The sequence below is a fragment of the Cydia strobilella genome, chromosome 17, assembly GCF_947568885.1.
Source record: "Cydia strobilella chromosome 17, ilCydStro3.1, whole genome shotgun sequence".
Classification (NCBI taxonomy): Eukaryota; Metazoa; Arthropoda; class Insecta; order Lepidoptera; family Tortricidae; genus Cydia; species Cydia strobilella.
Genome location: NC_086057.1, coordinates 8,305,008 through 8,775,883, shown reverse-complemented (window position 1 = coordinate 8,775,883; position 470,876 = coordinate 8,305,008). Strand labels below are relative to the sequence as shown.

Sequence of the window (470,876 nt, the reverse complement as noted above, 5' to 3'; positions counted from 1 at the left end):
TTCTCTTATGTACAATGCCATTTGCCTTAATAAAAGTTATCATTTTTTTGACATAAATAAAATCAAGGAAGAGTTCAATGTTTCTGACGAGTTTTACGTGACAAGACAAAGCAAAATACTATTGACTGAGCTACTCGCTTACAATTTAGAGCCAAATAAAAAAATTGTGTTTCAGAATACTATTAGCACTACGAGTACCTCACAAACCCACCCAAATAAATCAAATTTAAACTAAAACGTACGACAACGGAAAAACCCACGAATATTAATCTCGTGCACCAAAATATTCGAGGGTTTTCCAGCAAAGAAGTAGAAATAGGATTATTTTTAGATAGCCATGACATACATGTAATGTGCATTACGGAACATTGGCTGAAAGATACGCAGTTGACTTTTAATTTTATTAATTCTGACTTAATTAGTTATTTTACAAGGAAAAACGCCATTCATGGAGGATCTCTGATTATTGTGAAATCTGACATTAAATCTAAAGAACGTAGGGACATAACCAAATTCTCTGTTGAGCAAGTAGTTGAAATATCTTGTGTTGAATTAGTGCAGTATGTAATTATTTGTGTTTATAGACCACCATCGGGAAATTACAATATATTTGAATCGGCAATGGAGGACGCGTTAAATATAGCTTCTAAATGTAGAAAACACATTATAGTATGTGGGGACTTCAACGTAGACTTGTTGGATACGACAGGATTAAGCGTTAGGTTAGTTAGTTTATTTCACTCATTTGATCTAAGTAATGTGTTCCTTGAGCCAACGCGAGTCTCAACAACTAGTGCAACATGTCTAGACAATATATTTTGCAACTGTAACTATCTCAACAAAAAACTGCTTAATTGTTTTAATTCAGACCACTGCGGGCAAATGATTGCGATCCAAAATACACTTGAAAGTACAAGACAGTCAATAACATATAGACCCATAACAGATAGTAAACTAGATAAATTTAAAAATACTATTCAATGTATTTTACCATCAGTATCCTTTTCCCAGAATGACTATAACGGAGCATACCGACTTCTCTTAGATGTAATAATTGAAAATTTTAATGGAATATTTAAGCTAAAAACAACTTCGGGACGCAAAACTAAGAAATTTAGTGATTGGGCTACTGCGGGTATATGCAAGAGTAGAGATAGGCTTTATGAGCTATATGGCATGAGAGAATATAATAAAAACGGGAATTTTATTGAGTATGTTAAATCGTATTCACGTATCTTTAAAAAAGTTTGTACTGCCGCAAAATCAAATTATATTAAATCTCAGCTGGTAAAATCGGATAATAAAATCAAGATGACTTGGAAAATCATTAATAACGAAAGTGGTAAATGTAAGGGGAAAAAATGTGAGTTTAACCTACTTAGCAACAATAAAGTCATAAATTCAGATTTTGCAGTGGCAACGACATTTGAAGAGTTCTTCTCAAATATAGCAAGTAACACAACTAAGGCTCTTAAGTCATCACCTGCGCAGGCTGAAGCTCTGATGTGCTCAAGTGTTAAGGAATGTAATAATATCTTCGATTTTAATATGGTTGATCCCATTACATTAATCAAACATTTTAAAACAATTAAGAAAAAAAGTACCGAAGACTTGTGGGGAGCATCTGTGAAAATTCTTGATAATATAATAGATTTAATTTCTCCTTATTTAACATATATTTTTAATGGTTGTGTAAAACAGGGAGTGTTTCCAGACTTAATGAAACTAAGCAAAGTTGTACCTTTATACAAATCAGGCGAAAGAAACAACGTAACAAACTTTCGCCCTATATCAATTCTGCCTGCCTTGAGTAAAGTCTTTGAAAAAATTATGCTGGAACAGTTACAGAATTATTTTAAAGCCAATAATCTATTTCACTGCCAACAGTTTGGATTCAGGAAGGGATATTCTACAACTGATGCTGCTTCAGAACTCATTAAATATATTTACAGCATATGGGAGGATTCTTGCGACGCAATAGGCATATTTTGCGACCTTTCAAAGGCGTTTGACTGCGTTGAACATTGTACTCTTCTATTAAAACTGAAACACTACGGGTTGTCTGCAAATGCTTTAAAACTAATTTCATCATATCTTAGTTATAGGTCTCAAACAGTAGTCATAAATAGAACACAATCTAGCGGAGCGCCTGTCAAATTAGGAGTGCCTCAAGGCTCTATTTTAGGGCCTTTTCTTTTTTTAGATTATATTAATGATCTGCCCTCCTTTGTCGAAAATAGCTGCAAAATTGTTCTATTTGCAGACGATACATCTTTAATTTTTAAAGTAAATAGAAATACAGTTGATTACGACAACATCAATGATATTCTTGCGAAAGCTTTAAACTGGTTTACAAAGAACAACCTGCTACTTAATCCCCAAAAAACCAAGTGCATGCGATTCACATTGCCTAATGTTAAGTTTGACAATAACGTAAATATTCATTTGAATGGAGAGCGTCTGGAGTTAGTTGATAAAACCATCTTTTTGGGTTTAACTTTGGACACAAATTTGCAATGGAGTCCACATATATCGTCATTGGCCAGCAAATTAAGTTCAGCAGCTTTCGCAGTTAGAAAAATAAGGCAGTTGACTGACGTAGAGACGGCACGTTTAGTATATTTCAGCCAATTTCATAGTGTAATGGCATATGGAATTTTACTGTGGGGTAAGGCAGCGGATATACAAACAATATTTGTTCTACAAAAGAGAGCCATCCGGTCTATTTACAAGATGGGGTCTCGAGAATCATTAAGAGATCGATTTAAAGAAATAAACATCTTAACAGCAGCATCTCAATATATTTACGAGTGTATTGTCTATGCTCTTAAGCACATAGATTCCTTTAAGAAAATGAATAGTACTAGACACAATCATAAAATTGCAATGCACAAGTTTCGTGTGCGTAAAATTTATAAATCTTTTCCGGGACAATGTATATTATTCTATAACAAATTGCCCAAAGAGGTGTTTAATTTGTCAATGAAAGCTTTAAAACAATATTTAAAAACCTCCTTAATGAAAAAAGGATACTACAGAGTCGAAGACTATCTTAACGATAAAACTGCTTGGCCTAAATTGAATCAAAACAAGAACGACTGCATGAAGCTTAATAATTAATTATTTTTATATAAATTAGACCTTTAAATAACTGTTTAATGTAACTACCTAAAACTTCTTTTTTTGTCTGTTTTGGAAATTATTGTAAATTTATTATATACCTATTATTGTTAGAATTTGATTATTGTGCTTATAATTTTGTTTTTGACGATGCAAAATGCTGATTCAGCCAACAAGTAGGTATGTATAATTTTTATGTAACTACCATTAGGTAATCGCACTTTATGCGTATGCATGCTTTATTTCTAGTTTAGTATTAATTTCGTGTAAGATAATATGTAGATTTTTGACGATGCAAAAGTGATCCAACAGATCCTACTTGAATAAATTGATTTTTATCTTTTATCTTTATCTTTATCTTTATCTTCAGGTCTTCGATTATTGCCTCGGGTCTTCCGCCGATGACTCCGTCGTCAAGGTACCATACATTGAGCGGAGAATTTAATGTAATGATGGACTTATGTATGGCCAAGCAAAAGAGCAGAGGCCCTAAAGGATCGCCCTGTTGGGCTCCGATTTGGGACAACACTGTATTATCTTTAAAGTAAAGATTAGTGGCATCAGAATAGCACTGATATAAAAAAGGGTAGAGACGTGGTGCCAGGTCGAGGACCTCCTTTAATATGCTGTCTCTTTCGACACAGTTGAATGCGTTTTTAAGGTCAATTTTGATGAGTGCGTTGTCTGTGTTTTCATTTTTTAAAACAAAAGACCGAGTGGCATGAATTGCTGCCTCACAACCTCTAGCTGTCCCAAATCCAATCTGCTTTGGCTGCAGGTATTTTGATATATCATCCCTGACAGCGTAACAGCACAATTTGGCAGTGAGACGTCGGATAACAGTACCCACCGCTATGGGCCTTATGCCACCATCCTTCTTTAATAACGCACATAAATTTGCGCCATATAGGTAGGGCCTTACTTGGAGGTTAAGCATACCCTTTAATAAGAAATTGCACATGTCGGTTAAGGACTCTAATAATCTAATTCCATTATTACCCGCAGATTGTGAAGTGAGTTCTTTGAGATGTTGTGGGCGCAAACCGTCTAATCCAGCTGCGGAGCCATTATAGAAAGAGTTCAGCGCTTTGGATACGTCAGCTACGGTCACCGATAGAAAGGCGCTATTACGGTTTGGTTCAGGAGGTAAATGAAGTTGTCTTGAGGGTGAGGGATGCTTTTCATGTAGTGTGGTAAGTGTGGCCTCATTTGAAGGGGCTAGTGCAGAGTCGGACAGAAGTATACGGACTGCGCCCCTGAAATCACCGTCATGGACTTTAGTTTCAATAGTTCTATATTTCGGGCGTAATTTATGGTTTATGCATTCAGGGAAATATATGATTGAATTGATTGAACTGTTGATACTGTTGATAGTGACGATATTTTCCTTTACTTTGGTTGTCAAAGATTTGCTTCCCTCGCTCTCAGGTACTCTTAGGGCTGAGAATGAAAATGAGAGAAAGGAAAACCAATCTTCAACACAGTTTGTACGTAAACAGTTGCCTATTATATCGCAAAGCTTACCAGCGGCAAGGTTCCTGGCTCCCTTGGGTATATGTTTCAGTACACGCACATTAGCTTTTAGGGCAGGTAAATCTTCTAATTTTGAAGTTGGATCAGGGGTAGTTGCCGAGATCGTTGCTCCTACGGGGTTTACTATCAAGTTGGGATTGGGACATACAGACGGCCTGTTCTCGATGGCCAAGTCAGCGTGGACACGGCTGATGTGGATGTTCAGACCTTTTTGTCCCTTAAATTGGCGGCTTTGGGGGCAGTAAGGGCAATCGGTCGGGATTGGTGCAGGCGTCGGGTTAGGGGCGGCATTTAAAAGGTTTTGTACAGGTGGCATATAAAAGTTATTGTAAATATAGTAGATACCTAAAATTATAATTATTATTAACGATAATAAAAACACACGGCAGTCACTGTACACAATAAGCGTCATTCATGTATGATGAAGCGCGGCTGGGAAACAGTCTGGTTAGTCAACTTACGCGGTTGCATGCAAAAAGCAAGGTAGTATGTTAATGCGGTGTATTACCACTAGAGGGGAAACACCATAATTGTAGATCACAGTATCTTCGCAAATGCTATGATATCATTATCTTATTTGCATTAAAATCTGTCGTCCATGCTTTGTTTTTCTTTTTGTACTTCTGATGGAATAACATTGCACCAGGTGGAAGCTATCTTCCTCGGAACTGTCACCATATCAACTAGACCATACTGCACTCCGTAATTACGAACCATAATTGTAGATGAAACCACAGTATCTTCGCAAATGCTATGATATCATTATCGTATTTGCATTGAAATCTGTCGTCCATGCTTTGTTTTTCTTTTTGTACTTCTGATGGAACAACATTGTACCTGGTGGAAGCTATCTTCCTCGGAGCTATCACCATATCAATACTAGACCATACTGCACTCCGTAATTACGAACCACAAATCACTCAATAGTGATTGATGATGATGACACCATTCATCGCCACCATATAACCACTAATAGCTGTAGTACTTTAAAGAATCACTGAAGATCGAAACGTTGCTATCCATGACGTTCTTTTATGAAAATATGCACACAATAAACTGTTAAAATCTCATTTGAATTCAATAAATAAATATTTACGGAAAATTATCTGACTGCAGTTTTTGACATTGTAAAATGGTGTAAGCCGCACATTTGTTGCTTACATTTATATCATTTTTAATTCCTGAAATTATTCAAATGTATGCGATAAATTAAATTAACTAAATGAACTATTTTATGTTATGTAAATGTATCTACGTATTTTATTACCAGTAGTGACTTTATATTTATTTTATGTAGTCTGTCATTTAGGTGGTCAAGGTTTTCCCATTATTACGTTAATGTAAATTGCGGTAATGTCATCATCTTAGTTGCATAAATGATTTGGATAGATTGTATAAGACATATTATTATTATTTCAACTTTAATGCACATAAAAAGTGTACAACAGGCGGACTTAATGCCATTATAGGCATTCTCTACCATATATTCTCATTATAGGACATATGAATTTTCTCTAAATTTTAAAGTGTAACTTCTTAAAAGTTTGTACATATGGAAAATGTATTCTTTCCGTTAAACTACTTGAAATTACCTGTTACATGACAAAGCTCGATCGATTTACGGAAACTTTATTAAATTCTGGAAAACAGCTGTAAAGGCCAGTAGTCTGGCAGTGCCAATTAAACTGGTTTCCCACACATTAACGCGGTTAAGTACGCAAACGCCTGTGCGCAGCCTATTGAAAAGCATAGAAGAGCCTAATATTAACTTTGGGTTGGTTTTCAGTTGTTTCCTTAATATATAGGTAATAAGAATTTGAACCTAAGAGGATATAATATTACAGAGCGGTACTGTCATAGTAAATTTTGTAACCACAGTAAATTCACTGCCATCTATCGACACACTTTAAAACTAAAAATGAAGATTTTTGTATTTAAATATGGATAAATGATTTTTTTATTTGCATTAATTATTTTTATTATTTTGACCCATGTTCTTTCACTGATATGAAAATGAAAGAATGATATGCGTTATAGTACATTATGATACAAGTGTGCTAAGTTGGTCAATAAACACGAGGTGATATTGTGCGCGCGAGCTGTAAGCGAGCGCGCAATAAGAAAGCCCATGTGTGTAATGACCAATGCACACGCGTTTCATACGACGTTTTTCAACACACTTGTGAGAAAAAAAGGATACTCATATTAATCAAATTTTAATAGTTAAAACAGTATTGTGTGTTGCATCTGTCATACTGCCGGCCGCCCCTCGCCCCGGCCGCGGGCAGCGAGCCGAGTGGGCCGGCCGGGCCGCGCACCGCGCAGGCGGTCGGGCGCGCCGGTGCCCGCCAGTCCGACCAATTAAAGAATGCTCCATGCATATTATTAGCAATCAGTTACCTTCTTAACTCAGTCGGATAATATAATGAAAAAGTGGAATAATACACTGAAAGAGCACGCGTGTTTAATATCTAGGATTATGAGCCAAAAATCGGTGGAATAAAAACGTCGTTTTGAGCAAGTGTGTTGAAAAAATTGTTAAATAACAAATTAAACCGTCAACGCCCTCTATATGAGAGTAGCCCAAAGGTAGTAGCGACATCTGATGGAGAATCAAATTTTCGTGATTTTCGAGGCACGTTTTTTCCTTAGACTGTATCCATCTATTACGGAGTTATATCTATCTTTGATCAGAACTAAGCACAGAAAATAATGGCAAGCATAGCACCATAGATTAGTATATGTTATTATAGTACAGCGGCCAGATGCCCTAAAACACCATTCGATGTGACTGTACAGTATACTACCTACAAGTGGTATCGTTGTGTTCGGTGGACTCTACTGAGTACGAAATAACAACTTGTCACTTTCTAAGAGTGTGGGGGGAGATAACTGTGACGTCACAAAATCGGCAGTACAAAGTTTTTAACTTTTTTCTTTTAAACATACCATGTGGGGTACCAAATGAAAGGGCATTTTGTGATTAGATTACAAATATAGTCTAACATTTTCACTACTTGGTCTAACAAATTATTAGAAAACGCTCAAAACTTTCACAATCCTGAGTTGATTTTGAACTGCTCTAAATTGAAAATGCCTGAATGGATTAGTCCAAAATTTATATACAATGACTGTGAATATCCTCTATATTATATCTAAAAATAATAAAACAAATATATCCAAAAATAAGAAAAGTACATGAAGTTGAATATCAGTATAATTTTGTGGTCTAATGTATGTATTTATTTTGGTATAGTATAACAGAAAATTATAGTGTTATTAAACTTGATGTACTTGTCCTACTTTAGGATATATCTGGTTAATTATTTTTAGACATGATATAAAGGATATTCACAGTCATATTGTATATATTTGGACTAATTTATTCAGCCATATTCAATTTAGAGCAGTTAAAAATCAACTCTGAATTGTGAAATTTTTGATCATTTTCTAATAATTTGTTAGACCAACTAGTGAAAATGTTAGACTATGTTATATATTTTTAATTTACTCACAATGCTCTTTCATTTGGCCACATGGTATCTTTAAAAGAAAAAAGTTAAAAACTTTGTACTGCCGATTTTGCAACGACACAGTTATCGTTCCACACTCTTAGAAAGTGACAAGTTGTTATTTCGTACTCAGTAGAGTCTACCGAACACAACGATACCACTTGTCGGTAGTATACTGTACTAGTCACATCGAATGGTGTTTTAGGCCATCTGGCCGCTCTACTAACATAGCACGGCCGAAGCCCTCGCATTCTAAATTCTAATTCATCATTTACTTAGCACATACCTAGCGTATAATAAATATGTATCTATTTAATGTTGTAAAATTTATTTGTATGTGCCAAACTTTTCATCGGCTACATCGCTTTCAGCCGATTTTTTGTATTACTTGCCTAAATAATATGTAAGTTTAATGGCAATACAAGATTAGTACACATATCTACAAAAATCCTAACTCTATTGATTTTCAGGTTTAAAATCGTCGCGATGAGTAAACTTACTTAGTACACAGCCGAAAGTAAAATACGTAAGTACTTGTAGTTTCAAACTGAACATTTTTGACAGATAGGTTCCTACCGATTTTGATAAGTTTTCATGAAACGCGATTTACCTACTGTAGTTGCTCCCCAAACACGCATTGTGTGTTTTACTCGGCTATTTAAAATAAATAATAAATATTATTTATAGGCAATTCTATTGGATTTTAAACAACGTATTCAACCCGTTACTCCAAGTCTTCATATATACGGAACTCTAAAACGTGTCTAGTAAGCAGAGGAAAGGTGTAAATCATTCCCGTAGTTAAACTTTTAAGTATCCAAGTCATAAAAGCAAAACAATTTGTACCGGACAACTGTTTTAACTGAACTTAAACGCTTTCAAAATTGCCACCGGCTTGGGACTTCCGCTTGTTGATTTAGTAAACTTTTAATGGGTTTTTTGTGGACTTTTTTAAGAGGCAATAAATTATATGTATCTCCCATGATTTAGTTCGTCTTGAGATATTAGCTGATTAATGTTAACAAACAGCAAGACTAAATTAGCAAATTGAACATAACGGTGATGAGCTACATGATGAAGTCATATTTAATTATGGATTTTGCTAGTTAATCTGCATGATATAGGCCAAACTATATTATCTAGCTCATGCCAGTAGATCGTTGTCTGAGAGTGCTCCACTGTACCTATGTTTGCCGATCTGTGATCTTAACTTAAAAACATAACTATGCAAATCCGACGACCAGGGGAAACGTTCCAGTGCTTAGACTTGCTTCTTTTTTGATATCCTGCTGTTCTATTGCTTAGAATGTAGTTATGTATTATGACAGAGAGGAGCACACGGCCGTCTACCTTAGGTATACCCTACCTTGTTAGAAAAGGTTTAAGCTTCATAAAAAGTCCCAAGACAGCCAAGCATTCTTTACCATCAAATAGCATTATCAATAATTGAATTCAACCATTCGGTGATTTCACGGCACATCTTAATACCCTCAGGCTTAAGAACATTTCGCAGTCACATTAAGTGATTCATTGCCATAGCGGCTCTTTTATTAACACTTCCTACTTAGTGTACTTGTGCTTCAGAAATTTAAACTTTCTAAACCCTGCAAGCTCTTCTAGTGGGTTAGTACCTAACGATAACTTTATCAGGCTTTTGACAATCCAGTGTTTTAGTTCGCGAATTTGTTTATTGGCTGATTTTAGCTTCAAATAAGTATCTGGAATTAGTTAAAAGGATGTATCTTTCAATTTTATTCGATGCTTAGCTTTTATTATATATCTTCAATCAGACTTGGAGAAGTCGTGTTGATTTATTTAGGTAGGTACCTATCTATGGTGTCAATCGTATGACTAGTTTACAAATGTTATAACGGATATTGTATTTATTAGCATATAAACAAATGTATTAACGAGTTTACAACATAAGTGCTTTCTATGGTAGATGGAAGTTGATTGACCTAATCCACATGAGGTCTTATCTACTAGGAGCAATCTTTATAAAGATCTCTACCGATGTAGTAAACAATTTTATCCTTTATGTTTATAACTTCATAGCGTCTGCCAATCGTAAAATGTATACAAAATTGTACTTCAAGAATAATAATATATATATATATATAGAACTCATAATGAAACAATAAAATCAACATTTTAGTATTTCAATCGTTCTGTTTACAGCGCACCTCATTTAAAAGCCGTAAAATCCTTTTTATTTGGTTTTTCGTTATCTCTGAACGTAGAAAGTGTATATGAGATTCGTTGACTGCGTTTATTTCGGCATCGTGTGCATGGGTTTATCACGGGTTATCACTGCGTTTTATGTGCGCGCGTGGTTTATGACGCTTGAGCCATGGCTTATATATATATAACCCGACAAACTTTAACCATATTACATATGTACATATAAATAAATATAATATCAAAACTTACACAAATAGAATTAATTAGTTCCGCAGTAAGCTGAAATAAGGCGTGTGTTGTTGTTACTAGACGACGATTTATATAAATAGCTATATACATAGAAAACATACTTCAGCCCTGCTAACTTCAGGAATAAATATCCCATCAAAAACATTACATGTAAAAAGATGCAAATCTCGCAACGCAGTTCTTCCACTACAAAAAAGTTTTGGCTGTAATTGCGAAACCAAGTCGGTTATTTTAGTCAGTGCCAGGGGGTGTTAAAATCGTAACAATATTAGATAACTTTATTTTTTTAATACATACTTCTAATGAATTGGCAATCGCACGGCTACATAGTCCATGACATAAAGCTAATTCGTCAATTACATATTTAAAACAATCCTAATTGAACATAGCGCTAGCCCTAATGACATGCAGTTTGAGCAATACACATACGAGTACAAGTAAAGCATTGTGTGCGAATGCCAAATCATTATATGTATGTATTAAAAAATTAAAGTGATCTACTTAATATTGTTACGGTTTTAACACCCCCTGGCACTGACTAAAATAACCGACTTGGTTTCACAAGTACACCTCAAAACTTTTTTGTAGTGGAAGAACTGCGTTGCGAGACTTGCATCTTTTTACATGTAATGTTTTTGATGGGATCTCATCTCTTTTTGTAGGCAGTCCTTCTTTTCGTGTACTCATACCCATACCATACTCATACTATGTATACACATATCATAATTATACACATCTTCATTCATACTCACATCGTACAACGTAGTGTACCTATACTATATAACTGCAAACGTAACTTTGTTATCGCATATATTCATATAGGATTACAAACTTACTTGTGCATTTATTAAATCTTTAAAATGTGACTGATATTGCAGTATTTTTAAGTTTTTATTGGCTTAATACGCTCAAAACTAAATACGTTTAAAATTTGGAGCTTGTGGGTCTACTAGAAGTACCTTAGAATTATGATGATCGTGAGTGAGTGTGTCAGTGACAAAACTAAGGAACTTTGACATGCAATAATTCTTAAACTACATATTCAAATTACATGTTATTGAGAATATATCTAAATCATGTTATGCTCTATACGTCACTGAAGATTCAGAGTTCTAGCTTTAGCTATCACAAAATTACAGGACGTTGAAAATGGCCTGAGTGGCTTCGAGAAAAGGATGGTACGGCCGTGCCTCTTTGTTTTGCTCGACTTGGCGGGGGCACTGCCGTGCCCCCAGATTTGTGATAACCGCACCAAAAATTCCCTTATAGCCTTGCGCCTTAATTTCACAAATGATTTTTACGCCTGACACCCTAATCTGTTAAACAAAATCCTTTGTTTCTTTTGTTCAGCGGTTACCAATGCTACCGCTACTGACTGAACGGGAACAAACTCGTTTAAAAATAAATTTTACCGTCCTATTTATATGGTTCAAATTTATGTAGCAGCTCTGTATTCTAAGGCCACACACAGGCAACCGTTCGTCCTTTATTACCCAAACTCGTTATCTCAGAATGAGCTGTTACATTTTGAACCTTAATACTATCACGATAGTTGCTTTTTAACGACATGATTGCTTTGGCACGCGCTCGGCAGGCGACTAAGGAGCCTCTCCATAAAAGAAACAAAGGCTTTTGTTTAACGGATTATGGTTTGAGGCCTAAAAATCATTTGAGAAAGTTCATACTATACCAGGATTAGAACACAGAACTTCTACTTCGTAGGCAGGGTTACTACCAACTACCTCTAATGAGTGTGGTAGGAGGCGAAAACCGCCTAATTTAAGTCCTATTTATTTTTTAAAACAAACAAGTCGTCATACCTCTATATACACTAATCTTTATCAATTGAATATCATACACTACACGTTGGCAGATGTATATTTTTGATACCCTTATAGCGCCAGTAAGACAATGTTTACAAAAGAGTAAGGTATATTTTAACGAAACAAACATAAAAAAAACACAACCGAATGAAAATGTATTAATTTATTTTGCAGCAATTGCAGCACAAAAAGGAAAGATAATTAGTAAAGTTAATTTAAGCCAAATATGTAATACCGCCAAAAATGGTTGTTTGTTGGTTTATTTACATTGATGGTGCAATTGAATCGATCATTTTGTTATCAGATGAAACCATGCGCTTTATTTATTTAATACCGAGTCAGTCGATTCAGTGCAACTTTGTAACACAAACTGCTATCTGTCGCTAACGAAGAAACACTTAAGAAACATTACTTTGATTTGTTGGTTATCGAACTTAGAGATTACTTCACCATAACATAAATCAGGACTTTGGGTTTAAAAAAGGGAAGGTAATAAGTATCTATGTTTTTAGTACCACGAGCAATAGAAATGAATAGTGACCCAAAATGATAAAGCCTTGTTTTTAGAATTCCATAGCCAAAATGGCAAAAACGTAACCCTTATAGGTTCATCATGTCCGTTTGTACGTATGTCACAGCCATTTTCTCAAAAATATAAGGTATATTTTAACGAAATTTAGAAAGGTGTATTTTGTAAGACGCTAATAATTTATAATGGGTAGTTAAAAAGAAAAAAAATATATATTATTAACTTCATATAAACATGTAACTAAAAGTGAGTTTTTTAAGTAAAAATCAACGTAAGATACATCGTTTGATAGGTCTTAAAAAGAAAGGTTAAGGTTATTAAAAAAGTTTTTTGATAAACTATTCATATTCATATTTATTTATTGCATCCATGGTACACAGGTGTTACATATATAATAGTTTCACATGGGCCCTGGTAGGGCAAGGCAATTATCTTAAACTAAATAAGTACTTTTTAAAATAATCGCTTCAAAAGTCGGAAAAATGTGTCTCTTCCTCCCTCTAACCTTTGAACCATGCGCATAAAAAATATGAAAAAATCAAGAAAAAAAGCCTAAATAATTTCCACAAATATTATTTTGAACATGATCGGTTGACCCATTAATGAGTTTTATTTTAAAAGGACGTAAGTGCCGGAAAGATACCCCTTTTGCTGATATGGTTTTTTATATTGTATGAAGGTAATTAACCCTCCATTGTGCGTCACCCGACACGCACTTGGCCGGGTTTTAAATCTAATGAGTATGACATGACCTTATTTTTTATTTGCACAGATTCCTCATCTTGCTCGTCCTGTTGTCAGCAATGCCTTGCTTCTATTGCGTCACTTCTAACCAACTACGGCACTTGTGTCTGACTAATCCTTATTTATACAAATTGAATTGCACGAAACATCATCAAAACAAGCTATAAAGATAAGCAAAACTAGAGCACTTAATACGATAGAACCTTCAATAATATGCAAAGTCATTCTTTATTTGCATACGTAAGTATTGCAAAGAGGAACATACGGAGATCGTTCTGACAATACAATGACACGATCATCGACCTTATCTATTTCACAACAGGGGGCCTAGCCAAGGTGACAACCGTTGTATAACCAACACAAATGAAGGGTACACGGAAAGATGTCTAGTCATTTTTTTCGAAAAATGAGATATTCATCTCAAAATGTAGAGCTCTTAATGAACTATTAGTGATATTTTTTGCTACCACTGTGTATAATATATGTAACACAACTTTTTTTTTGTTAAAAAAGACCTGGTCACGGAATTACCATACATTTTGACATGGTTCCAAATTTTAAAACCGCGATTACTCAAAATGTTACTTAGGTGACTAGACATGTTCTTTCCGTGTACCCTTCAAATAATGTATGGAGATAGTCACGTGACTTTTCGTAGCATCTGTCATACCGCTACAGTTTTTATATTCGTTTGGTGTTTATCAATGTACGATTGTCATATTGGCTAGGTGCCCAGTTATATTAATCGTTCAATGCCATTTAGGGACTTCACCGCTTCAGGATAGAGTGGATGAAAGAAAATCCAGATTAATCAGTGTGATGCATGCACTAATCGAGTGAAGGTTCTCAGCCGGGTCACCCCAATCTTTCATGCGATTTGCCCAGTAGCTTGAATATTTGAATAGAGAGGCTAGAGAATGACGGGATTTAAAGGCCGAAACCAATTGTATACGACTAAGGAGATATAATATTATAGTTAATACGAAAACGTTGCATGGAGCAATAATTTTTCAGTATTGTAATAACTTGTTTTAAAAATCTATTATCAAGTTTTACGTTGACACAACTTGTTCTTGTGGTTCATGACGTATCTTTGATTATTTATTTATTATTATAATATATTTTACACAGCATTATAGTTTGCACCAAAGCGCTGGCAAATTTATACATGCAAATAGCAAAAACAGTACATAATTATTGAAATACAATTTAGTCATGCAAATAATATTAATTAAAAATACCTATGTCAAATGATTTTGCAACTACATATACAATTTCATGTCACACAATAAACAATAGAAAACAAGGTAAATTAGAAAACTATCATTCATTCATCATCTCACAATATTTCAAACATTCACGACACACATTTAGCCATCTGCTAGCAAACACATCACAGTCAGGAGCTGATGTCAAGAACGCGTTAATCGTCCTGAGTGCTCGGAGAACAGGCCGCGGTCGCTAACGCTCCGTAGCGATCGAAACGCAACTGTCACTGTCGCACTAATATGGAAGAGTGATAGAGAGACACAAAGCGTTTCGTTGTCGAAGCGATAGCGATTGTCACCTTGGCTAGGCCGGCTGGAGAGTTTCTACAGGAAACTGTACGCGCAAGAGGAACATTATGTTTTGTATCGCGAGAAATTTAATGACATACCTACGTAAAGACATTAAAAAAATTACTATCTCGTTTCTTTTTACAGTATTTTTATGCTCCGTAAACGCCTCGTAAAAAAACAAATTTGAACACATTTTTCTTGTTCTGTTTTTTTAATCGAGTGATAAGTAAGTACCTACTGTTAATAGGTATAACGATTTGAATGTTAAATTTCCTTGGGGAAATTACGTAACTACAACAGATTTTCTGTTCAGTAAATTAACCAAATAAATTATTTTTAAACAAGCAGAAATGTCTGCAAACGATGCTATTAAGCTTAGAATAAATTAAAAAGTGAAAAAATTACTGCCTTGCTGAGTTCAAGTCTTACCGAAGGTGGTGGAATATTTGGTTATTACCAAATAAATATTAAAGACATATATAAGTAGGTATGTTTAGGTACAACACTCTTTTTAAACAAAAAATTAATTATAGGTATTGTTAGTTTAAAAGTATTATAAACACTATAAATACAGAAGACAAATAAGTCCTTACACCTATATAAAAATGAACACATTATGTCATTTTTATCTTACGAAACAGTTCTCGAAATCCATCGAGATATTTTCCGAAATTCCGTAGAAGTATAACTCCAAACAATCCCACGATACGAATGCATCTTGAACGACACGAGATTTAAGTAACTGTTTTACAGTAACTGTTTTAAAGTAAAAGAAACTGATAGAAATGATAGATGGAACTTAAACAATAGAGTGTGCTAACAATTGATACAAATCCTGTCACCATGTCTTGTAAACGATTAAGTTTTCTCTCCATCAAATAAACGGTTTAGTTAGTTCCCGCCTTTTGTTGTACTCGATTAAATTTAGCACCAATTAAAGTCCCATTTTATCCAATGACGACGCCACTTGGATAGCTGGAGCAAGATAAGCAGACAGACATACGAGTGCGAATAATATAGATGCTAAATGGTCTGTCAGATTTATGATCTGCCGAGAAATAGTTACTCAGACTAGCCATAAAATAACGATAAAGAAAAAGCTTTGTTTTTTTTATGAGCAAACTCTAAAAGTTGTGAGAAGTCTAGTTGCCTTATTTTTAAATGTTTGTATAATCTAACAAACTGTTGATAATCGTTTGTCGCTATCCGCCATTTTGACATTTCTGCGTGTTAGAAAAAGACAAATTTTGACAGAGTTTTGTTAGTCTCAGTACTTGTTTATTGCAATCAATGCTTAGAGGTAGGTATCAGTTTTATGTCCTTGCTCAGACTATCAGCTTAAACCGTATCAATTAGTGATAAAATTGTAACTATTTCTTGCTTTCGATAACAACAGATCAATAGATCAAGCAACGAGTAAGTTTATCACTTATTGAAATAATTATAAACGTTCTTTTAAACAGCTGTGATAAGTATCTACAAAACGTAAATTTAATTCAAATTTTAATAATCAACGAGATTGTCTCATGAAATCAAAACCACTGATCATCTTATCGCGTAATTAATTTAACGAGTTAATTCGACAATTATCAAAGTTGTAGACCACACGCAGATTATAGCGGGCTGTCCTCCCGCGCAAATGATCTATGGCCCAATGTTGGGATAAGTAAATCAGTCGTATGAAGCGTGTGGGCGAGAGTACCGCCTTGCGGGACGCCTGCGGTAGCCTCTCTGAGTCACCCTAATGAGAAATACGGAAGAAAGTATACCAAACGCATAATTCCAGATAAAGTAACGGTCGAAACAGAAGTGTCGTTCATTAACATAACTATATTCAATACCGTCAATTATAATTAAAAATTTAGATAATTTATGGACGATCTTATCAACTATCGTAAGTCCAATTGAATACTTGGAGAGATCGTAAAATTTGGCCATTTAATTATGGCGTTTTATACAGCTGATTATTATAGTAATTTATTGGTCATTGACATATCATAAAGGTCTAAAATATCTATAATGTCCTGATTATTACACTAATACTTCCTATAAATATTTTATTATTTTGCATCACATGGCCACTGAAGTGTCATATCAATTATTCTGCATCGTTGTGGCTTTTCGTATCTTGTGGGAGCCAGGAATCTAATTAGCTAGGTATCGAATGCTACCAAGATTTTGTTCTATGGAAATGCTGTCGAGGCTGAAAACGAGGTCTTGTTATGAGAAGGTATATAGATATGTAGACCATGTTGGACTCATTAAGAAGCAAATTTAATCTGCTTAAAACTCTCCTTAGTGTCTTTTGACAAGTCATTATCAGGTAGAACATATTTATAAAATCAAACAAAGTTCCGAAAATTTCATGGTTTTACGAGTATTTGACCATAACCTGGTGGGCTATCAAAGTCGGCACCTTGAATTTAACAAGAGAATTTTGCCTTTAAACATAATTATAAAAAAAAAACAAGCCGAACCCTTGTTTAATGCAAGGCCGAATGTAGCAATTATATGGTCTAAAAACCTATTTTCCTAGGATCAAGACTTCATTAAAATCTGCGGAAACATGTAACAAGATTAACAAAGTTCATGTATCAAAGTTCAGCCGGCGTGGATCTAAGCGTAGCCATTAGGTACTTTATGGTCTCGACAAGCATTTGCGTTTAGACGACAAGCAGGCGTGGGCGCGTGCAACAGTTTATTATTTTATCGCGATTGTGCTCTTGGTGTTTGCTGTCGGGTTAAGTGCTGTAGGTTTATATAATGCTTGTTTGGCGCCAAAGTGTTGATTATGCCGGAGTTATGTTAATATGAGGACGATGTTAATGGTGATCTGGATGACAGTAGATCTATGAGGACGATCTGCGAAGTTTGAAGTTAGGCTGCTGGTTTTGGCTTGCGTAGTTCACTAAATATTTGCGTTGTCTGTCTTAAATTAAACACAACAAAAGTAAAACATAAAATCAAATAAATTAATGATTAACTTTTCTTTTAAGATCTTAGCTTAGATTATCTTGAATTTTATTTATAAAGGCATGCGCAAACCGGCGGAGCGCAGCGCAGATCACCGAGTAGGATTTACTCCGCGCAGCGCAAACCGACGACGTAAAGACTGTAAAAACTCCCCCGCGATACCGCGAGCGGCCGCCAACGCGGCGCCGGCGGCCGGCGCAACAGGGAGCACTTCGGCGCATGCCGGGGGATGCCGCGGCATGCCGCCGCCTACCGCTGCGTGTACTTTATCAAAAGGGATAAGTAACTAGAGTGCACGAGTTCTCCTCCGTCGTCTCAGCGCTAACCCGGCGCACTTCGGAGGCCTCGGCGCATACCGGGGGATGCCGCGGTATGCCGTCGCCTACCGCCGCGTGTACTCTATCAATGGGATTAGTGACTAGTGTGCACGAGTTCTCCCCTGTCGTCCCGGCGCTACCCCGGCGCACTCGGGAGGCTTTGGCGCATACCGGGAGATGCCGTGGCAATCGCGACATGCCGGCGCCTACCGCCGCGGTATCCTCAGAGCATTTAAATTTATACCTGAATGTACTTAATTGAAATAGGAGAGAATATACATTGATAAATTTAAAGTGATCTGGCCATCAGCCTTACATTTCATCAGCATTACAATTTGTGTATTTAAAAGGGCTTCGAATCGTTTTGTATCGATATGCCCTCATCCATTTCCATTACACTTACCTACACTTAGGCAAAGACTAGACGTTCATCAGTCAGTAGATATTCTGTTACACAATATCTACCCTTAGTCCAATCTAGAAGAATTCGGAAATGTACATAATATTCTGCGATTGGATACTAATATCTGTCAAAAGGTAAATTACTTTACACAAGCCTTTGCTAAACGCTTTAATTTGTAGAAAATTTATGTAAAACGAAACCACTGATTTGACTAAAACTAGCGCTTGGCCGTAAAATTATGCAGTAACTGCCGTTTACTTGATTACATACTATTAAAGTATAATTTCTGCTAAAATCCTATTGGTTAAGTATACTACGAGACGAGTATGAGGAGAATTTTATATTACAGATATATCTAATGACATTCGAATGTCTGTTGTTTTCCCTTTTCATTAGGATATTATGTAGGTATATGTATATCCATATCCATACTATAATATTATAAATGCGAAAGTCTGTCTGTCTGTCTGTCTGTGTATTCCCTCTTCACGCTTAAACCGCTGAATCGATTTAGATGAAATTTGGCATAGAGATAGGTTGAGTCCCTAAGAAGGACATAGGATAGTTTTTATCCCGAAAATTATCCCTTAAGAAAGTAAAAAGCGGGGTGGAATTGAGATAATTAATGAAGTGCCTGCTAATTTGTGTGCATAATATGCTCAAATTCAATTTGCTATGAGAATTTTTCCAGGCGCTATGCTTACTTTAGCTGCTGTTACTAAGTCCACGCAGACGAAGTCGCGGGCAAAAGCTAGTATAACGTAAAATAAAAATTGTTAATGTTTGACTACTTGAGACAAGTTAACAAGGTAGAATTTAAAAACCGGCCAAGTGCGAGTCGGACTCGCGCACCGAGGATTCCGTACTTTTTAGTATTTGTTGTTATAGCGGCAACAGAAATACATCATCTGTTAAAATTTCAACTGTCTAGCTATCACGGTTCATGAGATACAGCCTGGTGACAGACGGACAGACGGATAGCGGAGTCTTAGTAATAGGGTCCCGTTTTTACCCTTTGGGTTCGGAACCCTAAAAATGGACTAGCTACTTAGAGAATGTCTTTAAATGGAAATTAATTTAAGCTCTAGGCCCGTTAGTGAAAAAAAAAAGATTTTATCTCTTCGACGCCCGAGTCGTTATTTCATATTTCAGTTTTCATTGTTCCTTTGTGTATTTACACTACACATGGTTTCATAATAACATGGAGTCCGATTCAGATTGAACAACTTGTTGCGGTTTGGAACTGGTTTTGATACGACCGTGACGATCGTGTTGGTGATAGGCGTGCATCTCACGCACGACTTTTAGTTGGCATGCCCCAATCAGCTGCGTGAGCTATCATTCAATATACCAACATAAGATTAAAAATGTAAAGGTTGTTAAATCTGAACACTTCTTTTAGTTTGTAGTTTTGATTTCCGCAATATAACAACTTCCGAGTGTATTAAACAGATTTCACAAGGCCATTTCCCTTGTCGGCTGATTATTTAAAATCCTTGGATACAATTGTCTTATCCCTAATATCGGTCTTGTGGTTCCCAAGGTCAAAGAAAGCTTGTTGTCATCTCTTATTGTTTCTGATTTTCCCTCATTAGTCCATTTGGATGAAGTATCCTGTATATCTGCAGACTTGGGAGAAATGGAAAGTTCACGGACCCCCACGCAACCGATCTGCATTTTGATGAGGATCATTAGTCAGTTTGTCTTATTGATGGTAATGCGCAGTTAGGGCTGCCACGTGGTGAATACAATGAAAATGATTCATGGTATCGAGGAGCTGACAACCTTTTGCTTAACCTAATGGTACTAGGTATTTTCGATATATCCAGGACATCTATAAATGAGTGCGAAGCGCCTCCTTTTCAATTTGGGTAAGAATCTAAGATGCTTTTGTGTGTCCTGTCCTGTCCGGCTGTTCTCCTTTACAGGTCGCATTTTTCAACTGATTCTTGTGAAATAATGTGCAAGTTTCAAGGTTAATATTATTACAGATTTTATTTGACGATTTCAGTTTTGCAAAATTTTCAATATTTATAAGTTAAGGTACAATCTGAAATTTAAACATAGACACAGCTCACATATACCTACTGCTAGAGGCCAGGGAGCCTTGCCAACATGACTGCATCGAGAAACGCCAAACGAAAACAAAAAATGTCTCGGGATGACAGACGCTACGAAAAACCAAAGGAACTATTCCTATACATTATTTAAGTTTCAACTGGCGTTTTCTATCAACGATAAGCGTCTTACTAACTAATGTGGCTAAAGTATCGTTATCACATATTATTCATACTCATATTTATTGCATCCATGGTGGGTATACACGTGTTACATAATAGTTGGTCTCAAAAGGGAGGGCCTACCAGGGGGTAGGGCACGGCGTATTCTTAAATCTAAAGATTGTTCTGTATGTACAATGATTATCAATATCTTAATTAATTCAATATTCATGCTTGAAAAATTATTACAGTTTATGTCAAAAATAATTAAATATCATTTAATTTAAAAGTTTTTTAAATATTTATCGTCCTCAATAGGTACACAGCTTTCTACTTAATACATGAAATTAGTAGTTACTGTGACTTTTATTAAGCAAACATATCATTTAAATACAAACTGCAGTATGTTATTGAGTCCAAAATTTAACATTAGTGCTAACGCTCGGTCGGATTATGGTCTATAAAACTGTCTCGAATAATCGTCAACGATTTGTTTATTGAAGTCTAATCTCACCGAAATGACGTGTTTAGGTAATAAAGTAACATAAATAATTACACCATGGAAAGGCAATGGCGTTATAACTAAGCTATGAGTATAAAATTCAAATTTAGCGAAAGATACGAGCTAGTTTGGGAAGGTTAAGCTTTAAATTTACAAGCAACATAAATAGATTGGAAAAGGCATATTTCAAGTCTAGTGGAGTAAAAGGGTCTAATTATGATCCATGTATGTACCTATGTATATGTCATACATGAAATGGTTATCAAATCTCACAACCCAAAAAGCTACAGAACCTAATTTTCCAAAAAACGTACATAGTATTTTAGTGTAAATAAAAATAAGTACTTTAGGGTTTATCCCACTAAGAAAATATTATGTATTTCACAGTACGTTTCTATTACATACTATAATAACTTCTCGGCCGACATCGGCCACGGCGACTGATGTCAACTCCGTTGCTGTCGCTGATATGCTCGCAAGTGGCTGATATAGGTAGACGAACTTGTTGATTAAAGTTTGCGAACATTGCGTGCATGACAATGTGTGCACACCAATAACATAGTTAATCAGGCCGGTGGTCTGGATTTTATTCTATCACGTTTGGCATCAAGCTCTAAGCGCCACCGAGATCTAAAATCGGTTATCTTGGCATTTATTGTAGCCCACCATTCCGTACGCACGGCTGCCTGCTGCTTCCATCGCGAAGGCTCTACACCACACTTTTTCATGTGACGCATAAGCACATTATTTCCTGTTTCCGCTTGCCCTCCTCAAGCTCAGAATAAAATATGTGCTTAGCCACACGCTGGTCGTTCATCCGCGAAACGTGACCGTACCACCGAGGCTGACGTCTCATGAGGTATACCTCGATACCACCCACATTTGCTCTACGCAGCACTTCGGTGTTCCGAACACAATCAGACTATCGATCGGATCTTCAGTATCTTACGTAGGCATCTGACATACAGAATATCTCTGATGATGTGGCTTTTACTTCAAGAACCTTTCAACTAACACACGGTGGTCCTATTAACACAACATATGTTAATAGGTATGCTTAAATACTAATACATAAGGATTATTTAACCTCACTATTAGAAAAGGATGGGATATTTTAGAAACAAACAATATAGGTATACGTAAATGAGACCGATATATCGTGGATATTTTAAGTTTCGTTATGGATATAAAGATGCCACTCGGCGCACTATGGCACCAGCTAGTGGTTATGCAGATAGTACAAGCGTCAAGCAACAAGCTTGGTAAATTAAAATAAACAATTTACCTTACCTGACCTTAAATAGCTCAACAATCACGGAGCGTGACCGTATCATGAATCTTACGTAGGTACCTATGAGAGCAATAAATGACTGATTACTGACTATTGAATCGTATTATCTGGCTGCAGTCCACAAAAGTCTAAACAGAAATAAATCGTGAACTACTACAGCAATATAGCTTGTTATTCGCAACCAATTTAAGAAGCAATGTAGCTTAAAATAAAGTTAAAAAAACATCATACGAACTTGCAATATCGCGAAAGGTATGCATTTACAACAAAAGCAAAAGGAAATTTAATTGCACATTCATAATTATCTATTTGCATACAAAAAAGAAATCTACACAACTTAAACGAATATAAAATAAAATAAAGTAAACAAGTCACGTTTTGAGTCAAGTCGAATTGCCACAAATATCGCTGAATTTCATTGCTTTTCTTCATCTAACTAATGCTTGCGCTTCTACCTTGCACCATCACTACCCCGTTCACATCCAATTCAAGGTTCCGATTATTCTTATTGTTGCATCATTCCCAAAAGCTGAAACAGACGTTTAGTAGTAATTAATTAACTTAATTGCATCGTTTTCCGCCTCATTAATACAGTGTTCGGTATCTTTTATTGCATTCGAACATCTTTGTGCCGACTCCCACGTCCCACGTATTTAATGATCGAGAAGTGTATAAAGGATCGCCTGATTGATTGGCTGTGGTTTTTGTGATTAAGGATTTAATTCACAGGTGACAATCAACACTCACTAATTACTACCACAAGTTTATAGCCATAAGTAGCCGCGCGGTAATAAAACAATGTAGTTTTTTTTTGCAATTAGTCAGTTTTGGTTGTCACCTGACGAAATAGCGATTAGTTTGAGGTAGCTACTTTTGCCAGCCTCTTGTACCTACTCAGATAACACATTAATTATGTTAGTAGGTATATACCTATTATTTAGTATGGATGCAAGGATAAAAAGTGAGATATTAAACTACAATATAGTGGCTGTGTAAACTTCGCGAACCTGTCCGTGCCTTGTTGGGTCTGTTTCCTTTTACTTAGCTAACCTATTAAACTCTTCTCGTACAAATATTGAGCTATTGTGATTATGTGAGTGCATATGTACTAAATCAACCTCTTGCTCGTACTAGCTATCTCTAGTGATGTGTAGTGCACCATTATTTTTAACTTTCAGGCCAATTTGAGTTAGTTTTATTAGATCTGTTTCCAATAATGATACTGATCTGTGTGTCAAGTGACGTTTTTGGTTAAAGAAATGTCATTTTTGACATTGACAGATCAGTATCATATTGGAAACAGATCTAATACTTACACTCGAATTGGCCTGTTTTTTATTATGGCCAGATTTGCTTGCTGATTTTGCCTTCTGACTTCGGACGCCGCAGTAGTCGGACACGTTGTCTCTGCGGCTTGTCATCGTATTGTGTCGAGTTTATTTCTGGATGCACGAGTCGCTTGTCCACGCCCGATCTAAACAATTTGTTAAACATAATACATTTATACGGTATGATTAGGCGCTATGTGCTTGGTCGAATCAACGAAATTGAATGTAAAACCGACCATAATCGCCTTATGCCCTCGTCACGGTCAGGGGAAACATACGCCAAGAATCCTACTTTTCCCTGATATTGAACACAAACAATATCAACATACATTTGTGTGTACATATTTAAAAAAAAATATTTTCTAATACCTACGTGGTTGCAATGCAATTCTAAAACTGAATAAGTAGGTAGTTACGGTTTTCAGGTCAATTCGAACGTACACTCACATCAGAATGACATCTAAATAATGTCATTCAGTTATAGTGCATCTCGCTCGTACTTGTCCGTGCTCCGTACCTTATACATGATTGGCGAATAAAAAGTTGTTTCCTCATGTAGCCTCTGAAGCAAAGTTTATTTTAACCCCTCTCGTATCTTAGAACCCTTGCAACGCTCAAAATTCCACTCTTCAATTATGGAATCTTTCGCTTACGCGGGTATCAATATTCGTACTAGGGGTTAAACAACTTTTGCCCCATTGCCCCATTGTATGTAATACAAATAACTTGTCCAATGGCCGCTTGTATATATAGACATTTACTAACAGAGCGATAATATAAGGAGCAAGTCAAATTCAATTTTTTTGCCTACTTAAAGAGTTTCCTTAAATCGTAATTCGTATATTGCAATAGGAAACTAAACAAAGAAGGTACTTTATTTATAGCACAACGGCCAAATCGAAAGAAACACTACTGTTAGATATTAAATTAATCGACTGTATTTATCTCGATTACCTTACTTAGAACTGACTGCAAATCATTGGTCAATATTATACTGTCAAGTTTTGTTATTTCAAGTGGCCTAGGCGAACCTGCAGTTTCAATACGGCTTAAATCTTTATGTACGTAGAAGATTCTTAAGCTGTTTTGATTTTAACATTAGAATAGGTTTTAGTGCGAATCGCTTAATGCCCTTGGCTTTGTGATGGCTAAATCTAGACTCTTGAGTTGATAAATAAACAGAGTTGTTTAGGAACTGGATAAATATTGCCTTACTAGATACTAATTCAGTTATGATTCTTAGTATTCTATGAGACCATTTAGAACACAGAGAGCGAGGTGTCCACACACGGTGCACCAATATTATAGACCTAAATACATATATGTTATTTACACGCGTACAACAAGTTCCACAATTTCAAGCAGTGTATTTAGTAATACAGTTTTGACCGCCACATATTGAAAATTATTCTCAAATTTTATTGCACTTATGTTGCTACTGACTGCTGACTATGACTACGGTCGACGAAATTATGTTGTAACTATAATTTTGCCCTAATCAATTTCGTTATGCATTGACACACGTAATAATAGGTAGTCTACACACGCTAGTCTACACGTAATAGATAGGAGCGCAATCCGTATGTTTTCAGAATTGCTTTACAATTTTGGTAAATACTTATGGTGTTGTTCATAATCGTGTGTCAAATCTAACAAACAGTTGATAATCGCTTGTCCCTATCCGTCATTTTGTCAATTATGTTTGTAAGAAAGAGACAAAAATTGACAGAGGTTTGTAACAGGTTGTAAGCTAATCAGTGTAACAATAAGGAAATCAGTGGAAATTATTATGCCAGGCATTTAACAAGGTTATGGCGTAATTAAATTACATTTTAATTCAGTAATTGCGTGAAAGTTGTAAATACCTAATAAAAGGTTTCCGGCATTCGCTACTGCTAATAGTGCTGATTGGCAGATAAATATTATTTATTTTATTATATATAATCGCAGCTTAACATTAGTGGCTCGTGCCCTGCTGGGTCGGAAAAGCTACTTTCCAGGAAACGATTTGGCGTTGTGAAATTTTAAAAAAAATCACACATTAAGTTTTATCTTTTCTTTCAACGAATAGAGTCAGGTCACATTTTTAACCCATCCTTTACACTTTACACTGGGATGTCAAATAGTAGTCACCCCGAGATTCATTTATTTATTTTGAACACTTAAAATTTTATTATTTATATTTCACCGTGTAAGTAAGCAGCGTTCGATTTACTTATAAAGTTTATCCATAATCGTGCAAAATATTTCTTCCACGCCGTCGATTGAGCCACTCTAAGTAATCCACCATTGCCCTATTTCACACCGGAGGAAACTACGGTTAATCTAACCTATTACACTTCCCTGTTGCAAAAGGGTACTTCTACAAATAAACCTACTGTAGATAAGCCTTTTACGAAAGAAAGGCGTCTAGTAAATCGAGGCGACAATATTTTACTAGGTCTTAAATTGCAGTAACCGCTAAACCTCTTACTAACAGCAATCTTCGCTGACCATTTTTGGACTTTATATCTTTGGAATAAGGGTTATGAACTGTCAGCAGTTTAGACGATGGTGCCAGTGGCTCCAATGTGACCCTAGATTTAGTGTAATTTGAGAGCTTTGGCATTAGTTGCTGGCTTCTAATATGTGAGTAATACCCTGGTATACAGAGTGAATTATAGTTATTTATGATACAAGTGCGAAAAATAGGAAATTCGCAATGAGTGGCGAATTTTAATACATGACCGAAGTGAGTGTTTTAAATCGACACGAGTTGCGAATTACCTATTCGCACGTGTATCGTACAAGTTTTTACAGTACATATGGCCCTTTAAATTTGCGACGTAATTACGTAATGTGCTTATTATAGCACAGGGTGTAGTAATGGAGCAGCAGTGTACAAATAAATGAATGTGTCAATTGAGGACAGCCGTAAATTAAAACAAATAGTAAATTAATTAGGAATAATGCGACCCAAAAAAAATATACATTCATATATTATCAGACGAAGCCACTTTTGAAAGAAAAATTCGAGTGCCGTTCATCGCATATATTTAGCAACTAAAGTGACAAATGCACCATACCGCACACATTTACATAATACAATATTTTTTTTGGGTTTAGTCTAAGTATCTCCGTTTCATACATTTCTTACCGGGTTCAATTTCTGATTCGTTGTTAATTGGTTGCCTTTTATACTTATAATTAAGAGGGTCCACAGACCCATTTAAATCGTTCACCTGTATATCGGAGTGCCGGCAATCTTCCGCTCAAGCCCAGTAGTTTATTACATGTCGAAGTAGTTAGGTTAATACTTTAATTAGTTACGCAGTCTAATAATGTTATAAGATTATTAACAGTAAATTGGTACCTTCTTGTGTTTCCTCTATCATATCTTTTTTTTTTTAACTACATATCATTACGCACAAACAAATATGGATACAATTTCGCATACAGATGGCGTACCTAAATACCATTACGTACATATAAGTAGGTGTCTATTTATTCGGACAATCATCCAAGGGTCAAATGGAAAAAGGAATGGAGAGCGGACTAGGTCTAGTTCTAATTACACCAACAATAGCCGCCAAAGCAAACTTAATCAATGTAATTAACATACTAGTCGTAATTGTAATCGGTTAATCGTTTCGATTGTACGGAATCGGTTATTCCTCGGTCGTAACAAGGCTATTTACTTACAGGCCAGTGCTGTTGGACAATCGATAGCATCGATAAGAGCTCGACATCGATGATCGACTGATCGTGTTTCATCGATACTTTGGGAAGTAATGGCAGTTCTCGGTTCCTTATTTGAGATTGTTGGCTGTTTGTTATTGTGTTGTCGAAGAGTACCCGACGAAAGCCTTATTGAGCTTACTGTTACGAGTAGATAAGGTAAATTTGAGTAACATTGTCTGATTATATGTATTTTTAAGGCCTCGTATTCTTCTTGATTTTTAATGTTAATTCCTTGTCTGTCTGCGTTTCTATAATTTTGTGCGAGCTTTGTACATGATCCTCTTTCGGTTAGTTTAACTAAAGAAATCCTGTTTAAATTAGATAGGTAAGCTCAAGAAATTATATTTTCACATCACCTATTCGAAAAGGGAACTTTTCTTCCCTGCTAGGAGGGATCAAAGTGGCACTTTTCTGTTCAAGGACATTTTGTTGCCAGTATGAAATATTGACACAAAGACATATGAAATTAGTATGCATATAATCGATTACAATTTATTTATAATCGATCACGTGCATACAATTTTTCTAACTTAAATAATATTTTGTTGTAATTGTAAACAATAAATGTAATTAGCGTATTTTAAATTAGTTAATAGCATATTGAAATTAAGTAAATTAATTAATTAGCGTAATATTTACAAAGAAACGTAAAAAAAGTTGTTTAATAATTTAATTTTTATTTTGACATTTTAGGTCTCCTTAAACGCAGCCATACTTGTCTATGCAATTTAAAAAGTTTATATTTAAAAAGTTTTGTACAAATATTTCACAAAGCATAATTATGCGGTTCTGTATTGTGTATAAATTTATAAATACTTAGTTTAAATCAATAACTTTATAATAACAAATAAGTGATATCAGTCTTCATAGTGTTCTTCCGAAGATTTGGTTCAAAGGGGTAACCGCTAATTTGTTACCAGAAAAATCTACAAAAATAATGTACTTGATTTTCATTGTATCATTTTAGGTGTTTGCTGCTGTCTTTGAAAATATATTAGGTATATAATTATGAGCTGTAGGTATTTTAATTTGTCAGTACAGTCACGTCTGAAAATATCGATACGGACAAAGTGCCAGAAGTATGTACCTATACTAAGGTCGTGTATACATATTTTGGCACTTTGTCCGTATCGATCTTTGCTTAAAATAATAATGTTTTGAAACCTAATGTATGTATGTAATTTCCTCATAGGTGACGTGAAAAGCAGTATGTGTCACATGGTAGCAAAATTATTTTCACCTTGGGCGTTAACACTTGAATCCCTCACTACGCTCAGGATTCTATGTTAGAATCCTTCGCTTCGTTTAGGATTTAATTGTACGCCCTCGCCGTAAATATGTCATTTTGCTCCCTTGTGACACAATCTACTATTCTATACTACTTCGTAGGTACCTTATCACATGGACAATAGTTAGAAGTTCCCTAGTGGTTTTCATATTGATTATCACGAATTCACGACTGGACAGCAGTATCCACTAATTATTTTCGGTATTGTATTTTGACACAATCCGCTTTATTTAATTTAAAATTTAAATGGCATCGCACTATTGTCTTGTCACTATAACCCAGTTAGTATGGCCACTACTACTAATCCACAATATCTAAAATACTGGCCAAGGACGTTTCACATGTTAGTTTGTTTATAATCAGACCTGCTTTGTATTTATAGTCTTGTCCAATACATAACTATTGGACAAGAGTTTAAACCTATACCTAGACACAAGACTATGAATAAGCACTGTAAGAGCGTTTTCACATTGTCCGACCCGATTGGATATCGGGTACGACTACAAAGAAGCAAAAAGTGCCTTTTATTGAGACTTATATTGAAAACTCTAAGTGCCTTTTATATTATTTTATACATTTAATTATTGTTTGTTGTTCAAAAGAAAGCATTAATGCAAAAATTAAAGGACTTTATGCCATGGGGCATTTTGGCAGCTGTTTTTCTCTAAAAGTCATCTGACGTCCGATGTCGGACAATGTGAAAACGCTCCGCTCTAACGAAGGACAAAAATTATATCCCAAAACAACCAGTGTGCACGATATTTAAAACACCAAAGTGAACCGTTTTAGTGAGTTGTATGTTATGTAACCAAACAAATGTTCATTTAATACTAGGCCTCTATTTTACGTTGTGATTGATCGTTAAAATACATTTGGCGTTATCTCTTGGCGCCAATTTATTGAGCAGGTTTGGTGTGTTACTTTTACTTGTATTAACCCTTTTGTACTAAGCCTCGCTTGCGCTTGAGCAAAAAAATGCACTACTAAAAAAAATTACAAAAAAAGGGTGTAAAATTATTTATCTCGCCATTGCAAAAAAAGGGTAAAATTTAAATATAAAATACTCTTTCATATTTCGATCATTATTCTTAATATAAGAAATATGCGATAAAAGGTTAGTACTATCTCTACCCAGTAATAGGATATATCGTGAAGATCGTGAATGATCTTCAAATATTTTGCAGTGATAGAGAAGCACAAGCGTTCATTGAGTTTATTTACTTCAAACATTTAGCATAGCAAAATGCTCGACGAATGAAATATTTATCTTTAAACATAACTCAAATAATTGAGTTCGAATTCACCATTAAATATTTATATCTAAGCTTACACCAAATACAACACGAAATTATAGAGCGTAAAATAACAATTTTCTGGAATAAGTTCAACAAGTCTTAACAGACTAATCAATCATGAGTAATTTTGACAGAATCGATTTGTACAAGTGGTAGAAATAAAATTCTCGTACTAAATTTGACAGTAAGCTCTGGGATGACTATAAAATTATGAATTACTCGGCTATAAACTCGTCTGGGTGATGTTTATGCAGCCGCGAATAGGGAAATAAACTAGATCTTGGTTTTCATTGCCAGAGTTAACTCGGGACGTTTGGTATGAACTAGTTTTAGACTAATAATACATATAATTGCAGGTTATTGACCATCCATTGATGCCTATACATTAGGCGCCGACTTTTTCCTGGCAACACAGATTACTTACGAGACAACAGGCGGTTATCATACATTCAGCGCTTACGTTCTAAATTAGTATGACAGAGATTATCTATTATCCCAAATATGTAGGTCCACGTGTACTCACGCATAAATACCTTTTTGAAAAAAAATTGTAAGTAGTTAGTGTAACATTAGTAATTAAGGTCAATATGGGTAAGCTAAAGTCAAGTAGCGTAGCAAATGTATGAACTGGCAATAAACACTAATCAATGTGTACTGTAATAGTTACCAATGTCAAGGCCAGCTACACATAATATCCTGGAGACACACTTAACCGTATTGATCTTATAGCATGCATATAAAAGTATAGCATGCCACAAAGTATTGCTGCTTATGGCGAATCATTTTATAAAAACAAAAAAAAATACTTCTTTTTCTATCCATACGATGTCGAGTCAGATTGTATAATATGGAACATATATAAAATAAAGTTGAAAAACCTAATCAAAATCACGTTGCAAACATTGACTGTCGAATAAACTACATTATTATCTCCTTGTTGTGTATATGTATTGAAGTGCTTATTTGTATAGGCGTTTATTAGACACTGATTACGTGCTCAGCCAGAATCAATTTATATTTCGCGGTAAGATTGTTATTTTAACACGAATAAATCGATAGTAATCCGATTTGTTTAGCAGATTAAGGGTCGGTTGCACCAAACCGTCTGTCATCGTAAAAGCGCGCAAAATTTTACTGTATGGGATGTTTCATAGAACTCTACTGCGTGACGTTGATCAGCCTGTTATTATTGTGGTTGGTGCAACTGGCCCTAACTCTGTACTGGTCCGCGTCAATTTTGGCCCTTGGGTTATTTAAAGTAACTTATTATGTGATGCGTACAAAATAGAGGCGGTATCGGCAGTGAGTTGGTTAATACCTATATCTTCTGAAATGACTTTTTCGTCTAAGATGGTAATCTGCTTAACAAAAGCCATTGTCTCTTTTGTGGGAGCTGTCGGCCTTTGTGTGCTATTGTGTTGGCGCGTGCCACGGCGAGTGCGGCGCTCACACAGATTACCGTCTTAGACGAAAAAGTCATTTGAGAAGATGAAGACACATACAGCATACGTTGTCAAAGATTTTTACTGCGGCTTATTGTTGTTGTTGATCATTTTAACAAACGTTTGCGATTGTGTATCATATGAAGCTAAAGAAGAATATTTTGAAGATAATACGTTTTGTTTTAGTTAATTATTTTAGTTTCAATTTCTAATGACTTTTTGTAAAAGCCGTGTAACTAGCCGCTTTTTTTAACGTACTTTTGGGCCAGCTGTAGGTGTATTAATTGTATTATAGGTATTGACTTAGTTTTAACTGAATTTATAACCGATGATAATTGCGTAGACATTATTTAGACAAGTACCTTCACATATAAAATACATACAAAGACCACGATTTAATAGCGTCAAAGTCACTTGAAACCGTGATACTTCAGCAATGACTAATTTTCCAGATCACCTACATAAATAATACCAAATAAATGGCTATATACATCCATCTTTAAAGTATAGTACATATAGGTAATGCTTGTAATTAGTGTGATGATGAACAACGACCCTAACTCAACTGATTAAGGACTATATTTCTGTATCTGGAAAAAATGTGCCGGAGCCCTGCGCGTGCGATTTGACGCTGAAGATCTTGTTGATTTATGGACTGGCGCTTAAAGTGATATATTTGCTTTGACTCGTGCCAAAATTTACTAATGTATTATTTTACATTTAACGTTTTCTTGTAACCTTGAGAACACTTAGTAATTTAATTATGATTAATTTTAATGAATTTTCTCATTCATTCTACTTAACCAAAAATGTTTAAAGTTTTTGTAAATAAATGGAATCACAGTGATTTACTCATCCGTTCAGCCACCAAGGTATTGTTATATGTATATAAGTAGTTGCTTAACAATATTACTCACATTATTATAATATATACCTACTCATATTTATCGGAACCGTCCGTTGAAATATTTAGTACCAAAACGTTTTTAAATAATGTATCAATCGTTTAGCTGGTCATTCAACTTGTAGCCTGGTTTAAGTCAGCTCTAGACGTGCGGTAAAAAACGCCATGTTAAGCCGTAACGTATTTCACATTAATATTGTATGATGTGATAGATAAAGCATCGTAAAGCAATTTTTTGTCGTCCCAAATTTAAATACTTAAACTATACTTAAACTTTTACTATACTTGAACTATTACTTTTCCTAAAAGCCTAATGTACCTATAAAGTGCATTACACATTTTGTCTCTCAGCGTGTCTGTCTCTTTGTTACCTATTTACGATTGCCTGAATGAATAGCCTCGTAACAGATACGTCTGTGGCAGTCATATTGTTTTCAAAGCTAGCGAAAATCGCAGTGTGGGTGGGTCTCAAGGCGAAGGTCTCGTCAAGTCTGGAAGGCAGCAAGGTTAGTTAAGTGCTGTGTCGATCATTAAACGCGTACTGGGGGACAATAATGGAAAGTATAATTTCATACCTACTGTACTTTGTCCATTCATAGTATGCCTACCTTGTGACGTAATCTGGCTTAAATGTTTCTTTTAAGTTTTGAAACTTAATTAGAAATGCATGTCTAATAGAAAAATTATCAAGTCGCCTGTGATATAGCTACTTCTATGAAAATGTGGTTACGTCATTCTGCTTTCGGTAATGCATGCGAGGGACTTACCATCGGCCAAAACTTTTGTGTTGTTTTTCTGCCGCATATGCCTCCAGCTTTACATTGTACCTATACGCACAGACGGATCGCGTGAGAACTAATTTGACATAATTTGCCACAAATGGACCAAATTGCCTGCAGCTTTCACTTTTTTGAATGTCAAGCCTTTGCCAATGATTTAGAACGAGGTTTGTGGGTACAGTCTGCCGCAAAAGTTTTTACATTTCTCATCTTAGCCTTTCTCAGGTTGCAACAGCGCGGGTCCCGTCCGGCTTTTTAATTTCATGATTTGACATTACATAAATACCTACGTATTTAAGAGGAAAGTGTCGTCGTTAGACTTTTTTTAGAATTTATAATTGTTAGAAAAAATTACTCTCGAATGTTTGGATCTGATAAAATGAAACGAAGGAGCATAACTGTGGCTATACCCATCAAATTGTGAAAATATATTTTACTATGTTAATATACGGTAAGGAATAAAGGCGAACTACGTTTGTATGGAGAAGCAGGCGTCCACTTTCCTCTAAGTCTCGCAATTTAAAAAGAGAAATGTAACAAACAGCCAATCGCGAAGTTTTGGCGAGGAAAATTAATTAAGTATCTAAACATTTCTAAGTGGAAATTAATGCTTCGTTTTGAAGGATTATTTTGTAGATAACTACCTACCTACTTAAAGTGTTTTTGTAGATAGATAACTAACTACCTACCTACTCAAAGTGTTTTTGTCAAGACATTAATCTTTTTGTTATTGATGTAAAAGTCAAAAGCTAAGCCGTTTTCTAGATAATTTTGTAACAGGACTTAAGTTTTATTCGGTTTTAATGCTAATATGCGGATTGGATTAAAAGATAATAGACGATTTGATTTACGGATGGAGAATGGAGTTTCAATTAAACTATGGATTTATCGAATTAAGGCGAATTACCGAAGTGTGCAGAAATCGTCAACCTTTGTATAAATAGTAAATAATTAGGTAAGTAGGTATTATTATAGTTACGGCTACGACCAGTGAACCCTGTGTCGAAACGTCGGTAAATAAAGGTAGGTAATAAAATAAATTTACCATAGACCCGGTCGTAAATGTGATTTAATATGATTATAGTTTTATAAAAAAAGACATAAATTCACTAAACGCGCAAACATACGTACACATTTTTTTAAATCACTTTGCTGTCAGTTGGAAAAAAAGAGCTTGAACACCAGAGAAATCAAAACAGACAAATAATATGGATTGTTCGATACATTCCTGGAATTCTTGACTCATTGTTTGAATGTTACGTCTAATGTTACTTTTTTACCTTTTAAGAATACGATAACGGCGCCTTTTCGTCCTAATACTTATTTATTGTAAGTCGTTTCAATCATTCCTGTACCAAAGACAAGTACATAATAAAGATTGTCAATATTTTATAAAAAAAACCTTCGACCTGAAGATCACATTTTTCATCTCTATTATTATCTAGGCGAGGGCTCAATGGCCTGTCTACATTTTTAGTTTTATTTTTGCTTATATTAAAACGCCATTTAGTGGTATAAATGAACGAGTCTTTGTATGGACATTTTTAGACTTTTATTCTCCAGAAAATTAAGGATATTAGTGAACAAATGACTACAATTTAATGATAGGTCAGAACTATACCGTAAGCGGTCTTGGCTGTTATAAATATAAATCATAAACAGAAATTAGGTTAGTGAGTCTTAACTTAACGGAATCGTCAAAGAGATTTTAATGATGTAAGTATGTTTAAAACCCCTATACTTGTACCGTTTTTATTATTTATTGGTCGTCGTGTACAACTAACATGGGGTATAAATAAAAGCTGCCGCTTACTGGCACTAAATGTCGGATCACGCGGTAGTCACGTATTAGATGCCTTGTTTAGACTTATTATTAGCCGAAGCAACTGTACAAGCGAGTACTAAGCTTTTATGCTTTTCAATATTTACCAACCTGAAAACACTAACAAAACGAGGTCTGAGAAACGGCTTTAAAAATGAAAAATAGGACGAACATTTGGAAATATTTTCAGTGAAACAATTAACATTACTCAAAATGTCTACTATGCAAATGAATTCCTTGCTGTCAACACAATGCACTTACCAACGCACTAAGGAGCAATGGAGAATAAAAATTTGATGGCTTATTTGTATTGTTTGAGCGATAAACATATCTGCATCTTTATTGCTCGGAAAACGCAAACGAACAGAGATGATACAATTTTATAATAACGGTGCTAGCGGTAGACCCTCCTAGCCCGGATTCATTACCAGTGCATTAATATAACAAGTTACACGTTATTAATTAAACAATAAGCCACTGGTAATGAAACACTTGTAATAATAAGAGAACTTTCTTTCTACACCTTTTATCAGAAAAATAAGTTCTTTATATTGCACGTTACAAATTATAAACTGAAATAGATATCATATAGGGAACAAATAATTTTTTTTAAATAAAATATTTTTTATTTGTGTTTTTAAAGCAGTCACACTACAAGTCTACAAGTAAGTTATAAACTGAAATACTTAGATGTCATATACTAATGAAACAGCGGAGGGTTTGGTGACATTTTCTTTAGTATGACATCTATTGCAGTTTATAATTCATAATAGTAATGTGAACACTTAAAAAATTAAAATAAAAAGAAATTGTCATCCCTAGTTCTAGGTTACAAATTGTTATGCAATAGGCCTCAGGACAGTACTTGCCCAAGTATTGTCCTAAATGTGAATAAGCACTAATCCATGCTGCTGCCGCGCCGAAACCTCCCTGTCTTTGATCTCCGCCGGTGGCGCTCGTTAATCCCGCTCAGCGACAAATCACTGAATACCGAGCTTTTTTGTTCTAAATTAATATCTAGTAGCCGCCAATAAATATCTTTTGTCGTATATTAGAACGCCATCGTAGTAGATAAAGACAAGTAAAATCATGTAGAGGTACATTAATTTTAAATCTCTTTCGAATTTGACAGTTCGCTAATGACATTGACATTTCACGAAAGTGCTCTGAGATCGAGTCACCGTGTCATGTCAGTTGATTAATTAAAATAACCTGAATAGGGTATTTGACATTTTTTTATTAATGGTATCAGTCGATCAGGTTTGTTTTGAGGATAGTTCAAAAAACATGTGTGTAATTAATTAGTCAATTACTGTTATAAAACTTCTTCTATTCTATTCTATTCTTCTTCTATTCTGGTTTTACTTCCGAACCTAGAAATGTTTTAGAGTTTAAAGATAACTATTATAAAGTTGGTGATACCTATATTATATCTTGATTGAATACTTGTAGGTTCTTGTTTGTAGTACCTGTTTCATAATTGATAAGATGCCAATGCTATTGCCTCTCCGTACAGCATCATATTTATTCTTACAGCCTTAAAGCCACCCCACACTAGCGTCTCCCGAGCGTTTGCGTCTAGTCAACTCTATGGCTGCTGATCGACGCAACGTTGGCGCAACTGCGCAGTGACGCCATTTTCCATAGCGCTGACTAGACGCCGATGCTTGAAAGACGCTAGTGTGTGGTGGCCCTTACTAGTTTGTAATTAGTAGAATTTTAACTTCTCCCCTAGCCAGGACAGGAACCAAATAGACATTAAAATATTTTTTATGTAATTTTTATTATTGAATTAACAACAAGTAAATGTGTATGTAACTTTACATGAAAACAACTGAATTCTGAACAAAATTAGCTTGCTTTCATGTTTTGACTTGAAATATGTTTTAATGTTTTCTGTAAAATAAATGAAACAGTTAAAATTGTTTTCATAACATACTGAAACCTTAAGGTCAGTGACTCTTAAGCCCAGTGGTAGTAATAAAATAATTCTCGTTCAGAGATTGGCAACAGTTTCGCAACGATTATAATAATTTAGTTTCGAGCAACTATATTAAATATCAATGCTAAATATAATCTGCAAATTCTTCAGCAGCAGCAAAATACTTATAATGGAAAATAAAATAACTTGGTATAGTTTTAGAAAAGTTAGTCTTTAGTAGTAGTTAGATAACAACATGTACCTATATTACAACATATTTCTGTTGAAGGTTGTCTGGAAGAGATCGCTGTTTAACGATAAGTCCGCCTGTTGTTACCTACACCGTTAAATTCCAATGTATTCTCTGTAACTTTTATTTTGTAGCGTGCAATAATAGTACATTATGATACAAGTGTGCTAAGTTGGTCATTACACACGAGGCGATATTGTGCGCGCGAGCTGCAAGCGAGCGCGCAATAAGAAAGTCGATGTGTGTAATGACCAATGCACACGCGTTTCATACGACGTTTTTCAACACACTTGCGAGAAAAAAAAGAAACTTTCAAATTAATCAAATTTTAATAGTTGAAACAGTTAGTATTGTGTGTTTCATCTGTCATACTCGTACTGCCGGCCGGCCCTCGCTCGCAGGCGGTCGGGCGCGCCCGTGCCCGCCAGTCCGACCAATTAAAGAAGGCTCCCTTTCCATGCATATTATTAGCAATCAGTTAGCTTCTTAACTCAGTCGGATAATATAATGAAAAGCACGAGTGGAATAATACACTGAAAGAGCACGCGTGTTTAATATCTAGGATTATGAGCCAAAAATCGGTGGAATAAAAACGTCGTTTTGAGCAAGTGTGTTGAAAAGTATTTATTATTATTTCATTATCTTGCTCATCTCTGAAAATGTGAATGTGAAAGTGACTTACATACTCTTACATTGTACCGTGGACTCGTAAGTCGTAACTACCCTTTATTGGAAGTTAGTCTTATAACGGTAACTTGTAGCAAAATGGTCATTTAACTACGCGAATAATGTTACAGTACTGTTTGAACTGACTTGCTGTCGTGATCCCTCTCTGAAAAAGCTGGAGTTGAATGATTTAAAAAGCTTACTGTTTGTAATACACCGCCCGCCGTTTTGTTTGCTGACTTTTGGGTTAGCATTATGCTGAGGCGGGACCATTTCGTGGTAAACTATTTATATTTCTTTGTTGTTTTTATACTTTTGTATGTTATAGTTTATCACGAATAAATACGATGATTTCTGATTAATATCGCGGGACATCAGTGACATATCCATGCCACTTGTGGCTTATGGCTTATGGTTATTACGTTTATACAACTTATTGTATAACACTGTGTATATGTTCATAGTGTTCCTTTGTTTTCTTTAAACTGTGTCCGCAACTACAATAACTTTTAAATACAATAGTTTACTGCCCTTCAATTAGCATTTCTAAAAGCTTTGAAACCTGAACAGCAACAGTCTACAGTAATTGCGTAATCTGAATAAGGAAGCTAAAGTCGTGGAATAACATTTTAAACATTGATTGTTCTATTGAATTTTATTGAAACTGTTATTTGCATCACTACACAAGCTATAATTCTTCTTCTTGTAAACTTCATGTGAAAACACAAAGGTTAGTAGATTTAGTTGATGTTCCTTTTCGTAAATGTAAGTAAATAATAAATTACCTAGTATTTAATAACACTCATGCTATAAGGAAAACTTAAATGCTGTTGGATATTTTTTAAGACTTGAATGTAAAATAAAGTACCTGACTAGGTACAGTCGAAGGCAAAAATATCGATCCAGACAAATGGCTCAAAAATATGTGAGCACAACTTTATTGTGTAAGGTGTAAGAGCGTACACATATTTTTGAGACTTTGGGAATGTACATATATTCATGCCCTTGACTGTACTAGGTACAAGTTTCACAAGCTAAACTAGCAGACGCTGCTCCTCAGTATCGAACGAAACATGTCGAGCTTTTTTTTGACTTAAATAACGTGACTCACCCGATTAAATACATTTAATAAATTAAAACCGAACTTAATTTAATAAACGTTTACCAATTGTTCGCCACCGCTGGCGCATTTGGCGCCAAGTTATTGTAGATTTGCAAATGGCTTTAGAAGTAAATACCAATGGTTGTTTTTGCTTGTGATCCGCAGTTTGAGTTAAACCGTGCTTATTACTTCCTGGACGCAGTAACTATTGGTTTTTAGACTTTTGAGTAATCCTTACGCATATTCAACAACTTATAACTAATAATAATATTTTAATTTAAGAAATGTAGCTTTTGTGGATGTCAAAAAGCTGTTGGCGTGTGTACCTACCAGATTTTTGTATTGAACCATGGAATCCAAATAATTTACTTACGGAGACTTGCGGTTATGCGGTAATCTCTCTTAAAAGCGTTACTTTTCTTAAATCGTAACTTGCACTGCAGAGTAAGTACTAAAATAGCTAAATTATCCCTGTAACAAAATTATTGTTTGTTTAAAATTTTCACTCAAACAAGTTATAAATTTGGAGGCAGAGTTCTGGCGCTCTCAACATTGTCTGTAATACGATCGGTTTTATTATTACTTAGCAGGCAATCCCTGCTTTCCCGGTCTAGTAATGCACTATGTATTTTTATTGTTTTGGACTTTTACCCTCTATTCTTAATTTAATTATAGAATCCGTGTTAATAGTATCAATCACAGTTTAGAGAATGGACTCCAGTCATAACAGCGACCTTCCTACACATAATAAACATGTCATCAACTGATTTGGAGTGTTTAATGTATATTGCTCTTGTGTTTATCTGGACAACAATTACACTGAGGGGTTTATGGTATTATTAGTAGAAGGAAAACTATAGTGGCGAGTTCCTGCGTTTTACGCTGTTTAGAATCCAAATATTTGTGGTATTTTATTCAATACATTGTTTTGGATCAATAGGCGCCAGTATGTTTATCGTTACCCCGCATACCATTGCAGTATAATTTAAGTATAAAGTAGCTAGTGATAGAAGTAATATAGCCGAGAAATCAGACAAGTAAAATTTTAAAAAGAAGTATATTTTCTGAGTAATTAGGATAAAACCTAAAATCAAACCCGCGCGATGGCCAAGTCCTCTGTCGCAAGTTTCGCGCGACGCGCCTTACATCTAATTCTAATTTCCTGGTTTTTGGCCCCTCGTAAGGTCACAGTTACTATATGTGACGTGTTACTTATATGTGACGTTTTCAACCAAAAGGTACCACATTGTCGGTTGCTAACAGTACAGAATAAATATTATGGCAGAGGCGCAGGCGACACAGTTCTTGTTTGCACCTTAGTATTAAAAATGTATATTTATTAGGGTTCCGTACCCAAAGGGTAAAAACGGGACCCTATTACTAAGACTCCGCTGTCCGTCTGTCACCAGGCTGTATCTCATGAACTGTGATGGCTAGACAGTTGAAATATTCACAGATGATGTATTTCTGTTGCCGCTATAACAACAAATACTAAAAGCAGAATAATATAAATATTTAAATGGGGCTCCCATACAACAAACGTGATTTTTTTGCTGTTTTTTTCCGTAATGGTACGGAACCCTTCGTGCTAGAGTCCGACTCGCACTTGGCCGGTTTTTTATTATTTTTAACCAAAATTTCCCAATTTCTGTCTCACCCTCGGTGCACTTGTGGTCTAAAGATTCGTGCTCCCCTCAAGGTGCAGTGCCGTCAACCAGCAGTTTTTGAAAAATAGTAGCGGTTCATTATTTATTTATTTATTTATAATTATTATCATAATTATTATGGTTGCCAAAACATAATTATGAATAGCAATCTCGAGGCCTTCCTCTAGTAACTTAATCGACTCGAAATCTGAGTAAACAGCTTTCGCTCGATAGAAAAAATTACGAAGACCTATGCTAAAACGCACCATAAAAAATTCGTTACTATTTTTGTACTAATGTTTAAATTAAATAAGTATGCTTAATTAATTACGGATAGGTACCTTCTATGCGTAATTTTATTTTTAATCGAACTCATCGATTACTTTTATTATCATTGTTATTGAATTCGATAACTTACTGCACCTTAATGACATTGACGACCCTCTGAAAACTCCGTATTCAACCCATTAAAATATTCATCTAATATATGTAGAACTGGTTGGTATCCACCTACCACCTACGAATGTGAATCTGTTCCCTCAGAAGTTAAGACCTTAACCCTGCATACATGGGATGAAGTTTCGTTCTACCCCCTCCTTCTTACAGTAAAAGATATTTTATGTGTAATGTCAGTAACCTAAATGCATTTAGGACTTAAGGTACCATCTCATTTCCATAGCTGTTATAAATATGGCAATCCAATTGTCCATTTTTGTCATAAAACAATATACGAGATAAGTATTGTGCGTTACTAAAAGTTTAATGACTATTGCGAATAACACCATTATTGACATTATTGTTACCGGTTTTGTAATATAAATCTATCAGAACACAATACAATAAATTAATCAACACTATTATATTACCGTCGGAATGCAATCTAAGTCGTCAATACTATCTCAGATAAAGGAGCTGTTTCATAGCTACTGTTAATAACGAGCCAATACCTCATACCCTATCAGAGACCAGTAAATAATATAGATTTACATAGTACAAAGCTTTGTTTAACATTGTTGTTCTAGATGTTGGTGCGGTCTTATAATTTGTCAGTTCAATCGTAGCGTTATGTATGTACATTACTATTACTCTGTCACATAACTTTAACATAATGTTCAGGGGCATAGCCAAGATGACAATCGTACATCGACAAATGTAACGGGATGACAGATGCTACGAAAAGTCTTGTGAATATCTCCATACATTATTTAAGTTTCGATTGTGGATTTCTATCAAATATTGTCATCTCAGGGCTACTTTCGACTGGGCGTTCATTTTAAAACCCTGAAAGATGAGATAGTTGCGCACAGTGCGGTATTAGACAGTTTCCCTGCGCTAACGTTTTTCTGGGTACATACAACAGGTACAAACGTAGCCTACCAACTGATCAGGCGTATCGTGCGTTGTTCGCCACCAACGTGGTATAGAAATGGCTTACCAAAGGCCATACCTGATAATAAGAATAATAACGGGTAATGGTGCTTTACAAGTGTGCACAATATTGAGGTGGGAGACCATGCTAAGTAGCGCATTTAGAATCAGGACGTATGATGCGAGGTGATCGACAGTCTTCATTATTTACGTGTCTCTTACCTATGCATATTTCATATGAACTTGTAATTCTTATTGCCATGCATCTCAGACAGTCATTTCCTTTAAAAACAATCATATTCAATTCTAATAGAGTTCAAATTTTAGTGTGAACCTTAATTGTGATACGATACTGTTAAAATTGCTGTTTAAACATAGCGTGTCCGTTATCGCGCAGATAGTGTCAAATTCATCGAATAGCAGTCAAAACAGTAATGACTTTATAATACAACTGTTAAATTAATTGGTAGGTAGACATTTTTGGGTTTCATTCGACCTCAAGGAGTTTGATTCGATTTCAATTCTAATATCTATCATCACTTCATGGTATAAAACAAAGTCGCTTTCCGCTGTCTGTCCGTCCGTCTGTCCCTATGTATGCTTAGATCTTTAAAACTACGCAACGGATTTAGATTCGGTATTTTCGGTATTTTTTCGGTATTCAAGAGGAAGGTTTATATGTATCATTTGTAAAGGTTTTGTGTAAATTAGTTGAACGTGTAAAGAAGTTAAATTAGATAAATTAGCCGGGGTGGGTCGCTAATGAAATAACATAATATTTTAATGCCTTTCGTAGCAGTCACATAAACTATTATTATTTAGGTAGGTACAGAAACATACAGCAGACTCAAATACCTCACGCAACTACTCGTACACCTGTTAATATTAGATCTGTCCTCCCATAAATTTGAATTAATCAATACTAAATTATAATCGAGATAAGTAATTAAACGGATAAATAAATGCCTTAATATGGATTAATGGTTGCCGATGCTAATCTTTCTAAGAACTCATTAATAATATAATAATATAGCGATCAGCCACCCACTAATAAACCTACATGATTTTCACTATTAGTTTATTTATTTATTTATTTATTTATTTTAAACTTTATTGCACAATATAACAAATAAAGTACAAATGGCGGACTTAATGCCTAAAGGCATTCTCTACCAGTCAACCACCAGGCTAAACAGAAACAGTGATAGGTGCAGGCATTGAACAAAAAAAAAGCAGAATAGGTAACTTAAAACAAAAAAATATAGCGATAAATAATACACACTACCGAAAATAAACTTACATATACCTATACATACTATACATACTATAATTAAATAAACTTACATATATATTACTTCATTTTGTGTACCCAGTGCAAATAATACTATGCCTACGATGGACAACTAACCAGTGAGCTTGTCGAAAAAATGCTTGCGTAACATGCGCTTAAACGAGAGCTTGGTTGGAGCCTGTCTGATGTTGAGTGGGAGATCATTCCAAAGCCGGATCGCGTGAAGGGTGAAGGAGTTAGAGACAAAACCGGTGCGATGAGAAGGAACAGTAAGCTTGAGACTACGGGACTCACGGAGGGTGCAACCTGATCGGGCGGTTATAAAATTAAATTTCGAACTAAGATAGCCGGGCGCTTTCCGATCAAATAAAATAGAATATAGTGTGCACAGAATACGCAAGGACCTCCGTTCTCGAATAGGGAGCCAGTTAAGTCGGCGGCGATATGCAGATATGTGGTCATATTTACGGAGTCCGAAAATAAATCTGATGCTGTTATTAAGAAGCCGATCTAGTTTGCTCAGAGAGACTTCTGTGATATTCGTGTAACACACATCAGCATAGTCTACAATAGGTAATACAAGAGCTTGAACAAGGAGAACTTTAGTGCCAGTCGGAAGGAAATGTTTAAGCCGGTATAGGGCTCTTAGTGTGTTAGTGACCCGGCGACATACGTCAGATACCTGCGGTTCCCAAGTCAGGCCATTGTCAAGAATCAACCCCAGGTTTCTCACTTGCGATGCCAGCGGCACAGGTATATCTTCGTACACGATAGGAGACAAGTGAGTAAGGTCAGCTACGGAGAGTAAACGGGGGCTTCCCAGTACAATAGCCTGGCATTTGGACGGATTAACAGAAATGCCGAAGCAACGCGACCAAACAGAGTTTACAATGAATTAGAAGTTTTTAAATGAAAAAATCATGTTTGGGCAAACATTAGACATATAAGGTGCTTTACAACGAAAAAGCACACAGACATGTATAATTCTTATGTTAATTTAGTGCCGGTTTAGAAATTCGGCTTTCGGCGCCTTAATGATCAAAAATATATAACATGAAAGTCTTAATTCAGTTAACCGTTAGGAATTGAGACACACGGAAGTGTGTCCGGCCAAGTTCGAAGAAAAAGCCGTGCAACACTGCAGTGTGTATGTTTAGGTACACGAACCACTTCGAGCCACTTTTTCGATACCGACATCTTCCAGTACAGCCAAGGGTCTGCTCTTTTGACAGTCACTATTTATTACACATATTTCATAACACTACTAAAATTAATGAGAAACTTCTTTTTACTTTGAGTTGTAGTTCTGTGACTTTCAGACCTATGTAAATTAAAGAAGCTGATTCTGAAATACATAATTAATATTTAAAAACCGGCCAAGTGCGAGTCGGACTCGCGCTCGAAGGGTTCCGTACCATTACGGAAAAAAACAGCAAATAAATCACGTTTGTTGTATGGGAGCCCAATTTAAATATTTATATTATTCTGTTTTTAGTATTTGTTGTTATAGCGGCAACAGAAATACATCATCTGTGAAAATTTCTACTGTCTAGCTATCACGGTTTATGAGATACAGCCTGGTGACAGACAGACAGACGGACAGACGGACGGACAGACGGACAGCGGAGTCTTAGTAATAGGGTCCCGTTTTTAGCCTTTGGGTACGCAACCCTAAAAAGCCACAACGGCCAACACCAACACCAAGCCAACCAAGTCAACACTTCTACGATTTTTTATCATCAGCACAAACTTTGATACTTTAGATAGGTACCTACGTAAAATGGGATGGCTTTATGTCAAAACTAGGTTTATGAGTCATAACTGTTATAAGTTTCGTATTATAAGTGCTAGGGAACATTCGGATCTCACTGTAATCTTGCTGTTTCTTTGATGCGACTGTGAAAATGTTGTTTCCAAGTGACATAGTGTGCCCGAGTATAAGAGCGCGAGCGTTTTTAAATTGTCCAATCCGATATCGGATGTCAGATACGACTACAAATAAGTAAAAAGTGCTGTTTTATATTTTTTATACATTTAATTATTGTCTGTTTAAGAGAAAATTAATTTAAAAATAAAGTTGATGCAAAAATAAAGGCTTCATAAACGTCAAATTATTAGAAAAATACGTTTAGAGTGGCACCGCCTCACTTTGTCTCTGCAAAGTCGGTACCTACAGAGTTAACTACGACGGACTTTATTCGGACAGTTGCACTATATTTAGGCAGTAAGTTAAATATAGCACTATTTACCCACAGACAATGTTACACAACTGTAACTCGACCCGTTTCCTAATGTTCCGATTGCATTTATTTGACTTGTCTGACGAATTAGTATGAATTAGGATTATTTTTATTTATTTAGTTTACTAGAGAACGTTTTTGCCGTACAGGGGTAGGTATACGGTTTTAAACCAATGAATAAAGGTCTACTATGTACAAGCAACTAAGCTATAATAATATTAATATCTTAAACATACATAATTACATATATCTGTATAGGTTAAAACATAGCTAAAGATAGAGGACTTTATATAATTTTTTAGGTTTTTACCAATTTGTAGCTGATATCAAACATCCTTGCACCGAAAACCCCGGAGTATGAGTTTATACCTAAGCCTGAACTTTACAGCGAGCTGCAAAACTGCATGGGCACATCATGAATGAAATCATACAATAAGTGCACATACAATTTTGTGGCTGGGTGTACTATAGTACCTAGGAAAGTCTTTATCACAGACTTAAACCCTTTATTTATACCCGCGATAATCCTTGCCACGTGTTACTAATAACTTAGTTTTTTCAGGTTTCTTTAGTATTATTACCCCAAAACTTATTATTACTTAAAACTGGTAAGTGAATGAAATTCGTTCACTTTTATACCTGACAAAACGTTTTTGGGTTCTCTCAGTAGGTACAATGATGATTTGATGCTTTCCGTTATCCAAAGAAGAGTTCGCTTTTTAGCGATAGAGCTATTTCATTGTTTCCTCTAATTTCACGATTTGTAACTTGTATATTATTTCTTTTAGGTGTGTAATAATTAATATAATGTTATGTTATGTATGTTATATTAACCCTGTCACTTCCATTAAGCGAGTCTAAGCTTAGTTAAAGAAGACACTTATTTTTAGGAACTTTATCTCTATTTAGTGTAGCAAGATTTCAAAGCTTGTTTATTGTAAATGTAGTTATGGAACCCTTAACAAACTCATCCCAGTTGTAGTGTAAGGTTTAAGACAACAATAAGCGCAATTACACCGCATGCGCAGGTAGGAATGAAACAATACTCACATAACTACCACGATAACTTAGAACACTATTCAGTCCAAAAAAGCGTTTATTACTACTACATTAAGGTACTTATGATCGATTTTGCAGCCTTTGTGAAATATAGTGATGCTCATTTTGTTTTGAGGTTAGTTTTGAGGAAGTTATTATGTGCACGTTGTGGTTTTAAGGAGGGTTAAACTTAGCGGTACAGTGTGAAGATAATTAATTTTATCTCTAGTCTTGACTTGGAAGCTCTTGTTATTTCTGTATGTCTACGAGTATGTCTTTCAATTATCTGTGTAATAAAATGAAGGTTCTACTCGTAATACTAGTCATAATAAGAGTATAAACTTTACTCGGGCGCTAGCCGTAAAATGTCGGTTTTAATAATGCTAGGTACCACTTTCTTGGTTAAGTTCTTTCTCCAGTACAAATCCCTGTTCGTTATAAAATAGTTACTATTTCATAAAATATCGAACTAACTACTTACTCGTATCTATATACATAGATTCTACTTACGATATCTATTATTAGATCTGACGTTTGTAAGAAAATACTTTTTGGGTCAATAAAGTTAAGGCTTATTTTTCTAAAGATTAATTGGGCAGGTACCTCAAAGCGTTAACTGATTTTTCAGCTGACCCATCAATCAGCAATCAGGTTTGCCTCATTTGTCGTAAAATTGTCCCCAACGAAAAACCCTTGTAAAATTCGGCGCATCCCTAAACTCTTATCTCTAAGTTCATGCAAAGCTCAGCATTGCCAAGTTCAATAGGCACTGCGCGGGCGCCGCAGTGCAGACCATACTCGCCCCCCGTCAACACGCATCGGCGATCGATGCCGTCGATTCCTTTTCACTATCGATTTCCAGAACAGTGATGTGCTTTTAATTTCCGGATTTGTCAATATCGGTTATTTAGAAGTGATGTGGTTAAACGATTAACTGTGTGGTGTTCTTGATGGTGATTGTGTGTGTATGTGATGATTGTTTGTTTTTGTGAGTTGCTGGCAGGTAAGGAGTGTTTTTAAATGCAATTTTTTTTTATCTTTGTGAAGTAATTGGTCTGGTCACTTGTATGTAGTGCAACTCAAGATTTTTATTTTAGTAGGTAGTAATATCAGGGGTAGGTAGTAGTAGTATCATTAATAGCAGGGGTGCGACTGCAATTTCCTGTTATTTATGCAATCGATTTATTATTAAGGCATTTGTAGTTGGGAAAAAAATAAGGATTGTACATCTTTTTGAAACAACAAATTGTTTTGTTGACAATAGGAAGAAGTCACTTCAAACATTCAAGTTAGGTATTGCTAAGTATGTATATGATATACATGAATATTTTTATAGAAATATATGTTAGGAATTATAACATGACTAATTACTTACCTAATGTGTATTTTAACTTATTTTACATGTATACCAACGGTAGAAAATTTTATTTACCTTATTAAACCGAAGCTAAATTCTGTGTGGTCTGCAAGAGTTTGCAATAAATTCGAATTTAACGGACAACTATCTATGAACAAGCTTACAGCGTCACTTACGTAAGTAAGTACACATTTATTACCGAGAAGGTTGTGTGATAGATAAAAATTTAGATGCCAATACGTCTAAGAATAAAAAGAAACGCTTATTTAGAGTTAAATAAAAACTTAAATTTATAAATTACATCTAAGTTTATTCTTAACTCCAGTTCGTAAATTAGTGCACCAAATGTTATGAATACCCGAAGTATTGCAAGTGCAATATCAGCTTTGCGACTAAAAATCACGGAAGTTTATGTTTATTAGGACGGTTTGTATTCATGTAATAATAAATAAATACAATTCTTCAAATCATGGGATTAAATATACCAAGAAATAAATTATCTTAGCGTGTTTTTTTTTGTAAAAAAGGACAATACTATTGCACTAACATTTTATTGCAGTGGCAACCTTGTGGTAGATTTTTGGGTCTTGAATCCCAGTTTCGGGTATAGTACTTGCAGATGTGTTGGAACTATTACAAATTAAATTTACTTTGACACGCCATTAAAAAGAGAAAACCATCCGATTCCCTAGGTTAGATTTGAACCAGTCTTAAAATGGTGTTTTTACAAAATAAAAATTTCAAATAGGTCATAAAAACAAAATACGTATTAAAATAATGCTTATTATTAGACATGTTATAACAGATATTGCGCAAAACTGTTGATTGACCTATTAATAAATCAATAAGCACTTAATATCAATCTAATCATAAATCTACGTATTGGCACAACGTTAATATAATTTTAATTTTTAATAGCCCTACATTATTAAACAAATTTATCACACGGCAAGGCAAGTAATACGTATGTACCTAAATGAATTAAGTAATTGTAATTTTGGTTCAGATATTAAACAGGTAATAATAATGCTACGATTATTTTGGTGTTATTTTTAGTAAAACTGTCACTGCGAAATAATCTTTGAATTGTATTTCCAAAATTTTCACTTTTTGCTTTATTTTAACGACTATTTCTTGTCCGTAAATTATAAGCAGAGTTTATTCATGTGTGTACACAGACAGACACAAATACAAATGGTCGGACCCGGGAGCGGAGGATTTCAAGAGCAGCGCGTGGATAAATCAAGGAGCGCGGGCGCAGCCGCCCCGCGCTGAAATGTTGATTACCGCGCCGGGGTTCGCAAGCGATGCGCTTTTGACGCTTTCCGAGCGGTCGCTTTCTGGGGAATCATATTTACATAATTAAAATAATGTTAGAATGTTCGAGTCCCACGGAATATTTACTAGCAAATACTTTTATAGACTATTTTTAGAGGGTATGATTTAAATTTATTCGATCACCAAACAAATGTACTTTCTATGACCTTATTTAATGATTGATCACTAGAATCGTAAAATAATTTCAATATGCTGATTTAAAAAAGCAGCTTACTTGGCAAATAATATATCATTCATCAAATAATTGAATTACTTAAATCCATTCATAAACAGGGTAAGCACTTTTGCAGCGCGCATTTTTTGAAGAACGGAGATATTATTGAGGGAGTAGAAAATAGTGATTACAATATTATTTAGGATACACATTTGCGTTAATTTGGTCATTCGCGCTTTGAGAAAAACGGAGGATTTTCAAACTTGTATGAAAGCGTCCTTATGTTAAAAGATTTCCACGTACAGTCAGGTTAGTTTGTCTGTTCCCTGAAAACAATAGGCAATGCGTTTTGATTTACTCACTTTTTCACGCTCCAGCTTTCAACTTACACCAACTTTCTCTCGTAAAATCCCGTGGACGCACCGACAAAATTATGCGCTCTTTGACAAATTGTAAGGACAAGCGTAGAAAAAGGCCATAAGTATGTTTGTAACGCGAACACACCTAATCTCTTTTACTAAGATTTTGGTGTTTCATTGGGCGTTACGGGGTATTAATAGTTTTATTATCGTTTATTTTCGTACGTACCCCTTTCGTTAACGCTTATGTTATGGAGTGCCAACTATAGTGTTGGAGGTTTTAGTGTACTTTAATTTGCGGTCGTAGACTTAGCGTCGGTTGTTTAGTAACCCTTATCGTAACTAAAATTGTGATTATGAAAGCTGAAAATTATATTGTATAGGTACCTACTTATATATCGCATTTTGCTAAGGAACTTGAGATACTGGAACTAATACTTAATGGGCAAAAAATACAATTTAAAGTACCTAAGTTATCTCTGAACATCAAATGAGATAATTCGATGATGAATGAAATCATCGGGAACTTCGTCGATTACCATATTTGACGATAATTTAAGTAACTGAAAATAACTTGATTTATTTTCTGGTCAAATATGTTTGCTAGAAACTGTAATTATCAAATTTATATAACATCTAATAGGTATTGTACAATATATAAAAGTATATGTTGTAGCGTGTGAATTTTTGGGACATTTGTATTTCATTTAAGTAGTCAATAATTAGTCAACCGGTCTCCGTATTTTAAGTTATAGAGGGCTTTGACACAAACATAATGATCCTAAGTATGTAAGCGATCATTATGAGTGTTTTCTTCAGAGCAAACTGTATTCATAATATTCATATATTGATGATAATTATAATCTTATTATTGTATTTAGTCTTTGCATGTAAAATAGCATGTATTTCCCACGCTTACAGGAAATACTAGTTCGTAGTAACCATTAGTTCCAGAAGTTATTGATATCTAGTTCAGACCCCATTCTAGTAGTGAAAGTGTTAAATTTATGCCTCTATCGGAATCCTTATCTTACTTGTTCAGGTTTTCACGAACATATAATCTATACTAAGTATTATTTTATATTATTATCTTCTGCCTGCGACTTCGACTGCGTGAAACGATGATAGTAGGAATTATATTTTATTATAGTAGGAATTAATTATATTATATTATATAGTAGTTTACAAAACCAGGCAAATTGACATCATAAGGGAAACCATTAAACATATTAAAATATTTCCCGATTACACGTATTTGTGACGGATCTCGGTTATTCTCAAATTCTGTTTCTGCAATCAGCCTCAACTCCAAAAAGCTTTTCATAGATTTAATCTGATTTGACGGAGTTCAAGTTCAGACCGACTATCGTGACGTGACACTGGTTCGTCAGAGTCCGCCTAAACTTTATGTACGACGTCTGCTCAAGTAGACCGCAGCCTAAGCACGGTCTGGTTCACACTCGGACACTTATGTCCGATTTATGCTGCGCATATCAACACCCACAACTCTATGACGCTCATAAAATAAATACTTAAAATCCTTTATTCTACTCGTATCGTATCTCTTAAAGGCATAAAATTTTCTTATAAGCCCTTTTGAAAACGTAGCACAGTAGTTAGAGCCTTTTTTAGAAAAGGTCGTAAGCGACTAACTATTTGTACTTGACTCTGCCGTTTCAAACATACGTGTAATAAGTCAAAATAAACACTTATCCCTTAAAATAATTTAAAGCACGCTTGAAAGAGTAATGGGGATGTGAACTTGACCTATCCCAGCATGTGTAGTGTTGATGATTGTGCCATACGGTAGCATTTTACGAGTGATTTATTAGGTAATTTATTGGGGCAATAATTTTATGCTATATGTTTGTCGGGTATTGTCGTGATGCTATTTAATGAGAGAAAAGGGATGAATAAAAATCAGCTTATGCTTAAGGTAAGTAGGTACCGTTACATTAGGACTTAAAATAATAAATAACTGGTGGCTCCGTGAGCTGTACACTTCGCGAACCCCCATAGCTCCGCCATTTTGGAAAAATTCTAAAAACTGAAACTGAATAATTTTTGAACCCGCTCACCAATTTTCACGAGAATCGGTTGAAAATGCAACCTGTACCTAGAGGAGAACATCCGGAATTCCGGACATACGAAATAATTTTTGCCTAAGCCGAAATGGATACCTTTCGCTAACGCTCGAATTAATAGAATCGTGCGTTACTTTGCGGAAATCCATATTAATTAAAGCAAAAATATTATTACTTTGCTAATTCGCGAAATAATAACCTTGTACGTGTAATAGTAACCTTGTAACTACTACTTGTAAACCCGAAAATAAACCCCTTTCTTAATGAAAACAAAGAAATTTTCTAATATTCCAGAAATACATTTTTTTATGGATTGCATACCAAACATCGCACCTCTTTCTTGGGTCGATTAAACTTTCCGTTTCAATGAACTATTTCGGTTTCCTTACGAGTAAATTCCATTTAATAAGAAAAAGATGAAAGGAAAAAATCTAAAAAAAAAGAACACTTTATTAATCACAAACTTGTTACAAACTCGTAAAAAAAGATTGGAATGGAACTTGCCACACCCGATAGACATGTCAGCTTACTTGCAAATGATTGACCTTATATTTTTAATAGTTTTCTTTTCCGTTATAAGAAAAATTATCATATCAAGAAGCGCGTGAAACCTCGTCACATCTGCTTGGCCACATGCGGAGATTTTGATACGATTAACGCATATTAAGGCTGTGGATATAGAGAGACGAAACCTAGAACTAGCGGTTAGTATAAGTTTTCTTACATTAAGCGGGTGTCCCGTAAAAAAACATAACTTCGACAAATAAGGACCACCCTAGTACATATGGTGCTACTTTACCGCACTAGTGCGATAATTAGCACATTACGTAACTATGTCGAAAATTTAAAGGGCCATATATACAGTAAAACGTTGTACGATACATGTGCGAATAGGTAATTCTGAACTCGTGTCGATTAAAAACACTCCCTTCGGTCCTTTTTTCCTCCTATTTTTCGGTCAATAAGGCTTGTGTTGTGGGTATATTAGACAATGATTTAGAAATTATAAATACTAGTAAAATTTATTTTCTATTATTTTAGATTTTCTATTAACACAAAACTAAAATGTAAATCCACCTAATCATAGCGCAATCCATTACAGTCACAATACACGCAGCATAAAGGATTGACCACATCGCTGCTTGAAAACGGTGACGGTACGGCATCGGCACGCAATAAAACCGGTATAGGTACGCTTACGGCATATCACTGCCATTCCGTACCGTCACCATTTTTTGAGCAGCGGTGTGGCCGAACCTTTATATGGAAAATTAACACTTGATTATTCTTCTGTCTGCTAATGCTTATAAATCTAATAATGCAAATAGTACATATGTGTCGCTTAACTTCAAACTCGGATAAACCCATTCGACCCTCTTAGGAAATATCTACCGTATTACCTTTTCTTAATACCAAAATCGCAAAATCTGACAGTTGGAATTATGAGTTTGAAGTTAAGTAACTCATATACCTAGGCACAGTATAGTGACAACCTAATTTGATACCTAATTAAAGTTAGGTAAAATAACCGCCACCAGTCGTAGCTGGTTCAAACGTACTTAATACCTATGCCACTCGCAGCGTCAACGTTACCATCAGATATATAACGGAGCGGGCAAAGTGGTCACAAATATATGAACAAAGCCTGTATTATCATAATGTTAGAGTTCATGTTCACATATTTATGAGCACCTTGGCCGCTTTTAATATTTGATGGCTACTGTACGATCCAGACTGAGGACCGAATCCTCTGTTCCTCAGCTGCCGACCCAATATATAGTGTAACTATACTTATAGCTATAGTGAAATAGATATTGTATTATTGGATATGATAGCGAATCGCTTACCGCTACATTGTTAATCGTAGGCTTACCTAAGTACACAAAGATTTATCGACTGGTTCTGCTCGCGGGTGGCTGGGCAACGTTGACAAAGGAAGTCGGATCGGAAACTGACTGATCCGGTGGATTCACTTAATTAAAATGTATTTATAAATTCAGTTTGCTTATATGCGATGCGTAAGTAACTGATCGGTCGTAGATGTCCACTAAATAACTATATTATAAATATATGTTTGTGTAAACAAAATATATTGTAATTCATGATGGTTGCAAACTAGTGGAACATCCATCGGTTGGTAAACATTTGCTGAGACTTATCAAGAGTTACAAATGTCAATTCATTTTCTTCCTCGCGTTGTCCCGGCATTTTGCCACGGCTGATGGGAGCCTGGGGTCCGCTTGGAAACTAATCCCAGGGAATGGCGTCAGCACTAGTTTTTACGAAAGCGACTGCCTTCTGACCCAGAGGGTAAACTAGGCCTTATTGGGATTAGTCCGGTTTCCTCACGATGTTTTCCTTCACTGAAAAGCGACTGGTAAATATCAAATGATATTTCGTACATAAGTTTCGAAAAACTCATTGGTATACGAGCCGGGGTTTGTACCCGCGACCTCCGGATTGCAAGTCGTACGTTCTCAGTTCTCACCGCTAGGCCACCAGCGCTAGTTACAAATGTCAATTGTTTTTAATAAATTATCATGTTAGTAGGTATCATTCCCGTCTTTCCTATTCACTTGACGGTACCCCTTTACATTAGTCACAGTGGTACGTTGCTCTTCCTAATAAATGAAAGCCAAACTCAATACATACTATTACGCCCTTTCTCATATCTCTTATCTTCGTCCGGCAACGTTGAATGCGACCAATCAATTACACAAAACCAACTGCGATCGCATCCTAAAGTGACAAACGTAAGTTAGCTTACTGTTACCGCAACGTTCATCCAATTTCGATTTTATCTTCCCTATTTAAATAAGTAGATATAATTTATCAGTCAATCAACACTTGGTGTGTCGACGACCTGGTATCAGTTCATCTGATTTCTATCAACACGAGCGTTTAATGACTAAGAATGAATGAGCGATGAATGTCATGGGTCTCTTTTTTTGTCGTAAAATCGTTTAGTAGGGTGAAATACCCTTAATCAGCCTAGTGTTTTTTTAATGTTTTATTATCTATTCGTTGGTTTCCCTGCAAACAAATCAGAATTTCAAGGCGCGTCACTTCCACCTTTCGTGTAGAATAGTGCAACTAGACAAATCATTTCCCGAACTATCAGTCGTGACCCATTGGTAGGTCGCGAGCGAATATTAAGTGGGCCCTGAAACTACTGGGACCTCTGAGCATTACCAATAATATTTTATGCCCCCATTTAAGTCGACCAAGAGTTGGGCCCCAAAAACGGTAGTTTTTGTTTGATTCCCAGTCAACTTTGGGAACCACAGATCTAGTGTTTTAAATCCTCTGTTGTAGAACGAAAGGTAGGACACACTCGAAGTTACGATAGAAAATATAAATCTTGCCCAAGAACTAGTTATGCTGATAGTCTATTTTATTTATTTACATACCTCTCATAATTATAATAATATATACGGCCTACGATGCAAATCTCGAAAAGTCAGGTCAGATTGATTTAAATTTTATTAAAGGAACAATTTTCGTGTAAGAAATTAAAATGAACATAATGCTACAAGGCAACGTACGGTTTAGTTAAGGTGTATCATATCTAAAAAGTCGTGACAAAAGTAATTAAGATGCATTCGAGAACTTCCAACCAACTCATAATTCTAAGTAGTTGTGAGAGTTCGATCATCGACGGCCAGTGACCGGCCGTTTTACCCTACACATCATGTTCCTCGGTCTATTGCCCGATTTACGGTAATGGGTCTGGTTCTGGTCCACGTGCGGAAACAATTGCTCATTAGTGTTTGACCGGCAGCCATTTGTAAGTACTTTGTATAGGACAGTCGGACTTTGAGGAAAAGTAAATGACTTAGTTAAGTGGGAAAATTATTACATAGCCTTGCAGTGCGATATGACTAACATGTAATAAGTATGTATTTTTTGAGGTATGTGCAGTAAACAATAACCTTTTATTAATAATAGACGCGTGACGTTCATACTTCAACGAATTTGATACCCATCTGAAACAATATTTATATTAATAGGTTAATAATGTCATAAGAACAACTAAAGAATTGGTTTCTCAGGCGATTTATTTTTGTTAAAATAACAACAAATAATGACGCCAGATACACATGAGTCTATATGTATTGGTTTGCCTTTATGAAATTCGAAAGAAGTCTTTTGAATTCGAAGATTTGTCAGATTTATACAAAGCAAAATCACGAGATGGGTATTAGGCTACCATTTTTTTTACTTCGAAACCGAGCTCCTTACAGAATCATAAGCATCAAGACTAATGATGACAATGTTTTATCTCAATGAGTTTGGAGCTTGGACCTGCACTTGACCGCCCTTAATACGTTACAAACTTACACGTGTTATCTGGGTATTACCTTCATCACACAGCATTTAGCTCGAATGACCCAGCATAAATGAGAACTCTAAATTTGTAACAACTGTACGTACTCGGAGGTTATATACTACTACTACTACGTTACACTTAGTTATAGGCGAACGCTTTCCTCGGCGATTTTTTTAACATAGTATTTTTAACAATATAGAGCAAGTCAAATTATTTGAACATAATTTTTTACTTAGGTATGTTATTTTGTAAAGTAATAACACAATGATTATGTAAATCTAATATTGTAACTTGAATTAAGTAGTTGTCATATAGGTATTCAAGGTATTCATTTAAAAATCAATATTATGCAGATGTTATAATATTCTTATTATGATGTTAAATAATGATATACGTAACAATATTGGTATTGAGCGGTGTTCTAAGAACCGTCATGTTTTGCGTCGGGCTTTTGTTTTCTTAGAAAAGGGTCATCGGCTGCGGTTGGAAATACCCTTTTAGGGTTCGCAGATAGACGATCATTTAAAAAAAAGTTAATTTTAAGTCAAAGTGGCGGCCATTTTGCAACAACACAAACGGTCAAACTACCGAAAATCCACCCAACTATAGACCAGTACTTGATACAATTATGTCCAAAAGTTCAATACGTAATTAATATCAATGTTCTGTTTGATTTTATCTGTCTTTTCTTCCATTTATGGAAATATTTTGCCTCAGAACTCCGTCATTCAAATAATAATCACACTTAAACGAAGATAATATACCTATTAGTTAATTTTGGACCATAGTTTTTAGGGTACAGGAGCCTTCAAACTACGCCCGCGGGCCAAAGTTTCTATCCAATTCGATCCCCAAATGGAAGCGGAAGAATCGAAGAGTTTGCTGTGCTCCTCGGTTTTTTAAAGTTTGGAGACCCTTGTCTATTATACCATATAATAGGATATTAGATAAACACTGTACACGTTTCGAACTCCGACCGGTAGCCGACAAACGTCTGATCTTGATTTATGGCTACACAATCCTCGCATTCGACACACACTAACTTGTTCACAAGAAGCGTCATGTTTCATTGTATCCACAAGACTTACGACATTTCGAGCGAATCAGCCGATTTGTGTCCATTTGTAAATCTACGCCTTCACATGTGTTTCGGGAAGACGTATTTTGGGCGGTCGAAGTTGATTGAAAGATCGGTTAAATAAATCTTTACCTCGTTTAGTTCATGCGGTAAATAAATCAGTGTACTGCGTAAAGCTTGCCAGCTAACTAAAATACTTAAACTTCACCCGGTTTTAAACTTTTAATTGACTTGTAATTTTACCACTGCTACTGTAATTCTGCTACCATAAAAGTTCTGTGTTGAATCTTTTACAATTGTTAACATCTCGGCCAGGTAAAATTGCTATTAAAGACGATACACTCAAACATTAACCTAAATTAAATATTTAAAAAACCGGTTAGTGTTCCTAAATATATAAAGTTGCTATGCAAAATAATGTGTAAACTTGCATTTGGGCCGATTTTTATTTTGTTGAAGGTTTTTGTTTCGTCAGGTTTTGATAAAATTTGGTAAGATTGAAGAGCTCATTTTCGGCGAAATAAACACAAAATCCCAATTTTGGACAAAGAAAAATTGTAAGTCGAAAACATTTTAAGACATAGGAACGGCGAAATTGTGCTTATATTGTATAGAACTGGGAACTGTCTATCCACCATATTTGACCGAAATCTGACAAAATAATAACAAACTTTTGTCAATCTTATCCTGCCACAGGACAGGGAAACCCCGAGCTCAAAAGTATCAATTCCGATGGCGCCGTCGTCGTGAAATCGGATACTCTCCGATGATCCACTTGTCCTATCTGTTAACACAGGCGCAGGCGCAGTCAAGAGCACTCGTAAACTATTGTTTGAATAAAGCTGCAACTTAGTTACAGTTTTTATAATGTTTTTGCCTTTTGTCCTATAGAATAATGAAAGAAATAAGAAACATATAAGTTCTTTTTCAATACATACTCAGATATTTATCATGGATGTAGTCATTGTTGCGGCCAATTTTGTTACTATACCTACTATATGAAGTCTATAAACAAAAATAAAAAGGCTAAAATGTAGATCTAGCTCGAATAGTATTTATAGCATTAGATGTACTTATATCAAATTTGACGTTGAGGAAATATTTATTTTTGTGGCAATAATTTATTTATTTTGTTATCCAATTTATTAATTTAAATCACGTATAGATAAAACCGTGAACAAGAAAATGTTGATACTTCTAATTTTATTAGGTACCATCCTGAAGGTTTTTATGGAACTAAAAATAGCTAGGTATTAAAATATTTGTCATCTAAAATCTTTCCCCTGTTCCTTAAAATTAACATAACCAAATTAATTATTATTCAGGCTATGGCAATATTTTCACATAAATCAGTGTAATACCTAAATCTTGAACACAATAATATGAAAGCTGCAATAATAAACATAAGTGTCATTGCAATTTTGTTTCCACTTGAGATAAAATAAAAGCAAGCCCAGTAGAAACAAACATTAACACCGCAGGAATGCTTCATTCATTATTATCAGTCCATCTTCATAGCACTTGAAGAATTATTTAAACATTCGCTTCTTTGTCGTCACACGTTACTGTAGTACGTTTATCTGTGATGATATTTAAAGTGTTTTTCTCGTTTCTACTTGCAGTATGACGTCGAACTAAGTGCATGTAACAACTTGTAAACCCATTAAAATATTAACATTGACTGATTACTTTTAAAGACTAAAATTAATTGTATCGGTCGGTGAATTTGTAATTTTTTTACAACTGGGCGATGCCTCCACTTGAAGTTCCACTTAGGTTATTGGAGCCCTCAATATGTCAATTTCTTATTTCATATTGGCGCTTATGTTAGGGTCCAATGTGAACTACAGTTTGCTGTAAAAGGAACATAAATAAAAGTCAAATTAAATGGTATGGTATCAGTAGTGACATCGATTGAGTGATCACTTTGGAGTAACAGGAATGACACTTGAAAGTGATTGATGAATCAGAAAGTATTTCAGGGCATGAATTAAGTGGATGCGTTTAAGTAATTATTCTATGTCAAAGTTCATATTGCGTTATCTTCTGAAGTGAGTTTGTCACTTGACCAGGCTTCTTCATTTAAGCAAAGAGGATATAATAAGATAGAGCGGTACTGTCATAGTAAATTTTGTAACCACTGTAAATTCACTGCCATCTATCGACATACTTTAAAACTAAAAATGAAGATTTATAAAAATACGTTAAAATGTATTTAAATATGGATAAATGATTTTTTTATTTGCATTAATTATTTTTAAATGATTTTGACCCACGTTCTGTCACTGATATGCGTTAAAATTATAAATAACAAACGAAACCGTCAACGCCCTCTATACGAGAGTAGGCCAAACCTAGTGGCGCCATCTAATCGAGAATCAAATTTTCGTGATTTTTCGAGGCACGTTTTTTCCTTAGACTGTATCCATCTATTACGGAGTTATATCTATCTTTGATTTAAGTCAATAATGTTGTGAAAATATTCTCAGGATCTTTTAAAGAGTCAATAGTGTTAAGTACAATAGGGTACTCAACACCTTTTTATTTGCCAAGTTTGCAGCACCGAGCGGTTGCAAATAATTCCGAATATTTTAGTGTTGACAATACGCTAATGGGCTTAACTTTAAAATATGTGTTTTAAATTTAATTTACAGTGAGGGAATATATTATAATCAAAAGTAGTATCAACTTGAAGCCACACAAACTTTATAAAATTGGTGTTTTTGAATTTTATTACATATTTTTTTACACATTACTGTTTTAACACATACATAAAATTTTAGACAGACTATCTCCATTCATTATTTTAGTTTCAATTGGTATTTTGCATCAACCTACTATCGCCGGCAGGGTCTGCCGTTTTCGGCAAAGAGGGTGAAACGCCGGAGTGGGTTTAGTGGGTAGGGCCAAATTCTCCCCCTTAAAAAAACCAGGTCTGCCGTTTCGCGTCCAGTTTCGTACCATATTTTAATACAACAAACAAAGTTTTACAATGACAAAAACCTAATATCATTGTAGTATTTTTTTTTTTTTTTTTTTTTTTTTTTTTAAATAGTTGTACAGCATAACAGTATGAAATATACAAAGTCACTGCAAAACTACAAACAAATTAAAAACAAAAACAGGTAAACTAATAATATTATTATACAATAAGCACATTCAAACTGTTGAAGGACGCTCATCCATCTTCTCACAGAACCTCAACAATTCCTCTCGCACTTCGCTCCACCTGCCAGCAAATAAATCACACTCGGGCGCTGATGCTAAGAGCGCATTCAGGAGGGGTAAAGGGCGAACAAGTGGGGATTTTCTGCGAGACACGGTTCGCGATATCGGGCCTACAAGTAGTATGTATTCGTTTAAAGTTGTAGAAATTCCCAAGGCTTTTCGTGGCGCCTTTAAGGGTCCTTAGACACTCTTAAAGACACTCAGCCCGCAAAGGAGCACTTCTCTTCATGACGGGTAGTGAAACTGATAGGTGTAACAGAAGATTTGGAAAAAACTGTGACAGATGGAAAGACAAATACCAAAGGGAAAGGTAATCCCATAAGTGTTTATTTTTTTCCAATTTGAAGATGGCATTTGTGTATGTCCTGAGAACGCGATTTAGGTGTTAAATGTTATATACTTTTTTGCACTCTAATTAGGTACATCTTCTTTATATCTGTTAGTTCTATTAGTACTCTAAGCGCTATATTCTCAAAAGCGAAACATTTAAGTATTATGCAATCCTATCAATGAAGAAACTTAATGTCACCAATATGTGAATTGTATCGTCTTCTTGAGAGGTTATCGATATCTAGTTAATCAAGACCTCTCCATTTTCACGCTTCCATACTATCACGGTCCTTGAGAAAAGTTCAGACAGGTCAACACTCATTGGTGTTAGATGAGGAATTTGCGTGGGTGTCATATTTGTTTTCTTTGACTTTTCGCCTCATTAAGTGTTTGTATACACGCATTGGGCAGGGACCTTATTCTGTATAAGGCATTTGTCGTATTAAATTATACCGAAAACTTATTGGACGTGTAGTCTCGCTCTTTTAGCCCATGTTTGCAAGCGAGCATTCATGTTTTATTGAATTTGAATTGTTTGGGTTACATTTTCGTTTCTAAATACGTCTCCGGGTATCTTGTGTGATCTTTAGAAATTAAACCGAATGTTGTACAGCTTAAGGCAGAGTTTAAAGAAATTTCTCCGAGTAAGATAAGAGATTATAAAAGTAGTAAAGAAGAAGAAATACTTGCCCACTATAAAGCTTAACATGTGTTATGGGAAAATTGTGTTATTATTGACATGCAGTCATCACTAGTGTTTTGTTTGTGAAGAGCAAAACCATCGTATGTTTTGCGTTAAGTATTTTGATGTATAGTGTGCTTAAGTGTACCACGTGTACACATTCCAACACAACCTCGTATTGTCATAAAATGTAATATATGTATGTAATGTATGTAAACACTTTATTGCACATAAGACAGGTTAAGATATACAATTAAACAGAAAGTATACAATGTACAAAGATGAACTTATCCCTGTAAGGTCCCAGTCAACATTTGAGCAAAATGCCTTGTAAAAGGAACAAATTAACTATTTGATTAAGATATATTTGATCTACAGCTTTAATAAGGTAATTACTAAGTAAATGTGTAATTTAAGTGTAAAAGATTATTCATAGAACAGGTATATTTATTTTTTCGATAGGTATCTAATCGACAAGATATTCGCTGTTTTGTCCGTTTTGAAATCGCAGCATGGTGTATATCGTCTATACCTGGTTACTTTCTGTTGTGGTTCGCTTATTCGATCAGTTTGTCAAGTTTGGTGAATCAACGCTAAAATCCATCCACGTTTAACCCTTAATTTGGATAAAAAACCGGCCAAGTGCGAGTTGAACTCGCGCACGAAGGGTTCCGTACCATTACGGAAAAAATCAGCAAAAAAAATCACGTTTGTTGTATGGGAACCCCATGTAAATATTTATATTATTCTGTTTTTAATATTTGTTGTTATAGCGGCAACAGAAATACATCATCTGTGAAAATTTCAACTGTCTAGCTATCACGGTTCATGAGATACAGCCTGGTGACAGACGGACAGACGGACAGCGGAGTCATAGTAATAGGGTCCCGTTTTTACCCTTTGGGTACGGAACCCTAAAAAGCGGGAAGGGCGTGAGTTCAAGCCTTCTCGAAGCTCAATAGTGCTATAAATTCTGGTTCAGAAAAAAGTAACAAGACTGTCAAATGTAATAGGTAATATTAGGTCCTGTGTCCTTAATAAATTTCAATACAATTGGCAGTGTTATGAGCTTGTGACATTTTCGCAACCCAAATATAATATCGATATTTACGATATTCCGGTATCGATATTTCGTTACAAAACTAGTAACATGATCGGAGTCGTTAGATCGATAGATAAGCCCTAATATAGAACTGCCGACGTAGTGTCATGTTATGCTGTTTATTATTTATTACAGCTATAATGCACATTGCAAAAATCCATCCATCGTCATCGACAATACACAAAATAAAACATAATATTTGTCATGACATGAAAATAGGTACCTACACGTTGTTACAAGCCCACAAAATAAAATAAAATATTTAGCTTATTTTCAGTATGCTAATACTCGTTCATTACGTACTACTTTTTAAGTAAACATAAAATTCTTTACTACCGACTATTTCACTTATTTAATTACATTTTTCACGGTAATAAATAACGGCGACAACAGAAAATATACACTATACAAAGCATCCAGTAAACACGGAAGTCGCCGCCGATATTGTTATATGTTGTAGTCAGATCCTAAAACTAGGCAATCCGGGGTATGCCTGGTTAAGTTCAGTTAAATTTTAGTCAATCCTCTCTCTCTCTTCTTCGTTGTTTTCTTATACCTTACATAGTTCATATATTTTAAATTTTTAGGGTTCCTTACCCAAAGGGTAAAAACGGGATCCTTTTACTAAGACTCCGCTGTCCGTCTGTCCGTCCGTCTGTCTGTCTGTCACCAGGCTGTATCTCATGAACCGTGATAGCTAGACAGTTGGAATTTTTACAGGTGATGTATTTCTGTTGCCGCTATAACAACAAATACTAAAAACAGAATAATATAAATATTTGAATGGGGCTCCCATACAACAGACGTGATTTTTGTGCTGTTTTTTTTCCGTAATGATACGGAACCCTTCGTGCGCGAGTCCGACTCGCACTTGGCCGGTTTTTATTCTATGTGATGTTCTTATAGTTTTATGATGACATTAATACTATTAATAGCCAAGTCTGCTGCACGCAACGCACCAAAATCAGCTAGGAATTGATCATCATGCCTGAGTTGCTTGACAAATTTGAACAATCATGATTGCAGAATATGTCGCGAAAGTGCCAGGTGGGCTATATCGTCTCCATAAAGCCCCAAGTTTTCTTGATGTATCACGCCCACTTGATCGATATTTTTCCTCTGATGCAAACTGCAATGCCATAGAGTTCACCTAATATTATGCTTCCCCATTTTGCTAATTAATCCTGACCTGAGGGTAGGACAAAACGGTCTAATCGCGGTATGCCTTAATGAAGCCAAAGGCAACAGGCCTTTGGCTTCTAAGCATAGGTACCGGTGGTGTAGATTTGTTGGTGTATCCCGATTTGTTTCTGCCCCACTTGACCACCGCCATACATGAGGCGAAGAAAGACGGGAATGATTCATATGAATGCAATGCTACATCCATCTGTGCCCGATCCAATCTTTAGCTGAAAAATAATCAATATTCTATGTGGCTTCGTAGGCTTTTAAATCAACTAAGCGGTTAAAAACCCAATTTTATTGACTAAGTTAATTTCTTGCAGGATTAGCCGATATATATGTTACTAATTTTGGGATTTTTTTTACTAAGACCACTGGTCAACTTAAGGTGTAGGCTAGGCAAACTAAGCAGTGCCAAAGCTTCGGGGTTTGACTACAACATATATGCTTAAGTGTTCCAGATCCTTTATCGCGACTGATTATGTTTATGCCCTATGCAGACTTAAGGTTTCTTCTAGCACACCTGCGATATCGCTACGAATTATGGAAACTTGGCCAAATTTCGCCATCATCATTGTTATAATGTCAACCAACTAGACTAGCCTAAGGCTTCGGTCTGCTTGACCAGACGCCGTCCGCGCTTACGCTTTTCCCACGCCTTGTTTAATTGTGTGATGAAATGACGTATGACAACCAGTTACAACCCTAGTACTTCAATGAATTTCGCTCGCAGTTTACGATGCCTGGTGATGAGCACAGATATTTATTCCTGAGTCACGGTGTTTTCTATACTTATATTTAACTATTTGTATATTATATATCGTTCTTTGAGTACCCACAACGCAAGACTTCTTGAGCTTCCCATTGCGCTTTGTCAATTTGTTGTAATGTCCTAATATTTTTAATTTTTTTATAACTTTAATTAATGCCATCCAGAATACAGATTTTTACAAGTCAAAATAAAATTCAAATTTTACAAGCAAAAAATTATAGTTCAATAAAACCAAACAATAATAATTTTCGTTTCACACAACAGTGTTGAGTCAATGATCTTTGGTTAAGGTTATAGGTACACATAAATTCATCATAGCATGCGTGTTGTATAAGCAATAATTATTATTATTTTAAATGGAGTCACTTTTAGAGTCTTTTAATGTAGATGGGAGTAAATTGTACAGTTTAGGTCTAATTAAGTACCTACACTAAGCGACCGTCGTGACTTAGCGAGTCGGCAACTCGGAGCAGTGGAGCAACCAGTATCGGAGTCCCGCGAGGCGGCCGGTAACAGGTAAGTACGTATAGATCCATCCATTAATTGTTAGCAAAATAAACACTTAGAAGTCCATGAAACTACCTGGCCCAGTCACAATTTTGAATCGCCGTGTACTATACGGTCTACGTATTAAACACAAAGTGGTTGGGCCGTTAAACACAACAATGAACCATTATGCCGGCCACGATGCCCACCACCTTTCAATGTTCGCCCAATTGGCATTACATTAAATGATTGTTGTTTTGACTACAGTTTTTTTTAGAACGTGTACAATATATTGTAATGTTAAAAACAAATCATTGAACTCTCAGCTACTGTTGTACCGTAAATAAATATAACTTTTTACTACAGCTTAAGTAAGGAGAATAAAAACTTAAATATACCTGAAATATCCGGTAAATCGATTTGTAGGCTTGATATTGCGAGCCGTGGAGAAATGACGTTCGAGTATAGATTACCACGGTTGACACACCTCATGCACACACCTACCACAGTTGACGGACTGATCAAGCACTAAGCAGTGAACTATGAAAATTAATTAATCCTGATAATTTAAATAGGTAACAAATTCCTAGAATGTTTATTCAAAAATTTAGCCAAACAAACAATTAGAGAGACCATTAAATTTAAACTTAAAATATTGCCTACAAATTCCTTAAAAAAGATCGTGCTGGAGAAAATAAAAACAATATTTTTAGTAACTCAATGTCAGCTCACCTTTTTTGGCTAGACGTGGTGTGACCCAAAGATGGTCATGTATAGGGAATGCAAACCGGTTGTTAATTGTATGAAAAACCGGTTAATAACCGGTTATTAACAGAAATTTCATACAAATAAAAACCGGTTTGCATTCCCTAGTCATGTAACGTAAACAAATGAATTTTAAACATGGGGACCACTTTTGAAGGTAAATAAGAAAACTAAAAAAATAGTGTTTTTCAAACTATATCGTGTCAAATGAAAGAGCTCATCGTGAGAATCTTAAATATTTTTTTATGATACCTAACATTTTCACAAATTAAGCATTTCATATCCAAATGCCAAGATATAAAAATCGAAGCATTCCTAAGTAAAGAAACGTAACAAAAAATATTTCTCGGAATCCTGCGCGCCTGTTCGCATGCCACCCTGTTAGCATGCTCTTCATAATTCCTCCTTGTTCTAAGTATAAAATCCCAATGTGTGTCTACTTCTTAAGGCATTCTTGAAAAATATTTAAAAAAAGAGGTCTGGTGTAAAAAGAAAGAAGTGATGTCCATATTCTTGATTGCATAGTGGTATTAATATTAATCAATGCCACACAAATAACATATTATAAATATGTTATATTTAATTTTTCATGTATAAAAAAAAGTCATTGTTTAATAGTACGTATGAATATTATGATAGTTACAATTTTGTTTTCCTTGATAATATGGAGTACTAACGCAGGTAAGAAGGAGGGAGAAAAATTGTACAGTCACGTCTAAAAATATCGATACGGACAAATTGCCAACAGTATGTATACACGGCCTTATTGCCCATAAATCAACGTCTTCATAAGGTCGTGTATATTTTTGGTCCTTTGTCCGTGTCGATATTATAATACCTTGACTGTACGAGTACGATATTCATGCCAACAAGGTCGCGGGAATTATTTAGATCAGTGATTGATCCCGAGATTAAATATTGATTAGGTAACTAGCATCACTTCTCAGCATATTATTCTTTGACCTACATCTTACCTACATCACACTTGACCTCACAGGGTCAAAACTTGTTCCCACGTCATTAACATGCGAGATAACAGATTGGTTAAATTTACACTCGTCCGCAAACAGGTGGAGTCACGTCTCGTTGACAGTTGTCAGGCTGTTTGTCACGCCAACAGTGGCAAAGGGCGACGTAGCTGTTCTAGACACAGATTGTGCACTCAAGCGTACATTTAATAAAAAGGTAACTAGATGTATTATTTCTTGTAACAATACTTGCTGAGAGGCTTATTACGACATTGCAAAACGTTCAATGTTAACCCAAGCTGTCTCTTATTCTCTCTTTTATAGTGTTACGATCAACTAATTGATATCGTATTTAAAATGATCTCGGGCGCCTTCTTTTGTAACATATGCAACAAGATAACTGCGTTATACTGATATGTCTAACTTTGACTTGCTTGCACCCTTGAACTCATACTCTCACAGTGTAGAGTTAGTTGCAGCGTTTTCTAGTGGAGCACAAACATAAACTTAGAAGTGACTTTTCTTTCAACAACGTTATCTGTGGCAGTATTAGTTTAAGAGTGACAGTGACGAATGCAGTTCTATTCCTCACAAGTGTTAGCACTTCAAAATGGTGTAACTCCATAACTTCTTAGTTCCAACATAAGCCTTTTTAAGATTTTGGCCATTATTTATCATGTTGCATTTAGGTCTAGTATACTAATGCAACTGATAATTTCACGAATAATGCGTAAACTGTCCTTTTCTGAAGTGATCCATTCACTTAGGGTTTAGCATTATGTTTATACTTCATGTCAACACTTGATCTTCGTTGACACTTTAACTGCTAGGGTACTGAAATCCATTTTAATAAAATTTAAAGGTAAACTTCACAATTTCTTTTTATTAGCCTACTTTGGTGTCCCACTGCTGGGCAACGGCCTCCTCTCGTTTTTTCCACTCGACTCTGTCATCGGCATTTTCCCACCATTTGGGGTAGAATGCGTCCAAGTCGTCCCGCCATATCCTTTTCGGTCTGCCTGAACCCCGGCCTGCACCGTGCACCGTCTAAATAAAATAAAATTAAGATTATCATATCAGCCAAGAAGTAAAACGTTTGATCAACTGTAACAGACTGAGCAACTGTGTGTGTTTTTTCGGTAAAGTTTGCAAGTCGAACGGTTAAACATGTACCTATAGCTTATGACACTCAAACCATCACTCAAATAAATCAGTAGTTTCGCCGCTGTGGTGGAAGATACGATACAAACATATATTTATTTATTTATGTTAAGGATAACCAACAGCTATAAACTTAAAATAAACAACAAGATTAAAACAGGAAGCCAATTACAGGAACTCACAGGTAAATATCAATATATTTACATATATCCAAAGTATATAGTCTGCCAAAAACATAACCCGGCCTTTTGGCTTTATCTTCTGAAAAAGGAACGCACAAGTATTTACCGTAGGTACTTACACCATAGGACGATTATCCTGGTTTACTTAAATACATTCAGAATAATGTTTTACTTCGGCTATGTTTCAATAGTAGAAATAGTTTATACAAACACGTCAAGCTAAACAAACTGTAATATAGTCGTCATTTAATTTAAACACCTTGTTATATCCAGACATATTTCACGCCAACTGTACCCTTTTCATTGTCGAGAAATTGCAACTTCCCGACGGGTTATGTAATGTTAATATTACCGTCTGTCAGTTGTCTGGTTTTGCATTTAAATTGCCGTCGTGTGTGGGTGGTTTGTTTGAGGAGCTCTTGTTTGGATGTTTAAGCGATGTTACTATGAAGGGACAAGTAGAAACGTGAGGCAATTATAATCTTGTCAAAATACTTAAAAAAACAATTAAGTTGCAGGCTCAGACCCCTACCGCGAACATGTAAACTGGAAGTTTCGTTATCTGTCTCTCTATCTATCAAAATTGCAAGAACGATAGAGGGATAGATCTGTGACTCAGAATGTGCTAATGGCAAGTATACACAATCCATGTTTTGATTTAATATTGATACATTATTACCTACCTTAATAGCGACTAGGAATGTAATATTTTGAACTACGTTGCACTGTGTTAATGGGACAAATTCGATTTGTTTCGATAGATGTGAATCAAACATTTTTTTTAAAAGGTCACCACTGTGGACAATACCTACAACGAAAGTTAACGACCAATCACTTGACAAGGTGCAAGTAGAGGTTTTTCTTATTTGAGTCTCAAGCACGACCGTGTATAACCCATGTGGCAAGGCTTGTAGTATAATCAAATTATGCCCACATATTTAATCGTTTTTGAAAGCCGATAACGCCGACCAGTATAATATAATTCAAACTATAACTACGCGATTAAGTCCCGTCGCCGTGAATAATAATAATAATAATAATAATAAGTCGGTCAGGGTCTCCGTCTCCGGCGTGTCTTCGTCGGTCGGAGTGGACCCCAAGGGGACCCGCAGGACTCTCAGCTCTGGCTTGCCTTCATTGGCTGTCCAGAGAGGAGTCGCTAGAGCTATATGCTCCAGGGGTGGAAGTGAAAGATGCATAAGACGCGAGTTGGCACAGTGGCTGCTAACAGCCACTGGGTAGAAAGCGGCGCACACCTCTCGACACCCCTGAGCCGCTCACACCGGTGTTGCTCCTGGTCGTCTTCACGACGGCAGTTTCAGGGGCCCATCTAGTCAGCGGCGAGTCACCGCCTGCCTCGATAACGTGTACAACATTGTTATGGCAGGTGTCCGGACCTCTCAGCAATAGCCCAATCTTTTGACCAGCCAAACTTCAACACCATAACCGGCACTCTTTTCCACTGTGTTTATAATAGCCCTTACGCCTGTTGGAACCGATTTACGGGTATCTATTTGTACCCGTGAATGGGTTCTAGCAGGTGTAGTACATAACAGCAAACTTCTCCAAAGGGCCTCTACGTGTTGGATCTATATCCCCACGCACGCCTATCAAATGACCGGGATGTATATACCCGTGAGTTTATATGAGATACAAATAATAATAATAATAATAATTCGAACTATGTTATGAAACCTAAATGGACATTGTGGAAACCAAAACTCACTAATTACTACCACAAGTTCAAAACCTCTACTGTAAGTTTTTTAGATAGCGTGACGAGCGTTCGCGTTTGCGTTATGTCTATTATTGTATGGGATTTTGAACAGCTCGCCGCTCGCGGAACGTTTCGGAAACTCAAAATTCCATACAAAATGACACTTAACGCAAACGCGTACGTCACGTCACGCTATCGAATGAAAACACTAGGGGTACAGAGCCATCGTGAACCGTAGGTACAGTCGCCATCAGATATATCGGAGCGGCCGAGGCGTTCACAAATATCTAAACCCGCCTCTATTGTTAGGGCGTTAGAGTGCGTGTTCAGATATTGTGAACACCTTGGCCGCTCCGATATATCTGATGGCGACTGTACCTACCTACTAGTATTGAAACAAAGTTGATTTTTATTTTTTTTATTTAAATATATTTTTTGCATGGTGAGTTTTGATTGTCACTTGATGTACGAAATCGCGAGCTTTCAAAAATATGATACTTATTAAATATGTAAACTCCTGTTATGCAACTACGATGCACTTCATTACATTGTAGATTGCATTGTGCACGTGTAAGGATTGTCTCACCTCACTCACCTGACGCAAGGTGGCTCGCATCTGGTTGCAACTGGACCAGGGCGTTGACCCTCACCTTGGGATGACGGATGGAACAGTCGGACAACATTTTTCGCACGCGTAGGATTTTCAACTGCAGATCTATAACGCCGGAAGCTTTCTGGGTTTTGTCTTAAGACTACAGACTTTGTCTCTCTTAGGTTACAAATTTCAAAGGGAAAAAATATTATTTTATTACTACCTACTTACTAAGTTACTACTTATCGTTTTTTTAAATAATAGTTATTTACTTACGCGAGTGACTAAAAATACGTGAGTGAAACGAAAAAAGTTAGTTAAGTTAATAATATGTCTCACGATAGTTTATATAAATTCGTTAATAGTTATGAAATAAAACCCCGTGACCCGTTGACCACGAACGCTGTAAAGAGTTCGAAACGTCGGGATGTATTATAAATTCAATATACGCGATATAATCCGTTTTCATAGTTTTATTTCATGAGTAACTATCGCGGTAACCGAAGACAATATTCGTTAATAGTTATTTGTTTTACAAGGGGGCAAAGTTGTTGTTTACCCTCTCGTGTTGATACGCGAGCTAGCGAAAGATTCCAAAAGTGGGTCGAAAAGTGAAATCTTGAGCGTTGCGAGGGTTTCAAGGAACGAGGGTTAATACATTTTGCCACCGAGTGAAACACAAAATGTTTCACCACACCAACGCAAGGAAAATGCTAAGTGTAAAATAAAATGCAACTTTCTCATCTGGCCCCGTAGACAACATGCCAATCGCTAACGCTACGTAGCGAACGAAACGCAACTGTCACTGTCACACTAATTTGGAAGAGTTATAGAGAGACACAGCGATTCGATAGCGAAGCGCTTGCGATCATCACTTTGGTTAGGCCGCCAGTTTTTGAACAATCAAGAGAGCCTTTACCAGCTGATGATATTGATAGACGTTTATTGAACAACCCCGAGCTTTAATTTTGTTAGACTGAGAAGTTTACCTCTTCTTAAATTTTATTGAATTTTAAAGAGCTTGGGAACCACTGGGCTAAATAATAAATTGATAATATTGTCAGCACATTTAATATTTAGTATTTATTACACTTAGTTTATTTACGAAACAACTTGCAATATCGATGTTTATGATGTTGGTTAATGCGAACAATATTAGCCGTAGCCGTAGCGTCGTTTAGATGGTATCTGCCTTAATTTGCGACCGCAGTGTTAAGGAGGCAAATTCAGAAAGTAAGATATAATATCAATAACGTTTTAATATCGGTATCTACCGCCCGCTCACAAACTAGAGCCAGCGAGATGCACTGATATTTACGTTATTCCAGTATTCAGTTTTACGTTTCGGAATTATATTCAAGGTAAACTAGACATTAAATCCCATATCTGTGAATATTTCTATCATTTTGACGTTAAATACTGAATTTGTTGTTAGCATGTCATAAAATCTGTTCCTATGTTAATTCCCAGGTTAGTGGCAAAATATTCATAGAACTCCATTCCCACAGGCTTACCTATTTTAAGACAAGTCAAGATACCTCTGTGGATGTAGCCGTTTATAATAACTTAATATGTGTATTAATATGTATTTATTTTCGAAATAAAATAATTATACAGAAAATGACGGGGTGGACAAAAGTTGTCAATTTCTTAATGTTTTCTAAAGATATGGAGCAAACGTTGTGACTACATTTTTTGTATATAAACGAATAGGTATCTACCGGAGATTCCTAAATTCTAGTTTCGTAAGGTCCCTAAACTTCCCTGCCCAGAATTTATCCAAAGCCAACGCAAATCCCGTTCTCGTATAAACCTTACCATAATATGTAATATAGGTAGTAGTTGAGCTTTTATAAGTAATATAAATATAACAAATTGTATACTATTAAATTATACGTAATTAGTTACTGTGGTTATCTTAAAGTGTGATATCCGCTTGTCGGGGACAGTTTTATGGATGTCTGCCCTTTTGCAGGAAATCCGTTCTGCTTACGTGGTTTATTACTTTGACTGATTAAAGCACAGATCTACAATGACTCTTGCGCTTATAGATAATTGAAGTGTGCAAAAAAGAAACTATCACGTAAATGAACTTTTCATAAGTGTGAAAGAGGCAGACTACAAATGAAAAAACGTAACCCCTTTTGAGCAGACTTTGAAAATACAAATAGCTGGATTCAGGAGATGCGTGATTGTATCTTGGAATATACTATTACAAAAGGAAAAATTTTAGGTAATCACATATAGCTATACATAAATATCCGATTTTGGTCGCACTTTTGATATTTGACAGGCAATCTTGTATATTGCTGATTTGTGGATATAACGGCTTTGAGCTGTAGACTAGTGTGAACTTGAGGTTTTACCATAACACATTAATATTTCAGTTATACCGGGTTATGCGGGCCCTTAAACTGGAGTAAAAATTTAAGCCGAGTCCAAATAACCTATCTGAATCTCCAGTTAGGTAGTATTTAATGGTTCGAATATTTAAAAATCTTGCTTAAAATTCCGATTGCTAAAATTTGAAATACCTATAGATAGCATGGAAATATTACTTTATTTACACATACATATGCAAATAACCCCATGAGAGGGAAGATAATAATGGCCTAATCCCACGATAGTTGTACGGCTATATCTACAGCTAGTATAAAATAATAAAATATATTTAGGGGCAATCTTACACAGATCGACCTAGCTTCAAACGAATCGAAGCTTGTACTACTACTAGGCGACGACATAGTTAGATACATAGAATAAGTACATAACTAACTCAAAAAATATTTTTTGTGGTAAACACACAAATAGGTAACTATCACCAGCTTTATAGGTAGACCAAGTCACTATTGACTGGACCAGGAGGCCGGTTCTGACAGTCTAGCCCCAAAAGTTTGGATTGAGGGGGAGAAATTATAGGAGTAGTGTCAAGCACTTGGAGATTTGAGAGCATGATAAGAAAAATCTTTATCTTGTTCTTGTTACCTATCTATATTTCCGCAAATTAGGAAAGCTCGAAAAGATTAAAAAAACATTGTAAATTCTATTATGCATTCATGATGTCAGTATTCTCTAATAGCTCAACAAAAAAGGACGTTTTTATTTATAGAATAATTGGACAGTAGCAAATATTTTATACTGTGGAGATCCATCTCTATTCGGAAAAGATGGTGGCAGATACTTTTAGTGCGTTGTTTCATTCGCTCTTATTGATGCTGACTGTATATCCTCCTTATTTAATAGAAAACATTCAAAGGTCTAAGATACAATCCACGTGCATTTGCTAGCGGAATCGCGTTGAGTCCAGTACAATGCAGACCAGATGACTTTTACAATTCCAATCGATTACTGTGTCTCAGCAAAACCAGTATAATAATGGTCATGATATATCCAGAGGCAGTTACACTGGTTTTCTGTAGAACAGAACTCGTAGCGCTTGTGTAACCAATTGGAGGATACAACAGTCGTTTACACGCGTGCCACTTACGCCAGAAGATGAGTCAACGGTCTCTCCTCTGTAGATTCAGGCCTATTATCCTTATCTCTTAGGCCTCCCCGGTTGACGCCGTAGGTATGCTGTTGCGATGTGTGACAGTTTAACCATCACTCTGTGCTGAATGTCCCAATGAGTTCCTTCTAACCTATGCACGAAGACCAATCATTCGGTATTTACAAGTTACTTTCCGGTGAAAGAAAATATTATGAGAAACCTTTCAGAAAATGCACAGTGCTAGAAATAATCACAAAATAACTAACTAATAATAACTAGATCTCGTGTGAAGAGAGTGAAGAAATCTTTTCTAGGACAGTGTATACAGTTCTACAATAAGTTACCAAGGGAGGCACTGGATTTACCATTTCCTGTAGGCCGAGCACATGATTGGCGCGACAGTATCTCGCCGCGAGATAGACTACCCGTCTTTTACTAACTGTATGAATTAAAGAGGGACGGGTAGTCTATGTCGCGGCGAGATACTCTCGCGCCAATCATGTGCTAGCCCGGCTGGACTTAAAAAATATGTTAAATCTGGTCTACTGCATAAGGCATATTACACAGTCGAAGAGTATATTAATGATAAAGATGCATGGCCTTCTATAAGTAAATGAATAAATTATGAAATGTATTTGTATTGTATTTGAAATTTTAATTGTTGAATTTTGTATTTTGTAAGCTGTTTTTTATTTTTTTATTTAGTTGTAATGTACTTTTGACGATTCAAAAGAGATTGTAAAATCCTACTTGATTAAATGAAATTCTATTCTATTTTAAACCCAAACACACCTCACACTTCACACCTGTACCTACATCTGCAAAGAAATTCAAAGGTTGGATTAGTGTGACGACTACATTAAAAAACACCGTCGTGAGAGCTTGTGTCCATCAGTGGGACATACAAGTATTTACATAGCCTGGTAATGAAGTTTATTTTTTAGGGTTTCGTAGCTAAAATGGCAAAAATCTATCCGTCCGTCTCTCTGTCCGTATGTCACAGCCATTTTACTCGGAAACTATTTTTTTTAAGGTAACAATCTTAAATCATTATAATTAGTAGTGTTAAAACAAATTAGACTTGTGTCACTCCGAGTAAGTTTAATGTCGACTTAAAGTGGGTCACAATCACAACATCGCTTTATCGGTTTCGATTAGTACTATGCTGTCCTTTAGCAAGCAATGCTCATTACCTACTTACGTCTTTATACCGGGTGTGTTTTAGCCGCATACCGTAAAGTCAAGTTACTTTTTGCCAGGGTCTAATGCTGCTGCATCAACAATGTGCCCTGGTGATGAATGTGCCATGATTTAAACTGAAACGCGACATTTAGTTTAACGTTTCGAACGTGACATTACGTTCGTGGTCACAGGCAAACTGGCAAGGAATTGTATCAATACTAGAGAACACAAATTAAATTATTTTCAATTACAATATTTAAACTTGTGTTATTTTAAGTAGAAACACATAATATATGAAAGAAAAAGTGACCAAGGCCTCCAATGCCCAAGATTGGAATCAAACCAGCGTTCTCTGCAATCGCGGCAGATTCCTAAACCTTCTCGGCCACCTGGGTCCGCTGTGACCGCATGGGTCGATTTTTTCCCTCATTGCCCCAGCCCTGCATTAGCCCCTAGGTCAATGCCACCCTGTAGAACGGACGTAACAAGTCCCCGGTTGACAGTACCTTGTCGATTAGAACTCATTGTAAAACTTCAAACCAGACTACATTTAAACGGCAATTTATGGTATATTAAATAGTCGAAGAAATTAACTCTTATCTCGATTGCTCAATATCACAAAGTTAAATAACTAGTTTTTATTTAAATAAACGCTAGTTTTTACGATCAAACTCACTGTTATCTAAATTCCAGTCCCACCTTTTATCATTTGTTAATTAATGAGTTGATAGTGCCAAGTTTTGTCACCATAATATGTATCATATACAAACACATAATGTTATGGATTATATCGCGTATATTGAATTTATAATACATCCCGACGTTTCGAACTCTTTACAGCGTTCGTGGTCAACGGGTGGGTGTCGAAACGTCGGGATGTATTATAAATTCAATATACGCGATATAATCCGTTTTCATAGTTTTATTTCATGAGTAACTATCGCGGTAACCGAAGACAATATTACATAATGTTATGGTTTTACTGACGTATTTTTTGTCACCTCCGAGATAAATATTTTGAAGGACCTAGGTCTCAATTTTCAAGCACTGACTGTTGTGGAATGCCCCTTTAGTTCTAACCATACTGTATAATGAGAGAAGACATTTGGCTACACGCACGTACACACTACACATAGCACGCGCACGCAGTACATAGGCTGATGAATGAAAAAAACGTAGAAACACCACGAGGCCTGCTAGGTATTCCGATTAAAAAATATATCAATCACCCTACATGATGATATGCATGTTGGTAATTTATTTTTAGCTAAATTAGGTTGTTTTCCTTCCTCTACCACGAGTTCATATTAAAATCAAATTTAAATGCAGTAAATGAACCGTTAGGTTAACCACCTGGGTAAAATAAAACCTCTTCCCGATTTTACAGCCGCCATTAAAAGGCTATAATGTTCAGTCATAAATAAACAAATATCGGGACCATAATTAAAACGTGATTGCGGGCTAATTTTATGTCCTGCTTATTATAGCGGGATAATTTGTGTATGGATTAAAATGTAATAAAGGTGTTTAACATAACTGTGCGTGCCTAATCCATTATCCAAACTTTAGCAACTAAGTATGTAAAACACGACCGTGATCCATACATGTATTTAATTGATTGCAAGTATAGGCAATTGAAGGCAGTAAATGTGCTCGTATACACCTATAACCCTGTGCCAAGTTGTCCGATTTAACTATGTCTGTCATTAGGTCTCAAGCTCTTTAAATGCTACATTTCTTAGCTTAACCGTAAATAGACAACAAACAAGAGTTAGATTTGCATTTATAATATTCGTATGGAATACACCTATCTACTTAGAACATTAACTTAGGTTTGTAGAAACATAGGGTTGTTAGGTTTGACATTGAAAATTACGAATTATGTTTACTCTCAAAAGAGTTTCCCTAATCTGCCGCTTCCACACAAGTGTCCGGCGGTAAGCTCCTATAAAACAGAACATTATACGATCACAAATCACCCAAAAGGAGCAAGACATTAACAAACGTGTGAGCAATTAGAAGTTTATGAGCGAGTTTATGGAGGCGGCGCCTCTGGCGACGGAGGGGCAGTAAACTGAACGATCATTAACGCTGAGCGATATAGGTCAGTATGGAAAACGAAGGCCACGGAAAAAACGCACAGTGTCATCAAAATTACTGAAGTATACGACATTACCGCTTAATCAAACATCGGGAGGCGATTCATAATTTATGCTTAAATCAATTAGCGCTATAGATATACAGGTCATAAAAACACTTCATAGAAATATGGAGCGAAGCTAGTAAAAAGCGTGCAATAATAAAAGAGGTAAGGTGCATTTAGGTAACTTCGATAGCGCGATTATTTCGGAAATCGTAAATATCTACTAAGCTAGAAGCACTTTCTACGGTAGCAACAGGCTAGGCGTAAGCGTTGCAGTAGATAGGTGTGCTGCTAGTCTAAAGTGCTTCTGGTTTTAAATAATACTTGCCATTTTCAAATTTAGCTCGCTTTCGTAGCTATCCCAATGCACTTTATAGCGCTCGGCGCTGTCAGCGTGGAGCAAATTCGCTCGGAGCGTTTCTGCAGGACCTTCCAGTAAGAGGAAAGATACGCGAGTTCAACGCGCACTTTTTTGGTATGTCTTCACAAACGGGTAAATTTTTGAAGAGGGAGTTTTTTCGACATTTGTATGGCAATTTTTTATTTTTGGAAAATCAAATTTATAATCATCATTTTAGGTTTTTAACAACTTAAGGAACATAACTATATTTTTTTATTAGTTTAGAACATATATAATGAAAATATACCCATAATGATACTGTTCGTTCAATGGATTTGGAATTATAGCCTCGGGACAAAAAATGCAAACAATGCTAATTTGAAAATTGACCCAAATATGTAAATGCAATAGTTTAACTGTTCTAACTATACCTACATAGGGACATATTATTTCTGTTTGTTAAGTTATCAGAGAACGGTACTATTTTGACGGATATTCTGATATTAGGCTACTTTTGTTGCTGGCTGTACTTTATTATAACCTAGATGACTGTGTCAGATGGTAAGAAGATAAAACTATAACGAACTGGACGTGAACTATTGTAGCAATTTTCACCCCTTTAGACGTAGTCCCATATCCAAAGCGGGAATACCGTGATATTTCTATGAGAACCTTGGTAATTATCTCGCGCTGGAGCAGTGTGAAACATGATAATTAGGCGAGAAGCCTTTTATTGGGTATCCACACATTATACGGGTATTTGATTACCGCGTCGACAGTCCACAAATCCTTGTGAAGATGCCGTTTAAATACAACAATAGCGAAGGTATTATGGTGATCTTAACAAAAAGAACTTGTAGTTAGTAGACAGAATTTCGGCTCTAATCTCGACGATCGAAAATTGATATTTATCTAGGTATTCAGCCAGTCAGCGTAAATACATATGATTTCAATGAAATATTAATTCAATCAATACCTTTTGTAGGTGGGTACCGAACTCACCCGCTACCGCTAACACGACACAAAAAAAAATCTAGCAAGATAATATTATTGAAAAAATTTGAATTCAAAACAAAGCATTTTTGACAATTAATCACGATAATCAACGATTTCCTAAAACAAAAAAAAAACTTGGTAATAAAAAAATTGTAACAGGTTCTTCATTTTTATGACATTAGTATTTCTAAGAATTCAGTTTTTGATTTAAATACGCATAATCTTTCTAAATATTTATTAATACAAATAAAAAAACGAAATTACAATGGTACGAACATAAAAAAATTAAATCTCACAACTAATAATAATAATATAAATAAAAAGCATTACCTAAATTGACCATCTGTAGGGTTAACAACAAGATACCGGTACATACACATTAATACTGACCTTACCCAGGTTAAGGAAGTGTTTCACCGTCGATGATTACTAGATTGAAGGACAAGTACACATTTCTACTCCTCGCTAGTATTTTCCTAAGTCGGGCGGACCGGACCTAATGTGAACACCTCAGCGAATGAATCTTCATGGAGGCATATTACGAATTAAAATATGTGATACCGATAGGATATCAAACTCGGTGTGTCTCGCTCGCACAAATATTACAAAAAATAATGGTGTAGAAGGGCGCCTTAAGATTATTATCATATTACTGTCACATTTCTAAAATTTGAATGTTATACCTGCTGAGAAACTGTTCCGGGTTAAATCACTGTTGTTACACTTAAATCTGATCAGTTCCAGTATGATTCTCAATAATGCTAAGTTCACACGAGCAGAGTATTTCTCTTAATTTATTATGCTTAGATAGTTAACGGTATAGTTACAAGTTTGAATAGTTGTTTAAACACTTCGTGAGTATATGTCGCGACGGGTGTGTCTTTATCCATCAATTTTATGATGATTTCAGCAGCATTCGCAAAAGTGCGACACTTACAAAGGTGACTCGCAATCTCGATACGTAAGCGACAGCCACGACCGCATATATGTCAGTCAAATGTCGTGCCGCGGGTAACTGGGGTGGTAAAGCACCACGTTGGTACCTTTATGTTCCCGTTTTGTTGTCAAAAGACCAAACCATGCCCTATCATGTGCAACCAGTCACGGTCTTCAGACTCAATTTTATTTTTGAGGAAACTTTTCGACTACTTTTTTGTTACACCTACAACAAATGAAAATTCAAAAACATGATATCCGTGGTCCCGAGCACGCACATCCATCTCACTCACGCTGACGCTCAGTGAGAGTGAGAGAAGAACACAAACCTACGGAGCCTTAAAACGAAGCATTGATTGGCCAACCGGCCGTTTGACGTGAGCTATTTCGCACAGGGCACCATCCTTTGCACGAGACCTAATCTGCTGCTGTAACATCACATATGACGATTTTTCGACGATGAGAGATAATTATGAGGCACCGCAACGGTAAGAAATCGTTAGATGTTAGATCTATGTCCTGTAGAAGACGAAATAGTCCGTTAAATTAGACAAATAAGTAATTGTTGTATACTTTGACGTAACTGTTCACACCAATCGACAAGCGATTAGTAGGTATTTGCTTATATATATATATTGTCCGGCTTGTCTATGATAATACAGTTTTTTTACACATAATATGATTATATTAATATGGATTAATCTTATGTAGCACCTGCTTAAGAATTTTGCATTCACCTTTCAACGACGAATCAATTTCCACGAGTCCTGAAGAAATTATTTCTGCTGTCAAGCCGGATCGGTTAACCCAAGGTTAACCCAAGTTCAATATGCAATAATAAAATAATACTGTTATAAAATCTGGTACATTCTAGTATTCGGCGAAGGTGATTGAGCAGTCCACCCCAGCGTCAAATCAATCTTCATAAATACAATAAAAATAGACGAAAAATGCGTGTGGTGACAGCTGTGGACAATTTAATTTAACAGGTGGTACGAGTTTTGAAGATACTTACACATTACACAGTGTATATTTTTGATATACATTGTGAAAAAACTAATGGGCCTTGGAGGAAAAGTGCCTTAAACCTTAAGTTAGCTCATTTTACTTAAAGGAAACTTTCATTTATTTTTAAAAAGAAACAAAACTGCATTCAAAGATTTTTTTAATTCGCTTGTCTCGCCCGGGAATCGTACCGACAAAAAATAAACACTCGCTATTTTATTCTACTAGTCGATACTGTTAATGTTATTGATAACATTTCTCCAAGAAACATTAGGTCTTACACTCATCTGTCGTACAAAATAACCACAAATTCAAATATTTAGTACTCAAGAATATTTTTAGACAAGCGAAATTAAAGAAAAAAGAAAAAAAAATTAAGAGTGAGAGAGAGAAAAACACGAACTTCGGGGAATTAAATTTTGATGAAATTTAGTATGGAGAAAGGTAGTTTGTGAACCGGGAAAGCCATAGGATGGGATAGTTTTAATCAATTATCATCATCATCCTTCCATGCAGACGAAGTTGCAGACATGCTAGTATAAATAAATAAGACTATTTTGCTTTTACAAAAGCCGCTCACGATAACATCAAACAGTAGAAGCAATTAGAAATCACTGCCTTTTGACAGATAAATTGAATCGTGCCTGCCATCCGACCCTTTACTTTAGGCCTTCAAGACTAGCATCCAGATTACTTATATTAGTCATACCGTAATTAATTTATGGCTAGCACTTCTTAGTTACATTTACATTGATCTAAAGTTACAATAAATATACGTTCCAGCTAAACTTGCTATAGTAAAATGGCGAACAGACATATAAGTAGGTTTTAATTCTCAACAAGGTGCAAATTTAGTAGGTATTTTATTATATAATAGGTATACAGAAAATATTAAGATGGATTAATACCACGCGGGGTGTTATGTATTGAAAATTGTCATGTACAATCAAAAGTGCATCGTGCTACATGATATTGCAAGTAATGCGCAGATGCTACCAAGTCTGTACCTATTTCAACTACTTAATATATTTTTTCACCAGACTTGCAAATAGTAACCTACTTTTCATATTTTGGCCTTTAATTTAGAAATTATACATTATTATTATTATTTTTAGTTGTTTGAACCAAAACCATTATGAAATCGATGAAAATGAAAGTTTTGTTTCAAAGTGTACCTAATTAGGTACGTGAATTCGAAACTTAATAGAAATTATATCTGTTCAGGTACTGTAAGCTTGCACTCGTACTTTCCAAGTATATTCCAGAATTATTTGCACTTGCAGTGCTTTACATTACTGATACTTGATGATTGATACATTTATCGTTTATCGTAAAACTAAATTCATCAAGCACGATGCAATGAGTAATAGATAAAGCACATATTTATATGCACGCATATCGTGAGAAATAAAACGCATAACACATAAGTTCCATTACTGCAGGAAAACAACGTTATTACATTGAAGCAAGCGTAGACTGCCACCCATGACGAATTCCGAACTCCCAGTCATAAAAATGACCCACAACAATGCATTATTTACCATTATATATCGGCAACGCGACAGAACAACTAATTACAAACACAAACATCTGAGAACGTAGGTGTAAAAGGTACGGTCGGGCTGCAGAGTTGTTTGACGGTATCTCCGAAAAACTACCTCCGAGTGTAACAATCAAATTGTGTGAACCAATATTGACCCTTGCGTAAGCTCCGCTTTCCCACGGTATCCTGACGAATCTTCTCAGAGAAATAAAACTACGCTTGTCGAATATAACACTACAGGGCGCCTGCCTTACGCAAACAAATTGAAGCACAAATATTGATACTGATTATTCAGTTACTCGACGTAACCCTTGGACTACAATGGCGGCTTTTAGGCCACAAAAGATGTGGTAATTGGATTGGATTTTTGTGTAATCGCTGTTCACTTTTGATCCTTCTCTAACGACTTAACAAACTAAGCCTTACCTACGGCAGTCAAACCGTAGTTGTTCTGACAGTGGATAACTTGCTATTCAGTTGGAGTGGCTCCTACGTCTTTATAATCGTGTCAACATAAGGATGCTCGTATGATATTTGTAGTACTCGTACTGGCACTGTTGGGAGTCTAAATCTACCGCAGCACAGATATTCTATCCTTAGATTTATGAATGCATTACACTCGACGTTAGTATTAAGAGTAATTAAGACAAATCATAATGGTTGGTTTGTATTTACGGCCGCGTTTACTCAGTCATGGAGTGATATTTCGTGAATGAAGACGCTCGAGTATTTGCAAACTAATTTCAATTCATTGCGTTTGATAACAACATCGGAAATTCTGCCAGAATTTTCTGCTTTATCCAGCACGTGTTGGAGCTGTTTATTGGATTATGCATTTAATTTTAATGGACATAAAGTTAGAATTATAAATTCATTAGTGCTTTGGATTACGGGTGAAGTTATGGGCGCTCCTGCTGCGTTGTTTGTTAGGGTTGTCAGCGAAATAATTTGAATTGATCAGAATATGTTAAGAAGCAGGCGTTTCTGTGAATGTTCACGGTGCTCATTGAAACATCGGCCTGCTTGTTTAGACAAAGACCTTATTAACATTGTGTAACGTTCCGTACTGAGAGCGTTGGTTTAACTCGGAATGTGAATTTCAAATTGAACAGCTGATTGTAGATATCCGTCAACATTCACAAATGTTTGTTTGATAAGGTCCTTATAGACCGCGAGCCACGAACAGTTTCCGTGACCAATCGCCTTCCTCGCGAAAACTCGTATAGTGGTTAACGGCTATTTAAGATGCACCCTAGTGGAAGTCAGCTGCCGCTCCGTTGGTGGGTTGAGGAATGGCAGCCACCGAAACACGTAAAAAAAAAAATGTTTTTAGTCATCGCCTTCCGGTTGATACTTTGTCAGATGGTAGTTTAGGTGCTATTGTTAGTAAAAACAATCGTCAGCCGGTTGTATCGCGGTGGAAACACCGTCAGCTGGTCACCTAAACTTGTAAAAAAAATAATGTTTTCAGTCATCGCCTTCCGGTTGATACTTTGTCAGATGGTAGTTTAGGTGCTATTGATAGTAAAACCAATCGTCAGCCGGTTGTATCGCGGTGGAAACACCGTCAGCTGGTCACATGAACTTGTAAAAAAAAAATGTTTTCAGTCATCGCCTTCCTCTTGATACTTTGTCAGATGGTAGTTTTGGTGCTATTGTTAGTAAAAACAATCGTCAGCCGGTTGTATCGCGGTGGAAACATCGTCAGCTGGTCACATGAACTTGTAAAAAAAAAAACAGTTTTCAGTCATCGCCTTCCGGTTGATACTTTGTCAGATGGTAGTTTAGGTGCTATTGTTAGTAAAAACAATCGTCAGCCGGTTGTATCGCGGTGGAAACATCGTCAGCTGGTCACATGAACTTGTAAAAAAAAATTGTTTTCAGTCATCGCCTTCCGGTTGATACTTTGTCAGATGGTAGTTTGCATCGTATCATGCTCGACACGAGTTTAGGCCTTCAATTGATGAACCTATTGGTCTCTACGATTCTTCACCTGGTCCTTCATACAATTTGACAATAAGCTGTAAAATGAGAGACTATAATGCACTTAATACACTTAATATCATTTTAGTTAAGGTGATTCTACCAAAAAATCTTCCTGGAGCCAATTTCAACTTGCATGTTAATATCAAAATGATGTCATTTTGTTATCAATCATAGTACGTGCATATCCTTCGTATTTGTACGTTCCGTCAACTGGGGTGAATAGGGACGGCGGGGGTGAATCGGGACAAAACTTGAAATGACATTTACCTGAAAATTGTTAAAAACTACCCTCCCAAATTGTATCATATAAAATCTTCTATTATTTTCAATCGCATGACACAATTTGTGTAGGTAGTTTTAAAGAAATTATGAGATAATTTTTTTTACGTTTTGTCCCTATTCACCCCGGTTGACGGTACCTACATTATTAGTGAGCGAGACGCACGGGCCCACGAATTGACATCAAAATGTAGGTAGGTTGGATTTGCCCTCTGTCTTTAAAATAAATAAGTACTTGAGTAAGATTAGATGTCTGATGACAATCAGACAGTCATGTACAATACACAATAGTTTTCGTGCAATCAGTGGCTTGTAAAGTCAACAATATTTTGTACGTCTACACTTTTTCATTTTCTTCTTCCTATATAACGAGATGGATATTGTTGACGACAACGTAACCGATATATACTTTTTTTTTAAATCATTGTTTTATTTTATTTCAGATACGTCTCACACCCTTGACCGCTTAAGGAGTTCAAAATTGTCAAGGTATGTTAAATAAATAACATAAGTACGTAAACGTAGATAAAGTGAGAAAATTTAATAATGCTAAATGTTTGTCATAAAGGGAGAAGTGATTGAGAGACTTTAGAGTTAGACCAAGAAATGTCTGCAGCGATTTTATGTGCGAGTGTTATTTTAAACGTCAAACTTCTATGAAATTATGACTTATAAATAACACTTGCACTGCGTGTGCTATAAAAATCGCTGCAGCTTTTCTTGGTCTAACTAGCAAATCTTTCAGCGTCTTAATTGGGTCTTAACTGGGTTGCTATCCCAGAAGGCCGCGGGTTTTAGATCACTTTAAAGCGCTGATAGCCTTGCCTTCTTCCTATACATACATATTATATCTATGCGTACCTACGGGTATTAGTAGGTATTATAATCGTCGAGAAGTAAAATAACTTTCAACAATTGGCCCGTTACTGATATCGCCGTTCGCTTGACGTTTAGAACTGATAATAATGACATTTTGATTAACATACATCTCTTGATGGTCAATAAAACTGATTTAAAAGCCATAAAATCTGTTTATATATTGCATTTCTTATTTGAAACCGTTAATATTTGCAATTGGTTGATGTTCATTGACATGTCTCGCCATTCTAAATCACACTTCCCTTGCATGTCTGTTTTCGAGATTTATTTGAAGATTGTCAAATTTAAAGCATTATTGCTCAAAACAAGTTTTGGCAAGCCTTACTCCGTGCCTTAACAAAGTATCATGTTAGTATGCTACGGTATTCATACATTCCGCACCTCCTATTAGGAAACCGACTGAGTTAAGCTCTAGGCTAGTAGTAGTGTACAGGTAAAGTTTATACGAGGATCATCCGAAAGACGATTCATAATTAAATATGTATGTGTGTGTGTTTAATTTAAACCATTACCTAGAAGATACATAGGTACCTACCTAGGTAAGTAGGTATCACAAAATACAGAACACAGTTAAATATCGCACCAGTTTCTTTGTCACTTCCTAATTGTTTCATGCCTGCTTTACAAGATTTATAATCAAAAGTGACATCTTTCAAGTCTTGGACGCCTCAATTATCCTCATACTGAGCGTGACCACTCAGACAAATGACACTTATAAACTAGGTATTAAAATGCAACCGTAACAACATACACATAAAGCTGAAATTAAAAAAGCCTGATATATTCACGTAGGCTCTTTTTCTTTGAACAAGTGAAATGACAACTCACACGCGTCCGCGTTAATTCATCATTCTTTTGTTTTCGCCGGATCCATTAATAAATAATGAAAACTGACAAACACCTTAATGCTTTCACTTTAAGGTTTATTTTTGCACGTATTCTCTTCTCGTTAATTCGGTTTCAGATGGGCTTTCGTTACATTTCAATTTAGATATAAAGACGGTTTCAACGTCACTCACTGTGTTGTGACGATTATGTCAATCAACATTTAAGATGGTTGAACTGCTCATTCATAAAAAGTGGTGTTGAACATGACGGGAACTTTTGTTGGGCGTCGTTTGATGTTCCGAAAGAACTGATTAATTTAGGATGTCATTCGGCATAGTCTCGTAAATGCTTTAAAGAACCTATGTTAAGTTTGATGTTTGATAACGTTCAACTCAAATCAAAGAGTATATGTAGATAGTATAGAGATAGAGGGTTATTGTCATAGTTAATTTTGTAGTCACAGTAAATTTACTGCCTGTAAAACTAAAAATGAAAATGTATTAAAATATCAAAAAAAATTACTTATGACTTTGTTTGAACCATGTTCTTTCACTGATATGTGTTAAAATTGTTAAATATCAAACGGTGTCTCCAACGCCATCTACCCGAGTATAGGCCAAAGGTATCGCACCATCTATTCAAGGAAGGGAGGAGAAGGAAAGAGTGCTAACTCCATACACCAGTTTTCTTACCAAAACGCGAGTTATTTTCGTAGTCGACATCTACCGTCAAGTAGTGGATTTATCAGTACTTATTTGTTGTTATAGCGGCAACAGAAATACATCATCTTTGAAATTTCAACTCTCTAGCTATTACGGTTCATTAGATACAGCCTGGTGACAGACAGACGGACAGACAGACAGACAGACGGAAAGAGAACTCTTAGTAATAGGTTCCCGTTTTTACCCTTTGGGTACGGAACCCTAAAAAACGAAGTAAGTATAGTTGTCATTGCCCAGCGCTATATACTCTCATAATGAAAACACTGCCAAGATACCAGTACCAGTCTACTGCTAAAATATTATCTTAGCCAACCCTTAAAAGGCGCCGTCTGCAGCTAATTGAAGACAGCGACCTAATCATTATGTCAAAAGCTGGTACCATTGTAATGTAAACACATAAACGATACATTTTAATCTAAATTATATTAAACTTATGACATTTCGGAAGCGAATGATGTGTTAAATAATATACGTGATTAACTAGATAAGATTTATAGTAACTTTGATACGATCTTTAGCTATGATGGAAATGATTTATCAGTGATATTAAAAGCAGTAATACATATTTATTTATAGCATATTTAGTCGACAAGAGGTAAACTATTAAATCAAAATTATTTTTAACTTTTGATATAAGAGTACATCAAGTGTAGATATCAAGATATCAATCTTCATTGCTTTGATTTTGGGATTATGTGATCATAAAAGGAATGTTTTATATTGGCCAGTTTATACGCCCACTGTAGCACTGGACCGAAAGACCTGATACAAAATATGGTTACACTAATTTCCGCATCGAATGTGATAAGACTGCAAAAATAGGTACATAAAACCTTGCCCTTTTTCTCCGAATCATTTTCTTAAAGAAATTACAGTTGCACAAAACAAATCAGCAATATCATATCGTATCTGCTCCAGCCGTTTAGAAAACATTATCAATAATTTCAAATGTCCGTTCATTAAAAGACAAGTGCGCGAATTCTTGACGTCAACATTTCTTTCAGTTTAACGCTCCTATTGAAGTGAATTGGTCATAATGTTTCCACTGCTCTCACTTAATTCAACATAGTTATCTTTGCAGTTGAAAATCTGCTCTCCATTTAATTTTGAACCTTAAAGCTGTTTGACATGAGTTTGCTAATGGCTTTGTGATGGTTGTTAATTTTGTACGTACTTTCATTACCTAGTTCACTGTCACTGACGTTTGTGACAATGTCCGTCATCAATTGCCAATGTCACTGCGTTGACTAGGTGCGTTATTAGAAGTTGTTTATGAGTTATGAAATGTAGACTCTCTAGACATATTAAGGCGTAGCTGACTTACTTAATTATTATTATCTTGGAACAACAGAAATGCACAACACCTTTGTAGTGGACTCGATAATTAAGAATCATGAGACTAATAAGTACGATAAGTACATTATCTTTCTCCTCTACGATTGTTAAGTTTAACACCTACTTAATCTAATATTGTCTTTGGTTACCGCGATAGTTACTCATAAAGTAAAACTATGAAAACGGATTAAATTATATCGCGTATATTGAATTTATACTACATCCCGACGTTTCGAACCCCTTACAGCGTTCGTGGTCAACGGGTGACTGAGGTTGAGGAAAAGCTACAATGTATTATAAATTCAATAAACGCGATATAATCCGTTTTCATAGTTTTATTCATGAGCTACTTAATCTACTATATAATAACTTTCTATGTAATATTCAACTTCCCGACTTTGTGTAATCCTATATTATGATATGCTATTTACCTAATACAAAACAGCAGACGTTTATACGTGGCGCCTTCTTATGAATACTTAAAAGGCAATAGACATAGTTTACTTAGTCTCCACACTGCTATTTTAACTATAAAATGCCCTAAGAACCTGCTAAACTTATTTATAGTTACCCCTATTTCCATGGAATAGGAGCATGCTATTAACGTGATTTCAAACGGATAACTAAAGTTTGCGGAATTATGCGTTAAAGTCCAAAAAGGCATAAGATTGTTAGGAGCATGTACTGAGAATACTCCTTTTATATGTTAAACAGTTAAGATTACAGCGTAATTGCTCTAGTAAACTAAGCCCAGAATTGTTACGTGTCGACAATTTAAATGTTAAACGCTGATTTTTATCAGCTTGAAAGGTATTCAGCCGGTAAACGGGTGGTTTTTCGTGTGATTTTAATAATTAAGACCTTTACAGATTAACTTGTATGAGTATAGTTTAGTGCCTTAGCTATTGGATGTGCGGTTCAAGCATATTCAAGTTTTTAAATGGCGCTGCCTTTGTAAGTAGTTTTTTGCAGTCATCCACCCGTCGCATAAAAGTAGCCTGCCTCCTCTGAAATGGTTAAAATCATGGTTAACCACCGCCGCCACTTTGGAAAAATCGTAATGGCGATAACGTATGTAGTAGTTTTGTGAAGTGAAAATAACTGTATAAACATGAGAAGGATCGTTGAATTGTAAAGTTTATATTCGGTTGACGACTGCAGCAGTCACTCTCAAATTATTTGTTAAAATGCGTTGCTGTAGTTGCCGCATTTCTGCGCCGATTATAACGTTTAATCCGTAATCTTATCTACATCTACCAGGGTGTACAACTTTACAGCAAACTTCCTGGTGAGTGAAAGACATTACAAGCCAGTAGCCAGAATATTTTAATAAACGGATTTTATTAAATATTTTACCGACAATAAAATAGGCAACGTTAAATTAATTCAATAAATTTTAATGAATATTTTGTAATAAATTTTGTGATATTTTGTAATGAATTTTGTAATATTTTGTTGACATTTTGTAATTTCTCTTTTTACCGCAGTAAAATTGACGCGTGTTAGATTAAGTATTAGATATAGTCAATATTCAGACACAATTGTAAAAGTGTTAATGAATAAATAAATTATTGTTTCTTAACACGTTCCGTAGAATATTTAAAGCACTTATTACAGGACTTGGTGATTGATTTTCACGTAAAAACTGATTAACCTATAGCACTTTAATCATTATTTTCCGCGTGTGGCCTGTTTACGTGCTATGATTAATGATCAATATTACTTGGGCGCAATCTTAATCACGCTTGCTAATTTAAGCATTTAATGAAACCGCGAGTGGCTAGATTAGGCGATCGCTTAGATAACTTGTTATATTGATTATTAATTGATTTGTACTAGTTATTTTTATCCGTAGAAGAACAATTTTTCTTATATTGATTGAAAATTGAAACTTTGATTTTCGTACATTACTATGGTAATGTACGAAAATATATATATATATATTATGATATATCGTGAATTTTGTCTACCGTCTGAGTGATTATTTACTTAAATAACGTAAAAGTATATTAACAAGTACTGGTAGTTAATACCTAATTCTTACTATTAGAGTCAGGTGGGGTAAATATAACACGGGTAAAAATAAGGCTAAGTTTTTAACACTCAAAAACTTATTCTATTTTATTCCTATTCCATTTAAAAAGAAGTCTACATACAAAGGGTTCTTTTTAAATGGAATAGGAATTAAATAGAATAAGTTTTTGAGTGTTAAAAACTTAATCTTTTTTTTAACTCGTGTTTTATATTTACTCCACCTGGCCCTATACATATGTTGGCAAAAGAAGCCGCGGGCAGAAGCTAGTATGTATTAAATAAATACACTAAAATAGGGTAGGTACCGTTGGTGTGTACTGTCATTGTCTGTACGTGTCTATACATGTTTGTCAATGAATACCAAACATATTTCATTAAGTATTTAATTTTATGAGCTCATAATTATATAGACAGCTTATCGCATAGATAGATATCCATGTGTAACGTTCAAACTCATCTTATGAATGTAGAAAATCATTCACCGTACTCGTAATATTTTAAGCTCTTTAGCCCCAATCAAAGCAAATTATTCATTAACTAATAAACAAGAAGTCATTAGTAGAAAACTAATTTAGAAATGCTAATTTTATTGTTTACCTGACGTGTTTATGGCGTAGGTAATACTGGGTACATTAAGGTATCTAAAAGGGCATGTGCCTACTGCCAATCCTCACTCGTAATTTGCGTTATTGCTCTGAAGTTACGCATTACGGTCTGACGACACCAGCAGCAGCCAACTGAAGGTTCGCAACCCGAGGGCAAGTATTTGTGTAATATGGTAATGATTATCGAAGTGACCCTTCTCTATTTTTTGAGTTACATGAACGCGCCGCCAAAAAGGCCGCTCCCATACAATCGAAGTTACGCTCTCATTTTAAAAAGACATTAATTACATGATACTTGGCACTTGGCATGAACATCTACGTAAGATATATCTATGTTTGGTACTAGTTTTTGTTGCTAAAAATGGTTGTAGGTACAAAGAAAATTTTGTATGAAAAAATTCTACTCGCTTTAAATTCTTTGTATTGTTATTTCTAGCAACGAAAACTAGTACCAGACATAGACATATGTTACTTAAATTTTCATGTAAATGTTCATGTTATTTAAGAATGTCGTTTCTAAATGAGAGCGCAACTTTGATCATATGTAATAAATATAAATTAAATTATTGGTCGATGTGTACACTCGGCAGTAGCAGTCGGCAGTAATCGGATCGGGTATCCATAACGATCTGCACTCGCTCTTTCTCAAAACATCAATTTAAGTTGTTTTTAGATGTTTTTAAAAAAACTCGCTAGGCTGCTTCTGCTGCTAACTGTACCTATATGTAGAGAATACGTGTGTTTTATACTTATCCATACCGCATGATGCGCTCAACCACATATTCAATTTCGCTTCTTATTTTTATGTCGGCTCCCGATAAAAACAAATCGGTTTATTACGGTCTGGGGGCGACGACATAATTTATCGGCCGACCACCGGCGGCGCTAAATATTATATCGGTTATTTTAGTGCGGACAATATCGTGTTATATTTAAGCCACCGTGGCTTTGAGATTACGTAGGGGTTGCAAGCGAATGGCATAATCCGTGAGATACCTGGGTTAAAAATAAAAATGTATCAGAAGCAAAAATAAAAATAACTTTTACAGACAAACCCAATCAGACACCAAATAACCTATAACTAAGTAAGACTCGTAAAAGTTTAGGATTGAACCACTAATTACTTAACAGTTATTACCTACCCATTCCTCAATATCGTCTTTTATGTACACATAATATTAAGTTTACACCATTAGCACCTTGGACCCTAGATCGAAGCAGGGTTGTGCCCCAACGGTGGCATGTGTATTAGCTGGTGACAACGACGATGATTGAAAGTTGTGCGATCCGCAAACCAGACTAACCACCGGGGCTATATTACTGTATCGTTCGTTCTTGCTACGACCATGTAAGTGTGAATGAAATATTTTACGACCCTAGTGTACCAAAAAACACGCACGCACGCTTACTGTGCGGTGGTTTCAGATCATAGGGTTTTTTTCGCAACAGCAAATGGGTCAAATAATATTTCCCAAATTATACCAACCTTTCAAGAAAAGTGGATAGCGGTCGTAAACTACAAATTTTCACAAGTCAGCGAGCTGACAATATTACATCAAAAAATATAGTCATCCAATCACACATCTAATCTTAAAACATACAGCTTCCTTATCATGGGCCGAAAGTGATTCGCGTCATCGGGCCAGTAAAGTTTCGCAAAGTGTTATATGCTTCCAAATTTAAACTTCAATTTCATGGTGCAAGGTGTATTTTTAAATGCAAGTGTGTTTGAAGAATTTATGGATGATGGCAGCACAGATCACTTTTTGTTACTAGATGAAGCAGAGATAACCACTTATATGATTTTATGTGTGACGCATAAATGTGGTGCTAAGCGACGTAAGCGCCAACCGTCAGACGGTACCGGTACTCGTAGAACGTCACATATATCCTCACTAACCACGACTCTAATGATCTTCGTTATCTTAATGAATATGAATATGAAAATATACGAACATTGCCGTACGGATCGGAGACCGTCCGTTCAATTAAATCTCGCATTTAATAAAAATATAATGGCCTATATTTATCTCTAGAACTCAATTTCCTTTGAATCGTATATTTGTGGGTAAATGTCATCACAATTAGAATGTTCGGTACATTATTTAGCATATACTTTTCACTGTCACTTAAAACTTGTTGTCTTGACATGACAGAAGAACTCTTGGACAAGTTAGAGCGCTTACAGAATGTCTGTATAAGATTCATTTTCGGCCTACGGAAGTACGATCATGTATCTTACTACCGTCATAAACTCAATTGGCTTCCAATCCGCCGCCGCAGAGATCTTCACACTCTTTCTCTTCTTTTCAATGTTCTTTTTAAACCTTCTTCTCCTGTATACCTCTCTCAAAAATTTCAATTTCTGGCTGAAGGCAGTGGCCACCGTCTCCGTTCTAGCGCGAATTTATCACTTGCCATCCCCTCTCACAAATCTCGTGGATACAACAAGTCCTTCGCAGTGCGTTCAGTGAAGCTGTGGAATGAGCTGCCAGTTTCGCTCAGACAGGCGCAATCGCTTGCGTCGTTCAAGGAGAGGTTAAAGAAGCTATGGTTATCTGATTGATTAATGTGCCTATATTTGTATTGTATGTTGCTTTATATTTTTCTACTTCTATCCAATTTTTAGTGTATTTTCCCCATTCCTTTTTGTGTAATATATTATATGTTTATCCTATTAATTTTGTATGTATTTATATCCTTTATCTTTCTGGTACCTTGTTGTACATTTTGCTACATTTGTCATCCTCTTTTCACTTTCTCCTCTCATCTACTCAAAGGTTAACTGGAAGAGATCCCTCAAAGGGATATGTTCGCCTTTGTACATCTTATTATTTGTACCATGTAATTTTTAATGTGTATATTTGTACAATAAAGAGTTTACTACTACTACTACTTGTCAAAACTGACATATACGCTATCGTCTACGTAATTTACTTTCTATACATCTCGCTCGCACTAATATGCGAGTACGAGCGAGATGCATAGAAAGTAAGTTACGATCTCGATAGCGTTTATGTCAGTGCCAAACTGGTGGTAGCCACACTGTTACCCGTATTCTTATTTAGGATTCTGATTTAAAGAATAATTAAAACTTATTTATATTGAAATTGATCAGATGGATTATTGGATTGGGCGTTATAATACACGATCAAAAGTTGTAAGCGCTAGTATCCTTCGTAATTCGAGATTTAGTATGCGGAAATCTGGGGTAGTTTATTGTACGAATTATTATAGTTTTAACTATAAAACTCCCGTGAGACTCAAACATATTAGATTATTTTAAAACGGCTTAATAATACGTGAGTGACCCGTTTTAAAATAATCTAATATGAATTATTATAGTACTAGAACACACTTCGATCGTGGTTTATGGCAATGGCCTCTACACTAAAATGTAGGGTGCATTCAAATGCAAACCAATCAACTCCAGACGCAATGCCATTGCCAAGTTTAAGCTTTTACGTACCGCTTTCTCGGCGTCAGCGTGTCTCCTTGTAACCTCCGCAGTGCAAGATCTAGTCGAATGTAATCTATGTTCGGTACTGTATTGTATGAGTTGTAGTATTAGAACACCAGCGCATGGAAATCGGTCGTGGTTTGTGGGTGGTACAGCAATGGCCTGTTTATTACAATGTAGGGTGCGTGCGAACCAATCGAACCCAGATGCAATGCCATTGTCAAGTGCGAGCTTAATCTAGCTATATATAGCGTTGACTGGGAGCGGCATGCGAAATTTAAAGATGTAGGCTGCCGTTCCACTGAAACAGAGATGAGTGTAGATGAGAAGACGGACGGGAATCAAAATCAACCAACAGGATTGTTTTTTTTTTCTGTGCTCCAATGGATTACAATCAATGCTATTGTTTGATTCGCGCAAGACCCCTTGCATCTCCGCCTCGGTGGAAAGGCAGCCTAATACTTGATATTGATTCGATGTTGCTCGCAATATACCTTTGGGAATAAAAAAAATCCAAATAAAAATCTTGATTTTTACAACCAATATAACTTCCACAAAAGATTTTTGAGGAACCTCAGTAAAAACTGCGCAGCAAAAAACAAAAACACGTTCTATTTAAAACGCTGTTAACCCAGTGAAATATGAAGTATTTATAAGTTGTAGTGTGCTTGTACAGTTCAGTACATGTACAGTCAGGCTCGTATTTCACTGCACTTGCAGACACTCGTAATCTTTGCGATATGCATCAGGGAGTGGCGCGGTCGATGTATGAGGCGATTGTGTACAGTCACGTGCAAAAACGTTAGTTAAAATTTACATTTCAATAAGCTTGCAGCACTGCACTAGGTATACGTACACGTGATAGTAGTAAAATTTCAAAGTAAAACAAACCTACAAACCTTTTTCGTATACGCCTACTATGTAAATTGCTCGCATGCGAATAGCTATCCAAACCAGTATAAGACCGCGTTAAACTTTATTATCGCACAATAAAAATAGAAATTGTATTCCAGACAAATCATTTTACCATTTTTTTAATGTTTTATTTTTAATTCAAACATTAAACAGAAATCAGATCCGGCGTTAAGTACTAGTGGTAAATGGTTTCATCATTATCATCATCACTTAAGAGCTTTGCTCTTGTCGGTGGAGTAATTGCCAGTCCTTTCTTTCCTGAGCCAGTCTTTTGATTTGCTCGTACGATGCATTCTCTTTTACTTGGCTCAGGTATGTGATTCTAGGCTTTCCACTGCCTCTCGTCTTTTCAATTTTTCCTTCCAGGATGTTAAGGAAAAAGTTGTCGTTTCGTATTAGGTGTCCTAACATCTTGCCTCTCCTATTCCTTATGGTATTTAATAAGCTTCGCCTTTCTCCTACCATATTCAAAACCTCTTCATTCGTCTTTCTTTCAGTCCAGCTAATCCTTTCCATCCTCCGCCAACACCACATTTCGAAAGCTTCCAACCTTTTTCTGTCTTTTTGTCTCAGTGTCCACGTCTCACTCGCATACAACGCAATGCTCCAGATAAACACTTTTATCAATCGTTTCTTGGCTTTTTTGGAAATGCGTGCCTTAAGTAGGTATTTTTTGTTATTGAAGGCTCCTTTAGCCATAGCGATTCTCTGCTTAATGCTCTGGTAAATGGTTTACTGAAACCGAATTGATACATATGTAGTTTTCGTAATTTCGTCGTCGTCGTTCAGTTTGCATTAAGCCTAGTAAGAATTGAGAACCAACCTCAAGATTAATGACGTAATTAATTTTGTATCAAGCAGAAACGTCGGCGATCAATGCTATTAAGCTAAGAAATAAATTAAAAGTGGACAAATACACTGTCCAAGGTGGGACTTGAACCCACGGCCACAAGACAGACAGTGAATTTTTCCACTTTTAATTTATTTCTAAGCTTAATGGCGTAATGATCTATTAATCGTTTGTCATTTTGACTTATGCATTTGTAAAATAAAGGAATAAATCATAAATTAACTAATTGATGCTTTTAAAGTTTTATGAATAAGGGTATTAGTTAGCAAATGTCCACACGACGGTACAGTCGGTTAAGCCAAGATTTGATCTTGGCTCATTGGTCCCGATGTCTCAATTAAGGCGGCACGGCCAATTTGTAAGGGTTAAATAAAACGAATGCGATCACACTGTTAAGGCTTAATTAACGAGTTAGTCTTTAAATTAAGTGCTTTACTTAACATTCGCAATAATTAAACGAAAGGGGTTATTTGTTTTGTTTTTACTTGGAAAAAATATAGATAAATATATGTCTATTTACTTAAATTACATTTTTGACTCGACTAAGATAGGATGGATTAAAAATGTTGGGACAATTCTTTTCTACAATTAGGATCGAAAGAGCTTAGGATTCTGAGTAGAAATAACATAAAATAAGTGTAGTGCACAACTTTAAATAAAACGGCATAGATAGGTACTAACTAATGACGACGCGAGCAAGTGTTCTCAAATCCTATACGCCTTGAATTGGATTTATATACGGTGAAATTACAATACGAGAAGGAACCTACTATCTATCACTACAACCGTCAGGTTTGTTTATTTATTATTTTCGCTTACACAAATCAGTTACTTGTATAGAAATATTTAAACGATCCGTAGTCAGCCTTAAGGGGCCCACTGACTATTAGTTGACAGTTCCGAACAACTGACAGGCCGATATCGTCCGGCGGACTGATAGTCAGTGGGCCTCTTTAACCACAACTATTTATTCCGAACCATCTTAATTAAGCGCTTGGTAGTAAAATCGCCACAATATGAATGAATAAACCACCACCGATAACAGCAAAACCTTACATACTACATACTAAGTAATAGTTGGATTTCCATTAGATTCCTTTTGTTTTGTTGTTCTCTGGTTACTTTAATGGTGTGTGTTTATATTTATTGTTCCATAAAACGGCTTTCTTCCTGAATGGACTTACACTTCAGTACAAATAAAGAAATATGTACATGTATTTTACCACTTCGTATCTACTGTATTACCGTTTTAGGCATAAATATTATGGATAATTTGACCTCACTCGTTTCTAACGTTACGTTTGTGTCTCACTTTATATATTCTTCTAATTTTCAGAGGTAATTTTTGCCAAGTATTCTTATTAACTGGGACGGGACTTGGGACTTAATCATGTAAAGAAAACTTAAAAATTCCCCTCGACGTTTCAAGCGCGAATTACACTCTCAATGCACGAGTAATATAAACTAAATATTGCTAAGTAAATAATTAAGCCTTTTCTTTGTTTCGCCACTCAGCTGTCCTAATTTTAATTTGTCATCCCGATGCATTTTTACATTTTTTACTTTTCCTTTGGGGTTTCAATGTACGATTGTCATTTTGGTTAGACCCCCTGATCTGTTTTACCACCTCGCTTTAACGTGCCTCTAAGTGTAGAGGTATGTATAATATGCATATGAACTTTTCCGCGCGGCTTGACCAGAAGACCGAGCTCTCGCTACCTATAAAGTTGTAAGGCGTGGAAATTGCTTGTGTTACAACATTTTTATTAGTTACGCTTTATTAGCGTATTACGTTTGTACCACAGACCTGTGAGTATACATATACTTATAACTTATAGTAGTAGTAGTAGTAGTAAACTCGTTATTGTACAAATATACACATTAAAAATTACATGGTACAAATAATAAGATGTACAAAGGCGAACTTATCCCTTTGAGGGATCTCTTCCAGTTAACCTTTGAGTAGATGAGAGGAGAAAGTGAAAAGAGGGTGACAAATGTAGCAAAATGTACAACAAGGTACCAGAAAGATAAAGGATATAAATACATACAAAATTAATAGGATAAACATATAATATATTAAACAAAAAGGAATGGGGAAAATACACTAAAAATTGGAAAGAAGTAGAAAAATATAAAGCGACATACAATACAAATATAGGCACATTAGTCAATCAGATAACCACAGCTTCTTTAACCTCTCCTTGAACGACGCAAGCGATTGCGCCTGTCTGAGCGAAACTGGCAGCTCATTCCACAGCTTCACTGAACGCACTGCGAAGGACTTGTTGTATCCACGAGATTTGTGAGAGGGGATGGCAAGTGATAAATTCGCGCTAGAACGGAGACGGTGGCCACTGCCTTCAGCCAGAAATAGAAATTTTTGAGAGAGGTATACAGGAGAAGAAGGTTATAATGCTTTATTACCGTAGAAAATGCCACAAAAATGCAATTGTTTCAAGTACATAAGTATGATTGAAACTGATGTAGAAAAATTGGAATTAATTGTGATTGTTTGAAATTTTTATTGGCATTATTTTTTTCTAAGATCTCCTGAATAACGCTTTTTGTGTTTTCAGCTTAAATATCAATTATTGGGTACAATTAAAAAATAAATACTATCCTTAAAAGATACCTAAGAACTAAAAATAATCTATCAAAAAACTTAACTATATAAATAAAACTTAAGTAACCTATAAAACTACTCGAATAACCCACCCCGCAACTTTCCCAACGCAAAGGTGCCCATCACGCTCGCTGTGTTTCCGCGTTGAATCGCAATGGACAACCTCTCCACCAGCGGGTGACCCCTCTCCTGCAGGCGACGCCCCATTTCCCCGAGAAAAGATTTTGCCTCCGCGCACCTGTTTATTTAAATTATTTTGTCTCTACTCGCTTTAGGTTTCTTTCAGCATTCGCAAGATCACATCAACAGCAACAAAGTTGTTATATAAGTATGACTGCATTTTATTGTCATGATATTTGCTATCGATTTAAAATCTGTTGCTTCTTCTAATCATACCTCGTGGTTGATCCAGAAACCTAGTGTTACCTAAATATAAGGGCCGGTACAGACGGAGTGCAATCCGACTGCAACTTGTATGAAACTGCACTCTGCTCGGGTTAAGGGGCCCACTGACTATCAGTCCGCCGGACGATATCGGCCTGTCAGTTAGAACAAAAATTTGACAGCTCCGAACAACTGACAGGCCGATATCGTCCGGCGGACTGATAGTCTGTGGGCCCCTTTACAGTCCCGTCTGTATCGGCCCTTAAGCTTAATAAATTACATTGCCTAATAAAATCATACAAATTACCGTTCTCTTTTCAAAATGCCATGTCACCTTTCCATCCCGTCGTAACCAGCGTATCTAATGGCATCCGCATAGGATCCTGCCAGTTACATGACAGCAGGATATGTATAACCTTTGTGAGCGAGCGTGCGAGTTATAGGTTGAACCAACCTTACGTGACCTCGAGGTCCGTAACAAAAATGTATAAACAGAGCGCACTTATAATGGAACGCTTCAACATTTAACTCGGACGAAGGTACTTTGTGAGCTACCAGAATGACGCCTTAGGTTTTACTAGATGATCACACGTAACAAGTGCTATGATGAGGACCACCTCGTGTGGCCTAGGCTTTACTATTTACAGGCCAGTAATCGTGGACTTTATGGTTAGGGTAGGTCCACTACATAACCGTAAATTCAAGATTAAAATATTGTAAGTAGAGTCAAACCAAGACAAGTCTGCAACGATTTTGACAGCACACGCAGTGCAAGTGTTATTTTAAACGTCAAACTTCTATGAAATTATGACGTATTAATAACTGCGTGTGCTATCAAAATCGTCGTAACTTATCTTGGTCTAACTCTAATAAGATTTATAATATTTCAGCTGATATAACTTGAGATGAAACCGATTATGCCTTAATAATATTGTGGAAAACATTTACAAATGTACAGACGCAATGATATCCTGTGGCTCCCACTGCACTCCCACTTAATAATTTTTATAAACGTTTGTCCAGGGTTATTATAGATATAGGTACCAATCCAAAAAAGTGTAGACAGGTAACAGTTGCTGATTTTTCAATTAAAAAATTATAACATAACATAATATTTTCCAGCAATGTGTGTGTCCATTTCTGTGAAAACAACAAATTTATTAAGTTTTAATCAAAGTCGGAGAACAAATTGCTGCCAACCAACATGGGTCGACTACTTATAATTATTTTAGGTACAGAGAGAATAGCCCACTTATTCAATCGTCGAAACGATCGAGGTAGAGCCGGGTGCGATGACTGTAAAATTTACGACGTTTACCTACAAGCCAATTCAGACGTACACTGGCATCAGAATGATATCTGAATGATGTCAGTTAGCTTTCGCGCATCTCGCTCGTGCCAATAGAAATATAGTCTAGTTTCCGTGTCATTTTTTCATGGCATTTGCCCTTGATTTAAATGAGTAAAAATTCAATATAAAAACTACAATTATGCGTTAGCCCCTCTTAATATTGCTGTTATAGCGAAAACTTGAAGGACAAAAAAACAACAAAAGAAAAGATGGACTCACGTCGCTTTTTTCCTGTTCTTCTCTACACATGTAAAGATACAAATATCGTGTGAAAAGGCTCTAACCCCGCGGCTACTGTATCGCTATATATTGTTAGAAGCGTTTTTCAAATACCGAATGGTCTGCCCTTTCTACCTTCCTCCTATAATTGGCACAAATAGTACGCTGTTAGCTAAGATGCTGCTAAATACCTATAATTAGGGTTTTTTTCCCGCCGCGAAGCATCGCGTGTTGTTTGTTAAGTTATTAGTTTCTTATTACCAATGCTGTTCAAATCCAAAAGGCGACAAGTACATACTACATAGGAGAGTAGTATGGCGTTGTAATGTTTTTCCTTCCTAAGTATGTGTTGGCGCTTTGAGCGGCACCGGACACTGGTCTAGTTTACAAGCTTTTATGTAATCTCGCCGTGTATAATATAGCAAGTTTACAATCCTTACAACATAATGTATTGTACTACTACAGTTAAAGCTTTGTTCGCCGTATCAACGCTGAACGTAGTAAGGTTAAGTTAGGCTGTATTTTACAACTTTATAACTATAAAGTCTATAAACCTCTCTTTAGTAGGTGAACAAAACTCTCTTTTTCTTGCTTTAGTATATGACATCTATTTCAGTTTATAATTTATATTATGCTAGTGTGACTACTTAAAAAAAATACAAATAAGAATAATTGCATTTGTTACCGATTTAAAAAAAACTCCCATTGTAAAAAATAATCAGAATTGAATAAAATATAATAAACTGTTTAATGGTTATGCGGGTTCTTAAGGCGACTGAGAGCTCGGCGACATGCACATGTATTTATTAATACGTCGTCCCTCGTGAAAGTTTTTAGCGTACAGATTCAAGTTAAATCGACTAGGTAGATACCAATACTAGGACTAAAGGATGACTCACGCTAGACCGGGCCGGGGCCGGGCCGGAGCTTCCAACGCTTCGTTTTCTATGGAAAGTACCACGTGATCACCGATCAGCCGTCATAGAAAACATGTCGGACGCCTCGGCCCGGGCACGGCCCGGTCTAGGGTGAGTCATCCTTTAAAGAACAATATCGATTTAGGTGCCTATATAGGACCTAGGTATATTATAGGTCATCCCAAAACCGCTGGCACTGACAGGCAAAACAAGACAAAGATAGCCAATAGTACCTACGAACATTTACAATACATATTTTACAAACGACGGGAATGAAACTCTACCCTACCCAAGCTCGTTCGTCCATAAACTTTCAAGTATTTCTATTCACACACGTCTCATTTCAAGCTCGACAGTACTAATCAAAACATATGAGAAATAGTCTAAAACAAAACGCTTCCACAACACGACATCCCACGTCCCGCCATAAAACCTGGCCGTTAAGCAAAAATATTAATATTCCGACCCAATAATAAAACGCAAACTGCCCTGGTGGCGGCAATTACATTTTACCGCCCTTTCTTTCAAACGTAATAAAGGTAAGTTTACTAATATTACCTTCGTTACTAGGGTTTGTCCTCTAAAACCTTTACACTATAAAAGGGCAAAAGCGACGCGGTTTTCTAAGATTTTTGCGTTTTGTGCAATACATAAAACAACGCAATTCCAGTAATCTGGAACTGGTCACCTAGTCACTTATTTAGGTTCCCTTCTTATTATTTTTCCTTTTAACGTACGACCTCCGTAAAGTATGAAATAACTAGACACTAGGACCTGTGATGAGGGTAGCAATAAATTTAATGTGCACTAAAAATATCCCTGAAGTGGCTCGTAATTGATACCCTGTTTACTTATATGGATCTTTAAACTCCAAGATTTGCCTGGACCAAAAAAAAATTAAAACTTCTTAGCGTTACTTGCACCATCCCACTAAACCTGGGTTAACCCGTTAAACCGTTAACACAGTGTCAAATTGTGCTGGTAATCATGGTAACTCCAGGTTTAACCGGTTAACCCCGGGTTAGTGGGATTGTCCAAGTGGCGATTAGTATGTAAATCAATATCCATACAAATACTCGTTTTTTCTTGTTTCTTTCATCTTCTGACCAATAAGCATAATTTTTCTGTGATTAGATTATTCAAAATGTCCAAATATTACTCAAGAGATATTTCTGCCATTTGGACATTTTAATAAATACTAACCATTCCTTGATTTTCTTCGTTTTATTTAGAAAAGTAAAGTTATTATTTTTTAATCCCAATGTAGGTCTCATTTTATATGTACGTTGAATGATTAGTGTTTTAGAATAGTGTATATTATTTCTTTGAGTGGTATACATACCTATCTATGTACTTTCTTTGTAAGGGTTTATCATTTTGTGAGTTAGATAATCATAATTATCAACGATTCGATCGGATGGAAATGAATTAATACTACATAGTTGCGTCATACGACGTTTCGGTTTGAAGAAACGTCACTTTTGACACTGACATATCTAATCCATATCGTTTCTCGACCTTGATTTGACGTATCTTAAAATTCGAATCGGGCCGTAAGTCATAGAAAATTTTAAGTCAAATATTTATTTAATTCCAAGGTATAAAGTTAACAAAATTCAAATGATTGAATAACTAGTTTAATATTTTTCGCACAATTTTAAATCTAGGCTGTATAGGTATGGAATAGGTTTCTGCCTTTCATGTCTATGTGTCAAAGAATAAACAAAATGGCGAAAAATATCAATAATAACCTTTTTTAGCAAGTGTGATAGAAACATTGTAGAGTTATTCAAATTGTTAACTTGAGTCATATAAACCCTCTGAGCGCTACGGATCGGGTTTCAATACTTTCAATTGACTCGCTCTCGTAAAATCGACTGTCTCGCATCCGTGTCATAAAAATTGTTGTAGACGATGACATTAATTACGATTGCTGACGGTAAATGTAACCCGCCGGTTCTAGCATTTAAAATCGTACGATCTCAGTACGGCTGATATTTGGTTAAGTAGCGTCCGGCACCCGCCAGCTATGGACGCCGCGATATGATAAACGCAAGCAATCAGTAAACTGGTCACCGCACGTGATACATCAAGGCACAGCAGATCTTCCTTTTAGACATTTTTTTTAAACATAATAGGTGGTTATTACGCATTCAATCAATTCTTGAGGCATACATTTAATTCATATTTAATAAATATTTTAATTTTTCAACTCCGACCAGGTTAATATTGTATGTATTTAATTGTGAATGGGTAATAAAACATCAATTCGTGAATATGCGAGCAAGTGAAGTATAACTGTCAATACAAGCTTATATTACAGGCTTATTGAGCTCGACGGCGGCGTTACATTCAATGAAAAATATAGGTATTACACAAAATATCGGCTGCATAACACTTTACTTCAGAGTCGACAATATCGTTTACGTTGCACAAACTACTTATAATATTGAGTGCCTGCTGAATATTGGTGGGGTAATATATCTTGAAATGTTTTTTGAAAAAGTTGAGACGGTTCTCATATGTAGACTTTATCTTGTTCAAGTATCCGATACGTGCGTTAATACACTCCATAACACATTCGATAAGACTCCATTCCATGTGGTTAATCACCAAGGGGTGTGAGTTTGTCATAGATTCATCATCGTCACCGTCACATGTGAGTAAAAGCAACGGTACTGGAGAGATACACATCCGAAGACGATCGCACTGAAGCAGCTCTGGTGAAACACTCATTGGGTTATGAAAGTAGTTTCCAATTACATCAACTTTTTCCGCAAACATTGCATTCCATTCTTCACAGGTGAGTTCATATTGTCCATTAAAACTGACACAGGTATCTAATCTGATTTTAGCTTTAATAAACTGCAACAAGTATACATGGATATTTTTAATCAGAGCAGACCGCAGACCAGAGAGCAGATCGGCTATGTAATACATAGCCGGCTGCTCTGCTCCGACTTCAAGTATCATCATCGTTACAACCCTACTGAGTTTGTTTCCACTGTGGCCATATCGCCCTAAAGCTGTTCGCACCATACAAATAAAGCTTATAAACAGTTTGCTTACCAGTTTTATAAAAATTGCACGCGTATCAATTACTTGCTGCCATTATCGAGGTATTTCAATATGCAAATATCAACGTCAACAGGAGCATAGACAGGTGTGCACGCAAGTGTTTACGAAAATCGACAATGGAATTTAAAACAAATATATATGTACTTAAATAAATAAATAGCGGTGGTGGCGGAGATGATAATTATGACGTCCGACTTTCAATTCGAAGGTCGCGTGTTCAAATCCTGGCTCGTATCAATGAGTTTTTCGGAACTTAGAAACATCTTTTGATAGGCTTGCGTGGGGATATAGATCCAACACGTAGAGTCCCTTTGGAGAGATTTAATGTCCTGCCTCGTGAAGACGACAAGGAGCAACACCGGTGTGAGCGGCTCAGGTGTCGAGAGGTGTGCGCCGCTTCAACAGTTAACAGCCACTGTGCCAACTCGCGTCTTATGCATCTTTCACTTCACCCCTAGAGCATACGTATAGCTCTAACGACTCCTTTTTGGACGGCCAATGAAGGCAAGCCAGAGCCGAAAGTCCTGCGGGTCCTGTGGGAGCACTCGGTTCCGTGGGGTCGTTACTCCCTAACAGCTCGCTACAAGCTGTCCAGCGGCTTTTTATTATTATTATACTTAAATAAATGAAAAAGGTTCATAGCCTATGTTATTTTCGTACTTCATTCCCTTTTTTGTCTATAAGGCCAAATGATGAAAAAACATTTTTATTTTTCAGCAATTGTTTGACTTCATTCCGATCTTCAGTAGGTAGGTACCTACCTACATTACTGTGCTCATATTTTAATGCACTTGGGAAGATAAATTGTAGAAATCAATTATTGAAGCATAAATTTAATTCACTGACGCTACTGACAGCATTAATAAAAAAATTCTTTTTTTATCTCTGACCTCTAGGTTAATATTGTATTTCATTGTGACTGGTCAGTACAATACAATATCAAGTCTTGAATATGCAGGCATGTGAAGTTTAACTGGCAGTATTGAAACTTGCTAACTGAACTGTAAATAGTGTTTTAATGACATTGACATTATTTGTTAGCCCGACCCAAATACGAGTAGTTTCTGTGGTTCCCCAAAGTATATAAAGTTTTTTTTACATTTTATATACAATGTGACATCTTATTGGAAGCAATTCTTCTAGTAATTAATTAATTGGCAACAAGTAAGCTAGTACAAATAAATTATTCCAATGAAAATACTCGAATCTGCTTTCGGAACCATTATTGTTTGCTTTTAAAGTAAATATATGATAGAGTTCGGTATCAAATACTGAAATTACCATTACTAAAAAATCACCATATGTATTCTTTGAAGCTCGAACCAATAACCATAACAATAATTAAACAAACAAAACATTGCCATCCATGTATATAAAATCATGCAGTAATAAATAATCAATTAACCACGCGATGATACGCCTCGCCATGCGCAGCGCAGGGGCACGATTCAACACGCTTTCGCACACCAAAGTTGTGACAGGCCTGCCATGGATCGCAATTAATTTTTATGCCAACCGTATATCTTTTGGACACGTATTTAATCGAACTTTTGCGAAATTATTCAATTTTTTCATCACTTTCGTTTCAAAGATATTCATCATTGATTATCATTATTCATATACGACTTTGATTCGCCTTTTAGAATTATTATGAGAATATATTGTAATTAAAAAAAATATTTAATTAATTGACGGGCATGACGAAAATTCACGGGTTCCGCTAGTCTTATGTGCTGAACATACTTGTACTTAGTATTACTAGATTTTGAGATACTATTGGATGTTTTGCATCTTTAAATAAGTTTGCATATTATTCTATTAAAATTATAGCAGATAATGTTTAAACAAACGGTCTCACTTACACGATATTAACTTCGTAGTTGCTACAAATTGTATGTCATTATGCAAAAGTAATTATGTTCTAATATCTTAAAAGGTAAACATAGTTTGTATTACAATATAACGTGGGTTTTCTAATCTTGTCCGATAGCTAATATGTACCTGTCTCATATAATTAAGCGAGGCATCGACAGGTTGACAAAGTGGATGCAGGGCTAAGGATTAAAGGGGCTTTTATACAAAATAACTTAACATATCTATTAAATAGCCTTTACAGTACATCTGGTGCTGCATTACGACACCCTGAGCTACAATAAGCACGTTACGTAACTACGTCGTAAATTGAAAGGGCCATATGTATTGTAAAACGTTGTACGATACACGTGCGAATAGGTAATTCGCAACTCATGTCGATTTGAAACACTACCTTCGGTCGTGTTTTAAAATTCGCTACTCGTTGCGAATTTCGCACTTGCATCGTAAAAAAATATTAGTTACAGAGGCTGTAATTGAGATTTGAAAAGATTTGTAGAGAAAGTCAATTCAGACGTAAGTACTCGTAGTCTTCGATATTCTTCGGTTTTCTTTTATTAAACAAAATACCAACTAACCAAAAGTGCCTACCCTATTTTATGATTTTACGTTATTTAAAAAATTTGTTTATTTCATAATAGATTTTATGATTTTTGAAACGAATAATTCTTAATAAAATGTAAATATAACCCGACTTAAATAAATTTCAGGAGTTGCAACTATCCAGTCTTTAAGTAAGCTAGTGTAAATGGTACATAACCATGACCACGAAGAATATCTTAATATTAAATGAATATTTGCACTTAATCGCCATAACAGTTTGCATTAAAGACCAAGACTGCATAATTTAATTTATATGCAGAATATTAGCAAGGACTATGGCGCCTAGTAATACGTACCTACATAATAGAAACATTTCATAAAATTTAAAAAAAAAAAAATTTAGAAAACTTTACATAAAGCCTTATAAACACACGCCATAGAGAGAGATAGAATCATTTTGTTGGCTAATTGCAATAATATAAATAATGATGTGTAAAGGATATTATTTTTTAACAATAAACGCTATATTTATCAAAAGAAAACAATAGTTATATCAGAGCATAAGGGCATATGCCCTTAGACCTGATCCGATGTAACCGTTACTTGCTGAAATGCCTGTATGCCAAAGTTAACACCAACCGCTCTATAATAAAGGTAATAAGTGTACCTATACCTGACACTTCAGGTCAATCAGGTGACACCTGAAGCAACATATTGTTAGCACAGAGCGCTCTACATCTCTGGCCCATTAGAGATAGCTAAAGCAACAATGTTGCCACGTGTGATATAAAATTGAGGCATCTAAACTATCTAATGCCTTCTACAGTAGGTTAGTAATAGTAACTCCAGTGACCTGTGAGTGGTGACCATGACTCTAGTATCAGGTAACCGCCGCTTCATCTGACCCAGTACATACAGACGGCTGTAAACTAGCCGCTTCCGCGTACATGACACCTTGTTTAAGATTTAGAATGTGCAGAAGTGGCACGATTTGTTGCTAAGCGGTCGTTCCTTTTAGTTAGAGTAGAAATGCATTTTTGCAATGACATTGAATTATGTTGAATAGACATGTGGCTCTTTGATATTTGCAAGGGGTAGAGTTGGGGGCCTATTTTGGTCCTAAAAAAGGTCATTAACTATTACCCAAATGTTTATGTCTGACAAATTTACACTAATTGAATTTGGACATTTGGTAGCTACGGCACGGCAATTCAGTTAAGCTAAATACTGCGATTTTATCAATGTATGTAATATAATAAACTACATCTGAGTTCGTTCTTATTTGTAAATTATTGCACCAAATGTTATGAATACCCGAAGTGTTACAAGTACAAGTTTTTATTAGGGCGTCTTGTATTTATGTAAAAATAAGTAAATACAATTACGTCTTTAAATCATAGAATTAAAATTACTAATAAATAAATTATCTTAGCGTATTTTTCTGTAAAAGAGGAATATATATACTATTGTACAATTTTTTTTATTGCAGTGGCAATATTGTCGTAGTTTTTCTGGTCTTGAATTTCAGTTTCGAGTATAAGCTACTCTGTTGCCTTTTTCGTATCTCATAGATTCCCAAGTCTACGACGGCCATCACCTTAACACCGCATAGGGTTGATAGTTAGGACCGGACCGCGCCAGATTTGGCGGGTTCAGACCAACACGGGTCGACCTCTACAAATTCACGCCACGAGGCCCTGTTCATGAGGCCAATTCAAACTTTGTGACATCAAAATAATGATATCTAAATGATGTCAGTCGCCCGTGTGACTTGCTCGCGCATATACATGTACGAACAAGTACAAGCGAATTGCACGCGAGACTGAAATCATTAGATACCATTTTGATGTCAAAATTTATGTAAATTTGAATTGGCCTCCTTGCTAGGATACAATCAGAGTGACCTTGTCTTTTTATCGTTCGATACAGGATCGCTTACGATAAAAGATGAAAACAAAAGTCTTTTCTGTGAAGAGATTTGTCGACGAAAAAGTTTTCAAAATTGCCATAAACAATTTGGACAATTTTGGAAACTTCTAACATTTTTTATACCTATGGGCCGTTTCCAAAATTGAAAATTGATTAATTTCTTGATTAATGAGGTAATTTTTTATAACAATTTTGAAATGTATGGCACGCCGTAATACACGTACTTATATCATATCTTTGACACGCCCGAGTTATATAGGTACATAATATATTATGTCCAAAAGTATTTTAACTTAATCTTATTTAATATACTTATGGACGAAATCAATAAGGTACAGATAGGTGTCTCGGGCGACCACAGAGCAGACCCTTTCTTTGCCCAGCGTTTAAATCTGGCGGTGCAAAGATTGCCCCTTTGCCGCCAGCATCCTTGGCAGTTGGCACCATTCCAGAGGCAGGAGACTTTGGTAAGGTTTTTTATATTTAATTCCTAGTTTAGTTTAGAATAATTTACTTGTGTCTGTGAAAAAAACGTGTATGTAATAAGGTATTCGAAATTAACATATCAAGCGACAAATTGGGATTTAGCTTCAGGTTCGATAATGCAAACAAATTCGCACTTACAAACATAATCCATTGAATTTATCGCATAATTTCATTCGTCAGTAGATAAATAAGGTTTAAACATAAAAGGTTGTGCGGCGACCCAAATGCTTACAAAACCGAATGCCTTGTAGGGTCTACTGTAACAATATAATTATCAAATTCAGTATTTTGACATCATCTGTCTTCAGTGATCAATGATCATTTTACAACAGTCAATGAACTTTTACAAATTTTAATTCCAGTGAAATAAAGTAAGAAACGGCATCCAGTGAAAAACTCTAGATACGAATATGTACCTCATAAATTCATATTTGCCCAGCGTTTAAGTCTGGCGGTGCAAAGATTGCCCCTTTGCCGCCAGCATCCTTGGCAGTTGGCACCATTCCAGAGGCAGGAGACTTTGGTGAGGTTTTTTATATTTAATTCCTAGTTTAGTTTAGAATAATTTAATAGTGTCTTCGGTTACCGCGATAGTTACTCATGAAATAAAACTATGAAAACGGATTATATCGCGTATATTGAATTTATAATACATGATAGAATAATTTACTTGTGTCTGTAAAAAAAACGTGTATGTAATAAGGTATTCGAAATTAACATATCAAGCGACATATTGGGATTTAGCTTCAGGTTCGATAACAAATTTTAATTCCAGTGAAATAAAGTAAGAAACAGCATCCAGTGAAAAACTAGATACGAATATGTACCTCATAAATTCATATTTGACTAACAACCAGCATGCCGCCAAAATTATGATGCATAAAAAAGAGAACAGTTGACTGGCCCGATTTACACTGTGAACTAACTCATGGGGACTACTACTACTGTCCTGTCACCGACCGGTGTTCGCGATATGTATTACACGATCTTTCACAATACAACTCCTTTTTCGGCGCCGTGAATGGAAAGTGTTGGATCAGAATTGTTTACACGTTGAGTTGAGTTACCTACCATTTAGTATTACTGAAGTTGGTCCTTGGTTTATTACATCGGCGAACAACAATATAGATAGGTACATTTTTAGATTTTTTCTTATCTGACTAAATAACGAACATTATTAAATAGAAATTGTACGATCCTTTACACATCGGAATACTGTTTTTAAAATTATGAAATTACATATTAAATAAACTCTCTTATTATGATATAGTACCTACAACATTAAAGTTTACATATTTATATCGTTATATGACAACACCACTTAATTTGTAGAATTGTATTTACAACCCGTACCTTTGCATAATAGCATAATAATAAATAATCAGGAAACTCTTTAAAAGTAGCTTAGAAAAGACTGCGACTTTTGAGTTATATGATTTAAAAAATAAAAAACAGCCAAGTGCGAGTCGGACTCGCGTTCCAAGGGTTCCGTACATTACACAATTTTTAACAATGTATTTTTTATTTGACACGAGTGAAATGTCTTTAAAAAAATCCGTAGGGGTCGGATCAAAAACTAAGTAATTAAGTCCGACTCGCGCTTGACTGCACATTTGTAATAGGTTTTTAAGAACTATTTTGTGTATTTTTTTAATTTTAGGCCCAGTAGTTTCGGAGATAAAGAGGGGGAATGGTAATTTATTGGCTATTTTCTTAAATAACTTCTAAACGATTTACTTTAAAATTACAGATTCTCACAATGAGCTCTTTCATTGCATATGTAATTTTATATGTAGTAGTTTAAAAAACTTTATTTTTTTATGTCCGTCTGTGTACCAAATTTCAACTTAATTGGTCCAGTAGTTTCGGAGAAAATAGGCTGTGACAGACGGACAGACAAACAGACAGACGCACGAGTGATCCTATAAGGGTTCCGTTTTTTCCTTTTGAAGTACGGAACCCTAAAAATAGCTAAATGCAATCCTTCAAATGTCTACTCTAACTGTCAGTTAATTCTTTCTCAATAACTCTTTACCACTTCGCTTAGTTGTTGTCAAGTTAGAAACAAATCGGCTTCGATAATCTGAAGCCATTACTCTATCTACAGCTGACACGTTGGCCAATTCAGACCGTGGTTTGCCTTTAAGGTCGTTTAGTTATCGCGGATCTCGCTAAACCCAGTTGTCGCCTGTACAACTATACAACTGTACAACTATATGACTTAAAGTTACTAGATGCTGGTATTCGTATATTACCCACTGTCCTTGTCGTAAAGGAATTTTCACGGTACGCTTTTTGTCAGTCCTGTCTTCATGAACTGCATAGATTAATAAAGGTTCCTGAATTGGGTGACGAACTGATTAAATTTCCTTTCTTCAGACAGGAAGCGATTTTAGAATAGTATAATATAAACTGACAAACAAGTTTTGTTAGTAACATTAAAACATATGAACTACATTCATTCCTCTTTTTGGGGTAACAATACTAGCATCAGACAAAAAGCTTTCTGTCTATGCTCCACTGACAGAAATAAAGGCACATGGCCCGAGGATTGCGTAGTGTAATGCCCACTTAACAAAGCGACAACCGCGCAAACAGACACTAATATGTAGCTACAGCGACAATAACCATGACAGGTGTCACTTAGTCTAATTTGTAGCGAAAATATTCTGTTTACAAATACGGGGATAAACTGTAAACTTTAAACGCTTCTGTGATCATTACTGAAATGAATTACTGCAATTATTAGGAGTTCAGCGGGGAAACGCAGCGGAATAATGGGGACCGTTGAGCCAGGTACGATTCAGGGTGGTTTATTTTAGATATATTTTTATAATCTTATTATAATTATTATTATTTTGACTAATTAATGTATTGTACTTGACTTGTTTTTATTTTTATTATCTATTATATTATATATTAAAACGTTATCGTGTCACGTCACATACCTAATGTGTGCATCGTTTTCGTCGCTCAGTGCGACTAGTTAGCTACGTTTACTTTGCAGACTTATCGTGTATATCTAATAACCTCTGACTTCTCTGTCACATTCAAAAACACCTCATTTATTCCCATGTACTTACCCGTGAAGTAGCCATTAGGTAAATTGCTGCCGTTATTCACGACGCTCGAAGGCGTTAATCAGTGTGGCGAACCTGTGCAATTTAACCGATAGTAGTTATGAGGTTCTAATCACTGTCTTATCATATCTTAATAGGGCAACCGTTTTGATATTGACAGACCATTAAGAACCTGGGTACCTGAGTACACTGAAATCTTAAAACGATGAGTTTTTTGATTTCAGAAAAGATTTTTTCATGATTTCACTTCATGAGCCTACAGTCCCCATATACTTATGTGCAGTTTAGTTGAAAAACACATTTACATTAAACATATAGGCCATTTAAATTAGATCCAAAAATAGCGTTTTGAGGAATTAATTCCCAGCAAGCTGGAAATCGTTTTAATACTTTAATTTGGTCCTAAATGCGTGTAATCCGAGTTTGCTCCATACCAAGAGGTGTGCATACATTTTGAGAGCCTTATACCTATGGCTGGCAGATAATGCATAAAGAACGATCGGATTGTTTTGTATTAGATGAAAGTAAATTGTTTAGTAGTAACAAACCTTTTCATTGCATCTATTATCCCGATACAATTTTACTTTTCCTTCTGATTTTCATGATGTTGACTACGGCCACAAGAATATTGTTGAGATTATTGTTGATTTGAAGACATTTCAATTATTTTTTTGTCTTCTCGTCTATAATAATATGTGAAACATAGATGTGACATAGATGACTGTAAATACGAAGGCCTGAGTAACTTGCAGTCGCGAGTCTACAAAGTAAGGGCGGGCGCCTGTAGCATTACCATGAGTTTACAGTGACGGTACTCGCTAGCGACTGCGTAAATGATTTGTATGGAGAATAGTACAGCGCTGTCGGCGGTCACTCATAGAACTAAAGATCGGCAGCATGAGTTCAACGCTAGCGATTACTTTTCGATAGGTATTTTACCTAGCTCGCTAGCGAATAACGTTTGTAGCTGTTGCCTATAGAAATCGGTACCATGAGTCACATTTTTGACATACGCTATCGAGCAATACGTTATCGACTGTAGTAATCTATTTCACTGGCATATTGGAGCGTGAAAACTTATTAGAATTCGTGTTATAGTATTAATTTCTTATCAAGATTTATGTAAATAATGTCAGCAAGGCATTATTTGGTATGGGATATGGTAGCGAAGGCTGCATATGAAGACGAACGACGTGAACAAGGAAAATATCAAGCCGATATGAGAAAAATATTAAGAAATCCACTTCAACACATAAGTGAGAATAATTTTATTAAAGAATATAGGCTTAGCAAGGAAGCATTTGAGGATTTGTGCGATTTGTTAATAAATCATGGGGATTTGAAATCCACTCAAAGAGTGTCAGTGGAATCAAAGTTAAGTATACATAAATTCCATAAAAGTGTCAAGTACTTATACATTTTAGTTGACATCTATGAGTGTTATTTTGTAATTAACCAACAAACTAACTCTTGCAGGTTTTATGTGCATTACTATTTTATGCACAAGGTAGTTACCAACGTATTACTGGCAAGGCACACCATTTTTCCCAGGAAGCAGTGAGTGTTTATATTGAAGAAGTAACAACTGCTTTGAACCACCCCAATATTGGAAAAAGGTTTATCAATTTTCCAACCACACGCCTAGAAAGAGATGCCATTAAACAAAGGTACTAATAAATGAATCACAACTTAAACTAGGTACTTACCTATATTATTTCCTCTTATGACCACAATACAATACAAACCAATCTTCACATTGTAGTTTTTTCAATAAATATGGAATCCCAGGGGTGATAGGAAGCATTGACTGCAGCCACTTCAAGATATTTACACCCAAAAAGGAAGAAGAACACTTATATTTCTGTAGAAAGCATTATCACTCAATGAATGTACAAATGGTAGGTCTGTTTTTATCTGTAGGTATACCTTAGGTACCTAACTCCTTAATAAATTTAGATTGACATGTTTCTCTAAAAGCGCCTTACTAATTTATATACAATATACTTTTTTCAGATATGTGACCACAATTGTAAAATTTTATCCATTAATGCTAAGTTTGGAGGTGCAGCCCATGATTCTTTCATATGGGAAAATAGTAATGTTAACAATTATATACAGTCTTTACACAGGCGTAATGAAATTGTCTGGCTTTTAGGTAAGACAATATATTTTGACTAAGTATAATTTAAATTATGTTTCATAATCATTTAAAAAAGCATTTATTTTTGTCTTAAATAAAAAATATTCCTATTTAACAGGTGATTCTGGTTACCCTCAACGACCATGGCTGATGACACCATATTTAAACCCAACTCCCAACTCTATTGAAGAAACTTTCAATGCAGCCCACACTTCTGCAAGAGTTGTTATTGAAAACACTTTTGGGCGATTGAAGAACCGTTGGCGCTGTGTACACCGAGATAGGACTTTACATTATAGGCCAGAAAAGTGCTCACAAATTATTATAGCATGTTCTGTGCTACACAACATTGCCTTAAAGTACAATGTTCCGGATCCCGAAGAGATATGTGAACAAGATCAAGGTATTTATAAGAAAACTTGCTATAATTTTTATAATATTAGTATATCACTACATAGTATAAAACAAAGTCGCTTTCCGCTGTCTGTCCCTATGTATGCTTAGATCTTTAAAACTACGCAACGGATTTTGATGCGGTTTTTTTTAATAGATAGAGTGATTTAAGAGGAAGGTTTATATGTATAATTTGTAAAGGTTTTGTGTAAATTAATTGAACTACACGTGCGAAGCCGGGGCGGGTCGCTAGTAAAATAATAAATACCTTTAGAAGAGCTCACTCTTTTCAGAATTTCATCGAGAGGAAGTGGTGTTGGAAGATGGAGGTGCTAGCGATTTATTAATGGGAAGAGCACTACGGGATCAGTTAGCTAGAAGACTTGCATCAAGACGGTCATAGTATAATTATAAATAATTGTTTTAAAAATGTAATGTTTGCAAATACCAAGTATCATTTGTTAAATAGGTAAAACAAAAAATATACATACACATTTATAACATTTTTATTTTTTTTCCCAATTATCTACAATTCTATTTCCTAATACTAAAAATTGACTAAATAAATCTAACCACCTTTCTTGCATCCTTATCTCTAATTCTCTTAACCTATTCCTCTCCCGCTCTGCCTCCATTTGGAAATTACGCCATTCACAGTCAGACCTGAGAAAGGCTTGCCTTGCTAAATCGGACTGTGTATGGGTACGAGTCCTTCTGTAGGTAGGAGAGGAGAGTGTTGGCATCGGACGTGTTCGCCGCCGCCGCGGTGTAAGTGGTAAGGGCGTAGGACTCTGCGGCGCGTGCTGCCTGCCTCCAGCAGCTGTCCGGGCGGCCTGAGTCGCAGGCTCCTCCGCCTGCGTCATGCCGGCCTCACTCCTGTCTAGAGGATACAAAATAAAGATAAATCAGTATTTATTGCACATTCATTCCTATTATACAACTGTATTACCCAAAGGGGTCCATAGAGGACATAAATGATCTGTTTCAGTGCCACTTTTAGCAATTGCAGGTTAAAATAACACCACTGCAAGATTAAGTGTGTCGTGGGCGATGGGCTATAAATAATGAGCAGTACACCTATTAAATGTGTCAATAAATGCAAAATTCATTATCTGCTTCTAAATGAGATTTAGTAAATAAAACTGTACCTGGGCTGTTAACTATTGCTGGCGCCTCTCTGCCCGCCAAGTCTTGGTTATTCCTGTCTGCAGGTAAGGGTGGAAAAACTGTGGGTTGAGCCGATGTCCCTGGCCGATTCCAATCTTCAACATCTGCAATAAAGAATAAAAACAATAAAATAAATATTAGGTAACAAAGTTACAGCCAAAGAAAGATTGGTCTGTACATTGATATTGGGCAATAATATTCATACAAAAATATGAATCTAATAATTGTTACACTATAAATCATTGTCATCCATCCATAAATGAAGAAATTTTATTTGTGCCGCTACGCTTCCCAGGATACTAAGCCGGGACAACCAGCTTTCTAGGCAGAATCCATACCAGCTAGGCTATGGTGACTGTTAACTATGTATGTTGTTAGAATTTTTCCCAGGGCATACATTAAATTAATTCCATTGATCTTATTTTCATAGTAACAATGATATGGAAACTCACTAGAACAAGTTTGTTGACCAAATTGTTCATGGATTAGAAAAATAGATGGGCTGTCATCGGTTGGTTGGTCAAGAGTCGGTAGTACCGTCAGTTCAGTTACTTCTTCCTGTAAAATATTTTAATTTATGTATGACCATAGAGTAAGATTAAATAAAGAATAACAAACTCCCATAGGACAGCATTCTCTGTGTAGGGGATTTAGTATGGGAGTTCTTACTCTTTATTTATACTTAATCTAAGGAATCAGATATTAAATGAATGATTAAATGAGTGATGAGTTATGTGTATTGCCAGCGCTAGGTAATGACAGGTAAAATAACCTCTATGGAATGAAATTGTTATTAAGCATGAAGTACCCATTACCCTACCTCTAGGCCAACCTCCGGAATTTCTATAATGCCTGTAGCTGCCCGTGTCCCTATAATAGCCAGCACCCTCTGCTCTACGTCACTTAATTTTAAGGTACAAGCAGGACCACCACCAGTTCCTTTTCCAGATTTGTATATCCGTGCAGACTTTTTCTTGGTGTTGTTTTTCAAGTCACTCCATACCTTCACACCCAACACACACACACACAAAACCAGTGAAGAAGAGCGAACCAAATGTACATGCAAAGAAAAAAATTATATGAACGAATAGGTAAGTGAAAAATTAAAATGAAAACATTATAAATAAAAGGCTAATCACATAGGTTATATACATACCTTTCTCCACTTCTCTATACTTTTAGTGTCGCCTGTAGCATCAGCATTTAAAAGTTTTGTGAGTTCGGCCCACTGGCGTAAATTAGTCGCTTTGCCATGTGGCCCATCATTCGGCTTGCTAAGGTCACCATGCCTGTTAACACAAAGAGAGGGCACTTAAAATACTTTGCTAACCACTTGAAACTAAAATATTTCACCATAAAAACTAGGGAGACTGTATAACTCAAATTAAAGTAAATAATTAAAATGTATATTTAAAGTAGATACTTACTTTTGCATGTAGTCGACTAGTAGTTGAAACTGTGAAGTACTGGTACGCATTTTTATTCAGGAGCAGGAACACAAAAACAACAACAAACAGGCAACGGACGGATTGGATTTGGATAATACACTCAAAATAAACTTAAGTAGAGAACTGTCACTTTGACAAAGTAGGTAACCAACACAAATACAAGACCCCACTAACACTTTACATAATAATACTGTTCCATGGCGCTTTAAATTAGCAGGGTTATGTTTATATTTTTAAAACGAAAGCTTGAATACTTAGCTTTTTGCCCAATATCGTCCTATTCTGTCGTTTCAGTATGGTCAAAAAGAGATAGCTTTCTTTGCTGTGAAGTTAGGCGCGTCACTCCAAGGTCATTCCCTATCGTAACGTTAACTACACGATGAATCGAGCTTACGTTAGCGAGTATAGTAAACGAGTAACTGACTCATGGTACCAGTTGTTTCGAAATCTACACAAACCGCGTTTAGGCGCTAGCGAGTGTAGTAACGTAATGTAAGTTTTCGATAGCAACTCATGGTAACGGTACTGTCGGCGCGTGACGGACGGCGCCTGCGCGATCGCGTTGCGCCGGCGCGGCGCTTACATTTATGAATTTATTTACACTGTTATTTTAAGTACTTTCCATAACGCCACACAAACAGAGTGATAGCGCAAGTGTTGTCATTTAAAGCTGAGACCAATTTGTCAACAATGTCAACATATATTTATATGTGGGCTGTCAACTTTAGAAACTTCCTCGCAACGCAGGCAAGAGTGATGGCAGGATAATCTACTATGTAATATTTCCTTACGTAAGTGCGGATTGGTGCATGTCTTTCTCGCTTATACTAACTAGACTGGGATACTGTCCTTTAAAATTTTATTTGCAACCAATAATATAGATGACACCTTGCTCCGTGTCTCTAAGTTACGCAGCCCTACCCCATTCTATATTACCAAACAAGTGGAATTCTAAACGTAATCAGCTGTGAGATCTCGATTGAGATCGATCGGATATCGGTGGCGAGATCATTAATGGTGTTAATACCTTAGACCTACTTACCTTGATTAAGCCAGACCAATATGAACCCTTATATAATTGTCTTTAGAGCTAATCAAAGCTATTATTTTGACGCGTGGCTTGAGCTATAAAATTTAATTGATTTAAGCAATTACGAGGTATTATAAACTAAAGCGATAGTTCAACGCGCTGAGATGTTTGTTTAAACAGTTCTTCTAGAAATCCGCGCAAGATAAAACTTTTCTTTTGTTGTGTCTTAAAACTTTGTTAATTTATGTACAGACAGCAGTGGAAGTTGCTTAGCGGGCGAGGCGAGGTGTTCAAAATGATCTTGACAAGACTTTATTGTTAAGAGAATAAGAGCGTATCAAGGTAATTTTAAACACCTCGTCCGCTTAGCACAACTTCTGCTGCTGACTGTTACCTAAATAAAAAGTTTTATTTAGTTAAGTTATTTTATGCGAACTGAGCATTATGAAATAACAGAACTGGAGGCCTAGCTGAGATGAAAATCGCCATTCGAAACTTAAATTAATGCCTGCAAATTAACTCGACTGCGACTGCCACGATAGTCGTGACTTTTTCGTAGCATCTATTATTATCCGGATATGCAAACATTTTTCTTTTCTTTTGGCTCCATAGAATCGCGTTTCGAGCGGGAAAAACCACATTGCGTATGCAACCTGCAATAGCTACACTACTACTACACTTGATATAATTATAATCACGTAATTCAAGCGTTAAATCCACGATCAATTACGATTATGATATCAAGATACGTAAGGGCTTGTTGCATCGATAATGAGTGCTTTAAATAGGCTTCGAGGCGCCACACGAGTAGGTAACTCTCTATACAACTTTTTTTTTATTGAATAAGGAAACAAATTACAGTTTGTTAAACTAGTACAAGACCCATCGTAGGCAAAACCTTATGGAGGTTTGTGTGCCAATATGGGGAGTTCGAGAATAATATAAAGAAAAACAATATTATATCCTATATCTTATCATAAAGTATGATTCTTAATATACATAGCTTGTGTCGTTAGTTTTTTGTGCAAAGCCATATAAATATAACAGTATAGGTAGGTATCTAATTGAACTAACAGAAGTGTTACTCACCTATCATACTGACAACTTTATTCGCGAACACAACTAACAGATGAACAATATTTAAGATTAAACCTAGAAATAAAATGTATGCAAACTAATAATAAGTATAAAAATCATAAAACTATACTCATACTCATTTATTAATAATATTGTTACATATTACAATGTGACTTTGCTTGCGTATTCATAATTTTCACACCCATTAATTACAGTGGTTATCATAGCATATTATGTTAAACATACGCACAAGTTTTACAGTATGATGGCGCCGCGCTCGCTAGCTGATTGCGTTTTGACTTGACTAATCTACTCATTAACGGTCGGGTGAGGGTCCTGGCATTCGTTAAAGTTGTAAAAGCTAACTACACATGATTTAATCGTGGATATCATTGAGGTATTAAAGCAGCTATCCACTTTATTCCAACATCGAATACCTATGTAAAAAATTAAATGCAATACTCTTTATTGCACACTTCACACAGTAAAATACATCCTTCTGAACAGCTGCCATGTAAAATGTTAATTTCTGGTCTTATTCATTAAGTTTTTATTTACGGGACACACTGTTTTTGCTTTGAGATACGTCCAAAAAAGCTGTCTTTTCTTTCTCGATACAGGACTTGTCACTTGACACCGGACGTTTTGTAATTTAATTTACAGTACATATGGTACTACTTTCTCGCACTAGTGCGTAAAAGAGTACTTTTCGTGCATACGTCGAAAGTTTAAAGGGCCATAAGTACTGTACGTTGTACGGTACGATACACGTGCGAATAGGTAATTTGCAACTCGTGTCGATTTAAAACACTCCCTGCGTTCGTGTTTTAATTTATCGTCACTCGTTTCGAATTTCCTCTTTTCCGCACTTGTATCGTAAATAACTATTATTGTATGCCCAACCCCTAAGACTGGTTTGGGTCCAGAATATTTTTCACAATTAGAAATTATTTCGGCTCCAATATTTTAACTTTCAATAACAAAAACTTTTCTAAGTAGGTGTGCGTGCATAATATACAGTAAAGTAAAAGTTGTACCTATTATAAATTAACATTTTTGTTGTAAACAGATAAATCATAATGGCACCCCATTTAATTATTGCATTGGCACAACAAGGCCATTTTGCGGTTTTTTCTCTCGCGGTAGTCTCGGTAAAACTGTTGACACCTGCATTGCCTGCAATTTACTTCTTATGATTAATAGCTCAATGTTTAGTCAGAAGCAAATATGATGTATTTTATTGACAACTAGTGACATGACTACTTTTTTCCGAAAATGGCTACATAGCCAGGTAAATGTCAAGTTCTGAATGCGATTCTGATACATCAAAGAGAAATAAAGAATAGGATCCTAAATTATTTTGTACAATTTATTTAAAACCTCGTAATACAAGTCGATAATTTGATACCGATTTTATACTGATGGATATGTTTAAATAGGTTTTTTATCATATTGCAAGACATGTTTTGTAACTTAGAGAATAAATTAACCTCCTCTTTTTTTGAAGTTGTTTGAAGTTGGTTAAAAAATACAGTTGAATCTTAAATACGAAGTTCATTCCATGTTATTTCAGAATGTTGATTTAAAATGAGAGCGTAACTTCGATTGTATGGTTCTTGTGAATCTTAAATCTTAATAAAAAAATATCTGATCGAATCTCAGAACATACAAGCCTGGAGATCTATTAGATAGTGATTTATTGAATAATTTTTGGTTGAAAAAATTACACTTTTAACAGCTGATAAGAACATAAGAAATTGCTATATGAATACACCTCCTGTTATTATTTCAGTATTATATTCTGTATACTGTGAACGAACGTTTTAAGCAATCTTGTTTGACATACACACTGATTGTAAATATTAATTTAGTGCATGGTGCATGCTAATTGCTATTAGCTAACAAACAGAATTTCGTATGCCCTTGGGTACGACATAGTGGAACAATTTTTCTTTTTTACCATCATATGCAATATCATGTTGTGTACACCTATGATCGACGAATAAATAATTTGTTTGTTTGTTTGTTAAAATCTTTCGCGACCCGCGTTACATAGCCCCAATGCGTATGATTAGTCTAGACGCACGCTCCATATTAGGCCAAGACAGACTTAACAAACGAGTGCACTAACAAACCACCTCGTTAACTGCTACTGTGCATTATAATACCCACGCATGCGAAAGTGCATAAATTTCGTGATGTGACCGCACGCTTAAAATCACAGTGCGTAGATTAACACTTATTCTGGTATCTAGAAATATTCTGGAAATGGAAATTGAATTTATAATATTACTTTTAACTGTTGCAAGACATACGAGTATTTAGACACGATGTAAATGCAGCGCGTGTACGTTATTTACGTATTTTGCTATTTAAAATGTTATGTTTCTAACCAACACCGTTATAGGACTTAAATATAAAAAAAATATTAAATGGTTAATATTGCTGCAGTAATGTTGCTAACTGCATTAATTTATTGCAGGAAGGATCAAATTAAATACAAATGTCGCAATAAAATGACGTATTTTGACGTTTCCTGAAGTAATGCAGTCGGCAGCATTATTGCAGCAGTATTGTAGTGTGAATTCGAATGGGACCTTTACCCACAATATCACCTAATTTTAAATAATAGAGTGAAACCAACACCTCGTCTCTATCCTAGACACTGATTTGCGTATTATCTTAACATTTGTAAACGCTCTACGTTGTGCCAGTAATTGATAGAGCTTGGTTACTAAATCAACTCTAACTAATTCTAAATTGGCCTAATTGGTTTCGATGGCGACGAATTCAATTTAATTTTCTCATTAATCCGGATTTCCAATTTAACTTCTCGACGTTTAATTGAATTGGTTTCATTTTGTAGATACTTTATTTAATAAATATAAATCTTGTATTAAGTAATATACTTAAGTAGATATCACATTCTTGGGCCGAATTTAATTCTGTAAAAGTTTAAGAATTTGAAAAAAATTGCTGGTTGTATAGAGTTCGCTGTGCTGTAGGTACTCAGTTTTTCCTCTGAGTTACGAAAACGTGTGGTAATTTCGTAGCTAGCTCGACGGAAATTTGCATACAACGAAATAACAATCGGTCCTTATTATAAAGTGTAGTTTCCTTAAGGTGCAGTAGGTTCAGAAAACGCATTTAAAAAAGTCGTAGCGCTTTTTTGGATCACAATACGGCTGCCATAAAAATTAGCAATCTTGAGGCCTTTCTCTAGGTACATACTTCAGCGATTCGAATTCTGAGTTTTTGACTTTCACTCAATAGAAAAAAATCACGATCATAGGTCTAAAATGCACTTTAAAAATTATAATAAATTTTGCACAAAAGCTAAACATTTGAACATTATTTCTAAAAATTAGCAATTTTTTAATTTTTGAAACAACAAAATACAAATAAAAATCATGATACCCGCGCTCCCGGGCACGCGCTTCCGTCTCGTTCACGCCTACGCTCAGTAAGAGTGAGAGAAGAACACGAACTTACTTACCTTAAATATTATGTGCCAGTTTCTATGCATTTCTATTTACGTGTGAGGACGTAGGAAAAGCATCAGTTCCAGTAATATAGACGAATATTGTATTTAAATTAACATAATTATCACATTTACCTCTTAATAACTTTACTTTCTAACTACTAGGCTTTTTCCTGTAACATAAAATGTGTAATTCTATATTATTTACTTGCTTGCATTGCTATCCAGAGGGGCAATGCGGTCAGCCTCCTGGGCACCCTACGAACGAAGCAATCATGACTGTGTTTTATTATGTTTTTACCCACTTCTATTTATTTTCGTTTACTTACTTCATTCGTTTTTATTGTAGGTTCAATCAATCACTTAGAACAAATAAAATAAATCAATAAAAAACTAGAAAGAGATAAACCAATTACAGATAGATTGGGACCTGAAGCAAGGAAACTAATAAAACACAGAGCGCTCTTATTTGAAAACCGGAATGTAATAAAATAAATATAACTAAAATAAGCAAAGAAATAAATATAGAAATAAGAAAAGATCAGCATAAAATAAGAACCAAATCAATACAATTCCAAAAAATAAAATCAAGCGAAATAAAGAGGGCGTGGAAAGAACTTCAAGGAAATACAGGTTGGATTATTAACATAGCACATCATAAAACGAAAAAACATATATCTAAAAGAAACGAAATACTAACCACGGCGTTTCTATTGTGATCTTTATAATGACGACCGAATCGCACCAACTACAAGTAACAAGACAATTATAATTACCGAAGAAGAGCCAGTCGAATATACCAAAGATAGATATAACTCCGTAATAGATGGATACAGTCTAAGGAAAAAACGTGCCTCGAAAATCACGAAAATTTGATTCTCGATCAGAGGGCGCCACTAGTTTTGGCCTACTCTCGTATAGAGGGCGTTGACGGTTTCGTTTATTATTTATAATTTTAACGCATATCAGTGAAAAAACTGGGTCAGAATCATATAAAAATAATTAATGCAAATAAAAAAAATCATTTATCCATATTTAAATACATTTTATGGTATTTTTATAAATCTTCATTTTTAGTTTTAAAGTGTGTCGATAGATGGCAGTGAATTTACTGGGGTTACAAAATTTACTATGACAGTACCGCTCTAGTATAAGTTACTCTATGAATATACTAAGAGACGAAGTTGTCAAAGCCATAAAATCACAAAAGAGAGGGAAAACACCAGGTTAGGATAACATTTCTAATGAACTTTTAATTTGAGTGCTGAAACTATTTTAAACATAACAACGGACCTCTTCAATGAAATTTTGACAACTGAATATATCGGTTGGACAAGGTTAGCAATGGAGCGATCGTTGTGGAGAAGAGGCCTAAGGGGAGGCCTATGCCGGACAGCAAGACAACCAAAAAACCGGTGTCTAATATAAACATTATTATTTACACTTACTTTCATAAACCAAAATTTCTTTATAGTTATTTAAGTAGTATTAAGATAAAATGTAATTTATAAGGTTGTTATTAAAATGCTATTTTCAATTCAATTCAATCAATCCCTTACTATTTATTGCTTGATAAAATCACGGCATTACCTAGTGATTTTGCAGACTTAATCATTATTCTGACGCCAATACAATGTCAGTCATACTAAACAACTAACAGATGTAACATTTTGATTTATATCGTCTTCATGATGAATATAAAGTCCATAATATTATTTTATCCACAACAAAGTTCTTAAACACATTTAATTAAGAGCTACATTTGAATAACACGTATAAATAACGATTATTTACATTAACACTGCAAGGAACCGACCAATCATAAATCAGCTTGTCAGACAGGATACACGTCAACTGTGAAACGGCCCAATCAGGATGCAGTATTCAGTATCAATTCCATAATTTAATTAATTCAAATTATGTGAATCCCAGTAAAGTCGTATCTCATTTACACAGTGCTTTTGCAATTAGATAGGTACTTTACTAACGCCAATGTAATTAAGGTTCAAATTATTAATTGAATGTATGGTTGTTGTCAATATCGTAGACTCATTATTTAACGTGTAAGGACAGTAGTTAGGCGTTATTTATTGTTAATTGGTTTTAAGACCGTTGTCGGTTGGGGATTATTAGGATCTTCATGTGCATGGGCAAAGGATATATTTAATGTAAGTAATAATTGTAAGTGTGCATTACTGTTTAGGGATGACTCACTTAACGCCCCACTATCCCTGTTAGTGATATGGGTGTACCCATATCACTAACCTAGTACCTCTACTTGGACTTAATTTTTCATGTCACACGTTTTTTCATACATGTCCTAGCCACATCGGATACCAATACACGAATATCCGTCAAAACTCGTCGAAATATTTATCTGATAACTAATAACTAAATTCAATTCAATTTGTGCGTATAAAGGCTACATTCGGATTATGACTGCAGCAGCGATCCTTGCAGCAACGGGTAACCCCGACAATGTCACTGTCTCCTTGACAAAATGAGCTGAACGATTCAATGGCGACGCAATTTAATTTATCATGAAAATTGTTGTAGCAGGGGTAAATGATTAAATGAGATATGTCACTTAACTATATATATCGTTTTATAACCTGAAATAAAAAAGAATATTTCATAAAATAATTTGATTTGTTCCCTAGTTGGATCGATTCGTTTTCGTAGAAATAAACAATAACTGCTTTCCGTCGTTAGATAGTTTTTTCAAAGAGCATCGTTGACAAAAATATTTTGACAGTTGCCTTCTCCATTTGTGTGAGAGTCGAACTAATCTAATTAGTAATCAGTAGTCCAGTAATTAGTAATAAGTCACTGGCATGTTTTAACAGTTATAAATCTAACGTCACCATTATCTCGGGATTGAGTAGACAATTATTATTATTTTATCTGTCTCATAAATTATTCACAAGAGACATCACTAATGGCTGTAATAGGTGCAGAAAGGTGTTTTAAATACGTACTTTAGCTACATTCAAGAGAAATGAAAAGGTGTTACTTTGAATGTAAAGGAGATTGCCGTTTCATGTATGAAAGCCAGGCCACCTCTCTTATCACGCATTATACCAACTATAACATCATTTTTCTCTCGTTGTCCCGGCTTTTTGCCACAGCTCATGGGAGCCTGGGGTCCGCTTGGCAACTAATCCCGAGAATTGGCGTAGGCACTAGTTTTTACGACGGTAAACTAGACCTTATTATTGGGATTAGTCCGGTTTCCTCACGATGTTTTCCTTCACCGAAAAGCGACTGGTAAATATCAAAGGATATTTCGTACATAAGTTCCGAAAAACTCATTGGTATGAGCCGGGTTTCGAACCCCTCTTACCGCTAGGCCACCACCGCTACACCGACTGTAATATAAAGACAATAAATATTATATTATATTTTACCAAGTTTTTAAAAAATCCGTTGAGATAAATTTCGTGATTTTGAGGTTATTTTCTGAAGTAGGTACACTGTGACTTTTGATCCATTACTTCGCGGTAAACTTAAATCAAAAAAATATCCGAGTGCGACGCTCGAGTCTAATACCTAGATTGATTTATTATTCGATACTATTGGTTACGTAACACAAAGAAAACAGAAAATCTATATCCTGCCCCATATCCGGTATTTTATATATTTGTTTTTGAACTGTAACATAGTGACATCACTACAGTGCGAACGTGTCACTACGCAAATAATTACTAATTCACCAAACTTTATTGCCTATTCAGTAGTTCCCGAACACTAAAAATTTCGCACCTCCGATTGCGTGTTCGATTATCGTGTTTGTTATTTATAAAGTTATTTAATATTTGTTGTACTTATATACCTATACAATATACTTATTATATTATAAACTAGGAAACTTATTTACAAAAGTACTTCTCCCAGGGCTTGGGGTAGATTTTTGAATTTCGAGCGCTCGATTTCGGGTGGCTCCCTTCAATACTGACTTTTTTAATAAAATAAAATAAAATACTATCTCCGCTACTAGGTATTTAAATTCTACTAATATAATTGAAAACGAGTGGTCAATACCACTAGATGCCCAATTGCTATCGCTCGTATTTCAAAAATAGCATTTCTCCGTTTTCCACAGATTTTCGCGTGACAAAATTGATTGCTCGAAATTCAAAAATTGGGCCCCTGGAATCGACCAGCGAGCGTTTTCTACATTCGTGGCAAACGCGTTTTTAGTATAAACCTACTAATTTTTAGGGTTCCGTACCCAAAGGGCAAAAACGGGACCCTATTACTAAGACTCCGCTGTCTGTCTGTCCGTCTGTCACCAGGCTGTACCTCATCAACCGTGATAGGTAGACAATTGAAATTTTAACAAATGATTTATTTCTATTGCCGCTATACCAACAAATACTAAAAACAGAATAAAATAAGTATTTGAGTCGGGCTCCCATACAACAAACGTGATTTTTTGCCGTTTTTTGCTTAATGGTACGGAACCCTTCGTGCGCGAGTCCGACTCGCACTTGGCCGGTTTTTTTGTTGGATGGTATCGCATCAACCATCAATTAGAGGTAGACCTTAAGAGGAAATATGGGACGGCTGCTTCTCCATACAAACGTAGTCCCCATTTTCCTCTCTGGATATTGACATCATGGAAAATATTATAATTATAACATAATTTGATGTACAAGTATATTAACCATAGCTATGCCTATGCCCCTACGTTGGAATTTATTGCGATTTATTGATTATTGTAAAAATTAGGTGCGAAGATTCCATACAAATTTTTAAATGCCCCTTACACTTATAGTAATTAAAAATACGAAAAAAATCAAACGTAGAGGCATAGCTGTGGTTTATGAAGAACAAAATGTGTCAAAATATTTTCAATAATGTTAATATCCAGAAAGGAAAATGAGGACTACGTTTGTATGAAAGGCGATTTCGCGCGGGTACTCCACTTTTGTCTTAAGACGTATATAGTATCAATTTGAGTGAATCTTATATTTAGCACCTAATCGGTCGGTGGGGTGGAGACATCCTCTGACCTGATTTGTTTATTGCCTCACTTGGGCTCTTTAGGGCCAAACCTATCAGCAGGCACTCCTAGAAGAACAACGTAGCATGTTTACTGTAGCGTTTGACGTTTTTCTCCTCGGTAGGTAAATGCATTAATTTCTGCGTTACATTAATCAATGCAAGTTGCGGAAGATTTCAAAAAAGTTGGAAAAGTTCTCGGTTTCAGGAAAAAATTAAAGGAAATTGAGGAAACCTACATTTTCGAAACGGAAAATTTTGATCCCCAGGCTTCCGAATTTTTTCAATATGGAAGTTTCGCAATTTTTGAAACATTCCGATGTCATATCAGTATAGAATAGAAATGCTCAACTGTTCGGCTAAATAATAACGTGCGTGAACTAATTTTAATTTAAAGCTTCAGCAACTCAGTTGGTTAGAGCAGGTTTTTTTTTATCTTTTCGTTAATAAAAAAATATCTTATTGGCAGTTATTGGCAAGTTCCTTTTTGGATGAGATTAATGTAAAATCCATTTTTTTTACAATATTAAAATACAAGTTATCTGAAATCACTCTTTTCGCATATCTTGAAAGACATTGAGTAAATTCCCAAAATGTATGTGACCTTAACTACTAAGCTAATCTGAGTCACTTTCAGCAGTAGGAATAGTATGATGCATTTACTTAATATCAGTAGCGGAAATCAAACAAGGATATCCTTAGGAACATGACTCAAGAATCAAACAGATCCCTAAATCGTAGCAAAAATCCCTATGTCAGTGACATTACAGTTATGTATAAAAAATAATCTGAATCATGAATGAAATATTCACATTTATCTGATAACCGGCGCCAGACAATCGATTATCTTATTGATAAGTAACAATTTCGCAGTTAATGACGTAGCAGTAGGTGTGAGCGGCGCCAGTGATGTCATCGAACCTAATAAGGAAAATGAAATAATGTTCATTATGACAGATAAAGTAAACGTAATAGATGAAAACGACACTGTTTTCATCAATCATGACAATTAAGATGTAATAGCACAAACAAAAGCTGGCAAAGATAATGCTTTGCTAAGTAGCGCAGATGCAGATTCATGATGCGGTTTATGCTAATAACGTTATAGGAAAATCTAGCACAAATTGATTTAATCCCACAATACGCTCAATAAAACTTGAACATGAGTGGGCAATCTGTAATAAAATAAAATTAGAATTCCATTAAGCAAGTAATTGCATGGTAGGCACTTATTAAAGTTGACACGGTTAGAGTTATAATTTTAAGCTAGGTCAATTCATTTTAATATATATTTATGTTTTTTGTTACCTGCATGAATATCGACATCATTTAATTAATGCCAATTTTGTATATAGTTATGCGCCTTAAATTCTCATTATATTATTTTGGTAATCTTAATGCGATAATTTGTTTTTGTCCATTTCCCGTTTTAGGGTTCCGTCCCCGAAGGGTAAAAACCGGACCCTATTACTAAGACTCCGCTGTTCGTCCGTCCGTCCGTCCGTCCGTCTGTCATGAACCGTGCCAGTTGAAATTTTCCCAGTTGATGTATTTCTATTGCCACTATAACAACAAATACTAAAAACAGAATAAAATAAATATTTAAGTGGGGCTCCTATACAACAAACTTGATTTTTTTGCCGTTTTTTGCGCAATGGTACGGAACCCTTCGTGCGCGAGTCCGACTCGCACTTAGCCGGTTTTTTCAACTTGTGGGTTTTTTTTATCCTTAGGCCTCTCCACCTAGATTTACAATTTCCGCCCACTCTATCCTACCAATCACCATGTCCCCAAATTTGTATTACGATTAAACCAAGAAGGGCGTGGCTAACTTTCTATTAGTCGGTTTTGCACATGCGCATTCCAAATTTAGTCGCCATCTTTTTTTCTTGTCATTGCCATGTGATTTAACTTAAACAGGCAGGTTATGAGAGTAGAACAATCGCCAGCGTAAACCAATGGCATCTTTAATTATACAAGTGACCATAAACCTGAATATAATCATGTCGTTAAATACTTTACTCATTCGATTCATTTATGTCAATTTTATAGAGGCATAAGTTACATCATGGATATTTTAGTGTAAAATCTATGATTTAATTATATCAGCTATCAGAATGAGCCGAATTTTAAAAAAGGTTATGACATGAAAACACTAAGTGCAAAGTCAATTTCTAATTCCTTAGTAAACATTGCCAAGATTTTAGCTTTAATTTTTCTGAATTCTTTAGACGACCCAGTGTAACACGCTCTTACACCTGTCGTAATTTTATAGCTCGCATACCTCACACAACTAGTCACTTTCAAAAGAATTCACAATATAGGTACGTTACTTTTTCAGGAGCATGACTTTTATTAAACTTGGAAACACATCATGATATTTGGTATAGATTAGGTATTGGTATGATAAATACTTATTACTTATCAATGTATTTAGTTAGAATCTTTAGATACTATAAGATTTATAAGTTGGCACCTTTATTTATAATTTCACTTTTCGACATCTTTCCTCGGTTGACATCCGTCCACAATGTTTTTTACGAAATAATATCAGGTGATAGACAGATTTTAAAACGAAAATAGTCACTTCTGTGGACAATACCAGGCGTGTCTCACTCTGCGATTTCGTCGCGTCCCTACAAGTATCTGCGGCCGCCTCATTTTTGAGGTTTTGTCATAGTAATTGCCGCACACCGCTATGGAACGGACGCCCTGCACGCGCTTGCGCCGCCTTGCGCGTAGTAGTCGCCTTTTGTTAGGGCTGTACCTAGTACTAATAGTACTATTATATATTCTGTGACAATACTTAACATGTGTGAACCATATTTGATTACATGGGGTAATAGAAAGGAGTAGTTATAAATAAATATTAGGGGACATCTTACACAGATCAACCTAACCCCAAACTAAGCAAAGCTTGTACTATGAGTGTTAGGCGACGATATACATACTTATATACATGGTATAATAATATACTCCGCCTGGTACTCTCTTCCGAGACTCGCGAACCACGTGACTGACACAAGCCTACGTCATCGTGAACCTTTTAACAGCACGATGACGTAGGCTCGGAAGAGAGTACCTTGTTTTATTATACCATGCTTATATAGATAAATACATACTTATATACATAGAACACACCCATGACTCAGGAACAAATATTTGTGTTCATCGCACAAATAAATGCCCTTAGCGGGATTTGAAACCAGGACCATCGGCTTCACACGCAGGGTCACACTACCCACTATAGGCCAGACCGGTCGTCATATGCGGATAAAGGTTTGCCTAATCAGAAATTTAGGCTTTATACTCTCTACAGCCCTTAACTTTCGTCGTGTCCACAGGACGTACTTGGACGTAATTGCTGTGTAACATATCAGTAACAGATTTGTAAATTTGCCTTTTCAATCGTATTAACATTTTTAGAGTCCTTCACTCATAGCCCTTTGACCTCCTCGCCTATCGTTCATTGCCCATCATTGTGAACTTTGTATGAATGCACGTAGGTTGATATTGAGATGTAGCCGCGCGCGTCAGTTGACATTTTTGGTGATGAAAATGTTAAACTAATATTTAGAAACTAAAAATGATGTTTTTTTTTTTCAGTACGGCGATGAGCGCGTGGCGGCCGCGGTAAGCGGCGGCGGGCCGGCGGGCGGATGCGCCCGCGCGGCCGGCCGGCGCCGCGAACACACGGCCGGCGCCGACCCGCGCCGCTACTATGCGCATGCCGAGTGCCCTCACCACTCTGCTCGCGGTGAGTAACTTATGCCTAGACTTAAGACAGCCTTCACATTGGATGGTGTCTTCGCATTCCGGTGTGCGAACGGGAACGTGTGTTAACAACGTCAATCTGACATGCCACACCGTATGCGTCTGCACATGCACATATGCAGCACGTCTCCGACACTTTGCGTAGTACATTGCTTGGCTGCTTGCGTTGCGTATCATATTTGTTACGAGTATAAAAAACCTATACCTACGCAACGCAAGCAATGTACAATTGTACACTGATAAGGGAACGCGGTGCAAGTGGTTTGCCTTTAGCTCCGAACTAATCATTTTATACTTAAATGTCAACGTTCTTCAGATTTGTTTCTGATTTGTTATTAGTGTAATTGCACAGTTCTGTCCTACCACGCATATCAATCAACCGTAAGTGGTAAAGTCATAGTCAAAGTCAAAATATTCTTTATTCAAATAGGCCTAGCAACAAGCACTTTTAAATTGCCAAGTTTTACAAATATTATCTTAATCTAAATATCATAGCAATTTATTGATGCAGTTATTATTTTTCTTAAAAACATTGAGTTATTATACCTAGATATGTCAAACTTAATAATAAGAATTTCACAAAAGGATCGACACACACCAAAGTAACATTGAAAAACTCGTCGAGAGAGTCAAATTTCGTCTAAAACTTATTTAGCAATAAGTTCTAGACGGAATTGGATAACGGCAAGTGATCGCTATTAAGCGATAGGTAAGTCGGCACAGCGGCACATTTCAGGCGTTCTTCACATTGTATACGAATCCGCACGCCGCGCCGCTCTGAAGCGCGTACGGGAGCCCCATTCAGATTGAACCACTAGTAACCGTTTTGATCTTATTTAGATAGGTACGACTTTGAAGATCGCTGACGCTGAATGGCGCATGCGCAATGAAGTGAAAGTCATAATATGCGTGTGATGCACGGCAATCACCAAAACGATCGTCAAGGTCGTATCAAAACCAGTTCAAAAACAGTCCCCTAAACGCGGTACTCATAGATAAACTACACACATTTTCATTGGATCGCCCACGTGGCTCGCTCGTGTATAGCGTAAACCAATGTAGGTACCTACATTTTCGTTGATTACCTACTCTAAACGTGATTTAGCATAGAAATCTGAATAATGCGGTACCGGAATTTTTTTATATCAAATCCGTTAATGCGACAATCGATTTGTGTTAAAAGACAAAGCTATTATCGTAGTACATTCGATATGATACAACTCCTCAATAATTTTCACAATTATTACGTCAATGTGACGTGACGACTGAGTTTACTGTGTATGTTTATCGCACGTACAAATATGTAGGATATAATATTTACTTGCATCTAAGTATATAAAATGTATAAACTTACACCGTGTACCCGAGATCAATCCGTTTGAATAAACTTTGTTTTACCCAGAAAGCAAGTTTCGTTTTCGCTGGCTAAAGGGGCCCACTGACTATCAGTCCGCCGGACGATATCGGCCTGTCAGTTGTTCGGAACTGTCAAATTTTTGTTCTAACTGACAGGCCGATATCGTCCGGCGGACTGATAGTCAGTGGGCCCCTTAAATTCAACTGTTTTTCAAACAATTAAAAACATTAAGTTATGAGCTCGGTGCCTTGAAAATATACTTTTAATTAAGTACAGGATGCGGAAAAAAAAACAAGATATAAAAAGACCATGTATACTTAAAATTTTAATTTCACTTCTTATTTATACAAAAATGTGAGGTTTATTTTTTTTTGGCAACCTTTCGTTAGTTTCTACTTCGAGCACACACATTTCTATGACATTTAATAAACTATGCAGTCACCTGCAATAATATGTTACACAACGTAGGCCGCAAAAATATCTGGCACGATCTTATTCGTAGAGCCATAAGAGTGTGTCACATATTTATGCGACCTTCGAAGAGTAACATATTATTGCAAATAACTGTACCTATTACAGCACGAGTCACCGGACTTCTACAGTACCTACACCTTAAGGTTTCCAAGTTCATTGTCCAAATAAATCTAGGTTTTTATTTGAAAATTGTTCATACCCGGAAAATATTATATGCGTATAGAATATGTGTTTTCTATAATAAAATTCCTTATGATTCAGCTAGTACTTGCAAATACCTACATAGGACTCAGAACGTCATAGCTCACAGTCTGAATAATTGAATTGATGATGTCAATAAAAAGTCATTCAACGTTGTTTGACATCTAATCTGCATTCTTGAGCGCTGACGTACAGAAAAAAAGACGTTATCACTGTACAGCACATTAGGAAAACTGCTTCCCCGTATAACTCATTAACATTTAAAATAATTAAGAATAGTTCGTACTTAGCCGTAGAAAAATTAAAATCTCTCTTTAGATTCCTTAAGTTTTAATTTCAAAATAATTACACAAGTTTGCTCAACAATTCTCTTGGTTGACTGTTCTCGTACCTTCGAATTTAAATACATTTTACTTTAGTTACGGACTTTAAAGAAATCCCGATGACCTGCTCAGGTCTTGATATTTGGTTATCAGTGATATTAGTTTTACGAGTACAAGAGGGCAAAAAATGTAACCACGTAGTAACCATGGTTCGAAAAGTGGTATCTTAGGCGTTGCGAGGGATTCAAGGGATGGCAAATTTGTTTAACACCTTTGACGCCGAGTGAAACACAAAATTGATCACAACAATTACTATAATAATATAAACTATAAAACATTACAAATCAAATCCAAATGAATTTTATTAAGTAAAAGAATACTACTTCATGTATTCACTTATAATTATTGCAAAGAAAAAGAAGAGTAAATCAATATCTATTAACCTACTGACTGAGACACAATAACACTAAAAACGTTAACGCCATTTTAATGTTCTAAAACGGTTTGACCAACATGACGACAACAATCGGATGATGATCCGGAAACATTTTTATCAGACTCGTATTGGCGCGGCGGTGCTCACCGGTGGCATTTCCAATTCCAATAAGGCCGGTCAAATCGTCTACATCTTATTCCTCCGGCCCAGACCATCGTGGCAGTATGCTACGCGCCGTGGCCTACGCTAGTCGTCTTAGAAAAACTTTCGCTACGCTGACAGCTGTAGCCGCGTGCCGGGACTGAAAATTTAAAAATGAAATTCTGAAATTTAACAAACTTTTTCTTAACAGTGGCTGTAAACTTTTTAAGTTAATTGATAAGTGAATAAAATATGTCAAAACGGACGTTAAGAGGGCACGCGAGTGGTTAATATATATTTTTTCAAATGAACGGAAGTGTTGACCTCAAGTTTTATGTATGATTTATTCAAGACCTTGGACAAGTTTAATTTTGCTCATGGCAATTAAAATGGTGAGTGGAATAATATTTTCTAAACGTCTTAATTAAATTTTAGAGTCAATATATCAATATTGCTTGCTCATAATATTTGGATTAATTTATGTTTCATGGCTACAAAATTTATGGTTGTTTACAGTTGTTCATTCCTTGATATATTAGTTATAATATAGTAAACGTTCTACGGTCTAAATGAACCGCAGCGTTAGAAACGTAATGAAACTTTGATATTGTATTTCAATAGATCGTAAAGTATCACGAAATGGAACTCTGTTAACATAACATACACCTAACAATGTGTAACAATCGCATCGTAGAGGGGAATGAAACTATAGCTCTTGTGTAAGTTACAATGCTAAACTGTATATGCATAATAATTCAACGCTAACTTCATGTAACCGGCTACCAACCAGAAATCGTAAACATAAGGATATATTGTAAATGTATTAGTTTTCTTAAATATAAACATTACTTTCTTTTAAAATTTTCGTTATCAAGGTTAGTAGGTACTATAAACTGAAATATAATATATTTAATTATTTACGGTAATGCTCATTTCAATATAGTAGGTATATTTACGGGACTGAAACAGCCTGAAAGTTCATGGTCACTTATTGTTCTTTATGCAGAAAAACACCAAAGTCTTAAAATAATCGGGTTTGAGAAGAATAGATTATAACTATTCTTCATTACAGTCATAGTTTTCGGAGTAGTCAAATTGCTTGTAGAATAAAACACTTAAGACTTGTAAAATACGTTTTTGAATCTTGTTTCCAAATTAAGTACTTATCGTGCATTTTAATGTAACTAAAAATCGTACGTCATCATCACGGATACAGTTGATGGCTTTTACGTCATTCTATGCTGTTGTCAATTTGCACTTAAGTAATACCTACGATTAACATGAATCATCATCAGCAAAAGTTATTGGTGCAAAAGCAAAAGTGATTTTTTTTTTTTTTTTTAAAGTTGCGCTGTATTTTTCTACCATCGATCACGTCTCATCTTAAAGGACACCATGGGCCATTGCCCATGGGCGTTTTAATGCCATTCAACGATCGGCATGTGTTTTCAAAACTTCGCGAAAATTTAGGTTTTTCCAGTGTCATGAGCGCTGTCGATTTTATGTCCTACGTATTTAAATGTTGAAAACAATTGGGACACTTCTATTCCCCTAGTAGAATGAATACCTAGTGCTCATGATCCTAAGTGGTAAAAACCTAAAATTTTACGAATTATTAAAAACACATTAACTTACAACCACTTGTAAAATGGCCATAATAATTGGTTTCTAACAAAAACAACACATATTTTTTCATATAGGTACATTATATGTCTCCTTAATTTTGCGCTTACTCTTGTGCATAAATCTATGAGACTATAATAGTTATTTGTTTTACAAGGGGGCAAAGTTTTTGTTTTACCTCTATTGATACCCGGGCAAGCGAAAGATTCCAAAATTGAACCACGAACGTAGCCAGTGGTTCGATTAATGGAATCTTTAGCGTTGTGAGGGTTTCAAGGCACGAGGGTTAAACAAATTTTGCCACCGAGTGAAACACAAAATTTCTCACCACACCAATACAAAGAAAATACTAATAAAATATCAAACAAAATCAAAGCAAATCGATTCAAAATTCATTTTATTAAATATTTATGATTCAAAATCATCTTTAAAAGTCATGTCTACCAGAAAACATAAGAAAACAAGTCAAGATTTGCATTTGATTACTTTGCCTCACATGTGGATAAAATGCAACTTTCATATCAGTTTTTGAACAATCAAGAGAGCCTTTCCCAGCTGGCGTGGTAAAAAAATATATACGCGAGTATATTTCCTAAAGGTCAACATTTTATTCATATAATCTAAAATCGGTGCATTCGATACACCGAAGATTAACAGATTTACGACTAAATAATAGCTAGTAATCGACACTTCAACCGACCAGCTTTAACTACAGAAAAACTATTTGTTACCTACGTATTTGGTGGTGTTTTTTTTTTTATATATTGACTCCGGATCATTTTAATATTGTTAATAAGTGTCTTGTGATTAAAATCATGAAACGATTGAAAATTTCACGTAATTTTAAATAACTTGAAATGCTTAAAGCTTAATTTTACGAAAGATATGACGAGTCGAATGACTCGGCCAAGTGAAATGCGGTCTTGCTCATAGGAACATTTTTATACAGAGAGCCTGAATGATAAGAGAACTTCTTACATACTCAAACCCAATCCTTTTCTTCAAATAACTGGAAATGCCTCATACTAAAAACACAAACCTTGAAAGGACAGATTAACAAAGAAATAATAAACTAATTATAATTAAACTTTACCGTTTAAAAAAGTCACAAAAAATTAATACCGCTTTTCAGACTTTATTTTAAACATACCCATATGGTGCGAATCGGGAACCAATAACTATAGGCATTTATCCACTCTATAATTGATCCACTCTTATGGTGCTTATTATATTAAAATTTCAACCACCTTCCTATCGCAGTTAACAATCCTTTTAAAAACGTCTGACATATACCTAAGTATAGAGTATACAGTAGGCTTAGCATTGGCACACTTCGGGTACGGAACGGACGTATAAAAATGGACCAAACCGATGTTACATTTAATGCTTTTCATATTTATTATTAAAAAAATATTATTTATACAATTTACTGCGCAATACCAAATACGTACTTACATTCAACATGCATAGCTCTTCTAACAAATTATCTGTCTAGTAGTAGTAGTATTATGAAACCTTGTATCTATGAACATGCTTCGACCATCTTATGCATAAAATTTGCATAAACCGAACGGTATTGGCGGAAAAATTGATTTCATAACAGACGAGAACGCCCATAAAGTTGTGTTATGTTGATTTTAGCTATATAAATAATATATAGTGGTTGATTAATGAGTTATGTTAGGTATGGGCTAAGAAAGACCAGTCGCCATGTCAGATATAATATAAGCTAACCTAAATAAGTTTCGCGTATTTAATGCATCAGCTAATATCAATGTGCTTTATTTTTCAATGTACGTTTACAATTAAATTTGCAATTATAGAGTAGGGGAGACCGAGGTGACTTGTTACAGAGGAGAGTTGTGACATTGACGATTTTTTTGAACCTATTAACTGTCTACGAGCTCGCAACAGTGCGCGTTTGTTAGCTAGTAACTTGAACTAGCAACCTCGGTCTCCCCTAAGCTAAATCGTAAAATATAATATAGATATTTAACTAGTATTAGCGAGGCGTCAAACATATTACATAACCCTTAGCGTTGGCCAGCTCTCAGCTAATTTGGCTTTTTTTTTCATTGCAAGTGTTATTTAATTAAACCAGGGTGTTGATAAGGAATTATTTGTTGCTATTAAATTCGAGTACATTTCTTTGAACGTATAGCTTTCAAGTTGATTTCACCAGAAATTACTAAACCACAGCATTTTATACTTATTTCATTACACTTCTGCAGAAAAAAAAAATACCGACATACAGTATATTCACAGATTAACCCTAAATTGTTAAAAAAACGTGGAAGGTAGGTAAGTTCAGACCTCTCTAGACCTCAAGAGTGCTATTGATTCTGCTTCAGGCCGTTCCATCGGTTTTCCGCTGTCTTTGTCACATTTCGCAAGAAAGAACGGGAAAGAACATACGCGCCAAGTGTCAATTTTGATCGAATTTTGTCAGTTTTTATTTATTTTAAAAACGTTACCTTACAAAATCGAAATTCTAAAGTTATGAAATTACTATTTATGTTAAGATTGTTTTTTCTTCTTTTTTTGTTTATAGTATCACATAATAAATAACCGAGTAAAGTAGGATTAAAAGTCCGAGTTAGAGGTGACTTTGGGAATTAATTGTATCGAGCGAAGTGTCATAATTCGTGTATCGGAAGCTATGTTGTTAAAGATAATATAGTGAAGAACTACATATAATTTTTCCACGCCTACGAATATCAACGCCTCGTAGAAAAACATAATCATATAAAGAGATTTTTCGCCTTCTGGCTCAGGGAACCGCCTTCAGATAAATATGCAAAAACGGTCTAATTGTGTTGTGTCCCGTGGCCAATTTAACGGTTAAAAGATACATTAGTTTAACGTTTGCGATTATCAAATGAGCAATATAAAAAGCATTTATGATATTTTTCCGTAATAATAAATATACATATTTTTATTGGTATTCATAAAATGTGATAAAAAATTACGCGACAGCGTCTAAGATAGGCAATTGATAAATATTAATTTCTTTAATCTTTTTTGGTATGCGATTATTATAGACACACCCACGGTATCAGTATATGTATAGATTTACTCGTCGATTTAGTAGGTATGTTTTTCAGATGAACTAGGTAAGACCCAGATAAGTCTCAAATAGGAAGTGTGATTTATATGTCATAATTTCATAGAACGCACTTACAACCCGCGCCGCGGTGTTGCGGGTGTCCATGGGCGGCGGTAATTGTTTACCATCAGGTGATCCGTCTGCTCGTTTGCCTCCTATATCATTAAAAAAAGTTTGACGTTTAAAATAACACTTGTACTGCGTGTGCTATCAAAATCGTTGCAGACTTTTCTTGGTCTAACTCTACTATTTTTATTGAAAAAAAAATTGAAAATATGATAAAAAATATAAGCAAATATTTAAGAGTTTTTTCATACAATCATATCTTTAAAAGTTTCAGCTACAAAAGCTCCATATTATATCACTATTGTGACCATACCTCTGTTATTAGTGTCATTACAGGTGTCATGTGTGTTTTTATGAACATCGATATTATAATGATTTATACATAAATGTACAAAACAATTGCTATTTCACAACCGCCTATTAATATTACCATGTACCTATCTATATATTATTATGATACAGATAGCTGCCTGATTATTTAGATGTATTTGCGCAATAAATAGTTTTTGCGTGTCGGTACCTACTTTTATGGTAAAACCCGGGCTTTTTAGCGATATGAGGTCGTATTTACAATCATTATTGGATCACCAGATTTTTAATAATAAGATTTTTGATATGTGTTCGCGATTATGTATTTATCTTTAGTTATTGTTCAGATTTGATGTATTATATTATATTAATGGATCATCAGACAAGGAATCTGTCAGAAACTTTCACATCTTAGAATTCTTATAAAAATTTATATGGTATTTAATCATGTCATAACTAGAGTTAGACCTAGATAAGTCTGCGACGATTTTGATAGCACACGCATTGCAAGTGTTATTAATACGTCATAATTTCATATTTAAAATGACACTTGCTCTGCGTGTGCTATCAAACTCGTTGCAAACTTTTCTTAGTCTAACTCTATCGACATACGTAAATTTCATATATTTAGATTGACTTACCTAGGTAACAAAGGGCTCCATATAAACTTGGGAAAAATACCCTGTATATGATATACCTCTTCGATTCTGAAAGAACTTAATATCAAAGAGAGATTATCGTCGACTGTACAACTGCGAATCTTAGAATTCTTTGAACACATCACTCGTAACGAGGACTCCATGGAAAGCTTGGTGGTGCAAGGGAAAGTCGAGGGCAAAAGATCTCGTGACCGCTCCCCAACACGATGGACAGACCTCATTAAGTCCATCACAGGAAATACAGTCAACGATTGCTCCCGCTCCACCAAAAACAGAGCCACATGGCGACGGATCACAAGAGATCGTGGCGCAGAAATCAACCGTGACATGACCACGACCACTGTCAAGAGTGTACGACTAAGAAGAAGTGATTATGATATAACCATTGTAATGTTTATATCTCACTATGAATAATATGAATTAGGTAATTGACATCATTCATTATATTATGACATTTATAAATTATTTCGTATGAGTGTATTAAGTGATTAGTTACATATGTTAGATAGCGGAATAAAATAGGGCAATGGCGTATTTCACGTAATTGATTGTCCAAAAATTGTTTACTAGTCTTGCTAATCTTATAAAATATTTAGATGATCTAGCAAGACTGTAAATACAACAAAACGTCACGAAGCCACCCTCAACTACAACCTTGCCTCCAACTCAATGTAAACAAATACATAAAAAACGGAATTGTTCAAATGATCCGCGTGAACGGTGTCCAAACCCCCATGTTGGACATTCCTCGACATGTTTGAACATCATCCCTTATCTTGGGCAAACAGGAAATGGATCTCCAATAGTCGGAGGCGTCGGGATGTCCAATACTATTTGGTGTCCAATTGTTTGCCCAAAAGTTTTACCAAATATTAGCCCGCCACGGAACCCTTTGATGAGACCTGTCTCTTTAAACATTGAGAAATGGAGTCAATATTAAGATGAAGTTGAATTTTGAAGAAAATACGAGTTGAGTTGACGCGAGTTCCAATCTCGACCAAGGCAAATATTTTCATTTTTTCTGTTTCAATTAAAAATCACATAAAATAAAATTTGCATATAGCGTGTATTTTTAATACATCCGCAAATTATAACGAGACAGTTTTCCGAGCTATGAAACGATTTTAAACGATTTTTATTTTATTTGGTCTTCACTAACAGAGTGCAACTATAACACTTTAAACTCTCGCGTTTTGAATACTTTTAAACACCTATTTAATTATATGAACGGGTCTACGCGTCAGTCTTTCCGTGATCAAAGTTGGTGCAACTCAGCTAAAACGTCGGAATTTAAGGTAAAAACAATGAAATTAAATCGCGGTAGACCCGTTCGTATAATTAAATAGAGTGCAATTAGTATCCAAAAACATTCCTAGCGACCATGTATTCCGAACATACTTATCAGTAGTAACGTCGCGAAAGTAACTGACGTTTCGAATTTTTAATAAGACATAAATATTTTCACGGTGTGTGACATGTTAGCATTATTTATAACCTGGCGCCAAAACGCATAAATTAGGCATATTTTCCATATTATGGAATGCGTTGTCTAGACTAAACAGGGCGGAAATCCTAGAAGTCAAACTAAACACGGTAATTATAATTAGAACCCGGAATTGACATCATTACGAATCGTAACTGATACAGCAATAAACATCGGGCATTATTCCCGCACGCTCAAATTGTATATCAATTGATTCAATAGGCTTTTGCTGCTATTCGATTGTAAACCGCAATTTAAAACCATAAATAAGCAGTTTTAAGTTGAATTATTACTGTTAAGGCCTGTCCCGTAAAGTTTTTTTTCATGAACACATTAAGATAGGTACAAAACTTTCAGATGAGCTTATTTTATCTGTACCTACCTAACTATATTATTTATATAGCCCTTGACTAGTGATTCATATCAAAATAAATCATTTTAATGCATACATATTACACATACGCACCCTATTGCAAAAATGAAGAAAATGGTTTTTGCAAAACTTTCGATCGATTTGCCACTAATATTTTGTATTCGCAGAAAATTTAGAATAAGCATATGTTATGGCTTATATGTATTGTTATGGCTTTGTGATATCACAAAGACATAACAAGCTCTAAGGTTCCAAGCAAGAAGGTCAAATCATTGCTAAGACCTGAAATTGTCGACAGAATATCATCGAAATATTTTCATAAAAAGAGAAATAAAATGGCACCTGTATTCAAATTATACACATCTACCGACTTAATTTTCCGTCGTTTCATTTGGAATGTTTCTTTTGTATATAAGCATTCACAAAGTAAACTTCCAACTGATATATTTCCACAAATCATTCAGCTTTCAATTAAGATTCCAGGAAACATTACCAGTCAGACCTGTCTAACTAAACATGTCTAAACTATGTCCGCCGTATTTACTGGTTTGACCAAATCCATAATATATGTTCATGGGCTTTATTCGGTTTGTTAATCAAATTTTACCTAATCTATTTTCGTTTCAAGGGACATTCCAGTAAAGTGTCGAGTACGTGGCGCTATTCTTTTAACACTTCTGACCGGCTAGCATGAATTGCGTTCTCGCACGGGAGTCCATACAAAGTCGCGCTAGATGTATCTGGAGTCGCGGGCGAGAACGCAACTCGTGCTAGCAGGTCTGATAAAGCTAAGAAGTCGATATTTGGCATGATGACGTTTGATAACTTAGCATTAAATTCAACGGTAGCGGGTGTGGCCTGTAATACGAGCAAAAAATTAAACTATAGGCTGTACACCTCATACGGACCAACATTTGTTAAGCGACTTTAAAAAACCGGCCAAGTGCGAGTCGGACTCGCGCACGAAGGTTCCGTACCATTACGGAAAAAAACAGCAAAAAAAATCACGTTTGTTGTATGGGAGCCCCATTTAAATATTTATATTATTCTGTTTTTAGTATTTGTTGTTATAGCGGCATCACGGTTCATGAGATACAGCTTGGTGACAGACAGACAGACGGACAGACGGACAGACGGACGGACAGACGGACGGACAGACGGACAGCGGAGTCTTATTAATAGGGTCCCGTTTTTAGCCTTTGGGTATGGAACCCTAAAAATCATTCAGCCATCAACTCTAAACTTGTAATTGCAATAACAATACGACAAATTTTTGTTTTAGAATTGACGCTCTCTTTTCAAACATTTTAAAGTAAACGTCACAGATCAACGTGTTACATTCTGAATTATCTGTGCCCCGTCCAAACTACGGTGTAATTTCAACTCAAATGTTTCAGTGGCAGCAAAATAAATCTGGTCAAAGAATATACTTCTAATATCGACAGAAACCACATTGAGTTGTCAGGAATACATTTAGCTGTCAAGCACTAAGTTATGGTGCACTAAGCTGAAATGACTTGATAAATAAGAGCTATATTAAACGCAATATTATACTTGTTTAGGATGAATGTAAAGCTAAAGTTTTTGCTCTGAGCTACGATTGCACCTTAAGTAGGTTATTATGTCTCTCCATAGCAAAAGGACCTCTAAAGCGCCTTGCATTAAGTCATTGTAGAATTTGAATACGGGTGGGAATAAAAATGACTTAAGCGCATAGAGCACCAAGAAACTGGATTAGAAACTTTAATGTAACTGTTTGGAACATCATCAAATTTATCATTATCAGTCGGTCTACTCAGTCATTTCGTACTAATTTGGAAATTTAAACCTATTTAGTGAAAGGTTTAAACGACATAATATTATTATTTGTGTCAGGTTTCAAGCTCGTAACAAGTAATCTTACAATGGCGGGAAATTGATTTATGAGAAGTGTCGGGCTCGGATGGTGTCGGTTTGTCGGCTTACAACTGCGCTGGAGGCCTATTCGAACTGTCATTCGATTTGACATTACACGGCAGTGCATCTCGCTGGTTCTTATTTGTACGTGCGAGAACTGGAAGTAATGTCAAATCATATCTAGTCAATCAAGTAACTGTTTTTTGAGGTTCGAATAGGCCTCTCGTGTGCGCGTACGCCGTAACTTACTACTGCTTAACGTTGGCTTATTTATACTATTGCAAAGATACAGGTGCGGCGGTTTTTCCTGGACAACTTTTTGAACATTACACCTCAAAGCGTAGTTACAAAAAAAATAATACACCTTTTCTGAATATACAATCATTGTAGAGCAATCTAAACCTGACGACTTGACGAGCTATTATGGAAAAACGATTTATGTATCCCAAATTGTACCTACAATTAAAAAATATGGGCATCCAATTTCTAAATCAATTAACATCTTCCAAACCAGGTCACGTAACATAAGAAGCATTATGAAACTAAATTTATGTGGTGTCTAAGTAAACTAGGGGATTAAGTCTAATGGAAATAAAAGTAACATCAAAGATTTATGAAATATTATTATTAAAGCTGTTAGGCTCAATAATAATGGAGAGTCGCTTTTTAAATATATTTGGGTCACAATTACAAGTCGAAGTTAACGAGAACAAATACTACTTACTAGGTAAAGGGAAGTGTAAATACCTTTCATGAAAATGTTACTTTCTAATTGTAAGATTGAGTAAACTGTCATTTTGGTAAGTTAATTGCAGTAGTCACTATTGTCCCGCACTTGGTTCGAAGATATAATTTTGAAGTGTATACAGATAAATAACTTAGATAGATTCATGTTTTGTAACTAAAGTTTACGTTACAGCTTTTAGCTCATCTCAAAGCATTTAACTAAATACGGTTTGGTGTTTACAGTAGTTACATGAGTTTAAAATAGAATAGCTAGGATATATTTAAGGTTAGCTGGAAGATAAGTTCGCCTTTGTACTTCCATTATTGTAATTTATTTTTGTAAACGTGTGTTGTGATTACTACTACTACTACTGCTACTACTATATTTATGTACAGAAGTGTCCGTAAAATCTGTCTGGCAGATTGTGTCTGGTTCCTGGTTCTGCAGACAGGTATAACAGGACAGATTCTAGATTAGATAGGTACGGACTTTTTCTAACACAAATATTTGCTTTACTTATCCGAAGATCCTATCTACTGCTAAAAGATCGGCAATCTTTTTCCTTTTAACTATTTTTATTTCAAATGCTACCATTTACTGCACATTTTGAATTAGTTATTTTGTCACAAAATTAATAATAAATTAAATTCAAAAAGCAATAAACGTCTGATAAACGCCGTCCTTACAAACTGTCCGTGTATACTTAAACCCTGATATCGGAACCCTTAATCCGAGACCTCATTACAGTTGCGTCTCTGTTTGACATATTGATTGGTCACACTACCTGACAAGGACACGTAATACGATTACGGCTGCTCAAAGGAATATTAAAACATGTTAATGCAGTTATTTGCACGAACTGTCGTATAAGGTGTCATATTAAAAAAAACTTTATATACCTATGACTAACTGAAATGAAATTTAAATATCGTGTACTTTTTAGGGTTCCGTACCCAAAGGGTAAAAACGGGACCCTATTACTAAGACTCCGCTGTCCGTCTGTCCGTCTGTCCGTCTGTCTGTCTGTCACCAGGCTGTTACTCATGAACCGTGATAGCTAGGCAGTTGAAATTTTCACAGATGATGTATTTCTGTTGCCACTATAACAACAAATACTAAAAAGTACGGAACCCTCGGTGCGCGAGTCCGACTCGCACTTGGCGGTTTTTTTGTTTTAGTCACTCATCATAACGTTGCCAGTACACTTGTAGGTTGGTAGGTATGTCAAAAATATAAATACCGTAAACTATAGAATTCCATAAAAGTTTGTAAAAACTCTTTTGAAATCATTTAAATCTCAGGTCAAAATATAACTATAATTCGAAGTTGTTTACTTTACTTAACATTACTATTCATGTTTAACTTTACGCCATTTAGTAGGTATGGAATCATACAACACAACGACTCCGTCTTGCCCTAAACGCGTAAATTCTTCATCTTGTCAAAAATATCTATAATTGGTGACACCAGCTATCCAAATATCATTTTGAAGTCTTAATGCGTTTTTAATGCAACTAATCTCACCGGTGATTCATTCTCATCGATGAGTGTTATTGGTATTAAGTGTTATAAGTGTGGTTTAAGAGTTGTAAGGCTTACGCGAAGTGTTATCTTACCATTCCGAACCAAAGATACGCTAAAAGCAGCGGCGAGGACTTTGATATAATATATCGTGTTTTAGGATTGTACAAAAACGTTATAAATTATATTTATACCGATTTATTTATAGCCCACAAATGGGTGGTCCAGTCCAGGGTTAGGGTTTAGAATTTTATAGGATTCTCGTGATGAGATAAAATTAGCTGACAGACATAATAAAATAAATTTGAAATTTAATACCGATAAATAGCGATCGGATTCGATAAGTTTTATAGTTAGAGAAGAGTTCGTAAAGTGCTAACTTCTAGCTCATAGCAGGGACATAAGGACACATTTACAAAGGTGCGATATTTCGAAAACAAGCCTAAAGAAGAAATATATACTAATCCTAGAGTCACATACCTACAGGACAGGTTAGTTGAAGTCAACAGATTTAAGGTACCTAACTATATAATAAATTTTTTATTAAATTTTATATCAAGCGAATTTCTTGTAACTGTGTCTTATTTCTTGTTGCTGCTAGGTAGCAGACACAGTTAAAAGATTATCGATTATTTTCAATTTGATTTTGTATCGTGTGGTTTGGCTTGTCACCCTGAGTACACCGCTCCTTAATATTCGGTCCGTATTTAATTTACTGTACACGGCATTCCGTAGTGTCAGATTTGAGTCATGAGCCGACTAAAGACGTGGCAGTTGATTTCACGCGTCTCAAATAGCATTGCTGAATGCTGTGCACGGACGCGACCGCTGATCAATTGAACACACCACAACCAGTGTTACCTGCAACCTGCAGCTGCGGAGTGTAGAAATACAGGTCGTCCCGCGGCAGATTTCTGATTTCAAAGTATGGTTTAAAAAAAAGTAAAGCAAATAAATCAAAACTATTTATTTTTATGAAAAGAGAACTAAAGCAAATTTTTTTTTTTTGAAAATCACTATTTCTATATGTCGATTTGCTATACATATAGGTAGGTACGCAATTCTCCGACCTCTTCCGCATATTCCGAAATTAACACAAAACTTACGCTTCGCGGTACTAAGTGAAAAGCTTTTACGAGTACGATACGCCTCAATAAACACGCTGCTCTGCTGGTCTGCGATCCAATGTTATATTTTTTAATTATATCCAACAGAAGTTGTTAACTTAATCGAGTTGGTATTTTGAGGACCTATAAATAATAAAAATACGCATGATGCATATTTTTTTTAATTATATTTAAAAATGTTCTATTCTATTCTATTCTATTCTAAAACTATGAATTACAGAATCTGTAGGTATGTTTTAGATGTTTAAGATCAAAATATAAAATAATCTACATTATCCTTACAAAGTAAATACGGTTAACATTGACTGAATCTCATTATCAAATCAGTAACCGTGAAAATTTAAATTCATTCTTATCCCACCAACTTCAGCCCTTAAAAACAAGACTCAATTAATTTTGATTCTTATGACTATGACTTAAAATCTATTGTTAACATCGTGTTCTAAAACGGGATGTTTAGATAAATTTGTCAGTGTTATTTATGAGCCGCGATATGATTTCCACGTTCATGATTTGTATTGTGTTTGAAGCTATTAGTTATTATGGTTTGACAAGCTTATTACACGATATTTCTGATTGAATGTGCCGCGTGATCCGTGACTGGTGGATGTTTATTATTTCTATATCGGTAACTTAAACAATTTTCATTCAGGTTCGATGGTAGAATTATGAACTAGTTATCAAAACCACAGTAAAATATCGTCGCTGCGCTTACGTGCTCATTTTTTGAAAATCGAAATGAAACCCTGAAAACTAAGTTTTCTTTTCTCAAATTTTGATAGATTAAATAGCAGAACTTACAAACGCAACTACTAAAATATAATTAAGTTACACACAAAATGTATTAATCATTTTCTACATCTTAGACAGATGTAATTAACGAACTTACTTAAAGGTCTATAAACAGACTAAGCTCAGCAAAACAATTTAAATAGTTTGGTAAAAAAATACTTACGCTTTATTAAATTTGCAAAGCCCGAAAAAAAGTTACTTTAGCGCTGAAAATAACGTTTTGCCCTAACGTTTTTCGTATCTACACTTAGCCTTATTTATTTCAAAAATAAATTCGATTTTGGTCGGTCATTTCTGTTCATAGGTAGATTCTTTGATTACGGAACTTTTAATAACGGATTAATTACCTAAGCGTTTGTTCACATGCTTAAAACCAATTTATTAAACAATTTACACAAAACCAACTTCCGTTGTTCAACAATCCTCGGTAGCCATATCGTATGCGACTTGGACATTCATAGACTCATGCGACTTTTTTCTCCCAAACCCGTTAATAATAAGCATATTAATAATCACTACCATAAAGAATTGAAAACGATCGATTTTTCATTAAAATAACATAAGTTATCAGAACCAAGTGTCAATAAAATCAATAAAGACGAGGCATAACATGAATATGAACTAGATGAAGATAAGCATTGTAAAACACGAGAGAACTCTGGGAAATCATTATAAATTCGATTTTCAAAGCCAATTTTTGACGCTAATTCATAAACTACATATAATATGATTAGGGACATATACTTAAACTACTTTGATTCAAGTGCTACATTCAGTTGACAAGGAATCATGCTAGTGCTACATATTTAAATACAGGTTGATAAAGCATTATTTTGAGCTATGACATAAACCGTGAACTCTAAGTCAAGAGCTGAAAGTCCATTTTCTCGTAGATCCATTGTTTTTAGATTTAAAATAGACAGTTCGTAATTAGCGGGAAGCGGTATTTTGTTAATTTATTGATATAGCAATCAACTAAGTGATGGGAATTTCGACACTAGATGTCGTAAAAATGCAGATTGGGTAGGGCGCATGTGAATGGTGGATTACGCGGCTACGCCAGACCATAACCTAGTAACTGATATTTTTAGGAATTTTTCTTTTATCCAACCATGTCATTGATAATCTTAAATGTCGATGTGAAAACAAAAGTAGAATTAAAGAAATCCAGTTTTTGCAATTTCTTTTAGCAAATACATATTTTAAATAGTTTAATGTAGGTGAATAAAAAGTTACGGGTGTAAATATTATTTTTGTGCAAAGTACACTGAAAAAATAAGCTTTTCAAACAGAGACTGAGTTAATAAAGATTTTTTTTTAGAATTGTTTCATTTTAAATTTAAAATAGTACATACCATAATAAACGATTAATAACGAATAAATTTAGAAATAAACGTTTTTTTATTTATTTTTTTATAATAGTAAAACAAAACCACAACGGACCTGCCAATTTGATTTAGAGTGTGACCAAGCTAACTCTGCATTCCATTTCATTCAGCTCTTTATTTATAGACAAAAGCCATGCACACGGTCATGAGCTCGAACAAATAAATTAGATTGCTTAAATTAATATTATTTTTAAGTTTATTTATAGTTTATTGTTCTTAGGATTATTAATATTTTTAAATTAATTGTATAAATAAAGAGAGATGTCAAAATAGTTATAATTTGGTCCAGAATTTCATACAATGTTCAATGTCAATAAGAAGGATTAATCTATGTCAAATATGAAATTAATTAAAATTGAATAAAATAATTTATTAATAAATTTAGGCAATGTCGTCATTAATGACGAATTGTTCTCTTCAAGTCAACTCGCTCGCGAAGTTAGCTCGGATGGACTCTATAAAATATAACCGTTAATTACATATTTACACAGTTTTAATTTTAACACTTTTAACGGACACAGCGTGAGGCATTCTTGGTATTCGGTGATAGCACGTGAAATCTAACGCAGAACCGTAATAGCGTGATCGTGATAATGAGGAGATTCGGACTGGGAACGACAGTCGGACCGGAGGCTGTGGGAATGACAGCTGCTTGAGAAACCTATCATCGCTCGTAAAACGCATTGTGTCGCGGGTATCATTTTACATATCGTCGGGTCTTCTGAGGTGTGGTATTTGCTAGTTTCACGATATGGTACTTGATAATTTTTATTACCTATCAAAATATCTAAATTTCTTTTCAGTTTAAACGTTTAAAAATATGAGATCCATAAATATAAGATAGCAATAAATATGTAAATTATTGGAATTAGTTTCAATTACATTGATGATTTGATTATTTCTCTATTAATTTATGTATTATAATTGCACATTTGTTAAAATGTTATCTTCATCATAAAAATGCTGTATCTAAAGCCAATATCTGTTTCAAATAAAAGTTTAAGTGAAATTTGTAAAAAAAATATATAAATATGTAAGTGCATAATTTTGGTCGACAGTATTTCTGTCATATCAACAGTAAAATTCACTCTTAACGTTATATTATGATTGTATTTTTATTATGTAGTTTGATATCCACAAATCATTAAAAAATGCGCTGCTTGAAAATCCCCATTTATTTAAAAGGTTTACCATATCATGCATGACCAGATTTTTGTCGTGTCCATACTTTATGTACTAAACTCAGTTCATCAGTTCATCATTATGATGGAAGGATGTGGGTCGAATGAAATCAACTGCCGCTACATGAGTTAATGTCATAACAGTTTTGACGTCCCTTTACGCGTTAATGCAAAAGAGTTTTCCATTCGTATACGAGCTGAGGCGAGACACTCGGGCGAACTAGAACTAACTAGGGTTAGGTTATTTGTAATTACAGTAATCTGGCTTGTAGACAAAACTGAAAAAGTTACGTTATCCTAATAATATTTATGTTTTAATCAGCCAACTGTGAGTTTGGTCAACTAAGTTATTTAAGTAGATTCTTACTTTAATATTTATCTAACCCACAGACCTAATTAATTGTCTGTAATTCAGTCTTATCGCAATAAACTGTGTTTGAAAGTCGTCAGATTTGGTTTGTAAACTGTTAACAGGTTTACAAAACAAAATCGTATGACTTCAATGTTTCAAATGGCATGTCAGTCACACGACTCACCAGATAGAAATGTTTTCAAAACCTCATGGACACCTTTGTTTCTTCTAAAGAAAGTAGGTTGCGGTTAGCGGCGGGCCGGTGACTGACTACGAAGCAAAAACGACTTATAAAATTGATGATAGTAAGAAAATATTCAATATCTATTAATATTGTAATCCACTGGTTGGTTGATGGTACCACACCGCTGATGGTAACATGAGTAACATAGCTAGCGATAAGATCTCCCCTCTACGTCTAAGAATAAATAAATAAATATAAGGGGACATCTTACACAAGTCAACCTAGCCCCAAACTATGCAAAGCTTGTAGGTACTATGGGTGCTAGGCGACGATATACATACTAGATAAATACATACTTATGTACATAGAAAACACCCATGACTCAGGAACAAATATTTGTGTTCATCACACAAATAAATGCCCTTACCGGGATTCGAACCCAGGACCATCAGCTTCACGGCAGGGTCACTTCCCACTATATAGGCCAGACAGGTATTCGAAGGCTTAGGTACATACACACCAAATTTCGAATTGAATATTCTAATCTAAATAAAGCTGTTTGAAAAACTTTGATCCTAGTATAATTTCCATATGCATAGGTGTAGTATTAGGGCTTTTTTGATGTCACAAAAAAGGTTATATAATTGTGGCAGAACATTCCAAACTAGTGAATCTCATGTGGAGATCATGAGCGTAGATATGTCTAAATAAGTAAAGTTGTTTTCCTAAAAGATTGTAAAAGTCGTAAGTAACCGATTCGAAATTAATGACACTAGTTTTTGTTAATAAATTTTCGTCTTAATTTATTGGTCTGAAATTTGAGTAATATTGTAATTGAGACATAGGTACGCTGATTTTATGTGCATTTTATGATCCCCAGTTGCTAATTTACATTAAGCGATCCAACTCTTTTACGTTTACTTAATGAATTTCGAACCATAAAATAAACGTAAATGGAAATTTATTAACAATTAACAATAAAATAAAACGAATAAAACGTATTTAAAACTCGATTTTAAATTAAGTACCTTCTTAACAAGGACTCTGGAAAGATGATACAGAGTTAACTCTAGCGCCACTTGCACCATCCCACTAACCCGGGGTTAACCGGCTAAACCGTTAACCATCAGGTGAGAATCACGGAAGGTAACAGACAAAAAGAAAGCAACATAAAAGAAAGAGACATAAAATATGGCGAAAAATAAAATTACACATCGTTTACACAAACTAATACAAAAAGAGATAGGTACAATATGACGACATAAGAACATAACATAAGTACATAACATTAAGTAGACTTACACGAATCAACCGACCCAACATGTACCGGTCCGGTCGGACCATATCGTGGCGCGACATTAAGCGCGCATAACTAGTGCCAGTGGTGGCTACATGACATTAAATTCAATGACAATGACAATGACAGAATTGACAAACATAACGACAGAAGTGAAGTGAGTGAATCTAATATTTTTTATAAATTCTAATCCGTTATCCCAATATATTATACTTAGTAGGGTGGCCGAACAGGCTTTAGGTTACTTTTCGCTCATGTCGTCTCGGACATGGGTATATTTGGTATCAGTACGTAAAGTATAATGTCCTGAATACAAATATATGAGATGACAAGCGCGAAAGTGGTGGAGGTAGTTGCTGTAACGTCATAAAATCGGCAGTACAAAGTTTTTTACTTTTTTCTTTTAAATTTTTTCTTTCAAACATACCATGTGGGGTACCAAATGAAAGGGCTTTGTGAGTAGATCACAAATATATAACATACTGTAACATTTTCACTACTTGGTCTAATAATTTTATTAGCAAACGTTCAAAAATGTCACAACCCACAGTTGATTTTCTTCTTCTTCTTCTTTTAAAATTATGGCTTCAGCCCAGTGGGACTATTTCGCCAGTATCAAGGTATTGAGAGGTTTACAAACGACAAAAATTGTACGGTTGTACAAGACAGTGTACGGTGATTTGTTAGCTCTTGTAAATCGATAGCTAGTCTTTACAAGAAGCACGTGGACTACCGGCCGTTGACTCCAAGATGGTGGTTAAACGCGCTTCAAAATTAATTCTCCATTCACTGCACACTACCACATTAGTTTACTGTATAATAAGCTATCGATATTACACTTTAAACAATATTAATAAGCAAAAAACAAAGTAATTAATCACGATGCTAACTATCAAGATGGCGCTCGAACCGGAAGTCCAGTTGATTTTGAACTGCTCTAAATTGAAAATGTCTGGTGACTGTCAAAATGTCAAGTGACTGTGAATATCTTCTATATAATGTTAAAAATTAATTAACCAGATATATCAAAAAATAAGACAAGTATATCAAGTTGAAAAAAGTATAATTTTCTATTACATTAAACTGCAACTATTATTAAAACAAACAAAAAACCTGACTGTGTACATATATTTTTGAAATGGTCTTTTCACGAGCTTTTATTTGGTACCCATATTGCTATAGTAAGAAAAAAAAACAATTCCCCCCTCCCTTTTTTCATTAGCGGGCGCCATTTTCAAATTTTATATAGCCTTTGTCGCTACCACAATTCTAACGAATTCAACTACACCTCATATGTCAAAAACTGTCCAGTCGTCTGGGCTGTAGAGCGGACCTTAAGGTTGTAGCTATAGTCAGTATCTCAGCCAATTTTGTTGAAAAATATACTTACCTCCACGCAAACGATCTAATATAAATTAATTATGTACAGTGAGCATCAAAAGTAGCGGATCAGAGTAGGTACCCGTCAGAAGTATACCAATCTCTATTGGCTTAACAGACATATGTTTCTATGTATGTATATGTAGACTGTAATACAAATTTTTGAACGCAAACTGTACATCATTTTATACAAATATTTTTAAAGGTGGTAGATAAGATACTTTCGGCGCGTTGTTTCTTCCGCTACTTTGATGGTAACTTTACAAATTGGTCGATAGTTTCTTCTACTGGCAATCTGGTTTGCCAGACGAAAATATAAAGCACCTAATTAACAAGTGTGTTTACCTCATTTCAGGTGCTGTGTGGGGCAGGGGTGGCGGGCGACGTGTTCACGAACGCGAGTCGCGTGCGCCGGACGCCTCGACAGCATCACCGCGCGCCGTAAGTACCTATCTATGAACTCTACAATGTTCCTAATATCTTATTACTAATTAAATTATTTTAAGGTTACTCATTTTCCTTATCACAACTGTAGGCGACATGTCACATGTCTCAACAAGACATTACGACTGAGTCACGTAACGAACACTCCAGGCGTGCCTTCCGCGGTCATCGGGTAACTTTTAAGATGCCCGGCGACCAGACAGTATTACTCTGTATATCTACGATCGCTGTTAGATACCATAGTTGCAAGTATGCGAGTGTTCAAATGTAAACTGTGACAAATTGCGTAGTGGTATGTGACTATTTTACAATCAGTTCTTCAACTTCACAACAAATATAATAATGTTTACCTAACCCGAAATCAGTTGACTGCCATGCAGTAGCTTAATTCTATTACTTTACTTTACAGTATAGAAGAGGAGTGGAAAAGATCGCATTGGCGCGAGATGCAGCAACTGTTGGTGCATGAGGCCAGGAACCATAGTGTTGGCGTGGACTGCTGCCCCACCGTGCACGAGATGACCGCGCCTCAGGGCGGCCGCACCCTCAGCGGGCTCTTTGTCGAGCTCTACCGGGACGGCGAGAACAACATGCAGCTCTACGAAATCTCCTGCGCGGCGGGCGTCGTCGATAAGCCATGCCGGTTCGTCGACGCCAGACTCTACAACCAGTCTCGGTGCGTCCAGAAATACTCCTACTCGTATGCTTTAGTGCGGCCCTACGGCCCTGAGGCCGCTACGGAAAACCCGCATCGCCACAGGAGGGAGCCACAAGGAATGGCCTTCAAAAAAGACGGCGAAATCACCGTCTCGGGCGGCTGGTCCATGGACTACGTCCAAGTGCGCTCCGGCTGCGAATGCCAAATCATCCCCACCCTCAAGCCGAGGAAAAAAAACCAGCACAAAAACAAACTAGAACGGCACAAGCAGGGGAAAAGAATGAAAGAACTCGTGAGAGAAAGAAGGAAATACGAGGAAGGCGACGACACCTGATTGTGGAACTCAGTGCTAGTGTAATCCAGTGGGACTTGAACAAATTTACGAGGATTTATCTCGACTTAGTATTACGGGAGTGTCTTCGCATCTAGTTTTCGTGATTTAGTCTGCTGATGGTGGGCCACGGACAGTTTAGTTTTAAGTAATTAGATGCGGAGACATTTGAGCTAGATTACAAGACGATGTGACTCAGATGTTCCAAAGCTAAATACACCACGAAAGTTGCGCTTAAGATTATGGCAAATAAGTAATTACTTACCGGGGTCACTTTCACATTTCGCAGTAGCAGTAAATATTATTGCTTCTGACGACCCAACCAACCACTACAGCAAATTTATAGTCTAGCTACTTATCGCTAACGTCTCACGCCCAGAAGTCAATTGCATACTCAAGTACTTATAGCTACAGATCCCAGTAAGAAATCTTGTATCCAGCTTGTACTTTTTTATGAAATTGACCTCTTGTATATCGGTTTTCAACAGTTTATCAACTCACAAGTTAATCCTTTGATGAATGTGTCATAAATTGTCCATGTTAAAGCGACCTACATTAAAAAATGACTATTCTTCGTTTTTTTTATTATTATTATTAGAGAGAACTGCAGAAGAAAGCATGAATAATTCTATCAGTTACTCGAACTGTGAATAATGGATTAGTTTTAAGTAGCGCATTATGTTTTTCAAAATGTTAACGCACAATGTAATTTAGAACCTCATGCGTCCTTCTGCGAAGTTCTGTCTAATCTTCAAAAAATTAACTATAATACGCAATGGATTCTGTTTTACTTCGTCTTGTAAAAGTACGTTATGTTACCGATGCGACATGTCAGGTAAGCTTGGTTGTAAGAGCCTATCGGTTGATCATCTATTGTATTTATTTTCGGAATTTCGTCTATATAGTTACGCTTCTTGTTAGTATTGTATAGTTCTTGAATGAATAAAACGGGACGATCTGCGGTGCCTTGTGGAAACTGATGTGCCTTAAATACTATTGTTAACCGTTAATTGTTAAACATGTGTTGTTTAATATTTAGAGGACTTCATTACACACTAATTGTAAATTCAGTCAGATATTTCTTTTAACTAATATATTTTATAATAGAAGAGAATTAATTCAAACAAAACATATTTTAAAAATATACGTTTTATATTTCCGTAGAATTAGCAATTCAGTATCATGCTACTATTGTTTAACATCACCCGGCAGAGATGTTCCATTGATTATTGCGCTCTCTTCCTCTTAAAATTAAGAATATTTATTCAAAGTTAACATTTTAGATTTTTGTTATCATTGTAACGGTACTTACTACGCTAGGCATAAGTGCGAGTCAAAGATCTGTATTATTTTCTATTTTGTAATACTTTTATTGTATTTAAAACGTAGTTGTTTAAGGATATTCATTTATTTATACTGTTTAATACGAGGTATTCCGATATTCAGTATGAATGTTGAATGTATGTTGAAATCGCTTCCATAAAATGTTATGAATGTAAATAAATAACACAGTAGTATTGTTGACTGAGATTATTTTGTGCATTTAGATGTGTAATTTAATAGCAAGACAGATATTTTAACAATAATTTTAAATACAGTAGCATTCGTCAAATTCGAAGCTTTAAAATGAGGAGTGTCTTTTCAAAAGGGTTTATTTCTCTATGGAAAACCATACAAAAATAAGCCTTGTGGATCTTTTCACAAGGCTTATTTTAGTATGGTTTTAATAGAGAAATAAACCCTTTTGAAAAGACACTCCTCAAATGTTCGTGTCACATCAAAACTGATAATAGCGCCATCTACTGACGAGTAGCCAAGCAGCTAAAAATAAATTAAATAATTATTATAATGACGATTACACACTGATTTTCGTCGAATAGAAATAGAAAAGTGATTTTAAAGGTTCAAAATAGTAAAGAGACGAAAGTGGAGGACCCGCGCGAAATTTCCTTTTCATACAAACGTAGTCCTCATTTTCCTCTGTATAATTAACATTACTGAAAATATTTTGACACAATTTATCGAGTATATCAACCACAGCTGTGCCCCTACGTTCGATTTTTTTTCGACTATTTCATTATTATAAGAGTAAGAAACATTTAAAAAATTGTATGAAATTAGTTTATCGCACCTATTTTTTTACAAAAATAAAAATCTAAAAAAGTCAAACGTAGGCCGCGTAGGGGCATAGCTATGGTTAATATATACATCAAATTATGTAAAAATATATTCCATAATGTCAATATCCGAAGAGGAAAATGGGGACTACGTTTGTATGGAGAAGCGGCAGTCCCCTTTCCTCATAAAGTTTGTATTGTTAATTACTTAGTATCACAAAACAGTGCCATGTTTGTAATTAGCGTAAGCCATTTTTCATTTAAATGTGAATTTGTCATTCGTGTAGTTTCATGTAGTCAGTTTTGTACTTAGATTTTTATACGTACATCAACTCTGCCACCGAATTTTAATATTTAGATGTAAAATAAAAATTAATTACTACCTACCAATGCGTGAATAAATAAATGATCATAAGTTAAAAACATACCTCAGTCAAATATTTTGTAAATACATAAAAATTTCAGTATATTGTCCAGCATTATTAATAATAATACTTCACGATTTATTGTTGCCGTCAAAATGAAATTTTAAATGAAATAAAAAAACTGAAACAGAGAAATTGTTTTATTTTTTGTACCTAAGTGTTAATAGTATAAAATCAATTTAAAATAATTTTTAACATTACTCTTATTAGTAAACTAAAAAGAAATGCGTCATTGTAATCCTACCTTAACTAAGTTATTTTTAACTTACAAATTATACACAGAGATCTACATTATAATGTATGTAATTAAAACACTGTGAGTCTGTCTTAATTAATTTTGAATAATTTAACTTAGATCTACTAAGCTCAGTCATGGTCTGGAACAAAAAAAACGCAATAATTATAATTAAATAGACTTAGTAATAATAACGGAAAGAAGAGAAATATAGAGGATATTTATTATTTTATGAATCAATCCGACATCCGACCACAATGTAGGTAATTGATGTATCTATAAAACAACAGCTGGTTTCCAAATGTTTTATATATTATATACTACATCGGTAACTAAATTTTATTTAACCAAAATGTCCATAACCGTAGTGGACGTTCCGCTGTTATCGTCATCCATCCTATTTTTATAATAGCGCCATCTTTCGGGGAGTAGCGTTCCTACATAACAAAGTAAACTCAACTACATTACCATGTAGGTACGTACACTGGTAACACCATATAGCCAACTATTTCTAATGTAACTAAACAGATGGCGCTAATGCAACTATTGGTGTTGTGTTTCATGAATTACTATTTGATTACCTACTGGCAAAGAAAAATATATAGGATAGAGGGGTACTGTCATAGTAAATTTTGTAGTGACAGTGAATTTACTGCCATCAGACACACGATTAAAACTAAAAATTAAAATATCAAAAATGTATATATGTGACGTTTCCAACGAAAAGGTACCACATTGTCGCTTGTCGATAAGGTTGATTTCAAATTGAAGCTATATGGAAATAGCGTCTTATTAACAACCGACAATAAGTACCCTTTTGGTTGAGAATGGCACATATGTATATATGGGTAAACGATTTTTTTATTTGTATTTATTATTTTTATATGATTTTGATCCATGTTCTTTCACTGATATTAAAATTAAATTGTTAAATAATAAACGAAACCTTCAACGCCATCTAAACGAGAATAGGCCAAAGGTTGGTATTGGTGCCAGCGCCATCTGTGCGAGAATCAAATTTCTTGAATTCCGAAGCACGTTTTCTCCTTAGACTTTATTCATCTTATACTGAGTCATTATATAGGTCTTTGCGTACTGGTGGTGACCACCCGGTGACTATTGATAGCTAGCTACTTTAAAGGCAGTATAATTATCTTCATTAATATCTGATTCCTAGAGAATAACATTTTCTCAAACGTTTAATTTAAGTACATTACTTATATGTCTTATGTTTAAGCTAACTATGGCACTTGCCGCTTTTGGTAGAGGAGAGTAACAACATACCCAGGTATTTCGTGCTGAGGTACAAGCCCGCGAAGCCGGCCAGTACAGCTGCCAACTGCGTCATCCCACTCCAGCGCTTCTGCTCGTGGAAACGAGCTCGTTCGCGAGGCAACACTTCGCTGACTGTCACGTAGAGAAGAGTACCCGCCGCTAATGCCTGAAATTTAAAATAGTTGGGGGTAAGTAGAGGACCCCTAGCTGTCTCACACAGCCGCACCCGTCTTCATTACTCGGGATCAGGACTGTAGTTACTTAGGTACCTGCATGATAGGCACAGCCACAGTCTTTGAGTCATGTATACTCTGTACAACGTCAAGCTCCGCACCAAGGGCGGTGCCAGCCACCGATCCGCCGGCAAATATTGCCACACATGCAACGTGTACGTACAGCGCGAGTAACTTTAGTTACCGGCATAGATAATAGGCACAGCTACAGAATCCTGAATACTCTTGTACGGCCTCAAGTCCCGCGCTAAGAGCAATACCGGCCACAGGACAACCGGCAAATAGAGTGCCAGGCTAACCTCGTGGGCGCGGTCTACCTAGCAAAGGCCGCACCTGGGCAATCTGCAATCTTCATAGCTCATAATAGCAATTACTTAGAATTACCTGCATAACAGGAACAGCTACAGAATTCTGAATACTCTGTACAGCCTCAAGCCCCGCACCAAGGGCAATGCCGGCCACAGAACCACCGGCAAATAGTGCCACCCATGCCACGTGTGCGCACAACGCGCGGCCAGCCGCGCACAACTCGGCGCCCAGACAGAACCCAACCACGAACTTGTGGGAGGCCACTGCGCCGAGAAGTAGTAGCACCTTTAAAATAAATATAAAATAGACTTAAATACCTCTACTATCATAGTATCATGAATAGTAAATGACCACTTCAGTGCTCTGTACCTAAATGTTACACGTTCAGCTATTGATCAGGGAAACTGAAAGCGGCGATATCCTTGTATATAAATATAACGAAGTTAGGAATAAAAACTTTAGTGCCCTAATGTTGATATCTTTCATGAAGCATATTAGGAGGCGCTACATCCAAGGCACTTAGCATTTAAGCAAATAAGATATAAATACCTAATATTATGCGAAGACGAAAGGACGCAGCCCCAATTCCACACAGTTTTCCACAAAAACCTTTGCAACTTGCAACCGACCACCGGTATGACTTGGTGCTTGGGTGTGACATGTTATGAATACTTAATTAGTCTCCGTACAAGTGACTCATAAAAAAGCCTTTTACCTCCACTTTTTGAGCTAAAATCTACTTATACTAACAATAGGATTAGTTAGTAGTTGAAAGAAAATTGTTAAAACGATCCTTACACAGTGCACACCTTGAACATTTTAACATACCTATTAATGCGTAATATTATCACCAAAGGAAATTGACTGGAAGCATTTAAAATCCTGCCTAAAAGCGTTACATACATGCAAAGCGAGACTAATCTAATTATAATATTTTCCTTTTAGTTTTGTATACACCGTGAGCCCTAAAAACCGTTAGATTTTGACCATAGAAATATACCTAGTATACCGTTTTATTTTTAGATTTAATTATTATCCTATTTAAATATTTATAATAATTGTTTACTTGGATTCATAGAACCAGTTAAACGACAGTTGCGGCAGTCGATATAAATTTAAATAACAGGCCAATTCGAACGTACCCTGACACCAGAATGCTATCTAACTGATGTCATCCTTATCACGCATTTCGCTTGTACCTACTTGACCATTGGCGCGGGCGAGACGACATCTTTCAGATATTATTTAGATGTCAGTGTATGTTCGAATGGGCTTGTAAGATAAAATAACGAAATAACTAACGAATGTCTTGTGACCTTCGCAAGGAGTGCATTATCTTCCGCTATCACTGCGGCTTAGGGTTTGGCCTATATGAGACATGATAGCATTTGGATTGATACCTACCTACTATACTCAGACACCAAAATAATGTTATATGTATAAAATAAAGAACTGATGAATAAATTTTACTTTTATCATTATCGTATTACTTACTTCATTTTGTAAAATTACTTGATGCTTAGATAAGGTCCCAAAAAGCAGACACCTTGCTTAATAATTTGGAACTACTACTAGCACAACTACAATCTTTCAACTTTTTTTATATTAGATTCTAAATTACTGAGAACAAAAGTAGGTTACGCATGCACCCATGAAATTAAAATTAGTGTTGTGTTGTGTGTGTGGTGTCACAAATCTGGTGCTTTTAGGACAGATAAATAAAAGTCATTGTGAAATATCACAACACTAGCGCGTTTAAATACCGAATTAAAACAATGATTTGATATCTACTCCGTCAACTATCAATAAACCACGTTTCATTTTTAATTGTTTCAATGATTGAGAAGTGTATCCTTGTGTAACGGGAGGCCCATTTTTATCAAGTTATCATTCTGATGTCAGTATACGTTCGAATTGGCCTCCTTTTCGGCTTTAGCAAGTTTCGGTTATCGTTAATTTAAACATTGTATAACCTTTCTTATGAAAATCGTTCTCGAAATAAATGCAAAAAGATGACTAAAAAATTGGGTCAGGATATTTATCATACACAGACAAGAGGTTAAGCGGCATGCCTATATATATAGCATTGCAGACAATTTCGGTGGCTTTAATATTAACTTAGATACATTTTACAACGTGGGTAGGGTTTGTTTCCTATGTTTTAGTTGTTACTCCTCATGTTGTCACGATGTACTCGTATGTATTTTGTACATTAGTGTTTAGATGACATTGATCGCCAGATCGCCACCATCGCATTTATAAAAGAAGTTATTACAATACCACATGGAGAGCCAAAAAACAGTCTTACCCGTGCTGAACTTTTTTGCAAGCCTATTGCCAGTCCTTCCAGCAAACTATGCACAAACAATGCACACAACAGCCCAACAAATCCAGAAGAAGTCTTATTACAAGGTTCGGTGTGACTGACATGACACATCCTCGGATTCTCCGTATCTCCACAACATCTCCTAGGGTCCATCTCTCCATCAGCTCCTCTCAAATCGTCATGATGCCGCAACAAACTTGTCTGCTCAGTCCCATAACTCTGTCTTTGGTGTCCAGGCCTGTCTCCATTCCCATAGAAAATATGCACTATTTCATCTACACAGTAAACTATGAAGAATCCAACACAAAGGAGAATTTCTGAAAACTGGGGAAGATCCTCCCTTGCTTCTGGTAGCATGTGCACTAGAGATGTCGCTAGAAGAACGCCGGCACCGAAGCATAGTAGGCAGGATATGGTTAAAGGATGTCTTTGTCTTGTACTTTCCGATATTCCAGCTGGCATCATTCCTGTGAAGAAGGATCCAAAGCCCAACGCCAAGCAGGCGATAACTTTTGCCGTTGTTATCTCCATTTTAACTAACCACGAAATTTTTACGACACACCGCCGCTGTTATTTATTTTCTTTACGAGACACACTTTGATAATGCTTTTGTGTTATTTGCTTCTTAAACACACGTCCACACTTAACAGTCTAAATAATTTTAAATTTTCTAAACATGTCTTCCGTTACGTCGTATAAACGTGTCTGCCGTTTCATCAGAGCCCTATCTGTACTACCTATTTGTACACACCGTTATCACAATGAAAACACAAATATTCTCACGTGCGCACATGTATTTATTGAATGCTATCGCAATATAACATATTCGATGTCCAACCGCCCGCGCGGCCGATTCAGAATGGAGCGAAATTATCCAAAACATACGCTAGCAAAAATTGACTTGAAGGGCAAAAAACAATAGGTAATGCATTCTTGTACGTAAACAATAAGATTCATATTCGCATAATTCTTGCGCGTTGAATCAAGAGAATCATCAGACACATCCAGTTACACTTGACCCCTTCAGTTTTGCACAGCTCAAACAATGTTCAGGAAGAACTAGTGCGTAATGAACGTTCCGAGGTCAAGTGGGATTGGTTTATAGACAAAGAGGAAATACGTAATACACGCTCTTCATTGTGGGGGTATTACATTGGCAAAATTAACTTTATTTTCATGAGAATTATCTCATTGTGCACCTACGTAATTTACTCAATGTAATGAATTTATGATCGATTGTTACCTTATTAAGCTAATGATATCATTATATATACCGTTATATACTGTTACATCGTTTTCAGCCATTAGGGCACAAATATGAGCAAATCACATAACGATATAGTTCGTTAGATGAACATTTTCTGTTTTAAATCATTTTACAGTAACTTACCAATAGATAATTAATTCAAATGCTTCAGTTATTATTATTTCAAAATATATACCACAAACAGGCCAATTCGAACATTCACTGACATCAGAATGATATCTGAATGATGTCATTTAGTTATCGTGCGTCTCACCAATATACTTACGGACAAGAACGAGCGAAATGCACGAATTGCACGATAGCTGACTGTCATCATTTAGATATCATTATGACGGGTCTATTGTTTCCCATAAAGTTTTAAGTCATAATCATAATACTACTTTTACTTTTTTTTACACATTGTTTTTTTAGCTTATAATATTTATAAACCTCATAATTACCTCATAGGTGATGTGAAAAGCAGTAGTATGTGTGACATGGTAGTAAAATTATCTCCATCTTGGACCTAACACACTTGAATGCCTCACTACGCTCAGGATTCTATTTTCGAACCCCTCGTTACTCTCGGGATTCTATTATAGAATCCTTCGCTTCGTTTAGGATTCAATGTAGGCCCTCGCCGTAAATATGTCATTTTGCTCTCTTGTAACACAATGTACTATCTCTTTCTTTCTTTTTTTCTTTCTACCGCAAATAAATTATCACAACTGACAGTTAGCTCAGTGATCAATGATCATTGAAATATTACTTGACTGTCCAAGTACCCACCCACATGAACGTCACTATCTACTCGTATGACGTAAGGACACAGCCAATTTCGAATCGAGTTATAATGCTATTCCTATCAATCATATGACGTTGAGATTGGAATCCGAATAAAATATCCCCAAATTTTCGTTTTGGTTTTTTTTGACGCACGCGCACAAGAAAGGTGTCCAACTGTCACCATGAGGAAAAACCGGACAAGTGCGAGTCGGACTCGCGCCCACCGAGGGTTCCGTACTTTTTAGTATTTGTTATAGCGGCAACAAAAATACATCATCTGTGAAAATTTAAACTGTCTAGCTATCACGGTTCATGAGATACAGCCCGGTGACAGACAGACGGACAGACAGTGGAGTCTTAGTAATAGGGTACCCGTTTTTACCCATTGGGTACGGAACCTTAAAAAACAACTTTTGGGAGACACCTGCCCAATTACAATTATTATTATTTGCCTACTGGCAAGCTTACACATGGTGAAATGTTTGCGGTTTAGTACACTATGTTGGCTACTATAGTAGCGTCCAACTTTTATACCTACCTACTTTCTTTGGAGAAGTAGATATGGTGGTTCTGATGTTTAATTTTTTTTTTTTCATAATATAAATTATCTAATATTTGTCTCTGTCGATCAAAGAATATTTCTTGCATGTCTGTAGGTAGGTATAGGTAACTTCCCTGAGTACCTATATGTTGACCATTACCTATAGATTGGCTAACTTTAGGCTGTAAAACACTGTTTCTATCCATCTTTTGCCTTTATTTTCTGTGATCGAAGGCTGTCTCCATCCGTCACTACCGCTCTCTTTTCATTGTTTAAAATATTCAGACAAGGTCGTCCACATCACGACCGTGTGTAAACCCAATACTTATGTTATTTAACTGATTACTCGATTAGAATGATTAGACATCGTTTCATTCTTAAATGGCGCATACCTACAAACCTTTTGTCGTGAATCAAGGACTTAATTCTCTGAATACATAATGCTACAGTAAAGTCCAACGAAGTCTCGGATTGTCCGTTTTTTCTTCGACCGTCGGGTTCGCTATTCACCTCATCATTTGGCTCACCGTTCACACGTGGTTCACACGCATGCGTGTTTAGGCCTTAGCAATTTGTGGTATTTTCTATAAAAAGGGACCTTATTGTCGATGGCGCTTACGCCATTATAACCGATGCTCCGATATAAATACAATGCCGCGCGACGCTGTGCGGCGTAAGCGCCATCGACAATAAGGTCCCTTTTCATAGAAAATGCCCCATTTTGATAAATTCTCCCGGTTTGTTTTGGATGTGGAAAGTTGATAGATGGTCTTAAGGCGGGATTTTGCGGAACAAGCATTTTGTACTGAATATGCTTGTCGTATCCTTTACACACTTGTAATATTGCTAAATACAAATAGGTACAATTAATTCAATAAATCCTCTTACCTCATTCTTTAATGACATATTGTCACAAAATTCCTGTCACGGTGTTACAAATAAAAGTGTTCAATTTCATGTTCTATCTCAATATTTAGAAGATGAACGAATTACTGCAGAAACTTGGATGTGCTAATGTATTTACTATTCCAGAAGGCCTCAAAGAACTCATGGCTGATATAACCCGTGAGGTAACAGTAAAAATGTATAGAAAATATTTCTTTGACTTTTTATTAGATTTAATTAGGTCTACATAGGTATGTATGCGGCTCCAAAATGTTTTTGACAACGGGCGTCTTTCCTCTGGACAATATACTTATTAGGTTACAATTTAGGTAACATTAGTAAAGCTTTCATTATAGGTACTTACAGCTTTAAACCAAAAAAAAAACAAAAAATATACAAAAAAACCAAAGTGATAACTACTCGTAAATTAACTTTAAATTAAGAATTTATATCGTCTATCACAACCTTTGATCACAACACAAGCATAAGCAATAATCATATTCAGTACAAAAAATCTTGTGCCGCACCCTGGTGGAAGAATTCCGCCTTATCTAGAAGGTTTCAGCAGGCTCCAGCAAGAAAATTAGGCTTTAGACTCAATTTATTTTATTATGAACATAAGAGTAGGAAAGACGCATTAACGCGAACTTATATCAGTAATACTAACTCATTTTAGTTGTAGTGTCTTAGTTTTTTAGTATTTAGTATTAATAATTTTAGTTTTAATTTTTAGTTAAGAACTTACTAACAATGCTATGGACCTATGAGTTGTCTGAAAATGAACGCATTTTATTTTTTTTAAATCAAAAAAGTTTTGTGTGTGTCTAATTGCCTGTCTTTTATCTCATTCATCATTTTCATTTACTCGGTCAGCTCTAAAGTAAAGATATTAACCATATAATAATATATAACCATTTTAAGCTCAATTATGGGAATAACAAGGTTGTGAAGTTATACCAAATTATTCAATGACAAGTCGAACCTCAGGGAAACTTATAACTTCGTTTGGCACATTTGGCAGGTACTCCGCGCGCAACCAGACAAAATATTCGACTTCATAGCGAACTACCTCTCAGTGCTCATCATCACGCGCGAGCACGGTATCATGGCAGTGAAGATACTGGACGACCTGTGCGACTGCCGACCCTCGGTGACGGAGCATTTGGAGGCCTTGGGCTTTCCTCTGGTGCAGGCTTCTATTATAGCTGCTATCATACATGAGGAGATTGAGAAGACTGAGCCGGATGAGAGCAATGGTAAGATTTAACGAGGTTTCGCTTTTCGATGGTGTAAAACCAAGTAAGTAGTTTTAATAAACTATGCCTATGAGAAGAGCTGTACCGTACAACCAAAGATAGATATAACTCCGTAATAGATGGATACAGTCTAAGGAAAAACCGTGCCTCGAAAATCAAAAATTTTTATTCTCGATCAGAGGGCGCTACTAGCTTCGGCCTACTGTCATATAGATGGCGTTGACGGTTTCGTTTGTTATTTAACAATTTTTACGCATATCAGTAAAGGACATGGGTCAAAATCATAAAAATAATTAATGCAAGTAAAAAAAATCATTTATCCATATTTAAATACATTTTATTGTATTTTTATAAATCTTTGTATTTTTAAAGTGTGTCGATAGATGGCAGTGAATTTACTGTGGTTACAAAATTTACCATGACAGTACCGCTCTATCTTATTATATCCTCTTTAGTACAACTTACGCCCTGTCACGTAGGGAACAGTTGGTATGAAAAGCAGAATAATCTGATTTTCGTAGAAACGTCTGTTCTGATGCACACCGATAAACAGTTGTTCATTGCTCTATCAACTACCAACCCAAAAAACCATGTCCCGTTGTTGCCTGAGAAAAAATAAATAATTAATAAATATTATAAATAAATAAATAAGAGAACTAGAAAGTGAATCTTAGTTTTGCTCGTTCATCACATTTACATTTGCTCCGAGCGCACGCGCACTTGCGTGCGCCTAGCGACATTCTTGGCCTCGACCTTTTCTTTTGCTGTTTTATTTTGTTATGACTCAACGAACGCACTTTGCCTACACTGCATTGCCTACAGCATTTCTATTCTCAAAATCTTGTCGATATATCAGTCAATTATAAACTTGCCCCTTGCGATCCCAAGATTAGTAACAACTATGGGTAATTGAAGGTCAGCCTTACACTGGTTCCCCTGTGGCTGTAGTTAAGTGTTATTGTAAATAACAGGACGGCTGGGCGGATATGGATAAATATAAGAGAAGTGAGCATAGAAACTCTAAAACTAAAGTGCATTAAGTACAAGCACAAATCCATTCTTATTTGACATTTATTTAATCTCAATTGTATCCAAATTAAATTGTAGTCAGTTGTAGAATTGATACTTTAATGTTTTTCTGGAAGGAGTAGGTAACAAATTCAAACCGGCTGCGTTGAGACTTCTTTCTTAAAATGTATTTGTCGTTTTATGTTTGTTTATAAACAATCTCAAGCAAAGGGTCGAAGTTATGTAACAAGGAACCGGCAGAAAATGTGTATTGATTAAAAATGTTTGATGGATAAAGGTATACCCAATTATCTATGTGAATTGCCACAGGTTTACCCTCGTTAACAATCAAGCAGGTATTAAGGCCAACTATCAATACGACATCACCGTTTTAAAAAATGCATATTTTTTTCAGAGCATGTGAAAGAGACTCAGATCCTGAAAAAAATCCTGCAAAGGAATCCTATAGACGAGGCTATGACCGCCAAAGTTTGCCAGATTGCAAGAAACGCTTACCGCGACTATTGGTATAGGAAGGAATTGTTAGCAAAGGTTCGTTTGTACATCTGATAAAAGAATGAAATTGACAGAAAACTGTAAGATTAGAAGCAGTCAGCCTCATTTGACCAACCACACAATGTGACGGACGGCACAACGCCCCTCAGAAAAATTACTAGGTATGCAATTTCCCATACAAAAAAAATAGAGAACGTCTTAACAGTGACAGACGTTTTGGGGCACCGACTATATTCTGATTGGTCGTGTCTTTTAACTTAATTTGAAGGTATTATTAAAAATTTAGTTCTTTGTTATCAGACTTTATCGAAAAAGCCCGAAGAGCCGTGGGAGGTAGCCGCGGCACATACCCTCGAGATCTACAAAAGGACCAACCCAACCTTCAGCGAGCTCAACAGAGCCACGGAGAAGATACAGGTTTTGTACTTAAATATCCGATCTTTAAGATCGCCACAATCTTAAAGATATTATGGACCCTTACCGTACCTTACAAAAAAGGGTGGTTAACTGATGAACAACTCACCCTAAGGGGGTAAGCAGTTAAATTTTTACATTAACCACCTCACGTACAAACAACTCCTCTGTTTGTAGGCAACGTACAGAGGCTACCACGTCCGCAGAAACTTGCTCACACTTAAGGAAAAACCTGGGCCGAAAAAGAAGCTGCCTGGCCCGCCGATTGACGTCGCAGGCTCCAGGGTGGCCGACCTGGGACGCGTTATCGTAAGGGACTACTCTGTTTACAGACAGCCATACAAGGGACATCTTTGTGCTACCATGTCCACAGAACTTGCTCTCACTCAAAGAAAAAACTCGACCCATTCCCTGCCCGCCGATCGACGTTCACGTTCTAGGGAGGCTTGGGACGCGTTATTGTAAGGGACTATACTTTGTTTCCAGACAACGTATAAGGAATATCAAGTCCACACGAAAGCTTCGTAAATCGCCAAAGAGAGCTGGGGAGGGACTTGCCTGGACCATCGATCGACGTTTTGGCACATTAAAATTTAAGACCTTTTTGTTATCCACTGAGTTCCCGACAGCGCCAGAATCAAAAGTTTCCTCGATATTTTTTGAACATTCTAAGTTTAAAATACTCTTAGGGTCTGTTTCACAATGTCCAAGTAAAGTCCTGAATAAGCCACTTATCTGACGAATAAAGTCATGGTAGATAAATACCTTTAAAACTTAAGGTAGTTTTATCTGGCAGTTAATTTATTTGTTAATTAGCTATCCAATACTTTACTTTGACATTGTGAAACAGGCCCTAATTGTTCGACTTTGGAAAATACCGTTTATCTGTAACATTCAACACGACTGCAAATAAACGATGTTCTTGCATATTTACAGAGTCTAAAAGTAGGCCAAGACGACGTAAGCAAGATGTTCGAGGTGGACGTCAGGAACCAGCTGGGTCTGCCGTTTGACACCACTCGCATGCTCACGCACATCCCTAGCGAAGATCTAAACGCGAACGAGTGCTCCTGCGATCCCATTCACTTTCCTGGTGCGTTGTGTAAAGACCATGCATGAATGACGTAACCAAGATGTTGAAAGTGGAGTCCAGAAGCCTTGGTTTGCCTTATAAAGTTGTGATGCCAGGATGCCACATACATGCTTATGTCCCCTGTGACGAACAGACCGAGAGCTTCCACAACTTTTTTGTAGGGTGATGAGACTGCTGAATGTAAGAGCGTGGGATGTAGTTAGAAGTGGACGTCAGAAACTAGCAGACCCGAAGGTATGCTCCTGCGACTCGGTTCACTTCTCAGGTGTTTGTGCGCGTTATTTGAGGGATCTGAAATTGTGTGTGTGTTCTGCGATGATAATCTTCATGATCACTATTCACGATCTTAAGTTTCCCTAGTCTTCGTATCATAATAAAACCCTTTACAACAAGGTTGGCAACGAGGCTTCTATGGCAACCAAATTATATTGCACCCCGACCAATATCAGCGTGACCTTGGACAGTCCGAAGCTGGATTGCTAAAGCCGTGTAGTGCTTACTTAAAAACATCGCTACCTAACAATTCATTAACTATTTCAATAATTTTGTAGGTCGCCGTGTTGTGCCACGAACGCCGTATTCAAGTGGCATCGTAGATTCCTTACACTCAAATAAAGATGAAACTGATGAAAGCATTCCGTCTCTTACTAACGTTCCTAGAATCTCCTTTGCAACGGTATGTATCCTATGTACATTGTTTGTTAATCAATAATCGCACCAAATCATCCAAAGGAGTACAAAGGTTAGGTTAGCTTTTGTGTTCTATAGGGTGTAAGTGTAAATTAACATGGTTACTAAATGAAATCAGTGCAGTCGTAAATTTCTATTTAGCGAAGGATATTTGTTCATAAGGTAGCAATTCAAAGGTTTATGTGACAACTCGCTTTGGGTTTTTTTTTTATGAAATAGGAGGCAAACGAGCAGACGGATCACCTGATGGTAAGCGATTACCGCCGCCCATGGACACCCGCAACACCAGAGGGGTTGTAAGTGCGTTGCCGGCCTTTAAGATGGGAGTACGCTCTTTTCTTGAAGGTTTGAAGGTCATATCGGTCCGGAAATACCGCAGGCGACAGTTCATTCCACAGTTTAGCTGTGCGAGGCAGGAAGTTTCTAGAGAAACGCACAGTTGAGGACTGCCAACCATCTAAGTGGTAAGGATGGTAATGTTGTCGCGTAGGGCGATGGCGAAAAGAAGCGGCAGGGATTAATCCGAACAATTCCTCGGAGCACTCCCCGTTATACACACGATAGAAAATGCAGAGCGAGGCCACATCTCTACGCAGCGCCAAGGAGTCAAGCCGTTCCGAAATACGCTGGCAGTCGACAATTCGAGTCGCTATTCTTACTCGATAGGACTATAACACATCTTGTCCTTGAATCTGAGCCTCTGCCAGCGGTGGGGCTGTTTTTGCTGAGTTATTATTTTATATTTTTATTGCTTGAGATTGTCCTTGGTACAACAACTTATAGTTAATATTATGACATCATGCAGGAGCCGCCACAGATCTTCGGCGAGAAAATTGGCGAGGTGCACAAAGTGCCTGAGGTGCCCGCTCTGGTCCCAGCGCTGGACTCCGACGGAGAGGACGAGGAAGTCGCCGAGGATATCACCGGTTAGCTCAACCGTACATCTATCATAGTAACTTCTCATCTGTCATCAGTAACCTATCGTCTTTGCCAATGAAATGTAATAACAGTCCATGTCAAAAAAGCAAGTTAGTCCATTTTAGTGTTGCAAATTAGTATATACAATGAAGCTGGACGGCTCCGTACATCAGGCTGCGTTTCAACCAGAGATGTGCGAGGAGGATGCATAGCGAGGGATTAGAATTACTTTTGACCGGTCTGGCCCAGTCGGTAGTGACCCTGCCTATGAAACCGGTGCTTCTGGGTTCGAATCCCGATCGTTACCGGCATTTATTTGTACGATTAGCACAGATAGGAACAGGATTTGTTCCTGAGTCATATGAGTGAGTATTGTGATATCGTTTTCAGAGTAGATATCGTTTGCTGAGAAGACCCACAACACAAGCCTTCTTGAGCCTTATGTGGGGCTTAGTGAAATTGTGTAAGGAAGTATTTTTTTATTTACCTATCCTCGCTTACCGCAGATCTAGTCGGCTATAATTTCTTACCAAACCCTTCCCTCGCTACGCAACCTAGAGCATCTGGTGGAAACGCAGCCTACGGTAACTCTATTGTTTGTCTAAATTTGACGTTTGACAATTTAGTGAAAACAAAAAGCGCCATCCCTTTCTTACTGGGGGGAAGATTTTTACACTTTGGTTTTAGTTTTAAAGGTTACTCATTGAACTCTATAGAAGATGCAACGCACACGGAAGGCGACGAGAGCTTCGTGTCGGACCCCACCAGCGTGCCTGACGCCACGGCCACGGACGCCACCGACGAAGACGCGCAGGAGGGCGGAGAGGACTAATCTCACACTCATTGATTCGTGGCACCCCTTATTTATAAAATTAGTTTTTCACGAAAAGCGACGAGAGATTCGTGTCGGATGCCACAGCCGTGCCCAACGCCACGGCCATGGATACCACCGAGGAAGGAGAACAACGGGGCGAAGAAGTATAAACTCACCACAGTGATTCCTAGTCGTGTCGTAGTTCATCGATCGAAGTTATATTTCTGTTTTTTTTTACAAGTTTAGCAGAATGAAATTTAGTTTATTTAGTTCGCAATTATGTACCTATAAAGAAAGAGACGTACGCCACGTCCAGAAACGTTCCACATAGGTAGGTACGTCTCTGTATCTCTGTAGAGAGATCAGTTGCCGAGCGGACCCCACCCTAGGCTCTCTTCAGCTGCGGCAAAAACGTAAGGTGTACCTACCTATTCAGGTAATTCCGACTAAGTACTTAAAAATGTCGGCTAATTCCATCGTATTCAGAGTAAATTTTTGGGACCTACCCAATTTTTAAACTTTTCGGAATTACCCGAATACAGATAATTTTTTGTCAATATATAATGTAATTTCTTAAAATCTGTTAAAACTAATATCGGGCTAAGTTAATGAATCTTTTATTTCTTATTATTTTAGACTTTGCTCACGGTCTTCAGAAGTGTTATTTTTAGTTTAAATGTATCCTACATGTATGTTATTCGCAACCACGGCTTACTTGATTTTTCGCCCTTGTTTGATGTCAACATTATTTAGCAAAATTAATAAATATTTGATAAATAATGGAGGACTTATTGCAATCCCAAATACGAGAGAGCTGCCGGCTCGCCCTGCCTGAGGGACTGAAGGACTTGATGGCTGATATTTCCCGAGAAGTAAGAATTTCCTATTTTACCTACTTGTCTTGTAGTTCTACCGCCGTTAAACCCTTTAGACTTCAAGATCCCGTAGGACGACTACAGGAGCCGTGCTTATTGCGCCAAGAACGTTGTAATGTTACCACGTTCACTGTCCCCGTACAAAATTATTATGACAAAGTGGAAGCACGGACTCCTGAAAAAAGGGTTCATGACACCAAATTGGGGGCGAAGGACAGGGAACGTGTTAAGGCTTACCTTAACCTACCTAAGTACGCTATCAATGAACAAAGGAGCATAATTATAGTAGATTGTGTCACAAGGGAGCAAAATGACATATTTACGGCGAGGGCGTATATTGAATCCTGAACGAAGCGAAGGATTCTATAATTGAATCCTGAGCGTAGCGAGGGATTCTAAAATAGAATCCTAAGCGTAGTGAGGGATTCAAGTGTTAACGCCCAAGGTGGAAATAATTTTGCTACCATGTGACACATACTGTTTTTCACATCACCTATAAGGAAATTATTATGTTTTTAAATATTAATTACCTAAAAAAAATAGTAAGAAAAAAAGAAAAAAATCGTGTCCTAGAACAGAAAAGTGCCACGTTGATCCCTCCTAGCAGGGAAGAAAAGTGCCACTTTGATCCCTCCTAACGGGGAAGAATAAGCCCTTTTTCGAATAGGTGATGTGAAAAAACTTTTACGGTTTTAAGTTGGTTCATATTTGCTAGCTGTTTCCATGCATGGGTGACATCTTTTTAGAAGGCACCTACCAATTAAACCGCCGTTATTTGTATTTAAAAGTTTGCATTATCTTCTTTATTAATCTTCCTTTAATATTTGCAAGGTACTACGCGCTCAACCTGAAAACCTCTACCATTTCATTGCCGACTACCTTTCCTCACTGCTAGTTGCGCGTGAGCACCTGTTCATTGCGGCGCGCGTATGCGACGACGTCTGCACGAACACTTGCTGCGCCGACTTGGAGGGCGAACTTCGCGCATTGTCGCTGAGTGAAGATGACGTTCAGAAAAGTTTGGATATTATCTCTGGGTATTTTTCAAGCGGTGAAGGTTTGTAGAAGTTACAATTTTGTGTGTATGTCTCTCACTGGCTTCTTAAATGTGTCTGTGTATGTTTGTCTCGTGTAAGAAAGACATTCACTTTTAAAGCAGAATGTTTAAACTTAAGATCATTAAAGTTTAAAGAATACCTTCGCGAATTGCTATTTTCAGTAAAAGAGGGCAATTTGCTACAAAAGTTAGTGCGAGAAACCGGCATCGATTCAAAGGCTCTTCCCGCCGTTCAGAATGCGGTGCGGCGTGCTTTTCTGCGCCACCAACTCAACAAATCCACTCAAGTCGAGGTAACTAACTTGAACATCTACAGGTGCTTTAGAAATATCTTAACACGTTTCCATTATCAAGGCATTAAAGTGTATGTTCAAATATTTTACTGTCCGATTGTACCTGTAGCGATTATCCTACTCTTATAGTCAGATATTTAGTATAGAATGGGGAGCGCATTGTTTGTTTTTCCAAGTACAGAACTTGAGACGTTGTCGCTGACGCTGCATGCCTTCTATCCGAAGACTAGTCTAATAGGTTTCTTCTATTCGTGTCTCCGCTTGCTTTTTTTTTAAGTCAACTCGCCACTTCACTCTGTTGGTTGTTTTATGGAAAGAGAGATTTCGTTGCACGAATCAATCTTAACACTTTTCCAGTCCATAATACACACACACATTATGCATAATAGGTTTGTATTATGTATTACCTGGAAGACTTGATCTTGGTGGGCCAATGTAACCAACGATACTTTTTCGGAAACAGCAGGGATATGAAGACCCTGTAACAGTTTCTTGTTCACAGTCATCGTCGACAGACAGCGAGATGCATGAGACATCACTAGCGGCAAAACACACGCTTAAAATATACAAGAAAGTCACTGAGAGTCCAGACATTAACTACGATTACGTTGCTTCCAAAATACAGGTGATAAACTAAAATAAGTAGGCAGCAACAAGATAGACACTATTTCACAATTTATACTTTTTGGGAATGATACACCAAAGATTAGCGAAGGATATGAATACCAAATCAGCACCATAAATAAATAATTATTGCTTGTATAAGCAATAATTATTATCCCTTAAGCCATTATTAAACAGCTTGTTCCTATACAGGAACAAGCTGTTTAATAATGGCTTAAGGGTTCTTACACACTGTTAAATTATAAAACGGGACTTTATCGCGTATAATAATTAAGTTATATAATTTACCTTCAACGTTTCGAGGACGGCGTTATCCCCGCGGTCTCGGAGAAGACTGCCTAAAGTTGACATCTATGACATCTATTAGCTACGCGAGTTTTTCGAACTACCCGCACTTGGTCTTGTTTATCAACTTGAACGTACTCTGTCGACACACAACACTAACGATATTCGATTTTTTGATTGCCGATATTCGTATCCGCTCACATTTACTAATAAGGGGCCCGAAAACTACTACCGACAATAATGTGGTTTTAGATTTTAGTTTTAGGTTCACTAAATAAACGTCTATATTCTTAACTTTTAATAAGAGGCCAAAAGGTGACAATCGTTCATAGAAAACGCCAATCGGAACTTAAATACATAATGTATGGAAATAATCACGTGACTTTTCCTTCACATCTGTGATCCTGAGACATTTTACATTTCGATTGGCGTTTATTGACAATAAACAATTTTCATATTAGCTACGCGCCCCTGCGGCCGTAGCACGGTCGTATTTTTATCACTTCTACCACACCATCTAACAAGTATGTAAGTGCAAAAGTGTCAGGCATAGTGACAGGCGATAAAAATAGAACCATGCTTCCACCGCTGATCTGTATAATTTATCCAGAAATCTGTAACAGGCAGCATATCGCGCGTACAACGTTCGACGTTTACGCAAGGCTGGCAACAAGCCGCACTCCAAAAAGGAGCACACGAAGGAAGAGACAGGCGAGAAAGTTCGATTTCAAGTTAAGGTATGTTGTTTATAACATGGTAGTAGGGATAAGAGAATCACTTTACCACAAAATAGGTTACATGGTAGTAAGTTTCAACATGAACATAACTTGCTTATAATTCATTAGTTCGTCAAATACATCGAGATAAAAAGCGGGAAAAACATTTTCCTGCTAATTTCTTCAAAATTACCGACACAAATTGTGTACCTATCATGCGATTGAAAATAATAGTAGATATTTCATCATAAGCAAATCGGACAACGTAATTTTGTAAAAAAAACTACGTGACTGACTTCATCTGACTCTGATCTGACTAGCTTCATATCAGTTAGCACTTGCAATTTACAAATTGTTTTCCTTATTTTCTCCCTCTCTCGTGAGGTAAGCGAAAGTGAAGTTATAACTGGCATTCATATTTGACAACGAATAAAGCGCTAAACGATAACAAAGTATAATTTTATCAACAGTCGGAGCAGCTTGTGGCAGATTTGGTTCACCCAAAGAGATGTAAGCAAACTAATTCATTATCATTGCATAGAATTTGCTTTCCTGAAATGATTTCAAAATATTGATAATAATAAAAATAAATGTCAATATGACCATTAAGATACATTAACACGGGGGTTAATTCGTGAACTTACCTACTTACTTTTAGGTTAATACAGTAGCGGCAAAAAAATCTAACAAATATATTGCTATTTTTTGCAACATTCATTAAAAAAATCGTGAAATTAGACGATATCATGTAAACAATGATTGTATCATAATTACGACCATATATATACTTACGTCCCACTCATTGCACGTGGCAATAGGCAGCCAGGTTAGCACAATGCGGATTGGGAACTTCACACACACCAATTAATGTAATTTATAATTATTGAATTTCTTATTTGAAAAGAATATTTCCATGCAGCCTGACTGTACCCTAGTTTGATAGAATTGTCGTTTTCATATGCCCCTATATTATAAATTTCATAGAAATCGCTAGAGCCGTTTCTGAGAAATAACCAAAAATATTATGCAAATACACATGAAAATATATGATAGATTATTTGTCGCTACTGCATTTACTGATGAATAAACAAGTTTGGGAACAAATCAAATAATTTTATTAAATATTTTGGTTTGTGTTTTTTTAACTAGTCACACTACTATTTATATAAATTAAAACCTGTAATAGATGTCATATATTAAAGAAAAAGTGACGAAGCCCTCCAGTGGTGAAGGCCGGATTCGCACCATCTTTAGCTTTCCGGCCTTCACCACTGGAGGGCTTCGTCACTTTTTCTTTAATATATGACATCTTTTAATGAGATTAATATTTTCGAAAGTTATTAGCAGTAGCAGTACCTGCTCCGCCTGTGTAAAAAAAGGCTTTTACAATTCTATGCAGGTGCAAGCAAATGTTCATCTATGTCCCTGGCTGGTTCGTTCCTGTCACTCCCCCTGTACAAGCCGTACTCGATCGGGCAGCCCTCCAACATCACAGAGGTCGGCGAGGTCTGCGAGAAAGAAACGGAAAACGCCAATTTCGACTACGTCACGAACGAACTCGTCAATCCGAATAAGATCCAGTCGTGTGTAAGGGATTCTTTTAATAAAGGGATAGCAAAAGCACGTCCTACTGCCAAACATGCACTCGATTTGGAGTATTTTCTTTGACCCCTTCGATCATCTTGTAAAGGTCGCTCAATGACGCGGCTGGTCCATTTTATTTAGGCGTTTCGCGCGTTACATTTCCCTAGCTATTTATTTTTATTATTGCATTATTTTTAGAACCTACGCCAGTTGAATTTACGCGACATTCAAAACTATGCTGACTGAGTCATAAGTCTCATGACATGATTAATGGTAGCTATGGATTTTCACAGAGCCTGATTAGGGGTGATAGGGGTAGGGGGGGGGACATAATAGACACAAGTGCCTGCAAATTTAAGCACAACGTAAATTAACTAAAAGCCCTTATTACCTATATACTAGAGGTTATCGATGACGATGCAATTTGATAAATGATTTGTACCTATTGAAGTTTAGATGATTACATTTTGATTGAAATTTTGATATTTTTATGTGACCTTTTATAATCATATTGATATTATAGTATGGCAGGTACAAATAAATACTTAATAAATACTTAAGCCTATTTGAATAACTTTATTTATAAGCTACATAACTGAAAATTATTAAGGAAGTGTTCGATCAATTGCGATCTGTGTGACTAAACTTACAGAACAGATAAATGCGTTACGAAATGACCTGATACCGATGGTAAAACTATTGTTGATGTTCATATAAAAGGTTATCAAAAGCAACTGATTCACCTAGTTAATTCACCAAAGCTGGTGCGGATTTTATATGAGAAACTTGACAGTTCAGTAAAAACTTCGCGCCAGCTCTTATTAATCTACCCATACAAGCAAATTCCTATAGGTAGGTAAGGTACTAACATTTTTTTAATTAACTACAAAAACAAGATTTTTCTTTATGCTTGCCAGGAACCTGGAAACAACAAAGGCAAAGAGGAACTCGAAAGCAACAAATACAAAAAAAAACTTGAAAATAACAAAGGAAAAAAGACAATCAGTTTCCACGATTTGCCTCTCGTAGTGAATCTTTATGATAATGAAGTATCAGATGAAGCGGACGAAGCAGATTATGAATCTGAAGATGCTGATGATGTGCTTAACGAACAACTTGCTGATGAAGATTATGTTGAAGAGTTACCGAATGATAACGACAATGGCTCAACACTTGAGGACACAGCTGTTAGTGAATTAAAGGGAGATGAAACGGAGTCAAGCGAGAGCTGGATGGAAGACGACATAGATGAAGTTCAGCTGGATGACATGGAAAAAAATCCAGAAAGTTGGAATGATGATGCACCGACAACAGGAGCTAATATTAGAAGAGTTAATGATGATTCAGACGATCCCGCAAAAAGTTCTGAGATGCCAAAAGACATGACAGGAGTTACTGATACCCTTCCAGACGATATTGCGGTACCTGAGGAATTAGCTGTAGAAGAAAATGAAAACTTCCTAGTCTAGACTAGAATAACTGGTATTTAAATGTAATCTTATTTTATGTTTATTGTTTACGTCTGAAAAAGTTAACGTTTGTTAAACGTGTAAGGTAAAAAAAGTAAAAATGTTATGTTATCCTTTATACTTTTATTATTTACGTTCTTTATAAAACAGCTGTTACAACTGATGAAGGACAGTTTAATCAATGATATTTTTTATGTTTTTGGTCATTATTGTAATTCATGAAGCCTATCTGAATACTATACATATATCTATACCTATGCTACGTGTGTTGGACAAACAGTGCTTTCACATATTATACATATATTAAAATAAAATAAATGCCTTGATACCATAAATAAACATCATGGATATTTTTTTCAGCTGCGATTTATAACAAACTTAAAAATATCAAATTAACAACAAATTTTAACAATTACGCATAAAATCAAAGAAGTAGAGGAAAACTATACACAAAAGAATACCGCACTGAGATAGTTAATATATTCATACACTAAGGTACGTATGTTTTTGAAAATACTCAAATTATTTTCATGAATACATGATATTATCTTAGAGTATTAAAATTGCGTCACAGGACATGCTTACATTACAACAAATAGATACTTCAAAACAAGCCGCTTATAACTTACAAAGTAGGTATATTTTATTAAAGGAATACTGTAAAGCTAGATTTTTTAACAAAGCAAAAATTTTCTTAGAAATTAACAGAAATCACAGCAGATTTCAATAATCACTACGCATTGTAAATTATTATGACGTTTTTCATTTTTGTGATTTAATTATGCGTTTCGAAAATAAATTGATTATTATTGACATATTTGGCAAATATGTACTTAAAAAATAAATTAGACTAGTGGACTGAACTTCTAAGTAAAATTAAATTGTTCGAATAATTATTACAAAAGTAGTGTCGACACAATCAGCTCATAATAGGCATAAGTATCCAATAGTATACCTATTATTAATTAGTAAGTGCACATATCAGTTCATTTTCACCAACAGCACCGAATATCCATATACTTAGGTAGTACTAATAGTAGTAGTGCCTACTACATATATCATAGGCTCATATGTCAAAAGAAATAGTAACGGAAATAAATCCCAACATTAAATACCTGCTTATTAATAGTTTACTTTTAATCCAGTTTACCCGGTCACATATTATTGACGCTTATCATCATGAAGATCTATTAACATCCTAATAGCAATGCAAATAAAAAGTAACAAATATAATAATCATATCTATAGAATGGTCTTAAGTTCTGGTACATAAACATGAAAAGGTAAACATCAGTATATTTGAGCGATCAAATTTTATAGAGATCTCGTAACTTACACTTTGGTATATTCCCAATAGTTTTCTCACTTTTAATTTATGCCAATAACCTAACCTGTACCTAATTATCTAATAAATTATTTAGTTCACATTGGATACAAATCTTAAAATACCTACGACATTTAAAAAAAACATTTCTACCTTTTGGGCCTCGGCCACGGAACCCAAGCTCCCAGCGAGCGTGCAAGGTCGGAGCGTGATTCGGTGCTCCTGGGGTTAGGTTTTTATATGTATATATTTCCGACAACTACTAAACTATATGTTCGACTATCAAATTAGCTATATGAACTATGTCCATCAACTACATATCCAAACGATATATTATACTTTCAAAAATAACTCTTAGTCTTAGGAAATCTGACATACAATGAAAGTGAAAATGCTAAAAAAGTTGTCTTACAATAGGATCTGATCTGATCTGATCTTATGACGTTATTGGCGTCAGCATTTGTTAAAACTTTTTATTTCCAAATTAAGTTGTAGATAGATATTCTCGGGTACAGTAGGTTATTGGCATAAATCGTTACTTATCTAATTAGTATTGAATGTCATGGAGAGAAGTCAGCAGGGGCGGGCTTATATGGTGTCGACACCCCCGCCGTTCAGCTTGTTGCCGTACTCGCTTAGCACCTGAAAATTTATAAAAAATGTTAATAATTGCGTCGAAAATGGAACGAATACAAGGACGAAATAGGTATGCAACGAATGGGCAAGTACTTTTGTTCCCAAAAAATCTAAACAATTAAAAATTTAAATGAAATTTAAACAACTTGCCTACGGAATGATAAGCCAAGAATCTAAATACATAGCTAGGTTTCATCCTTATGTAATAACCGTTTGAACGCGATTTCTTAGTCACACACGTATTGTTTGTCAGATGGAAGGTTGGTATTAAATTTTGATTTATCCTAACCCAAAAGCGAGCTGGCTCAAAAGGTTTATTGGTCTAAGAAAAAACGTCACAACTAAATTGTCAAACGCCAACTTTTGCACTATTTTTTTCTCAGTTATTATACCTGTTCTACTATTAATGGCGCTTTGCTACTAGGTACTACTAACTACTAACCTTATACAGGAAGACATAGTGGTGTCGGTTGGAGAGCGAGTGCGGGCGCTGCGCGCGCAGCTCGCGCACGACGCGCGGCACGTCGGCCGCGTGCGCCGTGAGCGCGCGCGCACACACGTCCAGCGCGATCAGCGCGCACGAGCGCCCCGCGCCGCTTGCGCATACCACCGTACATGGTCGGACTCCTGGACAGATAACTCATAATGTATATTTTAATGACATCAACATAATAATATGTAACTTAATTGGTATTAACTTTTCATGTTTCATACACTTTTCATTTAAATTCCGTTAGCAGACGTGTCTTCTTGAAGTGCTGATTACAAAATAATAAACCTGACGAAACCTGAGGTGGATGAGCTTATTGTAATGTGACGAAGCCTGCGCTGTGGATGTGTGGCTTTTTTTTTTGGTTAATAATTTTTTTCAATAAGAATAGTCAAAAAAAAACTTTTAATGCAATAATTATAGAGTAGGGCATTGTTAGTTGGTCAGCTGCATCATCATCTACCTTAAACGACAAGACGAAATCTGTATATCTATCGGTTGTTGAACCATACCTTCCACCTCAGACGCAGCTTTCATCCTGGTGAGCGTGACATTGGTAATGGTACCTCGGCGCATCGTCTCCTCGAACTTGGCTGGAGAATACACGTTCACGCCGTTAGACTGCCATCTTCAGTTGCTACTGGTTGCTGAACCTTACCTTCCGCCACAGACACAACCTTCGTCCTACTGAACGTGCCACCAGTAACTCGCCTCACCGCATCTTCTATAGTCTGGTCAGCATACTTCTAACTCAGTTTACTGGTTGCTGAACTTTACTTTCCACCATTATATACAGCCTTCATCCGGCTGAGCGTGCCGAGCGTGCGAGCGTGACTCACCTCATTGCGTCATCTCTACCGTGGCCCGAGAGGCAAAATCTATTTATCTGTACCTTCCACTTCAGACGCAGCCTTCATCCTGCTGAGCGTGCCGTTGGTAGCTTGCCCTCGTCGCATCATCTCCTCGGCCTTAGCCGGCGAGTATACGTTCACGCCGTTGCCGGGGCTGCCCTCTTCTCGGAGCTTGGACAGGTTGCCGTAGGAGGAACGGCTGCCGTCGCCGTAAATTACTTCTACACCTAGAATATTAAGTCACGATTGATTTTTTCTACTTATTGAACACCAACAGCGCCAGGATTTCCCGTAGTTAAAGCGTAATTTAGAGGGATTTAGGAGGGATAATTATATTATATATCATTGACTTAATATGCTATTATTTAGTCGCATATCGTACGTAATAAAGATTCAGGTACATAGGTGTACATTCTATTCTTTATAGAAAACTAGATTTGAAAAACCTTTGTAGAATAGTTTTTAAAAATGAACTATGTTTACTGATCGTATTTAACAGTTTTCTATCATTTAACTTTGTAGATTATTTGCTAGAAATGCCAAAAAAATCTCAAAAACTTACCTTCTTCATCATATTCTTTGGCTGACTGCGAAACTTTCATATAACTCCTCATTTCCGAAAGGAAATCCAGCACCGAGTCATAATCATCAGGGACTCCCTTCGCCGGCCAGAAGTACCAGAGGTGCGTGACCTCCCTCCACGTCCTGGTCGTCAGGTTGATGAGCTGGACGCTGGAGACGGCGTATTTGTCGCGCTGTTCGCGTTTCTTGAGCATGATCTGGAACTCGCCGAAGGTCCGCTTGTTGTCCGACACTTCTGATGGAGGAAGGTATTCGTAGCATTTTTCCTGGAATGACATAAGAGCAATTCGTTATTATGCCGGATCGATAAAATCAGAGCGTATAGGTTATCAAAATAAGCGATGGGATTCTTTGTCGCTTCATGTGCTTGATAGTTAGGTAGTATTGAGATAAAGAGCCAAGATGACAGTCGCAGAAAAACAAAACGCTGTTTGTCTCTATCGCACTAATATGAAAGAGTGATAGAGAGACAATAACGTTTCTCTCGTTATCTGCAAACATTGTCATTTTGGCTAGGCCCCCAGTTACTCGTAATAATGCCAAGTATGACGGTTCATATAGGACCTCCGCGAGAAAGAGCGTTGTCTCCTTCTGAGCTAATAACTCTAAACACTTACGGCGCGATCAGAATGTTCGTTTCCAGAGCTAAGAATCCCGTACGACGTACGGACGTACCCATCACCTATTACATTCGCACCTATTTCGGCAGGAGAGGATGGCTAGCGATTCATTTAGAACGCCTTTCCTCAGCTTTAATTCACAACCTACGACTTTATTCAAAACTAAATTCCTTTGAATGGTATACTCACAACACCGTTCTCCATGTACTCCGTCAGCATGACGATGACGCGCGAGTTCTGCTCCCACACCATGCGCCAAAAGTCCGCTACGGTGTTGGGCAGCGGCGCCTGGCACGCGATGTAGTAGTTCTTGATGTTGCCCGGACCCTGTAATTTATAGAATGTAGATTTTATAAACAATTAATGTTGCAACTTAACACTCCAAAACGAAGCAAGCAACAATGAAAATGTTAAAAAATATATACACATAACTAGTGTAACTAGTTCATTTCTCTAATCTTAACTGTACTAACTTCACAATCCTTAGCAATGAGAAAATATGGAAAAAGAAGAAAATATGTGTCTACCTACTGCTACTTACATAGATATTTATACCATTGAGGGTCGAATACCTCTCTTTTTCTTTACAAATTAGGTATGTAGGTTTTCTCACCAACTAGAAGCTGATGATAGAAGACATGAACCAAAAGTTAAGATTTCTTTTACTCACCGTTATGTAATTAGCATTAATATACTCCGACGTGGGATCGTTCCCAACCCTCTTGAGCGGCACCCTGGTCTCTGGCAGCGGCAGAACATTGGAGTATCTGTTCTTGTCTTCGCACCCTAGAGGAACTTCATCAGGTCGGACGGTGATCGAGGGAATCTCCGCGAATTCGGTGCTCATGGATTCCATGTCCAGGGCGAAGTTTGCCAGCGCTGCGTAGTTCATAGGGTGGGATGTCACCTAGAATTAAGAAGAAAAGATCAGTTAGGCCTTATTTAAAAAAAATATGTTTATGACCAATACTAGTGCAGTACAATATAATTAGCCTCGTCACTATACGAGTATTTGCCTTAACTTCGTTTCCTGGCTATTAGCGTCGGGTGTACAATGCTGACGGGTCACTAGATGCCTGGACTGGAGGCAGAATTCTTCATCATCATCATTTGCCTTTCCAACGCTGAAGTCGCTGACGCTTTTCAAGCTGTACGTTTACAAGCACAAAACTGAAGTATCAGTCAACCAGAACTCTTTTTGTCGTAGCACCTTTTACAAGTAGCTGGTGGTTGGCCCTTGCGGCGTGAAAAACTGGCGCTCTTCAATCAGGCCAATCAGCCACCTCATCAATTCCTCACCTCATCATCATACGCCGGATTCCCATAGCTCCTTTTGCTAGCCCTTAGCCTCTGGTTGCCCTTGCGATGTCCGACGCTGACGCTGTCCAAGCTGTACGCGTCCAAAGACACCGGGGTACAACGCTGCGCGTACACCCCCCGCCGCCCGCGTCGACGTACCACCAGCTGGAAATAGGGTACCTGGTATTATGCTTCGTTATAAATTCAGTGTACAGATGCCAACAAATTCTTCACAAAAAACAAAAGCTGAACACGCGAGAGCGTCAGCTAATACCTGCCTGGACAAATTTTTAGCGGAATAGGCCTGGCGAAACACTAAGCTCGCTTCAAAGAATATAGCGCTGCTGTGCTACATAGTGCTGTGTAATTACGCATATAAATGATTGATATATTCATTCAATTTGTTTTATATTACGGTTGTATGTTTGATGGCAACTGTACAAGCACTGGAATTACCAAACCCCAGAAAAAGAAGAAAAAAAAATTTTAGTCGAAAATCACAAAAATTTGAATTTCGATCAGATGGCGCCAATACCTTTGGCCTACTCTCGTATACAGGGCGTTGATGGTTTCGTTTATTATTTAATAATTTTAACGCATATCAGTGAAAGAACATGGGTCAAAATAATAAAAATAATTAATGCAAATAAAAAAAATCATTTATTCATATTTTAATACATTTTATCGTATTTTTATAAATCTTCATTTTTAGTTTTAAAGTGTGTCGATAGATGGCAGTAAATTTACCGTGGTTACAAAATTTACTATGACAGTACCGCTCTATCCTATTATATCCTCTTTGGTCTCGCCCAAACTGAAAATGTCAAGATGAAAACAAGTATATGGCATAGAGAGGTAAATAATATAGACTGGTAAGTTACTTAACGGGGGCCCTGTAAATGTTTATTGAAGAGTTTCTTATGTGTTCTACAATTGTTTTTGGGGTTACCTACCTGTTTCAACGTAGATATAAATCGTTATCCTGGGTCTATGCTTATCAAAACCGGAAAATACAGTCCCTGAATCAACCCTGAATGTCCAGTGGTTTTTTATTTTATTTCGCGCACGCATTTAGTCTGCTGCGATTTTGAGTGCCCAATTAACACTTGAACAGTCTGGGCTATAATGAAGAAATTGATAATTCAATGAATACCTATATTAGGTAATCCGTATTTTTGGACATTAAGATTTTTATTCTAGAAAGTTTCTAGACTATACATATATAGTATACTAATACTATATATAGTATTTTTTTATACAATTTTGGTGTTTGACGATCCTTCTTGTGAAATTCTTATTAAGTATTAAGTTTGACATATCTATAATAATTGAATGTTTTTAAGAACAACAATAACTGCATCAATAAATTGCTCTGATATTTAGATTAAGGTAATATTTGTAAAACTTGACAATTTAAAAGTGCTTGTTGCCAGGCCCATTTGAATAAAGAATATATTGACTGAGTTTATCAAAATCGCTGCAGACTTATCTTGGTCTAACTCTATTGATTTGATGTTTATGTACCTAATATTACTCCCAGCGCATCTCGCACGTAATAGAATAAAAACCAGACAAGTGAGAGTCGGACTCGCCCACCGAGGGTTCCGTACTTTTTAGTATCTGTTGTTGTAGCGGCAACAGAAATACACCATCTGTGAAAATTTCAACTGTCTAGCTTTCACGGTTCATGAGATACAGCCTGGTGACAGACAGACGGACAGCGGAGTCTTAGTAATAGAGTCCCGTTTTTACCCTTTGGGTACTAACCCTAAAAGTAGGTACGAGTGATAAATACGGCCTAATAATAATAACAAAATTACATTAAATGCACGGTCGAATCGGTCCTTACTTACAAAATGATGTGTTTGCATTTAGCGCTAAGCGAAACTATGAACAATTCGATAGGTACTTTGTTGCAATGTTTTGGAACCAAATTTCAACTCGAGATAAACAGAGAACAACGAACCGTTATGGTATTGTACGAAGCGGATGCTATAAAGTATTCAGCTGATAGATTATCGCAACGTGGCGTTTTATATAAGACAAAACGGGACAAAAACCTACATTAACCTTTTTTTGGACGCCGATGACCGATATAGGTATACGCACCGAAATAGGTTCAACGCCATCGACCGATTAATCGGTCATGGACCACAGAGCAACATAGACCTACGTGCATATTCATAAAGTTCAATTTCAGTTTTGACACTTCGGTGTAGTGGCGTCTGGATGACAGCTTTTGTGTTTGACACGGCGTCGAGAAAAGAAAATTAATAATCATGATCACTGGACAAATACGGTGGCCATGTCGTAAAAAAATATGTTTTTCTTTACATTTGAAATTGCGCCTGCCTAGGCCTGCCTTTTTGAGTAAAAAACTGTTGATAAATGCATTCAGCATCAGCATCAAAAGTAGCAGATGAAACAAGCCATCCTGGAATACTTTTCCAAATATGGATAAATCATTACAGTTTTCGTTCAACACTTTTGGCGTGTAATCTGATCCGCTACTTTGATGCTGACAGTACTGATACATCGGAGCGGCAAAAAACACGTAAACACGCCTCTATTATCAATGCGTTAAAGTGTATGTTTTGAGCACCTTGGCCGTTCCGATATATCTGGTGGTGAATTCACAAACATAGCTTCATATATTCATAGCTTTGTAGACTATGCTACAAAGAAGTAATTCAAAGCTCATGAAGGTATGAAAAATTCTTGGTGTAATCGTTAATTATTAGAGCTGTCAACAAATTCTTAAAAATGCTTACGAACGTCTGAGTGGGCCGTGAGAAGCCATCGGAGACTCAGCGCTTAGTACCACTTATAACTAAGTAATTTATGAAGTGCCCTAGTAAAGGCCGCTGTCCATTGTTGTATTGTATAAGATACGAAATATCGTTTTAGTTTTTGGAAGATAAAGACACAGTCCTAATAGCTGAGTATTATGCGGATTATTTAGAATGCATGTTTTAAAATGCCCAGACATTTTAATTTTTTTTTATTGTAGGTTTTAGGGCAATATTTATCTGATTGTTAAAAATTTATTATTTTTTAATTACAAAATATTAAATTGTATAAAATTAAGGAATAGTTTAATCACTATCATAATAATTATAATTTATTTAAATATTATTAACAGTACAATGGGGGCCGTAATGCTACACGTCATTCTCTAACAAATCTGATTTTTTATCCAAAAGTTACCTACATAAATGACTAAAATTACCAATCTGCCGTTACTAAAAGCAATTTAGCTCCAATTTGGTCGTCCCTTCTTTAGCAAAATATCTAATGGGTACCTACCTAATATCTATAACCTAACACTAGTAACAGTAACAACTAAGGTCATCAACAAGGTTAAAGGGATCGTGCATGAAATGTAGGAAAGGTAGCACAGAAGCCTCCTGTTTATTGTATGTGAATGTCAAGTTTAAGTTTTCGATTTAGGCCACATAATGGCAGTCCTTATAACGCACAACATGGTAAGCTCACACGGCAGCTGAGCAGCATCGGTATATTGGCGTAAAGAGACAATGTAAAGTTATAATTTCTTGACCACTCACTCGGATTATGGAAACGCGCCGTCGGTCCGTCATCGAGCTTTGTTTATAATTCGCGTTGTAAAAACATCCTCCGAGCGATACGGCGACACTTACGCTTAGCGAAATAATGGGTACAGACCGAAGAAATTACAGGGCAGTTAGGGATGTGCCAAAATAAAGTCCGTATTCGTTCGATATATAATTATTTATGTGATGCCTATACCTAATAAGTGAATTTTTCTTTAATTTATATTTGTTTTCAGATATATAAACATCAGTCGACAGCGGACTCACAAAAACCGACTGAAAACAATTTAAGTAAGTATAGTTTCTATGAATTAGAGCTTCATCAGAGAACGTTTCTTACCATATCTATGTTGGCCTACCTACCTACCACTACCTACCACCTACTGATTGAAATTATTATTATTTATATATACCACTCAAAAGAAAGAAGCCTAAGCCTAAGAATTTTAATCATCACAGGAAAACAAATTTTATGTTTATTTTTATAAGTTTTAATAACAACCAAAGGCTTGTTTTACTATTTAAAAAAAATGCAGGATGTTTTGTGAAAAATACAAGATGTGTACAATGTACGATTGGATGGGAATTGGCTATCTTTTCCGGCCACCAAAAATCTAGATCCCACGAATTATAAATTACCAATTACACTTTTTTTAATTCAAGGGTAAGATCTTCAGTGCTTATCAGAATGAAAATTCTAAAATTATATTGTCTACAAAAAAAATCCGCTGGCATTAGATTTTTTTGGAGGTCAGAAAAGATAGTTAACTATCTAAGCTATCTGACATTTAAATTTGGCAAACGAGGCACCAAATACCCTGTTTTCACGTTGTGCTTTTTACGTAACGTTCAAACTTATTGGCTCTTATTTTCTTTTGAATATGTAGTATCATCGCCCTTGCAAAATAGCTCTATATCCGGTAACTAGTAATAATTCCAAATTCAAACATTTTAGCACCTACCCTTGACAAAATTATATATCCGCAAAGATAGATATAACTCCGTAATAGATGTATACAGTCTAAGGAAAAAACGTGCCTCGAAAATCAATAAAATTTGATTCTCGTTCAGAGGGCGCTACTAGCTTTGGCTTACTGTCGTATAGATGGCGTTGACGGTTTCGTTTGTTATTTAACAATTTTAACGCATATCAGTGAAAGAACATGGGTCAAAATCATAAAAATAATTAATGCAAATAAAAAAAATCATTTATCCATATTTAAAAACATTTTATCGTATTTTTATAAATATTTATTTTTAGTTTTAAAGTGTGTCGACAGATGGCAGTGAATTTACTGGGGTTACAAAATTTACTATGACAGTACCGCTCTAGTATAAGTTACTCTATGATATCCGCTTAAAATAACCATCGCTGGTATCACAAATCCTTTACACACACACAATCAAATCGATCCGTTTAAGATAATTGGACACACAAAACCATCCTTACATTTTCCTTTCATCGCTTCCATTCCATCCCTATAAAAGCTCGCGGCAGCACTTTCGTGCAGCCATGCCTGCGCGTGCGCTGCCCTAGGACCCGCCCAGCGCCCTGCTCGCTTGCGCATAGCGCCCACATCCACGTAACATATCGCGCGGCAAGCACTGCTCCCAAAATAATACCAATTTTTATATTCCTAAATAATTTTGACACTTTTACTAATTTACATTTTCTAGTGAATTTCATAAACTTAGTCCCAACTTTTAATTTTTATAATTCTGAATTCATTTGCATATTTCCTTTATTATTTTTGGCTGTTCTAGTAACTTTAATTTTCTAGTAAATTTTAAAAGCTTGGTTCTTACTTTTAGTTTTTATAATTCTGAATTATTTAGCATTTTCTTTTTTTTTTTCTTTGTCAGTGAGTGTTCATTGTAGCTTTTACTAATTAAAAATAAATTTCAGGCGTTAATTGTTTTTAAAATATTGTTTTGGGAGCTATTCATATTGAATAGGTAATTTAAGTTATAATTTGTTCCGTTTTTTTTTTAATATCAGTGCTTCGTGCGTCATAGAAGATGGGTTTGTGGTAAGTTTCTTTATCATTAATTTGTTATTTTCCATATTGGGTACAGTTTTGTACAGTTTTGTTTCTCGTTTTCATAATATTAAAATTATTTTTATTTTATTTTAACAGTAGTATGATTTCCAAAGATATTATTGTAATACAAAATATGGACAACATACCTCTAGAAAAAATAACATTTAGGCTACAAGTATTTGTTACTTTTGAAGAGCTCAGTAACGATTTAAAAATTAGCGTGCGAACAGTATAGGACACATACTTGTATTTATAAACAAGATTTTATCTCATTCATTGCCGCGAATTTGTTAAGTTTCCGTAACTGAAAAAGAGCCTTTAGGTTCACTTTGTTAACCATCCGTCTGTCTGTCTATTGGCCCTCTTTCCCAAAAAGTTATGGTGGAATCAACTTAAAGTTAAATATCGAACAATAGTTCAGTTAGTAGTTAGTTAGTACTGGCTGTAAAAAAAACATATTTCTAAGTCTAATGCGACCAAAAGATACGTCCGTTTAATGTCGCATATTTCATACATAATAGGCCACGGTACCAAACGAAAGAAATACAGGGGCAATAATTCGTGTATAAGCAAATTTTGGCATAGTTGTAGGGAATGGTGTATTAAACAACATACTAAAAGTACCCGAGGGTGGGGGGTGAAGCAAACGGGTAATTTATATTTCTATAATTATATTAATTTCTATAAAAATGATTACCTAGTGACACTCTGAAATTATCAGTGACATATAACTTTAAGTTATACACTATCGACGTTTAGATAGTCGATAAAAAAACATTCACGCGCTACTAAAAAGAAATGTCAGTGCGACAAGATAACGGGGTCTAGACATAACGCTTATAAGAAAATAGGCGTAAACACCATTCCTTCTTATCTCCGAAACTGTTGGGCCTAAAATTATGAAAAATACAGAAAATTGTTATTTACCTTATAACTTACAGGAAAACCTATAAAAAGGTCGTGAGTCGATCTTACAAAGAATAAATAAATCTGTAAAAAAATGTGTTACGTACGGACTCTTGGGGCACGAGTCCGACTCCTACTGTGCCGGTTTCCGTAGCCAAATGGCAAAAAACGGAACCCTTATAGATTCGTCATGTCTGTCTGTCTGTCCGTCCGTATGTCACAGACACTTTTCTCTGAGACTATAAGAACTATACTTCTGAAACTTGGTAAGTAGATGTATTCTGTGAACCGCATTAAGATTTTCGCACAAAAATAGAAAAAAAACAATAAATTTTTGGGGTACTTGGAACTGAACCTCAAAAGAAATTTTTTCATCAAACCCATACGTGTGGGGTATCTATGAATAGGTCTTCAAAAATGATATTGAGGTTTCTAATATCATTTTTTTCTAAACTGAATAGTTTGCGCGAGAGACACTTCCAAAGTGGTAAAATGTGTGTCCCCCCCCCCCTGTAACTTCTAAAATAAGAGAATGATAAAACTGAAAAAATATATGATGTACATTACCATGCAAACTTCCACGAAAATTGGTTTGAACGAGATCTAGTAAGTAGTTTTTTTAATACGTCATAAATCGTAAACCGCAATTTACCTTTTACTCACGTTTCACATAAAAAATACATTGTTAAAATTATGTAATATACGGAACCCTCGGTGCGCGAGTCCGACTCGCACTTGGCCGGTTTTTTTACTTAGGTATCACAAAATACGAAGTCCTTCGCAAAGGTCTACCGCCAACCTGCTGTTCAAGATTTTCGAAAAACCATTAACTATTTATCTTCGTCTCCTATGCTACCAGACAGAATAGTGTCTAACGGCTAGGGTCTAGAGTCTAGATAGGTTAGTTCAAACACTATAATAATTATCGTAGCCGTTACGTACCTCATGACCGACATTCGCGATCGCCCACCGGTTCCCACTAATCATAAACTTATCTGACGTGTCAAATGTCTTCACTTGCAGCTTCGGGTAACCCGCGGAATTTTTATCGACTGATAAACTTCGTCCAACATCACACCAACAATCTCAACTTAAACTCCTACACGACAGAACTCAAATTTGCTTGCAACCGTCGGATTACCTTCATGCCAAGTAAGTTACTTTGTGTTTTACCGTTTGGTATTAGAGTCTATATTGGTTTGCGTTGAACTGCGTCCAGGTTATGTCATTCGTTATCTAACGAGCTTTTAGCAGAATGCCCTTATGCAGATTGAGTTACTTCTGATTATGGCGGCATTCAAGCGAACATGTCGTTTTTAACCGTTAAGTACCGTTTATCTGAGCAAAGGTATCAAAAAGTTCAGTTACCAAGCTCTGTAAAAAAATCTTTCTAGGATGCCAATATTTACACGATTTAGCTTTACTACTTGAAAGAATAAAATAAAATAATTTAATTTCAATGGATTAAATAAATATTCGGGGAATTTAAATATAAATTAAGATTACTACGTCACCTCACATCCTATCTATGACAACGTTACGTTATATGGGAAACTCATTTAATTGTGTAGGAATACCTTTTTCAATAGGATTTATTTATTTTTGTTTACATGTATACAATACTTTTAGTTTCATATTCGTTGTATTTGTTAAACAATCAATTATCACACTAAATAAATGTATTTCTAGCGCCGAATTCAAACTTATATTTTTCCTAATATTTTCAGGACTAGTCAACAAGCAGAGCAGTAACCTGGTTCAAACGACAAGAGAAAATGTAAGTAGGTACTTATACATAAAAATAAAATCCCTTCTAAGCCGTAGGGCTTATAAAACATTTTGGTTAAATATATAGTAGATGGACTGATGACCTGGTAAAAGTCGCGGGAGTCCGCTGGATGCGCGTGGCTCAAGACCGGTCATTGTGGCACTCTTTGGGGGAGGCCTATGTCCAACAGTGGACGTCCTCTGGCTGATATGATGATGATGATGATGAGATAGTAGTGAACAATTTATCACTATAAATTGGACGCAAAAAATATGTACTATAAAAAATACAAGACCTCAATTTTTTTAAATATTTTGATATATATACCATTCTATTCCATACATTTTTATGAAAAATTAATTGTAAGGCAAGTATATGTGTGTCGCTTAACTTCAAACTCGGGTAAGTATATCCTTTCGACCCTAAATCGCAGTTAAGCGACTCATGTATAGGTACATAAACGCAATATTTCACCGTCTAAATAGCAATTTTCTTTTTTCTATACAACTTCAATACGGCTTCAACCTAAGCGTGACGTCACGATCTAGAACTGTTTAGTAAGGGGCGTTTCGTGCATTGTGATTGTCAGACTTTAACTGTCATTACTGAATTTTGTATAATTGCTTTAAAGCAATGGGTCCCATATAGACATTTGATCCTCAAAACAAACCGGATCGACTGATATCATTACAAAAAAGCTTGTCATCAAGCCTAAACCGCCGAAAATGAATGAATGTCATGGAAATCATAATGTATGCAAACCAAACAAAGCCAATGTTTAATAAAACTCTATAATATTTCAGTTTTTGGCAGAAGATTTGAACCTAGTCTGCAATGGTCTCCAAAGTAGTGAACGTAATTTATCGTGAGGCAGACCTATAGATATTATGCTCATTACTTTGGATATCTTGTACGAACATACACCGAATACTGAAGATAAAATGAGAAGAGATACAGAAAACGAGAAAATGAAAAGAGAAGACAGCGCCGGGCCCCGGTAAAGAAAGAAGAACGAAGGTGGATTAATACAGGTAACATTTAAATTTCTGTGTTGTGTGTGATTGTTTATACTGTATCTTGTGTTATTTAGATCCTATTGTAATGTTTTCAGGGTTATACATGACCATTTGTCCAATAATATGCTTGCAATTTTACAAACATGCTAAACATAAAAGCATACCCTATAATGAAGGGTTTCTTGAGCTTTTTGCAGTCACGGACCACTTTAACAATTTAAACAATTCCACGGATCCCGGTCAAAAAATATTGTAAGAAAAATATTAAAGCCTTATTTCTATTTTAAAATTTACTTTTGTTATTAGTTTCATTACACTTAGGTCTTGTCAAGTTTACTACAAGATTTCCTAATACGTATGTTTACAGTACGTAACTGACCTACTGCGGACCCCTGATAAACATGCTACGAACCCCTAATAGGGAGTCCGTTAACCCCACTTTAAGAAACCCTGCTATAAAGGATATAGCATCAACTATGAAACGTAAACACAAATCCTGTAAAATAAGTATTTAAGATCAGTTTTTAGACACACTGGCAACATTTTACCTTAAACTAGAGTCATAGAGCAGCTTAGGTTTGAATTTTCTTTCATTTAGGTCGGTTCTAAAAGTAATGGCTCCATAGTCCATACTGTCCATGATTGGAGATAAAACACACAGTTTTAATTTGTTATTTATGAGAAACCAATTGTTGTATATATCATGAAACACGTCTTTTAACGCAAAAAATACTCCAAATCTTCTTTAAGATATTTCAATTCAATTCAATTCAATGTTTTATTGATACAATATACATTTTACACGTCAAATTTACAAAAGTACATATACAGATTGTACATTGGTAATGTTACTATAGAGACTTAAATTAAATAAATGGAGATACACTATTTTTTCTGTCCAATGATAAATGCTCACCTACTGAAAAAGTATGTACCTACTTACCTACTGAATAGTAATTCGGTTTTATTTTTACGTAATCTGTAGTTAAATTCCGATTTAAATAATAAAATGCGTTTTTTTACGTATGTATGGTACCTATCTTTCGGATCCTTCCACTTCCACTGAAATGATGATATCCATTCGTTTTTTTGGTTTGCACATAAAGTGGAAAGTATAACTCAAAAACGTTAGAAATGCCTCTCGCATGTGACAAAAGTAAACTTTTTTAATTTTGACGTGAATTCTATTTCATGAATTTAATTTTTACAACTTCAAAGTCAGCACTATAAAGTCAATAATATACCTATGAAGGGACCGGCGACCGGTAGGTACACCAAGCTGGCACGGCCCAGCTCGCTGTACATTTATTGCATATATCCTTTCCTATCTTGTATTGTTTAGTCTATCGAAATGTTATAGGTAGCATTATTCAATGATGACTCACAACTCATTCACAATGAGTGACTTAGATAGCCAGACCTATACACGGTGTTTTTTTAAAGTCCGTTAATTTCAAATGTGCATTCCTTAGCCTCAAGTTAAGCAATTTTCTCAAAGAAACCGTTATTCTAATTAACTCCATTTTTGAGATAATCAATTTTTTTTTATTACATCCCTATAAATCCCCTACGATCCGTGTACACTTGCCTTTGAGCCTGTTTACATATTGATTAGTGTTTAGTATGAGTTTATTCATTTGCTACTCAACGCAAGTAATATCTCGGACAATTGATATTCGAAATGTCATTGATAGGTCATAGTTTTCAATTGTTTGGTGGGTATAAATGGGCGTTTTCTAAAATAAACATTAAAACCTAATTCTTTCAAATCTGGACATTCTTAGGCTCATTCTACTCAGAATCGACAGCATTCTCCATCCTGAAATTAAAGAAAGATGTCCCAAAATGTCCACTTCATTACGTCACGTTTTAGTGTGAAATTTTTTTTCGCTTGTATGTGCGTGACGTAGTGGAATGTACAATTTTCATACAAAATTTTGGGACACTTAGTTTTTATCATCAGGATTGAACACGGATTGAATATGCTAGTGATTCTGAGTTGAAAGAACCCAAAATCACCAGGATCTGTGAGAATCAGGTTTTCAATATTTATTTTAGAAAACACCCAAATATAATGTCCCGTGTTACAACAACGCTATTAAATAGTTTTTACAAAACCTTAAATGTATTTAGCCATTTCCCGAAGCTGTATAATATTTAGGAAGAAAAAGTATTTTCATTAGATCCAAGTAGGATAGTTTAAGAAATCGGTATATGTATATAAAATGCTTACCAATAATCCAATAAGCAGTATCAAGGCTATAACTCCAATAGTGCTGACGGCGATAGCAACCGCGGCTCCCGAGCCCGCCTCCTCCATCGGCGTGAGTCGCTCCGTCGTCACATCGCCGTAGCTCGACACGTCCTCCAACTCGCCGATCGACTTCGTCCCCAACTCTGTCGTCGTTTCTACGTCAACTTCTGTTTCCGCAATTTTCTCTACAGGTACAGTTGACACTTGAGATGTTGTTGTTTCTTCTTCTGATGTTGTTTCTTTCCTCTCTTCTGTAGTTGGAGCTGGAGTTGTAGTAGTAGTTGTCGTGGTTGTTGTTGTTGTTGTTGTAGTGCTAGTACTAGTAGTGGTCGATGAAGATGGAACCATTTTTGTCGTCTCCATAGTTATAACTTCGTTACTGCCGCTGTTATCCTCAGAAATATTTTCTTTCATTGCGCTTGGTTGTGTTTCGGAGACCTTAGTACTTACTTCGGGTTCAGAACTTTCTGTTTGTACTGATTTATCAGTTACTTCAGTGGTAGCTTCAGTTTGCGCAAAGGTAGCTTTTACAATCTCAGTTGTGGTTTCAGTAGGCAATTCTATTTCTGTAATGGCGGCGTGCGTTGCTGGCTGTATCGATGTGGTATCCACAACTTGAGTAGTTGGTGCGGGTGATTCCGATTGTAATTTAGTTAAATTAGCTACTGATAGTGACGACACCTCAATCAATGGTGTTGTTTCCGGAATGTTCGTAGTGAATTCTTCAGCATTATCTGTCGTGGTATAATATTTAGGTCTGTATGTGGTAATAGACCTATCCTCTATTGTAGTTGCTCTTGTTCTAGTCGGAGCCACTGGATGCCATTCACTAGATGTGGATGATTCTACTTTGTCAGTCACAGCTTCTGTAGGAACGTAGGAAAATCTTCTAGTCGTTATTTCATAGTCAGTGGTGGCCGATTCTTCAGTAATTGCCTCAGTAACGACTTCATTATTTTGCTTAGGAGTCTCGTCGAGTGGCGTTGTTACTCCTTTAGGGAACTTAGTAATAGAAGCAAAAGTTCCACCTGAATTTACTTCACTCTTAGTGACTGGTACCCAAGAAGTAACTGGTTCTTTTGCTTTGGTATTATCCTCTGTAACTTCTGTCTCTGTTTTTACTCCTTCAGTGGACGTAATTGGCTGAGGACTATTCTGGACGGAGATATTGCTCTCAGCTGGTAGGCGTTCAGATTTGTTCTCTGTTCGAACAACCTCCGTGTTCATATCAGGGTCAGGTAACGCGTGAGGAAGCACTGGTCGCCAAGGCAACTTGTTTTGGTCGATATCTGTAATCTTTTTGGTAGTAAAGTTATTCACTTCTGGAGTTTGAGTAGTAGTTGTCGAACTCGTAGTAATTTCGTTTTTGTCTGAAAAGCAAAACAACAAGAATTAAATTTTATGTAATTATATAAACATAGATCACTAGATATATTTTGCAATAGACAAATATGAAACTTTAAGAGGTGACCTATCACATTTCTTTTTCATATTTGTCTATTGCAAAACATACCTATCTAGTGACCTATGTATATAGACTATTACAAATTTTTAAATTAGTAATCATATGCTCTTTGTTTAAATAGTCATCAGGTCAGGATCTAATAATGTAGTCTTGGAGAAATCGAGGGAACTAAATATTTTTCAAATTTCAGACCAGTCTATATGGGTGTAGTGAAGTGGGTATTATTTGGTACATATAAGTAGTAACTCTTGCATTTACTTTCAGAAGACACAGAAGGCACCATTTATTCCTATAGAACTGCTGATGGAGACCTTAATATCATTTTGAACTGTTTAGTAGAGATGTTCTTTTGTTGTTACAGATATAAAGTCGTATAAGTACAATTTAATAAACATACTAATTTTCAACATGCATAATTATGAATAAACAATTACGTAAACTCACCTGCAATTTCATTAATTTTTTGCACCTCGTTTTCTTCGACGCTTTTTTGCGTCGAGCTCGTTATATTTGCCGATCCAGGAGGGCTTATTAAGCTAGCAAGTGCCCACGCTGTCAGTGTAGGCGGAATTTCCAGCTCACTGGTGGTCGTCGTCTCCTCCTCCACAGATGTCGCTGTTGTAGTCCCGAACTTCATCGACCCCCTCTTAGACAGCGATGGAATACTGTTGTCAGAAATCGTCTGAGACTGCACCAGCTTCTTCACACCGCTCACATCGCTTTGCAAAACGGGATCTATGTCCGATGATACAGTGGTTAGGACGGTTTTGTTCGACTGTTTTGGACGGACAGTTGTGGTCGTTCTATCTTTAATACTGAAATGCTCCGCGTATATTGTTGTAGGATAAGTAGGTTTCGGATAATTTTTGGTAATATTCCGCCTTGGAGTCATCCACGTTGGTTTTGCTTTTGGTGTCGTGTAATGGAATTTTCTTGTAGAGTTCCGAACATTACGAGTCTGTATATTATCGGCTGTCGGTGTGACGTTGTTAGGAGAATCCTTAGTCCCAGTAAAGCCGTTTAGTCTTTTAGAATACCCTCTATTTCTGCTGGAGAAGCTGTTAGGGAACGGCCTCGTTGTCTTCTCGGTAGATGATATAGAATTTATGGTGGAATAGGGTATTGAACTTGAAGGATTAAAGAAAGGTGACAATGAACTAGAAGATTGTAAAAAGTTAGACACGGTGGATCCCAATTCAGGATCAGGAAATAGCGGTTTTGTGGAAACAGGGAAAAGATTTGACGGAGTTCCTTGTATTGATGCCAACTCATCTTCAGCAGGGGTCTGAACTGTAGGTTCCGAAGGTAATGTGTCATTGTCACAATCATCTTCATTAGAATTGTTTATTGCGTATGTTTCGGTGGAGAGTACGGACATTTCATAATAAACGCTTGTGCCGTGTACATCAGAAAGTTCCTTGTTGTTAGTTCCAGCTCCATCATTGTCAATAAGGCGGGTTTCTTTGGTATTCTTGATAATTATAGTAGACCTATTACCTGGCTTAGTAAGTTTTGGGCTTAAACCTACTTTTTCACTTATATGTACATTTGTTACGTTAGGTGGTGGCGATCTTGCCTTGATAGCATCCAAATTCTTAATAATACTTGAAGATACTTCTTGATATTTTCTATCGAAGAAATCATGTTTAGGCGTGGTCAAGTCAGTATCAAAATCGAAGAAATTCGATTTGTAGGGCGAATCATCATCATCTTTGGGCAGGAAACTAGAAAAGGAGCTAAGTACTGTACTTGTATAATCACTGTACTTATCACTTGGACTTTTTTTAGAATCTTTTCCATGATCATCACCGAAACCAGGTATAGTAAAGAAATTGTTGTCATCAAATTTGCTAGTAAATTTCTCGAATGAGTCCTCATCATCATCTTCCACGCTTTTACTATCTTCCGTAGTGGTACTTGTGCTTACTGGCAATTTCGTTCTCTTATAGTTTCTCATGCTATCCATTATCTGCTCTGGCTTCTTTACTTCCGCCGTCGGAGTCACTATGATCACTCCCGGGATCGTCTCTTCGGTTGAGGTTCTAACCCTTCTCAGAGGGCTTACTGTGGTGGAGCGCGAGTAATAACGAGTCCTTCCTCTTTGTTTGTACTTGGCATTTTTCTCGGTGTGTTCCTCGGAGGCTGAGCCCTTGGGTAGTTCGTTGAGGACGGGGTCGAGGCCCCGGGGCCGGCTGCGCAGCCAGGTGGCGTTGAGCCGGGCGGGCCGGGGCCGGTCGTCGCGGACGGTGCCCGGGGTCGTTTCAAGCGGGAGCGCGTTGCCGCCAGCTGGGGTGCTGCTTAATAGTAGCAGGTATGCTACTAATGCTGCACCTGGAAATATTATGCGTTACGCGTTAGTAAGATTGCATTTTATTATGTCTAAGTTGAGCATCGCTTACACTGAATTATATAATTTGATTTAAAAAGTTAGGGTCTAAATTAGTATTAATCACGATAGTGTGAATTTTATATATAGATTTCTTGTTCGATTGTAGTAGAGATAGAGACAAACTATACGAAAAATAATCTAACATGCCAATTCGAACGTCCACTGACATCAGAATGACATCCATGTCTTTCGGTTATCGAGTATTTCGCTCGTACGCTCAAAGAATTTAATTTCAGTACCTTGTCACAGTGACAATATTATGAGGTCCCTAAGCGACTTTCAAATTGATTGTCACTGTGACAAGGTACGCAATGGTACCGAAATTAAGAGGTTATATTATCTGAGCCCCTTTTCAGATTTGAGAATTTTCAGATTTGTATGCTAGGCGTCTGTTCACGGTGCATTTATTTTAGCGCTATTTGAAGTAACCTAGTTCTTATTAAAGTTATAAAAACAAGAATAGGTATCAAAAAAGCAAACCGTACAGACACAGATACTGGTAATATTGAAACCATATTTATAAAAAAAAACCGGCCAAGTGCGAGTCGGGCTCGCGCACGAAGGGTTCCGTACCATTACGGAAAAAACAGCAAAAAAATCACGTTTGTTGTATGGGAGCCCCATTTAAATATTTATATTATTCTGTTGTTAGTATTTGTTGTTATAGCGGCAACAGAAATACATCATCTGTGAAAATTTCAACTGTCTAGCTATTACGGTTCATGAGATACATCCTGGTGACAGACAGGCGGACGGACAGACGGACAGACGGACAGACGGACAGACGGACAGACGGACAGCGGAGTCTTAGTAATATTAGGGTCCCGTTTTTACCCTTTGGGTACGGAACCCTAAAAAACACTCATCTAGGGCCAAAATCCAGAGAGGAAAATGTCGGGAACGTTTGTATGGAAAAATGACCGCTAATGTATCCTCTTAAATAGTTTGACTTTACTTGTCCGTACATGTATTGGCGTGAACGAGACGCACGATAATTAACTAAATGACATCATTCAGATATTATTCTGATGTTAGTATACGTTCGAATTTAGCCTGTCAGCCTCACACTATTTAAAAATTGAAAGATGTAGGAATAATAATCATGAACAGTACCTAAGGATATTCTTACTGGTGACTCCATTATAACTTCATTTTGTTCTTTGTGTCGAAAATACTTAATGACTTGCCAGAAGCCTGTGTCCCATCATTATCCTGAAACAACAAAACACAACATTTATTCCGCTATTAAGTAAAAAATACTTATATAATATATTACTTCTTGTCTTATGACACGGTATCCTTTCATGTCTAAGCGTTGCATAATAATGGAGTTTATACGGATACTAATCAATGACTTGCTTGACTTAAATATTATCTTGTGATACGGTATGTTTTTTTGAAATATCAGTAGACATAATTAAAGAACAATTACTAAGCTAAAATATTGTGTATAGAACTTTATTGTTTTTACAACATGCAACATGCATGCATGCATGCTAGGTATAGCGACGTAAAAACAGCGAATTAGGCCTGGTAGCCTCTTCATCTTAATCTTGATTTCGAGCCTAATATAAATATGCGAAACCCTCTCACGTGGTTGGGATCTCGTCGGGTGTGATCTCCATTCTAAAAATAATTTTCTCCGTTATCGTTAAAATAAATATTAAATCGGTAGATAGATTAGATAAAACACATGTTAATATAATTAATAATGTCACTCAAGTCTCATCGACACGATAAAATTGCTCCATTGAAATCTTATCTTCGATAAAAACAATCACGATTCTATTAAAACATGATTGATAAGTTCCGTGTTGCAACGCGCGTTTAATCGCCAACCGGCTGCAGTAGAGCTACAGTGCAGTTGCGTCGACAGGCGATTCCCATGACTTTATTGACACTTGGGCTCACTTGGCAGATTAGCGTGACGACATGCTTTTGTTGCTTGTTGCAGTTGTTGCCTATGTGGTTACAAGGGTTACATGTAAGCGATATTGCCACCTAAACTGGCAGTTAAATTCAGTAGAAGACAATTCGCTTGTAAAAAGTACAGTGTTTATACTATACTTCTGATACAATTTTTGATATTTATTAGAAAAAGCCTTTTATTGAAATATGTTCGTATATCATCAATCTGATTAATTTAGAAAATATGTAGTTATGATTAAAACATACAAAAAGCTCTAATAACAACTGAGAAGCCCTTAAGGATGACTCACGTTAGACCGGCCGTGACCGGGCCGGAGCTTCCGGCGCTTCGTTTTCTATGGAAAGCATCACGTGATCACCTGTCATGTCATAGAAAAGTAAGCGCCGGAAGCTCCGGCCCGGTCACGGCCCGGTCTAACGTGAGTCATCCTTTATACCGAAGTAAACAAGCAATATGCTTTATAAACTACTGTTATAACAGTATCACAGTTAATCAGTACAAAGTAGTTCGTAATCCTTTTTCATTAGCAGAGCAGAGATATTAAATGGAAAGTTTGTTCCACTTTCCCGATTGGATTGTTCAAGTTATTGTTGTCGAATTTTCTTTGTCATATCTCAGGTCATGAATCATGAGAGACATCAGTTAGTTCAATTTCATAGACATTTGATTACTTTATAATACCACACCGTAAAACCACATTTTGCTCTAGTTGTTAGATTATTTCTCCTTATTTGTCAAAACCATATTGAACGTAAAACACGGATCCGTTACCCTTATCAAACGGTTGCTATACAATGGTTGTTGTATAATTTCACCTAATAATATCGTTAATAAATATTGAAATGAATTGTACTTTCGCTACTGGATCCTCTATCACAAATCATCGCTTTTGTTATCTGTAAACATAATTATTGTAATAAATTAACGTTTTTTTTTTCTTAATGGTCATGCCTATAGGAAAGCTTAAAAGATAAAAGTAACGTCCGTTTTTGACCGAAAGAAAGAGGGTAAAGGGGCCCACTGACAGTCTGCCGGACGATATCGGCCTGTCAGAACAAAAAAATTACAGTTCCGAACAACTGACAGGCAGAAATTGTCCGGCCGACTGATAGTCAGTGGGCCCCTTTAGACTAATTAATTACAAATGTTTCCCGTCCTCGATTAATGTTTTAAACATTTGTTTACCCTAATTTCGTGTAGCAATTTTTTTCGTCAAAATACGAACTAGGCGAGCGACAGAACCAACAATCATATCAAATTCAGTTCACAACATCGCGCCTAATGTCAACTTTATGATTCAGCGTGACCTGCTTGGACCCAAATTACCATAATCTTACATTACCATCGTAACATTTGCGCCTTCGTGCGAAAGGTTAAGGGTCATTATCGCTTGGCTGCTAGTTGATGTGTACATGGCAGAGGGTCATTATCAAAGTTAGAGTTGCGAACAAAGCGTGCCTCACCTTTCGAAAGAAAAAAGTATTGTTTCATAAAACTCATTTATTTGCAATATTTTTCTTGGGACGAAAATAAATGAAAAATTGTAGTGCGATTTGGGGTAATCGAAGGATAACGTGTGCCTAGCCTAGTAGGCTACAGCTGGGGCAAACAAAAGGATATCCTTTAGATGTTAACCTAGAAACTTTGACATTTTTTTTCTTAACTTCTTAAATTAACCTAAAACAAAGTAATACTGCCGCTTTGCTTACAAGAGTATAGCTTCGAAACATCTACATACTTAGTCTAATCGATGAAGACACTTTGCATTAATCAAACTATTCGTTGGCTTTTATACGAGGACATAGAAGCAGAATCCATGTACCGTTCTAGACAAAATTAGGTTACCTAGAACCAGTTCTAGACGTAGGCAGTGCAGATAAGAGTTAAATAAGCGTAGTAGATTAAATTGAAAAGGCGAAAGCGATAGCTCAATCTTATTTAATGGTTATTTCTAGTTGTAATGTTAAAGATAAAACTGAAAGTTATTTTCTATAGTGAACGTGTTTAAAAATATTGTTTTACGCGTACGTTACTTTTTAATATATTTTTTAGGGTTCCGTACCCAAAGGGTAAAAACGGGACCCTATTACTAAGACTCCGCTGTCCGTCTGTCCGTCTGTCCTTCTGTCCGTCTGTCTGTCACCAGGCTGTATCTCATGAACCGTGATAGCTAGACAGTTGAAATTTTTACAGATGATGTATTTCTGTTGCCGCTATAACAACAAATACTAAAAAGTACGGAACTCTCGGTGCTCGAGTCCGACTCGCACTTAGCCGGTTTTTTTTTATTAAGGTAACTGAGGCATAAAATATGTTCCCTTCAATGATCTTGAGAATTGTTAACCATACAGCCACAAATCGCCGCATTAAGCCGCAATCTTTTTTTTTATCTTTTCCTCAAAAACGGATCTATATAGATGATGGAGAAATATATTTTTCACCACACGAACTCGGGAAGGCTTTTCCTGTAGTAGTACAAAACTGATAAGAAAGTTGCATTTTATCCACATGTGAGGTAAAGCTGTTGCAAATTTTGAGTTGCTCATGTTGGCTAATAGAATTGACTTTTGAATGATGATTTGTATGATAAATATTTAATAATAAGAGTTTCACTCGTTGGCAAAATTTGTTTAACCCTCGCAACGCTCAAGATTCTACTTTTCGATCCGACGTGCAGCACCAAAAACGGAGCAAATCACAGCATCGCCTCAAAAGTAGCATAACATTCACGGTCACACACCGCAGTAGTAGCAGTACAATTGCGTACGCGCAGAGGTCCCGGCCTCGTCTTCATTCCGCCCACGGTGTCCTACTTTGCACGTTACTCTTACTGACTACTTTACAGATACAAATCTGACTTCGATATATTTAAGGGCCATTTTATGTAAAGTTGTCAACATTACTTCTTTCATTTGAAAAAAAACGTATATTTTTTCTACACAGGTTCACGGGCTCTTCGAACTTACATAATAGGAGGAAAAGGTGTCTTGAAATTTTCGATACGCAGCGTTCATTTCACCAATTTTCAGACAATTCATCCCCTTATCTTATAGGTCTTAAAGAAAATTTTGGTTACGGCTAGTCCGACTGTGAGATTAGACGCTCCGCCATTGAAATCCACTTTGTCTGGATTGTCCAAAATTTTTATACCTATATGTTACCTACGACACAAATGGGCCTAAATCCAAGAATGAACGCAGCCTATTTATTCGCCTACTTATTAAAATAAACTATCATTTCACCGTCCACCGCGAAATAGGTCTTTATCGGATTTGGCTTGGCCAATTGGCTCGGCTTTACTTTATGATTTTCTTTTAATGTTAAATTCTAATGGCGTTATTTATTAAACACGTTACTGGCCTGAATTAGCTATGAATCGTTTTTAGGATTCCGTACCCAAAGGGTAAAAACGGGACCCTATTACTAAGACTCCGCTGTCCGTCTGTCCGTCTGGCCGTCTGTCCGTCTGTCCGTCTGTCTGTCTGTCACCAGGCTGTATCTCATGAACCGTGATAGCTAGACAGTTGAAATTTTCACAGATGATGTATTTCTGTTGCCGCTATAACAACAAATACTAAAAAGTACGGAACCCTCGGTGGGCGAGTCCGACTCGCACTTTATTTTATTTTTCATTTTATTTGTCATTTTGACTTATGTATTTGTAAGAAAGGGATAAAATATAATTTAACTAAATCAGGCCCGTAAAGTTTCATAAATACGGGGGTAAAACATTAACACCAGAATTACTACTCTCAAAAGATTGCATGTTACAATATTATTGACTGATTGTGTACAGCAAATGAAACATCAGCTTGACGTTGAAATGACCGTCGCCGTCGTGGGCCCATCGGTCACTGTTTGAATACTAAACCATCAGTCATGCGACCGATTCAAGAAAATCCCTTTGTTTGACTATTTTATGTGTCGACACATCGTATTATAATTATCGTATGTTTAGTTATACCTACTCGACAAAAATTGTAAGAGATCACATTAACTAATTACTTGTTTTATGGACTTTAAATAGTGTGGATAATATTTAGCACAAACAATTGAGAGTGCAAAAACACGTCATCAGGTTTTTGCTAGGTAAGTATAATACAGATGTAGTGCATAATTATTTTCTCTCGTATTTTCACGGAAACGTATGAACGTGTCTTGCTATTTCAGTCAGTCTCGGTACAAAAAGAACTGAGGTTGACTGAAGTAGCATGATAAATACGAACGTTTCCGAGAAAATACGAAGGAAAACAATTATGCAACATCTGTAGGTACATCCGTAACTTTTATTTTATGACCGCTATGAAACAATTTTATTTATCTGTAGGAAACAACCCCATTGCCTATACGCGGCCGAAGACGCTGGTTCAATCATTGCCTCGGGCACCGGAGGTCTTAGTAACTTTTTTTCGAGTAGATATAAACTGATCAATGACTATTCAATGACTATTCATTTATTATGTTTTTTTATATATATTTATATACATCTCATTAATATTTATATGTCACTCCCTAAGGTATTGGCAGAATAACAGCGTTGGAATTTGCCTCGCTTGCAAATTGCAACAATATGCTGAGACAGGGCCTCTTCCCTACTGCACACATTGCTGGACCCGTGTGTAATTTTTATGTTTTTTATGTGTAAATAATTTAATTTTTTGTTTTGTTTTTTTTTTCTGTTTTTGTTTTTGCTATTATTTTTATATTCCCTTTTTTAAACATCTTTTTTCTTTCATTGTATTGTCCTGTGTATGTGTGCTTTATGGAATAAATGTCTAAATGGAATGGAATAAATGTCTTTCTTCATATAACATGTGACAAATGTTTTGCTTTATACAACTAGTTCACCCATTAAGCTAAATATAGTCATCGAAAGTTAACCACTTAGATGCATTAATCGCGAAGAACGCATCCATCAATATTAAGATTAAAGATAAATATATATAGGTAATTGCTGAACACGTTCCTACCGACCACTTAGTAGTGAACTGGTTGACATTTAACGAAGACATTTTAAGTGAAGCGTCGCTCGTCGCAATACACATAATACTCGTACATTGCTGTTTCAACTTGTGATACGAATTAGAACTTTAGTACAAACCAACCAATACATATATGAGGAGAAGGAAGATAGTAGGTAATATTTTTATGATGGTGTTGTTATGTTAAAGGTAGGTACCTCAGTAGGTACTGAGGTAAAATCGTGACAGTGCTCTTGTGTTCCCTTTAGTGCAGTCGTAGGGATGTGAAATATCATCAGTCACGGTTTTACTCTTAAAAATTCACCAGTTTTAAATAGGTAAAGATAAGATAGGTAAGTAAAGCTTCCTATGTTTTGTAGTTGTGTGGAGAACTAAAAGGGAAATAGTTATTTGTTTAAGAAGGGGGCAAAGTTGTTGTTTAACCTCTCGTGCTAATATTGATACCCGAGCAAGCAAAAGATCCCAAAATTGAACCACGAGCGTAGCGAGTGGTTCGAAAAATGGAATCTGGAGCGTTGCGAGGGTTTCAAAGCACGAGGGTTAAACAAATTTAGCCACCGAGTGAAACACAAAATTTTTCACCACACCAACACAAGGAAAATACTTACTGTGAAATATCAAACAAAATCAAAGCAAATCGATTCAAAATTAATGTTAATTAATATTTATCAGTCAAAATTATCATTTAAAAGTCAATCTTACCAGCAAACATAAGAAAACAACTCAAAATTTGTTTTTCACAAAACAAGTGCCTAAATAACAATACAGAGAACTATGTAGTGCAATTTTTCCGAACTCTGGCTGAAAACAAGCCATTTCTGGCTTAGCAGTTAAGAAACATGAAACTCTGCGATTTATTTAATGTTTAGAACTTTAATAAATAAAAAATAAAATAAAAAAAGAGAGAGAATACAATTCATATATACCTACAAAGGCGAACTTATCCCTATAAGGAATTTCTTCCAGTTAAGCGTCAAGGTGGCTTGAACTCAGCGGCGGCTGGTGATTCTATATTATGGGTGTTCACTATCACAGTAAAAAACTACACATTCAATTAACCGACACAAAATACGGTCATTGAACTCTCTTATAGAATTTCGCTATTACGAATATCTTGACGACCGATAGACGCTAACTGCAGTTCATTTTACAAATGGATTCTAGGTTGTGAATGTTGTTTTAAAATTTTATGGAAATATGTGCTAAATTGTTAACACATCGGTTTCGGTCCAAGCAAACTCACCGCACAGCCGTCGCCCGGCCCGCCCGCGCCCGCTCCAAACAAGACATATGTACTTAGGTAGGTAACACGATAAACTAAAACACCTAGTTACTTTTATCACAGCGACATAACACAACCACGGTGTTTTTGCATATTGATCTTATTTAATGACATATAAGTTTTTGTTTTTGACGAACATTGTTACGAAAGTTCAAGGTTTTCCTTTTATATTGAACTCGAGTCGATTTTGTAAACTTTTTTCACATTCTCCCGTTAAATTCATTCATTTTAAATACCTCACAACAAACAAATTATGTGCACTTACTGCTTAAACTCTTGGTTAATTATTTATAATAAAAAAATGCCAAAATTCCATTCACGCGCGTACTTTAAAATTGACTACTAACTAAGGTCTGTTTACAAACAAGTGACAATATGGCGCGCACAATGCGCGCGCATTCGACGAGAGGGCGCAAGGTCAAACGGGCTACGGAGCGCCGCTCCAATTTTACCTCTTTCTTCATAGAAAATCTTCTGTTTCACGTGCGGAACTGTAGCGAAACTTCTCTTTCGCTCTCATTGAATTTCCTATTGATTTTATGTACTAAATCTTTTTCATAGGAGCGCAATCCAAAGCGCTCCGCTTCCCGCGTTACCTATGATTCCTATGAAATTATAGGAGTAGGCCGAGTAGTATAGGCCGTCTATAAACTTATAATGAATAAAGGTAATTATTTAATTGGTATTTTACTTTTGTACGATAGATCTTAAAGAGTAATATATTAATTAGGCACTATAATTTCATTATGATTATTTATGGGAGTGCACTGCACAAGCGCTCCTTAGAGGAAGCCGCGCCTGCTTGAACTCACTACTTGACTATTTTGTACACTTTAAAGGATTAATTAAATTCCCTGTTTGTTAGTTTTAAATCGCAACGTTATGTCAATAAAAATCAAACGAAAGATTGAAGACTTACTTTAAAATAGTTAGAGTTACCTTAAAAAGTAATAATATACCCATACTGCAGCATTTGTACTGTCTAAAATCCTATTCCCTACGCAACATTTACAATACCAGAAGAATTACTTTTAAAAGCCTTATTTAGATTTAAGGAATACTTCTAAACTAAACGTTAATGTTTGACGAAATTAGGTCTACTATCAAACTGTAACAGATGTGGAAATAAGCTAAATTGAGGTAGATACGACACGACGCGGCACGTCGCGCTACTAGAATCTTAACGAGCGACTCTACCATTGCTCACTACATTTGTACAGTCAAAGACTAAAGCTTTATAAAAAATATTTTTCATTAGCATGTTTTGTATGACAGCGTAAGATTGTGCACCCGTTATTTTACAATCTAAGAACGTAGGTTAGGTTATAACTTAGGATTGGTACCTGACGCCTGTTTCACCAACTTGACAATTAACACCTGACACTGACAATCTCCTGTACATTCCTGGGTCGATAATTAACGAAATACCTACCGTCAATTTTTACTTGTTGGACCAGCAATTTACGGCGAAATGTCAATGTCAGACGACAATTGTTAGTGTCGTGATACAGGGGTATGGTCCAGGCCCCTATTGCACCTCGGTGACAGGTGCAACAATTGTCGACATCACTGTTGCTGACGTCACAGGCCTCCATGGGCTACGGTTACCGCTTACCATCGGGCGGGCCGTATTCCTGTTTGCCACCATCATTGTATTATTTAAAAAAAACTTTATTATATCTGCAAAAAACAGGTAATTTTATGACGATGATGATGACGATATAATGGAGTTTTTTTTTTAATTAAAACGTTAGTGGCAAACAAGCACACCGCCCGTCCGATGGTTAGCGGTTACCGTAGCCTTTGGAGGCCTGTGACATCAGTAACAATAATGTAGACAATTGTCGCACCTGTCACCGTGGTGAAATAGGGGCCTGGTCTGATACTGATACTTGGGGTATTATTATTATTGTTGGGGTATTGTGGGCCTGTGAGTGTCACGTCGACCAAGCAGTGATCTATTGTGACGGCCCTTTAAAGTTCGTTACTAATGCCCGTTGAGTCCAGAAAATTCCAGATTCTTTGGGCCGTAATGTTCTGTACCTCATAGGGTTGCAGTATGTGCCGCCCTAAGTGGATACTTCTTTTTGACATTAGTGGTCCACAGGAACAGAGAATGTGCATTGCAGTCTCCTCTGACTCCTGGCAGAACCTGCATGTCGCATCCTGTTTCTTCCCAATTCGGAACATGTGTTTGTTCAACTGACAGTGTCCAGTCAATATTCTAGTCACTGCGCAGGTTTTATATCTTTTGAGCCTTAGAAGCTCCTTAGCAGTTTTGCCGTTGAACCCTTTGATTAGAGCTTTCGAGTGTTCTTGTCCTTTGACGAACTTCCACCAATCGATTGCTCTCGTTTTTTCTATGTTGCTGAGCAGAGAGTATGCATCCCGTTTTGTGATTCCACAGAACGGTTCTGGGCCGACCAGGGGTGTGTCTGCGCCCTTTCTAGCAAGTTCGTCCGCTTCTTCGTTTCCGTTAATGTCGGAGTGCCCTGGTACCCATCTAAGTATGACTTTGTTGGAGTTAGCCAGTGCATTTAGGTTTGTTGTACAGTTCTGGACTAGTTTTAAGTTTGACTCGAGGGAATCTAGTGCCAGCAGAGCAGCCTGGCTGTCTAAGTTGATGTAAATATGTTGGTGTCTTAGGTTTCTATCCAGGTTAATCTCCGCACATTTGTTGATGGCGAAGACTTCTGCCTGGAAGATTGATGCCTGTGTGCCCATGCTGACGCTAGCTCTAAGCTTAGGTCTCTCACCATAGATCCCACATCCTACATCATTGCCTTTCTTGGAACCATCCGTGTACCAAATATGGCTTCCCTCTTCGACGTATATTTGGTCGTTGGTCCATTTGTCTCTAGGAGGGATTTCTACTGTGTACAGTTTGGTAAAATGACATTCGGTGTGCGTGTCATCAGTGGGCATGCTGGGTTCTATTTGCAAAAACCCAGGCCTTTAGTTTGGTTAATGCTTGAGAGCGCTATTTTGGCCTGTTTAGCGTGCATATTCTGTAGACGCACTGCTTGGCCTCCTTTTGCACGTGCAGGTGGAGTGGTATGATGTCCAGCAGTGCGTCTAGGGCCGCTCCCGGTGTCGAGGAGAAGGCGCCTGTTGCGGTTAAACAAGCCGTGCGTTGCAGGCTGTTTAGAGTATCTATCGCCGTCTTTTGGCTGGTTTTGTTACACCAGACTGCGGAGGCATAGGTGATAATGGGCCTCACTACCGCTGTGTACAACCACATAGCAATTTGGGGTCTTATGCCCCATCTTGCTCCTGCCATTCGACAGCATGACCACATGGCCATTTTTGCTTTTTGTATAATATTTCTCAAGTGAGGGTTCCAAGTTAACTTTTGGTCGAAAGTGACCCCTAGATACTTGACCTCTTCTGAGAACGGTATTATTTGTCCATTAAGTCTTGGTTGTGTAAGCTTTTCCAGCTTTCGTTTCCTTGTGAATGGTACTATTACAGTCTTGCTCGGATTAATGGACAAGTCATTTTCTCTACACCATTTGAATATAGTGTTTAGAGCTCCTTGCATTAGGTTGGAGTAACTCCAGCTAGCAGATCCTGCAGCAAGGACTAGGAAGGGGCGACAACAAGGCGGCGATGGGGCTGGGGATGGGGATGAGGCGATGTTAATACAAAATAGCACTGTAAGCTCGCATGGCTCTGCTGATTCTACCTAAGCGGCAGCAAGTCGGTGGAGTTTGTGTGGTCTATTAAAAATTCAAATTTCTATGAAAATATGATGTCCACATTGGCACTTCTACATTTTGTTCTGTGAAATTTGGTGCAGAGTTAACTTAGTCGGAACAGTTGTGCGCGCGAGTGTATTTCGATGTAATTCGTGGTGTTATGCACGGCGGCGGCGCACGCGCAGTTTGTACACATGCCCTTATACCGAGGCTGATGCAACGCCTTTGCTAACCTTACTTTAAGATCCGGAATAGGTTATTGTTATAGCAGTGTGTTTCAGTTTCTGTGTATTGTATATACTGCACAGTTGAGATTAATGAATGAGTGAATGTGATCTAAGTGCACAATATTTTAGCTAAATTAATGCCTTAAATAAACTTAGTCAATCTTGAGGTTGCTATCGGTACGAAAAACCATTATTTTATTACATGACCCTTGTTGTTGCCGATACCTATGTACATAATATCTTGACATACACTTTAAAATACCTGTGTAAATTTTGTATCAGTGGGTGGTGATAGGGAAATTTGTGTAAAGCTGTGGTTTTAGTGGTTTTTTTTTAAACAAAAGTATTAAAACACAATTACAATAATAGTGTTTCGTCAAACTGCTTGACAGTTTGTTGGCGAAATACAGCACCCTTGACTTACAAATACTATATCTTATATCTATTACATTAAGGTCTAATTTATATTTTCAATGTTTAATTTTTACACTTTGTAATTTTAACAACCTATTTTCTTCGAGAAAGGAATAGTGAAATATAAAACGTAGAATTCGGAAACAATACTTTCCTTACATTATTACTTCAATCCCAATATATTAACAACTTCCCTTTTAAGATCAAAAGTATAGCAGCAGTAATAGCAGACGCCTTTGTATGAAAAAGTGGCCACAGAAAAAATACATAAAAAAACCCCTTTTATGACCGTATTATGGTAAAGATGAGCATCATAACCAATGTCATCAACCGAAAAAAAAAAACAAATGACTTCAGTTATTTGACGTTTGTCCCGTAGCAGAACATTCGCAATTTCACAGTCATGGATACATGCTTCGACAACGGTATAGTGGTAAACGTACAAACAGGGACCAGTGAGAAATAGACCGTTAATTAGAGTAATATTTATTTGTAAGTAGTGTGGTTGGAGCTGATGCTCCACGAGCCTCTTTTGTGCCTAATGTGTAAGGTAACTAAGAATCGAATCGAGACGTTACTGAGGGCCTATCGCGAACCACGTTCGACGTGTTGCCTCCCTGTCACACTTACATACGAATTTACAAGTGCGACAGAAAGGCAACACGTCGAACGTGGTTCGCGGTAGGCCCTCTGGACATAACTATATAGTCAGTTTCAAACAATTTTCAAAAATTCAAATAGAACGTTCCTACCAAAATTGAATTTTTGGCATTATGGGTTATTTGGTAGAGTCCAAGAAAAGTGCGGAGATTTTGACAGCACACGCAGTGCAGGTATTATTTTAGGTTTTTTTTTTATTATTATTTTTAACGAGAAACTTCTATGAAATTATGACGTATAAAAAACACTGGCACTGCGTGTGCTGTTAAAATATCTGCAGATTTTTCTTGGTCTAACTCTACTTCTAATTACATTACCTAACACCATCAATATCTACTGCCGGCTCTACAAAAATGTCTCCTTAAATAAGGTTCGGATTAAATGCTCAAATACCTAATAAGTTTTGATGCTCAATACCCATTATACCCAAATTACCCAACTCATGTGTGGGTTTCTATTTCTACGCATCCGTAATCCACGATGTTGTAATGTTGTATGGAAACTACAAGTCTATGTTATTTACTCGTCTCTGGTATAAATAACCCATTTCATTCTCAGTGGCATTGCAGTGCATCGCCATGGTCAGAGAGTGAATTAAAAAGTTTCCCGCTGGGCCGAACGAAATTGGCTGAAATTCTGATGTTTTTGCGGATGGCAACATTGCAGGTACGGTTGCGTTTTCGTTAACAACTTTCAACATTCATGACCATTTTTTTTTCTTTTTGGAGCTATAATAAGACTATAATCATTAATGAGGCACATAATGACTGCGGAAAGACCTTTATTTTGAGTATTTTAATATTTTTTTACGCATATGTCTTTTTATTATTTTGTTTAATTCTGCAGTTATTCGAGGGACTGAGTTTATGCGCATACCGAATAAACTACCTTTTTACCACACATTTCATAACATAGAGAATGTAAATAGTCTAAAATTCGGCTATTCAAAAAGGCCTATACGCGTTTTATGCCTAAACGTACATACGACCTTTTGGGTTGTCAGATGCGGTCCAGTTCCTCCAAACTACTTATAATGATATCATTTTCACTTTCAATGGCCAAAAGATGCTCAAACATCTAGCGAAAGTGAAGGCTATCGAAGGGAGTTGCATTATAATTGAATTCGTCTAATGTGGTGGACTATTTTAATTAGCGTAGTAAATGTTTATGTATATATCCATTGTTACTCGTAGATAACCAAGTTTGAAAACTGGTTTTTTATAAGAAAAAATAATTCTTCCTTTAAGAAAGGAAAGAAAATAAAGTCCCGCTTGATAAGTTGGCTAAGAAGTATAAACTCTTCCGCATAGAAAACCAAATAAAATAACTGTTTTCTACGAGGAAAATGAAAATCCCATTTCATAACCGGGTTAGCTAGGAAGAATTGTTTTTCCTTATATAAAACTAGTTATCAAACTTGGTTATCTATATGGAACAAGGGTCAAGTTTGATAACTGGTTTTGTATAAGGAAAAATAATTATTCCTAGCTAACCCTGTTATGAAAAGCGATTTTCATTTTCCTCGTAGAAAACCGTTATTTTATTTGGTTTTCTACGAGGAAATACCTTTCTTCATAGCTAACCCGGTTATGAAATAGAATTTTGTTTTCCTCGTAGAAAACTGTTATTTTATTTGGTTTTCTATGCGGAACAGTTTATTCTTCATAGTCAACTTGGTTATCAAACATGACTTTATTTTTTTTTTAGAAAACTACTAAAAGTTAATCACTTTAGCACCTGTTCATAAAACATCACTACACTAAAAAACGTAATGTATTAAAGAAAGGAGTTGTAATAAAATTAATTTAATTAACGATATTATATAGGTAATTGATGCAATAAAGAAATTTTATTTATTAACGCAGTTTTCTACAAAGAAAATAAAGTCCCGTTTGATAACCAAGTTGGCTTAGAAAAATTAAACTCTTTTGCATAGAAAACCAAATAAAATAACAGTTTTCTACGAGGAAAACAAAATCCCATTTCATAACCGGGTTAGCTAGGAAGAATTGTTTTTCTTATATAAAACCAGTTATCAAACTTGGTTATCTAGGGGGAACAAGGGGATTTAATACTTTCATTATTTTATTATCATTGGATAAAGCGGAAACCCAGTGTTTACGAGCGATGTAGGCACGAACGGCCCATACTAATGAGTTTCTCAGAATTTACGTATTAAAAATCAGCTTTCTGGTGAAGGAAAATATTGTGAAGATACTGGACTCATGGACTGCTCCTATAACTAGGCTTTTAGGTTCCCCTCTGGGTTGGAAGGTTAGATACTAGTTTATTTCCCGATAACTTGTTTCGTCCGGAAACTGGACAAACATTATTTTCTTTTTACATGACTAGAAATGTGACGTTCGAATGTTGTGCTGTTTATTGATAGTTGAGAGCTGAGTCGGGCTAATCTAGCGGATATTTGCCAGAAACCCGATTCCTGCAAGATAAAGATATTATCAAATGAGATTGCACCAAGTTCCCATAAGTCATGGAACTCTGTAGGTACTCTGTAGCCAGCGAGTTGTTATAGTTTGTGTGTCTTCCAAAGTTTGCTTACTTCACGTCTGGATCTAGTACGGATATCATCTTATCAATTTTCTTTTTTCCTCAGATTTTGATAAAATTTGGTGGATAGATAAAATTTCCTATTCTGTACAATAAAAGCGCAATTTCACCGTATTTTGTACAAGATCTTCGTGTGAGTCACCAAAACGTATAGTATTTTCGTATTATTATTTTACTGCAAGCCTATCGTGTTCCACTGGTGGGCAAAGGCCTCCCCCTCTTCTTCCAGTCTTCCCGGTTTTGAGCTACATCTGGCCAGTCTCTCAAAAAGGAGTCCAAGTTATCCCGCCATCGCCGACGAGGTCTGCCGGATCCCCCGGGGCACCCACTCCGTGGCGTCCATGGTTATCTGGGCCAAACAAGTCATTCGGCATACGGCAGACATGACCAGCCCAGTCCCACATTAACTTGGCCGCTTTACGAGCTACATCTATTATTTAAGTTTTAGAGCGCAGTGTGGTGTTCCGGATGCGATCCCTTAGTTTCACACCTAATATGCTGCGCTCCATAGCTCTCGGACTTCTGCGGGCGCAGCACGGTTCCATTTTTATCGCCTGTCACTATGCCCGTCACTTTAGCACTTACATACTTGTTATAACGTGACAGGCATGGTGACAAGCGATAAAAATGCGACCGGGCTGCGCCCGCTGATTCTGATTTTCGTATATCAACGGAAAATTACATACATTTTATTATTCCCAAATCACGATTTCGTATACATTACAGGAAATGAGCTCTTCAAACTTACTAAAAAAACTTTACTGGCGAAAAAAACACGACCACCTAAAAAATGCCCATTTGTCTACGTGACAGCGTGATAATGACAGTATCCGTCTCTTTCAATCACGTGGTATTAAGTGACATTTATTTTGTCACGTGGATAAAGCCATATAAAATACGTGTACCTACAGATTATAGGATGACTCACGTTAGACCGGGCCGTGACCGGGCCGGAGCTTCCGGCGCTTCGTTTTCTATGAAAAGCATCACGTGATCACCTGTCATGTCATAGAAAAGTAAGCGCCGGAAGCTCCGGCCCGGTCACGGCCCGGTCTAACGTGAGTCATCCTTATTTCGTTACAAACAACACGCAATAACATCAAGGAATCTATCTTTCTCAACATTCCGATTTCCACTAAGCATTCCATTACAAATATCCCGCTAAATACCTCAACGTATGATCACGACGTAAGGCAGGCTTCACGTTGGATGCGAATCCGCTCACCGAAGTGCAAGCGGGACTGCTGTAGACTGTAGAGCAAAGTCACATAGAGTCGTAGCAAGTACTCAGTATTATTATTATTATTATTCAGAGCCCACTGTGTTCCACTGCTGGGCAAAGGCCTCCCCCCTCTTTTTCCACTCGTCTCTGTTTAATGCTATATCTGGCTAGCCTGTCAAGAAGGAGTCCAAGTTATCCCGCGATCGCCGACGAGGTCTGCCGGATCCCCGGTTAGACTCGTGGGGCTCCCACTCCGTGGTTAACTCAGCATAGCATTTGAATTTCGATTTTTTATAAAAAAATATGACGTTTAATAATGACACTTCCTCACTGTCCTATTCAAATCGTTGCAAAGTTAGCTTAGACAGACTCTGGTCTATCTTATTAGTCTGTGGCGCTGGCGCAGTCTCGATCACACACCGGCCAATTCCAAGTTACATTTTGATGTCATAATAATATTAATATCTAAATGATGTCTTAAATTTCGCTCGTACTTGTTCGTAAGTAACATGTATTGGCGGGAGCGAGAGGCACGGGCGAATGATAAAAAAAGTACATCATTCTGACATCAAAATGTAAGTTCGTTGTAAGTTGGCCTCCGGAGCGGTATTCGTGCGTCAGTGTTAGAGATGTGCAAGATGCAGAAATTCTGCATCTTGCACATGAAATCTCAGGAAAATCTCAAAGGAAATAAAAGAAACTCATTTTGGAAATGGAAACTTCGATCTCCATCCAAAAATAAGAGAAGTTTCTGAAATTTAACCGTGTAAAAATTTCTCATTCTTGGAAATGTTTCCGACGGGACATGATCAGTGTGATAAGCACGTAATTAGTGGGAATATAATCGCAACGTCCGTCAGATGGCCGGGGGCGGATAGCTCTCGCGTTACAGTTACACCAGACTTAATACATACATTCGCTTCAATCAATGCTTTTACATTGTAAGTTATTTTATCAGAGCTATAAATACCGGTTAATCCGATGACTGTTGTGAAAATAATGAATATTTTCATATACGATCTTGCTTTTGAAACTGCTATGAAAGTGTCTTAGAACCAAGACTTTGAAACAATACAGTTCAATTTTGAAATTATATTTAAGACCCCCACTAATGCTGGGGCACGAGCCCCGCTGCGTAGAATTTGTAATAATTACAATAAACGCCTAGTCTCGGTTGACATATTTGATAATACGCGATCTAACTTCAAGAGCAAAGTCAGCTTGGTCCTATAATTTTAATTACCCATATTGTAGCTTTATTTCTTGTGTACTATTTATTTACTGTAATTTGTGTAATAATTATTTTTGTGTTTATGTAAGTTTAGCTGCTTAAGTTGTGTTACGAGTAATTATCGTTATTGTTTAGTTTTAGTTGTGTAGTTTTAGTTTTAGTAGGGATATCTGTTTAAGTTCCGATTACAACGCTGTCTTAAAATTAATGCCTGAACTCCTAGTGGGAATTGTGTTAGGATGCATGCTAAACCTATCATTTTATAATCTTATTTGTGTATTGTCACTGGCCTGTATCTGTTTTTTTCTCCAATAAAGAAAATAAAATAAAAATAAATAAAATAAAACATCGTTTTTATAAGTATCTTTCTTTAGTTGCCATAATAATAGAGCCTTTTATTCCTTAAGTATACAATTCATTTTACTTATATATATATATATATTTTTTTAAGGACCCCTTCTGGGTATATGGACAAAGTTGGATGAAGAAAGCACAAAACAGAACACATTGGAAAAAGTTGGAGGAGGCCTATACCCAGAAGGGGTCCTTAGTTGCCATACTAATCTAAAATTATCATTAGTTTGTAGTATCTTTATTTTGTCGTAGACCCTTAAAGAAGACCTTGTTATGTTTATACAGAGTATTTTTGGAATATTTTAGATTTACTCAAAAGGAAAATTGCTAATTCAACTAGGTTAAGTAGTTAAAAAACCTAATTCACTAAATAAAATCGATACATATATATCTCAAAGAACACAAAAGCATAACATAAATATAACCACGACATAATTCTACGAGACCGGCGTGACGATCTGTTCCAAATATTATCGCTACTTTTATGTACACAAACAAGGGAAAGTAATATTAAATCTCAATAAAGTGTAACTTTCCGCGGTTTGCCCGTACTGCAGGCGTATGATGGATAGCATCATCCACGTGATGAAATAAACGTCACTTTTAACACCGCGCGATTGAAAGAGACGCTGTCACTTTCATGCCGTCACGTACAAGCGAGACCATAATATCGGTGACAATGTGAAGAAAGGGCGAAACGATCTAATATAGCCATTAGATGCGTTTCTAAAATAGTTTACCTATCTCGAAATGCTAACCTCTTTATTGATTCTTCTGAGAAAATATTTATTTCCTGCCATGTATTTCCAATCGCGTTCTTAAACTACAGTATAATAACGTGATTTCAAGATCAGTATCTGAATTAAAGGGCTTTGATGGAGACAACCACAATAATTATCATTGTCCGGTCGCGTCACTTAAATGTCACACGACGTAAAATGGCTAATGTCAGGTGGGGTAAGAGAAACAGCGGGGTAAGAGAAACACTTTTACAGAATCCTCATACTGTTTCTCTTGTCCCAAACTAAATTAACTATGTTTCTCTCAAGTGGGGACCTGACCTTACTGATTTACAACATGGAAATCCAGACAACCTATACCTATTAAGTAAAATTTTCTAACAGTAAACTAAAAAAGGACATTAATTTAATCATTGGATTTCGTACCTATATTCGTTTAAATAGAGCCTATCCAAAACTAAGTTGTAAGCTAGTTAAGTAAAAGAAGATAGAAATTGAGAGTTGTAGGTACGGTAATGACCACAAAATATATCCGCCGGAACTAACAATAACAATGCAAAGAATTTTCAGCCACAACTAAAATTCGGTGGCGTCACGATTTATGTGCAGGTTTCTAGTCATTTGGAATGTCTATTGTAGAAACAGAGCTGTGTCTAATACAATACAATAGAAAAATATCTATTTTTGGAGATATTAATGATGAGGGATGGCGCTTAGAGATGGCCCGTAAGGTTTCATAAATCGCGTAATAAGCACACAATTATACGACTACTTCGAGTAGGTATATTTATCCCTCACTCTTATTTTATAGCGAATCATGTTCACAAATTTTCATGTACTTACTGTTATGAATTTAAAGTGCTACCACTGCTGCTACCTCATAGATACCAAATACAAACGTAATAGTGGAGCGAAGTCACGGGCATTCAATTGAATATGTACCCACAATACGAGTACCCATTGAATATACCCACAAAAAATATTTATTATAAGAGTACGAGTATATCATTCTAATTGTTCTGTTTGGCTTTAGTTTTATTATCTAAACATCTAAGGGTTAAAGCCAATATCATAACAAAACATTGATTTAGTTATGATTGTAAGAAAACAATAATAAGTGGAGCGAAGTCACGGGCACTGAATTGGATGACCCGCTTGCGCAAGCGTCTACAATCGTCACTTCCTTATTAGTCTATTCCTTGCCGTGCTTTCCCCTGTGAGAACACTCGAACCTTGTACTCTTGCTTTTGTACAGAATAGATGACAGATAGATACTAAAAGAGGTTGGTATAGTCTAACAAAAATGGTGCCCCCGAGGTTGACAACTGAACTACGAGTAGATGGCGCTATACAGTGGCATGGTTTGTAGTACAGTAGAGCCTTGGTAATCCGAGCCCTCAATTATCCGGTGATCCCTGTAATCGGGACGCAATCAACGCGGGGCACTGCCTTTGTCGTAACGAAAGTTCGAAATTTCTTCTCTGACTAATAGTGCCTTCCAAATGAAGTGCGAAAACGTAAAGCAGAAGAGTAGAGGTATATTTCACTAATATTTTATTTCCTAAGTATAATCAAAATAAAAAGTTAATACACATTATTGCTTACAAGTGATGTTCATAACATGAAAAAAATGCCTGTTCGGAATTCGGATTAGCGAGGCCCTACTCATAACTAAAACACGTAACGTAACGTGGATTGTCAAACGTTAACTTCTCATAACTAAAATTACCGGTATTGACGGAGCCGTACAGCGCTAACTATATTTGCTATCAAATTCGAAGCACGGCACGACTTAATAACTATTAGGTCCTTACCTATGAAATTGGCGTTTTGTATGGAGAATTTTATGAAAACTGATTTTCGTACATTGAATTTTGCGGATTATTCAGCAATGTTAAACTCAAACCAAACAAAATTTTGTTAGGAATATTTACACATATCTTAATTATTTAAAAATTGTTAACATCATAATTGAATTGAATACGTAATTGAAACACTAGAACCGGCAGCACATGAAAAGGGTGGTTTCAAGCTTTAATTTGAAACACTAAATAAAAAATAAAAACCGGTCAAGTGCGAGTCGGACTCGCGCACTAAGGGTTCCGTACCATTATGCAAAAAACGGCAAAAAAATCGCGTTTGTTGTATGGCAGCCCCACTTTAATATTATTTTTATTCTGTTTTTAGTATTTGTTGTTATAGCGGCGACAGAAATACATCATCTGTGAAAATTTCAACTGTCTAACTATCACGGTTCATGAGATATAGCCTGGTAACAGACAGACAGACGGACAGACGGACGGACAGACGGACAGCGAAGTCTTAGTAATAGGGTCCCGTTTTTACCCTTTGGGTACGGAACCCTAAAAACCTATTATTTGTATTGAAAACCTTTGTTACATAGTCTACTATTAAAATTAAAAACTAATTTGGAAATTGCAATTGAAATTAATAAATTACATACAAAATAATATCTGTGAAAGAAACGCCAACTTCATAGGTATAAGGACCTAATATTAACAATTTAATACAAATAAAACACACCACACAATTTCATTCAAAAAATAATAATAAAATATAAATAAATGAACAGAAATTGACCAGGTCCTACAGAATAAAATATCTAGAGGTATTTTTACTGAAGTTTCGGTAGTACTTAGAGTTAAACGTCAAACTTTTATGAAATTATGACGTATAAATAACACTTGCATTGCGTATGCTATCAAAATCGTTGCAGACTTTTCTAACTATAGTCCTGTCAAACATACCTGCACCTTTTCTAATAGCAGAGCTATGTGCGTTTGTTAGTTTTGGACTGTGTCATTGTTGGCCAATTCTCACTTCCCACTACATCTATATTAGGAAGGTGTAACAAGTTAGGATTTCACTGTCTATGCGACAACAGTGTATGTTGACAAGTTGAACTAACGTGAACAAATATGGTTCCAAATACCTATGATGCAAAGTTATAGTATTGTTGTAGGATGAACGCTATAACGTAATGTTCACTGGCCAAAACTTTTTTTTAACAAAACAGCTAAAAAATACGCACTAATGAATCGGCAGTCGGTCGGTGCCACAATAACCTAGAGACGGACCATGACCAAGCTAACTCTTCATGGCATTTGCAAAGAAAAAATGTGGCAATGTCAACATCAATATTATGCCAAATATCTATGAAATTTATGACGTTTATGAATACACTCCCTCATTTTGTTCTGTTCAGTTAGCTTAGACGGACTCCAAGATTTGTTTTGGCAGCAACCGTAGTTGTAATTGTGAAGTCACAAGTCGTCAAAAATAATACCATCGTTATCGCCATGTGCGTGTCATTAATTTAAATACCTATCATACGTCTGTTACATAACAAACCTTAACCAAACCATTTACGTTTTTCTCACAACTTCCCGCCAGCCATGCAACAACTTTGCGCAATCCAAGCTAAAACCGTCGATACGATTATTAAAACTTAGGAGCGCCTACGATTGGCCATTTACGCGCTGTGATTGATAGATTCGTTTTGAGAATTAAGATCAACGGCCGAGCGAGCTCATCTTTTGACCTGCTTAAAGGTTCAATTGTTACGTTACAAATTAGGCCGTCAAGATAAATAATATTAAGTACTAACGAGTCCTACCACTTAACAGAGAAGATTAGTGTGAGATAATTTCTCGCGGTGGTTTTATCCTGGCCAGATGGTAGAGTTGATCTTTCTATGATGTGGCAATAATTTCATGAAATGATCGATTGGCCACATCATGAAGTTATCAATTCATGACCTGGCCACGAAACTTGAGTACTACTTTAACTTGTCACGAACCATACCGTTAGGATCGATCCAGTAATCATTTCCTAAACGATATACCGTCATCTATTAATCTGGTAGCGGGCAGCATGAACCGCATTGACAACTGTGTACCTATTAGAGGCGCTTCAGCATTTTTCCCTTCCATTTTTCTGTTCCGTTTCATGGTAATCACTTAGCTTTCTGACTATATACCTATATAAATTATTCGCAGTGAAAGTTCTCTCTTGTGCGTTGTACAGTCAGCGGCAGAGAAAAGGTACCCCCACTGCATAGAAGTTTGTATGCAAAGGTGCTAAGCGAATAGTATTGCTGACTGTACATGTAGCGAGCCCCCATGGATGAATAAATACGCACAGTAAATACGACAAATTAAGTTGATATTTCTGAATTTCACTCCAGATAGGTAAGCTAACTGTTAAATACTTAGTTCGCATAAGCTTGCGCTCGGTAAGCAATGGCAATAATATTATATGCTGTTTAGATAAATGACAAAGATATAGGATAATGGGACTAACTGTCTGGTATTCTAAATGACTATACTGCCGTGTGAATGACATGTGTGTTTGGTATTCCAATGTAACAGGAGGTTTATGACTTATTAGGGGTAGTAAAAGACACTGTAGCAATTAAGTAATTTGATCGTAAAAGTCTACAATTAAAATATGCTTAGTTGCTCGCGGTAAACGTTTGGCAATAAGCTGAGTGTACCTAATTGACATTTTTATTTATTTTACTGCTATCCATCTAAGAAAATGTATGTAAGAAATTAAGACCGAGATGGTTTCCGAGATTAAATGGAGAGTAGGTATAAATAAAATAAAATAATATAAAATAAAATTATAGTGGCAATTTTACACAATATGCGGTTAACCTACCAACCAGGTTGGTACTAAAAAAAGAACATCTCATCGCAACAAAAAACAAGCAAAACGTTATAATATACTTTAACTGAACTAAATTATTTCGTGCAATTTTTTTTATTAAAGTCGCCATGGAAAAGGAAAAATCTGCTAGTCTTGATGATACGGCGAATACACGATACAAACAAACATAGTCTGCAAAAATCTCCCTTTCCTTAGATTTACTTAGTTGAGATTTTCATCTTTTTCTTAGTAATCTGTTATTGTGACTTACCAACTACTACGTATTAAGTATTACCGTGTCGTTCCACATTTCCGAATCTAGACGCAACAATGCCCCTTTGTGAGCATTATCTGACAGTCGTTTTGCTCGCATGCTAATGTAATGCTTTGTGTGATCCTGCTCCTATTAGCCTGCTTGCTATCTGTAACAGATTTCACTAGCTAGATGCACTAGATTCTAAATATAGGTACACAAAAGAATAGATTGAAACACATCGCAATCATTAACAAAATACGAATAAGAAGCGACATCGCAAAACTGTATGCCATCATTTTATTATACCTATTCATTATCAGTTTTACTTTATCAAATGTCGCATTTATAAGAGGGTATAAGTTACTATAAAACTAATATTTTCGAGTTCTCTTGATATTTCCAGAATCTCATTATTATCAGATTTTGATTAGATGACAATACAGTCTGACAGAGAAAAGAAGAAGTCATTAGACCGCATAGCGTCTTGGTATAGTTGATACAACATAATTTTCAAACTTCAATGCATCGTAGACGTTGAGAGCCCCAAAACTGACACTAGCCATTTTGATTAACTTATTAGTCTTATTAAGTATCATTTGCTAAAATAGATTTTAGTAGGTATCCTAAAAGGTATGGTAAGGTAAAGATAAGGTAAGGTAAGGTAAGGTAGGTATTGTTGAGCAAAGGCTTTGTGAACTGGCCCCTACCTCGCAGAACGTAGAACGCGTCGAAAACGTACTTCATTTTGGTCAGCCTCAGCTTTAGTGATTTGATAACGATAACAAGATCTAATACATGCTTTTAGCAATTAGTCAAATTGTATAATAATGCTTATTATACTTAATCAGACCACTTCCGGTTATATAAAGCATTTATTTTGCATTCTTCTCCAATTATTCTACAATTGCGTACATTTAATAAGAAACCGACTTCGTAACCCACATAGCTCGTGTCGACCACACGTAACATTTAGTCCGTCAATAATAAATTTGACTAACAAACGTAGGTCAACGCATCGATACCTAATTGACGTTTGAACCCTAATGTTGTAAATGAACATTTATATATTAGTGCCTGCCTATGGTTACAGTCGGATTGCGACTTCTGCAACAACTGCATCTCCGCCAAATTTCCAGTTGCCCAGCTTAAAAGCAATGAGATAAGGAGAGACTATTATAATTAAGGTAGTAATTGTCACAGCTCATTAGCCACTATTACTTATTTACAGTATTTTGGTTGAATTAAAGCAGCATCGCATGCTGCGCGCGCGCAGAAAGCGTGGCACGCGCTGGAGCGCGGCGCACGCGTCGCGTGAAGCTCCGCTCATTAGAGATCTGCTCTAAACACTGGCTGCAACAGCTTGTTAGGATTACATCCAGCCTTTGACGCGAGAATATTGATGGACGATAATAACTATTGGGTAATTCACTGTACAAACAAAGAATGACGTTGGCATTAGCCAATATTCTAGATCTGATGTTAAATCAAGGATAGACGACGTAACTATTTCTTTGTCAAATCATGCGTAGCGTTATTAGATTAGATAGAGTAATTATAGGTCTGTTCTAAACACAGTAGTCTGAACGTCCTTTTCTACTTTTTAGGACATTCGCACATGAATCATTTATCAACTAGGTTAGTGATGGTTTTCAGTCCAGAAGATTAAAAACTATTTCATAGTTACGGCGTACAGTTTTTGTGACATTTATTTCTTTGCCCATCGGATAGTTTTAGAGTGTTAGTTAGGAATTTAAGTGATTTGACATAGCTTACATAAACGCCGCAATATCGCAATATTAACCTGTAGTGGACTGACTACTGAAGTACTCCCTTAAAGTATGTGATCCAGAGGTCTTCGTGGCACTCTATCCCCGTTCAGGTTGAGGAAATCCCACACTGGAAGGACACGTGTGCCTCAAACTGAAAATTATAACTTGTTTTGTTTTGTCTATCAAAACAATTTTAATGAATATTTACCTCCCCGCCATGTATTACTCCGCAAACATTGTTATCTGGAACAACAAATTGCTCATGTGAAATGCGCACGACATGCAACTCAAAAAATAGATCCAATAAGTCAATGGCTTTATTGGAATTACAGGTAAAACCCGTCGCTCGCAAACATTAAAAAGTCGTATAAAGCACAAATGCTTTAGTATCAAGTTGTGACTTTTCTGTAAAACTGGGTGCAACTGCAATCGTTTATATTCGAGGTGGGTTAAGTAACGAAGTGGGTTAAGTATGTAATTTATTAATTGTTTTTTATGTCGCAAGTGATGCCGCTTGGCATTAAACTTTTCGTTCAAATACACTGGTCAAGTACCTTGCTTTATGGACGACTCACGCTAGAACGGCCCGGGTCCGGGCCGGGGCATCAGACCCTTCGTTTTCTATAGAAAGCATCACGTGATCACCGGTCACCTGCCATAGACAGTGTCGGTTGTCTCGGCCTGGACCCGGGCCGTTCTAACGTGAGGGATCCTTTACGTTTTCCCCTTCCTCTTTTTGAGGATGTCTGTCTGATCTTTGGTATAATTTTCGTATCACTGAAGTACTGAATTTACTTCAGTTTCATCCATTCATCCCCGTCGATAAAAACTTTTTTTTTTTTTTTTTTTTTTTTTATTATAAACTGATCGGCGATTGGCCCTAGTCACACCTGATGGAAAGTGAAGACAGGGCCTAAGATGGAGCTCACCGGTTCAGTAACAGCCTATTCACTCTTGTTTTAAAGAGACCGAGGTCATATTGATCAGGGAATACAGATGGCGGGAGCGCATTCCATTCCTTAGCCGTCCGTACCAAAAAGGAGGAGGCAAAACGTTTCGTCCGAACGAATGGAATGTGGACCACGAACGGGTGCATACGCTCCCCGCGCCTGGATGTCCGATGATGGAAAGGGGAAGGTGGGATCAGGTCGTGCAGTTCCTGTGCGCACTCCCCGAAATGTATCCGATAGAACACCGATAGGCAAGCGACTCGACGGCGATGCTCAAGGCTCTGTATCCTTGACTTGACCGATGGATCATCACCAAAGAGTCTATGAGCCCGGCGCTCTACCGAGTCCAGGGCCGCCAGCTGATATTTGGCAGAACCGTCCCATAGGTGGGAGCAGTATTCCATGCACGAGCGTACCTGTGCTTGGTATAGGGAGAGAAGCTGATTCGGCGTGAAATACCGCTTCACCTTAAATAGGACACCAAGTTTTTTGGCAGCAGTTTTAGCCCTAGACTCAATAGTCGACCCGAAGTTTAAGTTTGATTTTAAACTTAGACCGAGAAGCTCTAAAGTGTTGGTCACGGGAAGGGACACATTTCGGAAAGTGGGAGCCAAGGTAAACTGGCTCCGTTTTGCAGTGAAAAGACACGCCTGTGTTTTAGTGGCGTTGAATCCAACCAAGTTGGCCTCGCCCCATTCGGACACGGCATCCAAGGACAGATTCAATCGCTCCACCATGGTCTCCCTGAGGATCTTGGTGTCAGCTACACTGACCCTCGCGTCACCAAGGTATCTCTCCGTAACCGTGCTGTCATCCGCGTACCCAAAGATACCGGGCTTGAGCAGATCGTTGATGTGCAGCAGAAAGAGGGTCGCGGAGAGGACTGAACCCTGAGGTACCCCGGCATTAATAGCCAAAAGATCAGACGAGCATCCATCTAGGACAACTCGAATAGATCGGTCCCTCAGGAAATCAGTGATCCAGGAGCGCAGGCCAGAGGAGATCCCATACGCAGAAAGCTTGCTAATTAGGCTGTCGTGCCAGACTCTGTCAAAAGCCTTGGAAATGTCGAGGGACACGGCGATAGCCTCACCATGTCTCTCGATGGCCTCGCCCCATAGGTGGGTGGCATAAATCAGAAGGTCCCCAGTAGACCGATTCCGGCGAAAACCGTATTGCCGATCACTGAGGAGATCGTTACCTTCGAGATATGCCAGGAGCTTGGTGTTCAGAACACGCTCCATAATCTTACAAAGTATGGAGGTGATCGCGATAGGTCGATAATTTGACGGGTCAGCACGACTACCCTTCTTAGGTACAGGCTGTACGTTTGCAAGCTTCCACGACTCGGGGACTTGACCCGACCTCAGGGAAAGACGATACAGGCGTGTCAGTACTGGAGACAACTCAGGCGCACAAGTTTTCAACACAATCGCTGGAACTCCATCAGGACCACTAGCTTTGTTCACGTCTAGACAGCGCAGTGCTTTCAATACCTCCCTTTGGTGTATTTTTACTTCGGGCATTGAAGCACCAAAGGCACTTATAATTAAATGCAAAAATAATGAAACTTTTAAAAAATCATCTCTAATTTGCCCTTTAAAATCATAGCAACACGATGATTACCGATAATGATGTACTGTTGAGTAAGCAGATTTAAATTGTGATAAAAATAAGTCCGTTTTCGCTACTCTAAAACAATTTCATGTGTAGTTGTGATGTTTCGATACAGAGTAATGGGTTGCGTGATGGCAGTGTCAACATTAGGATCCATTCACCTTTGCACCCGGTGAACTCCGCCCTCTGACCGGTAAAGCCTCGTCCATACTCGACCGTACCTACTGGTATTAGTAGGAACGTAAACCCAGCGTTGTTAAGGTTCCGTACCTCAAAAGGAAAAAACGGAACCCCTATAGGATCACTTTGTTGTCTGTCCGTCCGTCTGTCTGTCAAGACTCAAGACCCTTTATCTCGGGAACGCGAGGTCTCGAGTTGAAATTTAATTATATTATCAGGTCTACGGTCCCTTCAAGCTGTGAAAAAATCAAATTACGATACGGCCGTTTATGCCGCAAAAAATTTATATTTCGACACTCAAGGGAATCTAAATTTATAGGGTACCTACTTCCCGTTGACTTAGAACTATGCAATTTGGCAACTAATATGTCTTACACTACAAGTACAGGGAAAAATCTCAAAACTATAAATTTGTACGAAATAAAAAAATATAAATAAAATAAAAAATAAGTTAAATTTGTACGGAACCCTCGGTGGGCGAGTCTGACTCGCACTTGTCCGGTTTTTTATTTATTTATACCCTAGCCTAATAGTAACGTTGAATTTAAGAAAAATAAAGTAAAAATTTTAAACATTTTAAGATCTTGTTTACATGAATGTTTCAAAACCAAAAATGTCTGTCAGCCGCCTTATTGGACACTAAAATACTTGCACCCTGAATAAGAGACTTTGAAGTTCAAATTCAGGGTGGAAGTAGTTTAGTCAAAGTTTGAACCTTATTTCAAAGACGATAAAGCTCATTTAAGATCATGTTTTCAGTTATTACAGGTGATTGACATATTGAATGTATGCTTTACCGACAAACAGGCTGAAAAGGGTCAAATAATTGCGTCTTTTATGAAATTGTACAATTTGATAGACATTGATTGATGTCTAAAGAGTTAGGTTTAATATTTTGTGGGATATAGTTTCAAAGTTTTTAGTTATTATTTTAAAACTATTTTTAGCAGTGTGATGAAATAGTTATTTGTTATACAAGGGTGCAAAGTTGTATTTTACCCGCGAGTGTGGAATTGAAACACGAGCAAGCTACAGGATTCTATAGTTGAACCACGAGCGAAGCGAACCGCTTTAGAACCGGAATTGGTAACTGTGCACACCACTGGCACAAATGGGGTTGGAGCGCCTCGCCTGCCTGCGAGTGTGGACACCCAGACCAGACCATCGAACACATAGTGCTGGAATGTCCCCTCACAAAATACACGGGCCATGTGAATGACTTCAATATCCTGGCTGAAGAAGCGGCTGCTTACCTGAGTAGGGCGAAATTTTAATTTTAAGTTTTTTGTATCCAGTGACATATAACGAAGCCATACGATAAATAAATAAATATACGAGAGTAGGCCAAAGGTAGTAGCGACATCTAATCGAGAATCAAATTTTCGTGATTTTCGAGGCACGTTTTTTCCTTAGACTGTATCCATCTATTACCGAGTTATATCTATCTTTGGAATTACATTCAACATCATATAAAAAAAAATGTTTAGTATGGAATTTAAGGTTTATGGCTTAAAATCATTAAATAAAGCATTGGTATTTTTATTAAATTCTCAAACCATTATTTTAATGACAATTAATATCAAACGAACCATTATTATGAGCGTTTTACGTTTTGTTATCTGTCAAAAGCTACTTAAACACGCTCCATTCAAGGTCAAATTACTTTCCCCACTAGTGGATAAAACGCGTTATTCCCCGCTTGTTTTCAAGGATAAAAGAAGGAAAATTATTAATTCCTGCTGCGTAAATGTACTAAGTGTACTAACATTGCGGAGATGAAGTTAATAAAGGCTTTGATTCTTTAATTTCTTTCATAGGTAACTATGCTGATAGCAAAATCAAATTTCTCAAAGTATAAATGTAGGTACTCGAAAACGTATTGGATGCACGCCCTTGCTTGATTTAAATAACAATCAAATTATAATCGGTTGCTTGTCGGTTACTGCTGATTCTGTATGCGTAGTCTCGAAACTTACCAAAACGTCTACCAGAATTAATTTAATTAGCAAATTACTAAAAAAAGGAAATGCTGAAGGTCAACTTTAGATAACAACCAGAAAAGCCTAAAATACGCGCGTAACGAATGCTGCTTAATAACTTTTGCAATGCAGAGGTTCCTACCAGGCTCACATAAATAGCATGGAGCGTTGCGACAGAGATTGGCCAACGCCGCAATTACGGCGCCTCTAACTTTTAACTTGGGTCCGAACCCCGTCTTAGAATATGCTTGTTTCCTGTATTATACACAGACAATTATATCACAGAAATAATGAAGTACATAATACTTATGGTCGGGGATTTTTGGAGTCACTCGAGCGTGTCAGATTAAGATATGGGGGATACCTTGCATCCTGTTGAGTACCTCCACACCGACACCGAGCAGGGAGTCAAGGACAGCCCGTCAGAATAGTAAAAAAAAATCGCCACCTTGAAATACTCGAGCGCGTCAGATTGAGATATGGTGGATTAATTACTTGTTAAATAGTGCCCATTTCAATAATCTGACGATTTAGCGATCCGTAAGCGAGTGGCAGGGTCAGAAAGTTGCAAAAAAAATAGCGACCTTGACTTACTCGAGCGCGTTCGATTTTTATTTTATTTTGAAGGGAATAATGCAAGAATAACTAAATAAAAAAAATCTGCCGATTCGATTAATTCATGACAGTATTGAGGTGAACGAACCTTTACAACATAAGATAAGTACTTTTGAAACAAATCTGTAGGCTGGATATAAACTTATGCGTACAGGTATACGTAAGTAAGTACACACATCGCAACATATAAAAACAAAAATTGCCTTTCTGACACCGTAGTAATTGCTCTACAGTAATACCACTAGCCCATTAGGAAGGCTGTATTTAAAAATTAAAAATCAAAAGAAATATAATGCCAATTCAATAACGTATATAAGTCCGTCGTCACACATATCACATATGTAACTAGACAGAGAAGAGGTTTTGGTATTACAATTTCACATTAGAGAATAAAGCTCCTGGTTGAAACATGCTTATAAATGACCAATGAACGAAACCCCTCACCGGCTAATGGTTATATGCAGGTTTATTGGACTAATAATGTCGAAATAGACCTCATGCAGATTACAGTTTTAGCAGGATATTGCTGAGATGAGAATTAACATGTATTTAAGTATTTTTTTTTGTCTTTATTTTGGTACAAACAGTCATTACAGAAGAGTGACATTGAAAAATATTACATATTATAAAATATTAAATATTATATTATTATTTAATATTATTAAATATTATATTGACAATGCAGTGCCGAAAACGTCATAGATTATAGTTTTTCATTTTGTTGCAACGGATCTGAATTAACTTAACTATAATAAGAAAAAGAAATTGAAAGAAGAAAGAGACGTCCAAGCGCTTGCGGTGCATCTCACTGCGAGTATGTGAAATCAAGTTGTTTTGAAAGTAAAACATTTGACGGCCTTTTAGCCTAGTGACTAGTCGGTAGTGTCCCATGCCAATTGGTGGCTGCAATGGTAATGGCATTTATTTCTGTGTTTGTCATTGTCAATTGTCACAAATTTAATATTTGTTCTTGACTTATGAATGCTTTCTATATAAGTATATAAGCATTTATATTTATATACCTATATATCGTCGTTTTGTACCCACTACACAAGCCTTACTGAGACTTTGGGACTAAGCCTGTGTAAAAATTGTCTTATATAAAAAAATGCGAATGAGAATTCTGTCCGCTATACTCCTGCACATTGTTCTGCGTAATTAGCATGAAGGAAGCCACCGCGTGGAAATGCGCACGGCCGTGGCCGGTTCCGCTGCTTCCGCCTCAGAGATGCGGAGGTTTTGGAGCCCGTATAAAATACTTGCAATAATTGTTTCAAGGTTTCTCTTACCAGTGCTAGCGGAGAGTAATTTTCTGAAAGTGGTAAAGTTTTTGCAATGCTCGACAGCCCACATATCTAGTTACGGATTTTAACCTATGGTCAATCCTTAGAATCGTTTCAGCGTTGGAAAATAGCGAAAACTGTGAAAAAGAAGATTAATTGTACACAACAAATTACAACAAGATTAATTGTAACATTTTTAAAGGTGGTATGGACACGTAATGAGGAGACCCGAGGATCATATGACCAGAAAGGTCCTCAGTATAAACACCGGTCCGAAGAATCCCGGTAGACCCCTTCAAACTTGGATGTCTGTCATCAACAATGACCTAAAGAAAGCCCAAATCAACGACACGACGACCCAAAACCGAAGTGTGTGGCGAAGATTGACGAGGAGAGCCGACCCCAAATGAAATGGGACGTGGCTAGGCAAAGAGAGAGAGATTAATTGTAACATGTCGAGCGTTTTTCGACTTAAAATACGTGGTTGACCCGTTATTAATATATTAATTGTACAGTTGCGCTGCCATGTTTTAATAAATAGATCTAGTTTATTCTTCGGTAGTCAGTGGCAAAAGGTTACTTTAATAAAAATCATTTTTTACCCCACCACAACACATAACAACCGTAAGCGAGATCATAGAAGACAATTTTAACAGATTTAACACGAATGCCCTAAAGATTTGTTTGTTGTCCCTTTGTTTGTTGTTGACCCTTTACCGCATACCAAGCCATATATTAACTATATGGCAGTTATAATCTATTATTCTATTAAAGTTCATATTTAAACAATTATATTTTATGATTTGCAGTAAGGGGTTAATGCATAGTATGGTATACATTGTATGACACAATTTCTGCCGTTTCCGGTCTTCCGGATAAGATAAATAGGGTTTGGAAGCCATACAAGCTATTCGAAAAGATTACCTACAGGGCTACAGCGCACACTGAACTGTAGTCTTACATTTTGCACCTTATTCCATCGGAATAAAAAAGCACGCAGTTCATATAGTAATAGTCTTATAACAAGTGTATTTCTAGTTGACTGGTGAACAGATTAGTGGCAACTGTGGAAAGCCTTGACATTCATGAGTCAAAAGCCGGGTTGGCTGCGCTGCGCCACATATGTATTTTTCTAACATATAGGTAGGAAGGTAGGTCATAGTGAATACTATTTCAATATCAAACATAAATGGGTACCTATAAGGTATTTTGAAATTTGATGGAACAAAGACTAAAATAAAATTGGTAATCTATTACTTTAAGGTATTTTGAAACTTGCTGGAACAAAGACTAAAATAATAGTTATTTGTTATACAGTGATAAATGCATTTAATAAAAAATTTATAAATAATCAATTTTTATGTTTTTACATAAAAATTATAATTAGAATTTGGAATAAAGAAATAAATTTTACGTTTTAAAAATTAAATCATCATGTCGTCCGTAGCGGTTGCGGCACTCTTCCAGTCTTGCTTGTAAATTTTATACACGGTGTTACTTGAGCCACTGAAAACCTGAGACACCCCAACAGTTTTATTTTATTTTAAACTCATCTTGAGTATTTATTCTTTAATCCGATAAATATTTAAAAAAATATTAGTTGTTTAGTTTTCTTAACAATTCTATTCGACTGTTAATTCTACACAAGATGCTTTGTTGTTTTAGTGACGTCAAACAATTGCTGGTTACCATCAAACACTGTTAACAGACCTGCATATGCATACCTTAATGCAACGAGAAAAGGTTTGAAATGGCCAGTTAAAGGTGTTGCTCATTGACAAATAACGTGTCAAATGCTAGTTATTGATATTGTTGCATTACAAACCTGTAAAATGGGCATGTAAAAATAATACAAAAAAATAAAAAAATTACCCCCATTAAAACATAGCGCGATCGATTCTCCTATCGATTCTGAACAAAGTGTTTTTAGGTTTTCAGTGGGTTATGAAACACCGTGTATACGTTATATTTAGCTGACGAACTACGGAAGTCACAAAGTTATTAATTAATGTATCCGGGGACGCCATTAAAACTTATATTCCTTGGGTTAAAAAGGACTAAGTACCTGTTCATTATATTATCTACCAGTAGGTAGGTACCCAATAAAAACAGATGAAAAAAATTACTTTAATTAAATTAAATATCATTTATTATCAGGCAACTAAGGCCCGTAGATACATAGCTTCTTACAAGCTAAAAAATATAGTCGTTATTGGATAAAAGAGCACAATTTAACTTATTTATTGGTTTTATTTATAGCTTTGGTCTGCGTAGATAATAATTTTTTTTTATAAAAAGTCACGTGTGTGTAACTTCATCGTAAAATTCTAAATTCCTGATAATAATATACTCGTAGATACCTAGCTAACTATATAATTCCAAGAAAATAACTGACTGTACCTTTCACGTACATTTTAAAACAAAAATGTATGATCCCTTCTGAAAATGTGTTCAAAGAAATGACAGGCACTTGTAGATCTAAAGTTAATTGTCTCTGTCAACATTTCACCGAATAACATGTAAGCTCCCGCGAGATCGAGCGTGACGCACGCTCATGTGCCGGCCATTTACGTTTTTTACTCGAAAATACTTTTGCTTTGCAATCACTGTGACATTAATGAATTGTTGTGACAGTTGTACTTTCATCGTGTTACGTGCAGGTTTGATAATCAAAGATAATCTTTAAGAGATAATAGAAATTGAAAGTCCTGCGAAATCGCTGTACGTATAGTCTAGCGTCTGTACAATTATATTTGGAAAATCTTGAGCTGACTTCAAGGTGTTTTGTAGTGAAAACCTTATAGGTTTTACATTCTTAACCACTCAAAAAATAGTTAGTTGAACCTGTTGAGAAAAAAACACTGAACTTGAGTAATAAAAAAATAAATTATCACCTATCCTAAAACCGATTTTGTTCTTACAAACCGACCTGTTGGTTAGTGTAGCGTAACATATATTTAACAGTTCATAAGTGCCAATTTTTGTGTAAGTATAAACAAAATATTTTTCACCTCAGTAGCTCGAACAAGCCTACTTTCGTCACTCCCTGGAGTGAGTAAAGTTCACTCCAGGGAGTGAAACAAAGTAGCTTTTTAATTTAGACTTCATACTTTTATTACATTTTTTTTATGGTATGATATGGTGTGGTATGGTATGGTATGGTATGGTATGGTGTGGTGTGGTGTGGTGTGGTGTGGTGTGGTGTGGTGTGGTGTGGTGTGGTGTGGTGTGGTGTGGTGTGGTGTGGTGTGGTGTGGTGTGGTGTGGTGTGGTATGGTATGGTATGGTATGGTATGGTGTGGTGTGGTGTGGTGCGGTATGGTGTGGTGTGGTGTGGTGTGGTATGGTGTGGTATGGTAGTATGGTATGGTATGGTATGGTGTGGTGTGGTGTGGTGTGGTGTGGTATAGTATGGTATGGTATGGTATGGCATGGTATGGTGTGGTGTGGTGTGGTATGGTATAGTATGGTGTGGAATGGTATGGTATGGTATGGTGTAGTGTGGTGTGGTATGTTATGGTGTGGTGTTGTGTGGTGTGGCGTGGTGTGGTGCGGTATGGATGGTATGGTGTGGTGTGGTGTGGTGCGGTATGGTGTGGTGTGGTGTCGTGTGGTATGGTATAGTGTGGTGTGGTGTGGTGTGGTGTGGTATGGTATGGTATGGTGTGGTATGGTTTGGTATGGTGTGGTGTGGTGTGGTGTGGTGTGGTATGGTGTGGTGTGGTGTGGTATGGTGTGGTATGGTATGGTATGGTGTGGTATGGTATGGTATGGTATGGTGTGGTATGGTATGGTGTGGTATGTTATTATATTACATATTATATTACTTTTTTTCTGTTTATTCTGTGTAATTCGAAATACATTTTTAACTTTTATATGTTCTCACTACTGAGGTGAAAAATTATGTGTGCAACACGAAAGCAAAGTAATTTTACATCTCGTGTTTTTGAGTCCCTCGCTACGCTCAGGATTCTACCTTAGAATCTTTCGCTTTCTCGGGACTCAAAATAAACATTCGCAAGAAAAACCAACTTTCCTCTCTTGTTGCTCAAATAACTATTGTTACTGTTATGAAAACTTTTTTTTTTTCAGTGAGGTGGCATCCTGGCATCTATTGTTTACCTAAGCTATTTAAGGGGAAAGGGGATCGATCGTGCTCGTGCCAAATGTCACCTAGTCTCATGTGGGGGAAAGGAGGGTATTGACAAATACATATGTATTAAGTAGATACTACATATTTTCCTCCAGATACATTACATTATATGTTTTTAATAAACCCAACGTAAGTGTTTAAAATTGATGTTGGCGAAATCAACGACAGTATCAATGGAGCCATTTTACATAAGGATTGATCGATTAAGGGGTAGAAAAATCGCCAAAATCTGTTATAATAGGCGACCTCTAATATATTATGAGATTTGCGAGACTATTGCCAGAAATAAATAATATTTTAATATCAATTCAGGTTGCATAAATGCGCTAAGTACTACAATACAAAAGCCAACAATTTTACATAATTACCCAATTCGATTCGTTCTAATCCCAAAGCAACTAATCTACGTAAAAAATCACATTTAAGGCGGTGTTATGTAAAGTGCTATGCTATAACTAAAATGATGCATATTCACCACTCATACCGCCGTACTTCGTGAAGAACCGTTCTAAATCTTATCTCTTGCGCAAGAAACTTGCAGATTTTGCTATTTTTATTAATTACCTATGTAATTTACGTATTTACATTTTAGCGAATTATGAAACTGGTGAAGGAACTGGAAGGAAGGAACTGGTCTAAAAATGTATTAATAGTGAAATTTATAAAAGCAAATCGAAGCAAAACGCCCGCACTACATATAGTACGAGTATGTGCAGGTACGTACTTAACCTTTAAGTATGTGCCTACGTTGTACAACCTGTAGGGATACATGGTATCGCGCCCGAAATGACGGGTCCATCAAATTGTTTCATAATTTTCTGAAGTAGCGTTTTTTTAGCTGGATATCTAAAAATAATTTGCTTAAAAGTTAAAATCATAAACACACTATTCTTACGTAGGTTTTGTTTTCAACCCCTAATACTGTCACGCAAAAAACGAACGCTTATTACTTTCATGAAACTATAAACCATAATTGGTAGAGGTGAGTGGGCCAAGATGGGGTAAAATGCAAGATGGAGCAAAGGTGTTGTTTTTAAGAGATAGCACAATGATACCGGCAGGCAACAATACCTCAACTTGACCCACCTTCCTCTACGCACAACTCATTTTTCTCAGCAACCTACAGCTAAGTAAAGATGGATAGATTGCGTAACAGAGTTCCGAAATGACCCCCAACCAATCACAACCGATTAATCGACTCAAGCATTTTTACTATAAAAAAATCGTTATACGATTCCAACGCGCTCGAGTAGCGTGCGCGCAGAGAAATCAGATATGCATATTTATAGCTATATGGCTTTCTTTCATTACTATTTGAGATTAACGCAATATATGATGTACGCACGAATTAGCGTTGTACACAAAATTGTTTACGGGCAAATCTGATAAACGACGCGCGGCGCACGGTATCGCGAGGATAATCGGTGTGGTTTAAATTGTTGTGTATTTATTTATATTTTATATTATAAATGTGGATTGTATCACGCACTGTTACTCACTGTATGTCATATAGACATATTATGTGTAGTCATCCTAACGTATCACCCTAGTGGTACTTAATCAGAGAGGATTAGAAGGTGTTTACGAGCCTCATAAATTTAGCTGAATGAGAATATTTCACCCGAATATTATGTTAACTTAACTCTTTATCTAAGAAGAATTTGGTTCAAAATCTAAGGTTTTGATAGAAATTTGATCGCACTGAGGAAACCCAGACAATTTCATTCCGTCTACACGTACGCCATGCCATTATCAAGGAGAAGCTGAAACTATTGTCGTATGGTATTAATATTGACACAGTACACGGAATCGCCAACTTCATCGATGTTTATTTGCCTTATTATGCAGTTTGAAATGAAACTGTGATTGTAATCGTACACTGTTTTATATTTCAGGTTCAGCAGAAATTGCGTAGTGGATAAGGACAAAAGAAATCAATGCAGATATTGTAGGTTAAGAAAATGCTTTAAAGCCGGCATGAAAAAAGAAGGTGAGTGCATGTGCTTTAAGTTTTAATGAAATCAATGTATTTTTCCAACATGTAATATATACATAATAAAATCGCTTACCAAGTTACCAGACTTACACCATAAAACCGCAAATCCCGGCGAAGACCTGGAAACTCGGGACATGGTCACCCGTATTCGCTGCGGGGACCTGCCTCAACAAATCAGTAATAGGCACCTACAAGACATATCAAATATAGCTTTTAAGTTCTATCCGACAAAGAGCAACCAGCATAGCGCCAGCATAGTGGTAGCCATACGAGTACTACAGACAGTGTGTACGTACCTGTACAGTGACCTGCGGAATTGCATGGAGAAATTATGAATTAATTCATTAATAAATTCGCCATGCACTTTTACGGCTGATTACCTACAGACGTACCTCGATGAGTTGTACATACCAGACTTAAGTAGGTAATTAAGTGCTTTAGGTATTTAGTTAATTTCATCTAAATCAATTATCTTGTAAGTAATTATTACCTTTGAAATAATATAAAATAATTAAACAAATATCGATTTAATTCTGTTACTTTAAATTTAATTTTATTGTATTACGTATACCGTAAATAAATGTATACCGGAAGATAAATAACTCATGTTTAATAAATAAAAAGTTGATAACAAAACAATCCCGTAAAACTTGGACAACTCGCATAGCTTGACACGCAAAGTAGCCGGTCGGACACAATAGTCTTTGTCGGGCAACCATCGTGACTCAAGATCGAATCATGAAGATCAAATTAAGCTTTATTCGATTTTCAATTAAGTAAAATTATTTAACATTAACAACTATACTAAAATAATTACAACTATCGCAAACTATGTACAAGTCTAAACAATCGTATACTTTTGCTTGTAGGTGCAAGTTGCGGATTGTTTCAAAAAACATGGAAAATTTCTCGGAAATTCCAGGAAAATTTCATAGTAAATTAAGGAAACTTAAGGGAAGAAACTGACTATCAATCCGCCGGAGGATATCGGCCTGTCAGTTGTTCGGAACTGTCAAAATTTTGTTCTAACTGACAGGCCGATATGGGCCCCTTTAAAATGCAGGCGGACGAATAATTTTTCCTTTCAAATATTTAAAACAATAATTGTGCTTTGCAATAGATAGATCGTAAATCGTGCCAAATGATGGTACTGATGGGCCCCTTAACATCTGAGTGTAGTATTTAATTAATATAAAAAGTGTTTTTTATTGCATTTGTGAAAAGGATATGTCTTTCTTTAATGAGAAATACCTAGAAGTATTTAAAAGCCAAAGCAAGAATTTAGGTGAATATAAACATTCACAACTTAAAATAAATAACTACTGTTCCTGCAACATTTAACCCCAGTTGGACTCAAACAACATCCCATTATTGTATGAAACTGTCAATACGCTATTTTGTATTATGTGACATCACCCGGTCCACCTGACAACGTAAGCAACAATGATTACTGCAATTTGTGTAATGAGGCTTGTATATACGTAAGGCCGAGTCCACACTGCATACGGGAGATTATAGGGTAGAAAGTGCTGTGATGGCAGAATTATATCATTGACGTCTGTGTGTAGATTTTTTTGGTTAAATACATAAAAAATCTGGCTTCTTGTATGTATGACCTTCTCAAAATAAGCAGTTTTTGAATAGTCCCATTCTTATCCAAACGAGAATTTAAGCAAATCCGCAAATAAAATAATTTAAACAATACATATTATTGGCTGTTAGTTTTGCTGTTAAGATTTTTAACGGGTGTTGATGAGTCACACAACTACGAGTAGAAAATACGGACGTGTGGGTTGCACCCACATCTACATATTATATCGTCCAACGATTAAATTTAAAAACAGTATATAATAAAAAGGTTACTGATGATGATAGCATTACCAAAAAGGGATAGTACCGTTGAAGTTCTGCACAACCAAACTATTGTTAGATTTCAACTACCTATGCTAAGTTTGAACAAGCTTGGCAGTAAGTAATAATGTATAAAACTTGGCCGGCGACTTAACGTAAAATTTATATTCGATTGTATGCTAACAGCCTTAGAAAATGTATCACCAGACACTTGGCTACAAATAAATTAGAGAAAATGTCATTACACTGATATGATTGCAGCAATTTTAGTTTTCTCCTTCACCGCGCCTACTCGTGCTGTTCATGTCTATATGGATTGACAGTATTTACATAACAGTGCAATACAAAAAACAAAGTATAAATCTAGGTATTAAAGCTCGCACAGTTTGATTTGACTTTGACTAATAGTCAACCGAAAGAGTGATGCGTTTTTAACTAACGATAACGATTCATAAGACGATAACGTTTTTCAAGTATACTTTTGCATGTTTCGTTGGCACGATGTAGATTAAAGAAGTGATATAACGAAACATTAGTACGTACATTTATAAACCCAAGATGCCGACATCTAATGTCTGATTCAGATATTTATTATTACATATATTTATAATATTTACATATATTTATATGAATTTCATGTTAACAATTTTTGTTTTGTACAATAAAGTGATTTACTACTACTACTACTACTACTACTACTAATATTAACTAACAATTTTTTTTTCAGCCATGACGTATCCTGACTTGACGTATGACATATCGAAAAGTCTAGGCCGACCGTAACTTCAACGATTTGTTAAATTAATACAGTTTTCTGCCCTTTTTAGGGTTCCGTACCCAAAGGGTAAAAACGGGACCCTATTACTAAGACTCTGCTGTCCGTCTGTCTGTCTGTCACCAGGCTGTATCTCATGAACTGTGATAGCTAGACAGTTGAAATTGTCACAAATTATGTTGCCGCTATAACAACAAATTCTAAAAAGTACGGACGACGTACTAGGTGCGTGAGTCCGACTCGCACTTGGCCGGTTTTTTTAATCACGTGGTTTGTTAACCCTTTTGTTGGCAATGTATCTTATAGAACCGGAAAAAGGTTAATTGACAACGTGCTCGGAATTACCCCATTTACTTAAAGTCTGGAAGAAGACGTATTTTGTTATTGCATTAAGATCTATGTGGTTATCCAATTACAAGTAATCCTGGGCCATAGAGTTATTTATACACATTGTTAATATTGTTACATGTATACCTACAGGTATTTTATTGCTAGAACTAACCATTTTGTGCAAGAATCATACATGAGAATTAACTGATATAAGTAGTGAAGCTATGTTATTAAGATAGAGATCGTTCCTCCGTACTTCACTGTATAATAACCATGGTCAGATATATCGTAGAAAGAATATCCTGGCAATAAAACATTAACACGTGTCATACTTTCACTATACAAACAAAAGGTATATGTAAATCCCGTAAAACGACTTACATAATTATAGGCAGCTAGGGAATTAATACCAAATTCGCGAAAAAAAAGATCGAGATCTTAATTGGTCACGACTTCACGAGTCTTAAAACGGCCTGTATCACGATTGCGGGGTCGATCTAAAAGTAAATGTCGTTCAATATGACCTGTGAATAGGTATGTTCACTAAACTAAATGAACTTCAACTTAGCGCCACTTGCACCATCCCACTAACCCGGGGTTAACCTGTTAAACCGTTAACCCAGTGTCAAATTGTACTAGTAATCATGGTAATTCCAGGTTTAACCGGTTAACTCCGGGTTAGTGAATGGTGCAAGTGCAACTATCCTAGAGGTCTATACCGTTCTGGACCGGTTTGCATCTACCAATTCGCAATTCTAAGAAACTCATAGACAATCAACAATCACAGCTTAATAAGATACAATAGCACCTAAAAACTAAACGGACATCTTTTTATAGCCTATTATTAAAAAGATCAGCGCACGGGTCACCAATGCTGGGCGCGCTGTTGTCGATTTAAAATTATTTAAATCAAAACTTTTCTAATTGGGATATAATTGATATTCGTTTGGCAGATTCATTGTCATATGACAGTTTGGGTGGCGGAGAGCGTTTACGGACAAAAAGCAGCCGTTCCCAGACGGTGGCATTGTGTAAACAGTATCAAGGCAGCCGTCCTTATTCCGATAAGAATTCAACTGCATCATAACTTTTCCGTTTTTTTTGTGAAAATTGTATACAATATTTTTACTTATCTTTAAATATCGTAATACCATGATACCAAATAGATATCTACTTGATCTACTATTCCAGATAATACCCGCGGGTAACCGCTTAACCCCGGGTTAGTGGGATGGTGCAAGTGGCGCTAAAATAATAAAAATAATAAAAATAAAAAGAATTTATTTTCAGACAGTTACAGTCCATAGTTGTTAGTATTAACTTACAGGCTATGTTATGTTACAGATTCTGTTCTGTAATACAGAACAGTACCTATACTAAATAACACACATGAAACTACACACTAATAAATTACAAATTATTGTGGCCAATCTATCGAACTGCATGTTTGTGAACATGCAATTCGAAAATACCTAAACACACACACTTGCTCGCAAAGAAAAATGTTGCTTAACGCTAATCGGCCTAACGTTGTTCTTATGCTTTAAAGTTTTAATGCATTTTATTCATAATAGGCTCATAATTATGCCAGGTATTGCATTCTCTCACAAATTGCGCCTAACCTTCGAATTATCGCAGTTAAAATGACAAGCTTGTTAACAATCACTTACAATGTGTCTTTTTCTATTGTCGTGCGATATATGAATTACTAACTCGTCAAATAATATCATTGTACTGTTTGAGTGATGGAAATTAGGCTTCCTTGAAAACTAAATCTATCAATCTTATGTTACTTTACTATTTTTGCTAATATAACCAACTACCCCCACTCCTGCAGGTGCAGTATACTACATCCCTTCCTTATTTTAACGAAAAGAAAAGAGTATTGATTCGCTCAGTCTTGTAATCATTCAATTATTTGGAAATCGATACATTTTTATATTTCAGTTAATTATAGATTCAATACAACAATCATATTAATCTTCATTTTGATCTTGGTCCGGTAGGGGTGCACTTTCGCTATTTTTATTTACAACAGACCATTCACCAGTTTCAGCTTTCTTGAGGTGAACAACATTTCTGCGATATTCTTTTTCAGTCGCGTCATTCCTTACTCTAACATCACCACCGCTTACGTCTGTAACAGTGTGCGAATCAGGATTAAAGTTAGGAGTAAGTTTGTTATCTTTTATTAGGTTTTTGACGTAGACCTTTTCACCGATTTCTAGATTACTGTCTGCTGCTTTCCTCTTCCTATCCGTATATTCCCGTCCCTTTTCTTTCTTTTCTTTATCCCTATCTCTTACATCTGAATCGAATATTTTGCACTCCATATCAGCCGCTGTGGGTATTTTGTCTCGGAACTGCCTTCGGAAGAAGAGTTCTGAAGGTGTTTTACCTGTGGTGGAGTGTGGAGTGCTGTTGTACATAATTAGGTATTCTAGGAGATCATCTTTCCAGTTCTTTTTCTCTACTTGGCTGATTTTCAGCCGTTTAAGTACATCTCTGTTTTGGCGTTCGACTTCGCCGTTCATCTGCGGCCAATAAGGAATCGTGTTGTATATTACAATGTTGCATTCCTTACAGAAAGTCTTGAAGGTCTGGCTGGTAAACTGATTACCATTATCGCATGTCAGAGTCGCAGGATATCCCAAACGGGAGCATATTTCTTTTAGGACCCTAACTGTATCTACAGCCGTGATACTTCGCATAATCTTGATTTCTTTGTAGCGACTATAGTAGTCGATGAGAACCAGTATGTAATCGTTTGATGGCAGAGGTCCTAAAAAGTCAACCGCAACATCGATCCAGGGTTCGACTGGAAGCTCTCGTCTCTTGATAGGGTGTGGGGCGTTAGGTGCTGAAACGAGTGTGCATCCTTTACAGGCCTTAACTCTGTTTTCAGCGTCTCGATCTATCTTTGGCCACCACACTTTAGTTCTGAGACGAGTCTTCATGGCTACGATACCGGGATGACCTTGATGTGCAGCTTCCAGTACTCTGTCTCGAAGTTCTTTGGGGATAATCAATTTGTTTCCTCTTAAAGCAATATTTCCTTGAAAACAGATCTCAGTTTGGAAGGCTTTATAAGCGCTGACCGATTCATGCCATTTGTTTTCATACATTCCACTTTTAAGCGCCATTATTTCTTCATCTGTGGCACAGACGGCTTCAATTTCTTTTAGTGGTACTGCTGTCGGCCTGCTGTATTGTACGATCGCATTAATATAATTTTCATTGTCAAACGGTTTGGGACTGATTGATTGGCAAAGCCGAGAAATGGGGTCGGCAATATTGTCCTTGCCTGGCCGGTAAATCACCTTGTATTTGTAGGCCTGCAAGCGGAGAACCCAGCGCTCAATACGTGCGCACGGTTTAGATCTGGGACCAAATATGGTTTCCAAGGGCTTGTGGTCGCTTATAATCTCAAACTCTTTGCCGAACAAATACGTTTTAAAATGTTCGACTGCCCAGACTAGGGCCAAGGCCTCTTTCTCGGTCTGGCAATATCTTTTCTCACAGTCGGTTAGGCTCTTGTTACCGAACGCTATGACACGGGGACCATTTTGACCTATTTGTATCAGCAGGGCCCCAAGACCTACGGGAGATGCATCAGCTACTATTTGCGTTCTGTCAGCCGGATTATAGTAGCCCAGCGTTTGTATGCTTGACAACCTCGTTTTTAATGTGTCAAACGCTTGTTCTTGGGAGCTAGTCCAATATTTACGAAGGTCCGTCGTTTTGCTTAATTTAAGTCGTACGAGCTGACGAAGGGGTTCCGTTAATGATGCCAAATTAGGAATCCACTTCCCCACATAATTAACCAATCCGAGAAAACTTTGAATCTCCTCAACATTGGTTGGTCTCTTCGCCGACTGAATGGCTTGGATATATTTGTCGAGTGGTTTTACCCCTTTAGCAGTGAGTTCATGGCCAAGGAACTCAATTTTATCTGTCTTATAAATGCATTTGGATTCATTAAGCTGGACGTCGTTGTCTTTTAACACCTGTAGGACTTTCTTAAGCCGCGTATCGTGTTCTTTTTCATCAGATCCGTATATAATGATGTCATCGATGAAGTTTGCAGTACCTTCACATCCTAACAACATCTTCTCTAGCACCTTTTGGAACATTTCCGGCGCGCATGACACCCCAAACATTAACCTTTTGTACCGAAATAATCCTTTACTGGTGCTGAAGGTTGTAATGTGTCTGCTGTCTTCGTCAATCTCTAGTTGATGAAAAGCATTTTTTATGTCAAGCCGAGAAAAGAATTTCGCTTGTCTGAAATGGGGTAGCAATTCATCCATCGTAGGAAGAGGGTGGTTCTCCCTTATAATAGCTTCATTAGCCCTCCTCATGTCGATACAAATTCGAAGGTCGCCATTTTCCTTGAGCACGGGTACCATAGGCGATACCCATTGCGAAGGCCCGTTTACCTCTTCGATGATATCAGCTTCTTGGAGTTCTATCAATTTTGAGTTTACTTTTTCTTCCAAAGGTATCGGTATCCTTCTATACGGTTGGCTAACCGGTTTTACCTTATCATCGATTGGAATTTGAATTTTAACACCTTTGAATTTAGGAAATGTACTGATGTTGTTAACCGGTATGCCAGTCTGAAGAACGCCGAGTTGTTTTGCGGTTATCCTTCCCATGAGGTTACGCGACCCATTTCGAATGACATATAGGGTTGCCGTTGTTTCAAGTCCATCACGAATGTATATATGTGCCTCGAATCTCCCTGTTACCTCCAGCGGCGTTTGACTGCCATAAGCCACTAATGTCTTGTCAGGATTTGCGATTTGGTTTGAGGTTTTCACGTTATGGCTCTTTAAATATTCCCACGTTTCATCAGTAATGATATTGCATCTACACCCAGAGTCTATCAACATCTCAATAGTGACACCACCGACCTGACAGTTGATAACCTCATCGTCATCTAAATGGAATACATAGTCCACTTCTTCGGTATCCTTTTGTGGGTTGTCAAACTTTTGCCTTTTTGTTTTATCAAATTTTCCATCTTTTTTGTGTTCAAATTTCCGTTTTCTAGTTTTACAGTAGTCTTTAAAATGTCCGACAATCCCACATTTCAAACATTTTTTGTCCCTGGCAGGGCATTCGGGTGCAAAAGACAAGTGTTTGTTGTTACCGCATCGGTAACAAGTCTTTGCGGTACCTCTAGCTGGTACTTTTTTAGTGTCAATTTTATTGATATCCGATTTATCTATGTCACCCGCCTTAAATGATCCAGCTTTCCCAAACGTGTCTAGTTGCCTATTGACAGTCTCCAGTGTGGTAGCTATAGTGATCACTTGGTGTAAAGTGACACTATCGCCGGCCGACAAAATCTTTTTTCGCAATTCAGAGCTATTTCCTTTTTCAATGATTTGGTCAATTAAATGTTCGTCCTTTGCCGTAAATTTACATTTGTCAGCCTGTTGACGAAGTCTCACAAGAAAAGCTTCAAACCTTTCGCCTTCATCTTGTTTCATAAGTCTAAAGATGTAGCGTTCATAATATCTACTCTGCTTAGGAGAAAAATAAGCATCTAATTTTTCCATAGCCACATTATAGACATCCACGTCCTCTGCTTCTTCGGCGTGAGCACCCGGCAAATTGTAATAGACATCTTGCAAAGAAAGGCCACCAAGATGTAGTAAAGTGGCCCGCTTGACCACACCGTCGACAATATTAGCGGCCAGAAAGTATATCTCCAGCGCGCGTTTCCATTTTTCCCATCTTACACCGACGGAAACCGGGTCGCCTCCACAGTCGAAATGGTCTAAACTTGGAATAGTTGATGTTACTTGAGCCATTTGGTGCGATCTGCAACAACAAGTGATTCTGTATAGTCTAATTTGCAACTACACAGAATCCATTGAGTACCTAATCAACATTCACCACATGACCACATCACACATGACCAACTATATCTCGTAAACATCTACGACCAGGGTCTGTCAAATTGACCTTTCATATAAAAGTCTTCCAAATCACTTCTATATACGGCCTGTCAAATTAGCCTCTCATAACACACTGTTAACTTTAATTACAGCAACCATGGTCTATCATATTGACCTTCCATATAAAAGTCTTCCAAATCACTTTTATTATTATGTGGTCTATCAAATTGACCTCTCATATATATAACTTAACTCGGGCAAAGCCGTGGCCTATCATATTGACCTTCCATATAAAAGTCTTCCATTACACTTTTAATATCTACATACATGGTCTGTCAAATTGACCTTTCATACCCGTACAACAAACAATAACAACAGTGAAACTATGGTCTATCATATTGACATTACGTGTAACTGTAATACCCGCCATAGGTAGGTACCGGCATGGCCCGTCGTATCGACCGCTTAAAATACCTACCCTAAGATCTTAGTTATTTAAATACAGTACGTCGTGTATGTCAAAATACCGGTAATAACTTTTCATTTAATAACATCCGCAAACATTTCTTACTTATGAAAGCGAATACTGTATTATTTGGCCGTTTGGTAGCACGCGTCATTTAAACAAATAGCGGTGTAGAAGTAATAATAATTATGCACCACAATCAATCACAGGACCGTACATTTAATCCGTAGGTATTTCAATGTGGTAAATATGTTGCAATATATTATGAAGGGTTTTTTCTTTAATAACCTCTTTATAACTTAGGTAAGTACTAGAATAGACTTAATGAAAGGAATCCAGTAATAATTATCTGATCATTCATTAACGGTACTTTCCGAACATACTAAAGAAAGCTGATTTCCATCTAGTAGGTAGGTACTTATGGTTGCAGGTGCAATAATGCATCGAGTTATCATTGCCCCGCGCTGCGTCTGCCGTTGCAAATTTCGTAAACAAAACAGTTATCACCTTTTCCATCAACTAAACTATTCATCATAGGTAAAAGCCGTTGTTTACTATTCATATTATATTAATTCCATAGCCAATAAACAACACCTCGATATAAAGTTCGCTTCCATTCGTATCTACAACTTTTTAGCTAATTAATGTTCCTTCCCTTTCCTTTTAACAAATAGTGTTGTAATGTACTTACATTTTCCTCGTTCGCCACTTGTAAAATACACAATAACACCACTACACCACTCTTGGCACGACCGCTCGGCGCCACGGTTAACAGCCAACTACCCCCACTCCTGCAGGTGCATAGGTATTATATAGGTATTATACCTATGACAGGTATTATTTCAAAATATACAGAGCCGAAATAATTTAAACTGAACCTAGTGTAGATTTTATTCGATAGCGTGGCGAACGTTCGCGTTTGCGTTTTGTCTATTATTGTGTGGGATTTAGAACAGCGCGCCAAGCGGACAAATTTGGAAACCTAAAATCCCATACAAAATGACACCTACCGCAAACGCTTACGTCACCTCACGCTATCGAATAAAATTTACACTACAGTAGGCCGAGCACATGATTGACGCGACAGTATCTCGCCGCGAGATACTCGTAGACTACCCGTCTTTTACTAACTGTATGAATTAAAGGGGGACGAGTAGTCTATGTCGCGGCGAGATACTCTCGCGCCAATCATGTGCTAGCCCGGCTGTTTAGAACATGAATTAACATATATGTATGTATTATTAACACATGAATAACTAAAACTAACTAAACGTATTAACAAAACCCCGAACCCTTGCCTTTATTTGTTCAAGCGTATTCAGAAGCGTAAAATACGATACCAATTACATGTCAATGTCAGTCCCTCATTATATTTGCAAGAGATGTTTGTGTAATCTGTGTCTGGTCCTATCTAATACCTACCTACTAGATTAAAATAAAATTACCTCGCATTTCAATGAAGTATTTTCAAACGGATTTTACTGTATTTTCAGATAACGGCTACCTATTTACATCGCATCGTAAGCGCACGTGGGCGTACACCGTACATACAGTCCTCATTGTTTAAATGACTATTTGTGAACCGTATTGCAAAGTAATTAAGTCTACCGATGGTCAGGTAAGTGTTGCTGTTAGTACACTGCACAGTCCTCATTGTAACCGGTTCACATCCTGACCCACTGAACCGAAGCCTTGGTTCCATGATTCATCCTTAGGAGTAGACCGTTAATTACTGATTTAAGTACCTACGTAATTACTATGGAAGACTGTAATATGAAAGTCTGTAATATGAAAGTTTTTTTTTTAAATGGAGCGTAAGACGATTTTGTGATCACCACAAGCTCTGCTTTACTAATTGTGTATGAGAGCGCGAATGTCTTTAGTTAGAGGTAAATTTAGTTTGTTGTCGCCATCAGATATATCGGAGCGTCCGAGGTGCTCACAAATATCTGAACACGCCTCTATTGTCAAGGCGTTAAGTGCATGTTCAGATATTTTTGAGCACCTCGGCCGCTCAGATATATCTGATGGCGACTGTACTATAAATCGGCATAGCAATTTACACGTAGTGATGAGCTTGCATCCGTTGTTGGATCCGAAAATATTTGATTTAAATGCTCTCTCAAACAAATTGAAGGCAATAGTTTACAACGTTAGGGCAGAACAAAAACCGGCCAAGTGCGAGTCGGACTCGCCCACCGAGGGTTCCGTACTTTTTAGTATTTGTTGTTGTAGCGGCAACAGAAATACATCATCTGTGAAAATTTCAACTGTCTAGCAGAGCTACCACGGTTCATGAGATACAGCCTGGTGACAGACAGACGGACAGACGGACAGCGGAGTCTTAGTAATAGGGTCCAGTTTTTACCCTTTGGGTACGGAACCGTAATAAATAAAACCTTATTAAAAAATGGTTGGAAAACGTTCCAAATAAAAAATGGACAAATGAAGATTTCAAATGTTTTTCACTAGCTGCCAAGTGACAAGTTGCTGTATTAATCTGCAATGTTGCAAATAATCTTTCACGTTTTTTATATTTCATAAATAATTATAACCTTGCGCACACTTAATTTTAAACATTTAAAATGCTAAACGTGTTTCCTAGTATGAAAAACTAGGTAATTAATACAGTCATTGTTTAACTAAAGTGATTACTTGGCTTGGTACATAGTTAGTGCCTTAGTAAGCAACGATGTCACTAATCAGTTTACTACTTCTTTGTGTTTGTAGTTTGTAACATAGCAATTTCTTAACAACAGCTTTAATAAAACTGACATGACTTACCTATAAACTGCAATAAAGAACAGTAGGTACTTGTACATGTAAATATGTAGGAATTAATTAAATCTCTTGTTTCGGATGCGACTGATCAAGTTGAATTTTAGATAATTTTCAAACACCGCCAAATTTTTAGGTAATTGATATAATATTTATTTAGTTGACATTTCTAGTACATATAATATTAATGAACTAATCAAATTTAAATTGCTACAAAATTTTGTTTAGGCAATGTATAAATTGATTAACGAACGGAAAATTCCAGTAGTTTGTTTTTGCTAGCATCCAACTGACGGCTTCCACTGTTTGTTTAGTTAACAAAATTGCATTGAGTTAGCTTCCTCGGCGCGAGGAAAACAACAAAAACCTCGTCAGATAGCAACATTTCAATGATTACTGTTTCCGTTTAAATGTAACCGACAGAAAAAGCGTAAAAATATCACTGTGCAAAAAATGATCCATCACGAAATAATAATAAATATTTTAAAAAAATTATGTTCTTGCAATGCTTTGCCTTCACGGCGTACGGACTTGGCGGTGTTTTTGCGTCACCCCTCGATTGATTGCCCATCGTTGATTTCTTGTAGTCACTGGACTTGCAAGAAGTGGCAAGTGCGACTCTAACTTAATTGCTAATTATGAGGCAAAACGGAAACTGAAGTAATGAAGCAAAAAAACTGCGTTTACTCAAGGTGCAATTACTCTCTACTTAATATAATGCACTACCTATTACTTCAAGTGTGCATTTACTTTGTCGCAATATTTTTTTTAATGGAGGTATTTTTAGTGATCATTTTGAAGTAAGTAAGTTGGTTGGTTGGTTTTAGTGAGGCATGATTATCTTCATCATAATGTTTATTCGGACGAAACGATGGTACCAGGTCCCAGTAATCCTATGGGGTCTGTGGGGATGTTAAAACTCTTAGTTTAAGCTTGTTAGAATCGTGGTGATGTGAAAATACACTGAGAAATAGGAGCTTGTATCAAAAAGTAAACGATATTATTCAGTTTCTTCTTCTCCCAATTTGTGCCGCTGTGGCTCTAGCTGTTAAGGTACAATTGTCAACTCAAATAATAAATAATAATAATATCATCATATCATATCATATCGTTTATTTTCATAATAGGATTTTACAATCTCTTTATGACGTCAAACAATTGTATTTACTTAAAAATTAAATATTAAATAACATTATCTATGTTACACTATGCACATACTTATTAACTCCAAGGGTTAACGTCTTCTAAATAGTCTGATATTTTATAATATCCATTTTTGCACAACTTACGTTTAATGACCGATTTAAATTCATTTAATGGCAAACTTTGAATATCCAAAGGAATTTTGTTGTAAAAACGAACACATTGGCCAATGAAAGATTTACTTATCCTCTGAAGTCTAGTTGTAGTAGGTACAAGTTTCTCTTTGTTTCTTGTATTTCTGTTGTGTATGTCGCAATATTTCTTAAACATGTGTTTATTTTTCTGCACGTATAATAGATTTTCATAAATGTATTGCGACGCAAATGTCAAAATGTCTAAATCTCCAAATTTGTCTCTTAAGGAGACCCTGCATCCCAAATTATAAATAGCTCTAATCGCCCGTTTTTGCAATATAAAGATACAATTAGCATCTGCAGCGTGCCCCCATAAAAGGATGCCGTATGACATTAGGCTGTGGAAATAGCCAAAGTAGACCAGTCGAGCCGTATCCACATCAGTCAGGGTTCTAATTTTTTTGACTGCAAATGAGGCAGAACTGAGCCGATTAGACAATTTACGGATATGAGATCCCCACTGTAGTTTGGCATCCAAACTCATACCCAAGAAGACAGTCGAATCTTCAAAAACCAAAGGTTCATCATTAATTTTAATACTCGAAACTACCGGTTTAACATTAGGCAATACAAATTTCACACACTTAGTTTTCTTTTCGTTCAAGAGAAGATTATTAGCAGTAAACCAATCCACAACACTAGATATAGCAGCATTAACATCATTATAATTTGTTTGCTGTCGGTAAATTTTAAATACTAACGAGGTGTCGTCAGCAAACAGTACAAGGTCATGTTTGTTGCGTACTAGGTGAGGCAAATCGTTAATATAAACGAGAAATAGAAAAGGGCCCAAAATTGAACCCTGCGGGACACCCATTTTCAATTTGCTGCCAGATGAACTTGTACCATTTACAGTCACCCTCTGAGTTCTATCACTTAAGTATGATTCCAGAAGCTTAAGTTCCAACCCTCCAACTCCATAGTGGTGTAGCTTCCTGATCAGGGTGTCGTGATGTACACAGTCGAATGCTTTGGATAAGTCACAGAAAACGCCAAGCGCATCCTGTGACCCCTCCCAAGCTTCAACAATATGCTTTATTATTTGAACACCTGCATCCGTTGTTGAACGACCGCGAGTAAATCCAAATTGTGTACTATCCATTAGATTATTACCATAGAAATAATTTTGTAACTGATGTAGTAGAAGTTTTTCAAATATTTTGCTCAAAGTCGGGAGAATTGAGACTGGTCTATAATTGGTAGGGTCAGAATGACTTCCCGCTTTGAACAAAGGTATGACTTTACTGCACTTCAACTGATCAGGAAACTGCCCACTTTCGATACAATTATTAAATATTTGTGACAGATATGGAGCAATATAATCTATTATTGAGTTAATCATGTATACAGATAAGCCATCAATGTCTATTGACTTTTTCATATTAAGTAGTTTAAAGGCTTTACATATATCCGATGGTGAGACACAATTAAATTTACAAGTAGTGCTGCTTTCAGTTATATTTTCTTTGAGCAGAGTTTCAGCAACTGCAGAAGATGAATTTAAGAGCCGAGTTGTTGTTACAGGAATTTCAGTAAAAAACTTTTCGAAGGCTGTAGCTATTTCGTTCTCGTTATTTAAGATTTGGTTACCTATGTGTAATTGGTAACTGGTGGAAGGAGAAACATTTTTCCCTGTTTCGTTGTTTATTATTTGCCAAGTTGTCTTTGGGACGTTACTACTATTTCCAATTTTCTTGTTAATATAATTGGACTTAGCAACAAAACAAACCCGTTTGAACAGCTTTGAGTAATTTCTAACATAATCAGCAAATTTTTTAGACGTGTTGAAAGTTCTCTCTTCATAAAGCTCATATAATTTTTGTCTACTTTTGTGGACTCCCGCAGTCGCCCAGTCACTGAACATGAGTTTACCAGCAGCCTTTACCTTTTTTGACTTAAATACATTTTCATATCGGATCAGTTTAAACAAAGAGTTATATAGTTCATTTGGATTGTTACTATAAGGTATACTAGGTAATTTGTCTGAAATATTCTCTCTAAAAGCCTTAAGGCGAGCTTCGTTTACATGGACACACTCTTTTTGAATATTTTTAACAGTAACATTTTTAATATCACGAAACACTGCTAATTGACCAGTGTGATCAGAGCTCAATTTGTTTATAATATATTTTTCAAGTGGTTCTATGTTAGAATAAATGTTATCAATGCAAGTTGAAGAAGTATCAGTGATTCTAGTGGGCAACATAAAAAGGTTAACAAGATTATGACTTAAAAATAGGGATTTAATTTTAGTACATTCAGGAGAATCAACCAATAAATTTACATTAAAATCCCCACAAACTATAATGTGTTTATTTGTACCATTGAGTTTACGCAAGGCTTCATCCAATTGGCCCTCAAATAAGTCATACGAAGAGGCCGGGGGTCTGTATACACTAAGAACAATAAATCGCCCTGCTTCTATGCATGCGATCTCAACAGTTCGCTCAACCGATAAACCAACAATATCTTTTCGTTCTTTGTATTTTATATTTTTGTTAATAATTATTAAGGAACCACCGCGACATGAGACTTCTCTGGCAAAAAAGCTAGCTACTTTGTGATGGTTAAAGCCAAAAAGGAGTTGATGTTTGCTGAGCCAGTGCTCTGTAACACATAATATATCAATTTGATTATGGTTCAAAAAAAGTTCAATTTCTAATTCTTTACTTAACATACCCTGAATGTTCTGATGCACAATGCGTAATTTTGATATACATTTATTTGTCGATTTTACATTAATTGTTGACTTATCGGTCATGTCCTGGCTTAGCTCCGTCATAGGGCTGTTCTTAACATCAATGCTACGGCTAGTATTAAGAAATGTTTCAGTATTATCAGCTAAGTAAGAAAGTTCCGCTAGAAGCTGGCGGCCGCTCGGACCGGGGTGGCACGCGGAGGGGCGCGCGGTTACGGTCGCGGGCGCTGTCGACTCTTTCAGTTTAAACTTTTATTAAGATTGAGTGGTTCTACTATTTCCATATTTACTCTGATCAGGCTTGTCTTACATTCATGAAAGCAGTCATTTTTAATTACATGACATAATAATTTGGCGGTAATATGCTTGTTTTTATGTGTACAAAATACATTGTTATAAAAGTTATCATACTCATTATACGTCATCGACGTCATCGTACGGTCACAAAGAAATTTATTAATATCAAATAAATAAAAACCATTTTTGTGGAAATTTGTCAAATTATACAACAGCTTGTTTATTTTGTAAATATCCTTATTATATAGGGAATCAGATGAATACGGTAATGTCGACAAAATTATATTTTTTAACTTAGAATCATCGTAGAGCTTCAAAAGGAGCCTAAAACAGTGTTTGATTTGTTTTTCATTAATGTTAGTATAATTACCACTGTTTCCACACAAAAATACTACAGTTTTGTCCTGAAAATGGGATAAATTATGCTTAAGCGCTTTATCTACAAGCGTAAATAATGATCTAATTGTAAAAGTTAACGCTCGATTTGCGCGGCTGCCTCTGCCTTTTGCAACAACGTGCCTACCAGCACTGTCAGTTTTGCTGCAGGATGAAGTTAAAAAAAAACGGCTAAGTGCGAGTCGAACTCGCGCACAAAGGGTTCCGTACCATTACGCTCAAAAACGGTAGACAGACAGACAGACAGCGAAGTTTTAGTAATTATTAGGGTCCCCTTTTTTACCCTTTGGGTACGGAACCCTAAAAATTGATGCAGCTCTTTGCTGTGTCAATCATATTTCGTTTTCTACAGTTCATCTCATTTATTTTTGATGAGTTCGTAAATTTTGGGTAAGACTGCTGTTGTTTAATTTATAACTAGCGATTTTTCACAGTGCAGTTGTTACAGCAACAAACTACTAAATCATACAGCTATACATGTATATTTTCTGCCTTTAATTCCTTTCCATGTAATTTCACCACTAAGCTACCATACCGTCTCATATAAACAATATACGTATTTTCATTGCCTTCGTATTCGTGTTATTCGACGAATTCCATTGTCCTTTTAACTAGTTTTCGGTTCCACTGTAATTCACGAAAAAGTAAAAACCACTAATTTAATACGGCTACCTCCCAAATAAGGTCATTGATATTCTGGACCCGAGAATTGCCATACATGACCTTATACCGCTTTAGGATCGAGCTATCAAGAAAGACGCCTTTTATACTCGCTCGAATGATCATGCGCATATGAGTCACGCATTTCGTAGACTATAAGTGCGAGACCTCGATATTGACATAGTTCTCGATAATGAAAAGATGTAACAGAATGACATTGGTTGATAGACTACTGTTTTATCATGCTAAGCAGCATATTGTCGAGATTGATGGTTGTTAAGTGTGAATATCAATACCTAACTATCAGGCATTTAATACCCAATTAAATTAATCCTGGCCTCCATTTTTAGGGTTCCGTACCCAAAGGGTAAAAACGGGACCCTATTACTAAGACTCCGCTGTCCGTCTGTCCGTCCGTCTGTCCGTCTGTCTGTCTGTCACCAGGCTGTATCTCATGAACCGTGATAGCTAGACAGTTGAAATTTACACAGATGATGTATTTCTGTTGCCGCTATAACAACAAATACTAAAAACAGAATAATATAAATATTTAAATGGGGCTCCCATACTACAACCGTGATTTTTTTGCTGTTTTTTTTCGTAATGGTACGGAACCCTTCGTGCGCGAGTCCGACTCACACTTGGCCGGTTTTTTTATGCAGATGATGTGCTTATTTCTTTAGTAGGTAGGTATCATCGCTCCACATCTGGTTAGACGTAAATACATTGCATATGACTGTGAAATTTTATAATTATTTATTTATGTATTTGTGTATTATAAACGGCACATGCATACCCATGAAAATTCAGTCTGCTACAGAGTTTATTTATAATTTGATTGTAAGAATAATATTACTTACTGCTGTGGCGCGACGCGACGACCCGAAGTGGATCTTGGCCTCCGACACCAAAGACCGCCATGCTACTCTGTCCAAAGCCGTTTCTGTCCAGTCGACGGCGCCGAGTTCGCTGAGGTCTATTGGGACCCACACGTCGAGAGGATGGAACCTGGAGACTCCGCAAGAACCAGGAGATTGAAGATCTGGTGTACGAGCCGAACATCATCGAAGAAACGAAAGCCGCCAGGCTCCGATGACTCGGGCACGTAGTCCGGATGGGGGAAGATCGCGCAGTCTGGAGGGCGTACTCTGGAGTACCAAGTGGCCGAAGACCGTCTGGACGCCCTAGGTACCGCTGGAGAGACGAAGTGCAGAAGAATAATATTCAAATACCAAATAGGTAGTAGGTAGGGTATTTCTGCTACTGAAAGATGTTAGTCAAATGGGTCGTGGTTTCCGCAAATTCCTTATAAATATTTCCATCGCTATCTTTATCTTTTGTTTATAATAATATTAATTCTTTCTGCAGGACAGGATAGAGCACAAAATCGCCGATCTCAAGTGGTGTTGAACCTTCGCGTAATATTCGTAGAATAGAATCAGGCAATACCTAGCTCTTCTCGACTCTCGACTTAACTCGTTGTATATTCAACATGATGCATCATTGGTAAGTATTTCTACTACACCAACAACATAACCTGTGTTCATACATTAATAACACTACAATGAAACAACCTCAGCAACAGATAACACCGACATGACCGTGTATTATCACAGTCTCTGGTCGCTATCGCAACATGTACATCTGCACTCGCATTTCATCGCACAGACGTCATTTCCATTTAACCCAGTAGGAGGATATTTCCACCAGGCATTTCATACAATTTCGAACGTAATTCTTTGAGTATATAGATGCGATATTAACGATTACAACTATTACAAGCGTGGTTGTTGTTGCCATTCCACGATGCACAGATTGCACAGTCATACTCGCTGTGTATATTGCTTGCTTATCGATATAACATTCGATTTCAACGTACTAATATGTAGTACAATGTTTACAAAGGTCAGTTTTCGTATTTAGTTACGAATCTGTTTTCCGACGTAATTATGAGTATGACATTGATTCGCCCCAATAAATTGTTTGTCGTTGGCTAAATATTGGCATCAGGTCACCTTGAGTGTGCGTCTCTTCTACGTCTCTTCTCAAATGTCCAATTAAAATAGCGAATGGTCCCAGATGGTAATTCCTATCAGTCATATTATTTAGGCACAAGCCAATAGTTTTTATGTAATGGAGCTAAACAAGGTTGGCACAGAAAGCTTTGCTTAAATTTTCGTGCTCTTATCTAGAAAATCGGCTGTGATGAAAACTGTTTGTCAAAGTTCCGTAACTAGCTTCTTAATGATTTCCACCTACGTCATAGTAAAAGCGTGTCGGCCGGTCTGTCGCAATATATGTTCCCGGACCGACTGTGTATTGCCATGTGTTGCGTGAACGCGTGTGCATGAACCCAGTGTTATGTGATCGCGAGATCCATACAGATCAAGTACTTGCTTGAAATGCTTGCACTTGTCAGTATATATGATATCGGCGTAAGGTTTAATTTTGGCTGGTCTTGGGAAGGGCTTACTTTGGGTTTTATTCTTATACACCTGTCAAAATTCCAGAAACTTATTTGCCTTGTTTGTTACTCTATTATTGATTTTAGAAAATACAAAATATAACGTCGAACCACGACACTGTTTTCCAAAATTTTTACCTAAATGGACATCGAAATTCAAAGAATCAATCTGTGTCTACAATTTTACAACGCTACAAATATCTGTGTGCGGTAGAAATAGAAAAAGGACGATCTCCGTCTGAAGCAGTTTCCGGGATCGGTAAGTGATTGTAAATAAACCGGCTTCCTTACTCGCGCGTACACGTGTCGTCGCCGTCGCCGTACACGCACCGCACCGTACGGATCAAGAATTTATTAATTAAGACACTTAAAACATGTAACTGCATTTTGTATCCTATGTCTATGAGATATAAAGAATTGAATTCAAATGGTGACCTGCTTATACGTAATTGTTTGTAATAATTATATTGACACTGTTTAGCAAGTCGTATTGTCGTATTGATTATAGATTTGAATTGATATTAGCTTCTTGTGCAACTTGTATATGTATTGCTGATTTGAATAATTAATTTGATAAATTTACTAATCTACTCGTAGTAATTCTGGAGCTACTTTTATTAACAAGTTCGTTTATTGCGGTCTACCTAAAATTTAGGCCCTTGGCAATATGTAATTAAATTAAACATACACAATTGCAATAACGTAGCGGCACCAATGACCGATCGGAACCAATAACCGACACTTTTATTTTTTTATCCAAGAAAATAAGGCTGCTGACAGACAGTGATGCCATATTAAGAAATCGGTTTCCTACCCTTATGTGGAATAGAAAATAAAAGTGTTGATTGTAAGTTCCTGTGTCGGTCATTTGTGCCACTAAGTTACATGGCTACATGGAATGGAATTGAGCTTCTTACTTGATCTATTAGCCTAGCCATCTTCGTTTTATCGTCACCCTGTATTAGCCCCATTAGCAAGGTACCTAATTACAAAAAAAAGACATTCAATTACTTCTGAAAGTGGCAAAAAGACCATTACATTTTAAGCATCCTGGTACTTATGTATGAGAGGTAGAAGTCAAGTAGTGGTTTTCAAGGTGGCGTTTTCGCAGCTATTAAGTATTTAGCTACTGAATCCCCGGGAATAGCCAAATCAATCCCTTTACTAGCTCACCTACTAGTAATTCTACAAAAACATAGAATGGTAATGGCAATACTAATTTAGGTATATGGTTTTTACACAACGCAGGAATCACCAGAATTTCGCTGTAACGTGACAAATAAACGGAATACCTACGGCTAGTTTTTAAGTATTTCCTAATTAACTCAATTTAAAGGCTTATCTTATAACTTTGACCAGCACATTGACCAAATTAGCTTGGACTTTGTTTATGTGTATACAAATCAATTATTGTCACATATTTGTAGAGGTGTCAATACACCTCATTATTTTACTACATTGCCCATGGATCCGCGAAAAAGTAGATGAACTGTTACAACTGTTACAAGTGTCCAATAGTCCGTGCAAAATGGTTGGACAGCCAAACTACAGTGAAAGGTCACCATTGCATGCATGACCGCGAATGTCAGGTACTACCGACGAGCCATGGCAACATAATCAATGCTTGTCCAATCCATTAGATAAGGAAGAGAAAAGTAAATAAGTATTTAGAGGGTCCCTTCGCATTTTGATCGATGATGTTGATAGTTAGACACAGTAAAAACTGCACTGTTTTCTATTATTATGGCACTTTATACAAAATACTTGAAATTGAACTATTAGTGAGATTTAGTTGAAATTTGATTGTGTTGCCTCTACTTTTAAGATTGTAATTTCTGTCGTTACTTGTATTGACGTGTGCAATTAAGAGTATTATTTATACCTATTACATTAATATTTTATGTAATCTAACAGCAATGCCCTTATGCCATTGGTGGTCTCTACGACTTTGCTAAGGTTTACCAATTATCACATAACAGTGTAGACGATGATATGCATGGAGACTGTCAGCCCAGTCTACATTAATAACTTTGTCTCTGATATAGGTCTGGCCTAGTGGGTAGTGACCCTGCCTGTGAAGCCGATGGTCCTGGGTTCGAATCCCGGTAAGGGCATTTATTTGTGTGATGAGCACAGATATTTGTTCCTGAGTCTTGGGTGTTTTCTATGTATTTATGTATTTGTATATTATATATATCGTTGTCTAAGTACCCACAACACAAGCTTTCTTGAGCTTACTGTGGGACTTAGTCAATCTGTGTAAGAATGTCCTATAATATTTATTTATTTATTTATAGGTTGATAATATTATATGCAACACTACTTACCGTTGTTACACAACGGATGCAATTGATAACTGCTATTTAATAGTGAAATGTTGCTCTATTGTCTCTACCCTGTGGTTAAGAGCGTTATAGTGCTATAAATAACATTGAATGAACCAATATTAAATACTATATTTTATGAGAAAGTCTGCAAAAGATTTATAAGTATTGAGACTTTAATGGTTATCGTTATATAAATAAAATAAAAAATGGGGATAATCTTACACAGATCAACCTAGCCTTAAACTAAGCAAAGCTTGTACTATGGATACTAGGCGACGATATACATACATATATAGATAAATACATACTTATATACATAGAAAACACCCATGACTCAGGAACAAATATCTGTGTTCATCACACTAGTAAATGCCCTTACCGGGATTCGAACCCGGGACCATCGGCTTCATACGCAGGGTCAATAGTGTCACTACGCAGTACGCACTAGGCCAGACCGGTCGCCGAAGATTATTCACGCTTTCTTAAAGCAAATGAAATTTTGCGCTTAAAACATTAATTGTTTTTGAAAATACTCATACTTAGTATACATGTAGACGAACCAGTTAATATCGGATCACAATTATTAGTAGCAGAAAAACAAAAGTTGTATATTCTGATTCTAAAACCTACGTCATTGGAGTCTAATATCTGCTTGTGAATTATATTCATATTCATATTTTTTATTTGTATTAATCATACATTGTCATGGATGCGTAATTTACATTATTAATATTATTATTTACAATAGATATGTCAGAAATATGTGCAATTAAAATTGGGTTTCATTAAACATTAGAATAACAATAATAACAAAAAATAATAATAATAATTCAATTGTCAATAAAATAATCATACCCCGTTACCCGTTATATTGACCCCAAACCGGTCCGATCAATTCTTGGACTGGTAGTTATCAAAGTTGTGGACGTTTGTTTCCACAATAATGTCCATAGCTTACGAAAACCGAAATGATAAACTAGATCTGTATGGTCACACTACCTTTAGTATGTATGAATATTACTTACATATTATCTGTAGTCCAAGTAAATCCGACTTCATCGCTGAAAAGTTACATTTACCTCAGGACTATTTTAGATACAAAAGTGTTCTAAGATTTCTAAGCTTAGCGTAGCACACAACAAAAACATGTTCACGAATCATGGCCATCGGGTCAGGCGCATATTACGTTAAGTGTTTCCGTAGCCTCCGGCCATTGGCTGGATCAAAAATAGAATACCAATTCAATATATTCCTCAGTTTTTAGGGTCCCGTACCCAAAGGGTAAAAACGGGACCCTATTACTAAGACTCCGCTGTCCGTCCGTCTGTCTGTCTGTCTATCTGTCTGTCTGTCTGTCCGTCTGTGACCAGGCTGTATTTCATGAACCGTGATAGCGAAGACAGTTGAAATTTTTACAGATGATGTATTTCTGTTGCCGTTATAAAAACAAGTACTAAAAACAATAAAATAAATATTTAAATGGGGCTCCCATACAACAAACGTGATTTTTTTGCCGTTTTTTGCGTAATGGCACGGTACCCTTCGTACGCGAGTCCGACTCGCACTTGGCCGGTTTTTTTTTGTTTATACCAGTCCTTTCAATTTAAACTTTACTTGACACAAAATAAAGTTTATTTTACAATTTTAAGAATTAGATAAGAGTTTCAGAAAGTAAGTTTGCGAACTGATTCAAACCATTAACAATGGGACAGGAGTACGCAACCTGTTTGCCATTTTCCAATTAATTATGTATGCAGATCGTGTAAGGAATCGTGTAAAAAAGGCTAGTGATTAGTTATGTAACATTACAATTGCGATGACACACTTTTTAGACCGCGCAGTAGGGTTCCGTAACCCGTAACCGATGTCCGTCATTCCGTCCATCTGGCAGACAAGCAGTCTATATATATATAATCAAATGAAATAGGTATGTAGGTGAACCTAGACTGCTGACATTTTCATCGTTTTTTTTTTATTACCGTTACAGAAACAACTAATAATTATTTAAATATGTAGATAAGTTAAAAACTAGAGAGGATTATTAAATAAAGGTGTGTTTTTTTGTTTATTTAACGTAAAAAAATTAAATATGCTCTAATTGCTCTATAACAAATGAATACTCATGCCTCATGGCTTTAAGTCCGCTTTTTGTACTGTAAGTTTTTCTTTTGTGCAATAAAGGTTAAATAAATAAATACTTAATAAAAATCGGTCGCTCGAGGTTGGGCTCAAAAAAAACAACACGTAAAAATGTGTGAAAATACGAAATCCTCCTCGCGCAAGTCTGACTCGAACTTGTCATTTTTTTTACTATCTACGAGTATGCCTTGTAGCAAATATCATAATATTCATAATACATAAATTGAAGGCCAAAGCCAACAAACATCGGTTTGGAAAACCCCCGCGTCGATATTATAAGCTTCGTAAAGATGTACATAATTCTTGTTGTAAATAAATGCTTTACTTTATTTACGAATTTTGATGTCAGCGATAAACAGAAGCTTATTGCTTTAATTAGACATCGCCAACTGTCACGTCACAAAATTTACACCTTTTGTTATATTCTCGAGTCAAATAGAGGCCCATGACAAGTTTTGTAAAACCGCTGACTTTTTTTATCAAAAGTAATATGTAGATACCCCTACATTTCGTTAGGTATACATAAAGTAGATAAGTAGGTACACAACATTTTACTTTGCTAAAGATGTTAATAGTGTAACATGGTTTATCACATTACCCGTGTTGTTATTATATTTATTGAATAATAATGTTAATTTTACTTTATTCTAACAATCTGAGATAGGTAGTGAGTAGACGACAGCCTCATCTGTATGCGTGGAAAATACTGGGAACAACAAGCAAAGCAATAAGAACTAAAAGGTGGAGCGCGCCTGCCTCGGCACGTGCTTAATACTATCTATACATTGCTTCATACAAGCTTTTTTATCCAACTTTTTTCAATTATAGGAACGGGCAATTGTATTGCGTCTTTAATTTTCCTGTATAAGACCAATGTACAAAGTTGCCGCGTACTGGCGGTATGTGTGGGCTGACATTGTTATGTACGAAGGGGATAAAACTCACTACTAACTGATCAATAATAATTAGCCTTATTTTTTTAAATAGGTCCGTTTTAGGTAAGTATAGTAGATACACAAAGAAAGAACTCAGACTAATGTTTTTGTTCTTTTTATTCCTTTTCTTCAAAGTCTAGACTCTATTCTTAGTCCATTTTAAAGTTACATTGAACTAGAAGAAAAAACTTGCTGTAATTATCGACGATTATTATCATTTAATACGCTTTTATTACAACAGTTGAACAAAAAAGGGCAGAATGTGTTGTTTATGTAGGTTTTACTTACTCTTACTACGCTACTAATATTAGTAGCGTAGTAAGTATGTATGTATATACATGTCATCATTGTTTACTCCGCAGAGCGTTTAATTTTTTCTTCTATATATTTTTTTATATCTGCGCATTTGGTTTTTGCGTGGGTTTGCGATTTTAATAACATTATTTTTACGAGGTGCAATGTTATCATTTCAAAAACTTTATCCATACATACATCGGTAAATGTGTATTGTTTATAAAAAGATGCACACCATACGCCAACCATGTGTAGGCCGAGATATATCTACAGAAGTGCACTCTTAATAAAGTGTAATTTAGCGTAAATTTAGCTCTTGTGGTATCGCAACACAAAGAACGGGTGGAGATGAATGATCTTAGTGAGGATGCTGCGCAATTGGCTTTATGTAACCGTTGATGTGTACATGGAGTTAGTAGACGGTAACTGAAGCGTTGACTTCGTTTTTTGACAGCCAGAACAGCGAGTTTTATGAAATGGCTGTAATATTATACTTACTTTACTCTTTGGCTGTAATGTCGCCAAATTGACAATAAAATGTCCAACTGTCTATTAAGACTTTTTTTAATAGACAGGCATCACAGAGTCAGACTAAGCTAGCTAACTCTGCATTTGCAATGACAAAGTGTGACAATGACATAATTATAATGTCAAAAATCTATGAAAATATGACGTTTATGACACTCCCTCACTTTGTTCTGTTCAAGTCGGTGCAAAGTTAGCTTACACGGACTCTAGGACTGTACTTGTTTAAAACACGTCAATATGTAAGGGGATTTATTTTTATTTTGAGCCTTGTTGAGCTTATTTTGTAACTTAAGGGGCCCACTGATTACCATGCAGCCCGCCGGACGATATCGGCATATCAGTTGTTCGGAACTCGCAAATTTTTGTTCTAACTGACATTGACAGGCTGCAGATATCGTCCGGCGGACTGATAATCATTGGGCCCCTTTAGGTTGCTTTGTGTAAGATTTGTCATATTTTTTTTGGAATCTGTAATTTACGTAGGTAATTATTTTCTATTTATAGTATTTTTTTAAAGAATAATTAACTTATTCTAATTAATTATAGGACGGGTTGTTAACTTTCGCGTCCACCATGCAAAACCGTGCTTTTCTACAATAAAAGTAAGTAATGCAATGGAAAGTTATATTTGCATTAGCTAATTAGTACTATGATTAAAAATGCAAGTGATACCATTAATTATCAAAAGCGTAAAGGGTTCGCTATGAATAATTACTCTGAATAGTAATTATTTGTACCTAATTAATTAGGAACTTCCTACCTTCAAAACAATTAGTGGATCTGTGTCGAAAACCTATGTAAGTTTACCTATGTTTAGTAATTAGGTAAATATAAACTGTGTATATAGTATTGAATTAAGTAAAATTGATCTGTAGGATGCAGCGGTAGTTGGTGAGACAGGACAGGGCACGATGATATATACATGCCTAATTATTAGTGTCCAACTGTCCACTGCAAGCACTCTTCAGTGTTCTTAGATAGGGGCATAAATGTTATATACCCCTGTTTATTATCAGACAAGAAAGCGAAAAAAAAATTGGGTCCCTATTATATAAATAAAACTTATCGCTAGTGTGAATTTCCTGATAACAACTCAATTTACACTTTCGCAGGATTATGGTTTTTCTCTCCTGTGATCTATAGATTACTCCATTGAATACTTTTTTAATTCCTGCAAACCCCCACCTTACAAAAAAATATTCCAACACATATTACAGTAAACTTCAATTTACTTATACGAAAATTTATCTTTACACGATAATTCATATTATACGTTCCAATACACCGCCCCAGTTGCCGACAAAATTATACCCACAATGCATCTTCAAGGATGCTGCATCTGGTACAATTATGTAGCGCGGAATAGCTGCATATTTAACGTAACGGGGCCGGAATCGAACGGCGGAACAATTCTCTAGACCATAACACCGCCCATAGTCCTTATACCATCGTAGTAAGGCTTATAATGATTGGGTTAGCGTGTTCGTTGGTCGCTTTTATGCACTTGTAATTTTATTAGACTCAAAATGCACTAGCTGCTGTACTATTTTACTGGCATTCCGAATCTGTACTTACTGTCTTGTGGTAAGATTGAAAACGGTAGCTATAGATTACTTTAATAAATCACGTACTACCTATTGAAGTTTTTCAATTAGATTTATTTGCTTTGATTATCATTAGAAACGATTGATTGATGGGATTGCGATGTTATGAGATATTTTTATTGAATTGGGTGGTTACTAAAGTTAGCAAAATATGTAGATACTTAGGTCTCTAATTAGGTACCTTTATATTTAAGTCGACGTTAAACGTTACGTTGACTTAAGTTAGTTTCTAACCGAAAAAAATACGACGTTTCTCAGTGTTTAACCCGCGATTAAAGGAAGGTAAGTGGGACTGCGCTGGACATGTCTGCCGCATGCACCCTGAAAGGTGGGCCTAAATGGTTACCGAGTGGGACCCACGGAACCCCATAGATGGTGATGGACGTGGTGCAGGCTGGCCGAAAAGGAGATAGCGGGACGACTTGGACGCATTTTATCCGGATTGGCAGGAAACTACAAACGACAGGGTTGGGTGGAGGAAACGAGGCCCTTGCCCAGCAGTGGGACCCTAAATAAAAATTATGGAAGAAGGTTAAATAAATATTTAGTGCCTAGGCTGTTTAACGAAATAGGGTGGTTGAGAGATAAATCTAGGTTTAGTAAGCCGATCCTTAAAAAGAGACTAAAAACATACCTTTTAGAAAATTGAACATGGGAAAATTTATTTACTTATTAGGTATTTGTGCATGTTAGTTTTTATGTTATATATAAGGATTACTGTCTAAGCTGTTAATTATTTTGTTCAGGTGCATGATTCCATTTTGTTATTGAGCGCTTCAATCGCCAACAAACTGGTTACAGTTTGGCGATGCATAAATTTTGTTTGTAAGCATGTACCCTTTGTGTAAAAAAATTAAAAAAAAAAAATTAGGCTAACAAAAAAATTAATAAATAAAGGAAGCCGTATGCAATGCAACACATAGGATATAGGATATTCGCGTTTCCTTGCACACGGTTGGCAAATCGCATTCGCAACGACTGGCATTAGTAGCACAACAACGACAACAGCGACCAGAAACGACCTAAGGCTTTCGATCAGGCGAAAAGTTGCTTCCTTATACGTAGGAAATGCTTCTCTTGTCCCTGTTAACTAGGCGTTAAACGATGCGACAGCGACACTACATCAATAACTTTCCCTATCACTTGTGCTAAGCAGTAAATCTAAGTAAGTATTTTACGGATCATAAGGGTCCGCAGGGAATCGTTTGCGCAACCATTAAGATCTTTTCCGTATTTTTTCGACTAAAAGGATATTTAATTCGTATCGCGCTTTCCTTGCTCTATTAGGGCAACGGGCAATTACGGAGAGCTCAAAACGTGAGCCTGCATGAACGAAGCAACTCGTACGCACGCAACGCGTGCGCGAGATTTTCTTGCAAACAGGCTTTCCCGCCTGCTGCCGACCGCTGCAACCTACTTAGCTAGTCTTGTGATCGTGTACGATTTTATATAAGTAGATTTGTAGGAATAAATGACAATTTTAAGTTATAAACAATCTAAGATGTTGTTATTATTTGAAAACTGCAGCACAGAGCAATCGTCTGTCCAAAATTGGCAAAATTTTATCACGTTATCTAGTTTGAACCGTGAAAGGGGTAACATGATTGCGATTGACAGCACTGTAGCTTCTAATTTTAAAATTAATACGGGACTTAATCGCGTACAAACTTACGTTTATTTATGACCTGACGTTTCGAACGTGACGTTACGTTCGTGGTCACAGGCAGACTGGCGAGGAATTGTATCAACATCTTCTTGCCGCGCGGGTTTTGCGAACTACCCGCACTTGATCTTGATTATTAACTTGTACGCTAGGGTTGTCACTTTGCCTACACACAACACTCACGACATCCACATCCGATGGTATGTGGCGGGATGTTTTTCCCCCCTCACATTTGCTAATTACTGGATTCCACGAAGACGAAATCCCCTGTCCCTCATTTTCAAAATTGCAAAACCCGCGCGGCATAATGTTGATACAATTCCTCGCCAGTCTGCCTGTGACCACGAACGTAAGGTCACGTTCGAATCTGGAACTCTATATAGTTACCTTTCTTATGGCCAATCTTTCAACTAGATACCTACCTACATAGAGTAACTTATACTAGAGCGGTACTGTCATAGTAAATTTTGTAACCCCAGTAAATTCACTGCCATCTGTCGACACACTTTAAAACTAAAAATGAAGATTTATAAAAATACTATAAAATGTATTTAAATATGGATAAATGATTTTTTTTATTTGCATTAATTATTTTTATGATTTTGACCCATGTTCTTTCACTGATATGCGTTAAAATTGTTAAATAACAAACGAAACCGTCAACGCCATCTATACGACAGTAGGCCAAAGCTAGTAGCGCCCTCTGAACGAGAATCAAATTTTCTTGCTGATTTGCTGCCTAATGTTAAGTATCCCCGTGTGTGTACCCAATTACCCCATTTGTGTCGCTTAACTTCAAACTCGGGTAAATCTATTCGACCCTCTCAGCAAATATCTACCCTATTACTTACCTTTTCTTAATACCAAAATTACCAAAGTCGCATAATCTGACAGGTGGATTTACCCGAGTTTGAAGTTTCGACTCATTTGACGGTATTGACATAAAATATCGTATTAATTTATCGCAAGTAGTGATTTGCGAGAAGCTTAACTTAGGTTCGAAAATTATTAGGAAATGATAAAGTATTTAAGTAAATAATAAAAGAACTGAAGATTATGACTGTGCTATTTATATCAGAAGCAGAAACATGTAGTTTATCCAGCCGTATGAGCCGTACATGGATGGTGGATTTGAACTAGTTTTACTACCTTAAATTGCAGGGTGTACCTATAAATACTCAATTTCTTTTGGTTATAGAGTTAGACCAAGCTTTTTTGGCAGCGATTTTGATAACACAAACTTTGCAAGTGTTGTTTTAAACGTAAAACTTCTATGAAATAATGATGTTTAAAATAACACTTGCACAGTCTGTGCTATCAAAATCGCTGAAAACTTGGTCTTACTTTAATTCAGTTGAAAGCGCAGTTCTACCTCTTTTTAAACTTAGCATCACTATATTCATTATGCAAGTATGTTGATGGCAATATTTATTACTACAGTCTGGCAAACCAATTTTGACAGTAAAAAATAGGCCCGATCTTTCATGTTACAAATTTTGAAGAGAAAGAATCCAATACCCATGAAACTTACCGGATTCCTTGACAGATATTAAGTATAGACTTTAAATTGGCAGTTAGATATAATTTCAGTTTAATTTTTTGTTTACTTTTTACATGTTCAAAACTTTTTCCAGATTTCACTCCGCATACGTTACTGAATAATTATATGTTTATTTGTATTAGGTACAACATCCTAAAGTGATAATATTGATATGCAAGTAGGCTTATCTAACAATATCTTTATGTCATGATAGTAACTCATCGGAGTATTACTTGTGTTTCTACTTCTATCTCATGGAATTATGTATATTGATTATTGATGTTTCTACGAATCTACACTGAAGGACATCATGTTCTAACAGGTTCTATGAAACGGTTTTTTTTATTTTATTTGTATTAGTACTTATTGTACCATCATCATCTTCCTATCTCTGTTCCGGCATTTGGCCACGGCTCATGAAGGCCTGGGATCCGCGTACCTATTGTATCAAAAGTTTGTTATCTTAGTACCAGTATATAGTTAATTAACATTGAATCATAATAATATGTAGGAATTTAACATTTTTTGACATTATAGTCCTGCCGTAAAAAGTACGGGTACCTACATTAATGGACAGTCAAGCAACTCTAATAACGGGTTGGATGGCTCCTTAATATTCGTTGGCTGGCCCAATTTTTCATTGTTAGCGGGTACAGCCAGAATACGCACCAACTAAGCAGGCAATGTGTTCAAAATTATCCCTACATTTACACGACTCTATTATTAAATCTTCACTTCACCCGCTGAACTATTTGCTGCTGACCATACGAGTAGTATTAAGTACGGCTTGCCGGTATATTAATATTTATTTTATGCAAGAAACATTACTATCATCAACATTTTTAAACCGGTTACCTTCATCAAGAGTCAACCTTCAATGTTTGGACGGGGAAATCCGCAGACCAGAGACAAGTAAAGGTTGCACAATTTGAGTTTTTAATTGTGATATTTGTGATTGCTGATCATGGTTTAGGAATTAAAGCCATACGGACCATAAAGCTAAGCAAGCTTTTAAATGTACCTTTTTTATGGTGTCCTGTTTTACAGCTAGAATTTGATAACGATTGTAAGGGGGTAATTGGTATTAAGATATTGGCATGAGCTTAATAGCCTACTGAGTGATAATGAACAATTTATATAATGGTGGCAATTCATTAACCTGAAATGATAATAATGCAACTTGAAGATAACTTACCTAAATGTAATGATGCCGGTAATTATAATTGATCTGGCCATCTTGATACTTATTGCAAATTAATTATAATTGTTTTCTTACCAGATTGGCATACATACTGAACACACAACGTAAACGCAAAATTACCTTACATAGCACTATTCATTGGCCTTGTGTTAGAGTTGATAGAGATTGTTATTTAATATAAGGTCTCTATCTTTACTAGTTACCTTTTACCTTATTTGGTAATATATTAATGTATTGTCTCATTTACAGAGCTCTTAAAAACACAAACGAAAATAATGTTCCTTTCCTATGCTATTACTTTAAATAAATATCGGAGAATATGTTACAAGCTCTATGTACAGTTGCCGAGAAAAATTATCGTATTCATCGCTATCGTAGAGCTGTCAGAATTGCCCAAAACATTGAGCCGGTTGCGGTTAAATGTCAATTTACGCAACTGGAATACCTTAACTTAGGTCACGAAAAAAATGTTTACAAACAACCAACATAATAAAAAACACGATTTACCTCCTCACGATTTACCTCCTCAGTTTGATCCGACACTTAAAAACCAACACAAACACTGTTTACAATAATCCACAGTCACTCGTTTATTTATAAAAAGTTTTACGCGGGAATTTTGACAGTTGTGGCAGTACGCGCGGCGCGTCCAAGGCTCGCGAGGGAACTGAGCGGTGTGTAATCTGCGAGCAGTGGACACGGCCGGCCGACGAGATAATGGTTGCATTAAACCAAGTTAGAAAATGAATAAATCGCAGGCGCGGCCAATCAATGCGATGTAGCTCTCGAATAATGCAATACGGAGTGAATTACTGGGGTGCTTGATTGGAATTCGTTTTCGCTTTAGAGGATTGTGATGAAACCGATACGCAGCATCTTGTATAGGGACAGCGATTACGAACGATCAAATGAACGGTGAAATTAAGATGCTCGGTCACGCACGATGCATGTGTACCATTCGCAGGGACCGGACAACCCTTTCCGCGATAAAACCCTTTCAATGGGCGACACTTAAACACGGCTAACACATTGAAAGACTTTCCCTTTTAAACTGCAAGCCCATCCATACCCTTACCTTTGACTAACCCTTATTGAAAAGCTAACCAAATATAAGGCTAGCCCTTAATAAGGGTTACCCTTATCTTTAAGCGCTTTTTATAAAGGTTTCCCTTTGCGTGAAAGAGACAGGATTAGTATATATCTACGGTAGTGTATGAAAAGGAAAGAAAATACGTGCCTAGTCAAAGAACGCCGCCGTCGCCGCCGACGATCGCTCGGATTCGAAGTAATGTGTGCTTTATGAACAAGGTAGACGACTTAAATTAGCACGCTTATATGCTAAAAGGGAAGCCCTTTATAAGGCTAACCCTTATAAGCAATATGCAAGGTGTTGGTGAGCAGATTATAAGGGTTTTGTAAGGGTATTTGGGCTACCGATTACTCAAATGTGGTAGCTTTATATAAGGGTTTTTAAAACCAAAACAAAGGGTTTCGTCTGGCAAAGGGTATGGTGAGTTAAGCCTTATGCAATACCCTTATAAAACCCCGATAAGGGATAGCGGGCCGGTCCCTGACCATTCGTTCCTTTCATGACTTAAGACGAGGACCACATACATAAAATAAAACGATAACGGTCATGTCTGCCGAGCTCGAGCACGGACCAGGTAACAGATAGCAACTAATGAATGAGAAAGACCTACGTATATATAAACTTCATGTTTACCAATACTCAAGAAACGGTTGCGTAAGTAAGTAAGTCATACAATAAATACGCTGGCGATCGAATTAAGAACGACCATTAAATTCACATCCAGAGATGCCGTAATCTCCGGAATCAATCAGAAGGAAAAATAGTCTATGAATACAACGATGGGATACTTCGCAATATTAACTATTAAAAGTAGTCTCTACCCCATACTTAACGATGTATTCAGATGTGTCATTTTAAACCTAGCTAGCCATACACGCACGGATTGGCCCGTCGGATCTGCCTGAAAGATGTGTCTGGCGGACACATCCGTCAATGTGTGGCGAGAAATAGACACAGATGGGCAGCAGACGGGCATCAGGCGGACAAATCTGTGTCTATTTCTCGCCACACATTGACGGATGTGTCCGCCAGACACATCTTTCAGGCAGATCTCACGGGCAAATCTGTGCGTGTATGGCTAGCTAATGTCACGTCACCACTGAAATTGTACCTCAACACAAAATGTAGTTTTTCCTTCTCATTAACGTCACTGATTTTGACGCTCGGTTAATTTTACATTGGTACCTTATTTGGTAATTAGGTACCACACTCGGATTTGCGTTTACTGATGGGAATTTTCTCAATCAGAGGGGTAACTGTTATCAAACGCTATCTACCCCATGTAATTATGCTTTTCATTCATTACTGTTAATTGGAATTAAAATGACATGTAATTAGATGGGTACCGATAGTTAATTACATAGAAATAATTTATTCGTAAGCACAAACACAAAAGAGAAAATTATACAAAACAGAAAAACATAGAAAGGAGAGAGACCATCTAGTGAAACAATCACGACAGGAGGAGGGAGGATGATTATGTTTTTAGTATTAGTCGGATTTGGCAAGTAGCACCATGGTACGGTTTTAAGGAGATGGAGTGGTCATTCAGAAGGCTACTTATAGGTGTATTAAGTTTTCGTGAGAATCGCCCGTATGCCACGGAACAGTGGACTAAGGCGGCTATCACACTTATGCGGTTTCGGGATGCAGCGCCAGGTGTGATACCTTACGCGTTATTCTTTTTTACAGACAAAAACAATGTTCCCAATTATGTATCATGAGTTTATGTCGTATTAGTAAACAGAACTGTAGGTCCAATTAACAGGTATAAGAACCGACTACAATTTGTCTCAACTCGGTCAACTACCTAATTCAGGGGTCGGCAAACTGCGGCCCGCGAGCCGCATGCGGCTCTGAAGGTACAATTACGGCTCTTTAAGTCACCCATAAAATTAACCCTTTAGAGTTCTTACACCACTGAAATAGTTATTTTCGATACAAGTGCGGAAAAGAGGAAATTCGAAACGAGTGTCGATAAATTAAAACACGACCGCAGGGAGTGTTTTAAATCGACACGAGTTGCGAATTACCTTTTCGCACGTGTATCGAACAACGTTTTACAGTACATATGGCCCTTTAAACTTTCGACATATGCACAAAAAGTGCACTTTACGCACTAGCGCGAGAAAGTAGCACCATATGTACTGTAAACAACATTTATGGCTCTTTAAGCTTCCTTAAACTAGTGATTTCTACTGCAGTTGGCTCTTCTTCTCAAGTTTGCCGACTCATGAGTCCTAATTAATTATTGTCCTAAAGTCTAAACTACGAGGAATGAACTGGAAGCAATTAAACGCTAAATGGTGTCAAGTAATTTAATCACAAAACTGACATTGTATATTTAGACTAAAATAAGTTACGAGCAACTTATTCTACGGTTAAAAATAGCAATTACAAGGTACATTGAATGTGCTATATAAATGAATAAATTAAATAACAAAACGCAATACGATAAACAAACAAAAATAAGCGCTATGTGCTTTTAAATAAATTGTATAAAATAGATAATAACAAAAATCTGAAAAATGAAAACTAAGCCTATAAACTGCTACGCAGTATATATTGCGAATTATAACGGTATACAAGGTTTTTTGGCTAGGTGGGAATTATGGGTGTAAAAGTCAAATATCTAATGTGACCCATAACCGCCAGGCCATAGCGTACACCTAGCCAACTCGGTAACTTTAAAAATACATGTACAAAATAAAAATTAACCTATTTTTCTGTACCAAACCATTGGTGTCGAATATAATTGGAATATTTGCATAATTTTTATTTTTTTACACACGCACTCAAACACAATTTAAAACCCAAACCAAATTTGACGGTTGAAACAGCTGTGTTACAAAAATACACTCCAAACCTTACATCTAATTTGTGTATATTTGTAAAAAGCTTGTGTACATTTCGTATAAAATATATTCAGTACTCAGAAGTTACAACAGGCACTCACTGGTATAGTTTACAAATATACCTACGATTGTACAAAAATATGAATGTAATAGGTATTATACTAATATGTATAATCCTATGAATATAAATAATAGTGGAATATATAGGTAATATAACAGTTAAAGCTGTTCAAATTAAAGGCTCAGATCAGATCACCCAATAGCCAATAGGGTATTTGACAACATTAAAAATATATAACGAATTGCTGTCATCCTAAAAGATAATAAACTAATAAAGTATACTTCACTATATTTGAATGTAAATTATGTTTATTTTTTGGAAAATAAACGAAAGAAAATTTAATATTTTTTGAAATTTCATCAGGGACGTGAACGCTCTGTGATTGGTCAACGCTCGGATGACGTCACACGCGGGTAAACATTATTGATTGTCTTCGAGTGTTTTAGTAGTTTTATTTGTATTTAGTTAATTTTAGTTATTGTTCCACAGTTTTCTGATATATTACGATTTATCCGTATTTATATCTAGTGGCACAATATTCATAAGAATCTCAAAATGGAGTCGAAATATGTGAAAGCTGATATCGGCAACCTACCAGACATAGACGCGTTAATGGTTGCACTTTTCTTTAAAGATAATCCGGATTACTATGCTGCGGAACTTAGAAATGTAAAAACAGCTGTGTGAGTATACGTAGAAATTGTTTATTTACGAACATTTCGATTTCGATGATACGAATACGACGACGATATATATATAGAATACGATGACGAGAATAGTATCTCCATACTGCACTTTAGTTTGAAAGAAAAAGTATGCTACTAACTACCTACTAATGCTGAAAGAGCTATGTTATGAGGTTATGTAGTAATACATTAAATACCTAGATCTTGTTTCGTTAAATAACAAAATCCGCTGCTTTAATTACATATTTATTTACAGTTAAATATTACTTACATCGAAGTGGTCTTCACACATAAAAACATTTGTATGCGCTAAAATGCTCTTTGGGTCTCTTCGCGCTAGTTTTAAACACATTTTTCTTTTTTGGGATTCGTTGGAATGGAAACAAACGATTTGTCTGGATTTTTTATAGTCGTACTTGAACATTGAGGTACTATACACCATTTATATACCATTTTACAGTGAAATAATGAATTCAATGCACATAAACCATAAGATTAACTAAGGTCATTGACCGAGTTTACTTGCGCGTGACGTCACACATGTCACGTGATTAGCCCCTTTGCAAAAACAGCGTTTAAGGCGCGTTCAAAATAAATAAACTTTAACATTGTTTTTTTTTATATTTAATACAGGAAATTTCACGGAAATATCAATGTAGTGTAATTATTAAGTCATAAACAATCAATTAAAACCATTTTCAAAAATTAGTCAAATAGCCTATTACGTTAGTGAGCCTCATCTAATAAAATGCTATACAAATTGCGCTTAGCAATATTTTAATCATGCCGTTTAATGTATTACTATTTTACGATAAAGCCACTTTGTACTTTCAGGAAACCATAAAATAAAGCTTAATAAAGGTTGTCTCTCAGTTATCTAAGCTACATGATTTATTAAAACTATGAGAGTTAAGCAAGGCGTTATTAAAACGCCATATTAGCGGGCATAAAGCGACAAATTGCATTAAAATTGAGATTCGAATAATGATATTAATAATTACGTATTACGTAATACAAGAATCATTCTCCTCCTTATGTTACTGTACAGTCACGATATTAAGATTATGACCTTTTTTCCTTGAAATGTTGACAAAACATAGTTACTATTACTTATTCTGTGACACAGTAATAAGGTTAAAAAAAGTCAACTGTACATTTTGTTTGCCTTGTCATGGCAGCATTCTCGTTGAAAGAATTTTGCTATTCAACTTGGTCAAGGAGCTAAAAAATAAATATTATAGGACATTATGATATTATTACACAAAAGATGAAAACACTATTTTGGAAACGTAGACTCAAAAGAATCTAAACATAATGTTAAGCTGAAAAAAGTTTGATTTCAGCGGCCCTAAGTAGCTTAATTACTTCAAAATATCAGTTTATTCGAGACTTAATAAGATGCCTAAAATACATTTTGGAAATTTGTACTACATATTCAAACTAAAAATAATTTAATGCTAATTTCAAACATTGAAAACAATTATTGAAAATTTATACGTATTTGGAAATAACTCATTCCCAAAGCAAATATCAGTGTTCTAATGTGGCGGGAGTTATAAAATTATTTTCATAAAACTTAGCTTCAGGCCGGTGGTATATCACTTCGCCCCATAGGCAATTTTACGAGGTTGTATTTAATTTTGAATTCATTATCATAGATGGGGTTATAATGCTATTATAAAATTGATCTTACTGCTATTGGCATACGTTCCAGTTTAAGAGTAACATGTCATGACAGGGTAATTAATGGTCTAATGGTACGAGTATACAGACAAGTCGAGCGCTATAGTGTGTTGAAATATATGGAAAGAGACAATAGTTGATGTAAAACTGACCTTAATATTATTGACACACGGTCCAAATTATGAGTAAAACGTCAGCACAGCAGAGTGGTTTCCTCTCAGCAACAGTACTCTATCCACAGATGTCGCAATAGCATGTAGCCAAGCCAGGTACAAAGCAGGTGGTATGACGTTCCTTCTTCTAGGCATGGGTAGTGTTACACAGACGAGGCGAGCTCCGCAGGATTGTGTTGAGATGAGCTCTCGTAGACGAAGATGGCGGTGGGTACGTTCGCGGGCGGCCAGTAGGTCTGCGTCGGTTATGCCTACTGGAAATAAAAAGTATACTTATTACAGTTCTTACCACGCGACTAAATCGAAAGTTACGAGCCTGTCCTTGCTCCAAAGTACAGTCGGCGACATTGCCGGTGAACCACTTCAGATTTTTACCTCGATCCTTACGAGCGAGCTAAACTCCGCCTCCCATAGAGATAACCAATTACGATGCACTTAGCATTCTTTATGTTAATAATGAAAAGGGTAAAAACAGGTAATGAGACAAACAATAGGTATAAGAACAGTTTATTAGTTGTTGTTGTTTAGGCTAAGCTTCGCCTCCCCATAAAGATAACCAATTAGGATGCATTTTAGATTCCTTTTTAGTTTGCAAATTCCGGCCGACACAAAAACAATGGACGGCAATAAACTTTACCTGAGCTAACCTTTTTCTTTCAACACCCATATTTTTAAGTGCCATGTTGCTATTGGTCATCACTTGTATGATATCGCCTGACCGTCTGCAAGACGTTAAAACGATTTTTGCCCTTAAGGTGGTTCACCGGGAATGTTCCTGATTGTACATAGTCTAGTACAGTCGCCATCAAAATATATTAGAGCTGCCAAGGTGCTAACAAATATCTGAACACGCCTCTTCTTATTCGAATTTTTCACCACCTTGGGCGCTCCGATATATCTGATGGCGAATGTACACTAGACCTTATTTATCTCTTAAAACTTAGGGAATATTTTAGTAAACTTAAGACATCACTAGAGTCTTTTGAAGCACGGAACGGTGTGATACGCTAACGGAAATTTTTGGCTTCTTTGTAATATCATAGGCCATCTTTAGCGCGGAGAAGTACAGTAGACCTTATCTTTTAAAACTTAAGGATCATTTTATACTCACGAGCATCACTGGAGTCATCCAAAGTGCGGAACGTTGCGATGATTCATTCGAAAAACGCCAAAGTCGAGTCTTTGGGCTTCTTCGTAATGTCAGAGACCATCCCAGTGCGGGATACTAAATAGACCTTATCACTTAAAACTTAAAGATCATTTTATACTCACGAGCATCATTGGAGTCGTCCGTAGTACGGAACGGTGCAATGAGGCGTTCAAAGTACGCCAATGTGGAGTCTTTCGGCTTCTTCGTAATATCAGATACCATCTTCAGGGCTGAGTAGTCTATGCGAAACTTCGATAGAAGAGAAGCCATACTAGAAACATAGTAACGGAGGTCAGTTACTCTACAAATCGAAATTAAAGTCTTATACGAAGAAAAGTGCCCAGGGCTGGAATCGAACCTGCGTCCTCTGCTACCGCGGCAGGTGCCTAAGCACCTCGGCCACCCGAACCACGTAGTACGGGATAGTAATGTTTCTACTTGAAATATTAGTTACTTTGACAGGTTTTTATACCACGTCGTTAACTAACTACAAATACTACAATACGGTCCGTGTGATGTGTAAGGGGCATCGCAGACAACATATTATAGTTTGTCAAAGGACTGTCTCATTTCAAACATAGACAGAGAGAATCATACTATCTTTGTCTTACACTAGTACTCGCACCCAAAGGAAAAGGATGAGTATAGTTTTTTTTTTATTCTTATTTGCTGACAATTTGGTTTGACAAACTATATGCATGCTACTCCAACGGTCACAAACGTTGCGGACTAAACCACTTGCCGCATTTATATAAAGATTTACTGTGTAATGGAAAAACGGTGGACCTTTATAGCCACCCCACACTAGCGTCTATTGAGCGTCGACGCCATTTTCCATAGCGCGCTAGGGTGGGGTGGCCCGTAAAGCCAGCACATCGTTGCAGACTTATCTTGGTCTTGGTCAGTGTGTGGCTATATTATATCCTCTTTGCATATAATAAGGTGTATGGTAAAACTTACTTCCGCTCCTCGAGTTCCATCTCAGTGTTCTTGTTGGCGAGCGTGAAGACGCGCAGCGGGCACGACGACCAGGCACGGCGCGTTGACAAGATGTATGGCAGAAGGAGGGTTAAACCTGACAAGACAATTGACCGAGCGTTAGCGAAAGTCCCGTTTCAGCTTGGGCAAAAATGCTTTTGTATGTCCGGATGTTCTCCTCTACAGGTCGCAATTCTCAACCGATTTTTGTGAGCAGGATGGAATAGAATAAAACATACAAAACATTAATTCAGGTTCGCTGTTTAAATAGATTTTGTTTATGAAATAAAACTATGAAAACGGATTATATCGCGTATATTGAATTTATAATACATCCCGACGTTTCGAACTCTTTACAGCGTTCGTGGTCAACGGGTGACTGAGGAAAAATTACAAAATGCAAAAATACCCACATACTAAAATAATGAACAATCATAGACTACAAACTTTAAGGCTGGTTGTACATGCAAAATCGGTTCATAAGGCTAGTTATACACTATAATTATTTTTCAAGTAAAGATATATATATATACGCGATAAAAAACTATGCCGGCTCCAACCCTACACCACGGACCCGAGAAGATTTAATTCCCTCCTAAATTGTAGGAGGGTATCCCAATATGGGACCGGCAACAAACTCGGCGGGACACATCTTTTCAAAACATCAGAATGTCCAGCATCATCCAACACTACGGTCTCACAGTCTATGTCTCGCTTGCTCCTTTATCAGCGAGACATAGACTGTGAGACCGTAGTGTTGGATGATGCTGGACATTCTGATGTTTTGAAAAGATGTGTCCCGCCGAGTTTGTTGCCGGTCCCATATTGGGATACCCTCCTACAATTTAGGAGGGAATTAAATCTTCTCGGGTCCGTGGTGTAGGGTTGGAGCCGGCATAGTTTTTTATCGCGTATATATATATATCTTTACTTGAAAAATAATTATAGTGTATAACTAGCCTTATGAACCGATTTTGCATGTACAACCAGCCTTAAAGTTTGTAGTCTATGATTGTTCATTATTTTAGTATGTGGGTATTTTTGCATTTTGTAATTTTTCCTCAGTCACCCGTTGACCACGAACGCTGTAAAGAGTTCGAAACGTCGGGATGTATTATAAATTCAATATACGCGATATAATCCGTTTTCATAGTTTTATTTCATGAGTAACTATCGCGGTAACCGAAGACAATATTAGATTTTGTTTGTTTTTGAAAAAATTTCAAAATGGCAGCTATACTATTCCTATTCAGTTTTAAATTATGCTCGCGAGACCTCACAGAGCCACTAGTTTAATAGGTACTAAGTAGGTAATTATTCTGCTATCTAACTATGACATAAATCATCATACAAAGCTAGCGTAACCCGTCAAGCGTCCAGAAGACTACTGACTAGACTGCAGACATTTTGTGCTCGTAATGTGTAAGCTTCTATAGCCGTGTGTACAGTACAAGTATACCTCCGTCGTCGTACAGCCACCACACGTCCACGGAGCCGGCCTGGCGCCGCGTGAAGTGCTCCACCGACGTGAAGGACGACGCCCGCCGCGCGGCCGCGCCGCCGAGAGCGCGCCGCACCGCTCCGGCTACACCGCCGCCGTACAGCCGTGTGTACAGTACAAGTATACCTCCGTCGTCGTACAGCCACCACACGTCCACGGAGCCGGCCTGGCGCCGCGTGAAGTGCTCCACCGACGTGAAGGACGACGCCCGCCGCGCGGCCGCGCCGCCGAGAGCGCGCCGCACCGCTCCGGCTACACCGCCGCCGTACAGCCGTGTGTACAGTACAAGTATACCTCCGTCGTCGTACAGCCACCACACGTCCACGGAGCCGGCCTGGCGCCGCGTGAAGTGCTCCACCGACGTGAAGGACGACGCCCGCCGCGCGGCCGCGCCGCCGAGAGCGCGCCGCACCGCTCCGGCTACACCGCCGCCGTACAGCCGTGTGTACAGTACAAGTATACCTCCGTCGTCGTACAGCCACCACACGTCCACGGAGCCGGCCTGGCGCCGCGTGAAGTGCTCCACCGACGTGAAGGACGACGCCCGCCGCGCGGCCGCGCCGCCGAGAGCGCGCCGCACCGCTCCGGCTACACCGCCGCCGTACAGCCGTGTGTACAGTACAAGTATACCTCCGTCGTCGTACAGCCACCACACGTCCACGGAGCCGGCCTGGCGCCGCGTGAAGTGCTCCACCGACGTGAAGGACGACGCCCGCCGCGCGGCCGCGCCGCCGAGAGCGCGCCGCACCGCTCCGGCTACACCGCCGCCGTACAGCCGTGTGTACAGTACAAGTATACCTCCGTCGTCGTACAGCCACCACACGTCCACGGAGCCGGCCTGGCGCCGCGTGAAGTGCTCCACCGACGTGAAGGACGACGCCCGCCGCGCGGCCGCGCCGCCGAGAGCGCGCCGCACCGCTCCGGCTACACCGCCGCCGTACAGCCGTGTGTACAGTACAAGTATACCTCCGTCGTCGTACAGCCACCACACGTCCACGGAGCCGGCCTGGCGCCGCGTGAAGTGCTCCACCGACGTGAAGGACGACGCCCGCCGCGCGGCCGCGCCGCCGAGAGCGCGCCGCACCGCTCCGGCTACACCGCCGCCGTACAGCCGTGTGTACAGTACAAGTATACCTCCGTCGTCGTACAGCCACCACACGTCCACGGAGCCGGCCTGGCGCCGCGTGAAGTGCTCCACCGACGTGAAGGACGACGCCCGCCGCGCGGCCGCGCCGCCGAGAGCGCGCCGCACCGCTCCGGCTACACCGCCGCCGTACAGCCGTGTGTACAGTACAAGTATACCTCCGTCGTCGTACAGCCACCACACGTCCACGGAGCCGGCCTGGCGCCGCGTGAAGTGCTCCACCGACGTGAAGGACGACGCCCGCCGCGCGGCCGCGCCGCCGAGAGCGCGCCGCACCGCTCCGGCTACACCGCCGCCGTACAGCCGTGTGTACAGTACAAGTATACCTCCGTCGTCGTACAGCCACCACACGTCCACGGAGCCGGCCTGGCGCCGCGTGAAGTGCTCCACCGACGTGAAGGACGACGCCCGCCGCGCGGCCGCGCCGCCGAGAGCGCGCCGCACCGCTCCGGCTACACCGCCGCCGTACAGCCGTGTGTACAGTACAAGTATACCTCCGTCGTCGTACAGCCACCACACGTCCACGGAGCCGGCCTGGCGCCGCGTGAAGTGCTCCACCGACGTGAAGGACGACGCCCGCCGCGCGGCCGCGCCGCCGAGAGCGCGCCGCACCGCTCCGGCTACACCGCCGCCGTACAGCCGTGTGTACAGTACAAGTATACCTCCGTCGTCGTACAGCCACCACACGTCCACGGAGCCGGCCTGGCGCCGCGTGAAGTGCTCCACCGACGTGAAGGACGACGCCCGCCGCGCGGCCGCGCCGCCGAGAGCGCGCCGCACCGCTCCGGCTACACCGCCGCCGTACAGCCGTGTGTACAGTACAAGTATACCTCCGTCGTCGTACAGCCACCACACGTCCACGGAGCCGGCCTGGCGCCGCGTGAAGTGCTCCACCGACGTGAAGGACGACGCCCGCCGCGCGGCCGCGCCGCCGAGAGCGCGCCGCACCGCTCCGGCTACACCGCCGCCGTACAGCCGTGTGTACAGTACAAGTATACCTCCGTCGTCGTACAGCCACCACACGTCCACGGAGCCGGCCTGGCGCCGCGTGAAGTGCTCCACCGACGTGAAGGACGACGCCCGCCGCGCGGCCGCGCCGCCGAGAGCGCGCCGCACCGCTCCGGCTACACCGCCGCCGTACAGCCGTGTGTACAGTACAAGTATACCTCCGTCGTCGTACAGCCACCACACGTCCACGGAGCCGGCCTGGCGCCGCGTGAAGTGCTCCACCGACGTGAAGGACGACGCCCGCCGCGCGGCCGCGCCGCCGAGAGCGCGCCGCACCGCTCCGGCTACACCGCCGCCGTACAGCCGTGTGTACAGTACAAGTATACCTCCGTCGTCGTACAGCCACCACACGTCCACGGAGCCGGCCTGGCGCCGCGTGAAGTGCTCCACCGACGTGAAGGACGACGCCCGCCGCGCGGCCGCGCCGCCGAGAGCGCGCCGCACCGCTCCGGCTACACCGCCGCCGTACAGCCGTGTGTACAGTACAAGTATACCTCCGTCGTCGTACAGCCACCACACGTCCACGGAGCCGGCCTGGCGCCGCGTGAAGTGCTCCACCGACGTGAAGGACGACGCCCGCCGCGCGGCCGCGCCGCCGAGAGCGCGCCGCACCGCTCCGGCTACACCGCCGCCGTACAGCCGTGTGTACAGTACAAGTATACCTCCGTCGTCGTACAGCCACCACACGTCCACGGAGCCGGCCTGGCGCCGCGTGAAGTGCTCCACCGACGTGAAGGACGACGCCCGCCGCGCGGCCGCGCCGCCGAGAGCGCGCCGCACCGCTCCGGCTACACCGCCGCCGTACAGCCGTGTGTACAGTACAAGTATACCTCCGTCGTCGTACAGCCACCACACGTCCACGGAGCCGGCCTGGCGCCGCGTGAAGTGCTCCACCGACGTGAAGGACGACGCCCGCCGCGCGGCCGCGCCGCCGAGAGCGCGCCGCACCGCTCCGGCTACACCGCCGCCGTACAGCCGTGTGTACAGTACAAGTATACCTCCGTCGTCGTACAGCCACCACACGTCCACGGAGCCGGCCTGGCGCCGCGTGAAGTGCTCCACCGACGTGAAGGACGACGCCCGCCGCGCGGCCGCGCCGCCGAGAGCGCGCCGCACCGCTCCGGCTACACCGCCGCCGTACAGCCGTGTGTACAGTACAAGTATACCTCCGTCGTCGTACAGCCACCACACGTCCACGGAGCCGGCCTGGCGCCGCGTGAAGTGCTCCACCGACGTGAAGGACGACGCCCGCCGCGCGGCCGCGCCGCCGAGAGCGCGCCGCACCGCTCCGGCTACACCGCCGCCGTACAGCCGTGTGTACAGTACAAGTATACCTCCGTCGTCGTACAGCCACCACACGTCCACGGAGCCGGCCTGGCGCCGCGTGAAGTGCTCCACCGACGTGAAGGACGACGCCCGCCGCGCGGCCGCGCCGCCGAGAGCGCGCCGCACCGCTCCGGCTACACCGCCGCCGTACAGCCGTGTGTACAGTACAAGTATACCTCCGTCGTCGTACAGCCACCACACGTCCACGGAGCCGGCCTGGCGCCGCGTGAAGTGCTCCACCGACGTGAAGGACGACGCCCGCCGCGCGGCCGCGCCGCCGAGAGCGCGCCGCACCGCTCCGGCTACACCGCCGCCGTACAGCCGTGTGTACAGTACAAGTATACCTCCGTCGTCGTACAGCCACCACACGTCCACGGAGCCGGCCTGGCGCCGCGTGAAGTGCTCCACCGACGTGAAGGACGACGCCCGCCGCGCGGCCGCGCCGCCGAGAGCGCGCCGCACCGCTCCGGCTACACCGCCGCCGTACAGCCGTGTGTACAGTACAAGTATACCTCCGTCGTCGTACAGCCACCACACGTCCACGGAGCCGGCCTGGCGCCGCGTGAAGTGCTCCACCGACGTGAAGGACGACGCCCGCCGCGCGGCCGCGCCGCCGAGAGCGCGCCGCACCGCTCCGGCTACACCGCCGCCGTACAGCCGTGTGTACAGTACAAGTATACCTCCGTCGTCGTACAGCCACCACACGTCCACGGAGCCGGCCTGGCGCCGCGTGAAGTGCTCCACCGACGTGAAGGACGACGCCCGCCGCGCGGCCGCGCCGCCGAGAGCGCGCCGCACCGCTCCGGCTACACCGCCGCCGTACAGCCGTGTGTACAGTACAAGTATACCTCCGTCGTCGTACAGCCACCACACGTCCACGGAGCCGGCCTGGCGCCGCGTGAAGTGCTCCACCGACGTGAAGGACGACGCCCGCCGCGCGGCCGCGCCGCCGAGAGCGCGCCGCACCGCTCCGGCTACACCGCCGCCGTACAGCCGTGTGTACAGTACAAGTATACCTCCGTCGTCGTACAGCCACCACACGTCCACGGAGCCGGCCTGGCGCCGCGTGAAGTGCTCCACCGACGTGAAGGACGACGCCCGCCGCGCGGCCGCGCCGCCGAGAGCGCGCCGCACCGCTCCGGCTACACCGCCGCCACCGCCGCCGCCGCTCCTGAACAATATAATATTCTATATAATAGCCTCATCATTCTAAATATTTCTTTCACTTCTCATGCTCGTAACGTTCGACTAAGTCGTGCGTAGACGACATAAAGTAAAATTATCTATTACGACACTTATTGACTTAGCAATAAAGTCCAACATCTGCCATACAAACTGCTAGCCCTGCCGGGGCGCCCCCGACCGGCGTGACCCGCGCCCCCGACACAACCGAGTACAATTTACTTTAATCTTGAATAAATACGGTAAAATAACCTAAAATATTGGATATTTTTGTATATTTTACTCACACTCGAAGTGAAAAGCAGAGTGTATAACTCAGGCATAAATGTCTATTTTTATCCTCGACTATATTGGTCCTCGCTGCGCTCGAACCAATAAATTGCCTCGAATAAAAATGGATCGCTTCATGCCCTTGTTGTACAATCTACTATAATTCTGATGTTTGTTACCGTTATATTATGTTACAAATGCATTTCCGTTATTAAATTATCATTTAATTGCTTAAAATAATAAATATAAAGTACAAAAATTTGCCCGCGAAAAGCTAGTGAGCGAAACGCGCGAAACGTCACGTAACGTCACGCGTTCGACAGATTAGTTCACATAAGTGTCATTAGTAGCAAACGTCAGTTGGACCGTCCAACGTGTGACGTCATCACGCTCTGTCGAATTCGCGCCAAAAATTATGAGCGTTTCAACCGCTCAAAATTGTTTTTCCCCTCACTAGCTCGGAAAGCCGTCTTTTATCCTTTAAAACAACCGGGGGAAAACGCATTTTATACACTAGTGGGGAAAGTAATTTGAACTTGGATGGAGCGTGTTTAAGTAGCTTTTGACAGATAACAGAACGTAAAACGCTCATAATAATGGTTCGTTCGATATTAATTATTATTAAATAAATGGTTTGAGAATTTAATAAAAAATACCAAATTTAGCTTTATTTAAATTCACAACTTCCAGAGTTTTCTGTTATAATATCGTATTATCGTAGAAAAATGTGTGATTCCAGTGATGAAGATGATCTAATGCCTGTGGATGTTGCACTTTCCTCGCTATATTAGTGAGGGGAAAAGTTTTGTGTTACACACGGGTGCAAATGTATTTTACTTCACGTATGTTGAAACACTCGCCTCGCTCAGGATTCTATTTTAGAACCACGAGCGAAGCGAGTATAGAATCCTTTCGTTTGCTCGTGTTTCAATTCCACACTCGCGGGTAAAATACAACTTTGCACCTTTGTATAACAAATAACTATTTTAACATTTTAAATATTTTTTTATGAAATACCATGCGCAAACAGACGGGGGCGCAATCACTTAAGGCTTTATAAGGCAGAGGTACTCTTAATATATTTCCTACCTGATTTTGAACTTTATTTGTAAGTTGTAGGATTCAATTTTGCATAATTACTGACCCCATTATGCCTTATAAAGGGTTTAATTGAGTTTACTCCTACACTAATCTACCTTCTTCTAGAAAACCATCGCCATGGTTCGAACTTAATTTTTCAAGTTAAGTGTTAGGGCTGTAAAAAACAAAGAAAATGCGATATTGTGTTTAAATAATGCTCGACTTATTTATTCGGTATAAATATTTAAAAGTATTAACAGTATAAAGTACATACTTTTCTGGAATATTTAAATAGAAGTTAGGTTTAAAATGTGAATGAATGCGTGAATTCAATTTAATTTACCTTTCCTTCTGTTCAGTGTTAGCGGGCTTGTTGGCAGCGGCATTGGGGTCAGCAGAAACGGCAGCACGCCGCAGCTGCGGGGAACCCAGCGACACGTCGGACATGCTACTACCTGCGATATCGTAAGAGATTATTCACTCCTCTTAAATAATAAAACCGCCTTTTGTACCCTATGTAGAAGAGACAAAACTTATTTTCTCTCCAATCTTTTTCTGCCTAGCCAGCGGATGACAAAATTGATTTCCCTGCTTGTTGTTACAATAAAGCAGCATGTTTATGTCGCGGGTATTACTAGCTTTTAAGCCAGATGTGGTTTAAAAAAATAGGTTCACTGCTCGGTAGCGTAGGTACAGTTGCGATCAGATATCGGATCTGCCAAGGTACTCAAAAATATCTAAACATGTACTTTAACGCCTTAATAATAGAGGCTATGATTAGATATTTGCGAACACCATGGCTTGGCCGCTCCGATATACCTATCTGATGGTGACTGTGATTGTAACTGTACAGTACGAGATCACTACGTTCGTATTTTTATTAAATAAATCATATTGTCATATTCAGTTGAAGGCAGGTGAATATACACACAGCCGCTTAATTGAACTTCACTGGACATATATATTTTCTTGTGTACGAGTTAAGACGAATTGGACAGGTAGTAATGTTGACATGTTGAATCTTACCTCTTGAGTGCGTGTTCAAGCTCTCAGTAGACTTGGATTCCTTACAGTTGTCCCCCATAGATCCTGCAGAATGTGTTAGCATTGTACATTGAACATTGTGTTATATACACATGAATGGGGAATGAGAGATTAGACACTATGAGTGGGCGTTTTTAATAAAAATGATTAATGAATTTAGCACAACGCCAGTTCATGATGTTCGAAACTAAATACTTAACATACTAAAACATATTATATGAGGTAAGTGATGACAACTTCTATGATGAGCCTTGGGTACAATGGTACAATTAAGCAAATGTGGCACTCTTACAAAACACTGTCGTACACACGCCTGCGTCAATACGTTGTTTGTGATATTACCTATCACACTCCTCGGCTCTCATGAAACCTCTACCATGTGAATCCGATGTCTACTTAGTTTTGTAACAAACAGACGACTACTGAATTTTGTGTATGAGTGACGGCGAAATAAAGACAAACTTATATTATTAGTAAACTGGACCGATAAAGCGAATCTATGTGGAGAAAAATAAAGGAGGCCTATGAAGCTCGTTGATAAAAAAAAATTGAAATAGTTTTTGCTATTATTAAAATTATCAATTATAAATTACATGCACTTTAATCACAATATTATTGTAAATCAAATTTCATGACTTAATATTTTGGCTTAGTCTTCGTTATTTACCCCGTGTAATCATGACATCAGCCATAAAAGTGCATGGCGACTTTATTAATGAATTCATTCATAATTTCTCCAGGCAATTTCGCAGCTCACTGTACAAAAACCAACAAAAAAGACAGTAACAAAAGCCTGTGTCGGACCCGCACTGTTTTTTATTTTTTATTAGCCTATGTGTGTGTCCCACTGCTGGGCGAAGGCCTCCCCTCTCCCTTTTCAATCCTCCCTGTGCTGAGCAAGATCCTGCCAATCCCGCACTGTTTTAACATCTTTTTTTGTATTATGAAACTGATGAAACAAAATAACCGTGTAAGTACTTACGCGTCAGCGTGGTTAGGTCCTTAGCGTTCATATCCTGTAGATAGGCTTGCAGGTCATCATCGAGCGCCTCGCTTGTGTACTGCCCGCCCTCCACACGCAGGATCGCAATTGCCATGTGCACGTCCAATGCTTTGCTATTTCGGAGAATGCATTAACAGTTAACTAGGCTGGTATTCCGTACACATGAAATGGACAAAGAAATGGAAAATACTCGACTCGCTAGGATTGGAATTGAACTAACATCAATAAAGCCCTACCATGCTTCGATCTCTTAATGAATTAAATAACGAGGGGATGAAATCTTTAATGTATCTAAATAGAATTCGAGGCTTAATTGAAATAAAGTAACGTAAAATGAACTCACTGCATAACTTCCACGTAGTCAACGATTTCAGAACGGTCGCAGTCAAGCCAGTTCTCCTTGAAACCCATCATCAGAATGTTTGGCTTCAGCTTGCCAAGGCCACTGGTCTGCGAAAAAAATCACTTTTAAGCACTCGAATGCCGTAACGCGGATCCCCAGCAACTCGAGCGGAAATCCGAGATAACTATTTGGAAATAGTACATTATTGTCGAGGCTCGGAAGTAGCTACTTGCTGGCTGAGGATTTGTTTTAAACGGACGACCTCGGGAGTCCGTTTAATTGAATCCGAAGCCAGCAAGTAGCCTTCCAGCCGAGTCATATATAGTGCTTTTCTCAAAAATGGTGCAATAAATGCAAATATAATAGAAATATTTTACAGAAGCAACATTGTTATGTATATATTTTCACAGAAAAAAGTAAAAAGATTTGCTTTGCCGCCGTTTTATTTTCTTAATTAAAAATGGAAGTGTATTTTTCTGCTGAAAATACGCCAACCTATTTGAGACACCTAAATAGTCGCGGTACCAACATTATAATAATAAGTACTGATCATCTGTTTGGCTGTTTAATGGACCTATGCCTTCATTTGATATGGCCACTTCAACTTTTAAAAAGTTTGGAACTCGACAAATAATGGAATTTGTATGCAACATTGCAGTCCCGAAATCGAAACTGTAATGTTTTTAACTTTTTAATTTTTTGACGGACCATAAACTACGCACTTCGCGACCTACTTTTTAACCGGCAACGTCGACTTTGCCGTCTATTTTTGAGAAAATATAATTACGGCACACGAGAGGTTAAGTCTAGGAAGACATTAACGTGAATATAGCGTATAAGACTTATTTCGATACCAAATCCCGCCAAAGTTGTCGAAACATAGGCAAAGGTTCTCATTATAGTGAATATTCACTTTGCTCAAGTTTGATGAGATGTAGTTGCGGAGGTGTCAAATGTAGATTTTCTATAAAAAAGGGAGTCCCTAACCTCGACTTAATGAGATCACTTTAAAAATGAAGGAGGGCAAAATAGGGGCCAAATTTTTTCATGTAAATAACTATACACACAGCAGAGGTGGTAGGGGTATTTATTCGTGTGATGAGCACGGATATTTGTTCCTGAGTCATGGGTGGTTTCTATGTTATATATACATCGTTGTCTAAGTACCCACAACACAAGCCTTATTGAGCTTACTGTGGGACTTAGTCAATTTGTGTAATAATGTCCTGATAATATTTATTTATTTATATCGAAGTTTTCTATGACATAGAACAACTATGGCAAAGAGGCATACCTGTATAAGCGCGCTGGCGCCATCCTTGAAGCTGACGTCGTCGACCAAACTGTAGAAGGCTTTGATCTTCCGCTTGTTGAACCAGTGGTAGGCGCGGTTTGAGAGAGCCTCACGACCACGGTGGCTTACTTGATTCTGTCGTGGAACAACATATTTATGAGAATCTCAAATATAATTTTTTTATAATTTTATGACAAACAGATTAGAATTTTGATTTTAACAATTTACTAAATGTAGTAAGTATATATAATTTATAAAGAACTAACTTATAAAACTTAAAAAACTAAAAATAAATAAAACTAATCTTAAAATAAATAACTAAAAACTATTCCCCTGCGGCACGCGGCATGGTGCCGTAGATGCTGGCAGCATTTCCTCGCTGTATCGCAAAACTATAAGGAACAACTGTAAGGAATCCAAGTCTACGGAGAGCTTGAACACGCACTCGAGAGGTAAGATAGAATCTGTCAACATTACTACCTGTCCAATACTTTTAATTACATATTTATTACTTCTTTAATCCATACCACAGACTAAAAATAATAGTACTAGGTACAGAAGATTCACTCTCTAACAAAACAGGTCTATTACGACAGATATTAAAATTTCGTTAAAAACCTTTCAATCACATAGGAAGGCAGTTTATAATGGCACTACCTTATACTATAAGAATACTTACAGGTACAATGTGACCGCAAAGCATCAGCGATAAGCCTTTAGTCAGGAGGTACGTGAAGTCGGTCAGGATGGGTCTCTCGCCCGGAAACCCAGTCAGCACCAGTATTTGGGGCCTGCGAAATAACATATATATATTATATATATTATATACCAATTCATCGATCAAATTCTAATTATTTTAATGTCAGCTTGTGAACTTATGACCATTTTAGTTAAAAAGATATGATATGACTAGCAAAATACATTCAAAACGCAGTCAACCAGTCATCACACGTCGTTAAATTTTATATGAAGAATCGGCATGAGCCATTTGTGGTGACCGCGAATAGACTTGCTCCTTCTAGTTGGTTGAGTAAGCGAGAAGCGGGAGCGAAATGTCTCCATTTCAGCTGGGGAACAAATGCTTTCGTAACCGATCTTCTGCAGGTCGCATTTCTCAACCGATTTCAGGTTAAATAATTAAAATTATGGATTTTTATACAATTCAGTTTTAAAAATATTTTCGAAATGGCAGAGAGATGGGCTTAACGAGATCTGCAGGTCACAAATACACGGGTACTTAGTAGGTAAGATCACAAAGGCATTATTGAAGTCAAACCTGTAGTTTTTAACGTGTTCAGTGACGCGGTTGAGCTGGTGCGCGCCTGACAACGCCGCCTTGTACGTCTGTGCTTGCGTTGTCGAGCCCCAGTTCACATCTGCATACAACACACCCATACACAAACTACATACATATACAAACACATACATACTACACATATACAAACTTTACTTTAGTCGCTAAGGGAATATGAAGTCCACAGCTACAAAAATAAGATTCAAAATTTTGAAGACCTGTTTGGTCTAGTGGGTAGTGACCCTGCCTGCGAAGCCGATGGTCCTGGGTTCGAATCCCGGTATGGGCATTTATCTGTGTGATGACACAGATATTTGTTCCTGAGTCATAGTTGTTTTCTATGTATTTAAGTATTTATATATTATATATGTCGTTGTCTGAGTACCCACAACACAAGCATTCATGAGTTTACCGTGGGGCTTAGTCAATTTGTGTCAAAATGTCCTGTAATATTTATTTATTTATTAAAAAAATGCACTACAAATATGGAATAAACGTAGGTACGTGACTCGTTCTTGGGTTGGATAAGCCAAAAAAATTATAAAGGCCTTATTAAGTGATTAATCTGTTGTCTCCACAGTTCAATACAATAACTGCAATAGTACTGTCAAATCCTATAACAAGATTAATAAAATTCAAATTACAAAGACCAAGATTCAAACTTGAGGGACTACAGCCGCGTGAAACTGATTGATAGTTTTTTATAAGTTCTTTACCACGCAATTTTTTTACCAACTGCCTGAGATAAGTGGTAGACCTATAGTTATATTTACGGCGATCCGTATGAGAACGGCATTACCTGGCTTCCTGTAGGACACGAGCAGGTAGAGCGCGAGCAGGCACGCGAACGTGACGAGCGCCGTGATCCACGAGATCACGAACATGATCGCCAGGCACAGCACCGCTCCCAGTAGCGACAGCCACATATTGTACAGCTAGCATAGAAAAAAAATTAGACGAACAATACAACGCGTAATACCATTCAGTAACATTAGCCAGCCTTCCGACCGAGGGGTGACGAAGGCGATAGAACGAGTAGCGATCAACTATTTTCTCGCGTAAGAAACGTAGGTACTTGTTCATGGAATTAGAGATGAGCATTTATTTTAAAGACAAAACACGCGCACGCGAAAATGTATTGGTATTTCGCTAATCGCTACTTGCTTGTCGCTGATCAGTTGTGTCGTCCTCGAGAGCTATAGTTTGTCGGCCTGTCTCATTTCAAACATAGACAGAGAGAATCATACTATCTTTGTCTTACACTAGTACTAGCACCCAAAAGAAAAGGATGAGTATAGTTTTTTTTGTTCTTATCTACTGACAATTTGGTTTGACCAACTATATCCTCACCGTAGTCACCGTTGTCTTAGCAAAATAATTACATACTATCATAGAGTAACTTATACTAGAGCGGTATTGTCATAGTAAATTTTGTAACCCCAGTAAATTCACTGCCATCTGTCGATACACTTTAAAACTAAAAATGAAGATTTATAAAAATACGATAAAATGTATTTAAATATAGATAAATGATTTTTTTTATTTGCATTAATTATTTTTATGATCTTGACCCATGTTCTTTCACTGATAAGCGTTAAAATTGTTAAATAACAAACGAAACCGTCAACGCCATCAATACGACAGTAGGCCAAAGCTAGAAGCGCCCTCTGAACGAGAATCAAATTTTCGTGATTTTCGAGGCACGTTTTTTCCTTAGACTGTATCCATCTATTACGGAGTTATATCTATCTTTAATACTATGTATGTAACCCATGTAGGACAGTGTCGTACAGCCGTATCGTACATATAATTTTTTACTTTGTTAGAACATTTGTGCTTGAGAATTAGTTTGCTTTATTGCCATTAAGGCTGTAAAACAATTAACTGTGTTGAAGTGTGTACTTACTCTAAAAGTAGGCCTCCAACCGACGGGTTTGGCGAGACTCGCGTGGAATGTTGAGAAGTTAATCAACGTATACGCAGCAAGGAAGAAGTTCGAAATCAGCGGTGCGATCTGGTTCAAACCACCTGTAAACAAAAATTAAAAAACAACGTAAGAAAAGCGTGTAGTTTGGGCCTCCCAGTCATAATAAGGGTAGCAAAACCATAATGATTTAACGAATCTCGAAATTCACGAGTTATCATCGGTCACATTCTTCTTACCCATTAGAATGAATGCAAAAGCGATAAGAAAGGTGAGCACGTATCCTCGCACTGGCTCGTTGTTCTTGCCGTAGCCCTTCGCGAAGAACTCCAGGTACGGGTACAGCTTGTCTTGACACAATGCCTGGAACATAACAATAAATAATCAAGGTAAAACGTCACTTTTTGCTTGGAATGCCAGATAAAACCCATGTTGTACTTATTACAAACTCATCGACGTCGAATCGGCTCAAGCCTTTAACTGCGTACGATCACAAGCGGTTGCATATTAAACTGGAAAAGCGGCTAGTCGCGCGGTTAGCGGCCCCTGCGGTTAACCGCTAGTGTGTTATGGCCCTTAGTCACAGGACGGACACGCCATACATCAAAAATCATTTGCGTTTCTATGTGTGAACGGCACCTCTGTACACGCGTCATGCGTCATTGTGTGAGTAAGTTGCTTAAAAACCGAACTGCGCGTTAGCCAAAAGCTCGTCAATCTGCTGTCGCGGGGCGAGGTAATTCGAATCGGGGCGGGGCGGTGCGTGGCCGTTCTGTATGATATAGTTATTTACGATACAAGTGCGGAAAAGAGGAGGAAAGAGGAAAAGGAAATTCAAAACGAGTGGCGATAAATTAAAACACGACCGCAGGGAGTGTTTTAAATCGACACGAGTTGCGAATTACCTATTCGCACGTGTATCGTACAACGTTTTACAGTACATATGGCCCTTTATACTTTCGACATATGCACGAAAAGTGCTCTTTTACGCACTAGTGCGAGAAAGTAGCACCATATGTACTGTAAATACTATTACTTATTATGTGCCTTTGTGTCACCTCGTGGCCTAAAAAACATACCTGGAATACTTTGGGAGCGGATACGAGAGAAGCTAACGCAGAAGATAGAGTGGCTGCGAAGCATCCCGCGTATATCAGAGGTCCAAAACCAGACACCAGACGTATCACCTGTGTGCAAACAAAAAACAAATATGTAGTATAAATATCTGTTTAACACATTTTGAAAACACCTCACTGTAACACAAATATTTAACTTCTCAAGTTGATCTGTAAGTTATTTTGTATTGGTAGTGACCCCGGCTAGTGCCTGTAAATAAATAAATAAATATTATAGGGCATTCTTACACAGATTGACTGTCCCACGGTAAGCCCAACGATATATATAATATATTAATACTTAAATACATAGAAAACACCCATGACTCAGGAACAAATATCTGTGCTCATCGCACAAATAAATGCCCTTACCGGGATTCGAGCCCAGGACCATCGGCTTCACAGGCAAGGTCACTACCCACAAGGCCAGACCGTCCGTCCGTCGTCACTGTCGTCAGCCTGTGAGTAATACTGAAGTTAAAAGACCTGTATTCGAATCCCGGAGGTATTTTTTGTGTGATAATTAATTTGGATATTTATTCCTGAGTTAGAGACCAAGGCCATAGTAAGTTTTCGCACGGCATTTTCATATTTTTTTTTTCCTTATGATCAGCTAGATATCTGCGTTTTGTCATAATAAACTCACATCATTACTATGATGCAGTCCGTACTCGCAGCTCCTGTTAGTGCAGGCGCCCATGGTCCAATTGGCCACATCTTCCACCGCGCCTGTGGCTTCCCGTAGCACAGTCCAGCCCACGATCACGGCAATCACCAGGTACGATAGGGTCGTTAGTAGAATGGCCAGGATAGTACCTTTTGGTATAGATTTTTGGGGGTCCTGAAAACAAAATTTATTATTTTATGTTCAAGTTACTTGTTTAACTCTATTACTACACGTTGCCACGAATTGAGACATGCAAGGAGCTTGATTAACACAGGCGTCAACTAAACAAGATTCTTGTATAATCTTGGATTATTGTACAAAAAGATGTAAAGGGGGCGTAGCAAAACTTCAAGGGAGGTATGAAAATTTAACAATATAGAAATCTCGCAGGTTTCCTTAGTATTTTACCGCCTCAAAATGAACGAGGGGTGTGAGATTTATTTAATAAAAAGTCGAATTTAATACAGAATGAATTCTACGCCGTCCATCCTTTTGCTTGGTATACTTTAAGCCAAAAGTATATTGTACAGATTTCTGTATTTATTAATTACCTTAAGATCGCCAGAAATATTAGCGCCAGCAAGAATCCCTGTAGCCGCAGGGAAGAATATCGAAAACACGGAGAAGAATGAATGGTCCACACCCTCGTAGAACTTGTAATCAGGCCCCATGTTGTTTCTCAATACCGTCACTGAAAAAGGAAACATACGTGACGTAATAAACTGAAATAAATGTCATATACTAAGAACACCAGCCCCCTGCACCTGCACACAGGCACCTGCCGCGATAGCAGAAGACGCTGGTTCGATTCCAGCCTGGGACACCGGAGGCCTTGGTCATTTTTTCTTAGTATATGACATTTATTTCAGTTTATAATTTATATAGTAGTGTTTCTACTTAAAATAAAAACAAATTAAAGTATTTTCTGTAAATAATTTAATTTGTTCTAATACTTCTAACAGACAACCAAACCAAACGACCATAATACATATATGGTATCTTTAAGTATCTTGCTAAATTCAAAATATGTGACGTTTTCAACCCAAAAGGGTACTTATTGTCGGTTGTCAATAAGGCGCTATTTTCATATAGCTTCAATTCGAAATCAACCTTATCGACAAACAACAATGTGGTACCTTTTGGTGGAAAACGTCACATATTTTGAATTTAGCAGGATACTTAAAGATACCATTACAAGACAAGATTTTTTATCGCCTGTCACTATGCCTGTCACTTTCGCACTTACATACTTGTTAGAACGTGACAGGCATGGTGACAGGCAATAAAAAAGCGACCGTGCTTAGCCCGTTGGACCATTTCATATAAACAAATTGAAAGCCGGCAGGGAGGGATATCATATAAACATTACTGTGCCAAGGTACTAAAGTAAGTCCCCAAACATCAAATTGGTTGACTAAAAAAAAGTACAAAATCAAAATCACACATTCATGTTCTGCGACAAACATTGGAAGACACCATTGTGAAGACTTTATTACCTTATTCACGTAAAAGTAAAGTCTACAAAATATGGTCAATAACATTGTGTTTCTTGTTGTCTAATAAAATCTAAATTTTTGAGCTTTAGCCTTCCTACATGACCAGTATCACGAGTTCACGACTCAATAATCATGTACCTTATATTATTGACATAAGGTCTAGATTGGCATACTTACTGTTGTATCCAACAAATCCCTGCGCAATCTCGACATCGCTTTTCGGGCCTACAATGGCCCCTATTAGAAAATTCGCTATGGCGGCTAGGAGTATGAACAGCAACACTATTTGGGCTTTGGCCTCCCACTCCATGCCCACCATAACAATACCCGTGAGTAAGACTATAGTGATGCAGCCGTAGATTGTTTGGTCCTGAAATAAATAAAAAATAACTTTTTCCAGTGGTATTTAAATAAATTGTTCGAGCGCGCTAGACCCACGGCTACTCCGAGCAGTCAGATATAAAAACGAAAATCACAGTTTAGTAAAGCGTCTTTGGCGTCAGGAAGGGGCAACGGGACTCGTCACTTTTCGCTGTCAACGAAATACCAATCGGTTTTGATAGAAAGTGAGAATTATAATAAATAAATAATAATAAAATTGCTTTTTATTTCCACATTACGTAGAGTAGATACATTTCAAATAACAATTTTTAAACCCTCTACCTGTTACCTACTTTATCCTGTCTACTGTAAAAACTGTAAAACAGTTTGACATAAGAGTATGTCCACGTGCAGATAAACAATGCAAGTTCGTGTATTTAGATTGGATAAAATTGTAATGTGTTGGTTATGAAGGGTCGGCAACGCGCATGTTACACCTCTGGAGTTGTAGGCGTCCATAGGCAACGGTGACTGCTTACCATCAGGCGGGCCGTATGCTTGTATGCCACCGAGGTATTAAAAAAATTAAAGCATTTGTTGAAATACAGTAGTAGGTACTTACCTAAGTTCTAAGAATGTTGTGCATATCAACTTTTACGATTATTTCAGCATTTGAAATTTATTGGTTTGAAATGCGTAACGCCAGGTAGGTAACTAAGTACAAATCCATTCACTGCAGCAAAGGAAGATTATCCGAGTATTTCAGCGTTCAAGTGGGACAACTAGATATATACCTAATTAGAGGGAAAGAGACTTACCCATGCCTTGCTGACTATGTATGCCGACTCAGGTATGAGCGTTATAAGCGACTCGCCAAAGCCGACGACATACATAGCGCAAGCGACAGCATTCGCCATTGAGAATATGAGGCCGATGCTGCCGCCAAATTCGGGGCCGAGCGATCGCGATATCATGTAGTACGTTCCGCCTGGAGAGAGATTTTAACACAATTAAATTGTCATAAAAACAGAAATATAATGTTGAAATTAGTCAAACAATATGTGACGACAGAAAAAGGTCAACCACTACAATTCTAAAGGTAATGATTAATTTTGTCACCAAATACGTACGTAATATTTCAATAGATATATAGGGAAAACAATGAGTGTTGTTTGTGGAGGAGTTTTGGCCGACGAATGTCAAGTTCCGACGGTTCCGCGGGCGGCTTCCTGACACTGCGGGCTTGCATAATTCATCGCAGCTATATTAATGTGTTTTGTAGATTTTAGTTTTAAGATGTATTTTTTATAATATCCCCTGAAGTGGCAGGAACCGCCTCGCGGACAATTAACGTCATTTAAATTAGGAATTTGATTAATTAAAATAAACTCGAAATTCCTTCAACTCAAAAATGACGTATGCCACTTGAAAGGTTATGTATATTATACTAGTTTAAAGGAATTTATCTATGGGCTATTAGTTGCCTGAAATAATGATTTTTCATTTCATTATATGACGGGGCAGGAAGTTGAAACTCATTGAGGGTGAAGTGACATGTTGACTGATATTTGATTCTAATATTCTCAACTCTGGGTAACAGAACAGATATTTTCCGTTTCTTTGGTTATCATTACCTCCCTTGATGACCCCGTTGGTGCTAATCGCAGACATGGAGAGCGCCGTGATGGTGGTCACCACTGACGTCGTCATGATGAGCAGGATTGACTGCGCTGCCAACGAAAACGAATACACAATGAGTCACATTTACACTACACATTACTAATATCGTAATAGTTTCAGAGTAAATTTTACACTGAAATCATATGAAGTCATAAATACATAACCAGAGTGGTTGCGTGGGTGAGTGAGTTCAGTTAGGGCAAAAATTATTTCGTATGTTTGTCTGGTTTTCCAGCTGTTCTCATGGTTTGACGTGTGAAATATTGCTTAAACTACTTCATAAACCTGAGATAATATAACTTCTACATACCCACGCCAGCCTGCCCAACCACCCAGGAGAGTCGGAGAAAGAGCATCACGCCCCAAATGTTAAGCAGACATCGCATCAGCACGCCCTTAATCCAGCCGAACTTCAGGTTGGGGCTGGGCAACGCCGGACCCTCAGCGTCTTTCTCCATGGTTTGACCTGGCTGAAAATAACATTTCGTGAGAAGTGTTTTTAAAAAGATGAACTTACGAGATAATAGTTAATCTGTTGTACCTCCAATCGTATAATTCCTGGGGAGTTTATAATTAATCAATGGTTTGCTGTAAATATAGGTACAGATTTGTTTTGGAATTGTATGACACAAAACTAAATAACAGCAGCCTGTTATAATACAACGGCAGTTCTCCCATCATTGTGAAAAGGACGATTTTCATTTTCTGATCCAACCACCATGAGGTGGTGATGAGGATCACCTCATCGGTAGCAGATCAACGAGAGATTTAGTCTTCCGACTTTGTTTGCACTACTATATAATTCAGGTTCGGTTCCTGGCCGAGACACCTAGGCAGCTAGTCCCAGATTGATGCACATATTTCTCATAGGCTCAACTTATTGGTTCTAAAGTTGATCTACGATATTCCAAGCATTCTCCTTCAAAACATCTAAAAAAATTAAAGATTTTTTTAATTTTTTCGTCCCGCTTTCCCAAGAGGTCCAGGTTTGAGCTTTGAAGTTTATAAGCGATTTCTTCAGTCAAAATCCTACGCCATAATTCATAAGTCGCACCGTAACCCACGTAGGTGCTTTAAATAAGGTTATTATTTACGCCTGACTCATCCAGCGTTGCAATAATCAATGCACTCATCAAAAGGTTAACAGATCATATGGCGCGTTATCTTAATGAACAACGCGACCTGAGGGCTGGGGTCAGAAGGTAACCATAACGATGATAAGTACATTGTTAATTGAAACTTGAGTGTCTCCTTGGTTATTAGTGAACGATGATGCAAAATCTAGGAGGTGTTTAATCATAAGGCAGGAAATTTATATGTATTCTGGGGATTTGCTAAGTGTGTGCATATTCAGTAAAACAATTTTGACAATCGAACTTCTTCGCTAAGTCTGCAAACCTTATTTTATATTACAAATTACACATATGTCTACCCGAACACTTCACTGCTTACATGTGAGAAAGCAACCATAACGATACAGGCCTAGGCACAGCCAAGGTTTTAATTATACCTATAGTCTACAGTCTACACAAATAATTTATGTTTACAATAGTTTTCCGGGATATTGCCTATTGTGTGGACTAAGGACTGCTCGTGCAAATAGTACGTTTAGAATTATTATTATTATAAATTGGTTAACTAATATAGTTGCTAACGAAAATCCACCATCACAAACTATTCAACTATCGAGTAACTATCCAAGACCGTGAATTACGATTGACTCTTACAAACCTTCTACTTTGGCGTTATTGTCTTAACTTACTTATGTCTATGGTGGCGCAATTGTATAAACATTTGTGGTCAAAAGATGCACCTTCCATCCCCATTTGCATTTGCTAGATACAGTCTAAGGTTCGCGTAACAGATCATAGCTTATGATATCATCAAATACTTGCAAGGCTAGGCCATCTTAAACGTATAAAGGTCATCCATCACTTGCTCTTAACCGTATCAAACGAGGACAATTAGCTAATGAGTCCCGTAATAGCCATTACCGGTACCTGTGTAGGAACGTCACTGGTTAGATGGACATAAGTAGATAATCTGTATTATCCCATTATTAGCCGGCTTATATCTGACGTAGTATTTCGTCATACTGTAATAGCCCATTGTCGCTTTAGTGGTAAACATCAGGGAAGTTAAAAAGTTTTAAAACGCAAAAACAATGAACAAAACCAGTTTCAGTCACAAATGGAATGGGACGCTGACGCAGCGTACGGCGTCATACAGAATGGCCTCCTCTCTCGCTTTATGGTGTAAACACTGTAAACAACTTACAGCACACAGTTGCTGTCACTCTGTGTCTATAACCCGGATTTTCACGGGTGGACTCAGTGGATTGGAGTATCTGAATAAGAGCATTATTTAAATAAGACTGTGACGGAAACTCACCTTCCTGGACAGAGAAGCATTGTGCAGCTCGTCCAATGTGGGTCGGGGCGCCGCGTGCAGGGACAACACGTTCCTGTAGTTGTCCAGCCTGGGCAACGCTTCGCGGGTGAAATGTCTGTTGACAAAATCTTAATTTAGGTTTACTTAAACGATGCAACTGCATTTCTAAATATTCAGGCTAAGTCGAAGGGGACATCACAGACATTGAAATCCAAACATCTACTATACTGTGGTATAGCGATGGACAGAGGAAGACTAGAAGAAGACGCCCTTAGATCCTGTAATTTCGGCCAATGGTGACTTGCAGCCGTCGCGGTAGCGATACGCACTCAGGCTTTTTTAGTGTTCAATTTACATTTCAACATACCAAATCAATATTGATAACCCTCTGAATGTCCTAAATCTGATGATATTTTATTTACTGATCTTAACTGACACAGGGCTAAACTATAATGGATGTTCTGGTTCATACACATTCAAATGTGTTGGTTTGTTCGCCGTAAAGTTTGAGCAAAACAACAATTCGCAGTACGTTACGACATATATAGTTTCGTAATTAATAATTTTATGTTCTCTATAACTTCGACAGACCTAACTTCTTACCTGAAGCTCTTGCCATATTTGGTGTCAGACGCCGTGAGCGGATCGTCGCTCTCCATCCCCGATTCGTTGGAGTCCTCCGTTGCCTCATCCTCAGACTTGCCCTGCATCTGCAGCAGAATAGAATAGACATTGGTACGAGTTAGCGCGACAAATGTTATCAAATAGTTACTAATAGAGACTTTTGAGTAGAGGTATCTTAGGCGGCTGGGCCGCCGCCGAGGACCGGCAATAATACAAGGTTTGAATGGAAAATATGTACAATGCTATTTTAAAAGCATAAGCATAATTTGTACCTAGACCTAGTCATTCTAGTCAAGTTACCTAATACCAGCGATCCTAATACCTACCTATTTCCTTTCAACGTACCCAAAAATCCCCAAGTTGAGCATCGGTAGCTATTTATGGTATAGACAAAAAAAACCTGGATGAGTAATCGTACAAAACGTATGTTGACATTATTGACGGTTATTCTATTTGTATAATTTGCCATCGTAACTAATTCAAAAACATGCGTTGTATCAATGGAACTACGCATTCTAAACATGTGTGGCTCTTCAAAACATGCGTACCAAATATGCAATTAAGCTCTTCGTATTCAAAATATAAAATAAATAGGTACGAGTACTAACAGCTAAACGTAACGTTTGGTGAACCTAAACAAAATGTAAATTGTGCCTTACATTTTTTTTTATTTAAAAATATATACGTTTGCTTTTCTACATATATACACTTTGCTTTCGGATATACAAGGATAATATGCGTCGTATGTCGTAACGTTGTACTATCTCGCTCTCTACGTTCTCTTCATAGTGACCAAAGACCACCTGAGTATCCACTGCGTAGAAGATAGAGATTGTATTTTGTTCTTAAGCTGTTCGCTGTGAATTCTGCAGCCGTGTGCTGAGGTACGGAGATGTGTTGATAGCCTTAAAGGGCCAAAATCGCAAGCAACACATCTGATAATGTAAGCGCATATAGATTAACGGAGTTTAGGGTATTCTTCTTCTTCTCCTGTCGATGGTTTCAGACTGTGCGGGACCAGAAAGTAACGACATTTATCGTATTTAGAGTATTGCCTTGGCATGAAATTTGTATAAAACAATTAATTACCTAAAATCATGCGTATCGTAACAATGAAATCAATTATCACGTTGTCCTAATGCGTTAAACATTGGAGCACGACTTCACGGTGTTTTCGGAATTACACAAGGACGTAACGCCATGCGTGACCATGGTCATGTCATAGAAATGTACCTACCTAATAGGTATTTAGGGCATTTTGTTACTTTATGGTTACTAAAGGACTTACCTACACCTTGTTACATCCCAGATACAAAAATGACAGTTACATTGCCTCAATTTGTCCAATCGATATGCCATAAACCACATACAGGCATAACATAAGCAGGGAGATTAGATGGTAAATTGGCCAATCAAACAAGTATCTGGTATACAAAAATACAATTTAGCCACGCAGGCGATTTTAAACGATGATAATATATGATGATGATGATGATAATTTATGATTTATGATGGCTTTCCTTAATGTGTTCAATTGTTTATCGATCGGATTAAAAACAAGCTTCAAATACATAGTCGCAATATTTCTACACAAACCCACTGAGAACCGAAAAACGCGATACAAAAACAAAAACAACCCATAGAAGAATGCCATCTGCTTTCATCAGACGGAGTTTAGATAAACATAAAAAATATAGTCGTTAATTAATGTGGTGATATTCTAAAAACTTACGTGCCTTTGTAATTAGATCTCTCACTTCCTTCTCTGAACATTTTATAATTCATCTCAACAGTAAACCTGACCAATAACCTACACGTGTTCTCAGAAGCCAGAACTAAGTCTACAGCTCCGTAAGCTAGTATTTATCATTAACATCAGCATAAGAACATCACTTAAACATGAAATTACCATGATTGTGATCTAACTACTGTTGACACTCATCACTGGGACAGATTTTTAATGATTTGCACAAGTACAACTATTGTATTGTGCAGAACGAATTATTTCAGTCTTGACCTAATTCAGTCAGCAAAAATCTTAAAGTAAAATAATGTGTTTTACAATACATAGAAGTTTTTCAATGAAATACCTTCATATAAAGACATATCACGTTCGGGGTTCAATCAGTTCCAACGACCGCGATTTCGTTGCTTTCTTCAAATATGTGCTATGGATATGACACGATCGAAAGTTGATCAATTTAGTACCTAGTACCTTGTCACTTTTACTTAATTGAAAGGCCTACATATTGAATGTGCTTATTCCACAGTATAAAACTAACTACAGTAGGTAGGTAACTACGTCAGCTAATGTGAGAAATTCTTTTTCCCTGCGGCCTAAGCTCTTAATTTATTGCCTGTCGTATGTTGATAGGTGATAAAAATGCGACCATGCTACGCCACCTGCGGTTGTAGCCTGTCACGTTCTAACAAGTACAGTCGAAGGCAAAAATATCGATCCAGACAAATGGCTCAAAAATATGTGAACACGACTTTATTGTCTAACTAAGGTGTATTAAGAGCGTACACAAATTTTTGAAACTTTGGGAAATTTATGCTATTGACTGTACGTAAGTGTGAAAGTGACAGGCATAGTGACAGGTGATAAAAATCCTGCTACAACCGCTGTCTACGTAAATTATCAATCCTTGATTACGCTGGCGTCCCTAATCACTGAAGCTAATTTAATTTACCTTAGTTATATTTTAAACCCACTTAGTAAATTGATACCTGGCGTTGGCGTAACCTTGACGTTTCGTTAAAATCGAGAGATATCCCTTCAGGCCCCTAGTTTCATATTTAAAAAGACCCGTATCTGTTTCTTCATCTTTAAAAATAACGTCTTGAACTAATTCGCCTTATCGTCAGATTCCAGCCACGCTCAATACTAAAAGGTCCTAAATATCAGTTTATCCAATGAACATAAGCTACTTTGATTTGGAACGGTAGAATTTACGAGGACTGCTAAGTTTAGCCGGTCTAAATATAGCCACACTTGAACCTTGTTAACACGGACAATGGTAACAAGCAGGGACCGGCCCGCTATCCCTTATCGGGGTTTTATAAGGGTATTGCATAAGGCTTAACTCACCATACCCTTTGCCAGACGAAACCCTTTGTTTTGGTTTTAAAAACCCTTATATAAAGCTACCACATTTGAGTAATCGGTAGCCCAAATACCCTTACAAAACCCTTATCATCCGCTCACCAACACCTTGCATATTGCTTATAAGGGTTAGCCTTATAAAGGGCTTCCCTTTTAGCATATAACCGTGCTAATTTAAGTCGTCTACCTTGTTCATAAAGCACACATTACTTCGAATCCGAGCGATCGTCGGCGGCGACGGCGGCGTTCTTTGACTAGGCAAGTATTTTCTTTCCTTTTCATACACTACCGTAGATATATACTAATCCTGTCTCTTTCACGCAAAGGGAAACCTTTATAAAAACCGCTTAAAGATAAGGGTAACCCTTATTAAGAGCTAGCCTTATTTTTGGTTAGCTTTTCGGTAAGGGTTAGTCAAAGGTAAGGGTATGAATGGGCTTGCAGCTCAAAAGGGAAAGTCTTTCAATGTGTTAGCCGTGTTTAAGTGTCGCCCATTGAAAGGGTTTTATCGCGGAAAGGGTTGTCCGGTCCCTGGTAACAAGTGAAATGTCCTATTAGGATAACGTGCAGAGGTGTAAAGTGCTGGCGATGGCGGATTGTCTGGATTCGTCTGCCTTCTTGAAATTGTAGGCTATGCAAGTCACTTCCACATAACTAGACATTCACATTGTAATGTAACTTTTTAACCGGCTTCAATATCAAGAAGAAGAAAGTCCTATTCATATTCATATTCGTATATTCATAATAATTCATATTACATGTATTAGTGTTAATTGCAAAACTTTGTTTTGACAAACGGAACACTTATGGAATCACTTCGGTCTTGCAAATCAGTTAAGTGCGGTTTTTTTTATACATTAAAAATTAAAAAAATATCAATTAAATTAAAATTAGCATAATAGATACAATGCATTATAAATACAATGATAACATTAAAAATTAAAAAAATCAAAATAATTGTAGTTGTTGTTGTTGTTGTAGTCCTGTAGTGGGGTGGTTATATTTAGGGTTCCGTACCCAAAGGGTAAAAACGGGACCCTATTACTAAGACTCCGCTGTCCGTCCGTCTGTCTGGCTGTCTGTCCGTCTGTCACCAGGCTGTAATACAGCCGCTGTATCTCATGAACCGTGATACCTAGACAGTTAAAATTTTCACAGATTATGTATTTCTGTTGCCGCTATAACAACAAATACTAAAAACAGAATAAAATAAATATTTAAGTAAGGCTCCCATACAACAAAAATGATTTTTTTTCCGTTATTTGCGTAATGGTACGGAACCCTTCGTGCGTGAGTCCGACTCGCACTTAGCCTACTTAGCTTTTGTAAAAGGTAAGTTAAAAATTCATAGGTAGTAAAGAAAAATATTACCATAGGCATAGGCCATCAGGGGCATCAGGTGGCCGAAGCTGGATTTGAACCAGCGTTTCCAGATTTAACAGCAGAACCTGTAAACCAGGAGCCGTTATCCGAAATTTTATATAGGTACGAGTTGGTACGAGTAAGTCATTTCAGAGAAGTTCTATATGTTTTGTCTATGCTTTTTGTGTATTTTTTGTTCGTTTATTGTATTATTAGTTATATAAGAATAAGAAGAATATATTTATTTAAAAGAAAAAACCTTAATAATATTCGACAATATCCAGTGGCCCCACACTAGGCAATGCCTGTCACGTGGTAGCCGGGTTCGCATTAAACAACCAAAGGTTAAGTAAAAAACTAGGTGACATTAATAGAAGTAATAATTAAAGAAATTAAGTAATTTAAAGAAAGAAAATTAAAGAAAAACTTTGTCTCTGTGTGTGTGTGTGTGTGTGTAAGTGTGTGTGTGTGTGTGTGTGTGTGTGTGTGTGTGTATATGTGTGTGAGTGTGTGTTGGGTTGCGCATGTATTAAGGCTACAGAGATTGTTAGCATACGTAAGTGATTAGGTGACGACCTTCAGCAGCATTTCAGTTTGACTATAGTTAAGACCTTTCAACCAGTTCTTAATTACGAATTTTGCTTCAAGAGGAGACTTTTTAGATATGTTGCAGGCCTTTACTACTGTATTGTAAATATAAGGATGCAGGGAGTTAGGCAAACGCCTCGCGAATGCGGATTTTGTGATGGGAGTAGGAACTTTGAAGATTCGATTACGGATTAGGGTAAGATATTCTTCCCAATATCTCTCAAACTCCACTAATGGTTCCTCCTATAAATCAAATTTACAAAAGAACTACCTAAAGTCTCTACCACGAGTAAGAAATAATTTAATATTAGCGTTATCTAAGTAACATTTTGCCTCGTTAGCAATTAATAACACGTTATTAAGCTTCTATACGAACAGACGTAGGCGGTTTTTAGTTTCCTAACACAAACAAAATCAATCTTACTGGAAAGTTGTGTGCTCAAGAATACATTTAATTATGATTAATATAGTATGGTAAAACCAATTGATGTGATAAATCGTACACGTTTAGAAAGGTCAGTGGAAATAACCATTTCCGCTTTCCAAATCACTTTTCTGGCTTCATCGGAACCGCTTAGAAATGTTTATGCATCGATGCATTTGTTTATAGCTTCAATGTGCAATGTAAACAGAAACTAGCATTGTCCTTATGGTGGAAGGCACCGAAGGCATAAACAAATTAAATGCAGCTTGTTTATCTTTTTGTCTAAGCAAAGGATGCAAAAGTAGCGAAGCTATATATCGGAGCAAAAAAGACACCAATTACTGAACACGGCTTTAGTGTTAAATTAAAATAAGTTTTTGCCAACTGACTGTATCGCTGACTGTACTTTTCTTTCCACAGACAACTTTTTTTTTTTATTTTTTTATTTATTTGGCTCACAAAACAAGTTACGTTCAGATCTAGACTATAACTCTAAGCATGTGTGCACAGAAGGATTAGAAGATTTAGTTACAATTTATTGCTAGGGAGGTGAGATGCCATTTCTACACAAGATTATGGACAGAAAAGTAAAATAAACAGTAGCAAGATCCAGTTTACAGAGTTGCGTGCGCTAGTAATTAATCTACCTAAGTCTAAAACTAAAACTAAATTATACTAAATATTTTCAATTAATTAATTAATCAAAAAGCGTTTACGGAAATTACAATTATGAACGCAGCCTATGGACACAAAATTTTGCGGATTTTATTTTTGAATGTGGGTAAGCTGCATTCAAATATATCTAAGGACGGATTCTCGGTAACGGTTTCGTTATATAAGCGACACATTCTTGTTATGGGATTATAAAATGATGTGTTGTTTTTGTAGATCTGTAGATGAAATATTTTGAGTGAGGGGTTGCGAGATTTGTATCGAGTGACAAAATTTAGAAGAGAAAGAAGGGTGGGACAGTCAATTTTGGAGTGTACAATTTTATAAAGTATTAACAGTTCGCTGCACTTCCTGCGATTTGCAAGGGATGGAATATTGAAGTACTTGAGCCTGCTGGCATATGATCTGAGGCTGCGACCAAGCTGGAGCCTGAAGCTGAGGATATTAAGAAACTGCTTTTGCACTTTTTCTAACCTGTCGACGTGAGTGTTGTAATAAGGTGCCCATATTACAGATCCATACTCTAAAGTGCTCCTAACCAAGTAGGCCGGTCAGCACAGTTCAAAATGTATGAGAAATCTACATTAATTCTCACATTAGAGATTTTTTGAGATGTGATTACCTATGTTACAAATAATATATTTTGAAAAAAATCTCCACAAAATATGTCAATTTGTTTTTATAAATCCAAATTATTACTAAAATAGAGAAATAAACCAAAACATCAATCCCCACACTAGAGATTTTCTAATATGCTGTTCTCAGGCATATACTCATTAAGTATTTATATTTTCTTCCAGCTTGGCACAGAAACCTGCCCCCAATAACTTTCTTTATTAAAATTTTTTTTTACATAAAAATAACAACTAATGTGTACATAAAAATTACATGTTAATTAAGCTCTTTATATTTACTATATTCTACAAAAAAAATCTCTAACGTAAATGAATCCGTTTAATTACTATTAACCATTTTTGTTTCGAATTTTTTTTTGTTGCTTATAGAAAATGGACACTCGACTTTTGTTTCACCTTCATAAATCTCTTACTCATGTTAGTGTAATAACAAAAAAAATCTCACGTATATGTAATATTGTATGGAATACAACCATAATTATTACGACGTCCAATCTATTTAAATTACCCACGCAGGCACTAACTGACGGGTACTGATTCACTGTAGAGAACGTTTGATCGACTTCCATATCTCCGTCTCACTTCAATGTTCGCGGTAGACGATCGGTCCGCTTGAACTGCCGAGAGTTCGCGATGCGGTCGACCGTTAATTCTCCCATGACTAACTTACCCAGTTTCATCGGTACGCGTAACGATTGTTTACGCATGTTTAATTTTGATTGCGCGCTTACTTAACACACCTCAGGCAAAGCTCCGATAAAACGCGCAATGCATACATTGCGGCATATATCTCACGTATGTCAGCTATGAGGCTATGACATAGCAATGACAGACAGTGGCAGTTAGTGCCAAATTAGAATACAGACTTTTTTACCAACCATAAAGTTTAGTGCAAAGAGAATTTTAAACTCCTTAGTGAAAACCTCACGGTTTGTGCGAAATTGAGCGTTAAGCTATGCTATGCTAATAAAGATGATGGTGTGATTTAAGGAAATTAATAATAGATATAATTTATTTTATTGTATAATACATTCCCGTTTCATTTACACCCAATATTATATCTTTTTCCGTAATCAAATGCGTTTATAATTACTGTAACCGTCTGTGTAGTGTACCATAATATACGCGATGGTTTGTCCTCCGGGCCCAAAATCGATGATCCCCTTTGATTATTTATTTTAAATGAACGTCAAAATCCAGACAGGAAATTTGATTTTGACATTTACGGCTACTGCCGTAGCAGTCGACAGCAATGTCGCGCTTCAATATTGCTGCAGTCGACTGCATTGCTGCAGAAAACGTGAAAAAGGTCATTCAATTCAATGGCTAGTAGGGTTATGAGATGAAATGACGCAATAATGAAACTTTAGTTAATTAAAAATATTATATTAAATCATTATTACATACTATTTTACTCGCAAAAAGGTTTACTACCAACATACTTCTTGGTGCCCTAATGAAATAAATAGTACATTTCGATGCTAGTGCGGAAAGTATGTCATTACTTCACGAGTACCGAGATAGGTATCTTGGCAAGACTCGGGACGAGTGAAGAATGACATTTCCGCACGTGTATCGAACGACGTTTTTTAACACAGTTGCGAAAAAATAATAAAAACAACAAGTGAGGAATAAAAACAACAAGTAAGGAATAAAAACTTGGAAACTTAAAACGCCGCTTAGTAAGAAAAAACGCCTCTTTTTTAACAGGCGTTTCGGCAGCTATTCCTTTAAAGTGATATTTTCCAGAATGAACAATAAATGGGCTACATTGTCCATTTTTTTATTTAGTGCAAATCGCCACACTGTAATTGTAACAGGAAAAATTGTCACAAAAAATTACATAACATTTAAATTTTTTGTAAACAACTCATTTTTTTGTATGGAAAGGTCTAATATTTTTTTCAAAAATGAATTCCTCGTTCCTAAATTATACGAAAATGATATATAAGTTGCCCTAGTTGCTAAGAACAGGAAGAAATATAGCATAGATTGGACTTGGGGAGCCGACCCTTTCACCCCCCTTTTGGGGGGCGTTACGATCTCGTGGCTACCGGGCTGAATCAGTTTTATTTGCCCTAAGGAACAATCAATCGTGCCAAGCGGCATCGCCTGAGACAAAAGTGCATACTCAATGCGCTTACTTACCACTATTATTTAATAATCAAATTAATGGGCCCTGGAGGGAAATTCTCTGAAAACCTTAAGTTAGCTCATTTTACTTAAAGGAGACATTCTTTTATTTTTAAAAAGAAACTAAATTGCATTCAAAGGTTTTTAATTTTTTTTTTCAATTTTGCTTGTCTAAAAATATTCTTGAGTACTAATAAATATTCGATTTTATGGAAATTTTGTACGACAGACGAGTGTAAGACCTAATGTTTCTTGAAGAAATGTTATCATTAACATTAACTGTATCGACGTGGTATCGACTAGTAGAATAAAATAGGGAGTGTTTATTGTTTGGAATTTTTAGTCGGTTCGATTCCCAGGCGAGACAAGCGAATTTCAAAAAACCTTTGAATGCAGTTCTGTTTCTTTTTAAAAAAAAGGGAGCTAACTTAAGGTTTTAAGGCACTTTCCCTTCAGGGCCCATAAAAAAATTCCACACTGTATATTCAGAGCACGTCTTATTCTCAACTGTTAGACCTTAGACTAATATAACTTGATCCCAAGTTTCCTTACAATTATACGTAATCGAGGGCCAGGTTCATACTGGTTTTATGTCGCGATGCGCTTGCTGACAAATACCAAGCGGTAAGAATTGCTGACATTTGCGTCTTTTCACTCTCACAGCTCCCGCTACTAAAAGCATCGGATGACAGGATCGTTGAAAAGGGACAAACATATCGTTTGACGTTACGTTACTCTTCTCGTGAATTGTCAAAATTTAAAATTCGAAAGTAGCTTTATAATTTGTCCGGGCGGCTATTCGAAGTATAACTAAGTGGACGGTCCTTACTAACCAGTAAGATTCAGATCAAGCATAATAGATAGTTGTAAGACTTCAAGGGTCTATTTATATCTGACACAGCATCCAGTATTCTAAACGTTTTGTGAATAGATATAAAAATTTGACAGCTATCGTTTTTCATATAAAGACAGACACTTAATGCATTGAACTATTGAACCTTAACGCAATGCCATAAGCCATAAGGTATACTTTCCTAATATACCTTGAGGCTAATTCGAACTTTGTTATTAAAGATATAATTTTTTTAATTTGCGTGTGCGTTTCGCTCGTACTAGTTAAAATATGTTTTGGAGCGAGCGAGACGGTCGGGCGAATGATAACAAAATGATATATTATTGACATCTTAAAAAAAGTTCGAATTGGCCTCTGTGAATGCCTGGAAATACCGCATACTTTTTAATTTTTTTATGCTGGAAATTGATTTAATTATCGAGAGAAAAATGAATACGTTATTCTTCCATAACTTGTGCAGTTACTGGCAAAAAACTAGAAATGTCCATTAATTGTGCAGAACATTATTTGCTGTTTGTTTCCAAAATCTTGCTGCTATTCTACAAATATAGTAGTGACTCGGGAGATTTTTAAACATGATCGATACAACTACTTCATAACCACCATAGTAAACTTTTCTCTCGGTGTGGGAGTTCCTCGGTCATGAAAAACTTACAAAATAATAATTTGTTTCAATAAATCTATAATTTACATTATTGTCGAGAGATATTCTGACCGTGTAGTCGTATAAGCTTCATAACCCATTCTACGAAAAATATCTTATGTGGGAATTATTGTTTAAGTAGTATAAAAGATTTAAAAAAAAGTTTTATTTCTCAAAAACGGGAACTGATATCAAGTTGTTACTTTACAGACGGGTATTCAATATGATATAGAATTCACCCATGTAGAAAAATTTGAGTGTGCATTTAATGTAACTTAAACTTTATATTGACTCCACTAAAGGAGCAGTATAAGTATTTTAAAACGTATGAGTTTTTTAAATCCTTGGTAAAGCGAGATATAAAACCATTAATCTTGAAACCTTTTGAAATCAAGTACTCATAGTGAGATTGGAATGTTAATTTTTCGTCAAAGCAGATACCAAGGTCCCTAATTACGGATGTACGATTAAGCGTGAAATTATTTAGAGAATAATTAAAAATTAACTTTTGTTTTGACGTTGAGAAAGAAATTACGTAACATTTATCCGTATTTAGGAACATACGATTGGAGATGCACCATTCTGCAATTGCATTCAGATTACTCTGAAGGATTTCACAGTTTTGGACGTTAGTTATTGTTGAGTAGATCTTGAGGTCATCTGCGTACAGTAAGCATGGACACGACAGACGCTCGACTAGGTCATTAATAAAAACAACAAAGAGAAGAGGACCCAGGTGCGATCCTTGAGGAACGCCCGAGGTAGCTTTCATTGGCGCAGACAGATGACCTTTGACACTTACAAGCTGACTTCTGTTTTCTAGGTAAGATTTAATCCACCTTAGCAAGTTACCGTGTATTCCATAGCCTTCCAATTTATTTATTAAGATAGTGTGATCGACTTTATCAAATGCCTTGGAAAAATCTGTATATATTGAATCTACTTGAGTTTTTTTAGCGAATGCCCCGCAGATATAATTTTTGTATATTAGTAGATTGCTAACAGTCGATCTGCTAGAAACAAAGCCGTGCTGATTAGGAGAGATTGTAGTTTTAAAATGAGAGTAAAAGGAGCAATACATAACTGATTCAAATAATTTAGAAAATGCTGAAAGTATACTAATAGGCCTGTAATTGTTACAGTGACTGCTATCGCCCGATTTATGGATTGGAATAATATGAGCAATTTTCCACGGGGAAGGGAAAGTACCGCTCTTGATGGATCGATTAAAAATTATGTAGAGAGGTTGACAAAGCTCCTCGCAGCATTTTTTTATAAAAGACGGGGGAATACCGTCCGGGCCGGCGCCCTTGTTACAGTCAAGTCCTTGGATTTTTGCTTTGATTTGGTCAACAACTAATACTCATCAAGATAATTCTAACAACCCCAAACACAATTAGTTTGCGTTGTTTCATCACAGAGTTCCCATGGTCACCACCTGTCTCCATCATCAGATCAGCTAGTTGGTACCATAATATTGCATTGTTATCCAATTTACATATGTATACAAATTTTCAGCTTCACCGGAAACCGGAAAGTGGGTCAAATTTAACTTGCAAGATTTGACCCGTACAAACATACATTGCAAGTAAAATAAAAACTTGTAAAAAAAAACAGGCAACAAGCCCAAAGACGTTAGAATGCGAGGTTCAGTAAGGATCAGTATTAATGCTGTCATTTTTAATGGCGAATGTACAATGACACTGACACGTGTGGAAGTTGCGAGTCTTAGACGGTATAGGAATATATCGTACTTTACCGAGCAGATGCCTTGCGGTAAGATGTGGACTCTGTCAAATAGTACGTAAAAGATATCATAAGATGTCGTATCTTACTGTATCTGCCGATATATTATCGCTCCGTCTGTGGCGGGCTTTAGACCTACTTGCCAAGAATGTTCGCTACAACTCTAATTATGCGACGATTATGTTCATTCGATACAATCCTAGCAAGCGTGCGGCAGAACGATAAGAAGTCGATAATTTTAATAACAAAACTTCCGTGAGGCACTGGCACGTGAGTGACCCGGTTTAATATATTTAATAAGTCGATAATTATGGATTCTTTCATATTATTAAAAATCGACCATTATGTCCTAACCTGACCTGATGACATTGCTGTTCAAGAATACGACAAATTAGAATCACGCGGTCAGTTTTGTTCCTGGACCATGTGTCAAGACAGTCAATTTCGTTGCCTGGATTTAACACCTACAATCACCAAAATTGGCGAGTTGAAACTTAAACCTGGGTCGATACGCCAAGACCAGGGATTGTTCCAAACGTGTATTGTCCGCAAATGAAAGATGGCTTGAGGCTGACCACTAGGTAACAGTTGTCCCAGCGACAGGGATTAAGACCGTTGAGCAATATTGCTTGTTTGCCACCGACGTAGTATATAAACCTGAAGAAGAAAATCTTACGAATCTTGAGGTCGTAATTATACTGGCTGGCAAGAGACGAACGCTTGTCTGAGAATTGATATTCAAATTGCTGCCTTAAAATTTCTGACTGCATCAAAAGCCACTACGGTCAAAATCATTGCCAAAAACGTACGTGTTCTAAAAGTATTTTGTTGAAACTAGGTCGATCCGCCAAGAAACCAGGTGTGTTATTTCAAGCACCCATCGGACCCATCCCGCTAAGTGGACCTGCGAGGCTATAGGAAGCGAACGCCGCGGGTGCACTTATCCAATTTGAAACTATTATGATTTATTGGAAGACGGGGCGCCGACGGCGAACGTCTTCGATGTTCGGCGACGGAGGGAAACAATGGGTAAAAGGCCATGAACTTGGGTAACTCTAGTGCTCTATGACAATGGTCCAATGTTTAATGTTCATTATGGACGACCCCATAAGATTATACTCGTTACCTAAATTAATTTCGTGCTAAATCTACTACTTACTGCCCGGGTTCATGGACCCAAACAGGATCTTTTTCCTCTGACACTGGAGATTGCTGTTTTCTGTGTGGGCCATTGGAGAATCCCAGGACAGTCAGATCTTTCAGAGGATAAGGGATCCATGCAAACGTACTCGACTCTTTCTTCCATGGTTTTTGACCCTAGAGTAATACGAGTAATATAAGTATAACTGCAAATTAATAAAAAAAATACAACGGATCGTCCGCAAATGGAGCGCCTTTGATCGAAAGAGTGAAACACTAACTAAATCATATTCTTTATTATTTAGCAGAATGGGACTTAATCGCGTATAATTAAGTTTTTAAATTTACCTCCGACGTTTTGAGGACGGCGTTGTCCTTGTGGAATCATATTCTTCTCAATTCTTCTGTATAAAGTAGAGATGTTGCTTTGCCTCCACAACCACATCAATCGTTTACGAGTGATTTTGGCCATTATGGAACATTAACTATAAAACTCTCGACACTGCCTCAAGTTAAAAATATAAGTCAATTTGAATGTTAATGGCAATTGCGTTAATTTAAAGTTGTAATTCTCAGATTGAGGGTTGGGCGTGGGCGGATCTAGTTACGGTAAAAGGTTTCACGAAAACCGCGTAATATTACTTTCCAGTAACATGGGAAAACCATTGACGTATTATATCTGGACGGGCCTTACGGGCAATCATGGGCAATAAGAGTGGGGCCGATACATTGGTGTGCCACAGCAACACCGCGATTGGTTGATGAGTTCGCATCACGCGCGCGAATGGTCGAAATTAGCGCGCGCTACGAGCGTTAGACAGCACGATTGGCTCGAATTCGTGAGGCACACCGCTGAACTAGCACCATTCTTAGTGCCCGTAAGGCCCGTCCTCAGATATACGTCAATGGGGAAAACGACATATGGCACCGCCAACTGCTAGTGTTGGTAGAACTCGAGTGTTTTGAGACACAATTTGTGTCATTCTCGATCAAAAGGTACCACATTGTCGCTTATGGATTCCGAAATATCAATGATTTTGTAAATCCCGTCGAAATTGATGAAATTTTGTCCTGTTCAGAAACAGTCTCTAGACACTTAAAATAATCATGTGTATTGTACAAAAGTTGCATTTCTACCGTTATCTCCAAAACTTCGCACTAGAACTTGGTAGGTATTTTAAACTTTCAAACTTTAACATCGAATATCTCAAAACTGTACATTATCATGATGAATTTTCAAAAAATCATAGAAAAATAAGTACGAAACTTAGTTTTCATTCTTTTTGCATATAAAAGAGCATATTTTGAGCTATATGCTGGGAGTAATAACTCAATACCGAAAATAAGTTACCTTTTGATTGAGGATGACACATTCAAAGAACTGGACTAGTTTATGTAACAAGGTAAATATAAGAATGAAATGCTAACATAATATTCTTGAAACCAATAACATTTTTAAGAGACCTAATCATAATCACATATTAAAGCGAAAAATAGTCATCCCACACTTTAAGTGTTGCCTTATTCGTGCCATTCGTGATCAAAGATTTCAAAAGTAAAGACAGGCCCGTTCATATAATGCCGAGCGAAAATGCGCACCAACGAACATGTGCACAAACGCGATTTGCGCTCCAACGAACTGGCCCACTTTGTAGCCTAGTGCATGTAAGGCCCATGATTACGAAGTACCTAATATATAACCAAAGAGGATATAATAAGATAGAGCGGTACTGTCATAGTAAATTTTGTAACCACTGTAAATTGACTGCCATCTATCGACATACTTTAAAACTAAAAATGAAGATTTATAAAAATACGTTAAAATGTATTTAAATATGGATAAATGATTTTTTATTTGCATTAATTATTTTTATATGATTTTCACTCATGTTCTTTCACTGATATGGGTTAAAATTATAAATAACAAACGAAACCGTCAACGCCCTCTATACGAGAGTAGGCCAAAGCTAGTGGCGCCATCTGATCGAGAATCAAATTTTCGTGATTTTCGAGGCACGTTTTTTCCTTAGACTGTATCCATCTATTACGGAGTTATATCTATCTTTGATATAACTTATAAGAGTTATAAGCAATGTTCGTGATGTGTAATATATTTTTGTCCAAAATTACAGCTATCCAGCACTGGTAATAGAAGATATACGGAACACTACAGATTCTCCCTCGGGAGTAAATAACTACCACTCCCTGTAGACCAGTGTGAAATTCAGGGACCGGCCCGCTATCCCTTATCGGGGTTTTATAAGGGTATTGCATAAGGCTTAACTCACCATACCCTTTGCCAGACGAAACCCTTTGTTTTGCTTTTAAAAACCCTTATATAAATCTACCACATTTGAGTAATCGGTAGCCCAAATACCTTTACAAAACCCTTATCATCCGCTCACCAACACCTTGCCTATTGCTTATAAGGGTTAGCCTTATAAAGGGCTTTACTTTTAGCATATAAGCGTGCTAATTTAAGTCGTCTACCTTGTTCATAAAGCACACATTACTTCGAATCCGGGCGATCGTCGGCGGCGACGGCGGCGTTCTTTGACTAGGCACGTATTTTCTTTCCTTTTCATACACTACCGTAAATATATACTAATCCTGTCTCTTTCACGCAAAAGGAAACCTTTATAAAAAGCGCTTAAAGATAAGGGTAACCCTTATTAAGAGCTAGCCTTATTTTTGGTAAGCTTTTCAGTAAGGGTTAGTCAAAGGTAAGGTATGAATGGGCTTGCAGTTCAAAAGGGAAAGTCTTTCAATGTGTTAGCCGTGTTTAAGTGTCGCCCATTGAAAGGGTTTTATCGCGGAAAGGGTTGTCCGGTCCCTGGTGAAATTACATATAATTACGAGCAAGTGTGATAAAAAGTTTTTTTTTTATATCCGGATGTAACTGAATCAAATGCCGCATACACAGACGCCTATAGTATAAAGACAAAACCCACGGAAATTCATTGTTTGCAGAACATTAGTCGCATTGTGACCATAAAGCGTATTACCGACTGTATAAATAGGTATAGGTAGCGCTCTATTATTTCAACATTGCTTATCTGTTTTAACTTTAACATCACGAATCAGAACGATCTAAGTTATGAAAATTTTAATTTACATATGGCCTTTTAAAGTTCCACAGGGTTATGGTCGAACGTGGTTAAAATTTTATAACTGCGATAAGTAGACACGTTAGATACCTAAATTGCTATGGTATGCGTTGATCGAAAGTGGTCGAAAGTAATTTAATTTTAGTTCAGGTTTAATTATTGAAAATTATAATTTTTCTGTTAAGATAAGACAAGCTTTTTTTACATGCTCAAAATTCAGTAACCACTGGTTGTTACGGGATTACGTACCTATATCAATAGGTACCTGGACATTATGTTACCTAGCCAATTCAGTCCAAGAGATTAATTTCCGACCCATTTCGTACCTTGTCACATTGACAATTAATATGATAGTCGCTAGGGACCTCATACTATTGTCACTGTGACAAGGTACAAAATGTGTCGGAAATTAAACTTTTTGACTGAACCTATACTACGGTAGGTAATGTAGTTATAGTATGAATTTTCTGAAAATGATTTAACGCCTAAGACCCTAATCTGTTAAACAAAAGCCATCTATGTAATAATATGAGCGCTCGCCTACATTGAGGTGGTTGATGGTCCTACATTAACAAAGCATGTTACATGTACTTAGTTTTGAACCTTAAAACCATCACGATACAGCCGCTTTTTAAACGACGTTGTTACTTTGTCACGCGCTCAGACACAATGGCCGCCCGCTCGCCTAAAAGAAACAATGGCTTTTGTTTAACAGATTAGGGCCTTAGGCGTAAAAATCATTTGAGAAGATTCATACTATACTGGAAGACGTTCGTATAATTTTCTTGGAGGTCAACCGTAAAATATGAAAAACGAAAGTCGCTATCATCTCTAACGCTCTGATTCTGCTAGGCCTAGGCTTAGACCTAGGTTAAAAGATTGAGATAGGCGATTTTCAAATTTCGATCTCGTTTGTGAGTGATAGTTGGCATCAAATATTGCGAGGGCCAAATTAGCCAAATATAACAGTAAACATTCTTATTTCTATGGTAAAGTGGCCAAATATAATTGTAACACACTTTTTAACTTATTACTAATTATAGGTATTTGGCCACTGGCCATCACTATCTAGGTATTTGATGCTCACTGTACATTTGTTTGTGGCAGTTTTTGGGTACGGAAGTACCCAAAGGGTTAAAATGGGACTGTCCGTCTGTCTGTCACCAGGCTGTATCTCATGAACCGTGATAGCCAGACAGTTGAAATTTTCACAGATGATGTATTTCTGTTGCCGCTATAACAACAAATACTAAAACAGAATAAAATAAATATTTAAGTGGGGCTCCCATACAACAAACGTGATTTTTTTGCAATTTTTTGCGTAATGGTGCGGAACCCTTCGTGCGCGAGTCCGACCCACACTTGGCCGGTTTTTTCTACATTTTATTTAATGCAGTGTGTTGTGTATACCCATCTACATACCTGTAAGATTTAAGGTGACAGTCCATTTCTGACCGCAGCTGCGCGACTGCACCGACACTACTGCAGCGGCCTGAACGCGTCGGTGTTATTGTCAATTTCCATAGTAAAATGAATGACGATATCGACTGCACGTAATATGGTGATTTTAACGTTTTCCCGACCGCAGCTGCACTACTGCTCCGACACGTCGGTGTTATTGTCAATTTCCATAGTAAAATGAATGACAAGACCGACCGCACGTAGCATGGCCATTTTTGCGTATTTGGTGTATTATTGCAACTGCGGCTGCAGACCGCACGTCAAATCTGTCACCAGCACTGAAATGTCTTTGGTCACAGATATTAGTAGTTCTAAGCAAAGAGGATATAACCGCTACGTTCTAAGGAGCTTATTACACCCACGGACAAAGAATCCCGATGGTACAGTCGCCATATATCGCAGATATATCGGGGCGGCCAAGGAGGTCACACATATCTAAACACGCCTTTATTGTCAAGGCGCTAGAGTGCATGTTCAGATATTTTTAGCACCTCGGTCGCTCCGATATATCCGATGGCGACTGTACCTACTGTAAACTTTTTTGCTAATCTATATTGAGCCCTAGGAGGATATAACAAAACGGAGTAGCCATTGGCATTCCCCTCTGTCGAAAATAGTCGGCCAATGGTCATACACAATGTATGGACTGACGTTTATCTGACATGGCTATTTTGACGTTACGTATACATTTGACGTTCCCCTCCCCCGCAAAAATTGGCAGACGTTTTTGTACCGCAAATTACAGACGTGGCGGCTCCGTTTGGTAATATCCTCCTAGATTGAGCCATGTCACAGAGCCAGTCAGGAAACTATAATGATAGGTCCGAAAAGAGAGCGTCAAATTCGGAAGTTAACTATAGTCTGGCAAACACTTCGAGCAACACCGGCTTCCGACACGTCGGAAGGGAGGAGCCCAAGCGATATCTTACCGTACAAATCGTTCTGCCATTTTTTACGGAGGAAAACGTGCACACAGTCGCACTTCTCACTCACTACTTACAAAATCCAATCTCTAATGATGACACAAATACATAGAAAATGACACACGTTAAAGACAAGTCTTGCACACCTCGATCTCTTTATAATAAAGAGCGCATTACACAATTATTGTGTGCAACACGAGGTGTGTGTTGTACGTACCGCGCTAGTTGTATGCATGCACAATTGATCTTGTACCTCGACAGAGGGGAAATAGTGCGAATGCCGACTCCCTTCCGTGTTGCTCGAAGGGCAAACCAAATCTGTCAGTAAATAAGAACAACCAAAAATCTACTCATCCATTTCCTTTGGGTGCTATAGTATACTAGCCCAAGACAAAGATAGTATATCTTAAAACCAACTTAAAACCCTCTATAAATAAATAAAGATTAAAAAAAAAAAAAAGATAGTATATGATTCTCTCTGTCTGTTTCAATTGAGACAGTCCCTATATTTTCCTATGTGATTTTTTTAACATTTTATGATAAATTCATTATATAAACTGTTCTTATATTTTTTCGTAGTTTTGCGAAGATAGCCATAAGGCCTATAAGCTCGACAGGGCACGAGCGATAGAGAGGCAAATAGAATACCGAATATTCGGCAAAGTGGCCGAATAGGCCGAATACCGAATAGTTGCGAATATTCCTGGCAACTCTAGTCGTAATATCATAGTATAGTTGGTCATCTAATGTTTGAAATGAGACAGTCCTTTGACAAACTATAATTATATAATGTCGTTTATGGTGACACTTTCTCATTTTGTCATTGCAAAGCCATTCCTGAGCTAAATAAAAGAAGCAATCATTAATTTTTATTACAAGGGGCAAAGATGTTGTTTAATATCTCATGGTATTGATACCCAAACGTACGAAAGGATACAAAATTGAACTACGAGAGAAGCGAATGCTTTAAAATTTAGAATATTGACAGTTGCGGGGATCTCAAGGCATGAGGGTTAAACAAACTTTGTTACAGTGCAACACGTAATTTTTCATTACACCAACACGAGGAAACCATTTATTATTCAAATTAATTTATTAAAAGTGCTTTCTATCGCTTAAGGATTTCTTGTCTCGCCCGTCAAGTTTTATATGGATGGTGCGGTCATATCATGAAGAGTGGGACACCTGCAACACGAGAGGAATTATAAGATTTAAATTTGTGTTTCAGTTTGAAATACGAAACTGGACAATATGAAGTGTAAATTGCGCAATTACTTATAGCTCTTACAAATTATTTTATTCATCATACTTCATTGTTAGGTACCTAAAGAAAGTAAAATTGGCTTAATATGAATACTTAGAAAGATAAATCTGTAATACTTTGCTAATACGGAACGACTGTCTGCCCACCATTGGATAATTTATTGTTACGTGTCGCATCGCCATCTCCGGAACCCACGAATCACTGCAGAAATCAATGAAAGACCTGATAAAGAGCCTACCTGGCATGGTTTTGAGGGGACGTTTATCACAGACTTCTAAATCCAGCCGCACGTTTCTGACGGCCGAGTAGGTACCTATACTTGATGCAGGTGGATTAAGTAGTATATATCACGTACTACATGAGTCCCGTTTGCGTCGGCTTGCTGTGTGCGGTGGTCACGCATTCAGGCAAGAGGATGGGGAAGAAAATTTCACAATGTGATCTTACCTTAATGTTAAGAATAATATTTTTCTTCTGCATTAATTTCATTTGAGGAATTTGGTTGTATTTCGTCAATTATTAAGTCTCATTCAATGTTGAATTGCTTTTCATTTAATCGGCAATATTCCCTGAATAAACGATCACCATTAAATATCAGATTTTATATTAATATTGCGTAGCTGCCTTCGTCGGACTCTGACTATTGTACTATTGTAGAAAGGCAAGCTGGTCTTCTTTTTCATGTAACATGTAGCATTATCGTCACTCGCTTCTTCTCGTAAAAAATACAAAACTAAAATAAGTATTTTATTTTCTGACATTATATGACTTGACATTGACAAGCCATCAACGAACGCTGTCGCGACTGCACGCCGCAACAGCAGCAGTCGTGCTGCTACAGTAGTGCTGGACCGCGTAACGTCGCAACTGCAGTGCAGCGGCAGTCACAAATGGACAGTCACCTTTAGATTCTTATATGATTTCTTATTGGTGTGCCTAAAATACATTGTTTTTTTTTAATATTTAAAGCAATGTTTTACTGTAAGTGTAAAATTCCTGTTAGCATTTGAGTTACACTTTATGTTAAGAGTGAATAATTGTATGTGCAAAATTTATTTATTTTACAGATTTAAATGTTGAGGACATTTCTGATTCTGGAAAGTACAATCTTTTCGCAATTCACTCATTCCATACAAATTAAATTGGTGGACTAATCTAGCTTTGGCTATTATCATTATCTCACCTGGAACCTGGTAGCCGACTGCTGATTCCTGAACCGAGATGGCTTCTCAATATCTCTAAAACTGCTCTTAGTGACTGGAGTCTTCCTCTGCATCACTACACCATTGTTCGGCTCCAGTAGCTTGTCCTTCTCACCAGGCTCCTTCTTAAACTGCAATCCTGACTCGGTATCACCATCCAACTTCACTGTTATATCAGAAGGGTACTGTATCTGGCCGTTTGTAGCTGCCATAGACTTAGCAGAACTTATTTTTCTAAACCGTCCGATGATAACATCTTCCTCGTCATCTATCGGCACATTCAGCTTCTCCGGAAGCGCTGGGCCAGTAGGATTAGGGTCACTTTTCACTGGGCTCAACTCAATGTCCTTCTCAGGCGAACTCATTTTATTTCTTACGACCGGCGTTTTTATAATGAATATACCAATATATTTACGTTAGATTAAAGTGTTTTTGGACACATTTTCGATGGCACTACTAATTTGATGACAGTACTGTCTTATAAATTATTTAATACACTAACATTTTGGAAAGGTAATCAAAATTAGTTTTTTGTAAACACTCGCATTATGTCAGCATTAAAGCCATCCTACACATATATTTAACGAATATCACTAAAAGAATAACATTAGTATCAAAATATATAAACTTTCTGTCATAAAAACGATAATTGACACTAAAATTTCAAAGCACGGGAACAGAACACGCAAACAAGCCGCGGACGTCCTCTTGCGTTGGCTGATTTTAAATGAATGAATGAAAACGAAATTTGAAACGCATTTTGTTTTCTTTGAAGTTTGACGGCTCGATTACTAGCTTGAAAATATGAATGAACAATAAGGAACGTATACATACGCGGATATACACACGTGCGTATTTCTAAAACTAACTAACAAATACAAAACTAAGTTACTTATTTTGATTAATATTCTGTAATATTGTCTTCGGTTACCGCGATAGTTACTCATGAAATAAAACTATGAAAACGTCAAGTACGAAACGTCGGGATGTTATTATAAATTCAATATACGCGATATAATCCGTTTTCATAGTTTTATTTCATAATATTCTGTAATTTAAAACCTGCAGTTGTTGTACTTTACAAGTAAACTACTACCTATAATATAGCTGGTCAAGCAAATCTTGTCAGTAAATAAGAACAAAAAAACTATACTCATCCTTTTCTTTTCGGTGCTAGTACTAGTGTAAGACAAAGATAGTATAATTCTCTCTGTCTATGTTTGAAATGACACAGTCCTTTGACAAACTAAGGTTTATGAATAATTCCTATAGTCTAACCTTTGCCTTAGTTACACTACAAGAGCCGTTCATTCAATCATTCATTTCATTCTCATGATGTTGCTAGGTCAGACGCTCCAGACGCACTTCTGACATTCTGACTTAGCGGGAACAAAACGATTCAAATGTACATCTGGTATTGTACCATTATAATTATAAGTACATATAGGAAAGGGCGGGAAACTTCGGGCGCGGCGGACGCGGTTTTTGTAATTAAACTTTTGAGATTGTATTTCAAAAGGGTTGGAGTCTGTATTTAGTGTATATATTTGTAGATTTAGTTTTAGTTTTTAATATTATTTAGTAGTTAGGTGTATATATTGATCGGTAAGTGCTAGTTATATGTAAATTTTTATGGGGGATGGTCAGCCCCCTGACCCTGGGGGAACGATTCCCTCAGGGTCAAAAACATCAATGGATATTCTCATTTCTGCGATAGAATCTTCGATGGATACTGATGCGTCAGTATCAAATTCTGCGGACGTAACTTTAAAAAGAAAAATTCTTTCACGAATGTGTACCAACTGTAATAAAAGAAAACGCAAATCTGGGTTAAGCAAGAATAAAAATACCGATTGTGTTTGCGTTGCTGAAGCAAAATTAAAAGAGAATTCCATTCAACCACAGCTAACAGAAAAACCAAATCCCATTGTAAACTCGAATTATGAAAATACAATTACTCATAATATCTCGACCCCACCTACTTATGTGCCCGTTGGTCGTGACCGCTACCAACAGTCTGACATTGCACCTTTTGTTGTACATGTTCAAAGAGAAGCCAGCAGTGATGGCACAACTCTCCATCCCATAACGTTTGGTCGTTTTATGCGACAAAATAACATCCAAGGTGTTGTGAACGGCAGTCTAAAGAGAATAGGCAGAAATAGAGTCAGCATTGCATTTGCTACATTCACTGATGCTAACAATTTTTTAAGTAATGACAGCTTAGGAAAAAACAAATACAATGCTTTCATCCCAACATTCAATGTCACACGCATGGGAGTGATTAAAGGTGTACCACTTGACTTGACTGATGATGAAGTACAGACTTCTATTAACTTGCCAATTGGCTGTGGGCCAATTATAAAAATAAGAAGAATTAAAAGGAAAATTGTTGTCAATAACACTAATCAATTTGTGAATACTGGTACTGTTATACTAACTTTTGATGGGCAAGTATTACCAACCCGGGTGTACATGTGCTACATGGCCTTGCCAGTAGAACTATATATATATCCAACGGTTCAGTGTTTCCTATGTTGCCGTTATGGACATGTAAAAAATCAGTGCCGCTCAACACCAAGGTGTTTCAAGTGTGGACAAGGTCACTCTGGTGAATCTTGTGATGTAGAGGAGGATGACTATCAGTGTTGCTTGTGTAAAGGTTCACATCAAGCCACTAGCAAAAAATGTTTAGAATTTAACCGACAAAGAGCTATTAAAGAAACTATGAGCAAAAGTTGCATCTCTTACATGGAAGCTTCCAAAATTCACCCGCCTGTGTCTAGGGTCTCATATGCGGAGGCCTTGCTTGCAACACCATTGTCATCTTCCTCACAAACACAGCATGATTCACAAAGTAATCAGGATATAATACCAGTGTTGAAAAACCAATCTTATAAAAAAACTGTTTTCCTTAAACCTAGGGCTCCTGTAAAGTTAGGCAAAGGGTATGATAGGAATGCTCATTCAGAAATAGTAAGACAACCAGTTATTCATAGGGAAAAACCTGTTTTTAATAGTAACCAAGAAGAAACACCTAGTATTGATGCTATAGTAAAAGCTCTTATGAATTTAATGTCCCAATCTAACACAGTATCACCGTCCAACGTTGCAGCAGTTATTAATGCTTTATACCAACTAAATAACAACAATAATGGATCAGAGAGCCTTAGTGGTTCAGTGGAACGTTCGCAGTCTAATCAATAGAAAACAAGATTTAATACATATTATTAATAAACATGATCCCTTTTTAATCTGTCTTCAAGAGACATGGTTGAGAAGGGATTCAGTGTTTAAAATACCAGGATATGTCTGTCTGAGAGAAGACAGACCTGATGGGTATGGTGGAGTGGCCATACTTGTCAAAAACTCATTAACATATGATTTTATCACTCTACCTGTACATAGTGACGAATTATCTGTTATAGCAGTGGTTGTAAATAGTATTTGTTTTGTATCATTATATTATATAATATAAAAATGTTTTATTAGTAGTTGTGGAATAAAAAGGCTTTTTATTTTATTTTATTATTATTATTATCATTATATTATAATAAACCTAATAATAATATTTTTAAAGAAATTGAACGACTTTTTAAGGTCCTGCCTAAACCATTTGTATGCTTAGGGGATTTTAATGCTCACCATGAGTTCTGGGGCTCTGCTCAAACTTTATATTATGGAGAAAAGTTGTTGGAACTAATTAGCTCACGTAATTTATGCATATTAAATACTGGATCTCCAACTAGACTTGCTCGAAATCCAAGTGCAATAGACCTGTCCATTTGTACTCCAGATCTTGCTTCATCTCTATCTTGGTCAACTGCAGTTTCCACTTATGGTAGCGACCATTTTCCTATTCTCATTGCCTTTCCTTTGTTTAAGAAACCTCAAAGGCATGTCAGAATGCCCCGTATAAAACACAAGCTGATTGATGATAGATGGCATCAGTACAGAGAGGCTGTAGAACAAAAAATCAATAATTTGCCAGAAATAAGTCATTTGAATATATTAGACAGTTCACAAGCATTTGCCACAGCTTTGCTTGACGTTGCAAATGAAACCTTTCCTTTGAAAAGTAGTAGTCCAGAATTCATTCCATCTCCACCTTGGTGGGATTCAGATTGCACTCTTGCAGTTAAACAAAGAAAGGAGGCAGAGAAAAGGTATTGTCAAGAAATGACTGATAATAACTTTGATAACTACTTAGAAGTTGCTAAATCCACTAAAGAATTACTTAGAAAAAAAAAGTTTGAAGGGTGGCATAGGTTTTGTAAATCATTAAGTCCTAATGTTTCACCATCTATAGTTTGGCAAAACATTAGACGGTTTAGATCGGCATTTAAAGACACACAGAGTAAAATACCTCCACTTTTAGCAGAACAAGTCATGGATCGTTTGGGTCCACCTTACGTCCCAGAGCATCCTATGATTCTCAGACCACTCATGTTATCTAATAATAATGCTGAAGATGTTTTAAATTCCCCCTTTTCACTTTTTGAACTAAAAGGAGTACTTTCGTCAACTAAAGACTCTGCACCCGGTGAAGACGGGATTCCTTACTCTTTCTTGTCAAAACTTGACGATAACAGTCTTTGTTACTTCCTTTCATTGATTAACAATGTTATGATAACAGGCTCTGTTCCTAAAGAATGGAGGACTCAAACATTAATTTTAATACAGAAGCCGAATAAACCCAATTCAGATCCCACATCGTATAGACCGATAGCTTTATCAACTGTACTGTCTAAAATTGCCGAACACTTAGTAAAAATCCGATTGGAATGGTTTATAGAACATAATAAACTGTTATCTTGTAATCAATTTGGTTTTAGGAAAGGTAAATGTACTCTTGACAGTTTAAGCATTTTTACCACAGATATCCGAATAAGTTTCTCTAGAAATGACTTCTTAGTTGCTGCTTTTCTAGATATAAATGCTGCGTACGACAACGTCAACATTTCAATCTTAAAAAATAAATTAATTCAACTAGATGTTCCTAACTTTTTGATTAATTTTATAATAAATATGTTGCATGAAAGGTACATAAAGTATCCACTAGACCAGTCTGGAAATGAAGTCATTCAAAGAACAGTTTGGAAGGGCCTGCCACAAGGATCTGTCTTGAGTCCTTTACTATATAACATTTATACTTATGATTTGGAACTTTCTGTTAAAGGGCAGGTAAATGTTCTTCAATATGCCGATGATTTGCTCTTATATGTTTCTGGGCGATCTTTAGAAAACATTAGTAATGTATTATCATCATCTTTGAGTGCCTTAAATAATTGGTTGAATAATAATGGATTAGATCTTTCGCCGTCTAAAAGTTCGGTTGTAGTTTTTTCACGAAAGCAAAATATTCCACCTGTTAACATAAATTATAATGGTAGTCCATTAGTAATTAAAGATAATGTAAAATTTTTGGGAGTTATATTGGACCGTAAACTTACTGGACTTCCTCATTTTGAAAATATTGAATTAAGATGTGAACGGAATCTGAACATTTTAAGATGTCTGACAGGAGTCTGGTGGGGGGCTCACCCTTTTACTATGAGATTGCTATACAACGCTTTGATTAGAAGTGTTTTAGATTATGGTACTTTCCTCTTACACCCTGGAAATGTTAAAGCGATCAAAAAAATTGATTCTATTCAGTCCAAGGCTTTAAGATTGGTTACAGGTGCAATGAAATCGAGTCCAATAAGTTGCTTACAAGTAGAATGCTGTGATCCACCCCTTGCGTTTAGAAGACAGTTTCTCTGTGATAAATTCTTTTTCCGTACCCTGCAACTAGATTCTCATCCACTGATTTCAAAAGTAAAGCAATTGGCTGAACTGGTCGGATCCTGTAATTATTGGGCTCATAAGGATTCCCCTTGTCTTGTTAAAAGTTATAAAAAATATCAAAGTTTAGAAGCACCCACTTACAGAAGTGCGATTCTTCCTTTATATCAACACGACTACAACAGTCTCATTACAGAGCCAGATATTAAATTTAACATAGGGTTATCTAAAAACGATATTAATCCAAAATTGGAATTTATTAACCTTCTTAATATTGAATGGGCTAATTGGCACTGTTTATACACAGATGCCTCCAAACATGGCGATAGGAGTTGCGTTGGTGTTGGTATTTTCCATTCACAATACAAAGGATTACAACTTATCAAACTGCCACCTGAAACTTCCGTCTACACTGGTGAATGTTATGGTTTACTTAAAGCTATAGAATATATACTTATGTTGAAGATACCCAAAACCATAGTTTTTTCAGACTCTCGCAGTGCTTTAGAAGCCATAACGAGGTTCCCATTTAAGTCTCATAAACAGTCTCCAGTTATCTTTAATATTAGGAATCTTTTGTATAAATGTTCACAGAAGAGTTGTGCTGTCGTGCTGGCTTGGGTACCAAGCCACGTGGGCATTCCTGGGAATGAAAGAGCTGACCAATTGGCGAATGAGGCTATTCACGTGGGAGACATTGTGCCATACCAGAATTATGGTCTTGACTTAATAAATTTGTCAAAAGTTTATTTGTATGAGGATTGGAATGGGATTTGGAATAAGGAAACCTCAAAAGGTGAACATTATAGGCGTATTCAGCCGTCAATTCCAAGGAAACCATGGTTTAGCAAAATATCTTTTTCGAAAACTGTAACTTCTATTTTGTGTAGAATGCGCCTGGGGCATGTTTGTTCCCCGGAGCATTTACACGTAATAAATAAAAAGCTGGATCCTCATTGTTCTTGTGGAGACTATGGGGATCTGAACCATATTTTCTTTGCATGCCCTCTTTATGATCGGTCTGATTTCCTTTCCAGCCTTGAATCATTACGCATCCCATTTCCTACATCCATAATTTGCTTGTTATTTAGTAACTCCTATGATATTTATAAAATTATATCAGTATTTTTAGAAAAGAATGATATAAAAATATAGTATAGAATATAATTATATATATTACACTAAATCCAATCCTTTCCTTTCCAAATTTTCGTCTTATCCGTATTTCCTAATTCCTAGTTTCCCTAACTTTTAATTCCTCCACAACCTGACATTGGCTAACCTAACAAAAGCCATAACAAGAAGAAAAAAAAAAAAAAAAAAAAGTACATATATGTGGTGATTCTTCTCATTTAGTTTGTGCTTATCATAAGCTAGTCTTTATTTTCAGTTTGAAGCCCTAATTTATACAATAAGGAAATACATTTTCAATATATTATAATTAATTTTCCAGGCTAAGTTGTAGACAACTGGTGGTAACACTGATAACTTCAAAAATCTTTTCTTTTAATTTTTATACTTTGCTTTGGTCTGGTCTGTCAAGTCAAGTGTCAAGTTAATTTCGTTTCGTTTTGTTTGGCGGGCGGGACGGGATTGGTACCGGTAGTTAAGTTAAAGTGATTGCGGCCTTGAGTGGTTCTTTATTTTTTTATTACCTTTTTGTTTGTGTTACAATAATTTTTCTCAACATGGGCTTTGATAAAGGAAGGATCGTCCTTGACAGTGATAATGGATCATATTTTGCAGGACAGACGGTAAATGCAAAATTAGTTTTTAACCAAGAGAAGGTGAAAACTTTTCGAGGTAAATAGATTACAGAACCGCTTATTTTCGGCAACGACTGTAATTGTTTTTAAAATACTGATTAACATTTTTGTGTGGTTTTTGTTGCTGTAATTTAACTTTATTATTATTTTATTTAAATATAACTTTGTCACCTAAACTTTACTTCTGTGATAAACAATAACAAGATTTGTGACACTCTTAATCCATGACTATTTTTATAGGACTGAGTAAAATAATTGGGTAGGTAAAGTTTTTTGAAGATAGGCAAATTATATTTTTATCCGATAGTATTCGTCATAACGATCACGGAAATGCAGCTCTTTTATTTTTATTTCGTTTTATTTATTAAATATATATTTTTAAGTGACCGAGATGACGTTTGTGAAATTTAACAGCAGATCGCACTAATGCCTGTGCACGTGATTTAATTGATGAGATAGAAAAAAAAACGATGACAACTGTCAGTGTCACTTAGCCTTAGCTGTCATTGCCGTAAAAATAAAAATAACGGCCCAACCTTTCTGTTACCTTGCGTGTTACGATTTAGTGTTATCATTGAGATTTTTGACGACCTCAGCACGACCCAAGGACTTCTGATTCACCACGACATCTGCGAGTATTTGGACAAAGATTGAATCTACTTTCGACAACTTGGCACTGCTTATTGGACAACGTTTTCTTCCCTTACGACGACCCGACCCCTGCGCTGACCCTTGGACTGATAAATTAGTAAATTAAGATCACAGACACCATGGAACCAGATTCTGAAAACGCACGAATGGATCTACAATATTACAGGGATGAACTTCAGTGTATTGTGCCGTCGTGTAAGAAGCGCAGACGAGACTTTACCACGTCGGCTTATTTAAGCATACCAAAGTCTTTACAAGCGATTTGGTGCCAAGCATTGGAGATATATTGCCCTAAACGCAACTTATATGTATGTGAGGACCATATCAATGTAAGTATTGTTTATAATAATCTACATATGTGGTATTTTCTATAAAAAGGGACCTTATTGTCGATGGCGCTTACGCCATTATAAACGATGCTCCGATATAAATACAATGCCGCGCGACGCTGTGCGGCGTAAGCGCTATCGACAATAAGGTCCCTTTTCATAGAAAATGTCCCATATTAAGATGTAGGTCCTTTTTGGCTACAAAGTTGCCGCGTTTTTTCGTTAACATTATTATTCTTCATTTGTCAAATATTACATATTTTTTACACATTGCTACTGTAGGTATTACTGTCTACAATCATAACCCTCTAGCTGCAGTTTAAGGAATGCTGTTTAAAAACTTAAAATCACTTTAAACAAGTTCTTTAAGGCTTGTGTAATTAATTTACTCACAACCACCTTGGATCATTTTGTGTTAGTGACAGTATTGATCTTAAGGCTAATAAGTAAACATTTTTAAATGTTATTGAACAAAAGTTTTATCGTTTCAGGAAACTGCTTGCAACTGTTTCTTCGAAAGAGACACCTTCCAAAGCCGAGGTAAAACCAAAGTGATCGCCAGCTTGCGGGTACATATGGAACATGTCATACGGCGGTTGAGGGAATCCGCATTCTTGGAACCTCACTCGACTGTAAACCATAATCATGTCAAGTATGTAGATGAAGCCGTTTTGATAGCATGTGCTCTAGTAAACTTGCAAAGCAGTATAATAAAAATCAAATAATTTATGTCTTGTTTTATTATATAAATCCACAAATGAATATCCTTTTATCATAAACAAACACTTATCAAATAAATCATATAATAAGTATTAGGGGACATCCTACACGAAGATCGACCTAGCCCCAAACTAAGAAAAGTTTGTAAGTACAGTCGCCATCAGATATATCAGACCGGCTAAAGTTCTCACAAATATCTGAGCACATCTTTATTGTCAAGGCGTGAGGGTATGTGTTCAGATATTTTTGAGCACATCGGCCGCTCCGATATATCTGATGGCGACTGTACTAAGGGTACTAGGAGACGATATACAACATACCAATATAGATAAATACATACTCATATACATAGAAAACACCCATGAGTCAGGAACAATATCTCTCTTGATTATTCAAAAACTGATGAGAAAGTTGTATTTTATCCACATGTGGGGCAAAGTAATCAGATGCAAATTTTGAGTTGTTTCCTTAGGTTAGCTGGTGGAATTGACTTTTAAATGATGATTTTGAATGATCATTTGGATTTGGTCTTGTTTGATAGTTAATATTTTCCTCGGGTTGGTGTGGTGAAAATTTTTGTGTTTCACTCGGGGGCAAAATTTGTTTAATCCACGAGGATTGAAACCCTTGCAACGCTCAAAATTCCACTTTAAACAACAACTTTGCCCCCTTGTAAAACAAATAACGATTGCTCAACACACAAATACCAGGGGCCCATTTCTCGAACGGTAAGGTACATACCTGCGTCAAACAAGGGCCATTTTAATACAAATCTAAATATTTTGTAGAAATAAAGAACAAGAATAAAACGTAGGTTATTATAGTACTTAATATTCACTTTATTGACCGTCTGAAAAAGTAATTCACTGTGACCCACTCTCCCCTAATTTGAGATTTAGGTATCACTACACTACAATGATTTGAAGTTTGAAAAAAAAAATACATTCTGAGATTCAGGCATTTAGGCACTAGGTATTCCGTTATAAGATCTAGGAATTTTGGTAAATGGGTAAAATTAAATAAACATTTATAGCGCCCCGGCTTCGCACGGGTTACACAAAACCTTAATGTGGGCTGTACACACTCGTTCTCGGCCTGTCTCGGGGTGTCTCGATAACCGATTCTGTGTGCCTTTGGGCACTCATTATAAGACTTTATTTACCAGCTGATGCAGGGCAATCCTCACTATCACATGATGCATCATTGACATTATTATTTTTTTCGTCTAAGTGAACGGTCACAATATAATTTTTTTTTTCTTAATTTGGTCTCCGGTACAACTTTAGCCCGAAAAATACATTCTGTGTTGCTTCTTTTTATTTCGACATAGCCTACATTATTTTCCACATATCCGTTCCTTGATGCCCTAAAACAATAAAAAATGAATGAAGTTAAGGTTTAAGGTGTATATGTAGACTAAACATTGCAGGTAAAATATAAATAACAAAATGTTTAATGTATGTATTTCACTGATAAGTGCAGGAGGGCCTTCGCTCCTCTAATTTCGGCGGCATTGTGCTTATCACTGTTATGATAATAATTTAAAATCATAACTAGGTCCATGTGGGGCAAGTTTGTACAATCTGCTCGCATAAATTCGCTCATCCTTCTTGCAAAACTCAGTCCAGGGTCTGCGCAAGGGTCGGGTCGTCGTGAAGGCAAGAAAACATCCAATATGCAGTGCCAAGTTGTCGAAAGTAGATTTAATCTTTGTCCAAATACTCGCAGATGTCGTGGGGAATCAGAAGTCCGTGGCTCGTGCTGAGGTCGTCGAAAATCTCAATGATAACCATATGATAACACTAAATCGCATCAGAATATGCTTTAGTTATTATTCTCAGGTTATTTTTCGGCAATGACAGCTAAGTGACACTGACAGTTGACTTGACATCGTTTTTTTTTTCTATCTTATCAATTAAATCACGTGCACAGGCATTGCAGTGCCTGATCTGCTATTAAATTTCACAAACGTCATCTCGGTCACTTAAAAAAATATATTTAATAAATAATACGAAATAAAAATGAAAGAGCTGCATTTCCGTGATCGTTATGACGAATACTATCGAATAAAAATATAATTTGCCTATCTTCAAAAAACTTTACCTACCCAATTATTTAACTTGGGTCTTATGTTAGGGTTTTTACAATGTGTATAAAAGTACAATATATAAACACTAACAAAACATTACAAAAAATATATAAATAAATATTATAAAAAAACCTAACTATTATTATTATCTTCAGATTTATTGTCTTCTTTTGTATAATTAAAAAAAAATTGTCCCCCCCCCAAATCCAGATTTTTACCTGTGTAAAATTACCGATAATATTACTTATTAATCTTATTATTTTAGGTATATATACAAAAATTAAAGGTTTCTGCAAAGTCCACTGGACAACCTCACACTCCAGGCGAGTCCCTGACGGCCGAGGCGGGCATCGCACGGAACACTATACTGAGACGCATGAGTCTCATGAGGTCTATGTTGAAAGGAAAATTTACCTTGTTGGAGGGGAAAGTGGTAAGAACCATTAAATTTATTTAATATAGGAAATGCTTATGGTGTAGGTACTTGTACATGGCAAATAAAATTTTATTTTGACCTTTGACCTGACAGATGGTAAATAGTTACTTAGCCTACAGATGCTTAGTAAGGCATAGTGCTTATTATTATTGATGCCCTCTGGATTGCCTTAGGGTTACAAACCCTTTAAATCTTATCAGGGATGTTACGGAGCTCCGGTTCCCTTAAGTCGGAACTTCCGATTGGTATTCCAGATCCGCTTTGGTTCCGATTCCGTTATTTTTTAATCGGAAGTTATATCGGAGGTCAAAGCTTAGCTCGGCATCAAAAACAAACAAGTTTATACCCCTCATTCTCTCATTGCCCCGAATTTTTATTTTTAATACACCTACTCTTAACATCTCATCCACATCTCACTCTGGCTCCGATTCTGGTTCCGGTTCCATTTTCGGTTCTGATTCCGATTCCGTTTCTTGTTCCGATAAACTAAATTTAAAACATCTGCTTCCGCTTTCGGTTCCAATAAAACACATTACATCTCTGAATCTTATACACTTATTTGTACTAATTGTACTCCTATAAGAGAAGGGTAAAAAAATCATACAATACACCTTTTATCTTTAGTTCACCTTTTCTAAGAAATTAGTAATTGGAGTGGACCACTTGAGCAAGGAATGTTTTGCTTTTGCTGATAAATTATTGCTTGCTATTAGAATCCTGTACGACAGTTTTAGATTTTCAACCTTATGTAAATGATAGGTAAGATGAAAAATCGAATGAACTAAAAATTGCATCAAAGGCTTGACAGTTAAGCTTAATTTACTTCTTATCTACCATACAAAATAGTAGATATTCTACGAAAATTATAAATTGAAAATACATTTATTTCAAACCATTAGCAAGCTGTGATACCAGGACCAGGATAGAAAACATAAAAGCATATAAAAGTAATATAAGAATTCAGAAGTGAAGAAGAAGAACTCCACAGGTTTACTCTATGATTGTTTTAAGAAACTTTTTTAAATTTGAATTGTAAGAGACCAAATGAAGTAAAATATGTCATTTGTCAAGTAGTGCAATTATTGTATTTTAGGGGTTTAAGAGGCTCTTTAGGGTTCCTTACCTCAAAAGGAAAAAACGGAACCCTTATAGGATCACTCGTGCGTCTGTCGGTCTGTCTGTCCGTCTGTCACAGCCTATTTTCTCCGAAACTACTGGACCAATTAACCAATTAAGTTGTAAGTTTGTGACCCAAAGACCGACATGACAAAATAGATCTTTACCTATAAATCACAGGAAAACCTATTAGAAATGTGCAGTCAAGCGTGAGTCGGACTTAATGACTTAGTTTTTGACCCGACCCCTACGGGTTTTTTTAAGACATTACACTCACGTTTCACATAAAAAATACATTGTATAAATTGTTTAATGTATGTGTAACCCGAGTAACGCGAGTCCGACTCGCACTTGGCCGGTTTTTTATGAAGGGAAAGGTACCAAACTGACTTAAGTTGCCAATCATTACTTAATCACTACATAGTATAAAACAAAGTCGCTTCCTGCTGGATGGATGTCTGTCCCTATGTATGCTTAGATCTTTAAAACTACGCAACGGATTTTAATGCAGTTTTTTTTATAGAGTGATTCAAGAGGAAGGTTTATATGTATAATACATCAGCATTGCACCCTTGCAAAGCCGGGGCGGGTCGCTAATAAGAATAATAAGTTGAATGTCAATTTTGTCCATATTTTTACCATCAGGCGAACACAGAATACAACCAGGCAAACATGAATACCCATTCAACTTCCCACTGCCCGCGAACTGTCCGTCATCCTTCGAGGGTGAACACGGGCACATCCGATATGAAATAAAGGTGGTGGTGGACCGGGCCTTTAAGACTGATCAAGAGAAAAAGATCCGGCTAACAGTCATAGCGCCTTTGGATCTTAATGCGGATCCCTATAGCAGTGTAAGTAGATTTTTAAAAGTCTCTGTTGTTTTTCATCACACGAAGTCATTTCTAACTAGTCTCTGCCCGCAACTTCGTCTGAAAATAAATTGTTAAACTGAACTAAATAAATAAACTGAACTGAACTGAACTGCCTCACTCCCTCTACTTTAGATTGCAATTTATTACGAAAATTTATTTCCGACCCCTATTGCATATTGCAGTTACGTAGATAACTCATTTATCATTGCACATGGCTGCGTCTGATTTTTGTAATATTACGTATTACAGGATTTATAATAAAATGTGCCTACTTTGCTCCCCTCTGGGTAATTATGCTCCAACAGTTTTTATATATGAAAACTATATCACAATCTTATTTAACTGTTACAATTACAATATGGATAATATGATATGATGTCACATAATAATGATATGATTTAGAGCAAAGTAAGCACATTTTGCGGTAGGTACAACGAAGATTTTACTGTTGGACCTGAAGACCATGACTCATGAACGGAAAAACAGCGCTATAATAATTAATGTTACTAACGGGTCTAACGCGATTAAATTACATTATTTAACCTTTTTTTCAGACGTTTCAGCCAGGTTGCACTAGCCATTAATTTTTTTTTTGTTTTTTTTTTTAATAACTATATTTACGTTACGTATTGCCTAACAAACCACAGGAAAATAATGAATAAAGTCTTCGGGTTCACCCCTGAGATCTTCCTAGAGTATTAGCATTAGAACACGTATTTCTGACGACAGATGCACCTTGCTTGCATGAATACTTGCTTGAATACGAGTACATACAATATAGTTCTCATCATTTTCGATAACGGCGACCCTAAATAAATATTATGGTCTATGGACGTTGTCTAGCGTGAGTCCTTATGTGGCTGGCCAGGCCGAAGTAGCTCTTAAATACTCTATTGCAAGCGTGACAATAAAGTTGGCCACTGCGTTGATCATGTACTTACTTACACGTAGGAGGGCTTAGTTCTCTCTTTCCGCAACTGGTGTTTTAGGTCTACGCCGTCTTAAATAGGTAGACCTAAAACATACCATTATAAAAAATATAAAACATAAGAAAACATATCTACTTACAAAAAATTGAGCTTTAGAGATGAACGTGGGCCTTCTAAGGCTCCACGTACAATAACATCCATTCTAACCTTTTACTGTGAGTAACTAAGGGTTCCAAATTAAAAAGCAAGACAACTGCTTCTGCAACTGCACCTATGTGTAGTCACCCATCTCGCGCTCTTCGTGCATAACTCAGTGTCTGTATAGTTTGTGCACAAAATGCACTCACAATTACCTTTTTGTAACCTTTACTTACAGGAACCAATCGTGATCGAGATGAGCAACACCTACTGCTGCTGTTGCATGAGTCGTGGCGCTTGCAAGACCTTAGTGAAGCTACCCAAAGGTGGCTATTGTCCGGGACAGACCATACCTATTGAAGTCAGCTGCGAAAACCGGGGCAATGTGGACATTGAGACCATCTCCTTTGCTATAGAACAGGTAACTATTAAAGTGATTTACAGGAACTATAAACACCTACTAATTTTGGCTAGTCTTGCTCCATGTCACAGACTAGGTATACTGCAAGGCACAGCTCTTGTAAGACCTTAGTAAAACTTGTAAAACAACGTAAAAGAACCTCAACCTTCAGATTGATGAAAAGTTGGCTGTTGCCCAGGCCCGACTGAGACCCTATTGAAGTCAGGAAGACCATCTCCCAAATGCTACCTCGCAAGCTCTACTAGACTATCAATTCGAACCTATTGGCCCATAGTGAACATGAATGAGGAACACTGACATATGGAAAGGAAATGCTTTCATTCGATACTATACATATTTGCGAACGCCCAGTTTATAAACGGGAGAAGCGTGCGCCGCTGTGGAGCCTTTAGTCATTCATTTAGACAACACACCATAGCATGTCGCAATCGCAACATAGGCGGTAATCACACTACCGTCACATGTCGTTGCGAAGTGCGAAGCGACCAATGCGTGTGCGGCGACGATGGTACGATGGTGCGGTTTTCTCCGTATATATCTTCGCCCGAAGCTGCGATGTGCGTTTTCACATAAATCCGTACGTTACTATAGAGCTCGGTGTGGCATCGTGCGGCGCGCACCGCGTCTCCGTCCAGAAGTACGAATCATCGTGCGATTCGCACCTTCGCACGGAGAGGTGGAGCCAATGTGTTATGGCTCTACACGATGGACCAGCGAGATGGCCATGCGATGGTGATGGCTCCTCTGCACGACGTGTAGATGCGTTGTGCGTACTGCCATCGCTGACCCACTACCTTTGATGTGCGGATGAAGAACCCATAGCCATAGCCATCCGGCACCACTACCCTCTCTACACGCTGGCCCATCGTGGAGAGGAGCCATTATACCAAGCGGTTTTTGCATACAAATCGAGATTCTACAGAACAAAGTTAAAAATCGCAGCATCGGACGTCTCTCCGAAGCAGGGGCGTAGCTAGAGGATATGGCGCCCGGGGCAGTCACCAAATTTGCGCCCCCTGACGACTGACGGTTTCCCCGCTGCTGCCTTTTGCCCCCTTGGATGGCGCCCGGGGCACTTGCCCCCTCTGCCCCCCCCCCCCCTGTCCCGCGGACAGACATATACATAAGACAGCGGAAAGCGACTTTGTTTTATACATACTATGTAGTGAAGGACCAGGAAGATTATTTAAGCCATAAAGGACTAAATTGAAATCATTTTGTTGTTAAAACCAATAAAACAGTAAAAAACGTTTCAAGTACCTTATGTTGCCATAACTATGAAAACTGATCTAAATTAATAATAGGTACAATAATAATTTGTTTTCAGAACACTGTTTTCCACGCAACACATCGCCCAGGCACAAAGAGCAGAGAAGACACCGTCGCCAAACTAAAGAAGGGCCCCATACCCGGCAACACGTCTCGCACCTGGACCGTTGAGATGGGAATGCCCACCATGGACCTGTACAATGTAGCTGCTTGTCGGTACATCGATATTGATTACACTTTCGTGGTAAGTCTTATTAGGTAACCCTATTCGTGGTCAGACATATTAGGGTAACCCTATTTGTCTTCATATAACCGTATTTACCCTAAGGCGATGACATGCATAAGGCCAATCATCTTCCCACACGGTCAACACGTTCACAGGAGAGGTTTTCAAACAACAGACATTACAACAGTGTAACAATACTACCAACCCTATTTCATCTTCAATTACTCCGCAGGTCAAAGTATCACCAGACGGCTGCCACGATGACAGCAAAGAAAGACGCCGCATCGTCATCGGCAACATCCCGCTACGAGGCTACCAGGACAATATCCCCAACCCAATGCAAGACCAAATGCCGAGACAGATAGAGAACTATCAAAACGCCGCGCCGCACTTCGGTCCCGTTGTCAACCAACCCATGCCTTATCCTGCTCCTAGTCCTTACCCTAGCAGTAACCCTTACCCCGGTGCATACCCTGGTGCTAGCCCGTACCCTGGGCCGAACCCTCCATACCCGACCGCTAGTCCGTACCCCGGCCCGCACCCGGTGTCTCCGTATTCTCCATACCCTGGAAGTGCACAGCCGGTCTCGCCGTATCCGCCTCCGTACTCCGCTGTGCCTTCGTTGCCGCCTGGGGCTAATGTGCCGTATCCCACAGGGGTAAGATTATTAAAAAACTGCTTGTAAAGCCAGCATTTTCATTATTTCGAACGAGTTTAGAGCTGAAAAACTATTATTCAGTTTTTCATAAGGGTTAACCATTGCTCTTTGAACCATTATAACAAGCAAGCTATTGATCGTACGTACAGCTTAGTTAGTAAAGAGAGAAAGTAATTACATTACAAAGTATACATGCCTTATAAGTCTGTTTAGCTGTGAAAACAGCACCTTATGATGACTTTAAAAATTAAATAAAACTATATTTTCAGCCCACGAGCCCGTTTGTCAACGCTAGTGCCCCCGGCCTGATTCCAGCAACACTGGATTCTGCTGAGAAAAGTAAGTCCTTTTTAAATTAAATCGAAATTGTATCGACAACATGATTTATTTCTTCGGATAAGGTCCACAAATTCGGAAGTAATTAAAACCTTTATACTGTTTATAATGCTTCGTCAATATTTCAGTAGATTGCTAGAGGTAGACCACTAGAGTCTGCAACGATTTTGATAGCACACGCAGTGCAAGTGTTAATTAATAGACTAAGTGTTATTTATTTTTATTGCAGACTTTTCTTGGTCTAACTTTATAGAGATTTCTATTGTATCCCCCCAGTATCCCCCTGGATGTAGTACTAAACTTCATTATTATTATTATTTTCAGAAAACCCGATAGATAACAGCTCCAACAATCTTCCTTTCAACCCTAACTTTAAATCATGAAATAAGTTTAAGGCTCATAATTATCTACATTAAGGTTTTCCAGAATCACAAATACTGTATTTTAAAGGTCTTGTCCTTATAACGTTTATACTATCAAGCAAATTTTGTCAGTAGAAAAAGGCGCGAAATTCAAATTTTCTATGGGACGACATCCCTTCGCGCCCACATTTTTTAAATTTGCCGCCTTTTTCTACTGACAATATTTGCATGACCAGCTATACCTATGTCTTCATCAAGCTACATCTATCACAATGAAAAAAAATATCGACTCGTTAAGACTCGACGTCCTCATCTCACATATTTTTCAGGAGCCGATGTTTTGTTTTATATTATAATACTTTTATTGCGAAAAGGAAACATGTATTCAGTCAAATAATTATTTAGCGATTTTATTAAGTAATGTAAGGCTTAAAGTATAAGAACAAATAAGACATACGAGGGGCGTTCAATAAATTCTCGATATTGATATCTTACAACCTTTTTGAGTATTTCTTTTGTTACTGGCCACTAAGAGTCATTCATAGACTTTAAAAAAAAAAGTAAAATTCAAACCGATATGTTCTTGTTTTTCTGCAATTGCCGAACAAACGTGAGCACCATGAGCGATTTAACAATGTTAATTAAATTAGAGCATCGAGCCGTAATAAAATTCTTGACCAATCAGGGTAAAAATCAAAAAACTATAAAAGAAGAAATGGATTGTGTTTACCGTGAGTCTGCTCCTTCTTTATCTACCATTCAAAAGTGGTCAAGTGAATTTAAACGTGGGAGAGAGAGTATTGAAGATGATCCTAGACCAGGCCGGCCTGTAGTAGCTACTTCACGAGAAAATATTATCAAAGTGGAAAAACTTATATTGGAAGACGGCCGAGTGAAGGTAAAATCAATAGCTCAAATAACCGGTCTTTCTGTTGGTACCATACATGATATTATCCATTACCATCTTAATATGTCAAAAGTAAGTGCGAGATGGGTTCCGCGAATGCTGACACCGGTTCAGAAAGATATGCGAGTAGCTTGTTGTTCCGATTTTATTGACCTGTGCGGTGAAAATCCTGATGAGGTGCTGCAAAAGATAGTTACTGGAGATGAAACCTGGGTTCATTATTATGACCCAGAAAGTAAACAGGAGTCCATGCAGTGGCACGTTAAGGGTACAGCTCATCCCAAGAAGTTCAAGGTCATCCCTTCAGCTGGCAAGGTCATGGCCACAATATTTTGGGATTGTGAAGGAATATTACTGATCGATTACAAACAAAAGAGTGTAAATATCACAGGACAGTACTACGCTAATATTCTACGTCAATTAAGGGGTGCAATCAAAGACAAGAGGCGAGGAAAATTAACCAAAGGTGTTCTGCTTCTGCATGACAACGCCCCTGTGCATACTGCTCATATTGCCAAGGCGGCTATTCTTGAATCTGGGTTTGAAACTATTACTCACCCACCGTATAGTCCGGACTTAGCCCCCAGTGACTTCTTTTTGTTCCCCAATCTTAAAAAGGATCTGCGTGGAAATCGATTTTCTGACGATGAAGCGTTGAAGGCGGCAGTGGAGGAGCATTTTGACACCAAAGATAAAAATTATTTTTATGAGGGATTAAAAAAATAATAGATCGATCTTTTAAGTGTATCAACATAGGGGGGGAGTATATTGAAAAATAAAAATATTAAACTTATCGTATTTGTTTGTTTTCATTCACATACCGAGAATTTATTGAACGCCCCTCGTATATGTTTATGATTGTTTTCTTGGCAAAATCGTGATTAGCTCTCGTCGAGGTTTTACAATTTGAAAGCGATAGGTCTGTGCATGTGCTAGTCTTTATAAAGTACATCTAAAAAGGGTTTGTATTAGGAATAAAGATTTTTGCGTCATTGGGTATACTTATTACGTACTAGTTTTAAGATATTGTAATATTAAAACATTTTAATGCGAGAATGATGAGAAATGAGGAAGCTTCGCGTCTTCCATCATATAATCAAAAGTAAACATGCACAAGTCACTAAACTATAAGTATAAGTTCGCCTTTGTACAAATGTTGCGTTTTTCTCTTGTTTTATGTTTCTTTTTGTACAATAAAGAGTTTTATTATTACTACTACTATAAAAATAAATACATGTACCTACCCAATATAATAATGGAGATTTAATAAAAAGTGTCATTTTGTCGTTATTAACTGCGTCTTGCGTATTTAAAAACCCACTAAAAAAGGTCAAATGTGCCTTCAAGTAACTTTACCTCATTAGCAGAAAGCATGTACAACTAAGATTAAAAGTTTTATGAGAAATTTTAAACTAGCTAAATATAATTATGTAGTCTGGCAAACCAAAAAAAGTGCTATATTCTAAATTTGTACTGGAGACTTCTTGCGCCTACGTTTTTCAAATTTGTCGCCTTTTTCTACTGACAAAGTTGGCTTGCTAGACTATTTTATTAGGTTATTATCTTAAGTGTGTAGCGTGCTAGTATTCGCGATTTTGAACACAAAAAGAGATATACTATATACCTATGTATACAACATTGTTATTATCTTCCTATGCCTAGTGCCTAATTCTAGATATAAGAATGAAGACCTCATATTAATGTTAATTTTCTACTCGTGTATTTTTATATGAAAGGCTTTATTTTAAAATGTTAAACAGTTTCTTACATTTTGATCTTTGAATGATGATTTAGTTTTATAATGATGTTAAGGGAGTAAGAGCATTAATTTTTTATAAGAAAGACATTTTACCTACGTATGTTAGACCTGTGAGATTTAATAAAAGCTTTTTTAAAACACCTCTTTTTATTTAATATACAAATAAAAGTATGTCTGAATAAGAAATCAATAATTTATTTCCGCAATGGCATATTTTGTAACAAATAAGAAATAAATTATATATAAATGTATACCTATAATATCGTAAAAAAGTAGTTACATTCTGAAATATAGCACCTTTTATTTTAATGGCACATACCGACATTACAGCTTACATAAATAATAGTATCATTTTATTGTATACATTATTTCGATTTGTGATTATTTTACTATTCGTACTCGATAAGTAAAATGCCTCGAATAAAGCAACATTTTTGTACAAAAATAGTTTCCATAAATTACAAATGCACATGAGGTAGTACAACAAGAAATACTTATAAAAGTTATAATTGTTTTTATTTCTTTTTCTTTATTGTTATGGCATTTATGCTTATTTAGTAAGCTTTTAACAACTACCTACGTAATTTGTAGTTCTACTAGCTGTAGATATATTTTAAATAACCTGGCCCTCAAAAAGCGACTTCATTAGCAAAGCTGAAGGTTTATTTACAACGCCATCGGCAGTTCTTTTAAGTAGACAGCCAATATAGTCTAACCCGTTCGTATAAAAATACCGCAAATCGATGTACAGGTTAGCCGTTTGGCACACACATACTAGAGGCCAAAACAAAATTTTTGACCCGAAGTTCCTAAAAAAATTTCGCTGTGGTAAAACATTATTTTTTTGTATGGAAAAAATTTTTTTTTTACTTTAATTAGACGGACAGTGTAGTCTTAGTAATAGGGTCCCGTTTTTACCCTTTTGTTTATAAATACCAATGTCACCGTATTTTAAGAATTATTTTGCTTAAAATTTAGTTTTTTTCGCAAGTGTGATGAAAAACATTCTGTGTGACTCCGGGGGTAAGAATATTGCAAACTCAAGTCTTTAATGCACTCCAGCCTGCGGGTGTCGTGCATCTAAAGACCTCGTTTGCAAAATTTCACTTACCCCGCATGGGTTCGGCAACTGTCAAAGGTTTGCATAGATGCATCTATTATATAGCCATGGCTCTATCATAGCTTGCCCCTTTCTCTGGTTTTTTTCTATGAGATTTGGCTTAAAGGGCATCCAGGCCTTTAAAAAAACCAAGAATTTGACATAATTCTAGTGATTGGCAGGGCAAGCTATGCTGGCGCCATCTGTAAAATACTTCGACCGGCCAACTCTATTATTGACTATTGTACGTTTTTGTGAAATATCTGACGGTGCCGTATTATGTAGGATTCAAAAACCGCCTGAGTCGGTGCGCGTTTCGAGTCGAAGAAGTACAAACCTCCTACACAGAACACAGTAGTTCGATTTCATATTCATATCATAGTAAATTATATGGCAGCAGTAACGGTCGCGAACAACCGACACGGCAAGGATTGGCGCTGTCATTTAAATATGAAATTTAATTGCTTTACAGAAGGTTCAAATTATTTTGTCTCGAAGACTCCCGATTTGTGAATCCTATATTACTTGACGTTAAAACTGTACCGTGAAAGTTACTTCGGACTCTCCGGAGGCGCGCTTGTATTGTAAGGAGTAACCACAAACCCTATCACAGGGGCAGGGTTACTAGGAAACCCACCATACCCTGGCGTCCCTGGACCTAACCCTCCCTGGTTAGGTCCAGGGACGCCAGGATAAGGTGGGTTCGGGGTAGCAATAGGGTTACCACCTGGGTAAGGTGGGATCCCACCAGGGTAAGGTGAGATCCCACCAGGGTAAGGTGGGATCCCACCAGGGTATGGTGGGTTCGCGCCAGCGCTAGGATCAACACCTGGGTAAGGTTGATTTTGATTAGGATACGGATAAGCACTTACAGTATAATTAGAAATAACTTTTAGTGTCTGTGACGGATATACATAAGGGGGTATTTCTGTAGGTGGTTCTCCTGGATGGGGTATAGGGCCTTTAGGCAAGTCACTTTGTAAGGGATGTACGTACTCGCCGTCTATCATCTCTCGTATGGGAATTTGGCCGAGGCAGATTTCCATTTCATCTTCTAAGTCGTCGTTGCAGCCACTGAGTACTAGTTTAATCTGTAAATAAAATAAATTGGATTTGGTAAACAGGCACAAATTTTAAGTTGTAGTATAGTGCTTAATGTGTTTAGCTCTTGTTGTAGGTATGAACAACTCGGGAGCCAAAAACGCTGAAAGTCGTCAAATAACGCTTGTATAAGTATTATGGCGCACCTACGCTGAAAATCTAACCTTCATGCTATTGGCTTCTTTGCGCTCATAATATGGCATGTTTCATTTTTAATGATGACTTACGGCGTTCAAAGGGTTAAATTTTGGTTTCAAATTGTATGATCCTCAGATTGTTATTATGGCCCACTACAGACAAGGGCCTATTTTACCGACGTGACAATTTCCTGACTGACTATTTACAGTATTTATAGGTCAGCTAAACGACGGTCCATTGCGCGCCGTGCCATCGGTCCAATGTGCGCTGAATTGTCGATGTCAGGCGACAATTGTCATCGTGGTGAAACAGGAGCCAGATCCCACTGTACGCCATTTTTTTGGATCGACTATTTTAACATTTTTAACTAACCACACCTGACACCTTTAAAGGTGCCTCCAGATTCGTCTACTAGGTACTCATGCGCTACTTGCATGCATTTCTACGCATTTCGGCAATCTGGCCGCTAAGTCGAGAAGGCAAAGGACTTACCTTAATGAAGTAGCCCACTTTGATGATATTACAGTTCTGTGTGATAACCGGTATTAAGTCCGGTATCTGAAAGTTGTGTTCGAAGTTTCTCCTCGTCTTGGTTGGAACGGCGCCGGTTTTAGAGTACTGGAGCCTGGTTTCCGGTTCCTCTTTTTTTGATGGTGGGTCCGTGCTGAAATATTTTACCCTCTGTTGAAGAAAAAAAATTGTGTTCATTTGTAAGCCGCATGTGGGTGCCACATCCGACTGCGGCGCCAATGTGAAATCCATCTTATTACCCAGTTTCAATAGAGCCAGATAATTTTACGTTAAATGACATATTTTGCCACAGCCATCTTTTACGTTGTCTTCTAGTATTAATGAATAGGGAATAAAGGGTATTATTCCTCTTGCGGTGTTTCAACGTCACTAGATGCAACGGCGAAATAATACTTTGTATCCCTTCCCGTATATTATTTTCCTGTGTATTCATTAACGTGAAAAAATTTACCTGTGCCCTGTTTATTCTACCCCAACGTTTTAAAATCTGATGCAATAAGTTTCATGTTTAATTTGTAACAGATTTGGAAAGAAACTGGAGCAGACGAGACAAATGACGTACCAAAAGGATCAGCTAGAGAAGATCCGATCTCGAAGTTTATTACAGTTCGACTGATCGTTGGGAAGATCCTTCGCTATCTAACTAATCTAACAGAAAATACATCCATGATTATAATACATACCTGAACCAACTCGAAGAGAATCTTGGTGACCTCCACCGAGCTTTGGTTGTCAGCTTTGACAGCAATAGGCATCACCATGGCAGGGGCGAAGCCGGTGGCCGGCAGCGTCACGGTCACCTTCAATAGCCCTGAGTCGCAGAAGCACGAGCTGATGGCTTCCTCGAAGATAACCTCGTTTTCTACCTGAATGTATCAAATTCGGTGAATGGGAAAAAAGTCAATTTCCGACGCAATTTCTTTTTGCAGATTATACTTTTCATTAGGCTTCGCGTAATCAAGTTGCGTTGTTTTATTACAGAGTTCCTACGGCCACCTTGTCTCCATCATCAGCCCCGCTTGATGTACCGTAATGTCACTGAAGTTACGAACGCTAACTTTTAGCTCAAACATACATCGAGAACATTATGCATGCAATGTAATAATAATGTTGTGATGGTTAATTCCTCGTTTCTGCTACGTCGCCAGCAGTGCTTACTTTGTTCACGGCAAGGGACTTACATTAGGGTGGTATGGTGTTCCACTTGTCCAATGTGCATTTGCGTCTCACATTTTGCTTAGTGAGAGAGTGAGACTCAATGCATATTGGAACAATAAATTGGACAGGTGGAACACCAACCTTACAAAAACTTGAGACTGCACTAACATGTATTATATGTACTTGTATAGGTATCTACCAAAAAGGCTCGGCAACGTGCATGAGACACCTTCGAATTCCTTCCAACTACAAGCGCCTAGGCTATAGTGACCATTAGATACACTAATTTTATTGTTTATCATGTACCTGCATCTCTGGGTTGAGGTTCAAATCCAGTGGCACCACCACTTCGAAATCTTTCTTCAACTTCTCGAGTACAGGGCTATCGTGGTACTCGAGAACTGCCTAGAAAATTACTGAAGTTTATGTGACGTTTTCAATCAAAAGGTACCACATTGTCGCTTAACATAAGGCCGAAAATTGCTTGTACCTTTATACGAAAAACCTGTCAGAGCGTTTTTATGACAAGCGACAATGTGGTACCTTTTGCTTGAAAACGACACACATAACAAAACAGACATGTAACATCAACATACTTATTAAGGCTGAGAACGCACTGCGATTATTTTTTTGCGGTTTCAGAACCGCAAAAAGTTTACACTTTTTGTACGGCATGCTTCATAAGCGTACGCACTTAAAAGACTGAAACCGCAAGAAATTAGACTGAAAACGCAAGAAAAAAACCGCATCATTGCGTTCTAAGTCTAACTCCTCAGACAAAGACGGGTCCACGGGTCAACGACGCGCATAGTTAGTACCGTTTACCTAATATAAACCTTCATACTTTCCAATAAGGTAGACAATAGAGTGTTATAATGTATATAAATATTATAAACAATCCTTACACATATTGACTACCTAAGCCCACAGTAAGCTCAAGAAGGCTTTTGTGGCGAGGGTACTCAGACAACGATATGTATGTAATACACAATAGTACATTGTGCAACATGGGGCGTAAGTGAAATATTGCAAACGAGAGTGTAGTTAGTATAGTGTAGACTCGAGTTTGCAATATTATTACGCCCCGAGTTACACAATGTTTTTCATCACACTTGCGATACAAAAATGAAGTATAAGGACAAAAACTGTTAATTTTAATACTAGAAACTTCATAACTCCCTAGGGAAAACGCTTTTTCTATAGTTTCCGCTAAGCCTGCGTGCAATTCCACATTTACTGAGCGAGTGTGATGAAAACACATATAAAAAACCCCTGACTCAGGAACAACGATCTGTGCTCATCAGCTCATCACACAAATAAATGCCCTTACCGGGATTCGAACCCAGGACAACATATACTAATCTATGCCCAGGACCATAGGCTCCATCATAGATTTATGGCTCCATAATAAGGAATATTTACCTTGACAAAGTAATAAATGGTTCTCTCTTCATCGTCATCTCCTGTACCAAAGCTCGAAGGCACTGTGGGCGGTATTTGGAACCGGAATGGAATGACGTGGCTAACGGGCTGCAGCTGAGATATACCTGGGATAAATGTTTGAATATAGAGCGTAATGTCTAGGCTAATAAAGATGATTCAAATTGTTATGATATGAAGAGTAAACGTGAAAATAAAATGAACCTTAAGGTTTGTGCACACCGGGTGCGTGTGCGCAGACGTGCGCGTTGTAATATACAGATCCTTATGGGAGACGGCACACCGTTTGCGTCCTTGCGTGACGTGTGCGTGCGCGGCTCAAACATTTCAGCGCACGTGCACGTCTACCGCACACGCAGCCGGCCTTTAAAGTTTTAAATTAAGTTTAAGGTTTGATGTTGTAATTTGTAATAGCCAATGAAAATAATGGTTTGTTGAGTTTGATTTTCTGCTTACTTTAAAGGGGCCCAATTGGCCCAAACATGGCTATACAGGGCTGTATAGGATAGGATGCATTATTTCATCACGGAGTTCCGTTAATTATTCGAGGGTCATGGCTATACATTGTAGGGCTGTATAGGATAGGATAGAATGCATTATAGTGCGTCAGGCATGTTCGCCGAGGCGCGAACGGACGACTTCTATGCCATTAGACGGAAGAGAGTGGCCTCATTACTCCGTGTGCGCGGCAGCACTAACAGCATGCTAAGGGCGCTAGCCGAGCGCCTTGACTGCCCGCTCATTAGGTACTGGACAGAAGTAGTCATTGGTAGGTCTAAGTAGATATAGGTTACTAACATAGTATTAAGGCTAAAATGTTACTAACAAAATATGGATCGCTTTTGATCTGAAATAATTTTTTTTTTTTTTTTTTATTATCTCATCACGGAGTTCCGTTATTTATTCGAGGGCCCAACAGCTAAGAGCACAAGTTGCTTAATAACCTTAATAAATTGAAATTAATTTTGTTTCATTAAGTTCCATTCTGGTCTTCATCAGCAATTGGTACTTTTTGGGTCCAAATCCTAGTCTATTAAGCCTTTGAACGCCAGGCCTGTCGTGCACGGCGCGTCATCGTGAAGCTTGTCGAAATGCACAAAGGTTGATATTGGGCTGAAGCCGCGTGTTAGGGTCCTACTGGGACGTAGAAATAAAATCGCGGTCTGTATCAAAATAGGCCGGACTCGGCAATACCTACTTCACCGGCAACAGACGAATACCGAATTAGATTTTTATAATTGTTTGGCCGGGATTTCTCATTGTAATTAAGGCGAAATAAACCAGCCCAGCCTATTTTGATACAGTCCGAGATTCTATTTCTAGGACCCTAACACCAGGCGTCAGTTGAAATGTCAAAAGCGCTCAAATATTGATAAGTATATCCCTAAAATGATCATAATCAAAATGGGACTTTGATAAATACATATGAGACGAGACCTGTACCCGTACCATGAGTCACTGAAAGTGTCAACACTGACATATATGCCAAAGTCTACGTAATTTACTTTCTATACATATCGCTCACACTAATGTGTTGGTACGAGCGAGATGCATAGAAAGAAAATTACGTTCATGCTAGTGTTCATGTCACAGTGCCAAACCGGTGATAGCCACACTGGGCTGTGTAACAAACATAAAAAAAGTAAAAACAAAAACCAACTATGTACTTAAAAATTGTTTGAAACTAGCTCTTTTAATTTGGAAATTAGTTAAAAATGTACTATATTTTCTATAAAAAAAATTCATAAGTCCATACCAACACCTCCACAAACACATTGCTCTACATGGAAGAACACCTCTTTACCGCCATATTGTATGTTATTGTAACTCCGCACTCCGTCATATTCCTCCACCTCTGTTTCCTCCCAAGACACATTGGCTTCACCGTGGAACACTAGGTTGATGGCTGAGTAACAGAAAAAAAAACAATGCACACATTACCATATCAAGTAATTTAATTAACAGTTATTAGGAGGGTAAGATATCGAATTAATCAACTGAAAAACAAAAAGATCTTTGAGGCCAAACAAGCCGTTTTCATGCCAAGAGATGTCAAAGACGTTGCTCCTATTCTGAGATATGTATGCATTGTCATAGCCAAGTGCAAACTTAGCATGGTCAGAGTCTTAAAAGTTACCAGACAGTATTTGAGCAATTAAAAAACATAATTTAATAAAGTAAGAGTAACATCAATTATTTTGGCTCAAAACAACATTATAATAGACTTTAATCACTTTACAATATGGTGCAAATTCAAATGAATTACAATTATCTGTTAAGAATAAGTTTGACACTATTTTTACCCTTGAACTGAAGTGGCTGATTGATACCAAACTCAAGCTTTCCTGACAACACTTGACCGGCATAGTAGAAGTCCCGCTCCTCGTCCAAAGTTATACTTCCGTTCGCAAATCCCGACATTAGGAATACCTCTTACACTGAAAAAAAATATATATAATCGACGTCATTGCACTATCCTAATTTAAATTTTTATCACTCGTCTCTTGAACACAATTCGACAGCAAAATTTGGAATTACTTAAGGGGTTTTGTACAACAAAACTTAACGAAAGTTCTTGATTATGAAATGAAAAATAATATATCCGAAACTATAGTTTTAAAAAGTATACATACATAACTTTGGTCAACCCGGCGCCTTTTGTCAACCACCCAGCCCATTCGAATAAATTTAACATTCGGCAGTAAAAACGAAAGGTAATTGTAGGAAATGATGCTCTATCCCTTTGCAATACGGTTTAATTCAAATTGTAAAAAAAAGGCACCGTAGATTTCGGGAGGAACGAAGTGTGCAGTCCTGTGACACTGACAGCTGTCAATGTCATTAAGCTGATATAGTGACGATCACGAGCAGTCAAAACTCAAAACGATTCAAATTATATCGATATAGTTAACTAATGGATTTAAAATGGTTCTAATATTTAATGTATGTCTTGACTAATTTGTAATTAACTAATTGAAATGTATTTTTCTATTGAAAAATTAAATACAATTTTTAAGCAACTTAACAAGAAACCAATCAAATGCGAGTCGCACTCGCGCCCCACGTGTTTCTTAACCATTCACCATTATACAGCGTTTTTTAACTAGTTAGGGTTCCGTAGCCAAATGGACTGTAAGTGTGGCCTATCATATGTCGGGCAGACGAAACGGAGCATTTCCACTCGGGTGAAGGAACACATAGCTGATGTCAAGCACCGTCGACCTAAGTCTGCAGTCTGTGAGCATGTCATGGATAAAGCCAATCACTCAATCAAGTTTGATAAGCCTCTGGTTCTTGCCAAGGAGAAGCGTTACATACCCAGAATGCTGCGCGAGGCCATTGAGATTAAGAAATATCCAAACTTTAATAGGGAAGATGGCTTTTCTCTACCACCAGCTTGGGATCCTGTAGTCCATCTGATAAAGGAGCAAGCGAGACAGACTGTGAGACCTTAGTGTTGTATGATGTTGGACATTCTGAGTATAATATGTTTTGAAAAGATGTGTCCCGCCGAGTTTGTTGCCGGTCCCATATTGGGATACCCTCCTACAATTTAGGAGTGAATTAAATCTTCTCGGGTCCGTGGTGTAGGGTTGGAGCCGGCGTAGTTTTTATCGCGTATATATATAAATCTTTACTTGAAAATAATTGTAGTGTATAACTAGCCTTATGAACCGATTTTGCATGTACAACCAGCCTTAAAGTTTATAGTCTATGATTGTTCATTATTTTAGTATGTGGGTATTTTTGCACTTTGTAATTTTTTCCTCAGTCACCCGTTGACCACGGACGCTGTAAAGGGTTCGAAACGTCGGGATGTATTATAAATTAAATACGCGATATAATCCGTTTTCATAGTTTTATTTCATGAGTAACTATCGCGGTAACCGAAGATAATATTGAAATAAATGTCATATACGAAGGAAAAAATGACCAAAGCCTCCAGTTTCCAGAGCTGTCGAACCATACTGTTCTACCTTAGAGATGGCCAGGGGGCGCCACAAGCCTTCGGGAATTGTCATATACTTGGAAGATTCGACCCATGCCACCGTGACCGGATAGCCGAGCAGTTCAGGCACCTGTCCGGTAAACGGGGTACGCTGGTTCGTTTCCAGCTCTGGACACTGGAGGCTTTGGTAATTTTTTTCTTCGTATATGACATTTATTTCAGTTTATAGTTTAAATAGTAGTGTGTCTACTTGAAAAACCATAAATTAAAATATTTTCATAGAAAATAATTTAATTTGTTCTTAGAGAAGATAATATTATTAAAAATCACGTTAATTTTTGTTATTAAATAAAAAATAAATAAAAGTGAAGGCCTCAACTTTAAATTTGATATTTATTATTGTATATATATGGACGTTAAGCGAAGAATTTCGTAAATTGACTTGCCTGTTCCTATGTCTATCGCACGCACGTATAAATTATATTGCTGTACCGCCCATGATGCCGGCGGCGACGGCGCGATGTGCGAGTATGACAGCAATATAATTATCCGCGTGCGACAGAGAGAATAGGCTATGTACGAAATTATTCGTGCTTAGCGTTCTTAAGGGGCCCACTGACTATTAGTCCGCCGGACGATTTCGTCCTGTCAGTTGTTCGGAACTGTCAAATTTTTGTTCTAACTGACAGCCGATACCTTCCGGCGGACTGATAGTCAGTGGGCCCCTTTACTTTACAGATAAAACATTTTCTTGAAATTTCATTTAGGTACCTATAACGGCTCTTGATACTACAGATGTGCAAATGAGGTTGGCAACTGTCAAAGGTTTGCATAGATGGCGCCATCATAGCTTGCCCCTTTTTCTATGAAATTTAGCTTAAAATTCAATTCAAAAATTTTACACATTTCTGGGGATTGACAGGACAATCTATGCTGGCGCCAACGTCCAACCCCATTATGTAAATTTACAAAGAGTTGGAAATGTTCTCAGAAAATTCTGAAAATGTTACTGAAAGTTCTATTTTGAAAATGAAAAGTTTATATGTTATAAGAAAATTAAGAAATACAAAAATATGAGAAGTTTCCGAAATATTCCTCTGTTTCAATTTCGCAATTTTGGGAATTTTGCAGACTAACAGATAGATAAAGATGTACGGATAACGTAATCGCAGCAATAGTGTTCCGATTGTCACCCTTCGTGTACGAGACGGCCCTCCAGCATTTCTCACTCCCACTCGCGGCTCACTGCCATATGTTTTCAACCGAATTCTCTCGCTCCCACAACTGTCTGATCGATGAAGATTTGACAGCGGCGATGAGGATTTCATCGATTAATCGATTATTGTTGTACAACACTACTGCGATAACGTTTCGTTCCTCACAATAGTTGTTTAAGGTCATAGACCAAGCATTACATAGATGTGCTATTAGCTATTAAGGACCCTCCACACTCATGCGCGAAGCCACGAACGTAAGTGTGGCGTCGATTTCGCAGATTGTTCACGCCTTCGCGCCTAGTTCTCCGTTTTTTGTCGGTTTATTAGCTCGCGTCAAAGGAGGCGCGAAGCGCGAACTGGCAAGACTCCACATTACACACTATTTTGACTCATATATGTGGCAAGATATATAATAATTATATTATATAAAGCGGCTATATTTTACGGTTTTACAACAAAACAAAATGGAAAATGGCTAAATCACGTATGATGCCATAAATAAGTAGCGGTTAAGCTCGATCAGCTGATGCTTTTTCGCCATTTTGGCCAGACCCAAACTTCGAAATCGCCGTGAAGTTTGCGAGTGTGGAGTCATACGTCACATCGCACATAGTCTAAAGAAGCCTTAATACGCGTGCGCCCCAGAGAGACAGAACATACGCAATGCGACAAAATTAAAAACACGTTTAAACATTCCTGACAACAGACCAAAAACAACCTACGTAATTTGGTCGGGTTCATTGTTACCCACCATAAAAACGGTAGGCAACAAAAAAAGTCTACGTCACTTAGGACTTTTTAGCAGTAGGCAGAAAGGAAAAGTGAGACTATAGCAAGGACAAACAATAATAGCGCTTTTTCTGCTACTCCTACTGAGTTCCATAAGAGCATCTCGTTCGGTCAAATGGGAGAGGGGCCATTTCCTCTCTATATTAAATAAATAAAAATAAAAAAGCCTCTTTATTTCCTTAATTTTTTAATCACATGCATCATTTCATATTTCAGTTTGGTTTGTACTATTATTATTATTTGAATTTATATATCTAAGTACTACTTAGTAAGTAGTACTTAACTCTAGTATGATAACTGGTGTACAATTCATGTCTTAAGCATAATTGAAAATAATAATTAGAATTAAGAAATACAAAGAAAAAATTTCATAATAATATTAGCTATAACATGTCACAATAAAAAATAATTCGTTTATATTTTCAAAATATAGTAATTATTATTGTTTAGATATTGAATTTAATGTAAGTATATATATATTTATTTATTCTAATTAAATTAAGAACCTCTTAACGAGTAAAGGCCTCCTCCAGATTTTTCCATACCTCTCGGTCGTTTGTGTTACCAAAACAACGCTGGAGTGACGAGATCTGTAATGTTGCAGGCAAAGACTGGACTAAAAAGGCAAACGTCCTTTCTATATTATTGTATCTCTATGTTTAAGGTAGTATAATGAACGGTACAGTACCATTCGTACAAAAAAAAATCGATATAAAAAAAGATTATTATTATTAGGGGGGGGGGGGGGCAGCTGCCCCTGAAAATATTATTTAGGTTGTTCCCACTCCCGGTTTAGAAAAGCGATGGAATTTTATTGACATATCTTCTGAAGCCGTGGCCCCGCATTTGGCACATTTTCTATGGGCATTGCCGTAGTCCATGATTACCAGCACCTAGGTATAATTCTGGTTCAGTGATAAATAAAATTTGCGCGTCGATGTTCAACGACAGCAGTTGGACAGCGACATTAGCGACATTGACAAAGAATATAAATCAAAGACAAATTTAAATAGATAATAATTTATATTGAAAAAAAAAAACATTATTAATAAATAGTTATTTACATAATTGGTAGGCTAGTGTAACACGAATCAAAATATTTGATAAAGATAACTTATGTTCCCAAAGTTGTTGGGAGCAATGTTGCTATAGTAAAATATTTTTATGTTAATTACTGGCAACTTTATCTTGAAAACGGACAACACCTGACAATACATATGCAATTATAAAGTTAAAGGCATGGAGACTGTATAAAGGAGCCAAATCTCTATGTATGAAAAGTGTCCATCAAAAAAGAGTAATTAGGCGGCGCCACCATACACCGAAATACTACCAAAAACAACCTACGTAATTTGGTCGGGTTATTTGTTGCCTTATATGGTTCATGTTATACTCATGTCCCAGAGCCTAACTAGCGCCACCAGAGAGATTAGGAACTATTATTTAAAGCTTAACGCGGTCACTTTTACAACAATTCTGCCATAAGAGATTGCGATCCTTTCTTTACCATCCATAGTTAAAGGGTCATATCATATATTTCCAAGGAAGTCAATAGGCCTTGCACTCCATAGTCTCCATACTCGTGTTTGCGGCTTCGCGCCGCGATGTAGGCAATTTTTTGCAGATTACTTAAGAAATTTTTTTGCTATGCGCCACCTTTTAAGATTTATTTACGAAAAAGCAAAAGAAAAAGGTACCTTTAAGCCCCATCCGTAACATCCGTTAAATCTGTAAAAATGATTAACTGAACCGTCATCTGAATTCTGTATTTCGAATGTAGCTCGAGGCCTCTTAGATGAGGTCAAGTGCGAATCGGCTTCCACAGAGCGGGTTTGTGGTCTATCTGTCTGTACAACGCGAAAACCACGGTGGTATAACAGGTTGGTAGTTCTTACGCAGTAGGCCGGAGGTCTATTTTCGCGTGAATTGCTACTGTTTTCCGTGGTATTATGAGCATGGCGTGCATTGAGTAGGCTTTGAGTAGGGGCTTAATGTAGAGGGTTCCGTAAGTTCTGCTGGCTGATCAGATTTGTATTATTGTAGGGTTTTGTAGCAATAGAATTACAATAAGTGAAGATCATTCAAGCAATTGGTATTATTATTAGCAAAGACAGATATAACTCCGTAATAGATGGATACAGTCTAAGGAAAAAACGTGCCTCGAAAATCAAGAAAATTTGATTCTCGTTCAGAGGGCGCTACTAGTTTTGGCCTACAGTCGTATAGATGGCGTTGACGGTTTCGTTTGTTATTTAACAATTTAACGCATATCAGTGAAAGAACATGGGTCAAAATCATAAAAATAATTAATGCAAATAAAAAAAATCATTTATCTATATTTAAATACATTCTATCGTATTTTTATAAATCTTCATTTTTAGTTTTAAAGTGATTAGTGAATTTACTATGACAGTACCGCTCTAGTATCAGTTACTCCACAGACTAATAAGAGATACTAAGTTACTCTATGTTATTAGTACGTGCGCGTGCTGTATAAAAACAGTTTAATAGTTATTTGTGCAACAAGAGAGGAAAGTTGGATTTTCTTGCGAGTGTTTATTTTGAGTCCCGAGAAAGCGAAAGATTCTATAATTGAATCAGGAGCGAAGCGAGTGATTCTAAGTTAGAATCTTGAGCGTAGCGAGGGACTCAAAAACACGAGATGTAAAATAACTTTGCTCTCGTGTTGCACACATAATTTTTTCCCTCAGTAGTGAGAACATATTAAAGGTTAAAATGTATTTCGAATAATACAGGCAAAAAAAAAGTAATAAAAGTATGAAGTGGCAGTTCATATATGGCCTTCACTAAATTAAAAAGCTACTTTGTTTCACTCCCTGGAGTGAGGAAAGTCGCACTTTCTTCACTCCCTGGAGCGACGAAAGTAGGCTTGTTCGAGCTGCTGAGGTGAAAAAATAAAAACAATTTAGGATTAAATTGTGTACGTGCGGACGCTAGATCAATCAATCAATATCAATATCGTTTATTGCAAACCATGGTACAATACAGATGTTACAAAGGAAAAAGATCACATGGCACCCTGGTAGGGTATGGCAATTATTCTTAAAACTAAGTACATTAACTAAATATTATATATTATTTAGTACAAATAACAAAGTATATTTTTACTTAACGTTATATTGCTAGGTACATATTTATTACTTTATTACTTTCTAAATATAGGAGCTTCCGTAGCTCAATTGGTTAAGAGCAACGCACGGATTGCGGAGGTTGCGGGTTCAAATCCTGCCGGAAGTGGAACTTTTTCCATTTTTTCCTTTAATATAAAATTTATAGGAACTTTGTTTATAATTATAATAGATCATCATGCATATATTCTTCGATGGTATAGTATGATTTTTTTAATAGAACGGACTTGAGCTTATTTGTGAATAAATGATTTTTTTGTGTATTTTTTATTTCAGTAGGTAACTTATTGTATATTTTTATTGCTCGGTAGTACTTAAATAGATAGAATACTAATTGCTTTACGGCGGCCTTTACGCTTAGAGTTAGACCAAGCTAAGTTGGCAGCGACTTTGATAGCCCAGACTGGCCAGACTATGTTGCAGTATCAGCATGTGTGTAATCAAATTTCCTAGCATATTGATGTTTGATACTTTTTGGTATATTGAAATTAGATACTCCATATCACAATGCCCAACCTAAATCATTGCATGGAGGACCTGTTTGTATGGGGAATGACCAACTAGTAGTGCTGGCAATACAACTGGGCAGGGCACATTCCTCAAATTATAATATGGCTCCTCTACACGATGGCCCAGCGCTGGACCAGTGAGATGTTGAGCTGAGCACGCACTATAGAATGGGCCACGCGTAGATGCGTAGTGCGTACGCACCATCGCTGATCCACTACCTTTGATGTGTGGACGAAAATGACACCGTGGCCATCCCATCGCCATCCCGCCGCGCCATAAGCATTTTATGGTGACGGATCTTAGATAAAACGTGTCATGGCCGTGGACTTCCACGAGTGGCCACCAGCACCCATACCAACGGAACCCTAAAAACTAAACTGACTAATTAGCATCACAGTATAAAACTAAAATAACTAAATGCATAAATTTTAATAAAAACAGGAGTAGGGGTTTTAAGAAGTTTTAAGTGGGGATTTTTACGGACCCCTAAATACAAACTTTAATTAAGAACTTTTTAAACTTTTACGTTTAAGTTCAATGACCCTAATAGGTATTAAAATGAAAAAAAAAAGCGCAAAACCGCTAGGCTAGGAGGTACACACTGATAAAGTAGGTTAAAGTGCTTACGTAAGCTTGTAATTGCATTATATACCTACCTACGTTCTCTTTACGTTCATAGTAAAATACCTAAACATTTGAAATCTACTTTTTAGTAGTTGCCGTCTCGCTCACTCATGCTGGGAATTATTGTTCAAGGAATGCGCGCGTCGGCAAGTCTCGGTACACCCAGGACGTAAAGTTCAAGTCTAACACCCCTCCTTACCACGTGCACCTTACCACATACGATATAAAGTTCATTTTTGATAACTTCGTTGCGTAGGCACACACTTATCAACAAGCGATCACCCTCCCGAGACTTGATGTGGTGACTACTTTGTAAAAGTACATTCATAAATTTTATTATTACTGAACTCGATAGTTTTGAGGTTTCTCTTGCATTTAAAAGTTGTTTTAGGGCCAAACTTTTTAATATATATTTTGTAAAATATTTATGTATGGTTTTTAATGACTTTTAAGCCGTTTTAGTCTATAAATAAATTCGTAAATTAAGGAACTAAATGAAAAGACCTTGAGAACAAGTCTCGTGGGGAGTGCCGCTACGTCATCGACGGGAAGTTTTGCAGTTAGTATGACCGCCAGCTGGTCCCTGATTGGCCAACAAAGCCTCGACGGCGGCCATTTTGTTGCTTCTGAGTCACCAAAAGGTGAAAAATGTACGGAATTAATCGGCACTCCCCCCGAGACTTCACAACGGTATTGGGCATTTCCCTCGTGAACACAAAATTTGGGTTTCATGTTCCCTACCTACCACAGCGTGGATGAAATAATAATGTTTTTCGTGGGATATATTTTAAAAAACTTACAAAATTTTATTTACCTCGATTCTTGAGTTGACGAAAAAGTGGTTTTCAAAAGTTAGACACGTCCTAGTTGCGATAAACTCTGTATTCCAGCACAAGTTCGGTCGGCTGGTGGTCGTCGCTCGGAGACCTTAGTGAACTCAAAGAAGTAAAATAGTGCAAGGAGTGTGCGGCCGTGATTTAGATAAATTATTAATAAATACATGTGTTTTACCTAACTGTCAAAATAATAGTGAAGTGATCAGTGTACTGTCGCGGATTGTTTACGTAGATGTTGACTGAGATTTGTCAACGCGGTGCGGCAGGATGTAGCCCGAAGTTTTTGCGGGCTTGAAAGGTAGAAAGTGTCCTTTTTATTTAGAGGGATTTACCGGCCGCTAAAATGTCAGAGACGACGATGGTAAAGGTGAAGACCGAGCGGCCCGATGAGGCGGAGATTCGGGAGCTCGCCGCGAAGATGGTGGAGGCGAACAAGGCGAAGGCTCTAGCGGCGTCGGTGGCGGCGGCCAGGCCTGGCCCTGGCGCAATGGGCGCGGCGCCGCCCGGTTCCGGTGGGCAGCTGGGCATCCTCAACTTCCTCACCCGCAAGACCGGCGCGCCGCCCGACACACGGCCGCCCGTTGACCCCGAAAAAAAGACCCCGGCCCCGGACGAAGCTAGCTGGAAAGGCCACTTCGGCTGGGACATGCTGGGAAAGTGTCACATCCCCTACATCTACCGGTCCGGGGAGAAATACGTGGCCGTCAGAATGGTAGAAATTAAATTATTAAACAAGTACCTGAATTACCTTCATGCAGACATTTACTCTTGCACCTGTATAAGGAGTTACTACATAACAGAGATAGAAGCGAGGCTTCTAAACGAAATAAACAGCAGGCATTGTGACGGCCAGTTCGGTAGAGATGCCTTTACACAAAAGGACCTTGTGGTTCGGTTATCAGACGCTTATGAATTTTATAACTTCTTAGATGTATGTTACAATAAGTTACTTAGGGGCACAACAAATAGTAAAGACAAGTGCGGGTTCATCAGAATAAACAAAGAGTCAGTAGTGCCGTACACAGTGAGAGACGGACAGAAGTTCGTGCCCTTATTCTATTTTGAAGGTGAAACAGACAATCTTAAATTGAAAGCAGACCAGTTGAAGGGTTGGGATTTGTCATATTTGAAGTTCTGTTGTAAAGTGCAAGGCATCCGGAATGAACTGTTTGCTAGTGAGACTTGCTCAGTGATAAGCCTGTCGGATATCAAGAGCTACTTCCCGCCAGGGACGGAGTTCGAGGAATACTGGCCAAACAAAGTTGTGGACTCGCAGCTCCTCATTTCTGCTAAAGGTGTGTTACATTTATGCATGTTGATCATTATAATATCAAATAATAACCTTATTAGAGTAGTGTTTACAATATTTATATTTCATATTTATTTATTGCAACCATGGTATTATAGGTATTACAAAGTCGGTAGTTCCACATGGACCCCGTGAGGGGTATTTATGTTTCAATTCAAATTATTTAAATGAGTAAATAAGTTATAAATAATTCAATCGATAATACTTCAATTATTCTATTCATTTTGTGTTAAAATTAATAATTTTAATTAATCGTGTGAAGTCCAGCTATCTGTAAGTGCAGGATTTAAAGGTTTCTGGGCAATAGGGGATATTACTGCAATGTTCTGCCACCAGAGTGCAGCACTAGCCTTTTAGTAAACCATAGACTAACTTATACATACTGTACCTTTAACAGGTTTTTGACAAGTTTTCAGAGATAATATAAAATATGATGTTGATGCAGAGGACCTACCGGGAAACGCGAATCCGAAATTTCGCTATCTGCCTCTTTATCGGTGGAATATGCAAGTGTGACAGAGATGTTAGATAACGAAATTGCGATTTTGTTGTTTCGCGATAGACCCTCAGATTTTTTTTTATTTATTTTATTTATTAACCTACTTTACATTTACAGTTAAACCAAACATGCAAGTTATGGGTTATAAACATATATGTACTTAAAACTAAAATATTATGCTTATCACTAAATTAATTAATATTAATAGTTGTGGGCGTGGATATTGATTCTAGGTAGCGGGCTGCTGTGGCTAGGAATTTCGGTTCTGATTGCGAGAATATGTCAAGAGTGGGATTATGTAAAATTATGTTATTAATATGGTTAAGTGCAATAAATAGAGGACTAGTGACTAGTGTAGATTGTGGTAGTGGCGCCACCTACGCAGAGTTTCGCGTAAAACCCCTATTGTTTTGAAGCCTGAAATCTGTAAATAGCCCCAATTTCAATATCCTGTCTCTATCTCTACCAGTCAACTTAACCTTCATCTGTGCAAGCAGCCTCCATTCATTTTAATTTTTTTTTGTGTTAACTATAATCTACAAAATAAATACAAAATTATTATTTATAATCAATTACTTTGTTAAGTTAATTAAATTTCCATGAAATAATATATTACATTTTAATCTTTGTTTAAATATTTATGTTATGCCCTACATATTGATGTATAATCTATTTGCAATTTATTACAAACAGGTTAACCCCTAGCAGGTCAATAATGAATGTAAATTTGCATATTTAACTATGCACTGCACCAGTTCCCCCATGGTTTATAATGCCTTACTATTGAGCTTTTTAAAAGATTTTTTTATGCTATAGCACTGTTCTACATTCTTGTTTAAATGCAAACGGGTGATTTATAAGGTAACTTACCAAAGTATTCATCTGTAAAGAAAATAAATAACATACTTTTTACCTTATACTGGAGGAAAAAATTGTCACCAAAACAAACTATCTTAAATATCCACTAAAATTTTTTATGTGCTTCAAAAGTTCAAAAATGTAACCGTTGTCACAGGCTAAAACTACAATGAAATAATAATATAGGCAAAGGGTCCAGTCGCCATCAAATAGGCGTACAAGGTGCTCAAAAATATCTGAACATGCAGTTTAACAGTCCTAGTAATTGGGTTCACAAAAAACTTGATAAAAGATCAGTTCATGGGGAAAGGTAAACAATTATAGACTATCAATCTGTAAACCATAAACGAAAATTCCATTTGTTGTCATTTTTGTACAGTAAGCCTAATTAAATTAAGACGAGCTGCGATATTATACAAATATGTATTATATTCTGGTAAACCAATTTATAAGTGCAAAAAGGCGCGAAATTCAAAATTTTGTATGAGAGATCGACCCTTTTGTCCGTACATTTTAAAAATTTGCAGCCTTTATCAACAATGTTGTCTAATGCTTGCAAGACTCACTGTAACAAATATCTTTTCACATCACCTATTCGAAAAGGGAACTTTTCTTCCCTGCTAGGAGGGATCAAAGTGGCACTTTTCTGTTCAAGGACATTTTGTTGCCAGTATGAAATATTGACACAAAGACATATGAAATTAGTATGCAGATAATCGATTACAATTTCTTATAATCGATTACGTGCATACAATTTTTCTAACTTAAATAATATTTTGTTATAATTGTAAACAAAAAATGTAATTATGTAATTAACGTATTTTAAATTAATTAATATCATATTTAAATTAAGTAAATTAATTAATTAGCGTAATATTTACAAAGAAACGTAAAAAAACTTTAGTTTAATAATTTAATTTTCATTTTGACATTTTAGGTCTCCTTAAACGCAGCCATACTTGTCTATGCAATTTAAAAAGTTTATATTTAAAAAAAATTGTACAAATATTTGACAAAGCATTATGCGGTTCTGTATTCTGTATAAATTTGTAAATACTTAGTTTAAATCAATAATAATAGGCCTTTTCATCTGTGTCAGATGTTTTAAGCAGCATCCCGGTAACGACACTAATAATAATAAATATAAGTGATAGCAGTCTTCATAGTGTTCTTCCGAAGATTTGGTTCAAAGGGGTAAGAGCTAATTTGTTATCAGAAAAATCTACAAAAATAATGTACTTGATTTTCATTGTATCATTTTAGTTGTTTGCTGCTGTTTTTGAAAAGATATTAGGTGCATAATTATGAGCTGTAGGTACTTTTAATTTGTCACTACAGTCACGTCTGAAAATATCGATACGGACAAAGTGCCAGAAGTATGTACCGATACTAAGGTCGTGTACACATATTTTTGGCACTTTGTCCGTATCGATCTTTGCTTAAAAGAATAATGTTTTGAAACCTAATGTTAGTATGTAATTTCCTCATAGGTGATGTGAAAAGCAGTATGTGTCACATGGTAGCAAAATTATTTTCACCTTGGGCGTTAACACTTGAATCCCTCACTACGCTCAGGATTCTATGTTAGAATCCCTCGCTACGCTCAGGATTCTATTATAGAATCCTTCGCTTCGTTTAGGATTCAATTGTACGCCCTCGCCGTAAATATGTCATTTTGCTCCCTTGTGACACAATCTACTATTGTTTTACACCGTAACGCCATCTAGTGAGCGCACGGAAGGACGGAAAGTTGACGTCAACAGCGCCATTTACAGCTATGATGAGGAACGCAACTTAGTGAAGAGATAGAGTCCCCGGCAAGATCGGCCGAATTTCACCTTCCCGTACAAACGGAGTTTCGTTCTCATTTTGAAACTACGTGTCGGATGTTGGATTGTAATGAAACTTGGCACATACGAGTACAATGACATGAGGTATATCTAGGTCTGTAATTTTATTAGTTTATATAGCTCCAGTTTATAAAACAACGGTTATTCGAGTTTCTAATAATCAGTTATGAGATTTTGTTATAATAATCGGTTATAACCGATTTGCATTCCCTAGTGACGTGGTGGGTGTGCACGCCGGCACCAACATCACCGCACGCGCACGACATGCAGCGTGCTTTGCTGCTGGTGTGCTCTGGCCTTAAAAGTTTTCCGCGGTAAACGGCCGTTTGCAGGTCCTAACGGACAGTGTTGTCAATCCGTCATGACAAAGTTTTTATTATCTAGTAGTTACCTCAAGTCTAAACCCACCTTAACAGTTGACCCCAAAATAATTGAGAACAAGGCTAAAAGGAAAATGAAGGTCACTGCACTTTATTAAGCCTCCGTCGCCTTTTTGCACGGTTTGTGAGAGATTTTTCCACTTATTAAGGTCATGACATTATATAATACCTATTTACTAACGGACCAGAATCCAGAATAGATTGTAAATCCCATACGACTGCAATAAATGAATTCCGAATACAGTCTGTTAATTTCCATCCAGACAGAATATCTTTACTCATCATTGTTCTAAGCCACCACCACGCTTCCACATTGATGCTTAAGTCTCGGTAATATTATGTTGACAATCGCTTTGACCTTCGTTTAAAGCTTAAAGGCCCGATCACACTGCGTGCGGACCGCTGCACGGCTCCGGCTCACTGCATAGTGCATGTGCATGGCTGCTTAGCAATTTCTGCTGCTAACTATACAATAATGTTGAGGAACGTTAATTTGCAGCGTAATAATAAATATTTATGACACCTTGGCATATGCCTGATGAGAACGAAGAAAAAAGTGTTTGGCCCCGCTTTGTCTATACGGCACATAATAGAGCCGGGCAGCTGAACTGGATGCACTTATTTGTTAGAATAGGATAGTAACATGATTACCGGTATATCCCCTATATAACAGCTGCGTCTCTTTTGATATGACTTATTTATACATATTTGGCGCGAATGACCTTACTTATACTTACTATTCTCTTAAAGAGGCCATGGACTTGTCCGCTTCAACTATAGTGATGGATTACGGTTTTCTATTAGTTACCTATGATGGCTTGCTATCATTTACTGGCCCCTATTTCACCAATGTGACAGTTTAAGTACCTATATCAGGATCAGGGGTCGGAAAACGCTTTCGTTCATTCACCCGGGAACAAAAACGATCGTTTCCGTTTTCAGTTAAAAAACTGTTGTATTGAGATACCATTTTTAAAAAAAGTTCATCTTTCGTTTTTCTAGAATGAAAATAAAGATACTAAATAAAGTAGAACTTTTAACTATAACGGTTTTGGAACGATATTAACAAGTATTTCAATACCGGTTCTGAGTCCTGGTTTGTATTGTAGGTTAACAAGTATTGATGGTTGCTGTACCATTTCCTACTTTTTTGCGATGCAACGGGATAGAATAGGAGGATTTATTGAAATTAACCCTTAAATGCATATTGTTGCCAAATGTATACAAAGCAATTATGATGCATAATTAATGATAATACGCTTAATTAATTAATTTATTATATTACATTAATTAATTTAATCATGCATTTAAGGGGTATTTAATCTACGCAATATTTTTATTTATAAAAATTACATTCGTTTTAGACAAAATATTTTTAGTATGTGATTTTGGACGTTTTTTTCGGGGTTTGTAATTATTTTATATTTAAAAACTTTATCATAGGTGTATTACAAATAGTGTACCTTTCTGATGTCAGTAAGATTTTTCATATATCTCTTGCTGAAAATTATATATTGACATAAATATGATTTAGCCTGTGCAACTTCTAACACTGATTTTTCAGTGAAAATTGATGTTATAATTTTTTTACAATTTTTCCCATAATCAGCAAACAATTACGTGACACAAATATTATTATCGGGCAAAAGGAAAAAAATCATTTTCTGAGCCATAATAGCCATAGATCCCAGGGTTTACCCCAATGCCCATACCTCGGGCCTTTTACATACCTAATAGGATAGGTATCACTCAGATTATGCGATTTATTATTACTTGCATGAATGGTGTAAAGTGTATGGAAAAATCGTTTGCATGAATGGCTTGAAAGAGTAAGTAATTTATAGCAGTATAGAGTTATTGGCTGTAAAAGAGGTGTAAACTGTATGAAAAAATCGTGCCCACGAGTTTAAAAGTCTAACTAGATAGCGCTATACGCGGCGCCATGTTTTGTAGTAAGGTGGTAACTCAATGAGGGCTATCGTGTTTTTGCTCACCAGTTGGCGCCTCTGTTGATGGTGGTCCAAAAGACTAAAGAACTGCTGTCAGTCATTGAAGTGACAAGTGACATTTCGAACTATGGAAAAGACCACCATCTACACTAGCGCCCCTAGCGGCGAATTCATACGCGTTAGCCCTCATTGTCAAAGGTCAACTTTTGATTATTACCAGGTTACCGCAAATTGTGAAATTCGAAGTACGAAGTTTTCTTACACTTTATACCTCTTGTACTATTAATAACTCTTTGGGTATAGTAAGTTCATGCGTGCATGTATAATTGTAAGTAGTACATGTAGTTGTAGTTATATATAACGTACATGTTGATATGACTCGCTAACGATAGATATTACATATTATAAATTATAATTAATTTCATTTATTAGTGTTTTTCACGGTCACGCAAGGTTTGGTAAAGTGTCATGTACTGAAAGTGTACTTCATTTTATTGTCTCAAGGCCGCGTTTGCATTTGCAAAAAAACTTCCGCAACGCAATATATTATTTAATTTAAACTGACATTGCGAAAAACTTACTGCAAAGATACACCAGTGACGAGTTAAGGGTTCCGATCAGTTAGTTATTACGTTAAATATTGGTATCAAAGCGTCAAATGATATGATTTACTACCAGTATAATGGGTCCTCTACACGATGGCCCAGCGTAGGCCAGTCCAAGGGACGCATTTATGCGTTAGAGGGAGCGAGTGATATTGCTATCTCATTCCACCGCATAGCTGTGTCCCTTATACTGGCCTACGCTAAGCCATCGTGTAGAGGAGCCCTAATACTTGCAACGCGGTTTACACTTGCATATTCCAGTCTGATCTGAAGATGTGTCCAATAGGCCTACCGGGAACAACGAAAATTGAAGTTTCTTTATCTGCCTCTATCGCTCGTCTCCGCAAGGGCGATAGAGAGCCAGATAACGGAATTTCGTTTTCGCGGTAGGCATATGCGCCGTTAGCGCTCCATTTGCAAATAACACGCGTCGTAATCACATCGTAATACGAAATGCCCTCGAGCAGCTTCTTACAAACAACTTGGTGTCGCCAGATCTGAACGTATCTTTAAACACACACGGCGGGAGCGTGCGTGCGGCGGGCGTTAGCGGGCCGGCGCGTGCGCGCGTTTAACCCCGCAGTGGGCGTGTGTGTGCAGTTGTGCATTGAGCTGTACAAATGTCATACTGGACATTTCCCGCAAAGAAAGAAAGGCGGTCTTACACTTAAATAAATAGAGGTAGTATGTTGGCAATTTGAAATCACATTTACCCTTATTCTTCCAGGTTCAATAGGAAGCGGAGGCCAATGGACACGAGCGCCTCCAGCGCCGCCCCCAGGCGTAGTCGCGCAAGGCGCCGGCGTCGGCCTCTCGGGCGCCTCCACCCGAGGCCGGCGGCCTAACGCTCAGCGCCACGCGCCGTCATCTATGCAGATGCCGCACGCGGGTATATCTGCGGCGGCGGTGCAGGCGTTGGCTAGTGGGTGGAGTCTGCCTGGGACACTCACGCAGGCTCAGACGCAGCAGGTGCTGAGGCTGGCGCAGGTTAGCATGAGTTCAAATCTGCTATCCTCACTATGGTCACCCTTACCTACCATGAAGGTGCCAGCTAACTTTGCAAGTACCTTCCTTTGGTGGTTTTAATTGATGGTGGAGGCCAATAAAGCCTTATAAATGAGATAATGGAGATGGAGGAGATAAATGATGGCCTAAATAACTGAAAAGGTGTGTTCAGGATGTTCAGATCGGGCGAATGCATCGCTAGCGCGCCTATCGAGAAGCAGTGTCGCACTGTACGCGTGCTGTGCAAATATGTTATGCATGCGCTAGGTCTGGAACTCTGAACGCTCTTTCTTTTCTTTCTTTTGAATATTACAATGTGTGGACTGTTTTATAGAAACTATGTAGCTTAAAATGTAAACTGATCCTCTTCTTATGCAGGCGCAAGTTGCCGCTCAAGCGCAAGCAGCGGCGCGCTACAGCAACGCGGCAATCGCCGCCGCCGCGGCCTCCATGCCGCAACACCGCGCGCAACAGCACCAACGAAATGTTCAGGTGAGACGAACATTACAATTCTGTCTCTTGCCATGAGTGGGAGTCAAAGGTGGGATCGCGGCGTCTCACTCTCACGCATGGTCTCGCCAGCGCCACTGCGTAATGTTGTGGCCAAGGCGTTAAGGTTTTGCTCCTGACATCGTAGAGTATGCCAAGATCCGTCCAGTTACGCTGCGTCTTACGTAAGCAAACAACGCGCGAACGCGAAGCGAAGCGGCGCGGCGGGCCCACGGCGTTTGGGTTCGCTTCGCAACGAGATCGCCCACGTAGGACACTAAAATAGGTATCAAATGATTGATTCACCCCGCGCCGCATCGCTTCGCATCGCGTTCGCGTGTTGTTCGCCTACGTAGTACGCTGCGTAATTTAGTTAATTCCAAAACTGTTTCAAAGGAATAGGGTCCGTCTTTGAATCAGGAAATAGCACCTTAAATGTCGATGTTTGATGATTGAATTGCAGTTGTAATTCCTACAATTTGACGTACCTAATTTAATGACGAATAGATAGTTTTCCAGTGACGTTCGTGTAAACGAACGAGGAAAACAATTAGTTATTTTGTAAAGCAATTAAACAATACAAGACACGAAGGTTGAAAAATCTAACTGAAATAGTCATCTCTTTGCTTTATAGAAATCGGGTAAAAAGTAGAGGATAGAGGTAACTAGCCTCGAGACGGTCTTGTCGCTATAGCGCGATTTCTAGCTTGCAGACTACGAGTACGAATATAATTATGTAATAGGTTATATAATTATTTAAATTGTTTATAATGTTCATATATACGGGAAAATTATTATAAAAGTTACATAACGCTGTCGCAATCCATGTAGCAATGTCATAAGTTGCGATATTATTATTTTCTTTTATCGGTGCTATGTTGTAACACTTGTAACTGAGTTCAGGAACCGGAAATGGTTACCGAAAAACGTTTATTTTCGTAACTACTCGCGGTTACGTTGCGTTTCATCCACTACGTTTTTATGCGGTTGCTCAAAGAGTTGTTAGGGCTAATGTGTAAGTAATTAGGGAATATTGTCCCTTTCCATCGACGCGATATCGGGTCAGCAACTCGGCAAAGAGGAACAAAATTAAATTCAGAAGGTCGTTGTTTGGCTTGCAAATAGGAAATGAGCGGCTTAGGCTCTTCCAGATTTGTAACGTCAAGGTTTATTAAATTTAAAAAAATAATACTTTATAAGGGTATTAAATAATAGGGTAAACCACCTATTTATTGACACCGGATCGTTCGGTATTAAAGAAAAACGTTAGGTGCTTAGTTTTTGAAGGATGCTCAGTTGATCACCATTATGGCGTACAAAGAACTTTATCCTAGATGGAAAGCGTGCCAACAAATAGGTAGGTTTACCCTATTAGATGTTTCTTACAGTCACGTGTTTCTCAGTAAATGCATCGTCTTTCACACTTTTTTTTTTTTTTTTTTTTTTCTGCATGGTAAATTTTTTATCAGCAATGTCTAGTTTGTCACTTTTATTACACAATGTATTTATTGACTTATAAACAGTATACTCCTTTTCCATGTCAAGTAAAAAACTAACTTGTTAGTAAAACATTATTACAACTGAAGTTTCAGTAAAAAATATTTTAAATCTATTTACGAGGGAACAAACTTTTTAGTAGTCGGTTGAAAATATGTTTGTTTTTATGATTTATTCCAGTTTCCGAACAGTGCAATAACAATGGCGATGGGACAGCAACCGCCGCCGCCTCTCGTAAGGAGCACGGCGAACACCTCTACTATGAAGTGAGCATTCTATACATTTATGTAGCACTACTATATGGACAGCCTGTGTGAATGTGACGGTTGCGTTCTCTCTCACACACATTGGGCTAAAACTAATTCATGACACGACTCAATAGTACGTACTTATTAAGATTGTTCAGCTCAAAATAAAAACCTATTCGAGTTACGTCAATTTCTCTCCTTAATTTTTACAATTGGCCAAGTAGTACTTTTTGATAGAAAGACCTGATTACATGTTTAAATTGTCAACCTTGGTAGGTTATGTTGGTACTTTATGGACATTACTTTCATGATAATATATTTACATCACTCGATTTTATATCGCGCTATGTATGTTTTAGCGCAAGTTATGTAGAGATGAAATGACGCAATCGTCATACATTTTTCCATAAAAAATATCATAAACATGAAAGCTCATGTCATATTGCATCATACTACCTACTTGATCTTATACTATTTGTTTATATTGTGAGATATAGACCAAACATCATTTTATTAATAAACAATAATGTTTTGTATTTTAACGTCAGATGCTCCATAAATCTAATCCAAAGACTGTTCTTAAATACTATCCATTCGCCATTGTCTTGACACTGAAACGTCTGCAATAGACAAGGTTAATATATATTTTTTTATTATTATTTATTGCACGATCTTTTTCTAATGTCATTTGGCAATAGGGTTATCTGAATGCCAGAAGTGAACATGTCTAGAGGTCAAATCCAAAATAGTCTAATCATACTTGTGCGGTAAATATTAATATTGTGTTCTCAAATAGATCAATGTCATTATTTTCAACTAGAAATTATCTCCAAAAAAATCTTTATTCTGTATTTTATGCTGGATTTCGATAACTTTGGAATATATTGCCGCGTACAAAGTTGCAAACAATTTTTTTTTAAAGTTGATAGTCTAAAACTCTACTAATGGGTGGATAGTAAAAGTCCTTTATAATGAACTGACCTACCGAATGACAAATACGGCTCAAAATAGATTAAATTTACACTCATGCTTATTTAATTTAAGGGAAAAAAAGTAAAGGTTTTTTTAGAAGTTATCTTAATCCATCAAAGCAAATGTGTACATTCAACTTTGAGGACATAATAAATGCCAAAATGCACTAGCAAAAAATAAACAGTCTTAATCAGGTTAATAATAAAGTATAATTTGCAGTGTACCCCCGCAAGTGACCGGGTCGATGAATGGCCACTCAACCTCTCACGCCGTGGACAATCGCAAACGGCTTACGCCGATAACAGAAATCAGTATTACTGGCAACCATACGCCGTATAAGGTAAGCAAATATAATATGTATTCAAACTAAAGCCCACAGCGGCACACGCTGCGAACAAATGGGTGTATTCCCATTTGTCTCCGCCCCACGAGACCGCCGCCGTCCAGGAGGCGGGGACAAATGGGAATACACCAAAAAATTGATCGGCGTAATTTCCATGTGCGTAAAAATTGCCGTTTGGTATCAATTAAAGTGAAGTTTTATTATTGTAAATGTCGTTATTTTGGTGGGCGGAATGTTCAGTTTCGTTGATTGTAGTCAAAGAGGATATAATAAGATAGAGTGGTACTGTCATAGTAAATTTTGTAACCGCTGTAAATTCACTGCCGTCAACATACTTTAAAACTAAAAATGAAGATTTATAAAAATACGTTAAACTGTATTTAAATATGGATAAATGATTTTTTTATTTGCATTAATTATTTTTATATGATTTTGACCCATGTTCTTTCAATGATATGCGTTAAAATTATAAATAACAAACGAAACCGTCAACGCCCTCTATACGAGAGTAGGCCAAAACTAGTGGCGCCCTCTGATCGAGAATCAAATTTTCGTGATTTTCGAGGCACGTTTTTTCCTTAGACTGTATCCATCTATTACGGAGTTATATCTATCTTTGATTGTAGTTTAGCCAGCGGATCATGCAATTTTTTTATTCGGCATTTGAAGCTGCAATTTGATTAAATTGTAGTTTTATTTAATGACAAATATAGTTTAATTTACCTTAATTTTTATAGCATGACTTGTTTTGGCTAGAGTATACAAGGAAGTAATATTTTTATTGCAGTTAAGTCATAGCAGAGTGTCTCCTAATGACCACACTTTTCTCCCTCTTAATGTCTACTCTACAAAAAACATTAAAAATGTTGTACAATCTACAGGTTCAAAAAGCGCTGGTGGAGAACACAATGGTACCCTGCATCAACGCGAAGCCATACCAGTACACAGAGCTGTTAATGACACTCCCGGACCTAGCCAGCCACTTCTTCCCTCGTGTTCAGCTCGCCACTTGCCGAGCTATGCTTGATGCGCTTGGCCTCACTCTTTACCGGCCCAACTCGTGAGTATATTTGAATTTGCATATATGTTCCAGATTGTGTCGTGAGTATGTCTTGCCTCGGCAAGGCTTCAAAATTAACCCTTTGGCCGCCAAAGACGTGAACTGACGCGCGCGGCTACAGCCTAATGTTAACCTTCGTGCATTCCGTCCGACGAGGTTCGCTTTGAAGCCCCGCAGCCCCGCACATGATAGGCGTGGCGTTCAAATAATATCAAAACTAATTTCGTCCAGTTTTTAAAGTATTTTTTTGGATCAGAATACTATTAAGCTGCATTTGTTTGTTTTTTAATAATTTTAATTTTTTGTGATATTTTTTTGTTTGAGTTATTTATGTATTATGTACTTATGAGTCACAGATACTCGAAATAAATGTTTTTTATTATTATTATTTAATTTATTATTGTGGCATTTTAAATTGTTATTTTATCTATCTGTACATGTATAGAATAGAATAGAAATAATGAATAAATTCATTTTGATTTGATTTTATCTTCATCTCGAGTTTTGGGTAGAAACAATGGCCAATACTGTTAACTGACTTTTTAAAATGTAAGGTTTTGGGTTTACTAACTGAGAGGCCAACTTGGATTAAAAACCGTTGACTTCATAACTTATTTTTTTACAATTTAACTTACTTTTACTTTTCAAACCGTGGATAGTCGGAATAACAACTTACCTCCCCTCGTTTCCAGAACGCAACTGCAAGTCCTCCGCAACTCGGGCAAGTGCAAATCCGCAGCCGCCGGCGAAAATGGCATGGCTCTAGTGCAGATCCGCGACGTGATGCAGCACATGCCGCAGTTCAAGTACATGCTGCGCTCAGGCCTGGCCGCCGACGAGCCGCAGCACGCGCCCCGACCCGCGCACGCGCCGCCCGCCAGCCACGCCAAGCGCGCCCGCGCCAACTAGGCGCACACACCACCACCCCACCCCATCCTGAGGACCGAGGGACAGGCCGCCGACGAGCCGCAGCACGCGCCCAGTATACTACAGTTGATGTACAAGTTACTTCATAATATAATGGATACTGCACTCACTGAGAAAGGAGCGTGTCATGCATTTGTCTTATTTTCTGTACTGAGGGAAAAACATGCAGCACAAATATATGAGCAAATATGGTCAGTACATAAGTCCCGAAGTGCGTCTAAAAACCTGATGACAGTAAAGTTTTAAACCAATTGACATAAGCAGAGAAAAAAAGTACATACACATTAAAAAACAATGATTGGGCTGAAGCAAATATGTAAGGGACACACACTGGTTTCTCCATCAGAAAACTTTTGAGGGAGTGTTATAGTGCTAATAGCAATAAATTTTCTATTAATAAACATATGCTTAGGTATAAGTGCCTAGTGTTGGAAAGGAACAGATTCAGCTGATAGTGACTGTAATGGTAAGTGTTACGACTAGACAAGTGATGGGGCTTCCTATGTGTATGTGCGGACTTTTTTACGGAAAAAGTGGAAGGTACCACAGGTCTCAAGTACGCCATATAAGTGATGCATATGTACCACATAAATTCGTCGTAAATTCGAGTTTGAAATTGATTTTTAATTTTTTAATATAAAGGATTCAGAATATAGATATCACTTTATATATGGCGTATGGACGAGTGTTTACCTTTTTTCTTACCAGTGATTTTAAGATATAGTTATATCAATATATCATTAGACGTTGTCAATTTTCAATAAGTTGTACATATTGTATCATACTCTTCTTATTGTAAATCAGATCTTATAGCATCTGCAATGATACTATTTAATAGAAGACTGAAATTTATTTTTACTTATTTCATACGATCCGATACGATTGTATCGAGTTTTGTTTTGTATGCGAGTTTATTTTGAGTTCTTACAGTTCTTGTAAATATTTAATAAGTTAGTTTGGAACTGCAAATACGCAGAATTGTTGTATCGGGCAATATGTGTTTAGTTAAATGAAATTTAGAAAACTCTAGAATACTGTTCGTTAAATAGAGCATATTAATATATTTATAATATTGTGTATTGTATTTCTAGGTTTTAACTCAATGTTTGGGCATCACAAGTAGGTTTAAACGAATTTACTCACAAATTTAATAAGAACAAATTGAATTAAAATGTTACAATATTTATTTAGGTTCAGCTCCACAAACTAAACTGTAAATTTTAAATTTCTGAATAATAAACTATGTATTAGTAAAATGGTAATGCAAAAATCGCAGTTCTGCAACATAATCAATCTGCGTGTTGCTTTTTTTTATCATTACCACTTTCAATGTCTTTAAAATCAGATCTGATCTCAAAATTCTTTTGAATATGAATAGTTTCAACTTAATTTGCAAACATTAAAAGTTTGTGGTGTTCCAAATCAGCATTTACATTTTATTCGCAATCAGTCAAGAAGATAAAATATTAGGAAAATAGAAAAGTTTAGCTGAACTGCCAATTTTATATTAATTTACTTGTAGTGCAATTAGCTTAGCTTTTGGATTTAAATTTAAACATGTGAAATAGACTTAAAATTTGTCTAGCACAATATATAATCATCAAAAGCGGTATTGCAATCTTGCATGTTTTAAAACGTCGATTGTGCTTCTGACTAGCCATTTGAGCAATGAATTAGTTTTAAATGTACCTACCATAAGGGAATGTATATCCAGAACGTTGGTTCCTATAGGCTTACAATGTAGGTATTACAACCCTTAAAGTTTCTATTCACAACTTAATTTATATGACTGTTAGTATTTCTAGATTATAATGGGTAGATGGGCATCTAGTATAGTTTAGCTAGATTGCTTTGCCTGAAAAGCAAGAAACTGCATTATCCCTGATACAAATTCAACATTTATTATGTTGGTGATGTATAAATTTGGGCTTTTGCAAGTTAAAGCAATGTTTCTGGCATGCCATACATTTTACAGTATAATCGGTAATAACACACAAGAGTAATGGAAACGGGTTATTACCAATGGAAATTTTCTAATAAAGTAACCTAGTCTCACTCATTTTGAGTGTATAGTCAACTGCAATAATATGTTACACAACAAAGGCCGCGAAAATATCTGACACGATCTTATTTGTAGAGCCATAAGAGTGTGTCACATATTTTGCGGCCTTCGAAGAGTAACATACTATTAAAATTTAGTGAAATGATATTGGCTACTCAGTCAGGCACTTGCTTCACCTTTGTAACAAATGAAGATGAAAATTCAATGGTAAAAAGAAATTGATGGTTTTTTTATAACTTTGGTGACCTTTTATAGAGACATCTGTCATTTGTTATATCGGTAAATAAATGGTAAATTGGGCTGGGAGGACATCATCATCATCATCATCAAATTAGGCTGGGTTGACATCCCTGGTTTGTACAGGCACTTATCGTCTACAACTAATTGTCTCCTTACTAATATTAAAGAAATAACACTATGGAAGATAATCCTAGGTTATACCTGGCTGTATCTTTATACCTGTTATGTACAATGTAGTTTAAACATTTCAATATTGCTATGCTGAATTTTGTATATCATGGTTTAGTTCAATAATACTTATCTCACTTGGTAGATCAGGATTTAGAAAGGTAAACATGAATATAATATATGTTGCTGGTATTGTACAGAAGGTTTATAAAATGTATATAATAATTTTCACACTGCCACTTTTTCTAAACCCAGTAAAAATATTGTTTAGTACTAGTTATTTAAATTTACATTATAATTATCAATATAACTACATGCTATGTGTGCTTTTAGAGGCTAGCAAGCTCTGTGTGTATAAATACATGTTTAAAGCCATTTACACTTTTACGAGTGCTGGATAAGTAATGCATTTAGCTGAGTCTAAATTCGTCGAGCAGTATTCTGACTAGTGTAAATAGTGCTTAATTTGCGGAAGTCACATACATTTTTGAAAAATTGATGTGCCTTGTCGCTGTATAAAGAAAAATAATGCTTCGCCTTAAAAATATAAATAAATAACCGCAGCAATTCTTCACCATCAACCGCATGAAAATTTGTTAAATGATTTTGTAAATTTTGCCAATGTCACTCAATAAACCCGTTAATTTTTTACTATTTTTTACTTACTACAAAATTGCTTTAGCATAATAGTCATCATAAGCAAATAAACAGTATTCAATATGTGACCATGTACATAATAGCTGATATAATTTTTTATTAGTAAGGAGTAATTATAATATATTTTGGAATAGAGCTGTGTAAATCTGAGCCGATTTATTTATGATAGCCTAAGTCTATTTGATATGTTATATCGTCGAGTCGCAACCCTATGCGCCAACTGTCACAATTTCTACGATAAAAACATAAAAACTAACTTCAACATAAACTTGTTGCATATTTTTTATTTTGTTTGATTTATTTGATTTTGTTTGATTATATTGAGCCTCTAGGGTTGCGCTTGATGTTTTAACTTTTATCAATTGTAAATTGCATTTTACGCAATAGCTCTACACATTAAACGTGTCGTTTGTGAGTCGATTCTGTATTTAAAAAATAAAAGGATTCTTTATAATTATTTGTTGTAATTTCCATGGCTTATCCACAGGGCTTATCGTCGACGTTTGACGTTTGACCGCCAAATATGTCAACATTGTCAACTGACGCGCGCCCCTACAGCCCATTAGAGGGTCTGCCATCTTGTGGCCTGAATCGGAAACATGAACGTACATTGACACTTCACATTCACGCAAAAATGACGCAAAAACAAGTACTGCCATGTACAGACACATGAATCTAGTACAACTGAGTATAAAGCCTTGCTAGACGGTCGCCGACAAGCCCCTCGGACCGGGTGGCCTTGGTCTGGAACAGTTGTTTCCAACAAAATTTCATATAGTTTGTCAAAGGACTGTCTTATTTTAAACATAGACAGAGATAATCATACTTTCTTTGTCTTGCACTAGTACTAGCACCCAAAAGAAAAGGATGAGTATAGTTTTTTTTGTTCTTATTTACTGCCAATTTGGTTTGACCAACTATACAAACATTACCAAGGTCAGACGGTTTGAAGGCTTGTCAGCGACCGTCTAGGCATACACATGTTTTCGTTTGACATATTTCGTTACCGCTCATTTCTATTGACCAATTATAGACCCGCCTGGTTAATTATACTTTCACCTGATTGGTCTGCTTGATGCTGTCGAGTGTGTATTGGTATGGTGGAGGGTGTGTAATAGACTATTGTGTATGTCATTGTCAAATGTCATTCACCCTGGAATAGAACGAAAATGGAGAATTTCTGATTGCCGATTAGAATTTTCTTTTCTTATTCTTTCTGACTTTATTAAAATAACATTAGAGTAGTAGTGATATCGTGTTGTATGAACAACAACAAAAAAAACCCTCGTGTTAACATTAAGCAGCGTGCAGCGTGAACGATGGGCACAATTCCTGAATACTTTGGTCATGTCATGAGTAGCTTTCATTACATTGTATTTTAGTATTTAAGAATTTTGTTTTGTTTCGTCTTGTTTCATTCCATTTAACATGTTTGTAATTGTAATCGCCCTTTCATTGTATTGTCATTAATTGTAAAGGTGTTAGGTTTAGGTTAGGTTATCAATAATTACAATGAATATCCAAGTGTGTAGGGACGCATCAGACGCTGTGGTGCTATATCTGCCCCAGCGTTTGTATCTCAAGTCGTTCGCAAAGCTAAACGTTTCTGTTCAGCTCCCAGCCCACAAGGTTCACGGCAAGTCCATCTCCAACTGGGAATTGATGGAGAAATTGAGAAAAATGATCCAACCTGATGCGTTTTCGATTTTAAAAGTGTCCAAGCATAGTTCTGAAGTAATAAGATTCGATGCCGAGTTAGAGCAGCCAGATAAGCTCGAGCGGGTGCTCGCGAGACTCGAAGACCGAATAGTGCAGTTAAATGACTTCCCGGAACCCCTCAAAGTGAAAGTATCCGAGGCAAAATCAGATTTCCCTAGTCGTCACTCGTGGGACTCGTTTTTCCGTGATGCCACCGACATGGATGAGATGAAGCCAGGTGAGCGGCCAGACACCATACACATATGTAATCTACCTATCCGTTGGTTCGTTCATGATCGGGACAGGGATGCTGATGCCCCACCATCAGAACATGTCTTAAAAAAAGCGTTAGAAAAATTTGGCAACATTCGACAAATTGACATCCCCATAGCTGACCCTTTCCGTCTTCAAATGAAGTCTACTATGCGGGGGATTACAACACCACCCTCAGATCAAGCTTTATATTTTGAGGCATATATTCAGTTTCATGAATATGTTGGCTTCGTCCGCTGCATGGATGCTCTCCGCGGTCGGAAGTTGCTAAGAAAGAAGGATGACATAGCAGAATGGTGTGGCATTAAAGTCGATTTTGACAAGACAAAGCATATGACAGATGCAGCGGTAAAACGGAGGGCCATTGTGAGGGAACGCCTCTCTTCTCGACAGAGAGCTAAGGAAGATGAGGAGAAGGCCGAGAAAGAAAAGGTTGCTAAGAGAGAAGCTAAAGAAAGGTGAGATTATTACATATTTGACTGTAGCTGTTGAAAGTCATGAATCTCGTGATCAATTTTAACTTAGAAACTATTTTAACATTTCCAAGTACCTTTGGAGCTTACTACTTATTTTTAATTCATGGTTTTCTAAGTATTTTACAATAAACAAAGTTATAAATGCCTGAATTCATTCCCGCACATGCTCATGATACATCCCAATGTATGTATTGCAACATGCAATCTTTTGATACTGTCATTTTTCAAACATTAAAGGTGTTTGCCTGGGTATACATTCTTATTTTGATTCAACATCTACAAAAAACAGTACCACTGTGTTTAAATTCATTTGGGATGGCCATAATGGTATTAGTATGCCATTGACTTTCCTCTATGCATTCCATCTATTCCAGACAAAAAGAAACCGTCTCACGTATAATTTTTCACTCTTTAAGACAAAAATACGAGCGAGGAGAGCGGGAAAAACTGGAGAAAATGCGGGAACGGGAGGAAAGAAGGAAGAAGAAGCAGTTAGCAAAACTTATGCAGCGGGATGATGTGGACCTCAATGGGAAGGTTGCAGAAGAGAGGAAAAAGTTGCTGGAAGCTCAGAAGAAGTTACAGGCTATGCGGCTGATTGAGGAATTATTTAAAAGAATTGAGGTAACTAAATTATTAATTTTTCTTCTAGCCCTCCTACAGTGTGTGACAATGACAAACAATAATAAACACTTGAGTTGAACTTCAGTATTTATGTAGAATTACCTCTAAGACAACATTTGTGGCTCTTTGAAAGTCTTGAAAAAGATGATTTCTACTACTACTACCAGGCCTATGGAACTCTCCGCGCGAGCTCGGATTTATACCTACGAATCACCTCCCGTTCACGGTAGAAAAGCAAGCCAATTGGTTGCCACACGCGCTCACGCACGCACGTCACCGCGCGCCGTACTTGCCATTTTTACGATAGTTACAAGCTACGTAGGTACTTACTATTGAATTTCTTTCATTAAACATTAGTGCTTATTACGACAAATTTATAGTTACAAAGCAAAACAGTTGTAAATGATAAATACCTATTGGTATTTATCATTTCTAAGCGTCGGCATCGGCAACCCTACCGGTGCGGGCGGTGCGAGGAGCGGCCCGCCGAAGGTCACTCCATTGTATTTTTGTGTAGGTATCAAAACAGTAGGTATTTGCGTTTTCTTTGAGAGATAAGTATCAGTTCGTAAGAACTATTATATAATCTGTGCTACTACTACCATTTCTTAATAGTCACACGAACCTAGCCACCGCCATACTATAATTTGTGGGTATGAAAGAATTTATCTATTTACATTGCGCACTTTTTAAACACATTTCAGCTCCGGCCAGACCTGCAAATGAACGGTCGCTCGGTGCCGGGGGAGCGTGCCGCTAGGGCGCGCGTCGTGGACCGCTGCAAGCGCCGCTGCGAGGAGGCGCTGCAGGCCGCCAGGGATCGCTTCCAGCAGGCGTTAGACGGTCAGTCTCATCTTCAGTGGGAAATGGGCTGAATGAACGCGAGATGTGATCGACAGCCCGCCTGCTTCCGGCCGGGCGTCCCTACACTACATCTACATCTATCTGTATCTCATCTTCAGTGTTTAGTTCATAGCATTGACCCTCAACAACAACTGACGCGGGCGGCTTCAGCCCAATATCAACCCTCGCCTTACACGATTGACTTCACATTTCCTAGTAGTTTCAGGGCCCACTCAATAATCGCTCGCGACCCATAGAGTTTGGGAAATGCTGCCCTAGGATTATAGGGTACGAGAAGCGGAAAGTAGTGCGCTAATGCACACATATTACATAACCAAGACGTTTACGCTATTTTATTTTAATTAAGAACTATAACTTCTTTTGGTTGCTGAACACTGTTAACTGACAGTTCGTAAACCTTATTACAAAAGGGCATAAGATCCACCGATGGCTATTATATAATCTGTGCCGATGGACACTTAAAATAAGAGTGATGCTGTTTGTACTGCAGATAAATTGATAATACGCGCCAAATACACATTTAACTACACACAGGGATAAGTTTGCCTTCTTCTTCTTCCTCTTTAGAAGAAGAAGAAGGCTGCCTTTGTTGTATTTAATTTACTCTGACCGTGTTTCTCGTGATTTTAATTTTATGTACAGTAAAGTATATACATACATTAACTTTGGTCTTTACTGCTCAGGTAAGAAAATAGATACCCAAATATATTGGCTAAATAAAGTAGAAGTGTTTTATAATATTTGACATACATTGTATATTCCCAGGTCGTATAGTCCTCCGCTCAGCGCTGGAGACGAAAAAGCCTCGTCGTTCGTTGTCGCCGTCGTCCGTATCCTCAGACGAGCGACCGCGGCGCGGCGTCAAGTTAGAAAAGTTGACGACCCCTGAGAGAGAGCTCGAGTACAATAAGGCTGCCAGTGAGTGTTTCAATTTTATTAAATTATTACTGTTACAGTGATAAGCCTGGTAGTTTGCACCACGGACTGGACGCAAGAGGCGTGCGGCGCGGCGAGCGGCAAATCAAGGCCAACTGCTGACGTTTATCGCTATGCTAGTATACTTTGACGTGTGTCCTACTGTGTGTTACTACTGAACGTTACTTCTGTCAGAAAATAGTTATTTGTTATACAAGGGTGCAAAGTTGTATTTTACCCGCGAGTGTGGAATTGAAACATGAGCAAGCGAAAGGATTCTATAGTTGAACCACGAGCGAAGCGAGTGGTTCTAAAATAGAATCCTGAGCGTAGCGAGTGTTTCAACACACGAGAAGTAAAATACATTTGCACCCGTGTGTAACACAAAACTTTTCCCCTCACTATAGTGAGGAAAGTGCAACATCCACAGGCGTTAGATCATCTTCATCACTGGAATCACTATTTTTTTTACGATATTATAACAGAAAACACTAGAAATTCTGATTTTTACATGAGTCGGTGAGAAGAACAGTAAAAATTTTGTTGACAATGTTGACATTTCTGGTCTGACGTATGAAATGTCAATGATGTGTTTTGAAATTGCATCGACTCAACTTGTGCGTTCAGAATTATATTTAACATCATTACAAAAAATCTAACGTTTCTTATGGAATTTTAAGGTTTATGACTTAAAATTATAAATAAAGCTAAATTTGGTAGTTTTTATTAGATTCTCAAACCATTTATTTAATGATAATTAATATCGAACGAACCATTATCATGAGCGTTTTACGTTTTGTTATCTGTCAAGCTACTTAAACACGCTCCATCCAAGGTCAAATTACTTTACCCACTAGTGGATAAAATGCGTTTTTCCCTGCTTGTTTTAAAGGATAATAGACGGCTTTCCGAGCTAGTGAGGGGAAAAAAACTGAGTTACCCTCTAGTCACGCCTAAAGAAGTTTTACTTCAAAATAAGTTTTACTTAAAAAGTCTTTCATTCGCTTCTGATGCTGACCTGACCTGTGAACAATCAAACTTTTCATAGAAGCAAGTTTTAACGAACTACAATGACATTGACACGGTTTGGTGTAAAATTCTCAAATACAGTGTAAGCGACACAAGGGACGCACCGGACGTTTTTTGACCTTGGAGGATATAACCAACGGAGACGCCTTGTCTGTAATTTGCTGTACAAAAAAATCTGCCAATTTTTGTGTAGGAGGGGAACGTCAAATGTATACGTAACGTCAAAATAGCCATGTCAGATAGACCTCAGTCCATACATTATGTATGACCATTGGCCGACTATTTTCGAAAGAGGGGAACGCCTGTTAATGGCTACTCCGTTTGGTTATATCCTCTAAGTTTTTGACGCTATAGAGAGTTTTTTCGCGTTCTCGTATATATACTATATCGTATTAAAGTAAAGCAACTATAGCCAACAAATGTCGCCGTCATAGGGAGTGAATCGATATATCGAGTTACGTTATATTGAGTTTACACTAACTTCAATTATCAATATTCATGGAATTTGCATACAGCAACAACAGCAACACCGTTTGTCGTGCAGAAATATGACTTAAAGTAATATCCAGAGAGGAAAATAGGGACAAGGTATGTTCCTATGGAGAAGCGGTCTCTTTCGTCCCCTTTACTTTTATTTTTGGTGGTCGCAGGCAAACTACCAACAACCAACGAAAAATTGTATGAGACCTACAATTGATGCTTTCAGCTTATCTTATCTTATGATTTTCGGGGGCCCTTGCGGATACACTTTGACCCACAGGGATCTTTTGTGCAGTTACCCCCTAGGAAAGATCCGTCCGGATGACGGAGCTCATGGGTAGCGTTTTGAATTCCTTTGGTTCCAGATACCCTGCTCCAAAGTCCTTCATTCTTTGTTTGACGAGGGCGTGACATTCACACATCAGGTGTTCTACTACTGTCTCTTCCTCTTGGCCACACATATGACAAACTTAAGCCCCTGTCTTGTTTGCAGGCATGTACGGCATGGCGCACCCGTACGGCTTCGGGTACCCGTTCGCCGCCGTGCCGCCGCCCGGATACCCGTTCCCTCAGAGTATGAGTATCATTTCTTCACTATACACAACACAACACACTCTGCCAAACTAATTTGTTAGTGGATAAACACGCGTGGAGGAAATTACACTTACTGCCTTTTATACTAACAAATTGGTTTTCGGGTACACATAATTATGTCGAATGTAAGAATTTATTGGGCCCTCCAAGCAAAGCTTAAAAGTTGAGGTATTTTTATTTGCTGAACCAAACTGAAAGGAAGCATTCTTTTGTTTGTTTTTTATAAGAATTCTGCATTCACAGATACTTTGAAAAAAAATAATAATATAGCTTTTTACGTCTTTTTAAGTAAATTTTTTAATTTTATTATTATAAAATAAAAATATGTCCCCTTAATCGAATTTAAACTGTTGTGAGACATACTAACATTAAATCATTTTACGGTTTAGACTCACTTGTTTTAGTCACTCGCGCGACATGTTCAGTACGCAATACACGGTCGTCGTGAACGCTGCTCGCACTATTAGTGCACGAGAAAGGAGACCTAGGCTCTCCGAAACATGTCGCGCGAGTGACTAAAACAAGTGAGTCTAAACCGTAAAATGATTTAATATGTCCCCTTTTCGGCATATTGAGATATCTTAACGAATGAGTTTTGAAGGGCCCAGTAAATTCTGCACATTGTATCTGTAAACCAGTTTTCGAAAAACGCTTCAACGATTTTGATGAAATTTGAGGAGCTTACATAGTCTATAAATCGATCTAGTTACAACCGCCTCACTTTACGGACTTATTTCTGACGTCAGAATATACGTATTTTCTGGCTTTTCCCGTTAGTTGGTAAGTCCTGTACTTGTACACACTTTTATTCTCACATCTACAACTACAAAAATATGTCCATGAAGGTGATTTGATTCATTGATCAAAGATCAATCTCCAAGCAAAAAGAAAAAAATCTCTTATTTTTCTCTTTATGCTTGATTCGAATTTAACTTATATTTTCTTTTATTTCAGCTACAGATAGTGACAACCCTAATTTAATATCGTATTATAATGAGGGTTGTCACTATCTGTTGTTTTGGATCTAAAACTTTATTGCAGGATTTGGACTTTCTAATACTATAATTTATTTTCAGCTGGCCATTCTCTATTTGTGTCGTTGTTAGGTTTAAAGGCCTGTGCACACCGGGTGCGTGTGCGTGCACGTGCACTTGCGCGTTGTTATATACAGATCCTTATGAGAGACGGCACACCGCTTCAATCTTCAACCGCTTGCGTCAAGTGCACGTCCACGCACACGCACCCGGTGTGCACAGGCCCTAAGTCCTGTTTCATAGTAGTGTTGTATAAACATATAAACTTAGATATGTTTATACAAATTTATAAATTAATTATTATATGTATAATAAATGATATCCATGGTATTATATATTTGGCTCTTTATTATATTACGATTGTATAAGGGTAGTATTCGACCTGTACAATTTCGTTGTCCAATGTACATTGCGTCTCACTCTCTTATTAATTAAAATGTGAGACACGAATACTTATTGGACCAAGATATTGGACAGATGGAATACCATCCTTAACTATTAAACTTTTTTAAGTAGTTAGTTTTACTTATTGTTGATTTAGTTGTATGTGTTAATAAAAGCACTTTCACAAAAAAAAACTACACTTAAAACGGACCACTTTGTATGTATTTTTTTATAGAAACTAAATGCTTTTGTGAGTCATAGCTGTTCAAACTTCCCGGGTATTTCAAGCGACATTTACTAACATGTAATATGTGTTGTCGCAGCATCGATGTACTACCCGATGCGGGGCCAGTACTACCCCCCACCCGACAACTACAGGCGACCGAGGGGGAGGGGGCGGGGTCGCGGGCGCGGGGTACGCATGCCGTACTTCGAAGGGCCGGATGCCTCGCACCAGTACTACAAGTGAGTCGCGTTACAAGGGAACCTAAGTATGTTATCTTCATACAAACGCACCGCGTGCGGCTTGTATGTGTGCGCGACTTGTAATACTTGTATCTATGGTCGCCGCACGCACACTCAAACAATATCTCGACCTGCGCACTGAGAAACGCGGGTCGAGATATTGTTTGAGTGTGCGTGCGGCGACCATAGATACAAGTCGCGCACACATACAAGTAGCGCGCGGTGCGTTGTATGAAGATAACATAATTTACGGACTTCCGGTTCGAACGCCATCTTGATAGTAGCCTCGTGATTAATTCCTTTGTTTTTTGCTCATTAATATTGTTTAAAGTGTAATATCGATAGCTTTATTATACAATAATCTAATGTGGTAGTGTGCAGTGAATGGAGAATTAATCTCAAAGCGTGTTTAACCACCATTTTGGAGTCAACGGCCGGTAGTCCACGTGCTTCTCGTAAAATCCAGCTATCGGTTTTACGAGACACCTACAACAACCACCGAACAGCGTCGTGCTCTAAGAGCATTTATTTTGTTCCTACCCTTTTACGTGACATTGGCTACGGGCAACACCGCCCTCAAGTCCATCAAGAAAAGAAAGAAACATAATTTGCCCTGTTTATACTATGGTAAGGTCCAAGTTAGTCAATATTAAATTACAACTACAGACCACTGCGCCTGCGGGGACGGCAGCGGGGCCACGATGTACGTATGCCGATGCCGTCCGTACTTCGATGGGCAGGATGCCTCGCATCAGTACCACAGGGCGGGCACGCTAATCACGCTATACATCACAAAGCACTTGCGTTTCTATGTGTGAACGGTACGTCTGTCGTCAAAAATCAAATCGGAGACGGACAATTGGGTATGTTTCCTTGTAAGGTCGAAAGTTAATGAATCAACGGTTGGCAGTACTTTAACCTTCTTCCGAAAAAATACTGAAAACCGTAAAGCAGTACTTAGACATCTACTACTAGTTAATCGTAGAATTAGCCCACACAAATCTGCACTATAAACTTATTTCCTTTTTTTTACAGATACTTCAAAAAGCTAACAGAGAACGAGCACCGCAACGAGCACGATGACCGCCTCCGCTCCCGCTCACGTTCCCGCTCCCGCCGCCGCTCATACACGCGGTCAAGGTCACGCTCGAGATCGAGGTATTTTCAATCCTAGTTTTTTTTTCATTTCTTTCAATTCAACTCAAACATTCAAAACTCACGGCCAGTTTTCATTACTTCACTTTTTATTTATGTTTTTTTTTGTACAATGTACCAATATGAATCAACAGTTTGATGACTACTGCTTCTAGCATTATTTGTCTTCAAATGCTACAAATCACAGTAGAGATAAACAATTTTAAAATTCGCGCCCCTAGAGCAGCTACGCTCAAATCTAAAGAAATATTCACGGAACGCACACAATTATACATCCAATGTTGGTGCTTTCGGTGTAGTGTGCGATGTGTCAATACAGTAGGTACTTGTCTAACAATTTTATTTTTTTACTTAACTCGTTAGATCGCGCTCTCGTCGCCGCTCCTATTCGCGGTCAAGGTCGAGGTCGCGCAGGAGCAGGAGTCGGAGAAGGAGCAAGAGCAGAAGTCGACGGTCCAGGTGAGTTCACGGTCAAAGCGCGACAGATTGAAACCATAGAATATGTTATTAGATCTTCACGTGCTGCTCCTACTCACGGTCAAGGTCGAGGTCGGGCAGGAGCAGGAGTCGGAGGAGTAAGAGCTGAAGTCGATGGTCAAGGTGAGGTCACAGTCAAAGGGCGGCAGGTTGAAACCATAGAATATGTCATTAGACCGCGCTCACGTCGCCGCTCCTACTCGCGGTCAAGGTCGAGGTCGCGCAGAAGCAGGAGTCGGAGGAGTAAGAGCTGAAGTCGATGGTCAAGGTGAGGTCACAGTCAAAGGGCGACAGGTTGAAACCATAGAATATGTCATTAGATCGCGCTCTCGTCGCCGCTCCTACTCGCGGTCAAGGTCGAGGTCGCGCAGAAGCAGGAGTCGGAGGAGTAAGAGCTGAAGTCGACGGTCAAGGTGAGGTCACAGTCAAAGGGCGGCAGGTTGAAACCATAGAATATGTCATTAGACCGCGCTCACGTCGCCGCTCCTACTCGCGGTCAAGATCAAGGTCACGCAGAAGCAGGAGTAAGAGCAGAAGTCGGCGGTCCAAGTGAGTTCGGCTCTAAAGTGGTCAATATCTGCGAGACGCAGGTTTAAATATTATATGAAACCATTGAAGAGTTTTTGCAAATTCATTGCTTTTTCCAAGATATTGATATTGTATAGAACTTTAAGATGGTATTGGATGGAACTTTAAGTCTATGGTTACTGCCGGACGTTGCGTATAGACGGTTAAAGTTGTTGCTTATACATTGTGACGCTTAACGCAGCGTATGGCGCTAACCAGACCACAAGGCCACAAGGCTGATATTACAAAACACTACAAAGGGACAAAACTATAGTCTAACGCAGCTAAAAACGCAATTTTGACAGTTATGAATTACCCTTACACTAAGGCTATCAGTTAAATAGTAGGCCTTAGCTTCGTAAATATAAGGGTCAATTCATAACTGTCTAAATTGACTTCTTATCTTACAGCGACTGTAAAGGCAGGGACACACTTATCCCACGTACGTAACGTATGCAATGCATTATGACAATCTGAACCCTGAAATTTGTATGCTTAGAAACATACTTGTCATGCGTTGCGTTGCGTATGACAAGTATGTTCCTATGTATACAAGTTTCAGGGTTCAAAGTCAAAGACATAGGTAAAACTGTTACAGTGGTGTATAAAATTATAAAATTGGTCTCACTATATTGGTCTATTGGTGTTTAGATTTCATAATGCATTGCATACGTTGAGTACGTGGGAAAAGTGTGTCCCTAGCTTAAAGGGTCTGTTGCACCATACGCACAGGGGTGACAGCACCGTCACCCCTAAAATGTTCGCTACATTATATTGTATGATACGTGTCATAGTTCTCCGCTGCCTGACGTTGATCAGTCCTAAGTACTTAATACCAAAATGACGTGTTCTTCCAGGTCCCACCACACTCGGTCCCGCTCCCGCTCCCGCTCCCGCTCGCGGACGCGCAAATCGCGCTCGCGCAGCCGCCGGCGCACCAAGTCGCGCTCGCCGTCCAAACCGCGCGCGCACACGCCCGGGGACAACGCCGCCCCCGACCGGCCCCGGTCCAAGAGCTGGTCCTTGCCCCGGGACGGCAACGGGAACGGAAAGGAGTGGTCCAAGAGCCCGAAGAAGCAAGATTAGTGGTCACAGTTAAGAGCTGACGTAAAAAGTGATTTTGTCATTAGTTAAGTATGGACAATTGATTCCGATGAAGATTGGGAAAGGAATGGACCAAAAGTCCAAAGGAGCAAGATCATTGAAGCGGCTTCAAAAGGCAAGAACTGAAAAGTGATTTTAATATGAGTATGAACGATTGAATGCGATGTGGATTGGTAAATTAAATAAAGTGATCCAAGAATCCATAGAATATTAGAGAAAGTACGGACAGAGCTGAAGAGTGATTAAAGTTAAGAGCTTTACTCTTTTTAGCAAGTGATTATTAGTCAAGAATGTTAAACTGATCTGATTCAACTGCTTGTGGATGACTGATAGGGAAAGTATTGTTGATTGATATAATTTATTGATTGATATTGATCGATTGATTGATTTTAAAAATAATTGCCAAACCTTATAATAAGAATAAGAACAATTAAAATTTATTTGTAGAAATGCTTTGTTTTATCATGTCTAACTTGAGTTTTAAACCTTTCAAAGCCGTATGTATACGAGTAGAACGTAATGGCGTGACCGATGGTGTCCACAGCGTCACAAACGATTGAAAGCTTTTTTGTATCGTTTGTAGTACTTGGTTTAGTCTCCTACAACACTTCGTTGTTCCATGGACAATTGCTGTAACTAAGCACCGATCAACATGGATGGAACTGAGACCTGTTGCGTTAGTCTCTAGCAATAAGCTGAATAGTGAATATTGGAGGAACGCGATTTTGTATAGACATTAGACATTGTTAGTCTTCTTGTTTTATTCGTCCATGGTTAATCCGTTGCTAGCATGAGTTGCGTTTACGCGCGCGACTCCTTACATCAGCGGATCTCAAACTTTTTTGGCGACGGAACCCTTGTATTGTAGTTCGGGCGATTTTCCGCAACTCGACGACTCGACGGAACCCGTTTTGGAAAGCGAAATATATGACGGAGCCCCAAATACAAGAAATTCCTTCGTCAGGTCACTATTTAACTTTAGAGTTTAGACCATAAATAAAGAAGAGCTGGTTATTGATTTATTTTCGATTTTTCTCGCGGGGTCCCAGAGGCTTTGCGGAGCCCTTGGGGTCCGCGGAGCACACTTTGTGAATGGCTGCCTTACATCTAGCGCGACTTATAGTGGGTATAGACTCGCGCGCGAGAACGCAACTTTTTTTCCTGACAGAATATAGATGAAGTTGATAGAGTTAGACCAAGAAAAGTCTGCAGCGATTTTGATAGCATACGCAGTGCGTTATTTTAAACGTCTAAGTCAAACGTCTATGGAATTATGACGTATAAACAACACTTGCACTGCGTGTGCTATCAAAATCGCTGCAGACTTTTTTTGGTCTCAGTTTCGTTTGGAAGGATATTTGTGTGTTGCGCACACGAATAAATCCTTTAATGTGGACAATATTTGTCGATTTAATAATGTGTGATAATATACAGTTTTTAAGGTTTCGTAGCCGAAATGGCAAAAACGGGACCATTATAGTTTCGTAATGTCCGTCTGTCCGTCCTTTACTCGTTTACATAGTTTACAAATCAGATGTATGATTTCTCCTCATCTTTATCTGTCGCGTTTAGCGACAATGAAATAAAAAAACTCGTAGAACACATAATCGTTTATTAACCTTTTCGACGCCGTGTCAAACACAAAAGCTGTCACTCGGACCGGACGCCACGTCACCGAAGTGTCAAAACTGAAATTGAACTTTATGCACATGCACGTAGGTCTATGTTGCTCTGTGGTCTGTGACCGATTAATCCGTCTTTGGCGTTGGACCTGCGGTGCTCATATATCCGTCATTGGCGTCCAGAAGGTTAAACGTGAGGTCAACTTAGTTGAGGTCATTGACGATAATGACATCCTGGCGTTCCTGCTCAGGAGCGGGTGCGCGGCTGAAGTCAAGTCCGGTCATACCGACGACCCAGTTCACTTGGGCGCTGGTGCGGATGAATACTACGGAAAAAGAAGGTAAGTAAAGGTTACAAAAATCAAATTCCATTTTTCCATTCCGTTTGAAAACCTCGTGACCTTATTTTCTTGAGCCAAATGGGCCCCATGTGGTAGTCCCATCAGCTGCAGAAGTGGATAAACGAATGATGTGTTCAACATTACCTAAACAACAATGATTTTTGTGTTCAGTTCAATTTGAACACTCGCCTGCTTAGCAACTTTTGCTGCTGACTATGTGACTAACTTTACTAAAACTAAGGAAATTAATTTCTCGCTTTTTATTTAATTTAACAGTGTTAAACTAACTACTACCTACTCCAAAACTCCAATTGACTTTAAAAATCGAAAAGTTAAAAAAAAGTATTGGAATGAATTGCGTTGACGTCTTCTTGGGTTGCGCGTTAGTCGCGTTATACCTACGCTGCGTTTAGACGGCTCGTAAAATGAACTTTACTTACCAGCTTCGTCACTGAATTCTCCCTTCTGAGAAAGCAAGCCGACCAGCACTCCATCGCCGACAACAGGAGCGCCGGTGTCGAACTGTAACAATATTATTATAAGCTATATAATTGTACCCTATTAGGCTCCATACATACGTGAGTAGATTACGTGGATTTCGACACTGATGTTCCTACGATAAGTATATCATTTGATCGGTTTGATACCTATTCAGCAGTCACTTTTCAGTAAAGGAAAACATCCAATTTCCTCTCTGGGTCAGATGGCATTCGCTTTCGGAAAATCTAGTGTCTACGCCAATTCTCGGGATTAGGTTGATGCCAAGCGCAGCTCCCAGATGTCGTAAACACTTATTAACCCAGGCTCTCATCAAAAGTGACAACGCCAGAAAGATGATGAGTTGATGACATTTAGGTAGGTGTTGTACCGGTTGTACGGTTGCGTTCGTGGCCCACAAAGTCTCGCCGGAAGACCAGGCGCTGACTTTAGAGTAAGCATTATGCTGAGGCGGGACCATTTCGTGGTAAACTAGGTATATACTTTTTTGTTTTAAATATACTTTTTCTTTGTAATAGGATGAAATGTAGTTTACCATAAATAAATGAATTCTATTCTTATTAGTAGGTACGTATGGTGGGACAAATGGTAGTCGGTTTATTGATTAATAGCCAAGTCTCGGATGCTCTCGTGGTGTGGTGCCTGCACATATTCGACGAGAATCTCATCGGTCTTGGGTTGCCTCAATATCATGCCGGTTGTGCACACTCGCCAAAATACCCCGAGACAGGCCAAGAACGAGTGTGTATATATTGCATACTGCTCCCTTCTCGTCTCGCTCTTACACGTCTCGCCTTGCCCTTCTCCGATTGCGTTGGTTTTTTGCCGTGACTCGGCGCCAGTCTCTCGACGAGTGTGTACTACAGCCGGCATTAAAAAGGTAAAAGACGACCCTCGGCGCACAATTTCCCCCAGCTTTTTCCCAGCAGCAACAGGTAAATTGACCATACCCACCTCGTTTTTTAATTGGCTATAGGTAGGTAAGTAGGTGCACGTTTAAGTACCTGAGTAACGGAGATATCTTCGCCTTCATAAATGACGGCTTGCTGGTTTTCTACGACGACCGTCACGTCCCAGCAGCGGAGGAATTCACCAGCGGCTGTTGATACATAATGATGTTGTTAAACATTGCCCCTGACATGTCAGGATTTTCGGTCCTTTGTTAAGATTGCGGAGGACTTGGCGAGTGGCAGGGTTTTTTAGAAACCTCAACTAACTACTAGAAGCTAGATAAAAATTTGGAGTTGAGCAAAAGAAAGGGAAGATTATGCTGTAGCAACAGCGTATAGCGGGGCTAGTGGCCCAGCACGAAAGGTTTTGGTATACCTATAAGATTTAATGGGAGCTTTTGGGATGTCGGAAAAATGACTGCCTCAGAAATGTCAAGATTTTTCGGCTGATGTCCGGACTTTTGAGAGGGCGGTTGGATGGAGTGCCTATTACTTTCCTTCTTCTCCCCATTTTCTCATCCCGTTAGGTAACAAAAATGTAACTTACTGTCGGTGCTGGACTCTCCGTAGGCACAGTAGTTGGCACGGTCGGGTATGCCGCTGTTAGCGGCGGGCAGAGGAATCACACCGATGTTCGCTGGAAACAAACAACTTTATTAATGGCCGACCGAAAAATACCCTCCATTTCGCCTTTAACTATCCGGTACTATTACCTACTTATTGACTTCCGACAGTTGACGGGGGGCTCCGAAATGGCTAAATTTATCGGAAGCGCCTTTCCGATATCGGATGTCGGAAGGTGCCTATGACAAAAACAGCTGCAGGAGAGTGCCTTCGGCATTAAATCAGACTTTTTTGCGTTATTTAATCGTTTTTTAGTACCTAATAATGTTTTATTAAATGCATAAATACAGAGAAACATTTTACTTCCTTCCGACATCCGATATCGGATCGGACAATGTGAAAACGCTCTTAGGAATTGTCAAATAACAATGAACACTTACAGGTGAGGTCGATGACGCGGTTAAGGTTGATCAGAGCGACGTTGTTCTCTTGGGTCAGCGGGTTCCAGTCGGCGTTGCGGATCACGTTGGAAGTTTCAAGCACCAGCTGGGGGCGGATCACCTCCACGGCGCCGAAGCGGGCCCAGATGAAACGGGGACTGGAAGTTTGTTATTGGTTTATCTTGAGATGTCAAACGTGCAAATAACAAGACAGTCTAAATAATGAATCTAGTATAACTGGATTGGTCATGAGGGGTGGGGGGCTGGGGGGAAATGACTGAACGGGATAGGATTTCAGTAGGAGTAGCAGAGAAAGCGCTGTTATTGTTTGTCCTTGTCACAGTCTCACAATCACATTTTTTTTATTCCTCACCGTAAATTTAGTATGGTTTATGGTGGGCTACAAATCTACTTGACCAACACACACAACAAAAGGATCACATTTTTTTTATTTACATCATTACGGCATCAGCTGATGCTGATGCCATGATCAGGCTAGCCTTATTGCTGTGCTCTTGAGCGCAGGAAACAACCTGCCTTTGTAGAAGTAGACTTTAGCAGATCTATAACCGGTTACTTAAATGACACTTACTCTCTAACACAGTGTGCGGTGGTGAGAACCCAGCTGGGATCAATGAGCGCGCCGGTGCAAGACTCGAGGAAACCACTGGTGGAAATGGCCAGGCGGAGGTGGACCACCCATGGTTTCTCGCCCAGAGCCGCTAATGACTGCTGGTGGTGTCTCACTGCAGGACATATTGCGATATTCATTCATTGTTCTACAAATTTCACACTTTATACAGACGCTCAGGTAAAGTACCTTACTTTAAAGCACCTTTAAAGTAAGTAAGTTAAATATTTATTGCAAACCATAAATATATATAGATGTTACAAATACGGAAAATTACCGATAGTTACAGATAGAGCCATTGCCCTTATAACTAGGTAAAAGCCAACTAAACTAAACTATTTACATAAATGAGATTAAATGATAAAAATTTATAGGAGCTAAAAAGGGGAAGTATATATACGTGTATACGGTCTCGCTAGATACACATGCAATATTAAATCAAGTTACGACGTTAGAAATTTACCATCAGGAAAATATTAAAGTTTACCTTTAACGGCGGTGCTGCGGGCCTGAAACAATAAACTTTACATTAGTCTGGTATCACATATCACGAACTAGCAACCCGCCCCGGCTTCGCACGGGTAGTTCAACTAATTTACACAAAATCTTTACAAATTATACATATAAACTATTCCTCTTAAATCACTCTATCTATTAAAAAAACCGCATCAAAATCCGTTTTATACTATGTAGTGATAAGCGTTGATTAGTATTTTTTCTTAGAATTTATTGACGAAATGTGTACCTTAATCCCAGACATCCCAGTGCTGCCTTCGGGATTGCAGGGCTATATGGCAGATGCCTTTTGGTAAACACCAAGGCCTGTACCAATTGCTGGGATGAAGTTGCCAAGTGCCAAGACCTCGCTTCTCCAGGACGCAAACGAGAAAGTCCTAACATAAGGACTTTTAGTTAAAGGTACGCTTGCAATGCCTGATCTTGCTGCTTATAATAAGACGGCAAATTATCCGCCACATCGTCGGGTAAGTCATAATCTATTAATAATATAATATTTGTCAGTAATCCCAGTCCTTGGTAACTTCCCCTAGACTAGACTAGGGCGAACAACCTGAGAACCGATATTAAAGTGATTCGGTACAGTACACTGGTAAGGTAGGTAATGTAGACATCCGAGTGCTTGCATTGCCCCTGTCCATGTTACCCTTAAACTTGCAGACAGAGAGTGATAGAGAGACAGAGTGACAGAGTGTGGCAGCCGATTCGCTTTAGCATCGAGCACTGGGACGTTTCTTACAATCTATTTCGCCCAATCTTTCCCACTTAGTTAAGCGGTAGTAATTTACAGCGCTTCCACACAAGGTCGCTGGGTTTTCAGAAGTCGGTCAAGTCGGCCAGCGCTCTGACGATATTGCTCTGACCATATAGGTCAGACCTACCTGGGTACGTACGTATGTTTGGGGCATATAATTTATACTCTGAAATACTTATCTACAAATATCTGAACCAGAACCGGGACATTTCATTAACATCCAAACTGTAATCGTCGCAGCTAGGTGGGTCATACACGTTGTACAGTAGGTATGCTTAACTCATTCGCATCTTTCCTGTAGACGTCGCAAAGTTAAGGAAATGGAAAGCTAATTTTTACTGAGGCACGTATCTACTTCAAAAATGAACGAAACGAAGAAGAGAGGAAAATGTGTCGTGTAATCGTGAAAATAAGTAGTTAATATTAGGCAGGCATAATTTACTACGTTGTACAATTTGTACCTTACCCAAAAATTGTAGATTGTTAACCAAGGGATTAAAGGAAAGGCACCAACTTCTGTTGAGTTCGAGCGCCAATAGTCCGAGACTGAAATGGTGCGTTTCACCCAGGTTAAACACTCTACTGTTCATTTCGAATAAGAGGAAAGTAAAATAGGTACCTACATGTGCATTTAAAAAAACACGGTAAGAATTATTTCTTTAGTAGTATTTATTGAAGGTACCGTCAATTAAAAATTTAGGTAAAAATATCGTTATTTATGGCATTAATTATCAGAATGGAACTTGTACAACAAAACCAATTTATAAACTAAAATTTTAATTGCTTATCGTAAAAAAAAACCCTACTTAGATAGTAGAGTGCTCTAGAGTATAAACATTACAAAACATTTTCTGCACACTTTTTAGAACAACAACGACCGGAACCACACCGAAACGACCCACTTTCAGAGCACGAGAACTGAAAAATATTTATATGATTTTATAGGTGACTAAACAAACAGTACTTTACAGATTACAGACACTCGGTACCGGTAGATAGAGGTCTGTTCAACCTCTAACTTAGGTACTTTTCAAAAAACTATAAAGTTTTACACTTACCCATAATGGGATTTATAAGCCGAAATATGGATTTTATATTACAACTACAATTTTCTTACCTGAACGGCGGCAACGACATAAAGCAGAACTAGAGCGAGTTTCATCTTGATGTCCAGCTAAAGTGCGACTGAAGTGTTCATTAAACTATCACTAATATCACTATATTATATTAATTGTATTTCGATAATGTATCAAAAACGTCATGCGCTATCTGCCGATATCAAGGATTATTAGGTTAATCCACTGTTAATTATTAATTAAGTATACCTAATCGGTAGATAAATGTGATTATTTGTTTTATTAATAATTGAATTGTTTAACAATATAATTGTGGCATTATTATACCGGGTGTGACCTGTAACAGGAGCAATAAATTAAACTGTAGGCTGTATTCCTCAGACTGACCAACTATTGATCAGCCATTTTTTAAAATAACTTGTGTTCTGATTTTTAGTTCTGCAGTCACCTGCAGAGAAAAGGTACACGTCCATACTAATTTACAGAACTTTGTATGCAGGGGGGGGGGGGTGCCTTTTCTCTGCAGCTGACTGCACTTTAAAGTTTATTCAAAGACGCAATGTATTCCGAATTTTGTTTAAAGCGTGACAAGCAACGTTAATCTCAATGATGTTAGCGCTAGGGAATTTCCCGGTACTGAGTTTGTGAGTTTGTATGGCGATTTTAGGGTTCTATATCCAAAGGGTAAGGTAAAAACGGGACCCTATTACTAAGACTTCGCTTTCTGTCTGTCACCAGGCTGTATCTCATGAACCGTGATTGCCGCTAGAACAACAAATACTAAACACAGAATAAAATAAATATTTAAGTGGGGCTCCCATACAACAAACGTGATTTTTTTGCCGTTTTTTGCGTAATGGTAAGGAACCCTTCGTGCGCGAGTCCGACTCGCACTTGGCCGGTTTTTTCTTCTTGTTATTTACTGACAAATTGGGCTTGCCAAACTATAACTCCATTGCAAGCTTTTTCTAATCCCATCTTTCATCTTTGGCAATACTATGTCTCAATACACTAAAATTATTCACTTGAACCTTTAGCACGTGTTTATGAACACGTTTTCACATTCAATCTCAGACTTTATCCGAACGGGATAAAGTCGTTCAATCAAACCATTCACCGGCTTTGACTGACCACTGATCCGTACTCGCAAGAGATTTGTGACCTAGAAAATGTAGCGTAGCTCTTGACTTTCTCAATTTGCGAGGTATATGTCAATAAGTAGGTATTTATCAGTAAGTACTTACTTGACCCTAATGTCTGTAATAAAAGATGTGCGATCGATTGTGCCGTTAGCGTGTTGGATTTTGTATGGTACAGTCAAGGGCATAAATATATATACATTCCCAGTTTCAAAAATATGTGTACGCTCTTACACCTTAGACAATAAAGTTGTGTTCACATGTTTTTGAGCCGTTTGTCTGGATCGATATTTTTACCTTCGACTGTATCTATTGCCGGCAAGAAACTCCAGTGTGCACGAGGTCTTAGTCAATATCTATAGATATATTTTTTATTTGAACTTTATTGCACAAAATACAATAAAATGTACAAATGGCGGACTTAATGCCTCAAGGCATTCTCTACCAGTCAACCATAGAGTGATAAATCTATAGCGTTTATGGGAGAGTGGGACATCGGATTAGGGAGAAGACCTCTGATGGCTCTGATGCAAGCGCGGGTTCGTACCTGGTGCAAAGGTTTGCTATCGCAATCCAACGTGGTAACGCGGCAAGTTTGATGGGCACCTTTGCACCTAGTACAGATCTCGGATGTCTTTAAGAATAAGATATTTTATTTAGCATTGTAGTTTATTTATTAATTTCGTATAGGGTAGGGTAGGGAACAGTGGCTCAGCTCGAATAGTGGACCAGTCGCCCCAATATCGCCTCTATCATGTTGGAATTAAATTGAGTGAGCCACTGTACCCGGCTATTTTTACCGAGCCACTGTTTCCTACCCTACCCTATTTAAGTTATTTTATATGATTGTATAGGTACCTACCATTAATTAAAAATGTAAATAATTAATGTAGTTATGTAAGTAATTTACATTTATTTGGCGTAAAAGTAAGTCTAAACGGGATACCTTCTTATCTAAATTCTACAGCTTTGTAATGTTGGGTGAATATTTCAATATTTTTAAGTAGCTAATACCTACACCGTTTTTAGAGATCATTTTAATTTGAGCCTTGTGCATTTTATCTTGAAAAGTAATTATTAATGAAGTGCTTATGTAGATTCTTATTTATTTATATTTTAGTACCATCGAAATCTGACTGCAATTAGTTATGCCATATCCAACGGTGACTTGATCCATATCCAAATTATCTAGGGCCGGGGCCCCCATTAGGTACTTTACTTTATAATATTTTAGTATCTCCCATCAATATCTAACTGGCACTAATTAATATGTTATACCGCGGGCCCCGGGATTGCAGCCAATAAGTATAACATAACTAATTACCACTGTTTACTCGTATCAAATTACATTTTCATAATAGAAGAGCATCTGCTCATTAAAGAAGAAACCTTAAAGCGGCCTTTTAAGATCCAAAATAGCCTGCAGCATAGTGATTATCTGATTAGTATAGTAGGTACGAGTACTTTTGGCCAGACGCTGTCTATCAATGGTGTGCTGTGCAAACTGTGCAATTCAGGTTAAGATGACCGGACCTTGTGGTTTGTGGCGCAAGAATAAGACCCTCCGCAGAGACGGACTCGAAAGATTTTGAATGTATGTATACAGGTACAGAATAAGTAATAGTATACATGGGTCTGCGGATTAGGTGATGATGGCGACGAATGAAGCTCGAATTTGGCAGATTACTAAGGACCTGTTTCATGAAACCCTCTGTCTATAAATTGCCTTGTATGAAATGTTCGACAGTTACTTATATCGACCATTGTTGACCGTGACCGTTTTGTATTATTTTTGAGCTCCCGAAAACTAATGAAATTAACCGTGAATCATTCAAAACTGTTAGTTCGACTAAAGATATATGTAACTCTGTATAAGTCTAAGGAAAAAACGTGCCCCGGGCCCTCGGAATATCAAGAAAAAGTTATACTCGAATAGATGCTGCCACACCTTTGGCCTATACTCGGCTAGATGGCGTTGATATTGACTGTTGGTTTTGGCAAAAACTTCGAAATAACCATATATTTTGACGACCGACCGTATACGTTGACGACCGGTCTGGCCTAGTGGGTAGTGACCCTGCCTGTGAAGCCGATGGTCCTGGGTTCGAATCCCGGTAAGGGCATTTATTTGTGTGATGAGCACAGATATTTGCTCCTGAGTCATGGGTGTTTTCTATGTATTTAAGTATTTATATATTATATATATCGTTGTCTGAGTACCCATAATACAAGCCTCCTTGGGCTTACCGTGGGACTTAGTCAATCTGTGTAAGAATGTCCTATAATATTTATTTATTTATTTATTATTTATATTTTAGGTTACGACTTCGTATTATTTGATTGCCCAATTAGGAATGAAATAATTAACAAAGAACGAAAAAATATAAGTAAGTGCAAGAATTTTCCGTCACGACTGTTCCACCCACGACACTCACGCATTTTTTAGTTATTTATTTTATTAACTTAAACATTAATATTTTTTTTAATACAGTTGTTCAAAAAGTGCTACTTTACGTAGCTGTTTAGCGTGCGGAAAGTTGGTTTTCGCGAACTAGTGCTTTATACTTTTCCAATTTTTTAAAATTTGTTCTTGTTCCAATTCATGACTACTTATTGATGAGTGTTAATATTAGTTTCCTTTAAACGTCGTAATCAACATAAAAACCTACTATTAATGTAAGAATACGAAAAATATACATATATTTTATTACTTACCTCTTCATCATTATATTTTTTTTATATTGAATATCGAAAAACCGTTCTTAAGCCGTTCTTAGTTGTCGAATGGAACGGAACGCCTGTCAAAGAAGAGGCGTTTTTTCTCTCTGCTTTAAGTTTCCAAAGGAAACATTCGATATTGTTTTTATAAATGTACGATACACAAATAAACGTAATTAACGATATTTGGGTAATAATAGTACAATGTTTTATATTTACAATTGTTTCTGTCTTATAGAACATGCATTTAAAAAAAAAACTTGCATTGAAGTGGGTTCAATAATAATTAATAACACCCAGCTAAAAAAACACCTCTTCATAATGTCAATGATGTCACAGAATTAATAATATCATAGAGTAACATATACTAGAGCGGTACTGTCATAGTAAATTTTGTAACCCCAGTAAATTCACTGCCATCTGTCGACACACTTTAAAACTAAAAATGAAGATTTATAAAAATACGATAAAATGTATTTAAATATGGATAAATGTTTTTTTTTTTAATTTGCATTAATTATTTTTATGATTTTGACCCATGTTCTTTCACTGATATGCGTTAAAATTGTTAAATAACAAACGAAACCGTCAACGCCATCTATGCGACAGTTGGCCAAAGCTAGTAGCGCCCTCTGAACGAGAATCAAATTTTCTTGATTTTCGAGGCACGTTTTTTCCTTAGACTGTATCCATCTATTACGGAGTAATATCTATCTTTGATAATATAAAAGTTTCGAATTCCTTACTTGTTGTTTTTCTTATTTTTTCGCAACTGTATTAAAAAACGTCGTTCGATACACGTGCGGAAATGTCATTCTTCACTCGTGGCAAGATATCTCGGTACTCGTGAAGTAATGACATACTTTCCGCACTAGCATCGAAATGTACTATTATCGTCGTCTATTATAGTAGTAGCGGATGAAAAGTTAACTATCTACTACCATAGGAAATAGCTTTATTAGATTGTTAACCAAGGGATCAAAGGCACCCATTTGTGGCGAGATATTGTGGCGCTCTAATGAAGCGAGAGCGCCAGTATTTCGAGTCGGAACGTGGTCAATTTTGGCGCGTTGTTTTATTCTCTACATTTGATGCTGACTACACACAAGCGTACACCACACCCACAACCCAAGCCTTATAGAACTTACTGTGGGACTAGGTCGACTTGTGTAAATTGTCCAATAGTATTTGCTCGTCAAGTAATTGCGATTACTTAGAGACCCAGACCGTTCAGTGTTTCGTTGTTTACTAAAGCATAGAATAGGGGCCGCGAGATATGCCGATGCCGGTAACATAAGATCCGATTGCGTCTCTGTTGGACTTTCTCTGTTACAGCATCGCATTGCGCTAGCATTTGTTAACTCATTCGGCTTTTGAGCACAAACTCGTCGACAGCCGCCATGACATCATTCCAAATTCGAATTTGACCGTTGAATTTGCGAAAATCGCGGTCAATTTTCGCGGAGCGATCAGCGGCTTGAAGTCGCTCGAAATTCAAAAGTGTTTTCTTCTTTTTAATAGACAAATTTAGTGACTATTGTTTTTTTTAGTTTGAGTTCACGGTCAGTGCACTTTTAGCCGGATTGCAGTGTGTTCAGGCATTAGAAATGCAGATGTTAAAGTTTAACATAATACAATAACGAATTACTAAACAGTTACTTAAACAGTAGCAAACAGTTTCTAGTTGATTTGTGGATCGCCTAATAAGCTACAGATACAAAATGGAAAAAGATTATTTCCAGCTAATGAAATAGAAAAAAAAAGTCAAAATGTTTGGTTTTAAACGTTCATCTGTGCAGTTATTAGTGATTTTGTCCTGGTGTTTGCAAGAGTGGACGTTTAATAATGTTGTATTATGGTATATATTCGCGTGCGGGGTTTGGATGTCTGGATTTTTGTGTTTGCTGACATATGACCGTGACTATTGGTCGGATAGGGGGGTTTTTTCACCCCCCGCGTGGCCTCTTGTCGGCCACATATTATCTGTGGTCCTCTTTAGGGAGCAGGGAGGAATCTGCTTCCTTAAGATCTATAATAAATATAGACATCTCAGGATTTTGGGTAAGTTTTTTCTGTTATTTATTTTCCGTAGGCTTATTATCATTAGTGTCTTGCGCATGCGCATGTAAGCTCTGGAGTTGCAGGCGTTCATAGGCTACGGCGACTGCTTACCATCAGGCGGGCTGTATGCTTGTACAAGTTGTACTATGGATGACCTAATACTATATACGTTAGTTGTTATTACTGTTGTTAGCTCCATAAACCGGTATCCAGAGTTAGAATTATTTAAAATGTGGTTGGCCGGTCGAAATAATTAGCAGATGGCGCCAGAATAGCTTGCCCTGTCAATCCCTATAATTGTGTCAAATTTTTGTTTTTTTTTTATGCCCTGGATGCCAGCCCTTTATGACAAATCTCATAGAAAAAGGGGCAAGCTATGATGGCGCCATCTCTGCAAATCTTTGACAGTTGCCAACCCCAATTGTTAAAATACTTGCGCAAAATAGGTACAAGTTCAGTAATTTTGTTTGGTCTAGTGTAGTCTAGCCATCTTATTCATAAGTGCATAAAACTTTACGCGTCTCAATTAAATCATTTATTTTTGTCGCTTTCTTACATATTACATATTAAGACAAAGACAAACTATAGGTAGCGATAAACGTCATCGTCAAAGAAGTTTTACTTCAATCGCGCGTAAAGATTACACGCACACACTTTTTTTTTCTGATATATAGTTGTGGCAATAAATTTATGATTTAAACATTTATTTATTTTATTTATTTATTTAATTGAGGCTTGAAGCACGTTTATGAATAACGTCATAGAGGTATTGCGGTGGGTCAATTTTTGGGATTGGGACCAAGATTCACGGCCAATTGCTCACCAAGAGTTAATAACAGGTATCTTATAGGTAAGCGTGCTCCACCGTAGACCGCATCATCACTTACTATCAGGTGGGATCGAGGTCAAACGCCTGCCTATTCATCATTAAAAAAAAAACATCGGAATCACCTTCACCGCACCGCTCGCCAATCTCGCCATCGGCAGGTTATTCTACACTCCATAGGCAGGGTGTTAAAGGCTCAATGACAGCCATGCGAGTTTCATTACATTGCGGTAGGTACCTATTAGATCGGTCGGCTGAATTGGATGTAACCTCAATAGTCCGCAATGTAACTATTTATTTGTAACTAAAATCGCATGCGAGTTTGCGCACCGTATTAATGAGCCTTGCCCTCACACCCTGAAACCTATTGGTCACGCGTACTGTGGTTACAGAGAAATTTATTCGCGCGAACGAGCTAACTGCGGAAGTTTTTTTATTCGATAAGCTCTGTTGCGATTGATTGTATAATTAGACGGTAATACGTGGTAATACCAATTATAATTTAGGTATAGAAGTTTCCCGATCTACGATCAACATCCTTAACTACAACCTCCGCGCCCAGTATTCGAGACAGGCAAAGAAAGGTGGTGGAGCCTGTATTTTTACAAGATCGGATATAATCACAATGGAACGCAAGGAGATCGCTGAGTTATCCATCGAGGCCAACTTCGAAGCCTGTGCCATCGAGTGCATCGGTCTGGACCTTATCATTGTGTGTATCTACCGCCCGCCCAATGGTGATGTACCTTTATATCTTGCTAAGTTAGATGAATTATTAAACCTAGAAAGTATACAGAATAATAATGTTGTACTGCTAGGAGACATTAATATTGATCTCTTAACTAAATGTTCTAACACCAGATGTCTCGTAAATATAATTAAACAGCATAATTTTAGACAACTTGTAACCGTACCTACTAGAATAACAGCAACATCAAAAACTTGTATTGACCATGCATATACTAACATACACAAGAGCATGATTTGTAATGTAACTTGTAAAGAAATGCACCTGTCTGATCACTTGAGTGTAAATGTAATCATAAATACTAATAATTACAATTCTCCGATAAAGTATACAACTAAAAGAATTTTTTCAAATCAAAACAAATATAATTTTATACAGAGCCTTGAGTTACATGACTGGGATTGTGTTTTTATAAAAAATCAATGCCCTAATAAAAGAACTACATCAGTAATAAATATTCTTAGACATTATTATGACATTCACTTCCCTAAGCGAAAACAACCTATTAAAAGGATTGTAAACACCTGGGTTAATGACCTCTTACGTAAACTACGCCATAAATTGCGCGCAACTAAGGTAAAGTTATCTAAACAACCTAATGACATCGAGTTACATTCGAGCCTATTAAAATTGGAAACAGCGTATTGGGCTACATTACGTAATGAACGTGTACAATATATAAATAGCAAAATAGTGTGTGGTGCAGGTGGTAGTGTGAGTCGGGCTATGTGGGGCGTCATCTCGTCGGAGACATGCCGGCGCAGTAGTGGTAGGAGCGGACCCCTGAACGTGCTCGTGAGCCGCGCGCCGGGCGACTGCGAGGCTGCGCGCGCCGCGGCCGCCGCCGCCCAGCTCAACCACTACTACACTCACACGAACAACGACTCGCACCCGTGCGTTGATGATGCACACGCATATCTCGACAGATATCTGCCACAGGTACCATCCGCATTCTTATTTAAACCGTTTACTCTTGAGGAAATGTTGAAGACATGTAAGGATGTTAAACGTAAACAATCTAATGACATCAATGATATGACGACCTATGTCATCGACCTGCTCCCGCCTAATATAATATCCTTACTGCTTTTTATATTTAATGCATGTGTTAGTGCAGGTGTATACCCCGACTCGTTAAAGTTAGTAAAAATTCAGCCTATCTATAAGGGAAAGGGTGAAATGCATATACCTAAATTCTATAGGCCGATATCCCTTATACCTGTAATATCCAAGATCTTTGAGCGTCTATTGAGTACGCGGATGATGCAACATATTACATCAAACAATCTTTTAAATAGCCAGCAGTATGCCTACCAGTCGGGTCGTTCGACCACGGACGCGGTGCGCGATGCGGTCGCGCGAGTGATGGCGCATCTCGAGGGCGGGCGGCAGGTTGCAGCGATATTCTGCGACCTGTCGCGCGCCTTTGAGCTGATCGACCACTCATTGCTTCTCTCGAAATTAGCCCGCTACGGCTTTGAGGGCAACTTTCTCAACACGATCGCCTCATTTCTGAGCAATCGACAGCAAAGCACTACCGTCCTTGGCGTGATGTCGAACCTTGAACCCATAGGGGCTTGTGCGGTACCTCAAGGATCGATGATGGGCAATAACCTTTTCTTGGTACTAGTTAACGACATTATGACAGCGTGCTCTGAGCCTGAATATATTATGTTCGCAGATGACACGTGCATAATAGTTAACGCAGATAATTTCAACAACTTAAAAATTAAAGCAAATAAAGTAATTCATAACATTTCCAAGTGGTTCTCGTCTAACGGCATGCTTCTTAATGTTGAAAAAACTAATATTATGCATTTTCAACTTCGTAATACTGGTATATGTCCACTAGAAATAGTCGTAAACAATATAAAACTCCCACAGGTCCAGCAGGCAAAATATCTTGGTTTTACTATAGACTCGGGACTAACCTGGACCCCCCATATAGATGCGGTCTCTGATAGGTTAGCGTCGGCGTGCTTCGCCCTTTCTAGACTCGCGCCATCTCTAACGCCTCAAAACCTCAGAATAGCGTACTATGGGTATTTCCACACAATTTTAACTCAAGGTGTAGAACTATGGGCTACTGCAGCTGAATGCAGTAGACTATTTAGATTACAAAAACGTGCCCTTAGGATAATTTCAAATAAACCTTACGATTATCCAGCGCAGTCATTGTTTAAAGAGCACAAAATACTTACGCTACCATGTGTTTACATACTAACAGCCTGCAAATATTGTAAGGTCTAATCTGGGGTTATATACAACTCGCGGGCGGAACCATGGCCGCAACACGCGCGGCGAGCACCTCCTGCTGGTCCCGCGCTGCCGCCTGGCCAAGGCTCGGAAGTCACTCGGTGTCATGGGTGTAAGGATTTATAACACCCTTCCCAAAGAGGTCATTGACTCAGCTAGTGAGGCAATATTTGTAAGCAAACTTAAAAAAATGCTAATGTGTTTAGCTTGTTACACAATAAACGAATTTATATTCAGAACTGCTGATGTCCCAAACTGATGTAATTTCAAAAATAAATTAAAACAATGTATTCTTGTGATAAACTGATGTAATTTCAAAAATAAATTAAAACAATGTAAAATAACTGAATAATTTAATATTGTGATAATCTACTCTATTATGTATTATTGTGATAATGATGTGTATGCTGTGTGACGTGTAAGATTATTTAATAATGTTATCAATAAATTTCTCATTCTCTCATTCTCATTCCCGGCGGATTATATTATAGAGTCTGAGTGGGGTTCTTCAAAAAGGGACTAGGAGTACTTAACGGTACTTTTTGAGTATACCTATTATTAAGGTCGACAATTAAAGCGCTTGAGACACCCGCCTGGGGTTACAAATATCCATAGACTTCGCCAAACAGGACTTAATCGCGTTTAATTAATTAATTATGCTTTGAAATTACCTCCGACGTTTCGAAGACGACTCTGTCTTCGTGGTCTCGAAGAAAGTCTTGACTCTTGAGGTTTGCAATTTTATAAACTCCAACTCTTGTTAAAGCCAGGCCAGGCCAAGACCTTAAGATCTAACGATCTGATTGACCCCCACGTTACACGTATGTAAATGTTACCAAAGAGGATATAAGATAGAGCGGTACGGTCACAGTAAATTTTGTAACCACTGTAAATTCACTGCCATCTATCGACATACTTTAAAACTAAAAGTTAAGATTTATAAAAATACGTTAAAATGTATTTAAATATGGATAAATGATTTTTTTATTTGCATTTTTTATTTTTATATGATTTTGACCCATGTTCTTTCACTGATATGCGTTAAAATTATAAATAACAAACGAAACCGTCAACGCCCTCTTTACGAGAGTAGGCCAAAGCTAGTGGCGCCATCTGATCGAGAATCAAATTTTCGTGATTTTCGAGGCACGTTTTTTCCTTATACTGTATCCATCTATTACGGAGTTATATCTTTGCCTATACCTACGCGTTAACGATTTTAGAAAAATCATCAAATCTATTTCATTGAAATAGTCAAGTTAAGAAGGTAATGTTAGCGTGTTTAGATAAGCAAGATTTTCGTTTCCAAATATGCACCTCCCTAGATATAACTCGGTAATAGATGGATACAGTCTAAGGAAAAAACGTGCCTCGAAAATCACGAAAATTTGATTCTCGTTCAGAGGGCGTCGAGACTGTCGTATAGATGGCGTTGACGGTTTCGTTTGTTATTTAACAAGTTTAACGCATATCAGTGAAAGAACATGGGTCAAAATCATAAAAATAATTAATGCAAATAAAAAAAAATCTTTTATCTATATTTAAATACATTTTATCGTATTTTTATAAATTTTCATTTTTAGTTTTAAAGTGTGTCGACAGATGGCAGTGAATTTACTGGGGTTACAATTGTTACAAAATTAACTATGACAGTACCGCTCTAGTATAAGTTACTCTATGCTGAAAGTAATCCTGGCGGCGCCCATGGCAAGCTAAGATACCTACATAGACCTGTACCAATAACTTCTGAGGTTATAAGAATATTAATGTTGCTTATTTTTTATATATAGTTTCCAGACCATATACTAAACCTAAAAATAATATTTTGTGTCATCCTAGGTATTTGCTTAGGTAGAAATTTAGGTATTTCTTTTTTCAATCAGCATTCTGTAAAAAAAATATTCGAGACGAAATTCTTTGTTTCCCTGTAAAGGCAAAGTGGCTTCCGACGTACACACGCATTTTGTGTCATTTTCATCCACGGCTATAATGGCATTTAATAAATACCTAATATTGATCCTAAAACGCCTAAAAAAATATTAGAGTCGATAAGTGAAGTGTTGTACTTTACAGAACATTGTTATATGTTATTCAAACAAATCTGTGTCAAATTCATCCACCGCTTTTATTTAAAAAAAAATTTTTTCTAATTAACACCCTGTATCTGCCACAAAAAAAAATTCATATTATTAAGTTTACGTCTACAATATTATAATACCACATTGAGACATCATTCATAATTTGGGTCATTTTGATCCACGGTTTTTTTCCTATCTGGCAAAATAAAACTCAATTGAGCAAGAAGGGCGTGCGCGGGGAAGGGTACCTACGCGGGTGGGGTGCTCATTATACTTGCCGCAATATCAGCTGGCGACTGAGATCTTAATACTATCTCCTTTACCCTTGTTAAGACCAACCAAGAGTGAAAGAGATGGCATTATGAGCTGTCTCGCCACTTAGTTTTGCGATACAATGTATTTATTTCATTCGGAGGCATAATTACATTGTCTTATCAATCTTACCGTAGTAGGTATATAAATATAATTAAAAATAAACTGTAGGCTGCACTCCTCATACTGACCAACATTTGTGACGTTCCTAATCAAAAGGTACCAATTTCTCTGACAGGTTATTTGTATAAAGATATAATCAAATTTCGTCTTTATGGTAAACGACAAAGTGGTACCTACCTTTTGATTGAGAATGTCAAATCAGCGACTTAAAAAATACTTTTGTTTCGATTTTTAGTAGACTTTTTAAGTTTATTTTAAGACGCAATTTATTGCGATTTTTGTTATGTTTAAGCGTGGCAAGCAACATTAATTACAATGATGATGATGTTCATTAAAAACAATATTTTTTCATACTATACTGAACTGTCACCCTATACATGAGAATGAACAGCGCCCTCTTGACAATGATCATATATTACTGGTCAGGCTTTAATATGTGTCATAATTTAGTAGTCCCCTTTGTGGATTCTAAGTTTCCGAGTTACAGCAGTTTAGTGAAAGCGTTTTTTTTTTAATATAAATTAAGGGTTGAATAAAGAGGAAAGAAAATTTGATTATTTTTGCGCTACGACGTACGGTTTAGTAGATACAGCCCTATAAAGTTTTTTTTATTGTTTTTTTTTCTTTTTTACATTGTGTTTTTTGTATATTACTTTGGGGTTTTATAAAGGGGAACGAAAATTTAATTATTTTTGCCCTACGACGCATGGTTTAGGAGATCAAGCCCTATAAAAAAAAATCTCTTTTTTTTTTGCGTTTTTTTGTGTATAAATTAATGGTTATATAAAGGGGACCGAAAAGTTGATTATTTTTGCGCTACGACGCACGGTTTAGGAGATACAGCCCTATATAGATTTTTTTCTTTTTCTTTTTTAGGTTTTTAAATCTTAATTAAGGGCTTCGGATGATATCGTTCTACTCGCCTCCACCAGCAAAAAATTAGAAATAATGATTAACTCCCTCAGAGAAGAAAGCGAGAAAATAGGATTGAAGATGAATGAGAGCAAAACAAAGATTATGACAAATAGCTTCCAACAACCAATTAATCTGGGACATACGACTCTAGAATACGTGGAGCGCTACATATACCTCGGAAAAGAAGTTTCTTTTAGCAATGACAATACACAAGACGAAATAGAACGACGTATAGCCTTAAGCTGGAAAAAGTACTGGTCTTTAAAAGAGATTCTTAAAGGAGACTACCCATTACACATGAAAAAAATAGTGATGGATACCAATATTTTGCCGGCGTTAACATATGGCTGCCAAACCTGGAGTCACACGGTAAAGACGAAAGCCAGAATAACCACTACCCAACGAGCGATGGAAAGGAGCATGCTAAAGCTAAGGAAAATACATAAAGTCAGAAGTGAACGCATAAGAAACAAAACGAAAATCACAGATGCACTAAAATATGCACTTAAAATAAAATGGCGATGGGCCGGCCATGTAGCAAGATACACAGATGAACGGTGGACAAAAGAAGCGACTCTATGGAAAGGTCCCGACGTAAAAAGAAAGGCAGGACGACCACGAAAGCGATGGAGCGACGACATAGTAGCCACGGCCGGTCTAAGATGGCTAAATAAGGCAAAAAACAGAGACGAGTGGAACAAATTGGAGGAGGCCTTTACCCAATAAAGTGGGGTTTCTATCAACTTTTAGTTTTAAATACATAAACATAAAAATAAGTAAAATAATTATACTAACCGAGTAAAATAAGTTTTAAAAAGTAAACATATATATATTAATTAAAATAAATTAACAATATCAAGTGTTACCAAGTTTGTAAGTAGTTGATAAGAAAATAAAAAGGCTTTTTATTTATTTATTTATTTATTAATTAAGGGCTTCTTAAGGGCAACGAAAATTTGATTATTTTTGCGCTACGATGCACGGTTAAGGAGATACAGCCCTATAAAGTTTTTTTGTTATTTTTTTCTTTTTTTTTCTTGTGTTTTTGTATATTATTTTGGGGCTTCATAAAGGGGAACGAAAATTTTATTATTTTTGCGCTACGACGCATGGTTTAGGAGATACAGCCCTATAAAGTTTTTTTTTTAAATTTTGCGTTTTTTTAAATATAAATTATGGGTTGCATAAAGGGGAACGAAAATTTTATTGTTTTTGCGGTACCACGCACGGTTTAGGAGATACAGCTCTATAAAGTTTTTTTTCCTGTTTTTTTTTTGTTTTTTTTTAAGTATTAATTACGGGTTTCTTAAAAGGGTTTTTTTAATTATTTTTGCGCTACGACGCATGGTTTAAGAGATACAGCCCTATAATGTTTTTTTTTTAAATTTTGCGTTTTTTTAAAATATAAATTATGGGTTGCATAAAGGGGAACGAAAATTTTATTTGTTTTGCGCTACAAGGCATGGTTTAGGAGATACAGCCCTATAGATTTTTTTTTAAATTTTGCGTTTTTTTAAATATAAATTATGGGTTGCATAAAGGGGAACGAAAATTTTATTGTTTTTGCGGTACCACGCACGGTTTAGGAGATACAGCTCTATAAAGTTTTTTTTCCTGTTTTTTTTTTGTTTTTTTTTTTAAGTATTAATTACGGGTTTCTTAAAGGGTTTTTTTTAATTATTTTTGCGCTACGACGCATGGTTTAAGAGATACAGCCCTATAATGTTTTTTTTTTTTTAATTTTGCGTTTTTTTTAAATATAAATTATGGGTTGCATAAAGGGGAACAAAAATTTTATTATTTTTGCGCTACGACGCATGGTTTAGGAGATACAGCCCTATAAAGATTTTTTTTTTAAATTTTGCGTTTTTTTTTTAAATATAAATTATGGGTTGCATAAAGGAGAACGTTAATTTGTTTTTGCGGTACCACGCACGGTTTAGGAGATACAGCTCTATAAAGTTTTTTTCCTGGTTTTTTTTTGTTTTTTTTTTTTAAGTATTAATTACGGGTTTCTTAAAGGGTTTTTTTTATTATTATTGCGCTACGATGCAGGGTGTAGGAGATGCAACCCTATAAAGATTTTTTTTGTTTTTTTTTTTCATTGTGTTTTTTGTATATTATTTTGGGGTTCCGTAAAGGGGAACGAAAATTTTGTTATTTTTGCGCTACCACGCACGGTTTAGGAGATATAGCTCTATAAAGATTTTTTCCTGTTATTTTTTTTGTTTTTTTTTTTTAAAGTATTAATTAAGGGTTTCTTAAAGGGGAACGAAAAATTGATTATTTTTGCGCTACGATGCACGATTTAGGAGATGCAGCCCTATATTTTTTTTTTGTTTTTTTTTTTTTTTTTTTCATTGTGTTTTTTGTATATTAGTTTGGGGTTCCACAAAGGGGAACGAAAATGTGATTATTTTTGCGCTACGACTTTTAGGAGATACAGCCCTATAAAGTTATTTTTGTTTTTTTTTTTTTTTTCATTGTGTTTTTTGTATATTACTTTGGGGTTCCGTAAAGGGGAACGAAAATTTTATTATTTTTGCGCTACGACGCACGGTTTAGGAGATACAGCCCTAGAATGATTTTTTCCCTCTTTTTCTTTTTTGCGTTTTTCAATCTTAATTAGGGGTTTCTTAAAGGGGTTTTTTAAATTATTTTTGCGCTACGACGCATGGTTTAAGAGATACAGCCCTATAATGTTTTTTTTTTTAATTTTGCGTTTTTTTTTATATAAATTATGGGTTGCATAAAGGGGAACAAAATTTTTATTATTTTTGCGCTACGACGCATGGTTTAGGAGATACAGCCCTATAAAGATTTTTTTTTTAAATTGCGTTTTTTTTTAAATATAAATTATGGGTTGCATAAAGGAGAACGAAAATTTTATTGTTGTTGCGATACCACGCACGGTTTAGGAGATACAGCTCTATAAAGTTTTTTTTCCTAGTTTTTTTTTGTTTTTTTTTTTTTAAGTATTAATTACGGGTTTCTTAAAGGGTTTTTTTTTTAATTATTTTTGCGCTACGATGCACGGTTTAGGAGATGCAACCCTATAAAGATTTTTTTTGTTGTTTTTTTTCATTGTGTTTTTTGTATATTATTTTGGAGTTCCGTAAAGGGGAACGAAAATTTTATTATTTTTGCGCTACGACGCACGGTTTAGGAGATACAGCCCTAAAATGATTTTTTCCCTCTTTTTCTTTTTTGCGTTTTTCAATCTTAATTAGGGGTTTCTTAAAGGGGTTTTTTTTTATTTTTTTTTGCGCTACGATGCACGGTGTAGGAGATACAGCCCTATAAAGTTTTTTTATTTTTTTTCTTTTTTTTCATTGTGTTTTTAGTATATTACTTTGGGGCTTCATAAAGGGGAACGAAATTTTTATTATTTTTGCGCTACGACGCATGGTTTAATGATTTTTTTTTGCGTTTTTTTTAAATATAAATTATGGGTTGCATAAAGGGGAACGAAACTTGTATTATTTTTGCACCACCACGCACGGTTTAGGAGATATTATATCTATATATATAGCTATAATAGCTCTATAAAGTTTTTTTCCTGGTTTTTTTTTAAGTTTCAATTAAGGGTTTCTTAAGGGGAACGAAAATTTGATTATTTTTGTGCTACGATGCACGGTTTAGGAGATGCAGCCCTATAAAGATTTTTTTGTTGTTTTTTTTTTTCATTGTGTTTTTTGTATATTACTTTGGGGTTCCGTATAGGGGAACGAAAGTTTTGTTATTTTTGCGCTACCACGCACGGTTTAGGAGATATAGCTCTATAAAGTTTTTTTTTTGTTTTTTTTGTTGCGTTGTTTTTAAATATAAATTAATGGTTACATAAACGGGACCGAAACGTTTATTTTTGCGCTACGACGCACGGTTTAGGAGATACAGCCCTATAAAGATTTTTTCCTCTTTTTTTCTTTTTTGCGTTTTTAAATCTTAATTAGGGGCTTCTTAAAGGGGAGCGAAAATTTTATTATTTTTGCGCTACGACGCATGGTTTAGGAGATACAGTCCTATATATTTTTTTACAATGCATGTGCTCGAAAAGTGCGTTTCCTACGGAGCCATATCGTGCGGAAAGTACTGCTTTTCCGCACTAGTGCTTTTTGTTTTCAATTTTTTTTTACAGTACATATGGTGCTACTTTCTCGCACTAGTGCGGAAAAGAGCACTTACCGTGCATATGTCGAAAGTTTAAAGGGCCATATGTACTGTAAAACGTACGATACACGTGCGAATAGGTAATTCGCAACTCGTGTCGATTTAAAACACTCCTTATAATAATTAAACTTATTTGCCATGATATGTTTTTTTATTTACTCGCACAATGCATAGTAAAACATTGTATGATACACGTGCGTAAAGATGATTTCCGCACTTGTTGCATAAATAGCAATTTTTTTTATCAAAGAATGAAAGAAAGTCACGGTATTAATAACCAAATTTTACTTTAGTGGTACCTTTTCCCTATCACTGTCACAAATGTATGTGGCGTTCACGTAAACGCGATATTTTTAAGATTTCCCTGCGCAATGTTGCCAGCTCGCTCGCAAATCAAACATGTACTTACAGTTCTTTTGCATAATGGTGACATTGTACAATATCTATAAGTTTTAAATAGGTAAAAGATAATTCGACGCATTCTTTGCTTGCTTGTTGCTTGTTGTTGTGTTGTTTGCGTAACTTCTTTGAATAAGTTGCGTTAATTTGGCGCACAGGCGAAGTAAACATGCGTTGCGTACGGCAAGGTCACCCGCGGCCCCACCCTGCACGGCCTCCGTTGCCCATTCAGACCGCCCGCTAGCTTCGTTCGAACGCAAATAATATTTTTGTAATATTTGTTTAAGCAGTGGATGCAAGTGACACAAATTCATACATCTTATTTATCCCGCATTTCAAATTAATAAGATGTAAACTCTAATATCTTTAATATTCTTTTGTAACGGTGACAGCCTGTTACATAAAAATCATCAAATATCTTATGAAGCTATGCCTTAATAAGACACAAAATCATTTAATGGACCTATTTAAACGATTAAATTCGACCTAAGTAATTTTTTTTAACTCTAATTTTTTTTTGTGTCATTTAGAATATTATGACATAGTATCAGATTGCAGTGGACGTAATTGACACAAACTATGTTTTCACACTAAAAACACTATCCTAAATGCAACACAGTTACATGTTTTCTCTCGAATATTTTTTTCTCTAAAATAATTCAAAATAAAAAATAATTACCACAAAATAACAAATTACTAGAAAAGCAAATTATATATATGACACAAAACAAAATGTAAGATTTACATCTTAACAAAGTATTCATAAGCGAAAACAGAATTGACTTTAATATTTTTATAACCTAGGGGTCAAAATATAGCCAGCGGTACAGGTCTAACAGTACCGTAGGGGCACATAATACAGAGTAGATAATAGGTCTATATTACACCGTTCTCACTGTGGCGATGACGTCACGAATCATATTGTCCTTCCCTACACAATTACTGATCGGACGGAGCAGTCGCAAACCGACTTCGTGAATAACAGGTCATCTCACCGGTAGCTTTTAACCCTTTTACTATCAATCTTCGTGCATCTGAAAAGGTTGACGATGAGTAGCCGCTCACGGTAGGCATGTCGTTCAAAAGGGTTAGTTCCTTTATTATTGGCTTACGTTTGATACGAAAGCGTCATTGTGCATTTCATAATTCCAGGCACCTACCAGTTTTTCCAACGAACCCTGGTTATCCTGGACCCGGCCCTCATCAGACGGGTGTGCGTGACCGACTTCTCGCACTTCGTAGATCGTGGCTTCTTCTTCAATGAGGAAGTGGATCCCCTTGCGGGGTCTGTGCTGTTTCTACGAGGACAGGAATGGCGCCGGCTGAGGGCCAAGATATCCCCTATATTCTCGTGAGTACAGCTGTCTGCCATCATCACCAATAATCATAATGCAAGAGTAACCACGATCTCAAGAGGTTTCTGCAAGGAGGCGAGGGAGTAGAAGTAAATACCTACCCTTGCGGAAATAACAAAGCTTAACTCTTCCTCAGTGCCGGCCCGAGTCCTTGATCAGGGTAGAGCGAAATGGGGTTTTGGCGCCCTTCGTTAAAGCATTTTACCCTTTTTTTTCTCATTTGCCATTTTGGCGCCCCCCTTGCCATCTGGCGCCTAGAGCGGCCGCTCCCCTCGCTCTACCCAAGACCCGGCCCTGCTCTTCCTCAATACTATATAGTGATGGCACCTTCATTAGTGGTTTGTACCTATATATATTATATATGCCAACAAATACATCTGACTTTGTAGGTAAAAGGTATCAGAGATTCTAATACAACGGTTTTGTATAATATAATATAAAGAATTACTGGTTGTCAAAATGGGGTGGTATAAATATCGTCTTCGATAAAAAATGGCCTATACGCAGCCTGATTTGTATACCTATACCTATAAGCAGTGGCGGCGTGTCAAAAATATCAGTTGGGCAAGCTGGAGCTGGTTTTGTTTGTTTTTCTCTGAGGCTTGTAGGATAAAGTTACTTCAGCTGTAGCAAAATAGATAACCGATAGGAATCAAATTAAAAGGACGCCCCGCATCACCTGATTCACCTGCTGTGTGTAACGACCTGTTTATCTTTTCAGGCCAAACAAACTAAAAGGCATGTTCCCAATAATAGAGAACACGGCTCAAGAATTCATCAAGCGTGTCACAACGCTGCACTCTAACTCCGTGGTAGACTCGGAGCGACTCCTAGGCGGCTATACGGCAGACGCCATAGTGCCCTGTGCGTTCGGCGTCAAGAGTCATGTCATGGACGACCAGAAGGACCCATTTGCAGTGGCGTTACATGCGTTTTATGAGATGACGCCGTTCAATCTGTTTGAGAAGTTAGTATGTTTTATTTTCACTTTAATTTGCTCATTTATTTGTTCATCGTGTCATTAATTAAGTAATTTAACATTATTGTGGGTATCACCTTAGTACCCCATTTGTTTTTTTCTCTCAACAATCATTCAATCAATGATGAAGGCCTTTATTCCACAAGCAACTCAAGCCCATTTTTTTACCGACTTCAAGATTTCAAAAGGAGGAGGTTCTCAATTCGGTTGTATGTTTTTTTTATGTTTGTTACTCCATATCTCCGTCATTTCTGGACCGATTTTGAAAATTCTTTTTTTGATTGTCAGTATATACATACAGATTGGTCCCGTTTTTGTCAAAACGCAGTTCTGATGATGGGATCCATGCGGAATCGAGGGAACTCCTCAAATGTTAAAGGCATACATATAGTGATTTTAGTATTTTCATCAACAAATCAAGCTATTACATTTTTAAAAGTGACATTTGATGAAGTGGAACTGCTGATGATGATCAGAACGGAACTCTTCAATGACGCATAGTTCACGTTTGGAATCTTCTTTTTTATGTTTGTTAAGCACTGGAGGGCTTCGTCACTTTTTCTTTAATATATGACATCTATTACAGTTTTTGTTAAGCAAGTTAAGTTTTCAAGACACATTTTTGTCAAGCTCGAGTTCTGATGATGGGATCCATAAAGAACCGAGGGAACTCCTCAAATGTGAAAGGCATACATATAGTGATTTTTGTATTTTCATCAATAAATCCAGCATTTACATAAAAAAGTGACATTTGGTGAAATGGAACTGCTGATGATGATCAGAATGGAACTCTTCAACGACACATAGTTCACGTTTGGCGATTTATTCTCTTCGTTATCAGACATCAGACCCAAACTTGGACCTGGACTTTTTTTTGAACTGCGATCCTCACAGAACCGAACTGCTATCAGAAAAGTGGGTTAGGTTAGGTTAGAACTGTGACCCTTACAGTAACGAAATGCTATCAGAACATTGGGTTAGGTTAGGTTAGAACTGTGACCCTTACAGAAACGAAATGCTACTCGAAAAGTGGGTGGTTTTACCTCCTTTTAGTTAGGCAAAAGATGCTGTCTTTTTCATTTCATTGTCTGGAGTGCACCATCAACAATAAGTAACCTTTAAACGGCATCCCCCATTGAAGTCGGTTTTTTTCTTAAAAATTATTTATTATCTATTATTACCTTTTATATCCTATAGCACGCGTCTTCACCGGCTAGATACTGTTAGGTACTCAGTGTGATCGTAATTATTATGCTGTTGCTATGTCAATGTAGCGATGAATGTGAATTAAGGGGAATTTACATAATCTATTGTATAAGTATGTAATCCAACAATATTTATATATTTTTTTATTCAGGTAAATACACATAATATACAACTTAATTACAAAAGTACCGTTAAACAAGTAAGGTTTGTCTCGGTACACCATCCGCAGTAGATTTGATACAATAATAAAATATAACAACAACATAAGAAAGTTCATAACATGCTCAATTTAAGTAATCTATTATTTAAATTAAAACAATCCGACACCGTTGCACTGAGCGCATATTAGCACATTTTTTCCTTATCCTATTGTTCTGCCGGCCGGCCGCTCTGTTCGGACCGGTTCTGCACTCGCTTTCATATAAAACTATATGTAATCATCCCATATCAAACTTAAACCGTGAGTCGTTTGTTTGTTTTCAGGACAATGAGGCAGTTCTGGCCCGCGTTCTGCATGTTCTTCAGACTGAAGATTATTCCACAGAAGACGCACGACTTCTTCTACAACATAGTCACTAGCGTATTGAGGGACCGAGAGAATGGTATGTACTACTAAGTAGCAAGGTTAATTAATTATAGCGGAAATGCATCAGCATTTGTATCCGCTAAACTTTCGCTTGATGAGCATTGCGTTTGTTTTTTTTTATTAACTGCTAATCGGTTTTGTAGATTCAGATCTAGTGAATGCCCTGCGCTTTAAAGATGACTCACGTATAGGAACGGTCTGAGTCCGGGCCGAGGCGACTCACACTTCATTATCTATGACGGGTGATCCGTAATCAAATCACGTATTAATACTTTGTATAATAAGTGTCGAATGCTTCGGCCCGGACCCGGACCGTTATAGTGTGAATTATCCTTTAGATTGCGCGCTTTATGCCAGCCTTGCATTTGCAGCATAAATTGGTCCAATTAGGCACGCAATCTGCATAGCAAACATGTAGGTGCGCATGCGCATTCGCGGCGAATTCTCCGGATGTGGACAGAGATACACCAGACAGCTCTCTGTCTACTACTATTCCTTTATAATATAAATATGAGTAATATAAGTATTTAATTTACAGGCGTGCCGGATAAGCGGGGTGACTTCATCGACATGATGATGGCTCTTCGGTACGACGACAAAAACAACAACCGGGCGGATAAGGATGAAGATCACGTAGAAATCAGTAAGTGTCGCAACGTAAATTTTACGTCTAATTTGTTTAACACTATCCGTATCCGTCTCTATACGAATTTTGAAAACTCATTAAGCACTACACCTTATAAAACAAAGTCCCCCGCCGCGTCCAGATTAAACTGAGAACACGAAAATATAAACACGAAATGATGTAAAAATACTACTACTAACATTACATTTCAATTCGTGACATTTTTGATTTAAAAAAACCGGCCAAGTGCGAGTCGGTCTCGCGCACGAAGGGCAAAAACAATCACATTTGTTGTATGGGATCCCCACTTAAATATTTATTTTATTCTGTTTTTAGTATTTGTTGTTATAGCGGCAACAGAAATACATCATCTATGAAAATTTCAACTGTCTAGCTATCACCGTTCATGAGATACAGCTTGGTGACAGACGGACAGACAGACAGCGGAGTCTTAGTAATAGGGTCCCGCGTTGTCCCGTTTTTACCCTTTAGGTACGGAGACCTAAAAAATTTGTAGTTGCAATTATATACCTAAACAAGCTAATCAACGACAAGTGCGTAGTGCGTTAGGGCTGCTGCATCTGTTTGTTTTCTATCACTGAGGTGCTTTTGCCATGCAATATTTACAACCGAGTGAAACTAAACCAGTTTTGCCCTATAATATTTTTTCGCAGCGGACATGGTCATATCAGCCAACGCCTTCATAATATTCCTCGGCGGTTTCGAAACCACGTCTGCGACCCTCGCCTTTCTGCTCTTGGAGTTGGCTGCCCATCCAGATGTCCAGGAGAAGCTGAGACAGGAGATACTGCAAGTGGTGGGAGAGAGGGAGATGACGTATGATATGCTGCAGGAACTGACGTATATGGATATGGTTATACAAGGTGAGGCTGGTGATTGAAGCATTAAGTAGTATATAAAAAAAAAACTATTTTTATATCAAACTAGATCTACGAGCGATACTAAGTACAATTTTTTTTATTAAAGAAAAACTGGAAAAAGTCACCGCTACGGGTTGACTCGAACTAGGACTGGTGAACGAAACATCGCAAGTTCGAGTCTTGACTAAGGTGGTGAAATTTTTCATGTTTCCTGTACTATTATAGATTAAAAAGCCTGTATTTTCACGTTCAGAGACGCTGAGACTGTACCCGCCCTTCCCTAACATCCAGCGGATGTGTACCAGAGACTACGTCATCCCAGAAACTGGGAACATCATCGAGAAGGGCACAGTGGTGCTGTTTCCCACACTTGCCATACAGAGGGATGAGCAGGTAAGTTTCAGAGATGCTGAGACTGTACCCGCCTTTTCCTAACCTCCAGCGGATGTGTACCAGAGACTACATCATCCCAGGAACTGGGCACATCATCGAGAAGGGCAGTGTTGCTGTTTCCTACTCTTGCTATACAGAGAGTTGAGCAGGTAAGTTTCAGAGACGCTGAGACTGTACCCGCCCTTTCCTAACAACCAGCGAATGTGTAGGTACCAGAGACTTCGTCATCCCAGAAACTGGACACATCGTAGAGAAGGGCAGTGGTGCTGTTTCCTACTCTTGCCATACCTAGATACCTTAACAGCTATTAGATATACATACGTGCTTATACCTACGTACAGATGTGACTGTCAAATTTGTCTGGCAGATATGTTTGGCGGAAAAATCTGTCAATGTTGTGCCTTATTCCCAATGTAGCTATAGTAAAAGTTTGCTTTCTGAGTTTGTGATTAAGTTGATCGATTTGTTTGTTTGTTTGTTATGTTAACCAATGTAGAGGCCGTAGGTACAAGCTAAATTTGCACCGATTTGAATAGAATAAAGTGAGGAAATATCATCACAAACGTCATATTTTCACAGAAATTTGACATTAATGATCACATCACACGTTGTCTTTGCCATTCTTGTTTCTTTACTATATTTTTTTTGGCATTATTGTTGCAGTTCTTCGACTCAGCCGGCTCATTTAATCCAGAGCGGTGGAGCGGCCCGGCGCCGCCGCCAGGCGTCTACATGCCGTTTGGTGACGGACCTCGCGTCTGCATTGGTCAGTACATAATACATAATGAAATGCCAACATATGTAGGTACTCCGCAACAGGCTTTGTCAATCTTAACCACTAGATTAAACTAGGCTAACTAAGGTGCCACCTCGGACCGTAACCGTCCCCATGACACTGGCAGCGTTGCTCCGTTGCGCAGTGTGCCTGAAGATCTGCGGTATTTGTTGAGGAGCTGACGAAGTTTAAGAATCGCGCTTTCGCATAATTTCTCAGTAAATAATCTTACCTTGAATAGTAGTAAAACTAAATCGATTTTATTTAATACTAGTCCTAGATGCACCGATTCCCTATTTCTTAATATAAATGGAGAAATTGTTGAGCAAGTTGAAGTAGTGAAATTCCTGGGCGTTTTGATTGACTCTGATCTAAATTGGAAGCCGCAATTACAGGAGTTAGATAATTCAATGAGTTCAGGTTGTTTTGCCTTGAGAAGTTTACGGGAAGAAATAAAAATTGAACAGCTTAAGGCGGTCTACTACGCCCTCATAGAATCTAAATTACGATATAGTATTAAATTGTGGGGTAACAGCTACCTATATAATGCTAAAAGTGCTTTCTTGATGCAGAAAAGGGCTATCCGAATTACAGTTAGAATACCACAGTGGAAATCGTGCAGGGAGCATTTTAAAAAACTTAAATTTTTGACTGTGCCTTGCCTGTATATTTTAGTTCTCCTATCAGGTCTAGTAAAAAATTTGGAGGAAACTGAAAGCGATTACGACAGAGCTTTGAGACTTGCAACGAGAAGAAAAGACCTTAAAAATAGTTTAGTGCCTAAATTCAAAATTGTACAACATTCAGCAAGCTACCAGGCAGTTCATCTTTTTAATAAACTGCCGATAGAGTATAAACAGATCTCTGACTGTAAGGTATTCAAGCGCAAATTAAAGGCTTTTCTTGTAGAAAAATGTTACTACTCTATCAATGAATTTGTAAATGACATATTTTAATTTGTATCGCAATAGTAACCTTTTTTATTAAGATTAATAATTATGTTTTTTTTATTGACTATTTTATGCATTGTGAATGACATACCTATAATATAAATTGTTGACATTATTATTATTATTGTATTCGTAGAAGTCATTAATTTAGTATTAGAATATTTTTTTGTTGGTTTTTACTGTGAATTTACTATTTTTAATGTGATTATTTCAAGTGTTTAATGTATGTAATCATTTTATATGCATGAATTAATTCGACACAATGTATATTGTTATGAACTAAATAAATAAAAAAAATAATGCATATATTTTGAGTCGAATAATATATGAAGGGTACACGGAAAGAACGTGTCTATAGTCACTTTTTTTGGAAAATGAGATTATAATCTCAAAATGTAGAGCCCTTTATGAACTATTAGTTACAACTTCTGTTACCGCTGCAATTATAAATATAACTCCTTTTTGAACTCGACCACTACTTCATTAAAATGATTTTGTCGAGAGTTTTAATGTTTTCTTGAAATGACAATGCAATTAGAAGTTTCATTTCTTCAACTGGGGCAAAAATAAATTGTTTCGATATAACCTTACACGGTACCTAAAATCTTGTGGGAGGTGATCATACGGTGATTCGAATAATTACACATACCTACTTTACTACTTAGTACTTTAATGAATTTGAAAAATAAGGTATAATAAAGTTCATCAGTGACATCTTTAAAAACACCTATACACGAAAATAATATGGTTATGGTTATTACCCACATCGTTCCATTCAAACCGCGATAACTCAAAATGTTGTCAAAGTGACTAGACATGTTCTTTCCGTAATCCCTTCAGATACCTACGACATTAGAGAAAATGCTGAATTATCATTTCCAGGTAAATGAAGTAGGTTCTCGTCAAAGATAGACGTTTAAAATTTTGTGAAAGAGCCCTTGCTGCTTGCTGTCCACAGGTAAAAGATTCGCGATGATCCAGATGAAGTGCTGCATCGCGCGCCTGCTGCGTGTCGTGCGCGTGTCGCCCGCGCCCCGCGCCCCGCCGCGCGCGCAGCCCTTCCGCCCCGACCCGCGCTCGCCGCTCGCGCTGCACCCCGGCGACTCCACGGTCACCATCAGCCGCGTGACCTCGTCATAGCGCCGCCGCCGTTGAGCGTGGATCGCGTGTCGCTAGTGTGTCGGTGTCGCCGACGTATCACCCATGCATATACCGCACGCTGCTCTTCCACTCTTTATACTGCTCCCCGACGACTCGGAGACCATGCTCTGCACTCTGCATTACCATAAGCCTGTGATGTGCATGATAGTGTTGTCCCTGTGTCGAAGTCTTTTCATTCCGACTCGGTGACTCCATATTATAGTCATCTCATCATGATGATTTGAAAAGCTCGAATCCGATTACACTGAAAATATTTGTGACCTAAACCAATGAGTATTTTAATTTTAACGCATTTATATTAGATTATTTTAAACCGGGTCACTCACGTATTATTAAGTCGAATAGCTCGACATGTTTCGGTCCAATTTACGAGGACCGTCTTCACGGAGACACGACACGTCTTCACTGGTCGAGGGCGCGGCGTGTACTGCGGGCCAAAGCCCGACTCGCCCGGCCGCTCACGACGGACGGCGTCGGCGGTGCCGGCGACGTCACCGTTGCGAGGATGGCTCTACCCTCCGTATTGCGTTTGTCAAATGTCGGATCGCACACAACACTCTGAGTCACTTGCTAAAGGCCGGTCCACACTGACCGCCGACGCAGTACCCAAAACAGTTTTCCAACTAGGCGGCACCGACCAACCACTGTCACGATTGAAATTCGGATAACGACTGATCTCAATAGCTTCCCGTATTTTTCGTTGAACGAAGAACTTTGCTCGCGCCAGAACGGTTACCCTATCAAACCTAATATAGTGCGTCGCGTCCGAATCCAGTACGTGTTCTGTCACTGCGGAGCTTTGGCCGTCCCGGTTTTTCATACTGCGTATGTGCTCAGAAAGTCTCGTCGAAATGTTCCGGCCGGTCTCCCCAATATAATACTTCCCACAGGAGCACGGAATCCTGTACACCCCAGGAATATTTAAGGGCTCCTCCACAAACATGTCGAACTATTTGAGTGACCCGGTTTAAAATAATCTAATATGTTTGAGTCCCACGGGAGTTTTATAGTTAAAATTTAACGCAATTGTTTAGTACATATGTATAAGATAAGAACTTACTATTATCATTATTATTTACTTTACTCTAAGTAGTATCACATATTATATCTAAGTACTACTTAGTAAGTAGTATATAATGAAATAAAGAATCATCTGTGTTTCAACTTCCTTGTTTTAGTAAAAAATAATACATTACGAGTATACGAGCAAAAAGTGTCAATCGGATTATCATACTAATACAGCATAAGTTCGATAATTACTTTATAATAAAAAAAAACCTCAAAGCGTTCTCCCGTAATAATCCAAATGCTTATAAAAAACTTATTTAAGGATAGTACAGTCAAATACATAATTTAATTTCCGTACCATTTCGTACTTTGTCACAGTGACAATCAATATGACTAAAAAGTTGCGTTTTTCACTTGTTTATCGACTCATAATTTTTCACCTCAGCAGCTCGAACAAGCCTACTTTCGTCACTCCCTGGAGTGAGGAAAGTGCGACTTTCTTCACTCCAGGGTGAAACAAAGTAGCTTTTTAATTTAGTGAAGGCCATGAACTGCCACTTCATATCTCTTACAAATTGAAATACATTTTAACCTAAAGGTGACCAACGTTCAAGACTAGAAACGGATTACTTTTACGACCGTAACCGCCAGAAGCGCTTTTTGCACACACAAATATACCTACCTACTTTAATATTTGAGTTGCATACAAACGTAGATTGTCAAAATGTTTATAGTCAATGGAGAAATTGGAGAGTAACTAGAGTTAGACCAAAATAAGTCTGCAATGATTGTGATAGCACACGCAGTGCAATTGTTATGTATACGTCCTAATTTCATAGAAGTTTGACGTTTAAAATAACACTAGCACTGCGTGTGCTATTAAGATCGTTGCATAAGTACTTATTTTGGTCTAAGGCTCTAGTCATGTTTGCCATGGTAGAAAATTTTGTTAAGAAAATGTTAACAAAAGGAAACGAATGTCGGATAAATAAAAATCTGTTGAGGAGCTACAACGTCACAGACATGCATACCTACACTTACATTGTATGTAAAGACTGTATAGTTAAATATAAATACAAATAAAACGGTTTAACTGTTGACATGTGTATTATTTTGTATTAAGAGTCCCCGGCAACGTAGAACCGCCATACAAACGAAGTTCCGCTCTCATTTTAAAACTACGTGTTGGATTGTAATGAAACTACTGCTAATGTACCTCAAAATAATACTAAATTTGCAAAACGGCATTACGTAGCATTATCTGCACACTTATATAACTTCTTTAACAAACAACTTAATATTCACAGTAAAAACTATTATTTCATTTCATTTCATTTCATTTCATATGAGTGCAAAAAGATTATACCGGCTTGGCTTTTAACACAGACATATGAGGAAACAGAAGAATTGCTCATTTGACTAACCTATTGAACATAAAATACACACAGCCGTACAAAAATTATTCACACCCACTCACATACACACACACACACACTAACACACACACACACACACACACACACACACACACACACACACACACACACACACACACACGAGGGATTTTACATCTGTTTATTTTTCTAATTATATGTACATACCTTTTGCATGTCTTGTATAAAGCTTCTCAGCATTTTTATTGTAACATTTGTAACTGTAAGTAAATCTTAATGTAATATTTACCTAGCATAAATACCTACTCATAAATGTAGCACGTACTATTGTTAATATTCTCCAGATAAGGAAGGGCGGTACCTCCTGGCACAGGCTTTTAAAGCTTAAAAGGAGGTTCCAACCACTAATTTTTAAGATGATGAGATTGTTAAAGAAAATAAACATTTTTGATTTTTGATTTGATTTTTTGAAACTGCACATACAATTGCATAGAGGTATATCTAAGTCTAAAATTAGTTTATACAGCTCCAGTTTATAAAACAAATGAAATAGAGCAAAAACAAGTTTTGTATGAAAAACTTAAATTCGTTGTATTTTTAGGGTTCCGTACTCAAAGAGTAAAAACGGGACCCTATTACTAAAACTCCGCTGTCCGTCTGTCTGTCATAGCTAGTAATAGCCAGACAGTTGAAATTTTCACAGATGATCTATTTCTGTTGCCGCTATAACAACAAATACTAAAAAGTACGGAACCCTCGGTGCGCGAGTCCGACTCGCACTTGGCCGGTTTTTTTAACTACGGTATCTGAAGGTCCATGCACAAATCCAAGACAATTAGACTATGCCCAGATGTTTCGCTTTACGAATCATGTGTAATTGCGGTTCGCATAGTAGATTTTGTTTTGTGCATGTAATATCGTCTATTGTTAGTTATTAAGTTGCTACTCACATGTTTATTTACCTTTCCCAATAGTTTTGTACTTTGAAATCATTATCTACACTTTTCATCCTCATGTCTTAATGTGTTATTCTTATTTGTCATTAGTGTTTACTTAACTCAAATGTTCCCGAGACCATAAAATAATGTGATGTTTATTATTCTCATGTTTATCCTAATGAGATTTGGACTACGTCCCAAATTAAATCACCAAGGGGGCAAAGTTGTTGTTTAACCTCTCGTGCTAATATTGATACCCGAGCAAGCGAAAGATTGCAAAATTGAACCACGAGCGTAGCGAGTGGTTCGAAAAATGGAATGTTGAGCGTTGCGAGGCTTTCAAGGCACGACGGTTAAACAAATTTTGCCAACGAGTGAAACACAAAAAATTTCACCACACTAGGGAAATACTAACTATAAAAATATCAAACAAAAACAAAGCAAATCGATTCAAAATGAATGATATTAAATAATTAGCATTCAAAATCATAATGTAATTTTTATTTTTTATGGTCAAACCTACCATGCCAACATAAGGAAAAACTCGAAATTTGCATTTGTTTACTTTGTCCCACATTATGTGGATAAAATGCAACTTTCTCATCAGTTTTTGAACAATCAAGAGAGCCTTCAGCTGGTGTGGTGAAAATTTTCTTGTAAGTAGTATTTGTCCGAAATCGTTATTGTTACTCGGGAGGATTGGGTAAATTTTGTCTAAACCATATGCTTTTACGTCAAGCTCCCAGGATGAAATGTGTAGGTACTTTATTAAAGAACTAATTAAATGCATGTATTATTTTTAAATAAAAATGTAATAAAAAAAGGCTAAGTAAAGTTGTATTTATAATTAAACAAAACTTGTCGGTTCGAAATTTCCTAAAGCAAATTATTTTCTGAGCTATTTGCTTATTTGTGCCATTTTCAACAAAAAGGGTACTTATTGTAGCTTGTCAGTAAGGCGCTAGTTCCATATAGCTTCAATCAGAAATCAACCTTATCGACAACCGACAATGTGGTACCTTTTGATTGAAAACGTCACATTTAGTTACTTATTTAGCATGTTGTTTGTGAAATGCGGTCGGCCGGTCGCTCACCGATCATAGTGTCAGCAAATAAGGAGTATTTAAAGAGTCATATTCAGAAAGTATAATTAGTTTTACTAATGTGTGTAGTGTTTCGAAAGGCCTGACAACATTTAGGTAAGTGCTTATTACTATTTAAATTTGTATTATTTAATATATAGGCGTATCTACTTAATTTAATTAGGCAGTGCCAAACTCGTATTTTTCAATTTTACTCAGTATTTTTGTAAGATCTTTGGTATACCTGTTTGAGTCTTTTATACAGGAGTGGTTTATTAACGCTCTACATATGAAGAGAACATTGATTACTTACAGCAGTAGGTACCATTTGATTACTCTGCCTCACATGTGAATAAAATGCAACTTTCTTATCAGTTTTTGAACAATTAAGAGAGCCTTTACCGGTGGGGAAAAAATAATAAACCAGATTGCATGAAGCAATAACTAAAAATTACCGACCTTTCGTAAAAAACCGAAAAATTTTACAACGCCGCCTCCACACAAGGCAAAACATTATATCCACATACTAAGAAATGTCATATCATACACATGAAACGTCATTTTAGTCTACGGAATAAAAAAACACTCTATTTATTTCCAAAGACAGGAACATTATTAAAGCAAAATGACAATTTTTGTGGTAAGTATTTTTTTATAGGGCAAATTGATGTAATCGCGTAACAATTTATTAGTCATAGTATATTTAGTTGCAGTTTACAATAGAAAATCTTGTCAAAAATACCATAAATCGCATTTTGCATTTTTTTCAGTTCCGTACCTCAAAAGGAAATAAATGGAACCCTTATAGGATCACTTTGTTGTCCGTCCGTCTGTCCGTCTGTCCGTTGTCCGTCTCTCCGTAGATTAGAGCCAGGACATGTCAAAATTCTTTTAGCATGCTATTGTTCATGTTACAGGCCTCAGCCTCACTCTGTAGCTATAATGCTCTGATACAGTCATCAAATTATGTATGTGTCTGGGTTCAAAATATCTTAGTTATTTGTTGTACAAAGGGGCAAAGTGTTGTTTAACCCTCCATGCTGATATTCCAAAATTGCCTCCCAAAAAAAAAATTGCCAAAATTGCGACCCGAGCAAGTGAAATATTCCAAAATAAAAACACGAGCTTAGCGAGGTCGAAAAGTGTAATTTTAAGCGTTGCGAGGATTTCAAGGCACGAGGGTTAAACAAACTTTGCTATAGAGTGAAACACAATACGTATTTTTTAAAATCATCACTTACCTAACTTTTAAAAGTCAATTCCATCAGCAAAATACTATTTTGCTCACTGTTTTTACGTAGCAAAGTACCCTTATTCGAGCTGCTGAGGTGAAAATAATGTCTCAACCTGTCACGTAAATTTTACTTCAACACAGTTTCAAAATATTTCAAATTATGTTTATTGACATCTGTTTCGCTGGCCTTTTGTGTGAGAGGGACGGGAATACTGGGAACGCAGCAGAGTACCTCACATTTCGTTCCATGGTGTTTAGAAAACATGGTACACTATTTAAAGGGCTCGGAGTTTTATTGTAAGTTAGTTACTGTTGTGAAGTGATACGTGGCTTACAAATTATTTTTGTTTAGGTTTATTAAATATAAAATTAAATATTAATATTACAAGTGTGTGAGGCCTGAAGTTAGAAGCTTTTATTTATTTATTTTATTACACATTTATTTAGACTTAAGGCCTTCGAAGAAATTAGTTATGAAACTACTCGATACAGGTAAATATATTTTGTTTTATTACTACTTATAATTTATTTTATACGGGACGGTATTTTTAAATGGGCTCTTTAGGGCGAATCGGCCATATTTAACAAACTTAAGTAGGTTCGACTGCAGGCCATGTAAAAATTTTTGAAAATCTTTGAATGCAGATTTTCATAATGTCGGCTTCGTGACTTACACTTGAATTCATTGATGTAGGTACTTACTTAGGTATGTATAGAGCGGTACTGTCATAGTAAATTATACATATAGACCTTCCTCTTAAATCACTCTATCTATTAAAAAAAAACGCATGCAAAATCCGTTGCGTAGTTTTAAAGATCTAAGCATACATGTTTTATACTATGTAGTGAAGTGGCAAAGTAATTAGCTGCTAATTTTGAGTTGTGATACTTGTGATTATGTTGGCTGGTGGAATTGTGACTTTTTAAGTGATGATTTTAATTTGGATTTGCTTTGTAATGTTTTACTGATAGTATTTTCCTCGCGTTGGTGTGCTGAAAAATGTTGTGTTTGACTCATTAGAAAAGTTTTTTGAACCCTCGTGCCTTGAAACTCTTGCAACGCTCATTCCACTTTTCGAATCCATTCAATTTTGAAATCTTTTACGTGCTTCGGGTGTCAATATTGAGGGGTTACACGACAACTTTGCCCCCTTGTAAAACAATAGTACATTGTGCAACATGGGGCGTGAGTTAAATATTGCAATCGCGACGGCTTGCCGGAGCGATTTATAGACTCAAGTTTGAAATATTATTACGCCCCGAGTTACACACAATGTTTTTCATGACACTTACGATACAAAAATGAAGTATAAAGACAAGAAACTGTTAGTTATAATACTAGAAGCTTTATAACTCCCTAGGGAAAACGCTTTTTCTATAGTTCCTGCTTAGCCTACGTGCAATTCCACATTTACTGAGCGAGTGTGATGAAAATAACTATTGTAAGTAGGTTTTTAAATTGCACCTCCGGTTCCAGAGAAGAACATGTAATTATTATATCAAATGAAATTCTGCGAAATACAACATGGATACCGATGTATAAGTAATGTTATATTATAACAAAGTTATAAGTAGGTACGCTTTGCATAAGCCATTCGTGGAATTGTTTTTGTGTCGGCTCAGCAAGATCATGTTTCTCAGTCAGTATGTTACATACAGGGCATACCTACTATGTAGATGATTTATCACCTGGTACATATTATTGTACCTACACAAATAAAATATTCTATTCAGTGCAGTGAACCTAGTATTTTTCAAAGACGAAGGTTACGGTGATAGGTGGCGTTTCAACGTTATAAATTGTATGGAGATGACACCTGTCACTGTACCCTTCCTGTTTGAAAAAACTTTTGAATGCAGTTTATGGCTCCTTTACACGGTGGCCCAACGTAGGCCAATCTAAAGCAGCGGGTAAGTAGGAGCGAGAAAACAATATATTTTTCTCGCTCTTACTTATGGGTGCGTCGCACAATGATGCGGTGCGGCGGTAATGTGTTAGCCGCTTAAGGGACGCATTTATCTGTTAGAGGGAGCAAGTGATATTGCTATCTCATTCCACCGCATAGCTGCGTCCCTTAGATTGGCCTACGTTGGGCCATCGTGTTGTAGAGGAGGCATTACAGATGTAGTGCATGATTGTTTTCCATCGTATTTTCTCGGAAACCTTCGTATTTGTCACGCTATATACTTCAGACAATCTCAGTAGGTACTTTTTGACTGAAGACACGTTCGTACGTTTCCGTGACAATACGATGGAATATAAATATGCACTACAACTGTACCTTAGTACCGTAAACTGGGGTTACTTGGATTCGTTTTCTTAGGAACATTCATCAGTGATCATTAATGTCTTTTTTATTAGGGTTCCGTACCCAAAGGGTAAAAACGGGACCCCATTACTAAGACTTCGCTGTCCGTCTGTCCATCTGTCTGTCACCAGGCTGTATCTCATGAACCGCGCGTGATCTAGCTATCAGCTAGCACAGTTGAAATTTTTACAGATGATGTATTTCTGTTGCCGCTATAACAACAAATACTAAAAAGTACGGTACCCTTGGTCCGCACTTCACCGGTTTTTAGTATTATACTATAGTCTGGCAAACACAATCTGTCAGTAAGTAAGAACAAAGAAAACTATAGGTACAGTCGAAGGCAAAAATATCGATCCAAACAAATGGCTCAAAATATGTGAACACGACTTTATTGTCTAAGGTGTAAGAGCGTACAATTATTTTTGAGACGTTAGGAATGTATATATATTTATGCCCTTGACTGTACTCATCAATTAAAATGAGACAGTCCTGGGCCAAACTATAAGAAAGCTGTAAATGTCTTATTGTAAGTTTTATTTTATTTATTTATTATGTCGATAGGTTATTGATCTGAGGTCGATAAATACACAGTACATCACTATGTTCACTATGCTAAAAGTATAACCCGTTATAGTTAGCAGAAAATTTCGAAAATATATTCAAAAATCTATACAGATTTGAATGCAAGTAATCTATATATATAAACGTAAAAGTCCTGACTGACTGACTGACTCACTTAAATCAACGCCCAGCCCAAACCGTTAAACCTAGAGAGCTGAATTTTTTCACAATAGGTAGCTTTTATGACGTTAGTATCCACTAAGAAGGGGTTTTTCAAAATTCATCCCCTAAGATGGTGAAAAAGGGGTTGAAAGTTTGTATGGAGATCATAAATTTTTTTGAGTGCAGGACTTGAATCTTCGTATAAAGGCATATTATTAAAATAAAAGAAAAGTGATTTCAGCGTTTTTAAAAATTCATCCCCTAAATGGGTTAAAAAAGGGTTGAAAGTTTGAATCCATTACAAATACTTTGAAACTTCCTAGAAAGGCATAATAGCCGATTACAAAAAAAGTAATATTGACGTTTTTGTAAATTCAACCCCTAAGGGGGTTAAAAAGGGGATGAAAGTTTGTCTTGGGGTTCAAAGTTTATAATATAAATGTTTTTTAATTATAATAAAAAAACAAGAAAACTCATTTTAGCGTTTTTAAAAATTCATCCCCCAAGGTGGTGAAAAAGGGGTTGAAAGTTTGTATGGAGATCAAATATTTTTGTGAGTGTGGGACTTGAATCTATGTATAAAGGCATATTATTAGAATACAAGAAAAGTAATTTCAGCGTTTTTAAATATTCGTCCCCTAAAAGGGTTAAAAAGGGGTTGAAAGTGAATCTACTACAAATGCTTTCAAACTTCTTAGAAAGGCATTGTATAAGAATCCAAAAAAGTTATTTCAACGTTCTTAAAAATTCAACCCCTAAAAGGGTTAAAAAGGGGATGTAAGTTTAAATGTGGTACAAATTTTCTTTTAACCTAGGAACTTGAAACTTGGTAAAAAGGGCATTATATTAAAATAGACAAAAACTAATTACTTACACCGTTTTTGAAAAGTTGGTATTAATAGTTTCGGGAGCAAATTTTTTTTTTTAATAGTGGACTTGTAAATCTTCTAAGAAGGTCGAGAGGGATTATATCGGGAACATTTTTTTTCAGTTAGGGTTTTGAAACTTCGTAGTTTGTGAAAGACAAATTTCATGCGTTGTATAATTTTTAATAAATGATTAACCGTCCCTACTGATATCTTTTGCTGCATAATGTTCTATATTATGCTATGCCAACAGCTAGTAATTACATAAACAACATATCGATTTCAATGTTTAGGTCAATTCCTATAAATTAATTTCTTCATAATTGAACGAAACTCACCGATTAAAGGTTGCCGGTTCGTGCGTATTTTCTTTTCTTCCTGTATGCGATTTACGGCCCTCGATCACACAAGACATTATCACATAGGGAACTTCAAACCATTACAAATAAAAACTCAGCACGTTTCCAACAATCTTTCAGGAATAGCAACAATATAATTAAAATAAAGCAAGATGACCGCTGAAATTCGGCGAAATATTTCAACTAAAATAGTACGACTATGTCAAGTTGTTACAGTTGACACCTACCTGTCAAATAACGAACATATATTTTCATTTGGCTGGATTAAAAGACCACCAAAAACCACCATTTGACATTTTCCTCAGTTCATCGTATTACAATACTGAAAAAAATGAAAGAACTTGCGGATTGTTGTCTCACTCACTCATAGACAAAATGTAATAGCGTGTTGTGAACACGATACTTTTTACCAAGCTCTTATTTTTGCCTGGCTTATATGCTTTAGTTATTATTCTGAGCTATAGTTGGTCAAGCAAATCTTGTCAGTAGAAAAAGGCGGCAAATTTAAAAAATGTACGCGCAAAAGGTTATTGTCCCATAGAGAATTTGAATTTCGCGCCTTTTTCTACTGATGAGATTTGCTTGACCAACTATAAATTTACGGTAAGGAATAAAAATAAATGAGACTGTGACAAGGACAAACACTAATAACGCTTTCTCTGCTACTCCTACTGAAAGTTCCATAAGAGCATCTCTTTCGGTCATTTCCCGGCTCTACCATTTCATCTCTATACCTGTCTTTGTACTCTATACTCTGTCTTTGTAGTCTGTGCTCTATACATGAATCTAACTGGTTCGGTCATGAGGGGCGGGGGGCAATGACCGAACGGGATAGTCTTATGTATCTTTCAGTAGGAGTAGCAGAGATAGCGCTCTTATTGTTTGTCCTTGTCACAGTCTCACATTTTTTTTATTCCCCACCGTAAATTTAGTATGGTTTATGGACTTTATGGTGGGCTACAAATCTACTCGACCAATCATATTGTCGCATTGCGTATGTTCTGTTCCTCACGGGCGCACGCGTATAGCTCATCTATGTAATGCTAGGTCTATGTCTCTATACCAATCTATACTATTGTACCTCTATGGCAACTATGGCCTCAGAGATAATGTTGCTAGGCTACATAATTCAGTAATGAAAGATGTCAGATTCAAAAAAATTAAAACACCGCCAGAAGTGCCAGAACAGAAATCCAGAATTCCCAGCATCGCCAAACGCTATTTCAAAATGTCGAAAGATGTGTAATTGTTTGTTGTTTTGGTATGAGATAAGATAAGAAATATTTAACAAAATGTGAATTGTTCTAATATATGAAGATATTGTTGCATAAAGAAGTGTATCTCATTGCAGATATTGTGCATTGAAACTTGGATCAGCGGTTTCGAAGGGTTAGCGTTATTTTTCTATATTATAATAATTCTAAAGGCTATACTTACATCTCATCTCATCTTAGTGCTTTTAAGAATTAACGTAGGGTTTAATAGGTACATAGTCTAACTAAACCTTAGCGTGTAGATCTGTCTGCTTGAGTAGTGGGTGTGCTATGGTGGCCATTCTAAACTTTGATGAAAAAAATGTGTTAAGAAGTTGTGTTTTCAGTTGTTATTTTACCTAAAGTTTTGTAACAAATATGCTTGTTGAACATCTTATTTTTCCTAGTTAAGGTCAATGTGTGTGTGTCTGTGGGCACTGTAGTTCAGTCATTGTAAAAAATAAGTCAATAATAGTACTAATAAGGAAACGGCAACAAAAAGGATCATTACCTAATTAATATTTAGTAAATAAACGATGCAATTATAACTATAATATAAAACTTTGCAATCTTTCTTGACACAATAGAAAATACTGTGTACTGAAAATACTAATTAAAGGTATCCCTTTGATATTTCTAGTTTGTGATTGAGAACTGAACAAATACATCAATTGTATTTTTTATTACTCAGTGGCCTCTTTAGTGATATAAAAATAAAAATTATGAAGGTAGGCTATAGTAGGGTGTGTTTCAAATATCAAATCAACTTAGTTTTGTAATACTATTACTTATTCTGTGGTTTTGTTTACATAAAGGTAGAAAAGTCCAATTTATACTAATCATATAGTTTGTCACAATGTAAAAGTAATTTATTTGAGGTAATTATTTACTTAAGGTAGTTATTAGCTCGCCTTTGTACCTAAATTTATATGAATTTCATGTTATCAATTTTTGTTTTGTACAATAAAGTGATTTACTACTACTACTACTATTATTAGTAGTCACAGTCCGTGATTGTTATGAACTTATGATATTAGGGTTCTAGCTAATTTGGACATCCATAGCGTAAGTATTGAACAACCAATTTAGCTGAGACCCTATATGGCTCAACAATTGCGGAGCGTGATTGATGGTGGATAAGAAATAAAATTAGCATGCTTGATAAAGCTCCTCCTCATTTAGTTATTTCCAGTTATTTCCTTACTGCTGTGGATCATGGCTTCGGTTGAATTGTGTCTATGAATTTCTCCAGTTGCTCCGGTCTTTGGTTTGCCAGTAAGGCTCTGCTCCGTGCCAATACATTATAGTACATTACGATAAAAGTGCGAAAAGTAGGAAATTCGCAACGAGTGGCGATAAATTAAAACACGACCGAAAGGAGTGTTTTAAATTGACATCAGTTGTGAATTATCTTTTCGCATGTGTACCTATTGTACCGCGATAGCCGTTTGGCACACGCATACTAGAGGTCAAAACAAAATTTTTGACCCGCAGTTCCTAAAAAATAAAACATTAGGGGGGTAAAACATTTTTTTTTTGTATGGTTTTTTTTTTCCAAAACCTATCGTGTGTGCTCGTGTGGGCTTTTTGAGGCGATTCTAAAAATATATCACATCATTACATTTCGGCCATTTTTTTTAAATTAAAACAAAAATAATTTTCGAAACACCAATTTTCATTTTTTTTTTAATTTTTCAATTTTACAAACTGAGTTCTACTTCAATACCTATTTTACGAGACTTATGGAACTGTACTGCAGATACGGTACATATTAATCATAAAATGATACGTAATATCCATATATCCAACGGGAAATACCGCTTTAACCCTTTAACTGCGCTTTTTCATCAGTTGGTATAGTTTGTTTAGTTTTTGACACAAAAAATCAAGGTTGTATCCTTCAGATACGATATACCTTATCGATTTTTCTTTGTACAATATACCACAAATTATACGTAATATTTTATTATCTGAGATACAGCCTGTTGACAGACGGACAGACATACAGACAGCGGAGTCTAGTAATAGGGTCCCGTTTTTACCCTTTGGGTACGGAACCCTAAAAAGCATGTACCTACATTTCTTTTGTATAATGGCTATTTTTCTACGTTGATATTCATATTAAACGGCTTTAGCCGACCTAGCCTAGGTGAAAATCGCTATTGCTTCGACAATGAAACGCTTTGTGTTTCTCTATCACTCTTCTATATTAATTAGTGCGACAGTGATATTTGCGTTTCGATCGCTACGGAGCGTAAGCGATTGGCAAGATGGCTACGCGGCCTGCTAACGTTATGATCTCGATATTATAATGGGATATTATAACTGCAATAATGTTGCCAGTAACTTTGCCTTTATAAAATTCCTCTAATTTACGTTATGATTATGACCCGTTTTTATTATTACTTAAGTATTCTTTTTTGGACGAAACAATGCAAATAAACTCTTGTGACGCCTAAATTTTTTCGTCCGGTATTATAATTTTATGTCGATTCTTCTAGGTATTCTAAGTATATACTCATTAACATACAAAAGTAATCTTAACTTATTGTTTTAGATTTTATCACCATGTCCACCAACGTTGATGACGCCGAAGACGAATACTTAGACGACCCGATCTCATTGTTAGCTATTGAGGATATCAAAACAGAAATTGTCGATGACTACGAAGGTAATTAATTGTTTTTAGGTGTCATTTAATCGATCTGCAAAATATTCCTATTTTGGTGAACAAAAATATATATTTAGTCAGCCAAAATGGATACTTGGTTAGCAAGTATGTATTTCTAAACCAGTTCGCAATAGGGATGTTGACATTTCCAACCGGCATTTGGGGCGTGCCTAGATTTTGCCACACCCTTCACCTCGAGGACCTAGTTTTAGTTAGATGGCTGTCGTCCCCGTGACTGCCACCCCTAGGTCCTCGTTAAGGCGGCAGGCGGCGGTCATGGGCGACTCTTTTGCGCCGCAGCCTCTTCTCGCGCGCGCTCCGCCGCTTCTTTTTGGGTCATGACCACCTCGCAGAAGGTGGTCATAGCTTTCCAGCATCGTTTGTTTTCTGTCATTGCCTTTACGACGGTCGGCAACGACAGATCAGGTCCGATCATCGCAACCAAATTGTTGCGCGGCGCCACCCAACTTGGGCAATCCGCCAGCGTGTGCTGCGCTGTGTCTTCTACACTGTTGCGGTGGTGACACACTGGCGTTGGCTCCCGTTTGGCCTTTTTTTTATAGAGGGGAAAATGCTTTTCGCATACCACCCAGGCGCGGGGACGGGCCTGGAATGGTTATGTGGGACTCCCGTGTAGGCTCATGAGACCCACGGTTTACCCACTAAAAACCCCTCTTGACCGCCTCAGGGCTATAAGGCGAGGCCACAGGAACACTGGAGCACTCTTCCGTAGCCTCGCCAGCGGCTGTCCGGACTCCGGACCCAACTCTGGAGGGAATTTTTTATTCCCCCTACCTCCCTAGTAGCGCGCCTTTTTATCGGCGTGCTCGCTATCCCAGGGACCCTTGTGTAGGCGACAGACGTCCCCGAGCCTGTCGCCCACAGGGACCCTTAAGGTGGAAGTCGGCGGTCATATGCCAGCCGCCGCCGCCCCACGCGCTTTCGGCGCATTGGCTGGGAAGCTGGATCGTTTTCCCTGCCGCACTCTGCCATCTCCTTCTGCACCATGACCGCCTCGCAGAAGTCCAGCACAGCCTGCCACGACCTCTCACATTCCACCATGTTTCGGACCACGGTGGGCAGCGAGAGGTCATGGCCCACCACAGCAGTTAAAGTGCGGCGTTCCTCCTCCCAGGCTGGGCATACTTCCAGTGTGTGCTGGGCAGTGTCCTCCGGGCAGTCGCAGTGGTGGTATACTGCGGTCATTTCTCTCCTGGCCAGATCCTTAAGATACCTCCCGAAACATCCATGTCCGGAGAGGATCTGAGTCAGTCGAAAACTCATCACGCCATGGGTCCGGTCTAGCCACTTTTTGAGAACCGGGTGAACTGCTTCGATGGTCAGACGGCCTGCGCTGGGATGCGCCAGCCTCTGTTCCCAAACCTCCACCATTTCTAGGGGGATTGCGTCTCGTCGTCCTAGAATTTCTCTCAGAGCTAGCGAGTCTCCATTATGATGCGCCTCCTTACGCCAGCGGTAAGCCGCTGCGAGGGCTCTCGCATCTAGGTCCCACGGTAAATACCCTGCCAAAACACATGCTGCCTCAAAAGAGATCGTGCGGTACCCTCTTATCACTCTCGTTGCTATTGCCCTTTGAGGTGCCCTAAGTAGGGCTACCTCCTTCCTTTTTAAAACGTCAGCCCAGATTGGGGCTCCGTACAGGGCCATGGATTTAACGACACCCATGTACAGCCGTCGACATGACGCTTTGGCCCCCCCGAGTTTGGGAGTATACGCCCTAGAGCGCCAGCTGCTCCCAGCAACTTCGGCGTCAGGCGCTGGAAGTGGGGGCGGAAATTCCACCGGCTATCGAGTGTGAAGCCAAGGTATTTCATCGTGGACTCGATGCCGATCCGGGTTCCACCTACCACTATATGCGCATCCGGCGGTGGCGCGTTGCGGGGCCCGTGGAAGCATAAGGCTTCCGATTTTTGTAGGGCCACCTTTAACTCCAGTCGCCGGATCCGACCGACGACGTGAGCGACTCCTGCCGTTGCCAGTATGGCGGCGTCCCTAAAGGTTTTCCCGCGAGTTGTCACCAAAGTTTCGTCGCCGTAACAGGTGAGGTTTATGCCTCGCAGGTTTGCGCCTCGCAGTACCCAATCATACCCGATATTCCACAGGAGTGGCCCTAGAACCGACCCCTGTGGAACACCGCAAGACATGGAGTATCCTGCCCACTCTTCCCGACCCGGGTAAGTGACGAACCTGTCCGACAGGTACGCGTCAATTATTCGCCTTAGGTATTCTGGTACCTGATGGTACCGCAGGGCCTCCTTAACGCAGCCCCAAGGCAAGGAGTTAAAGGCATTGGCAATGTCCAGGGACACTGCCAAGACGATTTCGCCTCGGGACACCGCCTCGTCAGCGAGGGCCTTAACACGCTGAATGGCGTCGACTGTTGAACGGCCGCTGCGGAAACCAAACTGGCAGTCTGCCACATCAGGCCCGACACGGGCGAGGTGCTAGGTGAGACGGCTGGCTATTATGCGCTCAAGGAGCTTCGCAGTCTCATCAAGCAGCACTATTGGGCGGTAGGCAGATGGAGAGTCTGCCGGTCGGCCTTCCTTTTTTATGAGGACCAGCTTGCCTGTCTTCCACTGCCGTGGAAACCTGGCTTGATGAAAGCAAGCTGAGAACATTTGCAGCATTCGTGACTCCAGAGCGTTGCTGGCCAAGACCCAGGCGCAACCCGTGTGGAACCCCCCTACCCCCCCGTGACAGGACATTGTCAGCACCGGTAAGCAATTACCTGGAAACCCCGGGCGCACCGTCCGAGAGCCCTTCCCTTTCACCCTTTGCCCGGATCAGCTGATCAAGAGGAATGGGAAGGGACTCGGCACTCTGGGAGGTTTCCTGTCCGTAGCACCCCCCATAAAACAAACCTTTTTTTTGACCCAGGGGAAATCCGTTATGGATCCCACCCGGCCCGGGAGAAGCCGAGTGGGTATGTCCGACTCACACGGACTAAAACCCCTGGGGTGTTCCACCGCTCGCTTTTGGACGGGGTTTCGGGAACGCGGCTGCCAACTTCCGATACCCCGTCAGCGTTGCCTTTTGGGGCCCATTCTGTGGTGGCTGCTCATGCAGCGTCCTCCGCTGAAGGCGCCTCGGAACACTGGAGGGCCCTCCAGCTCAGAACCTCTTCAGGCGGGTGATGGAACTCCCGATCCATCACCCGCAGGTTCCCGTTAAGGCGGCAGCAGTAGCGGCAGCACCCTGGCTGCGAAGGCTCTTCGCCGCCTTCCTATCCTCCTGCGGCGCTGAGGAAGCGAATTGGCGTCGTCCTCGCGCATTCTCTCAGCAGCCTCCTTTCGTGTCATCACTGCGACACTGAAGTTGGCTACTGCCACCCACGCCTCCTCACTGTCAGCCATTTGGTGAATTAGTGCTGGCAGTGAGAGGTCTCCTCCCATAGCCGTGGACAGGACAGCGCGAGGCTCCGCCCACGCAGGGCACTCTTCGCGCGTGTGCTGGGCCGTGTCCACGGCTCTCCCGTCCCAATGATGACACTCTGTGGTTGGCTCCCGTCCTACCCTCTCACACAGGTACCAGCCGAAGCAACCGTGCCTCGTCAGCAGCTGTGTGAGGTGGAAGGAGGGTGCGCCGTGTTTACGTTCGACCCATTTTTTCAGAACGGGCCGAACAGCAGTCACTAGATCCCGGCTAGCACCCGGGATTTCAAGTTGCTCCGTCCATTTATGGTAGAGGACGTCGTGCGCCTCCTCCCTCCATTTTCGGACCTCTTGAGGTCCAGGCCAGTTTTCTTCTGCTCTTGCTCGCATAACCCTCCAGTATACGCTGAATTGGACCTCAGCTTCTAGGTCCCAGGGCGGGCTCCCAGCCAGCAGACAGGCTGCTACGTGTGAAATGGTGCGGTACGCTCTAGCTGCCCTGAGAGCAGTGGGACCTGGCGTCTCGCACTGTGCCCTCTGCTGGTTTCAGAGGGACACGCGGAGCCGCCCCCCGTGTGCTGCTCTTAGTCTGGCCCCTCTCCTCAGGCCTGTCCGGCTTGGGAGGCCCTATCCGGCATAGCCCTGAGGGTCATTGGAGCACGCAAGCCCCTTCACGACGGCAAGGTGACAGCATTCGAAGGGGTCCATAAAACAAACCTAACCTATCTATAGGATAACCTTTTTTTTTTGTTAACGGAGTGGGCGAATGCTGTTACGCACCGTCCCCCCGGCCGCGAGAAGGCCATTGATGGGGGGGTGTGTGGGACTCGCCGCTCCTGTCCCCTCTCACTGGCGAGAGGGGAGGGAGAACCTGGCCCTACCCACTAAACCCACTCCGGCGTTTCATATCCTCTTTGCCGTTTGTGAGGGCGCCATGGGATCGAGTACACTCTACCATGGCGCTCCTCGGCAGCCCCGGCTTGGCGCCAGGACACCTGCACAAAGGGGGGGGGGGGGATCAGAAACACTGGACCCCCCCCCCCCCCCCCCCGACGACGTATGTGGAGCCGTGCAATGCGGGTCCCGCACCCGCTGGCCCCACTAAGGGTCGAGGCGAACATACGCTCTTCGCCCTCGACCCCCCGCCTGCGTCGGAGAGGCAGCGCGCCAGGATCAGCTTCGCGCCCCCTCTCCGATCTGTAGGATAACCTTACGAAAATCTTGAATAGTTGACGGTTTCAGAATTATGATGACTAATGAACAGACAATTATGACTTTCCTGTCAATTAAACTGCTTAATGACATGATTTTTCTACCAACCAATTCTTAAATCTTGCTGACCAAGTAATTATTTTGCAGCTCGACTATTAAGCAGATAAATTATAAGAGAAGCAGATCGACATCGGTTATAATGCTGACGCTGACAGTTTGTGAATTGTTTGCTGAACAAGAGTTGTAGCTCGATTTTTATTTATTGCCAGCAAAATTTTTGTATGCTGTCCAAATAATTCGATGGCAATTTTGTTTGCAATTCAGTTTTAAAAACGACTGATCATTTAATTACTTCCCATTGTTTATTTACAACGAATGAAGTTGGATATGCCCTGGCCACGAAAGCTGGCCACTGATAATGTTTGTATGGAACATCCGTTTGCTACCGAGTTGGAATTTATCTGCTATGCAGTGAAAAATATAGCCTAGTTTTTACTATTATAGTTATTAAGGATATTCGATATTATGCTTCTAAATTAACTTTAGAAAAGCTTCGGGTTTCAGATACACTTAAAATATTTATTTACATTGAAATCAATTATTTCTATTCTAATATTGTCTTCGGTTACCGCGATAGTTACTCATGAAATAAAACTATGAAAACGGATTATATCGCGTATATTGAATTTATAATACATCCCGACGTATTTTTTTATTCTATTAAAAAGTATATAAATACGTTTTGTTCTTATTGTAGATCAAATCATCGACGTCAGTTCCGACGAAGAGGACACATACACTTCAGCCTACGGGAAGAAGACCTTTGTACTGCCGGTAACATTCTTCGACATATCTAGAAACGTTAAACTGCTCAACAAGTGTAAGCCATTGAGTATTAGAATAGTCGACTGCAAACAACATCCTACGTACTACACCAAGGATCAAGAGAAATGTGAAAAAAGGTCTGATGTAAGTTGCGTAGAAGTACTAGAAGTACAAAATACATGCGATAGTTATAGCGAAACTAACTCGAATAATGTTAATGCGGCGGCCATTGTAAATATAAGCCATACGAGAGAAAACGCCGGTGAAAAGTCGATGAAGGAAGGAGTGAACAAACGTCAGAGTGATTCTTTCTATGAGAAACTAAAGAAGCGCAAAGAAGAGAGGAAACGTATTGCTGTCAACTGTAAAGATTTGAATCAAGTTGATTTTAAAAGAAACACAGGACTCGTGGGATTGAAAATAACAAACACTATTTTCAAACAAATTGTAGATACAGAAAAGGCCTTGATTAATGCTAAATGTAGCTCTGTTGCAAGCAAACCTAAGGATAAAAATCAAAATGATGCAGAAAAACCGTCAGTTACCTCTAAAACTATCACTTCTGATGATAAATGTAATGAACCTCAAAATAGCGTTGTAGAAAAAGCATTGGCTATGGAAAAGTGTATAAGTATTGAAAAGAAATCTGCCGAAAATAATGAAAAATATCACAATGATTCAAGAAACAATTTACTGTATAAAAAAAAGACAATAAGTTCTGACGATAACTCTAGAGGAAATATTGCAAGTGCTGTGGAAAATTCGCCTATAAAGAAAAGTGTCATCTATGTGGAAAATAAATCTAATGATAAGAACGAAAGTGACATACAAAAAGCAAATATTGTACCCAAAAGTCTTGACAGTAATAAAAATAAAACAAAGAAAAAAAGTGAAACTATTGCAGATAAAGAAATTAAAACGAACAAAAAATCTGATGTTAAATGTAAAGAAAAAATGCCTGATGAGAATGCTTCAAAAGCGTTAATTAGAAACCTGTGTAACCCTAAAGAAGAAAAGTCTAAGGAGGAAGTATCTGAATGTAGTAAGTATATGAAAAAAGTTGGTGCCTCTTTGGATAACCTGGGGACCTCTGTCATACCGCTTACAAGTAATTATACACCCAAAAGCTCACACAATAACTCTGAAATTAAGAGTATTAAAGCACAAGTAAGCCAAAACACGTACAAGGACGTTAAAGACAAATTAGATCATAACAAAGTAAGCATCGAAAAACGATGTAGTTTAAAAATATTGAGTGATAATGTTATTGAAAATGCACTTAAACTTAAGAAAACTAAACCTGAAAATAAAAATGCAGCTAATATAGTGCTCCAACAAAATTCAAAGAAACCGCACGCTAAAGTTATTGAAATTGATACTAAGGTTTCTTTAAAACGTAGCAATATTGAGGGTTCCGTGATTTCCGATAAAGGCAAAGGGACAACTACAACTACGAGTAGTAAACAAGTAGACTTTAACGCAACGAAAAAAGTCGATAAAGTCGTCGTTAAAGATGCAAGCAGAGACCAGGCTGGTCCTAACTCTCCCGTCATACCGTGTACTACCATTACCATTAGAGCTGCTACGCCTAAATCAATTTCAAAAGAAACTTCAGCTAAGGTTACTGATACTACTGAAAAACAAGACCGTGGAACATTATCTAATACTCCACCCGCCGACACCGAAACTTCCTCGCTGCGAAATATGGCTGAACATAGAAGTACTCCTAGTAATGTACAAAAACAACCTACCCTTCCACAGAGTTCCACTACAAATCAATCAGATTTAACCAACTCCAAATGTACACTCACTTTAAGGCCAAATGAACCTGCCGTATCAAAGACGAATAAAAATAAAAATAGTCCTTTGGAGTGCAACCAATACACATCTAATATAAAAACACAGAAAACCACTGATTTCAAAAAATTAAGCAATGATCCGCGTACTGCTCTAAGTAACTTGCAATACAATGTTTCAACCATGAACAAACGCGCATTTTCCGATCCGAATGTGCCCAATATGAACCCGACCAAAGGAGCCGACATGTTAAATACCACAGTTATACCCTCTACAACTACTGGAAACACCACGTCCGTGACTAACCTGTCAATAAACGGAATTATTAACAATCAAGCGCACCCTAATCAGAGGACGAATACACCACCAACCTCCCAAATTCATTCTAAATTTTCTGGCCATAACGCTATAATACTAAGAAGACCGCCTTTGCCACAATCACAAAACTATCCTCCCTCATATCAAGGACAACCCATTCAAACGGTGGTTAACAACAGATTTCAGCATCAACCAATTCCGCCTGGACCGAGACCAACACGATTTCAATACCCACCCCCGTTTCCACCACCACCACCACCACCACCACCTACGCCCCCTGATAATCATATGCATTTCATACAAGTCAGGCCTACGCCACAAAGGTTTATTATGCCCAACGGATCTACTTATTTACGAGGAATAGAAATGGATTTAGACCAATTGCGATTCTATAACCAACCTTTACCCCCCGTTTATCGGCCTCCATTATCAGTTCCTAGACCTCCAAGCCCTCAGCTCAACAAAGATTCTTTCATCGGTAACACGGCTGATGGTGATCCGATCAAAAAAATTAACATACCCGTAGTAACGCCAATCGTCGATGATAAACAGAAGATGCTAGCCGAACTAAACAATGCAGTGATGTTTCCAGAACTAACGAACAATCAGAATGACGATCCACCTAAATATCTTAAGCGTAAAGCTGACGTACCAATAGTAAAACCCAAACATTCAAAACCTGGCCTTTTGTCTAAGAAAACCAACATAACCACGGATTCCAGTAATGTGAAAATTCCTGATAAATTTTGTCCCAACATCGGGTATTCGCCTCCGATCTTGCCTATATTTACATACCAGGAATCTTTCAAATTATTTTTTCCCTACGACGGTAAGAACTCTGGAATGTCTGCTCCCACCGACAAACAGAATCGTACTCATTTGAATAGAACGACATCTACAGCCAGCATTAGGAAATTAGATAAGAGCCACAAAAGAATACTTCATCACGAAAACGGAAACCAAGATAAGGCCAAGAAGATATCTTTTAAAGAGTACAGAAAAAGAGTTATAGAAGATGATGTTGACAGAACTTATGTTTATAAAGTGAAAAAATATCACGAGTCTAATAATCCTGCAGGCGATCACAACCAAGATCAGGGCTATGACTCGGATACAACTGTCAAATTGTAGTTGGTGGTTTTCAACTGTTGCTAGATTTTGAGTGGCGTTAGCAGTTAGAATATAGTAGTTTTATTTTATTTTTTATTTGCTTTTGACCAGTGTTGTTGTTTAGTTATTTATAAATTTTATGTGAAATGTTCGATGTGTCATCAAAGTTTGATGAGTAATAATCATTAATAGTATTTCGTGTTAGAAGTTACTAGAAATAGGTACATGTGGCTATATAATTTTACTTAGGTATATAATTTGTTCCTGCGCCCATTAAAGGGTTATTTACTTTACTTTTAATGAGCTTTATTTTTATACGGGTACTTTTAGCCAAACGGACCTCGGATTTTATGATATTAATAACATTACCTATACTTATGTTTGAAATTTTGCCCAAACTTACATAGTAATGTTTGATTCCAAATATCATTGCTATTTTATCAGATTCTGGAGTTATCCTAATTTTTACAAAAAAAATGCAACAGTTCTTAGTTTCATGAGTAAACTCAGATTGTTTAAGTATTTAAATGTGAAGGAATTGGAATCTACTGAAATAAAAGTGTATTTGTGGCGTGCCTTGCCTTAAGGGACATCATCGGCACAACAACGAGTATGCTCCATTCCGTGTGCAAAAGTACCATTTAGACATGGAGCGCCACGTTTAAGCTAACCGTTTGAACGCCACGCTTAACGTGCGCGGCGGCCGGCGCGTCATCGAGAATCTTGTCGGAATATGCACGATGGTGAAATATGATATTGGACTGTAGCCGCGCGCGACACTTGACGTCTTTGGCGGTCGAAGGATTAAATAAAAAAGATTTGCACTTATAAATTAAGTGTAGATAGAACCTGCGGATGCAGTTTTATTTCTATAGGTACTTGTAGTAAAACTTCTTAATTATAGTCCAAAATCTCCCAACTAGGGTCCAAATTTAATATCTTCGTTGAATCGTTGAGGTGTGACTTTTATTTGATTTTTTAAGTTTACATTACTACAGAGGCGGCGGAAAACTATGCATATCTTGGCGTGAAAAGGGGTTGCGGCCGGATAGTTATGAGGCCGGCAACCCCTTTTCACGCCAAGGTATGCATAGTTTTCTCAAACATGAAATGTAATAATAATTAATGATATAAATAGCTGTCAAAATCTCTACAGACTTTTCTTGGATTGCCTCTAAACATAACAAAAAAGAACATTAGTATTGATACTTAATTACTTATTGAACTTGTGGACCATAGTTGCAGTACTGGACTGTAATTGGGAGGTTTAACGGTATATGTTTTTTTTCCGTTACCGGTTACGCATTTAGTAAGAGATAGAATCTTTGATTATAATTTTATAACATTACCGATTAATTAAAAGCTGAATTCTTACATACATCTATACCACTTCTCTAGGAGGAGGTTATAGTGTAACTAAAACCTTCGTGTATTTATAGGTATTTATAGGTATACTACCAAAGTTTTATTGTCTGTGAAACAGCAAGCTGTTTATCGCTACCATATTTACTGACATTTTCAATATTTTCATATAACTTCAGGGTGGTTTATGACTTTCTCAATTATTTACTTGCAGATATTATTTTTACTGGTGTTTTGTGGTTTAAAAGTTCAAGTGTCTTCTTTTGTATCAACAATTTGTGGCTTTAAATCCTTATGCTTTATTTGCCATTAGGACGTTTCTATCAGAATTTCTGTTGAAATTTCAGATGAAAACGTCCGCGTCCTTATTGCACTTGAAGCATAAGGATAAGGACCCTTCTGTGGAATGCCACATTTTAATTCATTTTAATAATTGTGTCACAGATTTTTTTATAATTCTAACATAATTATTGTTTTGTAGTTTTTTATCTTTTGTACAACTCACTCTGGGTCATTCATTAGTCTTTTTGTCCCTGTTATTGTCTGCCTAAGTAAAGGCTGTCTTTTATATATTCAAATGGATTTATTTTGTTTGAAAAATGAACAATTTTTTAACTGTAGGTACCTATTTTGAAAATGTTGGTTTGTATCCCATTCATACAATAAATACATACTTACAAATAAATCATTCAAAACAAGCATTCCTGTGTATTAATCGCACATGTTTCCAAATAAAACAACAATTTTGTATTAGGTATTTCGTTTTCAGTGGTAAAATTGTGGCAAAAGATTTAGTTTTTCATTTAATTTTAATTCTTTGTACTTGTTTGTACCAAAGAAAAGTGGTGTTCCGTGTATTTAAAGACTGAAAATATATTAAGTTGTTGGTTCTAATCTGTGTTTTCATTTATAAACTGAACAACAATTGGTTTATTTCTGGTTACAAATTTTTATATTAAAGGAAGAATGGAAAAAATTACACCTCATTTATTTCAGTTGGCAGAAGTGATTGAACCGGTGTTCCAATGGTCGCAAGTGCGAGTCTTGCCGGAAGTGTACATTTTTCAATTTTTCTTTTTATATAAAAAAATTAAGTACACCTATCGCTCGCAGACGTTTCTGCTTGATAAAAAAATAGTTTGTAATTCTGGTTATTCAGCTATCAACTCGGGGCACGATTTTTACACACTTTATTCAATCAATTAATGTTTGGTATAATGCCATAGAATAACCCGTTAATCTCCTAACTTAATACCAGACATCAGGTACCCAATCAAGGTACATACATAAAAAATATGGGGCATACCGCATATATTGTCAGAAATATAGAACGAATATCATGGTCTATTCAGATACAATACCAAACACTTCTGAATGTGGGGTGAGGTTATTCCGAAAATTTACAGTGACATGATGAAAAAGTGATTTTCGGAATTACCGAATTAAGTAATTAACGAATACATAGTTTGATACCATAATAAGTATATATACCTATATGATAAAAAAAAACATGGAGTGATGGAGGCCCTTACTTATTGGTCTATGATCGAATTATTATAAACATATATGAATTATGTGATTGATGTCGTAGGTATGTTTGCCTATATTTAAAAGACTGGTACCTACCTAGTGTGATTTTTTTTAAATCTTTTTACTAAAACTCAATAATGTCTTTTGTCAAAAGTATATAAAGTCAAATAAGTTTCATTTAAAAAAAAAATATATGTATTTTGTCAATATATAAAATAAATATAGGAGAAAAAGTAAAAATACTATAGGGATAATAGTTGTGACTTGTTTAATTACTATACCTAAGGTACATAATATTTAACAACTAATTTTATTTTAAGTAGATAGGTAACTAAAGTAATATGGAACCTATACAACGTGAATGACAATAGAGATACATATTGCCGCTGGCGGCTATGCAGAATGACCCAAAAATACCTTAATAATTTTTTTTGGGCATACCTATGGTTAATTTTAACAAACGTTTGCGTTTCTCTTATATTTTGAAGATAATACGTTTTGTTGTAGTTAAATGATTGTGGTTTCCATTTTTAATGACATTTGTTTGTACCTATATTTTGGGCCATCCTGTAGTTTCCGCGTGTAACTAATTACCTTAGGACCAGTTGCACCAAGCATAATTAACGGACTGATCAACGTTAATCGGCAGTGAACTATGAAATTTCCTTTAAAATTATATTTCGCAAACAATTTAACGGTAACAGACGGTTTGGTGCAACAGACCCTAATGTTGCATTGCAGCTCACAAGTAAAAAAATAATATTATCTCGCAAAAGTTTGGCGTGTGATATACGACTTATATGTTGTTATACAACCCCCAAAATGTAAAATTGATCACAAAAATAAAGGCTACTTAGCCTACAAAATATACATTATAATTATGTATTAAGAAACAAACGCACAGCACAGAAACACGTGGCAAAATTGAACCCACACATATTTAAAATCAAAGACTACGAAGAGAACTGGGTACAGTCAAGTGAAAAATATGGGTGCATCCTACTCAAATACCTCGGTCACATACTCGACATGGGAAGTAGCGAGGGAAGTAGGCACAGACGTAGTGTGGCCGCGCTACTCGTCATCGACCGCCATACTGCCCTGCATACTTCCCTCACTACTCACTACTTCCCATCTAGTGTATGGCCGGGATAAAAAATATTTCCCTTAGCTCTTATGTCAGGATACCCTAGGAGGATATAACCAAACGGAGCCGCCACGTCTGTAATTTGCTGTACAAAAAAGTCTGCCAATTTTTGCGGGGGAGGGGAACGTCAAATGTATACGTAACGTCAAAATAGCCATGTCAGATAAACGTCAGTCCATACATTGTGTATGACCATTGGCCGACTATTTTCGACAGAGGGGAATGCCTGATAATGGCTACTCCGTTTGGTTAAATCCTCCTAGGGGAATTAGGAACTATGGGACATATTTTTGAGTAAGTTGTATGCACCCATATTTTTATGCTTGACTGTACCTAAGTTCAAGGTAAAATCTAAACATTTTGAACTAGTACATTTACAGTATTCCATGTGTCTCACACATAGTTCTGCATAACATCATCAATATTTACATATAATATATAATATTATACCTACACAACATAGTCTACAAATATACTCTGGCAAATCAACTTTCTCAATAGAAAAAGGCAGCTTTGAAAATCGCGCGCAGGTTCGACCTCCCCTACAAAATTGGAATTTCTCGCCTTTTTCTACTTACAAATTAGTTTGTCATAGCCATACGTTATATGTATATGGTCGACCTTCACCGACACGTCTGACGGATGAAAATAATATTTTACGAAATAAAATATGTTCCTGAACATAAATAAATAAGGTTGCCTAATGAAATACGGTCAAGGCTATTTATAATAATTTTTGAGTAAAAAATATTTTTCTTCAAATTTCACCGACTTGTCTGACGAACGAAATAAGTTCCAATGGAAAGTAGGTATACAACATGTCGGTGCCAATGATTTTATAAGAATTTTTTTTTTGTTCAAAAACTTTTTAAAAATAGCCTTGACCGTATTTTTTTAGGCAACCCTAATCAGGAACATTATCTTTCATAAAATATAAGTTTTATACGTCAGACGTATTAGTGCAGGTCGACCATATATAACGTATCTAGTCTCGGTATCTCCTTATCAGATTATAATAGGTCGATCCCTTACTTAGGTATATACACAATTGTGGTATGAGATGAGCAATCTACAACTAAGTATATCAGTCGTATTTTTGCTAACTTGTAAAATGCGCAGAGAGTCTTAGGTCTCAAACGCACGAGCGCGTTTTAAACGCGCTTGAATCCGTCCGCAGCGCACGCTAAATTACCATTTAACGACCAACGCTTAAAGTCGAAAATCCAACAACGCGTGATAAAAAGCGCCACCGCCACCGTGTGAATAAATCCATTTGTGTCATTCAAACGCTTTTTTAACGCGCGTTCTAAAAGCGCTCGTGCTTATGAGGCCTTACGTCCTGGCCACGACATTGCGCGACTGGCTTCGGCTAAGGCTAGGTTGGAGCGATACACAGCGATCGGACCTTTCGTTCCCACCTATGGTTTTCGCCTGAGCCGAAGCCATTTGCGCAATGTCGTGGCCAGGACGTTACAGTAGGACCAAGCTAACTCCATTTGCAACGACGACGTGTGGAAATGTCACCATGAATGTAAAATTTCTACGAAAACGTGTCGTTACTCCACACTTGGTTCTGCCAAAGTTAGTGCGGAGGGCCTACCATGAAAACGAAAATCGAAATTTCGTTATCTGTCTCTATCGCTCTTGCATATTCGAGCGAAAGAGAGCCAGATAAAGAATTTTCGATATTCGTTTTCGTGGTACGGCCTCAGGGTTAGCTAATTAATTTCCTTTTTAGTCTATGTCAAGAGACCGGAATGAATCCATTTCTGGGACATCGGCGACTAGTTCTTTCTTAGAGCCCTTAGATTTCTTGGATTTCTTCTCGGGCGCTCTCCACAGGTCGTCCTTGCTCAGAGTTTCCCTGTAATAGAACAAACAGGTATTATTCAAAATTACAAACAATAAAAAAGAGATATGTATAGTTGTATATAATGCACTGAACGTGCATAATATGCAGTACCTACATGTGAATATACTGTGATGAGAAACCAAAGGGAAAAGTATTGGAGCATACTAACAAAAGAGCAAGCAAAAAGGGAGCAAAAGTTGTTGAACCCCTCGTGCTATTATTGATACTCGAGAAAGCGAATGATTCTAAATTTGAACCATGAGTGTACTTGTAGCGAGTGGTTCGAAAAGTGGAATCTTTAGCTTTGCGAGGGTTTGAAGGCACGAGGGATAAACAAACTTTGCTTACAGTCTCAGTGAAACACAACTTTTTTTACCACACTAACGCGAGGAAATTACTAGCTAGGAAATTACGTGTAGGTACCTAACTGTAAAACATTGCAAATCAAACCCAAAAAACCGGACAAGTGCGAGTCGGGCTCACCCACCGAGGGTTTCGTACTTTTTAGTATTTGTTGTTATAGCGGCAACAGAAATACGTCATCTGTAAAAAATTTCAACTCTCTAGCTATCACGGTTCATACAGCCTGGTGACAGACAGACAGACAGACGGACAGAGAAGTCTTAGTAATTAGGGTCCCGTTTTTACCCTTTGGGTACGGAACCCTAAAAACGCTAGAGTCAGACCAAGTTAACTCGATTTTGATAGCACAGACTGTGCGTGTGCAAGTGTTATTTAAAACGTCATAAGAAGTTTATATTGCACAATTTCATTGCACAGTCTTTGCTATCAAAGTTAGCTGCAGCTGCAGAGTTAGCTTGGTCTGATTATTAACTAATACTACTACTAACTATTTATCATTCCAAATCATTACTTAAAAAGTGAATTCTACAAACTAACACGAGGAAACAACTCAAAATTTGCATCAATTTACTTTGCTACTTTTGTGGATAAAATGCAACTTTCTAATCAGTTTTTAACGAATAAAGAGAGCCTTTACGAACTGTCGTGGTGGAAGCACGGTGGAAGCATGTTTGTTTGTGTCATGCATCGATTATTTCGCCCCACCACTTAGAACTCGAGAATTCTGTGGGTAAACAATTGTGGCTTTCCGTCAGAGAAACCCTATTATGCTCTAATATGCTTCATGTATGTTCACCTAACGAACATAGAGATCCTAAAAAGAATGAAGAAGAAAAAGGAAGGACTGGCCACAGTTAAGCGGAGAAATATTGCATATTTTGGACATCTACATAGACATGAAAAGTATAATCTGTTGAAAGTTATAATAGAAGGAAAAATAGAGGGAAAACGGGGAAGGGGAAGAAGGAGGATGAACTGGCTCGATAACATCAAACAATGGACAAACATCAAGGACGCGGCCACGCTAACAAGACTGGCCAAGAGTAGAAAAGACTTTGCAAAGGTGGCCACCGACGCCCGCTAGGGCATGGTAGCAGAAGAAGAAGATGCTTCATGTGCAATAAGGACAAAATTCTATCAGAATTTCTGTTGGAATTTCAGGTATTCAACCTTTTCGAATACCACTTACGGTTGTTATGCGTAATGTACTAACCTATGCTTTAGCAGGACGTTATGCAGCCTCTTGTTGTAGTACTCCAAGGACTCCAGGTTGCCGCCAAAGTCTTTAGGCAGCTCATCGCGGCTGAAGTACTTGAACAGAGTATCTGACTTGGGCACGTGGAAATGGATCTGAAATCATAGATTTCTTTTGAGCTGGTTTTGGCCCTACCCATGCGCGTTGGAGGGTCTGCAATGTCTGCACAGGACACTGGTCGCCAATAAAGGCAACGACAAACGTCGCAACAAATGGCATGCGATTTTAGATAATTGATGCCGGCTAAAAGTAGGAGCAACGAATTTAATCGATCGATCAAATGCCCCAATGTCCCTCATATCAAATGCGATTATCGGTGCGGTGACGCCATAAGTCAATACCATGTTCTAAGACAACAGGACTTGCTATACCAAGCTCAAACTGGCTCTGACTGACCTATCTTTCACAGACTTATTATGTTTTTTTTCTTCGTGTGCTTTCTGCGAGTTCGGTGCTGCCTCCTACAGTTTTAGCACGCTCCCTTACTTGTTGACGGGTTTGCCACCCTTGTGGCCTAAATCGGAAACTTTAACTAGATATTGACGCTTCACGCCAACAGGTGCTGCCATCTACAGTCCACGCGTGCTCCGTTTATATAGGAAAACGTATAATATACGAGTAGATGCCGATTTTAATAATAATAACTCGATGCTAACCATTTCGCTCATATCCCTGTTCATGAACTGCTTCATGATGGAGAACACTTTGTCGATGAAGGGTGGTGCATTGATCACGTGGACCTGCTTTAGCCGGATCGGCATTGCTTCCTGGAATAACGAAAAATAACAAAATTATTGACAATTGTGTATTGATAAAGCGACAACTCCGTAAATTCGTTATAGAGTCCGACAACGTTGAATTTCCATGCAGTGGCGTAGCGTGAACTAATCTAGCCGTGGGCGAAATCGCATCTGAGAGGCCATTTACCTGCACTGTGCCCGACGGGGCCTCGGGCGAGGCCCCCCTTGGGGCGCGAGGCCGTGGGCGACGGCCCACTTCGCCCACGCCTAGCTACGCCACTGTTTCCATGCCAGTATGGCGCGCTTTGGGATATAGTTATGCTTTGTCACAGCCAAGTCGGTGCAAAGCTTAGCGTGGTCAGAGTCTAAATTAAGGAACACCAAATGCAAGGGGTCACTATCATCAAATATATAAGAAGTGTAGATTTAAGGACACTTACTGCGCTGGCAAAGGCCGTTCACGAAGCAAAATGCATGACATAATCACGTCACTGCGTATATACACTGCGTCAAGTACGTTCTGAGTGTTCTGACCGGCTAGCATGAGTTGCGTTCTCGCGCGCGAATCCTTACTTGAAGTCTTATTATAATAAGGTGTATTCGGGTAAATCCTAATACTCCAGAATATCGAGTAATTCCGAAAATAGACTACATAATTATATCAAGTATATGAAGGAATTACGAGTGATTTTTGTAATAACCCGATATTCTAGGTATTCGGGTACCTTATATTTGGAAGTTACCTCCTGATATTTAGACAGTTTTTTCGCAAGGGACAGGTTTATCTTAGTCAAGATCTTCAGTGTGATATCCTTGACATCCAAGATGGCGATGTCATGCTCTTCAAGATTCTCTTCCTCGAGCAGCCAGGCGTCTGTAAAAAATAATAAATAAATCGAGGTTTTCCATCACAGAAGGGTCCACATGCTTAAAGTGCAATAAGGGCCTTTTTATCTGAAATTCCAACAGAAATTCTGATAGAAAGGTCCTTATTGCACGTCCATATTGGAGAGCCACAATAAATGATTTTAAATTAATGAAGTAATTAACGATTATAGTGTAAGCCGTTCGAATTAAAAAACCGCAAATCGATCTACAGGTTAGCCGTTTGGCACACGCATACTAGAGACGCAAATTCCCGGGGGGGGGGGGGGGGGGGGGTAAAACATTATTTTTTTGTATGAAAAAAAAAATCCAAAACCTATCGTGTGTGGTATCATACGGTACCACCTTGATATTTTGTGTCAAAAACTATGGATATTACGTATCATTTTATGATTAGTATGTACCGTATCTGCAGTACAGTTCCATAAGTCTCGTAAAATAGGTATTGAAGTAGAACTATGTCAGTTTGTAAAATTGAAAAATTAAAAAAAAATTGTTAATGATATTATTTTCAAAATTGCTTTCTTGGGGTTGGATATGAGGATATCACGTATCATTTGTGATATATTGTACAAAAAAAAGAATCAGTCATATAGTATCTGGAGGAGCCCAAACTTGGTATGTTTCGATTTTTTTTTGTTTTAATTTAAAAAAAATGGCCGAAATGTAATGATGTGATATATTTTTAGAATCGCCTTGAAATGCCCTTTCGTATGATACCACATACGATAGGTATTACAATTTTTTTTTTCCAATCAAAAAAATTATGTTTTACCCCCCGGGAATTTTTTTTTACGAACGCGGGTCAATAAATTTGTTTTGACCTCTAGTATGCGAGTGCCAAACGGCTAACCTGTACATCGATTTGCGGTTTTTCTTTGTAATTGGGGTCGAGCGGCTTCCGCTATTAGTAAGATACAATATAAATGTATGTACTTTGTGGTTGAGTGAAAATAAAACGGTAACATTAACAATGTTTCGCTAAATAGACAACACGCTTGAAACTTCCTCAACGCTCAAGATTCTTCCTTTAGAGCCACTCATGGAGCTCTTGGCTTAATTCCGAAAACCTCTGCTTGATAGTTTGAACTCTATCGCCTAGGTAATAAGAGGATGGTTGATGGTAAATGACTCGCCCATCGAGGATTCCGTACTTTTTAGTATTTGTTGTTATAGCGGCAACCATAGAGTATATTGAAGCGGCAACAGAAATACATCATCTGTGAAAATTTCTACTAGCTATCACGGTTCATGAGATACAGTCTGGTGACAGACAGACAGACGGACAGTGGAGTCTTAGTAATAGGGTCCTGTTTTTACCCTTTGGCACAGAATAAATAATAGTACCTACCAGGTACAGAAGATTCACTCTAACAAAACGCGTTTACTACGACAGATATGACCGCTAGGTGGCGCAAGCGCGAGCAGGCGCCCGTTCCGTAGCGTTGGGCGGCAACTACTTCGGCTAGACACCAGGATTGGTAAGGGCCGCATGTACTTGTAGCGACTCGACGAAATCGCGGAGTGAGCCACGCCTGCCTTTGGGTACGGAACCCTAAAAAGCAAGTGAGTGATTAAACTTTTGACATCACGCCTATCGTGTGCGGCGCGCCATCGTGAACCTTGTTGGAATGCACGAAGATTGATTTATACGTCATTATGACGTCCGTTACGTCATTATGACCTATAAATGACGTCACTTGTACGTCGCTGACGTCACTTTGCTACCTGGATATTGAGCTGTAGCCGCGTAGTCCGCGCACCTCAGTTGACGGCTTTGGCTGCCAAAGGTATAATAAGTAAAATTACCTGTGCTAAGGAAGAACATGCGGGCATCCTGCAGATAGTCGTAGTTCTCGAGACCAGGGTCGTTTAGTTGCCAGATGAAAAGGTTGCGGTTGCCTGGTGCTTTTACCTGGCCTAGGTTCCTGAAATGATAAAAATAATTTAGTCTAGTTCAGTATAAAAAATTAAGTTCAGTCTTATAGGTACAGTAAGCTGAAGGGATAACTGACCCCTCCTGCAAACAAGTTTCTAGGGGCAGCCTCGGCTGTCGGCAGCAGGCGGTGTTCGCGGTGGAATGCTTTGCGTCCGTATTATGTCACCGCCGCCATTGCTGCGAGACGGGCATGTGACGTGGAGGGTTTAGTCGGTATTTGGCCCCTTGGCCGACATATATCCGTCCTAGTTCCCCGGCTAGGCGGACTGCCTTAATGCATTACTACACGTAAAAAAAAGGGCGGTCATGCAGCAGTTATCTCGCTTACTGTAGGTACGTATTAATTTAAGAACCGGGAGGTTGTCTAGAAGAGATCGCTTACAGCGATAAGAAAGTCTTTTTCCCCTCACTAGCTCGGAAAGCCGCCTTTTATCCTTTAAAACAAGCGGGGAAAAACGCATTTTATCCACTAGTGGGGAAAGTAATTTGACCTTGGATGGAGCGTGTTTAAGTAGCTTTTGACAGATAACAAAACGTAAAACGCTCATAATAATGGTTCGTTCGATATTAATTATCATTAAATAAATGGTTTGAGAATTTAATAAACAATACCAAATTTTGCTTTATTTCATGATTTTAAGTCATAAACCTTAAATTCCATAAGAAACATTTGCTTTTTTTTAAATGATGTTGAATGTTGTGATGTTTACTTTAGTTAAGTTTAGAATAGCAAAATTTAATATAGATTAGAATGTATAAATTAGATTAATATAATAATTATTCTTAATGTAATGGGTTGATACCTAAATAAATAACATTTTTTTTTATGTAGTTCTGAACGCACAAGTTGAGTCGATGCAATTTCAAAACGCATCGTCAGAATCGTATTATCGTAAAAAAATGAGTGATTCGAGTGAGGAAGATGATCTAACGTGATCTAACGCCTGTGGATGTTGCACTTTCCTCGCTATAGTGAGGGGAAAAGTTTTGTGTTACACACGGGTGCAAATGTATTTTACTTCTCGTGTTGAAACACTTGCTACGCTCAGAATTCTATTTTAGAACCACTCGCTTCGCTCGTGGTTCAACTATAGAATCCTTTCGCTTGCTCGTGTTTCAATTCGACACTCGCGGGTAAAATACAACTTTGCACCCTTGTATAACAAATAACTATTACTTTCAATTCAAATTTTTATTCCGCAGTTTACGCCACGTGGCGTGGTAGGTACAAATTGTGGTGTCGGCATTTAGAGTGTTCTGGACTGGAGCCAATTTCGGTCACTATCTTACTACACCCAAATACAAATTGTTAATTTATTGAATCTGGGTTTTCCGCGCTGAATACTGAAATGTGTCATATTTCCATTTTCGCGGTCGCAGTCTGAAAAACCCGCTCGGGACCTGCTATCTGGGATAATCCGACCCAGACTAATCTAAACACTCTACAATAACATTGACTTACACAATTTTCAGGGCGTTCTGCACTTGCGGCGACATAGGGTCCCGTTTCACAAAGAGCTCCGGCGTCGACGCCCGAAGACTCGTGAAGCATTCGATGGCCTTCTGGGCCTTCTCCATATCGCAGTAGCAGCTGTGCAGGAAACGACGGAGCAGCTTCTCATCTGAAACATTACAGCGTAAGAATTAAAACATATGTTTTTGTATACACGCAAAAAAATTAAGCTGTCTCATTCAATTCGTTCAAAAAAGTTAAGGGTACTCGTATCTACTGGAGAGCCTAATAATTGGTACCTACAGTGACTTATATACAGTACCGGCCAATAATATATCATCTCCAAGTTTTTACGGTATAACTTTGATGATTCCATCTCACTGCTTTAGGTAGTCTAGTAGTATTCCTTTGTACGGGCGAGGAGAAAAATTGGTCTCTTATTTTTTCAGAGGTTTTTTTTAAATGTATTCTTAATTTTTTTTAGTAGAGATTTTTTAGTAATATGCTGTCTCCTATTGTAATTCACAGTATTTCATCCCAGTATACATCATATAATTGTGTAAAATGAGAGTAAAATATGCAATCTACAAACTAATCTATATTGTTTACTCGATACAAGCTCATACAAAAACACCGTACCGGTACTGTAGGTCATAGTCATAACCGGTCCCGACAAAGTTTTAGGCTGTAGGTACTAAATTTTAGAACAGAAGGAAAGAAATATAGTATGTAGGTATACTCATGATAAACAGTAGAACAATTATAGGTACTAATCAGAATAGCCTCAGACTTAGACTCGCTTCTGAAAGACAACCTTATGGAATCTCACCAAAGTGCCGTGCCGTGCCGTGTCGAGTACACAATAGTGTTTCCGATACCTCGACCTCGATAATTCCAGGTTTCACTCTCTCACTCTCACTTATTGAGTGTAACTAGATGAGATGTACTGAGGCATATAACAATACATGCGGTGCCCCAAAAACAACGCTAAAGGCACTGACAGTGAAACCAAATGAAAGGAGAGTAGGCGAGATATTTCTTCTTAGAAATATTAATGGAAGAACTCGTGTGTGATCTGAAATATTTGATACTTATTTACTTTTACTTGCCAAAATTTTTTTTTGGAAAGAAAAACAGTAGGAACCCAGACTAATCCCAGCATGTCCCATAGTTCCTAAAGATGACTCTAGGCAGTCTAGGCGGACACTCGCTTTCCTTATAAAATAATCATTGCCTGCACAAATTTTGTTCATTTTGTATTTAGGCTGCTGAGGGGACCTCGGGCTAATATGAAGAGTTCTTAAGAGGCATCCTACGTGCTCCTGACTAGGGTCAATACAGATCCTATCTAGTCATGAGTACGAGGCATTGTCGGCTTAGGCCGGAAATACTGTATTTTGTGTCTACGTCTGATGCACCGATTTGTGTTCTGTCATCTTCTTTATGACTAACAAATTAACAATCGACGATTGATTAAATTAGATGAAAAAACAATGAATAAAGAGCCACTGTTCTCTTGGTTGCACGTCATAGACTTCGTGCTAGAAGTCTATGATTCATTTATTATACATGAGTTGCAATCTACTTGACCTCTATTAGCTGATGTGCCTTGAAAATTGTAGGTTAAAAAAGTGCTTATCTACAAACACAAAATATTGAATCAATATATGCATATTGTTTCGTATTTTGATGTGTTGATTATACGCATTGTTGATACACGATACACCTGCATTGATTGCTAGCGATGATAAGAGTGGGTAGGTATTATATTATATATTTATGCACATTGTGCCTAATACGAAACCCTATGGTTCTCATATTTTGTCAAGCACGCCTACACGGCTACAATACGAGTATAATATATCTTCATCCCGTCAAGATTGGACTCCAATCCAGTTATGACTCCAATGATTGGAGGTAGTGAATTTTTCCGCTTTTCGCAAAAATACAATAAGAATCTTTTATTTGCGATAAACATTACCAGGTACACAAGTGTTCATGCGATATGTGGTAGGTTTCACAAAACTTATAAACTATCATGCAAAACATAACTATAAAATAATGTCTCTATATTTATAATATATTAATTTATTAATGTTATACAAGTCAAGTCTAATTAATTAAACTTCATGTCCAAGAATTCGTTTATGATATATAAATTGTATTATTTAGCCATTGATGCAATTGTCGCTTGAATGATATAATATTTAATGTCTTCATATCGTCATTAGGTAATGTAAATGTATTATACATACATATTAAGACACATAATCGTGCAACTTTTTTTATGTTTCGCTAATCTCGGATGTTCATCAGGAAGTATTGCGGCAAGAGCGTGGTTGGCTATCACAGGCTTTTTTATTTAAATAAATCTTTGTGCTTATGAACAAACATGCACATTTCATAGATATAAGAGAAGGAAGTGGTATCAAACCAAGCCTGCATGATACACCTGGTCGCATCCCGTGTATTGCACGAATGCATTTTTTTTTTGTGCGACAAAGGCTCTATTTAAATCGGTGCTATTGCCCCATATTATTAAGCCATAGCGTAAAATGGACTCTACGTATGCATGATAGCAGGATATTGCCGTTTTGGTATCAGTAACTCTCCTGAGTTGTTTGAGTGCAAACATATTTATTTATCCGGTTACCAACGTTCTCCAATTGTGCCTTCCAGTCCAGATTCTCGTCTAGAATTACTCCTAGGAATTTTGGTCTGCGTAACATGTTATATGATTGAAACATTCAGATTAATATTCAAATCAATGAACATTGATTTAGGTATTAAAATTCATAAATTTAGATTTATCTAGGTTAATTTTTAAGTTATTCGAATAAAGCCAATCTTTTAGCTTACCTACTGCATGATAATGTTATTAATATCTTGTTCGTGGTCATTGACTGTATAATTATCTTTTTTGGATGTCACAATCATGGATATATCGTCAGCAAATAAAATACAACTGTGGTTTGTTATGTCAGTGATGTCATTAATGTAAAGCAAAATAGTTATTTGTTATACAAGGGTGCAAAGTTTTATTTTACCCGCGAGTGTAGAATTGAAACATGAGCAAGCGAAAGGATTCTATAGGTGAACCACGAGCGAAGCGAGTGGTTCTAAAATAGAATCCTGAGCGTAGCGAGTGTTTCAACACACGAGAAGTAAAATACATTTGCGCCCGTGTATAACACAAAACTTTTCACCTCACTATAGCGAGGAAAATGCAACATCCACAGGCGTTAGATCATCTTCATCACTGGAATCACTTATTTATTTACGAAATTATAACAGAAAACTCTGGAAGTTGTGTATTTTTACGCGAGTCGGTGAGAAAAGTTTTTTAGTAAAAAAATTGTTGACAATGTTGACATTTCTGACGTATGAAACGTCAACGATGCGTTTTGAAATTGCATCGACTCAACTTGTGCGTTCAGAATTATATTTAACATCATTATAAAAAAACAAACGTTTCTTATGGAATTTTAAGGTTTATGACTTAAAATCATTAAATAAAGCTAAATTTGGTATTTTTCATTAGATTCTCGAACCATTTATGTCGAACGAGTCATTATCATAAACGATTTACGTTTTGTTATCTGTCAAGCTACTTAAACACGCTCCGTCCAAGGTCAAATTACTTTCCCCACTAGTGGATAAAACGCGTTTTTCCCCGCTTGTATTGAAGGATAAAAGACAACTTTCCGAGCTAGTGAGGGGAAAACAGTATTGGCTCCAAAACACTTCCCTGTGGGACTCCGTACGGGTTGCATGTAAATCCAGATGAGTAGTTAGTCATCTCGTTGGTTTCACTTTTTCTTGTAATTTGGACGCATTGAAATCTGTTTTTCAAATATGATATCCATTGGAGAGCCGCGCGGCCCTCGAATTCCGAGTTTTCGAGTTTTGTTAATAATAGACTATGGGAAACGAAATCGAAGGTTTACGTTTAACTTAATTGACTCACCCATATCCTTAGGCACGTGAGGCTGTGCGGCGACCCATTCTTTTAGCTCTACCAGTAGCTTTTCAAGGTCCTTCGGCTCCCCCATTGTTACTGGAAACAAAACGTTTAACTTATTACACCATGCCTACTGTCACTCATATAGTATCGTAAATACATATGTTATTCTAACCTTAAACTAGTAGGAACTAACAGAGTTCGTCTCACGTTCGTCTAAGATTTAGGTTGACTCCATTTGGTCCCATTTTTGTCAAAAGCCAGTTCTGGTTCTGACGAAGGGATCCATAAGGAATCAAGGTCTAACTCGTCGCGATTTTTGTATTTTCATCAGCAAATCAAACATTTACAATTTACATATTTTAATTTTAATATTTTATTAGAAGATGCGCTAGATGGGCGTACCTACCTAAATAATTTTAATAATATTTCAAACTGTTTTGTGATGTCGGTTTACCTTTGAATTTTGAATGGAGCTTGAAGCCGAAACTTGTGTTTTCCTCTGCTTTGCACTCACCGACTATTCAGTTTAGGTTTTTTGTATATGTTACACTTAATTGATAAGGTGGATTTCACAAGCACTCGTTTTGGAAGTCTCCGGACTTTAAAAACTTGTAGTTTAATTAAATTCACTATATCAAATCTGTAATAAATAAGTTTTATAGTCGTATTTCAACATAAATATTACGTGATTTTTACTCGATTATGTACCTAGTGATATTAGGTATAGATAATTATTATACAAATTTTCGGCGATTATTAAATACCTTAGGTATTTACTGTCATAATAGAGCTATATTATGACTATATAGGTATTATGACAGTATCAATCTCGTAGGCCCATGCAATTGATTATTTATTACGCAAAATGCGAACGATAAAAACGATCGAAATACCTAACGAACTTTATGAGCACAGTGTCGACGCTATCTCGAATTATGGTGAGATTTCTTTTATCAGATGGTGGACATAAAACCACTTTACAACACATGATTGTCCGTCCACATATAGTTGGTACAAGAAACGTTTCAAGAAACAAGTCCGGCCATAACATAAGCATAAATTCCGGTCAATTAGATAACATTAAGTCCCAAACATTGTTCTCATTTAATAAATAGGTAGAGGTAGAGCTACGTATTACTAATCTGGAGCTGGGCACGTCATCGTTAAAAGTATACGCCTTTTTTAATTTTTTGTTGTTTTTCAGAATCCATGGGTTTGCATGCATTTCGCACGGTGCCAATAGGTCGGATTTAAAGTGCAGGTCTTTACAATGGATGCGGATGGCGGCACGGCGCTCCGGTCCGGTGTGCGAGCGGAGCACCGCTACAATGGTGCATAGGTAGCACTGTCTCGCTCACGCCAAGGTGCGGATCCGCATTAGTGTGATAACCGCATTAACTATGTCTTTTTACAAGGTTGCAGCCATCAAGTATGTACCTAGGAAATGATTATAGCCGTCCATAATAGTCTGTCTACTCTATACTCGTACGTATGTAAGTATGCGAGGCTAATGGCCACTCGCCTATATAAGTACATAGCAGAGGTATTATGTAACAAACAATGCTGTGATCAGAGGAGCTGAAGCATTACTGTATGTATTTGTGCCAGTATTGTTTTATTTCATGCCGGCTCTATGGTTTCTAATGTCTCTATGAAAAATATAGGTACTCTTAGAAAAATCCTATTTGACTAATAAAACGGTAGGTCGTGAGGTCGTGACGTGGGCCAGCAATATCTCAACTTAATTTGGGTACCTACTTATTTTAGTTTTGTTATGTAAGTACAGTGTATGGACAAATTTAGAGGAACGCAACAAAAAAAGGTTAATTTTGAAATTACTTTAGGTGCTGTAATCCAGTAATTAAATTAGCCCTTTTTTTGCGATCCTCTAAATTTGTCCACGAGTATACCTAAGTATATACTTACTTTACGATAGCCGAGTCACATATTAATATACTACTCTTTGGTCACATCTCGCATTTTGTCGAACAGGTTCCCTGTGATTGTGCTAGTGACGCCCTCTACTAGGTACGCAGAGTTTTGCGTAATGTTCCCTAATAAGTAATAATGGCCAGCATTATGAAGAAATGTAATTCGTCAGGGCCAAAACACCCAACCAGTTACGCAAAATCAGTTTAATCAAGAGGAAAAGGCCAAAACTTGACAACTTTTAGCGATGTTGTAGCAAGCATACTGACTGCATAAGTACCTATATTAACGTACCTAGTGTGTCCTAGGCCTAGGACCCGCTTAGGGACATCAAGCTAGTTTTTTTTTTCTGTAGTATTCTGTGTAATTCGAAATACATTTTAACCTTTTTTTTTTACCTTTAATATGTTCTCACTACTGAGGTGAAAAATTATATGTGCAACACGAGAGAAAGTTATTTTACATCTCGTGTTTTTAAGTCCCTCGCTATACGCTCAAAATTCTAACTCAGAATAAACACTTGCAAGAAAAACCAACTCTCTTGTTGCACAAATAACTATTCTATGTTCTATCATTCAATGAAATATGAACTTGTGTACTATGTAGCTTTTTTGTGCTAATAAATATTTATTATCTTATCTTATGTCCCACCGTCCCACGGCTCTTTAATACCTACTATTAATTACCTACCTAGCTTGCTCAAATGGCAACTCCTCAAAGTGGTAGGTATAATAAATAGGTAATATTTATGATAAATCTGTGTTAAAATCGCTCATAAAATTTTATACTCATATTTTTTTTATCCTTATAGGAAAATTTTAGAAACAGCTACTTAATGACGTCTGGTTTGTGATCAACAACTTGTTAAACATTTCATTTTCTAACTTAACTTCAACCGTATAAGGTCCATATTCCAAACACGCAGACAAATTGTATGATTCTTGTAATATAGACCTTATGATTATAGTTATTAGGGAAAATAATCAAATGTATAAAATCAATAGCAATCAAAATATAAAAACTTATTTTTCCCCTCACTAGCTCGGAAAGTTGTCTTTTATCCTTTAAAACAAGCGGGTAAAAACGCATTTTATCCACTAGTGGGGAAAGTAATTTGACCTTGGATGGAGCGTGTTTAAGTAGCTTGACAGATAACAAAACGTAAGACGCTCAAAATTATGGTTCGTTCGATATTAATTATCATTAAATAAATGGTTTGAGAATCTAATAAAAAATACTAAATTTAGCTTTATTTAATGATTTTATGTCATAAACCTTAAAATTCCATAAGAAACGTTTGTTTTTTAATAATGATGTTAAATATAATTCTGAACGCACAAGTTGAGTCGATGCAATTTCAAAACGCATCATTGACCTTTCATACGTCAGAAATGTCAACATTGTCAACAAAATTTGTAATTAAAACTTCTCACGTAAAATACAGAATTTCCAGAGTTTTTAGAAAAATGGGTGATTCCAGTGATGAAGATGATTTAACGCCTGTGGATGTTGCACTTTCCTCGCTATAGTGAGGTGAAAAGTTTTGTGTTACACACGGGTGCAATAGTTATTTGTTATACAAGGGTGCAAAGTTGTATTTTACCCGCGAGTGTAGAATTGAAACACGAGCAAGCGATAGGATTCTATAGGTGAACCACGAGCGAAGCGAGTGGTTCTAAAATAGAATCCTGAGCGTAGCGAGTGTTTCAACACACGAGAAGTAAAATACATTTGCGCCCGTGTGTAACACAAAACTTTTCACCTCACTATAGCGAGGAAAGTGCAACATCCACAGGCGTTAGATCATCTTCATCACTGTAATCACCTATTTCTTTACGATATTATAACAGAAAACTTTGGAAGTTGTGTATTTTTACGCGAGTCGGTGAGAAAAGGTTTTAAGTAAAAAAATTGTTGACAATGTTGACATTTCTGATGTATGAAATGTCAACGATGCGTTTTGAAATTGCATCGACTCAACTTGTGCGTTCAGAATTATATTTAACATCATTATAAAAAAAACAAACGTTTCTTATGGAATTTTAAGGTTTATGACTTAAAATCATTAAATAAAGCTAAATTTGGTGTTTTTTATTAGATTCTCAAACCATTTATTTAATGATAATTAATATCTAACGAACCATTATCATGAGCGTTTTACGTTTTGTTATCTGTCAAGCTACTTAAACACGCTCCATCCAAGGTCAAATTACTTTCCCCACTAGTGGATAAAACGCGTTTTTCCCCGCTTGTATTGAAGGATAAACGACAACTTTCCGAGCTAGTGAGGGGAAAATGTATTTTACTTCTCGTGTGTTGAAACACTCGCTACGCTCAGGATTCTATTTTAGAACCACTCGCTTCGCTCGTGGTTCAACTGAGAATCCTTTCGCTTGCTCGTGATTCAATTCCACACTCGCGGGTAATATACAACTTTGCACCCTTGTATAACAAATAACTATTTCATCATAACATTATTATATTATAACAAGATTTCTATATTAGGTGTAATAGCTAGAAATAATTTGAACTGGAAAATTTATAATTCGCATGGATTAAGTAGGTACCTAGGTACTACACTGTACAGTCGCAAATTCGCAATCAGATATATCGGAGCGGCCAAGATGTTCACAAAAATGTCTGAATAAAGCCTCTTTATGAATATGAAAAGGCAGCCGACAGAGAAGAGCGGCGGCGTGTTGTAAAGCTCGTTACCAATCGATGACGACCACGACCACTCTGTCAAGAGTGAAACGACTAATAAGAAATAAAACCGGCCAAGTGCGAGTCGGACTCGCACACCGAGGGTTTTTTTAGACACGTGGTGAGAGACAGACGGACAAACGGACAGCTGAGTCTTAGTAATAGGGTCCCGTTTTTAGCCTTTGGGTACGGAACCCTAAAAATGCATGAGTTAGGTATATTTTTGAGCACCTTGGCCGCTCCGATATATGCGATGGTGATGTGATGGCAACTGTGCCTGTTTGTCAATGCCTCCAACTCTTTTGCACCGTATTTCTCTAAATGGAAGCGAAAAGGACTAAGCGGAAAATGCAGGTCTAGGTCATACAGACCGTATCTTGGACAGGTATCTTAGCTTAAAACTTTAAGATGTGCCCTTGATTTTTGTGTATAATTTCTAACAATCTCTTACCAGGGGTGCTGTTCACTTTGCCTTCTTCAAAATTACTGTTCTTCAAAACAAAACACTGAATTCATGCACAAAACAACAGAACTTAGTCAACAAAACACTATCGAATAATCTACGACAACGGATGTAATACAAGGTTAAGTACGTGGGAGGGCACGACTGGTGATGCTGGCGAGTGCTGTAATACTGAGTAAACTAAAGTGACTAACAACTCCCAACGATACAGCGCAAGAGTCGGTACAATCGGGCAGACAGGTTTTGTAAGTCGTATTCAACTCGGAAAAGATATCAGATTGATTTCAATAATTAGCGCGTTTATAGGGAGTGCGACGCACGGCGTATTAGGTACTAATGAAAAGAATCATCTATATATATGTAATATTGACAAACGAAAATGGCTCACAAAGGTGCGGCCCAATTCAACTTAGTTAACTAGTATGTGGCCACTAGACTTATATTGACCGGGATATAGACCGTGATTACCTTTTGTATTATTTGTGAGCTCCCGATATTTCGACGCAGTTACATGCATCATGTTCACGGGTGACTGAAGATAGCGGGTGGGTGTCAAAGTTGTGTAGACAGCGCTCTGTCTACCCTCATTCTTGCGCGTCGGCTGCGTTCACTTTCAACGTTACCAACGGTCGCATTCACACTTGTTGGTCCGGTCGCGTTCACACTCGTTGGTCTGTCCAAACACACTACACTCACGGTGTCACTACGCGTGTTTGATTCGGATATCACTGGTTTTTTACACAAACAAATCACAGGATTCCACACATTTGACAGTTTAAACCCATCTTCACGATTAAAATTTTTGTATTTGTGAATTTCAACGGCTTCTCTTACCAATCTTGGTATATAGTGGCGTTCTGTCGAAATGACCTTGGGACTATGCAACTCGATCCAGTGATTTGTACCCGACTCAAGGAGATGCTGAGCAATAGCTGACTTGCGAACGTCATTGTTCTTGACCGCAGCAATGTGTTCTTTAATTCTGCAGAAACCGTTCCGTTGAAATTCACAAATACAAAAATTTTAATCGTGAAGATGGGTTTAAACTGTCAAATGTGTGGAATCCTGTGATTTGTTTGTG

The 470,876-nt window shown here is 37.5% G+C and overlaps 17 protein-coding genes and 1 long non-coding RNA gene across 27 annotated transcripts; 10 read left to right on the top strand and 8 right to left on the bottom strand.

Moving 5' to 3' along the window:
- The first annotated feature begins 47,854 nt into the window (after nucleotides 1-47,854).
- On the top strand, nucleotides 47,855-157,894 carry LOC134748788 (uncharacterized). Of its 2 annotated transcripts, XM_063683569.1 has the most exons (5): nucleotides 47,855-48,058; nucleotides 85,266-85,311; nucleotides 132,282-132,432; nucleotides 155,201-155,286; nucleotides 155,699-157,894. In XM_063683569.1, the coding sequence occupies exons 3-5, from the start codon at nucleotides 132,397-132,399 to the stop codon at nucleotides 156,279-156,281; spliced, it is 705 nt and encodes a 234-aa protein (XP_063539639.1). In that variant the 5' UTR covers nucleotides 47,855-48,058; nucleotides 85,266-85,311; nucleotides 132,282-132,396; the 3' UTR covers nucleotides 156,282-157,894. The 2 variants fall into 2 exon arrangements, with proteins under 2 accessions (XP_063539639.1, XP_063539638.1); XM_063683568.1 differs by lacking the exons at nucleotides 47,855-48,058; nucleotides 85,266-85,311; nucleotides 132,282-132,432 and adding an exon at nucleotides 135,496-135,773.
- On the top strand, nucleotides 113,722-115,962 carry LOC134748888 (putative nuclease HARBI1). The gene is made up of 6 exons (XM_063683720.1): nucleotides 113,722-114,304; nucleotides 114,406-114,602; nucleotides 114,698-114,833; nucleotides 114,949-115,090; nucleotides 115,194-115,478; nucleotides 115,762-115,962. The coding sequence occupies exons 1-6, from the start codon at nucleotides 114,065-114,067 to the stop codon at nucleotides 115,869-115,871; spliced, it is 1,110 nt and encodes a 369-aa protein (XP_063539790.1). The 5' UTR covers nucleotides 113,722-114,064; the 3' UTR covers nucleotides 115,872-115,962.
- Nucleotides 115,920-118,606, bottom strand: LOC134748887 (uncharacterized). The gene is made up of 5 exons (XM_063683719.1): nucleotides 118,063-118,606; nucleotides 117,792-117,924; nucleotides 117,088-117,193; nucleotides 116,617-116,739; nucleotides 115,920-116,348 (listed from the first exon to the last, which is right to left on the bottom strand). The coding sequence occupies exons 1-5, from the start codon at nucleotides 118,110-118,112 to the stop codon at nucleotides 115,975-115,977; spliced, it is 786 nt and encodes a 261-aa protein (XP_063539789.1). The 5' UTR covers nucleotides 118,113-118,606; the 3' UTR covers nucleotides 115,920-115,974.
- Nucleotides 157,895-158,945: 1,051 nt separating the features above from the next.
- Nucleotides 158,946-164,071, bottom strand: LOC134748748 (zinc transporter ZIP3). Its single transcript, XM_063683521.1, has 4 exons — nucleotides 163,181-164,071; nucleotides 160,948-161,157; nucleotides 160,340-160,496; nucleotides 158,946-159,197 (listed from the first exon to the last, which is right to left on the bottom strand). Exons 1-4 carry the CDS (start codon nucleotides 163,727-163,729, stop codon nucleotides 159,187-159,189), a joined length of 927 nt encoding a protein of 308 aa, XP_063539591.1. The 5' UTR covers nucleotides 163,730-164,071; the 3' UTR covers nucleotides 158,946-159,186.
- Nucleotides 164,072-166,675: 2,604 nt separating this feature from the next.
- On the top strand, nucleotides 166,676-170,969 carry LOC134749090 (uncharacterized). The gene is made up of 6 exons (XM_063683994.1): nucleotides 166,676-166,841; nucleotides 167,678-167,912; nucleotides 169,336-169,472; nucleotides 169,737-169,853; nucleotides 170,028-170,159; nucleotides 170,787-170,969. Exons 1-6 carry the CDS (start codon nucleotides 166,752-166,754, stop codon nucleotides 170,967-170,969), a joined length of 894 nt encoding a protein of 297 aa, XP_063540064.1. The 5' UTR covers nucleotides 166,676-166,751.
- A 599-nt stretch (nucleotides 170,970-171,568) lies between these two features.
- On the top strand, nucleotides 171,569-173,399 carry LOC134748771 (uncharacterized). Its single transcript, XR_010128432.1, has 3 exons — nucleotides 171,569-171,619; nucleotides 172,439-172,559; nucleotides 173,268-173,399. It is a non-coding gene; the product is annotated as an uncharacterized LOC134748771 (long non-coding RNA).
- Nucleotides 173,400-174,097: 698 nt separating this feature from the next.
- On the top strand, nucleotides 174,098-180,268 carry LOC134749089 (uncharacterized). The gene is made up of 8 exons (XM_063683993.1): nucleotides 174,098-174,237; nucleotides 175,072-175,297; nucleotides 175,460-175,590; nucleotides 176,093-176,215; nucleotides 177,123-177,236; nucleotides 177,686-177,725; nucleotides 178,615-178,802; nucleotides 179,717-180,268. The coding sequence occupies exons 1-8, from the start codon at nucleotides 174,145-174,147 to the stop codon at nucleotides 180,266-180,268; spliced, it is 1,467 nt and encodes a 488-aa protein (XP_063540063.1). The 5' UTR covers nucleotides 174,098-174,144.
- Nucleotides 180,269-182,090: 1,822 nt separating this feature from the next.
- On the bottom strand, nucleotides 182,091-273,211 carry LOC134748978 (mucin-2). Its single transcript, XM_063683846.1, has 12 exons — nucleotides 272,974-273,211; nucleotides 227,695-227,729; nucleotides 202,596-202,694; nucleotides 199,538-201,424; nucleotides 197,608-198,998; nucleotides 186,071-186,235; nucleotides 185,442-185,678; nucleotides 184,961-185,098; nucleotides 184,132-184,417; nucleotides 183,611-183,796; nucleotides 182,671-182,855; nucleotides 182,091-182,234 (listed from the first exon to the last, which is right to left on the bottom strand). Exons 3-12 carry the CDS (start codon nucleotides 202,621-202,623, stop codon nucleotides 182,181-182,183), a joined length of 4,557 nt encoding a protein of 1,518 aa, XP_063539916.1. The 5' UTR covers nucleotides 202,624-202,694; nucleotides 227,695-227,729; nucleotides 272,974-273,211; the 3' UTR covers nucleotides 182,091-182,180.
- On the bottom strand, nucleotides 245,192-249,037 carry LOC134749088 (uncharacterized protein K02A2.6-like). The gene has a single exon (XM_063683992.1). The coding sequence runs from the start codon at nucleotides 249,035-249,037 to the stop codon at nucleotides 245,192-245,194; it is 3,846 nt and encodes a 1,281-aa protein (XP_063540062.1).
- Nucleotides 273,212-275,845: 2,634 nt separating the features above from the next.
- LOC134748964 (bumetanide-sensitive sodium-(potassium)-chloride cotransporter) lies at nucleotides 275,846-325,803 on the bottom strand. The gene is made up of 24 exons (XM_063683830.1): nucleotides 325,075-325,803; nucleotides 303,814-303,920; nucleotides 303,211-303,325; nucleotides 301,130-301,289; nucleotides 300,774-300,869; nucleotides 299,958-300,127; nucleotides 298,996-299,188; nucleotides 297,874-298,013; nucleotides 297,302-297,496; nucleotides 296,620-296,727; nucleotides 295,780-295,903; nucleotides 295,523-295,644; nucleotides 294,416-294,551; nucleotides 293,599-293,698; nucleotides 293,002-293,113; nucleotides 292,323-292,457; nucleotides 291,029-291,135; nucleotides 290,665-290,798; nucleotides 289,665-289,727; nucleotides 288,982-289,093; nucleotides 287,123-287,277; nucleotides 281,110-281,224; nucleotides 280,272-280,420; nucleotides 275,846-279,253 (listed from the first exon to the last, which is right to left on the bottom strand). Exons 1-24 carry the CDS (start codon nucleotides 325,456-325,458, stop codon nucleotides 279,006-279,008), a joined length of 3,480 nt encoding a protein of 1,159 aa, XP_063539900.1. The 5' UTR covers nucleotides 325,459-325,803; the 3' UTR covers nucleotides 275,846-279,005.
- A 6,682-nt stretch (nucleotides 325,804-332,485) lies between these two features.
- LOC134748987 (arrestin domain-containing protein 17-like) lies at nucleotides 332,486-344,900 on the top strand. Its single transcript, XM_063683870.1, has 8 exons — nucleotides 332,486-332,683; nucleotides 336,701-336,868; nucleotides 338,633-338,841; nucleotides 340,168-340,350; nucleotides 341,678-341,863; nucleotides 342,078-342,503; nucleotides 342,773-342,842; nucleotides 343,164-344,900. The coding sequence occupies exons 1-8, from the start codon at nucleotides 332,569-332,571 to the stop codon at nucleotides 343,220-343,222; spliced, it is 1,416 nt and encodes a 471-aa protein (XP_063539940.1). The 5' UTR covers nucleotides 332,486-332,568; the 3' UTR covers nucleotides 343,223-344,900.
- Nucleotides 344,901-346,058: 1,158 nt separating this feature from the next.
- Nucleotides 346,059-354,080, bottom strand: LOC134748861 (arrestin domain-containing protein 1-like). Of its 2 annotated transcripts, none has more exons than XM_063683685.1 (8): nucleotides 353,968-354,080; nucleotides 353,638-353,772; nucleotides 353,139-353,240; nucleotides 351,317-351,441; nucleotides 350,201-350,299; nucleotides 349,420-349,602; nucleotides 348,698-348,886; nucleotides 346,059-348,057 (listed from the first exon to the last, which is right to left on the bottom strand). In XM_063683685.1, the coding sequence occupies exons 2-8, from the start codon at nucleotides 353,753-353,755 to the stop codon at nucleotides 347,518-347,520; spliced, it is 1,356 nt and encodes a 451-aa protein (XP_063539755.1). In that variant the 5' UTR covers nucleotides 353,756-353,772; nucleotides 353,968-354,080; the 3' UTR covers nucleotides 346,059-347,517. The 2 variants fall into 2 exon arrangements, with proteins under 2 accessions (XP_063539755.1, XP_063539754.1); XM_063683684.1 differs by having other exon boundaries at nucleotides 346,061-348,057; nucleotides 353,091-353,240.
- Nucleotides 354,081-362,000: 7,920 nt separating this feature from the next.
- On the top strand, nucleotides 362,001-379,980 carry LOC134748936 (uncharacterized). Its single transcript, XM_063683806.1, has 7 exons — nucleotides 362,001-363,703; nucleotides 370,586-370,845; nucleotides 371,242-371,355; nucleotides 373,030-373,115; nucleotides 374,289-374,409; nucleotides 375,294-375,472; nucleotides 376,165-379,980. The coding sequence occupies exons 1-7, from the start codon at nucleotides 362,752-362,754 to the stop codon at nucleotides 376,379-376,381; spliced, it is 1,929 nt and encodes a 642-aa protein (XP_063539876.1). The 5' UTR covers nucleotides 362,001-362,751; the 3' UTR covers nucleotides 376,382-379,980.
- A 697-nt stretch (nucleotides 379,981-380,677) lies between these two features.
- On the top strand, nucleotides 380,678-392,089 carry LOC134749019 (A-kinase anchor protein 17A). 4 transcript variants are annotated; one of them, XM_063683910.1, is made up of 10 exons: nucleotides 380,678-380,870; nucleotides 381,141-381,955; nucleotides 382,348-382,597; nucleotides 383,302-383,440; nucleotides 384,227-384,379; nucleotides 386,379-386,459; nucleotides 388,221-388,362; nucleotides 389,398-389,520; nucleotides 389,881-389,976; nucleotides 391,419-392,089. In XM_063683910.1, exons 2-10 carry the CDS (start codon nucleotides 381,189-381,191, stop codon nucleotides 391,645-391,647), a joined length of 1,980 nt encoding a protein of 659 aa, XP_063539980.1. In that variant the 5' UTR covers nucleotides 380,678-380,870; nucleotides 381,141-381,188; the 3' UTR covers nucleotides 391,648-392,089. The 4 variants fall into 4 exon arrangements, with proteins under 4 accessions (XP_063539980.1, XP_063539978.1, XP_063539979.1 ...); XM_063683908.1 differs by lacking the exon at nucleotides 380,678-380,870 and having other exon boundaries at nucleotides 380,877-381,955; XM_063683909.1 differs by lacking the exon at nucleotides 380,678-380,870 and having other exon boundaries at nucleotides 380,877-381,955; nucleotides 382,390-382,597; nucleotides 391,419-392,085.
- A 1,402-nt stretch (nucleotides 392,090-393,491) lies between these two features.
- On the bottom strand, nucleotides 393,492-399,199 carry LOC134749087 (transmembrane protease serine 11D-like). The gene is made up of 8 exons (XM_063683991.1): nucleotides 399,099-399,199; nucleotides 397,199-397,220; nucleotides 396,673-396,826; nucleotides 396,081-396,238; nucleotides 395,624-395,713; nucleotides 395,131-395,225; nucleotides 394,069-394,150; nucleotides 393,492-393,613 (listed from the first exon to the last, which is right to left on the bottom strand). The coding sequence occupies exons 1-8, from the start codon at nucleotides 399,141-399,143 to the stop codon at nucleotides 393,492-393,494; spliced, it is 768 nt and encodes a 255-aa protein (XP_063540061.1). The 5' UTR covers nucleotides 399,144-399,199.
- Nucleotides 399,200-404,581: 5,382 nt separating this feature from the next.
- On the top strand, nucleotides 404,582-427,752 carry LOC134748986 (probable cytochrome P450 6a17). The gene is made up of 9 exons (XM_063683869.1): nucleotides 404,582-404,975; nucleotides 417,955-418,153; nucleotides 418,879-419,124; nucleotides 420,826-420,944; nucleotides 421,467-421,571; nucleotides 422,228-422,437; nucleotides 422,688-422,827; nucleotides 423,491-423,593; nucleotides 425,511-427,752. Exons 1-9 carry the CDS (start codon nucleotides 404,684-404,686, stop codon nucleotides 425,690-425,692), a joined length of 1,596 nt encoding a protein of 531 aa, XP_063539939.1. The 5' UTR covers nucleotides 404,582-404,683; the 3' UTR covers nucleotides 425,693-427,752.
- A 2,456-nt stretch (nucleotides 427,753-430,208) lies between these two features.
- On the top strand, nucleotides 430,209-449,252 carry LOC134748979 (uncharacterized). 4 transcript variants are annotated; one of them, XM_063683851.1, is made up of 4 exons: nucleotides 436,806-436,890; nucleotides 436,981-437,018; nucleotides 439,440-439,553; nucleotides 444,918-449,252. In XM_063683851.1, the coding sequence occupies exons 3-4, from the start codon at nucleotides 439,451-439,453 to the stop codon at nucleotides 448,229-448,231; spliced, it is 3,417 nt and encodes a 1,138-aa protein (XP_063539921.1). In that variant the 5' UTR covers nucleotides 436,806-436,890; nucleotides 436,981-437,018; nucleotides 439,440-439,450; the 3' UTR covers nucleotides 448,232-449,252. The 4 variants fall into 4 exon arrangements, with proteins under 4 accessions (XP_063539920.1, XP_063539917.1, XP_063539921.1 ...); XM_063683850.1 differs by lacking the exons at nucleotides 436,806-436,890; nucleotides 436,981-437,018 and adding an exon at nucleotides 430,209-430,252; XM_063683847.1 differs by lacking the exons at nucleotides 436,806-436,890; nucleotides 436,981-437,018 and adding an exon at nucleotides 431,750-431,861.
- A 2,137-nt stretch (nucleotides 449,253-451,389) lies between these two features.
- On the bottom strand, nucleotides 451,390-470,330 carry LOC134748990 (alpha-tocopherol transfer protein-like). 2 transcript variants are annotated; one of them, XM_063683872.1, is made up of 9 exons: nucleotides 470,264-470,330; nucleotides 464,704-464,793; nucleotides 460,746-460,905; nucleotides 459,154-459,272; nucleotides 457,203-457,333; nucleotides 456,376-456,486; nucleotides 455,678-455,814; nucleotides 453,719-454,113; nucleotides 451,390-453,373 (listed from the first exon to the last, which is right to left on the bottom strand). In XM_063683872.1, the coding sequence occupies exons 1-8, from the start codon at nucleotides 470,313-470,315 to the stop codon at nucleotides 453,984-453,986; spliced, it is 930 nt and encodes a 309-aa protein (XP_063539942.1). In that variant the 5' UTR covers nucleotides 470,316-470,330; the 3' UTR covers nucleotides 451,390-453,373; nucleotides 453,719-453,983. The 2 variants fall into 2 exon arrangements, with proteins under 2 accessions (XP_063539942.1, XP_063539943.1); XM_063683873.1 differs by lacking the exon at nucleotides 470,264-470,330 and adding an exon at nucleotides 465,155-465,176 and having other exon boundaries at nucleotides 451,395-453,373.
- Nucleotides 470,331-470,876: the final 546 nt, after the last annotated feature.

Excerpts from the sequence above, each read along its gene's own strand:
- LOC134749019 (XM_063683908.1), top strand. The coding sequence starts at position 381,039 with ATGAATATCCAAGTGTGTAGGGACGCATCAGACGCTGTGGTGCTATAT. Across the intron at positions 384,380-386,378 it reads CGAGTACAATAAGGCTGCCA|GCATGTACGGCATGGCGCAC; the intron begins GTGAGTGTTTCA and ends TCTTGTTTGCAG. Across the intron at positions 386,460-388,220 it reads CGGATACCCGTTCCCTCAGA|CATCGATGTACTACCCGATG; the intron begins GTATGAGTATCA and ends GTGTTGTCGCAG.
- LOC134748964 (XM_063683830.1), bottom strand. The coding sequence starts at position 325,458 with ATGAGTTCGCCTGAGAAGGACATTGAGTTGAGCCCAGTGAAAAGTGAC. Across the intron at positions 303,921-325,074 it reads AGTCGGCTACCAGGTTCCAG|ATGCAGGGCAAGTCTGAGGA; the intron begins GTGAGATAATGA and ends ATTCTGCTGCAG. Across the intron at positions 289,728-290,664 it reads GGACCTAACCACGCTGACGC|GATCTATGGGGGACAACTGT; the intron begins GTAAGTACTTAC and ends CACATTCTGCAG.
- LOC134748979 (XM_063683847.1), top strand. Across the intron at positions 439,554-444,917 it reads AATTGTCGATGACTACGAAG|ATCAAATCATCGACGTCAGT; the intron begins GTAATTAATTGT and ends TTCTTATTGTAG.
- LOC134749087 (XM_063683991.1), bottom strand. The coding sequence starts at position 399,143 with ATGAAACTCGCTCTAGTTCTGCTTTATGTCGTTGCCGCCGTTCAG. Across the intron at positions 396,827-397,198 it reads CCGCAGCACCGCCGTTAAAG|TGAGACACCACCAGCAGTCA; the intron begins GTAAACTTTAAT and ends TATGTCCTGCAG. Across the intron at positions 395,226-395,623 it reads CGGAGAGTCCAGCACCGACA|CCGCTGGTGAATTCCTCCGC; the intron begins GTAAGTTACATT and ends ATGTATCAACAG.
- LOC134748990 (XM_063683872.1), bottom strand. The coding sequence starts at position 470,315 with ATGATGCATGTAACTGCGTCGAAATATCGGGAGCTCACAAATAATACA. Across the intron at positions 459,273-460,745 it reads CAGAACGCCCTGAAAATTGT|GAACCTAGGCCAGGTAAAAG; the intron begins GTAAGTCAATGT and ends TTATCATTTCAG. Across the intron at positions 456,487-457,202 it reads AACTGTCTAAATATCAGGAG|GAAGCAATGCCGATCCGGCT; the intron begins GTAACTTCCAAA and ends TCGTTATTCCAG.
- LOC134748986 (XM_063683869.1), top strand. The coding sequence starts at position 404,684 with ATGTTTGGTTTTAAACGTTCATCTGTGCAGTTATTAGTGATTTTGTCC. Across the intron at positions 422,438-422,687 it reads TATGGATATGGTTATACAAG|AGACGCTGAGACTGTACCCG; the intron begins GTGAGGCTGGTG and ends TTTCACGTTCAG. Across the intron at positions 423,594-425,510 it reads CGGACCTCGCGTCTGCATTG|GTAAAAGATTCGCGATGATC; the intron begins GTCAGTACATAA and ends TGCTGTCCACAG.
- LOC134749089 (XM_063683993.1), top strand. The coding sequence starts at position 174,145 with ATGGAGGACTTATTGCAATCCCAAATACGAGAGAGCTGCCGGCTCGCC. Across the intron at positions 174,238-175,071 it reads TGGCTGATATTTCCCGAGAA|GTACTACGCGCTCAACCTGA; the intron begins GTAAGAATTTCC and ends AATATTTGCAAG. Across the intron at positions 175,298-175,459 it reads GTATTTTTCAAGCGGTGAAG|TAAAAGAGGGCAATTTGCTA; the intron begins GTTTGTAGAAGT and ends TGCTATTTTCAG.
- LOC134748888 (XM_063683720.1), top strand. The coding sequence starts at position 114,065 with ATGTCAGCAAGGCATTATTTGGTATGGGATATGGTAGCGAAGGCTGCA. Across the intron at positions 114,603-114,697 it reads AGAGATGCCATTAAACAAAG|TTTTTTCAATAAATATGGAA; the intron begins GTACTAATAAAT and ends TTCACATTGTAG. Across the intron at positions 114,834-114,948 it reads ACTCAATGAATGTACAAATG|ATATGTGACCACAATTGTAA; the intron begins GTAGGTCTGTTT and ends TACTTTTTTCAG.
- LOC134748936 (XM_063683806.1), top strand. The coding sequence starts at position 362,752 with ATGTCAGAGACGACGATGGTAAAGGTGAAGACCGAGCGGCCCGATGAG. Across the intron at positions 374,410-375,293 it reads GCAACCATACGCCGTATAAG|GTTCAAAAAGCGCTGGTGGA; the intron begins GTAAGCAAATAT and ends TACAATCTACAG. Across the intron at positions 375,473-376,164 it reads ACTCTTTACCGGCCCAACTC|AACGCAACTGCAAGTCCTCC; the intron begins GTGAGTATATTT and ends CCTCGTTTCCAG.
- LOC134748788 (XM_063683568.1), top strand. The coding sequence starts at position 135,720 with ATGATTTATTCAAGACCTTGGACAAGTTTAATTTTGCTCATGGCAATT. Across the intron at positions 135,774-155,200 it reads TGCTCATGGCAATTAAAATG|GTGCTGTGTGGGGCAGGGGT; the intron begins GTGAGTGGAATA and ends ACCTCATTTCAG. Across the intron at positions 155,287-155,698 it reads CGACAGCATCACCGCGCGCC|TATAGAAGAGGAGTGGAAAA; the intron begins GTAAGTACCTAT and ends TTTACTTTACAG.
- LOC134748861 (XM_063683684.1), bottom strand. The coding sequence starts at position 353,755 with ATGTCGGGATTTGCGAACGGAAGTATAACTTTGGACGAGGAGCGGGAC. Across the intron at positions 353,241-353,637 it reads TCAGCCACTTCAGTTCAAGG|CCATCAACCTAGTGTTCCAC; the intron begins GTAAAAATAGTG and ends TCTGTTACTCAG. Across the intron at positions 349,603-350,200 it reads ACCTCAACCCAGAGATGCAG|GTAGAAAACGAGGTTATCTT; the intron begins GTACATGATAAA and ends TGATACATTCAG.
- LOC134748748 (XM_063683521.1), bottom strand. The coding sequence starts at position 163,729 with ATGGAGATAACAACGGCAAAAGTTATCGCCTGCTTGGCGTTGGGCTTT. Across the intron at positions 161,158-163,180 it reads TGCAAAAAAGTTCAGCACGG|GTGCTACTACTTCTCGGCGC; the intron begins GTAAGACTGTTT and ends TTTATTTTAAAG. Across the intron at positions 160,497-160,947 it reads TAGCTGTTCCTGTTATGCAG|GCATTAGCGGCGGGTACTCT; the intron begins GTAATTCTAAGT and ends TTTAAATTTCAG.
- LOC134748978 (XM_063683846.1), bottom strand. The coding sequence starts at position 202,623 with ATGGAGTCACCAGTAAGAATATCCTTAG. Across the intron at positions 182,856-183,610 it reads GGCTGCGTCTGAAGTGGAAG|GAGTCCGACCATGTACGGTG; the intron begins GTACAGATAAAT and ends TTATCTGTCCAG. Across the intron at positions 182,235-182,670 it reads ACTATGTCTTCCTGTATAAG|GTGCTAAGCGAGTACGGCAA; the intron begins GTTAGTAGTTAG and ends ATAAATTTTCAG.
- LOC134749088 (XM_063683992.1), bottom strand. The coding sequence starts at position 249,037 with ATGGCTCAAGTAACATCAACTATTCCAAGTTTAGACCATTTCGACTGT.
- LOC134748987 (XM_063683870.1), top strand. The coding sequence starts at position 332,569 with ATGGGCTTTGATAAAGGAAGGATCGTCCTTGACAGTGATAATGGATCA. Across the intron at positions 340,351-341,677 it reads TCTCCTTTGCTATAGAACAG|AACACTGTTTTCCACGCAAC; the intron begins GTAACTATTAAA and ends ATTTGTTTTCAG. Across the intron at positions 341,864-342,077 it reads ATATTGATTACACTTTCGTG|GTCAAAGTATCACCAGACGG; the intron begins GTAAGTCTTATT and ends ATTACTCCGCAG.
- LOC134749090 (XM_063683994.1), top strand. The coding sequence starts at position 166,752 with ATGAACGAATTACTGCAGAAACTTGGATGTGCTAATGTATTTACTATT. Across the intron at positions 166,842-167,677 it reads TGGCTGATATAACCCGTGAG|GTACTCCGCGCGCAACCAGA; the intron begins GTAACAGTAAAA and ends CACATTTGGCAG. Across the intron at positions 170,160-170,786 it reads CCGACCTGGGACGCGTTATC|AGTCTAAAAGTAGGCCAAGA; the intron begins GTAAGGGACTAC and ends GCATATTTACAG.
- LOC134748887 (XM_063683719.1), bottom strand. The coding sequence starts at position 118,112 with ATGCGTACCAGTACTTCACAGTTTCAACTACTAGTCGACTACATGCAA. Across the intron at positions 117,194-117,791 it reads GTATAGAGAAGTGGAGAAAG|GAAGAAGTAACTGAACTGAC; the intron begins GTATGTATATAA and ends AATATTTTACAG. Across the intron at positions 116,740-117,087 it reads TGGTCAACAAACTTGTTCTA|ATGTTGAAGATTGGAATCGG; the intron begins GTGAGTTTCCAT and ends TCTTTATTGCAG.